Source organism: Eleutherodactylus coqui, chromosome 2, assembly GCF_035609145.1.
Source record: "Eleutherodactylus coqui strain aEleCoq1 chromosome 2, aEleCoq1.hap1, whole genome shotgun sequence".
Lineage (NCBI taxonomy): Eukaryota > Metazoa > Chordata > Amphibia > Anura > Eleutherodactylidae > Eleutherodactylus > Eleutherodactylus coqui.
This window is the reverse complement of record NC_089838.1, coordinates 146,430,942-146,867,301: the sequence shown is the minus strand read 5'-3', so window position 1 is coordinate 146,867,301 and position 436,360 is coordinate 146,430,942. Positions and strand designations below refer to the sequence as shown.

The 436,360-nt window shown below is 42.9% G+C and overlaps 2 protein-coding genes and 1 pseudogene across 3 annotated transcripts; all 3 read right to left on the bottom strand.

Annotated features, from left to right (window-relative positions):
- Window positions 1-24,364: 24,364 nt before the first annotated feature.
- NELL2 (neural EGFL like 2) lies at window positions 24,365-283,137 on the bottom strand. 2 transcript variants are annotated; one of them, XM_066591718.1, is made up of 20 exons: window positions 282,738-283,137; window positions 282,327-282,455; window positions 208,973-209,123; window positions 183,957-184,130; window positions 183,336-183,432; window positions 178,405-178,477; window positions 178,234-178,316; window positions 171,665-171,793; window positions 168,372-168,474; window positions 137,817-137,908; window positions 132,943-133,045; window positions 129,186-129,314; window positions 105,324-105,449; window positions 88,746-88,868; window positions 88,133-88,228; window positions 52,601-52,741; window positions 39,542-39,735; window positions 39,263-39,439; window positions 36,468-36,692; window positions 24,365-25,229 (listed from the first exon to the last, which is right to left on the bottom strand). In XM_066591718.1, the coding sequence occupies exons 1-20, from the start codon at window positions 282,796-282,798 to the stop codon at window positions 25,179-25,181; spliced, it is 2,457 nt and encodes an 818-aa protein (XP_066447815.1). In that variant the 5' UTR covers window positions 282,799-283,137; the 3' UTR covers window positions 24,365-25,178. The 2 variants fall into 2 exon arrangements, with proteins under 2 accessions (XP_066447815.1, XP_066447816.1); XM_066591719.1 differs by lacking the exon at window positions 52,601-52,741.
- On the bottom strand, window positions 207,353-207,487 carry LOC136613687 (U6 spliceosomal RNA; annotated as a pseudogene).
- A 94,331-nt stretch (window positions 283,138-377,468) lies between the features above and the next one.
- DBX2 (developing brain homeobox 2) lies at window positions 377,469-389,361 on the bottom strand. The gene is made up of 4 exons (XM_066589882.1): window positions 389,034-389,361; window positions 383,754-383,849; window positions 380,066-380,253; window positions 377,469-377,901 (listed from the first exon to the last, which is right to left on the bottom strand). Exons 1-4 carry the CDS (start codon window positions 389,359-389,361, stop codon window positions 377,590-377,592), a joined length of 924 nt encoding a protein of 307 aa, XP_066445979.1. The 3' UTR covers window positions 377,469-377,589.
- Window positions 389,362-436,360: the final 46,999 nt, after the last annotated feature.

The window sequence follows — 436,360 nt, the reverse complement described above, 5'->3', positions numbered from 1 at the left end:
AATTCTCAGAGGGTTACTTGCTCTTTTATCATATGTTCGCACTCTAAGGTAACCTGTTTCTATATTTCAGGAGACGTTGTTTACTAATGATTCATTGATTGTCTATATTCAAAATGTCAATAAAAATTGATTTAAAAAAAAAAAAAAAAAAATACCAGAAGAAAAGGCACCACAAGCAGCGCTTTTCTTCCCAAAGCCTGCCAGTTGGGCGGCGGATGAACCCCATCTGGCGCTGTTTGTTTCTGTCCAGAGACAGACCCGTTCGGCCACGGAGATTCCCTTTTCCTGCTCCCTGAATGGAGAACGAAAGCAGAATTTCCGACACAGATGTGAAACCACCCGTAGAATCTTTTTTTTTTTCTTTTAAAAAAAGAAAATTTACGTTTTGTCCCTATATTCTGATACCCATCAGTTTTTGATTTTTCTATCGATAGCACTGTGTTTGCAGGGCAATATGCTGTTCGTATTTGTAGCATTTTTGGGTATATACAAATTTTTGATCACTTATTACATTTCTTTTGGGTAATGGGGTGCTCAATTTGGCATTGAATATTCTTTTCTTACCATGTTCAACATGAGGATAGCTAATGCAATATTTTTAAAGTTTGTACTTTTACAGAGACCGTAATATGAATTATAGTTTCTTTGGAAATTGAGAAAAAGTGTTTTTTCACACTTTGAATTTGTTCCAATCTGTTATATGTCTAGCTAATAGAGGGGAGTCCTGACTGAGTGACCCCCCCACTATGATATCCATATGCTTTATCAGAGCATATGGACAGGAGTTGCTTTCATGGGACAAACCCTTTAGCAAGAAACTTTATTAGGAGTTAACACAAACAAGAATAATATACAGAGATATTTAACACCTAACTTGGTTTGAGAAAATGATTATTGGAAATTATCCTCTGCAAAAATGTATATCTACTCTCATTCGTGGTATGCGCAAATGTTTGTTTGTTGAACAAGTTCAGTACTAATCATAATAATCTTCATTTATATCGCATCAACATATTCCACAATTCTTACAAAACAGGGGGAACAGATACAAAAAACAAAATTACAAAAACCACGGTTACATGTAGCGATCAATTGATGGAAACTATTGAGGGTCCGACTCCAACGAGCTTACATACTACGAATAATGGGGTGATACAGAATGTATGGGAGGTAGAGATGTGCACGGTATGGTGAGGTGGAGAGTGAGGGATGCTGTACACAGACAATGGTCAGAGTTAAGCCGTGTGGTGGCTGAATCTATATGACTGCAGGGGGCACTTGATTACGGCTAGCAGAGAATGCAGTCCATAGGACAGGGAGCATGTTATCAGGGGGTGTACAGAGGGGTTTGGTTTACAAGGATATGGTATGCCTCCCTGAAAAGGTGTGCTTTTAGAGCACACCTGAAATTTTATGTGTCAGTACTGTTAAAGACATGTTACTATGTGCCATCCATAACAGTTAGTGGAACGAGGGTGGTGGTATTACATCAGCCTAGTCCACTTGGCTCTGCTTTTAGTTCTGTTCGCCTCTTACCTGTCCCTGCAAAAGGTCCCTGTGACATTGTCTCTTGGATATACCTCATTGGGTCCTTCAAAACCACTCTGATGTGACTTTTAAAAACGAATAAAAGTAACTCCTGCGCTCAGGGTGACCCGTACAGTACCGACTGTGACTGCCTAAGAGATACACGTGTACGTCTGTGGACCAATATAGTCCGTAGAGCATAAAGGAAAGGCAGAGCTCTCTGTAATAAAATGAACATGTATTTATTTATACATTACTCCAGACATCAATATAGTGCAATGCGTTTCGGAGCTGGAATGCTCCTTTCTCAAGCACAAAATGACGAGGTTCGTGTCGCTCTAGAGTTCTCTTCAATTTTACATTCTTAGTCAGTTACTCAGGGGAGTGCAAAGCTCTCATGGAACCCAAGGCTATGGTTTTACTCTAACTGAAATTTACCATGATAGCTGTTGGATAGACAGGGATTTAAGCTGGCTGTCCACAGGCGAGGTGTCATTGTGAGATCTGCAGCGATAAATCGCACGTGGAGCTCGCATGACACGCTTTCCACAGGATTACTATAGAAAGCATGGTCTACTGAAGACGAGCGGAAAATCATAGCGATTTTCTCCTTGCATGATTAAAATCATGGCATGCCGCGATTTGCCACAATTCTCCGCAGTGAGCCGGTGTATATAGGCTCATTGTAGAGACCCTTTAGTGCTCCCCATTCTCCCTTGTGGCAGAATATCACTAGCGATATTCTGTCGCAGCCGTGGACAGGCGGACTGACTTATTCTTATTTATACAGGGAGACTGTGATTGGCAAAAAAATAAAAGGAAAAATAGATTTTATTTTAATTTATTTTTTTCCCAAAAATTGTACCTCTCTCTTAATTGCATCATATGTGACTATCTGCTCTTACATCCCCCTCAACCCATTCCTACATCTATTTAGAGGTGCTCATTGCTTGAAGGAAATACAAATCTACATTTATCCTTCCATTCACATCCTCTTACATCCCCTGATTGAATTTGTTGGATATGTCTTTTTTAACTGTACTTACCATGTAACTATGCAACTTTGACTTCACCTGATTTAACATATGGGAGTTTAAGTCCTTCAGGTTCTCAGACCTGCAAACAACATTTTTAGTGTCCCAACGCCACACTCAACAAAATGTATTTTTACCACTTATGATAAATTGTTGCGGCGTATAACCACCGCTCGCTCCCCTGCCTCATCTGTCACCATCCTGCATGCCGGGCTCTATCCTCCTTGGGCATCCCTGGTATCTGCCAGCGTACGCTTCCTAATCCTGCCCACCTCCAATCCCATTCCTGCACCTGCTCTATTAGGCATCCACTCTCTATGCCTAAGCAATTGGCCTCCTACCTCCATTTGTGACAGCCTCTGTTAGAAGATCACAGCAAATATGAATGCTATTCTTTTGAATGGAGTCACATACATGGGTGATGTCCTACCTCTTTGCGTTCCTTGGAGCGCATCACCCATTGAAATCAATGGAAAAACACTTCTGATTCTCTATCGCACAAGAGAATTGGAATTTCACAGATGCAGTGTCTGAAAATCGCTTTGCATCCGCGGAAAATCACATGTTCACGAGCGGAATATCTGGACGAGTTTCCTGCCCGATATCTCACTCGCCCTTAGGTAAGTAAGTGTGTAGGTAGCCTTAGTGTATATCCTGATTCTGACCCTCGCTTGATTCTAACTATTCTGACTTCCAGGCTCCCTGAATTTGGCTCTGTATTCTGGACTCTGTTATTGCCTACTGCCTGCCTTGACCTTCAGCCTGAAGCTCATTAATGCACCTATGCTACCAGCCCAGACCATAGCCTGTATTCCCGAAAGGCTCCTGTTCCGACCATCAGGTACCGCTCCTCGGCGCAGTACAGCGTCATTAGCCACACTACCTGGACTATCCCGATGAGTAATGGCTTAGAGCTCCCGCAGCAAAAGCTGTATCCTGCTTGGAGGGGGTCAAGTAAAAACTGGGGTCCTGCCACCCCAGATAGCTCAAGGTCAAAACGGTGTGTGGCAAGGTGGATCTCCATCTGCTTGTCCGACATAAATTCAGCAAATGATCAGTAATTATGCGTTAGTACTTGCAGAGTTACGCCTTCCTTAGGTTCTCCGCATACTGTTTTATCACCATGTTTGGACGGACAATTACGCTTGTTTATCCTTTGTTTAAATGTTTCTATTTGAATTAGTATTAGAAGAATCTTCTCACAAAACTGAAGTTAGATCCTAACAAACCTTGTCAATGATAGATGTACAGAGAAGCGGTAATTATTTTATACTGTCTTATGATCTATATATAGAGCCCAATGTTCTTTACAAACTACAGGTGCTAAGCCGCAGCGACAAACTTAATTATGCAAAATCTGACATTTTAGCACTAGAAAAAAAACAAATGCATTGTATAATTAAGAAGCATCTTGTACTTTATGTAAATTCTATATATACCATATTGCCAGCGTACAACGTCAGTAAATGCACATACAATGCTCTGAGAATACTAACGAGAGCGCAGTATTGCAGATGAAAGAATTAACCTTCATGGATAAAAGGAAATGCCAAGGTATCAGTCATCAGCGGAAAAGATTTGTTACATTATCAACTTCTGCTGATCGCATATTACAAAGCACAATGCAGCTGTTCTTATACAAGATGAGTGGATGTTTGTAAAGAAAGAGAATATGAATAAACATAAACCCACCTGAAACAAGTTCTATAACTACTCTGTAGCCTAAAATGTTCCAGTTGCATCGGTGTGCAGTATATTCTGGTGTGCTCCAGATCAAAGTTAGAGCGGCTTCACATGAGCGTAATTTGCTGTGTGCCGCCCACATGAGAGAAGCGCATGGTGTGCAGCAAGTCCACAATGATATTGCGTATTTGCTGCGCGACGCCAATCGTCCTGCTCTACGTGAAGCAACATGGAAACCTATGGCAGATTAGTACAGAGTATTCCACGCACAACCCCCCCCCCCCCCCCCAAGTGCAATATGCTGTATCATATGTGAAGAAGCCCCTACCCTGCAGATCAAAATGTTATTGCTCATTTTCTTCTACAAGCTAATACAGTTCCATACTTTTGTCTTGTAGCCCATCCAGATACACAGGTAATCAGATCATCTTATTTGGCTTAGGACATGATGAAACAATAGATAATATTTTACCATAAAATTTACCATTCTGTTAAAAAAAAAAAAAACCTAGCCAGGGTATGAAATACATATCAGCTAAAAAAAAATTAATTACGGAATTCACCAATAATGTGTCCATTTGGCGTGCGCTGTACGCACATGGGATACTCGTTACTCACAGGCAATCAATTACATCGCTTACGCAGTTCTGCTCACATTAGCATGTCAAAATTGTGTAATACGCGAGTACAAAAAAAGAATGCAGCATATTCTATTTTTCCGCGTATATACTTGCACCCATACACAATGTAATTGCATATGGGCAACTTGTATATGTGCCATTGCGAATCGATGGCATAGGAAATATAAACAAAAAAACCCCAAACAGGTGGACTGCACTTGACAGCGTCCTTTTATCTACAGTTCACCTGCACTGACCTACCAGCAGTACGCCAGGCCACCGCCGGCTCCACAGCAGTAAAATGCAACATGACCCACACAGTGTTTTGCGCTTATGGCCATGTGAGCCTGACCTTGGCTGTCATTAAAAATAAAAGCGGTTCTTTTGTACACTGTTGTACTAAATGACAGTCAACTACAATTTTAAAGACCATTGGGACTGCAGAATCCCGATGCATACCCACAAATGGATACGAAAAGGACAATCTAAGTCTGACTGTAAAGGTCTAAGGGATGACTGCTTACTTGTTGATATATCATGCAACCTTTGTGTGAATTAGGGCTTCTGCAGATGGGTGTATTTTTGCGCCAAAAAAAATAAACACACATGATATGTGCACAAAAAAATAGATTTTTTTGTCTATTTGTGCACCAAAGGCCCCCATAGAGATCTATGGGAGGTCCGCAAATGCACACACAATATGCAACGGCATGTGCAATATGCTGCAGAAACCTGCCGGGAAAAGCACATACCGAAACCTCATCAGGCTTTATAGCCATTTAAATCAGGACGGAGGGTCGTTCAATATGGTACAATGGGAACTCTGTGCCGCTGGACAGGTTTTGTGCACACAACTTTGCAGTGTGCGTGATTCCTAATTATAAGGGCCCCCCTTCTAAATGTCAACAATATATACTAAAGCTAGCCATACTCTATATATGTGTCACTGGGCTATGACAGCAATACAATGCGTATAGTGGTAACTCAATGTCTGTAATATTAGAGAGCCTAGACGTCAGTGCATCCTTTTATAGAGTTCAGGGCTAGTACCATTCGATTCTTCACTACCCTAGTCTGCCAAAGTTTGCTAAATTTTAAATTAACTCTTTTAACTTAGCCTTTCAAAATTCTGCGTAAACAAACACAAAGCCAGATTTGACCATTTCTTCTGGCGGTAGAGTTATTATACAGCTAGATAACTGATGGCGGCTTCTATGCAGTTCATATAAAGTTCAGTAGAATACCACACTGGTCCTGGTGGTTTATCCACTTACATTGTTTTATGGGTCAGATGCAGTGAGCAGGCTATAAAACTGTGAGCAGCAGTAGCATAAATTAGCCTGGCAGAAAACCACTGGTCAGAGCACAGTTTCAGAGTATATCTTATTTTGTTTGGGTTGGTTTATTCAATTTTAGAACACATATTGTACATCAGAGCAGAGAAATAACTGTTCAGCATGATAGCAATACTGTCAATTTTAGTTGTATATCAAATATGTCTACATGCCAGAGCGGACTATGGGTGAGCAGACTTTGTGCCTCTGCTATTTGCGTAGCCTGACAGTCACTGTAAACCAATGGTTATGCCAGTAGAGTAGCATGCCGAAGAAATGTTTGGTACATTAAACAAACAGATGTGTGCTGAACATTTGTTTGGTGATCGCTGCATCTGTACATTATCATCTTCTGCAGGCATTGAGAGCTTCTTCGGACGAGCGTATTATCACATTTTTGTGCACGGGAAAAAACCTATGCGCAATACAAGCAGAATAGAACCCATTAATTTCAATGAGTTCATTTTCATTTTTTTCCCCACACATGGTTCCCACACTGCGCAAACCCACTCATACAGGCACCTTGTTTGACTTAATAACCATTTAAATCCAAAAAGTTGCGAGCTGCAAGATGCCGCATGAAGCCGCCCTCAAGTGTAGCTTAGTCTCCATTCACACAGCATTTGCAGTGCAATTCCAGCATGTATGCCCGATGTATATAGTATGCACTACATATGGCCAAAATATATGCAATGCTATGTCTGCCATTAATTCCCATTTTAAGGGCTTCTTCACACATCAGTAATTTCCATCAGTATTTTGTGAGCCAAAACCAGAAGTGTAACATATAGAAAGTATAATGGAAGGATTTGCATTCCTTCCATATTTTGGACCCGCTCCTGGTTTTGGCTCACAAAATACTGATGAAAAATACTAAAGTGTGAAGAAGCGCTAAAAAGGATCTATTCAGGGGAATTTATTGAAGCACTTGTCTGGTGTAAAAAGTTGCCTATTTTTCCACACAGTTTTTGTACATAACAATTGTGACTTTTATTTTATGACGTACCCCCCAGAAAATTGGGTGAACGTAAAAGAGTGGGGGGCATTAATCTGGGGTAAATCATGATGCGAAGGTGCAAATCTACACCAACTCATAGCTGTTGGAGATTCGATCTCCTAACATTCAGCCTGCCAAAAGTTGTGCCAAATTTAATTAATAGTTAATTATTGACTATTCTACTAAGATAATAACTGCCAGTCTTAATAAATCAGGCCCTATGTTCGCATGCATTGTCCATAGAAGTCTATAGGTACAGTATAAGATGCAGTCAGTATGTGCAGTATATACAACAGAAGCATCTCCGGGCGTATACCCAAAATGTGCAAACAGTATGCACAACCATATAATATACTTCTTCTTAACGAGACAGCTACTATTCATATGGGTTTGCAGCACTGGCGTAACTTATAGGGGATGCGGTTGCACCCGGGCCCAGAAGCCTTAGGGGGCCCATAAGGCCTCTCTTCTCAATATAGGGAGCCCAGTACTATGAATAAAGCATTATAGTTAGGGGCCCTGTTACAGGTTTTGCATTGGGGCCCAGAAGCTTCAAGTTATGTCTCTGATTTGCAGCATGATCAGCATTTCAGACAAGGGGGGGGGGGGGGGGGGTTGCTGCAGATTTTTTATGCAGATTCCACCCCATAAATTCACAGCAATGTACTGTACAATACAAGTGGATGATGAAGCCAAACGCTGCAGCATGCTTATTCTTATGCAAAAATGCTGCAGATTTTTACCGCGGATTACACCCTCGAAATCCATATTCAATAAGTGGCACAATTGATGTAAGATGTGGATTTTGCGACAGGTTTTGTGATGATTCACAACAAAGTCCACAATGGAAATCCTCCACCGTGTCTGGACTTACCCTTAGGCTAGGTGCACACTGGCATATTTTCCGGGTGATGTGCTGTCCATGTAATTGCAGACAGCACACGGCTCCAATATAGCTTATAAATCTATACACTACGTGTTTTCATAAGACCCATGGTTCACATGAAAAAGTTCATGGCATGTCTGTGTCAATGCAACTGAATATGCTGTGTATATCGGACAGCACATAGTCTGTATCTGCTGTCTAATGTGCATTGCATCAGAGTCTCTCGTGCACTCTTGCAGTTATACACTAGAGTGCCATTAGCCTTGACCTCATACACAAAGTTGAGTGCAGAAGACTTTTTGAAGGCACACAATTTCCTTCTGTATGGCGCCCTGAGGAGTGCTGTGTGTTGAATATGCTTCGAGGAGAATATTTTCAACATCTGGCATTCAGTGGAGCAATGCAGTGGATGAAATCTGTGATCCAAATCCACATTTAACACATTGTGACTCCATTGCAGCTTTTGGTGCACATTTTTAGGCTAAGGCCTCATTCACGTGGGTTAATTGGCACTTTGTATTATGTGAGCAATGCAAACGGCATAAACCCCATTGATTTGCATTAGGGCCTTCAGACCTGTGTTTTCACATGCGTAAAGACAATCACAGCATTTCCTATTGTGGTCCACATTACGGACTGAGGGCGGTTTCAGATGAACGTCGTTTTCTCCCATCATGTGGCTGTGATAATCATGGCCACACAGAGAGGCACAGCGCAACCACAGATTTTAATGGATTTCAGTGGTTTCGTTTTCAATATCGGGATGCTCAGCCGTTAATTCTATGGGCGAGAAAGGATAGGACCTGTCTTCCCGCTATTTTTTGTTCAAACTCTGCGCGATAGCCTCATTAAGGCGCAACCATGCTCTGTACTGGCGAGCTTAGTTGCGCCTACAGACGTCTGAAACTGCACTGAAGTTGCTCATTATGGTCAATGGGATTGTGTACATGCATGATACAAGTATATTCACTGCGTATTTATGCATGAATGCAGGAGAGATCTCAGGGACTTTTCACACAGGATGGAATATTCCGCCCATGTGAATGGTCCGTAAGAACCAAAAGCACGGCAGATGCATGCAGTTTCAGAATGTGAAAGCGCTGCATATGTCAAGGACTGAAGCTGCATGCACTCGTGTGACTGAGCCTGAACTCCACAGTCTGTCTTCATGCTGTGTAAACCAAGGCCTCATTCACACAGGTAGATGCTATTATGGTCCGTGAAAAAGTACCAGAGCTAGTTGCATTTTTGGTGCACATGTGCATTTTTTATATCCACGTTGCACCCACATTCACTGAAAGAAGGCCCAATTATTGTCACTTTTTTCCACTGTTTTTTGGCAAAGTGCTTAAAAACCACCATTAATGTGGCTTCAGCTGACCGTATGCGCAGTTGTACATGCTGCAGTGCAATGTGTTTGCACCCTGAACGAGGTTGATGAGGTAGATTTGAGCGCGTATCAGCGCATAGTAATGTAGTTTATGCACACAGAGGGCCTATTCACAGACGCATGTGAACCCCCACCCACCGTGATTTAAAAGGCTATTTAGCCTAATAAGGTCCAGATGTGTTCTGTTTTTCACAGAATTGCGCAGTGCATTGCGCATTTGCGTACCATCCATAGACCTTTATAGGGTTCCTTATTGTGCAATACATGCAGTTAGGGCTATTTCAGATGAGCATGGTTTTGTAGTTTTCTGCACACAGGAGAATCCCACCCGCAAAACATGGGCAATACACCAATACACTTGGGCACATTCACACTTCTTTTTTTTGTAGGTGCCAAAAAAATAGGACCTGTCTTATTTTGCACGTATTTGCGCACCAAAGAGCCCCATAGAGGTCTATGGCAGGTGCGCAAACACGCACATCTGCCCTTGTGGACATGCACTAAATGTTGCACTTACCTGCAGTCACCGGTACCTTGTTAGCCATTTAAATCAGGGCGGGGTGATACTCCCGCCCATGTGAATGAGCAATGTCTGTGCAAATACGCACAGTACTTGCGCAGGTACGCATGCAAAATACACTCGCAAACAAAATGCGCAGGAGCGAGGTATTGCAAAATATGCTCATCTGAATTTGAATCCCGCCCATATCGCGCTCGCCATCCATGTGAAATCCCAGAGGATGTGAGGCGTTTTCATGTGAAAACAGCCTCGCATCATTACGGGGTTGCAGGGGTCCTCTGGTGCAGCTGTCGCAGCCGTCGCAGAGAATCGCAGAGTTCATCCCATTGCTTTCAATGGGGCCAGCGCTGCTGCCATGCAGGAAAACATTGCTCATGTGTATGATCGCATTAAAAAGAATGGGGTTCATATTTATGCAAGATTTGCAATGCACAAATCTTGCGCAATTTTCTCACCCGTGTAAAACTGGCCTCAGAACTCTTTCCCACGAGCGGATTTACGATGATGGCATTTTTACATTTTCATGCCTGCCCCGTATAAGCATCTGAATGGGCGTTTTTCCACGATCATGCCCAGCGTTTTTTCATCCGTTCACACGACTGCGAGCGTCGTTTTTAACGAAAAAATACGATGCACCCCAAAAAACGCTTGCTCTGCCAAAAATCTCGGGATACCTTCCAATGCCTATATAGAGGCACCTGTAAGCTTTTCAGAGCGTTGGATACTGCAAAAATGCCTCCCCCTTCTTCTTTTTCCATGCTCCCCTAGGAGTCTATAGGACCAGCCAGCGTATATTGGCCAAAACATACTTCCAGAACTATCTTTTGTCTGAGCATATATGTGCCGGTTGTGTATATGTTCTATTTTTCACGCTGCCGGCCTATTTACGTGACGTATATTCGCCCGTGTAAACGACTGCATTGGAAACCAATGCTTCACATGGGCACCATATATGCACCTGGGCGTGAAAACGCGGCGTATATGCACTCGTGGGAATGAAGCCTCAGTCAGTAAAAAATACAGACTGAATCCGGACATAAAATACGCCCGTGCGAATGTGTACTTAGCTGAACAGTTGTGCAGTACATAGTGTTTATCACGATACACATTTTGCCCACATAGTGGGAGCCAAAGGCAGCCTATGAAGTGTAATAATACAAGTGCAGGCTTCTGCAGTCTTATGCCAACGTTGCCCGCCAGCCCCCATGTCCTGGAATGTGACATTCAATGTAATGTTGGGTTCTTCACCAACGCTGTTGTACCAATGCAAATGTCATCAGCTGCTGGTTCAATTAAACATTCTCAGAACAATCTTTGCATATATGTGTGTTTATAGATGAAATATCAGATGAGTGCTTCCATAAAATAACATGATGAATGGTTCAGGTTTCACAATCCTATTAAATGTAATGAAGCCGCAGTCCAATTGCTTATCTGCATTCATGGCTTCTAAATGTAATTTCTAATTCCTTTTCCTCAGATGTCTGTTTTTTATTCCATGAGTTTACTTTGCTCTCTCATACCATCATATTGCAAATGACTGAAATCCAATTGCCAATAAGGCTCAGAATACAGTAAGTAAGCCAATTGCCAATAACGCTATGGATAATTAACTTCTGTAAGTAAGCCAATTGCCAATAGAGCCAGCAATAGATTTTTTGTCAGCTGTACCCTCTCTCTTTATTATCTGTGCTTGTTTTCATTAAGCTGCTCATTTTCTTTCTGCATTTCGTTAGAAATACCAATATATTCTCCCCTGCACGTCAACATGCCCAGCTTAATCCTACCCCACAATATCAAATGTTAAACATGAAGAAGATGAGCGAGACTTTGAATACAACTGCGAAGCTTTAAAGTATTTGGAAAGATTTCTAGGATATAACTCAAGCTGAGTCTAGATATGTTTTATTGGGTTTGATCAGCCGCAAATCAATGATTACTTACTGGCTAGCATGTAAATATAACCCAGATGATACCTACTGCTACCACTAGGGTGGCGATCTGCATACAGCTTATTAGGGCTCCAATTAATGTAAATAGAGCTTACATAGTAATTTCTCAGTGCTAGAGAAAAAGAGCACATTATACTTATCACGTACATTTGGAAAACACTATTAGGGCTCTTTCACATGGCCGCTAGGCGTTTTTACGTGTGCTTGCTGGCGCCGTAAAAAAAATGCATAAATGGGCGGACAAATCTAACGTTTGCGTGCCCGTTCAGATGACCTGTGCCCGGCGCATATACGCCGAGGCCGCAATTCCTTGCCTCCCCCTCACCGGCTCTCTACCTCTCTCCTCCCCTCTGGCTGTTTGCAATGGGAGGGGCGGGATGGGGGTGGGAGCTGGCTTGTCTTGCCAACAATGGGAGGAGCAGGGCAGAGCTTAGCTCCAACTGCCCCCCCCAGTCCCGCCCCCTACCATTGCAAACAGCCGTAGGGGAGAGGAAGGGCCCGGTGCTATATTTGCCGTCCAGACACTTTTATGCTGCGGGAATACGCCTGTGTGATCTGATGCATTGAAATCCAATGCATCAGATGGTAGTGTATATCGGCCGACTGTGAAAACGGCAGCTGATATACGCTCGTGTGAATAAGCCCTTAGGAAAATACCAGTAGACACATTGTAATTCCATGGTATAGAGCCCTTGCACATGACATTTTTGATCAAAGCAAAATTTGGTCTAAATACAAAGGGAAGAGTACAGTTCATGAGGAAATATTAGGCAACTTCACCCTTTTCCCTTCTGCTGATTGCTGATCCTTCTGGCAATAAAAAAATGGGGCAGCAAGCATCCCAAATATAATTTGCACGGGGGCTAATATGTAAATTGTCAACCAATCTATTAACAGTAGAGATGAGCGAGTATACTCGCTAAGGGCAATTGCTCAAGCGAGCATTGCCATTAGCGAGTACCTGCCCACTCGGGACAAAAGGTTCGGCTGCCGCCACGGGGGAGCAGTGAGTAGTGGCAGTCTGCAGGGGGGAGCGGGGAGGAGAGAGGGAGAGAAAGAGATCTCCCCTTCATTCCTCCCCGCAGCTCCCCGCCCGCCGCCGGCACCCAAACCTTTTGTCTCGAGCGGTCAGGTACTCGCTAAGGGCAATGCTCGCTCGAGCAATTGCTCTTAGGGTGCATTCACACGAACGTATATCGGCTCGGTTTTCACGCCGAGCCGATATACGTTGTCCTCATCTGCCGGGGGGGGGGGGGGTGGAAGAGCCAGGAGCAGGAACTGAGCTCCCGCCCCCTCTCTGCCTCCTCTCCGCCCCTCTGCACTATTTGCAATGAAAGGAGGCGGGACTGGGTGGGGTTAAGTTCCGAGAATTAGCCTCATCCCGCCTCTCCCCATTGCAAATAGTGCAGAGGGGTGGAGAGGAGGCAGAGAGGGGGCTGGAGCTCAGTTCCTGCTCCTGGCTCTTCCATCCTCACCCCCTGCAGATAAGGACGACTTATATCGGCTCGGCGTGAAAACCAAGCCGATATACGTTCGTGTGAATGCACCCTTAGTGAGTGTACTCGCTCATCACTAATTAACAGCGATAGTCAAGATGAGTGCGCAACTTACTTTTGCTTCTGGGCCCTAATGCGAAACCAGTAACTGAGCCCCCCAACTATAATGTTTTATACATAGTATTGGGCTCCCTATATGGAAAAGAAAGGCCTTATGGGCCCACTAAGGCTCCTTGGCCCGGGTGCAACCGCATCCTCTGCTTCCCCTATAATTATGCCCCTGGTCATGTCAGCACTTCAGATCATGATGTTTCTGCTTTCATAGAAAAGATTTAACTTTGTGGCCCACCTAGGCACAGGTAAAGTGCATAATTGCTAACATTTTGGAAACATTTCCAGGGATGCTTTTGGAGGAGGGCTGTTCTCAGGTTATGATGATTAGAAATGATCGTTAGTTCGTTACTTTATGATTTACCATAGTAGATTTTCCACAGCTCTAAAATCTGTGTAATGCTGCTATATTGTACCCACATAATAAAGTTATACAGCTTTAAGAAGCAAACTGTAGTACTTATATAATGTATGTTAGATAAGATAGATATTGATAAATTAGATGCACTTACTAGAAACCTTTGTTGCAATATATCTTCCAATTGGTGGAGACAAAGTTGTTTACAGACTATATGTAGTAATATGCACTACATGTACCATTTGGCCTGGTACCTGGTATCTACTCTTCTGTGCAGGGGTTAAGACTGATCAGCCACCCTCCTCAGTATAAGGAGGGCTTGTGAGTGGTTGACTCATCAGTGTCCTCACATGTATAAGCTGCTCCTCCATGTAGCAGTCTGGCTGTCTGCATGTTGGGGGATATGTGGTTTTGTTACCTGCCCACTTGCATCAGTTTATCAGTAAGTATATGGACACTTTCTGTGACTTTTTTGTCTGTTTGAATATTCCTCTTCTGTGATTTTAACTAATGTTAAGGTAAGGGACCCACAAAAAGCGAGGACGCTTGAAGTGTGTTGTGGGCTCACGTATTTTGGCCAAAATGTCAGCTAATGCCTTGTACTTATCAGCATTTATCAATAACATTCAGTGCTGGGAGAGCCCAGGGTGCCGGTGTGGTTCACCTGTGAGGTGCAGGGCAACCCGCTGGATTGAAATATGGCGTCATTAATAGTTGTAAGCCTGCATGGTGCACTACATGTACCTTGTGGCCTGACACCTGATATCTACTCTTCTGTGCAGGAATGAACACTAATTAGTCACCCCCTCAATATAAGGAGGGCTTGTGAGTGGCTGCTCATCTGGGTTCTGCATGTGTGTAAGCTGCTCCTCTACTTAACATTCTGTCTGTCAGCATGTTGGGAGTTATATGGTTTATATGCCTACCCTTTTGCATCAGTATATCAGTAAGTATATGGCCGCTTACTGTGACTTCTGTGATTTTAACTTATATGGGATAATATGCCCTCATAAATGTGGTGCTGCAAGTGCAGTAAATAGGGTGCAGCCTGATGCCCACAAGTATATCATGGGGAGATGGAAGTGAATACAACAGAGGCCTGCTACAGATTAGGGACTAAGAAAGAGGGGTCAGTTGCAGCAATATATAGAAAATACATCCCCATGCTCTATGGAGCATCTTAGCACCCTGCTCGAACATCCCTTTAAGTGCACTACTTACAAAACCTGTGTTGGCAGAATCATGACGGTTGCCAACTATGGGAGTGCCATTAGTGGTGATTATGGTTGAGGGAAGGAGAGCATGCACTGCTGGGAGGCCAAAGGAAGGATAATATTACTGTACTGTGATGTGTTCTTGTATTCAAAATTATTTTTATGCTGGGATGCTATTATGCACTTTACAGTTGCAATCACAATTAATCAATCCTATTTAGACACAACAATTATCGCTCAAAAGATGTTGCTCAAGCGACTTTTGAGTGATAATCATTGTGTCATTTACAGCGCAAGATGATCGCTCAAGATGAGCGATCACCTTGCGCTGCCAGCGGATGATGCAGAAGACAAGCAGGGTGTCCCCGCTTGCCTTCTGCATCCAGCTGTTTTCTGCACGGAGCGCTCGGCTGTATAACAGCCAGGCGCTCCGTGCAGAGGATGCAGAAGACAAGTGAGGTGTCCCCGCTTGTCTTCTGCATCCAGATGTTTTCTGCATGGAGCGCCCGGCTGTTATACAGCCGAGCGCTCTGTGTCAGGTATGGAGAATAGAGCTGGACTGCTCCGTTCTTCATACCCAGCTGTCATCAGGGAGTGGGATACAGCTGAAACAATAGTATCAGCTGTATCCCACTGTGAATCCCTGATAAGGCTCATGGTCGTCTTTGAGCATGCTGAAAGGCAACGATGAGCGACGGCTTAACGAAAACTGCATGATGTCAGTGCAGTTACATACAACGATTATCACTCAAAAGACGGCTTTTGAGCGAATTTTGAGTGATTATCTTTGTCTAAAAGGGCCTTTAGGTTTATTTACCAAATTTACAAACTTTCCGCTGTTTGCAAAAAAATTAAACAAAAACAATTTAAATAGCCCAACATAAGTAAAGGTGAGTTTACAGGGACGAATATTGGGCAAACGATGCCCGACACTTGTCTCTCTGTTTCCTTGCTCCTATGCAAGTATTTTTGGTTCACTCACAGAGTGGCCAGTAGGAGGGCTGGGTGGCTGCAGGAGATTTCTCTCTTCTCGCTCGCCCTCCCCTCTCCATTGACATAACATAGTGAATGGCCGCTGTGTTATGTCAATGGAGAGGGGCGGGGGAGCGAGAGGAGAGAAATCCCCAGCCTCCCTGCTGGGAGCTAATGATACTAGCTCTCATGCAGGTGCACAGGAGCTAGTATGTGACGGGACGAGTGTCGGCCATCCTTTGCCTGACATTCGTCATTTCTAAAAAGGCCTTAATATAACGAGTGGTTTCTCCAAATTCGACACAAAATGACACTTTTAAAGGCTAATACAGTCTCAAAATTATTGAACCCCTTCATGACAAGCGTCTTTAGCACTTAGTACAGCAGCTTTTACTGGTATGACCTGCTGTAAGCGTGATGCATAGGCGGACATCAGCTTCTGACAGCATTCCTAAGGAATCTTAGCACAATCCTCGTGGGCAATGATCTCCAGTTGACTAATATTCTTTTTTGACAACTTGCCTCCTCAAAAATCTTGTGGTAGCCAGTAGTGGCTTCCTCTGTCTGCCACATTCAGGTAGTATAGTCAGTTTTCCTTTAACTCTGAACTTGCAAACTTTGCTTCCATCTCCATCTCTATGAACATTCAGTGCCTTTGCTATCTTTTTGTATCTTTTTCCTGGTTTGTGCAAGGAACTAAACTTTTTAGACTACTCTCTTGATTTAGTCATATTTCTGACATGCAATAAAACATCACAGTTAGGCCTATTTCACACAAATGTTTTATTGTGGCTATTTTACCAAAATAAAATGCCTGCGAAAAATTGCAGCCATCTGAGCATTGGGGTCCAATGCATCTGTTCAGATGGGCGATTTTCCAGCGTGCAAAATCGGCCAGCCAGAAAAGATAGCACTAGAGATGAGCGAGCACGCTCGGATAAGGCAGTTACTCGAGTGAGCATCGCTCTTCTCGAGTAACTGTATTCTCATCCAAGCAGGCTCGGGGGTAGGTGGGGGGCGGGGGGGGGGGGTGGGAGTGAGAGAGATCTCTCCCCCCTTCCCGAGCTTGCTCGGACGAGAATGCAGTTACTTGAGAAGAGCAATGCTCACTTGAATAACTGCCTTATCCAAGCGTGCTCGCTCATCTCTAGATAGCACATTTGGTGTGCATTCCAGCTGACCGCTTTTACAGACCGCCGGAAAAGATAGAACTTGTCCTTTTTTTGTGGGAATACGCTGGATGTTTTCACAGACTCCTATGAGAGCCATCAGAAAAGGGAAGGAGGAGGGAGTTTAGCAGCAGTTCGCGTTGCTAAAGTCCCTCCCCATCCCCCTCCCAGTGGCTCCCATAGGCTGGGGAGGGAATTTAGCAAGGCAAGCACTGCTAAAGTCCCTCCCCCTCTCTTCTGGGCAGCTCCCATAGGCTTCTATGGGAACTTCTATAGCCACTATCAGCCGACAAGGGGAGGAGGAGAGACTTTAGCAGCGCTAAGGTTTCTCCCTCCGGCCCATGGAATTCACCAGGCTGCTGCGTATGTACACCGCAGCCTTGCCATGTGAACTGGTGAGAAATGGAAGATTTAGCTGTGACTTTATCACAGCTTTCTCCCGTTCATGCGATTTTCGGTCGTGATGGTGGTGGTCGAAAATCGCAACACCCATGTGAAAGAGGCCTTAACAAAGACCTAGCGAGTCCAGGTATTTAATGTGTTTTATTTTAAGCACACCTGATGCAACTAATGAAGCTTTTGATTAGTTACATCAGGTGTGCTTGAGATAACACCTGATTTGCAAATGAGTGTTTTTTTTTTATAAGTAATTCTATTCAGGGAGTTAAATAATTCCGAGACTGGAATCGTCATTATTAAAAGTGGCCTTTTTGTAACATTTGGAGAAACCACATGTTACATTGTGTTGAACTATTTAAATTCTTCTAAATTTTTTTTGCATGCAGTTGAAAGTTTCTAAATTTGGCAAATAAACCTGATTTACAATGGGGTTAAATAATTGTGACTGCAACTGCATCACTGTACTAGTACATTCCTATGTGCATTATTCCTGTGCTGTGGTATCATCAAGAATATTATTTCCATATTTCGATTACTCATTATGTGCATTATTCATTAGCACTAGCTCTAATGAGTGTATTAACCCTGTACTATGAGATCACTGCATGTATTATCTGAACATGGTGATATCCCTGTGTGCATTATGCTTGCGCATTAAGAAGTGATGCATGCCGCAGACTAGAGAGCAAGACGATTATGAGCTTTTCATGTTCTGAACCCGCTTGGTGCTGAATGTGGTCATTGAATCAGGCCTCATACCAGGCTTTGCCATGGGGCTCCAGGTTTATCTGTTACTCTCCCGTTGTATTCAAGTTTAATGGGTCCTCCTAGACTTTAACATTGGTAGCCTTTCCTTATGTTGCCTTTACATATTGATTAATCTACTGATAGTCGCTTGATTATTACTGATCAGCTGCTTGTCTTTACTTGTTCTTCAGTTATTTCTTTACATTTTTATGAATCGGTAAATATTTTAAAACCGTAAAGTCCACTATTAGCCCATGCTGTCAGCACAAAGGGTTGAAGAATTCCTTTCTGTAAAATCTCTAAAACTGCTAAAGCAGCTGCGGCAAATGAATTTTTCAATAGAAGCATATTTCATGCATAAGCATCTATTACATGAGCACACAACTGCAAAATCCTATTATGATATATCTGTAGCATTGTAAGAAATATAATTGCAATAATTAGATCTTCCAGGATTACAAGGCCATTGGGGGAAGTCTGGGTGGAGGGGTTAGCTGTCATTTGAGAATCTCATTTCCCCGTCCATAAATCTTTAATTTTCTCAGGCTCAGTTTAAAGATTTCGATTAGGAATTCCCCGGCACACCATGCATAAAACTTTTAAATGAACTTGATACACTGTTACTAGTAGAGAGGCAGAATAATCCGGTGCTATGGCTTTATTACAGCGTCTGTAGGTTACAAGCCTAGTGTACAGCATAACACGCTAGTTTAGCATCAAAGTTTGTCATTTTCAAGTTTAGTTCAAAATCGGCACCACAGGTCTGGGAATATTGGGATTTTTATACTAATAATGTAAAGATTTTTTGCGACTACAAGGTAAGCTATTAAGGCCTACAAAGACTATAGTGCAGCTAATGAAATTGTTTTTGGAGGTCTGTATTCATTATAGAACGTATTTTCCTGTCATCATAATAGAATATGGGCAATAGAGAAGGAAATGAGCCGCGGTATAATGCATATCCAGCAGGGTAATAAGAAGCCTGTTCTATGAAAACCATATGTTTCTTTTTCTTTTCTCATTTGTGTGGACAATTTAAAAATAAAATTACATATTTTAATGTTTTATGGTTTAAATTTACATATTCTATTTTCATCACATGTTGTATCTCTATTCACATCCAACTCCACCCAACTGCTAGTTTTCTAGTGCTGAAGTACAATGGATGGTTAGGACTCAGATGGATGTACTATGGCTTTATTTTGGCACAGGGTTGTCGTTGAAGAATCTCTATACACCTCCAATTAGACATTCTCTGCCATGTATATGAGTCCTTACTCAGATTTAAATGCTAGATTTATGCATCTGACCGCAAAAATTAAATAATCTACAGCATTGATTCAATGGTAACTAGCAGAATTTTAAGTGCAACCATAAAATAGATTATAGAAAAAGACATTGCCTCATGCAATAAAGCTGATAGCTGTGAAATGATGAGTTTCCATAAATATAAAATTAAGGGCGACTTCACACAGATGTATTTGCACTGGGCATTGCATGCACGGAAATGGCGCACAATACGCAGAGAATAGAACCCATTGATGTCATTGGTTTCGTTCTCATTAACAATCCTTTTCGGTTGTGTGCAAAAGAATAGTACTTGCGTATCTTTCTGCATATTTGCGCACCAAAGTTTATGGTAGTGCGCAAATGTGCAATGCATTATGAAATTCTGTGAAGAATAGAACACTTCTGGACATCATTAGGTTAAACAGCCTTTTAAATCAGGGCGGGAGCGTCACGCACATATGAACATGCCCTTTGTGCGATACTGTACCAGTACTTTATTTACAACTTGCTGTTGAGCAAAATGTATATTTATTTTCTGCATATAATTACTATAATGTCATCTTATGGGCTCACACTCACTTCCGTTTTTAACATTAGAAAGTCCCATTGACAATCGTGTTAAAAAAACCGCAGCGATAAAAAAAAAACGCAAATGGGTGTGTTCACCCTAAATCAAACCTAGTTAATACGTCTGTCTACCACGGATCAGCTATTAACTCCTGCTTGCTCCACCATGGTAAGTCTAACGTTCTAGGGCTCTCTTTACTTTTATGCTTTATCACGTACCTGTCATGCAGATTATTGACACTGTTGGCCATAATGCTGTTATACAGAAGTTGAGATGAATCAAGACATTTGTAATACATAACCTAAAATCTGCTCCTCATTTATATCTATCAGTAGATGAAGCAAAGCGACTTTATATCTGTTGTAGTCACGGATGCGGTGAAAAGTAATGGCTGAAGGCATTCTGTAATCCAAAAAGGCGTGAAAAGCTGTTTCATCTTTGGCCAGATCATTTGTCTGAACTAAGAAGTGAAGAATATTTATTTGCCAAAGATAAAGGTGGCTTTATGGAGCCCGGTGTCATGATGAGCCTGAGGATAGTGCCTGTAAATTAGTTACATGATGGGTTGGATACCTAGTAGTATATGAGAAAAACTAGATGAAAGAACTGGACTGAGGTTTTGTAAAACTGATTTTAAAAAGTCTGTATGTTTTTAAGTAGTTGTGGTGCTTTAAAAACATAGAGAGGTGCATTTCACGGTATTCATAAGTAATATGGGTACTTTTTTTGGTATATCTTATTAACAGAGGCGTAACGTGAAGCTTCTTGGTCCCAATGCAAAACCTGGAACGGGGCCCCCAACTATAATGCTTTATTCATAGTACTGGGCTCCCTATATGGAGAAGAGAGGCCTTATGGGCCCCCAAGGCTCCTGGGCCCGGGTGCAACCGCATCCCCTGCATCCTCTATAGTTACACCCCTGCTTATTAATATGTTACACTTTAAGACCAAGTTCAGAATGTGTTTTTAGTGGCAGAGTGAAAAAGTCTTATTGCAGCTTCCAGAAATTTGCAAGCAATGTGCTAAAGAAAAAAAACTATAAAAAACTATTGCTGAATGTACAAAAATACTGGCCAAGCACATGTGCCTCTAGTGATCTGGTTTTCTTCTACTGAAAATTCTTTTTGCCAACAAAATAACCTGTTGCTTAGATATTTGGTCGGTGCAGCTTGAGGCTCATATTCATAGCAAGTAGAGAACGTTACAGCACTCCTCTATATAAGAGACTATTCACACCTGCACTACCTGTTCTGTTTTTTTGTTGTTTGAATATTTTCAGTTTGCTTCTATTCTATTAGAAAAAACTGTTTTTTTGGAAACCCATTACAATTAATGGAGGGGGAGGAGAGGAAAATCTTAATTCTGTTTTTCTGCTTAAGCCCGCTTTCATACAGCCGAGAAAACTGAGCGAGGTTTGTGCATTGTGAATGGGGTTATATACGGCTAAACCCAACAATTTTTCCACTCACAGTGACTCTTCACTCTTCCCAGAATGCACAGGGAATATGTAAATGATCATCCTGGAGTGCCAATCTCTCGTCTGGCGATGTCCTCAAAGCAGCTAGACCTGGCTAAACTTAGTAATTTTCCAGCTCACAGTGACTCTTCACTGATGAAGTTGAGCAATATTATAACATTTTCATCTTCATCAGTCAGTCATAAAACTTAAGAAAACGTATTCAGGTCTTCTTTACAAGGAGAATATGTACCTTTTGAAAACCAGACATCCAATTGGAGCCTTTAAAGGGCCACTCCAGTGAAAACATATTTTTCCATCCCTGCTTCTGTCACCTAATTGGCTGTCGCACTCTAAAAGTCTCCTCTGTGTACTCCAGTCACTTCCATGCAGGGCAGCCACCTGTCTGATGTTTATCAGGCATCATCTTGAGGGTGCGTTCACACGAGCGCATAAACGGCGCGTTTTTGCGACCAAACGTATATACGTGACCATCTGAGGCAATGGTTTCGAATGTATTCGTTCACATGGGCGATTTTACGGCGCGTAAAAACGGCAACTCGAAAAAAACCCGGAACATATGCGACCGAAATACGCGCCAACGCATATTCGATGGCCGAAAAGATAGTTTGCAAAGTAGGAACAAACGAAAATACGCTTTCTAGCTCTGGTCGTGATCGGCGAAAAACGTTCTCTCCGGCGATTATACGTTGCGCTCGTGCGAACGTAAATACGCCTACGCTCGTGCGAACGCACCCTGAGAGTGCGATTTTTTTACTTTCAGTTTCTCATCTGTACCATGATGCATTAACATTAACTGAGGTTATACCATTTTGTCTGATTATCATTACTAGAGATGAGCGAGCACCCAAATGCTCGGATCTGCGTTATTCGAGTCGAGCTTTTCGTAAAATTCAGGAGCTCTTCTCGAGTAACGAACCCCATTGACTACAATGAAGACTTGAGCATTTTTGTATGTGGGACGCCGGGTGCGGAGCTTTTTTTTTTTCTTGGTTCGTCTTTCTCTCTCTCTTTCTCTCTCCCTCTTTCTCTCCCTCTTTCTCCCTCTCTTTGCCTCCCCCTCCCCGTTCCCTCCAGACCAAAAACTTTCAAATGGCCCGCTGCGGCGGGAGGGGCCAAAACAGGGACGTCACAGCGGGGAGGAGCCAAAAGCTGGGGCGGGGTCGAACACGATTTGATGCTTGTTCGAGTAATGAGCACCATCGAGTATGCTAATACTCGAACGAGCATCAAGCTCGGCAGAGTATGTTCACTCAAGTCTAATCATTACCTTTTGTATTCACCTATATATGCTACAGACCATAAGTATGCAGTCAGAAGGATGAGCTGTGATTTCCTCTATTATAACTGTGTAACTGTGAAAGGAATGCCTATAAATTGTCCATAAATTAGACAGCACATGGACAAGTGTCTATGTGCTGTCTTATTTGAGCTACGCCCAAGCCTTTTGGCCGTAATGCACACACGGGAAGTCTACTGGAGAATTAGAAAAAAAGGCTACATTTCTTTTTCAAAAACAGCACCAGTACTGTAGCTAAGCCTGATTTACTTAAATGAGAATGAGCTGTAATACCAAATGCAGCCAATGGACAGGGATGATACTACTAACTGGAAAAACAAACACTTGTGTTTTCTAATCTTGCACAATTCATTTACTTAGCCATTATGTAATATTTGTAAACATAAAGCCCAATTTGTATTCAACGACATTCGTTACGCGTGGAGGAAAGGTGAATTAAACAGGAGGTGGGATCTTTATAAAGTTGTCAAAGAATGGACTGCTCTGGTCCAAGAGAGAAAGCACAATTCCAACATTCACAAAAGGCTAGATGCTCATAGTATTTGAAGATAGATTCATACATGGCAAGATTTTATGTGACTGGTTAATCTGCCTCAAAATTCATGTCTTACATGCTGGATTGCAGAGGTTTTTGAAAGATGGAATCCACAGCAAGTCCTGGCCAAATCCATAAGAAAATCCACATGTAAGACTGCACGTTTTGTGGCAGATATGTCCATGTAATAAAATTACACTATATGTGAATCCATCCTACTAAACATGGGGTTAGAATTAATTTAGCAATTAACGATTAATGGTATAATTGATCTAGGGAGTTCTGTCAAAGTAGCATCATTTGGCCAGAGGATTTGTGTTTTGCCTTTCTCTAGGCGCAACAGCTATGTCTCAGACAGGATGATCTTGATGGATGTGTCTTTATTAAGCCCAAATAACTATGTAACCAGGGCATAGTTGTATGCATAAAGTTCTCTTCTTGATTCTTGAGTAGAGATGAGCGAGCACGCTCGGTTAAGGCAGATACTCAAACAAGCATCGCTCTTCTCGAGTATCTGCATACTCGTCCGAGCAAATGCGGGGGAGAGCGGCGGGGAGAGTGATAGAGATCCCCTGCCGCCCCCCCACTCACCCCCACCGCCGCCGCCCCACATTTGCTCGGACGAGTATGCAGATACTCGATTAGAGCGATGCTCGCTCGAGTATCTGCTTAACCGAGCATGCTCGCTCATCTCTATTCTTCAGTCCTATGTAAGGGTAGTTAAGTGCAGAATAAAAAGTACACATAGAACAATCCTGTTAGGGAATAAAAAAAACAATCTAAAATCGTATGTAAGAGAAACATTTATTTAAATCTTCACAAGAACACGATTATACTAAACCAATCCAATCAAGAAAAAGGAAGTGCAAAAAAAGAAAACATGGATGATACTGTAATTATCCCTTCAAAACACATTTGTTTACCATGCCAGTACATAAATATCTGTTTACCGAGGAATATGAGGTGCCCATAACACGATATATCGTAAATCTTTTTATCATTTGCAAAAACACTTTCTACAATATGTAATAAAATATTTCAGTGAGAAAAATATGTGCAGTTGATGAAGAGTGATGTCATTTTCAAAGATCAATTCAATATGCCATTGAAGTTCATGTTGGAGGACTTGGTGCGCAGAGCGGTGGCACGTTCTATCTTTGATTTCTAAAAACATGAGAATTGGTGTGTGTAATACTATTTTCCGGATAATCCATGGTTTTCAAGCAATAGCTGGCATAAAATCTTATGAAAAGGTGCTTAGATTCAGCTTTATACATGAACAGTTCCATTGGTTTAATACATTTAATGTTTGCTTGATCTTCTCACTTAGAAAAAACGGTTATGTACTAGATTCCAAATAGGCATCCTGTACAAAAAGGTCAGTGGCAACTTTTTAGATTTGGCCTCAAGTTTAACAGAATCAAAAGGTAAAACCTCCCACAAACTGGACGTTATCAGTGGTTATTCTTCTTGAACCAGGATATTTGTCGGCACGCTATAATACATAAGTTCCAATTGTGTCATTTTTATTTGGTGTAAGGTCTTTTAGGAGTAAACATTCTTAATCCATGAACCCTCTGTAGGAGTAGTTGGTTTTCATCACAGCTCTTGAAGGCACTGTGGATCTACAGAGCAACACATGTGGCCATTCTGTGGAAGAGAAGAAAATAAACTTTGTATCATGTAACGTTATATGTGTTGATCATTGATATAACAGCTTGTCACTGCAGATTAAAGGAGATGTCCCGCGCCGAAACGGGTTGTTTTTTTTTTAAACCCCCCCCCCCGTTCGGCGCGAGACAACCCCGATGCAGGGGTTAAAAAACCCACCCGCACAGCGCTTACCTGAATCCCGGCGGTCCGGCGTCTTCATACTCACCTGCTGAAGATGGCCGCCGGGATCCTCTGTCTTCGTGGACCGCAGCTCTTCTGTGCGGTCCACTGCCGATTCCAGCCTCCTGATTGGCTGGAATCGGCACGTGACGGGGCGGAGCTACACGGAGCCGCTCTCTGGCACGAGCGGCTCCATAGAAGACTACAGAAGACCCGGACTGCGCAAGTGCGGCTAATTTGGCCATCGGAGGCCGAAAATTAGTCGGCACCATGGAGACGAGGACGCCAGCAACGGAGCAGGTAAGTATAAAACTTTTTATAACTTCTGTATGGCTCATAATTAATGCACAATGTATATTACAAAGTGCATTATTATGGCCATACAGAAGTGTATAACCCCACTTGCTGCCTCGGGACATCTCCTTTAACAATGCTTCTATTTGTGTCACATAACCCAAGAAGACAAAGGGGATTCCACAACTTTCAATAGAGTTAATATTGGTTCATAGGTATTTGCATCTTTAGTAAAGATGAGCAAGCATACTCGCTAAGGACAATTACTCGAGCGAGCATTGTCCTTAGCGAGTACCTGCCCGCTCGGAAGAAAAGATTCGGGTGCCGGCGCGGGTGAGCGGTGAGTTGCAGGAGTGAGCAGGGTGGAGCAGGGGAGGGATAAAGATCTCCCCTCCATTTTCCCCTGCTCTCCCTCTTCCCCGTCACTCCCTGCCCCCCGCCGTCACCCCAATCTTTTCTTCCGAGTGGGCAGGTACTCGCTAAGGACAATGCTCGCTCGAGTAATTGTCCTTAGCGAGTATGCTCACTCATCTCTAATCTTTACCCCACAATAATAAGCAATTATATTTACAGCACTATCAGAGAGAAGGATGGAGTGGAAAACTGATCAGTGGGACTTCATACAAAAAAAGGTATATTTGCAGAAGTATGTCATAAACCATTAACACCATGTGGTCCAAAATGAGATATAATTTTACTACAACTTTTAATATAACTTTTTTTATCTTGCTACAGGCCAACAGAAGATAAATCCAAGTCGTTAACTTAAATGGGTTGTCCAGGATGAATAACATATGACTGTTTCCTTCCAGAAACCGCGCACACTTCTCTATAGGTTGTATCTAGTAATACAGCTCAGATCCATTGATGCAATACCATACACAACCTGTGGACAGGTGAAGAGGTGTGTATTTCTAAAAGAAAATAGCCATGTTTACCTCATCCTGGAAAACTCCTTTGAAATTAGTTTTCTCATGAACACAATCCCATTTTACACCTCACCGCTAATCCCCAGTGATTACCGGTGAGGAAGCTGTATGGGCTATATATTTTCTTTGTAGCATTACACGGGGGAACAGGTGGGGGTTGAACATTAATTTTAACGTTATGAGTGTGCTGGGTCTACTGGAACGGTTTTCCTAGAAGGCGAGTCGGAAGGAGGCCAACCTTCTTTGACCTCAACATGGGTTGTTTTGGTGAAATAACACCTTTAAGAATGAGTGTCAGCCAATACCAAAAAGTCAATGTGCTTTACAGATACAGCAGGATAAGTGCTGTGCATTGAAGCAAACAGGCGGCTTCATAAAAATGTGTCATGCTCTAAGAGAATAAAGTGAAGACAAAGGATATAATGATATGTCCAAGTAACATTAAAAGTAATCTGCTGAAAATGCTCAGTATGCACATAAGAAAAATAATATAGCAGAAAGTGAGTCATTTATTAGGCGATGCTGATGTTTTAATATCCAGTATGGTGTATTCATTAAAATGCTATCACAGGTAATGTATAAAACATGAAGGAATAAAATGTCATCTCTGCCAATACTTTCACTTGAATCAATTTCTCTAGATGCCTGGCATTGCTTGTGAGTGAATTATTTGTTGCATATTAAAAGGAGGTGATGCTCTGCTCTGTACTATAGAAGAATGCATTAAAAATCGGATTTGACACATGCAATGTTCATTTTTCATTCTGACATTATACTACTTCATGTCACGAGCAGGTGAAAAGCACTACAATGTAGCTGCCAGAGGCGGGATGTGCAGGGCCTACAAGGCTGGTATATATGCAGAACACATTGTAGCTCTTTAAATGCTGTAGTAGCTGACATTGCTACGTACTGTATACACAACTACACCTCTATCTGCTCTACTGGGTTACACTGAACCACAGCAGATTTAATTGTTTGAAAGGAAGACACTTTACTGTCAAAGTGAAAATAAATCACTGCAGAGAGATCGACATTAATTTAAATTGTTAACTAAGTGCTATTCATCCTCTTTAGTGGAGGCACTTTTGGCAACACTTACGGCTGGGAGTCTGCTTCTGTGCAGCTGAACCTTGGAGACGTGTTAAGATAAAGTAAGGCTACCTGCACACAAATGGATTTTTGCTGCAGAATCCGTGGCGGGTGTCCGCACCATGCTATGGAAAAACATTTGTTTCTGCACATTTGCAGAAACCAATTGCGGTGTCCGCAAGTGGAGGAAAAATCACAGCATGCTCCATTTTTGCGGGGATTAACAATGGGAATGGATCTCAGATTCCACATCATCGCCTAGCATCGGCGCAGGAAAAAATGTGGAAAAAAAATCCGTACTGCGAGTGTCTGAAGGCGAACCATCGGGTCCATCCGCAGTATAGACGAAGAAGCGAAAATACAGGTATGCAAGGACGCCACTGCTGTCAGGGTCTTTTTTCCACTGTGGGCTCCTGCATGCAGAATTAGTCACTGCCCTGTGCAGGTGGCCTAAAGGTGAGTGTACAGTACAAAGATACAGTGAAACCTTGGCTGTAAATCTGCTGCAGTCTGCAAGGTAACGGCAAAATAGGCGGAGCTTTATATTACAGCATGATTGTGCTTCACATGAATCCATTTGACAGAATTTGTGGCTCTACTTGAAAATAGATCAAAGTTCCAATCAGAGGCGTAACTTGAAGCTCCTGGGCCCCAATGCAAAACCTGTAACAGGACCCCCAACTATAATGCTTTATTCATACTACTGGGCTCCCTATATGGAGAGGAGAGGCCTGATGGGCCCCCTAAGGCTCCTGGGCCCGGGTGCAACTGCATCCCCTGCATCCTCTATAGTTACGCCCATGGTTCCAATGCAGAATGCTTGAACATGTGACAACAGTTGTACAACTTCCCAAAGTTCAAAGCTGATGGAGATATTCAGCCATAGGGACATATTCTACCAAACCTAAATTAAGACACTTGATTCAATTTCTGTCCATTTCTGGCTGCAGCAGTAATATTATTCTGATACATTGACATGTGCCCGCTGCAGCTATGACCAGCCTGAGGGTGACTACCCACTAGCATTTTTTTTCTGCTGTGAATTTGCTCCTATTTTTTCTTCCAATTGTCAATGGGACTTCCTAATGTTAAAACTGCAACGCGACGCATCGCGATGTAACGCAACTTTGTGTTTTTAACATTAGAAAGTCCCATTGACAATCGGAAGAAAAAATAGGAGCAAATTCGCAGCAGAAAAAAGACGCTAGTGGGTAGTCACCCTTAGGCTGGTCATAGCTGCAGCGGTCACATGTCAATGTATCAGAATAATAGTACTGCTACAGCCAGAAATGGACAGAAATGGAATCAAGTGTCTTAATTTAGGTTTTTACAGCACTCTGACCTGCTTTCCTGGATGGCTGTTTAACCCTTTCCAATCCAATTTGTATCCTGGTTTTCCTAGGGGGCTTACTCTTTTTCTGCTGTTATACAACAGCGCTATATGCTGGCTAAAGCCAGTACTGCATGAAGTGACACGTTGGATAGGCTCAAACAGCAGAGAGGCTGGCAATATACAGTAAGAGAACCCCGACGGGCGTCTTGCAACATCAGAGCTGTACAGCCTTAAATCATAATGTCTTCAGACGTCAGACACTGGATTGGAAAGGGTTAATGTCTTCTATTTGCTTGTAAGTTTTGCCATCCAAAACAGGCATGCTTGTGTGTAATTAAAAGTTGACAACTTATCTCACTCCTGGATCATGGTCTAGTTGCCATTTATAGCAACATAATCAATAACAATGGCCACAAAATGTAGCTAGAACCCTGTATAAATATCCTCGGAAACCACAAAATCCTTATATCTGTTGGTCCTGCTGTTCATGTATTCCTCAGCTGCTCTGTTACTAATTTAGTCAATTCATAGTGGTATAGAATACAATAGATACACTGTAAAGCGTCATTACATCCTGGCAAAATGAATCCATTCTACACAATGCTGTACAGGTGCATATTTCATGTACGCTGCACGTTTGATTGGGCAAGAAACGTAAGGAAGATGATAATTACGGTACTTAAGATTTCTGTTCTTTCTGCAGACTTTTCTGTTTAAACCTGCATGTTCACAATCACAAGTACTATAATGTTCAGCCAAAGACCTGTGCATTGAGATCTCCTAAAGCGATGGTGCGACATAAATAGTTGACATCTCTAAATTCAACCAGTCAGCATGAGACACATCACATAGAAGATGTATTCAAACTGACAATCTGTGAGGTGGCAGCCTGAAGAAACAAGCGCTCTCTCCTGTGCATTGCGTTAGACGCATCCACTATATAAATAACACTTTCCTTACTTTGGATGGAGTTAGTCATCCTATTCTGAAGAGAGTAGTAACTTCCAGAATGTGCGATAAACATATTGCCACAGGGTTTCTACATTATCTAAAATGCTCCAAACACCTCTCCCTTCACAGTACAAAGGTGTACATTGTGTACTAGTGGCAGGGCTTCACGTGTCTCTAAAATGATATATATACAGTATAAAGCAGAGCATGACGCAACTAGCAGGCAAGAGTGCTTTATGGAAGGCCATTATCTCAGCGGATTGCTAAAAAATGATTTTGCAATACCTTTTGTTATTGAGCTGGTTCCTATCATTCAGTCAGTACATAAGACTATATACCTCTCTAGCTTGTGTTTTCCCCATTTCTCTCAATTTGCTACTAGCTTTTCTATTGTTATTGAGTTGATAACAGTAAAAATGCTAATTTAAGGGTGCATTCACAGGGCCGAGAAAATAGTGCGAGTTTGTGCATTGCAAGATACAGAAAATGCACATGAAAATACAACCCATTATTTGCTAGATGGAAAAATCGTAGCATGTTCTATCCTTATGTGAATCTCACACGAGAAGAGAACATGCAGATGTGCGCCCTCCCAGACACCGCATACGTGGTATGTCCGTGTGCTGTGAATCATGCCTGAGAATGGTGTGCATGATTCACTCTCGCTTATATGAATGTACCAGAACTTGATCTCCTCCTGAAGAGTAATATTACCTACAGAAAGAGAAAGAGGTAACAGCTTGAGAAAGACCCATGCATAGGGTCGATACGTAGCTGCTGCTTGCCTCACCTGTGATGTTATGCACTGAATAAAGAAGCAATCTTTTAACGGATGCTGCCTGGATGACTTCTATTTTCTCATCTGAGTAATATTACCTGAGAGACCCATTTAAAAAAATATGACTTGGGTTGCCTACATATGTCCGGATTTGGACTGCAGAGTCCGCGATAGTCACCTGCACAGCATGTTCTTTTTTTTCGCGTGGGCGGCTTCCATTGAGGTCAATGGAAGCTGTCCAACCTGTAGCACTTCCGCAATTGACATTGACATTTCACGTCATTGCCTAATGACGGCGCAGGAAAGGCAGGAAAAAAATCTGTACTGCGCATGTCTGACGGTGAGTCACCAGCTGGGCACATGGTCAGAGTCCGCTGCGGTCTCTCCCATGTGGAATCTGATCTGCTAGTGTGCAGGCGGCCTCAATTGTATTGTTACTTTTACTGCTTCATACAGTATGTTGTATTATAACTGTTTATGTATATAACTAACAAAATTCACATACACAAATGTAATAATAAACAGCCAAAAAGACAGCATTAGGCCGGCTTCACACGGCCGTGACGGGCTCGCGGCGGAGCCCGTCACAACGCCCCCCCCCCCCCAGAGACCCCAATACTTACCTGCGGATCTGGTGTCCTACGTCCCGCATGATGCTTCGGCGTGACGTGCCACAGCGTCCCATGACGCGCCGACCGCGTCATATGACGCGCCGGCCGTAGGCGGGGAAGCGGTTTCACACTATCTTCCGCTGTGCTACAGTGGAAGATAGCGTGACAGACGGCTTTGATTGACTGCAATGGAAGCAGTCCGCGCGTACACCCGCGGCAAATAGAACATGCCACGGGTGAGGTCGGGTGATTTCACGGTGCGGAATTCCGCACCGTGAGCATTGAGCTATTAGGTTCAATAAAACCTAATAGCTGCAGGCAACGCAGCGGATTTCCGGAAATCCGTCCGTGGGAAGGAGCCCTTATATTGTCTATCCTTATCAGCTATCTTGCAACAGCAGGTTTTGGACCAGATTAACTCCTATCCAGAGGCGTAACTTGAAGCTTCTGGGCCCCAATGCAAAATCTGTAACAGGACCCCTTTATTTATACTACTAGGCTTACTATATAGAGAAGATAGGTCTTATGGGCCCCAAAGCAGCCGCATCTCCTATAGTTGCGCCCCTGCTCCTATCCACATACCCCCTTTGTCGGGGTTTGTTTCAGAGAACCCATTTAAAGGGCTTTTACCAGAATATCAAGTTATTACTTATCCACAGGATAAGGAAAAATTTTCTTATTGGTGGGGTTCTCACTGCCTAGACCCCCACCACCACCACCACCACCAATCTCAATCAATGGGACTGCCGAGCACCTGAGCCATGTACCTTTGCAGTATTTTCGTCACCCCCATTGAAATAAATGAAGCACTGCCAGCACACCATGCAGAGTGATGTCATTGTGGGGAAAGAAGCGACCCCTGCACTAACAGGAGTGAATGACACAGGAGTCCTGTTCTTGAGATCAGTGGGGGTCTCAGTGGTGAAACCCCCACTGTTCAAGTAGTCCCCTATCCTGTGAGTAGAGAATATCTTAATATTCTGGTAGAACCCCCTTTAAAGCTACTTTTAGCTATTATCTACAAAGTAATAGATACTTTAAATATGCTGATATGCAAGATCTTATTGCATGCTCTCTATAGCCTACTGGTAAAGATGTAGCAATCATTAGCATGACTGGCACATCGAAATATCAACATTGTACAACATGGCTGTAAATCAAGTTAAATTATAATGTGTTAAATGTCAAAGTAATGTTTTTTTATTAGTACATCTACTACTGATTGTAACCAACACTGTTGAAGCCATGTGTGCATAAGTGATCTCCCATGCATATGTCTTCTTTTATTAGTGCAACCCCAATTCCAAAAAAGTTGTGACAAGGTGTAAAATGTAAAGAAATGTGATATGTAAATCTCATCTAACCACATTTTATTCACAATAGAATATATATCAGAAGTTGAAAGCGAGACATGTTTCATTTCTTTAAAAAAAAATTAACTCATTTAGAAATTGATGGCAGCTACACATCTCAAAAAAGGTTGGGACAGGGTTATCAAAAGGTTGGAAATCTAGGTGTTACTTATGAAAAACAGCTTGATTTTCTACTAAGTAACATGACTGCGTATAAAAAGAGCATGTTAGAGAGGCAGAGTCTCTTAGAAGAAGAGATAGTCAGAGTTTCACTAATCTGTCTAAAAATTGTGGAACAACTTCAGAAAAATATTCCTCAACATATAATTACAAAGACTTTGAATATCCCACCGTCTACAATACATAATATCATCAAAAGATTCAGAGAATCTGGAGAAATTCATGTGCACAAGAGACAAGGCTGACGGTCAGTAATGGATGCTCCAGATCCATGGGCCCTCAAGCATCGCTGCATTAAAAAAGGCATGACTCTGATACAAATCCCTGCATGGGCTCAGGAATATTTCCAGAAGTCATTATCTGTGAACACAGTTCGCTGTGCAATATACAAATGCAAGTTAAAGCTGTAGCATGCAAAGAAAAAGCCATATATCAACACAATCCAGAAATGCCAGCGTCTTCTCAGGGCCAAAGCTCATTTAAAATGAACTAATGGAAAACTGTTCTGTGGTCAGATGAATCAAAATTTTAAATTCTTGTTGGAAACTTACGGAGTCCTGCGGACTCAGGTGGAGGTGGGCCATCGAGCTTACACATCTTGAAAGGGCGTATCAATGCTGAGCAGTCTACAGAGGTTTTAGAACAACATATGCTCCCATTCAGATAACATCTCTTTCAGGAAAGACCTTGCATATTTCTGCAAGACAATGCTAAACCATATACTGCATCCATCACAATAACATGGCTTTTCATAAGAGTCCGGGGGCTGAACCGGCCGCCTGCAGTCCAAACCTTTTACCAATAGAAAACAATTGTGCATTATGATAAGAAAAATCCTGCAAAGACGACCCAGAACTGTGGAGCAGCAGGAATCCGACATCAGATAAGAATGGGTCAACATTACCCTTCTAAAACTCCAGCAATTGGTCTCCTCACTTCAAACACGTTAACAAACTGTTGTACAAAGAAGAGGAGATGCTACACAATGGTAGACATGGCCCTGTCCCAAATTTTTTAAGATGTGTTGCTGCCATCAATTTCTAAAGAGTTCATATTGTGTTAAATGAAATGGAAAAATGTCTTCCCTCCACCTTCAAATGTGTGTTTTCTTGTGACTAAAATATGGATATACAGTAGGAGATTTCAAAATCATTGCATTCTTCTTTTCTTTACATTTTAAACAGTGTCCTAAGTTTTTGGTTTTGGGGTTGTATTTATGTGCTGTATTGTTTAACACCACAGGATATACATACTGGTACATACATCCTGGGTGCATACATCCTGCTCCATCCATGACCTTTGTAAGCTGTCTTTGACAGCTGACACCCAACTACAACAGCCATGACCAACGTTCACCCTTTAAATGCTGCTGTCAATTCTGACAATGGTAGTTGAGTGGCCTGATCGCGAAGTGCTATCCGGTTGTCATGACAGCTGGAGACCTTCTAGGGCCCCAGGGCTGCCATGCAGTTCTACCTATGAAAATGGGGCCTTAGTCTGTTTTAATAGAATGCAGACAAAAATACCACAAACTGCAGTACTGAAGTATTGCAGTATATGGTATAAGCTATTAATTGATTGCAAGTTCACATACCCTGTGGGGACTGCAAAAGAAATCAGTGGCAATAACATTTTTGTTTTATTGTAAAAAAAATAAAGGGTATTGAACGTTAAAAACCCATCTCCCATATTTATAATAATAAAATAAAAACAAAAAAACACCCCAAAACATATTTGGTATCACTGAGTCCATAAAAGCTCAATTTAGCAAAACAATGGATTATTTATCCTACATGGTGAACGTTGTTAGAAAAAAAATACAAAATATCACAAGAAAAAAATGTAAATGGAACATGTCAGCAACTTTTTGTAATTGAATCCAAGTGTAGCGTCGCAATGTATACATTGCTGCATTTAATATAGTGCTTTTGTTTTGTCTCATATTAGCAGTATTACCTGAGTAATGTGTGACCAAACTTCTCCCACACTATTTATAAATGATGCAGACCATGCCTCTTGCAGGCAAAATTCCCATTGAAGAGGAGAACTTTGTGTGTAATACCAAGCCTGGCCACTGCATTGGGAACGGAGCTGTCTGCATCCTGCAGAAATCAGCTCAGTGCACAAGGCACACCAGTCTGGAGAACAGCTGATCACTAGGTATCCTGGGTGGCAGACTTCCACCAATCTACTTACTATTGATAGTTTACAACTGGACAACCACTTTAAGAACAGAGTCATTTTTTTTCAATCGAGTTATGATATTTTGAAAGTGGGGAGGAAAAAACAAAACTAATAGCCATGTCTCCAAGGGGTTAAAGACCAAGTGGAACAGCTGAGACCACCAACCAGGGGCCACAGCAATTCTCTCACTGTAGCTAACCATGCATATGCTCTGTGATATTATAGTGTCAGTTGAAACCTTTTTGTTTGTGTTACTCAATACTACTGAGGATTATAGCCTCGGCTGCTTTTTATGTTTATGTTCACTTCGACCACCTGCGAAGCTAAGTGGGTTTTGCAGTTTCTTGCCATAAAGACGTAATGGCATAACTTTAAAGGGATTTTCCAAATTACTGAGAGATTTGGCAGAGTGACTAAAAACATCAAACTAAATTATATTCACCGGTCTAATTTCCCTTGGTGTAACGCTGCCGCTCCTGCCCTTACTGCTGGGTTCAGTTTACATTAGCTGCAGCCCTTGAGCCATATACGGCTCAGGACAGTAATTGGCCCCTGCACCACAATAATGGCTATCACAACTTCCCTGTGCTCCAGCTCTGGTTCCCGATCTCACATGGAAGTTATTTTAATTTCTACACACACAAGCAAAGGCAGGGACCCAGCGCTTCTCACTGTATGGAGACTGGATGGCAGCCGGGAGGGAGAAGCTGAGCTCTATGTACTGACCAGATGCTGGCCAACTTTTTGCTTCACTGTCTCCTGTGCAGCGCTGGTCTGAGCAGTGGGACAGCGCCAGGAGCGGAGTGAATCTGCTGATGCTGAGGACCTGACCTTCCTCGTATAATGTACTCTGACTCCCTGTGCATCCAATCTTATGAACTATGACCTACTGTGCCCCCCACTACTGTATACTATAATTCATATATAGGAGGGGGCAGATGGGGATCATACTGTAGTATATAGGAGTGAGACATGGAGGCATAGGGTGGAAACAAGTTGAACTAGATAGTATGTTGGGCTGAAAGTAGACAATGTCTATGTTACTATGGGGGGTATATAGAAAAGTGGGTCTATGAGCCATCAGCTACAATCAAAGGTCCATAACTGCCTATATAACAAGAGAAACACAAAGCAAATTCTTGACCATCATTTAGAAAAGCAAAAGATTAGAAATCTGTTGTAAAGTTGGTGTGAATAATAATGAATCTCTTACAAGACATACTCCATATGCTTTTATAGTTAGTGTCAAGCACTTTTGCCTAGAAGAACAATTTTTTGTGATCTTAGGTGATTTTTCTGGAGCTACAGCCTCCAGCATATGTGTGAATACACATAAAATCCATGCACTTACCTTGCACTGACAGAGGGTGCACTCCGTGCCATGCTTAATCCAAGAAGAGCCGGTGAAACGAACTACATTTGTCTCATCAACACATGTCTTTGTGATGTCGTTGCGTATTATGTCAGCTTGGCAGGGATCATTGATGCAACGTGGACAGCACTCACTTTCAGGAACCATGCTAAATTCACAGTCAATTTCTGGGCAAGGCAAAGGCCAGCAGTCTACTTCTCCTTGCTACAAAAAAATAAAAAAAAGTTATTATAGCATTTTATTCTGATTTATTAAACATTTGAAAATCATCTAAAAAATATTTTATTCCAAGATACTATTCAACCCCCAGCAAGTATCATACATGCTGCCTATCGCAGCTAATAGGACCCAAGATACTTCACGAGTTCAAAGTCGCCTCACTGTTTGTATTCTATCTTACCCAGCCTGAGTGCAAGGAACAGCTGCCAGTAATCAGCTTGAGAATAACATGTAACAAGATAGACGAAAGTAGAACACTTCCATAATAGCAGAATCTTCTGTATTATTTCATTACACGTTAAAGTTCATGACGCAGTACAGGCTTACACGTTTCAAACTATACACTAGTTCTTGGTCCCAGCACTCACAATATGAAAAACTGATTGCTGTAATTAGTCCTTATGGTTTTAAATACAATGTAATTAGCATAAGGGTGTAACCTTACACCAGCATAAAATAATTTTAATAGCATACTCAGTGCAGGTGGCTTCTCCTCTTTTCTGTGCTCACTGTACTACTGCTGTGAGAGGGGGGAAGTAGCAGTCTGTGCACTGACTGAGAGAAACATCCACAGCTGCTGAACTGTAAGTTACTTAGACTCTTGTGCTTATGGCCTGACAATCATAGGGAGCGGGTGACACTAGTATGCCCTGTGCCACATAGGAGACACATATATTGCAGCCACCAAGAGGGGACACTATCACTGTGTAGAGCCAGTATCTATTGCATGGTGGCTGCATTATTTACAGTTGGTTGCACAAATAGGACCAATTTTCTACAGTGAAAAATCCAAACCAAAATCTGCTTTAGAAACCGGGTCACAATCTGCAATGTTGGTGAGGAGTTTGACATAGGTTTTGGCATGGATCCGTAGCGGATTTCACCTATTCAATATAAGGGGAAAAGTGTGCTGTGGATTTGCGGCAAAATCCACATCAGAAACCCCACCATTGGTGTGGATTTAGACACAGATTTTGCTGCAGATCCGCAGACTATTTCATCCTTTCAATAGAAGGGGTAAAGTATGCTGTGGATCTGCAGCAATATCCGCATAATTTTCTACTATGTGTGGACATACCTATAGGGAGCATTCAGAGAGCGGTATTGAATATGCTGTGCGATTCCGTTGGGGTTTTTTTTGCGACAGGTACAAAAAACAGCACTGAGACTGAACCCACAATAGGAAACTAACTGAGCCAATCTTTTGTATTACAGAATCAGACACCACTTTGCGGCACATTTTACAATGTTTCCATTTATTTCTATTATATTTGGAGTAAAGAAAAGTGTAGTCAACTATGATGTTCTATACTCCAAAAAAAATTGAAGCAAACAGAAACCTTGTAAAATAAAAACCAAATTTTAATATGGGGCCCTACGACTTTTATGTACACTCCTGCCCAGTCGCATCACTATCTACAATATCTTTTCCTACTATAATGTTATTACCCTTATCCTAATGTTTGGTTAAATCACTCCTCCAACTTTATAATCATCTTCATCCCCCTCACAGAACCGCACCCTCCCCATTGAGGTGAAGCTCATCCCTGCTGTAGAGCCTATAACAAACAGAAAAGGCGAACCAGTTCTTGAAGAACCCAAATCTCTTCTTCCAACACTAGTTCTTCAGCCACTTGTTTGCCCAGCGTTGTGGCACAAGTAACATTTTGAGGCCCTTACCCCGAGATTACTAACGTGTTTACATTGTCTTATATTAATTTTTTCCCCAAAAGAGGCACAGTGTCTTATTTTTGTGAGGTGTCTTAATAATTACCTAGCAGACATCGTCCCATCCCTCTCGCTACTCTCTAGGCGCTGTGGCAATCTTCCGTGTCACCCTCAGTGTTGAATGAGCATTCTCTTCCTGGTAATGTGGGTTGAATACCCTGCCTCCAGCAAGGGAATGCTGTGATTGGTTCAGAACAGCAGCCTGATGTCATTGAATGGTTGTAATTGGTTCACCGAGTGCCGGCTGTGATTGGCTCAGGCTGTGGTCCTGAGCCAATCACAGCATTCTCTTGTTGGAGGCGGGGTATTCAACCCACATAACCAGTAAAAGAATGCTCTTTCAGCGCTGAGAACAACAAGGAAGAATACCGGTGCGCCTGAAGAGCAGTGAGAGGGATGGGGACGGCCCTGCAAGGTGAATTTTTTTCTTTTTTCATGTGGTGTAGCTAGGGCTTATTTTCAGAAGAGGGCTTATATTTAAACCCACCCCTCCGAAAATCAGGGTAGAGCTTACTATTGGGAAAACATGGTACCTGGGTTCCTTGAATCATGTTTAATGACCTCTCTCTATTGTTGTGAGTGGTGGCAATGTGCACCATGGCTGCTGGGTTTTCAGCCCCTCCCAGTTATCTGTAAACTAAATCATCAATACAATACAGCAAACAGAAGACCTGGAGCTAGCGGGGAGCAGCGAGAGGCGAGTATAAGCTCATTATTTTATTGCTATGGGGGACCTGTTTTTACAAATTTCTTTTTAGCTCAGAACCCCCTTTAAAAAGATAGAAAGCTGAAATTGTACAGAATTTTCATTTTTCTCCTGCACTTACCAAGCATCTACACTGCTGACAGTTCTGTACCCAGGTGTCTCCACTTTTGTATGTAATGTCTCCACTTTGATGCAGGCATTGACTGCTGAGTCGTGGATCACATTCAGGACAGCAAAATAAGTCAACTGTTGGATTTTCGCAGTCACAAACCATACGGCGACACATTACCAACCCCACCTGTGGCAATAGAAAAATAGATTAATTTACCTATATATTAGTAGCATCAAAAAGCTAATGAATAGAAAGCATTTAAATGTCAGAGAAATCAGTTTAGCTAACCTGGCATGAACATACTGAGCACCGATCGTTTTCCAACACCCAGATCTGCCCATTATGCTTGATTTTCCCCTCATGTATACAGTCTCCAGAACAGTTTTTTCCATGTGGACAACGGCAATCATATCCACCATCCAAATTGAAGCAAACAGTATCATTACTGCAGCTGTGTCTTCCCGTTGCACATTCATCAATGTCTATAGAAAAAGACAACAGTCACTTCCATTAGCCCGGAGTTCACTGTATATAGTAAGATGCGTCATTTATCTTCTCATATCAAGAACATTTACATTGTAGCATTTTTAGAAGTGGTGTCGGTTGCCCATTTTTTTATTGATTTTTTTTTATATTGACTTATTATCCTAATTATTTAATAGGTCACATTTAATCAGTTTTATTGACTTTTTTTGAAAAATACAACAAATATGAAAACTTATAATAAGGGGGAGGGGAAATAAGGTATCCAAAGATGCATCCGACATACAATATCAGTAACATTAGCAAACCAGAGGATAAAATTATCTAAGAATAAATAAAAAACAATTCAAGCCAAATATGCTGACTCTAGTGTGAGTGAAAGCAAATATGGGAAGGTTAACGGAGGAACAACAGACAGAATATGGCAATAATATTCCCTTATGGAAGTGGCCTCTTCATGCAGGAAAATGTTCCCTGCTACACTGCAAAAGTTGTTCAGGAATGGTTTGAGGAACATGACAAAAAGTTCAAGGGGATGCCTTGGCCTCCAAATTCCCCAGTCTGAATGCAATAGACTAGAGCATCTGCAGTTTACAAAATTTTAAGGCTCTGCTGCTAAAGTCTTGGTGCCAGATACCACCGGACACTTTCAGGGGTCTTGTGGAGTCCATGTCTTGACAAATGCAAGCTTTTTTGGTGGCATGAGGGGAATCTGCACAGTAATAGGCAGGTGGTTTTAGTGGAATGGCTGATTGGTATATGTGCAGACTAGAGATGAGCGAGCATTGTCCTTAGCGAGTACCTGCCCGCTAGGAAGAAAAGGTTCGGCTGCTGGTGCGGGTGACAGGTGAGTTGCGGCAGTGAGCAGGGGGAGCGGGGGGAGAGAGATCTCCCCTCCGTTCCCCCCCGCTATCCCCCGCCGCTCCCTGCCCGCCGCCGGCAGCTGAATATTTTCTTCCGAGCGGGCAGGTACTCGCTAAGGGCAATGCTCGATTGAGTAATTGCCCTTAGCGAGTATGCTCGCTCATCTCTAGTGCAGACACATTATTCTAGATAGTTCAGACTAGTAAATGACTTGTAAATACTTCAGCTCTTTAGATTGCACACATCAGCAAGTGACTGCAGCTCAGGGAGATGGGGTGCTTATCTGTCAGTGTGAGAGCATGGAGAGGGCAGGGAAACCGCCATTTGTGGTGGCAATAGAACTGCATATATTGAGGCAATGTGGATAGCAGTTTTGCATAGAAGATCATAGAATTATCCTGTGCTAAATATTCACAATTGCTTTGAATGGTTTAATTTGGTGATTAATAGAATTATAGGGCAAATATTCCTAAAGCAAGTGCTTTCTATTTGTTTTGTACCTAAATATACAGACCAGGCAGGCTGGTTTAGAACAGAACTATAACGTAAGGGTTCGATCGATACAAATAATTGCAGTAACATTTACATAAAAGAAAGCCAGTACTATTTCATTGAAAGTTTATAGTGCGCAGTAAATATAGCTGCTGCAAGGCACATAAAATGCATCAACGGATTAGAAAAATCAGATTATTAAAGACATACACAGGAGGTAAATAAAAAGAAGTTCACAAGACCGTCATAAAGTAGACCTCTAGACCTATAATAAATGACTGAAGCGTTCAGATATGAAAGACAGGTAGTTTTTATTTGTATTTCAGAATTGGATTTCCTATGGGTTGCTTGAGTAAGCAAAAAGCCCATATGGAGAAAATTAAATTTTCAGTCCAGCTATTAGACCAGAAGATCAATACAGAGTTTTAGTGCATGCAATACGAGCTGACACTTGGCTTATCACATATCATCAACAGTAAAACTCCCTACTGTGGTCATGGCTTTCACTTGATTTAATCATTTTGTCACTTTCTTTTAAAAAAAAGTAAATTCATAGTTCGAAGGGTAAGTACTACAGCCATGCTGTCCTGCAGCTTGTAGTAGAAACTAATGGCATATCACATCATACAGGGATTCATTTGTTAAAATGCGCATTTCGAAAGCTGGTCTTAAAATAATCCCTGCCAGCTCACAATGTGCCTAAAATATGAAGAACCGCATCTCTCTTTATACATATATATCGGATGCATCCAACACCTTCACTAGCACCATAGGGATCTACATCAGCTATGAGCTGGAGTAGATTTTTGGTATAATTTACACCAGTTTCTGACATATATTACAGATAGTCCTCTACTTGCGAACATTCGATTTACTAATTTTGCAAGATACGAACTATCTGTTCTGCACATTAATATGTAATGCTATGGCATTACATCATGCTGTGCAGGGACCGGAGAGGCTTCTATCAAGCCTGATAGAAGCCTGTCCGTTCAGATCGCGAGACACTGTGTGGTTGCTAGGCAGCCGGGGGCCTTCTGAAAGGCCCTAGGGCTGTCTATGCAGAGCGCCTAGCAAGCCGTGCGCTTGATGGGCACTCTGCATAGGCAGCCTTGGAGCCTTTCAGCAGGTCCCCGGCTGCCTAGCAACCGCACAGCGTCCCGGGATCTCATCGTGGGACGCTGTACGGGCCCCCTGAACGTCGGGTGCAGGCTGTTTCTTACAGCGGGCACCCGGCGGCAGCAGTTCGAACGAGCCGCGCCGCTCGTCAGAACTGTTAACACTTTAAATACCGCTGTCAGAGCGGTATTTAAAGTGTTAACAGTTCGGACAAGCAGCGCGGCTCGTCGGAACTGCTGCCACCGGGTGTCCGTTGTAAGAACAGCCGGCACCCGACGTTGTATGGAGCGGGATCCACCTGCTTACGAACAAATCGACTTGCGAACAGGTTTCTGGAACGGAACCTGTTCGCAAGTAGGGGACTATCTGTATACATAAATGTGTTGGCATGCGGTTGCCACACACCTATCCTGACCACCCATGCCATGTAAAATAGTGTAGAGAGCAAAAGGTCACACATTTTTTATGCAAGCAGGCCTTGCTCCAAATTTTGAGACCTGTATGCCCCTTTGAGCTTTATAAATCTCTCCTGAAGTGTACATGCTAGTGAACAACGTTTAAAATCCTTTTCTAGTAGAATCTGAAATTCTTATGTGGGGTAGCTCGGGTAATGAGCCATTCACCTATATAATCACCAACAATGTCTGTTCCCACTCAAGGACTACAAGCAGAGACCTTGAAAACCATCAACAATTGTGTTTATAAAGTATACTATATATCCGATGTATACGAGAATATTAAAGTATACTACAATATTGTTCAGCTTTATTATATGACCAATGGGCCTACCTGAAACCAGAGAACCCTTTACCAGCAGACTACAAACTGTCACTTAGGGCACATGCTGACAGAGTAGCAGCTTGCAGTTTGCTGTTGGCAGTCATTACAATTTGAAAAGCCTATGCACATCTGAGAGAAAGGAACATTTTCTTTTACAATTTTAGACTTCTTCAATAAATATTGTTGATTTTCTTTTTTATATTCACACGAAATGCTTTCATTTTGGATAAGTCTGACATTAAGTGTTCTAGCTATTTAGAAAAAATCATAGATTTGGTGGCTGAGTAAATGTAAAATCAAAAGACAGGAGCTCGGCTGGTCATAATGGCAGTCGCTGTTACCATCGGTAGCCCGCACTTTTCTTTTTAGTATCACTCCCTGTCAGGTGGGAAGCAAATGTAAGTTTCCCCATAGGGCTCTTCTTAGTTTGGGCGTGAATACATTAGGTGGGAGGTTCCCACAGCTCTCTATCAATCAGGCCTGATATCACCCAGTGACCATAAGTAGTGGGGACCACCCACTTGACGCATTCACAGCTCTGGGAACTGAAACAAAGGAGGATCTATACAGGGGAAGAGGAGGGAGTAGAGAGAAAACAGACATTGTTGGAGTAAGCAGGGCCGTACGGGGCTGCAAAGCTATATAGCTGACCCTGCTGACATGAGGACATGATAGGGTCTCTTTAAGACAACTGCAATGAGCTTGCAGCACTGAATTGGTTTATGAGATAAGTAATCAGATAAGGCTAAGCTGCTATGTAAGAAGGGACAGAACACTGTATGTATAGTCACGCTGGTTTGCGAATATTGTCGAATAACACTTCTCAACAGCATTTTTGCATCTGGTGTGCGATATATCAATTCTTATGGATTTTTGTGTATAGAATCCGAATTTACCTTTAGAAATGATGTATTACGTAAGGTTTGTGTGTAATTTAGATTTTTTCAATTTTTAAAAAAAGGTTTTTGCGATCATTTTCTAGTGAATTATTTATATAAAATTAAATCAGTGACTAAGCTAAACTTATTTTATTTAAATATAATACACAGTGGATGAAGTTCTAAAAATGGTCACTAGATGGCAGAACAATGTATTTGAGCAGGAAGGTTACTGACATGAGCCTATCTGTACTGATGTTTAGTGTTTCAGTATATAAGAGAGCAGCACCAGGCGATGTTGTATTGTAAAAATCACATGATAAATCCAGCACAATTCATGTGTCTTCAGTAGAAAGAATCTTTATTCCCAAAACGACCAGATTACAGCTACAGATGTTTAGTGTTTGGTGTAATCTGCATGAATCACTTCTTTTCATTCTTACCTCAACATATCGGTATTTTTTGAGTTTCATTCACAAATACATTACCAGAAAAACATTATTGAGTTCTAAGTGTTTATTTTAGTATTTGAGGCCAGACAATATTTGACAATACTGTATTATTGTCTATGTAATAGTGCTATGTATCTCAGAAATGTGACGTAATAGATAAAATTTGATTCTTTCACTCAATTGAGCACCCCAAAATTAGTTGAATTAACCTGTTTCCAAACCAGATACAGAATTTTTTTTTCATTTGTTGTAGATGGTCAAAACAGATGGTCTTAAAATGTACTAGAATTGTCACAGAGACTCATGCTGGATGATAAATCTGGTGTATCTTTAAATGCATTTGCCTAACTTTATTCCACCTATTAGTTGCCTTACTTTACACTAGTTTTTGTGCCAAAACTTAGCCACAATTTTTGGTGCATGATGTTGTTTTTGGGCTATGCCACCTGTCAAGTGCAGCCCTTCCTTTTCACTGATGCAATGAAAAAAGTGTCTAAAAGTGTCTAACACCTAACCAGTGTGGGTCTGCATTTATTTATACACAGTATATAGTGCACATATCACTAAGGCTATATAGACATAATCTCACGTGAGTCCTGTTTATGTCTGCAATTAAAGGGGTTGTCCCGCGCCGAAACGGGTTTTTTTTTTTTTCAACCCCCCCCCCCGTTCGGCGCGAGACAACCCCGATGCAGGGAGGTAAAGAAAGCTCACCGGAGCGCTTACCTTAATCCCCGCGCTCCGGTGACTTCTCTACTCACCGCTGAAGATGGCCTCTTCCTCCGTGGACCGCAGCTCTTCTGTGCGGTCCACTGCCGATTCCAGCCTCCTGATTGGCTGGAATCGGCACGTGACGGGGCGGAGCTACACGGAGCTACACGGAGCCCCATAGAAGACTGCAGAAGACCCGGACTGCGCAAGCGCGGCTAATTTGGCCATCGGAGGCCAAAAATTAGTCGGCTCCATGGAGACGAGGACGCCAGCAACGGAGCAGGTAAGTAAAAAACTTTTTATAACTTCTGTATGGCTCATAATTAATGCACAATGTACATTACAAAGTGCATTATTATGGCCATACAGAAGTGTATAGACCCACTTGCTGCCTCGGGACATCTCCTTTAAGGAAGAAGGAACAATGCCTCTGCAATGCCACCTATTGGATAGCAGCATTCCTGCAAATGAATGTCCGATCCTTTATACAGGTCTTATGGAACAATAATTGGGAATTGAAAACCAAACCAGAATCCATACACAGACAGATGTTTCGGGATGTTTGCCCCTCATCAGTGTGCAGTAGGATTCTGGCTTGGGTAGTGAGGGGCCTGCGATGTGAGTCAGGAGGGGTATCATCACTCCTTAAGGAGAGCACCTAGAAGGTGAGTGAGGAGACTTATAAGGCCATTCATGTTCCACTGGGAAATATATCCAAACAAGGATGATGGAACAATGCCTCTGCAGTGCCACCTATTGGATGGCAGTATTCGTGCAAATCAATGTCCAACCCTTTCTACAGGTCTTATGGAACAATGATTGAGAATTGAACGCCAAGCCAGAATCCATGCTGAATCATTGTTTGCATATATTTCCCAGAGGAGCCTTATAAATCTCCTCACTTACCTTCTACGTGCTCTCCTTAACCCATTAAGGACCAAACGCTGCAAATTTACGGTGTTTAGTCCTGGGCTTTAATCCCAGCCGATTGTAAAAATACGATGGGGGATTAAAGCCCCTGCTTTTGCAATCAATCAGAAGTAGGTTGGGTTGTCAGCTGTTAGTCACAGTGGAGAACCCAAAGGAGAAGGCAGGAGTGATTTTTAAACTGTTCTGCCTTCTCCTTTCCTGAGTAAACAGCGCTCAATGAGCAGTATGCACTAAAAAGTGAAAGTGGAAGTGTTTCTTCCATTACACAAGACGGCAGTCACGTGACAACCAAGTTCCCTGGCACAGCAGAGCTGCAGGGTCCCAACAGACCCTGATCAGCTCTGCCAGGGACTATTGTCACTACAGGGGATGTTTTCCCTGTAACTGGATGCCCCAGCTACAGTGGGAAAGTGTCAAATAAAAATAAAAACATGTGAATGTCCCCCAGAGGTCTTTTATGACGTAAGTAATATAAATACTAAAAAACATAATTATATAAAGAAGTAAAGCAAAATTACAGAATAAAATAAAAATATATACATAAAAAAAAAACCAAACCGACGCCAACTAAAACAGTCACCGTATGGGCTCTGTAATCCAAAACCATCCATATTACATATCAAAATGTCCGAAACAAAATAAGGAACCTGTTCCCGTACTTTATTTAGCATAAATATACTAATTAAAAAAATATAAATGTTAAAAAATCATTTTTTTTTTAGCTTTTTAACACCCAATAAAGTTAAAAAACTGGATAATAAAGTAAGTGAAAAATATATAAAAAAAATAGGCCTATATGTCATGGGAAAAAAATGCAGTAAAATAATTTTGGGAGCTGAAGGACAAAAAATAGGACAGTTAAATCACCACATGGGTAAAATCCCTAAAAAGTGTCTGGTCTATAGGCGTACGAGGTGACCCAGCCCCTGCGCTTGAGGGGGCCCAGAGGCCGCTCTCTGCCATATACAAGTACACTTTCAGTTCGCACTGTCGGCGGCCGTGTGATTAGTGCAGTCAGGCCGACAGCACAAGCCGGAAACGAGAAGAAAGTAGGAGAAGGGAGGAGGAAGGACTCTGAGAGAGGACAGGGAAGGAAGAGGGGGGATGGGAGAAGAAGAAGAGGGGACGCAGACACAGACTCACGGCAAGGCACGGCACAGCATCGAGTGCAGCAGGGATGATGATGTCATCTCCCTGCTGCTTCCCTCCTGCTAACACTGTATACAGTTGCTCTCCTCACCAGAGAAGTGGTCTGGGCCCCTGGGTATGTATTTATCTACCTGCTTGTCTGTCTGTATGTCTATCTGTGTGTCTGTCTATCTATCATGCCTGTCTGTAGCTATCTATCTATCTATCTATCTATCATGTCTATCTCTCACCTCATATCTATCTCCGAATCTCTCTCATATCTTTCTATCTCTGAATCTCTCTCATAGCTATCCTTCTCATATCTCTCTCTCTCTCTCTCTCTCATATCTATCTATCTATTTATCAATCTCTCTCATATCTATCTATCAATCTTTCTCGTATCTATCTGTCTCATATCAATCTCTCACATCTGTCTCTCTCTCACTCTCCTATCTATCTAGCTATCTCTCACTCTCATATCTATCTATCTAGCTATCTATCTCCGAATCTTTCTCATATCTATCTCTCACTCTCATATCTATCTATGGTCATAAAGTGGCCAAAACACGTTGCATCTGTCGTTTGCCCTCTTGTATGAGGAACTACATTTGTATATTGTGACATTTGGAATACTCCACAATAAAGAGATTTAACCATCTCTGGGTGTGACTGTGAATCCCAACAAGAAGTTATACTTTCAGTGATTGAAAGGCTGTCCTGGGACTCCAAAGGTGGAGGTTTCACCCCACAACTGGACCATAGGGGAACCTCCCCCTTCAGAGTGAGTACCCAAAGTATATTTCTCGTTCTCTTATTTGAGAGCACAAGCACACTTACTAACATTTCTTCACCCCCATTATATTGTATTCTAGGGGGGTATCCATTTTTCTCTGCATGTGCTGCTCTCCAACCTGGGTGGATTATAGGAGGACCAAAGGGTTTTTCCTGTCTATAGAGTTACTATCAAGGCTCTGTCCACACCTACTTGGTATCTATCTCTCTTAGATATGGGTACGGGGGAGGGGGATAAAAGTCCCAGGGGGTGGGTGGGGCCCGAGCTGAACCTTTGCACTTGGGCCCCTGAGCCTTTAGGTACGTCCCTGGTCTAGTCCTTAAAGTACAAAACAGCCTGGTCCTTAAGGAGTTAAGGAGTGATGATACCCCTCCTGACTGTTCTTGTCTGACAAAGACAGAACTTGCAAGGTGCTGTGAGTTGCCCCTGAGTCTTGGGCACAACTCGCTCTCGGCTGTGTGAAAGTGGCCTTAACACCAAGAACATTAGCTTTGGTTTTCTTGATTATATGCTTGCCTTGCTTGTAGGCGTTAAAACACAATGGGGTTTTGTAGTGCGTGTCCCAGTGTATTTAACATAGAGGCCATAGATAATGTTTATAGCTGGAATTAAATTGTCAGGTTTAGAGCATTTAAAGATTATGTAGCCAGAGCCTATTTTTTCTGAATATACATCTGACACATTGATTTTACACCTGTTGCCGTGGATGTGCTACAGATAGATATACTAGAAACTGCAATGGCCTTAGGTTGCTGAGCAACAAAACAAACATTGTAAATTGGTTACTTGTGATTTTGGACACTTTTGGCATTCAAGTCATATTAAATGTACTCAGTCCAAATTATAATTCATGCTGGTCTTTAGTTACCAGTTGCATCTCATTACTGAATATGATTGTGTGGGTTTTTCCACAGCTACTCTACATCAAAATGAAGGAGAGCTGAAGAAAGCTGCACATGATACGACTCATATAGTACATTTGTGTGTATTGTGTTATAGAAGAATCAGTTAGATTCTCTCTCTCCTGGAAACTGGGAGGCGGAAACCACTTCAAAACAAGACTGGAGGCCGTCAGACTCCACAACCTACCTCACCATATTATAAAAAATATTTATGGGTGGAACTCTACATGACAGTTTCCATGTTTTGCATGTCAATTAATAAAACAATGACACACACCCTAAAGTGCTGCTACTTTCATCTTTGCTTGGGTGGGAATCAGGACTTTCATGCAGCACATCCCATAGACCCAATGGAGTAGTGCAACCTGTTGCATCTTCACTCATCACAGTGTTATGGCGTATCCCAACTTTGACCCTCTTACTTCCACAGCACATAAGTTAACATAATAAAAGGACTAGTCCCTGTGACTGCAGTCTGTTAATTTACATGTTTATTTTGATGTCACTGTTCTCTCCTGTAGTGTGGCAAGGAACTGACATTAGCTCTTCTGCATTCAGGTGGTTGATTGGGAACATCAATGATGACGTTATATGGCTTCCTTGTACAGAGGTGGCTTAAAAGCGTGCAGAGAAGATGCAATCTGCTTTTTCTCTGCATGTCTGATATCCCAGGTAACCGTGATCTACAGTAATGCGTTGTTACTATTACAGCACTGCTTATTAGTGATCTGTATATATGGGGACAGGAGGCAACTCATAGAACAGTGGTGCACAACCCGTGGTCTGCTACCTCACATTGCAAGCCCTGTGCAACCAGAGAGATGAGCACTGGAGTCAGGAGAGAGGACTATAGGATCATTTAATATTTTTATTAATGAGGAGCACAAATCTTTTAAAAACTTAACTCGGACAAACCCTTTAAATAAAATAAAAATAAATAAATAAAAGCCGAAAAAGATTAAAAAACACAAACAAGTGAAAAAAATAAAATAAAAAGCCCCTACTCTCCAAAAAGTACATCTCCAAACTCACATATACCAATTTTAGATGTCCTGTGTGACAGGAACACGTTTTGCATGTACATCAGGTCGTGACATGGAACAGTTTTCTACATGCATCAAGTGCTCAGTCATTAACATGTTCCTGTGAGGTTGAATGCATGTTACCCCACACTTATAATAATTATCCCAGGCACTAATATCAGTCTGTTCTACAGTTGCACTATAGATTTTTGCACCTTTAATTAGTAATGCCAGCACTTAGATGATTACATCCATGTACAGAGTCTGAGGCTAAAGGTAAAGGAGGGCAATTAATTTAGTACTATAATAAGGTTTTTGGCGCTATAGCATCATCATACATTACACCATTTAACATCACTATGCAATGGAGAATTAGAGAATGAATTTTGGAGGTAAATGTTATTCATTAAACAAACAACCTCAAAACGTAGTGTGGGTAAACAGGGAAAACTGTATTTTTTACTATTTCTGGCAATTTTTCCCTAAAATATTTCTCCAATAAATCTCCAATTTAAACATGTTTTCACCTTTGGAAAGCTGTATTATAAATGTGAATTTGTTGCTTGATCTACACCAAAATGGGTTTTTTTTCCCCCGACTTTCTTATTATATAAAATTGAGGAGGATAATAATTAAAACTGATAAACATTACTAGTATACCATATGGGAATCACAGAAGGAAAGGCCCCTCCAGCAAAAGGCTGTCACCAGAATTGTGTCGCTTCAGGGGTAGCATCCCAAGCGAAAATCAATTAAGGGGGAAAGGTGGAAGAAAATCTACTATGACTATAGAGATATTAGATATTGTATCTCCCAAAGGCCACTCTACTAGATTTCTCCAGATTCTTGGTCGATATCTACAGTGGGTAATCCAGCTGCTAGTCAGACTGAGTAATGACATAGCATCACCCACCTTACACAGTACCACCATATATCTATGGACCCTCTCTTATCCTCCATGGAGACCCAAATTAAGTGCCAGTCCAATGGATACTAACTAGGCATGATGCTCACAAATGCATTCCAACATTATGTCAAATACTCTACCTGGTGGGTAATCTGATTACCAGACAGATTTAGTACTGACTTAGTATATCCCACCTTTAGTATACCTAGTGTCTATGGATTTATTGTGAATCATAAGTGGAAAACCAAAACTGAGTGCCAGCCAAAGATGGATACTGACTATGCGTAACACTCTCAAATGGGTTCCAACATGTTATAAAAGATTCAGAATACCACTATGTATCCACTGATTTGATCTAAATCCTCAGTGGAAAACCAAAGTGAGTGCCAGCCAATAGATGCAAAGTGCTACACACAGTGTCCACCAGGAATCTAGAGAAATCTAGTATAATGGCCTTTGGAAGATACAATATCTGATATTTCTATGGTCATAGTAGATTTTCTTCTAGCTTTTACCTTAATTGATTTTCACTTGGGAATCAATGAGAGCTGTGCCTGCAGTTACAAGCGCCGGCCACTACACAGAGGTTCGGCACAGAGACTTCCGCTTCGACCTCTGTGTATTTGCGGCACCAACAACATGCCCCCGCTCAGCTGATTGGTCGGGGTCCCGAGCGACGGACCCTAGACGATCAATTATTGATGACCTATCCTAAGGATATGTCATCAGTAGTATTCTCACTAGTAAACCCCTTTAATTGATTTTCACTTGGGATGGTACCCCTGAGACTGTACAAGATATGAAACTGGTTTTCTACAATGTACAGTAACTCTATTCTCTAAGCAAGGCAGGACATACTGACATGAAATACACTTTAGTCAGTACTTTTGTTATGGCGCTGGAACCTGTCACTGCAGTACATTTTTACAGAACCATTTTATTAAATAATGTTACACGTGAACATATAACGGATACATTTTACTGGACTCTACAACAAAAACAGCCCAAAATGATTGTTAAACAAAAACAATTAAAGTGAATTGATGTTTATTTGTCATCACCCTGCAAAGGCTAAATCAAGATAAACCCCAAGAGGGTTCAGTTTATAATTTCCACTTTAAATTGATGCTATGCGCACACATGGCTTTCTGTCTCTCAAAAGCTTAAGAAAGAAATTCATTAAAATGCATCATGTTTAATAGAACAGAGAATCTTCGGTACTAATTAATATTCATCTCCATATTTCCATGATTCCCAAGTTACAATGTATATTGCATGTTATATATATGTATCATTATCAACACTGCAAAGGAGAATACATTTCAAGCAACAACCATGTGGGGGTGCTTTCTATATTCTTTTCCCACATCTAATCCTTGCACAGCACCTGACTTTAAAAGATAGTCCTGCTTTTAGTTGTATGGCCATTGTAATTGATTTTATTTCTCCTAGAGGCCTATTCAGTCACCAGAAAGAATATAATTTGTACTTCAGATGGAAGCACCACATAGTGTTACTTAGCCTTTTATTTATGTGGTTTTACAGAGCAGAGGAGAGATTCGGAGACATGAAATAAATGCAATTCCACTAATCCCCTCTATCTTTCTTCCATGAATAGATAGAGCAGAAACTACAAAGCCTTTCTTCATCATATTTGTGGTGTTATAGAAACAGCCTGATTTGTAAACTGAAATGTTCATCTCTATTTCTAGACCTAACGAAATCATATTGAAAAAGTCTGATTCCGTCTTTCACACGAAACTGAAAATTGTTTAATGTGCATAGAAGATGATTCTTAACATAAAAGTGATATTGTGTTATGATGATTCATGTCTTAAACGTTATCACACAAAGACCTTTGAAGCGTTGGGAATGGGAGTACTGACCTTCACATGACTCTCCCCCCAAAGAGAACATCCCATTGTCATGGTAGCCATCTCTGCATTCACAGTGGTACCAGCCCGGTAGGTTAATACAGTTAGCACGGCTATCACACTGAACAAATCCTTCGGCACATTCATCAATGTCTAATAAGCAGATACAAAAAAGTAAATCAGCTTAGTCCATGAACATGTACACAGTGTTATGTCATCTCTGAATACATCTTATCCCAGGTCACAGGCTACAGGTGCGAACAAATACTTCTGGCACATCTATTGCATCTTTCTACAAGTAAAGTCCTTTCTTTCTGATAGTTTTCTTTGATATAGAAAGTATCAAATACATTTGGAACAGAAAATAAACACCTTTTGTAACATTTTAATAATATAATAAAATACCCATTTAAATAATAAAACAAGAACTTTTCTCTTCAGTGTACTGGCATTATTCCTTAAGGTGACACTCCACATCCCTCCAATCCCATTTTTGACCATCCAAGATAGCTACTCCAATTTTAACCATCTAATGCGAACTGCCCTCTAATTAGCCATGAGATGAGTGCTGGCCAATCAGAGAGCAGGTATAGTGCATTAGTAGTCTAACACTGCCAATGCACTGTGGGGATTAAATAGTCTGAAGATTGCATCACTCATCTTGGAGGGTCTAAAACGGGAGCCAGAACCAGCCGAGCAGAGGGGAACAGTTGCAGACAAAATATCCTCTCCGGTCCCAGGGCAGAATTTTGTCGCGAAAGCAGAGGGTTGCTTTAAGATGTATATATTTCCATGATGTACTTTAGTCACATATTTTCCATTAACCAAACTTACCTTTTATCCATGACCTACATTACTACAACTGTCACTGGTCATCTATTGGTAATACTACTGTAAGTTAAGCTGAATGGTTCAACATGAGATACATTTAGAGATGAGCGAACCTACTCGTTTTGAGTAATTACTCGATCGAGCACCGCGATTTTCGAGTACTTCCGTACTCGGGTGAAAAGATTCGGGGGGCGCCGGGGGGCGGGGGGAGGCGTGGCGGAGTGGGGGGTAGCAGCTCTCTCTCCCTCTCCCCCCCACTCCCCGCTGCAACTCCCCACTCACCCACGGCGCCCCCCGAATCTTTTCGCCCGTGTACGGAAGTACTCAAAAATCGCGGCGCTCGGGCGAAAAAGGGGCGTGGCCGAGTAGGTTCGCTCATCTCTAGATACATTCTATCACAAGGTTTAGCAAACCAATATTGGGCTTAATGGCCTCAACAACTGGAGAAAAAACATTTTTTTCCCCATGAAAGAAGTGTTACCTATGACAGAGACTCATGCTTTTTGCCACTGCTTTGAGAAAAAAGAAATATTACGGAGTGTGGTTCTTTGGGCCCACTGAAAGAAAATTTGCACATCCACTTTCAGTTGCATTGTGACCTTTATTGTTATCATTGCACACACAGGACATATCATCAATAACATTGAATAGATTATTAACCCCAAATACATAGATATACGTAACAAGGGACTGACAATGGGATTGTCTGATGCTGTTTCTTTTGGGGCCTTAATTGTATAAAAGCCTAAGGCTGGTTTTAACACGGGCGACAATATTGTGCGATTTTCTTGCGATGCAACAGTTCTACAAATCACATGTATTTGAAGCCCATGCTTTCCTATGGGTTCCTTCACATTAGTGATGTTTTGTTGCCTGCTACATTACGAGAAAAAAAAAATCACAGGTTGCTAAATATTGGCGCAATTTGCGATGTATTGTAGCCTATGTTTGCCTATGGAGCCTTCCTTTCTGTTGCATCATATCACACGGAAATGCGGTTTTCATGTGGTGCGATGCAGCTTTTACTGTAGGAATTCCTACTGTAAAAGTTTTAAAATAAGCCCTATCTGATTGGTTTTTCAGTGCCATGGCTCAGTCAATCAGAGCCAGTGCTCAATTAACCAATCACAGCCATTCATTGAATAGCTTTGATTGGTTCATCAAGCGCTGGCTCTGATTGGTTCTCGAGCCATTCAGAGGCAGTGATTCCTAGAGGCGGGGATTTTCAAACCACCGACCAGGAAGTGTTGCCTGAAGACTGAAGACAAGTGCCGGGGACCTGAAGAGAAGAAGTGCGGAGGAGCTGACAGCCCCTTTAAGGTATTTTTTTATGCCCCTAGGGCTTATTCCTCCCCCAACAACCTCCCTGAAAACTCTGGAAGAAAACTGTCCAAAAGTCACGTGACTTTGTAGCAACACAAAATCATATCACTGCAAGAAAACGCAGTGATATTGCACAGAACACTGATACGATATCACTGCGATTTTCTCGCAGCAATGATGCTTGTGTTAAAGAAGCCCAAGTCCAAAGTAGAATCCTCTATTATTCCAGATACGCAAGTCCAAACCGGAAAGTGTCCATTAGAAATAATAGCCTGAGCAAGCTAGTGAGCAATATTTCAGTCCTTCTTGATTTCTTTACACACAAGCAGTTTTTTTTTACTATTTTGGGAAAAATACTGTACGAACAATTACATTGTCCTAATATATACTATATTACATACACTGATCAGCAATAACAGTACAATTACTGTCATGAGAGATGAATAACACTGATAAACTTGTGACAATACCACCTGTCAAAGAGTGGAACGTATTAGGAAGCAAGTGAACTGTCAGCTCTTAAAGTTGATGTCTTGTAGGTAGGAAAAATGGGCAAGTGTAAGGATCTGAGCAACTTTGATAAGGGCCAAACTGTGATGACTAGTTGGCTGGATCAGAGCATCTTCAAAACAGCAGCTATTGTGAAGTGTTTCTAGTATACAGTCATTGAGAGGCAGGGTCATGGGCTCCTAAGGTTCATAGATCCATGTGAGTTGTGAAGGCTAGCCCATCTAGCCTGATCCCACAGAAAAACTACTGTCACACAAAGTGAAACATCACAGATTTCTGCATACCTGCAGAAGACTCAAACTGCCCATGTTGACCAATGTCCACCACTGAATTTACCTACAATAGGCATATGAGCAATCAGAACTGGAACATGGACCAATGGAAGAAGGTAGACTGGTCCGATGAATCACATTTTATTTTCCATGCTTTGAATGGCACTTACCTGGGGAGATGGCACTTAAATGCACTACAGAAAGAAGGCAAGCCAACAGAGGCAATGTGATGCTCTGGGCAATGTTCTGCCAGGAACAGGGTGGATTGGCCATATAGTTTACCAGGAAATTTCCCGGTGGACCGAATGTCCCTGTAGTATACCTTGAGCTGGCAGCCAGTGTAATCTCTAAGCTGCAGGCAACGCGGCCACACAGCTTCTGATCTCCCCGCTCAGTATTTTAGAAAGCCCGTGCACTGCAGAGGCACCGCACTTCCTCCTCTCCTCTCTGCATTCACAGAGACTGAGCTGCCATCGGAGCACAGCTACAGAGCAGGTGATTGATTGCTGTGTGCTCCACTGCGACTCTCCATCCTCAGCCTCCTCCATGTGTTTACATAATAGGAGGATGGATGGAGTGGATCACAGCTGCAGCTCCTGCGGCACTCATCACTACTGTCTCTCAGAAGTTAACTGTGCAGCTTCAGAAGGAGGAAAGGCGGCAGGCAGCGGGCACTACTGCCCACCAAAGTTTCACATGTGGTTAAAAATAGGCTATAATTAAATAGAAATGATAAACATTCATGTGTAATATATATTTCTAATATTTATACGCTCACAATGGCTACTCCAGTATCCCTGCCTTGTGTTAGTGAGCTAGGGAGCATTCCCGCAATGGTTTTTACTATGCTGTGGGATTACATCAGGGGGTTCCATCACAGTTGCTGAACAGCACTGTAACGGAACGGCAGAACGGAAAGGAACAAAACCATTCTTTCCCATTAGTTAAATGGACACCAGTTTGATGTCTGTTTTAGAAAGGTTCTGTCCATTTATTCAGGAATAGTTTGAGGAATGTCTGTAAAATAGACTCGGCCCTATATTATATGGTTCAAGACCTAGGTGGTAGAAGGCCACCAGAGACCCAAACGGAAAGATCCAAGGACATATTAAATTGAAGCCATAGGTCCCATGTTGTGTAATATGTGCTAGATCTAGCCTCCTTCAAAGCTTTCATCTCTTCTATGCGCATTGGAGAATTCACAGCCTCAACCCAAGGACTTCAGGACATAAGAAACTATTTCCACAATCTAAGAATGATCTGTCGCATCAACATGACAAAAAAGTGGAACAAAACCTTTTTCATTTTCAAGATTGGTCTGGGGAACATGGACAATAGGACTATTTCTTGTATCATGGAATTAGAATAAAGACTTAATAACCGGTATAACTTGGAAACATTATCCCGAAGGGATGCAATAAGGAGACATTCCCACCAGATATGAAGAAAGGTCCTTAAGCCAGGGTGATACCAACATATATCAGCTACTTGCATGAAAATCCTACAGTTTGGCTGGAGTCTTGTACCAAAGGGACAAAAGCCTATAGTTCATTTCCTGTAACCGACATGAGAAAGTTATTTTATGAAACCAAAGAAATTATCTTTGTCCCTAACCCCCTCCCCCAAGGTTTTACCTAATTCTCTCTCTCAGAACTGAATATAAGTAGAAGTCAAGTCCCCTATATCCTCCCCAATCAACACATTATAAACGTGATAAATTACATGGACTGGGGCCTCATGTGAAATACAAAACCACTCCCAGGGCAGAACAGGGCCCATCAGCCTTGCTGTCTGAGCCAAGGAGGCAACAAAGCTGCAGAGCTAGTGGTACTGAAACCAAAATCCCAGTCGCATACCACAAGCATCTACAATATCTACCAAGAGCTGCAGCTTCTCCGGAGTCATTGTGCCACAGATAGGGAGAACGGGATCACACAAGAGAGAAAGTAATGAAGGTAGAAGACCAGACGTAGACATGCGGAAAAGTATAGTAGTTAAGAAGAATAGTCCGTGAATATTTTTATAGAAGCCTAGAAGCAGCCAAAACAATTCTTGAGCTCGATGTGGCACCATATCTCCACCCAGAGTTTCAAAGACTGATGGTGAAATAAAGCTAAAACACAATTGCTTATACAATCCTAGTTGTGTAAAATGTAAATAAATGTAAAGGAAAAAAAATGCAATGATTTTAAAATCTCATATAACCATATTTTATTCACAATAGAACACATACATTTTTCTATTTCATTAAAAATTACCAGTAACTAATCTAGAAATTGATGGCAGCAACATATCTCAAAAAACGTTGGGCCGGGGCCATCTCTGCCACTGTGTAGCATTCCCTCTTCTTTTTTCAACAGTGAGGGGACCAGTTGCTGAAGTTTTGGGGATCAGCAGGGATCTGGTTTCCCAGGTGTTTGATAGCAGAAAACTGCCATTAAAAAGGGAAAGACCTCTAAAGATGGGCTACTTCCTGACTGGAAAGGGTAACATTAAGGATCCCCAATTTGTAAATTTTAACCTTAAAAATTACTTAATTTGCTAAACCGTCAAATTCTTGCAAGATAACTGAGAGGCCGATGCTGTGTGATGATATGTATAATAATACCCTGTTTCCCTGAAAATAAGACATACTCTGAAAATAAGACATAGCATGATTTTCCAGAATTTTTGAGGATGCAAAATGATTTTTCAGGCTTTTTGAGGATGCTTGAAATATAAGCCCTACTCCAAAATTAATCCCTGCTACCAGTTAATTTAAAAAAGTCAATTTAAATAGTGTCCAGGCAGCTATACATGTAAAAAAGTGAAACCTTTTTTAACAAAAATTAATATAAGACACGGTCTTATTTTCGGGGAAACACGGTAGGAGATCATCGGTAAAAAGCGAGAGCTTTTGCGCTCAGAGGATCTCATTTTTAATCCCTTAATAGAATCATTTTGGTGGAAAGTGTTGGCCAAAGACTCCATCACTAATATGTAGAGGAAGGGGGAAAGGGACACACCTGCTTCATCCCATTCCTGATCTGGAACCATTTGCACGCACTTATGCAGAAGTATAATGATAGTGTCATGATTCACTCCCATATACGAGTACCCAACCCCACCTCCTGAAGGGTAGCCTCCATGAAGCGCCAATGTACCCTGTCAATTGCATTTTTGGCGTACAATGTTAAAAGACATACAGGGCTTCTATGAAGTTGTATTCTAACTATTAAGAATAGGGTCTTGATGGTGTTGTTTTTCGCCTCTCAGCCAGGAAAAAGTCCCACCTGTTTCCAGTGTATGAGGTAAGAAATTTAAGACTGGAGTCTTATAGCCAAAATTTTCAAGTACAACTTGATATCAATATTAATCAAGGAGATAGGATGGAAATTACCAATCCAATAGATGTCTTTACCAGGTTTTTGGATCACAGATATGTGAACTTGAGAGAGGAAGGGCAACCCTGAGAGATAGCATTAAGTGCATTAACCAGGAGGGGAGCTAAATGCTCCTTTAAGACCCCGTAGAATCTGCTGGTGAAGTTATTCTGGCCTGGGCATTTACTCCCTTTAAGATCTTTTATGATGGCTGCCACTTCATCTGCAGTACAATCAGTGTCCAAATTGGAAGCATCTTCTCCAGAGACAGAGCCAAGGGCAAACTGGGCCAAATAACAATCAAATTAACCTCTGAGCGCTTAACAGGCAAGTGAATACTATAAAGCTTTTCATAGTATAACCTGAACTCTTCTAAAACATAAAAGGTAGCATAAACTGGGCCATTTTTAATTACTTTAATGGAGAATAAATGCGATTTTGGCAGTCTGGGACGAATTGCTTTAGCCAACCACTTTGTCTATACTATATGAATTACTATATTCAAAATAACCCTTTCGAGCCTTGTCTCTAAAACAGAAAGACATCTTTTCCAAAATAGATAAAATCTGCTGCCGTATGGTAGAGATCTCAGCTTCCAGTGAATCTGAAGGTGTATTCTTATTAACAGTCCCCTTGGTGGCTAATGTGGACAAAAGATCTATCAATTTCTTAGAGTTCTCCTTCCTCAACCAGCACCATTGAGAAATAAAAACACCCCTGATCCCACATTTGAGTGCCTCCAATTGCACAGGGGTACTGCGACTATTGTATGGATGGGTTGCAACAAATTCTGTAATAGCTGTGCTGACATCTTTTAGATCTAATGGACCTCCCAGTAAATAATCATTGAGGTGCCACGAGTACTGTCTGGTCCTATCGCCTAGACTGGAAAAACGTACTCCAGTGCATGGTACGACCACAACAACACGTCCATGGAGGATCTGGAATTATAGTACAATAAATCATGGGGTACAAATATATGGTCAATTCTATTGTAGCTGTTGCAAGCCAAAGAGTCAAAACTATAATCCTTAATCCCTGGATGAGAAATTTACCATAGATCTACCAGTTTTAAAGTCGCTAAATTCCTCTTAAGCTACCATAATGCTGATGGGGAAATGGAGGACCTATCTGAAGAAGAGTCCAAACCAAGGTCAAAGGAAAGGTTGAAGTCGCGTTCCAAAATTATTTCAGACCCATCAGAGAATTTGGCAAATACGTGCAATACCCGGGAACCAAACAAAATTTGAGTCTGGTTTGGAAAATAGGTGTTCGTTATGTAAGAACAGAGCCACCATAAGCAATATTAAGGAACAAGAATCTACCATTGGTGTCATATGCTAAGTCGATGAGGATATATTGGAAAGATTTGTAAAATGCTATGGAAAGTTCACAGGCCTTCTTTGAAAGATGTGGGCTGTGATACAATTGAGTATAAAATGGTAAAGTGCACTTAGGAATATTAGAGGCATGAAAATGGCTTTCCTGCAACTTGGCTATCATTATTTGTTCTTTGTGAAGGTGGTACAGAATCTAGCTCTGCTTCTTGTGTTTGTGTAGGCTTAATAATAAGGGCATTAAGAGGAAAGAGCCGCAACAAGAAAACCCTAACTGTGGTCAGCAATATCGGGTACCAAGTCAAAAGTATACGGAGGGATTGATTGGGAGTAGGAAAACGTGGGGCAGTAAGCAGCAAAAAAACAAATATTAAAACAAGAGTGCACTGGAAAACCCACCCTGGTACTAACTGTAGACATCTGTCTCAGCAACACACTGTGCTGCAGTTCCTTAATGGAAACAAAGAAGCCAACAGTCAAGATCGCAGCCCTACTAACCCTGAAAAAAACCCCACTGAATGTAACCATCTACATAGAAAACTAGTACTACTTTAAGTGAAGGTGAATAGAAGCCAATGAATTGTTTGTTTTAACATAGCATTTAAAATGACCGTCATATGACTTTAGGACTCTTGTCAGTGCCCTAAAACAAAACAGGGTTATAACTGATAAAGATAAAAAAGAGCGCCCCATAATAGATAATTGGGTACCCCGGGAGTGAGAACCATCAACTTCAGACTTGGCTATATGATCACATAGTCAGATCTCCAGACCTTCTGAGCCCCTTTTGTGATTTCGGATGAGTTTCTTGCCATTGGGCCCTTGGTGGAGTAATGGCAATGGAATATACTGCAGGTCAGCCAGGCAGCGCTAGCATAGGTATCTCAAAAGTTCCCAGCAATTTAGGCAAATCTCCCAATGACTCAAGGCAGCGGATTTCCCATCTTTCTGAGAAATTAACTGGAAAGGGTAGCCCCATCAATATGGAATATCTCTCTGCTTGAGCTCATCAGTAGCATTTTCAGTGCTTTTCTAAGCTGCAGGGTATGATGGGCTAAATCAGATAGGATAAGGGCTTGAGAATTGGGAGAGTTTCTATCAGAACAGGCTCCGGCGTGTTGTAAAATAGCCTTTTTGTCTCTATAGAAATGGATCCTACAGATAACATCGCGAGAACGCTGTGAGTCAGACAATTTTAGGCTCAGTGCTCTATGAATGTGATAGGTTGACCCTCAGGTCATTGGAAGAGAGCACCAAAAAACGTCTGAGCGCAGTTATCCAACTGAGAAAGCAAAATGTCCTTGCTGAGGCCACATATGCAAAGATTATTGCATCTTTAGCAGTTTTCCAACTCATCAAGGTGTGACAGAATATCCAAAATCTGAGCAGCTTGTTCCTTTATAGCATATTTATGTGTCTCTAGGAAGGTGTGTGCTGTACTCCTCAATATCAGCCACCCTGTGGCCTTTTGTAAGGTCTATATATCCCTTTTAAGTGCATAAAAAGACTATTAATATTATCTGTTGTGGGCATAGCCCTCATATAGCTTTTCCAATACCGCTCTCCGTCTGGCACAAGGGAAGCTGTGTATGCTGCCATAGTAGGAGATACAATGTGACCAGGAAAAAGAGGAGACATGGAGCAGAGCTGAGGTGGAGGTAAAGCTGGTGAAGCACTAGAGTTCAAGAATGAAGGAGCAGGTGAACTGCTAAGTGCAGGTGTTTGGGACCCTCACCACTTACCTGGCTGAATCGGATGTCACCTGGAGAGTCTCTAATTGCAGGCGTGGGGCTCCATTATGGTGCAGTGCTTGGCATAGGTAAAGAAGCCGGCGCTACGTTGGAACACAGTGCATGCTCTGCCTGAGCCGGGAACAAGCTAAAGAAGTGCTCAATACACCGCTTGACTTTCTCCTGTGACAGTACTACAGGCATGGCCTGCAGTTTCCAGCATCACATCTTTCCAGATCTGTAGATGGCTTAATTATTCATGGCGTTCAGGAGCTCAGAAGGGATGCTGCTCACTCCGCCATAGGCAAGCCCCATCCTCGGCTGATTGGTTGTACAGGAAATTGTTTTAAAATATTTCATCAAATATTATCACGCACAAATATAGCTGCATCATATATTCCATTCCAGAGGGGTGTTACCCCTTCATTATGACAATATCCTTTCTAAAACCAAAGTTCTACAGGTTAAGATCACAGGCATGAGGGCTCTTGCCTTGTATCATCATAGCAGATGTCATTTTTACACCGCTCAGGTGAAAGATAAAGTCAGATTCACTTTGCAGACCTATCACCCAATCTCTGATCCAAATACCTCAATTTAACAGCAGGAGACATTTCTGTACCAAGTAACCTGCATATTTCTACGAGCACAAATGAAGGGCTGAATCAAAAAAGACAGCAGATATTCAGTTGGTATTTTTGCTATAAAGCATGCAGACTGTGTAATAAATATATTTTCATGTCCTTAATATGCTTGTCAGGGCCACGAAATGCCAGTTTTAAAATCATCATTTCCGTAAAGCCATTTCATAAAATATTCTTACAGTAAGCAGAATTAATCAGCATTAAAAGCATTTTAATTCATCATTCTGAAAATAGCCGAAATGGCTTTCATTTCCAGATTGTAGAATGACTGCTTATAAAACACAGTGGAACTGGCATGAAAATCAATTCAAAATGAAGGCATTAAATACACTACAGTGCAATGATGCTAATATAGCTAAATTGTTATCTGCATACTTAAAAAGAAAATGTATCAGCACTTTCTGGTTTGGCCTATGTGAGCAGCCCTTTTAATTTATTTCCATGCACTTAAAAAGAGGAAGAGTGCAGAATCAATACAAATTAAAACTTTATTTACTCAGCATTCAGAGAGTGTCTAGAGACATAAGAAGTTTCTGGGTTGAAAGTAAAATTTGTCATAGAAGCCACTGCATTGAGTATAAAGATACAGAATAAGAGTATTGTAGTTTCTAAATAGAGCACACTATTCTTGCCAACAGTTTAGGTTAAAGCACCCCTTCAAAAGAAGCAGTATCACTAAAGCCCTAAACCTGCTCAAGGGATTTTGACTCTACTGTAACAACATAAGGTACACTCTCACTGAAAATCAAGACCATTAACATTTTCAAACTTGACTAGGAACTGATGAAGGAACAACATAGACAAATTCAAAGTTCAAACTTCCACTCCCTCGATCATGCATTTGTTGCATGATGGAGCATGTCACACGCCAATACGGTCCTATGCACCCCACAAAATATTTGCTGCCACCACTGACCGTTTTACTGCAAGGCAGGTCAACCACCTAAATTCTGGTCACGTACTGGGTATGGGCACTCATGCCTCTCCAGCAGGCAAAATAACTACACTTATTGGGGTCTATGTTTTTTTTTAATATAGAGCAACAAGGACTGAACTTATGAAATTTTGAAATTTTATTACAGAAATTCGCAAATACTTATAAAAAGAACTAGTAATTAGTAGGAAATTACAGTAATAATAATAATAATAAACTTTATTTGTATAGCGCCAACATATTCCGCAGCGCTTACATAGACGGGGGGATACAGAAAGACAAAAGTACAAACATTACAGAACCACGGTTACATAGAAATCAGTTGATGGAAACAATAGGGGTGAGGGTCCTGCTCCAACGAGCTTACATACTACGAATAGTGGGCTGATACAGAAGTAAAGGGGCTGGAGATGTGCACGGTATGGCGAGGTGGAGAGTGAGCAATGTTATACACATAGACAATGGTCAGACATTTAGCCGTGTGACGGCAGGATCGGTATGACTGCAGGAGCGGTATATGGTGGCTAGCAGGGATTGCAGTCAGTAGGTCAGGGAGCATGTTATCAGGTGGCGTACAGAGGGGTTTGTTTAGGGAATGCGGTATGCCTCCCTGAAGAGGTGCGTTTTTAGAGCGCGCGTGAAGTTCTGTGAGTCCTGGATTGCTTGGGTAGCCTTTGGTAGTGCGTTCCAGAGGACCGGTGCTGCTCTGGAGAAGTCTTGGAGGCGGGAATGAGAAGTTCGAATTAACGGGGTGCTCAGTTTGGTTTCGTTAGCAGAGCGGAGAGCCCGGGCTGGTTGATGGATTGAGATGAGGGAGGCGATATAGGGGGGCGCTGCGCTGTGGAGGGCTTTGTGGATGAAGGTAGCGAGTTTAAATTGAATTCTGTATTTAACGGGCAGCCAGTGCAGTGACTGGCACAGGGCAGAGGCGTCCGAGTAGCGGCTGGACAGGAAGATGAGCCTGGCTGCCGCATTTATGACGGATTGGAGAGGGTAGACTCTGGTGCAGGGGAGGCCGATCAGCAACGAATTGCAATAATCGAGCAGGGAGTGGATGAGGGCAACAGTAAGCGTTTTTAACGTGTCCACGGTGAGAAAAGAGCAGATTCTTGCGATGTTCTTGAGGTGCAGCTGACATGTTCGGGCCAGAGATTGGATGTAGGGGGTAAAGGAGAGATCAGAATCAAATATGACCCCAAGGCAGCGGGCATGTTGTCTAGGAGTTATGGTAGCGCCACACACTGAGATGGAGATGTCAGGATGAGGTCGGTTAGTGGAGGGTGGAAATACCAGTAAGTCAGTTTTAGAGAGGTTTAGTTTTAGGTAGAGAGAGGACATGGTGTTAGAGACAGCAGACAGACAGTTGGTGATGTTTTGGAGGAAAGGTGCAGAGATGTCACTGGAAGAAGTGTATAGCTGGGTGTCGTCGTCAGCATACAGGTGGTATTGGAGGCCAAATCTCCTGATGGTTTGTCCAATAGGGGTTGTGTAGATAGAGAAAAGGAGGGGGCTGAGGACCGAGCCCTGGGGGACCCCAACAGCAAGGGGAAGAGGAGGGGAGATAGAGCCAGCAAAGGAGACACTGAAAGAGCGGTCAGATAGGTAGGAGGAGAACCAGGAGAGGGAATTGTCCTTTAGGCCAATGGAGCGTAGCATACTGAGGAGGAGTTTGTGGTCAAGAGTGTCAAATGCTGCGGAGAGGTCGAGGAGGATCAGTAGGGAGTAATCGCCCCTCGATTCGGCTGTCAGTAGGTCATTGGATACCCTTGTAACGGCAGTTTCTGTCGAGTGTTGAGGTTGAAAGCCAGACTGTAGGGGGTCTAGGAGAGAGTGCTCTGATAGGTAGCTGTACCAGAAACACACAGTACCAGTGTTTCTGATGGCACATCACACACACAGCAGCTTGATTACCATACAAGACAAACACCACTCAGCTCCTCCCACAGAAGTGACATCAACACATGTCCTTCAGCCCACCGGATCTCTGTAGTGGAGGTAGACCCTGTGCTTTATGTATGTTATAGGAATTTCAATGACATCACCAGGGGCGGAGCGATGACATCACCAGGGGTGGAGCACAAGAATCACACACACACATACATACAGACAAACTCACAGACAAGTGGTCATTAGTAGTTTGATTTAAAAAAAATAATATAGAAAAGGATAGGAATATACAACATATATATACAAGACAGTTACAAAAATCAAAGGAATAAAATAGGATACCGGTTCTTACGAATTAGATTGGTTAAGAAATCTGGGTGATAGGAGATGAGCTGGAAGCTGTAGGCAGACATATATTCATTATATTCTAAGGCTGTATAAAGAGAAGCACTACATAGGCAACATTTGTGAGGGAGTACTCTACTGGCAGTATTGGGAGGCTCTCTCCTGGTACTATTTACCATATGGTATCTTGCTGGCCTTATTGCTTTTGGGCACAGTCTGCTGGCATTGTTAATGGGATCAGTGTGATGGCACTGTTAATGAATAGAGATGAGCGAGCGTACTCGTCCGAGATTGATGCTCGTTCGAGTATTCGGGTGTTCGAGATGCTCGTTACTCGAGACGAGCACCACGCGGTGCTCGACTCCATTATATTTCGTTCACTGAGAAATTTGCACGCTTTTATGGCCAATAGAAACACAGGGAAGGCATTACAACTTCCTCCTGTGACATTCCAGCCCTATCCCAACCCCCTGCAGTGAGTGGCTGGGGAGATCAGATGACACCCGAGTATTTAAATCTGCCCCGCCTGCGGCTCGCCACAGATGCACGGAGAGAGATCAGGGAAAGTGCTGTCTTGCTGTAGCTGCTATAGGGAGAGTGTTAGGTGTTATATTCGTCTTCAAGAACCCCAACGGTCCTTCTTAGGGCCACATCTGACTGTGTGCAGTACTGTTGAGGCTGCTTTTAGCAGTGTTGCACAATTTTTTTTTTTTTTTGTATATCGGCCGTGCAGACCATAGCGTCCTCAGTCTGCAGTCATTTTACAGAGTATAGGGGCAGTACTGGTGAGGCAGGGAAAGAGGTATACAGGCTATATAGGCAGTGGGCTTTTTCCCAAAAAGTGGAAAAAAATACTATATTTGGCCTGCCTGTGACTGTCTTCAGTTTACTGCGTCTCTGCTGGGGGTAGTAGTCGGTGATTAATACCCAGCCTTGCACATAATTGTTTCCTGGCTCTGCTGTGCGTTCCGTACGAGAAGTCAGCCTCCAACAGGGAAATCGAAATACAGCGTATATCACAGGCAGTGTGGTTTTTCCTAAAAAGTTTTTAAAAATACTATATTTGGGCTGCCTGTCACTGTCTTCAGTTTACTGAGTCTCTGCTGGGGGGAGTAGTTGGTGATTAATACCCAGCCTTGCGCATAATTCTTTCCTGGCTCTGCTGTGCGTTCCGTACGCGAAGTCAGCCTCCAACAGGGAAATCGAAATACAGTGTATATCAGAGGCAGTGTGGTTTTTCCCAAAATTTTTAAAAAAATACTATATTTGGCCTGCCTGTGACTGTCTTCAGTTTACTGCGTCTCTGCTGGGGGGAGTAGTCGGTGATTAATACCCAGCCTTGCGCATAATTGTTTCCTGGCTCTGCTGTGCGTTCTGTACGCGTAGTCAGCCTCCAACAGGGAAATCAAAATACAGTGTATATCACAGGCAGTGTGGTTTTTCCTAAAAAGTTTAAAAAAATACTATATTTGGGCTGCCTGTCACTGTCTTCAGTTTACTGCATCTCTGCTGGGGGAAGTAGTTGGTGAATAATACCCAGCCTTGCGCATAATTGTTTCCTGGCTCTGCTGTGCGTTCCGTACGCAAAGTCAGCCTCCAACCACAGGCCAATAAGTGGCACATTTAATTACAGCGTTCTGTTTCTGCTCTACTCGTAATACACCATGCTGAGGGGTAGGGGTAGGCCTAGAGGACGTGGACGCGGGCGAGGACGCAGAGGCCCAAGTCAGGGTGTGGGCACTGGCTGAGCTCCTGGTCCAGGTGTATCGCAGCCGACTGCTGCGGGATTAGGAGAGAGGCAAGTTTCTGGGGTCCCCAGATTCATCTCACAATTAATGGGTCCACGCGGTAGACCTTTATTAGAAAATGAGCAGTGTGAGCAGGTCCTGTCGTGGATGGCAGAAAGTGCATCCAGCAATCTATCGACCACACAGTCTTCTATGCCATCCACAGCTGCAACTCTGAATCCTCTGGCTGCTGCTCCTCCTTCCTCCCAGCCTCCTCACTCCATTACAATGACACATTCTGAGGAGCAGGCAGACTCCCAGGAACTGTTCTCGGGCCCCTGCCGAGATTGGGCAGCAATGGTTCCTCTCCCACCAGAGGAGTTTGTTGTGACCGATGCCCAACCTTTGGAAAGTTCCCGGGGTCCGGAAGATGAGGCTGGGGACTTCCGGCAACTGTCTCAAGAGCTTTCAGTGGGTGAGGAGGACGATGACGATGAGACACAGTTGCCTATCAGTGAGGTAGTATTAAGGGCAGTAAGTCCGAGGGAGGAGCACACAGAGGATTCGGAGGAAGAGCAGCTGGACGATGAGGTGACTGACCCCACATGGTTTGCTAAGCCTACTGAGGACAGGTCTTCAGAGGGGGAGGCAAGTGCAGCAGCAGGGCAGGTTGGAAGAGGCAGTGCGGTGGCCAGGGGTAGAGGCAGGGCCAGAGCGAATAATCCACCAACTGTTTCCCAAAGCGCCCCCTCGCGCCATGCCACCCTGCAGAGGCTGAGGTGCTCAAAGGTGTGGCAGTTTTTCACTGAGAGTGCAGACGACCGACGAACTGTGGTGTGCAAGGTTTGTCGCGCCAAGATCAGCCGGGGAGCCATCGCCATCAGCATGCGCAGGCATATGATGGCCAAGCACCCCACACGGTGGGACGAAGGCCGTTCACCACCTCCGGTTTGCACCACTGCCTCTCCCCCTGTGCCCCAACCTGCCACTGAGATCAAACCCCCCTCTCAGGACACAGGCACGACCGTCTCCTGGCCTGCACCCACACGCTCACCTTCGCTGTCCTCGGCCCCATCCAGCAATGTCTCTCAGCGCAGCGTCCAGCCGTCGCTAGCGCAATTGTTTGAGCGCAAGCGCAAGTACGCCGCCACGCACCTGCACGCTCAAGCGATAAACGTGCACATAGCCAAATTGATCAGCCTGGAGATGCTGCCGTATAGGCTTGTGGAAACGGAGGCTTTCAAAAACATGATGGCGGCGGCAGCCCCACGCTACTCGGTTCCCAGTCGCCACTACTTTTCCCGATGTGCCGTCCCAGCCTTGCACGACCACGTCTCCCGCAACATTGTACGCGCCCTCACCAACGCGGTTACTGCCAAGGTCCACTTAACAACGGACACGTGGACAAGCACAGGCGGGCAGGGCCACTTTAGCTCCCTGACGGCACATTGGGTGAATTTAGTGGAGGCTGGGACCGAGTCAGAGCCTGGGACTGCTCACGTCCTACCCACCCCCAGAATTGCGGGCCCCAGCTCGGTGCTGGTATCTGCTGCGGTGTTTGCTTCCTCCACTAAACCACCCTCCTCCTCCTCCTCCTACGCAATCTCTGTCTCGCAATCAAGATGTGTCAGCAGCAGCACGTCGCCAGCAGTCGGTGTCGTGCGGCGTGGCAGCACAGCGGTGGCCAAGCGTCAGCAGGCCGTGCTGAAACTACTCAGCTTAGGAGAGAAGAGGCACACGGCCCACGAACTGCTGCAGGGTCTGACAGAGCAGACCAACTGCTGGCTTTCGCCGCTGAGCCTCCAACCGGGCATGGTCGTGTGTGACAACGGCCGTAACCTGGTGGCGGCTCTGCAGCTCGGCAGCCTCACGCACGTGCCATGCCTGGCCCACGTTTTTAATTTGGTGGTTCAGCGGTTTCTGAAAAGCTACCCACGCTTGTCAGACCTGCTTGGAAAGGTGCACCGGGTCAGCGCACATTTCCGCAAGTCCAACACGGACGCTGCCACCCTGCGGACCCTGCAACATCGGTTTAATCTGCCAGTGCACCGACTGCTATGCGACGTGCCCACACGGTGGAACACTATGCTCCACATGTTGGCCAGGCTCTATGAGCAGCGTAGAGCTATAGTGGAATACCAACTCCAACATGGGTGGTGTAGTGGGAGTCAGCCTCCTCAATTCTTTACAGAAGAGTGGGCCTGGTTGGCAGACATCTGCCAGGTCCTTGGAAACGTTGAGGAGTCTACCCAGATGGTGAGCAGCGATGCTGCAATCATTAACATCACCATTCCTCTGCTATGCCTCTTGAGAAGTTCCCTGCAAAGCATAAAGGCAGACGCTTTGCGCTCGGAAACGGAGGCGGGGAAAGACAGTATGTCACTGGATAGTCAGAGCACCCTCATGTCTATATCTCAGCGCGTGGAGGAGGAGGGGGAGGAGCCTGAGGAGGAAGAGACAGCTGGGCCCACTGCAGAGGGTACCCATGCTGCTTGCCTGTCATCTTTTCAGTGTGTATGGCCTGAGGAGGAGGAGGAGGAGGAGGATCCTGAAAGTGATCTTCCTAGTGAGGACAGCCATGTGTTGCGTACAGGTACCCTGGCACACATGGCTGACTTCATGTTAGGATGCCTTTCTCGTGACCCTCGCGTTACACGCATTCTGGCCACTACGGATTACTGGGTGTACACACTGCTCGACCCACGGTATAAGGAGAACCTTTCCACTCTCATACCCGAAGAGGAAAGGGGTTCAAGAGTGATGCTATACCACAGGACCCTGGCGGACAAACTGACGGTAAAATTCCCATCCGACAGCGCTAGTGGCAGAAGGCGCAGTTCTGAGGGCCAGGTAGCAGGAGAGGCGCGGAGATCAGGCAGCATGTACAGCGCAGGCAGGGGAACACTCTCCAAGGCCTTTGACAGCTTTATGGCTCCCCAGCAAGACTGTGTCACCGCTCCCCAGTCAAGGCTGAGTCGGCGGGAGCACTGTAAAAGGATGGTGAGGAAGTACGTAGCCGATCGCACGACCGTCCACCGTGACGCCTCTGCTCCCTACAACTACTGGGTGTCGAAGCTGGACACGTGGCCTGAACTCGCGCTTGTCCTGTGGCTAGCGTCTTGTCAGAGAGGGTGTTTAGTGCGGCCGGGGGAATCATCACGGATAAGCGTACCCGCCTGCCAACTGACAGTGCCGACAGGTTTACACTCATAAAGATGAACAAAGCCTGGATTTCCCCAGACTTCTCTTCTCCACCAGCGGACAGCAGCGGTACCTAAACAATACGTAGGCTGCACCCGCGGATGGAAGCATCCTTCTCTATCACCATAAAAAACGGGGACCTTTTAGCTTCATCAATCTGTGTATTATATTCATCCTCCTCTTCCTGCTCCTCCTCCTGAAACCTCACGTAATCACGCCGAACGGGCAATTTTTCTTAGGCCCACAAGGCTCAGTCATATTACTTTTGTAAACAATGTTTATACGTTTCAATTCTCATTAAAGTGTTGAAACTTGCACCTGAACCAATTTTTATTTTAACTGGGCTGCCTCCAGGCCTAGTTATAAATTAAGTCACAGTAACCAAAGCGATTAATGGGTTTCACATGCCCTCTTGGTTGGGCATGGGCAATTTTTCTGAGGTACATTTGTACTGTTGGTACACCAATTTTTTTGGGCCCTCGCCTACAGTGTAATCCTTGCAATTTTTATGGGCTTCGCCTGCACTCATGGTACAGCAAGGTGTGTGGGGTTGGCCTACACTTTTGCTACATAAATGTAACTGGGGCCTTGTCTATATTGCAACTACTGAAATGTGAAAAAGACTGTTATCTCCCTAAACTGGTGCAACGGGAATGTTACTGCGGCCTGTCTTGACTGCTACTACTACTACTGAAATGGAACTAATACTGTGCTCCCCCTATACTGCTGCTTCGGAATTGTTACTGGGGCCTGTCTTGAGTGCTACTATTACTGAAATGGAACTAAGACTGTGCTCCCCCTATACTGCTGCTTCGGAATTGTTACTGGGGCCTGTCTGGACTGCTACTACTACTGAAATGGAACTAATACTGTGTTCCCCCTATAATGCTGCTAGTGATATGTTACTGGGGTCAGTCCCTAATGGTACCGCTGAAATGTTACTAATTCTGGGCTCTGCCTATACCGCTGCTAATGCTATGTCACTGGGGTGTGGAAACGGAGGCTTCCCAAAGACATGATGGCGGCGAGGCCATTTCCTACCAACGCGGTTACTGTTAAGGTGCATATAACCAAAGACACACGGAGAGGACACATAATGCCTCAAAAACATCCCCCTCCTCCTCCAACAATGAAAACATTCTCGGCAAATACCTTTGCATTGGTCCGTCTGGTGGCAGTCCAAGATTTTCACCTTTAACGACACAACAAGAGAGCCCCCCCACCATCCCCCCGCCACGGCCCACTTAATCCTGGCCACATTCCTAAAACCAACTAAATAAAACCGCGCTACTAGGTCCGCAGTCGCCACCACATTCCCACCAACGCAGTTACTAGTAAGGTACATATTACCAGTCTGACTGGGGCATGCACTGTGGGTTGAAGCCCACCTGCATTGTATCTGACGTTAGCTCTGCTGAGCAGGGCACTGCAATGGGATACATTTATGTACCGCCGGTGGGTTCCAGGGAGCCACCCATGCTTTGGGTCCACACGGACTTCACATTAGGGATTTGTACCTGCCTGTGTCTATGTATTAAAAACCCTGGTCAGACTGGGGCATGCAGTGTGGGCCGAAGCCCACCTGCATTTAATCTGACGTTACCTCAGCTGTGCTGGGTAATGCAATGGGATTTATTTATGTAACGCCGGTGGCTTCCTTGGACCCACCTATGCTGTCGGTCCACACGGAGTTGTACCTGCCTGTGTCTACTTATAAAGAACCCTGGTCGGACTGGGGCATGCAGTGTGGGCCAAAGCCCAGCTGTATTTAATCTGACATTAGCTCTACTATCCGTGGCACTGCATTGGGACAAACTACAGGATCAATACAGCGCTAATGAGATGTGCACAGCTACGCTAGCATTGGAGTCCGCTGTAGGCCCGCGATTGCTGAGGGTTTGTGCAGAGGCCTATGTCCTGGGTGCAGTGAAAGTCCGCTTCCAGCCTAGGATTGCTGAATCTGTGGGCCGAGGCCTATGCCATGGGCGCGGGGCAAGTCTGCCATGTTTGGCCGCTCAGATCAATTTTTGGTTCATGTCTTGGGTTTCCTAGGACCCACCTATGCTGTTGGTGCAAACTTAGTTCCCATTTCGGTGTTTGACCTGTCTGGCACAAAGGCACTGACTGACTTGGGTAGGGGGCAGAGCGCTGACGCCTTCCCCCTTGCAGTGTGGATTGAGCTATGCGACACTATCACATCACTGTCCTGGGTAGATTGGCGGAAGTGACGTCAGACGCCAGGAGCAGCGGCACGAGACGGAGGCACGAGCGAGCAGGGAGCTGAAGGGGACAGCGGAGCAGCGGAGCAGCTCAGCAGCCGAAGCAGGTGCGGGAGCAGCGGCAGCCGAAGCAGGTGCGGGGGCAGGAGTGACCAGTGTGACCGGAGCGCAGCAGCCGGCGCCAAGAGGCCACCAGGAGTTCAGCTGAGACAGGAGGGCAGAGTGAGCGGCCGCCGGGACAGCGGGTGACGTCACCAGGAGGAGCTGAGTATCTACCTCTGTGTGTGTTTGTGAGCTGTGTGTCTTCTGTGTATCTGGTTAGTTGTGTCTTCTGTGTGTGTGTGTGTCTGGGGGTCTAAGTGTTTGTGAGGGGGGGGTCAGCGGTTGCGGCAGCGGGTCAGCGGTTGCGGCAGTGGGTCAGCGGTTGCGGCAGCGGCACAGCGGTTGCGGCAGCTGGTCAGCGGTTGCGGCAGCGGGTCAGCGGTTGCGGCAGCGGGTCAGCGGTTGCGGCAGCGGCACAGCGGTTGCGGCAGCGGGTCAGCGGTTGCGGCAGCGGCACAGCGGTTGCGACAGCGGCACAGCGGTTGCGACAGCGGCACAGCGGTTGCGGCAGCGGGTCAGCGGTTGCGGCAGAAGGTCAGCGGTTGCGGCAGCGGGTCAGCGGTTGCGGCAGCGGGACAGCGGTTGCGGCAGCGTGTGAGCGGAGTGTGAGCAAGTCTATCTTCACTACTTCCACAAGTAAATTGTAGATCCCCATTAGGATGAGCTCCATGCCTGGCAATGTCATCCAGTGTGCTACTTGTGCAATGTATGCGGTCCTTGATCAGCCGATCGAGGGTGCATACTGTTGCGCAAGATGCGTACACGTTGCAAATTTAGAAGCCCAAATTCTGGATCTAAATGGGCAACTGGCAACACTGAGAGCCATTGACATCATGGAAAGGAGTTTGGTGCTCACTGAGCAGGCACTCGCTGGGGTAGAGGCGGGGGCGGATGGTAGTACGGAAGAGCAGGGGGAGCAGGCAGTCAGCTGGGTGACAGAAAGAAGGAGGGATAGAGGGAAGAGAACCAGGGAGGCTAGTCCTGAACTGGCACAACCCAACAAATTTGCAAGATTGGCAGATGAGGGGGATGCCATTACAGAGCCAGCACCGCTGCAGCACGACACGCACTCTGAACGCTAGGGGGATGACTGCTCCAGTGAGACGGGGACGGGGAGCGCAGGACAGGCTAGACAGGTTCTAGTGGTGGGGGACTCAATTATTAGGGGGACAGAGAGGGCAATCTGCCATAAAGACCGGGATCGTCGAACGGTGTGTTGTCTTCCTGGCGCTCGAGTTCGACACATCGCGGATCGGATTGACAGATTACGGGGAGGGGCTGGTGAGGATCCAGCGGTCATGGTGCACGTTGGCACCAATGAACAAGTTAGAGGTCAATGGAGGGCCCTCAAAAATGATTTCAGGGACTTAGGGTCCAAGCTCAGGGCGCGGACCTCCAGGGTAGTTTTCTCGGAAATACTACCTGTACCTAAAGCCACACTAGAAAGGCAGCAGGACCTTAGGGAGGTAAACAAGTGGCTCCGGAGTTGGTGCAAGAAGGAGGGATTTGGGTTCCTGGAGAACTGGGCTGACTTTGCGGTCGGCTACAGGCTCTACCGTAGGGACGGGCTGCATCTAAATGGGGAGGGTGCAGCTGTGCTGGGGGAAAAGATGGCTAGAAGGCTGGAGGAGTGTTTAAACTAGGGACTGGGGGGGGAGGGTAAAATGAGAAATAGTGGGGTAGCCAGTGTAATTAGCGATCTGGGTCCAAGCAAAGGGAATGGGGGACGAGCAGGGGGTGGGGTTAGTACAGTTAGAACTGATAGATCAGCCATAAGTACGAATAGCAACAAAACAAATTTAAAAAACAAAAAAAATGAAATAAATTGTATGATCACGAATGCACGAAGTCTGATCGGTAAAGTGGGCGAGCTTGAAGCAAGAATGACTGATGAAAGTTATGATATAGTCGGAATTACTGAAACATGGCTTGATGATAAGTGCGATTGGGCAGTGAATTTGCAGGGGTACAATCTCTTCAGAAGAGACCGAAGGAACCAGAAAGGGGGAGGGGTATGTCTGTACGTCAAATCGAACTTGAAGCCGAGGCTACGGGAGGATATAGGGGTAGGAAACGAACAGGTGGAATCTCTGTGGGTAGAAATACAGGGAGGAAAAAATAACAAAATCCTGATAGGGGTCTTCTATCGACCACCAAAAGCAACAGAAGAAACTGAAGACTTACTACTAAGGCAGATAGAAGAGGTGTCAAAACGATACGAAGTAATTATCATGGGGGACTTTAATTACCCAGATATAACATGGGAGAACGAAACCTGCAAATCTCACAGGGGTGATAAGTTCTTGAGAGTAATTAAAGACAATTACCTGAACCAACTTGTGCAGGAACCAACAAGAGGGAGAGCCATTCTGGACCTAGTGCTAACTAACAAACCGGAACGTATAAAGGGGGTGCAGGTTGAGGGGCACTTGGGGAACAGCGACCACAATATAATCAACTTCCAGCTGTCAATCAATAGGAAGCCTTATCAAGGAGCAACAAAGAAACTAAACTTTAGTAAAGCAAAATTTGATGAGCTTAGAACTACTATCGGTAACATTAATTGGGACAACATCCTCAAAAATATCAGTACGGAGGAAAAATGGGAAAAGTTCAAAAGGATCCTAATCGCCTCATGTGAGCAGTTCATTCCCTTTAAAAATAAAAGAAACTCAGCTAAAAGGAAACCAATGTGGCTCGACAAGACGGTACGAGGGGCAATAAACGAAAAGAAGAAAGCGTTCAAACTACTAAAGCAACAAGGCAGCGAAGAAGCGCTAAAATCATACAGGGAAAAAAACAAAATATGCAAAGATACGATTAAAACTGCCAAGGAGGAAGCGGAAAGACGGATCGCAAAAGAGAGCAGAAACAACCCGAAGCTATTTTTCAACTACATAAACAGCAAAAGGATTTGCAGGGAGAGCGCTGGCCCTTTAAAAAACAATGCAGGAGAAATCATTGATGATGACGAAGGGAAAGCAAATCTACTAAACAGTTTCTTCTCAAGTGTGTTCACCAAAGAAAAGGAAATGCCACACGAGATGCAGGGGAATAAAACGAACCCCTCACAAAATATCTCATACCTAACGCAGGAGGAGGTGCGGAAGCATCTAAAGAAAACTAAAATTGATAAATCACCGGGCCCAGATGGATTACACCCAAGGATACTAAAGGAACTAAGTGACGAGATAGCTAGGCCGCTATACCTAATATTTCTAGACACTATCAAGACCGGAGTAGTACCATTGGACTGGCGCATTGCCAACGTGGTTCCAATTTACAAAAAAGGGAGCAAAAGTGAGCCTGGTAACTACAGGCCAGTAAGTCTCACCCCAGTAACGGGAAAAATTTTCGAGGGGATTCTGAGAGACGCCATCGATGAGTACCTCAAGGAGATTAAGGGAATAACTCCTCACCAGCATGGATTCATGAAGGGTCACTCATGTCAGACAAATCTGATCAGTTTCTACGATGAAGTAAGCTCTAAGCTGGACCAGGGAGAATCTATTGATCTTGTATATCTGGACTTCTCTAAAGCCTTTGACACCGTGCCACATAATAGGCTAATATACAAAATGAGGCAGCTCGGACTGGGCGAAAACGTGTGTAAGTGGGTAAAAAATTGGCTCAACGATAGAAAGCAGAGGGTGGTAATAAATGGTTCGTACTCTGATTGGACCACAGTCGCTAGCGGGGTGCCACAGGGTTCAGTATTAGGCCCCACTCTGTTCAACATATTTATTAATGACCTGATAGAGGGGCTGCACAGCAAAATATCAATATTTGCAGATGACACAAAATTATACAATATAATTAATGCAACGGAAGACAATGTGCGGCTACAAACGGACCTGGATAAGCTGGGGGCTTGGGCAGAAAAATGGCAAATGAAGTTCAATGTTGAAAAATGTAAGACTATGCACATGGGCAGGAGGAACGGATGTCACAAATACTCACTTAATGGGGTACCGCTGGGGAAAAGTGATATGGAAAAGGAGCTGGGGGTATTAGTGGATAATAGACTAAACTGGAGTAACCAATGCCAGTCAGCCGCTGCAAAGGCAAATAAAGTCTTGGGGTGCATTAAAAGAGGTATAGGGGCAAAGGACGAGAACATTATCCTTCCATTATATAAGGCACTTGTCAGACCTCACATGGAATACTGCGTACAATTCTGGACACCGGTGCTCAGGAAAGATGTCACAGTGCTTGAGGGGGTTCAAAGAAGAGCGACTAAACTAATACATGGAATGACGGGACTGGAATACCCAGAGAGGCTGTCCAAATTGGGACTATTTACTCTAGAAAAAAGAAGGTTAAGAGGCGACCAAATAACCATGTATAAGTACATGAGGGGACAACACACGGATCTCTCCCGCGATCTGTTTACACCCAGGACCACGACGGTAACAAGAGGACATCCGCTACGATTAGAGGAAAGTAGGTTTCATCACCAACACAGAAAGGGGTTCTTTACTGTAAGAGCAGTTAGACTGTGGAACTCTCTGCCGGAAGAAGTGGTGATGGCAAAATCCATAGAGGAGTTTAAAAGGGGACTTGATGTCTTTCTGGAGAAGGATATTACAGGATATAAATATTAGGTTAAGTGTCAATCCTGGTATATAGGCAGGTAGGAACTATTAGGGGTTGATCCAGGGAACAGTCTGATTGCCATTAGGGAGTCGGGAAGGAATTTTTCCCCCAAAAGGGCTAATTGACTTCTGGCCTTGGTGTTTTTTGCCTTCCTCTGGATCAACACAGTAGGATAGACAGGCTGGACTAGATGGACAATGTCTTCATTCGGCCTTACATACTATGTTACTATGTTACCTTGACAGAATGAATACTGTGTGGCACATGGATTCCCCATTGCTATGCCCACGTTTGCAGCTCCTGACAGAGGTGGCACAGGATTGGAGTTCTCATTGCTTTTGTACAGCATTGTGGGCTATCGCCCCGCCCCTTTTAAAGAGGGTCGCTGCCTGGCCCTGCCAACCCTCTGCAGTGTGTGCCTCCGGTTCCTCCTCATGGCAGACGCACTTATAAATAGACATGAGGGTGGTGTGGCATGAGGGCAGCTGAAGGCTGCGCAGGGACACTTTGGTGTGTGCTGTGGACACTGGGTCGTGCGGGGGGGGGGGGGGGGGAGTTGGGCAGCATGTAACCCAGTAGAAGTGGCAGCGGAGTGTCATGCAGGCAGTGATTGTGCTTTGTTGGAGGTAGTGTGGTGCTTAGCTAAGGTATGCATTGCTAATGAGGGCTTTTCAGAAGTAAAAATTGTTGGGAGGGGGGGGCCCACTCTTGCCGCTATTGTGGCTTAATAGTGGGACCTGGGAACTTGAGATGCAGCCCAACATGTAGCCCCTCGCCTGCCCTATCCGTTTCTGTGTCGTTCCCATCACTTTCTTGAATTTCCCAGATTTTCACCAATGAAAACCTTAGCGAGCATGGGCGATATACAAAAATGCTCGAGTCGCCCATTGACTTCAATGGGGTTCATTACTCGAAACGAACCCTCGAGCATCGCGGAAAGTTCGACTCGAGTAACGAGCACCCGAGCATTTTGGTGCTCGCTCATCTCTATTAATGAACCATAAGGAGGTTATTCCATGTAATGCCTCATGTCTTAAATAGGTTTTAAAATGTGCATATTCTTTTGTAGAATCCTTCTATAAGAAGCATTCTTAGCAGTGCTGTACCTATAACGTTTCTGAAGACATTTTAACAGCTTAGTATAAACCACACATTCCCAGACAATACACATAGCATAGTTAAGCTTCTCACACTGCAGGGATCCTACTAAATTATTAATACATAACTAAATTTAGCTGCATGCATCCTCTCAAGTAACATGGACACGGCAACTAAATAATAGCAGTCATACTGAGAAAGTCTCCCTAATATGCATATATAATCTGTATAAAATAAATGATATTCACACCACATTAAATACTCCCGGTTCCAAATAATCCATTGACAAATATGGTACTGTTACAGCATTAATAATACAATACTAAGTAGAGAAAGCTTTGAATTACATAGTATTGTAACATTTTAGCCAGTGAACATGTCTAAGTAGTCGGGTCAATAGAATTACACACAGTTAAAGGAGATTTTTAGGACTTTAATATTGATACATTATCCTTCAGATAAGCCATCAATATCAGATTGGTGGTAGTCCAAGTTCCAACACCATCACAAATCTGCTGAATGGACTGTAGTGCTCTGACAATTCCTTATCCCCTTCATTGTTTACAAGGCACACCTTTGTACATTTTGTATGTGTCTGGTATTGCAGTATTCTGCAGCTTAGTCACAATCAAGTAAATGGAACTGAACTGCAATACCAGACACAGCCACTAAAAAATTTACAGAGTTGTGCATGCTAACCTATGAAGGGGAAACAGTGCTCACCAGAGCGCTGCAGCCTGTCAGGGAGCTGATTGGTAATGGCACAAGTAGTGTAACTAAGAATGGGCCATCAATATCAAAGTCAAGGAGGGAGAGGGAGAGAGGGGGAGAGAGAGAGAGAGGGGGGGAGAGAGGGGGAGAGAGAGGGAGAGAGAGAGAGAGAGAGAGAATGGGTTTAAACCTAGCCTGTCCAGTCTCTCTTCTCTCCCAATGGCACCTGAGAACAGTAAACTAAAAAAAAAATCTCATGTCTTTGATCAGCTTCATTTTTAATTTAGAGAAAAAATATTTGGATATTTTGCTGATAGTAATCAATAAGATGTAACATTAAATTGGCTAATTATCTTAAAAGTGTAAATAGAGTGGAATGATGTTGTTTTTAACAGTTAACCATGACTGGACTGGCTCTTTTTGTATCTAAAGCAAAGACATTCACTTTGTAATTTGAGTTACATAATATTCCCTTTGTCTATATTCTACAAACAACTTCTATCCCATCAGCTTCTGTAGAATGTTGCAATTACCTAAACTAACACTTGTGATTTGTGTCTGATTTAAGCTGTTCAAGCATAGCTTAAAGGGGTTGTCCCGCGAAAGCAAGTTGGGGTATACACTTCTGTATGGCCATATTAATGCACTTTGTAATGTACATTGTGCATTAATTATGAGCCATACAGAAGTTATTCACTTACCTGTTCCGTTGCTGGCGTCCTCGTCTCCATGGTGCCGTCTAATCTTCAGCGTCTAATCGCCTGATTAGACGCGCTTGCGCAGTCCTGTCTTCTGTCTTCTGAATGGGGCCGCTCGTGCCAGAGAGCGGCTCCTCGTAGCTCCGCCCCGTCACGTGTGCCGATTCCAGCCAATCAGGAGGCTGGAATCGGCAATGGACCGCACAGAAGACCTGCAGTCCATCGAGGGTGAAGATCCCGGCGGCCATCTTCACAAGGTAAGTAAGAAGTCACCGGAGCGCGGGGATTCGGGTAAGTACTACCCGTTTTTTTTTTTTTATCCCTGCATTGGGTTTGTCTCGCGCCGAACGGGGGGGCTATTGAAAAAAAAAAAAACCCGTTTCGGCGCGGGACAACCCCTTTAATGTCTTGGCCTAAAATTATAAAGCGGCACTTGCAACACCATATTCAGCCATATAGTATGCTGTTCAAGGCATATGAACAACCAATATGGGGTAGAGTAATTACAGTGAGGCATTGTAGTGCAAAATTGTGATGGTAAGATTTAGTATAGTAATAAACAATATATTGAATACTGAGGTCTGTGATTAGCTGAATGAAACCTGTAAATACAGACCCGGCAGGGTGTACGGAGTACACATGGGAAGCCAGGAAAGGATGGAATCTTATTATTTTTGGCCATTGGGAGCAGGAATGAAAAAAAATAACTCAGACAACACCTTTAATCAATACGTGCCAGCAGTCCACCATCAGGGCTGCTGGTTATGCTACATTTGTTATTTTCATTCTTTATAGCCTATTAGGCAGGGTTATTGCACTCTCTGTATGCTGGTAGCATAGCCAGCCCATTGGTTACTAGATGCTGGGTTTATAGATTCTAAGATTTTTTTAGTTCTAGTATTGATTTATCTATTATCAGAACTTGAGTCTTTAGGGATTTATCGTTGAGATTTTTGGAACCTAAGAGATCTATGTGGTTCCTGATAAACTGCGCCCTCCAGGTAAATGCGTTGAACGAATGCAATAAGGAATCTCACAGAATCATTGAACCTTTGAACCAACTCACTTATTGGAATTTTTTATCTTCGATATTATTATTTTCTTGGAGATAGTTGGAATATCAAGCAGACTATTATCTTCTTATCTGTTCTCTATAGACTAGACTCCCACCTCATAGACCCTTGTCCCTGGATACTATTTGACTAACAGGGACATCTGGATCGAGGAAAGGTCCTTATTATACCTTATTATAGGGGATAGATCAGGGTTTGCTTTGCTGGGAAACAGATGTTAGGGCTCATTCTCTATCCCTGGTCTAGTCTGTTATCTTTGGTGTGGGTAGATCTATCTACTTGGTCTATTTTTGTTTTATTTGTTTGTCCAGGTGTTCACGCTATCCCCATGAGCCATTTTGCTTTGAGCTCATCATATGAACTCGAGATTAACCATTTTGTCCATTCGAAGCCCTGTTTTAATCGTACTAATATAATGTAGTTTTAAATATTGTCTATACTGTGACAGGCTTATATCAATACTGAACTACCAGTCCTGAGAACCAGTGCCACTACTGCCTAAAAGAAAGATCAATGAAACTGAAATTTACCATGTAAAGTCATTCTTTACTTTCTTTTGCCTTCCTCTGGATCAACATTGTGGGTAATAGGCTGAATTGGTTTACATTTTATTAAAGAATATAAATGTTGTTTCTTTTAGATAGATGCCAGGACCCAACCCGAGCAGGACCCAACCCGAGCGCCTGCAGAGAGCACCACGGACTCACCTGCTACCGCAGCTCCGGCTCTCTCATGTGCCGGCTGCCGGGCAGCCGGCGCATGCGCAGAGTGGAGCCGGCAGCCAGTGAGTGACGTTTCTGTGCGGGGGTCTGCAAGCCCCGCACAGAATAAGAGCGTGCCGCAGTTTGTTTTCTGCGCGTGATTTCGTGCAGACAAAACGCGGCCGTCTGCATAGGATTGCGTGCTGTAATGCAATCCTATGCAGGCGTCCAGGAGCGGAAATTCTGCGGGGAATACCGCCGCAGAATTTCCACCCGTCTGCAGGTGGCCTTACTGTTTGGCTGTTCAATAGCTGGGTGTTTTTACACTGGGCTATCATCAGGAATGGCCTGCGTAAGGAAGCCTTTAGTTACTAGATGATTTATTTTTAAACTCAGACAATGAGTCACATTTTCCAACAAATATTATTATATGTCTGTCACAGGAAATCCAATCATCTGAACTACTAAAGTGGGGCTTTATGATAATGGCAACATAATAAAAGCAATGTTTTGTTACAGAATGTCTTATTGCTTCCGTTTCACATTTCATTCTTGTCACAAATTGATCAATTACTGGCTGGCAACTCTTCACAGTCCAAACTTCCCTGGTTTTGATCACTTCTAACTACTGAAGACTACTGACTACAAAAGTGAGAGCAGAAATTGGAAGATTCTATTCAATATATGATATAATCGTTTCTAATAAAAAAAAAGACAAAACAAAACACAAGTCGGATTTTGTGCCAGAAATACTAATATAGTAGCAGGCAAGTGGTTGTGATTTTACAAATCTCATGTGTTTCAGAAAAATGTTCTCATAGAAATCAGCTGCATGCTTCTCACTATGAATCCTCAGCACAATTTGTATGTAACACATGCAGATTTTACTGCAAAGAAATCCATAGTAAATCCACCGTGTGAGCATCTTTAGCAAAATAAGTGATTTTACTAATAAAAAATGTACTAATTCTATAATAATTATATTCAGATACTCATATATATAATTCATTCTCATATATTGTCTGGAACAAGTGGAGCATCGTTATAAGGGATGCAGAGGTAGCAGTTACACTCAGGTCCTGGGGCCTGTTGGGGTCAAAAGACTTAACAAATGACACATTACAAATCTAGCTTTAGGGCCCAGTTAAACCACTATGTATTATATTATACTGTTTCACCAAGACTTGTTGGGTCATAGTAGATTGGCTAATCATGTCTGGTTCCAAGTTCAGTGGCAATCTTGCTCTTCTTTTGAGGACTGGAGCCTCAAGGCCCCAAAATCTAGCTTATCTGCAAAGGTCTGAACCCCACTAACCATACTTTGATTGCTTATCCTAAGGAAAAGCTACGAACACTGAGGTCTTAATTAGAGATGAGCGAGCGTACTCGGTTTGGGTGTTTTTGCACTCGAGCACCGCTTTTTCTGAGTAACTGACTACTCGGACGAAAAGATTCGGGGGCGCCGGAGGGTGGCGTGGTGGAGTGGGGGGTAGCAGTGGGGAACAGGGGGAAGCTCTCTCTCTCTCTCCCCCCACACTCCCCTCTGCAACCCCCGCTCACCCCCGGCGCCCCCCGAATCTTTTCGTCCGAGTAGTCAGTTACTTGGAAAAAGTGGTGCTCGAGTGCAAAAACACCCGAAAAGAGTACGTTCGCTCATCTCTAGTCTTAATATACCCTCTAATGTGTTAAAGGGATTTTCTGTGAAAATACTATTGATGACCTATCCTTTGTGCAGGAGCAAGCTGCCAGCGCCACAATAAGAGAGATTGGAGTGGAAGTCTCCGTGCCGACCTCCCATGTAGTGGCCGGCACTTGTAAGTGCAGGCAAGTCTCCCATTGATTTCAATGAGAGCTGTGCCTGCACTTACAAGCGACGGCCCTACACGGAGGTCAGTGCGAAAACTTCCAATCTGACCTCTGTTATTGCAGTGCTGACAGCATGCACTCACACAGCTGATCGGTCAGGGTCCCGGTCATCAATAGTATTTCCACTGAAAACCTCTTTAAGGATCAAATGATGTACATGTGACTATGAGAAATATGCAAGACATCTTAAAAATAGCACATAAAAAAGTGTGACATTTTTAACTTTAATTCGTTCTGCCTGTTCAGGTATACCTGGTTCTGGGAAAGCTGAATAACAAACATGTCAACCATTGTAAGTCTCCTAAAAAGAAGGTACATCTGCATTTCTGGGTAAGCAAAACAATAACCCCCTTGAGAATGGTGGCCATATTGCTTCTCATCTCAGCAACAGTTATGAAGACCTAAAGAGGTTGTCTCAGCCCAGACATGGATGAAATATCACTAGGTTATGCCATAAGGGTCTGACTGGTGGTGTTCTGTTCAGTGGGAAACTTTTTGCACATCTACCACAGGAAAGAAAAAAATCCAAGAAAGAAGTTATGTCCAGCATTGCTATAGAAAAGTTAAACTTTTTTCTTTCGTTTTGTGACATTCTTGATAAATCATATTAGTACAGTATCTCCGAATACAGACTGCAAGCTACAGGGACATCAATAACCTTTGGTTCTATAAATATAAGCCGTTTACTCCCCATAGACATTCACATCTTGATCCCGCATCCAAGGTCACATTAGATCACAATGTGTTAGATGAAATGAAATTTAATTACAGTACATTTGTTTTCTGTACTGAAGCTGTCATCCTGTCACCGTGTTCATGACTCAATGTTGACCCGACTCCATCCATACAATTCTCAGGCTGAATTTCATGATTTATTAAGACTTTACCGGACAACATCTGACTGAGCGACTCTAATGTCTATCCCTTCATGAAAAATTAAAAGCTCTTGTCACGTGAACTTTCCTCGTTTATGCCAAGAGAGCACTAAAAAGATCATACTGTAACAGACAACCAAGACCGTGATATATCATGACCTACTTATGATCCAAAGTTGTTCCTGTGAATTATTTACTTATATTGACGTCACTCTTTATCTGCCGGTTTCTAAAACAATCCAAGTAGCTACTTACTTATTGTCTTACTATACAGGGATTTCACTTTTGTTGGCTGTGTATATATTCGTATTCATGCAAGCTACCATAAGTGATCTCCAACCATTGTCGTGCAATGTACAGAACATTTGATTGGCATTTCTATTTATGCGGCGCCGGTGTACAATACAATTACACTTACGGAAAAAGCATTTTCCATTTCACACTAGCGAACTTGTAAGGGCTTCCAAAGGTTTTTATGTACTTTATTTGCATGTTGAAAGAATATAAAATGTCAAGTACACAAGAAAAGAAGGATCACTCTGAAAGCTAAGCTAAAATGGAAGTTAACTTTAGCTAAGCCCCATTGAGCATATTAAGGAGTTTCAGAAACAGCAAACCTCTAAGGCTCTTTTCAGATGGCATTTTCTTCTTTGCTATGTCGTCCCGATCCTGGATTTCCATCTTATGTGCAAAAAAAAATTGCATAAACCTGGATGGAACCATAGGGGTCAATGTGTGAGACCTCCTTGGCCTCCATCCCACATGGTTCATTCCTGTCAGTCTTTTAAACTGGATGGGAAAGTGCTGTCATGTGAGTAATGGATTAGATGTCATTGCTTCCTGTCTTAGCCGGACTGGAGTGGAGGAGACAGGGTCAAAGACGCCAGATGAGGTCAGGTCGGTTTTTACATGGGCGTATTTGCGCGCAAAATGTGCAGAGAATAGAATCCATTGATTTAAATGGGTTCAGTCACATAGTCTCTTTTGTGCGCACAAAACGCACTAAGAGCAGCATGCTCTATTTTAGAGCCATATGCACACTGAAGGCCCCATAGGAGTCTATGGGAGTGCGCAAATGTACACCCAAGGCCCACGTGATTGTGCAATAATTTGTGCAATGTCATAGGGAAAAAAAACACCGGGACTATTTAGGCTAAGTAGCCTTTTAACTTGGGGTAAGACTGTATCCTGAACCCCTGTGAACTATGTCATAGGGGAAAAAAACACCGGGACTATTTAGGCTAAGTAGCCTTTCAACTTGGGGTAAATATCCTGCACCCATGTGAACTGTCCCAGTCAGCGCGAAAACCACAGTAAATTGAGCAGATGCATGCTTCACCATGCAAAAATATTGTGCTATCGCGTGAGTTTTGCGAATGCTCTCAAGTGAAGTTGACCTCACCAGAACATGAGTAACATCTTTATTTTTTCATGCACTTAAATCCGCATCTCTAACATGTGGCTTTTAATGCAGAACAGAAAATGCCTGGCAATTCTGCGTTAATATCCACATTTAGTCCAGCAGATTTTGGTGTAGCTGTTTGTTCTTTTCCATATAAAGTACATAGCATTTTGCTTCACTTCTAGTCTGTCCTTAAATGAAGCAAAGTTTATGAGTGACTATAAGGAAACACATAAAGGAGGTATAAGCCTAACTATTAATGCAGGAATGCATAATTAATTCTTCATCCCTATCTTCAATCACATCACATACGCTATTCGTGCTTATTAACAGCTATAGCCCATTGAAGGGTCTGGGAAATTTAATATATGTTTATTCTGCATGCAGCAATTTTTCCTACATAAATATTTAGATGTTGTTTATAGCATCTGTCACGTCCACTGCAAATTACTCTTTGTGATAAAATTCATAGGCATGCCAGAAGGCATAAATTAACCTTGGCTCATAACAAATGAAAGAAATGGTCTAGAGAAATATTGATTTCCTATCCATACGACAGAAGCACAAATGGCTTGCCGTTCGCTTGGTACATATTCATCCCTTTTTATTTGCATTCTCACAGTAATGTTTATGCAGATTATGTGAAATGTGTGCTGCATGGCCATTGATGTTTAATATTGTATAGTATATGAAATATTTCTAACCTTTAATACATTCTTTCCTGTTAAAGTCAAATTGGATAAACGAAAATTAAATAGCTTGGCCAGTGCTGCTTAGTGGTAGAACAACTACGGACTCCATGAGCTCCCACAGAAGGGGAACTCACACAAAGGACTGGGCACAGAGTTACAAGTATAGCAGAGCTAATTTGGCATGATGGCTGCGTTATCAGTGATTTTCCACACAAATGCAGGTAAACTGAGGGCCCTTTTACACGGGCCGATAAATCGTTCAGATTTTCGCATTCTCCGGGGTTTTAAAACTGTTCGTTCGGTGTAAATGTATGCCCCGACTGGACGACGAACGAGAATTCATTCACTTTTTATTCATTGCTCAGTTTATGCATGCAGAAAACTGACCGTCGGATCGGTCTGTGTAAAAATGCAGTCGTGCATTTATGAACGACTGCCTGTTTACTGTGAATGGAGTTGGGCGGGCAGCATAATGCAGTCCTAAGCTCTCACTCACAACCTGAAGGTTGTGGGTTTAATCCCCGCTTGGTTCAGGTAGCCGGCTCAAGGCTGACTCAGCCTTCCATCCTTCTGAGGTCGGTAAAATAAGTACCTGAAAGCTCTGTGGAATAAGTTGGTGCTATACAAATAACAAGGCCATTCTCTAGTCAAAAGCAAACAAATGGCTGGTGCCAACAAAATAATGTCTGCAGCGTTTGCTGCACACCATATACACATTGAAAAACATTGCATACAATATAGACACTGCTGTAACAAAAATACCTGAACAGAAATATAGTAAAAAACATCTTAGTTATACACCATAGAAACAGTAGTAAAAACACTTCAAAAGCAGTACTGTGCATATCAAACATAAAGGAAGTGCACCATAATGTGCGCAATTTCCTGTATCATTCCCTAACAAACAAGATGCAAACAACGCAAGACATACGTATAAATGCCACCCAAAATCGCAATTTACGAATGCATAGCTATATGCACATGTGTAAGAACTCAATTGCAAAACAATGCATCAAGCAACATCCTAATGCACAGGGAGTAAATTACCACTAATTCATAAGGTTGAAAGCAGGGATGAAGTGAGAGAACCCCAAGTGTATTGCCACATGTTTTGGCTTCCTCAGGGGTAAGCGTTTAGGATGCATAGTAATTAAAAGTAGAAATGTACAGGTTAGATATATTGTAGATTGCCAGTAGGCCCTTCTGGTGGGCTAGGCACATACAAACCTTCTAGAGAAGAATACATTTCTAATATAGCATGCAATGGAGCATTCCATAATTGTCTTTAATAAACTAGATAAAATCAGACGTACACGGAAGTACGTGTCCATAGCATGGCTTGTATTGCTAAATTATTGATGAGGAACACACATGACAATATTGCCTAGCAGCGATCTCTCCAGTTTACCTGTTTCACAGCTTGGTCCAGTAAAACCCTGCGGGCAAACACACGTATTGGGAGCAATGCAGGTGCCTCCGTTCCTACAGCCATCCTTGCAAAAAGCTGAAAAACAAAATAGGAATGTTAGTAGTTCAATTAGTCGTGTCTTATATTAAATGTATATGCAGATGGAGAACTTTGAATCAGTAGATATGTTTGGTGAATCTGGGTAAAAGTTAAGGGACCATCAAACTGGATGACTTTACGCCGTATAATTACTCGGAAGAGCAAATTCAAATGTGTAAACATGGCCAGAAGGGGGTTCTTTACTGTAAGAGCAGTGAGACTATGGAACTCTCTGCCTGAGGACGTGGGGATGGCAAATTCAATTAAAGATTTTCAGAGGGGCCCAGAAGCCTTCCTTGAGCATTACAATATTATACATCATAGTCACTAATTACTTCAGAAGGGTTGTTGATCCAGGGATTATTCCGATTACCAGATTTAAATGAGGAAAATAGGCTTCTGCCTCCTTGGGAGGTAATAGGCTGAACTAGTTGTATATATGTCTTCTTTCGGCCTAATATACTATGTTACTATGTAACACTGGACAGTAATACTGAACACATGACAACTGTACCTTTACACATAGTTCCATTTCCAGTGTACCCTGGCTGGCATACACAGTTGTGTCCACCCACAGTATTAAAACACAATGCATTTTCATCACAGCTGTGCTGGTTTGTTGCGCACTCATTGTGTTCTGAAAGACAGAGAAATATGCCCAATTAATGTCCATAATGATCAATATCTCACATTTCCAACACCATATTCACTACTGATATGATGATCCTGCTGTGGAACGTAGTATATCGCACTGTTATATCACTGCGCAACTAGAAAAAATTGTCATTTGATCTCAGAAAGCTGATGGACATTCTTATAGTAAACATCATTATGGCCGTGTTCTATCTTATTACCCTTTGCTGAACACAGATGTATCTATGAAATGACTGAATAGAATATTAAACACATGAACAAAAAGGCATAAGCAAAAGATTTATATTTAGATGTACATTTTTGGGGTTAGAAGGGCTCTTTAAAGGGGGTTTACCAGGATTACAAGTTATCCCCTATCCACTGATTGTGGGGGTCTCAAACAACGAATCACAAATGCCTTTCAAAATTTTTACATGACCAAGTCTTCATAAAATAGGTATGCAAGAAAACACTGTATAATCTGAAGTATCATACAGTAGGGTGAAGAAGCACATTCAGCCATTACTCATCCTACTGGTATAAATGATATAGACTAGCGTAAAATACTGTGGATAAACAAAAACAAACAATTCCTACATATCCGATCGATGGTACATGTCTAGTAGGCTTAAAGGCCACAGGCAGAGACTATGTATGAGAAGGAAGGAATGTCAGGAGTGGAGATGTGTATAACGTAATAGATCATTGCATAAAGTGATATTACTAAAATAATAGTGCTTCAATGTTAAGGAGTCAAATGACATGCTTTTTGAAGGTCTGATTCAATATTATTTATACAATTATTTATAAAATACATGAATAAAGCAGCAACCAAAATTTGATGAAAAGAGAATCTTCACAGAAATCAAACTAAATAGTCAAAGGGTTTTCAGTTTCATTTATAACGCGTAAAGTGATTGTGCAGGATTACTAAAAAAGTCATTGTTTCCTAAAACAATGGCACTTGGCTAGTATCCAGTAGTTCAGTCTGATCCACATCAATGGGTATTAGATGTAGTACCAGCGACAGCGCATGGACAGACATGGTGCTGTTTCTGGGAAAAAACAACAGATTTTCTCTAATCCTGGATAATCTCTTTAAACCAGTTTCCCGAAGCTTCTGACATGCTGCAGTAACATCAGAATGTGAGAGGGTTGTAGACTATCAGTACGCCCAGCTGCCAACCATATACTTCTGTAAAGATGTGCAACCACTATGCCTGTTCCCTCACTGAGACTGTACCACGGTGCCATCTACTAGGTAGACGCTGTGTCGCTGTCATTATCTGTGTCGTCCTCCAGTGGAGTCCGGGTTATACACTCTGGCCTACAACCTATAAGAACTGATCTGCTTATAAAAATCTGTCATTGATTTGGCTACTTTGTAAAAACAATATATTAGTTTTAGAGATGAGCGAGCATTGCCCTTAGCGAGTACCTGCCCGCTCTGGAGCAAAGATTCGGGTGCCGGCGGCGGGCGGGGAGAGCGGGGAGGAACAGAGGGGAAATCTCTCTCTCTCTCTCCCTCTCCCCCCTGCTGACTGCCACAACTCACCTGTCACGCGCACTGGCAGACGAATCTTTAGAGACGAGCGGGGAGATACTCGCTAAGGACAATGCTCGATCGAGCAATTGTCCTTAGCGAGTATGCTCACTCATCCCTAATTAGTTTTCAAATTCATACTGCAATCCACCGAAAAAGAGCAAATTTAACTATAGAAATCATACAAGAGAATAAATATTCATTAAAGTGACTCTCCGGGCTTGAACAAACAAAGATGGCCACACCAGCTTCTCTGACTGCCTGAAGCACACTGTACATTCCTATACATCATTAGTCTAATTACGTTTATTGACTAGTGCTGCCCATATGAACAGTGCTGGCCAGTCCGATCGGTATGTAGTGTTTTAGATTACCAATGAATACTAATGTACAGAGTGTATCAGGTAGTCAGAGAAGCAGTTCGGCCATCTTTCTTTCCTCAGACCTGGAGGGTTGCATAAAATATTATGCATTGCAGTAACAACATAATAAGCTGGTCATAATAGCCCACTGCTAACAACATAAGCGTCGTTTACTAGATGATGTGTTTTTTAAAAACATGCGGATATACAAATATAATTAAATGCTTCCAATCAATTTCTACAACCGGGATAACTAGAGATGAGCGAGTATACTCGGTAAAGGCAATTGCTCGAGCAAGCATTGCCTTTATCGAGTACCTGCCCGCTCGAGATGAAAGTTTTGGGTGAGCGGTGAGTAGCGGCTGTCAGCAGGAGGGAGCGGGGGGGAGAGAGGGAGAGAGAGATCTCCCCTCCGTTCTGCTCCGCTCTCCCCCGCAGCTCCCTGCCTGCTGCCAGCACCCGAACCTTTCATCGCTTGAGCAATTGCCTCTAGTGAGTATACTCGCTCATCTCTGCGGATAACCCTTCAACAACAGAACCATTCTGCCAGATCTTTCTTGCTTGCATTAACAGCCTTTAAACAGACATCTTGCAGGCCCTACAGATAAGATTCCGGCTCCTAGACTCGAATGAAGCTAAGATCTGGCGCTGCTGATACACAGTTATCTTCATAAGGATAGATACACACTTGGCAAATCTGTAGCAAAATCCAAGTTGTTATGTGAAATGGGTATGGTAAAACCCATGCATTACACTTCTGCAACATAAATCTACAATTCGTCAACAAAAGGCGTCAGAGGAGGGTGTCAAGAATCTTTCTGATGAACAGGCGGTGCACAGTCATGCAAATTATAGTCAAATGCATTGTTGGCCCTCCAACTAACATGTCTGAAAGGAAAACCCATTCCTTAGCATGAGGCACTATAATAGCAGATGGCTACGGTATTTGCTGGCATCTAATGCCATTGCTGTCTAAGAGAAACAAAAAAGGCAAAACTTCAGTGGGCCAAAGAGTGCAATAGCTGGATCACTGAGCAGCGGGAAAACATTGCCTGGTTAGATGAGTCAAGATTTCTATGCGCCATGCTGATAGGGAGGATCCGAATTTGATGCAAGCAGAATTAATCAATGAACCCTTCCTATCATCTCTTAAGAGCACGTCACTACCTTCATCTAATTTGTAGAAACACATATGAATAAACATGCAGACATACTGATCAGATAAAATGAAAACACCTGGCGAATATTGTGTAGGTCCTCGTCATGATGCCAATGCAGCTCTGACCTGTCGATGCATGACTAGAGAAGACCTACGAAGGGATCCTGTGGTATCTGGCACATAGATGTTAACATGTGACCCGTATGTTCTAAGGAGGGTCCTCCATGGATTGGGTACACATCAGTGATTCTTGAACGCACATGACCCTAGTGCTGGTTCAGCAGTTCTCCTTTATTAGATCACCTTTGCTAGGTACTAAATACTGCACAGTGGGAATACCCAGCAACACCTGCCATTTTAGAGAAGCTTCCACCTAGTCAACTGGCCATCACAATTTTGCCCAATTTAAAGTCGCTCAGATACTGGTACTTGCCCATTTTTTCTGTTCCAACACATCAACTTCACAAACTGAGGGCTCTTGCATATTTGGGTTTTTATTTGCACGTTTTTTTAACGCGATATCGCTGCGTTTTATTAATGCAAATGTCAATGGGACTTTTAAATGTTAAAAACACATCGCGCAGAAATCGCAAAGCACAAACTTGTGATTTTTGTGCGATGCCTTTTTAACATTAGAAAGTCCCATTGACATTTGCGTTAACAAAACGCAGCGAGATCGCGTGAAAAAAAACATGCAAGAAAAACACAAGTGTGCAGGAGCCCTTAGACCTCATGTCCATGGGCAAAAGAAGAATTAAAATCCGCAGCGGATTTTAACTCTTCACCCACCCGCGGACCCGCATCCCATAGGGATGCATTGACCACCCGCGGGTAGATAAATACCTGCGGATGGTCAATAAAAGTGAATAAAAGAAAAATGGAGCATGTAAAAAAACGCAACATGCTCCATTTTGGTGCGGGTCTCCCACAGGCTTCTATTGAAGCCTATGGAAGCCGTCCGGATCCGTGGGAGACCTAAAATAAGAATAACTTATCCGCAGCCGGCCGGGCACGTCTTCGCTTCCTCACGGCTGGATCTTTCTTGCTTCAGCTCAGCAGATGTGCCCGGCGCATGCGCGCGGCATGCCGCCAACGTGCCAAGTTCATCCGCCGGCCGAAGAAAGAAGATCCGGCCGTGAGGAAGAGAAGAGGTGCCCGGCCCGCTGCGGGTGAGTTAATTCTTTTAAATTCTTATTTTAATGCCTCATGTCCGCGGGGCAGGAGGGACCCGCTATGGATTCTCCATGTAGAATGCGTAGTGGGCCTGATTTTCCCCGTGGACATGAGGCCTTACTGTTCTTTTGCTGCCTAATATATCCCAGCACTGCCATTTTAATGAGATAATCAATATTTTTACTTTGCCTGCCAGCAGGTTTAAAAAAATTGTTCCACAATGGCCAATTCTCATCTATCCATAGGGTAGGTAATAAATATCTGATGATTGGAGGGCCGCGCCACTACAATGGACATCTCAAGCAACCTTTTTCTCTTCACTGTATGAATGCAGTGAGGAGGACTTTGAATAAAGCAGTGGTCACACATAAGCTATTCAATGTCTATGGGACCAACAGAAACAAATACAACAAAAGTTTCTTTACATTGTCAATTCAGTTATCTGTAGTGTGTAAAGGACTAGTCCATGTTACTATATGCCATGCAACATTTTTTTGAAAGGCCTTATCTCCAAATCATCTTGAAGCTTATCCTCTTTATCGCAGACCTTTGAACTGTAGTATTAGTACCTTGTACTGTACATAAAAACTAATATTTTCTTCAATAATCTGCAGTTTTAAAGCATCTTGATCAGAGTTGGCTATCAGTGGAAGCATTTTATTTCTGTAATGTCTTTTATTATGATTATGTAGGCCTTGTATTCGCTGAGGCTCTTTCAGCGACTACTGTTTAATGAGGAAATTTGCTAAAATGAATAAGATGACAAAAGCCAATAGCTAGAAGGCTCAATGCAATTTCAATACCCTAAACATGGAAATGGGAAAGAAGAGTCTGTACATATGTGCTGTAAATTATCATTGGAGCAGGCGAATAAACAGTAATGTTCTTCCAATCCACTATCTCCGACACGGTTGTTGCTAGAAGTAGCAGGCACCCAGGACATAAGGCCCTGACTGCCAATTCAAAAATCATTTCGATCTACTTCTGCAGGATACAAACACTATTGGATGCTGTCTACAGCTGGAGTGGGCACTCAACTACAGCTCTCTCTAGGAGGAAGGAATGACCTGTAACCTGCTGCTCACCCACCACCTCCTCCTTCATGGTGTGAGAATGAGGAGTTGAGTTTCAGGGGTTCCCTGACTGCTTCTCTAAGCGAGTAAATTGTTCCAGGTAGGGTACATAGAATTACATTCAAATGGGAAGATGGAACAGTACTTCTGCAGCACCACCTATTGGAAGGTAGCATTCCTGCAAGTCAATGTTAGACCTTTTAACCCCTTGAGTGGCACGCCCGGAAAAGTTCCGTGACGAGCTCCACTGCCCATAGTGATATACCCCGGAAGATTTCCGGGCTATGTATCACTATGGGAGCTGCAGAGCACAATGCCACAAGCTGTGACAGTGTGCTCTGCCTGCACAGACCCACAGAGAACAAAGCAAGGGCTTTGAAAAACCAGCAGAAGATATTGCCGACATGTCGGCAATATCCTGCTTTGTTTACAGGTTGCCATAGAGACCATCGGCTTGTCAGAAGCAAGCTGATGGTCTCTGTGGCAGGGAGAGCTTGGTGCTTGGCTGTCAGAAGACAGATAGGTACTAGCTCTTACAGCAGAGATCAGAGAAAACCTCCGATCTCTGCTGTGTTAACCCTTTACATGCTGCAGTCTATGTGACTGCAGCATGTAAAGGGCTGTCACTGCAGCATGTAAAGGGCTGTCACCATCGGACCCCTGGAATGTGATCAGGGGTCCTGATGGGTCCCTGTGGAAGTCCCCTAAAGGGACAAAAAAAAAAAAAATTAAAAAAAAATTAAAAAAAAAAAAGTAAAAAAATTATTAAAAAAATAAAAAAAACACTTGTGTCCCTTTACTTTGTAAAAAAATCAAAAATACAATCACACATGTGGTATCTGTGTGCGTCGTAATGACCCAGAGAAGGACGTTAATACATTATTTAACCCCTTAATGACATGGTCCCTTTTTTTCTTTTTTCCCCATTTCTTTTTTTCCTCCCCCCTGTTTAAAAAATCACAACTTGCCCCGCAAAAAACAAGCCCTTATATGGCCATGTCAATGGAAAAATGAAAAAGTTATGGCTCTTGAGACGCAACTGCAAAACTAGTTGAAATTCAATGATTAGACCATTTTAAAAAACCTGCCCTGGTGGGCACGACAGGGTGGTAGGAAACCTGCCACTCAAGGGGTTAAACAAGCCTTATAATATAACAATGACTGGGAATTGTGAGCCAAAGCCAGAATAACCATACACAGACAGCTGTTTCGAGGTGATTGCTTGAAGACAATTAGGAGTTAGGGTTATGCAGTGTAAACATTCAAAGGCCACTGAGCCCTGTAGCAGGTATAGCACATATAGCAGGACTGTGGGGTGTGCACATTACACACTGAGTCTACTGAGGGATTTTTAACTGAGGACAGCTCAGGGGACTTGTGCAGTGACAGGAAGAAGGCAGCACATTGTCTGTCACTTGTAAATTCATGTTAGTAGTAAGGTGGGGGCCCTTTGGCACTCTTAGCTTATGGGACCTACAGTTGCAACCCCTATTGCTATGCCACTGATTATGGTGGGTGCTGCACCTTGCCTGCATATTTGCACACTGGCAAGTTCAGTCAGAGCCTCAAATTACCTGGGTGCCCTGGGCAATTACCTATTTTGCCCCCCCAAAGCTGGCCCTGCCTATGGCTGTATTCACAAGTCTAGGTCTTAGTTGTTTATTGTCCCCAACTTTATAGTGGCTGGGAACAGAGACAGATCTTGTACTTTTACTATGTTTTGAGATCCCAGCCACAACTCCTGATCCATTAATAACCATTTCACATGCAAAAAATTATATCTTTTTAAACAGAATTTGTGCAACTATGCTGATAAGGAATGATATTGCAGAATGTAGCAGCATTTAATAGGACCTGAAAGGGATGGATGAATGGATGGAGATAGATAGATAGATAGATAGATAGATAGATAGATAGATATCATGTAAATACGACATCTGCCTTCTTCATGTAGAATCAAGGCTCGTAAAGCCTTGATGTCATTGGTGATATTGTTAATTTCTTCATCAACAGCTACCCTGTGCAGTGCTCAAATCCCATATCTTGAAAATTAACAGTGTGTGACAGATGGTTTGTCCCAAGTTCGTCACATCCATTGGTCTATAACAAGGTAAATGACACCAATTACCATCTGTAATTACTGTTGTTGGCAATAAATTTCTCTTGTGATTATGGATAACAAGTCTGCAGAGCCCATCAGCATTTTTAGCAGTCTGAAAAAGTTTATGTCATTCTTGGTACAATAAAAAAGTAGTATACTATACTCTAGAACAGGGGTGTGCACTCTTTTAACCTTTTTTGGTGTGAGGGGCAGGTTTTCATATTGTTTTACCTTTAGGGGTCGCATAAAATGTAACTTGCTTAAAATGTTAATAGTGCAGCCATAGCATTAGATTATTTACTAGCACTACTTTGGGGTAGATTTATCGTGTTTAACTTTTCACAATTTTTTTGAGGACAGAGTCATGCTAAAAAAAAGAAAAGAATGATATGTTAACAGGGTCATATAGAATACAAATACTAGCAAGTACACAGGACAGAACCGTATGGGATGCAAATACCAGAGCCGTAATTATACACATACAGGGAACGGAAAACAAATTCATATAGAGCACACAGCAAGCAAATAAAACAGCCAAACTTAGTATAAAAGACAGCTAACAGATCTTAATAAAAGAACCCAATAAAGCTGCACACGTCATAAATTCATTAATGTAAAATGAAGTAAGAGAAACTGAAAATCAATCAATTGGTTATATTATAATCTAGGTGCCCATTGTGTGATCAACTATCAGCAGGGTGCCCTCACTGCACCAAATGCCATATTCAGCAGTGCTTTCTTAGCATCTTTACTACCCACCCCCCATCCCTTCCTTCCTTCCTCAAAACAATTATCTCCACCCACTTGTGTTTCTCTCTTGTAAGGTAAGGGTTGCAGTTCGCAGCAGTGCAGGCCACATACAGCCCACGAACTGGACACCCTTGCTCTAGAATTTTCTAGGTTTCGAATACAAGAAATGTATAAAGTCTTCCAAGCACTTGGGTTAAGGTATGTAAAGGAGTACCAAAAAGACTCCAGTTCCAGTGATGATTCCATAAAATTCTTCTTTATTGTAACAACTCTTGTAAATGAATAACAAGGTTCACATGTCCACAAAAAGAGACCCAACGCATTCCAATGTGTTTTCAGCCCTTGGGACAACTCAGCGCTGCTACTTTGGAAAGGGATTCCATCGGTACTGGTGTATCTTGTCTCCACCACAAGTATGAGTGGAGAACTAGTGATGGGCTGTATCCGCCCAGTGTACGCCCTGCAGCTATTGATTGGCTACCTGGAGCAAGGTTCTAGCAGCGCGGGGACTGAGGTTTGCCTTGGATGGAGGGTTAGGGTTAGTTTAAATGTTAGGCTTACATTATTAGCTGTTTACACCTAATAATATAAGCCTAACACTTCAACTAACCCTAACCCTGCATACAAGGCGACCCGTCCCCAGCAGCCTACCATCATCTCAGGCGACAGCTCTTGTCCGGACAGCTCTTATCCGGCCTGCTGCAGCAGTGGCAGTGGTAACCACAGCACACATGCCTGTGCGGTGGGGAGAGGAGCATGGAGCATACTGACAGCAGTCCCGGCCACAGGGAGAGCAGTAGTGGAGATGAGAGTCCGGCGGGGAGAGGAGTGAGGACACCAGTGACAGTGCTCCTGGCTGCAGAGGGCGCAGGGGGAATGGGAGGACAGATTGGCAGTGCGGCATGGAGAGGAGCGGGGAGCACATTTACAGCGGGTGACCGGGAATATGGGAGTGGAGGTGTCAGTCCACCAAGGAGAACAGCGGAGAGCTGAGTGATCGGCTTCAGCAGTGGCCACATGCTGCACGGGAGCAGCTGTCAGTGTTCCCTGCTGTTGCCACAACTCCTCGGCTCTCAGTGTCCTCCCTGCCGCAGCACTACCCAATCAGAAGCTAGGGGCCTGACAGGGGCGTTCCCTCCTGCTAAGTGCTGTCACACCCCTAGCTTCTGGTGTCGTTAAGGTACAACAGTCCCGATTCCATCTTCCACCTTTCTGCACCTCTTGCTTTGAGCAGGCATTGTACACATGCTGTTATCAAGATTTAGCCAGCCATGACTAAAAATGCTCAAGCGAGTTTGAAATGCATTTGAACTCTTTTTGTGTCCATGGGAACATGTGAACCTTGTTATGCTTTTACAAGAATTGTTACAATAAAGAAAACTTTTATAAAATTATCACTGGATCTAGAGAGTTTTTGAGAGAATCTGGAGGTCTGGACAAAGATCTTTCTGTGCCTCGTGTTTGTATTCCAGAAAAAGCAGGTGAGCTGGCATTTCCCGTTTTTTGACTATGTAAGTGTGTACCACCTGATCAGATCTGTTTATACTACTTGTAATAGTTAAACCCCTTAAACTGTTTATAGAGTTATCCAACCTTTTAAAATTGAGGACTTATCCGTAGGCTACCGATATTTGATCAGCAAAGGTTCGACATTGGGCACTCCCATTGATCAGCTGTTTGAAGAGGTTGCGGTATTAATGCAAGCTTTGTGGCCTCTTCAACTTTAACACCAGTTTCATCCTGGTTCATACTTGCAAACACCTTATATATTGCCGAGAGTCGCGTGCCCACTGATCTAATATTGATGGCTAATGACTGCGGTCCGGTCCAATGGGCAGGCCTGGACATCTCTTCTGGCTGGAGTTTTTCACGTCATCCACGGAGCAAATGCGCGGGAAGCTTGCAGACTAGCGCATACATAGATCAAGTATCTCTTTTGTGAGCAGATTCTTTGTTCCTATTTGCACATGCACTGGTCTACGAACTTCTGGGGCGTGCATGAAAGTTCAAGGTACTCCATGGATAATGTGGAAAATAGCAGTTTAGCTGGGTGGATTTATATTAAAAACTCTGGCCAGAAGAAACGGTCCGGGCTCACCCACCAAATTGGACTGCAGACATTAGCATGTGGTAAGGGGAATTTAAAAGAAGTTTTCTGAAGGTATGAAATAGAAAAATAAATGTATTTTTGGAAAGTTCTGTAATTTAGTGGTCTGCCCCTGTAGTCAGTTTGGTAGGGTTAAACCCGCTGATCGGTTCCCTTTAAAGCTCTTTTCACATAAGATTTTCCTCTCTGTTTGCACTCTCCAGCTATAGTTTGCAACTCACATGCCAATAACAGCATTGAGATGGAAACCTTTATGGAACCATTGTTACTTTGGTCTCCATTTCACAAGGTTTCTTTGGTCTCTGTTTCACACAATAAAGGCTATGGTTCCGTCTAAGCTTTTGTCTCAAGGCCATTTTTAACATGTAAGATGGAGACTGGAAATGGAAAGTGGAGGCAGAGGGAAAATTGCAATGTGAAAGAAGCCTTAGCTTACACTATTATGTGACTAGTGGCTGTCACTAAGGTTATTATACTGTTATAGAGCATGTGGATGGCATGGCACTGTTATGGGAGATGTATGGAGAGCATTCTTAAGGGACCATGTGGACGGCATTGTCATAGGGAAATTGTTGAAGGTGCAGACATGGAGGCAACGTGGAAAGCACTCAAATGTAGATTGCACTTTTACCGGACAGAGTACTGATTAGCAAGTGCATGCATTTGTGTTTGTGTTCATGTGTATATGAGTATGTGCTCTTGTCCATGATTTCCCACCCCCTTTGATAAATCCTGCATACACACCTGTTTATCATGGCTAGAGTAATTAGCAAGATTTATCAAGGGAAAAGTGAAGCAGAGCAGTTTTCCTTGTCAACTAATTAGGATGTTGCTTTCTTGGTTGCTAGGGTTACCAGTCCACTTTTTCTTTGTATCACTTTTGATAAATGTCCTCAAAATGCATCTGTGTTGTTAGAAAAGGATTATAAGAGCTGAAGGAATCTGGCCTTACACCAAATGCAAGAATCCCTTTACTTGGTATATCATGGAGAGCTGGGTGCTGAGAAGAAATAACCCTTTCCAATCCACTGTCTGATGTCTAAAGACATTCTGATTGAAGGCTGTACAGCTCCGATGTCAGAAGACGTCCAGCAGGGTTTTCTTCCTCTAGATTACTGGCTGCTCTGTTGTCGGGGGAGGGGGCCCTCCAGCATGTCACATACCGCAGTACTAGCCAGCAGATGGCACAATTGTATAATTGCAGAAAGAGAAAGCCCCCTAGGAAACACTGAATCCAAAATTGGATTGCAAAGGGTTAAGAATAGAGATGAGCGAGTATACTCGTTTTGAGTAATTACTCGATCGAGCACCGCGATTTTCGAGTACTTCTGTACTCGGGGGAAAAGATTCGGGGGGCGGGGTGAGGCGTGGCGGAGGGGGGGTAGCAGCGGGGAACAGGTGGGAGCCCTCTCTCTCCCTCTCCCCCCCCCACACTCCTCGCTGCAATCCCCCACTCACCCACGGCGCCCCCCAAATCTTTTCACCCGAGTCTGGAAGTACTCGAAAATCGCGGCGCTCGGGCGAAAAAGGGGCATGGCTGAGTAGGCTCGCTCATCTCTAGTTAAGAAGCATGTCACCCAAGGGACACGCATATGCAATATTATGGAGTAATCCAAAAAATCAGGGCTAGAAATTCAAGCTGCTGGTGTTCTTTTCCTGTTTCCATTGATCTGAACGGAACCTGTATGGACCCCATTATAGTCAATTGGGTTTGTTTGGTGTTTTCGGTTTCATCATAAAATGGATCTGTTCAGATAGGGGATTCCCCTTTCCTGCTCTTATAGCAGAGCTGGAAAATTGACCCTCGACGCAGATGTGAAAGCAGTCTTATTGTGCTGCTACTTTAAAAGAAAAAAAATCAAACATGTGCTTCCTTAACCTCTTGAAGACTTGACATTTTTATATTGATTCTTGCCTTCCAAGAACCATAACTTCTTTATTTTCCATTAACATAGCGATATGAGAACTTGTTTTTTTTGGGACAAGTTGCATTTTTCAATGGTACAAACTTTTAAAAATGTTTAAGTGGACTGAAATAAAAAAAAAAAAGCAACTGCTCCATCGATTTTTGGGTTTTGTTTTTACGGCATGCACAGGGCACTAAAATTGACATGTTCGCTTTATCCTGTGGGTCAGTATAGTTACAGTGATGCCAATTTTATATAGTTTTCTTTTTTTACTATAAAAATTAAAAAAAACTTTTACTTTAAAAAATTGCTTTGTGCCGTCACATTCTGTGATCTATAACTTTTATTTTTTCACAGGCGGGGCTGTTTGGGAGCTCGTTTTTTTTTTACAGAGTTGGGGGAAGTTTTTATTTGTATCATCATGCGCTACATTTTGATCACTTTTTATTCCTATTTCTTTTTGGGGGCAAAGGGGTGCTCAAAAAATGCAATTCTGGAAGTGTGTTTTTTTTTCAACGGCATTTACTGTGCAGTATAGCTAATGGAATATTTTAACAGTTCAATTAATAGTTTATACAATATACTACAATACTTCTGTGCTGCAGTATATTGTACTTTTAGCAGCAGCCTATTGGGCAGGAATACAGGGCAAACCAGGGAGCCTTCAAAAGGCCCCCTGCTGCCATTGCAACCCACATGCTGCACTTGGTACTCTGTAGATGCAGCTCATCCTGGTTTAGGGGTATATTGGAAACCCAAAATTGCCTTGGTAAAAATTTACAAAGTGGACCCATGTTGTTAGTGGACTCAAACTACCGCAGCAGCAAGTGGAGCAAACACAAGTAGACAGGGATCAGCAAGCTGCCAGCTGTAGCCACAAAGGCGGTAGTAGGAGAGGAGCCTATGCAGCATATATAGCTCACCACAAAAACTTTCTATGAAACAAAAGATGTGTTAGGACTGGAGGTATACATTAAAGGGGTTTTCCAGGCAAATACTATTGCTGACCTATACTCAGGATAGGTCATCGATAATTGATTGGCTGGGGTCTGCTACTTCGGACTCCAGCTGATCAGCTTTTTGGGTGCCTGCTGTCTATGCCACAACACAGAGTACAAAGTGAAAGCAGATTGTTCCGACTGCTGTGTAATGTCCAGCACTGGTAATTGCATATAATAATAGAATGGTAGAGTTGGAAGGGACCTCCAGGGTCATCGGGTCCAACCCCCTGCTCAGTGCAGGATTTACTAAATCATCCCAGACAGATGTCTGTCCAGCCTCTGTTGGAACACTTCAATTGTAGGAGAACTCACCACCTCCGGTGGCGACCTGTTCCACTCATTGATTACCCTCACCGTTAGAAAGTTTTTTCTAATATCTAATCTGTGTCTCCTCCCTTTCAGTTTCATCCCATTGCTTCTAGTCTTTCCTTGTGCAAATAAGAATAGGGCTGATCCCTCTGCACTGTGACAGCCCTTCAGATATTTGTAGACAGCTATTAAGTCTCCTCTCAGCCTTCAAGCTAAACATTCCTAGATCCTTTAACCGTTCCTCATAGGACAAGGTTTACTGACCGCTCACCATCTTGGTAACTCTTCTCTGAACTTGCTCCAGTTTGTCTTTGTCTTTTTTTAAATTGGGGTGCCCAGAACTGGGCACTGTATTCCAGATGAGGTCTGACTAAGGAAGAGTAGAGGGGGATAATGGCCTCACATGATCTAAATTCTGTGCTTCTCTTAGAGTTAGAGCTTGCAGGTGCAGCTCTAACTTCCATTAGGCTGAGCCTACAGCACAGCCTAATGGATTGCTTTTAGATACACAGGGAATATTTATTTGCTACACTAAGTATACCAAAGATCACTTTGCGATGTATCTTGTGGGTCTAAGTAAATAATGGAATAAGCATTAATAAAGTTTTGTTTTATATTGCAAAAGTGAAGGAAAAAAAAAGTATCTATCACTGTATTCATCATGACCGGTATAATTACCTCCACTGTCACTAAACAAAACCCACTCTACCAGACCAACATTACCAGTAATAAAACTATAAAAGAGCCAAATACTTCCACTAGATCATGGCCACCTAATACTACCACATTGTGATTAATACCAACATAATGTCCCTGAAGGAAGACCACTACAAAGATCAATCATAACACTATATATAGATCAAATAACACCCCCAGACCATGACCACATAATATCCCCATAGTATTCCCCAAAAAACACTAAACCTAGACCATTACTACTCCCCATGACCATATAGTGGTAGATACCAGCTCTACACAGGCGCTGTGCAGAATGTATAGGCGGTTATGGTACCACTACATCCATTGATCACAGGTGACATAGTCTCTGAATGAAGTCATTGACTTTCCCTTTTTTTTTTCTCTATTAGCTACTAAAGCAAAATACTCTAAATTTGCTTTAACAAATTTTTATAAACTTCTTCTATGGTACATTATAAATTCAGACAAAATGATGCCTGCAGAGAAAATTTGAATGAAGAAAAACTCTACCGCTTTTATTAGAACGACCTAAAATATTTAATATAGTGGATAAGTCATACAAAGGTAAAACTGAATCAGCGCCAAAAACGTCTAAGTAAATTTTCTCTGTAAATGTATTACTCCAACATATAATATGGATGCACAATTTTTACCTCATTTTTACATATATATTGTTATTCAAATTACTATTTGAAAATGTACAATTCAGTTTCTGTACTTCCTGTACACAGATAAAAGCATATATTCCATAAAAGAGAAATAGCTTTTCCATTTGCTTTCAACAGACCCAGCCATGTGTTACAATTTCTGTCAAATCACTACACCACAAAAGCACCAAGGGCCTTTAGTGATCAAAGCATTCGTCTTACTAGTGATCTGTTAGTATTGCCTGCAGATATTTTTAATTGCCTTACAGTAATTAGTTAGCTGTATATTTCATAGCTGCCTAGATCAAATATACAAAGTAACTTCAGATCTTGTCTGCACAGGATGTGAACTTTTTTTTGTTGTACAGATAATAATTATGGAGTAATATAAAAAAAAAGTTCACACTGACCAGGGTAAAAAAAACTCAGGTCCACCAGGCATCAATACCTGTTCCAGAGGGCGTGCTGTAAGGGTATGTTTACATGTGGCATATACGGTGCATATTTCTAGAGTGCATGAAAAGTGCATGAGATTTGAAAAAAATATCATCTACATGCTCTGGAAAAAAATCTGCGGCGTAAATTGACCTACAGTGAGAATGCTAAATCTGCAGTATGTCAAGTAATGCCAAGGTTTTTCCCCTGGATATTGACCCCTTTAAATGAGCAGATACATCTGCGGTAAATTTGCAGCAGAATCAGCTGTAAATCTGCATGGAACAGTGGATTTGTCAGGCTGCAGAAAATACATCCCATGTGGACATACCCTTACAGCAAAAACAAAAATTGGACCAACACCCTCTACATAGGCAAATGGATAGCAATTGTTTATTTTGTGTTTTGCCTTCTGTCTACACCATTGGACCATTAAAGTCTACCTATCATTTTACTTTAAAGGAATACTAAACATATAAAAAACACATAAAAGCTCCCATGAATTCTGCCCTTAAAGGAGTTGTTACAAGAATGATATTGTTTATACTTAAATGCAGGCCAAAAATTCTAAACATTTTTTGCATTTACACCTAGTTAAAAAAAAGTTTCTACTCCCAGATATTCGGGGACTAATGCTAGAATAGAAACAACAAGTGGTGCTATTCTGTGTCCACCTCAGTAAATGTTCCAGGGTGGTCACACATGCTCTGTCTTGCTTCTCTCTCTGCTCCACTGGGTATGTGGAGGGATCCTTGGTGAGGTGAGTGGCTGTTATGGATTTGTGCCTATTAAGCCCTGCTTGCAAAGGTACAACATACTGCAATACTTAAGTATTGCAATAGATAATATAAGTAATAGAGATGAGCAAGCGTACTAGTTAAGGCAAATTACTCAAGCGAGTATTGCCTTTTGTGAATACCTGCCCGCTCGTCTCAAAAGATTTGGGTGCCGGCGGGGGTGAGCCGTGAGTTGCGGGAGTGAGCATTTCAAAATGCAAGAGTGGTCAGAAAATGATACATTTAAACAGCCAGATATGTTTTCTCCAATTTAAATTTACAAGAAATTGGCATATTTGATACATTACATACAAATATTAATATGTAGTCAACCACTCCCTGTGTCAGCTAAAATAAACGTATAACCTCTACATCTCTATAAGATTACAGTACACATAAACCTAATTTTGACCATACCTGTGCAGGAATAGTCATCAATTTTGATGTATCCAGTTTGGCATATGCACATGAATGATCCTGGTGTATTCACACAAACAGTGTTTTCGCGGCAGTAATGGCGACCTTCAGCGCACTCATCAACATCTGATCATTTGGAAAGAAGAAAACAGCGTTACAATATGTTCTATTATTGTCTTTAAAACAATGTGATTACATATTTTGCTCTTAAACATATGATTTGAAGTAAAATGCTGATCTTGATTACAAAGCTTGTATCAATGTATTAAATCATATACTGTAACAATAGCAAGGGAAATATGCAATGGTTTCTAAGGTCTTGCTTCCTAATTCAGATGTCTGTAGGAGGATGTATAATGCTATTAAAAATTAATATGTCTGAGGTAGAGGTTTGAACAAGAGGTTCCTACAAGTCTGCATTTAGACTGCACAATAGCCGATGGCACAGAACAGCTTTCCACATTTACAGTTATAGGTTGGTATGCTGAACTGTGCCAAAGTAGCAATTTATTTTTCAGACTCTGAAAATCTGTAGAAAATTGTTATTTGTACAATATCATCACCTTCCATGGTGTTTCACATACAGTAGTAAGAGTAGCATTAAGTTCATGAGCTTCCAGCAAATAGCCTGTATTAAGGGCCTACCTCACTAACGGTTACAAGCCATTGTGTATGATGCGACTTAACGCTGTGTAGCATGTTTATACTCTCTGTAGTAAAATAGAGGTACTCAGCTGTGCAGTAAGAAAGCCCCATCTACAGTTACTACATTACCACACATTTATGAAATTTCGGCAAACCTGAGCTGCACTTCTAAAATTGATCTTCTCTTATGTGTGTTTGTAAACTGAATGCGATGGCTTGTTGGTTTGGAAAGTAATGAATGGCATGAGGATGGAATTGGAGAGACATGGAGAGACACAAGCAATGAGTAGTCACAAGCATATATTCTCTGCACTGAATTAAACAACAAGAAATATAATAGCAATAAATAGCAACTTTTTATCAAAAAGTTACTGGACAATATTGCTCCGATACTCGCCAACTGTATTAAAATAACAATTAGAGCTGTACTTACCTGTCCTCTGCCACAGGGATGCAGTGCTGTAGCACCACCATCCTCCCGGCATGCAGATGTCATAGGCAGTCACCCGACCACTGCAGACAATCAGAAGCTGCAGCGTCACTGTTCTGAACTCCTGGCATCATGGTGCCTAGGAGGGGAGCGCTGATGTCAGGAAAACGGGGAGTGACACTGCAGCCTCTGATTGGCTGAAGCAGTCAGGTAACTTCCTGTAACATCATCTAAACCAGTGTTTCTCAACTCCAGTCCTCAGGGACCCCCCAACAGGTCATGTTTTCCTCACTATTGCACAGGTGATGTAATTATTATCAGAGCCTCAGACATTGCCACAGGTGTTCTTACTATAGGATATTCTGTAGTAAAGAACACCTGTGGCAATGTCTTACTATAGGACGCACCAATACTGCTTTTTGGTTATTTTAACACAGTTGGTGGTAGAGGGGCAATATTTATTTAAAGGCAACCCCTTTAAATACCAAAAACATTATGTATAAGATTTAATGTTCACAGGAGTTTATATAAGCAATGATGTAATGCACACCATATTTTAAATTATAATGTTCTCCTTCCTGTCATGACTTGCAAATATTTCTGACTTACCGAGGTCTCTCTTGTGGATATATGTTAGCATGCATATTAGCGGAATGTCCTTCCTCATTTTCTTGACAGCTAAACATTAGCTCTTTCTTCCGATTGTATTTGGGTTCACTAATGTATACATAACCGCTACTTATATATGCCATTGTTCTTTTTAATATAGAATTTCTTGATGTTTTAGAGGTATTTTTCTTTCTTAGGCCCTAGTCACACGGGCGTTTTTTCACGCGATTTGCGGATCGCATGACGGATGCGCATCCGCAAATCGCGTGACCAGTGCGCGCAAGTCGCCCGCAAATCGCCCGAAAATCTGCTCCTAGCCGCGTTTCATTAGAAACGGGCCGGAGCTGTCCAGCGCATTGCATTCAATGGAGACGGCAATAGAGCCGGCTCCATTTAAAGCAATGCGCTGCGGGCGAGCCCGGGATGAATTGTCGGGAAGGGCTTAAATATATAAACCCTTCCCTGCAATTCATCCTAAAATGTGTAAAAATAAAAATATATATATACTCACCTTCTCCCGGCAGCCGGAGCTCCGCGCGGCCGTCCTGCAGTGGGTGTGAAGGGGGTGTGAGTCAGACCTGCCCCCTGATTGGCTCAGCGCTGAGCCAATCAGAGGCATGTCTCACTCACACCCATTCATGAATTCATGAATGGATGTGAGTCAGACCTGCCCCTGATTGGCTCAGAGCTGAGAGGGAGCAGTCACTCACCCATTCATGAATTCATGAATGGGTGTGTGAGTGAAACCTGCCTCTTATTGGTCAGGGCTGTGACCAATCAGAGGCAGATCATTCAGCAGGTGGGGATTTTAAAGCCCCGCCGGCTGAATAGTGCCGAGAAGCAGTTCAGGAGAACTGACAGCGGCCGTGGCTGGACTCCGGCTGCAGCGGAAAGGTGAGTATACAATTTTTTTTTATTTTAACACATTTTAGGATGAATTGCAGGGAAGGGCTTATATATTTAAGCCCTTCCCGACAATTCACCCCGCGCACGCCGGCAGCCCATTGCTTTCAATGGAGCGGCTGTATTGCCGGCTCCATTGAATTCAATGGGCAAACATCGTTCTTCTCTGTCACAGCTGTTACAGCTGTGGCAGAGAAGAATGATTTGTCTTCTATATGTTCTCAATGGGATCGGCGCTGCTGCCGCCGGCCCCATTGAGCGCATATAGAGAAGAGAACAGGAATCGCAGATCGCAGATAGGTGCGATCTGCGATTTCTGTTCTATAATTTATCGGACGAGCGCATAAAAAGCGCTCATGTGTCCGATACCATTGCAAAGCAATGGTTTTATAAAATCGCCGGACGCATGCGCATGTGCAAATCGCGGCTTAAAACGCCCATCTGACTAAGGCCTTAAAGTGTAACTGTTGTTTCACAAAACTTTTTCCATGTCATAGTGTCATGTCGTAAGTATTGATCAGTGGGAGTCTGAGTGCTGAGACTTCACAGCTTACTGAAATGAAGGGGCAGAACCCTTCAAGTGAGTACTGTGCCCATTCATCTGTGATTAGTTTTGCTCCGAGTACATTTTAGCATCTATAATAAGGCCAAGAAACGTGGCACAACAGGAGGTCTAATGACCCAAACTAAGGCCTCCCTCACACAGGGCGTTTGCAGAAACGCAGCGTTTTTCAACGCTGCGTTTACTGCAGATTCCGCCCCATTTCAGCAGCCCTGGCATACTTTATGCCAGCCGAGCTGAAAACGCAGCCAAGAATGCTGAAAAGAAAAAAAAAAGCAATACTCACCTAGCCGTTGCAGTCCGGGTTGCGGCCGCTGGTCTCTGCCGCTGATCCGGGCTTCCTCAGCACCCCCAAGTCTGTTGCCGGAGGCCAGGTTTGAGAACCCCGCCTCCGGCAATAGAGTGCTGTGATTGGTTGTCGGTGCTTGCTCGATGCCCAATCACAGCCCTTCATTGACTGTCTCAGCCAATCAGCGCTTGCCGGCACTGATTGGCTGAGACAGTCAATGAAGGGCTGTGATTGGGCATCGAGCGTGCCGACAACCAACACAGCACTCTATTGCCGGAGGCGGGGTTCTCAAACCTGGCCTACGGCAATAGACTTATGAATGCAGGGGAAGCCCGGATGAGCGGCAGAGAGCAGCGGGTGCGACCCGGACTGCAGCGGCTAGGTGAGTATTACTTTCTTTTTTTTCCTATAACTATCTGGGACTGATTTTCAGCATAGGGCTTCTATTGCAAGCCCTCACCCTTAAAATCGGCGAGCGGTTACCGCTGCCAAAAACGCGGCACCAAGTGTTGCTGCGTTTCCAGCAATGCTAAAACCGCTGCCCATTCATTTCAATGGGCGACGCAGGGCTGAAAACGCCCTAAAAGCGACCTTGCATCACTGTCAAAGCGCAGCGTTGGGAGGCGCTGCGTTTTCAGCCCTGTGTGAGCAGCCCCATTGAAATGAATGGGAGTGTTGTACAGCATTTAGCGCTGGGCTGGAAAGGCAGCGCTAAACGCTGTATAAAACGCCCTGTGTGAGGGAGGCCTAACAGTATCATAGGAATCCACGTGGATACATATGTTATAGATGGCGAACATTTAGTAACTGCTATTTAGTTTACACAGCTACACTAATTTAATCATTGGACAAAATTCTATGGAATATTCTATCCTGCAACTGGATCTTATTGTAGAGAACTGGCCACTCTCATCATTCAGGTGATCGCTCTGTTTGTTATCCTAGTAGTGATCGGCCCATTTTGGACCTCATTGAGATAGCAATTTTTCTTTGTTCTTTTTTTATGCAGGACCAGTTGTATTTTTTAAAACACACCAGATTGAGATACATGCAAGATATCATTTAACTTTTACAGATTTTTTTTACAGTCCCCCTCCCCGACAAAAAAAAAAATCCTATTTCCCCACTTATTTTTATATTGTTCACCATACTGTACAATTGACATACCAAATCTATATAGTTTCCAAAATGTTTTACCACTTTTGCAATAAAATAAACAAAAATAGTGTTGTAGCATTTATTTTCTGGATTGATAGAAAAATGGCGATAAAGAATTTCTATTTTTTTTTCTTTTCATTTTACTAGTTTTGCACAGTAAAAACATTTCAAAAACTTTATTTTTGTATTGCTGCATTCAAAGACCCATAACATTTTTATTATTTCATTAAAGGGGGTTTCCAGTGAAATACTATTGGTGACCTACCATCAGGATAGGTCATCAATAGTTGATCGACTGGGGTCCGTTGCTCGGAACCCTGACCGATTAGCTGAGCGGGAGCATGCAGTCAGTGCCACAATAACAGAGAAGTTGGAGCGGAAGATGATTTCAACTATAGCCATGCCTACAGTTACAAGTGTTGGCCACTACATGGGAGGTTGGTGCAGAGACTTCCACCCCAAATATACAGAGGTAGGAGTGGAAGCCTCTGCACTGATCTCTGTATAGTGGTCGCTGCTTGTAACTGCAGGCACGCTCCCATTGATTTCAATGAGAGCCGTGCCTGCAGTTACAAGTGCCAGCCACTACACGGAGGCCGGCATGGAGGCTTCCGCTATGACCTCTGTGTTATTGCCGTGCTGACAGCATGCGCCCGCTTAGCTGATCAGTCAGGGTCCCGAGCGACGGACCACAGCCAATCAACTATTGATGAGCTATCCTGATGATAGGTCATCAATAGTATTTCCCTGGAAAGCCCCTTTTTATCATATTATATGATAGCTTATTTTTTTCAGGAGGAGATGGAGTTTTTATTTGTGTGATTTTGAAGTGCATCCTTTTTGACTGCTTTTTTCCTGTTTTTTGCAGGAAACAGATGAATAAAACAGTAATTTTTAGCTTCATTTTAAAGGTGCATTTACACTGCAAAGATGATCGCTCAAAAGATGGCTTTTGAGCCATCATTTTGCATAAACTACCACCGGTACTTGGTACTAATGCCTATTAGTAACAAGTAGTAGCGAGTGAGCCCCTGGGAGCTGTTCCCTGAATACATTCCATTTGTTCTGCCACGGGGCTGACAAGTGAGAACAGCTGATACAATGTTATCAGCTCTCCCCGGGTAGAACACAATGTGTGGTCCTGTTTATCTGCTGTTCTGCTGAACGATGGTTTTCAAGCAGAACTGAAAACTGTTAGTCAGCAGAAAACTGAAAGATGGGCACGCATTTGCACGCAACGATTATCACTCAAAAGACAGCTTTTGAGTGAATTTTGAGCAATAATCGTTTTGTCTAAATGGGCCTTTACAGTGTTTACTGTGCCAGATAACTAATGTGATCATTTTATACATCGATACAAAGGGAAAAGTATCCAGCAGCACTCAATCCATACCCACTAGGGGTGAGGTTGAAAAATGCAAGCCACTCAACAATGAGTCTGAGCCTCAAGACTCAGTAGTCAATCACAAAAGTAATAGGGAAAAAGTGGCAGCATGCAAAAACTTTATTAAAAAAAATCTAATTTTATTACTCCATAGTCTTAAAAAGGTAGGCTAAGTTTTGGCCTTAGAAGACTTGAAAAAGGCCTTCTAAGGCTGAAACGTAGCCTACTGTTTTATAGTTAGAGTCATTACAAATGCGAGGGAAAATCTAATATTTTTTTACTTGGGGTTTTTGTCTAATAGCTTATTGAACTTTTTTTAAATAAAATTGTTTTAGTCTCCCAAGTTGACTTGAAGATGCGATCATTTGATTGCTTCCATAATATATTATACTATTATATAGTGCATTGTATTATGCCACTACTATACTGACACCTAACCTGTTAGACCCCGCTTCTGATCTTGTCATGGCAACCCAATTGGCACACTGAGAATGCATCGCGTAGTGGGGCAAGGGGTGACAAAGGAAGCCCACACCCTCTAAAATCACTTTCATTCTGTGGTCATTATTGACCATGGCATATGAGGAGTTAGACAGCAGGGCTCAGAAGTTTCTCTGGTTCAAGCCATTAGAGCAAAAGCTCAGCTGTCATTAAACACTGCCAGGCTAAACGTGTCGTGTCACAGAGGCATTTTTGCAGGTTTAAGGCACCCTATTGACCACTGTGACAAAAGCATATTGCTGATCATTAAGGTGTTAACATGGTTTTAATGTTGTCCTGTGGTTACGATTAGAGATGAGCGAACGTACTCAGTAAGGGCGATTTCGCAATCGAGCACCGCGATTTTCGAGTACTTCACTACTCGGGTGAAAAGTACTCGGGTGCGCTGTGGGTGACCGGGGGGTTGCAACGGGGAGTGGGGGGGAGAGGGAGAGAGAGAGAGCTCCCCCTGTTCCCCACTGCTACCCCCCACTCCCCTCTGCAACCCCCTGCCCCACAGCGCACCCGAGTACTTTTCACTCGAGTAGTGAAGTACTCGAAAATCGCGGTGCTCGATTGCGAAATCGCCCTTACCGAGTACGTTCGCTCATCTCTAGTTACGATTATTAGTTGCTATCATAACTGGGGTAAGAGGTTGTGATGAGAGATGACACAATGGACACTACCTGAGCTGAAGTTGACGACTTCTATGTGTTATATTAACTATGACACTGGCTTGAAAAGGGCCCTACAAGGCCAAAATACTGCCTTTTCATACTACGCATAAATAAATATTAAGTTTTATTTTTTGCATCTGATGCCTTGAAAACTCTTTTCTTCTGAATATGCAGTATATCCTATCATAGCTACAATTGAGCCATGGTTGGTTCATAGCCAGTTCAATATGGGTTTTCTCTAACCTTCCATGTAATGAGCATCTAGCTGTGCAAATTCTTGCATCCATTCTGATTTATATCGATTTAACCCTTTCCAATCCACCGTCTGATGTCTTCCTACATTCTGATAGAAGCTTGTACAGCTCCAATGTCAGAAGATGTTCGACAGGGTATTCTTACCGTCTATTGCCAGCCACTGCACTGTCAGAGCCTCTCTGGTGCACACACACTGGCTTTAGCCAGAAGATGGCACCATTGTATAACACCAAAAAGAGAAAGCCTTTTAGGAAACCCTGAATCCAAAATTGGATTGGAAAGGGTTAATAATTGATTAGACCCTGACAAGAAGAATTAATATTTTAAATTGAGAAGCATCTATACACTAAGCCTTTAGACTATTGATATGGTGGTCATTGCACACCATGCACAAAGACAGGAAGATGGCAACAGTAACATATAAAATGTGTTACTCGCAGCACTGGATGTATTTTCATGGAGCTTTCATAATGCTAAATCTTATATTAGCATGCTCTCCTCTGCAATCACTTGCATCACTGTCTAATATTAGAAAACAATGAGGCTCCTATAGCAGTGCATAAAAAATAAGGCTCCAACAAAAGTTAAGTGTTGATTAAAATGTTTAAGTCTGGGACTGGAGCAGCAAAAGTCTGCTTATATTGTGGTGTGGACAGCAGCATTGTGCAATTCAAGTAAAATAATTTCCTTTTTTCCCCAACTTTTCAATAGAAATCATGAGCAACATATATATTTCTCGCCAGTAGCGCTAACTGCATTCTGGCCAGACATGAGATATAAACCGGCCATCAGAAAAATGACCAGTTGTTATCCACCTGGTAGCATTACCAACATAAGGGTTAATTGGTTTTAACTAGTGATGAGCGCGCATACTCGCCAAGGGCAATTGCTAGAGCGAGCATTGCCCTTAGCGAGTACCTGCCCGCTCAAGAGAAAAGGTTCGGCTGCCGGCGGCGGGCAGGGAGCAGCGGGGGAGAGTGGGGAGGAACAGAGGGGAGATCTCTCTCTCCTTCTCTCCCCCCCCCCCACTCCCCCCTGCTCACTGCCGCAACTCACCTGTCACCTGCGCCGGCAGCCGAACCTTTTCTCTCCAGCGGGCAGGTACTCGCTAAGGGCAATGCTCACTCATTGCATATGTCCTTATATGCTATGGTCACTATTAACCACAAGATCAAAGTGATTTTAGAAGGTGCGGGCTTCCTTTGTCACCCATTGCCCCACCTTGCAATGCATTCTAAGCCTGCCAATGGGTTGCCATGACAGATCAGAAGCAGGCTCTAATAGGCTAGTTGTTAGTATAGTGGTGACATAATACACTGCAATACATAATAGTGTAATATGTTATGGAAGATATCATAGAAATCGCATCTTCAAGTTAACTTGTGAGACTAAAAAAAATTTGTAAAAAAATTCAGTAAGCTATTAGTAAAAACAAAAATCCCAGGTAAAATACCCGATTTTCCCTTACGAAATACATGTATTACTTAAAAACAGAAAAGAAACATGCAAATTGCTCTCTGCACATTGAGGATGTTAAGTGTACTGCTGTATTGCTTTTCTTTCATTTGTTGACATATACTTTGTCTTGATAAATTGCTCGTATTTCCAACTTTTTAGCATTTTAAGTAAACTTTATTAATGCTTCGCCTTTGTGTGAACCTATTTATTCCTGTATCCCCAAATCCACTGTAAACTAATCACATGTGTGGTGCACTGTGTGACATGGTAATTAATGGTCTTACAGTAATAGTTAGACTATTACCCTTTTATTTGGACACTGCAGAGATACTTTGGACAAAGAACACCACTGTGGTTTGAAATCCTTAAAGTCAAATTTATTTCTGCATTTTATGGGATATTATTTGCCCTTTCAGAAATATAGTATAACTAAACAATGTGCAAGTAAAAGTTGTTTTTGACTGTTCTTCTGTGGCCATGTGACTTCCCCCGCTCAGGAAATGTGGTTACAAAATGGAGCATCTGTTTAACAGGTCATAGAGTTTGTGTTATAACAGTCTTTAGCACTAAAAGCATTTATCATGAGCTATGTGGTAATTATGAAGACTGAAAAAAAATGGCCAAATTCAAATTAAAATCGGCAATGAGGTCGTAGAATGCGCATGAGACTTCATCTTCATTGGTTCGAAAATTGACCAGGCTGGAGAATCTATGCCAGAGATAAAACGTAGGATAGCATTGGGGCGAAGCACAATGCTAAACATGGACAAAATCTAGAAAAGTAGCGATATCTGCATCACAACTAAACCCATGATAGTGCAAACCACTGTTTTCCCCATAGCCATGTATGGATGAGAAAGCTGGACTGCGAAAAAAGCTCATAGAAGGAGGATTGATGCGTGTGAGCTGTGGTGCTGGTGAAAGCTGCTGCGTATGCCCTGGATGGCGAGAGTATCAGAGAAGTCCTGAATCGTATAAGATATATCACTGGAGGGCAAGCTGGCCAGGCTCACGGAGGCTGAGGTGACCAGGCTCAGGCTCACGGATTTTGGCCGTGTAATGCAAGCAGAATCGCTCGAAAAATCTATAATGCTTGGACAGATCAGTGGCAAAAGAACACCCGTCTACCAAAGAACACGATGGCTGATACTGTCAGGGCGGATACTGGCATGGGTATCACACAACTGAAAGAAGCTGTGCAAAACCAAAAGACATGGAGGGAGCTCGCCTTAGGGTCACTGAGGGTCACAAACGACTAAATGGCTAATAGCAACATGCAGTAATTTACAGAAGGTGTCACAGACATCACTTATACTAATCACAGGTTTTACAAACCCCAGACCCGAACCTAGCTACAGCTTCGATATACTTGGCCCCATATGCTCAGCATGTCTAGCTAATATATGTTTCATTTGGTATAATTGCAACAGTTGGCTGAAATTTCTTCAGTTAGAATTCAGAGTTACAAATTTAGTCAAGGCATTACTTTAGGAATATATTATCCTCAGCATTTCACTAAAAAGCTGCTGAATTGTTTTGTGACTGACAGTTCAGACCTTACAAATGCTATTTTAAGTAAATAATTCCACTAATGTAGTTTGAGGATAAACCTTTCTATTTTTATTTAAAGTATGCATAGTATATGCTAAAAACTCCAGCTGCTGAATGTCCCCGCCCTCTGATAGCATTGTATTAGTTAAACAGTAGTTATGCAATTCCCCAATTAAATCATTAAAGTGGCTTTAACTTAAAATTCTAGAGAAATTTAAAAATGCTTGATAATTCTGAGAACATATAAAAACCAGCTACATAAAAGCCACTTTTCTTTCACCCTTTTTCACACTGTTCATAGTCAGATCTGCTCCCTCTCCTTTTCCAATATGGCATCAATGCTGTTGCTTCTTAGGTTGTGTGTGTGTTGATGCGCTAGGGATGTCCAGGTTCCACTATGGCTTTTTGTGGCCACTTCCTTTTTAGGTTCTATGCATGTGCCACGCCGTGGTGCATGTGCTGATGATCTTCATATTGTGTAGGTTTCCTGTGTAGATCTAACAGTGCTGCTACATATGTGTCAGCCTAATAGATTGCGATTTGAGATTAGCCAAGCAAATTGCCAGGTGCATAGTGTTATTTCATTGGGCTCCTTGCTATACAACCTTTGCAGGCTGGTCTCAGTGTATCCCCTTGAGAAAGCCATTGTGCAAAATGTGCGTTGTGGTTTACCATACGTGAGAGTTTGTATATGCTTTAATGTTTATTTTGTCTATTGGTCTCAATGCATTTATATTGTTTATTGGCTACACCATATCATACCTTTTTCTCTCTGTAATTTTGTACATTTCATTATATGTTGATTATGGTGATAAATGTATTTGCAAATGAGTATAATTTAGTGGGACTTTGGGGGCTTTATGTATATTTATGCATTTTATTTTCCCCATGTATTACCCTCATGTTTTAGTTTTTATCATGACTTGGCCTTTACCATTTTATAGTTTTAGATTAAGTTATGATTAGAGTTGAGCGAACATGCTCGTTTGAGTAGAAGCATACTCGATGGTGCTCGTTACTCGAGTGAGTAGCACACTGAGTTCGACCTCTTCACCCGTTTTTACCCCTCACCGCATTACCACTTCCTGCTGTGACGTGCTAGCGTCCACACGTCCACAGCAGTATGCGGAGGGAGAGAGGGAGAGAGGGAGAGAGGGAGGGAGAGGGAGAGAGGGAGAGAGGGAGGGAGAGGGAGAGAGGGAGGGAGAGGGAGAGGGAGAGGGAGGGAGGGAGAGGGAGAGGGAGAGGGAGGGAGAGAGAGAGAGGGAGGGGGAGAGAGGGAGAGAGGGAGAGAGGGAGAGAGGGAGAGAGGGAGAGAGGGAGGGAGGGAGGGAGAGGGAGAGGGAGAGGGAGAGAGGGAGAGAGGGGGAGAGGGGGAGAGGGAGAGGGGAAAAAAAGCTCAGCACCGGGCAGGTCAAATACCAAAATGCTCGTGTCTCCCATTGACTTCAATGGGGTTCGTTACTCAAATAGAGCTCTCGAATATTACGAAAAGCTTGACTAGAATAACGAGCACCCGAGCATTTTGGTACTCGCTCATCTCTAGTTATGATCAATAATGATGTTACTCATTTTTTACTGTTTTTCACTCTGCTAGTCTGTTTTGTGGATCTCTCTTAGGTATTTACTTGCAATCGGATGCTTGACAAGGAGAAAAGAAAAATTAAATTGTCATGAAGCACTGTACTGGAAAAATATCAGAGAACATTTATGTAGATCCGTGTCATAAACATTTTCATCATAAAAGTATTATGATAATTCTAAACACAAAGGTAACTTGAGCTAGTAAGTTAGGGATTTGCTTTCTGACACACGGTTGCAATTCTTCCTGTCCTGAGGAAATGTTGAGCTGACCAGTGAGCATTTTTATGCCCAGAATATTGAGCTGATCAACCAATAAACAAGCATTTGTTCGACAGCATATACTTTGTACTTTTACATAGTCCGACGATCAGAAAAATGAACTTTTGGTCATTTGCACACCTTCTATAGACTTCTATGGGGACCCTTGCTGCAGAAAGATAGAGCAGGACCTATTTCTCGCGTGCGTACGAAGCGCGAGCAAAAGAATAGATCATGAGAACGAACCCAGTGACATCTGTGTATTGCTAATTCCGCAAATGCGATACATGGCACAAATACGTCCGTCTGAAGCAGCCCTCAGTCACAGATAGACTGGGAGGAGGAAGAAAAACCAGAAATGAATACTTTATGATTTCTGCGATGATATAATCAAGTGAGTCAATCCAGCTTAGGCAAGAAAATTGCATGTCATGCTCTGCAGTTTTGTGGCAGTTTTTATGCACTTTTTGTGCCATACACAGGAGTGGATTCAAAGAGGAGAGAAAGTATCAGTCTCTCCTTTATACTTTTCCTTCTTTTGGATCCACTTCTGGCTTTGCTTCAAAAACCTGCATTAAAAAAAGTCAAAAAACTGCATGTATTCCAGCCTAAAAGATATGTGAATGTCATCTTTAGCAAAGATGACATTCCAATGTAGGATGTTTTCACACATGCAGTTTTTGATTCAGGGGTTGATCCAAATAGGAGAGGAGATGTATAAAAAAAGAATTTAGGATGTATCCACATGTGGCAGATTTGTTGCAGAAGTTTCAGTAGGGCATGTGACCCGGGTTCAGTCAAGACAGAGGGAGGGGGGTGCCAGGTTAGCAATTTAATCCCCTTACAGTTAACCTGGAACAGAGCTGGATCTACAGGAAAATGACATTACAGTTTTCAGCAAACTAAGCTTGTTCTAATTCAAACGGCCGTAGCTCTGGTTTTATCTGGGCTACTGACATGCTTCCGGCATCATTTTAAAGCCAGGATTCTTCAAAAGCATGTATATAGCACTTATAAAATCAGAGTTACTACCAATTGAAATAGACTCGGGATTATTGAATTTACAGCTGTCATATCTGTGTGCAGAGCATAGGGGGGTTGGGAGTGGCATATCTGTCCTATGGAAGGGCTGCCATGGACCTTTCATCTTGTGGGCTAATGTAGGATTTGTTTTAAGGGCAATCATGGTTGTATGGCTTGTTGGATTTTTAAACATCGGAGTCCCTACCTCTCTCTTTAGGGGCTCAGTCACACGGGTGCCAATGCGCCCGTGTTACTGCACGATAACACGGCCGCACCGGGTGCGGACGTCTCTCTGCATGACCGGCTCCATTGCCGGCCATGTGTTCTATCTGCCGGCCGGTGCAGAGAGTCGTCCACACAGGCATTTCTGCGGTCCTATCCTGCAGAAACACGGGCGCATCGGTGCCCATGTGACTGAGCCCTAATAATTACATAAGTTCTCTGCTAACATTGTAAGTACAACCTCCCTTGAAGGGATGCAGCTGAACTCACACCGTGTGTTGGGTTTTGTCAATAGAATTGGGACACTATCACTGCATACGTTTGTCCTTGTTATATGTTATTCTTTAATAAAACAAATTAAAAATAGAAAAATGGCAAACTATCCAATTTCTGTTCATCTTGCTTTCACGGAACAGGAATGTACAGTAATCAAAAACTTGTATATATCTCAAAATGAAAAAAAAGAGGGGGTTAGCGAACATAGCAAAGTGTGATTGTTCTCAGAGAGAGAAACCAAGTAATTTTGGAGATATGATACCTTTTAATGGCTAACAAAAATACATGATGCTACAGCAAGCTTTCGGGTCTTCTATCGATCCTTTATTAGGCTAAAAATGAAACTGGTTTGGATGGGGCATACATAGACATAAATGTACAGACATAAAAACGCACAGGTTTGTACTTAAAACCATACCAAACAAGATGAGCAGAGAGGTATATACTTAATCAGTCAACTGGTAAGGAATGTGACAATTTTATGATCTTTATATTGATACTAGGGTGTGACAGGCCTGTGTGTTAGCTCTCCTTCAGACTGCACATAAGGAAGATGAAACAATACCTCTGCAGCGCTACCGATTGGATGGCAGCATTCCTTCAAATCAATGTATGAATTTTTATGAAGTCTTTAAAACAGTGATTGCGAAAAGCACCTCTCAAGATATACTCATGTTTGTCACTCTTCCTCTGCTGCTGTTTCACTGGCACCTGTTAACATAGTATGTAAGGCAGAAAGAAGACATATGTCTATACAGCCTAATAAACCTGCAATGTTATTCCAGAGGAAAGCAAAAAAAAAAGCAAAAACCAATAAGGTAGAATCCAATTTTCCCCATTTATGGGAAAAAAAATTCTTCCTGACTCCAATGTGGCAATCAGAATATTCCCTGGATCTGAAATAATTGGTGACTATAACATGAAATATTGTATCACTCAAGAAATGTGTCCAGATCCCTCTTGTGTCCTTTTATCAAATTTGTTATCACCACGTCCTCAGGCAGAGAGTTCCACAGTCTCACTGCTCTTACGGTAAAGAACCCCCTTCTGTGTTGGTGTAGAAACCCCCTTTCCTCTAGATGTAAAAGATGCTCCCTTGTTACAGTCACAGTCTTGGGTATAAACAGATCATGGGAGAGATCCCTGTATTGTCCCCTAATACATTTACACATAGTTATCAGGTCATCCCTCAGCTGTCTTTTTTTTAAACTTAATAATCCCAATTTTAATAACCACTTTGGGTATAGTAGTCCATCCATTCCATTTATTACTTCAGTTACCTGCCTTTGTACCCACTGAAGCTCTGATATGTCCTTCTTGAGTACCGGTGCCCAAAATTGTACACAATCGTCCATGTGTGCTCTAACCAGTGACTTTTAAAGAGGAAGAACAATGTTCTCATCATGTACGCCTAGACCTCGTTTGATGCACTCCATGATCCTTTTTGCCTTGATGTTTTTTGGCCTTCACTTCTAGGTGTAGAGCGTTGACATCACTGACATCTGGTCATGTGACCATCAGTGCTAATCACTGGTTGAAGTTAGCCAGTGATTAACTGCAGCTGTCACATGGCCCTGGTGTTGAAGACATCATCGCCAGCTTCCTGCATCTGCAACTGAAGACAGGAGGGAGGAGAGCCCCAAACTGACTTCTTTTTCCTTGGTGATGCAAAGCTTAGTCTAGAATACCTTTTCTGCATTGCATTTACACATGGCAATAACCTTATCCTTCTCTCTTTAGTATCCAGTATGGTTAAAAAAAAACTGCACCGAAAACTGCATGTGTGAATTCAGCCTAAAGTAGTTTTCTGTTATCTCTAATTGTGTACAGTCCAGTACTAAAATAATCCTGGGTGTCACAGCATGTTTCTACTGCTGCAATTCTCATTTTATTTTAGTTTTTTTTTTGAAGATTGTGGAACTGCAAAATAATAACTTGACAGACTATTCAGTCCTCACTTTTATTCTTCCACAGCCAGAAAGAAAATGTGTCACGCTTCATTTTCAATGTTCCCTTTTCCCATCATTATCCAACTTCTAGGCAGTTGCCATGGAGGTCTTTTTCCAGAGCAATTGAAAATATGTGATCAGCCAAAGTCCTTTTTTCACCATAGTCATATAAGGCTGCACACTTCTAATGCTACTGTCCCTGGCTTACTGGGCTCACAGCAATTCAAAGTCAAGACATCTCTAATTAAAACACAAAACCTGACATACAGGAAAGATGAAAGCAGCAGTTACTGTAAGTATCACCTGGGATTTATCCAACCTGGTGAATTTATGTGACAATAACATTCTGCACAAATCCATAACCTAAAGTATTTCCTATTCAGGCTTTTGAACCATAATGCTGTACATGCAAACAGTTCTTCTGTAATTACATTCACAGTCAGGTTTCTGATTAGAATTCTCAGAAGAACTAGGAATTCACAATTCGACTAGAGCAACTCTGATGCTCTTGCAAAACACACAATAGAATTACTACAGAGATATACTGAATTCTAGTCGGTGCTACTTGTACCATGTAAAAAAAATCACATGAGGTGAAGCACAAACCTAAAATGTAAATTGTCGCCATGTTTACAATTCACTATTGCTAAATAATGCGTGACATGGATTCGCTCACTGTATTCTATGTCCTGACGGATGAGGTTCATACACCTGCTTAATTTCCAATTATAATATTATACAAATGTTAATTGTTCAGGACGTTTTATCACATGCAAGATAATCCTGACTCTCGCAAGACCAGAAGGTTGAGCAGAGAAAACTGGCAGAAAATGATAGTAGGATACCTGTATTTTTTGTAAACACTGTATCTGTATCTAACTTTGTAAATTCCTTTTACATACATTTTAACCCTTTGCAATCCAATTTTGGATTCAGGGTTTCCTAGGGGGCTCTCTCTTTCTGCCATTAGATAAGGGTGCCATCTGCTGGCTAGAGGCAGTACTGCGGTATGTGACATGCTGGAGAGGCCCCCAAGAACAGATCGACCAGTAACCTACAGTAAGGATACTCTGCCGGACATCTTTCAACATGGGAGCTGTACAGCCTTCAATCAGAATGTCTTTAGACATCAGACAGTGGATTGGAAAGGGTTAATCACTGTTTAATAGTCACAGGTATTTGATAATCTGGCGCTTTTCAGTTACCATTAAAAGGGGTTGTGTCACTGTTCACTATTTATGACCTATCCTCAGTAGTGGTAATCAATAGCAAATCAGTGGGAATCTGCTGCTCGCCATCTCTGGGGCCAGTCACTGTCAATACAGAGCTGTCTTTTGCCAGAAGCAGATAGCTCTGTACACAGCGCAGCGGCCCTGGCTGGCACTGCATGTTGAGTTCTATTCACTTCAATGGGACTCAGTGTTTAATACCAGCTGGGGCCACTGCACACTGTATGGAGCTGCCTGCTTCCAGCAACAAAGACAGTTTCGTACTGACAGTGACCGATCCTGGGAATCAGATGATCAGTGGGGATCCCTAGTAAACAGCGGGACAACCCCTTTAATGTTGGCTCAATATACCTAAATGACTCACAACACGGTAAAAGTAATGTTTTACAATTTTATTAAACTCATCAAACCTCACTAAAAATGTTTTGGATATACTATCATTAGGTGTCATCAAGTTAAATTTCAATGCCTATTAGCCATATCATAGTTTGGTAGGCCGAAAAAAGACTTATGTCCATCCAGTTCAGCCTGTTACCCCCCCAATGTTGATCCAGAGGAAGACCAAAAAAACCCCAATGAGGTAGAAGCCAATTTTCCCTTTTTTTTCCACTGAAGGGAAAAAAATTCCTTCCTGACGGAATAATCGGAATAATCCCTGTTTACCGACCCTTTTGAAGTTATTAATGATTATAATATATAATATTGTATCACCAAAGAAAGCCGTCCAGGCTCCACTTGAACTCTTATCAAATTTGTCATCACCACGCCCCCAGGCAGAAAGTTTGATAGTCTCACTGCTCTTACAGTAAAGACCCCCCTTCTATGTTGGTGTAGAAACCCCCTTTCCTCTAGATGTAGAACATGCCCTTGTTACAGTCACGGCCACATAAACAGTATTCCTTTATAATAGAGTGTCTACTATTTGGGTCTTTTATCTTGTCCGTGTTAGCAGTGAATGAAGGACTACTGTTAAGTTAGCACCTTAAAGGGCAAGTGTTTATTATTTTCATAGCACTAAGTGTATGTGCCGCCAGTGGTCGCTGTGTTACCACTGGATTTCCTTGCTGCTGCTGAAATGTCAAGAAAGATAAAGCTATTAGGACTTTTATATGGACTGAGCGTGCCGCTGTGTCTTCGCTGCCCCACCCATTGCCACTATATAATATTATATATATATTCCTATTGTTGACTTCCATTCACCTAGGGAAGTGTTTTGTTGTGAAGTCAGCAACACATACATTGCATACACAGAATGTCTATCTGTTATAAAAGCTGTGCTATTAGTACTGAAATACAACACAAATTATAGCCTACGGATTTTAAATAATATTATCCATGAAACCACAGCGAACACAGTGGGATATGCAAACTAAGGCATTTCTTCTACCTGGTGTAATAGCTGTGCAGGTCACCTAATATGCACATTATAATCCAGTATTTTTAGCTTTAATGGTAATTTTCCTTCAGTCACCTCTGTTAAATTGCTTAGCAATTGAATGTGTTGTGAATCATCTTAGAGTGTGGCTGTCAAGTCGTATTTCATTACATTTAATCTCATATACTTGTTTTCAAATATTACTGGGATAGATTTTTGAAGTACAAGCACAGATGATATTATAAATGTCATTTTCAACCTTCAACAGCGAGAGACTTATCAATCAAATAAACCTCAAGCCCTAAAAGTGGTTCCACCCTCGGCCTATAAAAAGGCTCTCAGAGGTTACTTGTGTGTAGTGGACCTCTTTCCGCTTGTGTAGAGCTTATTGACCACTAGACGCCTCTGTGATGCAATCAAATAGATTTCACCCAGTTAACATTATTTGAAAGGGGGCACATTATTGGAATACAAAAAGCTGGATGGTCATACCGATGAAATGCCCGACACCTGGACTATTCTGACCAAACTGTTAGGAGATGTTGGGACTAGTGAAAGCGTGAAGGCAAGTACACAAGGTGACGGGGCTCAGGACACCTTTGACAGACCACCAGTAGAGATGATCGTCTCATTGTCTGACAAGCACTAGCAGATCCAACAGTTTCGCTGTCCGCTAATCAGAGACAGGTAGCAACATTGTTACAGGCCTGTGTCTGTTGGAACCATTTCCAGCCGATTGGCTGAAAAAGATTTGGTCTTATGGTGCCAATTACGTGCACTGCCTTTGATACCCAACGTCGCCTTCTTTTGCATAATATTGTGAATAATATTACGGAGTGGAACCAGGTTGTCTTCAGTGACAAATCCAGGTTTACTTTGGGCACTGACGACGGCCATGTTCGTGTCTGGAGACCTAGAGGTAAGCGCCTCAATCCTGCCTTTGCTGTGGGGCCGTAAACTGCCCCCACTGCTGATGTGACGGTCTGGGGGAAGCCATTGCATATGACAATCAGTCAACCTTAATAGTGGTATGAGGGACAATGACAGCTCAGTGATATATTCAGTACATCCTGAAGCCACGTGTTGCTTCTCAGGGTTTCCAAGAGGCATTTTCTAACAGGATAATGCTTAGCTGCACACAGCAAGAGGGTCACTGGAATGGCTCCAACATTGTCACACTTCCGTGGCCTTGCCAGTCACCAGATTTATCACCAATAGAACATGTATGGGACTATCTGGGATGCCAACTTGAACAGCCTATGAGTTTGCACAATATAGGAGTCTTAGTAACAGGATACTAGAGCCTCCATGCTCATCTGTATCACATCTTGCATCTAAGCTAGAGGCGGTCCAACAGGGTACTAGAGCCTCCATGCTCATCTGTATCACATCTTGCATCTAAGCTAGAGGCGGCCCAACAGGGTACTAGAGCCTCTCTAAGTGTTCCGTTTTCCACAATAAATTATCCTTTTGCTCTGATATTGTAATCACTTACTTACATTAACCTTACAATCACGCATAGAAATTTTTCTTTGATTCAGACAACTCCTAGGGGGATGTATTTTTTTTTACCATGAGTGTATTTTAAAGTGTGCAACATTATAAAACATTAAAAAGTTATTCTACCCTTGTAATGCAAATTTAGTAATTGTGAAGGTGCTAAATCAGAGAGCACACCCCCCACAATCTAAAATAGTTATGCAGTGCTTACCCCAATGGTTGTGAAATATTTGCTCTTTCCATGCTGGTAATGGGGAGGAGTGTATACCACATAGCCCAACTACAAATGATCGGAGTAGCAATAAAGTAAGTTTTTGATCAAAACTTTAACACGCTTTTATTCCATGCTGTTCAAGTGTCGAGGAGTCAACTGCTGATACTGGTAGGTATGAGAGCTACCATCCAAAAGTTAGTTTTTACTTTAACTAATCGGTTCCTGATCAGTTGTTCATTCAACAGAAACGCATTGAACCGAACCATAGCAAATGCGTTCAAATCAAAAGTTGCTCAAACTCATTTTAAGATAGACTATTGCAACTGATGTAGTCTGTGAACTAGGCATTAGACTACATTATAACCTGGCACTACATTATAATGCTTGGTAACTAGATATGCCTGGAGAAAAGCCGCTCACGATATGTAGGCAGCAAATTCAACTAATTTGATAATTGAATGGTCCAGAAAGGGGTTAAGAAGAATAACCCCTCCAGAAACTTCAGCATCAGTCTCCTCGTAGGTCACGTTTCCATTCAGTGTACTAAGGACCTGAGTTCTGAAGTAACCATTTGACAAGTGTTCACGTACTACAGTGAACGCGGAGGAGAGTGAGAGAGATCCCTCTCTCTCTCTCCCCCTCCCGATCCCCTATGCAACCCCCCGCTCACCCTTGTGGCCCCCCCGAATCTTCAGGGACGAGCCAGCAGGTACTCGAAAAAGGCGATGCTCTCTCGAGTATATCACCTTACCGAGTATGTTCGCTCATCTCTACTTTCTATACATGAATAGAAGGACCTTCAGAGACAGAGGTCACATGATTGTGACATCTCTAAGGTATTGAAAGTCACTAGGACTAGCTCTGTGTGCTGGGGATGTGCATGAGAACTAAACCCTACCCCAGGTGATGTCATGGCGGCCAGATTGGATTTATGAAAGGAATTTCAGCTACGCCACAGGGGTGCAGTGGCATCAGCAAAGGAGAGACTGCTTGGCAACACACACAGGGCCTGGACTATAAGAGGGCCATCAGTAAATGTGCAGAGTATATGGAGGCAGCCATGGAAGAGGAGTGACCAGAGTGCTCTCCTCAGGCTGGGGAAGCGGCAACAAAATATGGAGTGCTGTGGCTAAAAATAGCAACAAAGGGGCCCAATGTCCAAGGGTCCAAAAATAAGACTGTGTTGAAGGAGAGGGAGTCCCCCTTTTCCATAGGAGATGTGGTCCTCAAACAAAAGAACTGCACCGTATACCTGTAAACAGTGACAGCTGCAAGAGATGTAAGAGCGGTCCAACACAACAGCATGTGTGCGCACACTATAGGGACACCGACAATGATGGATGTTCATGGACTGGGGGAGCATCTCCCTAAGGGGGTTGTTGTTATGCTGGGATTGTCATTAATTGAGAGGTTTACATAATATTTTTGTTGAGGTTTATAAGATGAGAGTTATATAATGTTCATTAATGGGGGACGGGGCACTTTGGGGATAGCAGTGTTACACACCAGCATGAGATAACATAAGATGTAGAGGAGACAAAGTGTACTTCAGATGTTGATTCACATCTACGGTGCATGTGGCCACACTGACGAGGAACTCTAAAATTTAGTGATGTACTCTGGCACCTACATTGCATTAAGCTGCAAGGGGGACATGCCGCGGACCTACAGTAATACAGACTACAGTTATGGTTATGGAGTAATACAAGTAAGATGGATAGTTATAATGATGGTGTCGAAGTGTATGGTCGCTCCTAGACAGTTGAAGATATGTGCCTCTGTACCTATAGTGCATTTAACCCTCATACCACGGAGTACGGAGATAGTAATGTGGAGATATCTGTTAAAAGTGTGAAAGTTTGGTTAATTATGCAACATTTTAAACAACAGTGCCATCCTATGGAGTGTTACAGTTAACGAACTAGCAAAGAGTTAAGTAAAAAACTGGCAAAGGGTTAATTGTTACTCTCCAGGAGGGATGGTCTTTCAGAGAATGGAGACAGAGTAGCCAGAGATCTCTTCCAGCCACCCACCTCCATTCACTGCAAACAGGCAGTCGGTCATACACGGGCTGATAGTCAATTGGTCAATTAGTTTATATCTCAGCTAAAAATCAAGCAACTCCAACAAGCCAGTGATTTCTCGCTCAATGCCATGTTGGCGGCAACATGTACACGGGACTACTATCACCCAAATTTGCTGTTTCCAGCGATTATTTATGCAATAATTAACCCCATGTAAAGATACCTTTAATCACTACAGCAAGCTAGGTGTAAACATTGAGCAAGTAGCAAGACATGGCTGCTTTCTCTACAAACAGCACCACACTGGTCCACCAGTTGTGGCTTGTATTGCAGCTCAGGTCCATTTAAGAGAATGAAGCCGAACCACAATACCACATAGTTTTGGAAGCTAACAGAAATGTTTTTCTAACCCTGGACAACCCCTATAAGAAACAATCCATCTATCCCACTTTCAATTGAAGAATATTTACTAGTATTTACACAAGTAAATGTAAAGGTTTTTTGACTGTATATTTCCTTTTTACATTGAAAGAGACAGTGACATGTGACCTATTTATAGTGATCACTGCTTGGGGGATTCCACCATGTAGGGACCCCTACCACACTCCTCAGAATGAGTCAGAGCAGGGCTCAACCACTAATCTTTGAAGTTTGGCAACCCATTGTCTGATTCTCTTATCTTGAGCACCATATACCATTGTTATTTAGACAGTGTAAAGTATGTCAATATCAGTAGTGTATTGCATTATTATTTTGACATTGTATAATTTTAGCCTAGTTTTCCTTATCTTATTTCCCTTTTCAAAAAAGAGATCAATGATTTGCCCTAAAGGCCCTTTTACACTCAAAGATAATCTTTCAAATGACTGAAAGATTTAGTGATCTATTTGCATATAAAAGGACCTCCATGGGTTGTTTGCAGAGCCCAGCATGTGTTCTCACAGGTAATGGCAGATTGCATTGTTCTCCTCTCAGCTAGTGTAAACATGCCACGGGGAGAACATCCTGCAGTCTTTTGAAAGATGAGCAAAATACATTCAAATGGAATGTATTTATTCAATCTTTCAGAGGCTGTACAATGGATTTTAAGTTTAGCTAAAATCCATCTTTCCAGCGAAAAATGGCAATGCCAACGTTCACATGTAACGATATTGCTCATTTTCGGACGTTTGGATGAATTTTGAGCGATAATCGGTATGTGTGAAAGGGCGTTTACACCGACATATACTATAATCCAGCCCTGCAGCAATATCTCTATTGTGACAGACTTTATAGTAAGCTAAATAAAGTAACATGGTAAAACTTTAAAGGGGTTGTCCAGTTGTCAATAGTACATCAGCAGGGGTTTGTGGCCCAGGACTCCCACTGATTAGCTGTTCACTGTCCTGGTGCACTTGTGTGCTGAGCAGACAGCTCCTTTACCACTGCTGTGGCCTCCCAGTAAAATGAATGTAAACTTTGCCTGTAATACCAAGCCTGGCCATGGTAGTGAGAATGAAGCTGTCTGCTTCAAGTAGAAATCAGCTCAGTGCAGAAGAGCAGTAGCCCAACAAACAGCTGAACAGTGGGGTTCCCAGGTGGCGAACCCCCACCAAGCTCCTACTGATAGCCTCTCCTAATGATGGGCTATCACTAGTTTACAACTGCACAACCCCTTTAAACATGGGCTTCTATTTAATTATGCAGGATGTCTGATATGCTTCAGCCTTACTGTGAGTGCTTAATTAACTTACAAATCAAGCTTATCTCAGTGTCAACGCTTCTTATATGCAGCAGACATTTTTATATTTACATGAAATATATGTACCTTCGCAGTATGCATTGTCTTCTCTAAGAGCCCGAAATCCATCACGACAGATGCAAACAGCTTTGTCATCTAGATTTTTGCAGTTTGAGTACTCCATGCAATTATGTCCTTCCGAGCAGAAGTCATAACCTGATGATAACATAAGCGCAAGTTATTTTACATCGCATTCACTGGTTGTGCAGATTAACTATCCATAGAAAATAAAGGAAACAAGGCTATAAGATCTTCAAAAACCTCTGCATGTACTATAACTAATAAATATACTGCAGCAGGCAATAAGCACAGGCAATGGACAATTCTGGCTCTTGTAACAAGTGTTGGCTCTTCTGTAGACGAACAGTAGGATGGTATAAGAATACAGGTATTGTGTAAGTACTGTACAAGTATACCTACCCCAAACAATTACTTGCACCCTAAAAATCCATAACACATCCTCAAAAACAGTATATTAAATACAACTTTTTATTTAAAAGATAATTGGGCACGGCTCCCTTTAATCCTCAACCAAGGGCAAACTGAGCTGGCAGAACAGATTGAGATAAAATAACACCCTGATTACAATTAGTCCCTGGGTGTCTACATGACCAGAGAACAATACTGCTAAGCATCATTAGCTTTTATGACTTACTGTTTGCCAGCTTTTTGTTTCAGCTCACCCATGCTAGGCCTACTGGTAGAGTTCTTTACATCTCATTTAGCATAGACATAAAAGATTTCTTGTTAAGCACCTGTACATATATCTGGACACACAGGTAAAAGCTATGTACTACTTTGATGTCTACTGCAACACTCTCGTAAAGGTTGGTTTTACACGTACTTCAACTTTTTTTTTTTTTTTAAAGCCACAGTTCTTTTTGTAATTTATGATGCAGTTTTTTGATCCAAAGCCATAACTGGATTAAAAAGGAATGGGAAACATAATGAAAGGAGGACTTATACTTCTTCCTGCTGGGTCCTATTATGGCTTTAGCTAAATAAACATTAACATATTTGCATTACTCCGCTTATATAGTCCCTGTTTAAATAAGATCTTTTACATATGAAATGCTATCCAGTAAAAAAAATACTGATCTGTAATTAGTGACATTTTCCCAAATTTGCAATTTAGAAAGTTCACATCCCCTTCTCTCCACCAAGGGATATCCTCCTGATTACAGAATTCCCTAGTAGATCAGTATTTTGCTAAATGATGTGACTGCTTCATCCCAATGCTATTTATTATGAAATATAGAAGTGTCCTAATTTAACTTTCCCTTTAGTAAAGGGGAACATTTTCAAGGTTTCATTCTATAGATGTTTCTTCTCTACTGAAATTCTGCACAACAGTGCACATGTTGACAAAGGTACAATGTGCAGTCTTTGTATCTATACCAGAATATCCTAATCAATAATACAAAAACATTACATTTCCACTATGCCACTGCTATTTGCTGTGACCAGTAACCATGGTAATAAATGGATTTTGACAAAGACTCTACTATGCATTGTGAGATAGATTCTACTTATGAGAAGAGTGCTATCAGATTACTATAACTGTATATTATCCTCTTCTCGACAGAAGGAAAGAAAGCATGGGATTACTAATCAATGTACTGCTGTGAGTCCTACATCCATAAAGGATGAGCAGCAAACATGCAGGCAGCTCAGATTAATGCAGTCTACATACAGTATGTAGGAATATTGCAATAGAGAGAGGGTTAGTGGCCTGATTTCACAGTGAAAATGAGATATCCTTGATATATAGTAATAACTGCATTAAACATACAGAATTTGAGGCTGCTATATGACCTTTTTTCATCCAGCAGGTTTGAGTCAGGATGTGCTTTAATGCTATTCACAATTATCTGGGTCATGTATCAATGCAGTTAAGTTACTTATCTAGCCTTGGTGTACTGAAAAAAAGCGATCAGTAGGAAGCCATATATGAAGGTTCCTCAAAACTTTTAACGAAACACAACTTTTTTGATTGTGTTCATAAAACAGGGGCATGCATTCTCCCTGTCTGAGCCAAAAATATTCACTAACACTTTTCCTCTTTCCCAGTTGGTAATTCATATGACCCCTTATGTGTCTAAAGGTCCAAATATATTTGAGAAAAATTGTCCATACCCACCAGTTTTGGTGGGACTGACCACGTATTGCAAATGTTTGGGGACCTCCTACAATCCAAGACAGATAATGTCAGGAAAAAAAATAAGGATCAGGCATGTTGAATTTCAACGCAATGGTGAAAGATGTCTGGCAGCAGCTTACTTCCCTTTCCCTGCAATAGAAATACATGAGCGCTCAACTGAACCAAGTTTTTATGTTATATGGGAGCTGAGAAAAATAGCTGATGGCCAAACAAGCATAACTGAAGGTGTATTGGCACCTTAATCCTTTCCAATCCCGTCTGACATCTGAAGACATTATTATTTAAGGCTGTACAGCTCGGATGTTGGAAGACATCCATCAGGGTTCTCTTACTGTATATTGCCAGCCCTTCTGCTGTTGGAGCCTATCCAACCTGTCACCTCATGCAGTACTGGCTTTAGCCAGCATATAGCGCCGTTGTATAATGTCAGAAAAAGCGTAAGGAAACCAGGATACAAATTGAATTGGAAAGGGTTAAGTCTCTAGAAGTCCCATATGAGCTGCTGCCCTAAAAATTTGCAAAAATTTCAACTATGACTACAAATCCAAAACTTTTTGTTAACTCTTATCATTTTTATGTGACTGGTTTTTAAACCTTTAATTTTCTTTAACAAAGATTTTTATATATTTTAGTTAATGTCTTTTTGTAGGTTTGTGTATTTGTTGGAGCATTCCTGTTATTTACTACGTAGAGATATCTATATCTAGTTAGTAATTGATTTCCCATACGATAATTTAATGCCTGGTGGTATTCTTTTCTGCTAACTAATTTGGTTATCTAAGAATTTTTAGGTATTGAGACAACTGTGCCCATATTAGGATTTAAAGGGGTTGTCTCGCGGCAGCAAGTGGGTCTATACACTTCTGTATGGCCATATTAATGCACTTTGTAATATACATCGTGCATTAAATATGAGCCATACAGAAGTTATTCACTTACCTGCTCCGTTGCTAGCATCCCCATCTCCATGGATCTGTCTAATTTCGCTGTCTTCTGGCGTTTTTAGACGCGCTTGCGCTGTGCGGTCTTCTGCCTGGTGAATGGGGCCGCTCGTGCCGGAGAGCAGGTCACCGCGTCGTCATCGTAGCTCCGCCCCGTCACGTGTGCTGATTCCAGCCAATCAGGAGGCTGGAATCGGCAATGGAACGCGGAAGACAGAAGAAGAAACTCCACGGTGCACCATGGGAAGACCCGCGGTGCACCGTGGGAGAAGACCAGCGGTGCCATCTTTAAAAGAAGAAATGAAGAAGCTGCAGAACGCTGATGCAGGTAAGTGCAATTTTTTAAAAACTAACAAACGCTTTCTTTTTCACAGGGCATAATGCAGGGGTCCATTTAAAAAAAAAATTCGCTTTCGCCGCGAGACAACCCCTTTAATTAAAATGGCTTTGCAACATTTATGATTAACCTACGATATTCTCCCTCAGCTCTTTCCTTATCTCTAATATAAAGTACCTTAATAGAAAGTACCTATGTATATATTGCCACTTTCACACAGGTACTAGGACCAGGCTCAAGTTCTCAGTACTGGTTGGACTCTCATCAATGGCATTTAATTGCATATCCAGAAGATATGCCATAAATATCTTGGGAAGAATATTCTGTTAATGGTGTCTAAGATACCTTTGCAGACTTTGCAGCACCTGTTCTTCAGCAGTATTTGCTGTGATTGCGGACAGTTGCCCGGTATGCATTCTGGAAATTCTGCACGTTGCATTTTGTTGCCCTATAAAACACACAAGACGTCATGTGAGACATTACATTATAAAGTCAGCGTAGCCATCTAAGATCATCACAGTTATGAAAACTGACAAATAGCTTTGGGGGTAGAAATGGAGTTAAACATGTGAAAGAAATGTGCGCTGTATTTATGAAACATCTGGATGCCATTTTAGTCTGGGTTCACACGACCAAAATCCCGTAGAATGTCCGCAGCAGGACAGCACGGAAATTCAGCAAGATTTCCGCAGCTGAAGTCCTGAGATATTTGGCGTGGGTTTTGAAAGTGGCTTATTCCGCTGCAGCCATCTCTCCCCATAGAGAAGAGAGAGTCCACAGTGGAAAAGGTAATACATTTGACATGCCATGGCTTTGAATTCCATGTGGCACATCAGTTTCAGCGTGGCTTACCCGCAGCAGACTGTCCAAAGCGTGTGGATGAGATTTTTGCAAATCTCGTCCACTTTGCTTCTTAGTCTCCGGCTTAGGTTTGCAGACGGAATTTCCGTGCGGAAAGACTGCACGGAAATTCCGCAGCACTTACGTTCCATGTGAACCCAGCCTTAAACGGGTTTCCCTCACAGTTGAAAGTTTTCAGGTTGTGGGTATAGACTAACTTTTCCAAATTGCCAAATAACTTACTCTCGGTCAGACCAGGCATATATATTTCAGTATTAAAAGTTATTTTCCATAAATGTGCCCCATATTAGACGCATTGAAAGTAGTAGTACGCGTTCAAAACGCATTGTCATTTAAAGCTCAGTCGTACTGTACCTTTGGCTTTATCATGTAGTTTTCATGGTCTAGTGTTGTGCCTACATAAGCTGAATAGGATTGTGGTATTTAATAAGGCATAAGCCTTTGGTTGTTATATATAGGCAATTGCATTTGAATGATGGCACATACTGAATAATTACTGTGAACAGATGATCAATTGATGAATCACTAATGATAGCCGAGGTTTAAAGAAAAAACAAACTGTGCAGAGTACCTAGGCAGGTAGGTAGCCATTAAAATAACATATGGCCTCATTATATGGTTCCATTAGGAGTCGTTACAAAATTTCAAATGCAAATTCAGTTTCAGCTGGAGTGTTGGATAATTCGCCCACCACTAAGTCTTGCCACCACTTTTCAGATCTGATTGTCATTGATGAAGCGGTCGGCATGAAGGTAATATGCCAAGTAAACCTGCTCTACAGCAGTGAAGGGATGCGGCAGTCAACATTTCGGCTTCATATTTCAGGCTACATGAATTATAGTGGCTACATGTGTCTATATGTAGATGGGTTATTGCTCTCAACAAACTCCTAATCATGTTTTACCTGTTCTACCAATCAAAATGTTAGCTATGGAAATATATTTCCTCGGCCGCAGATGGCAAAACGAATGTTTCCTAATTTGATTCTAATGCAGCACTGAATTCTCACTAATAAAAAGGTTTTGTAAAGAAATGAAAAACATTGAGACATTATACCCAAATCACTGTTGTTGCACCGCGGTGATTAAGAAACTGAGAAAGTAACTTGCAGTCATATTAAAGTGTTTATCATTTTTGTTAAAGTGTATGCAAATGCATTTGTATGCTGTCATACAAGCATATGGGTCTGCCAACTGGGATTTTCCATTGCCATTAGATAAACTAAATAAAAACACTTCATCTGCTTGTGAAAATGAATGTACTTTCGAATAAATTACTCCTCCATCTGTATTTCCATGCATTAGTGGATTTAAACCCAGAATCGGGGATTGTATTATAATCATTTAGCGCAAGGCTTTCTTGTCTCAACTGTTTAAACATGAGCATTAGATGATGATTGAATGGCTTTGTATTTGGTGTTCACGTGAAAAATCTTTGTTTAAAGAACAGAACTACTCTGCTTGTTCTTGATGTGTGTCACGGTTTTTCTTTTTTTTTTTTAAAGAAGGACTTGCGCATGAAACAAAGGCACAGAATGTATTCACACAAGCATTACAATGACAATTACTTTAGCAGATGCTGTGCGGGGGGAAAAAAGAAACAATGAAATGATACACATCTATAAAAGCATAATAATAAGAGCTCTACGTTTGCAGCATGGCACTAAAAGAAATTCACTTTGCTGCATACATTAAAGGTTGTTTAAGAATCTTTCAGAAGGTCCACAGCAAATCGCTATCATTTCATGGGCTGTTTTTGGGCATATAGGGAATTTTTAATAGACTGGCATAGTTAAAAATGAATCTGTCACCTCTGAAAACACCCTTAAAATCAGTAAAAAAGTCAGTAAATCGTTTTAAGGAAACTGATTGTGAATCTGTAATTGGCATCTGTCTTCTCACTCGCATTCCGGCACTGTAAACGCACAGGCAGGCCAGGCGCTGTATGCTAATGCATACTGAGGACTTCTAAACTCATGCAATCTAATTAAAAGGACCACATCAGCGTATATGACCCGTTTGCTGCTGGGGAATGCAAGAGAGTAGAAATTACAGATTTGCAATCAACATCTTTTCAGCCATTTACTGATTACTGTAGTCGAGGGGATTTTTGAAGGTCTCTTTAGGACATAATAGAGGTTCATGCACATGGCATTATTACAACTCCATACAAGTTCCAATTTGTGGACACCCTACCTTATAGAATCTGTAGGGTAGGGACTGAACAGCTGCTTTGTCAAGTGAATGGAGAGGGGAGAGGGGAGGGGGGAGAGTGAGGAGAGAAATCTCCTCCAGCCGCCCCGCTGCGAGCCAACGATACTCGCTCCTGTGCAATAGCACAGGAGCGAGTACATGCGGGGACAAGTGTCGGGCATCATTTTTCCAACAGTTGTTCCGTGTAAATGGAGCTTTAAGAAGTCTCAGCCTATTATTAGGCTTAGTGGATTGTATGCAAAATACAAGATATTAGTTTTTTAAATACAGTGACATGGAAAATTTAAAAAAAAGACAACAATTAAAAAATGTATTTAACATTAAAATGTGATTTAAACTAGAGATGAGGGGGTATACTCGCTAAGGCTAACTACCCGAGCAAGTAGTGCCTTAGCCAAGTACCCTTCCGCTCGTCTGTAAAGATTCGGGGGCCGGCGGGGTGCTAGGAGCGGCGGGGGAGAGCGGAGAGGAACAGAGGGGAGATCTCTCTCTCCCTCTCTCCCCCCACTCCCCCCGCTCACCGCCGCAACTCACCTGTTACCGGCGTTGGCAGCCGAATGTTTAAAGTCGAGTGGGAGGATACTTGGCTAAGGCACTTCTCGCTCGAGTAGTTAGCCTTAGCGAGTATACTTGCTCATCTCTAATTTAAACAATAGGTCCCTTTCTGATGGCACATCTGAACTGATGTTTGCATTCACGCTTTTGCTTTCATGATTTGACCCTGAAATCTCTGTTGATTGGGAAATTCAAACTTATTATAAACTTTAAAATTTCTCCAGACTGTTAACTTCCTACCTTCTCCTGAGGGTGCTTGACTGCCCCTGACAGAGAGGCACTCAACCTATGGGCGCATATGGCTTCTATTCAGCTGGTCATCTACTGTGCATGTAAAACACTATGCTGTACAATAATGCCCCTTAATGACCTAGTTCATGTAGTTCAGACCTGCTTGACAGATTGCTTTGTGGCATTTTTCTGTTACTTTTCCAAGAAATCTATAAGCTTACATCTAGTTATTACCAGTGGGGAGTGTCCTTAAACAGTTTGATGCTGCCTAATCAGTGATGAAAATGCCAGACTCTATACTGACACCCTGACTAGGGGAATGGCAACATACATTTATACATTTCTATGAGAAATGACAGGAATGGCATAAAGCAGACTTCTGAAAAGAGAAGTTCCATCAAAAATGGAAATATTTACTAAAACAGATGTCAAGAGTGGCGACAGCTTTTCTGTAAGGAGCATCTATGCAGTTTATCTTAAAGCTGTAGGCCTCTTTCACTCGGGCTACAAAATCTCACTACAAAACGCATGTATGTGAAGCTCATGGTTTCCAATGGGTTCTTTCACATGAGAGAGGTTTTGTGGCCTGAAAGAACCCATAGGAAACCATGGGCTTCACATCCATGTGTTTTGTAGCAAGATTTGTAGCCCATGTGAAAGAGGTCTTAAGCACCCCATGTAGATTAAACTTTAGTTGGCCAAACCTGCCAATAACAGTGGGGCCAGCTGACTCTCTAATGTTTATGGGGGTCACTGAACTTTCCCCAACAGATGATGTTGGGACAAAAAAGGATTGAGAACACTAAATTTGAAGGCCTAATTCCTTTGTTTCTCGGGAGATAAACCGATGCCAGGGCTGTCTAGCTTCAGCTTTCCTCCCTAAACACATGAACAATTAGTTGAACCCAAAGATTCATGCTTATGGGGGAATCGGTGGAAACAGCTGTCAAACAGATTGTTCTCCCGACAATTATTGATGTATGGTCAACTTTAGAACATTGAGTACTTGTATTATTTGCATTTGTCCTTTGTACCTCAGATTAGCTTTCCAGATAGTTTTGGTTAGTACAAGTGTTTACCAACATGATATAATTTCTTATTTACTTAAACAATGATATTACTAAGATAAAAGATAGACATTATAGCAGCAGATTTTGTTATTCACCAGCATGATGCTCTTTATTGCTTCATCTCATAAATTGTCCTATTTATCATAGTCACTTTTGTGTTACAATGTAAAATTATGGAAGAAATTAAACATCATAGGAAAAAAAATGGGTAATAGAAATACGCACCTGCCATTCCTTATACAATACAGTCACCTTGTCTATGCAAAACTAAATGAAAAGAACGGTTTACCTTGCATTGGAGCAATGTGCAGGCTCCAGAACTAGAATAGACGGCTTGATTCTCTCCTTCAAAATACAGTTGGCCTTGATATACACATACAGCTATTAAAGGAAACAAAGAGAATGGTCAGAACTTTACTGGTTGTTTGTACACCACAAGTATAAACAGGAAATTCACTGTACAATAGTATCCAAAATCAACAGAACACATTCTGAATTGTTAATACAGTAATCTGTCCATTTCAATGTGCATTGTACAAGTAACACAATGATGGATCACAACACATTAAAATATGCAGGGGAACATTTTTTATATAGAGGGTAGGGCAATTTTTTCACTATGCATCACGAAGCTGATCTTTTTTAAAGCCCCAAATAAATTCCTGTGCTACATCTTTAGAAGAGAACATTCTATTCATCCTCTTTCCAGCTATCTACTCTTTAGATTTCAGCTGAAATGCAATGTATACACCCCTTGTACTTAAGCTATTGATGTCTAATGCAGGCACACGTCTCTTACCCCAAATTAGAGGGAAAGCCATTTAACCAGTGACAATAAAATACATAGAATGGAAAACAAAGACAAGAGATAATGTGTGAAAAGTGTTCTAACATTATACAACTACAACTGAAAAAAGGTTTGAGATACACATATACATATTTCAAGCCCAATTATGGTAGTTTAGTACTTTGCAGGAAGACGTTCAAAATGTCAGAGGAATTGTTTTCATGTAATGCATAAGTGTCATGAGCTCTAACAAGCAGGCTACAATATTAAAGTCAGAATAACAGGCTTGGAAAAGTTGGCAAAAAGTAGTATTTTATCACTATTTTCTCCATTTTGTAAAACCCACACTTTGCATTCAAGAGACATTACTAATTGCTTTACTGCATTATCATGATTCATACATCTCCACAATATCTAGACCTTCTTATTAATTACAATGTTCTATTTCCACTGATGTTCTATAGCAGAATATTCCAGTTGGAATAGATAATATTTTGCACATGTCATTTGAGTTGCTAAAAACATAGAAGTTAGGCCACCAATGCACAAACAATATGTAATACCACCATAATATGCACATCTCTTTCTTGACTTCCATGAAAAATCATTTCTGAATTTATTTAAATTTAGACTTTATAATAGTTTAAAACAAGATTTACAAGACAAAGTATTAATTCCTTTTCACCCAAGGACTCAGATTTTAAGTTTCTTCCCCTTACATGCAGGTCAGAAGGATTTTCTGAATACCATGTGTGGATTCACTGTGCCCCTGGCCCTAGGCTGTTAGCCTTCACGAAGACTATTCCTAGGGTAACATAGTCAGAGAAAGCTGGGAATATACACATGGTTCAAAACCAGGAGCCAAATTGGAAACGGCAACACCTTCACAGTACCAACAGAACGTACTGCTCTGGCACCCAGAGGAAGAGTATGTCTTAAATTGCCCAGAGATCATCAGGACTGGTTGATGATGGGGAAAGCTGGCCCTTTATAAGGTGGAACAGCCGTGCAAACTCTATGGGAGACCTTTAGGGGAGAAAGGACAGTCCAGGCCACACAAAAAAGCCAAATACAGGAGGTAAAATATTAAAAAAGAAACATGACTTTGATTTCATCCAATCACCCACTAATTAACTGATGCAATGGAGAAAATTCTGACATCAAAATTTTGACAGACAGCTGGTTATTGGACATTTAGCTGACTTATTAATGGTTTACATCCCATAAAAAGCATTTAAACTAACTGTTTGGGTTAACATTTGTCTAAATTCTATGGCCAATTTTATAGTTACACATAGTTTATATAATGCTTAAATGGGTTTTCTGAGAGCAAGTCTATTGGTGATAGTTCAGCAATAGCAAAATGGCAGAAGTTCACAGCTTGGAATCCCCACTGATCAGCCAACTACATGCTGCTATGCTTGGCCAGAACTGTGGAAGTGCTGGACTCCTGCCCGTCAGCTATTGGTAACCCATCCGGAGGATAGATCACCAATAATTTTGCTCATGGAAAACCTCTCTAATAAATATAAACTAATATGATTAAAGGGGTTGTCCCGCGGCAGCAAGTGGGTCTATACACTTCTGTATGGCCATATTAATGCACTTTGTAATGTACATTGTGCATTAATTATGAGCCATACAGAAGTTATAAGAAGTTTTTCACTTACCTGCTCCGTTGCTAGCGTCCTCGTTTCCATGGAGCCCGCCTAATTTTCGGCGTCTAATGGCCAAATTAGATGCGCTTGCGCAGTCTTCTTCTTTTCTCAATAGGGCCGCTCGTGCAGGATGCCGGCTCCGTGTAGCTCCGCCCCGTCACGTGCCGATTCCAGCCAATCAGGAGGCTGGAATCGGCAATGGACCGCACAGAAGCCCTGCGGTCCACCGAGGGAGAAGATCCCAGCGGCCATCTTCAGCCGGTAAGTAAGAAGTCACCGGAGCGCGGGGATTCAGGTAAGCGCTGTGCGGATTTTTCTTTAGGTCCCTGCATCGGGGTTGTCTCGCGCCGAACGGGGGAGGGGGTTGAAAAAAAACCAAAAACGTTTCGGCGCGGGACAACCCCTTTAAGGTCACACAGTGCAGATAAGATCTCACACGACTCTAATCAATGTGTCATGTACTGTATGAGGGCATGTATTATTTTACTATTATAGTTGATCATGACCATCTAATAAATAATATAGTGTATGAGCAAAATTGGAAGCTCTCCTTTGCAAATATTGCTTTTCTTCACCATGATTGGACACAGGGGTACTCTTGGGCTTTGCCAGTAAAATGTCTTGAAGACAGTAAAGGATGCACGTGCTCTTACAGATAATTATCTGTTGGACTTTAGACCCCCAAACTCTAATCTGAGGTGCTGCTGCTACAGGGCCTTGGGAATCTATGTGCTGATGCCTGGTCCATGGATATGAAGTATGGGAACAAATTTATAACCAGATGGAAATGTCAACCCCCGAGATCATGGCTTAGTGAGTGAATTGTAGCACATAATTTATTACAAATACTTTATACTGACAGAGAACCCTTTTAAAGTGTCACAGGAGGCCGGCATTATTACTTGAAGATCAGCACTATGCTCTGACAGCCTGCTAATGGTAGCTTTAGTTAGTGAAATATCATTTAACCTTTGCGGAGGCTCTACAAATGGTTTGAACATGCAATCTACAGAGATATTAGTACCTTAAAATATGATCTAAATCAATTTACATCATCATTTTGCAAAGAGAGTGGTTGGTAAAAAGTGGTTATTTATGTTACATGTATCATAAAATACACATGGATTGTATTTTGTAATATAGCAAATCACAAAACATATCTTCTAGAAAAAAAAACAACATTGCTTGGTTAGTATTTGCAATTAGAGGTGACACAGTACTCCCCACAGGTAAACTGGCAAGAAATGTAAGCTTTTTATCGTTAAGGACAGCATTCTAATTATGTCAAGAAAATCCACTTATTTGCTTAATGATTTCCCTGCTCCAAATTCTGCAAGCATCATTGCGCACTGGTTCTCTATTACTCCATAGGAATCAATGATCTCTGGGAAACAATTCATCTTCTCTATATCTTCCATCACCAAAAGGGGAAAGATTACCGGAAACCACTTGTGTACACATGTTCCTTCCATAATCTAATATTATTTCACTATTAGATGTTCTTCATGCAAAAAAAGAAAAGTGTCATACTGTATGTAGTGACTTATTAAAAACTACCGTAGGCCTCATGTAGAACATTTGTTTTAACTCTATTAAACTGATAAGAAACCAAAGCAAAAACATTGGACAGGAAATTGTCAGAACCTGCAACTCTCGGGGCCGCCGTGCCCACACCACCGGTCCTGCCACCCGGGTTACAGGAGTGCGGCATAGGGGAGCCCCGGTTCTTGTGATCTCCCCGGGCTGCTGTAAGACTGGTCGCCGCCGGGTTGCTAGGGAGGCAGCTGGTGCTTCTAGTCACTTGACTACCAGGCTGGCTTCCCTAGTAACTGTCTGTGCAGCAAGACTGGGGGCGTGCCCCCAGCACCTCCCTGATTAGCCCTGCTGCTGTCAGGCTCCCCGCCCCCCACTCAGCTTCTGGGGCGGGAGCGCTGACAGCATTTAAATATGTGTGTTTTCCTTTCAGCCCTTGCCAGTGTTAGTTTGGTTCTCCAGCTGCACCCGCGTTTATCCTGACTACTCTTTGTGACCCCGGCTTTCCTGACACCTGCTTTTGGACTTGACTACGTTTTTGCCTGACCCCTCCGTACTGCGTACCCTCTTGTTGCCAACCCGGATTGTCTGACCATTCTACCGTTGTTTTGTCTCAGTGTCTGTTTGTCTTCCCGTGTCCCGCTTCCCTAGTGAGGGTAGGGACCGCCGCCCAGTTGTCGCCCTGGGGGTTAGCCCAGGGGGGCAAGTAGGCAGGGACAGGGGTTGCGGGATATCTCAGGGACCCCCATATCCCGGACACTGTCCTGACAGTAACACTGGCCGAACGAAGGTCAGACCCTTGCATCCGCCCGGCAACTTTGAGCCCCTCGATGGAGGCCGTGGCGGCTTTAGCGAACCAGGTCCAGGTCCTTACGACCCTTGCCCAGGACCTAACAGCCCGCTTGCAGCTACAGGAACAAGTGGCAGCTGCAGGTCCCATGCAGCCCCCTTCCGCTCAAGGAACAATGTCAGAACCTCGAGCCACGCTTCCGGATTGCTTCTCCGGAGAGAGAGGTCAGTTTTTTGCATTTAGAGAGAGCTGCAAGCTCTACTTTGATCTCCGCCCCACTCCTCTGGTACTGAATACTAGAAAGTGGGAATCGTAATTACCCGCCTGAGGGGAGAGCCCCAAAATTGGGCTTTCTCGTTACCAGCTGGCTCTCCCACCCGACTATCCCTTGACGCCTTTTTTTCCGCCTTGGGTCAAATTTATGACGAACCCGACCGGGCCGGCTACGCAGTCTCCAAGCTTCTGGCCCTGCGCCAGGGTCGCAAGATGGCGGAGGACTACTGCGCTCTATTCCGCCAACATTGTACAGAATCCGGGTGGAATGATGGCGCCCTAAAAGACCTATTTTTGACCGGTCTGTCTGAGGGTCTTAAGGACCTACTCGTGGCCCACCCGGAGCCTAGAACCCTGGAGCAAGCCATGTCGCTGGCTATTCGGGCCGACCGACGTTTGAGGGCCAGACACGCCGCTCGGACCACCCCACTCCCCACGCCCACTTCTTCGACTGACCCGACCTTTTTACCTCCCACCACCGAGGCCATGGAGCTGGGAGCCATGAACCCCAAGCAACGACGGGAATACCGCCTGAAGAAGAACCTCTGCTTCTACTGTGGGGAGCTGGGTCACCGCATTGCAACCTGCGCTAAGAAGCCACGGCAGGAAAAACTTCCGCTCCTAGGCAGTTGTCGGGAGGACTGTCTAGGAGCCAAGGTACTCCCTGTGTTGTCCAAAATGTTATTGCCCTGCACCCTAGAATTTCATGCTTTCCACCGTACTGGGCAAGCCTTCGTTGATTCTGGGGCTGCTGCTAATTTCGTTAACTTTAATTTCGTTGCTCAACTGTCCGGGGTTTTGTTACGTTTAGAGACTCCGATTTTGGTTTCAGGAGTGGACTCCACTCCATTGCAAGCAGGGGTTGTTAATCTGGTTACCCCTGAAGTAAGGTTTACTATAGGAGCCCTACACGTTGAAACCTGCACTTTTCTGGTGATGAGAGATTTGTCTGTGGACGTCGTCCTAGGCCTCCCCTGGCTCCGGGAGCACAACCCGGTAGTAAATTGGGACACGTTGGAACTGGTAGAGTGGGGTCCCCGCTGTGCCAACCACCTTTGTCCAGTGAAGGTGGGAATCTCCACCTGCGAGGGGAGTCCCCTACCAGATTACCTCTCCAAGTTTTCTGACGTGTTCTCCAAGCAATTATCTGAAGCTCTGCCCCCTCATAGGGAATGGGACTGTAAAATCGACTTGATTCCTGGGGCCAAACTTCCTAAGGGCCACATTTATAATGTTACGGTTCCAGAGAGAGAATCCATGAGGGACTATATCCAGGACAGCTTGGCCAAGGGGCACATCCGGCCCTCAGAATCCCCGGTGGGTGCCGGGTTTTTCTTCGTTGAGAAAAAGGATGGGGGTCTCCGGCCCTGTATTGACTATAGAGAGCTAAATAAAATCACAGTCCGAAACCAGTATGCTCTTCCACTCATTCCTGACCTCTTCAACCAGGTCGCTGGTGCCCAATGGTTTTCTAAACTTGATCTCAGGGGAGCATACAACCTCATCCGCATTCGGGAGGGGGATGAGTGGAAAACCGCCTTCAATACGCCCCTCGGTCATTTTGAATACCTAGTTATGCCTTTTGGATTGTGTAACGCCCCCGCCATTTTTCAGGGGTACATGAATTCAGTGTTTCAGGATATCATGGGGGTGTTCGTTGTTGTATATCTAGACGACATTCTGATTTTTTCCTCCGACTTGCCGAGTCACCATACTCATGTTCAGACTGTGCTAGCTCGACTCAGACATAACAAGCTGTTTGCTAAACTCGAGAAATGTGTTTTCGGGGTACAAAAGATATCATTCTTAGGGTATATCATCACGCCATGCGACTTCCAGATGGATCCTGAGAAGGTGAAAGCCATCACGGAGTGGGCCCAGCCAGGTTCATTGAAAGCCCTTCAACGCTTCCTCGGCTTCGCCAACTACTATCGCAAGTTCATTAAAGACTTCTCCGTGGTGGCTAAACCTCTAACGGACCTCACCAGAAAGGGAGCAGATGTGAGTACCTGGTCTTCTGAGGCTCTGAGGGCCTTCGATACCCTAAAGGCGGCGTTCTCTTCTGCGCCCGTCCTAGTACAACCGGATCTGTCCTGCCCTTTTGTGGTGGAGGTAGATGCCTCTGAGTTTGGTGTGGGAGCGGTACTGTCCCAAGGTCCCTCCACACTCACTAACCTTAGACCGTGTGCCTATTTTTCTAGAAAGTTCTCTTCCACTGAACGGAACTACGATATAGGCAACCGGGAATTGCTGGCTATTAAGTGGGCTTTCGAAGAGTGGAGGCATTTTTTGGAAGGAGCCCATCACCAGATCACGGTACTCACAGACCATAAAAACCTCACCTATTTAGATTCCGCTAAGAGGTTAAATGCTCGGCAAGCCCGCTGGGCCTTGTTTTTCTCTCGGTTCAATTTTGTTGTTACCTATAGACCCGGTTCTAAGAATGTCAAGGCTGATGCCCTGTCTAGGAGTTTTGGTTCTCCGGAACCTTCCGAGTCTGAGCCTGAGAGCATTCTCTCCCCTGGGGTGGTCCTCGCTGCTGTCTCCTCCGACCTTTCACCTCTCATACACGCCGCTCAACAATCAGCTCCTGAAGCCCTTCCGGAAGGCAAATTATTTGTCCCGTTGTCACTGAGATTGAAAGTGTTAGAGGAGACACATGCTTCAGTCCTAGCTGGACACCCCGGCATCAGGGGTACTCTGGAGTTAGTAACCAGACTCTATTGGTGGCCGCACATGGCCAAGGATGTACGGTTATTTGTGTCCGCGTGCCCGGTTTGCGCAAGGGGGAAGAATCTCAGGAGACGTCCTGAGGGTCCTCTTCTTCCCTTGCCCATTCCGTCCAGGCCATGGTCCCATTTGTCCATGGATTTTATTACTGATCTGCCATCCTCGCTGGGGAATACGGTCATTTCGGTAATAGTTGACCGTTTCTCTAAAATGTCACATTTTGTTCCGCTTTGCAAGTTGCCTAACGCCAAACTTCTGTCTGAAATGTTCATCAAGGAGATTGTTTGGTTACATGGGATCCCCGAGGATATTGTGTCAGATAGAGGGGTTCAGTTCGTCGCTCGCTTCTGGCGAGCTTTCTGTAAAAATCTAAACGTTAATTTGTCTTTTTCCTCCGCTTTCCATCCCGAGAGTAACGGACAAACGGAACGGATGAATCAAGAACTTATCCAGTACCTGCGACTTTTTGTCTCTGATAACCAGTATCAGTGGGCCAACTACTTACCTCTCGCCGAATTTGCTATTAACAACCATGTTAACTCGTCGACCCAATTGTCACCTTTTTTTTGTAACTATGGGTTCCATCCCCGGTTCTCGCTTTCTACTCCTTTTGTCTCGAACAATCCGGCCGCTGACTTATCCTCTGAGGAACTGTGCACAGTTTGGGCCCAGGTTCGTAAGAACCTTCAGGGTTCCCAAGAGAAACTGCGTAAATACTCAAATAAAAGATGTACTATCTCTGCACCTTTTGTGGTCGGGGAGCAAGTTTTATTGTCATCCAAGAATCTGAGACTTAAGGTTCCCTCCCTGAAACTTGCTCCTCGGTTCATTGGCCCATTTACTGTTTCTCAGGTTATCAACCCGGTGTCATATAAGTTGGCACTTCCTGACTCCTGGAAGGTCCACAAGGTTTTTCACAAAAGCTTGCTTAAGAAGTATGTGACTCCAGTTCTACCCACCCAGAACCCGCCCCCTCCTTCTCTGGTACAGGGGGAACTGGAGTATGAAGTAGAAAGGCTTGTTGATGCCCGACGGGTTAGAGGTGTGCTGCAGTACCTGGTCCACTGGAGAGGATTTGGCCCTGAGGATAGGACGTGGGTCCCTGCCAGGGACGTTCATGCGCCACGCCTAGTCCAGTCATTCCACAGGGCTTTCCCGCTTAAGCCCGCACCTGGCCATGGGGGTCCGGTGTCCCCCCGTAGAAGGGGGGGTACTGTCAGAACCTGCAACTCTCGGGGCCGCCGTGCCCACACCACCGGTCCGGCCACCCGGGTTACAGGAGTGCGGCATAGGGGAGCCCCGGTTCTTGTGATCTCCCCGGGCCGCTGTAAGACTGGTCGCCGCCGGGTTGCTAGGGAGGCAGCTGGTGCTTCTAGTCACTTGACTACCAGGCTGGCTTCCCTAGTAACTGTCTGTGCAGCAAGACTGGGGGCGTGCCCCCAGCACCTCCCTGATTAGCCCTGCTGCTGTCAGGCTCCCCGCCCCAATCAGCTTCTGGGGCGGGAGCGCTGACAGCATTTAAATATGTGTGTTTTCCTTTCAGCCCTTGCCAGTGTTAGTTTGGTTCTCCAGCTGCACCCGCGTTTATCCTGACTACTCTTTGTGACCCCGGCTTTCCTGACACCTGCTTTTGGACTTGACTACGTTTTTGCCTGACCCCTCCGTACTGCGTACCCTCTTGTTGCCAACCCGGATTGTCTGACCATTCTACCGTTGTTTTGTCTCAGTGTCTGTTTGTCTTCCCGTGTCCCGCTTCCCTAGTGAGGGTAGGGACCGCCGCCCAGTTGTCGCCCTGGGGGTTAGCCCAGGGGGGCAAGTAGGCAGGGACAGGGGTTGCGGGATATCTCAGGGACCCCCATATCCCGGACACTGTCCTGACAGAAATTAATCAGAAAAATCATGGTTTCAGGAAAAGATGTAACTAAATAACACACTGAGATACAAGAGTAAGAAAATAAATATTATTATAGTCTCTCATAGCTTCTCCCCTCCAGCAGCTACCAACCAAGGCACTAATATGCTTTGTGTCTTCATTTCACATATCTACTTATCGAATAATCTGTAAACCAACTGTCACACAAGGTCAATTATGGCATGTGCAACTGCTGAGGCACAGTGTGAAGTCTTCTTCAGTGACATTACTCGGTTAACTTTAACTATGGCTTTAAAATTTACAAAGAGGTAAAGCAATATTTCCGAAGGAGAAGAGCATGCGTTGACTTAGGGATATGCGATACACACAGGAGTACAGTAGATTGTGAGCAGCAACACCCTGCTTCCAGTGCCAAAATGATGTGACCAAGGAAATTGGCCAAAGGTTTTCAAAATGTGACAAGACAGCAGTCATGGACAGATATTTCGTGTCAACTGTCCAACCTTACCCACATAGAGAGCTTACAAGGTTCAGTCACAATCTTGGCCATTACATAATTTAGACACAATGATGCAGAATAAATCCAGTCTGTGTAACAACTATGTACAGAAGGTAGTTGTGGTGGTGACGGTGGCTACCTTTGTCTAGAGGTAATATCTGTAGGGACTGCAATGCCTGACACTGCCGCAGCGTATCTGTGGATCGATCTGCTAATAACTCTGCTGTAGACTCCTCTCTCAAACTGTTTCTTTATCAGTCTTCAACTGCAGCCCTTAACTCTCTATACTTGCCATGACCAGGGCTGCCAACTGTCAGTCACAAAAATGGTGTCTTTTGTTCTGCTGACCATAGCATCTGGGTGCAAAAAAAACCCCACAGTCCTTGATTTTGTGTAGCTTTTTTTGCAGTTTGCAATTCTCATGCACAGTGCAAGCAATGCATTTCTTGGTTGGAGAATTAGTGGAAGTATGCCAGAGACAGATAGTGGGCATTTTAAATGGCCAATCCGCACTCTTAATGCAGATGCTGGCAGAGACAAAAGGGCATCTAGGAAGAAGGTACACTGTATGTGCATGTGTGCACTTGGCTGAAGAGTAGATAAATTAGTACCGCTGTGTCAACTCAGTAGTGCACAGGATTTATTGCGTCTTCCCCTCGGGACCCGGAGTCTTTGATGTGCTACAATGTGTCAGGACCTGCCTTCTTCTCTTAGTCTGACACTACCCTCCTTTTTCAGTTAGCAACTTCTCCTTAGTTTCTTCCCAGTGTAATCTATCAGTACAGCCCTTCTCTTGCCCTCCTCCTTTCCTCAATGCGTGTGTCTTCTGAACATAATACTATATTCTCATCAGTGGCGATGGTTCTGTTTGGAGCCTCCATTGCTGATTTCCGTGAAAATTCTGCAGCATACTACGATATTGAATCTGGGAAAATGCCAGACAGCTAGACGGAAACCAAACTTACTCCATTATTCTCAATGGAGTCCATATTAGGCCAGTGGATTCCGTTTTCATGTTCCCATAATGGATGAGGAAAATGGAATTCACAACACAAATGTGAACACTGCCTAACTATGGAAATTTTATGAATGCAAATAATGTCTATAGCACAGACACTTCCCTGCACTCTCTCTACAGAGTCTGAATTAACCCTTTCCATGCCCTTTCTTTCTACGTTAGGCTCTTTTCCCATCTGTGCTCAGCGCAGATCCAGTCCTACATTTTGGACAGTAGCACAGTATGCTGCTCTATTTTCTCCGCTAAAATACAGAGTAGGACAACGAACACCCGACTGACTTCATTATAGTCAATGGTATTTGACTTTTGTGATTTTGTTTTTTTGGCCCAGCATAAGAGTAGAACAACAAAAATCAATAGTGTGAACAAACTCTTACAGGTAGTCCAGCCAGTTTTAGTAGCTGGTTCCTCATGTACGAAGTTTTCCAATCACACAAAAGCTGATTTTTGTAGGACATGTGCATCTTTTTCATATTATGGTGCCAGATTATTTTTTAAGTATTGGACAAGCCCTTTAATTTTAGGCTCTTTGTGATTTAAAGGGGTTGTCCCGCGAAAGCAAGTGGGGTTATACACTTCTGTATGGCCATATTAATGCACTTTGTAATGTACATTGTGCATTAATTATGAGCCATACAGAAGTTATCAGAAGTTATTCACTTACCTGTTCCGTTGCTAGCATCCTCGTCTCAATGGTGCCGTCTAATTTTCAGCGTCTAATCGCCGGATTAGACGCGCTTGCGCAGTCCTGTCTTCTTCTTTTCTGAATGGGGCCGCTCGTGCCGGAGAGCGGCTCCTTGTAGCTCCGCCCCGTCACGTGCCGATTCCAGCCAATCAGGAGGCTGGAATCGGCAATGGACCGCACAGAAGACCTGCGGTCCACCGAGGGAGAAGATCCCGGCGGCCATCTTCACCAGGTAAGTAAGAAGTCACCGGAGCGCGGGGATTCAGGTAAGCACTATCCCGTTTTCTTTTTTAACCCCTGCATCGGGTTTGTCTCGCGCCAAATGGGGGGGGTATTGAAAAAAAAAAAAAAACATTTCGGCGCGGGACAACCCCTTTAACACCATTATATTAAGTCTGTGATGTAGAAGAATGGTCTCTAAAAAAGGGGTGTGGTGTATGGAGGACCTGCACAGATTGGTCGTGTGACCATAAGTCCTGCACACATACAACACAATGCAATAACATAGCCTCACAATTCTGCAATCATTGTCTTTTGCTGAAGCAGAGAGGGTTAAAGCAGATTTAAAAGCAACCCATTAAATTAAGGAACTAAATATCCCAAAAAAGATTCCACCATCTTACACCAGCGAGGCTTAAAGGAATAATCTGGAGCTGCTGGGAGATATTGCCTATGAGCAGAGGCGTAACTTAAAACTTCTGGGCCCCATTGAAAAAACGGGGCCTCCAACTCTAAAACTTTATTAATAGTATCGGGCTCCCTAAGGCTTCTGGGCCCTGGTACAATCACACCCTCTGCATCCCCTATAGTTACACCTCTGCCTGAGAGAGAAACAAGAAGAGGCAATAGAGAGAGCTTTTTGTGGGCAAGAGGGCTGTGGCCAATGAGTGAGAAGTAGGAGCAGGGCAGCTGAAGAGGGAGCGTGTCGACTGCAGCGAGAAGTATATGTGGTATAATAACAAGAGACCTTGGATTGCATGCTGTGGGCCCTGTTGAGGACTCTGGTCAGTTACATGAGGGTGGTGCGAGCAGGAGGGCAGCTGATAGTTAAAATGGCTCCAGTGGCACAATCAAGCACTGGGACATAATGGTAACAGGTGGAAAGTGGAATCTTTCTACATTTCAGATGAGCAGGGGGAGACTGGAGTCTTCTCTCACAACAGTTTAGACATGGAGGTCTATGTTCTTCTTATCCAGACAAAGAAAGACTGATATCTATTGTGGAAGGATGACCCTTCTCCATGCTGCTAAGATAACACGGGGTAAAGGTCTATGAGCATCAGGGAGGAGAATGACCAGCTGCCCCACCGTATCCATTACGGTGTACATAGAGATTGTAAATTATTATAGGAATAATCAGCAAGCATGAGTGCCTCTTTGTGAGTGAAACTGTTATACTTAACAGTAACTGCTAAGCTGTATGCCCTCATCTGAGAGATTGTAACCACCAAGATTTGTACCTCTTTTGAGTATCAGTAAAGTTAAGTTGGACATATTCAAATTACCAAATTTGGAGTTGGGAGGGAATTTTTCCCATAATATGGAGCAATTGGACTACTACTCACAGGGGGTTTTGTCTTTCTCTGGAACAACACAGATATGGTTGGGGCCAAATGAATATTTGGCTTGCTAAATGTGTTTGTTTAATGTGCTGAATGATCGATTGGTGTCTTATGCTATTTGTGTAGCCCACTGCAGTTTATTGCCTACTGCACTACGATAGCAGCATAGTGCGACATAAAATACAGTTTAGAAGTATTGCATTTGTATGTATGTTTAAAGCAGTATTCCAAGACATTTTTAGCTTTTGCCATTGATGACTGAGAGGTCATCAATAGAGGATGGGCAGGCCGTTCAAATCCCTGCCAATTAGCTGATTCCCAGTGCCACTGTTGCTATGGACAGCTGGGAAAGCAGAAAGCAGTCTGGGTTGGTATTGCAGGCACAACTCCAATTGAACTCAATGGAAGCTGCGCTGCAGTACCAAACTAGGCTGCTGCGCTGTGGTCAGCGATTTCTGGTTCTTCTGCTGACTATAGCAAGAGCGGCATCGGGAATCAGCTGATCAGCGAAAACCCAAGGAGTGGTTCCCACTGATCATCTATCGCTAACGCAATAGCAAAAGTGAAAACTGTCCTGATATACAACTTAAACTGCATTTCTGAGTATGCACAGAGTTTTGAATTATCTTCTTATCTAGGTTGGGAACCAACTCCCTGAGCCTAAACTACCAGAGGGCTGTGATTTTATCTGGTTACGTTTCACTATAGAGTAACGTCTGTTCACAGTGTTTTTAAACTATGTAAACAAAAAAAAACTTAAAAATTCTGCAAAACTCTGTGAATCTAGCCTACAGGATTTTTCCCTACTTCAGAGAAACCTTTTTCATATGCGAGACGTTCTGAACTCTGCATTAGAGGGTAACACTGGATATTCTGGACATCCATTAAATTCAGTGGGTTACTTGTCATACTTCATTTTCCATGCAGCAGCATTGCAGGATGAGATTTCATATTTTGCCATTTCCTTGTATATAGGCTGATCCTAGGCGCTTTTAGCAGTAGAACTACTATACTCATCTCCAGGGATGGCGACCTGGAATTCCAAACTTCTCTTTTAATACTCACTACCATTGCACTATAGTCATGTGCAGGAGAGGGGGTGATGCAGTGGAAATCCGTTACCTGAAAATACTCTTAGAAATGCTTAATCTATTCCTTGCCTTATGTCTATCACACATCATAGTGGCACTCATGTCTTCCCTTCTAGATAGCCACAACATGTAGAAAGACTAAGTCAGGGCTTCTTCACAAAGGGGTATGCACAACTATGTTCTCTGCTGTGGAGCGTAGTTGTGCATCAACAAGGGAAATCTTTCTTTTTTTTAACTTTCAAACTTTGCACTACTCTGCGCGAGTTTGAAAAAAAAAAGTGGGTAGATAGGGCAGGGCCTATCTTTCTCGCATATAGTATTAACTACCTGAGAAAAAGATAGGGCAAGTCCTATCTTTTCTTGCCCATACTATTAACAGGCGAGAATACCGCTAGTGAAAACGAAACCACTGAAATCAATGGTTCCATTTCGTCCCGTTATGCGGCCGTCGTAATGGTACAAAATCACGCCCATCTGTTTAAGCCCTAAAGGGCTAAGTCACACGGGCGCATCGGCGTCCGTACACCGGCGCCGATGCGCCCGTGTGACTGACAGTTAGAATTCGTCCGTACCTGAAGACGACAGTCTCTCTCCAGCGCTGCTGAAAGAACACATGACCGGCAATGAAGCCGGTCACATGTTCTTTCCTCTGGCGCTGCAGAGAGACGGCCGTCTTCAGGTACGTCCGTCTCCTTCCTGCAGTTACACGGGCGCCGATGCGCCCGTGTGACTGAGGCCTGAGGCTGCCTTCACATGGGTGAGAAACCTCAGGACATCAAAATGAAGCATAAGCCAAACAATCTTTGATCAATGTCCATATCTAACTAGTATATTTGTATAACCAATGTGCAGAAACGATCTTGGTTCACTGCTCCATAGAACTGCATACCATTATTTTTTATTTGCCAGAATTAATACATTGCTATTCTCAATAAGCAGTGAAGTAATTGCTTTTACTAATAGCTATTAATTCAGTGATAGCTTACATAATGGAACTATTCGATGGAGATTAAGCATGTAATAAATTTAATGTAAGCATTTTAGCGCTGTACAATTAATTTGGTAATTACATTAATAAGTGCATGCTGGTGGTAAACGAATGGCGATTTTCAAGCACAGATAATTCCGACTGATGAGAGTTTGTATTGTATGTGTATAGACTATATCCTTGCTTGATTTGTAACCCCTCAACGACCAGCCTATTTTGGGCCTTCAGGACGGGGTAGTTTTTGTTATTGTTTTATCAACACATTGATTAAGTTAGAACTTCTTCATATTGAGAAAGCTGTATGAGGGTTTGGACTTTGAGGGACAAAATGCAATTTTAATTGCCACCATTTTGCGGTAAATATAATTTAAAGGGATTGTATCAGAATATCAAGTTATTCTGTATCCACAGGATAGGAGATAACCTACTGATCGGTGGTGATCTGAAGAACAGGGTACTGTGTTCCCCTTCCTCCTTATTGCAGACTTACTGCACCCCCTTCAGCGAGGAGGAGACTGAATAGAGAGCTGATTGCACAAGCGCACCAGTGCTCCATTCACTTTCAATGGGACTGTATCTTTCCTGATGATAGGTAGAGATGAGCGAGTATACTCACTAAGGCACATTACTCAAGCGAGTAGTGCCTTAGTCGAGTATCTCCCCGCTCGTCTCTAAAGATTCGGGGGCCGGCGCGGGTGACAGGTGAGTAGCGGCGGGGAGTGGGGGGAGCGGGGGGGAGCGGGCGGGAGAGAGGGAAATCTCACCTCCGTTCCTCCTCGCTCTCCCCCGCCGCTCCCCGCCCCCCCGCCAGCCCCCGAATCTTTAGAGACGAGCAGGGAGATACTCGGCTAAGGCACTACTCGCTCATCTCTAATGATAGGTCATCAATTGTATTTTATGTGGAAAACCCCATTAAGAAAAAAATTTGAAAATGACATATCTTTTTTTAAATCTATATAGTATAAATGTATTCTGCAGATCTGTATGCAGAATCCATCCAGTAAAGCACATAATCTAATTTCTCTATTATACACCAGGAGTAATTTCAAAGGAAATGTATTAATCCACCAGTACATTTCTAGGGTGCAGAAAAAAAACTGAGTAAATGGAGAAAACTGAAGCCAGAGGAGAGAAAATGTAATCCGGTAGAATCTTTAAAGAAGCTTTGTTTTGTCTGAATATAAAATTAGCTCCAACTGACATCACTTTTCAAAGATTGGAGTTAGATGCTGTTCATATTTCCATCCTAGCTTGCCTTCATGGTTTCCATCATAAATCTAAGAAAAAGATAGAACAGCATGCAAACGTGAAGTACTTTCGCTATCTATGTAGGGAAGTTACCCCTGCAGGTCTTACTCACACGACTGTATATATGCAGCTAATTTAGCCATGTTAAAAAAAACCGTGACCATCTGAATAATTGGATTCCAATGTATTCATTCAGATGAGCAATTTTTAGCTGCGTGAAAACATTGGGCTGGGAATAATAGGACATCGGTAAGTGAAAATGGCAACTGATTTTATACGGCATGTGAAAAGATACATCTTGCCCTATCTTTTGCAAAGAAATGCTGGAGGCTCCCATAGACTTCTAGGCACAGCAGATGTAAGTTCCCTGTGCCACACATTGGTTTGGCTTTTGGCCAAATCCAGAGGTCTACACCCTTTACCCTGCCAGTCAGGATCAGGACTTCACTGCAGGTTTCCCAGGCTGTTACTCTGAAAGTGGTCACAATAATGTGGCAGCTGACACCAGTATAGATAAGGGTGCAATACCTGAGGGTGTGAACAAGAGCACAGTTCGGGTCAGAGCAGGCAGCATGACTTGAGAACAAGGAAAAAGCCAGAGATCAGGTCACACAAAACAGGTTCAGCATAATACAACAAGCCAGAGGTTGGGGCAGGCAGCAGACAGAAACATGGTCAGTATAACAAGCCGAAATCAAGAATGGAGAATACAAAGTAGCCAGTGTATAGCCAGAATAAGTAACAAGGAGTTCAGAATAAATGAGTAGCACCTTGGGCTGGACTAGGGGGACCAACAGTTAAGGAACCTTCTTTAGGGGTAAGGTGCTTGATATAACCAGAGGTGTTCAGGGATTTGAGAAGAACAGAATTACAGGATGTGTGCTGGCTCTTTAAGACACTGGGAGTATGCGTACGCACCCATCCGGCAGCAGAGAAGCTAGCAGAAGGCCATAGCATGGCATGTTCCATGGACAGGATGAGAGCATGGGCAGTGGTCAAAAATAGACAGGTGAGCTAAGATAGTACATACAGTGCATTGCTAATTAAATAAAGGCACTCAAAGTCTGGTTACTGACAGGTTTTGTTAAACTTAGCGTGAACCATGTTTCAATGCAAACAACTTTCAGAAGATCTCAGATGACATTATATAGATGCATAAATGCTGGAAAAGTCTGCAAAAGCATTACAAACAGGGTATACATCAATCCAGGGGTGTCTACTATCGATCAAAGCAGCAATATATTTGATCTATTATCAGTCTCACTTTATATTATATGTAGTTGTTCCACTTTTTATTTTAATCATCAGTACTAAAAGTTATCACCCTTTCCTTATCATCATCTACAAAGTTTGTAATGCGGATATCTTTGGCTCCTCACTTTTCCAGGACCCCAAACACTTTTACCAGCCTACACAAGCTCTTCGTCCTGCTGATACACCCAATTCTGTATCTGAGATTGCCCATTCTACCCCTATTACTGTGCATACTGTGTAGCACCGTGCCCCCATATACCGCACTTCAGAAATAATAATGTCCTAACTATACCTATTCCCAAAAAATAGTGCCACACAGTCAGTATCCCTGAAAACAACAGTGCCTGATAAATAGTACCCCATATTGTGCTACAGACATTGTTAGTGCACCACAGAGTATAAGTTCTACCTTTTGTATCGTCACACGGGCGTTAGCACGTATACGCTTGCTATCGAATTGTATATGTGCTATGCATGGCACACGATCGCGGGCTATTGCACCGAGGTCGGTGCATTTTACTATACTATATTAAACTGATAGGACCGCTCACATCAGCTTGGTCCTGGTAGCGCCATGTTTGAGTAGGCAGGCCAGCCTACTTAGTAGGTGAGACAGCCTACTTAGTAGGTGGGGCAGCTGGCTCGGTAAGTGGGTAAGCTTACTTGTTGGCGGGTCAGCTGACTCGGTAGGCTGCATGATTTGGGGTAGGCGGGGGCCTTCCGTGCGCAATTGCGCAGAAAGATAGAGCGTGTCGCGTTCTTTTCCCTATGCTTGAAAAACCACATGTGAGGCAACCCATTGAAGTCAATGGGTTTATTTGCTATGCATTGCAGGCACAGATTTCGTGATTGGAACTGCGCTCGTGTGAGGCCACCCTAAGAGAGAATCACTCCAAGAGCACAATGTGCAATCCTGAAAAAGGTGAAAAAGAACCTAAGAGTACCAGCAGCATTTTAGCATGATTGACACTATTCTTCACTTTTTATGCCAGAATTCATGGTTCTGACATTCAAGCCTTTTTTGTGCCATCTAACAAACTCAGCTCTACTACAACTCCTTTATCCCTCTGTAAAATAGATTAATCTCCTCCTTATGTTATTCATAAGACAGAAATGCCCATTGGTGACTTTGCAGTAACGTCTCAGGTATGTTTCAATCCATGCAATTAAAGGGGTTGTCCCGCGAAAGCAAGTGGGGTTCAGCACTTCTGTATGGCCATATTAATGCACTTTGTAATGTACATCGTGCATTAAATATGAGCCATACAGAAGTTATTCACTTACCTGTTCCGTTGCTAGCGTCCCCGTCGCCATGGTGCCGTCTAATTTCAGCATCTAATCGCCCGATTAGACGCGCTTGCGCAGTCCGGTCTTCTCCCTGGTGAATGGGGCCGCTCGTGTCGGAGAGCTGGTCCTCGAAGCTCCGCCCCGTCACGTGTGCCGATTCTAGCCAATCAGGAGGCTGGAATCGGCAATGGACCGCACAGAGCCCACGGTGCACCATGGGAGAAGACCCGCTGTGCATCGTGGGTGAAGATCCCGGCGGCCATCTTAGTAAGGTAAGGAAAAAGGCGCCGCAGCGCGGGGATTCGGGTAAGTACTAAACGTTTTTTTTTTAACACATGCATTAGGTTTGTCTCGCGCCGAATGGGGGGCCTATTGAAAAAAAAAAAACCCGTTTCGGCGCGGGACAACCCCTTTAAACTCATCTGAGCATGTGCCATTCATACAATGTGGACCATTACCACATCCAGTGTATTACCAAGTTACTGCTGTGATGAATTAGGGCATGCAATAGGCTCAATGCAGCAGCAGTTAGCTTTTGACATTGTTATATCAAGGTTTGCACCATGACTTTCAATGATGTCTCCTTCATCTATCCGAGGAACTAGGTTCAGAGCGCCTTCCTGGGGTTTTCCATGAACCATAACACAGCTATGTATAATCACCTGACATTTACGGACGTCAATGTGTTCATTAGCAGGTAGTCCACTTAATTAAATGCACTTTTGACTGCCATAATTTATTTAACATTTACCTTTGCTACTAGAGTGTGCCTAAATTCCACAAGGTGTACTTGGCTACAACGCTATAAGTGAGCCAGGTCTACACATAATACACAATGCTATACGTCAAGATGAATTTAGCTCTGCTGCTAACTATGTATCTACCAAATGTATTAGACATTAATTAAAATGACAAACTAGTGTAATGAATGCAATTGTTAAAGGAATAGTTTTGTCTACAGCAAGAAGTACTGCATACACAAATTAGAGTATATTACAAATAAATATAATTGTGATAAATGTCTTTACCTTTAAATAAATAACTTTATGTTCAAACAACTTTCTTATATTGCATTTTTCCTAAAAAAAAGTAGTAGAAATATTTTAAAATCCATCTTTGTAAGGCTAACTTCACACTGGCGAGTGAGATATGGGGCAGAGTGTTAAGGCAGCAGTATGCAGTCCTAAGCTCTCACTCACGACCTGAAGGTTGCAGGTTCAATCCCCCGCTTGGTTTAAGTAGCCGGTTCAAGGTTGACTCAGCCTTCCATCCTTCTGAGATCGGTAAAATGAGTACGCAGCCTGCTGGGGGGTAGTAAGCCTGCGCTGCGGATTAAGTTGGTGCTATACAAATAACAAGTCCCTTTCCCGTTCCCCCTGTGAATCACGGGCCGATATCGCACTCCCCACCATCTGAATTCCCCATGGATGCGAGGTGTTTTCATGTATTGATCCTCCCATTGTTGTCAGCATGTGGGATGCTGCCGCTGGCCCTATTGAAAACAATGGGCACTGCGATGCGAGAGCACACAGAAAGACAGAACATGCTATGGTTTGTTTCCTGCATCCCATTGCGGTGCCATGGAAGCATCAGTCATGCGAATGACCCCATTTAAAAAAATGAGGTTCATATTTGGGCGAGATTTGTGCATCTCACAACACACAAATCTCGTACGATTTGCTCGTCTGTGAAAAGGGGCTGGTGGCAGCATCACACCGCGTGCTAAGTGCACGCGAGGGAGGTCTCCAACACCTCGCATTTTCTGAGAATTCACATAGTGGGGAACGCAATATGGGGCTGTGATTCACAACTCCATATCGCGCTCGCCAGTGTGAAGGTAGCCTTGCATCTGTTTCTGGAAAACCTGGCAGATAATTACAATGGCTTGGAGTCTTGAAGGTATGGATGACTACCCCGGTAAGAGCTCTAATGGTGGTCATATTGCCATTAAATCTCTACTGAACTAAATAAGTTGTAGCATAATCTTTAACCCATAGAGGACCAAGCGCAGTAAATATACTGCACCTAGTCCTGGGCTTAAAGCACCGCTGATAGTAAAATTACGGTGGGGATTTAAGCCTCCTGGCTCTGCAATCAATCAGAGGGAGGACAGTTGTCAGCTGTTACTGACAGTTGATAACCTGCAGGAGAAGGCAAGAGGGATTTTTAACCCTTTCTGCCTTTTCCTTCCCTGAGTACACAGAGCTCAATGAGCGCTGTGTACTAGAAAGTGGAAGTGTAGCTTCCCCTACGGGAGCTGGGGGTTCACGTGACCACCAGGATTCCCTGCTATAGCAAAGCTGCAGGGTCGTACTGACCAGCTCTGCCAGTGACTATTGTCACTACAGGGGATGTTTTGCCCTGTAACTGAGGCTCCTATGGATGCTGCTGCAATGGATGCTTCAGCTACAGTGGGAAAGTGTCAAAAAAAACCCTAAAACATATGAATGTGCCCCAGAGGTCTTATTTGATGTCACGGGTGACATAGATAGTAAAAACTATAATTACATAAATAAGTAAAACAAAATTACAGAATAAAACAACAATATATACATAAGAAAGAAAATAAACCAAAACTGATGCCAACCAAAACAGTCACTATAAGCGCCCTGCAAGCCAAAACCATGCATATTATATATCAAAACGTCCAAAACAAATAGAGGAAACCATTCCAATACTTCATTTTAGCATAAATATACTAATTTAAAAAAAATAAATACAAATGTTTTTAAAAAATCATTTTTTTAGCTTTTTACCCCCAATAAAAAATTTTTAAAAATGGAAAGAAAGGCAGTGAAAAAGATATTTTTAAAAAATCACCCTATATGTCAGGGGAAAAAAATGCAGCAAAAATAATTTTGGTAGCTAAATGAAAAAAAATAGGGCAGTTAAACCACCACATGGGTAAAATCTCTAAAAAATGTCTGGTCATTAAGGTACAAAACAGCCCGGTCCTTAAAGGGTTAAGATGTTGTCTTGTTGAGATAACCTTATTTCAACAGACGTCAATCAGGCGATCAGCTGATCGCAGCAGGTCCAGCTATAAAACCCCAGCATTTAGCTGATATTGTTGGTTAAGGCTAGTGCCAGCCATACATTTCTGGAAGTATTACAGGAAGGCCAATAGATTGTTGGACATATTCTGCCATATTCTCATTCTAAAAGTACTAAGAAAAGAGCCACTTTTCTTAGTACTTTTTGTTTTACTGTATGCTTCCAATCTAAGACTAGTTTCGGTATTATACTCATCTATCTATTGTGTTTGGCTCACCCAATTTCTTACAGATGCTACGACACTGTTGAAAGTAATATTGCAAACATTGATATAACATTTTTTCATAGTTTTGTCTACATTGTTCTTCATTTACCACTACAGCTGCATAGACTTATCAAAACCTATCTTTGTAGCATAGCGATGCTGCCACAGCAATTCATTGCTGAGCAGCTGTATTACGTAGCAGAGGGGTGCCAAGTCCTTGGTCAGGACAGCCAGGGAGGGAGTTTCGGCTTGAAAAAGAAGTGGGTGTGTAGAGTTGTTCAAGTCAGTGCACATTTGAGCAAAATGGTTTCTGAAGTAGCTCATATGACAGAAGCAAGGGATGAAGAAGTTAAAGTTATTACAGTTCAAGGCTGTCTACCATATCCTTTAAGTAAAAAAAAGTAAAAAATTAACTGCACAATTTGCCTCGAGTCCTCCTAAACCTTTTACCCTAGGCCCTAGGTAAAAAAAAAACAGCTGTTTGCTGCTGACAGAGGTGGGTATTATTGTATCTTGACACCACTAGGAAGTCCTGGAGGAGACAAGAATGACAGGGAGGTGACACCCCCTATTGCTGATTGGCTGCCAAGATGTATTCCCTGCAGGTTCTGGCAAGCCAGTATGATTCTTCTCTCCTGTTCCTGCGCTCACCCCCCCCCCCCCCCGCCCCCTTGTTCCGCTCCTCAGGTCCCAGCAGCATGCTCATGTTCTGCCCGCTGCGGACACTCTGTCCCCGTTGAGTTGCAGCACTCCTCTGGTCCTAGGAGCCTGCTGATGTTCTACCCGCTGCTGACAGCGGCCACCACAGTGTGCTGGGATCCGGCCACCCTCCTTAGCTATGCTCCTGATTTTTCACATACACTGAATCCTCTACCCCAAATTCTGCATTAACTGATAGACATGTCCTCTGCTCCATGCTGAGCTTCAAGTTATAGGGGCGGGCTGTACCAGCCTTTCCCCACCTGCATCCTGCAGAGTGACACCTCTCTTCCTATACACAAAAGAGGAGAGAGCTGTCAGTCTTCATGCAGCATGCAGGGAGAAGCTGGCGTGGATCTGTCCCCATGACTTGGAGCTCAGCTGAAATTTCAAAGTGTATTTATTCTAAAATGCCACAGCGTTTCATAATAAGACACCCATGGGGCAACAGACATCCCTGTCCCGGGTTCGTGCTACTCATAGCTCAGGCCGCATGAACCTGATGACAGATCGCCTGTAATTTGTAAACATAATTTAAAAGATGCAAACTCTTGCAAAAATACTCCACATAAGCTCGTTCGAATATAATCACCGGGGTTCTTCTGGTCTATTCAGGAATATAAAATTAAATAAACAAGCCGAGTAACTTAGGGATAATTACTTGTTTCAAGAAACCCTTCATTTAATAGTACTTGTAAAAGCATTTCAAAATGATGATGATCAATTATGTGTTAAACACAGTCCAAAGCATCCGTGTATCATTCTACAATAACTGCAGAAGACTATAGCATCTGCACTGTAAAGATCTAGAACATCTATTTCATCTGCAATGATGGATCTGGCAATCATAGTGTTAAGCAGTGAGTTTGTCAAGAAGAATCCTGCAGAAGAGGTATATTTACACAGGGCTGCAGCAGAGAACAGCACCAATACCAACCTGCAAAAAGCAGATACAAGCTATTTTTTTCTGCAGTATTATTTCAGTTGAGGGTTTTAGAAAAAAAAAAACAATTCTCGGTAAATGCTCCACAAACTAACTACAATTACAGTTGCTTTAACTACAATTACAGTCTCTTGGAACCCCCATAGATAAGTTCTGATCTGTGGGGCAACCTGACAGCAAGATTTCAATTTCCCTGCAGTGCCACCACAGGGTAAGGTAAGCTTTACACAGTTACTGTAACACATCATTCACTGAGAGCTTGAGAACCCTTTGTAGCCAGCGTCTGCTCTGGTTAATACTATAGATAAGGGTCATGAATGGGGGACCCCTCTGTATCATCTCAGAATATTCTAATAGTGTATTTGAAAATGGATTTTTAAAGTCAGCCAGCATACTGTATATATGGAACATGTGGATATACTTGAATACATTATGTTGCATAGATATAGCTTTTTCCTAAGGTTACATTGTTTCCTTGCTGAGGTTAACCTGCTTATTTAACCAAGCCACTTGGGACAATGTAGAGCTATGTGGGCTGTAACGCAGCATGCGTCTTGGGGGTTATAGCTGTGTGGAGGTGGTCTCTGCTGTAAACACTTTCCGCACAGCACACAATTCCTGGCATACAGACAACTAATCATTTGCCTTCTGCAAGAACACAGTCCTAGGTTCTCCACTAGTAAAAAATACCCCATACAATTACCTATAACAATCAGCAAAATGACTTTAGATTAGCATTTATTAACACAATTCCCCATCCACATACTTTCACAGTAACTCACAGGGGAGACTGAAGCATTTTCCCCAGAAGCTTTCTCTTAGGCTGTGAGTTCTACGTCATTCATTTTTGAAAAAGGATAAAAATAGAATCTACCAGCGGTGTAAATAATTTATTTCCTTTGCTTCTGAGAGCAGCCTTTTTGTTTCACTGCCAGCATGGCTTAACACTCAAGCTTCTATGATAGATACTGTATCTCAAAAGAACACTTCTAGGTTAATTACAGCACAGCAATGTGACCTGCATTCCACACATATAAGAGCTTTATCAATACTAGGAAAAGAAGCAACAATGCAAAATAGGTTGGTGGGACATATCGCTACATTTTTCAAAGATTTCTAATGTGATTAGATACAATGACAATGCATAGAAAACATCTGGGCTCACTCTACTGTATAAAAGAGTTTAGTAAACGGAACATGTTTATTTGTATATGACATGCTAGTATTGAAACTTCAATAAAAAAGAGATTTAACAAAAAAAAAATATTAGTAGAATATTCAGAAGTATAGACGATAGCTAATCTGTCTATTCCTACAGTTAAAGGAACACTCCAGGGAGGAGTGGCACACTGTGTTCGGCTTAGTGTAATGCATCTTTTACAGGGGCAGAGAATATCATAATTCTCGTTTGCCCGAGCGAACGATGTGGTGACGTCATCACCAGCTTGTTCACACTCGGGAAGCCCATTTAGACTGTATGATTCTTGTTGAGTATCTTACAGTTCTCATGCACTTATCATTCAGTGTTTCACATTCCTATGTGAAACACTGAACAATCAGTGTTTAAACCGCACGAGAAGTGACTGAGCCTATGCTGGTTTTTATGCCGGTTGAGGGCTCAGTCAGACGGGTGTTTTTTCGCGTGATTTGCGCATGCGCATGCGTCCGGCGATTTTATAAAACCATTGCTTCGCAATGGTATCGGACACATGAGCGCTTTTTATGCGCTCGTCCAATAAATTATAGAACCGAAATCGCAGATCGCACCTATCTGCGATCTGCGATTCCTGTTCTCTTCTCTATATGCGCTCAATGGGGCCGGCGGCAGCAGCGCCAACCCCATTGAGAACATATACTAGACAAATCATTCTCCTCTGCTACAGGTGTAACAGCTGTGGCAGAGAAGAATGATGTTTGCCCATTGAATTCAATGGAGCCGGCAATACAGCCGGCTCCATTGAAAGCAATGGGCTGCCGGCGATCGCACAATGAATTTTTGGGAAGGGCTTAAAAATATAAGCCCTTCCCGGAAATTCATCCAGAAATGTGTAAAAAAAAATATGTATATATATACTCACCTTGTCCCGGCAGACAGGGTTCAGCCGCGGCGGCCGGCAGTTCTCCTGAACTGCTCTTAGTAGTATTCAGCAGCTGGGGCTTTAAAATCCCCGCCTGCTGAATGAGCTGCCTCTGATTGGTCACAGCCTCACCAATCAGAGGCAGCTCTCACTCACACCCATTCATGAATTCATGAATGGGTGAGTGAGTGCTGCCTCTGATTGGCTCAGCGCTGGGATTGGAATTGGGATTTTAAAGCCCCGGCTGCTGAATACTACTCAGAGCAGTTCAGGAGAACTGCCGGCCGCCGCAGCTGAACTCCGTCTGCCGGGACCAGGTGAGTATATATATATATATTTTTTTTTTTACACATTTCCGGATGAATTTCCGGGAAGGGCTTATATTTTTAAGCCCTTCCCGAAAATTCATCGTGAGATCGCCCGCAGTCCATTGCTTTCAACGGAGCCGGCTGTATTGCCGGCTTCATTGAATTCAATGCGCTGGACAGCTCCGGCGCGTTTCTAATGAAACGCGGCTAGGAGCAGTTTTTTCGGGCGATTTTTCGGCCCCGGTCACGCGATTTGTGGATGCGCATCCGTCATGCGATCCGCAAATCGCGGGAAAAAACGCCCGTGTGACTAAGGCCTGAAACTGCACAATTCTCATTCATCATTCGGTGGTTGGCTGTATTTAAACTGAATGATTATCCCTCAGTTTTGCTTGTTTGAATGATTTACTAAACGATAATTGTAAGTGTAAATGCACCTTAAGGGCACATTCAGCTGGGCTTTCACGCCGGCCGATATATGGCGTCTCTCTCTGCAGGGGGAGGAGGCTGGAAGAGCCGGGAGCAGTGCTCTGAGCTCCCGCCCCCTCTCTGCCTCCTCTCCACCTCCCTGCACGGGGGTGGAGCTAATTCCCAGAACTTTGCCCCACCCCCGTTCTGCCTCCTCCCATTGCAAATAGTGCAGAGGGGCGGAGAGGGGGTGGAGAAGGGCGGAGAGGGGGCGGGAGCTCAGAGCACTGCTTCTGGCTCTTCCAGCCTCCTCCCCCTGCAGAGAGAGACGCCGTATATCGGCTGGGCGTGAAAACCCAGCCGATATACGGTGGTCTGAATGCACCCTAAGACCCAAGGGGGCAGTGTATGACAAATGTTCACATAGGCGGATTTTGCCATAAATTGTCTGCAGCGGACATTCCGCTGCAGATGTGCACCTTGAATTCTGCATCAAAATCAGCACCATTTGACTTGGGTTTTAATGTGGAATTCACCCAGTTATTAGAAGAGGTCTAATCCACACAAAAATTTGGTGCTAAAATTGACATGCTGCATTTTTAAAAACCACACTGGATAGCAATTTCCACACGGGTTTTGTCCTTATTTTTTCTGCAACACGTGGATGAGATTTTGAAAATCTCATCCACTTAGCTGCTACTGTTAATGCCACAGTTTTTATTTGCGGAGGGTCCGCATGAAAAATCCATGACAAATCCACACCATGTGAGCATTGCTTTAGTGTTCTTTGAATCCCCCATCTTGCATCGCTCTCTCATGCCCACCACTAGGCATAACACAGTGTATAGGTTTACAAAGGCGTAGGATTAGCATAAATTTACACAGTCCTATACTAGATGGACTCCTACATCCAATTCCTCTTCACACTAGATACCTAGATATTTTAGGCAGCAGGTAAATGCATTGGCCAGCACTCAAGTTTAGTCAGCTGCATGTAAAGAACAGTGTTACATTCGTGCTGGACTACTAACAAAACCCTGAGATTACTTGGTACTGCAGCAGTCAGGACTGACATGTTTGCTTGCTAGACAAGTGGCTAGACGCAGGAGCAGATAGATACAAGAGGTAGCGATCAGAGTAAGGCACTTGGAACCCCTCCAACAGAACCCACCTCAAAGCAGAGCATCTGTCCCAAAAGGGACGACCCCATTACTTCCAGGACAGGTCCAAGATCAGAGGGGAACCAGAGTACAGTAAACCAGGGACAAACAGAAACTGACAATAAATAAAAGATGAGAACACAGAACACAAGACAAACAGAAACACATGGGACAAACCAGAACACAGGAAGCAGACAGGAGAACTGAGCAAGCTTACTTGATCAGGAACACTGAAATATAACTGGTACCCCCAACCAGGAAGAGCTGGGTTATATAGGGAGTGGGGAGAAATAGAGCAGCTCGAGAAACAAGCCTTGGAGCAGGGAGTGGGAGGTTTAGACTACAGCAGAACATATTCTAAGGTCATTAGCAGAACAAAGAACACAGGGCGGTAGACAGAAATGAGAGAGGAGATTTAGTTTGGTGCAGCACTGTGGAGAGCTTTATGGTTGAGAAGGAGGAATTCTATAGTGCATGGGCAACCAGTGCAGTGACTGGCACAGAGTGGAGGCATCAGTGAAGTGGTTAGACAAAAAGATGAGACTGCCTGCTGCATTCGGGATTGATTATAGGAGGGGACAGTTTAGTGAGGGGAAACGATTAGTATCAGGATTAAGCAGTTTAGATGGCAAAAACACAAGAAGTTCAGTTTAAGAAAGATTCCATTTCAGGTACGGTACATGATATTGAAAATAATGGAGAGACAATCCCTGCTGTTTTGTAGTTGTACAGGGGTGATGTCTTGGGAAGAGATTATAATTGGGTGTCATCAGCATACAGATGGTACCGAAAGCCAAATCTGATGAAAATTTATCCAATGGGTGCTGATTAGATACAAAAAGAGGGTAACAAAGATAATACTTGCTGGTACTTTAAGTGTTAAATAAGAAAGAAGTGCTTTCGCTATGCAGAGTGTTGCACCTTCACCATCAGTATTTTACCACATTCTCTTTATAAAAAAAAGAGGGGGCCTGGGACCAAGCTCTGTAGATCCCCAACGACAAGAGGAAGAGTAGAAGTGGAGGCGGCAAATGACCCTGCAATCTTCTGATCTTGATTATCAGAATCTGTTGTGCTCTCCTAGGTACCACATAGGGACCATAATTCTATGTTTTTGTTGACTGCAATTATATATTTCAGTTCCTCAGTCTAAAGTATGTAGCTAGTGAATGAGGTATGATATAAATTATGCCATTCATACAACTATGGTATTTATGCTTATGATCATGATCTCTATTAGATTCCTGTGCCCAATAAAAATATGTGCTTATGTAGTTGGATCTTGGTCAACATAAATACAAAAGCAGTTTAATTGTATTCATATAATAGAAGAACAGATTTGTGAAAATCTGGGTAAATCTTAGACTAACTGTAGAATACCTGTGGTAAGTACAACATTATTAAGATATTTGAAACTTCAATTCCTTAATGGCAGCCCATTTTATGTCTTAACGACCAACTAATTTTTCATTATTTTTTCATTGTTGCATTGCTAGAGTGGGAGGATTGGGGGAAAAAATAAATTCTACAATGTTTTTTTGGATTTCCTTTTTTTGGCGTTAAGCACGCAGAATAAATAATGTGAAAACATTATTCACTAGGTCAGTAGGATTCCAATGATATATATAGTTTTTTATTATGTTTTGCTATTTTGTACACTAAAACCTCTTATTTTTTTAAAGATTTGGTCTTGTTATGGTCTTGGAATGTGGAGACACATTTTTAATTTACCTTCAACTGAGCTGGCACCAGCGCTCCATTCTCTATCAATGGGACTGTGAATATAGCCGAGTAGTTGCCGCTCAGCTATTTCGGTCAGCCCCTTTGAAATGAATGGAGTGCTGACCACGCATGCTTGGTTAGCGCTCTTATTCACAGTGATGTCTCTGTGAGGGGAGAAGCGACCCCCACAGTTATAGCAGAGTGGGACATAGGAGTCATATTTTCGAGAATGGCATGGGTCTCAGTGGAGACCCCTATTGATCAGCAAGTAAGATAACTTGTAATTGTGGTACTACCCCTTTTAAAATAGAAAAACACAACAGATTTATCACATGATAGAAACAAATCCCACCCAATAGATCCCATTAACTATGGGGAATAAAACAGAACTGTTTAACTCAGTTTTTATTTCCATTTCTCTACTCCTTAAACAGAACAGAGAAACAAAGATGCATAACTGAGGCCAACGGCAGAGCGGATGAGCCGTAAAAAAAAAGGCAAAAAGTAAGGTGTGACCTTAACAATAAGCAGTATAGGTAAATCATATTTACACAAGAGTTTAGTAACTAAAAATGTTATTACAATGAGATTGCTTTAAATCTGAACTTGTGTAAAATGTAGAATAAAGCAACCTAATTAGGTAAAATAGCAAAAAATAATAATAATAATACTAATTATTTTGAAATTATGTAACTTGAGAAAGCATCTGGGATTACTCTGTGATGGTGTCACTGGTTTATCATCACTCCTGCTATGTGAAGAAGCCCAATATACATATATTTGACAGCAGGCGGTACATTATTCCCTTCAGTGTTTAGTACTTTTATGTGATGCCATTAGCCACCCTCCGTTCTCTAGCTGTAAATGATTTGAAAACAATTTTGGATTTTGAATGGAAATATTAGTGTAATCATCATTATAAGGATGATCACTCTGGAATATGGAAATGAAAACAAAACATTGGTAATATTGTGGTCAGAAATACACTTACGTTGGCATTCTTTGCAACATTTGCCAGGAGCAAATGCAGGTGCAGAATAAGCCGGACATGATGGTTCAGTACAGACTAATGCTTCACACTGAACAGTCCCATTCTGTGAAGAACAAACAAGAAAATTACTATCACATTATTCTAAGTAGCAGTAGAAAATAATAGTATCAACATAAAACCCTGACTCACATATTACATTACCAGCCCCACGCTGCTAATAGAAGCCTCCTACAGAACAATTTCAGTAAGCTGATACTGTACAAAATGTAACATAATAACACAACAGGGAAGGCTTCATCTCTATTGCCGAGAGCATGGAGGAGACATGTTCCTATCACTGAGGATCTGCATTGATTTTGAATCTTGTTCTTTTTGGTGGTTGCAAACTCTACAGTATTTCCAAAGCCTGTACAAATGCATGATATATTAATTAAGGGCGGCTTCAGAGGAGCGTATGCGCAAATTGTAGAGTGAATGAGGTTTGTTTGAGTGCGTTCCTGCATACCTTACTGTACGTATTTGCGCAGGCATGGCATGTTCACATGGGTGGAGAACACCCAGCCCTGCCCTGATTTAAATGGCTGTAAACTCTAATGAGTTCCTGATGTATGCTTTTCCCAGCAGGTTTTCACAATGAATTGCGCATCCCGTTGCCTAGTGCATGTGCATTGCTACACCTCCCATAGACTTCTGTGGGGACTTTTTGTGCAGAAATACGCAGAAAAATAGAGCAGGTCCTATTTTTTTGCATACTTTAAAGATGCGTGTGCAAAAAAGGGAAATGAGAACTAACCCATTGACATCAACGAGTTATATTCACTGTGTACTGTGTGTGTGTATTTTTTTATATCTTTTGTGTTCAAATATGTCCATCTGAAGGAGCTCTAAGTAGTATAATTAGAGTTGAGCGAACGTACTCTGCCAAGCTTGATGCTCGTTCGAGTATTAGCATACTCGATGGTGCTGGTTACTCGAATGAGCATCAAGCCGTGTTCGACCCCGCCCCAGTTTTTGGCTCCTCCCCGTTGTGACTCAGTGCGCGTCATTGGCAAATTTTTTGTCTGGTAGGCAGGAGGAGAGGGGGGGAGAGAGTGAGAGAGAAAGAGAGTGTGAGAGAGGGAGGGAGGGATGGAGGGAGGAAGGTAGAGGGAGGGAGAGGGAAAGAGAGAGAACCTAGGAAAGAAAAAAAAAGCTCGGCACCCGGCATCCCACATACAAAAATGCTCGGGTCTCCCATTGTAGTCAATGGGGTTCGTTACTCGAGTAGAGCTCTAGAATTTTACGAAAAGCTCGACTCGAATCCGCGGACTCGAGCATTTGGGTGCTCGCTCATCGCTCACTATTATGTAGAAAACATGCTGTCTAGAGATGAGCGAACGTACTCGGTAAGGGCGATTTCGCAATCGAGCACCATGATTTTCGAGTACTTCACTACTCGGGTGAAAAGTACTCGGGGGCGCTGTGGGGCGGGGGGTTGCAGAGGGCAGTGGGGGGTAGCAGCACGGAACAGGTGGGAGCTCTCTCTCTCTCCCTCTCCCCCCCACTCCCTTCTGGGACCCCCCACTCACCCACAGCGCCCCTGAGTACTTTTCACCCGAGTAGTGAAGTACTCAAAAATCGCAGTGCTCGATTGCGAAATCGCCCTTACCGAGTACGTTCGCTCATCTCTAATGCTGTCCAAAAGAAAAAAAAATCAAATAGAATTAAATAGCGTGACCCATAAACAGCATTTCACAAAAAGCACACGACAAATACATAAGAAAAAAAGTGGTTGTACATGGTCAAAAATGCTTTGAGAAGTTTTCTTTGTTATAAGAATTATTTTGTAAGGGTTTAAAAGTTTCATAATCCGCACCAGGTGCCTTAGACTACTAAATAAGACTAGGAAATCAAGTCTTATTTAGCCTTTTTACCGCCTGATATGAAGAGAAAAATGGAATTGCCTTCTTCTCCCTGATGCAGAGATGGCAAGATGCAGTAATGGACTAAATACTACTAGAAAGCTTCTTTGCACAGTTAGGAGATGGGTGCCACCCGAATTAAAGCTCTCCAGCCAAACAGATGGTGACTCCCTGGCTTAGACCTTACTACAGGTATCCAGAATGCAGTGACATTTTTAAAGTATTCTTTAAAAATAGGCACTTTCAGATCTCCATATTGATATACTGTAATTGCATTTAAAGGGAACCTGTCATTAGAAAATTGGTATATAAGATGCCTTCCATCTACTGCAAACGTCTAGAATGCTGTTGCTACAATTGTTTGCACTATGATGCCAGCTTATATACCAATTTTCTAGTGACAGGTTCTCTTTAAGTTGACAAGCAATATAGTTCTATTTTTTGTATTTCTTTTTTGAACTGTCATCAGAATAATTATCCAAGTGAACCCCACACATCTAGACCGCATTCTGCCATACCGAGTTTACGTTTATATTAGTTTCACATATCTATTTTCTATAGGAAAAGTAAATTTCATTTAGAAAAAGTAGGAATTTTTTTTTATTCCTTTTTTTTAATGGATAAAAAAATTGATTGTAATTTCCTGGGATTCTTGCAATGGTATCAAGTTTAGACACAAGCCAACACTCTGAATTCCAGACTACAGGGTAATACCTACCACCGTGATATATTGTAGCAACCCCTCAGAGTACGAGTCAGATTGTTCTGCTGCGCTTAGCCAATACTGGTACTTTATAGAAAAGCTCTTAGTCATCAGACGGCATAGGTGTACAGCTTCTCATTGCTATGAATGCTCCGTTCACTGACGACAAGCAAAACCACTGACATTCCATTAGGGTATGTAGTTGCCAGTAGCAGCCAATCAGATTTCATCCCTTTTGGGTAATGAAAACAGCAGTCAATAGCTTTGGAGTTAGCCATCTTCTTTTACGGTAGTTTTTTTTTTTTGCTTAGATTTTAATTCCCTTTTTTTCAATTTCTCACTCTTTTTAAAGGGGGACTTTATAAGAAAAACTAATAGAAAGCAAATGGGGAGTAACTTCCTATAGGCACCAATCAAATAGTTCCTTTCACTTTACAAAGAGCCAATAAAAACTGAAAACCAGAAACTGAGTGAATGCCATCTACAAGTGAAAAAAAATTATCCTTCCCTGGTTTTTATATAGTTAATATCCCTTAAAATATGTTCAAAAGTTGAATAAACTTTCAGACTGGACGGTCCCTTTAATTCTTTGTGTACAAATAAACTTAGAAAAAAAGACTTAAAAATCCTGTACAAATCCTGAGCAAAATGTCAATCTTTTTAAATACATGTTAAATAAATGGTCTTACCATGCATGTACACTTCTTACAGCCGTCTGTCCAGGACTCCAGCTCTCTGTACACATTGCCCTTTACAGTGCAGGATCTTTCACAGTAGCATTGATCTAACCTATTCATCCTCTGCTCAGCTCTTGACAGCTGCAAAGAGATTTCAAGTAAGTAATGAAATGTGTGACACAAACAGTATTTTCCATAATTCCACAATAATACACAAAGGGTGAAAAACAGCTTTGATGTACAAAGCAAATGGCAGGTTTATGTAATGAAAATCAGCAATACAATCTGATGAAAGAACAATGCACGGATATTGGTTACTGAATATATGGGTGCATTCTACACAAATAACAATGTAGAGAATGACAGGCATTAAACATGAAGATGAAGTGTAGGTATTGTTAAAGTCATGGAAAAGAAATCATTTGTGGAGTAGTACTTTTTGTAGAGCAGTACTGTATTACAGCTACTGAGTGCTGATCTGCTGCTGTACCACATTAGGAAAACATGGCTGCTTTCTTCCAGAAACTCTGCCACCAACTGTCTATGGGTCAAGTCTGGTATTGCAGATCAGGTCCTTATAAGTAAATACGCGTGTTGCATACATTTTTGTACCATATGTGCTTTCTTTTTAACATCCATGTGTTATCCGCTTTTCATGTGTGCAAAAAATAAAAAAAGCAAGAAGGTCCAATTTATGTCACTTTTTTTCACCGCCTGCTGCAAACATGCGTAAAAAAACACAGTGCAAAAGTGTGTAAAACCCATATTTGCTGCGTTTTTTTAGGCTCCCTCAGGTCAATTTCACAAGGACGAGTGCAATATCGGGCTGTGAATCACAACGCGATTTCATGCTCACCAACATGTGAGTTTGACATGGATGTGAGACATTTTTGTAACAAAACTGCCTCGCATCATTTCAGGGAAGTAGCGATCACTTCAAGGATCGTGGAGTGTCTTCTATTGTTTTCAGTGGAAGACCTCATATCGAATCGCACTTGTGTGCACCTACTAAGTAGTTCGATGCTGCCACCAGCCCCATTGAAAACAATGGGCAATGCAATTCGAGAACACGCCCAAAGATAGGACGTGCTGCGATCTGTTTCCCCACACTGCAGGGGAAAGAAAAAAAACAACGCTCATATGTATGACCCAATTCAAATGAATGGAGTTCATATTCATGTGAGATTTGTGCGACTCACAATGCACAAATCTCGGGCGATTTTCTTGCTGTTCTACATAGTAATTATGGGAAAAAGTACATGTATACTATGAAGCCCAAAGTTTCATTAAAAATAGAAAATGTTCTTGAGGGGTGGTCCTGTCAAAGGAGATGATCAGTATGCAGGACATATGATAGATGGAGATTTCCTGTAATCAATCACTATCAAGCACTAAAAGTACTAAAACATTTGCAGCAAACTGGAACTTTAAAACATCTGGATCTCAAAGTTAAAGGGGTGGTCTCGCGAAACCAAGTGGGGTTATACACTTCCGTATGGCCATATTAATGCACTTTGTAATGTACATTGTGCATGAAATATGAGCCATACAGAAGTTATTCCACTTACCTGCTCCGTTGCTAGCGTCCTCGTCTCCATGGTTCCGTCTAAATTCGCTGGCAGCTTGCTTTTTTAGACGCGCTTGCGCAGTCCGGTCTTCTCTATTCAGCACGAGCCGCTTCAGTGTGCTCCCCGCTACAGCTCTTCTGCGCATGCGCAGACGAGCTGTCACTGCTCGGGAGCGCGCTGCAGCGGCCATTCTGCACCTTCCTCTGTTAGAGGAAGGTGCAGAAACTGGAGCTGCCCAGCGGAGAAGCCCAGCCCAGCAGCCCCGAGAAGCGTCCCAGGTAAGTGATGGGTCGGGGGGGAACTAGCGCTGCGCCGGGGGAACTAGCGCTGCGCCGGGGGGGGGGGGGCTGCCGCTGTGATGGGGGAACTAGCGCTAGGCCGGGGGGGCTGTCGCTGCGATGGGGGGGCTGCCGCTGCGATGGGGGGGCTGTCGCTAGGCCGGGGGGGGCTGCCGCTGTGATGGGGGAACTAGCGCTAGGCCGGGGGGGCTGTCGCTAGGCCGGGGGGGGCTGCCGCTAGGCCGGGGGGGCTGCCGCTAGGCCGGGGGGGGCTGCCGCTAGGCCGGGGGGGCTGTCGCTAGGCTGGGGGGGGCTGCCGCTGCGATGGGGGGGCTGTCGCTAGGCCGGGGGGGGGCTGCCGCTGTGATGGGGGAACTAGCGCTAGGCCGGGGGGGGGCTGCCGCTAGGCCGGGGGGGGCTGCCGCTAGGCCGGGGGAACTAGCACTGGGCTCCGGAACCTAGCGCTGGGCTCCGGGGCCTTCACCTGGGCTGAGGGTCTAGCGCTGGGGAGCCGGGGGCTAGCGCCTTACCTGCTGCCTGGCGGTGGGCGTCTGGTCGGCGGCTGCGGGGCGTCTGGTCGGCGGCTGCGATGCGTCCGGTTGCCATGGAGACACAGCTGGCGGCGTCTCGGGAGCGCGCACGTCGGGCTGCAGCGAGCGACGGGGAAAGAGCCGGCGGCCATCTTGAGAAAACTTTTATAAGTTGCTGAAACGCTGGAACGGTAAGTACGAACCAGCTAGAAATGTCATTTACAGGGGGGCTTAGTTATGTATGCTTAATGGGGGGGACTGGGCAAAAAAAAAATTTAACTGCTTCCTCGAGACATCTCCTTTAAGCGGTTTCCATTGAGCCAATTGATTTCTATGATGAGTAGCTGAGCAAGCATGGCCAACTTTCTTTTCCAGTAACAGAAGTTTCCAAATGGTCATGTAATCACTGATCACACTTTTATGACTTGTCTAAGTAACAGGTCATATAAGGAAATACTTGTTGCAGATAACTTTTTTATTTTGAATAACAGAGTGATAATGCAACTTTCAAATGATTTCCAATAGTGGGGTAGAAAAGTGACAATACTAGCATACCTGTGACTCAAAAATACTATACAAATGCAGGTAATGGTCACCGATATGTATCTAAACTAGTAGGTAACTTTATATATCTACCGAGATTTATGACCATATTTAACACTGGTCAACAGTGAAAATCTTTCAGACCTAATAATAGGTATTTCTTAATCATTTCACCATGGCAGAAACAAACATGACATTGAAAGCTTTGAGTTAGCTCTTGGCTCTGAGATGTAGCCCATTTAAGTTAAATAGATGTACCTTTATTCAGATCCACAAAATTAGATGAGTGACATCATTAACTAAAAGTATATATAGTAAAATAGCTGTAAGTCAGATACCATAATGCCTAAATCTTAGAATTGATATATATATATTACAATAAAATGCAGCTAAGTGTTCTCCAACTTGTTTTTTTTTCGTAATTTCAGGTTAGAATCCAGGATGCCACGTAATTGTAAAAACTCTTCTGAAAATTTATGTTACAGGTGGGGAGGTGACATTTTCTGGCCAGAAATGTTGAATTACTCCAATCTGCATATCGCCAATATTTCGGTATTCAGTTAGGAGATCAGGACAAGCACTGGGCACCGCATATTGTCTGCAATTCATGTGCTGTGAACCTACATGGATGGTTGAACAAATATGGCCGTCCCAATGATTTGGAGGAGTTTAGTTATTTTGAGAAAAGAAATCACTTCAAAGTGTATTTTTAGGATTTTGATTTGCGATTAGTAGCTCTTAAAAACTAGAGCTAATAGACAAAATCGAATATTCGTGTTTCTCAACCCAAAATTAGGGTAGTTTAACTATTTTGAGAAAGGAAAAAAATTTCAAAATGCATTTTTGTTGTCCAGTGTAATTACAAGAATAACTTTTTATGTATTCTACTAAGATTATTCTCACTAGCTAAAGAGGCTAGATGGTATATAGGTATAATGTATTAACAGGCGGCACCAAAATACATCATGTTCTCCAATTACTGGATGAGGTTTTCAGCCCATTCTCTTCTCTGCCTTAACAGCCAATAATGAATATATGACTGCCTTGTAAGAGTAAATGCATTTTATTTTTGCCCATTCCCGGTCATGATGCATGTAACGCTGGTAACTGCAGGCCTGACTAACAGCCGCTTATTCCTCCAGTTAAGTGAATTCCTCGGTTTTGTCATTTTGAGCTCTTAATATTGTGCATACAACACTATGTATGCTGGGCTCTTGTAGCATACATCTCTGCAGAGTAGTACAGTACATTGGCAAAATAATAACTGTTATGAACATGAATGCTGAAAAAACTTTCAGGCATAATAGCTGTAGTATGTAGTGACTGAGAAGAGTCTATGTAATAACCAGAAAATATCTTTTTTTTACTAAGTGGCCTTTTTCTACTGAGGTCAGCATTACAGATGAAGTTCTACCTTGCTACAGTTTATATAATCATTTGTTATTCCCATCATAACTCCATGAATATTTATGAACAATCTCTTTACTTCGGTACCCAAGACTATTTTATTCTGTGAAAGTTAATATTTAAGAAGAAAAAAACATAATAAACCATATTGTCTTCTGGATTTCTCAGTTCCCATTGGAATGGTATTTATTACTTGTTTCAATGTACTCTAGATTATAGTGACTTTCTACATCGGTACAGCTTTGTTACAAATTCATCAGTATTCATCATTATATGTATTTTTCCTTACAATTAGGACTAATCAGTAAAAGGGGTCACATCTATCAAGGCACAGTGAAAAAACTATTTTTTTTGATAAATGTAAAACTTAACTTGGCCACAGTGACTATATAGTAGCAGGCTGTAAGCTGCCATGGTCATATGATGCATCACCCCCAAGGATGGCACATTATTGGTGTGGCAACTGGCAAGTATACAGGGGAGCAACAGGGAACTCAGACATTGTCAGCAGGGAAAACAAAGCATAATCATAAAGATCAGAATTGATATTACTCATCCAGGTGAATAATGGAATATTTGTATTTTTGCTTCTTACATTTGATTATCTCTCTTTGTTAAAAATGAGTCAGAATACTGCAACTTGTATACTGTGCAATCATGAGAAAAAATAAAGTATACTTTCTTTGGAATCTTTGGTTTTATGTATCAGGACATAATAAGAAACATCCTTAGAAGATCTTAAAATTTGGTAAATACAGTCTCAGAAGAACAACAACACATGAAAAACTACAACGTGTCATTATTTCACAAAACTAGGCCAAAATGCAGAAGCAATGTTTGAAAAATTAAGTACACCCTTACTGCTTCCATAGGAATTAAAAGGGTAAGTAGCAGTCAGGTGCTTCATATCAAATTCCCTTGATTAACTGATCGTCAGCAATGATCAACTCAATGACTGCAAGGTACCCTGGTCCTGTGGGTGCAAAGCAAGCTGAAATTATCACTTCTCTATCATCGTATTCAACAGTTGGTATGATGTGTCTCTGCCGATATGCTATGTTGGGTTTTCACCGAATGTGGCACTGGGCATTATGGCCAAACATTTCTACTTTGGTCTTGTCAGTCCAAAGGACAGAACATTGTTCTCAAAGTTTGGTGGTTTGTTCAGATGCAACTTTACAAACATTAGCTGTGCTACCATGTTCTTTTTAGAAAGGAGAAACTTTTTCCTGGCAACCCTTCCAAACAAGACATACTTGTTCAATTTAATTTTACATGTAATGTCAAGAACTTGAACATTTAGCATGCTAACTGAGGTCTTCAGAGTCTGAGATGTAGCTATTGGGTTTTTCTGCAATTTCTCTGAGCATTGCACAGTGTGACCTTGGGGTGAATTTGCTGGGATGTCCACTCATCTGACTCAAATGTTTTCCACTTGTGAATAATATTTCTCACTGTAGACTGATGGACTCCAAATTGTTTAGAAATGGCCTTCTAACCCTTTGCAGATTGATGGACAGCAACAACTGCTTCTTTAAGATCATTGCTGATACCTTTCCTCCTTGCATTGTGCGAACACATGCCTGAATGCTCCAGACTAGCAAATTGACAAAACTTCTGCTTTTTATGGAGGTGGTCACACTTGCTGATGATCAATTAATCAAAGACTTTTCCACAGCAGCAGCTGGCTGCTACTTACCCTCTTACATCCTACTGAAGCAGTAGGGGTGTACTTAATATTTCTCACATTGCTTTAGCATATTGGCCTAGTTTTTGTTAAATAATGACATGGTATAATTTGTCACTTCTTGTAGTTCGTCTAAGATTGTATTTATTTAATTGTAAGATCTTTGAAGGACCAAATGTTTTATTATGTTCTGATACGTAAAACCATACAATTCAAAGAAGATGTACTCAGTTTTTGTCCTGACTGTATATAGAAAACATTATATGAGTCTTCTACTGTGAAATGACCTAAAACATTTTCTCCTGCACAATTTAATCATTTCAAGTGCATTGCTAGAAATGAAAGTGCAACAGTTTTATTTGATATTTTATCCCTTTTCTGATCTGAAACAGGGATTACCAGCACTTGTAATCTGTACTGTGCTTGCCTTCTGCAAGATGTTTCAGCTCTCTCTGTAAATGTTACAGGAAAATCAGTCTTGAGTTTTCCCCAGTCGGAGAATTATCTAGCAGTTGTTAAAGAACATAAATCCTTTTGTTAAAAAATATTCTATATTAAAAAAATGTACCTTTGCCGATGTTTTTGCCAGGATATCTTGCAGTTCCATGATTTTCTGCACTAGTCCATGGAAGTCATTACATGTCGGACATGCTGAAATAATAAACATTGTAATGTAAGTTTGTTTGGCCATTTCTAGAATTTGATCTTATTCTTTTAAAAAATCATGCTGGATACATACTGCGATTCAGATCAGGACACTGGGAAATAAACCCTTGCGGCATGATAACGATCTGCAGATCTTGCATGATCCCCTGTAGATAAGGACACTGGGTGTAAACATGTTTTCACATAGTATGCTACTTTGCACAAAGGAATCTGTCATGTACAATAATTTTTTTTCCAGAAAATCAATTTTCTACTATGTAACTGAGCCCAATTAAGGTATTTGCAGCACACAATTGAAAGCTGCTAATAAGTTAAATAACATGGTTTGCCTTTCCCTGAAGGATATTGCTATATTGATTTTTGCCTTTATAATGAATTCTAGCCAAGAGCATTGATGGAAATTAAATAGTACCACCATAGTTAATCTACATTACAGAAAATAAAAGTAAACATACAATTAAAGGCGGAAGAATAATAAACTGTATTTGAAGCATACAGTCTTAAGGCTGATTTAGACACAACGAGAATTGCTCAAAATTCGCTCAAAAGAATCTTTTGAGCGATTCTCATTCTGGCTAAATGCAGGGACATCATGCAGTTTTCTTGCACGAGTTGCTGATCGCTAAATTCTAGCTTTCTAGAATTAAGCGATCAGCTGTTATCAGCGGAGCAGGCTGTTATCAGCCGGCTGCACTGATAAGAGTCTCAGTACCTGTGTCCTGCTGTGAATTCACAGCGGGGCACGGGCTGTAAGCACAGAGAACACTACAGTTGTTTATTCATGCAGAACAGCTGTAGTGTTCGGCGAGAGTTAGCGGCGGTGTCCCGATGCGCCTGCATAGCTCTAAAGTAGCTAATTAGCTACTATAAAGTATGCAAAGATGATCGCTCAAAACTGTCACTCAAACAGCAGTCATATTGCTAAACTCCCTCCAACCAACCCTTCTCCGGCAGCTGTCATAGGGTCCATAGGAGTCTATTCAGCGGCCGACGTATTCCAGACAGAAAGATAGTTCCAGGACTATCTTTCCTGCTCAGAATAAAAGCGCCCTTCTGAAATGTGCTATCTTGGCCAGCCGGGCATTTTTATGCGGTGCAAAATCACCCACCTGATCTGATGCATTGGAATCCAATGCATCAGATGGTAGCATATATCGGCCGGCCGTGGAAACAATGGATGATATACGCTCGTGTGAATAAAGCCTTAGTATAACAAACAAAAATCCTATGAGAACAATAGGATACACTGTACTGAAAGGCAAGCTGCTCTTTGGGTCATCCCCATATATTACACCAAGGATGCATAGCCGAAGGCCACATTCACCCTAGGAGGTAGCCATGTCCCATATGAGTATAGTTTATGGAAGTAGTAAAGCAGTTGGCAATTTCAGTGACTCACAAACTACAAACATGAGAGCTGCATACAGGAGCAAAGGGGACTTCCATTTCCAGGACTCCAACCTACTAGGAGAATGGAACTGGCATTTCTCAAACATTTATGGCATGTAACTTTGATATACCATAAATATCTCAGATGGTATTACCCCTTTAAGTTTCATTGTGGCCCTTGGAATTAGTTCAATCTGACAATGTGGCCCTTGGACTAGAAAAGGTTGTGTATCCTTGCATTAGATGCTGGCTGGTCATGCCAAAGTCAGCAGGTTTGGCTAACATTGACGTATGTAGGCACCTTAATGAATCCTACATAGAGCCACATTTGTCAGACAGACAGCCACTAACGGTTAATAAAGAAACAGTTTAAAAAGAACCCCACTCTTTTCTGTTTAAAAAATGGACAGAAATACTCTTATTTTATTTATTTTCTTATCCACTGTATCTCCAAGTGTTCCAAGCTGTCCATACATTTTAGACAGCAGTTAGCCAAACAGCTATTCCAACTCCCCCATACAGATGTACACTGAGCTTGGCCAAGCTTGCATGTGTTCATCAATGGGGAAAGGAAAATGAGCTGCTGTCAAAGTCTTCTGGCAGTGGCTTATCTCCCAGAGGAACAAAAAATTGGATATGCTTAAATCCAACATGCCGGATCTTGCTTTTCCACGACATCTGTCCTCGTGGTAGAGTTTACAGATACCCATGAGCATTAGAGAGTCAGCCAGTTCCACTTAAATCAATGGGATCTGATGACTTTCGTATGAAATGTATGCCTCCAGACATTTTCATTATCACTTGTCCCTTATGTGGCTTGCAATAATGACCCCTACACTGGTGTGTATAGCAGTCTACAACTTCGAAACTCACTATACTAAAGCCATTCAATTTTATTGGGTTTAGTTCAATAAAAATAGTGAAAATGTTGAAAATAAAAAATATTGAAAATAAAAAAACTACTTGGATTTGGATTTAAAATTGAAGTAGAAATTGGCTAAATTTAAAACCTATGGATTGATAGTGATCAGCAATTTTCCCTTACTGTGTTAGGTGCAATCTGAATATTTTTTAAGGGTGACAAATTGAAAAAAATGTGTGCAGTGATATTAGACATATTTCAGATAAAAGAATAATATTCAGTGATATGCCAGCTATGTTTGACGAGCAAAGCAAGGTTGACTTGATAGAGATAGGACTGACATTAATGGATAGTGTGAGAGATCTTATTTTCTTCACACACCAGGTGGATGAATCACTTATGTCTGTTTGCCTTTCCCTGGAGTAATGGAATACGAAACAAAGAGGGCACATGCTGAATAATGGTGTAGGGGATAATGTATTGCAACACTGTCTAGGTTTCCGTTCTCGGAATTACACAAAACATAACGCCAGTGAAGTCTACATTCACCTAAAGTAGTAAATAAGAAGAAAACGTAATCTGATTTTTATGTATACACTAGTAAAGGTCCATTTACATGTGAAAATCGTGCAAGATGCATAAAACTCGCACAAAAATACAACCTATTATTTGTAACGGGTGTATTTACATGAGCGACACTTTGAGACGGAAAAATTGCAGTATGTTCTATTTTCGTGCGAGTCTCACATGAGACCCCAACATGCGGATGCGCGTCTCCCGCACAGAATGTAGAGTGTCCGTGCGGTGTGCGATATGAGTCGCACCCAAGAATGTTGTGCGTGTGAATGCACCCTAACACAGTAACCTAATGTAATTGAAACCATATGCCAAGGGCTTCAATGTGATCTACTGACAATACTATTGGTAGTGCTCTCAGACAATCTTCTCTTCTTTGTTCCTTAGATGTGGGTATCTAGTAGATACACCTTTCCCTCCCTTGCAAGAATGTAAAATTAACATTAAAGCCCATATTATTGGGGTTACGGGATTTTTTTCTCTTATTATTGCGCAGGAACTTGTGTTCACTCTATTAAAAAAAATTATATTGAAACACACCTAGGTGATAACGAGTAACTGGGGAACTTACTACATTCACTAAACTCATCCTTGGCCAAACAACATACTTAAAATCCATTATTTATGTCTATCTGGCAATCCTGGGTGGTTATACGGCGTAAATTACAACCGGCTAATCAAGTGTCACTTTCCCAATCCTCCTGTAATAGTTCTGAGAATGGTAAGAGGTCTGGTAGACATTCGTTCCAGTGCGGTCTTCTCATTTCATCAGGCATGCACCTTGCTTCATTCTGTGCACTCTCAACTGTTGCATTATATGCAAATATAAAACTATGCTACAAATGTAATACACATGCTCACCAAAAACAACTGGGGCAATAAAATAATAAAAGAAATTTCCTCATGGGGAATATTTCAGACCCAACTTGTTCTAGTTTGGTGGGAGTTTTGGCGGATCATTACTATTGTCTATAGGCATGTCCCCGAATTCTGTCATTTTGTAAACTAATACCAATCTTCGTCTGAATGCATACTGGTTATGACACAGAACTAACCCCTGCCTGGGCCCTCTTTACTGATATAACAAACATTGGTGCACCTATTTCACATTTCACGTAAGACTATCTTGCAGAACTCATTTGTACCACGTGTTCCCACATTGATATTTTTGGAAGAACTCTGCTTTTTATTTAGAATGGACTGTTAAGCATCTCTCCAAAAGAAACAAGGTTGCTATTCATTAATATGTGCCTACCCCCTGTGAAGCACAGAGTGAGGGAATGCTTTCAGATGACCACATGGTTTCTTAAACAAGCAATGCATCTCCATAATGTCACTGCAATATCTAATCCGAACATATATTGTTAACTTCTTGGGGATCTTAATCCATGATCTATAATTGCTAGGCTTTGTGGTCTAATTTTTTAGCACCCCCCATCCCACCACCACCATTTTCATTATTCTCGATGCAGTGTAAAAGTACACACAACAAGGTTTTGGTTCTGACAACTTTATTGACAGATAAGTTAACCGAGGATTTTGTGATCTTTAATGAATAAAGACTGTATACCTCAATAGGGAAAAGACTATCTACACGAAAAACTGCCTTAAATCCAATCTTTGAGCCTTGTCACCAGAGTCGGTCCCAGAGTTGGTCACCACAAGAAAACTAAAGGACAGATTCCTGATAAGGCTACCATTTTTACAGAGATTGCACTATATTGTACATGTAGGGATAACCATAGAAGGGTCTTCTAGAGAGATGATACAGCAGAAATAAAAGAGTTGTCTGAACCGCGGTAACACCATAAACGCCTTATGCTGTCCAGGAGCTTTGCAGCTATATTTAAGGCATCAACTGTGATGTAAATGTTTTTAGTACAGTGAAGATAAGATATGAAAAGCTAAGATTCAATCTTCCCAGTCAGTGATAAGATATATTACTTATAGAGGAAGAAATGTATACAGGTGTTACAGCTACTATTTCATCTCTGTATAAGTGACATGATTGATACGAGTGGGATGAAAGTTCAATCCTTAGACACTTTCTTATCTGAATCGTCGCCTACTGTGTCACATCGATTAAAAGATCTTTCAATAATGAAAGGAATATGACATTACATAAACCTATAATAACTCTTCAAATGCCAAGTCAAAACATACAGCAAGCCACATACCTTAAAATAACCATGTGCACTGTTTCTTTGTCCGACCCATAAAGTCGTCCCCGATGGAATATCCATGAATGGCTTTTCCACAATTCTTTCATAAATCCTATTACACAAAATACACATTTTATAAAGTGCAATCAAAAGTGTGAGAAAAACCATTATATGCATGGAACCCGGACCAAAAAGAAAAGTTGGTTGGGGTTAAATAATTGAAGCCACCTGCGTTACTGTACGTCTGGCTACATCAGGTAGTAGCTATGTAAGTAGCTTTATCTTTTACACATGCTAACATTTTGGCAATATAAGTGTGTTTTTCTAACAGTGGAACTGATTTATGAAAAGTGTCTAAAAGAAAAACGGTCTTTGTTGCTCATAGCAACCCGTCATAGAGCAACTATTACTTTTCAAGAGCACTTTGAGGATTAAAGCTGAATTGTGATTGGTTGCTGTGAGCAAAAAAGACAGTTCTTGCTTTAGACCATTTCATAAATCTCCCCCACTAGTGGAGAGACTCAATACATATGAATTTTTTTTAACACATGATAGTTTCAATATCTTCAAAATCTATAAAATGGTTGCCCCTTGGGTGGAGTCATACAGATAAAAAAGTGCTATATAGTTCCTTACTTGTTACAATCCACATGTAAAACCAAGTGAGAAGCGCTGATTGCCAAGGAAAATCTATGCCATTTGTCATCTGCCAAAATATAGGGAAATACTTCTGTCTGCGATCGATGACTCCCTGAGCGGTAATGTAATCTAACTTCATTTCGATGCCCACTACTTTCAAGCTCAAGATACCTGTGTGTCAAAAAATAACATAAAATAAGGAACAGGAAGATAATCAAACCAAAGAAATGAAAAACCATGTGTCATGGTTACTAGATATTCCAAGATACACAGTAAGTACAGTAATAATGAAATTTATTGTACTAATCTAAGCATTGCTCTTGAAATCATGTACAAATATGTCCTAACATTTTGTGTTTGTTAATATTTCCTTCTTAGAAATATTCATTAATTTATAATTTTACTATATATGAATAAAAAACAGTAAAACTGAATCAAGAAATGAAGGAACATAACAATTGGGTGACAATATACACTTTTTGTAAAAAAATAAATAAATCAAGCACCTAGAAGGAGTTGCTGTTTTGCTGCAAAACTCGATATGCAGTTACAGTTCAGACAGAAATGCAAATGATGAGAGTTGTCGTGTGATTAGATGAACGGTCTTACTACCAGAGATCCGAAAAGTGGCTTCACCCATGGCCTATAAAAAGGCTCTCAGAGGCTACTTGTGTGTAGTGACCTCTTTTTCCGCTTGTGTAGAGCTTGTTGACCACTACACATGTCTCTACCATGCAATCAAAGAGATTTTGCCAAATTAATAGAGTTTGAGAAGGGATGCATTATTGGAATGCGAGAAGTTGGATGGCCATATTAACAAATTGCTGGCCACCTGGGCCATTCTGACCAGACTGTTAAAGGGTCTGTCTCGCGCCGAAACGTTTTTTTTTTCCCCCCATAGGCCCCCCCCCCCGTTCGGCACAGGACAACCCCAATGGATGTGTTAAAAAAAACAAAACATATTACTTACCCGAATCCCCGCTCTGCGACGTCTTCCTTCTTCCTACTTCTTCCTTCAGCAAGATGGCCGCCGGGATCTTCACCCACGATGCACCGCGGGTCCTTTCCCATGGTGCACCGTGGGCTCTGTGCGGTCCATTGCCGATTTCAGCCTCCTGATTGGCTGGAATCGGCACACGTGATGGGGTGGAGCTACGATGACCAGCTCTCTGGCACGAGCGGCCCCATTCACCAGGAAGAAGACCGCACAGCGCAAGCGCGTCTAAAAACACCAGAAGACAGTGAAATTAGACGGATCCATGGCAACGGGGACGCTAGCAACGGAGCAGGTAAGTGAATAACTTCTGTATGGCTCATATTTAAGGCACGATGTATATTACAAAGTGCATTAATATGGCCATACAGAAGTGTATAACCCCACTTGCTTTTGTGAGACAACCCCTTTAAGACATGTTGGGACCAGTGGATGTGTAAAGACACACACACACAAAAGACAACTAGGCTCAAGAAGCTCTTGACAGTCCACCAATAGAGAGGATCGTCTCATCATCCAACAAACACCAGCAGCTCCAACTGTTTCATTGTCCACTATCCAGAGACAGGTGGTACCATCATTACAGACCACTGTGTCTGTCAGAACTATTTCCAAGTGCTTGGCTGTAGGACATCTAGTCTCACAGCACCCATTACGTATACTGCCTTTGACACCCACACACCATTGCCTCCATTTGCAGTGGAGTCAAGATCGATGAAATTGGATTGCTACAGAGTAAAACCGAGTTGTCTTCAGTGAGGAATCCAGGTTTAGTTTGGACACTGATGATGGCTGTGTTTGTGTCTGGAGACCTAGGAGTGAGGGCCTCAATCCTGCCTTTACTGTGGAACTGCACACTTTCCCCACTGCTAGTGGGATGGTCTGTGGGGCAATCACATATGACAGTTGGTCAACCCTAGTAGTGGTATGAGGAACAATGACAGCTCAACACTATGTTCAGGGCATCCTGCAGCCACATGTTTTGCCTCTTGTTACAAGGCTTTCAAAAGGCATTTTCTAGCAGGATAATGCTCGGCCACACACACAAGTATGTCACAGGAATGTCTCCACAACATTGTCACACTTCTGTGGCCTGTCTGGTCACCAGATTTATCAACCATATAACATGCATAGAACCATCTGGGATGCCACCTTCGACAGCCTACATGTTTGTATGATCTAGAGGCTCAGTTACAGCAAATATAGAATAGTATGCCGAAGGATGCCATATGGAAACTGTATGCCTCCATGCCCGTTCGTATCACATCTTGTATCCAAGCTAGAGGTGGTACAACAGGGTACTAGAGCCTCCATGCCCACCTGTATCACATCTTGTATCCAAACTAGAGGCGGTACAACAGGGTACTAGAGCCTCTATGCCCACCCGTATCACATCTTGCATCAGTTTTCCATAAAATATTTTTCTTTTACTCTGATATTGTAATGACTCCCTTATATTAACATTACAATCACACATAGTTTAATTAGATTCTGATAACTCCTTCTAGGTGCTTGATATATTTTGACAATGAGTATATTTGAAAACAGTCCTTAGCAACCCACGTGCATACAATATCAACTAACTGATAAATGGCACATACAGATAAAGAAAACCTTAACCTGACATTTAATGTGTAATGTTAACTCAATTTACAGCCTTGTAGTACATTGCAGTTGACTTATCAAGATGTGCCAGTCACATCCGCGTTAAGAGCCTATTTCAGAGGAATGTGAAAACAAAAATCGGGTATCTTAGCGCAACTCTCCAATGATAGTCGTACAACAATAGAATTAAATATCCAACTTCTCCTATTACTTAGTGAATTAAAACCCAGCAAAAATTAAGCATTTCGGGGATCCCAAGTGTTCTGGTTACACCAGTGGTGGACTGGTGCTGTGACACCAGGAGAAGCCCCAAGCTCCACAGCACTTTTGGGTCCATACCTCTGTAGCCCTAAATGTATCTCCCAGCCTGATTGATGAAGGGATTCATCCCGAAACGTGTATCTTTTGCTGGCTTTTAATTCACTAAATAAAATGTGAAATTGTATATTTCATCCTATTGTCTCATGAGAGAGTTGCGCTTAGATACTAGATTTTGGTTTTCGCATATCTAGTCCACCTACCATTGGTGGGTCTACTTGGTTAGTAGCACCTCCACCACCTACTTTTTATAACCCTCCTAAAGGCTGTTTGAGTCCTGGTCATACACATGTGACTCAAGTCTCTGACACTTTGTGTTTGCTCCACCCTCCTCTGCCGCCTGCAGACGGGCGCTTCGGATCTGGCAGCGAGGATTCTCGCCGCGGGACCCGACCCCAGCGCCTGCAGGGAGGAGCGCGTACTCACCCGCGCCCGGTGGCCCCGGCTCCTTCATGTGCCGGCTGCCTGGCAGCTGGTACATGCGCAGGCCAGAGCCGGTGGCCGGGTGAGTGACGTTTCTGTGCGGGGCTCTGCGAGCCCCGCACAGAAATAGGACATGCCGCGGTTTGTTTGCCGCGTGAGATTTCGCGCGGCCAAACCGCGGCCGTCTGCATAGGAGTGCGTATTGTAATGCACTCCTATGCAGGCTTTCAGTGGCGGAAATCCCGCCGCGGGATTTCCGCCCGTGTGCAGGCGGCCTAACACTGTGGTATTTTTGACAACAAGAATACTGAAGTCTATAGTGCTATACTGGATGTGTAATGTAGAAAGGAGGGTTGGGGGCGACTGGTAGCCTGTAAGTCTGTTTTCATTATGACTGAATTTGTGTTATGTTTCAGCAAGAGAAATCAAAGAACATCTTGTCAGAAATAAATCAAGGTTGAACTAACAAAGTAATAAAATGGAACAAAAATGTTAAACTAAAGGCAAATAAGCATTTCATTCCAATACCAATGTTCCTTCAAAGAGAAAATAATCAGCAAGGACACAACATGTTTTGTAATAGTGTGGTGGATGTGGGTGGATTAGTGTCCATATGGTGTTAGCACATTAAAGAATAAAAATGCAACGACAAGTATCCTTGGAAACATCAGAGCTAAGAAGCAGATCATTTTATTGATTATCTTGTACATTCCGCTGTGTTATTCTAAGCAGAACGCACTACTAATTAATTTGTACATTGGTGACTAAAGTATGACTTTTTAACATGATTTTTTTCTGTTACATGTAACAATCTCTACAATTTGTTTTATACAGTGTACATTGCTGTTAAAAATGTTGATGACAGTTATAAGATAATTTACATAACACAAGTAGAAGACTTATTAATACTACCACACATAATGTTACTGGCACATCAACAGAGATGAGCGAGCATACTCGCTAAGGCAAACTACTCGAGCGAGTAGTGCCTTATGCGAGTACCTGCCGCTCGTCTCTAAAGATTCGGGTGCCGGCAGGGGAGAGCGGTGAGTTGCGGGAGTGAGTAGGGGGGAGCGAGGGAAGAGAGTGAGAGAGAGATCTCCCCCCCCCCCTAATTCCTCCCCGCTCTCCCCCGCCGGCACCCGAATCTTTTGAGACGAGTGGGCAGGTACTCGCATAAGGCACTACTCGCTCGAGTAGTTTGCCTTAGTGAGTATGCTCTCATCTCTACACATCTGCATCTCCCTCCCCCTTCTTGTTCAGTCTTCAATAGACTCATTAACAGGTCACACACACCGTATTGATGAATTTTTTTGTAAACAAAAATCAACCGCTAGTTAGAACTGACTTTTTGGACCATGTTCTTAAATAAGTCCACTCGAAACGACATTCATGTGTGTGTGCAACGTGCGACAAGAAGCCTGTACTCTGAGTAGTTTCTAAGAGGTGGCCTAGGAGCCATGTCACGGTGGTGATGAGTGCAACGCTCTCTATATAATTATGCGCACAGATGAAGGTAGACAGCAGGATATGGTTGACTAATTGAATTAACTGAACGTAACACCAATGCCTGTATTAGAAGAGCTAGGTAGAGAAATAAGACTACAACACATATTTAAGCAAACTGCAGGCACAGTTTAAACTTTGATACATGGATAAACAAGCTCTGGGGTGGCAACACCTGAGATAAGGGGAAGCTATAGAGAAACAGACTACGACTGACAAAATAAAACCCCTGTCAATCCCAACTGACAGTTATTTGCTGCCTGAAACAGAAGCTAACATTCTCCAGCACTCACTCAGTGACTGTCTAGATATTCAGTGATCTTTGCAGCTTGTGACGCGGTGCCTGGTCACGCTGTTCAGTGAAGGAGGAATGGAAGGCATGGTTTGGAAGGATTTCAGGTCCAGTGGGGGATTGGTTCACCGCACACAGGGTTTCTTGCAATTGTCTATAAGCGTCTCTACTTACAGGACAAGCAAGGGAAGAGCCAGTGTGATAGCTTCACCTGACTGTGAACATCCTCCCCTCTCCTTCTCCTCTGCGTCTCCCTTTCTGACTGAATTCACTGACTGCTTCTCTCCACTCCTCAACTCTTTTATAATTTTCTTTTACAAATGAGGAGGAACTGGAAATCTTTCCGCCCCCTCCACTCAGGGAATTTGTATCAGCTCAGCCCCCTGCTCTCAGGTATCTTGTTTTTAGCTTGGCTGTGGTCATCTCCACCCCCTGACCAATCAGAGATCTTCTTTCCTCTGCTGGGTCACATGATCTCCTTGTTACTGAAGGTCCTTCCTGGTCCTACCATGATTGTATTGCTGTGACATTAACTATTTAGTTCCCTATCCTGACTCCATCTTCTTATAAAAAAAAATCCAGCATCACTACTTTTTTCTAAATGAGCTGTAATTAGGACAGTTGCTGTTGACTTGCAGTTAAGTACTTTTACTGTAGTATCACACTTCAGGTCACTACATGTGTCCAGATTTAATGTCGCCTAAGGGATTCTTAAATATGGTGAAAATACATTTATAAAATTTGCTCAATGATTTGTAATCTGAAAGATTGTCTGAGTCAAGACTATGTGGCCCAAGTCCACTGCTGATATCTAAGGCCAGTGATTAGCTGCAGTGGTCACATGTATTAATATCAACTCATTGCTGCAGCACTGCAAACAAAGACTGTAAAAAGTACCAGAGTGGTTGGATTTAACAGGTAATAGCCCTTTTACACAGGCTGATTATTATTCAGATTCTCGCATGCATCTTAAACAGTTGTTCACTTTTGAACGACTGTCTGTTAACTATGAATGGAGGTGGTGTGTGTGGGGGGTGGGGGTGTGGGTGGGGGGGGAGACGATCCCTGGTCTGTTTGCCCCATTTCAGCAGTGCTCTTGTGCTCATCTCATGTAAAAGGACCGTAAGTAATGCCTCTAGGCCAAATTTTATCTTGATCCCAGACAACTCATTTAATGATAAATAACCTTTATGTCATATTCACTGGTCTGCCGGTGCACCACTTAGGACCAGAATCACACCGTTTTGCTATGGTGCCATAGTAATTTTTATATCAGGAATATATTGTATTAAAATAATTAATGTGAAGTAGGGGGTGGTATTATGGCGCTGTGGTGACAGATGGGGTAGAGGCAGCACATTTTTCAAAATTAACTTTACTTAACAGAAGCAACTGTTTGAATTCTATCACTTCATAGGAGGGCTCATGATACTTAAAGTTTGCATTAACATCACGCATAACCAATAATTATTCAGGTACATGGCATTCTACATCTAGCAGTAGCAAGTCACCGAATCATCTTGGGCATTCTCTCAATTTGCCCAATATGGATGCAACACGAACCTTACTGCCTGTGGTCTCGACCTTCATTACCCCATTGGAGCCGTGTATCTTCACACAATACACCAAAAGTCATTGACGTCACAATCTACTTCAGGTCTACTCTGCTATACCAACTTCTCTCAAACTCTCTCCACCAGCAGGATTGCTGCGCCATTACATATAGTATAGTACTTTAGGCATAACTGGAAATAACAATATTTGACACTTTGTATGAAATAATTACAACACCAGCAACACACTCTTTTAGAACCATCATCGCAACTTAATATGCACAGTTCATAAGTAACAAAAGCACCATACACAACCTAAGAATTTGAAAACACTCCAACACTAGCGCCCAAGAAGCCCATACTCTCCAACACTAGCATCCAATAATTCCAGGCTTAAAGGGGTTGTCTCGCGGCAGCAAGTGGGGTTATACACTTCTGTATGGCCATATTAATGCACTTTGTAATGTACATCGTGCATTAAATATGAGCCATACAGAAGTTATTCACTTACCTGCTCCGTTGCTAGCGTCTCCGTCTCCATGGCTCCGTCTAATTTCGCTGTCTTCTTGCTTTTTTAGACGCGCTTGCGCTGTGCGGTCTTCTCCCCTTCTGCTCGGTCCGGCACGAGCGGCGTTCTGGCCCCGCCCCCTTCTACGCGTCATCGCGTAGCTCCGCCCCGTCACATGTGCCGATTCCAGCCAATCAGAAGGCTGGAATCGGCAATGGACCGCACAGAGCCCACGGTGCACCATGGGAAAGGACCCGCGGTGCATCGTGGGTGAAGATCCCGGCGGCCATCTTGGTGAAGGAAGAAGAAGGAAGAGGGAAGACGTCGCAGAGCGGGGATTCGGGTAAGTAATATGTTTTTTTTTTTAACACATCCCTTGGGGTTGTCCTGCGCCGAACGGGGGGCCTATGGAAAAAAATAAAAACGTTTCGGCGCGAGACAACCCCTTTAAGGATTCGAGTTGTATCAGCCTTTGTTTTACTATCCTATTAGCAGGCCTGCTGGTTCCTACAAAGCATGCACACAATACAGCTTTTAATGAGACTGAGCTCACTAACTACCCAACGCTGCATAAAGTCTTAATGTCCCTTTGGTGGGGCCTGATCTGTCGCATCAGCAGCACAACTTTGAACTCAACCTCTCCTTTGCAAATTGCTGCACTGGTATCTGCTCTTTGTGCCCTGGTCATCAGGGTCCTTTCAGTCCTGATCATCAGTGCCCTTTGGTAGCATTTCCCTGCGCTGCTCCACAACACTCTTCTTGCAGCAGCTTCTTCTTGCAGCGCGTAATGAGTGGCTGAGCTAATCAACTTGTAAGGGGGAGCATTGGGCATCCTAAGATTGGGCATGCATGCGTAAATGCAGGCTGCTCATTATTGCATAGGTGGTGATTGAATTTTGAAAATACACAGAAAATGTTTGCATTCTATGTGCTGAATGCAATGAGCCTAATTTATTAAGTCTAGAAACAGAGGATTGATAACAGAAGACGTCTACATCGTCCATCTAGTTCATCTCCTTCAATTTTTTTTACGCAGTTGTTATTTTAGCTAATGTTATTTAGAGTGTATTTACACAGGATGGTGATATGCTCTGAGGCCAAAACCAAATGAATATGATTTTGTGATGTAGTTTTAAGTCATGTGGTTTTTACAGGTAAAACATGTTAGAAACATGTTTAATGTGTAAAAGGCACACAGCCAAAAACCCTACTGCAAAGCTGCAACAGTGGGTGCCATGCAGGTTATTACTGCCTTGTGTAAATGCACCCTTATTGTGTATATTATTGCATCAATGTAGCATGATAAGCCATGGAGGGATGCAGAGATACTGTATGTGCACACAGATATCAGAAGATCCCCATTCAAGAACAGTACATGGACCCTGTGTTCTTGAATAGGTATTGTAGCACAGCGGGGGTTAAAGAGCACTCCAAACCGTCACTTTTCTTCTTGCTTGGTTTATTTACACAGTCTTTAACAGAAACATAAATACCAGGGTCTCCAGATAAATGGTAAATGATAGCAACAACAAAAGTCTCTGTTCATGTTTAACCCTCCTCAGTCCGGAGGTGACGCAGGTAAATCCTCAGCTGAGGAGACCATACAAGTCCATAGAGGTGCACAGACCTGTGGATGTCCAGGGCGCAGCTGGTCCTTATGCCTTCAATCTCTCAGGCTCTAGTCCAAGGGTAGGCATATCCCCTCCAGGGGTCCTGCTGCAACCAGGCAGCGCCTCTCTGCTCACACTGGAAGTCACAGAGAAACTGCAGCCTGTATCTCCCAGGCGCACACACCTCCCTCTACCTTCCACCTGTCTCCTTAAATGGCATGCTGGACAGGTGGTAAGATCTGGCCTGGAGTGAAAGAGGACCAGACTACCTCACAGAGGCTAATAATCTCTGTGACACATACCTTCCACTCCAGACCATTTCTCTCACCCTGTTACAGTATGCATACATCCAAGGCTGGCCTCATGGGCATGCGAGCAGTGTGGTCATACAGGGGGGTGCCTCTTACTTTCCTGAACTATAGGGCAGCAGTGAAAATAATCTTCCTCTCTCCTTCCTTCGTGGCATTCTGCACAGCAAGACAACAGGCAGTCAACGACACATGGCTGGATTAAAAGCTTCACCATAAGCACCAACTTTTTACGGAATTCATCTACTGGCTCTAGGCACTTTGCACTAGTGTCCCTTCCCTGAGGCCCTAAAAGTGGTTCTACCTTTGGCCAATAAAAAGGTTCTCGAAGGCTACTTGTGAGTAGTAAACCTCTTGTGAAGAGCTTGTTGACCACTAGATATGCCTCTATAATGCAATCAAAGAGATTTCACCCTGTTAACAGAGTTTGAGAGAGGGTGCACTATTGGAATGCGAGAAGCTGGATGGTCGTATAAATGAATTGCCTGCCACCTGGATTGTTCTGAACAGACAGAAGGTATTAGGACCAGAGGATATCTGAGAGCAGGCACACAAGGTGATCGGGCTCAGGATGCCCTCAACAGACCACCAGTAGAGAAGATCGTTTGTTCATTTGAAAAACAGGAGTAGCAACAAATGTTTTGTTGTATGCCGTCCAGAGACAGATGGTATCATCGTTATAGGCCCCTGCGTCTATCGGAACCATTTCCAGGTACATGGCTGAAGGACATTTAGTCTCACAGCGCCGATTACATGTACAGCCTTTGACACCCACACACTGTTTGCTCCGTTTGCAGTGGTGTCGTGAAAGATAAAACTGGACTGCTACGGAGTGGAACAAAGTTCTCTTCAACAACAAAATCCAGGTTTAGTTTGGGCATTGACGATGGCCGTGTCCGTGTCTGGAGACCTATGGGTGAGCATTTCAACACTACCTTCACTGTGGAGCTGCCCCCCCTGCTGGTTTAATGGTCTGGGGGTGCCATCGCATACAAGAGTTGGTCACCCCTAATAGTGGTACAAGGAACAATTACAGCTCAGTGATACATTCAGGAGATCCTGCAGCCACATAGTATGTTAATCTGAAGGGAGATGTGTTGTCTCTCACGACAAGGCTTCCAAGAGGCATATTCCAACAGGATAATGCTCGGCTGCACACAGCATGGGTGTCACAAGAATGTGTCTACAACATTGCCAAACTCCTATGATCTGCCCAGACGCTAAATTTATCGCTAATAGAACATGTATGGGACCATCTGGGACGCCAACTTTGACAGCCTACAAGTTTGTACAATCTAGAGTTACAGCAAATGTGGACCAATATGCCACAGGATACCATACAGAACCTGTATGCCTTCATGCCTGCCTGTATTATATCTTGCATCAAGCCTCCCTTCAAGTGTTCTTTTTTCCGCAACAAATTATGCTTTTGCTCTTATATTGTAATCACTCGATTATATCAACGTTACAATCACATATATAAAGTTTCATTTGATTCTAATAACTCCTTTTAAATTACATAGACTTCGGTACCCTTAAGACACAATTATTTGAGGCCTTGAGAATGTTGCTATTTTTTAAGTTTTTCCATCACCCCTTTCTTGGAGCCATAACTTTTTAATTTTTCTGTCGACATAGCTGGTTTTGCAGGACCAGTTGGTTTTTTTGGAGTAAGTATTGAAAAAAAAAAAAACATTTTAAGGGGAATGGAAAAATCCCAGCAATTCTGGCTTTTTTTAATACTTCTGTCTAGGATAAAGAACATAATAATACTATTGCTTGTGTTATTATAGCTATAGCATTATTCCTGGACAGCCTTCGCTTTGTTAGGACCAGAATGTCAGGCTTGCTAGAATAAGCGCTGCGGAATAAGTTGGTGCTATACAAATAAAGATTATTATAATAATGTTAAAAGGAGTTACCTTTCACACACAAGGAATATTCCACAAAACGCACATAAAGATGTAGCTTAATAATCATCTGCTGCAGATATTTGTGCTCCATACCCCACATGAATACATGCAGATTTTGGTGCAGAACTTTCTGCAGCTTAAGGGCTCAGTCAGACGGGCGTTTCTTCGTACGATTTGCGCATGCGTCCGGCGATTTTATAAAACCATTGTTTGCAATGGTATCGGACACATGAGCGCTTTTTATGCGCTCGTCCGATAAATTATAGAACAGAAATCGCAGATCGCACCTATCTGCGATTCCTGTTCTCTTCTCTATATGCGCTCAATGGGGCTGGCGGCAGCAGCGCCCACCCCATTGAGAACATATAGTAAACAAATCATTCTCCTCTGCCACAGCTGTAACAGCTGTGGCAGAGAAGAATGATGTTTGCCCAACGAATTCAATGGAGCCGGCAATACAGCCGGCACTATTGAAAGCAATGGGCTGCCGGCGATCGCACGATGAATTTTCGGGAAGGGCTTAAAGATATAAGCCCTTGCCGGAAATTCATCCAGAAATGTGTAAAAACAAAAAATATACTGTATATATACTCACCTGGTCCCGGCAGACGGAGTTCAGCTGCGGCCGGCCGGCAGTTCTCCTGAACTGCTCTGAGTAGTATTCAGCAGCCGGGGATTTAAAATCCCCGCCTGCTGAATGAGCTGCCTCTGATTGGTCACAGCCTCACCAATCAGAGGCAGCTCTCACTCACACCCATTCATGAATGGGTGAGTGAGTGCTGCCTCTGATTGGTCCCTGCACTGAGCCAATCAGAGGCAGCACTCACTCACCCATTCATGAATGGGTGTGAGTGAGAGCTGCCTCTGATTGGTGAGGCTGTGACCAATCAGAGGCAGCTCATTCAGCAGGCGGGGATTTTAAATCCCCGGCTGCTGAATACTACTCAGAGCAGTTCAGGAGAACCGCCGGCCGGCCGCGCTGAACTCCGTCTGCCGGGACCAGGTGAGTATTTTTTTGTTGTTGTTTTTACACATTTCTGGATGAATTTCCGGCAAGGGCTTATATTTTTAAGCCCTTCCCGAAAATTCATCGTGAGATCGCCCGCAGCCCATTGCTTTCAATGGAGCCGGCTGTATTGCCGGCTCCATTGAATTCAATGCGCTGGACAGCTCCGGCCCATTTCTATTGAAACGCGGCTAGGAGCAGATTTTTCGGGCGATTTTTTGGCCCCGGTCACACGATTTGCGGATGCGCATCCATCATGCGATCCGCAAATCGTGGCAAAAAACGCCCGTGTGACTAAGGCCTAAGGCCGGACTCAGACAAATGTATATCGGCTGAGTTTTCACGCCCAGCCGATATACATCGTCTCTCTCTGCAGGGGGGGAGGCTGGAAGAGCCAGGAGCAGTGCCCTGAGCTCCCACCCCCTCTCTGCCTTCTCTCCGCCCCTCTGCACTATTTTCAACGAGAAGAGGCAGGACGGAGCGGGCTAATTCTCAAAACTTAGCCCAGCCCCCGTCCCGCCTCCTTTCATTGCAAATAGCGCAGAGGGGTGGAGAGGGGGTGGAGAGGAGGCAGAGAGGGGGCGGGAGCTCAGTTCCTGCTCCTGGCTCTTTCATCCTCCCCCCCCCCTGCAGATGAGGACACCGTATATCGGCTTGGTGTGAAAACCGAGCCGATATACGGTCATCTGAAACCACTCTTAGGCATGTCTTGCAGAAATATTCCACAAGTGTGAAAGGTCCCTAAGAGTATGTTCACAAGGCATATTAACCACAGAATTTTCCGTGGTGATTTTCGCTATTAAAAGTTGCATTAAAAAACGCAGCAAAACACTTTTATGTGCGACTTTTGCTGTAAGAACCTATCTGTTATAAGACAAATTTATCAAAAAGTCGCACATTGTATGTTAAATGTAAAATGACATGACCAAGTGTAAAAAAGAAAATAGTCTTACAGCTTTTATAAGGATAGCTTCACACAGGCGATCGCAATATCGCTACGAGGAAATCGCAGCAAAATCGTATCTTTGTTCCTTTGATTTTTCAGCATCAGCGCTGCTTTTTCTTGCAAAAATATTGCTGCTGCTTGCGATTTCTGGTGCGAGTTTTCAGCACAAAAGTCAATAGGACTTTCCATTGTTAAAAATGCATCGCACGGAAATCAAAAGTTTGTGCGCTGCGATAAAGGAGGCTCCATAGGGAAACATGGGCGATTTAATAAAAAAAATAGAAAACACAAAACGCAGTAAAATAGGATATGTTGCAATTTTTCCGTGAAAATTGCGCGATTTTATCGCCCGTGTGAAACCACCCTAAATCTGGCACATGTCACTAAGACTAAAAAAAGACACATTACAGACCAAATCAAGGCTCATGAGCTTTCATAAATCTTCCCCGATGTATTTTTTCCTAGTCGAAAACAACAATCTATACTTAACTCATTTCCTGCGTCTGTATCCTTATACTATAAACTGCCTAAGTTTCAATCTTCCGCCTCCTCTCAACATCCTGCATGTAAGCTTGCTATCCTCCCACAGAAACAGAGATGAAAAACATTCAGTAATTGGAAAACATGATGTAAGTTGACGCTGAGGGCTACTGCAATTAAAGACTTCAAGTTTTTCTGAAGATATTTTGAACATGAAAGTCTTTTAAATGGGAAATCTTACTAAGCACCTTCAAGGACATAGCAGAAAACCGTAAAGAATAAGCATTTATTCTAGTTTTTTTTAACAGAGCTATAAAGTTGTATTTCCTATTTAAGCACAGTAGAAATCGCAAAATGTCCTTTAATATGAAACTCCCACTTTGAAAGCACACAAATACCAAGAGTTTCATAACTAGAAATTTCAAATCGCCGTTTTCAGAATAATTCCATTTAAAGTCTATGCTAGTATTCTATAAATGCAGTACAGACTGTCAAAAATGGTACATCTTCCTTGCTAATGGCTTATGAAGACCACTGGTGCGTAATCTGAAATCCATAAATCTTACATAACAATTTGAGTAGCTATAACCTTTATTAGATATGCACTAAAATTCCCTAGAAATACAGTATATAAAACTTATCAGGCTGACTAGACTAAATTGTGTCTTTCATATAAATATAGATCATGCGGTGCAAATCTCTGGTTCTCATCAAAACAATATATAAATAACAAACTGACGTGAGATGTTCAACCCATGGTTTGATGAACCATTCTCCAAGGTTAATGTTTCTGAGGGACCGTCATTTCTTGTAGGGAAAGTGGGGTTTAAAAAAGCAGGAACCAATGGACACTGCCCCTATTGTGCTCCTATTGCTTTCTACCTATAGACAGAGCTACTGCTCTGACAAGAGCGACCCCACTTCTCTATGGCTATCCATCACCTGTCTGCTATTACACCCTTGGCACAAAGTAATAAATTTCTGTCACCAGCTCCGGAAAGAAGGGCACAACGCATTTCCCCACTGGTTCTATGGTTTATCTAAGGGAGACAATGGTCCTGTTTTTGACAGTCACAGTACACAGTCCTGATATCCTTAGGATTTTCTGCTGCGAGGACAGTGTTCCAGTATAGATGGAAAAGAGTAGAAACGCAATACGGATAGTGTAAATTGGTTTCTGTATTTTTGAACCCCACTTTTCCATAAAATAAAAAAGATTTTTAAAAATTCAAATAAAAAAAAAGAACTTTTTGCGCACTTTTTTTCATAAAAAGAGTAAACTGTAGAATACGTCTTTGGTATACCCACATTCATAATGACCCGTACAAGAAATTTAATTTATTTTTTATCACACACAGTGAACACTATGTAAAATAGGCAAAAAAAAAAAAACAAGTACTGTTTAATCCATTTTGCCTCCTAAAAAAATACAATAAAAATTATAAGAAATAGTAAGAAAGTCACATATACCCCAAAATATTACCAATAAAAACTATAAGTCACCAAACAAAGAAACAAGCTCTCACAACTCCACTGATGGAAAAATAAAAAAATAAAAAGTTACGGGTCTCTGTATGTAGTGATGCTAAAAAATAAATAATTTTCCAAAAAATTTTTAAATTGTGCAGAAGTTGAAAAACCTAAAAGAAAATATATCATTTTTGTATCGCCGTACATGTACTGACATGCAGAAAAAAGTGATTTTTTAAATCTCATTTATAACACATAATGAACAGTACAAAAAATAGCAGTTGATGTGTTTTTTTCATCCCGCTCCCCACCAAAACTTATGAAACTTGTACTTTACATTGTATGCACTCCAAAACGGTAACAATAAAAACTACAGCTCCCTGCGCAACAAACAAACCCTCATATGTATGTTGAAAAATCGTTCTTAGGGTTTATTCACACCAGCGTATATTGGCCGTAGCCACGCTCCGCCCACTCCCATTGCTGGCTGCGAACAAGGGGTGGCGAGGGGGCGGAGCTAAGCTAATGGGGAGGAATGAGGGGGACTGCTGAGTCGGGAAGCGTATATTGGCTGGCCGTGAAAACACTGGCCGATATATGCTCATGTAAATAAGCCCTGAAGTAGAAAACTAAGTTGCATCCTTAGGGTTCTTTCACACAGGTAGAATATTTCCACTTCAAAGTCCGCAGGGCTAACTGCAGATTTTGATGTGGAGTTGAAAACAGATTTAAGCCATTTTCTTTCTGCATCAAGATCCACAAGTAGCCCTGCAGATTTTGGTGTGAAATTAACCGCAATTTTGCCATGCGCAATGTTTAAAATTCTGACCATATGAAAGGGGCCTTCGAGGGTTAAAGAAACACATTTTCTATACTGTGGCAATCTGCTTTGCAGAAAAAAATCTGTTTCTAAAATCTATACATTTTAATACATTTGTGTACACATTTACCATAAATTAAGTTTTCCTAACTTAAAAGTTCATATCAGCATATCAGTAATATAAACAGAACTGACAAGTCTACAAGTACCTACTGTTGCTAAAAATTTAATAGTAGCACTGAACATGCAATCTCCTCAAGCAATAGAACATGCAATTATGTTTAGTAGGATAAATATATGTGTAACAACAATAATAGCAACATAGTTCTGACTTCACACACTAATCTATACACCACAATCACAAGACACATGAAGGAGTAATTATTACTCAGAAGCAAAATGATCAACTGCGCTAGAAATACTTCATTGAACTGAATTAAAGAATAATAGACAAATGGGATTTAATTGTTATTCTTCAAAAAAGTACACCATTCCCTTAAAAAAGGAAACGTTTTAAGGAGGAGAAACAAGAGTTATTTAAAGTACACTTCCTGTTGTCATTTTTAGGGAGATTAATGATGATCACTTGGCAACCTAATAAAAGTGAGTTTTCAAGAACTGCAAATCACCTACATGTGACAGCAAAAAAATAAAAATAATGCTTTCAATTTAACTTGTATTACCAATAATCTGCCTTTTATCTGGTGTGGTTGTGCCATGTCCCCTTGTCAGTCCTCTTCAGTCGTTTGTGCATACGTAAGTGTTGCCTGTATTGATGTCACATGACAGCACACAACCATAGCATGAGGCAGGGACCCTGCCTCCATCATGATATGTTGTGATTGTCTACCACATTATAATTAATTCTTTCCTATTTATCACTTCCTGAATGGATAGCCTGGTAGGCTCATGTTTACACACAGTAGTCAATTTTACAAAGCCAGACTTGGATTAAAAAGTAGCCTTGGTATGTAAACCCCACATAAAATATCCCCCTTCATCTCATATTTCAAAAATAGCAACATGCAATGGAAATTTTGCATTAATTGGTCACGCCCCTCTTCACTCCCTTAAACATGTAAACCATACAGTCAACACAAAGAGCAAACTAAGGGCTTATTCACACGAGGAAATTTGCGCAGATAACTTACATGTGAAAAAAACGCGACCAATGGTTTCCTATAAAAATGTTCAGATGAAGGAATTTTAGCCGTGCAAAAAAAATAAATAAAAATCACATCTAAAAAGAAAGGACATCAGCAAAGTAAGCAACTGAAATTCTCTGCTGCACGAAAATATAGGTCTTGACCTATCTTTGGTGTGCAATGTGCAGGAGCCTTCATAGACTCCTATGGGAAACTATGCATGCCGGCCAGGCCAGCAAAGGAAGATGAAGGGATTCCCTCGCAGCAGGGATGGAGGGGTTCCCCTGCAGAGAAGATGGAGGGATTCCCCCTCAGTAGGGATGGAGGGGAACCACTTCCATCCCTGCTGCAGGGGAATCCCTTCTCCCCTGCAGGGAAACCCTCCATCCCTGCTGCAGCAGAATCCCTTCTCCCCTGCAGGGAATCTCTCCATCCCTGCTGCAGCGGAATTCCTTCATCTCTCCTGCAGGGGAACCTCTCCATTCCACTAGGGTGAAGGGGGTCCCTGGCGATGAAGGGAAGCCCTGGTGGAACTCTTTTCATCTCCCCGGGGGGCTTCCCTTCACTAGAAAGAGAGAGAGAAAGAGAGATGAAGGGAGTCCCCAGGGATGATGGGAACCCTCTCCTTCTTCGTGGCGGAGCTTCCCTTCACTGCAAAGAGAAAGAGAGAGGAAGGGACTCCCTGGGAGTTCCCTTCATGTTGGGGATGAGGGGACTTCCTGGGGATTCCCTTCATCTCCCCAAGTGTTTTCTTGATACAGCTCTTGACAGAAGTCCCTCGGATCTTACTCTTCTAAACACCACTAACACACTGATGCTTAGAGAGCAAGATTGCAAGGTAAATCACTCAATCTCGGCTGCTGCACTGTCATCAATCACAAAGATTACTGGGACAGAACTGCTCTGATTGTTTCCCCAGCAGCTAGCAGTGATTAGCTCCCTGGGAAGTCCTCTCATCCCTGTGAGGAAGGGAGCCCCCAGAGAGATGGAGGGGAGACACAGAAGGGTTGAAAGGAGTCCTCAGCAGGGGTTCCCTTTATCACTGACGGGCACTCCCTTCATCCCCGCCGGGGACTAACAGCAGGTTACAACCGGACATTCAGAGGGACTTCGGGACTGCTGCCACGATCTCTCTCTCGTCCCAAAACTCTCAAACAGCAGTACATTTTTTCCATCGCTCATCAGCGTTTTTTCAGTGCTGATACAGCAGCTCAGGACTGCAGTGCGAAAAAGTCGTTCATTCATGATTTTCACGCAATTTTTTTTGCTTGGCTATCTTTTTTGTGCAATTTTGATGCCCATGTGAACGAAACAAACAAAATCACACAGACAGGCTTCCATTTTACAGTTGAGGACATGCATGTTACCACTATAAAAGCACCAATAATACCACCACACATATAGTGATCAGACACTAGATCTACATGCACTCTCTGCAGGTTGCTGTCACACAGCAGACTGTACTAGTGAATGCAAACTGGTGCAACACATTTCCTGCTTCAAGACTTTCAATAATGAACCAAACAAACTACTAATGACAACCTGTCCGACTGTGCGTGAGTGACTTACATTATCTGCCCCTGATCACATGACAGTGACATCATCAAAGGTCCTTTATCTCCAGTGGGGGAGTTACATTTTCCACCCCTGATCACATGACTGTGACATCATCACAGGTCCTATACACACACGGCTGCTGTCCTGCTAGGTGTTCGTTAGTAATTTATAGGTACTGAGGCCGCAGGGGGTTTGTAGACCACCTGTAATCAGCACAAGGATGCAGGACATTTGATGATGGCACAGTCATGTGATAAGGAGCGAAGCATGTAACTCCCTCACTGGCGATGAAGGACCCTTGATGACGTCACCATGATGTGATCAGGGTGGAGCATGTAAGTCATTCACTCTGAATGAGCATCACCGTGATGTGATCAGAGCAGAGCATGATAGTGACATCATCACAGGTCCTTCATCTTCAGTGCTGTGCCGCTTCTGATCCCTGGTGTATGGGATGAACAATGTATTTAGCAGTGCCGTGTGTGATGTGCATGTAGCACAGCTTTGTTGCACACTGTGCCACCAGAAGCACTGGTACTATAATTTCCTAATAACTACTAGTCAAACTACTAACGACCACTTGTTAGTTAGTATGTGAGTGCTCCTGATACTCCACCCCTGGTGACATCATCGCTCCACCCCCTGGTGACGTTATAGAAGGTCCTACAACCTATATAAAACACAAAGCCTGACCAACAGAAGAACAACACAGTTAGACCTCTTGAAAAGAGGAGGACAAAAATAACAAAATGAGAATACAACTAAGCAGTTATTAACTCAGTGATCCTGACAGAAGACACCGACCTATCACCACCACAGAGATCCGGTGGGCTAAAGGACCTGTGGTGACATCACTGCTGTGGGAGGAGCCATTGTGCAGTTTGGTAAAAGAGATCTGGTGGGCTGAAGGACCTACGGTGACATCACTGCTTTGGGAGGAGCCATTGCGCAGTTTTGTAGAAAATACTGTATACTGGGTAAACTGACAGCAGCCACCAGGACCTGTGATGACATCACCATCATGTGATCACCTGTGGGGGTGGAGTCAGGAATCACATGAGCAGGGGTGATCACTGTATCCAGGAGTCTGGTGATGTGTGGAATAGCAGAGCTGTGTGTGTGTGAATCGAGATATAGCAGAGCTGTGTCTATCATGTGCTGTGTGCGTGATGTGTGGGATCAGGATGCATGTAAATGGATGTACAATGTAGCAGAGCTGTGTGTGTAATGTGCTGTGTGCGTGATGTGTTGGATCAGCATGCAAGTAGTAGAGCTGTGTGTGTAATGTGCTGTGTGTGTAATGTGTGGGGGCTACTGAAAACTGAGACCAGACACCTAGGAGTACTGTGATGCTGGTGTCCAGTGTGCAACTTAGTACAGGATATACATATTTCACTCAACTCAGTCACTGAGCCTTACTGACTGACTTCAGTTCTCACAACACTCACCCAGTGAGTGCCATGCCTTCCAGGGATGAAGTGTAAACCTGTTCTCGGGCAAGGTGGGAAGTGGAGTTTGAACACAGTGAGCAGGCAAACACAAAATAGGCATCATAACTTCTGCCTACACAGAACATTGCCAAGACTATCAGGAGGAGCATGGGTGTGCCGCACCCTGTCCCCAGGATAGGAGGACCAGTAAGATCAATCACGCAATTTAAACAAGCTAGCATCAATGGCCAACTGTGTAGTAAGGCAATGTGGCCCTCCGGGAATAAACCTCTTGGGCAGATTGCCAATCTGGACCTGAAAGGACCACCATTAGCTGAAGAATATAACTTGTAGGTAGAAATTAACTACATGTAATAACATAGGTTTTTACTGTCAAAGCTGACAGTGGCATGGATATCAACCAACCGAAAGGAGCAGTGCAAAACCATAAAACATGGAGAAAGCTCGCCTTTAGGGTTGCCGAGGGTCATGAACAACTAAATGGCTAACAACAACAAAGGTTTAATTTTTAAGGCCCAAACATAATTTTAGGGTTTAGAATTTGGGATTGCTCATGTATAAATGAAATAAAACCTGTACTAGAAGACATAGCAATGAAAAAAGATCATCGACCGATGATTAACAAATTTTTGTCATGCCATCAAATGTAGTGATACTGTTAAACCTGACACTGAATAGAGTACCTCCTAAGAAGTGGTTACTTGGCCTGGTAGCTATTGTAACTTGCATAAAATAAGGTACTCAGTGATCCATTCAGAGTGTTAGCAGTCGAGGTGTTTGCACAGATGAATCATGTGGAACAGACAGAATTCCTATGACAGAATAAGCCGGGCTGTAAATCTGAGATGTGTGCATCACATTTAGAATCCACACAGTGGGCTGACTCCCATAATGTTGGAGTACATTCATTTTGTCGCTATAATGTAACCAGATGGATAGACATCAATCTAGAGATTTATGTGCACATTGCAGCATACACACCTCCAGTGTGCTCAAACAGAGCCAATGTCTCAAAGCAGGAGTTTGGAATCAGAACGAAAGAAGGTTCAAATTCAGACTTCAGTATTATACAGACTGAGCTCCTATTATTTTATTCATTGTATGGCAATGTGCGCACAAGTTATGTCTGTTATGTCGGTACCACACCTGACTTTTTAACAGAACATCGTGCTAGAGGCAAAGCCAAAAAAGGGCAACATCTACATGAAGTTTGTATCTTTGTGTGCATTTCCTCCCACACGCCAAAAAACCTACCTATAGGTTAATTTGTATCCCCTGAAGTTAGCCCTAACATAGGTGTCAAGAAATTGTGAGCCCCACTGGATACAGGGACTACTAGGAATGATGGAAATCTCTTTACAGCGCCGTGGAACATTGGAAACATTGTAGAGATTTATGAAATCTGATAAAAAGGAAAAAGTGCTAGTTGTGCTCCCTTACCCCATTAGGGTTTTGTGTGTTTGTGTTTCTCTTTGGCGCTTGCTGATGGGTGTCTGGGAGAGAAAAAACACGACAGTACTTAGACAGGAGCTGTATGCTCCATTTAGTTTTCCTTTAGGTCCATTTACAGTTTATTTAGGAGACCATTAAATTAAAGTTTGTTTTTTTTTCTTTTATTCCTTTCTCTCTTACTGGGTCCGCCCTACTTTCTTCTTCCTTCCTTCCTATTTAACCCCTTATCGGCCAAGCTTTTTTTTTTTTTCGTTTTTTCCTCCCCTCTTTTAAAAAATCGTAACTCCTTTATTTATCTATCGACAAAGCTGTATGAGGGCTTTTTTTTTGCGAAAGAGTTGTATTTTTCAATGGTACTATTTAATGTGCCATATAATGTACTGAAAAACCTTTTAAAAATTCCAAGTGGAAAGAAAGGGAAAAATAATGAAATTCCGCCATCTTTCGGTGTGTCTTGTTTTTACGGCACACAAACTGTAATAAAAATGACATTATTCTATGGGTCCGCAGCATCACCATACATGATTACCAGGAGCATGTATGGTGACGTATGTACAGTTACGTTCAGGTCTCTGATTTGTGGCAGACAATACCTGACTTCCTCTGGGCTGTCTACCTGGATGTCACCGCTGATACCGGTGGCGGCCCTTCAGCTGTGTCCCAGGGCTCCAGGACAAGCAAGCATGCCCTCTTTTTTTATTTTAGGCCGGGCCAAGCAGGTGGACAGGGTTTTGTTGTAATGACAAACCCCTTTAAATAAGAATGTCAAATTTAACTATTGTATCACTCAACACAAGGCTTGAATATACCAGAAAAGGGATCCTCTTTAAGCTTGTTAAAAGTCAACGATCAGCCTTATCAGGGCCGCACACTGAGTTCTCAGCAGGATACAGCTGATACGATTGTTTCAGCTGGCATCCCGCTTGGAGAACAAATCAAAAGTATGCAGAAGACAGCGGTCCAGCTCGGAGTGCTCAGCTGTATACCAGCTGTGCGCTCCGAGGAGAAAACAGTTGTATACAGAAGACAAGTGGCCCCACTTGTCTTCTGTATACCCCCCTCAGAGCGCTCAGCTGTATGACAGCTAATTCTTAGTGCTGTCGGTGCAGCCTTTCTCCCGGTGCCCAGCTTGATTCAAATGTGGCCTTCTTAATAGGTTGTAAGCCTGCATGGTGCACTACACGTACCATGTGGCCCAACACCCTGTATTTACTCTTTTGTGTAAAAATAAGCACTAAGCAGCCGCCCCCCTCAGTATAAGGAGGGGTTGTGTGTGGCTGCTCATCAGTGTCCTCCACATGTGTTATTTGCTCCTGCATTCAGCAGTCTGGCTGTCTGCATGTTTGGGTTGTGGTGCTTCTGCCTGCCCTCTTGTATCAGTATATCACTAAATATTTGGCCAATTTCTGTATTTTTTTTTTCCTATTAGGCATTATCAGACACATTAGATACTGCAGACAAAGAGTATCCTTCCCTGGACCATTACAGTATTCAATATCCTCTTCTAGAACCTTTACCACATCATTAGCTTACATAATAATCTGGCACCGTTTACCATTGTGTGCCCTCTGTGGTTTTGCACTGGGCCTTAGCTACTGCATTATCATAAAGGGATAGTACCAAGAATAATTTTTATCACCTATAATACAATAGGTGATATAAGTATGATGGTTAGGGGTCTCACCATTGAGACCACACTGGTCCCATGTCCCTCCTCCTCCTCACTGCAGGCTCACTGCACCCCCTGCAGTGAGGAGGAGCTTGAATGGAGCGGCAGTCATGCAAACACGGAACTGCTGTATTCATTTTCTTTCAATATTTTTTATTGGATTTTAAAGTAAACAAAGAATAACAAAGTTGACATATTTGTTGCGTTAGAATACAATTTCTTTACCGTGACATAAATATTTTAAACATGCAATGGTTGTTGAATAGTAATGAAACTTATGTTCCTTTTTACAAAAGAAAAGAAAAAAGTTGCCAGATCAATGTATTTTGTCACTGGAGTACTAGATATCAACTTCAAACCAGAGACTAAAAATTTGGAACGCTTCACGAATTTGCGTGTCATCCTTGCGCAGGGGCCATGCTAGTCAAACATGTAACCATCGACAAATGGATTATACAAGTTCTCTGCCTATTTACAAAGACATGTTGCCTATAGATTCAATTTCTTCTGCTCATCGAGGAGCACATAAACATTTTCTTATAGCATTCAGAATCTGCATAATGTCAAATGACTTTCCAAGATCCCCAACCTTACAATCCATCAACACTTTATTATATCAGCAGGGTCTGGGAGCAATGCTGGGAGAAATACCAAAGCATGTAACAACTAAGATCGGGCTCAGATGCCCGTGTTTCTGGCGTGCCACACACATATTTCTTGCGCACGAGCATGCAGCAAGTACGGAATGATAATGCATACTTACTGCATGTTTCCAATCCCCATACACTATCTTGGCGTGTATTTGTACGTAAGATAGAACATGCATGTGTGTGCGGCCCAATGAAAATGTATGCATCGGTAATACGCAAGATGCACACGGACATGTGAACCCGCCCTAAGAAGGGCACAAAAGCCAAAAACATAAAAGATGCATGGATTGGCATTGCGAAGACCAAAAAAGTGTAACATTTATTTCTGATTTGTTTTTTGCCTAGCTATACAGTTCCCACAAATGTAGCAGAATTGAATTTGTCATTAAGCTGTTCCTTTTGTGCCCTGTAAAGGGATTCTATCAACTGTGCAACGCCCTTTCAGAATACAGCCAGCTAGGCGAAAAGCTGATCACCTATTACATCAAGGGGAAGATGTGGGCATCCACACACTCATCCATACATTTCCACATTATATGGTGCCTAGTCAAATGATCTGCAGTCATATGAAAAAAAACCTTAAAACACTCAGAGGAGGTTTATTCATTCTGTTATGCCAATTTTATACTAAACACCTAAGATACTTAAAGGGGTTGTCTCATGAAAGCATGTGGGGTTATATACTTCTGTATGGCCATATTAATGCACTTTGTAATGTACATCGTGCATTAATTATGAGCCATACAGAAGTTATTCACTTACCTGTTCCGTTGCTGGCGTCCTCATCTCCATGGATCCGTCTAAAATCGCCTCTTCTGGCGATTTTAGACGCGCTTGCGCTGTGCGATCTTCTGTCTTCTGAATGGGGCTGCTCGTGCCGGAGAGCGGCTCCTTGTAGCTCCACCCCGTCACGTGTGCCGATTCCAGCCAATCAGGAGGCTGGAATCGGCAATGGACTGCACAGTGAAGATCCCGGCGGCCATCTTACTAAGGTAGGTAAGAAGAAGGAAGAAGTCGCCGCAGCGCGGGGATTCGTGTAAGTACTACCCGTTTTTTTTTTTTTAACACATGCATCGGGTTTGTCTCGCGCCGAACGGGGGGCCTATTGAATAAAGACAACCCCTTTAAGAGGTGACATTGCTTTCCAGTTGCTCATCGTGCTTTTAAAGTATGATTAAGCAAGTCTTTTTGTATAAAAATCACCCGTTCAGTTTCGTAGCCCTGACAAACTCAACTCAAAAATGGCGCATGTCTTCTTCTGACAGATTTGCAGTGTAATGGGAAATTTGAAGATTAACCTTTAAATTTTATAACAGAACTGTAGAGGAGATGATTACCTGTGATCTGACTGATGAATAGAGAGAATAACACCTGAATTTAGAGCAGTCTGCTTCAGCGTCACCAACACAGTGAACTCATGTTTATTCCTCAGTTTCTGAAAAAGTTTTTCTGATGAGACGGAAGAAGCTTTTAAATTTCTTGAAGAATCTGGAGGAGGAGAGGAGAAAAAACATTTTCATTTTGATGTTCATTGCAATCCAACACAATCAATCATTTAGGCTCTTACAGTCCTGTAAATGTATTAATTCTCATTGACCATGGTTGTGTTGATAGAACACATTCACAACGACTGCAGTATAAGCTTAGTAGCCCTCAGTGTTAAACTTGAATGACTGACTTAAAATATTGATGACCTGCTTTTAACCGCCCCACGTAGATTTCATAAATGATTCATAGGTCCAAGCTAGGGCGGCCCTTAAGACTCACATCTTATACATAGAACTGTGTCTACATCTCCAGTTACATTTTCAGTCTCCCAATGTAGAAGAACACTTCTACTTATTTACACAACCAATTAGAATGTTGACATTGCTATTAAGATCACACAAATAGAAAAAAGTATAGCAGCAGTCCTTATAAGCTATGGCACTTAAAGGGGTTGTCCCGCGCCGAAACGTTTTTTTTTTTTTTTTTAACCGCCCCCCCCGTTCGGCGCGAGACAACCCCGATGCAGGGGTTAAAAAAACAACCCGCACAGCGCTTACCTGAATCCCGGCGGTCCGGCGTCTTCATACTTACCTGCTGAAGATGGCCGCCGGGATCCTCTGTCTCCGTGGACCGCAGGGCTTCTGTGCGGTCCATTGCCGATTCCAGCCTCCTGATTGGCTGGAATCGGCATGTGACGGGGCGGAGCTACACGGAGCCGGCATTCTACACGAGCGGCCCCATAGAAGACAGGAGAAGACCCGGACTGCGCAAGCGCGGCTAATTTGGCCATCGGAGGCCGAAAATTAGTCGGCACCATGGAGACGAGGACGCCAGCAACGGAGCAGGTAAGTATAAAACTTTTTATAACTTCTGTATGGCTCATAATTAATGCACAATGTACATTACAAAGTGCATTATTATGGCCATACAGAAGTGTATAGACCCACTTGCTGCCGCGGGACAACCCCTTTAAGATCTTAACATTAACCCTTTCCAATCCACTGTCTGACGTCTGAAGACATTCTGATTGAAGGCTGTACAGCTCCGATGTTGGAAGACATCCAGCAGGGTATTCTTACTCTCAGAGGCGTAACTTGAAGTTTCTGGGGCCTAATGCAAAATCTGTAACAGGGCCCCCAACTATAATGCTTCAGCCATAGTACTGGGCTCCCGATAGGGAGAGGCCTTATGGGCCCCCTAAGGCTCCTGGGCCTGGGTGCAACCACATCCCCTGCATCCCCTATAGTTACATCCCTGCTTACTGTATATTACTGGCCGCTCTGTTGTCGGGAGCCTCTCCAGCATGCCCCATACCGCAGTACTGGCTCTAGCCAGCAGATGGCGCCATTGTATAATGGCAGAAAGAGAAAGCACCCTAGAAAACCCTGAATCCAAAATTGAATTGCAAAGGGTTAAAGGGTGAATGCCCATGGACGTATTTGTAATGCAGTAATCCACATGTGAATTCCAACAGCTTTCTACTTGCCAATACTCACATGCGGAATTCTATTGTGGAAAAAATTGTTGCATGTTCTATTTTCCACGGATTTACGCCGCGGGAGGTCTCCCTTAATATAGCATTAATGGAGACCATGTAAATCCGAGATCACTCGCAGACACTTTTTTGTTTTTAATGGCGGTACTCCCATGGGGCTCATGGGCACGAGCCCTAGGATATTAACTCCCTGTGAGCACCACATCATTTTGCCACAGATTTTGCACCCAAACTTCATGTCATTTTAGCATTCTATTCAATGCCATGGAAATCTGTGAAGATTTTGAAATCCCTGTCAAGCAAAAAAAAGAAACAGAATTCACATGATTCTTCGAAGCTGAAACCGTGTCAGGTGGTTCACTGGGGTTAAACTGGTTTGTGGAACCAGCCTTGGATCTCTGCCGCAGATCAAATGCCAGATCCACATTTTAAAAATCTGCCATGGATCTGACACTCTTAATACCGTGTGACCGAGGCATTACACCGTTCTTGTAGGATAAACATTATTGTGCAGTGGCGATGGCAAACCTTGCCAAAAGACTGCCCTACATGCCATGCACCAGAATTATTATATGTTTTAGATACTTTTCAAACATTGTAGGGAGGTGCAAAAAGTGTCTAAAAAGGGGATGTGATTAAGTAGACTCAGAAAATTATTAAAGGGGTTGTACCAAGATTGCAAGTTATTCCCTATCCATAGGATTGGCAAGTGTTTCCCATTGTTTTTAATGCGAAACTTCACATCACATCACACTCGCATGCACCTTGCATGCTGTGCAATGTTTTTGCTGTCAAATAGGTACGTGCAGGCGCAGACTTTTAATTTAAATATAGCATATATGTTAAACGTACATGGAAAAGAGGTACATTAATGTATGCAGTTTTAAGCTTACAACTGCCTTTTTTAGTATAAAAGTTCAATATATAGCCATAGATTTCCATTTTAACCTGAAAAACGTATGTTTTTTTTTTACTGCAAACAGAGCAAAGACCAATGTAATGGAGGTAAAAAGTAGTTAAAATTGTGTGTTTTTGAACTACACATGACCAATTCTAGTCTATGGGTACATAAAGTGATATGTTTGAATACTTTTTTTGTTTAAACGTATCCACTCGATGAATAGCTAAACATGATGTAAACAGTCCTTTACTGACTACTGAGATCCGTAGAGAAGATATTTGCCCCAGCTGAAACAGTACAAATAATAATGTGCCCAAATGGCTACTAATTCAAATTAGACTGATAAGGGCTCATTAACATTAGCATCTTAGCCTTATACATGGTTTAATTATAAAACATAAAAGAACAGATAAATCAAAGAATTCAATTGATTTTAGTAGAATTTACTATGGCAATTCTGTCATTAGTTTATATCCGTATGGATGCCCTACTCAAAACAAATTGAAGAAATTGATCCGTTCTAGAATAGGAAAACAAAAGACGTGCCACCCCCCATGAGATGCAATCGTTATCCTAGGCTAGGCATTCTAGTAAGTAATCTGGCTTCTTGAACAACATACAATTCACCACTGCTTTTTTATATATATCTAAATATAATGTAAAGCACAGCAAATTAGTACAGAGGCCACATGAAGCGTGTGTAGTGAGGCATTCCAGCTTGTGCCAGGTAAAAGATATCAAGCTGCTGGTTTCCTAACAGAATTAATTATACAATGGATTTTTTTCATAGGTTTATGTTTCTTTTAAAGGGCCTGTTCAGTTGTAAACTATTGATGGCCTTTTCTTAGGATAGGCCACCAGTAGTAGATCAGAGGGAGTCTACCGCTCAGGATCTTTGCTGATCAGCTGCTCTCTAGACAACTGTGCTCATGCACTGAGATGATTTCTGCAGGAAGCAGACAGCTCCTTTTCCACTGCAGTGGCAAGGCCTGATATTATAGGCAAACTTCCCATTCACTTCAGTGGGAACTTTGCCTGTGATACCGACCTGGCCACTATAGTGAGAACGGAGCTGTCTGTTTTCCGCTGAAATCTGCACACTGCACAAATGCACTGGCTGAGCGAACAGCTGATCAACAGTGGTCATGGGTGGCAGACCCCTTCCGATCTACTACTGATGGCCTATCAATAGTGTACAACCCTTTTAAAGTGAGGAATTCTCATTAGATAGGAGACTTAGGTCAATGATCTCACTCCTGCCAAGTCTGGACAGAAAGGATGAACCAAAAAAAGAATTAACATCACATAGGACTAAATTTCAATAAAAGTATGGTGGGCGAAGTGGAATTCTTCTTATAATAGTTTATTGGTAATTATATCCTTTAAATAAATAATGTATTTCAGAGCACCTTGACCCATTCTTTGGATCATTCTCACTGACTTTAAGAAGGGCTCAAGTTGTCAAGAAATATGTTATTTGTTCGGCTCATTGCACATATTGGCCACCTGACTACCTATATGAGTCCCAAGTGATGTCCAGACCTTGGAACATTCATCTGTTTAAGGGTTCCTTCACACGGGCGCTGCGATTTTCGATCAACCACATCTCCTGTTTATGAGCCCACCGGGTGCGGTGAGTATACGCTGCACCTGGAATACTGTCGGGCAGGGGGAGAGAGTTTGTTAAACTCCCACGCCCTCTCCGCCCCTCGCTGGCTGTCAGCAAGGGGAAGGTTCGGGAAGGGGTGGGAGCTAATGTGCTAATCTTCCGCCCCCTCCCCTTGTTGGCAGTCGGCAAGGGATGAAGAGGGGGAGGGAAAGGGAAGGGAGTTTAGCAGAGCCTCAGCTAAACTTCCTTCCACCTCTCTTTTTTGGCAGCTCCCATAGGAGTCTATGGGACCGTCCGCCGTATTCTGGCAGGAAGATAGTTCTGGCTGGCGTAAAAATGGCTGGCCGGAATGCACACTGTATGCGCCGGCCGTTTTTATGTACAGGAAAATCTGTACAATTGTGCACAATTTGTACACTTTAGGGTTTATTCACACAAGCATATATCGGCTGCGATTTCGCGGCCGGCCGATATACGTGACCATCTGATGCATTGGATTCCAGCGCATCAGTTCAGATGGCTGCATACATTGGCCAGCTGTGAAATCACGTCCGATATACGCTTGTGTGAATAAGTCCTAAAGTGTACAAATTGTTGAGCCTACTACACAACAGCTATAGGTGAGCATATCAGCTATTGCCTCACTATTGTTGGCCGTTATACCATTGTTTTCAAACATACTGTCTCAAGGGTTTGTTCACATGTAGCTGCATATTTTTGCACATCTTCAGCAGATTTCACCTTTTTAATTAAATTAAAATTGAATGGGTTAAATCTGCTAGAGATCTGCATAATTATCTCTGACAAAATCCACAAAAATCATGATTCATCATCTATGGGTGAACATACCCATATAAATACTTCAGCTTGTTTCTTTCTTCTAGTAATTGATGTCTGTGATGTTGCCTCCCTGGGGTACAAATACTGTCAGTGAAAAGGTCAAATGGTTCAATGTTGAGCACTGAACTATGTTGATCGATGGCTCCTTTCATATAGTAAATATTGTCTACCTGTCCTTTTTTACAACAGTAGAATTGCTTAATTCCATATGATCAGGCAATGTCAAATGTGTAAAACTGGTACAAACAGCAAAATGATTACCAAAAAGCCTAATACTGAAGGTCATTATAATTCCAGTGTTGGGAAGAATTACAATGTGAAGTGTATCTATGCTAAATATTTCATTGGGATCAGAATAATTGCAGAACATCATGTACAGTACAGTAGGTACTCGGCTCTGGCCATGTAGTTACTGACTATTGTTGCAAAAAAATATATAAATGTAGTGAGATACTTCAAGTTTGAGAGGCACATAGTTAACTCTCTTTAGTTAGCATCATAGTTCCTTTTAATTATGATTCCTTGGCTTTCAAAGTCAACGTGAAGCAAGAACAGCAAATCAGAATTAAACCGGCTTTACTGAAAGTTAATTACAAACATATTATGGATTCTGAAGAGGAAGCACGTTTGGATTATCCTAATGCAAGGTTACACGCAGGTTTAATTAATCTTTGTTTTACAAAACAGCAGCCTCCTTTATTACAAATCTGACTTTATACTTTGTGACCTAAACTTATTGATGTCTCCCTATAACTTGTATTATGCACTCAGTAGCCATTCTGGTAGGTGTGAAGTGCATTTGAATAAACCAAATTATCTGGAATGTTCATGGAACTACTTGAAATTATAAGCTGTTTCATGACATTGAGCGTTATCTTGCCAAAAGTAGCCATTAAAGCATTAATCCCATGTTAGGTATTTATGGCACATCTACAGGATATGCCATAAATCTCTAATAGAAACACGGCTCACCTCTGGGATTTGCACCTGTCTCCAGAATATAGGTCCCCCAAGCCCTTGCCGCGTTTTGGTCAAATCACTGTTCAGTCAAGCTTACTTGGTTGGCTTTTCTCATAACACCCACAGAACTGAATGGAGAGCAATGACGTGAGGTCTCTTCTCCACCTTGATGACAGCGGCCCATTACCATGTGAGATGGGTGTTATGGGATTCCAATTTTGGAGATAGGTGTGTGTTCCATAGGTGAGACCTGAATGTATCAGACATTTATGTTCTATTCTGTGCAAAAGAAGGTGCTAACAACATTGCAGACCCCCAAATAGCCAGAATACTGATGGAGATGTATGCGTTATGGAACTGAAGTGCTGCACCACAATGTTGGTAGGAGGGTGTGGAGAAAAGTCTATTTAAGGGCAGTGTTCAACACTAAAGGACAATGTACAGTGAGAACACATGAAGGGCTGAAGTAACCTGTCTTTGGCCGAAGTGGTGATTATACCTGAGCTTGTCCACTGAGGAGTGGGCCAGTAGAGAAGGTGACTGTGTTCCTAAATGAAAGCTGTGCAATAGGAAAGAGAAGACGAAAACAACATCAACCAGCTAGATGTCACCTCACCAAACAGCACCCATAACTTAATTTATGGTGGCGTTTGGTGGTGGCAGGTTCCCTTTCAAAGTGGTTTGGGTGAAGATATCATTAACCTGTCTGTAGTGAAAGTTAATCCGCGTGGATTGTTTTTACAAGTCTACTGCTGTGTTGCTGTCATTGCATGTTAAAGCTCAGTGGTCCTTTAAGAGGTGGTATTTTTTGCTGAAAAGATCTTGGACTGCAACTGTGTGACCACTCAGTGGTGTAGACCCATGCTCTTGTTGCACAGAAAGCCGGGCAATGTGCACATTTTCACATTTGCAATCGAGGGTGGTTGAGAGTATATTTTATGAAAGGTAGTGTGCTAGCGGTCTTGAGGACACACATAGACAATGGAAAGAACTATACAAAGTAATGTCATGGTCGACCAGGGTGCAATGCACAGCTCGACAGGATAGATGCAAGACTGTGTCAGCACCGGACAAATGGGAAACACAATGCTGTAGTAAAACCCTATTAAACAAAGGAAAATGTAAAATAAGAGGGAAAACCAACCCTCCTTCTAACTGGGAAAGGTCCCAACCTAATAGCAGATTGACTGCTCTGATAAGTGCGACCCTGCAGAAAGCCTTACGGCCTGCTACCTGACCCTAACAGGGGGCAAGGAAGAAGAGCGAACCCCAGTAAAAATAACCAAGAGAGAGGGAAATAAACTGCAACTTAAAGGAGATGTCCCGAGGCAGCAAGTGGGGTTATACACTTCTGTATGGCCATAATAATGCACTTTGTAATATACATTGTGCATTAATTATGAGCCATACAGAAGTTATAAAAAGTTTTTTACTTACCTGCTCCGTTGCTAGCGTCCTGGTCTCCATGGTGCCGACTAATTTTTGGCCTCCGATGGCCAAATTAGCCGCGCTTGCGCAGTCCGGGTCTTCTGCTGTTCTCTATGGGGCTCCGTGTAGCTCCGTGTAGCTCCGCCCCGTCACGTGCCGATTCCAGCCAATCAGGAGGCTGGAATCGGCAGTGGACCGCACAGAAGAGCTGCGGTCCACGAAGATAGAGGATCCCGGCGGCCATCTTCAGCGGTAAGTATTGAAGTCACCGGACCGCCGGGATTCAGGTAAGCGCTGTGCGGGTGGTTTTTTTAACCCCTGCATCGGGGTTGTCTCGCGCCGAACGGGGGGGGGTTTAAAAAAAAAAAAACCCGTTTCGGCGCGGGACATCTCCTTTAACTAAAAGATGCACAGCTAATTCCAGGAGGACTTGGACACAGCTCCAACCACCATGGCTAACTGAGCTGCAATAAACAGCAATGAGCTAAGAGAGGGGTAGGAATATAAAGCCCTCCCTACCTGCTGATAGGTAGACCAGACAAGAAACCACACCGAATAAAACCTCTCTCAGAGGTGGGAGACTAGGAGGGAAAGACCAACATGCAACTATACGGATACAGATAGTAGCAGGCAACCCCCCACACAAAATGTATCAACCAGCAACCTGCAACCCGCATCGTGGTCAATGTACTATGACACCATCGTGATCAGCAAGCCGCTCTTGGGGCTTATAGTGCACGCCTGTGTCTGAACTATGTGTTGCTCCATCCATAGGTGTACAGATGCCTGTGTCTCAAATATATCCTATTTCATCCGTAATTGTCCTATTTGTAGTTTGCTGTGTCTGGAGCTGCTCTGGCTATGTGTGGTGTTTCCTCCCTCTTTCCCTATTTCCACCTAGGGTGGGTCATGTTTATCCTATGTTCCTTGTTGGGAGGATCACTCTGCTTTTAGGCAGGGTTCCAAGACTTCGGAGATGTAGGGTCAGATTTCCCTTTAGCCCTGTATTATGTTCATGTAGGTCTCTGTTCACACGCCCTGCACGGACATAACAGAATGACCAGCCTTACCTTAGCACAGACCTACGCAGTGTATTGATACCGTGATTTTTATACCAGTTTTCATCTCCCTCTGGGTTACCCATAGGCATTTCGTAGATACTTATGGTGTGAACTTTTTGCAACTGAGGCAGCTTTTGTAAAGCGCAACAGTCTTGTTAAAGTGGCACAGCTAGAAATGGTCTCTTCTGGGTATGACATAGTAAGCTTCTGTACTTGGCCCAAATGGATAAGTTCTTTGCAATGTGGTGTTGGAAGGAAGAGCTACAATTTTAATTTGCCCTGTGGGTCTGGAGGCCCAACTTTAAAGGGGGGTACTGTTACGTTATGCTCCTACGGCGTGGGGTGCTAAGCACTTTCAGGAGCACATCTCTGGAGGTGGGGGCTGATTCGGCTGGCTGATAGTGTTGATTAATCCAGCCGGCCAATCAAAAGGGGTCTGTGCACAAAAATACCAGCTCCTCCAGCTAGAGGGTGCTGTTTATTATATACTTTTAAATCTCCTAACTGAACCTGGGTGTTAGGATGCATGCTGTGCAGATCTATGTTTGTTTGTGGCTTGTTCTGTCCACCTGGTTTGTGTTCTGCATGCATGTGTTTCTGTTTGGTAAATGTCTGAATTCACCTTCAACTGTAGGTGTGCAGACCACTGGTCAGTGTCAACTATGTCCTATTTGGTTTATATCTGAATCCCTTCTATCCTTAGGTGTGAAGACGCTTGAATTTCCCTTTGTCCATAGGTGTGCAAACGCCCATTTATGAACTATGCTTTGCTCTGTCGGTAGGTGTGTGGACACCTGTGTCTCAACTATGTCCTTTTCCATGCATAGGTGTGCAGACGTCCATGTCTGACCTATGTCCTGTTCCATCCGTATGTGTGCCAACCTGGAGACCACTACAACTGTCAATCAGAGCTAAGCAGCAGCTTAATGGAAAAAGTGAAGGGTACTTGACCCTTATAGCACTTCCAGCAACAGCAGCGCCAGAGGGATAAAATTTAGTTTTCTTGAAGCTGGTGATCACCACGCCTGCCGATCAACTGTTTGAAGCAGATGTAGTGCTGATGCAAACCCTGCATTCTCTTCAATGTTTACATACTTCCAGCACACTGTTGGTACTCAGAATGCTGTACTTGTCATAGTGGCTGTTCAGAGTATTCTCCCATCCTAAAAATTGTCCATCAATTTTTAAAGTTTAGATAAGTCCTCTAGAATCTCCAAGTACAAACACCTCTTAATCATTTTACGTGAATTTTTAACTGATTTTTTAACAGATTTTTCAGTTTACATTTAATATTCTCATATTTAGTAGAGCTAATATATATATAAAACACATTATGGGGGAGATGTATGAAAGCTCAAGCACCTAGATTTTGGTCTATAATGCAACTTTTTCAGTTAAAGGATACATGCACACGGGCGGTTAAAAAGTAGCACCCGAGGTTCTTGGGTGCAATTCAGATTGGACCGTACTTAGACTTCCCATCCATATGCTGTCCAATGTGCTGAATACAGCACATTGCCATGTACTTTTCTCGTCCAAAAATGGGACAAGAATAGGACTTACTCAATTTTTTTTTTTTGCTCAGATTTTCAGTCAAAGTAAAACAAAAAACCTATGTGCGTACACGCATTCAAATCAGACAGATAGATCATCCGCGTGCTAGATTTCTAAAAGCTGTGAGACTATTTTCTATTATTTACCCCTTGTGATGTAATTTTACTTTTAGTCTAAATTTGTGGACATGATTTAGGTGGTGTAATGGTTTATAACGTGCGAAGTTTAAAAAAACTCACATAAAAAGTTGTACAGCTACTCCAATGCTGAGAAGGTGTATTTCCAACACCAACTTTCACGCCACAAAGAAAGAAGGTATTTGCTCCTAATTTAACATACAGTGTGCGACCTTTTGGTGAATTTGTCGCATAATAGATCAGTACTTAGAAGAAAAGTTGCACATAAAAATAATATATGATAAATCTCCACCATGTTTTTAACTTTAAATATCTTTTATTTTTTTAATAATTGATTAAACTTTTTTCTCATTTTAACATTTTTTAGTTGCCTTGAACTTGTGATCATCTGATTGCTCCTGCATTATAATGCAATATATACCATAGTATTACATTATACCGTGATCTAACAGGCAGTCTATAAAGCCATGCCACAGGCATGGCTTCATAAGCAATCTGCAATGGCAGCCCTAGGGGCCTTCAGAAGTCCCCCGGCTGTCACGGCAACCAAACAGCACCCCACAATCTCATCGTGGAGGAGCTAATTGGGGAATTTAAATATCACTGTCAGAAGGGACAGCGGGATATAAAGGATTAATAGCGCTGATCATGGCTGTGGTTGGTGGGTGTCGGCTGTCTTTGTCAGCTGTCACTTGCATTGTATGAAGTGGGATTGACCCCAGATCCTGCTCCATGCGAACCCCAAACGTCCATGACATAACTGTATGTCATGGTGTGTTGATGGGTTGAAGAGTATGTAGAGAAAAGCATTGAATTTTGATTTCTTCCTGTGAAATTTTACCTTGTGATTCTGCAATCATCATGGTAAACCCGCATTGTACTTTTACATACAGTAAACTTTACTGTAACACAGCATGACCAGCATATGGCTACTTCTTAAGCAGTAAGAATATACTAATGCCTTGTGCACATAGACTATGATGGTAGGACCCAGTAGCAAAATCAAACTAGGATTGGGGAGCCCTTGCAGGTAGGATCCTAATGGGCCGCTCCAGAGCTCATCAATCTCCACCGATCTGTCAATGCCACCCCACTAACTGTTATTGTGTAAATCATCATGATGGCAACTACACAAACGCCTGACAAAACATATTCCCCTGCAAACCGCCTCATCAGGTAGGCGATTCATGAGTATAGAGTTTAATAACAACAGATGTATCAAACATTAAATTAACACATTATGATAGCTTAACTACAATGTGCTACAATGTTGTGAATCGAACCAGTCATGTTAATGATTGGCTGTATCTGGGCACAGTGATATTAAATGTAGGATATTTTCCTGTAGTCCTACTGTATGTACAACCACAGATGACATCACAAATTGTTGCGCCAAGTAAGAATCCCAATACTGCTACATTTGTACAGCGGATTATTAGACTTAGAATAGACTAAATATAGTCCTTTTATCCGCTGTATATGAAAATCTGCTAGAATTAATACACAATTCCATGGCCCCCACATGAAGGATGGTAGCCCTACCCGTGACCAGGGGGCCCGGCCGATCAGGAGAAAAAATAATTTTTCTGATACCAACAGCAAAACACAGAGTATGTTACCCTGTCATGTCCCTACAGCACCCAAACCTAAGATAAGGTGCTGTGGGGACATGACGGTGACCCGAGGATGTGATTTTACTTAATGGGAACACGCTGACAACCAATCTTTTCCCTTGCAGCAGCGGCTTCTCACTTTACTGTACTGAAGTGAAATGGCCCGGATTTGGAGGAGGGCAGGCTGTCAGCGGGGACCCAATAAGTATAACAATCACATCTCCAGGTCCCTGACATGTTTCCACAAAACCCTCGGGTGCTGTGCAGACATGACAGGCTATTTTAACGCTGGTAAACACTGACATTTTTGTGTGTTTGCCAGCGTAATATGCCCAAAAGATAGGGCAGTGCCTATTGTTTTGCGTGTTGAAAATTCCATCAACAAATATGCTATACTAGTGAGAATTAACCCATTAATAACAATAGGTTCTATTCTCTGTGTATTTGATTGCCAGAATTTCCATCAAAAACCGGCCTATAAAATAGTTAATTAATCATATTGTTAAATAAATTGCAAAACCAAATTCCTATTTTTCAGATTTGAAAACAATTCAGCTTTATTTGATACTGAGGCTATTAACACGTCAGGCCATTATATACACAAATCAGGCGCACAAAAGAGAAAAATACAAGTTGAATGACAATCAAAACAGTCAACTGACCGTCAGCTCATAACCAAATATTTCAAGAAAGAAAATGTTGCAGGAATCTACAAGTGATTGCAATGCTACCGTGGATCCATCTACTTCTATCCAAGAATTGACTAATGATGAAGGTGATCAGTCCAAGAAAGTCGAATTTGACTTAAATATAGATGATGTCCCTGAAACAAAAATAACTGAAGATGAAGATGTCAGATCTAGTCATGATGAAGAAAATCGTCATGGTGTTTCGGAGAGGAGCTCATTAAGCTTGATGATCTAATTCAGTGTTTCTCAACTCCAGTCCTCAGAGACCACCAACAGGTCATGTTTTTAGAACATCCTATAGTAAGAACACTGGTGGTAATGTCTGAGGCACCAACAATAATTACATCCCCTGTGCAATACTGAGGAAATCCTGAAAACATGACCTGTTGGGGGTCCCTGAGGACCGGAGTTGGGGAACACTGATCTAATTGACATAGCATCAACTTCTACTGCAATATCTACTACTGTTTCGACTTCCAGTAACATATAATATGATGATCCAGGGACATGGCCAACAGAAATATCTGATGAGGAGACAAAATATTGTTAGCTCATATGTTGGCGTTGAGCTTGACATTATTCAAAAGCTCTCTAATACAATACCAAGTACTCATACTGGGAAAATTTTCAAAAAAAACTTGTTTTAACTGAAAACAAAAACATATAGGAACAAGTAAGACATGTCCTCATTGACATGGCTCAAATGAAAGCTTGCAAATAGCTTTGTAAAGGATTGTACCCCTTTTTGAACACTCATTTTGTAGTTTGTATTCTATGAATACTTATTTAATAAAACAACTTTGTTACCTATCGTTTCATTTTTCTACCTTAACTAAAACGCGCAGCGTACCGTAACAAAAAGGCCGGTTAGAGGGTGGATGGGCTAGGGGGCAGGGTGTGATGGGGAGGGGGGGGGGGAGGGGGTGGCAGTTGGTATTCTGGTAAGGAGGCACCTGAAAAAATGTGGGGGCCTGGCACAATCCACCCATTGTGGTGCATGATTCTTTGTTCAACTAAACCACTTGTCCATTATGTTGAAAATATAATAGTTTGACTCAGATTTCACAGTTCAGTTTGAATTAAACAAACCTACACATATAAAAAACCGTAACTTGATTGGGATAACTTCTTGTGACATTTTTTGATTGAAAACAATTTTTCTCTCGTCTTAACTCAACAAAACCTACTGTAAAGCAGTTAAAAGGGTAAGCAAACTTGTAGCTCAGAAAGTTATCATAACACATTAAGGACGCTTTCACATAGGTAACAAAATCGCGTGATGTTCTTGCGACGCGACAGCGCTACAAATCACATGTATGCGAAGTCCATGCTTTCCAATGGGTTTCCTTACATTAGTGATGTTTTGTAGGCTGCTACATTGGAGAAAAAAAATTGTGATTTGCTATGTTTTGTAGCCCATGTTTCCCTATTTAGCCTTCCTTTGTATTGCAGCGCACAAAAACTTTTATAGTAGGAAATCCTATCGTTTCCCCTGAAATAACCCATAGCTGCATTAAAAAAAAAAATAAAAAAAAATATATATATATATATACCACCTAAGGCCGAATCCACAGGGCCAGAAACCGACCCTGTGCCCAGCCAGGGACCCCTGCATACCTGTCCGGTTCTCTATTGTGGATGTGCCGGTTGGCACATGCGCAATACAGATTAGGCCGCACCGTTGCTAGGTGATGGCATGGATTCCACGGCTCGTCCGCAGTGTCAGCTGCGGATAAGCCTTGGATTGGACGGCTTCCATTGACTTCAATAGAACCCGTCCATGTAGAATCCGCACTGGAAAAGGACATGCTGCGACTTTCCCTCTTCAAGTGGAAAATCGCAATTGATTTCTGCTCCGGATTTTGCAATGAAAATACGCCTGTGTGTATTGGGCCTAACAGCGCTGTACTTCAAAGCTCTGGCACACTTGTGTGCAGTCTTCAGCCAGCATTTCCTGGTCAGAGGGTTCAAAAATCCAAGAAGCGCTGGCTCCGATTGGTTCTCGAGCGCCGCTGCTCAGCCAATCATTGCAGCGCTTGATGAACCAATCACAGCCAATCAATGTGACAAAAAAAATTCCAGCAAAAGAGTGCCACAAAATTGCAATATCGTTGCAAGATAACACAGCAATATCACACAAAACACAGCTACGATGTCACTGCAATTTTCTCATGGCAATATCGCTGTCAACTATGTGAAAGAGGCCTAAATCTCAAGTTAAACTCTACTAAATCTGTATGTAGTAGACACTTTAAATGTAAAAGTGCCCCAAGTCGCTGCCAGTTAGTGCTCACCAATCAGCTGTACGTACCAGTGGCTAACCTCCCCTGCTATGGAGCAGACCTGCAGGCAGCTGTGGGATAAGGAGGTGCTATCCTTACCACACAGCTGCCAACCGGGTCCGAATTTGTGGACTTTCGCTCTAATGTGCCTAGACATTTGCTATTGATTGTCTAACTTATGTTCTCTAACATAAGCTGGGGTGTTCACTTTTGGAAACCCTTATGTTTGTCTACATTAAACAGCTCCAATTGAAATCAATGATCTGCCCATTTAATGCATGGACATACTAGTTCCTTATTATATGAGATCTTCATTCGGCTCTACTACTGAGATCTACTACTGCTCTTTATTCCTCCTGTAATAATACCTCCCTCACTGCCTGCTCTGGGCAAGTTCAAAATATATATTTTTTCCTATTTTCCTCCTCTAAAACTTCAGTGCGTCTTAGGCCTTAGTCAGACGGGCGCTTTTTCACGCGATTTGCGCATTGCATGTCGCATGCGCATGCGCAAATCGCGTGACCGGCGGTGAAAAATCGCGGGAAAAATCTGCACCTAGCCGCGTTAATCGTCGCAGCAAAACGCCTGTCTGACCGGAGAAAAATCGCCGTGCGCATCAAAATGCGCATGAAACTGAGACTGACCGGCGAAAAAAATGATTTTGGTGTGCACATAAAACACAGAACGCAGATAGGCGCGATCTGCGAATCGTCGTGTCCTATAATTTTTCGCATATCCGCATAAAAAGCGGACATATGACCGATACCATAGCGAACCATTGGTTCTATATATGCGCAAATTGCATGCGCATGCGCAAATCGCGCGAGAAAACGCCCGTCTGACTAAGGCCTTATAGAGTGAAAAATACTGTAATTCTTTTAATTTATATTCAGGGATGAGTTATTTTTATTGCATTAATTAATACTATCCTGTGGCCTGTAACAGAAAATACTATTATCATACTGACTGAAAATTTAGTGATAAGATTAAAATTTGCATTTATACCAATTTGAACTGTATACAGAAAACCAGTAGTTGGGTGTTAAAGTGTGATACATCTCTTGACATCTCAGTGTGTAGCAGTGTTAAAACATGTTTATCTTTTTAATTTGGGTAATGGCATTTGTTGGCACTTCTGTTTGTGTTAAACTGCATGAATATTTTTTTCTGGTAGCCTGACCGACATGACTTCTACTGTAGCTCTGCCAAAAGTAGAGTGTAGGGTTGCGGGAGGCTAATTAAAAACAAATACCGCAGAAATTGAAAAGGACTGATATTTTTTTAAGACCTGAACCTATTCTGTTAATTATGGAGGCTGTTCATGGGGCTGCAAATGCATCCAGCCGAGTTCATACATGTACATTGTAAAATGATCACATGGCATCCACATATAATTATGTCAACAGATGAAAATAGCATGATAGGGAATTTAGTTAATGTACGATGTGATCCTACTAAGCTCCAACAATATCCGCTCTTCTAGGAGGGCCTCCCACTGGAGTGTGAAAGGACTGTCATATGATTCATGTGCATTTAATTACACCAACATTAGTGAAGTTGGACACTGAGATTAAGCAAGTCCTGGCTCATAGCTGTAATTCCAAGCCATGTAGAAGGGGTTCAAAAAGATTGGAATTGAGACTTGTCAAACTTTTACATACCATACTTAGCCAACTAAGTGATGCTCTTTAGTACATATAGATTTGGGCGAACTGTAGTACTAAAGCATGGAAGGGCTTTTCTCAAACTGTGGCCACAAAGTTGAAGGCATAAACTTCTTTATTCTATTTCTATTCTTTAATTTTATTTTGCCTTGCTCACACTTCCTGTTTAACCTATACTACTATATTTGAAAAGATACAATTGTGAAACTTTTGTCTTATAACTTTGTTCAGCTAACCGTACATGAAAGACAAAATGCAACAGATTTTGGCCATTTCAGCCAACCATAATTTGAAAACTATTGTTTGCATAGGCCCTTATGTCGGCCAATGATATGATCGGCTAGATCAGAAAACTTAAACTGTGGTTGATTTAAGAATATATGTGTTTGGTATGAATGGCCAACTATAGCCAACCAGTTGTCACTTCCTGCAAGAGCACTGGGATTTCTGTTTTAAAATCAATTCCCTGATTGGTCAGTTTTGGTTGTCATGTTGCTAGTAAGATCATTTGGATCGGCGACTAATCGGCTGCATCTTAGGCATATAGCCATCTTTACTATGTTTTGAAAACTCAGTGAAAGTTATGTTTACAAAGAAAAATTAAATTGATTTTCTTTTATGGCAAGTAAAGAGTCCCACCCAAAACATGAAAATTAGCCCCCAATAGAAATACATTTTTCAACATCACAACTGATAACCCTAGACTGTAAAACAGTGTCAGACGGCTGAACCATTGTTACGTAATCTGTTCAGAGAATGTACAGTATTTGCACTGCTCCAAAATCCAATGGTGGTTTGATATACAGCTCTCTAGTCAACAGCTGTCTTTATGTAAGTGATGTGGCTGCAAAGTCAACCCATGAGCTTCCCAATTAACTCCTTTTTTTAAAACGATCAGCTCAGTAGTAAGTGCTACAACCAAGGATTGACAATCCGTGGCTAAGCAGCGCTGTTGAGAATGTCACATCTACTGGAGCAGCTCTATCTGGACAGAGCTTTGATAAATGTATTAGTTGAGAAATTAGAATTTCTTGACAGTATCATATTGAAAACCACTGAGACAGAATTCTTCAGTAACGGCCTTTCTACTGCTAAGGTTAGACACTAGGCAATAATCAGAATGATTAAATCCACTAATTAGAAATGTGTTAAATACCTGGCCATGTAGCTCAGTTAGGACGAAAAAGACTTTCTTACTAGTTTCATTTTTCCCTTACATATTGTTTCAGTTGCTCTATAGGAAAAATAGTGTATGTACAGACTTATTACAAAGCCAATTTGAAATACTCATAACTCATTACTTGTTTGTTAAAGGTCCCCTGGTGCAAGCACTGAGTTATGGCCGACTCCTAGGGTGACATCTCAACGTGATGTTTTCTTGGCAGACTGTTTTTGCGGGGTGGTTTGCCATTGCCCTTCCCACTCATCTTTACCCCCCATCAAGCTGGGTACTCATTTTACCAACCTTGGAAGGATGGAAGGCTGAGTCAACCTTAAGCCGGCTACCTGACGCACGCGGGGATTGAACCCGCAACCTTCAGTGCATGAGCAAGACTGCTGCCTTAACACTCTGACACTCAGATACATAAATTTGATACCAATGGAAAGAAACTCAAAAATTTTCATTTAGCAAAACTGTCTAAGGGTGCCTACCCACTGGAGTTTTTTTTTCCCCCGCGAAATTCGCTGCATTTTTTTTTCTGCAGGGGTCTATGGGACTTGTAATGTTAAAATCGCGATCGCGCAAAATCGCAATTTACCGCGATTTTGCGCGATCGCGATTTAAACATTACAAGTCCCATAGACCTCTTCAGAAAAACAAATGCTGCGAATTTCGCAGGGGAAAAAAAACTCCAGTGGGTGGGCACCCTAACAGTAAGACTATCCTTGTTGCCCACAGCAACCAATCACAGCTCAGCTTTTATTTCTAAAGCTGTTGAGGTAAAATGAAAGCTGCACTGTGATTGGTTGCTATAGGGAACAAGGACAGTCTTACTGTTAAAAATTTTTGCTGAATAAGGCCCAAACTTTTTATTCTACCATACTCATTGGTAGGGGGATATGAGACAAAATGACTGCCAATAAAGACATTTTGTGTCCTTGATTTTCATGTCTTCCAGTCTGTTATTGATGTGTAACAACATCTTTAAACAAATTTTTGTGAAGAACCACCCAGTGGGCACACAATTCGTAAGTGGTACTCCAATTTTAAGGGAAAACGTTGCATCCGGCCGTCCACCAGTAAGCCTGGCAACAGCTCTATTGGGAACAGATGGTTTCAGGGAATCTTTGGGGTTTACTGATGAAGCCACCTTCCACCTTTTGGGCATAGTTAACAAATGTAATGACAGAATCTGGGGGAGGAAAAACCCACATGTCTACGTGGCGCATATGTACCACTCCCCTAAGGTGAATGCGTTTTGCTTTTAAACCTCTAGTAAAGTGTATGGTCTCTTCTTTATCCATGAGAAAACAATCACAGGCATTTCGTACCTGGGCATATTACGGAGTGACATTTTTTTCACTATAGCTGGGGAATCCACAGCAGCCCCAGTTGGGCCCAATGTCCACGTGCGGATTTTAATTATAAAATCGGCGTGCATCTCCTGTGTGAGAGATCCGCACTTCTTGCTGCCATAGGGATGCATTAGCATCTGCACAGCAAGTAAAAGCATGCGGATGTGGATCGCATGCATGCGAAGAAATCGCAGCATGCTCCATTTTACTGCGGGTCCCGCAGCGACAGCTTCCATTTAAGCCAATGGAAGCCGTCCCGCCGCGACACACCCAGAGCTATCAGTGTGGAGGCTCCGTGGATTCATGGGAAAACAGGAGATCCAAAATAGAAAAAACGGCACTCCGCACGTGCCGGGCGCGTCAGCCGCCACGCCTAGGCACATCCACCGTGCTGCAGAAAGAAGATCCACCCCACACAGAGGGGACACGCGCTGGATCTCTCCTGTCATGTTGCGGGCACACATGGATTCCACTGCAGAATTCAGCAGTGGAATCTGTGTGTGCAAGTGAACATAAGGCCTTATAGGGGAAAACATCCCCCTGTAGTGACAATAGTCACTGTCAGGGCTGATCAGGGTTTTCTAGGACCATGTAGTTCAGCTGTGCCAGGGGATTCTGGTGGTCATGTGACTGCCAGCTCGTGTAGTGGAAGAAAAACTTCAACTTTTACTCTTTAGTACATAGCACTCATTGCAGTGCTGTGTACTAAAGAAAGGAGAAGGCAGAAAGGGTTAAAAAACACTTCACCCATTTCCTCTGGGTTATCAGCTGTGACTAACAGCTGACAACCAGTCCACCTTCTGATTGATTGCAGAAGCAGAGGCTTTAATCCCACGCCCTATTTTTACTGCCGGCTGGGGTTAAAGCCCAGGACCAAGCGCTGTAAATTTACAGTGCTTGGTCCTTGATGGGTTAAAAGGGATTGTTTTATAAAGAAAAACCTTATCTTTTAGCATATAGCTGCCAGAGATGATGGTTCTCCAGTTAGGTCCCCTCTATGAGCCAGATCGGAGAGCTGCTCTGAATGGCAGTTATGTAACGCTACATTTGGCCTCTGCAGGAGAAATATCTGGCTGGCTTTGTCTTGCCAGGATTTGAATCCGCAGTCATCAGCTGATATGCATTGCAGCTTCAATATGAAAGAGGATGCCTCTGATGAGAAATCTCTTTAATGCTTAATATAGCAGCATTACCGGATGTACTGTATCCCAGTTCTCAACAGCCTTGAATTATGCTGTACATAAATTTATGATATTTTTCCACACAGCATAATCATATGCCATATTGTGAAAACCTGCATGATGTATTAGAATATAGCATAGAAATTGTCTTTCATGGTTTTGAATAAATCATAATAAAATTGTGTTCCCTTTTCAGTTTAATGTACTTTTTGCTTTAATTTACATAGGATTAAAGTTTTCTAGAAGCTTCTACAGTACAGCGCTTTGATTGGAAGAGTCTATACAATGTCAACTTAGGTAACAAAACTGACAGCACAGTTCAAAATGTTCATTCATTCTGAGAAAATTTCATAAAAACAGAGAATGCTGCCCTGCATAAAATGTTAATACAACACGTGGTGCAGGTATAGAGTATTTATGGAGGGCTTACTGTCCTATAAGGGGCAGCATTAAATTGATCAATATGTCTGACATACCAAAAATGATGATTAGAGATTAAACGAGATTCAGAGGCTTCACACAGACGTTTTATTTACAGGATATTTACACGCCTTCTATCAGCACCGATTAGTGAATATTCGTGAATCTGTTAGCGCATACTAATATACAGTATTATATTGAATTCATATAATCAGTTTTGGGAAACATTACCCTTCCATCAAAAGAATAATGACAAGGAACATATAGTAATGGAATGTAGAACATCAGTTTATGCAAATTACTTAATCTCCTCGTTTTATTCTGTAATTATACTACTGCAAGGAAAATGCATAGCTGCCGACTCCTTCCTCCAGAAATATCACCTATATTGGGGGGGTTTACATCCAGACCAAGTCACCAGCCATGGCTTACAGAAGTTGTAGTCTTCCTTAGGCCTCCTTCACACGGGTGACACGGCATCACCGCCAAAAAAAAATTGCGATATTGCATCGCTGCTCAGTGCGATCTCTTGCGGCAATACCGTGATTTTGTAGCACTACAAAGTTGCATGACTTTATAGCACCTCATACGAGGATTTTTTTGGGGGGGCTTGAAATATAAGCCCTACCTTGAAAATAAGCCCTAACTGCAGGCTTTTTTTTTTTAAGTATACTTGGCCTAGAAGCGCTGTCTAGGGCTCCGCTGCAGCCTCTTCCTGGTTCCCTGCACTGGTCGTCTTCACTTCTTTGGGCTGGGGATTGAAACCCCCCCCCCCCCTCTTGGAAGCGCTGACTGTGATTGGCTGACGCTTAGCCAATCAGAGCCAGCGCTCAAGGAATGGCTGTGATTGGTTCATCGAGCGCTTGCTGTGATTGGTTAACTATCGGCCAATCAGAGGCAGCGCTTCCAGGAGCGCTTCTAGGCTGATGTATAGTTTTTTAAAAAATTTTTCCTGCAGCTAGGGCTTAGATTAGGGCTTTGACAGTAGGATTTCTTACTGTCAAAGTTGAATCGCACTGCACGAAAATCGTATTTTCGTGCAATGTGATGCAACAAAGAGGAAGGCTCCATAGGGAAACATGGGCTACAAAACCTCACGAGTCGCGTGCGTATTGCTGGACCCGCAAGGTTTTTGTGTCGGGATGTCGCATGTTACAAAACATTGCAGGTGTGAATTAACCTACAGGAAAAGCATGGGCTTCACATACATGCGATTTGTAGCATTGTAGTAAAGCTACAAAATCGCCCGACTTTGTTGCCCGTGTGAAGGAGGCCTTAGACAGCCATTTTCATGCAACAGTTCTAAATGCCATGTTTTCACAGAGCCTCTAAAACGGATTTGGTATCAGAAATATTGCAAGACAATCAGTACTAGGAAGCAACACACACACACAGTAGGGTGGCCCAAAAAAACTTAACTTTCGACTACAAGGCAAGACACCCTCTTATTGTGTTCCTTTTAACAAACCTTTATTTGGGGCAGTTTCAGGTTCTCATGTCTATGACAAGGTTGCGCTCAAAGACCATGAATTTTCAGACTTTTTACTAATAACGAAGAAGAAAAACAACTGTTGTTTCAAGTCATGGAAGCAAATCACAAGGATGTTCCAGCACAGATTACAAAGTAGTCTGCTGTCCAGTCCTTAAAGGGGTTGTCCCGCGGCAGCAAGTGGGTCTATACACTTCTGTATGGCCATATTAATGCACTTTGTAATGTACATTGTGCATTAATTATGAGCCATACAGAAGTTATAAAAAGTTTTTTACTTACCTGCTCCGTTGCTAGCGTCCTCGTTCCCATGGAGCCGACTAATTTTCGCCCTCCGATGGCCAAATTAGCCGCGCTTGCGCAGTCCGGGTCTTCTGCTCTCTTCAATGGAGCCGCTCGTGCAGAATGCCGGCTCCGTGTAGCTCCGCCCCGTCACGTGCCGATTCCAGCCAATCAGGAGGCTGGAATTGGCAATGGACCGCACAGAAGAGCTGCGGTCCACGGAGGGAGCAGACCCCGGCGGCCATCTTCAGCAGGTAAGTATGAAGACGCCGGACCGCCGGGATTCAGGTAAGCGCTGAGCGGTTTGTTTTTTTAACCCCTGCATCGGGGTTGTCTCGCGCCGAACGGGGGGGGGGGGGGTTAAAAAAAAAAAAAACCCGTTTCGGCGCAGGACAACCCCTTTAAGCACTGACTGACAAGGATTTGGGTCATAATTGTGACTATTTTCATATATTTGTAGGTATTTTTGTAGGAGCAGCACAAATGTGTAGATTGTCAGGACAAATGCCATTGTCAATACAAGTATAGTGATTCTCTTACAAAAGCCAATTGTTAATATTAATGCTGTAGCTTGTGGAATTGGAAATCTTAAGCACCATATCTCATAATTTACATCAGTTTTGAGCACCATCTTGCAGTTGGAATTTAAAGCTAAGACCTTACCCTAAAATGCCTATTAGTGGGTGTAACAAATTGGGGAGGTGTCTTGGTGTGTAGGTGCCACTTTATTTTTTGCCATACCTCTATGGGCCACCCTAATACACAGCCATTACAACAATCTTTACTTCACAATTTGCAGTCCATATATTAATGAATGGAATATGATGCAAAGAGAAAATATGAAGACAAAACATGTTTAAATGATCACTAACTTCTCAAGAAACTCAACTGAGATTCATCTGGATTTTCTTTCACATGTTTATCGCTAAAGTTCAGTCTTTGTGAAACATATCTGTTTGAGCATAGGAAGGCAAACATTAAAGCGAAGACACAAAGACTAAACTTGAGTGATAAGCATGTGAAAGAAAATCCAGATGAATTGCAGTTGAGTTTGTTGAGAAGTTAGTGACATTTCAACATGTTTGCCGTATTGCTCATTTGCATCATATTTTCTCTTTGCATCCTGTTCTATGTATTAATATATGTTCTGAAAAATGTGCAGTAATGTCTGCATTAAAAAATAGAATTGCCATGTCAATACTTAATAAGCTGTGACTCCGCCCTTGGATTCCCCATAAAACAACAATTCCAGAGCATCTTCTTCTTAGAACTCTGCATTGTGCCATTCCTCTGTTATTTCCCCCCTAGAAATATATTAATAAACTGATAACTGGGTTTTTTCATTTCTCTTGACAAAGGAGTATTGCCCTATACAGACTGATACTGTTAGACTGGGTAAGAACGCACCTCCAACTGGTAACACTCAGTTTACTATTAATTTCTGGGTGAAATAACAGGGGAATGCCAAATACAAAACTTCTAAGAAAAAGTGCTCCATAATTGTTATATTTTAGGGAATACAACTATTTAGTAAGACAGACTTGTAGATAGTAGGTCCTTTTTAATGAGTTATATAAAGTGACTTTTAATGAGTTTCTTGTACTGTGAAATAATTAGCTGATACTCACCTCTTCTTCGCAATCATCACTGAGCATTCTCATTGGCTTTAGCAGCTAGTTTGTAGATGACTGCAGAGTGTAGACTGTAAAGTGACATTAGCCAGAAGATGAGCGCCACTGGGGGCGGAAAAAATGGGGAGTAGGTAAGAGGTGAGTAAGCGGATTGTTATTTTACACCATGGCGGGACTCATTAAAAGCCACTTTATAGAACTCAAACAACACCTTTAAGCTGCCATCTTATACATCAGGAAAAGAAATTAACTGGTGACTCCATTTTTTTTTTTGTCAACCCTGTCGGCAAAGCTACCATGAATACATTTTCCAATGTTTAAGGTTCTTATATTCAGATAACAGTGTTCTTGGAGGATACTATGGATTCTTGGACCCTGGTAACCAGATGCATCTTTAGTAGAGATGAGCGAACGTACTCGTCCGAGCTTGATGCTCGTTCGAGTATTAGCGTGTTCGAGATGCTCGTTACTAGAGGTGAGCACCACGCGATGTTCGAGTTACTTTCACTTTTATCTTTGAGACGTTAGCGCGCTTTTCTGGCCAATAGAAAGACAGGGAAGGCATTACAACTTCCCCCTGCGACGTTCAAGCCCTATACCACCCCCCTGCAGTGAGTGGCTGGCGAGATCAGGTGTCACCAGAGTATATAAATCGGCCCCTCCCGCGGCTCGCCACAGATGCATTCTGACATAGCTCAGGGAAAGTGCTGCTGCTGCTGGAGCTGCTATAGGGAGAGTGTTAGGAGTGATTTTAGGCTTCAAGAACCCCAACGGTCCATCTTAGGGCCACATCTGACCGTGTGCAGTACTGTTGAGGCTGCTTTTTGCAGTGTTGCACCTTTTTTTTTTTTTTTTTGTATATCGGCCGTGCAGAGCATTGCGTCCTTAGTCTGCAGTAATTTTACATAGTATAGGGCCAGTAGTGCTGAGGCAGGGACAGTGAAAAACGTGAAAGACATATACTGTCTATATAGGCAGTGTGCTTTTCCAAAAAAATTTGGGAAAAAAAATAATATTTGGGCTGCCTGTGACCGTCCTGACTGTACTACGTCTCTGCTGGGGGTAGTAGTCCTAATTAATGCACAGCCAGCTAAGTGTTACAGCAGGCTTGCGCAAAATTCTTTCCTGGCTCTGCGTTGCCCGTTACATCATTGCTGTAATCCTGCCCAGAGGGAAACAGTCTGCACTGCAGTAATTTTACATAGTATAGGGCCAATAGTGCTGAGGCAGGGACAGTAAAAAACGTGAAAGACATATACTGTCTATATAGGCAATGGGCTTTTCCAAAAAAATTTTGGAAAAAAAAAAATATTTGGGCTACCTGTGACCGTCCTGACTGTACTGCGTCTCTGCTGGGGGTAGTAGTCCTAATTAATATGCAGCCAGCTAAGTGTTACAGCGGGCTTGCGCAAAATTCTTTCCTGGCTCTGCGTTGCCCGTTACATCATTGCTGTCATGCTGTCCAGAGGGAAACAGTCTGCACTGCAGTAATTTTACATAGTATAGGGCCAGTAGTGCTGAGGCAGGGACAGTGAAAAACGTGAAAGACATATACTGTCTATATAGGCAGTGGGCTTTTCCAAAAAAATTTGGGGAAAAAAAATATATTTGGGCTGCCTGTGACCGTCCTGACTGTACTGCGTCTCTGCTGGGGGTAGTAGTCCAAATTAATATGCAGCCAGTAAGTTTTACAGCGGGCTTGCGCAAAATTCTTTCCTGGCTCTGCGTTGCCCGTTACATCATTGCTGTCATCCTGTCCAGAGGGAAACAGTCTGCACTGCAGTAATTTTACATAGTATAGGGCCAGTAGTGCTAAGGCAGGGACAGTGAAAAATGTGAAAGACATGTACTGTCTATAAAGGCAGTGGGCTTTTCCAAAAAAATTTGGGAAAAAAAAAAAAATATTTGGGCTGCCTGTGACCGTCCTGACTGTACTGCGTCTCTGCTGGGCGTAGTAGTCCTAATTAATATGCAGCCAGCTAAGTGTTACAGCGGGCTTGCGCAAAATTCTTTCCTGGCTCTGCTGTGCGTTCCGTAAGCGAAGTCAGCCTCCAACCACAGGCCAATAAGCGGCACATTTAATTACAGCATTCTGTTTCTACACTACTGGTAATACACCATGCTGAGGGGTAGGGGTAGGCCTAGAGGACGTGGACGCGGGCGAGGACGCGGAGGCCCAAGTCAGGGTGTGGGCACAGGCCGAGCTCCTGATCCAGGTGTATCGCAGCCGACTGCTGCGGGATTAGGAGAAAGGCACGTTTCTGGCGTCCCCACATTCATCTCACAATTAATGGGTCCACGCGGTAGACCTTTATTAGAAAAGGAGCAGCGTGAGCAGGTCCTGTCGTGGATGGCAGAAAGTGCATCCAGCAATCTATCGACCACCCAGAGTTCTGTGCCGTCCACTGCTGCAACTCTGAATCCTCTGGCTGCTGCTCCTCCTTCCTCCCAGCCTCCTCACTCCATTACAATGACACATTCTGAGGAGCAGGCAGACTCCCAGGAACTGTTCCCGGGCCCCTGCCCAGAATGGGCAGCAATGGTTCCTCTCCCACCAGAGGAGTTTATCGTGACCGATGCCCAACCTTTGGAAAGTTCCCGGGGTCCGGAGGATGAGGCTGGGGACTTCCGGCAACTGTCTCAAGAGTTTTCAGTGGGTGAGGAGGACGATGACGATGAGACACAGTTGTCTATCACTCAGGTATTAGTAATTGGAGTAAGTTCGAGGGAGGAGCGCACAGAGGATTCGGAGGAAGAGCAGCAGGACGATGAGGTGACTGACCCCACCTGGTTTGCTAAGCCTACTGAGGACAGGTCTTCAGAGGGGGAGGCAAGTGCAGCAGCAGGGCAGGTTGGAAGAGCCAGTGCGGTGGCCAGGGGTAGAGGCAGGGCCAGACCGCATAATCCACCAACTGTTTCCCAAAGCGCCCCCTCGCGCCATGCCACCCTGCAGAGGCCGAGGTGCTCAAAGGTCAGGCAGTTTTTCACTGAGAGTGCAGACGACCGACGAACAGTGGTGTGCAACCTTTGTTGTGCCAAGATCAGTCGGGAAGCCACCACCACCAGCCTCACCACCACCAGCATGCGCAGACATATGATGGCCAAGCACCCCACAAGGTGGGACGAAGGCCGTTCACCGCCTCCGGTTTGCACCACTGCCTCTCCCCCTGTGCCCCAACCTGCCACTGAGATCCAACCCCCCTCTCAGGACACAGGCCGTCTCCTGGCCTGCACCCGCATCCTCACCTCCGCTGTCCTCGGCCCCATCCACCAATGTCTCTCAGCGCAGCGTCCAGCCGTCGCTAGCGCAAGTGTTTGAGCGCAAGCGCAAGTACACCGCCATTCACCCGCACGCTCAAGCGTTAAACGTGCACATAGCCAAATTGATCAGCCTGGAGATGCTGCCGTATAGGCTTGTGGAAACGGAGGCTTTCAAAAGCATGATGGCGGCGGCCCCGCGCTACTCGGTTCCCAGTCGCCACTACTTTTCCCGATGTGCCGTCCCAGCCCTGCACGACCACGTCTCCCGCAACATTGTACGCGCCCTCACCAACGCGGTTACTGCCAAGGTCCACTTAACAACGGACACGTGGACAAGCACAGGCGGGCAGGGCCACTATATCTCCCTGACGGCACATTGGGTGAATTTAGTGGAGGCTGGGACAGAGTCAGAGCCTGGGACCGCTCACGTCCTACCCACCCCCAGAATTGCAGGCCCCAGCTCGGTGGTGGTATCTGCGGCGGTGTATGCTTCCTCCACTAAACCACCCTCCTCCTCCTACGCAACCTCTGTCTCGCAATCAAGATGTGTCAGCAGCAGCACGTCGCCAGCAGTCGGTATCGCACGGCACGGCAGCACAGCGGTGGGCAATCGTCAGCAGGCCGCGCTGAAACTACTCAGCTTAGGAGAGAAGAGGCACACGGCCCACGAACTGCTGCACGGTCTGACAGAGCAGACCGACCGCTGGCTTGCGCCGCTGAGCCTCCAACCGGGCATGGTCGTGTGTGACAACGGCCGTAACATGGTGGCGGCTCTGCAGCTCGGCAGCCTCACGCACGTGCCATGCCTGTCCCACATCTTTAATTTGGTGGTTCAGCGCTTTCTGAAAAGCTACCCACGCTTGTCAGACCTGTTCAGAAAGGTGCGACAGCTCTGCGCACATTTCCGCAAGTCCCACACGGGCGCTGCCACCCTGCGCACCCTGCAACATCGGTTTAATCTGCCAGTGCACCGACTGCTGTGCGATGTGCCCACATGGTGGAACTCTACGCTCCACATGTTGGCCAGGCTCTATGAGCAGCGTAGAGCTATAGTGGAATACCAACTCCAACATGGGCGGCGCAGTGGGAGTCAGCCTCCTCAATTCTTTACAGAAGAGTGGGCCTGGTTGGCAGACATCTGCCAGGTCCTTGGAAACTTTGAGGAGTCTACCCAGATGGTGAGCGGCGATGCTGCAATCATTAGCGTCACCATTCCTCTGCTATGCCTCTTGAGAAGTTCCCTGCAAAGCATAAAGGCAGACGCTTTGCGCTCGGAAACGGAGGCGGGGGAAGACAGTATGTCGCTGGATAGTCAGAGCACCCTCCTGTCTATATCTCAGCGCGTTGAGGAGGAGGAGGAGGTGGAGGAGCATGAGGAGGAGGGGGAAGAGACAGCTTGGCCCACTGCTGAGGGTACCCATGCTGCTTGCCTGTCATCCTTTCAGCATGTATGGCCTGAGGAGGAGGAGGAGGAGGATCATGAAAGTGATCTTCCTAGTGAGGACAGCCATGTGTTGCGTACAGGTACCCTGGCACACATGGCTGACTTCATGTTAGGATGCCTTTCTCGTGACCCTCGCGTTACACGCATTCTGGCCACTACGGATTACTGGGTGTACACACTGCTCGACCCACGGTATAAGGAGAATCTTTCCACTCTCATACCTGAAGAGGAAAGGGGTTCGAGAGTGATGCTATACCACAGGACCCTGGCGGACAAGCTGATGGTAAAATTCCCATCCGACAGCTCTAGTGGCAGAAGGCGCAGTTTCGAGGGCCAGGTAGCAGGGGAGATGCGGAGATCAGGCAGCATGTACAGCACAGGCAGGGGAACACTCTCTAAGGTCTTTGACAGCTTTCTGGCTCCCCAGCAAGACTGTGTCACCGCTCCCCAGTCAAGGCTGAGTCGGCGGGAGCACTGTAAAAGGATGGTGAGGGAGTACGTAGCCGATCGCACGACCGTCCTCCGTGACGCCTCTGCCCCCTACAACTACTGGGTGTCGAAGCTGGACACGTGGCCTGAACTCGCGCTCTATGCCCTGGAGGTGCTTGCTTGTCCTGCGGCTAGGGTCTTGTCAGAGAGGGTGTTTAGTGCGGCTGGGGAATCATCATAAGCATACCCGCCTGTCAACCGACAGTGCCGACAGGCTTACACTCATAAAGATGAACAAAGCCTGAATTTCTCCAGACTTTTCTTCTCCACCAGCGGACAGCAGCGATACCTAAACAATACGTAGGCTGCACCCGCGGATGGAAGCATCGTTCTCTATCACCATAAAAAACGTGGACCTTTTAGCTTCATCAATCTGTGTATTATATTCATCCTCCTCCTCCTGCTCCCCCTCCTGAAACCTCACGTAATCACGCCGAACGGGCAATTTTTCTTAGGCCCACAAGGCTCAGTCATATAATTTTTGTAAACAATTTTTATACATTTCAATGCTCATTAAAGCGTTGAAACTTGCACCTGAACCAATTTTTATTTTAACTGGGCTGCCTCCAGGCCTAGTTACAAACTAAGCCACATTAACCAAAGCGATTAAAGGGTTTCACCTGCCCTCTTGGTTGGGCATGGGCAATTTTTCTGAGGTACATTAGTACTGTTGGTACACCAATTTTTGGGGGTCCTCGCCTACAGTGTAATCCAATTAATTTTTTGCCCACCTGCATTAAAGCTGCCGTTACATCAGCTGTGCTGGGCAATGCAATGGGATATATTTATGTACCGCCGGTGGCTTCCTGGCACCTACCCATGCTGTCGGTCCACACGGAGTTGTAACTGCATGTGTCCACTTCTAAAGAACCCCAATCTGACTGGGGCATGCAGTGTGGGCCGAAGCCCACCTGCATTTAACATGACATTACCTCAACTGTGATGGGCAATGCAATAGGATATATTTATGTACCGCCGGTGGGTTCCAGGGAGCCACCCATGCTGTTGGTCCACACGGAGTTGTAACTGCATGTGTCCACTTCTAAAGAACCCCAGTCTGACTGGGGCATGCAGTATGGGCCGAAGCCCACCTGCATTAAACATGACATTACCTCAGCTGTGCTGGGCAATGCAATGGGATATATTTATGTACCGCCGGTGGCTTCCTGGCATCCACTCATGCTGTCGGTCCACACGGAGTTATAACTGCATGTGTCCACTTCTAAAGAACCCCAGTCTGACTGGGGCATGCAGTGTGGGCCGAAGCCCACCTGCATTTAACATGATATTACCTCAGCTGTGATGGGCAATGCAATGGGATATATTTATGTACCGCCGGTGGCTTCCTGGCACCCACCCATGCTGTGGGTCCACAGGGAGTTGTAACTGCATGTGTCCACTTCTAAAGAACCCCAGTCTGACTGGGGCATGCAGTGTGGGCCTAAGCCCACCTGCATTTAACATGACATTACCTCAGCTGTGATGGGCAATGCAATGGGATATATTTATGTACCACCGGTGGCTTCCTGGCACCCACCCATGCTGTGGGTCCACAGGGAGTTGTAACTGCATGTGTCTACTTATAAAGAACCCCAGTCTGACTGGGGCATGCAGTGTGGGCCGAAGCCCACCTGCATTTAATCTGATGTTAGCTCTGCTGTCCAGGGCACTGCAATGGGATATATTTATGTACAGCCGGTGGGTTCCAGGGAGCCACCCATGCTGTGGGTCCACAGGGAGTTGTAACTGCATGTGTCCACTTCTAAAGAACCCCAGTCTGACTGGGGCATGCAGTGTGGGCCGAAGCCCACCTGCATTTAACATGACATTACCTCAGCTGTGATGGGCAATGCAATGGGATATATTTATGTACCACCTGTGGCTTCCTGGCACCCACCCATGCTGTGGGTCCACAGGGAGTTGTAACTGCATGTGTCTACTTATAAAGAACCCCAGTCTGACTGGGGCATGCAGTGTGGGCCGAAGCCCACCTGCATTTAATCTGATGTTAGCTCTGCTGTCCAGGGCACTGCAATGGGATACATTTATGTACAGCCGGTGGGTTCCAGGGAGCCACCCATGCTGTGGGTGCACACGGAATTCCCATTGCGGAGTTGTACCTGCCTGTGACTATTTATAAAAAACCGTGGTCTGACTGGGGCATGCAGACACCTTGACAGAATGAATAGTGTGTGGCACATAGGTTCCCCATTGCTATGCCCACGTGTGCAGCTCCAGATGGAGGTGGCACAGGATTGGATTTCTCATTGCTTCTGTACAGCATTGTGGGCTATCGCCCTGCCCCTTTTAAAGAGGGTCGCTGCCTAGCCGTGCCAACACTCTGCAGTGTGTGCCTGCGGTTCCTCCTCTGGCAGACGCACTTATAAATAGACATGAGGGTGGTGTGGCATGAGGGCAGCTGAATGCTGCGCAGGGACAATTTGGTGTGCGCTGTGGACACTGGGTCGTGCAGGGGGGGGGGGGTTGGGCAGCATGTAACCCAGGAGAAGTGGCAGCGGAGTGTCATGCAGGCAGTGATTGTGCTTTGTTGGAGGTAGTGTGGTGCTTAGCTAAGGTATGCATTGCTAATGAGGGCTTTTCAGGAGTAAAAATTGTTGGGAGGGGGGGGGGCCCACTCTTGCCGCTATTGTGGCTTAATAGTGGGACCTGGGAACTTGAGATGCAGCCCAACATGTAGCCCCTCGCCTGCCCTATCCGTTTCTGTGTCGTTTCCATCACTTTCTTGAATTGCCCAGATTTTCACAAATGGAAACCTTAGCGAGCATCGGCGATATACAAAAATGCTCGGGTCGCCCATTGACTTCAATAGGGTTCGTTACTCGAAACGAACCCTCGAGCATCGCGAAAATTTCGTCCCGAGTAACGAGCACCCGAGCATTTTGGTGTTCGCTCATCTCTAATCTTTAGGGGTGTGTGACCTGAGGAGTCACACAAAATTCATCAACTGTCTCTGCTAAATTGAGCACCACTGATGGTCAGGCTGCATTCCAGTCCTCCAGGCAAATCTAACAGGCCATGTTTTCAGGATATCCTATAGTAAGAACACCTGTGGCAATGTCTGAGGCACTGACCATAATTACATCACCTGTAATCCTGAAAACATGACCTGTTGGGGGTCCCCAATGACTGGAGCTGGAAAACACTGGTTTATAGTAACATAGTAGTGTAGTTTGTAAAAAGACATATGTCCATCCAGTATAGCATATTATTATCCTACAATGTTGATCCTCAGGAAGGCAGTAAACCCCCATGAGGTAAAAAAAAACTATTTTCTTTGTCCTAGGGAAGACATTTCTTCCCAACTCTAAATCTGGCAATCAGAATACATTCCTGGATCAGTGACTCTTCACCAGTAATGTAGAGAAGGTTTTAATTATGTTTGCTCCATTACATATAGCATTAGTGTACCGATCTAAGGGTATGAACAATGATCGATTAAATACTGTAGGTAGAATGGAAAATCATGATGACATATGTAGGTCAGTATTACTACCACTTAGTACCTCTAGAGATATTATTACAATAAGGCTGCTATTACATCTGCTGTAGTGGTTTCGTTTTCCTGCTCCGTTCAGTGAGGAGGAAAGGGGAATCCCCTGGCTAAACAGGTCCGTCTTATGAGGGACCAAACAGTGCAGAATGGACCCCTTTGACTATAATGGGGTCCATTCGGTTTCTGCTCAGCAGCCCGGCATTTTAGCGGAAGAAAAAGCGCTGCCTGCAGCACGATTTCTTCTGGCATTTTGTGCTAGATCTGCTATGGAATCTCCGAATGGTGGTACCAGCATAGATGTGAACCCGGCCTTAGCTATACAGTTAATTTTCCACCATCTACTACATGAATCATAGAGTGAGACAGTTGTTTAACACACAAAGAAATCTATTGTATTCAGTGTTACTGTATTGCTGCCTTCTACAGCAGTGGATTCCAAAATTTTTTCAGCCATGGAGCCCTTTTTGAAGCAAACGTTTCTTGTGGAGCCCCTCAGGGGGTGTGGTCAGGGGAGGGGCGTGGCCTATCACAAAAAATGATTTTTACCTCCGTCATTACAAAAAGGACAGGGCCATTTAAAAAAATTACAGTGAGTTTCGCTGGATCACTGGATGGGCCTTTTCTTCCGCTAAAATGCCGGGCTGCTGAGCAGAAACCGAATGGACCCCATTATAATCAACGGGGTCCATTCTGCACTGTTTGGTCCCTCATAAGATGGATCTGTTTAGCCAGGGGATTCCCCTTTCCTCCTCACTTAAAATTAACATTCTGCGGAATAAAATCTCGCATCACATGTCAATATTCACACGGGTTTTGTGCAGATTTTTTCCACAGTGTGTGGATGAGATTTTCAAAATCTCATCCACTTTGCTGTTACAGCTACTGTAAATTCTGCAGCAAATCCGCCTGTTTACTAATATATCCCTATATTAGTGGCCCCAATAGTAATAGCGTCCCCTATATTGGCCCCAGTAGTAATAGCGTCCCCTATATTGGTCCCAGTAGTAATAGCGTCCCCTATATTGGCCCCAGTAGTAATTGACCCCCACTGCAGCCTCAGTAGTAATAGTGTCCCCTATATTGGTGGCCTCAGTAGTAATAGTGAGAATGTGCAATTCGTATCTGCAAGTTTGAAGGAAAAAGCGAAAGTTCATGCTTTCAATGCCCGCGTTTTGCCACGGATCCTCAGCGTGGATGCCGATCACGAATTTCACAATCTGAGAACCCCTTTACTTGTGACGACATTGCTGCTGAATAGTCAATCACTGCTGGAAAGGTAGGGGATGCAGGATAAAATAAGCAAACATTGGACTTGTCCGGGTCATTGAATCAGCCAATCCTACTATGGGCTTATTCACACACCCATGGCTGTGACCTATTTGCAAAAAGCATTAAACGGCACATGGACATAGTTTGTGTGCTGTCTAGAGATGAGCGAGCGTACCTGGCCACGCCCCTTTTCCGCCCGAACGCCGCGATTTTCAAGTACTTCCGTACTCGGGCGAAAAGATTCGGGGGGCGCCGTGGGTGAGTGGGGGGTTGCAGTGGGGATTGGGGGAGAGGGAGAGAGAGAGGGCTCCCCCCTGTTCCCCGCTGCTACCCCCCGCTCCGCCACTCCTCCCCCGCCCCCCGGCGCCCCCCGAATCTTTTCACCCGAGTACGGAAGTACTCGAAAATCGTGGTGCTCGATCGAGTAATTACTCGAAACGAGTAGGTTCGCTCATCTCTAGTGCTGTCCAATATTCACCGAGATCCAAGTATTGGATATCATAATCTCATCTATAAAAATAAATAGATCATGCTGTGTTTTTTCCTTTCACAAACCATTTGCTCAATGATGAGGCTGCTTAGTTGTAGACTCATGCCAGCACACAGAGCAAATTATGCACTCACCTAAAGTTCCTTTGCAAGTTGTACATGCAAATTTTAAAATCCCCTTTTCCCCAATTTTGTTTTTGTTTTAATTTTGGATTCTGCTTCATGTAGCTTCTAAGTGCAGATCCCTGGCATCAGGGTATGTTAATAATTGCAGTTGATATATATTTATAACTGAAATCCTATTCTGAACACTGCTCAATAAAAAGGGAAAGAAGTGGTTTCAAAGGTAAGAACACTTAGTAACATTAGTGTCAATAAATTCAATGGGAGCTGTGCCTGCAATACCAACCTGGGCCACTGCTCCAGTCAGCGCAATCTGCTTCCTGCAATTTCCATGGCGACAGTGGCACTGGGAATCAGATGATCAGCGGGGATCCTGAGAATCGGACGCCTGTCAATCATCTATTGATCAACTGTCTTGAGGACAGGTCATCAAAATGAAAAATTTGAAAAATCCCGGACTACCCTCCTTAAGACTGAAAACTGAAATGATTTCACAATTCAGCATATGGAGCACAAATATTGGAGCAGGTAAGCAAGTCTTTTGCTCCCGAGATGCAAAAAAAAAAAATGATTGAAGTATTTTGGTTATTTTTGCTTGCAAGAACAGTACAGTTGGGGTGAACATAAATCTTTAGACTATAACACAACGCCTGAAGGTGTTTAGAACTTTTGAATGGCTTTTTGAAATATGGAACTAAAGCAGTAAATGGTGAAGGTAATCAGGATAAAGCTGCCTAACATGCTCCTGAAGAATTGTAGAAATTGTAATGGTTTCAGGCACTGGGCTCGAGCCTCAGGTGTAATAGCCGCAGGTCTGGAGAGTAGTCAGGGATGAGCCTGGAGTCAGCAACAGGAGTTCTCAGTTTGCAGTACAGATGGTTGAGGTGGGTAACATAGTCAGAAGGGAAGCCAGGGGTCAGTAACTGGAGGTCTCCGTTTGCAGTACAGAGGGATGAGGCAGGTAGTTTAGTCAGAAAGGAAGTCAGAAGTCAGTATCAATAGGTCTTGTAGCAATATCAGAGGAGCAGGCAGAAGTGGAACTTTGAACAAGAAACTGTACAAAGGCTAGATGGCTCAGTAGTGAGAGCTACTGACTGGAGTGCAGGAGGTCCCAGGTTGGAACCCTGACAGAAGTCTTAAAGGGGTTTTCTAATTACCTAAAATTACTCCACAACAAATCTGTACTTCCTGGTTGCTGCTGACAAACACATGTCACTGCTGCAGCCAATCACTGGATATAAAATGTCACTCCTGTGCTCAGTGATTGGCTGCTGCAGTCACATGTCCTGGTCAGCAGTGACTAAGAGCAATTTTAGGTAATGAGAAAAGCCCTTTAAATAGAACAGAATTGTAAATTTTTTTCTGATTGCTTCCATTGTCTGCTGACAGGTGTATATAGGGTTAGTGAAGGCTGTGGTTTAACATAGAGCAGTGGAATAGATGTTCTGCTGCAGCCAACTGATGCAAGACACGATTGTGAGAAGGAGGGGGGAAATTGCCAATTTTTAGAAAATTTCTTAGTTTACAATATAATTCAATCTGATTAAGAATGGAATAAAAAGGACTCTGGTACAGGACAATATATTGTTTCCAGAGACATGAGGAGGTAGCTATATTACCTTCCATCTATTCTCTATGCAGTTGTGCCTTGAATCTGCCAGTTCCCGGGCACCATATTTGGTATTACAAATTGGCAACCACAATCTTCTGACTATGTAATATAAACAGTGCATTGGCAAAGTATTAGACTACCATATACTACATCTGCTCTCTAATTGTCCAGCGTTGCTCACACAATCAGCGCTGGCCAATCAGTAAGCAGCATGAAATGTCTAGAACGACCAATACACAGTGTGCATTAAGTAGTTAGAAGATTGCAGGGGCCATGTCGGAAGACCAGAAATGGAGTCAAATGGACAATGGCTTATCGGATGAATATCATCTCTGTGTGAACATGTGATTTCAGAGACCAGCGAGGGGACCAGGTGAGCATTGCTAGGGAGGAGGCACAGTGGTAAGCTAAGTGATGGTTATTTTTTATGTTATTCCCTATCCTGGGGCAAGTTTATTTTTTTGTTAATTCGGAAAACCCGCTTTAAATTACCCAAACAAAATCCATCAGCTATCAGCTATCTTACCCAGCCATAAGCATGCACACATAAACCTGTTCTAAAGCTGACCAGTCACACGTCCTCTTCAGATTCCGCTGATTTCAGAGGGACCCAACAAAAGTCTGATGTGTATAGAAAATCCCTGAATAGATCTCATTAAACAATCGTGTATGTTTAATGCAATAGGGAAATGGGATATGTGACTGCTAGACAACCCTGGTGGCATTTACCTCTCTGGGGAACTAAGAATTAGACAGGTTAAAAACCACACAGTTCAGTCATTCAGTGAAAGGTGTTGTCAGACTGTATCCATACACATCAGATTTTTGATGAATGCCTCTGAATTTAGCAGAATCTTAAGGGAAAATCTAATGTGAACAGTCAAATTTAGTATACAGCTTCTGTGTGAATGACTCGTCTATTTTAGCCATATTTTAATGTCTGACTCTTCTAATGACATTATATTGTCACAGACGTTGTTTGTTACGTTCGTCTTCCGCTTCTGAAATTAATCTGTACAAGCTATTAATAAAGTGTCATTTTATTGCTTTGGAAAACATGTAACACTCTAAAATGGGTAATAGAGAATACATTGCTCAAATCTATTGTTCTCGTGTTATATTTTATACATATATTTTAAAGGACCATTTCTTTTATTCATTCATTATGTACGACCCCCTCCACACCCCCACTCATCACCAGCGTTATATATAAAAGGGAGCTAGTGTTGCCTTAATTAGTTACTTGCTTTTGTCTCAATCTGCTGGCCTCGGTCTCCTCAGATGGTCATGTGATGACTGGCTCAGAACTACTTGGGGTTATGTATTCATTTTCTAGTGCAATTTCTACGTTTTTGTGATGCTGTTACATGGATCTACCACGGATCTTGTGTTGAGGGGCAGACAGGCACTCCTGTGACAGTTACTGATGATGATCACACAGGTTCTGTAACACAGGTATAACAGAGGAGATCACAGCTCATCCTCCTGACTGTACACTTATGGTCTGTAGCTTATTTAGATGAATATAGAAGGTACTGATAATTAAACTGTCCCCCCAGCAGGGAATAATTGTATAGTCTTGACTAATATTGGGCTGATGCCTCATGGGATTTATTGAAAATAAAAAATCTTACCATCAATATAATGCCTGTCAGGGGTCTGCAGTGCAGGGAAGTGACTCGCATACACAAAGGAGATGTCCAGAGTCTAACAGGCAATCAGGTTGGAGAAAATAGGCATGAAAAAAATGTGTTTTCGCCGAAGTGGCCCCTTAATAAGACGGTCACTGACTTGAATTTTCGTTTTAATACATATTTTATACTGGCTCAGTGAGAGCCCTCTGATCTTCCTGAATATTAGCTCTACTGGAAACAAACATGAGATCAGAGATATTTTGAAGAGTAAATAACCTTCTGTCATATAGAGTAAATACAGAATATCAAATACTAGTTTTAGTTTTGATTCAATCAGTTCATAACATCATTGACCAAACTAGCATGTTTTAGTAATTGAAAAAACCATCAAGCCCTCAACGGTTAGAAATTAAATCATAGTAGGCGTTTATAGAGCTGATGCTGTCCAGACCATCAAATGTACTAATCTGGCTTCACTTGTTCCTTTACATACCGGGGATCTAAAAAGTCTACACACCCCTGTTATAATGCCAGTTTTCTGTCATGCTAAAAAATCTGACAAAGATGAATCATTTCACATTGATTTCCACCTTCAAAAAAAACTAAAATAATGTGGTTGCATAAATAGGCACACCCTAAAACTAATACTTTGTTGATGGATCCTTTGACTTTATGACAGCATTTAGTTTTATGCAATTGGTGTCTCAGCATGGCACATCTTGATTTGGCAATCTTTGCCCACTTTATCTTGCAAAAATGTTCCAACTCTGTCAGACCACAAGGGCATCACATGTATAGCGCCCTCTTCAGGTCAGCCCACAGATCTTCAATGGGATTCAGTTCTGGGCTCCGACTTGGCCATCTTCTGGGCCAAAACTTTGATCATCTTCTGGTGAAATAATTCCTCTGGTGATTTGGAGGTATGCTTTGGGTTGTTGTGCTGAAAGGCGAAATTCATTTTTATCTTTTTAGTAGGGGCCTGAAGGTTTGGGGCCAAAAAGGACTGATATTTGGGATGGTTTATAATTCCCTCCACTTTGACTAAAGCCCCAGTTCCAGCAGCAGAAAAACAGTCCCAAAGTTGCCTCCACCATGCTTTATTGTGAGCATGGTGTTCTTGTGGTGATGCGCAGTGTTGGCTTTATGGCAAACATACCTTTTGGAATCAGGCCGGGCTCACACGAGCGTGCAGGCTGCGAGATATACGCATGCGGCACGCAGTCAGTACGCAATGACATTGTGTTCTGGCTACGTGCCGCTCATTGCCATGTACTGTCCTGCATAATACACGCCAAGACAAGACATGATGCAATTTTTCTTGCGTGCATATTTTGAACAAGTGATGTAAAAGGCAACATGACTGCCTATGGCAGACTGCGAACATAATACGCTATACCAATGTACCCATGCATAATACGCGGTGAATGGAGTCAATGAAAGTACATTGATTTCATTGACCTATTCACACTTGCGTACATGCGTTGCATATAATACGCAGCATGTTCTATTTTACCGAGTATTATGCGTGAGAGCCCTATGGTTGCCTATGGGTGCATACAAAAACGATGTTCCTACGCAATTACATTGTATATATAACCGTTTTTTACACAAGTAGGAGAAAATTCTAAGAATATGCAGGCAAAAACTGCTGCAATACGAGCAGATACTCCGCTCCACACTGCAGTGAAGCGCTGTGTTTTATACGCAGTGTTTTACCACACATTCGTGTGAGCCAGGCCTTATGCGGTAGGCCTCTTGGCAGCGCTCTGGACCAATTTTCTTCTGGTCTATTCATCAATTTTAGAGAACATCTAGTTATTTTAGTTTTGTTATTTTTATTTTTCCACCCTAATAGATTTCACTTTGTCTTTCAATGGAATTGTAGAGATAACGGGTCACATTGAAGGAGAAAACCTGGCATCTTAACAAGGGTGTGTAGACTTTTTATATCCATTGTATATACTGCATATTTACAGAAGTGAATTTGCATGAGGAAAACATGCAGCTTACAGTGTAAGCAAAATGGGCGAGGTTGAAAGAAATCTCATTTATGCGCTTTGGAGATATATATGTAGCGGAAATTGACCTGCGGTGGGGATTTTAAATCTGCAGCCTTTTAGTTTATTCTGTGGACTTTCACTGCAGATTGAGCAGATTTCAAATGAGCATTGTGAAATCCACCAGCCAATCCATAGCAAAATCATAAAAAAGTGGCTAAAAAAATAATTAAAAAGTTACTCACCTCTCCTGCTGTCAGCCGCATCCTCCGGCTGGCTTCCCGACACTGCTACTGAGCTCTTTCAGCAGACAGGGATTTAAAAATCCCCGCCTCCTGAAAGGGCTGTGCGGATTGGCTGAGGGCTCAGCCAATAGCAGCTACTGCTTAGCTATTGGCTGAGCGCTCAACCAATGACAGATAGCTCTTAGCTATTCATTCATTGCTTATATTTCAAGCCCTTCTCCGATAATCATTCTGCAGGGCTTGTCAGAAACCACTGCTTTCAATGGGATCGGCAGCAGTGCCGATCCCATTGAAAGCAATGGGATAGCATGCCGCTGACTTCTGCCACAGCTGTGACAGCTGTCACAGCTGTGACAGAGGGTTACTTCATCCCCGCGGTCCCCACGGGGATGAAGGAAACTCCTGCCACAGCTGTGACAGCGGTCACAGCTGTGGCAGAAGTCCACGGCATTCTCCATATCCTTTCAATGGGGCTAGTGCTGCTGCCGCTGGCCCCATTGAAAAGACTGTCACAGCGATATCGCAGCGATTTTCTCGCACTGCTCTGCGAGAGTTTTCACTTACTCTCGCAGCGCAGTGGAGAAAAAAACGCTAGTGGGTGGGAGCCCTTAGCGCAACTTCTTTGCACTATGAACAAGGTGTTTTTGTGCACGTATCGGCGTATTTTACTGTACTTTTTCTGCCCACAGGGCATGTTCATTTGTGTCAATTAAATGGCTAATTAGTTCCAGGTGTGTTTTTTTCCATCGGAATTGCACAGTGCTTCACGCATTTCCTTGCGTACTGCGCACAAATTTGTGCCCACTCCCACCCCCATTGACTTCTACGGGATAGTGCATGTGCTATCTTTTTTTGCACGCCCAAAAATGTGCACCAACAATTGGCGCATGTAAAAGAACCCATTAAAATCATTAGGTTCTGTTCAAGTTCTGCGCACGCAAATACGTCTGTGTAAAGGAGTCCCAAGTATGAGTAAAAGCTTGTAAAATGCTAGTCTGAAACAAATTCCAAGGTTACATAAATGTTATATAGTTAAAGGAAATCTTTTGCTTACTTTTGGCCCTCATTGTGTGTGAGGAGGGCCCAAGTTGAGTGAACAGCCCTGGGCCTCTGGTCCCCATCAAATCAGATGCACTCCAAAACCTCCATACATAATGGCTTTTGCTACCTTTTTCTTTATTGTGATCATTAGCAGCTAAGTTGTTTCTATACCTGTATTCAATTATTCTTCGTTATCTCCTACATTAAACACATTGCAGGCTCATAATTCTGTGTTTAGCTAGGCTTAATTAGTAAATGCCAAATAATTAGATAGGATGTACTTTACGTACACATTAATGGACACTATTCCTATTCTAGCATTTGAAAGTCAAAGGAATTTTAAAGGGAATCAATCACCTTGTTTATATTGCCCAATCTCAGGGCAGCATGAAGTAGTGACACAGACCTCGATTCCATCAATGTATCACTTACTGAATGTCCTTCTGTAGTTTCCATAAAAGCTATTTATTACCCGCAATGGGGGCTGAAGCTATAGTCCTCATAACTGTCATGCGATGGACTCTGCCACCAATTTCAAAAAATTGCACCTAGGGGTCCCCTGGTTTTCACCTTTTCACCTTTTTTTGAAAGAGTTGATCTTTGCTGCAGAGGCCATTGGCCCTTTACCACAAGAGTAGTTCCTGTGCAGTAACAGCTGACACAGACTGGTCAAACGTATCGTAGCAAGGTATCAGAGAGACAGGCAGCGACATAGTTGATATAACTGGCTGAGGTCAGGACAGATGGAGTTCATGGAAGATGGAGAGACAGGAATAGGGTCAAAGCAGATGATAATCAGGCAAATTGTAGTCAGGACTGGCATTAGAGAGTGAGATGAGGCAAAATAGGCAGAATATGGGAAGGATGGGATACAGAAGCACAGGTCAAACTCAGGAATAAAAAAAGAACTAGTAGCACCCATGGAGAACCTGTTGCTCAGGCACCATCCAGTGGAGGAACCACCAGGATTGATTGGGGTCAGGAAAGCTGACTCTTTAAAGAGGCTGGCTGACCACACATATGCCCTAAGTAGATACTGGCTGTAGGAAGAACAGTGCAGCTTGTGCCACACAGAAGGTGCCAAAGACAACATTGGCAGTGATCAGCGGGAGGAAGAGAGAGGCACTGTTGGCGATTATAACAATTATGTAGTTATGCAGTGTAGTCCTCACTATTCGTGAGCCTGCAGCCCCCCCCCCCCCCACCACCACCACCACCACCACCACCACCACCACCCACCTTCCACTGATTGGCAGTTTTCTTCTTATACAGTGTAGAGAGGATGCAGTCAATCAGCTAATGGAAGATAGGGAAGCCATGGCTGATGGCTTTCAAGGACATGGCGTTTAGTTCTGCAGCAACTGATAAATTGTGATTTTATGAAAACTACAACTAGACATCCAAAGATACACTGATGGAATCAAGATCTCTGTCACCTCTTTGTGCTGCCCTCAGTTCGGGCAGCATGAACCTCATGACAGATTCCCTTGAAGGGTTATACATTATAGATTTTATTTTTTTCTAAGTTACAAAAGCAGAAATAAAAGAGAGTGAGATAAAGGAATGTTCTAGGTCATGCGCCACTATGAGCATAAAAGAAAAAAATGACATTTTGTACAAAGTAAAAGATGATAAATAATGACCATGCATTCCAGGGAATAATACAATTCATCCAGTTAAAAGCACTATCTATATGTGTAGCAAAGTTTAATGTGTTAGACTATGGCACAGAACTTTTTCTTGCCTTTTCAATAGCTTTTGTTGTGTGAACATACAACTCATGGCATGGAACTACATTTGTCACTATTGATCACTTTGATAAACATGCCTAATGATCCAATCAATCACCTCCCATTTTTTGAACACTGATAATTGCCACTTTTGATAGAGGTGCTACCAACATTAATCATATGGATTTCCTTAAAGGGACTCTGTCAGGAAACTACTTAGGCATGTGCTCATAATACGACAACTAGACTTTTCATTAGATGTGTGCGCATAAGTAGTCCACGAGATGCATAGAATGGCGCTCCCCCCACACTCATTATTGGAACAATTTCCAGGACTAAATAAAGCACTGGCTGACCAAGGGTTATTGGGGAAATGTGCCACAGAGAAATCACACCCCTGCACTGTTGATTGCTGCAACAGGTCAATCTAAATAGCAAATTGCAGCTTTCCTTGGCAGATCTTCAACCAATAAGAGAGAACAGGTGACATAGTATAATATGATTGATATTGCAAATGACATCACCAATCAGTGGCACTGGCAGTAATGATGAGGGCAGTGGCGCCACCTCTTCCACTGCTCACAGCTAAAGGCAACAGTGGAAACTTCTAGAAGCTTTTCTGGATACCATTCCACTCAAGAGTTGTGTCCAAAGAAGCTATGTGGCAATCTGTGCTGTATATTGTGTTGGGATGTGCATTTCTTCACAGTAATTAATTGTGATCTACAACTGCTGCAGTGTGTGATCATCATCTGGGGTGATTACCTGCAGCATCCCTAATTTCTCTCTACCGACTCAGTTGGACAAGTAAAAGCATATCAAAGTTATTACCACATAAAGTGACACAAGTCAGAATTGAAAAAAAAATGGGCTGTGTCTACAGGGTCAAAACTGACTGTGACTTCAAGGCACTGGCGTAACTTTAGGGAATGCAGAGGACGCGGTTGCACCCGAGCCCAGGAGCCTTAGGGAGCTCATAAGGCCTCTCTTCTCCATATAGGGAGCCTAGTACTACGTTACGCTTGTCAGCTCATAGTTAATTTTGCCAGCACACCTTGTTCTGTCCAGACGAGCCAGGGTTAATAGCTCCTGTGCCTTTCAGTCAGGTTAATTACCCTGCTATGTGTCTGAGAGGTGTGCTGGTGATTGACAGGTCTATCTACCTATCGGCTCCTCCTGCCTTCCTATAATATCCAGCTCTGGCTGCCTGGGAGTGGCCGATTATTGTTCGGTGTCTGCTTAGTGGTCCAGCTACTCTGACCTGCTAGTAATCTGGCCCTGGTACTTGGTGCCATTCCCTTTGTCTGCTAGCTCGTCTGCCTTGTTTGGTATCCTGCTTCTGTTAGCTTGTCTGCTAGAACTCGCTGTTATCAGCCAGGCTTTTCCAGTCTGCTGTTTGTATCCTGCTTCTGTCAGCTTGCCGCTAGACCTCGCTGTTATCAGCCAGGGCTTTACCATCTGCCTTTATCCTGTTTGTACTGTTTGTGTTGGTTTTGTCTTCTGCCTTTCCTGTCGGTGGTAGTGAGTAGTATTCTCTTGCATAGGTACGGTGGTCCCTGCCTGTCCCCCCACTAGGAAGCGTAGGGTCAGAGTTGGCGGCCTGGACGTGTCTACCATCAGGGCTATCTCCAGGAAGGGACAGTGGCGTGGGTGAAGATCAGGGAGCCCCCCGTGCATACCTAGGTACCCTACTAGTACCATAACATGACTAAAGCATTATAGTTGGGGGCCCTATTACAGGTTTTGCATTGGTGCCCAGGAGGTTCAAGTTACGCTTCTGCTTCAAGGGGTTGTCAAGTTGTATTCTATTGGTGGCTTATTCTTAGAAAAGGCCATTAATAGTAGATCGGAAGAGGTCCATCGCCTGGAACCAGCCAGCTGTTCACTGGGTCAGTCTGCTTGTGCAGTGAGATGATTTCTGCAGGAAGCAGACAGATCCATTCTCACTGAAGTGAATAGGAACTTTGTCTGTAATGGCAAACCTGGCCACTGCATTAATAGAGGAACTGTCTGCTTCCTGCAAAAATCAGCTAGACGAGCAGCTGATCGGCAGGGTTCCCGGGCGGCAGACCCCATCCAATCTACTATTGATGATCTATCTTGAGGATATATTCAGTAAATGCAGAAAACCGATCACCAAAACATCGTTATAAGTAATAGTGACAAATACATGCTTATTTATGTTTAGCACATTTTATAAAATGGCCCAAACTGTGGCAGCCACTCATAAATAATATCACAAAGACCAGGTTACACCCTGCAGACGACAGCTGAATGACCAATTTATCCAGGTAATTGAACATCTAAAATTAGAGAGGGACCACAGACCAGCGGATCTCCACCAGCTAAGATGTGCTTGTATTTATTTAATATGATGAGAATATTGCTGGTAAGAATTCTTAGATTGCGGGGGTGCTGCTTAATAACTTTATTTCCCTGCAGGAGACATTATAATGAGGTGGATACAATTTGATCATTTCCCTCCATGTGCTTCCTTCCTGCTGTCTGAAGAAAATCTTTGCTGATATATGTTTGGGTTCGTTACACTAAAAAGGACTCGTGATCCACCTTATTCGTCACAGAGTACCTAGATAAGTATCCAGACATTATATCAGCGCAGGTTTAATTAATCGTTTATATGAATAGAATATGAGTGGAAAGTCACCTGTTCTGCATCCTTCAGACACATCTCTGATGTTTGATTGACACAATTTTTTTTTCCATTAGCTACTTCCCCCAAGCTTTGCGCTGCTGCCTACAGAAAGATCTTCACGTTGCAATCTGTGCTCAAGGGACATATAATCCATCATTTTGCTTTAGTAATTGGTGCACCTGCCACAATTTTGTTTCTGGGATTAGTGACATTTGTGAAGTGCTGTTCTGCCAAGTTTAACTGCTGTACCATAGGCAGTAGTTAGAATACATGTATGAATATTGCATTTAGTTTTAAATTGCTCCTGTGGGTCAGTTGACTCCTGTAAATGCAGCTGGTTTATGACATCCGCCATGTCAATTTGTGCACATCCTATATAGCCTACATGCAAGCGCTCAGCATTCATTACGTTAGGCAGCATGCATGCTTATATGGGTATTAGTGTTTCTTGACGCCACTGGAAGTAGTGATGGAATCAGGATGTGTTTGACAAGTGGTTGATGGCCCCTGTTCCTGATTGGCTGCCTGCCTGTCTCCCTGTGTAGATCCTCACAGGTCCTGTTGGACTTCGCCGGGCTCATTGCAGCAGTAGAACTGATGGCCTGCGCTCCCTCCGGTGACTTTGCGTGGCGGTTGCATGGTGGCCCCTGGTAGCTGGCTGCCGGCCTTTAACTGCACTTCTAGCGCTCCCTCCGGTGAGTGTAGCTGACGGGTGCGTCAAGGCCCCTGATGTCCGCTGGTTGGCATGCATCTGCGCTGCCTGTGCAGGAAGGGCAGATAGCCTTTCGCCAATGGTCAGCGCTGGCCGTTCACCAAGGTGGCATCCGCAGGACTTCAGTGGGGACCCGTGTTCAGCGGGGCCCAGAGCGCAGTGTCAGCATGGAAGCTGCTTGGCCGCAGTAGCGCGGGGGTAAAGGGCAACAGTGGGCACAGGTGGTAAGCGGTGCCGGGAGCGCAATATCAGAAGCGGAGCTTCTTTCCCGCAGTGGCACTGGGGGAAAGGGTAACACTGGGGAGCGGGGCCGGGAGCGCTGTGTCGGCAGCGTAGCTTGTTGCCCGCAGCGACAGGAGGCGAAAGGTGAAGACTGGGGAGCAGTGGTAAGCGGGGCCGGGAGCCCTGTGTCACCATTGGAGCTTGTTGGACACTGCTGCAAGGACCTTCGGGACTTTAACCAATAGGAAGTTAGGGTTGTGACAGGCGCGTTCCCCTGTCAAAACCCTAGCTGGTGGTGGCGTCAAGATACACTAATACCGGGTATATGTATTAGGTTACATTCAGAAGGGCAAGCGCGATATTGGGCCGTCGATATCTCGCTTGTCAACTTCCGTTTTACCTGTGGATGTTAGGCATTTTTCATGCAAAAACGCTCCGCATCACTTCTGGGTAATTGTGATCCTCTGGCGTTTGTTTCACAGACGTCGGAAAATCGTCACGTGTTTCCTATTGATTTCAATGGGAAACAACATATCGCACTTGTGTGCACATCACACGGCATGCAATGTGTTTGACTGTCCCATTGAAAACAATGGGTGATGTGTTCCGAGGAACGTGAAAAAATAGGACATGAGCAATTTTTTTTACCTCGTAGCACTGCTGTGAGGGAAAACACCACACATATATATGACTTCATTCAAAAGTAATGGAGTCATATTCACGCTCGTTTGAATGTAGCCTAATAGGGATACCCAGCCATCTAGAGCCACCCATCTCCATAAGTGCTGCTTATCAGTCAAGGTCGAGGAGTACTACCCTGACAATCATACAAGAAGGAAAGTGGAGGGTGAATGACCACAAGGTCATGCTTCCCCAAGATGGGGCTGGGATGGCTTGAGCCGTCATTTGAAAGAAGTCCCATTTTTGTTTTCGTTATGTCTCCATCTCCTCACCATGTACAACACTAAACTAAATTGCAATGCTGCTGCCCAATGCACTTTCATAAATGTGGGGATAAAATTGAGAACCATTGTGTAATTAGCACAAATATATTAGGATTCATACAACAGATGTTAATATTTATGGAGTCATATTAGAAATAAAACGTTGACACTTGGCTTTTTCGTACTACCGTGTGTAACAGAATGTTGGAAAAAATGTATCCAGAAATGCTTCAAAGAATTGTTTTTCCACCCACCTACTAATTAAGTCCTGTTCCATAATGATAATCAATTCATTATGTAAAATGTAACATTTTCTATGCAAGGCGTCAGTTTCTGGGCTCTTGGTTATCCCACAGTCAATGTGTTTGCTTCCACAGACTGTCATAGTAATAAAAAGGTCTGATGTAGTGCGCCATTACTTCTTCCATCCCAGCTAGAGATTCCATGATATTGTTAAATTGGCATAATCTAAATATTCCACACAGTGAGATATTTTTTTGGGTTCCTTTTAGGCTCCTCCTTCTGTTACCAGCAGATGGTTTATGTTTAATGTGCAAATCCACAAAGGGCTTTCATTTCACACATGGCAGAATATTCCACACCAAAATCAACATGTCAAACATTTTCAGTGACATATTTTTCCAAAACATGTGAAAGCACCCTGAGGGCAAAAATACATGGGCATATGCACAACTACGCTCGCGCATGAAACATTTTTTTCCAGGCCATTCAAACTCCAAGCCATAGTGCAGGAGTTTGAAAAAACAGCAGTGAGATAGGTCCTGCCCTATCTTTTATCACCTGTACTATTAATGGGGGAGAATACCGGTAATGAAAATGAAACTATTGAAATCAATGGTTTTGTTTTATCCCGTTATGTAGCTGTGGTTATTACAGCCGCATAATGGGACTAAAACATGCCCATGTGAAGAAGACCTGAGGGTGCGTTCACACGAGCGTAGGCGTATTTACGTTCGCACGAGCGCAGCGTATAATCGCCGGAAAGAACGTTTTTCGCCGATCACGACCAGAGCTAGAAAGCGTATTTTCGTTTGTTCCTACTTTTCAAACGGTCTTTTCGGCCATCGAATATTCGCTGGCACGTATTTCGGTCGCGTATGTCCGTTTTTCCGTGGGTTGCCGGTTTTACGTGCCGTAAAATCACCCATGTGAATGAATACATTCGAAACCATTGCCTCAGATGGTCACGTATATACGTTTGGTCGCAAAAACGCGCCGTTTATGCGCTCGTGTGAACGCACCCTGAAGCCCCATTTACACACAATGGTCATTTAAACAAGCGAAAGTCTGAACAAATTAATCACTTTTTTGCATTAAAATGTTCAGATAATCATCTGAAATGCTCCCTATTTCCCTCAGTAGCTAAAGTAAACACTGTATATATTGTTTGCACAGGTGGGTGTGTGTTTATGTGAGGAATCTCTGGCCAGCAGGGTTTTAATTAGTTTTAATAAGCCACTGTCTTCTGCAGGCACGAGTAAATAAGTAGTCATTGTGTTTGTCAAGGCAAACAATTACCCCTCCTCTTAAGTCTTCAATCTTTCAAAGACTGAATGAATGCCATTTAAACTAAGCGAAAAGCAAACGAGCTAATGACCATTCATATGCAGGCTGAAACTCAGCGATAAACGACAAATAAATGCTTTCACATTTGGCGTATCTGCTATAGGTATTTCAAAGCCGAAAGCCCTCAGCAAATATGCCACAAAGCCACCAAAATAGTGCTGACTTTGCTACAGTTTTTTTTATCGGATCTGCTATGCATTTTAACCCTTGTATCTCAAGGGTTGAAATCCACAGCATGAGGGTGCGGGCAGACGAGCGCATAAACGGCGCGTTTTTGCGACCAAACGTATATACGTGACCATCTGAGGCAATGGTTTCGAATGTATTTGTTCACATGGGCGATTTTACGGCGCGTAAAAACGGCAATTCGAAAAAAAACGGAACATATGCGACCGAAATACGCGCCAACGCATATTCGATCGCCGAAAAGACCGTTTGCAAAGTAGGAACAAAGAAAAATACGCTTTCTAGCTCTGGTCGTGATCGGTGAAAAACGATCGCTCGGGCGATTATACGTTGCGCTCGTGCGAACGTAAATACGCCTACGCTCGTCTGCCCGCACCCTAAGGCCCAATGTCCACTGGAGGATTTGATTTGTGGAATCCTAGCGGAAGATCCACAAATCAAGTTGCTCATAGGGAAACATGGGCGTCCAAAAATGAAATAAAGCATGCAGATTTGATTTGCAGACATTTTGGTCCAGAAAACAAATCGCAGTATGCTCCATTTCAGTGTGGTTCCTGCACGGACATTTTCCATTGAAGTCAATGGAAGCTGCCCGATCCGCGGATTATGCAAGAAAGCATGAGTTTAAAAAAAAAACAAAACTGCACTGTGCATGTGCGGCGGTACACCAGCCGGCGCTTCCGCACAGATCCGCAGTGAGGAAAATGAAGACCCGAACAGGTAAGCAGAAGACCCACATGGTCCTCAGCCATGGGCAGGGTCGGATTCCACTGCGGGCTCCTGCATGCAGAATCTGATCTGCCCGTAGACCATGAGATAAATTGTGATATTAATCAGAAGATTTTACACCTAAAATACCAAAGTTATAGTACACATGTATAGCTTTTAATTCATTAAAATAAAACATATCACAAAGCCATTTTAAGAATACTATGGTCTCAACATAATGTGACACAGCCCACCAATTGATTACCAACAGTAAGCAGTCATATCTATCTGTGATATACAACAATGCACAACAAATTTTTGCAAGTGCAGTTTTAATTGATTTTATGTTTCCCGATGATAAAGGAACCCTGTTTAGGATGAATGCCTGTGTAATAAGAATTAATAGCTTAGTATTCTCAGACCCATCTTCCTGTACAGAGGTGCTTAAAATTCGTACTTTCTACCATGTTTCTAGTTAAAGCTTTACTTAATAAAAATCAAATTTAAGCCATTAAGAGTGGGCACTATCTGAAATGGCTGAGACGCCAATTAATCAGCCACATACGCAGAGCACATTCTTAATGTTTCACTGACATTATTTGCAATGTTTTAGCTCTGCCTACAATTTGCATTCTTGAGCAGAGTGATGGATGTCAGCTCATCAGTATGTAAACTCAGCACGCTTAGTGTTAGAGGATCAGAATGATTGAATTGCTGCACTAGCATTTGCCCTAGAGTGCCATAGATTGTGGTGATGCTGCAAATCCATTGTGTATCTTATAGTGAAAGTCTCAACATTAAAATTTATACTGTATTGCCATCTATGTATATCATTTGCTAAAATGACAATTCTTTTTAATGTCATATTTTTACATATTTATGTTATTTTTCTTTTCCTTTTGCTTCTTGTGTGACAGCTCCTTTAGTATTGGTTTTGTATAACATCTCCCTTTATGGTGTAGCATGATAACTAAATCACAGCACTCAGACCCCCACCAATCTAACATTTATCACCTACCAAATAATTTAGGTAGGAACACCCCTTTAAGAATTATGAGTAATTTCTAACCAGCATATAAATATCTTAAAGGGTATCTGTTGGCTAAGCTTATGGGGGTACAATAGCTGACCCACAGAGTTACCCCAGTTTCAATGCTGAAAGGACTACTTAGCACTAGAGATGAGTGAGCAGACTCACTAAGGCAAACTACTCGAGCGAGTACGTCTCTAAAGATTTGGGTGCCAGGGGAAGGGGGGGGGGACGGGGAGCGGCGGGGGAAAGCGGGGAGGAATGTGGGGGGAGATCTCTCTCTCACTCTCTCCTCCCCGCTCTCCCCTTCTCATTCCCGCAACTCACCACTCTCCTCTGCCGGCACCCGAATCTTTAGAGATGAGTGGGCAGGTACTCGCATAAGGCACTACTCGCTCGAGTAGTTTGCCTTAGCGAGTACGCTCGCTCATCTCTACTTAGCACCCATTCTAAACTCAGAGCAAGCAGACTACTTAGTGTGCCACTCAATGCACTGCAGAGGCAACTTTCAGCACTGACACTGAGGGAATGATGGGAAAGGTTCTGTACTGTAAGAGCAGTGAGATCATGGAACTCTCTGCCTGAGGACGTGGTGATGGCAAAATTAATTGAGGAGTTTAAAAGGGGACTAGATGCCTTTCTAGAGCGCTATGATATTACAGGATATAGACCATAAATAACTCCTGGTCTAGGAGTCAGGTAGGAACTTTAAAACATTGATCCAGGGATTATTCTGACTTCCATTATGAAGTTGGGAAGGAATTTTTTCCCACATGGTCTAAATTGACTTCTGCCTCATTGGTGGTTTTTTGCCCTCCTCTGGATCAACAAGTGGGGATGGAAACAGGTTGAACTAGATGGACATTGTCTTCCTTCAGCCTAATATACAAGGTTAATATGTTAAGGCACATATAAAACTTACATTCCTGGCCTTGGGGGATCACGTACTTTCACCTCATAAGCTTATGCAGCAAAAAGTAGCTGACAGACCCCTTTTAAAGTGCATGAGCTTCCACAATATGCTGCACTATTTAAGAAGGGTAAGTCGACTCTCTTGGCATGTTTGTTTTAATGAATACCTGCATTCCCCCCAAAATAACAATTCAGGAGCATTTCATCATAGAATTCTGCATTGTGCCATGGCTGTTTATTCCTCCAGAATATTTATGAAGAAACTGACAACTGGGTGTTTCTCTTTCCATTGTCAAAAGGGTGTCCCTGCAAAGTTTCATCAATGAAAAGCAAGGAAAAGGGAGAGCTATTAGTGCTGCCGCCACAAACACATCTATTGGCAACTGAGCTAATACGCCTCCCTTTTCCTTGCTCCTCATTGATGGTTATTGGAGACAGCAGGTACACTTCTCCTGGAGAGGCTACAGCTGTTTCCACGTTAGAAGATGTGTTGTACCGTGAGCGCAGCCCTATTAGGTGAATGTTTCCTATTTACTCATATTACCCTCAGTGTGACAAGACTTCCTGCACTATGGAGCTCTTTTTCCTTCTGTCTTTTTTTCCCTTACTACACAGTTTGACACTGGCAGTACCAACTGGGCAATGCAATGTCATACTGCGCGGGGACCCCCAACTGGTAACACCTAGTTGTCATTTTTTTCCTAAAGCTCTATCCGGAATAACCGAAGAACAGTACAACATCGAGATCTAAGAAATGATGAATTGTTATTTCATTGGGAAAAAAATGTATTTATTAAAACAAACATGGCAGGAGAGATGACAGGTCTTTTAGGGCATCATATTACAGTGACAGCCAATGGGGCGATTAAATCAAATACCATAGCACAAAGAATTGGCACATGCACAGTGGCCTCCAGTCAAATTTTGAGAAGTGGAAGAAGGCAAGTGAAGATGTAGGGGGTGGCATCCTCATGAATAAGGTGCATGAATGAAATTGCATACTATAGGAAAAGGACTATAAGAACAGTATGCAATAAGCTGGCACTCTGTGATTTTAGATGCAATTATTTGATTTTGATTAGACTCACAATGTCAAACAGCAATCAATGTTGTAAAGAAATTGTTTACATCCGGTCAAACACTGCTACATCTAAGAACTATGTATATCATGCAACCTTTTTTAATTATCACAATAAATTGTATTGTACATCAGACCTTCTCAATATTTCAGAATGTCAACCCTGCATTAAACAGTTCTAAATGAATTAAAGTGTACCTCCAACAACAGAAAACAACTGAGATGTTATAGAGCCATGTCAATGTTCAGGGAGTTCACATACTAAGAACCTCAGATAAGCTGGAATAAAGGGGCTCAGGAACTCTTCAGTTCCATGGATGGGCCTATGGCTTCATTGAGGAGAAGTGTAGATAAACCATAGATTGTTATGCCTAATTGCCTTTGCCCTGTCTTTACTTCCCCCACATCATGCCAAGAAAAACCAAAATAGCCTAATAGGGCAAGATGTCTCAATTTTAGCCAGTCTAGGGGTCTCTGTGCTGGACTCTCACTAAGGCTTCATGTCCATGAGCATAATTGAATTGTGGAATCCGCAGTTCAATATGCCCTTAGACATACATTGGGCATTCGCAGGTAATTAAATACCTGCGGATGTCATTTCTCCTCCGCAAGCGACAAATTGCAATTGATTTCCACTCGCATAGAGGAAAAAGCATTTTTCAATAGCATGCAATGCGCGGTATTTGCTGCGGAATCCGGAGGCGGACGCCTGCTCTGGATTCCGCAATGCAAATCCGGCCGTGTGCAGGCGGCCTAACTCTGAGTTAGGTATATATTTCATTATTCTGAATATCTATGAAAGTGAATTTAGAAATAAATTAAACAAAGCACAAAGGTTATGCCCCTGTCACATGACCCATGAATCTTACCATTCTCGTTTACCCAAGCGAATGTGCTGGTGACATCATCACCAGCCAGTTCACGCACGGGCAGCCTATTTAGACTGCACAATTCTCATCGAGAATCACTGAGTTCTCATTCAGGAAGCATTCAGTATTTCACATTCCTATGTGAAACACTGAACAATCAGTGCTTAAAGGGGTTGTCCCGTGGCAGCAAGTGGGTCTATACACTTCTGTATGGCCATATTAATGCACTTTGTAATGTATATTGTGCATTAATTATGAGCCATACAGAAGTTATAAAAAGTTTTTTACTTACCTGCTCCGTTGCTAGCGTCCTCGTTCCCATGGAGCCGACTAATTTTCGCCCTCCGATGGCCAAATTAGCCGCGCTTGCGCAGTCCGGGTCTTCTGCTCTCTTCAATGGAGCCGCTCGTGCAGAATGCCGGCTCCGTGTAGCTCCGCCCCGTCACGTGCCGATTCCAGCCAATCAGGAGGCTGGAATCGGCAATGGACCGCACAGAAGAGCTGCGGTCCACGGAGGAAGAGGATCCCGGCGGCCATCTTCACCGGTAAGTATAGAAGTCACCGGAGCGCGGGGATTAAGGTAAGCGCTGAGCGGGTTTTTTTTTAGGTCCCTGCATCGGGGTTGTCTCGCACCGAACGGGGGGGGGGGTTGAAAAAAAAAAAAAACCGTTTCGGCGCGGGACAACCCCTTTAAACTGCATGAGAAGTGCACGAGCCGGTGCTGGCTGAAACTAAACGACGAACAAGAAGCGCACAATTCTAATTCATCATTCAGTCGTTGGCTCACGTTTAAACTGAATGATTATCGTTCAGTTTTCCTGGTTTAAACAATAATTGTTTAATGTAAACGCAGCTTTAGGCCTCGGTCTGACAATCAATTTTTTATGCACGAATGGGCACGCAAAAAGAACACCCCTAGCAAATGGGGAAAAAAAAATCGCATGACCAGGTGAATTCCAGCTATTTGAAGTAGCCCGCTCACAAGATCGGAGGTTTGTGGTGCGAGTTTTCGAGCTCCCATAGGAGTCTATGGAAAGCACACTCCAAAGATAGGTCAGGTCCTATCGTTGTGCACACCACGGATCTTTAGATGCAATTGCACTCGCATGTCCTATCTTTGGCAGGTGTGAGTATTTTGCACCTTTAAAAAAATGTACACGTGAATACTTTCATAGGAAAGCATTGGTTCTAATAGACACAATCTCTTTGCGCGCCTATTCGTGCGCGAAAAAACTCTTGTCTGACCAAGGCCTCAGGGTAGCTTTACAATAGGGTGATAAGCAAGAATTCATTCATTAGTTGCTAATGACTTTGATTTAGCTTACCTAAAAGTAGATGCTGGTTGATCAATTATCACCTAGTGTAAACAGGAAATAGTTTGTCTTTCAATGATTAGCTAATAACTTTGCAGGTAGGTGTGCACTTTAACAGCTGCCACACTTAGACCTCATGTCCACGGGCGGGTAGGATTCTGCAAGCAGGAGCCCGAACCGGAATCCAATCCTGCCCTGTGGCCGAGGACCCTGCCTACCTGTCTGGGTCTTCTTTTTTTTCTACTGTACATGTGTGCGGAAGCGCCAGCCAGCGGGCTGGCACACATGCGCAGTAGAGGTTTTTTCTTCAAACTCCTGCTTTTCCGTGGAATCCGCGGCCCATCCGCATGTCAATTGTGTATGGGTCGCGGATCAGACGGCTTCCTTTGGCTTCAATGGAAGCCATCCTTGCGGGAACTGCAGCAAAATGCAGCATGCTGCAATTTCTTATCCGTGAGTAGAAATCACAATTTGTTTCCAATTGTGGACATGCAGGATCTTTTTACCATAGCATGCTATGGAGGCTTATTGCTGCGGAATCCGGAGTGGAACGCCCATTTCAGATTCCGCAGCAAAAATCCGCCCATCGACATTTGTCATCTGCCTAATTTTTGGCTGAATAGGTGGAGCATAGACAAGGGGAAGGTCTTAATAATCTTTTTGTCCTACTGCAGACAAGACAGAGGGGGGGTCTTCTTCTGCAGCAGGACAAAAGACAGTGAGGAAGAGGAGGAGGGATATGGTTTTGCTCCTGGCACACAGTGAAAAAGGGTACTGGTATATCTTGTCTCCACCACAAGTATGGGTGGAGACCTAATGCTGGGCTGTACCCACCCACTGTATGCCCAGAAGTTAGTGATTGGCTGCCTGGGATAGAAGTTTGCCTTGTATGGAGGGTAAGGGTTAGGGTAAGTGTTAGGCTTACATTATTAGCTGTTTACACCTATTAATGTAAGGCTAACACTGAAACTAAGGGGTGTAACAGGGGCGTTCCCTCCTGCTAAGTGTTGTCACACTCCTAGCTTCCGGTGTCGACAACGTACAACAGTACTGTGAAAAAAAGTTTCCTTATACATTTCTTTTAACTGTTACATGAGACTAAGTAGGATCAGAGTAAAGGAAAAGATTAAGGGAGCAGGTGCTGGGATATTACTTTTTTTCTACGTTTTTAGTTTTATCTTAACAAAGAGTAATGAGCCCTGCATAATTCTGAAATAAAAAGTCAAGAATAAAAGCCTCTAAATGAAAAAGTCAGGGCAGAGGATGTAATCTCAAGAAAGAAAATCATAATAATCTAGACCATGCAAACAGGGAACGCTGAAGTAGCAATGGAAGTGAAACAAAATAGTAAATAATATTCATAGAGTTTCAAAGTGTCTTTTATAAACATAATGGATTTCATAGCAGGACCTGCTTCTTCCAAATGAAACCCATAGTCTAGTCACTGCAACGATGAATGCCTGAGTTATGGCTTTTATTTCTCTGCTTCTATCACAGACAGCATGTTCAAGGGCAAGCGTGTTTAAACCTTGACAGGTCACTATGAAGTGAGGGGTGAAAGTTGAATAAAACAGTAATAGAAAAATGTATTGCAGAAGTAAGCAAGCAGAAATGACAGGATTTAAAGTAATGTAAAATCTGGAAGACCCACTGGCTATAAAGACCTATGGGCTCCTTTTGTACTGGACTCTCAGTAACAATACTTACCTTCCTGTCTCCTCAAACCACTTGAGTGCAGTGGCCATATGAATATAATATTATCAAAACTGTCATTAGTATCCTTATTTCTGGCTAAACTCTATGAAAACTATCAAATGCTCAACTACATTAGGCCTTTGTAAACTGCACAAATGTAGTGAATTCATTTGATTACCCTAAGGCCCAATGTCCACAGATGGAAATTCTGCAGCGAGATTGTGCGCAGAATTTGAAAGATTATATTTGCGTGTAAATGGGCTTTTAGGCTCAGTGGTCAATGTGAAAAGTGCAGGATTTTAGATTTTTTTTTAATATAGATGATGATTTAAAAAAAAAAAATCCAAACATTAAAAAAAAAAAACATGTTTAACCCAAAAATGTGGTTTATATAATAGGTAATTTTCTGATGACACATTACCTTTAAACTATTGATGCCCTATTGTCAGGATAGACCATCAATAGTAGGTCAGTGAAAATTTCCACCTGGGACCCGGCAATCAGCTTTTTGATGGGTCAGTGTGTTCATTCATTGAGCTAATCTGTGCAGGAAGTGGATAGCTCCATTACAACTGCAGTGGGCAAGCTTGGTATTATAGAGAAAGTTTCCATTGAAATGATGAGGAACTTTGTAATACCAAGCCAGGCCAATGTAGTGGGAACAGAGCTATCTGCTTTCTGTAGAAATTAGCTCTGTACATGAGCATACTGGCTCATGAAGCAGCTGATCCGAGGTAGCCTCAGGTGGTTAACTTCCACCGATGTACTATTGATGACCTGTCCTGAGGATAGGTCATCAGTAGTTAAAAGCTTACTTCCTTTTCATTTAGTCTTGCCATAATATATAGCATTTCTACAATGATATAGTGAATATTAATGGTACATGGCAAAGCACTTACGACATGGCTAGATGTGTATAGCATATGAAGTTCACAAGGACATCAAACTAGCTAGAATTCTGTTCTAAGATAAAACAAATGAATGAGCAAATATACTCGGTGTCTTATCAATCAATAAATACCATACAGCTGCAAACAATATGAGAAAGTGTCTAAATAAGCCAATGGCTCCGTAACATATGGATATAAGGGACGAGAATTGTTTTGTTATTGACATTTTTTATGGATATGTTACGATATAACTGAGGGACGTCTATGTTTATGCACAATGTCATTCCCTATTCACAAGTCTCTCTGAATACTATGGTATTGTAATGTATATTCATGTCTACAAAAAACTTTAATAAAAATCTAATGTGGAAAAAAATAAATAAATACCATAGAGAAGTATTTTATACAACTTTGATGTATGTGACTAATGGATGTTGTACAGTATTTCTGTTACATTACGCTTTACAATAACACCAGGGCACAAAATGAAAGAAATACATCTCCACTTTTAGAAATCAAGCCCTGGCTGCTTCCCAAGCCTTTAATGAACTGAATCAGCACTAGAAGATCCACATCCAATTTCCTTTTAGATTTGTGCTATTGTTAGGACCAAGAGGACTGTACCGGTGACCCCTGAGTACCTGTCCGGCGGCTCTGCACAGCACTGTGGATGTACCGTCCAGCACTCCGTCGCGCATGCGCAGTAGCCGCCAGCGCTCTGGACTGACGTGAATCCTGCGAGTGCCGCAGGATGGCTGTCTTCCATTGACTTCAATGCAAGCCGGTCGTGCGTAACCCGCACAAAATCGCAGCATGCTGCGATTTATTGTCCGTGAGTGGAAAATCGCAATGGATTTCCGCTCATGGAGATGAAATGGCATTTTGCCATTGAATACTATGGGCTGTATTTGCCACAGACGCCGCAATGCTAATACGCCTGCGTGCAGGAGGCCTTAGAGGAGAAAAAAATCAAATTTCATAGTTTTGCAAATATGTCATTTTAAAGACAAACAGGATTTTTTTCTATAGTGCACATGAAAATGAGGATTTGCACCCCAAAATGGATACCTCTGTTTGTCCTGTGTTGAGAAACACTCCTTGTGGCTCTAAACTTATGTCTGGATGCACAACGGGGCCCAAAACGAAAGGAGCAGTGGTGGCTTTCAGAACAGACATTTTGCTTGGAGGTGTTTTAGGCCCCATTGTCCACTTCTAGAGCCCTTGACCTGCCAAAACAATAGAGAACCCCCACAAATGACCCCATTTTGAAATTAAGACCCCTTAACAAATTCATCTAGAGGTGTACTGTGTATTTTGGCCACACCGTTTTTGAATGAATCTAAGCAAAGCAGTAGGAAAAAAATAACAATTTTCTTTTTTTTGGCAAATGTCATTTTAAAAACAGTTTTTTTCTACAGCACATATATGAATGAAGACTGTTTTTTAAATTTTATGTGTTAACTTTTTCACAATTTTTTTCTTCCTTTACATAATCGTCACTGTCCATTGGATAACAGCGATCATGTGACTGGGAACCACATATAGCAGTCCCTGGTGATATCTCTCTGCTCTCAGCTGCACATGTGCCAGAGAGATTTTAAATTTCCTGGGCCGAGAGCCCAACGTATGATGACTGGCGCATATGCGCAGAAGGCGGCGTAAGGTCCTGAATGGACCAGATTGTCGCAGGACATCGCGGAGGAAAGAGTTGAGTACTTTCAGCTCCCCTCATGGATTCAATCTGTGAGGGGAGCTGAATTTTATCTTTTATTTACTTTTTTTACACTTTTATGCGATCTCCAGTATCTGGTAGACACCGGCGATCGTGTGATCGGGAGGGGCTTCCTGTGGCCCCTAATGACGGCTCCAAGTTTCAGGAACCGACAGCATAGAGCTGTCACGTTCACAGCCCACGTGGCTTTAATCCCCAGAGCGAGCGTGTTTTTACCGCCCTGGGATTTAAAGGAGATGTCCCGAGGCAGCAAGTGGGTCTATACACTTCTGTATGGCCATAATAATGCACTTTGTAATGTACATTGTGCATTAATTATGAGCCATACAGAAGTTATAAAAAGTTTTATACTTACCTGCTCCGTTGCTAGCGTCCTCGTCTCCATGGAGCCGACTAATTTTTGGCCTCCGATGGCCAAATTAGCCGCGCTTGCGCAGTCCGGGTCTTCAGCAGTCTTCTATGGAGCCGCTCGTGCCAGAGAGCGGCTCCGTGTAGCTCCGCCCCGTCACGTGCCGATTCCAGCCAATCAGGAGGCTGGAATCGGCAGTGGACCGCACAGAAGAGCTGCGGTCCACGAAGACAGAGGATCCCGGCGGCCATCTTCAGCAGGTGAGTATGAAGACGCCGGACCGCCGGGATTCAGGTAAGCGCTGTGCGGGTGGTTTTTTTAACCCCTGCATCGGGGTTGTCTCGCGCCGAACGGGGGGGGGGGGGGTTTAAAAAAAAAAAAAACCCGTTTCGGCGTGGGACATCTCCTTTAAAGCCTACTAAACCAGGACATAAAAACACTATGGGGTGGTCACTAAAGGGTTAATGCACCGCAGACTTTATTTGCCTTTGCAGCAGCTGACTGGCAATAATTGCTCCAGTAAAGTCTAAAATTAGGTTGTCCAAGATAAAGTTCTTTTTTTTAATTTTACTCCTCCTGTATTAAAGTAATATACAGTCTTGTACTAATCTTTGCAAGCTCCACCAGAACTCCAGCGCCGCATCCTTAGGTCTCCGCTATGACGCTGTGCTGACAACCAGCAACAGCCTCTATACGGAATGTCACGGGCTGCTGCAATGACAGACCGCAGCAATCAAATGCCCATTTATGGTATGTGGCACATTGGGGGACATTTACCAAAAATTCTACGCCAAAATAGTGCCATGCAAAAGTTGCACAATTTTGCGTAAGCACCTCTTGCACAAAAAAATGTTGTGACTTTTCTTCTGTCCCTGCTGGCCCCAATGCTTTTTTGAAAAGTGGGCGAGGATTTCAGGAGGGAGCATGGCTGGCAATGCCTCTAAAAAACTCATGTATAAGTTTAATAAAAAAATATGGTGACTTCTTCATATATAATTTTTAGGGTTAAAATATGCCACATAATAGGTGTGTGTGACGTGTAAGGTGGGAAACGCTGTTCACATGCTCCCCCTTACTCTGCAGCAGCTCTGGCTGTTGGTACTTAGCTCGGCCCCTCTCTTCCTCTGGTCCAAGCTGGGGCCAGGAGGGGAAGAGTTGTCCAAGTCTCTCTTGGTGCCTGGGTTGCCGATTCAAGTCCCATTTGCTCTGCAGGGAGCGAGAGAGAAGTGCTTGGGAGTGCTGAAGAGGCAGCCCTCCTCCTGGTTGACACAGTGGTGATGTGAATACTGCGTCACTGCCCCTAGGACATCTCACAACATAGGGAATGATAGGTACTCAGCCCAGCTTACCCCCCAGAGAATGCCTGAAGGGAATGATTATGCCATATAAAAAGGAAACGAGTATGGCAGCACAGGAACTGCGGAGAGCAGAGACATGTTTAGCCTACAGAAGGGCTGTGGGCCATCAAGTGAAGACGTGTTAGGACTCTGCAATGGATGTCCGCTAGGCTTCCACTGAAAACAATGGGAGCATTATACCGCGATTAGGGCGGCGATTAGAACATCGCGTTAATCGTGGCAAAAAGCGCCTATGTGAAAACGGCCTAACTTTGTTCTCTACATATTTGGAAATCGCATGATCAAAATCAATTTCTTTCACTACTCTGTCTTCAATTGACAAGATGGCTAAGCCAAAGAGCCGAGCCTGACTCATAGGGGACCTAAGAGCTCTTGATTAATTTTAGTTTTGAAAAACTCCTTACACACGATGCTACTGAAACACGTAACGTTAACAGGAACCTTAGCCCCTTAGTGATCAGCCTATAGTGTTTTTACATCCTGCAGCTGCAGTACATGTATGAAGGGAAATCGCACAGCTCCATACATCGCGGCTGCCAGCTGTTTCTTACAGCCGACACCAACAGCTCCGATAAGCCGCGCAGCTCATCGGAGCTGTTAACCCTTTAAATGCCGCTGTGAATTCTGACAGCGGCATTTAAATCCCCCGAACAACCCCCCAACAATGAGATTGCAGGGAGCTGTGCCAGAGCTGTCTTAGCAGATAGCATTATATCATACTGCAGGAGTGATCGAAGCATTGCAAGATGTTCACTCTGGGGACTAAAAAAAAAAAGTAAAGATAAGATCAATAAAGTTTTATTAATTATATAAAAAAGTTATATTTATGATAAAAGAATCTAAATAATAAAACAAAAATATATATTTGATATCGCTGTGTCAGTAAAAGTCCGATATATCAGAGTAAGGCTTTATTTACCCCGCACGGTGAATGTCGTCAGAAAAGAAAATAAATAGAGAACGCCATGTGATATTTTTTGGGGGTCACCCTGCTTCCAAAAAAAAATGCAATAAAAAGAGATCAAAAAGTTGTACGTACTCCAAAACGGACATACTACAGAAAATGAGCCCTCGCACAACTATGTCGATGAAAAAAAAAAAAAGGTATTGCGCGCAGAAGATGGTGGCAGAAGATAATTAAAAAAATAAATATATTTTAAAGAAAATACAAGTAGTACAGCAAAAAGCTTGTCTAACAAGCACTCATGTGAATGATTCTATAGGAACCCATTGGTTCCTATAAAAGCACTCTTTTCATGTGCCTCTCAAGCGTTAAAACAGTGCTCGTCCAAATGAGACCTTACATTGATACAAGAGATGCAAGATTATTGCCTATGGACCCAACTTGTACCCTCAGTGCATGCCAGCCGCAGTGAGTGCCCTGTTACGCGGAGAAGAAAGTTAGTCCTCCCTCCAGGATAGTAGGCAGGCAGCTCATCCCCCCAGGGCCCAGACTACAGCACTGCCCGCAGGAGGGTCCCAGCCGCCCTCAAACAGGGACAAGTGCAGCAACTAGTAGTTGGAAAGTTGTGTCCGCGCGCCCCCCTACCTGCTATCCCCATCACAGGTCTGTAAGAACCTCCTCATCCTCTCCTCCTTGCTGGTGCTGGAGGTGTCGCTGCTCCCGATCAGTTCCACAGCAGCCGCCATAGTTCGGGGCATCCAGAGACTGCCCACTGCTGGATGTGAGGAGCCCGAAGCGAGCACATCTATCGGGTCCCCGCCCAGCACTGCTCTCTCCAGGGGGCTGCTCTCTCCTGTCCCCTCCCACACTCTCCTCAGTCTCTGTGCCTCCAGCTGAGGTGTTTGTGTGGTGGAGGGTACTGGAAAACAGCCTGTAACCCTGTGCACGTCTTTCATAGGACTGGATGGCCGGTAGGATCACAGATGAGCTGACACCCCCCTCAGTGACAGCACCCGGGGCTGCCTGCACCTGCCGCACCCCCCTTCCTACGACACCCCCCCTCCCCCCCCCCCATACCCTTGTTTATCCAGAGGAAGGCAAAAAAGCCCTATTAGGCAGGAGCCAATTTAGCCCATTTTGGGGGAAAAAAAATCCTTCCCGACTCCATATTAGCAGTCAGAATAATCCGTGGATCAAAGTTTGAAAATTCCTACCTGACTCCTAGACCCGGGTCAACAACCCCGCTGGTTATTTAATGTCTATACCCTGTAATATTGTAGTGTTCTAAAAATACGTCTAGTCCCCTTTTAAACTCCTCTATCAGTTTTGCCATCACCACATCCTCAGGCAGAGAGTTCCACAGTCTCACTACTCACAGTCTCTTCTGTGTTGGTTATAAAATGTTCTTTTCTCTAGACGTAGAGGATGCTCTCTTTTTACCGTCGTGAACCTGAGTGTAAACAGATCGTGGGAGAGATCCTTGTATTGACCCCTAATGTATTTATATATAGTTATTTGGTCGCCCGTAACAGTCTTTTTTCCAGGGTGAATAATCCCAATTTTGATAAGGGAGATTATATAGAAGTTTGGAAAGTGAAGCTAGACCCCTGGAAATTTGAGAAGTCTGTGTATAATTCTGCAGAGACAAGTTGTGACTAGAAGTTATGATGACGGTCTGCATTAGATGAAGAAAAAGGGAAAGTGAACAGCTCCAGTCAGAGGATGCATCACCTCTGATCACTGGATATAACTGTTCTGTAATCATTTATACAGCCTGCAAAGTGCCTTTGTAGATCTAGCATATACAGCTATATGGTCACTGTGTGTTTGTTGGTGGGCGGGAGGGGGGGGTCATATTGGTCTTTGTATAGTGTTTTTTACAACATTACTGTGGTAGTAATATGTGATCATAATGTGGCTGTGTTATTTGACCCTCGTATAGTGTTATTAGTAGTGTTTATTAGAGATGAGCGAGTATACTCGCTAAGGCACTACTCACTCGAGTAATGTGCCTTAGCCGAGTATCTCCCCGCTCGTCCCTAAAAAATTTGGGGGCCGGCAGAGGGCGGGGAGCGGCGGGGGAGAGCGGGGAGGAACGGAGGGAAGATCTCTCCCTCTCTCCCCCCTGCTCCCCGCCGCAACTCACCTGTCAGCCACGGCGGCCCCCGAATCTTTAGGGACGAGCGGGGAGATACTCGGCTAAGACACATTACTCGAGCGAGTAGTGCCTTAGCGAGTATACTCGCTCATCTCTAGTGTTGATCTTTGTAGTGATCCTTATTCAGTGACAATATGGTGGTATTATGGACATGGTCTTGAGATATTATTTGGCCCTTATAGTATGGTTTTCCTGATAGTAGTGATATTTCGTAGTGGTCTTTATTCAGTGATAGTATGTTGGTATTAATTACGATGTGGTGGTAATATGTGATCATGGTATGGTGGGATTATTTGGCCTTTATGTAGTGTCTATCATAGGTAATGTTGGTCTTGGTATAGTGGGTTTTGTTCAATGACAGTATGGGGGTAATTATAAGGGCCAATTCTTCAAAAAAAAATGCAGTTTTTGTAAACTGTGTAAAATGTGTTTTTCAATAAACTTTATTAACATGTGCTCCGTTATTTATTTAGACCCACAATGGGATCTTTGGCATACTCAGTGTAGTAAAGAATTATTCCATGTGCGTTCTATAACGTTGTGCTGAAGGATCAGTCTAATAGGCATACAGCTGTGGCATGCCTGGGGGTCTTTCCTAGGCCTCTGGCTGCCATGGTTACTCATTGGATATTGAATATGTGGGGGCCGATGGGGAACAGAGGGAGCTCTCTTTCTTCATCTCATCATTATAGCTAACATGGTCGCTATTAACCGTAGCATCTAAGGAGTTCAATGACAGGGATCAGAGTCCTTCTGATCTTTGCCATTACAGCAAGAACTCAGCTGTCAGTCAGCAACAGGGATCATGCAGGCGCAGGATCAAATCACTTAACGGTCTGTCATAGCAGCTAAAGACAAGCCAATCAATGATGTTCCTTTATGTCGTGGAGGTTTAACGGGTTAGAAATAGGTGGCACCTTAATGTATATTTCCACTTCCGACATGTTCTGTGCTTCATAGTAAATTTGCTGTGGCGAGCTATGCATGCTGCAAAGGCTTCTCCCCTACTACCACCCCCTTGGCTGCGGCAGGCGGCTTGCTGACCCCTGCCTACTTGTATTCAGCCCACTTGCTGTCGGTTTGGGCCCACCTACACCATGGGGCCACTTTGTAATTTTTTTCCAGGGCCACTTTGATTTCCCAATCCGCCCTTGCATGGAACATTTTCGACAATCTTCACATCCCATATGTACTTACCCTTCATGCTACTTTTTTTGTTTGCTTTTAAGTCTGCCAAAGCTAGGAGATCATCCTAAAGGCTGATTGGAATTGAAAAACATTATGTAGGTCTAGCCAAACTAAATGTTTATTTCACCAGAAATCAGATGTTAGGACCCAGTCCTACAGTCCTCATATACATTATTGGGCAGATTTATGAAACCTGTCTAAAAGAAAGACTGTATTTATTGCCCTTAATAACCAGCCATGGAGCAGCTTTCATTTTTCAAATGAAAAATACAAAATGAAAGCTGCACTGCCATTGGTTGTTATAAACAACGAATATAGTTTTTTTTAAGGCAGCTTAACCCCTTCTCTCTCTGTGATGCATATGTACCTTACTGGGGTGCAGGGTATGTTATTAAGCGAGCTCTGCAGCAGAGCTCGCCGCTGACCAGACAGGGGTTGACTGTTTTTCAAACAGCTGGCACCCTCCTCACACAGCGGCTATCTGAGCTAGCTCAAATCACAGTGCAATGACAGCTTACCTGCTGTTGATCATAGCATGTAAGCCATCAGCCCCTCTTGCATCCTATCGGCCCCCTAGATGTGACTACAGGGTGTTGATGGTTGCCATGACAGCCCCGGGGCCTAGTGAATGCTCACAGGTCTGCCATGGATTCAAACCTTAGGGCTTAGTATGCAAATGTCAAAACTACAATATACTGCAATACTGAATTATTGCAGTATACTGTAGAGGTGTAAGTTCAAGTCCACTAAGGGGAATTTTTAAAACCACATGTAAAATGAATTTAAAGAAAAAGTTAAGATTTTCCTATTTTCTCCCACAAAATCTAAACAATAAAAAATTAAACATAGTTGATATAGCTGTATCCATATAAGCTCAAACTATTGGTTACATTATGTATCCCACACAGTGAATACATAGTACATAGTACAGTCTCCAATATTATGGTACCAGAATTTAATTTTTTTGATCAACGCATCTTGAAAAAAAATTAAATGAAAAGTTATCAAGAAAGCTGTATGTCACTACAGCTCTCCCCTTATATAACAAGTCTTCACATAGACCCATTAATGGAAAAATTAAAAAGGTTTTGGGTCTTAGAATATGATGACAAAAAGCATGTTTTTTTTTTTTTTAAAGGGATACTGACTTGTAGGATGACGTTGTTGATGTAAAGTGTAACTTGATGCTGAAAGTTATCATAGTCAAGTTATCTTAAGCCCCATTTAGGCTGACTTCACACAGGTAATAAAATTGCCCAAGATTTGTGCTTTTTGAGATGCACAATGTTTTCCTGCATGGCACCGTGATGCGATACTATGCGGGAAACAAACTGCAATGTGATCTTGTATCTCAGCCCCATTGTTTTCAAAGGGGTGGACGGCAGCAGATTGACTTGAAAAAGGTCGAAACGTTGTCTGTCATCTATGGAGGTAAATAAAGTGTTTATGTTGATTAAAAAGATGTCTCTATGAAGAGGTTTATTCGTCTGTAGCCCACATGCTCCTCCAACTTTAAAGAGAAGTAACCTGGCCCCATTGAAAGCAATGGGAGAAACTCTACTGTGGCTGTGACAGTCTCAGCAGAGGATCCCTTCATCCCAGAAGTGATGCCAGGCTGTTTTCACATAAAAATGCCTCGCATCCCTTGGTAATTCACATGATGGGGAGCGCAATATGGGGGCAGGATTCATGGTCCCCTATCATGCTCGCCTGTGTGAAGTTAGCTTCACACGCAACAATTGTCATTTGAACAAAAAAATGATTCCATGACTTTTTTGCTTTCAAATGCTGAGCGTTTACACGTAAAGATGTGTGTATATGCGAAGAATCTCTAGCAGGAGGTTTTTAATTAGTGAGAAGAAAAGCCATTGTCTACTGTGGAATGAGTCATTATGTTTAGCTGGGCAAACAATCGCCCCTCCCCTCAAGCCATTTATAACACTGAACGACTAATGTTTAAACCTAATGACAAGCGAACGAACTAATGACCACTTTTATGCAGGCTGAAAGTCAGCAATAAATGACAAGTGAAGGAATAGTGCAGAATGGCTTTGTGTTTACATATAACAATTATCACTCACTGTCGCTCCTTTGAACGTACTTGAGCGATAAATAATCGTGTGTAAATGGGCCCTTATTTTAAGCCATTAAAAACCATTGTTCTCTTATCTTATCACAATAAAACCTATTGTCAAACCATTAAAAGGGTAAACAAACTATGGCACAGAAACTATGACAACACAATGACCCTTTTATACAGGCCAACAGTTGTTTAAACAACTGGACGAACACCAACATCACTGCTAGAGATGAGCGAGCACCCAAATGCTCGGGTCCTCGTTATTAGAGTTGAGCTTTTCGTAAAATTTGAGAGCTCTATTCTTCTTTTTATATTTTTGTTTGTTCTCTCTCTCTCTCCTCCCCCCCCTCCCAAGCCAGCCACAAACTACCATTGACGTGCGCAGCGTCGCAGCGGGGAGGGGTCAAAACTGACACGTCACAGCAGGGAGAAGCCAAAACTGGGCGGGGTCGAACATGACGTGATGTTCGCTCGAGTAGCGAGCACCATCGAGTATGCTAATACTCGAACGAGCATCAAGCTCGGCAGGGTACGTTCGCTCAACTCTAATCACCACTAAGGTCGTTAGCGCTCGTGCAGAGTATTTACAGTGAAAGGCGCATTGCTGAATTGCGGGCTTCTCGCTCAGCGCTTCACCTTCTACATGTTTTGTCAGGTTTTCTCAATAGACATTAAGTATTGATGGTTCCCATATACACATACTGTAATAGGTGGTTGCTTAGGTGCTCTGTAGCGACTCCCTGTCGTCAGCGACAGAGCCACAACGGCCTCTTTGTGGAGTTATTGCGATTTGATTTTATTAGTAAATCGTGACGCCAGCGCTATATTAGTGCAAGAATGTTAAATGTGATGCAATTAAGAAATCACAAGAACAAGGGTTTAAAACGTAATAATTTTCTTTTCCATTTCTTTGTTGATGTCAGTAGTGATCCTATATCAGTGGACACATACAAGTATTTCAGTAAAAGTGGTTATTCTCTTTACATGTTAGGAGTATCACTAACAGGAATAATGTACATGGGATTCCTCAGGTTACAGACAGAGATGATGCTCTTGGTAACATATGGCAGTGCTGTTAGTTTTTCTTGGGCCGGTTTAATGGCTCTTCAGTGGCGTGAACTGTGAGCAGTATAAACCTTCATTTTGGCCCAGGTTATGAGGGTATTCCGTGGCTCTGATGTCCACACTTACAACTCTGCTCTGTATTTGGGGCCCTCGCCTCACAGTAACATGAATACTTCTGTGTTTTACTACTCATGCCTCAGCCACCTCGCAGGGACTCTCCTGTGACAGGCCGCAACTCGCCTGTGGATCCAACAACTCTTCCGGTAGCTTCCGGCAGCTCCCTGACTGCAATGCTGACAGGCATCTTTCTTCTCTTTAATCCTAACTCACTCTCTATACACACTAACACTGTCCCTCTTTCTTTCTCTGATGGACGCCTGAAGATTTTCACTATCTAACTCTCTCACTTGTCTGAATAACTCTTTTCAACTACACACATGATCACACCAACTAACTATACGGTTCACTTGTTTAACAGCCGACTTACTGATAAACTCTCTGTGCACTTTACTCTTCTGATCTGACTGAAATCTCACTGACTGACGATCTTTTCACTATTACTACGACATGACTCCTCTCCTACCTCTCGCTCTCTCTTCACTCCCCAGACCTACACGATCAACTGCCTTCCAACTATCACTTCACTGGCTTGCAGCCAATCTGCCGGCAACCAATCAAAATTAACTGTCCACCTGGAAGATTATAAACTCTGTCGTAGGGCAAATTAAGTAGTGATTAACCCCTGCTGGTTATACATGAACTGAGTGCTGCCACGGACCAACAGTCGTTTAAACGACTGCATGTGCACCGACATCACCGCTGAGGTCGTTAGTACTCGTGCAGAGCATTTACACTAAAAGACATATCGCTGGATTGTGGGCTTCTCGCTCAGCGCCTCACCTTCTATATGTTTTGTAGTCAGGTTTTCTCAATAGACATTAAGTATTGATGGTTCCCATATACACATGTGAAGATTGAAGAGTCTATAACCAGCCTCACATTTCAGTTTTGATCATGATACTGCTCTATTGTTCGGTAATACCAGATGTATTAATGTATAGTGCTCGTTTCTAGTAGAAATATATTCCCATTGAATGTCATAGTTATGAGGTCTATGTGCCACTTTTCCTGCCAAATCCAAAGATGCTGTAAAAGGTGGGTGAGGCTTCATCTATCAAGCTTTTCCAACACGTTTCTATTTAGAAAAATGAAGTAAAACAACTCCAAGTCCAACCTAACATGCATTCTGTTAATGAATATGGTGCACTTTTCATATAGTGTGCCAATAAAATTAATCTCTTCTAATACATTTTTTTAGACGAGAACTCTTTTGTAATACAGTATACCCAGGAGCATGCCATCATTTATTTTTCTCACAAACCTTTGCAGAGCCATTCAGAAAATAACCTCTCAATATGCTGTTATATAAAATCAGAAGCAAACAGGAGTACACTATGAACCCATAAACTTCTGTGGGCACTATATTAAGGGTCTGCCTAACACCATTTCTGCATATACCCAAATAAAAATGGTTTCTCCATTTTCAAGATTTTTTTATGTTAATTCAGCACTGAGGTGAGATAAAACACTTACTAGAGACAACAGCAAAGTCCACGTGTCTCTATAACTCACAAGTTATTCACAGCAGCATGTAACCTGATTTCTCAGGCAGCTGAACCAACAGGAGAATGATTTTGCAAGATTAAGGCCACTCTCACACGTGCACTTTGTACCGCACGGTTTGGAACACCATGGTAATTGCAGTATAATGTTCCTATTGATTTCAATGGGACCTTGCAGACATGAGCTCGCTCGCAGCGTTTCCTAATGCTGCAATTTTCAGGTGGTGTCTGCTCTATTTTACTGCACCTCATCACCCATCACAATGATGGGGTGCGCTAAAACCCGCTGTCAGAGGCAGGAACCCGCGCCTGAAAACGAAAGTTAAATTGCAGCGTTTTGCCAACCGTATGTGTGAAAGTGGCCTCAGAGATCAGTGCAGGGGGTGAAGGAGTGGGGAAGAGAAGTCGCTGCCAAGTATGAAAAGAGGCATTTTTCTCTAATAAGACTTATTACAAAGTTTCCTATATTCACTTGTACTAGTGATCAATGCAAAGGTTGGTGAAAAAAACAATAACTAAGTTTCCCAAGATGCTTTACTTTTAAGTGTACTATGCATTAGGTTTCACAATGAAGCCTATACATGCTTTATGTGACACTGTCTGAGAATGTGTCGTTGGAATTTTATACTGAGTAGAGTACAAATATATTCATTCAAGCCCCATTACCTCTCTTATACTTGGAATGGCAAAGGCAAGATTGTAACAGTAAATAAGATGGTTATGGCCAATTGTTTCCTTAAAAATTGCAAAACTATGTATAGTACAATGATAGTGCATGGGGTTTTAACAATCCCCATTCATAAACAGCGAAAAACATCACTGTGGATTTGTGTCATCTTACGGATTTTCAAATCCACAGCATGCCCTATTTGTTGCAAAAATTTCACAACAGATTTCATTCATTCCATGAGTGAAATCTAGAGATGAGCGAGCACACAAATACTCGGGTCCGCGTTATTCGAGTCGAGCTTTTCATAAAATTCGAGAACTCTACTCGAGTAACGAACCCTATTGACTACAATGGGAGACTCAAACATTTTTGTATGTGGGACGCCGGGTCCCGAGCTTTTTTTTTTCTTTTTTTCTTGGTTCGTCTGTGTTCTCGTTCTCTCTCTTTCTCTCTATCTCTCTCAGCAAGCCAGCCAAGAAAATTGCCATTGGCACGCGCACTGCGTCGCGGAGGGGCCAAAACAGGCACGTCACAGCGGGGAGGAGCCAAAACTGGGGCGGGGTCGAACACGGCGTGATGCTCGTTCGAGTAACAAGCACCATCGAGTACGCTAATACTGGAACGAGCATCAAGCTTGGCAGAGTACGTTCGCTCAAGTCTAGTGATATCCCACAACTAAATTTACATCAAAATCAAGTGTGGTTTTCACTGTGGATTTTGGATGTGGAAATACAATGGAAATATTCCACTGTGACATGAATATTTTACAGAAATTGTATCCTAACACAACAAATATGTCAACTTTCTATTATTCTTTATTATAAAAATTATTGAAAACAAGTCTGCAGCATATTATACTTGTTTTAATTTAACATGAAGTCAAACCAATGAATTACATGGGTATTGACTATGGTTATAATGGTGAAATGTGTTTAATTGCTATAACATAGAGATATGTAACATATTCAGCCTTCCGCATGTGGTATAGCTGTCACATGGAAGCCAATATAATATATCGATTTTTCTCTACAGTCTTGGAAAGGAGTTTCAGGTGCAGGCAGGTAAAGATGGGCAAGAGCTGAGAAATAGAAGTGTGCAACAAAAAAAAACAGGACCAATTTTTTGGATGGACCTTCCTTTGCAGAGATCCAGATGAAAATAAAGAATAATATACTGTATTTTGCATCCACAGTACATGCGCATTGCTTCAATTTTATTTTTCCTGTTACATATAAATTCTTTTTATTTTGCAAGATGAGTCTTCAACCAACCCCAGGCTGTAGCTGCAGCGTTCCCTGAGCACCCCATCCCTCATGCACATAAAATAGAGCCATCCAACTTTCACAAACCAATTTTGTTTTTACCATAAGTCACAGGTTCCCAGCAGCATTAATCTCCCTGATCAGGCTAGTGTGCCTTATTATTCATTGCTTCCCTAGACTCAAATCAACCATCTGCCAGCCTCAGTCCTGCTGTACATTAATTAAGGGGCCATCAATCAGTAAAAAAGCGAGCGGTTGCAAAAGAGCACTGACACTTGAGTGGGAAAAGCTTGTAGCTAAGGCAGATGATCTGTACAGCACAGCTCAGCAGAGAATCACGTATCGTCTAATTGGAAAGTTGGTAGAAATCAGTTGTTGGGGGATATAAAGCTGTCATTACTGGACAATTTAATATGTGATGAAATATTACTATGATTTAAGCCGGACATAGAGGTAACGATTTTTGTCAGGCTGCTGTCACATGTGCAGGTTTTGTTTGGGGTTTTTGATGCAGTTCTTAAAGCCATAACCAGGAGTGCATACATAAAAGACAAGCATTATCTGTCCTTTATACTTTTTCTCCTTTTATGATCCACACCTGATTTTAGCTTCAAAAACAGCAAAAAAAACCTAAACAAAACCTGCACACAGGACAGCACCCGTAGTAATTAATTATAAACCATCCAATATATTTTTCATCAGGTTAAGCAAGAAAACCATAAACAAACAAATGTATCCAAATGATGCAAACTGTATACAACCTAAACCAGAACATTCAATGGGAAATCACAGTATATAATTGTTCACGTAACAAGATTGCTAAAAGAATGTGACAATACAATTAAAAACGCATGAAGAATTTTAAATCGGATCCAACATTTTTTAACAGTCAGGAGGATTTTAGTAAAACCATATTTTATTGTTTTCTTCTAACAGAACTGTCAATTATCATTCAATTTCTCATTATTGGTTCCATCACCTACAAAATTAGGACACTTAATATGGCACGGTAGTGTTAAATCTTATTCAAATCTCTACTTTCATGCTTAAGACACGAGAATTTTTTTTATTTTCTAAAGTTACCCAAACTCTGATGACCGAGGTGTAATAAGATTGGGATGGGAAGACATATGTTGCATTTCCAGTCCTTTGCAATAAAGTGTTTCCACCTATGCAAGGCATTGTATATTAAGCACACAAGTTGTATTGCACCAAGCCGAAGGCTCAGATGAAAGGATAACCCTGAGAAAAAGGAGGTCCCTGTCTCCTGCTGCTTAATGATCATTAATAAAGCATCGCATTAGTATGTGCTGGAGGGACAAAGGACAGCTCAAGCAATGAACACATGCAAGGACACGGAGGCCCCAGTTGTGTATCAGGTGAATGTTCAGTTTACACAATACACTAGGAAATACCTTGAAAAAGGAAGGCTTTGCTTCTGTTGTGAAGTCCTTGAACCTGCTGTACTCCAGGAGTGGCCTCCCCCAGCTGGAGCTCCTCTAGGATGTCAATCTGTAGGGAGGGGTCCACACCAAACCCTGCAACTGACCCAAGAAAGCCCAAACCAGTCATTACACAGCAAACTAAGATACATTGTATACTGTACATGAATAATCTCAGGTAATCTCACTGTAGCTGCTAGAAGCAGAGGCTTTCATAGAAAAACACACACCCTATATCAGTGACCTACTTTAAATGGGCTTTAAAACTTGTTTTTCCCTTATTTCCACTGTTCAGTATAATACGCCACTGCTCTATATATAGACATACATTAAACACCTAGCACTTCCCTGTCACACTAGAAGCAGAGAAAATGTTCCTCTTACCTGGCTTGAGGCAGACAATAATGCAGATTATGCCCACTATAAACTCCATGCTGATGGGCATACAATCAGTCCATAGTATCCCTGTCTTCTGTCTGTGATCTCAATGAAGATGCTCCTTCCTAACATAAGACAGGGAGCCAGCAGATGAGCCAGCAACTTGGATTCCCCAAAGCTCGCATCATTCCTGAGCAGGCAGACCCAGCAGAGAGGAGGAACACTGGCTTAACCCAATAAGTGCCCTGCACCCACACAGCCAGACTTTAATCCAGAGCAGGACCAGTATAGAATAGGCAGCAGGCACTTGTGTCAGCCTGAACCTCATACAGACAATGGATCATTCCATATGAAGCAGGGCACTCTAATTGCTACTCCAGGGATTTGGAGGAGGGGAGCAGGGACTGGTATGAACAATTGGTCCTTGCAGCAGCTGATCAGAGCACACTGCATACTGGCAGGGTGCTTACAGGTTGTGTCCTCTAGTGATTGACAGGGGGTGGGCACTTACATGAGTGTATGGGTAGAGCTGGGCATCCCTAAGCTGTGCTGTGTTTGCCTGAGGCAGAGAAACATTGTTTAATACCTGATTTCACACTGCCATTTGCTGTAATATTTAGGGGCACTTCTCACATCTCTCATTCACTAGGTTAGGTATATGGGCAGTGAGTGGAAATTCTGCAACATTTACTATTCACTTTTTGAAATGTTCATTCTGTTTCTAGAAATAAACCTCCCATTGATTTTCCAGGGGATGTACCAGCAGCATTCACATATTGCCTCATCTTTCACATATCCTTCCCTTCACATTCAGTAACCTGGCTCGCTCATTAACCCTTCACAGCCTCAATCATTGTAAGGTGATGCTATGTGACAATTACATTCCAATCTGCATAGTGGTGCTCTGAAATTATGCTTTCAGGAGTAATGCCCTGCAGAAGGCATGTATACCAAATGTTATACGGTACTGTGCAAATGTTGTAGGCAGGTGTGGAAAAATGCTGCAAAGTAAGAATGCTTAAATAGAAGTGTTATAGCGTATTTTTGTCAATTAACAAAATGCAAATGAATGAACAAAAGAGAAATCTAAATCTAACCAATATTTGGTGTGATCACCCTTTACCTTAAATACAGCATTAATTCATCTAAGTACACTTACACAAAGCCAGGGATTATAGTCAGGTGTATGATCAACCAGTTATACAAACAAGTGATAATGATTAGAGATGAGCGAATATACTCGTTTCGAGTAATTACTCCATCGAGCACCGCGATTTTCGAGTACTTCCGTACTCGGGTGAAAAGATTCGGGGGGCGCCGGGGGGCGGGGCGAGGCATGGGGGAGCGGGAGGTAGCAGCGGGGGAACAGGGGGGAGCTCTCTCTCTCTCCCTCTCCCCCCCACTCCCCGCTGCAACCCCCCACTCACCCACGGTGCCCCCCGAATCTTTTCACCCAAGTGCGGAAGTACTCGAAAGTCGTGGCGCTCGGGCGAAAAAGGGTCGTGTCCGAGTAGGTTCGCTCATCTCTAATAATGATCATAATTTTATATGTAAATTGAAGCATTGTCATTACTTGAAAGAGGAATAGCTGTTTAGGAGGTTTAAAACTGGGTGAGGAAAGAGCCAAACTCTGCTACAAAGGTGAGGTTGTGGAATACAGTTTCATGCCACAGGTCATACACTTGGCAAGAGGGAGCACAGCAACAAGACACAAGGTGCTTTTAGATGGATTGATTATCATTCATAAAATCATTCAAACAAGCGTTTTGTGTTATCATGAGCTGACTGAGTGATGAACTAGAATCGTTCGCTTCTTATTCGTCGTTCATTTTATGCAGGCATAAAAATAATCATTGCCTCATTCACTTGTCATTCAGTTTAAACACAAAGTCTCTATAAAAAGTGATTTCATAAAAAAAAAAAACACTGATCACTCATAGCAAATGTGAAACACTGAACAATACTGAATGATTCTCATTGAACGAGTCAACAATGAATCTGCCAGTCTAAACAGACTGCACAAGAGCAAACATGCTAGTGATGACATCACTGGCTCGTTCGCTCGTGAAACCGAGAATCGGCCAGTATAAAAGCACCCTTTACCAGGTAAAGATTTGAAAGCAGACTGGGGTTTTAAAATGTGCTGTTGAAGCTCTTTGAGAAAGCACAAAGAAACAGGCAACAGTGAGGACAATAGACACAGTGGTCAGCGAAGGAGAGTTAGTGCAGCAGATGAAAGACATATCATGCTTGCTTCCCTTCAGATCGGAAGATGTCCAACATCTGAGAGCTCGACGAAACTAGTGGGACCCAGGTACACCATCTACTGTTCAGAGATGTCTGACCAGAAGTGGTCTTCGTGGAAGAATTACAGCCCAAAAGCTATAACTTTAACATAAAAACAAGGCTAAGTGACTCAACTATGCACAAAAACATTGGAACTGGGGTGCAGAAGAATGGCAGCATGAGCTCTGGACTGATGAGTCAAAATTTGAAATATTTGGCTGTAACAGAAGGCAGTTTGTTCGCTTATGACCTGAAGAGCAGTGCAATAATGAGTGTCTGCAGGCAACAGTGAAGCATGCTGGAGGATGCTGGTACGTTTGGGGCTGCATATCAGCAGATGGCATTAAGGATTTGGTCAGGATTAACCCATTTAGTGGCATGCCTGGAAAATCTCCAGGGCTTGCTGCACTTACCATGCACTTAAGCCCCGGAATATTTCTGTGGACAGCTCTAGTGCTAAAATGTGCAAAGCACTGAACTGTCATCTGAAATTTTCTGGGGTTTTTACTGCATACTCAGCCCCGGAGATTTCCCTGCCATAATATGGTAATAATAAACCTGCCACTGAAGGGGTTAATGATGTCCTCAATGCTGAGAAATACAGGCAGATGCTTACCCATCATCCAATACCATCGCATCTAATTGGCTCAAAGTTATTTCTGCAGCAGGACAACAATCTCAAACAAATAGCTAATGTCATTAGGAACTATCCTCAACGTAAAGAACAACGAGGAGTTCTGGAAGTCATGATATGGTCCCTACAGAACCTTGATCTCAACATCATGAAGTCTGTCTGGGTTTACATGAAGAGACAGAAGGATTTGAGCAAGCCGACATCCACAAAATAAAATAGCCACAGAGGAAGGCATGAGAAACACAGAGAGCAGAAAAAATTGATTTCAATGGGTTTAATTGCATGGTCTCTTTATCTCACGAGCACAAAAGAAAACAGAACATGTTCTATTATGTGCATAGTTGTGCGTACCGAAGGACCCTATAGAAGTGCACACAATACGCAAGGGGATGCACAAAATGCAGCACAAAACCGTAGGGTAAAAAACACATCTGGACTTTATTAGGCTAAATAGTCCTTTAAATCAGGTCTGAGGGTGTCCTATATCCATGTGAACATGCCCTGTGTGCAAGAAAGTGCAGTAAAGTGCACCAATACACACGCAAAAATGTGGCTCTTCACAGCACAAAGGCGTTGAGCTGAAGACCACACAAAAACTCGTATAACCATTTGAAGGAGCCCTAGGGGTGATTTTAGATGCAACGATTTATCTTTCATCTGAGTGAAGAATGTCAGAGTTCGCTCCTGCAGCCTGTTTATACAGACAGATAAATCGAGCGCTCACTCAATCATTCAGTCTTTCACACACACCGTATAAATGCATTTAAACCACGTCAACGAGCCAACAATGCTTTTTAAGATTACATGAAAGAACGATGAATGATAAACTAACGAATTACCGTTTACACTGAACAATTATCGTTAAAATTCAAACAATCCAGCTATTATTGGAACAATAATCATTCCATGTAAATGCGCCCTAACATGGTGCAGCGGTTCCAGAAAGTGTCCAACAATTAGAGAAGCCGCAGGCAAGTACCATACAGAGAGTTAACCCGTTTAACAAACTCTCTTGCAGAGCAACAAGTTAATCTGACTCCTTACTGCAACATCCCATGTAAGGGCTCAGTCCCACAAGCGTTTTTTTGCGCGCACCTACGTGCGCAAAAAAAAGCACATCTATTAGAACCATTGGTTTCCTATGGCACCGGTCAGATGTCTGTCTTTTACAGGCGCAAAATATGCACACCTGCAAAAGATAGGACATCTGTGTCTCTCATGCGCAACACTGACCTAACACATAAAGAATCCCTGCGGGAAGTCCCCTCATCACTGAACACTGTGGCAGAGGACCGCAATGCTGCAGCATTGCTTTCAATGGGACCGGCGCTGCAGTTGGCCCCTTGAAAGCAATGAGCTGCAGGGAACCCCCGCAGTGATTTTTGGGGAAGGGCTTGAAATATAAGCCCTTCCCTGAAAATAAGTTCAAGCTGACATAGAAAATTTAAAAATACTAATGTATCACCTAGCACTCCCGCGCAGCTTCTTTCTGCAGCTCCCCGGCAGTTCTTCTTTTGTATTCTGGTAGCCAGGGATTTAAAAATCCCCGCCTCCAGAAACCACTGCCTGTTATTGGCTGAGCACTGTGACCAGTCAGAGGCTGCGCTCAGCCATTGAATGACAAAAAAATGCTTGTCTGACTGAGCCCTAAGGGAGTGAAATCCTTAAGACTGTTTTCCTTTGCTGTTAGCAGTAAAGAGGGTCCATCAGTTACTGAAATTGCTTCAAGGAACCCTCCATTGTATTCCATGCAGCCAGGCTCTCTTTTTCATGCAACCAACAACTGGTCTAGTATGGTTGAAATCACGGCCTGATCTGCACGTCACCCCTATGCCCTTTAAAGAGGAAGGCAAGGCCATGTTTTGTGAAGGTAAAAAGGAGTTGCAGACTGACCACTTGCGGTGACCCTCAGCGCTTGTATCTGTAGTCCCCCTACCATCAGCCCCTCTACACATCAGTATGTAGTGGGTATGGTACAGGAGATCCATCTGCATGCCATTGTTTACTTTCATGTAAAAGAAGAAGCTTGGCAGGAAAACGCTTGTAGGCATCTATCCAGACGACCATATATACGAGGCTAATTTAGCCGTGTTAAAAAATCGCGACCATCTGAAGCATTGGTCTCCAATGTATTCATTTAGATGAGCGATTTTTAGCTGCGTAAAAACATTGCGCCAGGAATAATAGGACATTGGCGACTGAAAACGGCGACTGATTTTATATGGTGCGTGAAAAGATAGGTCTTGCTCTATACTTGGACGAAATACGCTGGAGGCTCCCATAGGCTTCTATGGGAGCTTGAAAACAAAGGCGGGGGAGGGAGTTTAGCTGTGTCCAATGCTGGGAAAAGGAGACAGCTGGCTATATTTAAAGGGGTTGTCCCGCGACAGCAAGTGGGGTTATGCACTTCTGTATGGCCATATTAATGCACTTTGTAATATACATCGTGCATTAAATATTGGCCATACAGAAGTTATACACTTACCCCCTCCGGCGCTAGCGTCCCCGTCTCCATGGCGACGATGAAGCCTCTTCTCTGGTCGCACAAACAGTCGGGCTTGCGCACTGAAGGATTACTCTTCTGTCCCCCTCCTGGCTCCTCCCTCTTCTCAGCGTCATCATAGCTCCGCCTCCATCACGTGGTGCCGATCAGCCAATGAAGTGACTGTAATCGGCAGTGGAACGCAAGACTGGAGAAGAAAATCCACGGTGCACCATGGGAGAAGACCAGCGGCGCCATCTTTGAAAGAAGAAAAGAAGAAGCTGCAGAACGGGGATCCAGGTAAGCGATTTTTTCTTTTTAAATAACAAAGGGATGCTTTTTAACTCTGCACAATGTGGGGGTATGTTTAAAAAAAAAATTTTGATTTCGCCGCGGGACAACCCCTTTAAGCATTAATAGGAATTCAGAGGATTTGTGCCAATCAAGGGATTTTTGCGCAGCCGCGTATTTTTTCGTTGACAGATCAGGACTTGCGGCTATTCTTTATCCACACGAGTTTTGGCCACTATGCGGCAAGCGTAAAAGCTAATACGGTTGTGTTAATAAGGCCTAAGCCAAACGACTGAATTGATGTGTTACTCTATTGTTAACAAGAAATTCTGGTCTTGTTTCATACTGTGGTGTACCGCCACCTCTGTTCTATTTTGTTTAACTGTGTTAATTACCCCGGTTTCAAACTGTTTATTTCATTTCAAAACTAATAAAAAGATTCCTGAAAACAAAAGAAATTGTGGTGATACATCAGTATGGGCCATCAACTCTCCAGCTGAATAGCAAGAGACAACTCAAGTATCAACATGATTTTGGAAATCCAGTCGGGTCACCTACACAATGGCCCTAATTTATCATAGGATGAATAAATGAAGTTATTTTCCTGCCATGCAGTTTTTCCTTACGCCAGCACAAAATGCAATAAATTTATAAAACATTGTCACATTTTCTCCTGGAAAGAAAAAAAAGTGCATGGCAGAAGAAGACTTCAATTAGTTCTGCTATGATAACTCATCTACAATTAATAGCACCAGGTCAGGATTAGAGTGCGGTTCTGCCAAACTTTAACAGCGTTTAAAAAAGTCGCAAATGATAATTTTGTCCCAAAAATGTACTCTGCCTAAACCACTACTCTTTCCCCAACCGAATACAAAGCTTGCAGAAAAGGTGCAAAACACTTTAAAAAAGAGGCAAAATCATGTAATATATACATAGGGCAAAAGTGAAAAAGAATGAAAAACAGCAAATTGCACCAAAAATCAGGTACAAGTGAATGGCAATTTAGCCCTATTGTTTTCTGTCACTAAACATTGTATGTGAGAAAAATAAATGCATTAGGGAGTCAGGAGGACTATTTAACAAGTACCATAAATACTCGAGTATAAGACTAGTTTTTCAGCACATTTTTTAATGCTGAAAAATCCCCCCTCGGCTTATACTCGAGTGAGGTTAAAAAAAAAAAACCCGAATACTCACCTCCCAAGCTGCGTCTGTGTCCTCGGCGCGATGGTCTTCCCGGTAGTCTTTCCTGCTCGGCTTTGAATTACCCCGCTGTCAGCGCTGTGTAGGTAAGCGCTGTGATTGGATCGAGCGCCAGCCAACCACAGCCAGCGCTCGATTATTCACAGCCATTCAGTGGATGACATCACTGAATGGCTGTGATTGGTTTATTGAGTGCTGGCTGTGATTGGCTGACGCTTGATCCAATCACAGTGCTTACTTACACAGCGCTGACAGTGGGGGAAGTCAAAGCCTAGCAGGGAGATGACAGCGAGGAGAATTCTCAAGCAGCTTGTGGCACCCCTGGGGAAACCATTGTGCTGGGGACACTCGGCTTATACTCGAGTCAATAAGTTTTACTAGTTTTTTGTGGCAAACCCTATTGACTCAGCTTATACTCGGGTCGGCTAATACTCGAGTATATACGGTAATTATTCCAATTTTGATGACATTTCACCTGTAAAGAGGAAATCCACCCTAAAGCGGTCTTCTGACCTATCATAAGAAAATGACCAAAACTATTCAGGAGGGGGATATTAGTCACTTAAAAATGGAAAGCTGGAAAACTGCGGAATTACAAAAATAAAAATTAGGATAACTGCTATTTCTCACCATTTGAATAGCTACTTTTGATCAGTATTTTCAGACGCCAGGTATCCGAATGCTAATATGATTGGGCATGGCACTACTTCTGTATGAAAGGGCTGGGATCCTGTGGTTTCGGAAGCTGTAGCTGAAGTTACACGTTTAAAGTTGAACAAGGTGATGAGTCCAGTTGTTATCCTCTCCAGAGATCTTAAAAGAGCTACAATCTGTGATTGCTGCACTTTTAAGTGGTAGTTCATATGACCAATTTTAATTTCTATCAGACCCATTATAATCAATGGGGCTTTTCAGACATGTGACTTTCTTTTTTCACGGACCAATGGTACATATAAAAAATTGTAGCATGTTCTATTCTGGTCTGGTTCATGGATGAGAGTAGGACATGCAATGGTCATTCTCCTGCACATCGGACAGAAAGGATTGTCTGTGTGCTGTCCGATGTGAGTTGCATCAGAGAATCTCGGGCACAACTCACACTCACCCGTCTGTATATGGCATAACTGATTTGCAGTGTTTAACAGATGATGTTCCTGATGACTGGAGAATGGCCAATATTGTACCCATTCACAAGAAGGGTAGTAGAGAGAAAGCCTGGAATTACAGGCCAGTTAGTTTGTAGTATTTTATATAAAGTAAATTGTACTGCATCTTATGTTCTGCACCTCAGAATAGGAGGAACCCGACCACCAGACACAGGGGAGCAAGACTGAAAATGTGCTAAGTGCTGGATCGGTGCCACAATGTATATGGCAGTCCAGGTGATTAAAGGAGAGTTAAAGGGGTTGTCCCGCGCCGAAACGGGTTTTTTTTTTTTCAACCCCCCCCCCGTTCGGCGCGAGACAACCCCGATGCAGGGACCTAAAGAAAGCTTACCAGAGCGCTTACCTTAATCCCCGCGCTCCGGTGACTTCTATACTTGGAATCGGCACGTGATGGGGCGGAGCTACACGGAGTCGGCATCCTGCACTAGAGGCTCCATAGAAGAAAGCAGAAGACCCGGACTGCGCAAGCGCGGCTAATTTGGCCATCGGAGGCCGAAAATTAGTCGGCACCATGGAGACGAGGACGCCAGCAACGGAGCAGGTAAGTATAAAACTTTTGATAACTTCTGTATGGCTCATAATTAATGCACAATGTACATTACAAAGTGCATTAATATGGCCATACAGAAGTGTATAGACCCACTTGCTGCCGCGGGACAACCCCTTTAACAACCAGACTCTCCCGCTTGCCCCCTCCCCTTCTTCCCAGCTGGTCGGCGCCTCAGGCGGTTGCACCACCTAGTGATAGAAACAGGTGTATGCATCAGGGAGCTCTACACACAGGAACATTTAAATATAATATTTGCAAGTGAAAAATTGTTTTATATTCTGTGATCTTACAGAGAAATGCAATATTTAATTTTGAGACAATTTCCTAAATTCATAAAGAATAAAACGAGCCATTTGATCTTCGCATTTTTCGAAATATAACTAATTTGTATGCCAGTCCAATGAAATAAAGATGCATGAAAAGGCTTTGTTAATAAAAATCTGTATCCATAACATGAGACATTTATTAGTTCTTATGGCTTGGTACAGTGGATTTTGAAGATCAAATGTGATATAGCCGGGTTTGAGGAAAATTAATGCATATTATTTATAAATACGGTTCTTTATACATGTAATGTTCCTATGGAAACCAAATGCTTTGGAGACTTTCTATTTTTCAACTGATCTTTTTCATACTACAACACTCAATATTTTAATACTAAGCACATAGTGCATTCACTGCTTTCCTTTAGTACTATAAGCAAAACAAAAAGTATATCAGGACTATCCAATTAAAAAGATGAAATCTGCTGCAGTTCCATGGCAATGTCTGAACCAATGGTACAGATTGGACAGGGAATTTGATGCAGATGTTGGTGCAGATTTTTCTGCAGTGGAGAATCTGTATCAAATCCGCTACAAGTGAAAGCGCCCGAATACAACTTGTGTTGCAAATCACCAGTATTGGGTATCCGGAGCACATGCCCCGAATTTTCGGACGCAGTGCAACAGATTCTTGGGCAATGGCCACATTCAACTTTGTTTACATACTCAGATTGCTAATATAGCTGAAACTAATGTGAGGGCTTAAACAGACGAACATGCTACGCATGGGAAAATCCTGCTCAGATAATGTGGAGAATAGAACCCATTGATTGCAATAGGCTCATTCTCACTTTTTTGCACCCGTTGTTTTCAAAGCTGCATAAAAAGTAGGACCTGCTCTATCTTGTGCGTGTTTGCACACCAAAGATCCTCCAGAGGTCTATAGGAGGTGCAAAAACCTGCAAATCTGCACTAAACTCAGCGCATACCCACAATCACCGACACTGTGTTAGGATAATTAGCATTTTAAATCAGGAAGGGGTGATTCCCTCAGCTGTGTGAACGAGCGTTGCCTGTGCAAATACGCTCAGTATTTGCGAATGTACATCGCAAAATACACTCATTCACTGTGAAAAAAAATATTGTCTAACACGCTTGTCTGCCGAAACCCTGAAGCACAGAATCGTCAGCTCCCTGACGATTCAGTAGGCCACAAAACACTTTAGCCTTGCCTGTTGTCTACGAGATACCGCGGTGCATACAGGTTATTGCAGGCAGCACGATATAGTAGCACAGTAAGCACAAAAGGGCTAATATCACTTTCGGGAGGTACATAAGAGGTATTATTACCTTGAGAGGCATCACAAAAGGGGCATTATTACTTTTTGGGAGTTTCAAAGCTGGATTATTACTTTAGGATACACATAAGGAGATTATTACTATTAAGGGCAAAATCGGGGGTTGAGTATCATTTAGTGAAGGAGCACAAATGAGGAGACTATTACTGTGCAATACAAAGGCACCATTGTAATTTGATGGAAGTACAATGGCAGATATTTGTTGGGTGCACAAAAGGGTTATTACTATGGGGGGACACAAAGCTGGGTACTCTTACTGGGGAGCAAAAAGGAGGATTATTACTGTGTAGGAGCACTATTCATTTTACCCTGGTGTTTGTGAAACTTTGTCCTATTGCTTCACCTGTATAAGGCTGGTTTTGGGTGGGGTTGTTGCTGAATATTGTCTCAGTTTGGGGGAGTGACGTTGTGTTCATTGGAGTTCTGCTGCTAAGCTAAGTAGTGTTCTTGTTGTTTAATTCTGATGTAAAGCCAATTGGTGCTTTTGTTGTTCGTCTGTAGGTGTAGATTTGGCCACTGCGGATTTCCAGCATATTAGCTGCTGGTTTTCCGGTGTTTCTTCTTCCGGTATTTTGTTACTGATCTGTGATGGAACTTCCAACCGGAGGTCCCAACGTAGATGTGAAACCGGCCTTACACAAAATACTACCAACAAGTAAGAATTTTTAAGTGTTCCAAGGTATGTTTGCTTCTGGTTTCCTTACCATGCCAAAAATGAACATGTATAGCACCTGTTTTTCCAAATATCAAATAATCACATAATAATGTTACATAAAAACATTAACATTGCAGCGGCTCACACGGCTGCTGTACTTCCTACAATTATGATCCTACAACATGAGCCACTTCAGTGGTAAGTAGAAAAGACAAACAATCCATTATATGATTAATACTGCAGGCGATTGTCACATTTTGGCCTTGAGCTTATAAAAGGAAGCATTGAAAACATGATAATGTTATTAAGTGTACAGTAAATTAGTAGCATATTTAACATCTACTCCCGCTGCATTACATCCATGCAAAATTACACATTATCAGGCAAAGTTTGTGAACTGTTTCGCTCTGGTATTATAGAAAGTAAATCTTATTAGCCACAGCACCAGAACAATTACTGACCATCAAAAGCATGGAAGCTTTCACTTCTCAAATACTACTGAAAAATATCTGCAAGATGCTTCTCAAAATCTCCAAGATCCTTCCTGCATTCAGCAAACAATATAACACATGGAATTATGGTCCCTGGCGTGCCCAAATCTCAGCTTCTTATTGCTGAGACTTCAAGTACTAGAGCAGTATCTTAGCAAAGTTTTAAATCAGACAGACCAACCTTTGAAGTTCTGGTTTGGGGTGGCACTCTGTTAGGTGCGATTCACTTTGGGTCCATTCACATCTGCATTGGGGCTTTCAATCACAATTCTGTCTCTCTGTCCCATTTTTGGAGCAGAAAAACGTTTTCATTTTTCTCCCCATTGATTTCAATGAGTTTAAAAAGAAAAAAAAACAGAATGCTTTCAGTTTGCCTCCATTCAATTAGGTTTCCCTTTTTAATAGAACAAGTCTACACAAATAGCGCATTTTGTTTCAGTCGGAACAGAAGCTAACTAAAAGCATTCCATATTTTTGAAAACCCATTAAACTCAATAAGGAAAGACTGAAACATTTAATTCAGTTTTTTTGCTCCAAAAACACACCAGAGAAATGGAATTGTGACTGAAAGCCCTAATAAAGTTGTGAATGGGCCCTTAGTTAACTTACTAGCAGGGAAGTCAAATAGCCTTCCACTTTACTTCAGGCCCCATAAACAGAATGAGGGCTTAAACAGATGGGCGCATGCGCTAATACGCTCGCCACTACGGATAGTATTAGCAAATTAACCAGTGTTTTTTAGGGGGGCAGTTTTGTGGCATGCTTTATCTTTTAGCATTCCTCAAAATGCGATGCCCATTGTTTTCAACGGGACCTTGAATGCATTGCATGGCTTTTGCATACTGTGCGATGTGCATGCGAGTGCAATGTAAGGTTTCCTATTGAAATCAATGGGAAACACTTCTGATCCTCTTTCACGCATGAAACTCGTGTGAGAGGTTCGGAATTTCACAATGCGTTTTTGCCTAAAAATCACCTCACATCAGTGGGTGAAACACAGGTTGCCGAGTGCCATATCGGCCTGAGTTTTTCGGCTTGATATTGCACTCGCCGGTGTGTAGGTAGCCTTATTATTAGAAAAATTTCCACTTGAACAAAGAATTTTTCAGATTAGTGAATTGCTAAAATACAGTTCTGTAATGCAGTGTATTGGTGAAAGTAGCTCCGAACAGGAGTTTCCCAATAAATAGGATGTCAGAGCACCTAAACTCAAGTATACAGTGTTGTAGAGCAGTTTTATCACACAGTCACATGATCACACAGGGTGGATTTAACCCTTTCCAATCCACTGTCTGACCTCTGAAGACATTATGATTTAAGGCTGTACAGCTCCGATGTTGGAAGATGTCCATCGGGGTTCTCTTACTGTATACTGCCAGCCTCTCTGCTGTCGGAGTCTATCCAACGTGTCACCTCATGCAGTACTGGCTTTAGCCAGCAGATAGCACCGTTGTATAACGGCTGAAAAAGAGTTAGCCCCCCTGGGAAAACCAGGATACAATTTGGATTGGAAAGGGTTAATACAGAATTATTTCAAAGAGAATCTGCAGCATTTACAGTAGCAGCAAAGTGGATGAGATTTTTAAAATCTTGTCTACACACTGTAGAGAAAATCTGCAGTAAATCAGTGTAAGGCCTTAGTCAGACGGGCGTTTTTTCGCGCGATTTGCGGATCGCATGACGGATGCGCATTCGCAAATCGCGTGACCGGTGCCCGAAAATCGCCCGAAAATCTGCTCCTAGCCGCGTTTCATTAGAAACGGGCCAGAGCTGTCCAGCGCATTGCATTCAATGGAGCCGGCAATACAGCGGCTCCATTGAAAGCAATGCGCTGCGGGCGAGTGTGGGATGAATTGTCGGGAAGGGCTTAAATATATAAGCCCTTCCCTGCAATTCATCCAGAAAAGTGTTAAAATAAAAAATATATACATACTCACCTGCTCCCGGCAGTTGGAGTTCCCCGCGGCTGGCCTGCAGTGGGTGTGAAGGGGGTGTGAGTCAGACCTGCCCCCTGATTGGCTCAGCGCTGAGCCAATCAGGGGGCAGGTCTGACTCACACCCCCTTCACACCCACTGCAGGCCGGCCGCGTGGAACTTCGGCTGCCGGGAGCAGGTGAGTATGTATATTTTTTTTATTTTAACACTTTTCTGGATGAATTGCAGGGAAGGGCTTATATATTTAAGCCCTTCCCGACAATTCATCCCGCGCAAGCCGGCAGCCCATTGCTTTCAATAGAGCCGGCTGTATTGCTGGCTCTATTGAATTCAATGGGCAAACATCGTTCTTCTCTGCCACAGCTGTTACAGCTGTGGCAGAGAAGAATGATTTGTCTTCTATATGTTCTCAATGGGGTCGGCGCTGCTGCCGCTGGCCCCATTGAGCGCATATAGAGAAGAGAACAGGAATCGCAGATCGCAGATAGGTGCGATCTGCGATTTCTGTTCTATAATTTATCGGACGAGCACATAAAAAGCGCTCATGTGTCCGATACCATTGCAAAGCAATGGTTTTAAAAAATCGCCGGACGCATGCGCAAGCATGTCAATTATAGCTATGCATTTGCTGCAGAGATGTTGCAGTTTAATCCATTGACATGAATGGAGAACATACATTTGGCAGTAAAATCCGCTATGCATAATTTATTGGTTTTTTTACTGTGGAAACGCAGCAGATTTGCTAAAAAACTGAGCAGACATGCAACAACAAACAACAACAATATGAAATAGGTAAAGTACATACAAGGTATTGGTTTGTATTTTGACCAAGATACTTAAGCTCACAAGCCCACGACAAGGGTCCTTATTGTTTGATTAGTCCCTACTCTAACAAGACAACTCAAACCCTAGGAGTCCTGCCTACAAGCAGGGTGATCATGGCAATAGGGACGACCCAACACTGGAACCTAGGAGCCTGACTCACTCTAGATGCTATATGGCATACAAGGTGAACAGGACACAGTTCACACCAACAGACAAGCGAATCCCACCCAAAACCTCATGCATGCATCAACACCAAGCAAAACATGTAAGGCTCCAAACACCATGTTTCTGAGAGGAATGAGGAAAAAGATAAATGATTTGCTCCTTCTAGTAAGATGGGCTGGTAAGTATGTGCTGCAGACCTGTGGTGATTGGCTGACTGGAGCGATACACACCAAGCCAGCTCAATCATCCCATCCCTGTGGAAGTGGGCTCCTGGAAACCCATAGAACTACAGGTCACAGGAGCACAACGTCCCCTAAGTCTATTTACATGGGCGATTTTTCTTTTGCAGCAATGCTGCAAGACAGACATATCGCAGCATGTCCTATTTTCGTAAGAGTCTTACACGAGAAAAGTACATGCAAATAGACGGTCTCCCCCGTAAATTACACAGCACATGAACAAGATGTTAATGTGCTGTGTGTTGTGAGTTGCACCCAAGCATATCGGGTGCAACTCTCTATCGGTTATATAAATACAGCCTTATGGAAAGACGCCATTCCTTGGTATAGTTTCAAGGTAAGATGAAGCCAAGCAGTGTTTCCGAAAAAAACATATATCTATTTTGTTGCAAATGTGTTGATGGGATGCCAGAGGTGGCCCCCACCACCAGAGGCGTAACTTGAAGCTCCCGGGCCCCAATGCAAAACTCGTAACAAGGCCCCCAACTGTAATGCTTTACTTATAGTACTGGGTTCACTATATGGAGAAGAGAGGCCTTATGGGCCCCCTAAGGCTCCTGGGCCCGGGTGCAACTGCATCCCCTGCATCCTCTATAGTTACGCCCCTGCCCACCACTTTTCAGGCATCATATGAACACGGTTGAAACCAAATATACATGATTTGGACTTTCTGGTGATAACCTGGCCCTTTGGTGATGGTTGACCCCTGACTCATTCATTAATGAGGTAGCAGGAAATCTTGCCTTAAAGCGGTTTATTTACATTAACCATGTTTATTGTGAAACTCTAGGTATATCGATTTATGATTATTTATGCCTTCAATTCTCTTGATGAATTTATGTTTTTTCTTTGACATTTATATCTGATCCACTATGTAATAACACATTGACCACAAGAATGATTATTTTTGTGGCCAGACATGAACATGCACTTTGTTTTGTTTACATCTAGTTACTTCCAATATAAGGTCACCTTTTTCAGGGTGTCTACATGTAAATGATATTAGGGTTTAGGATGATATTAGGGACTAGGGATGTGAGGACAATTGTCTCAATCAATATTAGTTATTTCATTGCACCTACACTTTATCCATTTGAGCATTATAATCCTGTGATACTTGTATCTGATAAAGCATATATTTTGAGAAGTATATGTGAATTGTATTGCTTTTTATTGCAGCATTAAAAGTTATGTTTTCTGTTTACTTTCTCTGCCTTTATACCTGGCCCAGAACCTGAGCCATATCCTAAACCTGACCTTAAACTTGGCTTCCATAATGGTTTCCTTTTCCTTTTACTTGTCTGGTACTGTTAGTTATAGCAAACAAGTCTGCTGCTCTGTCCTGTCTGTTATCTGAGTTTGCATTTATTTTGCTCCAGAATCGCCGGAGTTAACAGTTCCTGACTCCTGCACCCAGCTGGAGGCTGTTTGCCAATCCCTCCACTGTATAGCTCCCTTAGATCTGGTAGCCAGTGCTTCCGGGTTGTTGTACTCCTATGATGGCTCCTGGCTGCTGCTCCTGCAGTATCTTTATGACAACTGATCTCAAGCCTGCTGTAGCTGTAAGCTACTTGTGCTTTAACCACATCTTCTGTTCCTGCACACTTCCTTGCTTCCTGTTTAAGCTTGATATATGCTGTTCCGGTTAGGGCCTTGACAGGGTTATTTAGCGCTCAGGTACCAGCTTAGGGGCCATCCTTATCGGGACGATTACTCTGCTCTGTTAGGCAGGGGCTTCATTGCCCCACTCCAGCTCAGGGCCAGCTCAGTTCCAGTCTCTGCCTCGTACCAAGTTACGTGCCGAGGGGTGAGCATCGGTCTCTGGGTCATCTGTCAGTCCTTCCAGGTGGGTTCCTCTGCTCGAGGGGATGACACAGTGGTTCCACATCCAAAAACGTAACAGGTACCTGCTTTCAACAATAGTTCATCCTTTAAAATACTTCTTCGTATCATCTTAATCTGTTGCATCTTAAGAGCTTCCCTGGTAATGTCTCCTGGCTCTATTTCTGACTACTCTACAGTTTCCTCAACACACCCAACAAAAAGCTGGCAAAGTATTTACTTCCTCGCAGAGGTTAAAGGTTAAGAGTAGAGAGATTCCTTAAATTCTGCACCTCAGTGTAGCCAATCAATAATTGTACATAATATAGGAAGAAAGATATTCAGAAAGCATATCAAGAAAACAAATAGCCTCACTCCAAAAGTTTGTTTTAAATAGTGGCACTGTTGAAAGGGACAGGACTTTATGTATAATTTCTTATGGGAAAAGAAGATCAGTGTCCTTTAGTACATTTACAATAACTTTCCTCACTGCCTTAAACAAGTTAAAATGATATTCACTTTGTAGAACAGAACCTGTCAGAATATTAGTAAAATATTGTGGCCATAAAAGTAATTAGAACAATTTGGCCTCACTCCCTTACTTGGCACATCTTTCAAACTCTTCTACTTGGCATATACAGCACCTCTGCACTATGCAGTTGCCAGCCTAATTTTAGTTCCTTCTAAATTCATTGCTAGCAGCTACCAATACCAGTGTCATATAAAGGATCTGACTGGATTTAACACCTGTTCAAAGACTAATAGAGGCAACTTATTCCTTGTACATATGTATATTAAAATAGAAATAAAAATGTCTATATTACAAGTGGGATAGAGTCCATGGCATCATGGCTGCAGATCTATGTAGCATGCCACACTGATTTTATACCATGACCAGTTCTCATTAAATATTGCTTTTGGAAGTTTGTGCTCCTAATTCTAGTCTGACGTCGTCTCAAGCCTTGGTCAGATTGGAAGCTCGGACTCTACTGCTGCAAGGCAACACTGCTAACTATTATGCTGTTTCTTCTTTCTTCCTCCTCATTCTTCCTTCTTCCTACTCTGGAGGAGGACAAGAAGAGCAAAAAGAAACACAAACACAGGGAGAACATAGAAACTCCATACAGATGTTGTCCTTGGTCAGATTTGAACCTAGGACCCCAGCACTGCAATGCAACAGTGCTAACTAACCACTGAGCCACATCCATTGAACCACCACAATCATACTACTTTCAGGGGTCTTTTTGAACTTCCATTTCAGCAGAAATTAACAGCATGAGATTTGGGTTCTCTCTGAACTAAATTTTAAGCAATGTTCACCCCGAATTTGGGTGTTGCAGGTTTGGTTTGCTCATCTCTAGTGTTTAAAACTAGTTTTAGGGTTTCTTAAAAACTTCTAGTTTGATTCAAACCAAACTTTTCAACGAAATTTAGCAAACTGGCCAAACTGAACTTTTGAAAAGATCACTCATCTCTAGTCATTTGTGAAGTATGAAGGCAGGTTTTTACAGAAAAGGGGCATCTTAATTCTTTCCTTCCTTCCAAAGTGAATTTCAAGACTTAGACTGGGCTGGAAGCTTGGAAATGCCTATATTAACTAGATTGTTAGTGAGAATGGTGAGTGGTAAGAATATTGAAAAGACCATGACATCTGAAGCTGATCACCTCAAGATGTCACTTGCGGCTTGTGTTACTTTGGAAATACATTGCTACTTAATACCCATCCAAAGACTTACACTGAGGGGTGCCCATCACAATATTCCCAAACCTATGCAGGCACAGCTCTTAAATGCCAACTTTCACAGCTCAATAAGGTATTCACCATAACGCGGGGTTTGCCATTCGCGCTCCTGCCTCACACACCATCTAATCTACAAGAGTTTTACAAAAACCCTAAACTTGTCATTTATAGGAAATAAATAATAAACTATTAAAAAATAAAGTACCGCGCTTTTTTTTCAGATTCTGGCTCATAGTGAATCCTTCTCCCTAATAAATTCTAGAGCAGGTCACTTTTCATTTGACTCCACTTTATCATACTCCTCTATATTTGTCATTGTTTCCATGTTATGCTAATGGTGATAAAGTACATGCTGCACCTTTCAAATTGTAATTTGTGTAATAGATATTTTGGACCAAATTATTGTATAAGTATAATGGAATGCTGGCACCAGCACACACATTTCAGTCTCTAGTTGGTGGAATCCTTAACGTTAATTATCTGTAAAGGAGCCAAGATTTACAAATGTTATTTTATCTTCAAACTGCAACACAGACTAAGGGAGGAACAATATATAGTATCATTTTTTATTTCATCAGCTTCTCCTATGCACAGGGTAATTATGTATCAGACTACCTCTATTCTGTATCTGCCTCAGTGCTCTAATCATGGGATTCATTCTAAGTGCACCCACACGGCTTATTTTACTTTGTGTAAATTAATAATAATGCACCAGATTTTTTAGAACATTTAAGATTGCACCTCTTTATAGTACAGAGTGTTTCTACGTTAAACAGATGTATTCAGTTTTATTCTAAAAGACTGTACAAAAATTGTACCATTACCCAGTATTCAAAAAAAGTCAGATATTGTAAAACAGGAAAAACAGCAGGGAGAAAGAAAATGTGCATTTGCCAAAAGCAGAGGAGGGAGAGAAAAAGATCCAAATAATACCCACTAGGAACATTTCTGAATGCACTGCATCTGTTATATATCTACAGCTGGCTGCGTAGATTATACTTAAATGATAGGTGCTCTTTAAGGGCTTAAACAGATGGGCGGGATTTTGTCCTGCTCGGCAGCCGTGATAATCACGGCTGCATAACGGGACAAAACAAAACCACTGATTTCAATGGTTTCGCTTTCACTAGAAGTATTCTCGACCGTTAATTGTACGGCTGAGAAAAGCTAGGACTTTCCCTATGTTTCCCACATGTAGTTTGAGAAAGATAGGGCAGGATCTATCTTCTTGCTTTTTTTCAAACTCACGCACTATATAGTGAAGCTTGAATAGTCAAAAAAAAAAAACGTTCATGCACAACTACGCTCCGTAGCAGTGAACATAATTGTGCATACGCTCAACTGAAGAAGCCCACATACTGTCGAATTCTTTGGGTTCATATTGTAGCTTCATGTGCCTCAGATTTCATATTGGCATTTTTCTCATACATTCCAATATAGCCTGCAATGAAACTGACTTAATAAAAAAAAACCCTCATAATAAATTCCCCACCACCACCCCCTCAGTGCTATGTTCCTTAAATGTATTTGTTCTGCCAATCAGACGCAGTGTCTAAGCAGGTTATAATGTTGTATTGCAACTATATGTAGTTATATGCAGGGGTGCAATCCGGATGCTTCTCTCCATTTTTGGAAGTGCTGGTGGGCGCAAAAGAGTATTGCACTCCCTGCCCTGCTATTGAGCACTTCTTATCACATGAAGGCAGCGAGATGATGTCATCATGGCATCTGCATGTGAATGGAAATGCTAAATGGTGGGGCAGTCAGCGGAATACTCGCTTGTGGATGAATCCCACTACTGTGTGTGTTCAGTATCAGGGGATTGAAAGAGATGAAATGTGCATGTCTTGGAAGAAACCTGTTTTGAAATGCTTGCCAGGGCTTGTACCATCCCACTAGGAGAAAGGAAATATGGGTATTTCCTTTTGTTTCTCATTCATTTTCTGTGCTGATGCAATGTAGACTTATTAGAGAAGTACATTCAATTATACCAAGTACAGCTGTGCTAACGAAGGCATTTAATTATTGTAGTCTTATATAGTCTTCTATTAACTTTAAAGGGGTTAATAGAAGACTATATAAAAAAATTCTAAAAAAAAATTTAATACTTACCTATTCTTCCGTCGGCAGTCTTCTTACCGCATCTTCTCCTCACTAATCTTCTCCTGCCTCCTCCAGTCCCCTGGGACACCTCACTGCAAGCTGGCCAGATCCTCTTCTTCCTGTAGGCTAGCGTTGATTCCTGGCATTCTGCGTCCTCCAGGGCAGTGTACGCTATGTCACTAGTGGCATCCTTGGCAGACGGTTCTAGCGCGCAGGCCATTGCCATGACTGCGTATGAGCTATGTCTCTCCGTGAGGGTTCGCATGCGCAGTCACAACAATAGCCCGAGCCTGCGCACTAAAACAGTCTGCTGAGGATTCGGCATTTTCTGCTAGGCAGTAAATGCTACATCATTAGTGACATGAAAGATGCAAGGGCAGATATTTTATGACAAAATCACCCTTTTCCTTGTATGAAGATAAGTAATTTGCCAGAAAATCAACTTATCCTGTTTGTATTTATGTATTTAAACTTTCTTTATAAACCAAGAAGTAATTGAACCTAAGAATCTCATAGAAGTTAAAGGGAGTTCAACATGGAGTTCAAAGTTCAGGCATCATGTTATAAAGCTCTATCAGTGATTGACAGCTATATGTGAATGACTGTGTATACAGAAATAGCTGTCAATCACTGATAAGACCGCCTACTGGACCTCTAAGCTCAGAATAAGCAATATAAGTTATGCTAAATCTGTTCCCACAAAATGATGCACTGATCTGCTCAACTCCTCCTGCTCTATAACATGATGCCTGCAGTTTGGACACCAGGTTCAGGCTGACAGGTTGCTTTAATTTACATGAGATGCTTAGGAAACTTAAGAAATGATAGGCTTTCATACTACATTTTTATTTTATTTTTCTGAATATCAACTGCATAGAGTTGCAATTGCCACATGTAAAGAACCTGTAGCAACAGTTTTCAATTGATGATAATCATTGCTTTTCTTTCATAAGTGAATCTAGCATGTTAAAAATGGTGTAATCAGACAAGCCCTATCATTGTAAGTCAACAAAATAGATTTAGGTTATCAGGACAGGAGTGACTTGTCTCCCATTATCAAACTCTAATCAATGTGACAAAGGAATCATTCATATCCCATCAAAAATCACTACATGTAAACACTTTTTGTACAATTATAATCAATTGCTATAATAATTGGGTTTCAAGTAAGCTTTTGGAGTTTAAGTGGACAATTGATTTGTTTGAATTGTGTATCCTCAGTATGAAAGTGTACCAGACCTTCGTAAAAAGATATGCCTAAAAATCATCACCATAGCTTTAACATCTAAATATGAGAGACCACTCAACTACAATGAAGAGGAGTATTTTATAAGATGCTAAACAGCTTTTCCCTGTGTAAACAGTAAGACACCAACCTTATAGATATTGATGTTGGTCTGATTGTACCTAAAATGTATGCTTCTAAAGCTGGCAATATATAAATGTCAGGATAAAAGTGTCATATCTGACCAGGATGTACTGAAACCGGCCCTCCTGGGCTATTTTAACAGAGTGAAAGCAAGAACATAAACCACCACAGGTAACTTGTGGAATAACAGATGGAGAGAAGAACTTTCCCTAAATGACTCAGAAAAAGAGACGGTACCTGCTTATAGCGGATGTCTTGACCTGATAAGAAAGTACCCGACTCCTATTCCTCGGCCACTCACTGTCCCTATCTGGGACAGAAGTAAACAACTAAGTAAGAATAGAAATATCTACCAGTAACCACAATACTTAGCTTAAAATGAGTAGGGAAAAACAGGAGACCAAGATCCAGCTCTGATTCCAACAACCATCAGATGAAGACTGAGAATAATCGGCACCGGTTCACAGCCAAGACAGGAATAAAAGCCCTCCCTAATTGCTAAGCAGATGCAACAGGTAGCAGCACACTCCCATAGACACTTCCACCAGTGCTAGATAAAAGCTGAGAGGAAAATCTAAAACGGCACTAGCATAAACCAGATCTCCGTGAATGAAAACAAAATCCTGCCGCAACGAAACATTGGCTGAACCACAGGTTTTAAGCACTGTGTTCCCCAACTGCTTAGTTTTTCAGCTTCTCAGCTGCAACTTTCACAGATAGTTGATTTGACCCATATTCATGTGTGACCGGCTCCAACTGACATGAAATGGAGCCACATTTGTTTGAATACTGACTGTATTTTCAGTACTGGTAACAGTCATTAAAAAGGAAGCTGTCAGTGAAACAGAACATCTAAGAAAAATATAGAGCAAACTAAGCAGAGCTCAGCTATTTCATTGTATGGAGAAGTCACTTTATATGCATATTTCTGCTGACTAGTAATCTGTGTATAACTGGAGGCACACTCAAGGGTGCAGCAATAGTGGTTGTGGAGGCAGCAGATGCCTCTGGGCCCTGGTGCCTGGGTCGGGCCCTACTGCCACATAAGAAGACACTACTATTATAACTAGCATATGGTCATTGGTACTCTGCTACAATTATTTTTTATTATTGGGATCCGAGAAATTCAAGTTATCCCAATGGATACCTTCTAGCCATAGGTTAACTAGTTTTACATTTAGTTTATTTATACCAACTATCCTTCATTATATCGCATCAACAGACTCTTTCGTTGACATGTTATATTTTAGAAGCAGATAACTTCAGTAAAGGTTACTTACTTTCTATCTCTCTACTGCCTAAATACAGCAAGATAATCTGGGCAACTTTTATGCATCAAGTGCTTTCTGTCATTGTTCTGTTAAATGCCCTTGACTTGTCTTCAATTTGTTTCATGGCTGAAATAAAATTCTACAATACTTCTTCCAAAAGATAGGATAGAGCTGCCCCAGCCAGCTGTTAGTCATCCAGTAAATCTAGCATTGCAGCTATTCTGCTTGCCCTAGAAGCAATATTTCTGAGAGTGTCACATTTCTTTCCCGACTTTAAGATGCTGTCTTGATACTTTTTAATAGTTAAAAAAAAGTTTGTATCTACTTCCTATACACTAATTCAGAGCTGAATCTAACATTTGTGCTGACGGTGGTGCTGGAAACAGTTATTCCCAGATCTGCAGTTGTTAACATACCAAAGCCTGCATATTGAAAAAAATATGTAAGATACTATAGACGTAATTAGGACTTTGCTATTATACTAAAGTATTTGCATGGAAACTAGTGATTGCACTGGCTGTCTGCAAACTTCATAGTACCAAATTTCAGTACCATGAAAAAGGCAATTAGTGCCAGTTGATAAATTTTTGACTAATCCCCTGAAAGCCATAGGTATACATACCATTTCTATGTATAAGCACGTTTAGCAAAGAGGTAGACTTCATGGAGCTGAAGATACATTCACTTTCATTTACTTGGAGCATGGCGATATGATAATAGTCAAATTGCAAATACTTCACTTGCTAAAAAGGAAAAACAAAAAACTGGAACCTAATCAACTAAAGAAGCATAATTTTTTAGAATAATGGACTAAAACCAAAATTAAAGAGAGGATTGGAATTGTTGGAAAATGGCAAAATGTACAGGAAATATGTTTTTTCCTTCTAAAACATTCTGGTCAGAGAATAACTCACACAAGTCTAGAAATAATACAGAGTAATCTCTCAAATCAATGAGGCTGAAATGTTGGTGCAGCTGACATCTGAACTGCATGGCAGATCTGAAATGAGAAATCCCTTTTATGTCTAAAGCGATCTGCTGAATATCTAACCACCTTCCAAGTTCAGAAATGACACTGCAGGTGAGATGGAAACTAATGCGTCAACAGTGGCTAAGTACGCATTTGCAAAATAATGATTAAACTGATGAAGAAAATCATAGTGTTTTCTTCTTTCTAGTAACCTATATATCTGTGGACTGACCAATGTCTAAACTGTGGTATTTACAAGTGTGCACAAATAGGCCTCTTGTGATACATTTATGCACCTACAGTAGTAAGGCTGTATAGATGGCTGGAAACCAAAAATAGCAGAACGTGTGAAGTAAGTGCTACATATTCATCTACTATAAATACGATTTGTATTGTTATAACTCAAACTTACTTGTATGCCATACACATGGGGAAGGGGTGGAATCCGCTGCCAAACAAGGTGTTGTTACGACTGAGAAGTGCCACTTATGGATTAAAACAATGTGTATTTAACAATTGTAACTAATATATATATATATATTGTGGCAAGGGGATTTACTCACCTGCGGATCGCCAACCTTTTGGGCCAGAAATTGGCACCACACATGTAGACAATGGCTCAGGAGACTGGATTTCTTTTAAAACTGGTGCTTGACAGCATTTATTCACAGCAAACTTGTACAGCATACAGTAGCACAAATTCCATAACTTAGGGTTTACAACCCACAAGGTCCCAGTCACCAACCCCGCCCAGGACATCTGGAGAGTGCCGTCCTCTGTCAGACGGGTGACAGGCCTAAACTGTTCTGCACTGAATCTCACTGGTCCAAACTAGACTTCAGGCTAGCAGCCCTTCCAGCTGCACTGAGCTGTAACTTCCCCCTGAGGGTGTCAGGAACAAAGACTTTTATGCCGCCTCCTGACACACCTACAGGCATTAACCCTCTCTATCAGGTCTCAGAATGACTGTCTAGGCCCTCTGCAGGCCACTCTTGCTACTACATGTCTACAATATATACATGTTACAGGTCAAAAGTTTTAGAACACCTGAATGTTCCTAGTTATTTTTGACATTAAGGCTGCCTTTCCATGGGTGTTAAAAAATCCTATGGCGATCCGCCACAGGAGCAGGAGCCGGCAGACAAATCTCTGCGGTGAGCCTATCTGACAGATAGGCTCACCGCGGAGAATCGCGGCAATTCGCAGCATGCTGCGATTTGCCGGCCACGAGCGGAGAATCGCAATGATTCATGGACAGGGGCCTGCGCTTTCCATAGCAAAGCTATGGAGAGCGTTCATTGCGTTCCCCGCGGTCGGATTATCGCCACGGGGAATGCAATGAAAATTCGCCTGTTGACAGGAGGCCTAAAACAGTTTAAGTCCAGGAAATAACATGAAGTGATTCAAAGGTTCAAAAGTTAATTAAAAGCATAGCACAGAAGGCAAATTATGGTTTGAAATTAGATGCAAACTATTCCTACACGTGTCTCAAGTTTTGCAGATTACTTTCAAAGGCTCTACATAAACAGTGTTGGAACAGACTACATTATAACATCCTCTAGGGCAATTTTGCTGTTCAGGACAGAGCACATTACTGTCAAAATGGCAATAATAAGGAAATTACCCAAAAAAGACAAGACAGAGAATTATAACCCTTAAGAGTGTAGGTCTGTCCTACAGAGAAATTTTCAAGAAAGCCAATGTGGCAGCCATCAAAAGGCACTTGGAAACTGGAGGAAACGCTAACAAAAAGAGATCTGACAGACCAAAGACCACTACGAAACTAGATAACAAGTTTTTTGAAAGTCCACACAAAACCTTCAGGCACAGCTTAATGCCGCAAAAATAAACAAGTTTCCATTTCAACTGTGAAGAGAAGACTTCTATCTGCAGGTTTTACAGGTAAAGTATCAGTAGGAAAGACACTGCTAAGACTGCACAATAAAAAAAGATTTGCCTGGGCCAAGTAGCTCCTCCAGTAGACTACTGAAGAGTGGAAGAAGGTTTTATGGACTGATTAATCAAAATTTGATATCTTTGGTATATCATGCAGGATTTTTGTACACCATCGAGCAGGTGAAAGGATGGTTCCTGAATGTGCGTCAAACATGGAGGAGGAAGCATGATATCCTGGAGCTTTTTTGCTGGATTTAGAGTTGGCAACTTGCACAGGGTGATTAACATACTGAATAAAAAGGGCTACCACAGCATTTTGATATTCAAAGCAATACCCTCTGGTGTACGCCTAGTTGGTCAGGGCCTCATATTACTAATAGTTGTTCATAAGACAATGATCCAAAACATGCTTCTAGGTTATGTTAAAACTACTTAAGAAGCCTAGAAGAAGCCAATAGGCTTCAAAGAATGGAATGGCCTGTATAGTCTCCAGACTTAAACCGCATCAAGCTTGTTTGGCATGAACTAAATAGACGTAGAAGGGTGAAAGCAAACCAATGTACAAGTGCAGCATATTTATGGGAACTTCTGCAACAATCTTAGGAAGAAATTTCTAAACACTATCTGAATGCATTGATTGTATAAAGCTGGTATATCAGCTAGAGGTGGCTACTTTGAAAACTGAAAGATCTAGATTTAATTTGGTGAAACAAAGTAAAGCCATTATTTTTATTTATCATAACTTGTTTATTTGTTCTATGCTTTCATTTAAAAGTATATTTGATGTATATATAGTGACAGGATGGTAGGAGTTATAGGGGATGGGAGGTATATTTCTCCTAGAATCCTATCATTTTGTAAGGAAGCAGGGAGTAAGCTCACATGCTAGGTAATTAATGGCCAGCTTCAGTGCTTGTGTGTTAAAAAGGGGAGAGGAATTTTGCAGGTTTTCTGTTTGTTGGTACAGACACCTAGACCTGTGGGGGCTGCTAACCTGCTCTGTGTGAGTAAGGAAACTCATTGCTGGACTTGCTTCTCTGGTGCAGTGGGAGGCTGGCTGTCAGTCATGGCTGACTCGACTCCCACTGCAGATGGCTTCAGAGCCTGTGCCATGCACAGTAAGTAGGTTTTCATGCTGTTGCCTTAAGTACCAGGCAACCAGGACGTAAACTTACATCCTGTGTCGTTAAGGTTTTAGAAAGGACAGTCTCTCTCTCTCCGCTGCAGATATAGACACCTAGACTTGTGGGAGCTGCTAACCTGCTCTGTGTGAGTAAAGGAGCTCATAGCTGAACTTGTTTATGTGGTTAGGCTGGAGGGAGTAGCCCTCCAGTTGCAGGTTATACCTGTTTGTAAAGTTGGGCCACCTGCACACGAATGGGTCAGATTCCGGATGTGGGATTCCGCACCAGAATCGGATCCTGTGCCCGGCTAGCGACTCCGCGAACCTGTCATTTCTTGGACATGCGCAGTACGGATTTTTTTTCTAATGTTTATCTTTCCCGTGCTATCCCTAGGCGATGACACGGGTCCTGTGACCTTTTTGTAATGTCCATTACGGAAGGACCACGGGTCAGATGGTTTCCATTGACTTTAATGGAAGCCGTCTGTACAGAGCCCGCACAAAAATGGAGCATGCTGCGATTTTTCCTCCACGAGTGGAAAATCACAGTTGCTGTCCGGTCGTATGAGCAGACATGTGGATACTTCATTGGTTTGAATTGGTATGGAATGCTGCAGATCATCCCCGCAGGAGGTGATTGCTGATTCCGCAATTCAAACCTGGTCGTGCGCAGGGGCCTTAGAATCACATAGGAAGATGCTTATCTTTGTGCAAACACCTGAAAAGGTTTTTGTCTGCATTGCTTCACTGTAAGTTCAAGAAAATAAATGCCATCTTGAGTTTGGCTACTTGCATTGAAGGTGCGACCTACGGTACGGGCCATCCTGAGTGTTATGGAATTCAATGTTCCGTCAATATGCTGTGAGGCTCCAAATCAGAGGTGGTTATGGCGGCCGCCGTGAGAAAGCAATGAAACACAGAGATCAGGCCTGTGTCTAGAAGCAATCTGTGTTTATTCTGTACATTGTCATTTCTTATACAAAAAATAGAAGGAGTATCAGTAGGCGTATCAGTAGGCGTATCAGTGCAAAGGCTAGTGTTACAAAGTTCAATCTGTTATACTGAGGTCAAAGTACTAAGGTGGTAAATAATTGCGTTTTCTCAATAAACATGGCTTCTTTTGTTGGAATGTAGACTGACTGTCTAGTACCTTGATTCTTTATCACATTCTAACTTTTAATCACATGCCCTAGACAGCAGTTAATGATCGAAGCATTCCATTATCCTTTGATCATTGTAACGAGATTAACAAGATCTTGGAGACATGATGGACATTTAAGATTACACCTCTACTTAATGTAATTAAGTACTAACCTAAATGTACAAGCATTTATCAGAGCTTTTCATAGGACACAGAATAGAGTGTACAATTTAGGCCTAAAGCCTCCGGAAACGTGTATCAAAGATACATACATATATAAATTAATATGTTCATAACCATCACAATCCCCCATTTGAAACAGTCCATCTTGAAAAGAGCCTTTGTTGTGGTACTATCAAGGGTGCTAAGCCACCCCTGCCGGTCTTTCTATCCTCTTCACCGGATCCCCACTGTTGGTGCTCTTTTACTCTTTTGACTGTTTTAACGATATCGTAGAGGGAGCGATTCCAGATAATTTGCTTGTCTCCGTATCCCACAGAATGTCCATAAGTTGCAAACACTCAAAAGAATGAACAAAAGAAACAGTATTAGTAATGGGTGAAACATAAAACCCATCATCTTTCCTGCTGTAGGTGACCATCCAGTAAAAATATCATACCAGTTATATTCGGTGTCTATCTGGATTTTATTACCTATGCTGACCAACTTATCTCCTACCCATATAGTTTGTTTTTCTAATTCCATAAGGGAGAGGTTAGTAACATCCAAATGCTTTTGAAGGTGTTCAGTGTCTTTCATTGCTTTCTGTATTTTTAGTTTTAGGGTACCATTCATCCTTTCTACCTTCCCACTACTTTGTGGATGATAAGGGGTGTGAAATGCTTGGGAAATACCCAGGGCAGACATGATGTGTTGCATTATTTCACCTGTGAAATGTGTACCCCTGTCTGACTCGATTACCTCTGGTACCCCATACCTGCAGACTACCTCATTCATGAGCTTCTTTGCTGTTGCCTGAGCAGTTGCCTTGGTGATGGTGTAGGCCTCAACCCAACCTGAGAAGATATCAACAACAACAAGCACATATTCATATTTCCCCACACGTGGGAGCTGAATATAGTCAATTTGCAATCTCTGAAATGGGTAGAGTGGCCTAGGCAAGTGTTTTTGCGGGACCTTTACTTTCTGTCCTGGGTTGCTCACGGCACAGATCATACAAGATTGGACAAATGATGCAGCAGTTACAGAGAACCCAGGGGCCACCCATTCTCTCTCAAGCGTCAGTAGCATAGCTGCCTTCGATAGGTGAGTCTTTCCATGGATCAGCTGGGCCATCATGGGGTACAGGGATCGTGGTAGGCAAGTTCTACTGACTGTTTGCCATACGCCACCCTGTTCTACTGCTCCCATATTAGTCCATTTATCTTTTTCTTCTTTGCTGGCTTGCGACTGTAATGTCTTTAGTACATCAATGTCCATATTTTTATCAAAGTCCAAATCATAGTCTCTGACTTGTGCGGTCAGTATCTTCTTTTCTTCTTTCTTCCATGGTTTGAGGGCCGCTGCCTTTGCTGTGAAGTCTGCGAGGGCGTTGCCTTTTGCTTCTGCAGTGTCGGCTTTAGTATGAGCTTTCACCTTTAGGATTGCTACTTTATCCGGTAGGAGTAGGGCTTTCATAAGGTTCTGTACTGCTGCACCATTCTTAATGGGTTGTCCTACAGAAGTTAAAAATTGTCTGGCCTTCCATATTGGGCCGTAATCATGAGCTATGCCAAATGCATACCTGGAATCAGTGTAAACGTTTGCTGTTTTACCTTCTGCCACTCTACACGCCTCAGTGAGGGCCTTCAATTCCGCTTCTTGTGCTGAGACATGCGGAGGCAGAGCTTCTGCTTTTAGGACATCATGTTGTGTGACTACTGCATACCCGGTATGGAATCGGCCATCCTCACCTTGGTACCGTGAACCATCTACAAAAAGCTCAAAATGTGCATTGTCAATAGGCGTTTCAGTAACTGATTCAAAACCTGCAGTTTCTTGCTGCATCAATTCTAGACAATCATGCTGGTGTTTTGAATCAAATAAATCAGAATCATGCTGTACAGAATTTAAAAATAACTGATCTGCAGTACCCAAATCCCCCACCCCCCCATTTGAATCGGGATACTCGATTGGAAGAAGAGTAGCCGGGTTCAAGGTAGTGCACCGTTGGAAGGAGATGTTAGGAGGCATGAGCAAGGCACATTGTAACCTTATTTGACGAGCTAGAGACAGGTGTTTAGGTTGTACTTGAGTGAGTATACTCTGGATGTCATGGGGGGTGAGAACCACTAGGGGGTAGTCCAGGACCAACTCAGAAGATTTGTCAACCATTGCTTGTACTGCTGCTACCGCACAGACACAGGAGGGGGCTCCTCGGGCCACCGGATCCGATCTCATGGAGTAATACCCAAGTGGCCGTGGACGTCCTCCATGTTTTTGTGTCAACACTGCCGTCGCATGACCAGAAAGTTCAGTGCAGAAGAGAGTGAAAGGTAGAGTGTAATTAGGAATTCCCAGTGCTGGAGAACTGAGAATAGAGAGTTTTAGTGTATGGAAATTGTCAGTTGCTTCAGGAGTGAGAGAGAAAGGAACACTTGGAAGACAATCATAGAGTGGTTGCATCAGGGATGAGGCAGAACGGATCCAAGGACGGCAGTATGAGACAAGCCCCAAAAAGGTGCGGAGTTTGGCAGCAGAAGAAGGTACAGAAATGGCTTGAACTGCAGCTTTTCGTTCTTCTGTGAGATGTTTGGTTCCTTGAGCTAGGCAATGGCCTAGAAACACAACCTTTTGTTTACAAACCTGTAATTTTTCCTTTGAAGCCTTGCAGCCATTTTCTGCTAAAAATTTTAGAAGAGAAATGGATGCAGATTGACATGTTTTCAGCACAAAGCAGAAGGTCATCAACATATTGCAACAGCACAGTTCCATCAGGCGGAGTCCAGGCCTGCAAAACAGACTGGAGTGCCTGGGTGTACATGTTTGGAGAATTCTGCGCACCTTGTGGCAGGACGGTCCAAGCGTATTGTTTACCCTTGAAGGTAAAAGCAAAAAGGTACTGGCAATCCGGATGGATCGGTACACTGAAAAACGCATTTGCAAGATCTATCACTGTAAAAAATGTCGCAGTGGGCGGGACTTGTGCTAAAAGCGTATGTGGATTTGGCACTACTGGGGTGTCGAGTACAGTTACTTTATTAATTTCCCGAAGATCATGTACCATGCGATAAACATCTGGTTGTCCCTTTTGTGTTTTCTTTTTAACTGGGAAGAGGGGAGTATTGGCTGGTGATGTTATTTCCCGTAGTGCCCCCATTTGAAGTCTGTAATTTGTGGGCCTATAGAATCCTCTTGGGCCCTACCCAATGGATATTGTTTTACTTGGGGGGCTACGCATCCTGGTTTTAGTGTGACTACCATGGGTGTCACATTCATATGACCAATATCTGTTTTGGACTTGGCCCAGAGTTCCTGTGGAACTTCCTGTAATATTATTTCCTCTTCTGTAGTTAAGAGGAAAATTGGCTGTGGATCATCTAGAGAAGCCACCATCTGGCAAAATTGTTCTGCGTTTGTTTTTGCAAAATCAATCTGCACTGTTCCTTCTTCAGTAAACTGAATGGAAGCTGACAGGGCAGAGAGTATGTCTGTGCCCATAACTGACAGCGGAATATCATCACTCACCAATAGTTTTGTTAACACTGTCTGGTCTCTGAATTTTATGGGGAGAGGGTCTGTTTCCTGAAGTTTCTTAGGAACTCCTTCAAGACCTACAACAGTTTGAGCTGTATTTTGCCGGTATGCTGGAGGAATTAGGTGGCTTTGGATGACTGAGGTTGCTGCCCCTGTATCAACAAGGAAAGGAATTTCCTTATTGAGTACTTCCCCTTTAAGAAAAATGGCCACACCCTCTTTTACATTGCTCATGGGGAAGAAGGGCAGAGGGTCGCCGACTATTCAATCTTGGTTTTCTATTTCTCCCTTGGCGACTCGTGCTTTTGTGGGTTGTTCACTACCCCTCTGCTGGAGGAATTTTCTACACTCCCGTTTAAAGTGCCCAGGCTTACCACAGAAATGGCACTTAAGGTTATGTTTGGGATGGGTGCCCCATTTTATTTTGTTCTCTCCTGTGCTGTATTGTGCTATCATAACAGAGCTATGTCCTTTTTTGATTTTTAAATTTAGTTCAATGCCCTTGGCTGCTTGCACCAGGCCTGCTGCTTCATATTGTCTCCACTCAGGCTTGTTATCCATGAGTTTAGACCTCAAGGGTTCTCGCAACCCCTCTACAAAGGCCATGCTAAGTACATGGTCACCCAATTCTTGTATGCCCCTATACCCCAGATCTGACCAACGTTGTTGAAGGCGGGCATAAAATTGCTCTACACTTTCATCCTTCTCTTGTGTGACATTAGAAAGAGACAGGGAGGATTCTTTTAATTTTTCTTTTGCCCAACGTTCTAGACCAATTAAAAATATCTTACCACTTTTTAATTCTCTATGTTTAATTTTATCCCAATCTGTGCCACAATAGTCTTTCACATAATTTAAAATTATAGTTCCCACTGCCTCCCCTGTTTTTAACATAATCAAAGGACCCAGATCAGCTAATGTTGCAGAGTATGTGTCTTGTATTTGTGCTATCTGTCTAAAGAAAGGCATAGGTCTGGTCATGGGGTCTGGTAATTGCTGTATAAGTGACATATGCTCTTGAGGTGTCCATGGTCTATATTTAACTTTTTGTGAGGTCATATCATATTGGCTCCTTCTGCCTTCCCCCTGTGTTACATCAGCTCCTATACCACTCTCCGCTCCCTGCATCTCCTCCTTGTCCTCTTCTCCATGCTTCCACTCACTAGTCTTGGATCTAGTGAGCATAGGCATAACCAGTTTGTGCCGAGGAGCTCCGCAAGCAGGGCAGCTCTCTCTCCAATCCGGGTTTTGTTGTCCACAATGCCAGCAGGTCCATCCCTCCTGTCCAGTGTTTGACCTTGGAGTGGATGGCTTGGCATAGGGTGGGGGAGACTGTTGGAATTGAGATGAAGGAGGGAGTGGAGGTGGAAGAGGGAACTGACCTGGCAATGGGGGAGCATAATATATCTGTCCTTTGAATTCTTTTCTCTGATATCCTGCATCTTCTATATCTCTACTTGCCTTTTTCCAACTATTCAACATTTCCTGTAATCCATTATCTTTTGCCCACCCAGCATGACTGTCTGAAAACCTTTCCCACTGCTGGAGATCTAATACTCCTGTCCCTTTATATCCTATGTGCTTAAACAATTTATCACATCCTCTACCAACTGCAGCTCTGCCTTCTCTTTCTTGTACAATTTCTTTAGCTGTCTTCCATACCTTATCCTCTTTACCAGCAGTATTGCCCATGGCTGGCGGTTTATGTACACCAAGAGGCTTATTATTTTATCCTTTCATACACATAAAACAATCCCCTGACCGTTGAAATATACAAACGGAACTGCAGGGGGCCCTGTCCAGAATCGTGGCCTTGTTAGGGACTCCTTTCAGCGTCACTGATCAGGTTCCTGTTAACACGGGACACAGAGATTTATATTTGCACCCCGGAGGTCAGGTTCCGTCGATCAGGTCAACTCATCAATCACTCACTCGTGCATAAACAGGCACACATAAAGACAAAAACATTTGAATGTCAGTTACTACTTTTTTTTTTAAGTGTCAGTACTTCCTCACTTGTCTGTAAGTGTCGGTACCTCCCAACCCTGCTTATTTTTCCCCCGTCTCAACTACTTTTCTTATACCTATAAGAGGCTCCCATCAGGGATTTTATCCCCTGAAAATTTTAGGCTTCCCTGGTACAATTTATACCATGCCTTCCAGAGATCGGCAAGAGGGTTTCATATTCTGTACACTGACCATGCAAAGTAACAAATAAAGACAATAACAGTTAAAGAACACCTGCACAGCATATTCAGCCCACCATATGAATTCTTAAAAAAAAAAAGCTTGAAGATTTATAAGAGGCATGCATTTCTTACCCCTCGGACAGGAAAGGAGCAGCCAAGAAGCACGGATAGATTGTGGCAAGATAAAGCCTTACCTTACTGCGCAGTTTTTGTAAATCCGTGGTTCCGGGTGGCTCCTTATCCCTACTGGGTCCGGGGGGGGTTTGAGGTGCAGGTGGTCCTCTTGTTCCTTCAAGCCCCACGTTGGGCGCCAATTACTGTTATGGAATTCAATGTTCCGTCAATATGCTGTGAGGCTCCAAATCAGAGGTGGTTATGGCGGCCGCCGTGAGAAAGCAATGAAACACAGAGATCAGGCCTGTGTCTAGAAGCAATCTGTGTTTATTCTGTACATTGTCATTTCTTATACAAAAAATAGAAGGAGTATCAGTAGGCGTATCAGTGCAAAGGCTAGTGTTACAAAGTTCAATCTGTTATACTGAGGTCAAAGTACTAAGGTGGTGAATAATTGCGTTTTCTCAATAAACATGGCTTCTTTTGTTGGAATGTAGACTGACTGTCTAGTACCTTGATTCTTTATCACAATCTAACTTTTAATCACATGCCCTAGACAGCAGTTAATGTTTGAAGCATTCCATTATCCTTTGATCATTGTAACGAGATTAACAAGATCTTGGAGACATGATGAACATTTAAGATTACACCTCTACTTAATGTAATTAAGTACTAACCTAAATGTACAAGCATTTATCAGAGCTTTTCATAGGACACAGAATAGAGTGTACAATTTAGGCCTAAAGCCTCCGGAAACGTGTATCAAAGATACATACATATATAAATTAATATGTTCATAACCCTCACACTGAGCCATCCGCAATACATTCTCTCACAATATGTATGTCCTGCACACAGATCGGACACAACATATACAGATGTTACATGTGTAGACAAAACAAAGCTTTTGTATGCTCCATTATTTATATGGCTACTCTAAAAGCTGTTCATCTGGGACTCCATATCTCAGAAAAACATGGAGACTCTGACTGCTGCTCATGGATTCTACATATCTGAGAAGATGTGGTGAGATCTGCATGTTGCTCTCTGTTTTAAGGTGCGTGGGTCTGCTATCTGCATAGCTTCATTATAGATGATCGCACACATGACATCCCAATATGTAGCTATTATAGGGTATCAGGTAGTGACGGAGAACTTATTAAAAGCTATGGGCATGTTTAGTGCATACGCCTGGTAATATGAACATAGCTTTACTGCAATTTTTTTATTGAATCCATCGCACTGGCAAAATATTGTATTTATGATTCTAAGGGAATGGGGTCACATAAGTCATATTTGCTGAAAATTATCTGTAGTGAATTTGCAGCTAACCCACAGTGGCCAAAGCTGCACCTAATAGTATGGATTTTGTAGAGGACTGCAAAGGGTGAAGTGCACACTCAAGCCCAAAGCAAACAATTGACATGTTGTGGATTTAAAATCCACAGCATATGTCAATTCTGCTAGGGATTTTGCTACAAATTTATACTACAAAGGCTGCAGATTTTCTGTGCAGAAATTCCTTACAGAAAATCAGCAGCACTGACATCTCATGTAGAGATGAGCGAGCACCAAAATGCTCGGGTGCTCGTTACTCGGGACGAAATTTTCGCGATGCTCCAGGGTTCGTTTCGAGTAACGAACCCCATTGAAGTCAATGGGCGACCCGAGCATTTTTGTATATTGCCGATGCTTGCTAAGGTTTCCATTTGTGAAAATCTGGGCAATTCAGGAAAGTGATGGGAACGACACAGAAACGGATAGGGCAGGCGAGGGGCTACATGTTGGGCTGCATCTCAAGTTCCCAGGTCCCACTAGTAAGCCACTAGTAAGCCACAATAGCGGCAAGAGTGGGCCCCCCCCGCCAACAATTTTTACTTCTGAAAAGCCCTCATTAGCAATGCATACCTTAGCTAAGCACCACACTACCTCCAACAAAGCACAATCACTGCCTGCATGACACTCCGCTGCCACTTCTCCTGGGTTACATGCTGCCAACACCCCCTGCACGACCCAGTGTCCACAGCTCACACCAAATTGTCTCTGCGCAGCCTTCAGCTGCCCTCATGCCACACCACCCTCATGTCTATTTTTAAGTGCGTCTGCCATAAGGAGGAACCGCAGGCACACACTGCAGAGGGTTGGCACGGCTAGGCAGCGACCCTCTTTAAAAGGGGCGGGGCGATAGCCCACAATGCTGTACAGAAGCAATGAGAAATCCAATCATGTGCCACCTCCATCTGGAGCTGCACACGTGGGCATAGCAATGGGGAACCTATGTGCCACACACTATTCATTCTGTCAAGGTGATAAATATATCCCATTGCAGTGCCCAGCACAGCTGATGTAATGTCATGTTAAATGCAGGTGGGCTTCGGCCCACACTGCATGCCCCAGTCAGACTGGTGTTCTTTAGAAGTGGACACATGCAGTTACAACTCCCTGTGGACCCACAGCATGGGTGGCTCCCTGGAACCCACCGGCGGTACATAAATATATCCCATTGCAGTGCCCAGCACAGCTGATGTAATGTCATGTTAAATGCAGGTGGGCTTCGGCCCACACTGCATGCCCCAGTCAGACTGGGGTTCTTTAGAAGTGGCCACATGCAGTTACAACTCCGTGTGGACCGACAGCATGGGTGGGTGCCAGGAAGCCACCGGCGGTACATAAATATATCCCATTGCAGTGCCCAGCACAGCTGAGGTAATGTCATGTTTAATGCAGGTGGGCTTCGGCCCACACTGTATGCCCCAGTCAGACTGGGGTTCTTTAGAAGTGGACACATGCAGTTACATCTCCGTGTGAACCGACAGCATGGGTGGGTGCCAGGAAGCCACCGGCGGTACATAAATATATCCTATTGCATTGCCCATCACAGCTGAGGTAATGTCATCTTAAATGCAGGTGGGCTTCGGGCCACACTGCATGCCCCAGTCAGACTGGGGTTCTTTATGGTTCAAAATGTCTTTATTAACTTTTTACATTATATGACAAACTTTCTTATCTTATCGAATTAAATCACATTTGTTACAATAAAATTATTAAATTCTAAACTTTAACTTTCTTCTGGTATTCGTATTCCCTCAACGGGCCCCTTTTTGGCCGCCGGGGTTGCTATTATTACTGTTAATTGCATTATACAATCTTCCAGAACTATCAGCTTATGAAACAAATACTAAACACATACCTGCATAACCTGCAGTTTCAAGAAAAGAAGAGGGGAAGAAAGAAAGAAAGAGAATGAGGGGGAAGGAGGTGATAGTTAGGGAAGATTAAGACATGGGGGGGGGGCTAAGGGGAGACCGACTTATTCCACTTCTATTAGTTTTAGCTGGTTTAGGTGGGAGCTCTCATTCCTGGGGGCCCGCGGCAACCAGTTGTGGGCGTGGTCGAGGAAGTGGAGTGGTTCCGTTTGCCACCCATGTGGCCACCTCCTGTGAATCTCGGGTCTGAATCCAGGTGTACCACACCGCCAAAAATTTGTTGTATTTCATCTCGTCTCTAGCGCATAACTCCTCTAGATGCCTGATGTTATCTAATGCTTCTAGCCACATTGTCCGCGAGGGCGGATCCGTAGATTTCCATTTTCTAGGGATCACCTGTCGTGCTGCTAATATGAAGAATCTCAATAGTGAGCTTTTGGCCTGCGCCAATGACCCGGGAAACATGGATAGTAGAGCTAGTTCTGGGGTTAGGAGTGTTTGGTTGCCACTGACCCACGCGTGGAGGGCCCCCACCTCTCGCCACAACGGGCCTATCAACGTACATGTCCACCATATATGAGTAAAAGTATCTTTCTCGGATAGGCATCTCCAGCAGACATCCGGACATTGGGGGCAGAATCTGGCCAGTCTCTCCGGGGTCCTGTACCATCTCGTAATGACCTTATAATTTAGCTCTTGTAGTCTACTCGAGATGTTTATTTTGAAAGTCAGTATGTAGGCCTTCTTCCATGCCTCCTCTGTGTATGTGACTTCCAACTCTCTCTCCCACGTCCTCTCTAAGTCCTTTCCTTTATCCCGTGTGTCCTCTTCTAATAGGAATTTGTATAGTTCTGAGATTTTTTGGGTTTTTTTCGGATTATGAATAAACTGCTTCTCAAATGGTGTCAAGGGCATATTTAACTCTTCGGGCCTCCCCAGGGATCTTATATAATGGCTGAATTGAAGGTACTGGTACCATGCTCCAGCCGGGGGTCCCCGATCTCCAATTACCTCCCTCAAGGGCTTAAGTCCCCCCGTCCCAGACTGGGGTTCTTTAGAAGTTGACACATGCAGTTACAACTCCGTGTGAACCGACAGCATCGGTGGGTGCCAGGAAGCCACCGGCGGTACATAAATATATCCCATTGCATTGCCCATCACAGCTGAGGTAATGTCACATTAAATGCAGGTGGGCTTCGGCCCACACTGCATGCCCCAGTCAGACTGGTGTTCTTTAGAAGTGGACACATGCAGTTACAACTCCCTGTGGACCCACAGCATAGGTGGCTCCCTGGAACCCACCGGCGGTACATAAATATATCCCATTGCATTGCCCATCACAGCTGAGGTAATGTCACGTTAAATGCAGGTGGGCTTCGGCCCACACTGCATGCCCCAGTCAGACTGGTGTTCTTTAGAAGTGGACACATGCAGTTACAACTCCCTGTGGACCCACAGCATAGGTGGCTCCCTGGAACCCACCGGCGGTACATAAATATATCCCATTGCAGTGCCCAGCACAGCTGAGGTAACGTCAGCTTTAATGCAGGTGGGCTAAAAATTACTAGGATTACAATGTAGGCGAGGGCCCCAAAAAATTGGTGTACCAACAGTACAAATGTACTTCAGAAAAATTGCCCATGCCCAACCACGAGGGCAGGTGAAACCCATTAATCGCTTTGGTTAATGTGGCTTAATTTGTAACTAGGCCTGTAGGCAGCCCAGTTAAAATAAAAATTGGTTCAGGTGCAAGTTTCAATGCTTTATTCAATAGAGAATTGAAACGTATAAACATTGTTTACAAAAGTTATATGACTGAGCCTTGTGGGCCTAAGAAAAATTGCCCGTTCGGCGTGATTACGTGAGGTTTCAGGAGGAGGAGCCGGAAGAGGAGGATAAATATAATACACAGATTGATGAAGCTAAAAGGTCCCCGTTTTTGATGGTGATAGAGAACGATGCTTCCATCTGCGGGTGCAGCCTACGTATTGTTTAGGTATCGCTGCTGTCCACTGATGGAGAAGAGAAGTCTGGGGAAATCCAGGCTTTGTTCATCTTTATGAGTGTAAGCCTGTCGGCACTGTCGGTTGACAGGCAGGTACGCTTATCCGTGATGATTCCCCCAGCCGCACTAAACACCCTCTCTGACAAGACGCTAGCCGCAGGACAAGCAAGCACCTCCAGGGCATACAGCGCGAGTTCAGGCCACGTGTCCAGCTTCGACACCCAGTAGTTATAGGGGGCAGAGGCGTCACGGAGGACGGTCGTGCGATCGGCTACGTACTCCCTCACCATCCTTTTACAGTGCTCCCGCCGACTCAGCCTTGACTGGGGAGCGGTGACACAGTCTTGCTGGGGAGCCAGAAAGCTGTCAAAGGCCTTTGAGAGTGTTCCCCTGCCTGTGCTGTACATGCTGCCTGATCTCTGCGCCTCCCCTGCTACCTGGCCCTCGGAACTGCGCCTTCTGCCACTAGCGCTGTCGGATGGGAATTTTACCATCAGCTTGTCCGCCAGGGTCCTGTGGTATAGCATCACTCTCGAACCCCTTTCCTCTTCGGGTATGAGAGTGGAAAGGTTCTCCTTATACTGTAGGTCGAGCAGTGTGTACACCCAGTAATCCGTAGTGGCCAGAATGCGTGTAACGCGAGGGTCACAAGAAAGGCATCCTAACATGAAGTTAGCCATGTGTGCCAGGGTACCTGTACACAACACATGGCTGTCCTCACTAGGAAGATCACTTTCAGGATCCTCCTCCTCCTCCTCCTCAGGCCATACACGCTGAAAGGATGACAGGCAAGCAGCATGGGTACCCTCAGCAGTGGGCCAAGCTGTCTCTTCCCCCTCCTCCTCATGCTCCTCCACCTCCTCCTCCTCCTGAACGCGCTGAGATATAGACAGGAGGGTACTCTGACTATCCAGCGACATACTGTCTTCCCCCGCCTCCGTTTCCAAGCGCAAAGCGTCTGCCTTTATGCTTTGCAGGGAACTTCTCAAGAGGCATAGCAGAGGAATGGTGACGCTAATGATTGCAGCATCGCCGCTCACCATCTGGGTAGACTCCTCAAAGTTTCCAAGGACCTGGCAGATGTCTGCCAACCAGGCCCACTCTTCTGTAAAGAATTGAGGAGGCTGAAACCCACTGCGCCGCCCATGTTGGAGTTGGTATTCCACTATAGCTCTACGCTGCTCATAGAGCCTGGCCAACATGTGGAGCGTAGAGTTCCACCGTGTGGGCACGTCGCACAGCAGTCGGTGCACTGGCAGATTAAACCGATGTTGCAGGGTGCGCAGGGTGGCAGCGTCCGTGTGGGACTTGCGGAAATGGGCGCAGAGCCGACGCACCTTTCTGAGGAGGTCTGACAAGCGTGGGTAGCTTTTTAGAAAGCGCTGAAACACCAAATTAAAGACATGGGCCAGGCATGGCACGTGCGTGAGGCTGCCGAGCTGCAGAGCCGCCACCAGGTTACGGCCGTTGTCACACACGACCATGCCCGGTTGGAGGCTCAGCGGCGCAAGCCAGCGGTCGGTCTGCTCTGTCAGACCCTGCAGCAGTTCGTGGGCCGTGTGCCTCTTCTCTCCTAAGCTGAGTAGTTTCAGCACGGCCTGCTGACGCTTGCCCATCGCTGTGCTGCTGTGCCGCGCGACACCGACTGCTGGCGACGTGCTGCTGCTGACACATCTTGATTGCGAGACAGAGGTTGCGTAGGAGGAGGAGGGTGGTTTAGTGGAGGAAGCATACACCGCCGCAGATACCATCACCGAGCTGGGGCCCGCAATTCTGGGAGTGGGTAGGACGTGAGCGGTCCCAGGCTCTGACTATGTCCCAGCCTCCACTAAATTCACCCAATGTGCCGTCAGTGAGATATAGTGGCCCTGGCTATTTTGGCTATGTGCACGTTTAACACTTGAGCGTGCGGGTGCGTGGCGGCGTACTTGTGCTTGCGCTCAAACACTTGCGCTAGCGACCGCTGGACGCTGCGCTGAGAGACATTGGTGGATGGTGCCGAGGACAGCGGAGGTGAGGATGTGGGTGCAGGCCAGGAGACTCCCTCGGACTTACTCCAATTACTACTACCTGAGTGATAGACAACTGTGTCTCATCGTCATCGTCCTCCTCACCCACTGAAAGCTCTTGAGACAGTTGCCGGAAGTCCCCAGCCTCATCCCCCGGACCCCGGGAACTTTCCAAAGGTTGGGCATCGGTCACGACAAACTCCTCCGGTGGGAGAGGAGCCATTGCTGCCCATTCTGGGCAGGGGCCCGGGAGCAGTTCCTGGGAGTCTGCCTGCTCCTCAGAATGTGTCATTGTAATGGAGTGAGGAGGCTGGGAGGAAGGAGGAGCAGAAGCCAGAGGATTCAGAGTTGCAGCAGTGGACGGCGCAGAACTCTGGGTGGTCGATAGATTGCTGGATGCACTTTCTGCCATCCACGACAGGACCTGCTTACGCTGCTCATTTTCTAATAAAGGTCTACTGCGTGGACCCATTAATTGTGAGATGAATGTGGGGACGCCAGAAACGTGCCTTTCTCCTAATCCTGCAGCAGTTGGCTGCGATACACCGGGATCAGGAGCTCGGCCTGTGCCCACACCCTGACTTGGGCCTCCGCGTCCTCGCCCGCGTCCACGTCCTGTAGCCCTACCCCTACCCCTTAGCATGGTGTATTACCAGTAGTGCAGAAACAGAACGCTCTAATTAAATGTGCTGATTATTGGCCTGTGGTTGGAGGCTGACTTCGCTTACAGAACGCACAGCAGAGCCAGGAAAGAATTTTGCGCAAGCCCGCTGTAACACTTAGCTGGCTGCGTATTAATTAGGACTACTACTCCCAGCAGAGACGCAGTACAGTCAGGACGGTCACAGGCAGCCCAAATATTTATTTTTTTTTCCAAAATTTTTTTGGGAAAGCCCACTGCCTATATAGACAGTATATGTCTTTCACGTTTTTCACTGTCCCTGCCTCAGCACTACTGGCCCTAAACTATGTAAAATTACTGCAGTGCAGACTGTTTCCCTCTGGACAGGATGACAGCAATGATGTAACGGGGAATGCAGAGCCAGGAAAGAATTTTGCGCAAGCCTGCTGTAACACTTAGCTAGTTGCGTATTAATTAGGACTACTACCCCCAGCAGAGACGCAGTACAGTCAGGACGGTCACAGGCAGCCCAAATATTTTTTTTTTCCCAAATTTTTTTGGAAAAGCCCACTGCCTATATAGACAGCATATGTCTTTCACGTTTTTCACTGTCCCTGCCTCAGCACTACTGGCCCTATACTATGTAAAATTACTGCAGTGCAGACTGTTTCCCTCTGGACAGGATGACAGCAATGATGTAACGGGCAACGCAGAGCCAGGAAAGAATTTTGCGCAAGCCCGCTGTAACACTTAGCTGGCTGCGTATTAATTAGGACTACTACCCCCAGCAGAGACGCAGTACAGCCAGGACGGTCACAGGCAGCCCAAATATTTTTTTTTTCCCAAATTTTTTTGGAAAAGCCCACTGCCTATATAGACAGTATATGTCTTTCACATTTTTCACTGTCCCTGCCTCAGCACTACTGGCCCTATACTATGTAAAATTACTGCAGACTAAGGACGCAATGCTCTGCACGGCCGATATACAAAAAAAAAAAGTGCAACACTGCAAAAAGCAGCCTCAACAGTACTGCACACGGTCAGATGTGGCCCTAAGAAGGACCGTTGGGGTTCTTGAAGCCTAAAATCACTCCTAACACTCTCCCTATAGCAGCTCCAGCATCAGCAGCACTTTCCCTGAGCTATGTCAGAATGCATCTGTGGCGAGCCGCGGGAGGGGCCAATTTATATACTCGGGTGACACCTGATCTCGCCAGCCACTCACTGCAGGGGGGTGGTATAGGGCTTGAACGTCGCAGGGGGAAGTTGTAATGCCTTCCCTGTCTTTCTATTGGCCAGAAAAGCGCGCTAACGTCTCAGAGATGAAAGTGAAAGTAACTCGAACATCGCGTGGTGTTCGCCTCTAGTAACGAGTATCTCGAACACACTAATGCTCGAACGAGCATCAAGCTCGGACGAGTACGTTCGCTCATCTCTAATCTCATGTGAACAAACTCTTACAATTCGGTTTTTGTAGATGCTGAAGTTCACCAAGATCACAAACGTCTATTCAATGCAGTCAAACCTCAAGTTTTGTTGGTAATCCATCCAAAAGCAAACAGCCACACTTTAAACCAATAAAATTAATTTGTTCTAGACATTCCAAAAAAAACTCCAAACCACATTTAATAGAGAATAAATATGGTCTTTATTACCAAAAACAATAACAATAATACATGAATATAAAAGACTACTGTAAAGAATAAAAGAACATTTAGCATGTAATTGAACATGTTACTGTGGTGTTACATAGGACTGCAGGTCACATCTACTACATCATCTGTCCTTAGCATTATCACTGTGTTCTCTGTGCTGTTACATAGGACTGCAGGTGACTTCATTATCTGTCCTCAGCATTATCACTGTGTTATCTGTGGTGTTACATAGGACTGCAAGTGGCATCATTATCTGTCCTCAGCGTAAGGGCCCATTTACACGGGGCGATGATCGCTCAAGAATTGCTCAAAAGCGATCGCTTGAGCTATCATCGTTGCGTCTAAACGCACGGCCATCATGCACTTTTCGTGCACTGCTAGCTGATTGTTAAATTCAAGTCAGACTAAAAATCATTGTGAGGTCTTATCAGGACTGCATGCTGAGTTCTCCGCGGGTAGCGCTGATAGCATTGTTTCAGCTATTTAACCTGTTGGAGAACAAAGGAGCTGAAAGCAGATAAGTGTCCTTAGGCTATTAATTGCATTCAGCTAAAGGCTTCATTTGCACGCTAATAAGCTATTAGGTAGCCGAGTAGCTACTTAATAGTTTATGCAAAATGATCGCTCAAAGCTGTCACTCAAACTGTGATCATCGCTCCGCTTAAATGGGCTGTTTATCACTGTGTGTTATCTGTGGTATTACTTAGGACTGCAGGTGACATCATTATCTGTCCTCAGCATTCTCACTGCGTGTTATCTGTTGTGTTAAATAGGACTGCAGGTGACATCATTATCTGTCCTAAGTTATCACTGTGTAATCTGGGTAAACATGGCCACTTACATTACACTACAGTACTGTTTTACTAGTGCCCACAGCGACGCTGGAGAAGGGGGGGTAGGGTTTCAGCATCAGAAGGAGGAGACGCTGAGCAGGAGATCATGTGGGCCGCGTCAGCAGCGAAACCATGTGGGCCGACAGCCGCCAATGAAACTAGAAGCAAAATTCTGGCTTGAAAAATTAGTGAAACTGAAAACCAGCTAAACTAGAAGGCAATGAAACTAGAGGTTTGACTGTACATCCATTTATTGTGATGCATTAAGCTTCAATTAATTACATTTAATGAAATATTATCATGACTGGTAGTACGTCAATTTATCATACAGATATTCAATGAACATTGTAGACAGAAATTGCAGACCAATAATTGTACGCTGAGGATTCAGCTTCATATTGATCTGCAATATTTAAAAGTCATGAAGAGGTCACCAAAGGTAAATTGTGCTTGCTTCTAAATACTTATAGATCAAGACATGGTGATTATAGGAATAGGATAATAGTATAGTAGTACATGTAGGTAGAAACCAGTGTTCTGTTAAAGTAATGTACTTTTTTGTTCCGGTTTGCATGCTGAATTTTTTTTCCCATTAAACCATTTTCATTAAACCTGTATTACTGATGTTTCAAATTACTTTGGGTACCTAAACCGCCATATAGGGAAGCAGAGATTGTGGATGGAGTCCATAGGTTCCAGAGAAAAATTTATCTTCCAATGTTCTGGAACTTCAAGCAGTTCATATAGCTCTAATTCAGCTTGAGGGGAAATCAGTAAAAATCAGATCGGACAACATGACAGTAGTCCAGTACATTAACAAACAGGGATGAGATCTCAGCCCCTCCTAGATGAGGTGAGCAAGATCTAAATATGGGCAGAGCTGAATCTTTCACATCTGATGTCTGAGGATGATATGGTGGTGGATAAATTGAGCCAATGACTTTCTATCTGAGGAGAATGGACCCTGAATCCCTAGATCTTCCATCAGATCACCCTTAGGTGGGGCATACCAGAGATGGATCTTATGGCAACAAGGATCAAGGCCAAGGTAGAGATATTCTGTTTACTGTATCAGGAAGACAATCCCTTGTCATTTAATGCTCTGTCCATCCCATGGAGGTTTAGGCTGGCTTACATATTCCCTCCAACTTACATGATACCAAGGGTATTAATGAAAATCAGGAAGGAACAAGCCAAGGTGACTGCCATAATACCATTCTGGCCCAAGAGGTCATACTTCTCCCAACTTCTGCTTATGAGTCGTGGGTATTATTGTAGGCTTCTCCCCATACAGAACATGGTGTCTTATAGCACTCTGCTCTGTTTGCACTTGCAGAGGCACAACCTGACAACCTGAAGGTTGATCAGTCCCTATTACGATCTAGAGAAATCTCTCAAGCAGTGTTGAACACACTGCAGAAATCTAGAGCAGACTCTCCGCAGAAAACATATTTCAGGATACAGAAACATTCATAGCCTGGTGTGAAGAAAGAGGCTTGAATTATGCCAACAGTTCTGTCAGCAATATATTGGACTTCTTGCAAGATGGTCTGGATAAAGGCCTAAGTGTAGCTACCATTGAAGATGCAGGTGTCAGGAATGTCAGTCTTCGTGGGAAGGCAAGTCTCTCAGGAGCCATTAATAAAAAGATTCTTGCAAGGTGCAGCCAGAATAAAGCCTGTGATTTTCAAACCCATTCCACAATGGGATTTTTCAGTAGTTCTTAAGCAATTGTGTTTTCCAGCCTTTGAGCCTTTGCAAGAAGTGGATCACACGTATCTTTCTTTGAAAGTGAAATTCCTCTTGGTGATAACATCTGCAGAAAGGATAAGGCAACTTCAAGCTTTCTCAGTCTTATATCACGTTTTTTCCTCAGAAGGTGTTACTTAGGCTGTTACCTACATTCACACCTAAGGTCCCCTCTTTCACTAACAGAAATCAGGTGATTACGATCCCGGTTTTCACTCCTAATGCTGCTTCAGAGAAAGAGATCAGGATACTGTTGTAATAATAATAATCTTAAATCAGCCTATGCAGACATATATATATATATATATATATATATATATATATATATATATATATATATATATATATATATATATTCATATATCCACCTTCATAGAAAATAGCTAGCAGTGAAATGGTTAACTGGTTCAATACTTAACACTGTGTGTCTGTTGCATTCTTGTGTGGTATCTCCAACACACTCCTACACACAGTTCCCAGGACTTAGCACTGTCTCCAGATGTGTTTCTTATGAGTAAGACCTGGGATGCCCACCATTCATAGAGGGGGCTGCTCCTTATCTCCTCCCTTGTATTCCTTGGTCCAGGCAGAAATATTATTATAGTCTATGCTACTTGGGTATATAGGAATTACATGTTCACAAAGCGACATACACCTGGGGCATAAACGTATGTTAATCATTAGCATCATTACATACTAGGCCAATCATGATGTTGAGGGGCATGCATGTAATTGGTGCGTCATATTCAGTATATCTGTATTGTACTTCCTTTGAATAAACCAGAAGAGTATTGGGGGCTGACGAATAGCATCCGTGAGTTCAAATACATATATTCATGCATGAAGCTTCTTATTATAACCAATCTGGAGCAAGCCAGTGAAATCTTCTGGAATATGATTTATTCCCATAACAATACATTCTCTAGATCTTAGTAAAAATTTGAGGACCTACTTAGAGAGATCCCATCAGTTTAGACTGGATGAAAACTTGTTAATCCTGTTTTCTTCTAAGAACAGAGACCGTAAAACTTTAAAACATACATTGTGATCAAAGACCCAATATAGTTAACACATCTGTCACAGGGATTGCAGCCACCAAGTTTTGTCAGAGCTCATTCCATCTAATTTGCTGAAAGAGCCCTATTTCCGTTGGAGCTCATTTGTGCAGCAACTTGGAGTTCCCATGGCACCTTTATTAAGCATTATAGAATAAGGGATCGTTTTTCAAATGGAGTGTCTTTTGGATGCTTGGTGCTAAATGCAGTTATGCAGGAGGACTCTCCCGTGGAGGTTACTACTTGCTATATCCCAATCATTGTGCTGCTGTGGGATATCAGGGAAAAATTAATTATGCTTGTTAGTCTTGTTTTCCCTTAGTCTTAACAGCAACAGAAACTTCCCACCTCTTTTTATTTATTTTTTTTATAATGCTGCCCCTATATGGAAATTGAGGGAGGAGTCAATTAAGTTAATTAATTACTTGATTTCATTAAAAATTCCATCTGTCCTACCAGTCCACAGGGAAAGGATACCCCATCATTGTGCTGCTGTTAGGATGAAGGGAAAACAAGATTAACAAGCATAATCAACACTTTCTGCATGCTATAAAATGTTATGAGTAGAGATGAGCGAGCACCAAAATGCTCAGGTGCTCGTTACTCAAGTCGAACTTTCAGTGATGCTCGAGAGTTCGTTTCGAGTAACGAACCCCATTGAAGTCAATGGGCGACTCGAGCATTTTTGTATATGACTTCTGCTCCGCTAAGGTTTTCATTTGTGAAAATCTTAGCAAATCACCAAAGTCATGTAAAAAACACAGAAATGGATAGGGCAGGCGAGGAGCAACATGCAGGGCTGCATTTCGGGCTCCGAGGTCTCACTATTAAGCTACAATAGTGGCAAGAGTGAGATACCCCCCCCCCCCCGCACTGTCAGCATAAAGATCGTTCTCCTCTGCCACAGCTGTAACAGCTGTGGCAGAGAAGAACGATGTTAGCCCATTGAATTCAATGGAGCCGGCAATACAGCCGGCTCCATTGAAAGCAATGGGCTGCCGGCGAGCGCGGGATGAATTTTCGGGAAGGGCTTAAAAATATAAGCCCTTACCTGAAAATCATCCTAAAATGTGTAAAAAAAAAAAAATGTATACTCACCTTTCCGCTGCAGCCGGAGTTCAGCCGTGTCTGGCCGGCAGTTCTCCTGAACTGCTTTCTGTAGTATTCAGCAGATGGGGATTTAAAATCCCTGCCTGCTGAATGGGCTGCCTCTGATTGGTCACAGCCTCACCAATTAGAGGCAGCTCTCACTCACCCATTCAAGAATTCATGAATGGGTGAGTGAGTGCTGCCTTTGATTGGCTTACCGCAGGGACCAATCAGGGGCAGCTCTCAGCTGAATGATAGCTGGGAGCTGCCCCGGATTGGTCCCTGCGCTGAGCCAATCAGAGACAGCACTCACTCATCCATTTATGAATTCTTGAATGGGTGAGTGAGAGCTGCCTCTGGTTGGTGAGGCTGCTGAATACTACTCACAGCAGTTCAGGAGAACTGCCGGCCAGACGTGGCTGAACTCTGGCTGCAGCGGAAAGGTGAGTATACATTTTTTTTTATTTTTACACATTTTTAGGATGATTTTCAGGTAAGGGCTTATATTTTTAAGCCCTTCCCGAAAATTCATCCCGCGCTCGTCGGCAGCCCATTGCTTTCAATGGAGCCGGCTGTATTGCCGACTCCATTGAATTCAATGGTCAGTGCTCGTTTAATCGAGACGAGTACAGCGTGGTGCTCTTCTCGAGTAACGAGCATCTCGAGCACCCTAATACTCGAACGAGCATCAAGCTCGGACAAGTATGCTCGCTCATCTCTAGTTATGAGTACTATTTTTATTTACCCTGGAGAAAAGATGGTTAGGGGGCAATCAAATAACTATGTATAAATACATGAGGGGACAATACAAGGATCTCTCCCATGATCTGTTTATACCCAGGACTGTGACGGTAACAAGAGGCATCTGCTACATCTAGAAGAAAGCAGGTTTCATCACCAACATAGAAGGGGGTTCCTTACTGTAAGAGCAGTGAGACTGTGGAACTCTCTACCTGAGGATGTGGTGATGGCAAAATCCATAGAGGAGTTTAAGAGGGGACTAGATGTCTTTCTAGAGTGCTGTGATATTATAGAATATAGACATTAGGTGACCAGCGGGTTATTTATCTCAAATGTTGATCCAGGGATTACTCTGGCTGCATTATGGAGTCAGGAAGGATTTTCTTCATCCAAATAAACTAAACTGGACCAAAAAGGAGGGGGGTTGAAACAGGCTGAACTAGATGGACATTGTCTTCATTCAGCCTAACATACTATGTTACTATAGGTCTACACTCGAACTTTTGTGTGCCTCTTGGAAAACTTAAAACTTGCCAATTAAAGAGTAGAATAAAACCAATGTCCTCACTTTGACTTTTACGCAATCTCGTTATTTGCATGAAATTGATCACATGTTAACATGCTGGAAAATATAATTGTTAGCTGACCATTTTTGACTAGGCATAGTCAAAAATATGTGTCCCTGCTCTTATAAGGATCTTAGAATAAGAAGGAGGTCTGTCAGGACAACAGTAGACTATGACAGGTCCACTAGCCTATTCTAACAATTGATGCCAAAAAATATAGTGCCGTTTGGTTAATAATCAATAAAAAAAGAATTCTGTGGATTCCTAGTTCAGAGCCTGCTGCATTCATATGCCCAGAGCACACCTGCCTCTCCCCACTTTTTCCTGTCCCTTTCACTAATGATTAACAGCCATGTAATAAGAGGATGTTTGTTTTAAACATTAATGGCATCTCATCATTTTTGTGACTCTTACAACATGACATATAAAGCTGAATCAAAAAATTATTTTGAGATGACAACATGAAACGCAATAAAACATTAATGTGTGCTTTATATGCTACCATATAAAGCATTGCGAAAGCATTTGTGGCTAGCATTTTAATGGAGACGGTGTATATAAAGAATACTTTGATCCTTCCTAAGAATAATAGAAATCAACTGTGTTCTGTGATGTGCATATTATTAGAATTTCACATAGGGGGTACATTAACCAGATACAGGTAAAAATGGATTGAAAATACTGTTTTTAGATGTTTTTACAAAAGCTGAACTAAAAAAGTTGATAATACCATAATAACTTAATAAGTAATATATTATCCACATAGCAATAACACGATTTTAACAAAGTTCTTACACTCTGATGTTTCTAGGCGACTCAGCATTGTATATATTCTCCCCATGTTGACATTTAGTATTGAAGGTGTCTGGAGAAATAAATGAGAATAGAAAGCAAGGCAGTTGGAAGTAATGGAGATTACAACAATCTCTCAGTAATTTGAAACTTATCCTGAAGCTTCAACTCGCCTAAAAATAGAGTCAAAGGTCAAAACGCATGTTGGTCAGAACGTATCATTACAATTCTATATTCTGCTGTGTCAGATTCTGTTCCCAATTATTCTTTGTCTAATACAGAATACAGGAGAGCAAGGAAGCACAATGTTGTGAAAAGCTGTGTCGTGGTTTCCTACGCTAGGGAATTCTATTCTGCTGGGAGCTGTGTCTCATACTCATCCATCCAGTGCCACATGCATTGTAAAAACTTCCAACTTTTTGTTATTTAGTTAGAAGGAAACTCTCATTTTTAGAAACTTTTTACAGTTACATTTTACATAGAAAGTTGAAAATAAGGGAGATGGAATAAAAAGTTGAGTAATTATTAAACTTTCTTCTGTCTTATAAAGACTTGAAACTATATGTCATTTTCTTTATTCGGCAGGGGTATCGTTTTTCCTTATGCAGAACACCTATTGGGTCTGAGAAGACTTATAAGGCCATGCATTCTCCTCTGGGAAATTTAGTATGCAAATTGGACATGATGCTGTGCCTTTAGGGCACCACCTAATTGAGGGTAGCATTCCTTGAAGTCAATGTCTGACCTTTTAACAGGCCTTGTAACATGACTGGAAATATAAAACAAAGCCAGTCTTTTTTTAGAAGAAGAACTAACCAGGTACAGACAGCTGTTTTGAGCTTTTTTCCTCTTATCAATGTGCAGTAGGTTGCTGACTGATTGGGTGAGAGGCCCATGCATTCAACAGAATTCTGAATTTAGCATTAAATCTGAAGGGGAATAGACAATCACATTAGACGCTGTACAGTAGACAAACCATAGACCCTACATAAATATCCAACATTTCCTTTAAATTTAAAGGTGATGTTCCAGCAATAAACTAAGGATGACCTATCCTCCGCCACTCAGAATACCTGCCAATCAGCTAACTGAAGTAAAGATGGGGACCAGATGAGTCCTGCTATGACTTCAGTCCATACCAGGCACAGCGCTATACATTGTATAGCGGCTGTGTCTGGTATTCCAACTCAGTTCCAATCACTTGAATGGGACTGAGCTACTCTTAGGCCAGGTGACCAATAAACATGGCTTCACACGCCTGATAAGAGTCCAACCTCCGTAGTGGCTTCAATCAGCTGATTGGCGGAGATACTGAGCAACAGATCGCTGCTGATCAACTATTGATCCTTAAGAATAAATTATCAATAGTTTAGTGCTGGAAAACTGCTTTAAATTGCGGGATATTGTTGAAGAGTAAATGTTTTTTATGTTAGTTTTGTCATATGATACATTATTTCTACCTTCCATTTTTTAATACAACTTATCCAGGGCTAAATGTAGTTATATAAGGGACCTGCACACTTGCTAAGGGCTCTTTCACATGAGCATAGCGATTTTTGGTTGGCCATGTAACGCCTGCAGCGCGACTAAAAATCGCGTGAACAATCTGCCGTTTGTGCGCCCGTTCAGATGGCCCAGGTCCGGCGCATATACACCAAGCCCGGATTGCCATTGGGCAGAGGGTGGCAGTTTAGCTCTGTTAAACTGTCTCCCCCTCTCTGCCTCCTCGCCAGCTCTCAGCAAGGGAAAGCGATGGGAAGGGGCTGGAGCTAGTGTGCTAAGCACACTAACAGGTTGGATTCCGCATGCAGGAGCCCACAGCGGAATCCAACCCTGTGCCTGGCCAGTGACTCGATGCAACTGTCATTTATCTTCTTTCCCTTTACTGCTAATGGCCGCAGCAAGCCGCTGTCGGACATATGCAGTACAGAAAATAGAGGACCTGTAGACATTCTGCAGCACCCAAGCAAGACACGCCAAAGTGGAGGAGACCACAGGGATTGCAAGATGGATGTCACGAGTGGCTCTGCAATCTCTCCCGACAATGGCAGCACAGGTGTCCCACTTGGTAACCGCACAGTGGCACAAAATGAACACAATTTAACTGTTAAAATGAACAATGGTTTGTCACATGATGCCAGCACTTCATCCGAGTCTACGGTCGTCAATGGTGGGAAATAATTTGACACAAGTCCTGGTAACTATTTTGTTAGCAAACTGAAAGTGCACAGTTTACTTCAGTATTTTAAAGTAGTTGAAATAGGGTACAGTTCAGAATTTCAGTCTTGCAAAATGATAGCAGATCAAACAGTTATCCAGTACAGTTGATAACTTGTAAGCACAATTTTCCTCTTCAACGCTCTCTCCCTCTTTATTTGGAACTTAAGAAAATTACTCAGTATAACTTCCCACAGGCTTCGTTATCTGTTGGGATACTGGAAGTAGATTATGCAAGTGTTGGAGCTAAGATGGCTGCTTTACTATTCTTGGCTTTGAATTCACTGGGTTTGTGTGACTCACTGTTTAGTGGAACGGCTGCAATCTCACTCCTCCACACTGCTGGTAAGACTAGGGAGCTGCTGAATCCTGGCTTCCCTGAACAAAAACGCTTGATTCAGCTGCTCGCACTGCAGAGCTCCTCCCTTCATGAAGACTGCATCGACTCCTCCTTAACTTCCTGCCTTTCTCCCGCACTTTCTCTCCTCCCCCTCTGCATAGAGACTCACAGTGTTGTTTCCCGCGCTCAGCTCTAACTGCCATTCCACTACCAATCAGTGGGGGCATGACATCCAGCCAATAAGCAACCAGCTGTTGTCAAGCTTTTAGATTAGGAAAGGGAGAAACAGAGTTTCTCTGACATAGGGCACCTCCTATGCCTCTGTGAAGCACATAGGCAGGTGTGACAGGACAAACATTGTGTGACTATTCTGGAGGACCCTCTGGGCCACTACAATTGGGCCTTAGGCAAGGCAGAGAGGCTGGCACTAAGGCAAGTGTCTGTTGCAGCTGCTCTGAGACCATAAAAGGGCCCTTTGTTGGCTGCATTTAATACATATAAGCAGGATGAAATATCGTCAACTGTATTGAAATGCTTGATGTGAACTGACTAATAATCTTAAAAAGTACAATAATTCTTACTATCACTATAATAAAAACAATATATCAATTTTTTGGCTTTTAGATGTAAGGTATACGCATTTTATGTGCAGTTACCTCTAGTTCTGAAAGTCAGCCAACACATCCCAAGGGCTCTTTCACACAGTCTTATGCACATTTTGTTCATGCAAATACGCTGGGTGTTTGCATGACCGAGAGCACTTACTCCTACGTATTTCACCCACTCAGGCTTGCTTTGTGTTTGCAAATGCACTACGTTTGCGCACACAAAAGAATGTGCACAAAATCACATTAAATCTGTGCGTATATATGCAGCAAATATGCTGGCTTTCTGCGTGTGTCATGCACATTTACGCACGCCTATTAATTTTAATGAGCTCTTGTGGTGCATAAATGCATACCAAGATAGGTCATGCCAAACATTTCATCATGTGATCACACATGACATGAAAAAATATGCTCATGTGAACTAACTCATTGAAATCAATGGGCTCTACACACTGCATATTAAATGTGCAAAATTTGCGCACGTAATACGCTGACCAAATACGCTTATGTGAACAAGCCCTAATATTAAAGGCTTTGGTATTTATGTTGCTTAAATTAAATTCCCTGGTATTGATTTATAAAATATAAATATCACATTCAGTGCAGCTTCTAAACTGAGATTTAAATCATATGAATAATCAAGTAAATATAGACTGCGGCACAGCAGAATGATAGATGCTCACACGTAGTGTTGCAGCAAGCAACTAATTAAATGTTTTGGTTCTGAAGATTATTACTGCCGTGGACTGCAAAAAAATTCTTACATAGCTTCTGATCATCTCGAAGGAGCTTATTCCAAAAACTGGAAAAATAAATGTAGAAAGCCTGATTTCAACAATTAGTAATACTCATGATTGTAGCTGTAGACATATTTGTCTGCCACTGACAGGTATTGATTAGAATCTGCATGCAACAATGTAACATATTTGATAGTGGAATAGAAATTAATAGATAAAATGAAGCAGATTTACTAAGGCTATTTGCACGTGGGCGTTTTTTTTTTGTCTGATTTCCTGACCGAGAAATCAATACAAAAATCGGATGAAATGTGATTGTTCTCAGAAAGAGAAACTAAGTAATCTTGTAGATATGATACCTTTTAATGGGTAACAAAAATGCATGATGTTTTTGTCACCTTTCGAACCTTTTAGGATTCTTCCTTAGGCATAATTAAATAGATCCGAAGAGGCATTCATATATACACACAAATTTAGGACAAGGCACAGACATGGATGTGATTAATTTACACTGAAAAGAATACCACATCAGGATGAGTAGAGAAATAAATACGTACTTAAATAGTCCACTGATAAAAATGTAAAGGTTTTATGGTCCCTGAATTCGTGTATAAGTGAACAGGTCTTGGAGCTCCTTACATTGCAGGAATAAGTTCCTTTTTTGTGTCAGAGGGCAATGCACTCCTGATTATAAAGTTTCTCAAAATTGGAGGTTGGAAAATCGGATGGAAATAGAACCCATTCATTTGAATGAGTTTATTTAATGGGCTTTTTTTTAACTCTGACGTAAAAAAAAATAAAATTGCAGCCTGTCCCAGTGTTGTCTAATTTATGAACAAAAATAGCACATGTCAATGTGCTGTGCTTAGCACATGGATGGGATTTGTGAGTTGTGCCTAAGAATCTCGGGCACAACTTTTTAATCGCTAATGTGAAAGTAAGCTCATACTTTCTAATAGAGATGAGCGAACCTACTCGGCCATGCCCCTTTTTCGCCCGAGCACCGCGATTTTCGAGTACTTCCGTACTCGGGCGAAAAGATTCGGGGGGCGCCGTGGGTGAGTGGGGGGTTGCAGCGGGGAGTGGGGGGGAGAGGGCTCCCCCCTGTTCCTCGCTGCTACTCCCCGCTCCGCCACGCCTCCCTCCTCCCCCCCGGCACCCCTCGAATCTTTTCACCCGAGTACGGAAGTACTCGAAAATCGCGGTGCTCGATCGAGTAATTATTCGAAACGAGTATACTCGCTGATCTCTACTTTCTAATAATTAGACAGTGCAAGATTAAACTAGACAGCTTTAAAATGTTCTAGTAAACATATTTCCTTAGACTGGCTAAGTAAATACGTAGGTCTATGTAAACTATGCACCTACGCTCCTACCACATATGTATTAAGTGGCTTGCACCACTTAGTAAATTTGTGGCTGCTGGCAGCACCTCCATGCACCAGACTGAAAATTCTGCAAGGTTTTGGTGTAGATAATAGTAAATGTGACGGGCACACCTGGTCATTCCCCCTAAAGATAGTCCACGTCCACTGTTTAAAAAGTGGTTGCAGCAGGTACAAAAGCCTGAAAGGTGTGTGTGCCAAAATGGTACAAAAGTTAATAGATATGCCATTATATGTCTTGAAGCAGGACATACACAGTGCAATACCTCATATGCTCACCGGGTTGAGAATTGGATGGTGTGAGTGGTGCTATTTAGAGATGAGCGAACGTGTTCTTAACGAGCACTTGCGCACCCGGACACCGGCTTTTCCGAGGACTTCAGTGTCCGCGCGTAAAGATTCGGGGGGCGCCGGCGGGCGGGGAGAGGCGCGGCGGCGCGGGTGGCAGCAGCGGGGAACAGGGGGGAGCCCTCTCTTTCTCCCTCTCCCCCCCACTCCCCGCCGCACCCCCCCCCCCCCCCCCCCGCGCTGCCACGGCGACCCCCGAACTTTTTTCGCCCGAGCACGGAATTCCTCGCAAAGTTCGGTGTTCGGGCGAAAAGGGGCGTGGCCGAACACGTTCGCTCATCTCTAGTGCTATTCAGTGTAACACCTCACTGTGTATTGTCAGTTTTAAAAATGACCAGTACAAGTAATGTATTAGGGCCTGAGCTGAATGAAAGGAACTTTCCCATGAAAAATATTGTTTATAGTTAAATTCAGCATAATTCGAAACATTTTTTTGAATTTACATTTAATAAAAGGTTCTAGCCTGGGATATTCCAGGTATAATGTTAGAATGGCGCCACCTGCTGTTTCTATTGAATAGCCTTTCAGTGTCTGGTCCACCTCAGTAAATGTTTGAGGTGGACACACCTATTTAGCATTGCTTCTCTGCAGTAATGCTGTCTTATTCTCTTATCACTTTCTCAGCATCTCTTCTGACATCAGAGAAGCATCTTCAGAAGCATATTTTGGATATGCTAATCATGATATTGGTAGGTGGTCTAAGAAAGAGTTATTCAAGAGGGATGGTTTGCATCCTTCACATATAGATAGAAAAGTGCTTAGTGAGGAATTCAAAAATTGATTTGAAAGACATCTAAACTAGATGAAGGGGACAGAAATTTAATTTATGAGGATGACTTCTATCCCCTGGCATGTAGAATGAAGCAGTATATGGGTAAAGCCAGCCGCATGGTTGTGTTATAAACTATACACAGCGATAGTAACACAACTATGTGCCTGGAAAAATGGGGAGGAGTGGAGAAAGACATGGTGACCTATTTCACTATATACCAGCAAAATACTTCATGGGTTTGCTTGAAAACACATTTGAAGATAGGGTACTAGGAAGGTGTGCCCCCCAGGTTGGAAAGCACCTACAATGTTAGGGCGAGCACCCACTGGCGTTTTTTTACCTGCGTTTTGCGTTTTGCGTTTTTCCTGCACAGGCATAGAGATAACATGTGTTCCTGTCCACTGGCGTTTTTTTTGCGTTGCGTTTGCGTTTTTAACATAGGAACTGTCAGTTGCATATGTGTCCTTATTTTTCTCCTAATGCACCCATGAAAGTCAATGGAAATTAATGGAAAAGCCGCGAAAACGCCGCGAAAAACGCGCGGAAAAATCGCGGAAAACGCAAACGCCAGTGGGTGGGCGCCCTTACAGGGAAAGAGGGACGGCATGTTTCAAGTAACTCGGAATTTGTGAAAAGAATGAGGGAAACCCATCCAGATGCCAGTCTACAGAGGTTGCCAACAGCGCAAAAGATCACCTGCGCTTTACAAAAATGCATAAAATTGGAACATACATGGAATGAACATTTGCAAATTAGACATTATAAAGAACAGAATGCAATGATAAAACATTGACCTTCTGGGGATTAGTAAACTTTACTGGACATGAAACAAATACTTCACCAGCAACAATTCCACAGTTTACTACTTAGAACATCTGAAGGAATGGTGTCACCTTCATTACAAACGCTGATCCCGGCCAACCCATGTCTCCACCCATAGTTCAGGTGGAGACATATTATGCTAGTACCAATGTGATGCAGCGTCTTTCTCTCCTCCCTGCAATATAACTCCAGTATACATACTTTCACACATGTTTTATAGGCATATCAACGTGATGCAGCTACTCTGTCCTGTGCTGAACTGTAAAATGGCTTCTGCTTACACTATGCCCATGTCTAGGTTATGTGATGCAGGCATCCAATGAAACTGCTGCTCATCTGCAAGATGGAGGATACATTTGGGTACATTAGCAAGGCCCCTGACTGCTGATTGGCTGCACGCTGACCCCTGCAGCGGGCATTATTGGAAATTCAATTTTCCCATAATTTTTGGTAAAATTGTGGCCAATCAAGATGAGCAACAGTAGTAGTCACCTTAAAGATTTAATGCGATTGCACATCGTGTGAAAATATATGCTCGTATAAATGAGCCTATTGAAATCAATGAGTTCTATTCACTGTGTATTACATGTGCAAAAATTACGTGCGTAATATGCTGTGCAAATAGGCTTATGTGAATGAGCCCTTACTATATAATTGCAATAGGCCCTTGAAGGGTGACCAATCTAATGCAGTCTTTCAGAGGTGACAGCGTGGGCATCAGGAGGCAGGTAAGTATAAAAAATACCCTCCTGGGCTCCTAGGAAATATACATGGTTGAGGCCAACCTACTATTTGCTGATAAACAGCTTTCTCAGTGTTTTTAACTTGCCATTATTAGCCCATTATTTTTACATGTTTGTAAAATAAAAGTTATGATTGAAGGGAACTTCCTAGTGAAAACATTTTTCCAGAATAAAGGTTCCTTCTGCTGCTGTGAGATACAAAAAACAGGAGAGGTGCAAATCGTTCCATGTGAGGCTGCCTACACATGGGCAGATTTGCATTGAGAAATCCGGAGCAGGCGTCCTCCTCTGGATTCCGCAGCGAATAACGAACATAGCATGCTATGACAATCTGTGATTTCATGTCCACGAGAGAAAATCAATTGCGAGTTTCCGCAAGCGGAAGAGAAATCGCAGCATGCTCCACACGGACAGCTTTCATTGATGGCATGGCCTTTTCTGTACTGCACTTGTGCGCTGGCATGCCAGCCGGCACATCCTCAGAACAGAATAGAAGATGGCGGACAGGTACGTAGGGGACGCCGGACGGTCAGAGGGTTGGATTGCGTTGCGGGATTCTGCTTCTGGTTTTGGCTTACAAATACAGACCAAAATATTGACCTAAATACTGCAGTGTTTTGCTGTCATTATCCTATTCTGTAAAAGAAAGGATATTGGGTCAGACTGTAGTAATTCGAAGTGCAGAACATTATAGGTATAATTACCAGCATTTCTATGCTTATTCTCTTTCCAGACCTGAACTCCGAGAGGTACCAGAGTTCAATCAGGATACTTACCGCATAAAAGTATCGGACGTTTTGATATATAATATGTATGGCTTTGGATAACAGGGCGCTTATAGCAACGGTTTTGGTTGGCGTCAGTTTTGGGTTATTTTCTTTCTTATGTATATATTGTTGTTTTATTCTGTAATTTTGTCTTACTGATGTATGTAATTATGTTTTTTTTACTATTTATGTCCCCCATAACGCCATATAAGACCTCTGGGGGACATTCACATGATTTCTTGTTTTTTTTATTTGACACTTTCCCACTGTAGCTGGGGCATCCAAAAACAACCCCTGTAGAGACAATAGTCACTGGCAGAGCTGGTCAGCGTCTAGTACGACCGTGCAGCTCTGCTATAGCAGGGAATCCCGGCGGTTACGTGACCCCCGGGCTCCCGTAGTAAAAGTTCCACTTCCACTTTCACTTTTCAGTACACAGCATTAATAGTGCGCTGTGTACTCAGAAAAGGAAAAGGCATTCATCACGGCTGGGCACTGCCTCTGATTAGCCCCAGCGCTCAGCCAATCAGAGGCAGCACTCTCTGAAGACCGAGATTTTTCAAGAAGACTGCGAGGGCTGGAGGGAAGAGCCGGACAGCTCTTCTAGGTGAGTTAATCTTTTTTTTAAACTTTTTTTTACAGCTTGCTATGATTTTTAAGGAAGGGCTTATATTTCAAACCCTTCCCTGAAAATCATCGCTGCAAACACACTGCTTTCATTGAGGTCGCAGAAAGAAATGGGATAGCATCACGGCTTCTGCCACAGCTGTCACAGCTGTGGCAGAGGATTTCTTTATCCCCGAGGGAGTTAAGGAATCCCCTACCATAGCTGTCACAGCTATCACAGCTGTGTCAGGGGAGCACAATGTTCTCCCTATGTTTTCAATGGGGATAGCGCTGTTGTTGCCATTCTTCTTTGCAATGCGAGATTACATTGAAAACATCTCAAATAAGAATGAAACCATTGAAAATCATTGGTTTCATTATCATGCGTTTTCACTCACTCTCGCATCGCAGGAAAGTCAGATGCCAGTGGGTGTGAGCCCTAAAAAATACACTACATTGATGAAGATTTATAACTTGTTCATGTGCAAATACACTCTATTGCACCAAACGTATTTCCACATACGTTCGTCTCTTTAAGGCTCAACTTCCAGGCTGTATTTTGAATTGCACGGAAAGCATGAGTGAAAACTTTAACCTGAGTGAAAATTGCACCAACAGTTCAAGATCTTGTCCAGGATTAGAAAAAAAAGTCTGCTGTGTCTCCAAAAACAGCGCAAAGTCTGTTCATGGGCTGTGTCTGGAATTGTAGTTTGGCTCCAATTGGAATCCAATGCATGAGATGGTTGCGAATTTCGGCCAGCGTTTTATCATGGCAAAATTGTCGCAATAAAAAGCCTGTATGAATAAAGCTGTAGGCTGCTTTCACACGGGCTACAAAATTGCACATATGGGAAGCCCATGCTTTCCAATTGGTTCCTTCGTATTATGTCTCTGTGGAGGTTTTTGCACACGTGAAACCCACGTCCATAAAACAAGATGAAGCAAAGCCATTGATTTCAATGGGTTCGTTCTCACAGATGTGTTTCTTGCGTGCAAATTCTACTTGCAAGAACAGATAGGCCTTGCCCCATCTTTCTGCGGTTCACGCAGAAAGCTGTCATAGAAATCAAGCTGGCATAGAAGTCTATGGCAGCTTAAAAAAAAGGAGGGAATTACTCTGCATGAATTGTAGGGAAAAAAAGACAGCTGGCCCTAATTTGGCATTAAATAGCTATTCTACTCCACAGAAAGGGAGTAACGCGTGCCTGTCAACTGGCATTCAAGCACAAAAATTACATTACTATACGCTGGCATGCACGGATCAGCCTGTTTAAGGCCATCTCCAACTAGTTCATGCACAAATACGCTCCATTGCGGTGAGAGTATTTATGCATACGTTAGTCTGTGGAAGCCCTAAGGGCTTATTCAGACGAACGTATATCGGCCAGGTTTTCACGCCGGCCGATATACGGCGTCCCTCTCTGCTGGGGGAGGAGGCTGGAAGAGCCGGGAGCAGTGCTCTGAGCTCCCACCCCCTCTCCGCCCCTCGGCACTATTGAATACGTGGCCGATATAGGGTCATCTGAATAAGCCCTAAAGCTGAGGTGCAATACCGGACCCAGCCCATGAACAATAGTGGTGCCTCTTCTCAAGAAGAAACCTTTTTTCCCTAATCCTGGGCAGCCCCTTGCAAGAGTAAAACCACACCTTTTGAATTGCTATTCTTTTTCCATCTTGCTGCATTGTTAGTGTTCAACGGGGAAATAAAGGCTTTCCTTCATATGAGGATTTGTTTTCCAACACATTGCATCCACACCGTATAAATACATAAGGAATCATAGGAGTTGTTTCAATAAAATCCGGAGACATCAGTGTCTGGATAAAAGGGCTTATTAAAGCTTTGCTTGGGGAATTCAGGGTCTGTACATTTAGATACTTGAGACCAGTAGGCTCATGAATAAACATGATTGTGCCCCATGTTTTGTTCCAGCCTAATTTTGGAAACTGTAGGTAATAGATACAGCAGAATGCCTCTGTTATCATCATAATTATTCTCTCCTGATGATGCTGCCAGTCAATATATACCTGTGTACAGATATCTGGCATACAATGTATTACACTGGTATACTGTATTCATGCTATGAATGGCTTGTATTTCATTAGTACAATAGAAAACATCAAACACTTTTAGGGCACATTTTCGGAGTTGAACAAAGTAAATACCCAAAACACTGAATCCGACACATGTTGGATCAATCCGATCATTTTGCATAAACTACTACTTGGTACTAACACTTATTAGTAGCGTGTGAGTTGCCGGGAGCTGTATTCAGGGAACAGACCATCCTCTGTTCTCTGAATACATTCCCTTTGTTCTGCCATGGGGCTGACAACTGAGACAATGTAATCAGCGCTTCCTAGGCAGAACACAGCGTGCGGTCATTCTTATTAGCTGTTTTGCTGAACGATAGATTTCATGCTGAACTGAAATTTATCATTTGGCAGAAAAGTGAGAGATGGGCATATTTACACACAACGATTATCGTTCAAAAGATGGCTTTTGAACAAAATTTGAGTGATAATCGTTGTGTCTAAATGGGGCTTTATATGCACACTACCCAACTCTGTAAGGGTAGATTCATAGAAACGTACTTTTGCAGGCATTTTCACACGTCAAAAAGTCGCCAGTATAACACAAGTCTAGAGATGGGAAGTCTTGGAAAAAAACAAAAAAAACTGGGAAAAAACTGTTTATTTCCAGAAATTTTTTTTTTTTAAGTGTGCAGATTATGTTCTTTACCAATGATAAATAATATATCTGTGACATGGTATGTAAACTATATAACATAAAAAATGCCTTTGGAAAAAATAACTCTTTTTCCCAATTTTAATTATTTTTTTTGCTCCCATCTCTAAACACGAATGAGTGATACATTCGGTTTCAATAGATTCGTTCAGACGAACGTGTTTTTTCTGTGCAAAATCTTTATTCATACAGTAACCATATAGCTGTAAATCCTGGTTCTGCACAGGTTCTCTGCAAACCATATAAGCTATCACAGTACCATTATAGTCAGTGATCATAGGTGACATTCATTATGACTGAAATTGTTCATTTTTCTGTTTTCACTATCGAGCGCAGAGCACCATGATGACTTCCTCCAACGACAACTTGTTTCTGCAAAGTCTACAACACAGATATGTCAACCAACACAAAACGCTAATCCTGCTGCTACCCCAATTCTGTGCCTTTTTCTGCCGTTTGCCCTTTTTACTGAATGTGTTATGTGACAGTGTTCCCAAATACTATATTTCAGAAATAAGTGTCCTAACTAGAATTACCCCCAAAATAATGCCACAGAAAATACCCCTGAAAATAATTGTGCCACATAGATAGTGCCCCATATTTTGCCATAGTTGTTATTAGTGCACCACACAAATAATGTCACCTGTTTAACCCTAAACAGTAATAATACTCTTCATCAATACAATGTGATGTTAACTACTGAATACCAGTGCTCGCTATGTACTCCCACATGATAATAATGTCCCTTTTGTGCCTACACATAGTATAAAATAGCCACAATAGAGTTCCCTTGAAAGTAATAATGCCCCCTCGCGTGCCTCCTAGAAATAGTTCCCTCTTTTACACCCTATACATTAATTCCCCCTTAAGTGCCTGCTTTTATAGTGATAATGACCCCATTGAGTGCCTCCTTAAAAAGTAATAATGGCCCTGCTTGAGAGCCACTCTATAATATTGCCCCCATTGAATGCCCTAAAAAAGTAATAATGATCCATTTGAGTCCACCTTATATAGTAATGATGACCTCCTTGAGTCACGCTTTATATAGTAACATATTGTCCCTCTTGAGAGCCCCCTTATATAATAATAATGCTCCCTTATAAAGTAATAATGCCATCCATGCATGCCACCATATATAGTTATAATGTCTCTCTTGAGCTTCCCCCTTTTATAGTAATAATGTCCCTTTATATACAATGCATTCAGAAAGTCCTCAGACCCTTTCATGTTTTCACATTTTGTTATGTTGTGGCTTTGTACAAATTAAATTTAAAAATCCATGTTTTTCCCCATCTGTACTCAATACGCCATAATGACAAAGTAAAAACAGAATGTTAGAAATCTATGGAAATTTTTAAAAAAATTAAAAACTAACATTTTGCATTAACATAAGTATTCAGACCCTTTAGTATGACACTTGAGGCTGTGACTAAAAGTCCATTTAGATGCTACGATCATCACTCAAAATTTCCTCAAATGTGAGTTTGAGTGACAGTTTTGAGCAATCATTTTGCATAGACTCTTAAGTAGCTACTCAGCTACTTAAGAGTTTATTAGCGTGCATTATGAAACCTTATGCTGAATAACAGCTGGAGGTCTGTTATCTGCATTTAGCTGCTTTGTTCTCCAGTGGGTCTGCAGCTGCAAGAATACTATCAGCGCTATCCCGCTGAGAACTCAGCGTGCGGTCCCAATAAGACACATCGCTGACTTCAAGCTGGCTTGAAGTCAGCGATGAACGAATAGTGCACAAAAAGTGCACAATGGGCACACGTTTAGACGCAGCGATTATCGTTCAAAAGATTGCTTTTGAGCAATAATCCTTGTGTCTAAATGGGCCTTTAAGCACCTTCTTTAAGACGATCCGTTGATCAGATATAAACATTTGTAGGAAAGTTTGTTTGCCTGATAGCCAGGCCCTGTGATTATGCCCTAGATTAGCCGACAAACAAAGAAATCAGCTCATATTATGGCTGACTGTCTTTCTTGTGCTGTAGTAAAAATAGCCATTATCGAAAACATATCTCCCGTATCGTATGAACTACCATTGTCCTACTTTCAACATTGGCCTATGTAAAGGCTATTCAAATGATCAACTACCTTGTTAATTGGTGCACCACAAACAGTAGGAATCAGCTGATGTAAAAGGGTCCCTAATGTGACCTCTGCCTCAGTCCCTTATTATATCACTATTTATGTCAGCAAAAGTATTCAAAATATGATATTTATTTCATGGACCTGCCCTATAGTATAAGAAAGGTCGCCCATCTTATAGCCTCTGAAACAGAAAAAAAACTCCAGGTCCACACCCATTTATCTTACTAATAGGCAATAAGCCTACAAATATTTGAAATGTGCCTTTTAAACTGCTACAACCTATCAATGTGACAGCTCACATTTACAGCTCAACAATGGCAAAAACCACAACTACCCTTCAACCCATTTGTTGCCCGCATCAATAAGATACTTCTATATGAGAAACTGATTGCCATAAGCCAGGACACGGTGGTCCAATTCAAAAAAGTCTAGGAACCATGGATCTCTTTTACTAATATTCCGAATTTGCACTATTACCTCCAACTCTAAACCTCAAGATATAACATCTAGTACAAAACCTCTGATAGTTAGAGGACACTTCTGTTTTTTGTATAATTGCCAAGCTAGGCGTATGACCCCTTAATGAAATAGGGTAATATTCCATTTACAAAAATACTATTTAAGAAGCCTGAACTGTTCTGTTCTCCCTTTTTAGTCTTCTCTGTTATTTTTTTAATATATGGATATTATCATCTTTACTATTATAAATATTACCTGCCCTCTACCAATATCTACCTCCCCTGTGTGGGGCACATGCAGCAAGTTTGTTGGCAATAATAAAATACTTTCAATAAATACCTTTTAAACATAAAAAATATGGCATTTGGGTCAAATCAGCTATTAAATCCATACAATAATTTTTCCAACACAGATGAATATGTCTGAAAACATTGGTTGGCTATAAAGTGCACAAATGTTGCTTTGTTCCACTTATCTACTTGGAAATTTGGCAGAAAGCAACTCCAGGTTCATTTTGGTGCTGTTTTCAGTTTGTCCCCCTAGCATATGCTGTATGGGACAGTATTAAAAGCCCATTTAGACACAATGATTATTGCTCAAAATTCGCTGAAAAGCCATCTTTTGAGCGATAATCGCTGCGTTTAAACATGCACCCATTGTGCACAATTCGTTCATCGCTGATTTCAAGCCTGCTTAAAGTCAGCGATGTGTCTTATCAGGACCACACACTGAGTTCTCAGCAGGATAGCACTGACAGTATTCTTTCAGCTGCTATCCCACTCAAAAGCAAAGGAGCTGAATGCAGATAACAGACCTCCAACTGTTATCTGCATTCAGCGAAAGGCTTCATTTGCACGCTAATAAACTCTTAAGCAGCTGAGTAGTTACTTAAGAGTTTATGCAAAATCATCGTTTAAAACTACGATCATGGTTGCGTCTAAATGGGCCTTAGCAAAACCGTCCCATTGTGTACTGTATTTTGACTTTCCCTTGCAAGCCACACAGAACAATTATAGCTATAGAAAGCCTTTAAAGTTTGGCAGGTGTCTCACTATTGCTTCAAGTAACTGAAGAATTTCACAAGAATAATTTTGCTAAATAATTCTGTTTTTGTGAATCTATTTTCAATGGACCCTGGAAGCCTAGTAGTAGTCAATTTTTTATATAATCATCCATGAATTATGTATATATTGTTACAGATTTGGACTTTAAACGCTTTACTGTAACGATTCACTGATGTTCGTAACAGGGGAGACTGACAATCCATTCATCTACCTGAGAGATAGCAAAGGATTAGCTTTCTGCAGAGTACAGGTTGTGCATACTCTATGAGTACCAAACGAAAGCAGCTACATACATAAACCAAAAATATAGCAACACATTGCTAAGAACTTATGCATTTTGTTTAAAGTTCATCTTAAGTATAAAAAAAACAACAAACTGTCTTTGTTGAGTTTATGTAAAATCCTCACGTACAAAATATTTCTATACATTGGCTCTGCAGACACAAAAAAAGAGTGCGTGGTCTTTGGTGAGCAAATGCGCACAAAAATAGTGCACATTGTGTCTTATATTGCGCGCATGGGATAAGTGTGCAAAAACAATTAATGGTGACAAACCCATTCAAATCAAAGTTCTAGTCTCAGCATATTGCACCCTAAGGGCTCCTTTCCATGAGAGCAGGCACAAATACATTCGCGATAGCATGACTTTTTGCGTTGTTGAAATCAATAGGTTCTATTCACTAACTATTGTGCGTGCAAAATTTGCTGCACAAATACGTTCGTGTGACGCAGGTGAGCGTTTTTTTTCCATTCATGGCAACTTACGTGGCTGAGTAACGATCTGTTCACGTCCTCTCCTTCAGATGTATACTCCAATGTATGCCAACTGTATAGGCATGCTCTGGCAAGCATTGCCCACCGACCTCAATATTAAAAGTATACCACATGGCATACATTACTTTTTGCTCACTCACTCTATAGGAAGGCTGGTCTCACACAACTGGATAGGAATTGCGGATTCCGCGGGCGTTTGAGACACAGTCATATGTGTCACAGTCACAATCAAATGCATTGGATTACACAGTTCTGCTCACATTAGCATGTTGGAAAAATACGACAAAGCATATTCTATTTTACCACGGATATCTGCAACATAGAACTCATTGTTCTATATGGTCATGGATATACCCACAGCCCATACACAATGACATTGCATATGGGTTGCGGGTTATCCGCGTCTTCCCTAAGTGGCAGTGTGAGAAATATGAACAAACCACAAATAGGTGTACTGTGCATGACTGCCTGCGTGATTACACAGTCATACGCAGTACATTACGCGGCCATACACAGGGTCACAGCCGGGCTCATAGCTGGAGTCCACTATGGGAGGTCCACAGCAGATTCCCCATACAGCCGTGTGAGCCCAGCCGAATACTGTTTAAACATTGTATGCTCTTTGCCTCCCTCGGTTGTATGGAGGCCTATGGATACATTAAAGATGTACACCAGCAGATGTCCTGAAGCATACTGAATGCCAAACCGAAACATAAGGTGTGAGCATAGCCTAAGCTTGTAATATACTTTAGAAGTCTAATAAATACTCATAGGGCCCAATAGTAAAACTGAAATGGGTTCACACTCCTTTATGACTATAAAGTCAAGAAATAGAAATTAATAATTTTTATAGACATCATTAGAACAAGTCAATTACTTTGCCTTGATTATCCAGTTGACCTAAATCAGTAATTTGCCATTCCACAGACTATAACGTACCTGGTTAAACAGTTTATCCAATGTATGCCAATGGACAGAGAAAGGTAGAACAATTTGCAAACTGGCAAATAATTGTATCTATCCATAGCCAATTCTCTTTTGGACTTTTTTCCCACTTTCCTCCTTCTCCTTCTGTACATTCTATTATCTACTGCCTCTACTTCTGAGGCTGATCCTCTCAACACTGATTGGGTAATGTAAAAGAATGCAGGGTCCCCCCTGCCTTCAACTGGTAACACCCAGCTGCCAAATGAATCATTAATATCTAGGTGGAATAACCGAGGAATGGCACAACATAGAGTTCTGAGGAAAGATGCTCCTTAATTGTTATTTCACGGGGAATTCAAGTATCTACTGTAGCAGACATGACAGGAGAGGTGACAGCTCCTCTGTAAGATCTATGGAACTTTGTCTCCTGGTGTGTCTGCTTTCTCATCACAGCTATCCTTGGAGTATGCAATGCACACCATCCTTATAGACCCTTATTGGCCTCCACACACGAATGCCTAAAGAAGTATATTGCAAATATATTAAGAAGTACATTGTAGCCTTATAATTAGCCATCTCTTGTAAAAATAAGCATTTGCAAAATTAAAAAAAAAAAGAAAACTCTTTCCGAATAAAGACATATGCGTGGAACATTTTTGTTCAAGTGCTAAAATAATCAAAGGGAATCAATTTAAGACAGATTAGTATAACAATGTATTTATTCATTGCTGGCAATTAAAAAGTGCACAAATCAATTAATGCAGTCAATTAAATAAAAAGGAAAGATCTCTTTTGCCACTAGATGGGTATTTTTGTGGACACACACACTGTTCATTGGCCACCACATTCTCCAAACTTGAGCCCTCCGTATTTCTTCCTATGGGGTCACCTTAAGGGGTGGTTCACACGAGCGCTGCGGGTGCGCATTAGAGGTGCACACAGAAAGCACTTCTATAGGATCAATGGTTTCTTATAGAAGCGTTTACATGAAGAATTTTTAGACGCCCCAAATCCTCGCACCTGCCAAAGATAGGACATGCCTAGCTACAATGCCCGCGTCTGAGGTCCGTGCTGCGTGAAAAGATAGGACCTGACCTATGCAGGAGCTGCACAGGAGTTACCATTGACTCCAATCGGAGCAGGAGTCTATAGAAACTCCTGCGCAGGAAAAGAAGATTAGAAGTCATTAGGAGGATTACAGCGGGACATTTAAAACTTGTAGCTCAGAAGCACATTTTAAATGTCCCACTGTAAACTCCTGTCAGTCCCCCAAGAGCGGGAACGGAGCTAGAGGGATCCACCCTCTATCCCTGCCCCTCTCAAGTTACAATAGGGAAAATCCCAGGGAGGAGATATCAAGGCCGGCCCCCTCTCTCTAGCCCAGCTCCCTCTCCTCAATGGGGATATTCCTCGGGGATCCCTTGCAACCCCAGCCTGTTTCCTTCTGCACTATGGGTATATTCCTTGGGGATCCCCATAGCAGGGAGAGAGCGTGGGGCTATGGTGGGTTAATCCATAGCAGGGTAGAGACAGAGCGGGGCTGTGGGTTAATCCTCCATGCCCCGCTCTCTCTCCCTGCTATGGGAAAATCCCAAAGCCCTGTGAGGCTTGTTCTCTCTCTCCTCCAGGAACAGCTGCGCATTTTTAAGCGCAGCTGCTCTAGCGAATGGGAAAGCTCAGGTCTTCTGTGTGTAGAACATTGCCCGTTCACGCTATTTTTAGGACAGTGTAGGCACGCTTTCTTTGCACACTTACACTGTGCTAAAACAGCGCTCGTGTGAACAAGCACTAAGCTAGCTGTCTATGATGGATACCCAGCAGCACCTCGTGATTTTGGCAAACTGGAGAGATCAATTTGAGTGGCATGTGAAGCGGTGACCCCACGAATGCTATGTGCCGTCCATTCCGGCATGCTTAATTGTGACTGCGGTCTATTTTGTACATTTCTGTAAGATAACAAAGCTCCTTTTTAGTTTCAGGTGCATTTGTCTTTATCCTTTACAGTCAGAAATTGTTTATTATGCTAATTCTTCTTGATTCCCTTCAGTTATTTCTGGAACCAGCACGCTGCATACATATCCTCAGCACTGTGTGGGAAGGTGCGTTGTCATGATGGAAGCCACCTGTTTGCTCACACAGAGCTGAGTGTTAAGCAATTTTTAATAAAAAAGGCTTGCTGCACCCTCCGTATTCACCCGATCTCGCTCCGTGCAAACGTTTTAAGCAGCAGTGGAAAAAGAAACAACATTTCAGAGCTGCACGTTGTTTATAAGAATCAACCACAAAACAGGTGAAAAACTAAACAACTAGTTAAAGGAAAAATCAGTGGAGGCGAACGTAACATCAGTGACATTGATTCACTTACTCTAGCCAAAAGGCTAACAGACCCAGCATACAGCAGCAACCTTAGGCCTCATTCGCACAGACTAAATAACACGGCTAAAAAGTGCAATAAAATTGTGACCACCTGAGTTGAAAATTGCATGAATGAAGAATAGCCACAACCAAGTCACTGCTATTATTAGTGATTTTGCCGTCCATTCAAACGGCTGGCAGGGAAATTGATGGCTCTCAAAGACTCCCATCGGAGTCTATAGAGCCTCCAGTGTTATTCAGTCCAAAGGTAGGACAAGGCCTATATTTTTTGGCACCAAGAACTTTCAGTCACTAAAACCACGCGCTTAGGTGCTATATTTCTTGGTCGGACATTTTTGCGCACCAAAAAATCGTTTATCTGAACGAATACATTGGAAACCATTTCTTCAGATGATCATGATTTTATTGCGCAAATAAATGACATCACTAAATGGCTGTGATTGGCTCATCGAGGGCCAGCTGTGATTGGTTGCTGGCGCTCGATTAGCCAATCACAGAGCTCGCTTTGCTGGAGGCAGGGTATTCAAAGACCTGTCACCAGCAGAAGCTCAGCTGTGAGACGAGGAGGATGAAGTTTACCGCAGCGCCGCCGCCGAAGACCATCGGGAGACATCAGGATGCTGCGGACCAAGTGAGTATAAGCCCCCTGTTACCATGCAGGGCGGCGCAGGGTCCCGCGGTCAGTGCGCGCCACCCCGGCGTCGGCTCCAGCATCCTGGAGCCCTGACGTCGGGGCTCTCCCGGCGACGTGGAGCGGCTGGTGTGCGGCGGCGTGGGTGTGTCCGCCCGTAGGGCGCCGCCCGCACTCCTCCACCTCTCTTGTGCAGTAGTGGGGGAGCTGGCTCCTCCCACTCTCCGCCCCGGAGCGGAATCTTTCATTTATAAGGCTGGTAGTGACCTGAGCTCACTGCCAGTTATTGGTTCTGCTTGCATCTAGTCAGCCTGTCTCAGTCAGTGCTAGTTGCTAGTCAGTCTCCTTCTAGTTTGCTTGTCAGCTTCCATCTCCAGCCTTGCTTTGCCTTGTAAGTCCTGTTGGTCTTTTCCATCTGCCTCTCTGTCGGCACTCTGTCCCCCCTTCAGGTAGTTTCTTCTTGTCAGTCGCCAGGTCCCTAGCCAGCGCAGGGACCGCCGTCCAGTAGTCCGCCTGGGGTTAGCCAGGGCGAGGCAAGTAGGCAGGGACAGTGGGGTGCGGGAAGTTCAGGGCACCCCACCTGACGCTCGGGGGGCAGAGTGCCGTAACACCCCCCCTGAAAATAAGACACTGTGGAAAATCTATGGAAATACACCCATTACAAATAATGGGTTGTATTTTTTTCGCAATGCACAAAACTCACATGATTTTCTCGCACGTGTAAATGCACCCTTATGGCCTAATTCACACGATCATATATATGTACTAAGCTAATTTAGCAGCGTCAAAAAATCGCAACCATCTGAAGCATTGGATTCTAATGTATTCATTCAGATGAGCGATTTTTAGGCTAAAAAAAAAGTGCCTGAAAAAACAGGACTTCAGCAACCAAAAACGGTGACCTATTTTATACGGTACATGAAAAGATAGGTCTTGCTCTATGTTTTGCCGAGGTATACTAGGAACTCCCACAGGCTTCTATGGGAGCGTGAAAAAAAGGGAGGGGGAGGAAGTTTAGCTGCATCAAGAAGACAGCTGGCTCTATTTAAGCATAAACAGTCAGTCATTCAAAGGATTGAGAGATTTCCGCACTGCAGCGTATTTTTTCACTGATACGCCATAGGTGCCCATGTGAATGGATGAGAAAACACTAATTACGATTGTTCTGGGCTTTTTTTAAGCTGTGATAGGCCGAACGTAAAAACGCATACGGTCGTGTGAAAGAGGCCTTAGGGTGGTTTCACATGGGTGATAAAAACTCGCAATTTTTGTGCAATGCGAAAGTCAGTAAAAATGTAGAATTATAAAACCAATGATTTTCAATGGTTTCTTTCACATTCGCAATTTTTTCACTCACACGATGTTGAGAGAAAACAAATTGCAGAATGTCCTATCTTTCTGCATTTTGCGTTTTTTTAATTTCCAATGTTTCCCTATGGAGCCTCCTTTAGATCTCATCGCAAAACATAAACTTGCGATTTTCATGCAATGCGATGCATTTTTAACATTAGAAAGCCCTATTGACTTTCACAGTAAAAAATTGCGTCGAAATCACGCAAAAAAACGCGCAAGAAAATTGCAAGTGGCAGTGATGTTTTTGTGAAAAAAAGCAGCACTGACGCTAAAAAATTGCAGTAAAAGGATGCGATTTTGCTGCGATTCTCTGTGTTTTTTTTTGTTTTCTTTTAAATTTTCCAAAATGAATCAAGGCATTGATTTGCAGTCCCATATTGCCATTTTGGGCCCATTTTCAGCATGGCAGCCTCAGCTGTAAACCTGAGCGTCAGCTCTGCATATTCCAATATTTGTCTATATTCTCTTCCTAAATTAGAGTGAACATTGTCAGCTTGAATTTCAATATCTGTAAATAAATTTGTGTATTAATTTCCACTACAATGTGCAATCTATACTCCTGTGTATGTAAGACGTATTCTAATGCTGTTCCCAGCTCCGGTTTATCTCCTTAATTACATTTGTCACTGGATGTACTGTCAAAAATAGAATTTAGAAATGTCAATGTTATTTGTTTCTTCTGCAAACAGATTGCATGCTAGATAGCACTGTAATTATAGTTATTGGATTGTTGGAAGGAATCATATTGCATCAATCTGAAATATTTCTCAAGGTTATGATGCTAAACCTAAGATATACTGTTTTCAGCATATTTTCCTTTTGTTGAGTAAGTATACCTGAAATACTCAGGACAGACATGGTCACTTGATAGGGTATTGCTATGGTATGGCTACCAGGGGTTTCCCTAATAAAGGGAATTATCCGAGGACATTTCTCAGCTTGCAGTACCAGCCTAACAGAATATATACGTGTCTTCCCTGCTCCCCAACCGCTGTTGTTCCTCCAATGCCCAGTTGCCACTGGTATTCAATTCTGAGTGCAGAGTAATGACGTTCCAAAACCAGGTCCCGTGACTACTGTAGGTAATCATTGGTGGAAATGAGTCAGTGATTGGCAGTAGAGGTATTAGTGCCAAGCAAAAAAATCCCCTGCACTCACGACAAATATTTGTGATGAATAATTCAAATTTTATTTATTTATCCAACAAGTGATTCATTTCACATATGAAAAACGCAGATTAGTGCAACAGCCACACAGACGTTTCAGTTTAATTGATCATTATCAACAAGAAAGGCCAATGTTGACTATCCAAGAGCATCACCTGGTATTACTTTTCACATGGGTGATATGACTTTTAGATAAGTAGGTAAAGGTAAAGTCCACCGATGCAAGAACGGAGTCATGGCCAACTTCTAGGGTGACGTCACATTGTGACATTTTCTTGGCAGACTGTTTTTTGCAGGGTAGTTTGCCACTGCCTTCCCCAATCATCTTTTACCCCCTTCCCCAGTGTAGTGACCCAGAGTTAGGGGCCCCTCCAGCACTGAACCTGTTTGTTTTTGTGTTTGTCTCATGTCACTGTTGAGAGTGGTGTATGGTTCAGTGTTATCTGTATCAACACAAAACAGGGCATGAAAGAGTTAGGGCTCATGTCCACGGGCAAAATTAAAATTAAAATCCGCAGCAGATTTTAACTCTTCTTCTGCCCGCGGATCCACACCCCATAGGGATGCATTGACCACCCGCGGGTAGATAAATACCCGCGGATCGTCAATAAAAGGGATTTTTTTAAAAATGGAGCATGGAAAAATCCGGACCATGCTCCATTTTCGTGCGGGTCTCCCGCGGGGCGGCTCCCGCGGGCTTCTATTGAAGCCTATGGAAGCCGTCCGGATCCGCGGGAGACAAAAATCGGATTTTACTCACCCGCTCCGTTTCTTCTCTTCGCCACGGTGCCATCTTCTCTCCGTCGCGGCCGGATCTTTTTTCTTCGGGCCGGCGCATGCGCGGGGCATGTCACCGACGTCATCCTGCGCATCCACCGAGCCGAAGAAAGAAGATCCGGCCGCGACGCAGAGAAGATGACGCCGCGGCGAAGAGAAGAAACGGAGCGGGTGGGAGGTAAGTTTATTTTTATTTATTCTTCTTTTCAGCGCTCCTGTCCGCGGGGCAGGAGGGACCCGCTGCAGATTCTCCATGGAGAATCCGGAGCGGGCCTGATTTTCGCCGTGGACATGAGGCCTTAATGTCTGGAATTGTATCAGTCTAGTTATGTGTATTGTCTGTCCTAACTTCTGTATGTCACTTATCCAGGGGCACTGGCAACACGATGACAAACAAAGACACCATTGGGATAACCAAGTTAGGTCCCCTTATTATCCCGCAGAGCGTGGCTGGGCTAGGTTATCCTTCAGCCATCTTGGAAAGATGGGTACTCATTTTACCAACCTCGGAGGGATGGAAGGCCAAGTCAACCTTGAGCCCGCAACCTTCAGTTCGTGAGCGAAAGTTTAGGAATGCATTTCTGCTGCCTTAACACTCTGTGCTACACGAGGCTCTTAAGTATGTTCCTTCCATAAGTGCTATATTAATTCAAGAAATATGTTTCCTCAGGTCCACTTTGTATAATATTACGTATAAGTAAAATTAGGAGATATGAAGGAAGGAAAATTCTTTATCACTTTAAACATCTTTACTTTGCCCCTTCAATACACCCATGCTGTTACATCTACATCCTATCTACAAGCTAAACCAAGGCACCTTCTACTGACCTGTAATCAGAATAGGAGAGTATTTCTGATATTAGCACTGACAGTGTTACAGATCAATAAAATAGAATGTACAGTTGCTCTAATAGCTGTGCATCAGAAATGGTCCATTCTGCATCTCTAACAGTCAGAAGATAATAGCATATTGATTGTTACTGATTGAATTGCTTCCACAGTGGGGGCTTATGTCAAAATATAAATATAAGGTCGAGATCCCTGTGGATCTCCAACCAGGAAAAAAGACAAATTACAGCAATCACTGAGTTAAGGATGACTTTCTATTCTTTTTCCTAGACATTATTAGTTAAACATTTCCTGCAGTGTGTAGAAAAACTATTTGCAAGTAAGAGTTCCTATAGAAGTTCTTCATATCATAATTTCAGATGTCTTTTTGCACATGTATTTGTCTTATATACAAGCCAAAAAATAGTTTACAGTAATTGGTAGTCTAGTAATTGGTAGTCCTAGTTTATTATGTGCCCAAAAATATTGTTATGGCGGAGCGGCACCACTCACCTGTTCCTAGGCGGACAGTCGCCGCCATTGTCTCATGTTGCAAGGTTCTTCTTAGTCTCTGTTCACTCCAAGGCTTTGGCCCTTAGGGCATGTGGGCGCTCTGCCACCAAGTACCAGCAACTAACTGCTATATCTGGCATCCCCCCTCCCCCTTATGGAGGATGCGTAAAGGGGTTTTGTCATTAAAAAGCAAAAATTCTATACTCACCAATTCCTCCATAGGCAGACTCCTTACAGTATCTTCTCATCGCTGATGTTCTTCAGTCCCCCGGGTCATCTCACCGCAAGACATCTGGCTTGTTATGAAACCAGCATTCCTCGCATTCTTCTTCCTGCAGGTCAGTGAATGCTGATCTATTGCAGAGGCAGTCTCTGCATTAGCTCAGCACTCCCTGCTGGTCTGTGATCTAGTGACATAGCGTATATTGCCGGACAGGAAGGAGACTACCTGTGAATGTCCGTTTCATCACAGCAAGCAGAAGAAGCAACCATTTGGAGGTGATGTGACCTGGGGAACTGCAGGAGACAGGAGAAGATCAGCGAGGAGAAGATGCGGTAAGTAGACTGACGTGGGGAGGAATAGGTAAGTATAGAATTTTTTTTTTTTAAGACAGAACCCCTTTAAGCAAGCTTTTGGGCAGATGGATGTGGATCCACCTTAACACACACCAGTTTGGCTGTGGTCTAACTGAGATGGTAGAACCTGGGATTCGCTAGTTTTCACACTTAGCCCCTCCAAGCAGAATATCCACTTTGCTGCAGGGTCCTCAAGCCATTACACATACGCAGTACCAGTTGTTTTGGTGCGGCCGCTATACTGGGCCAAGGCGCGGTACCTGAAGGTCTGAACAGGTGCATAGTAGAAAGACAGACTTGAGTCAGGACTAGCAGCACAGGTGTGTAAATAAGGCCCCAGTTGTAGGTCAAAGTAGGCAGCAGATAAACCAGAGTCAAAGATACAAAGTTGAGGTCAAGGAGCACAGAAGTTAAGATAGTCAGAACAAGCACGGGTCAAAACTAGGAATACATGAACTTGGGCTTTATCATAGTGGTAAGGAGACCAATTACTTAGGCATCCATAGGGGGAGGATTCCTGATATAACAGATGGTTGCTGCTGATTGGTGGGCCAGTTGCACACATACCTTACTGGCAGAAGTCGGGGAGTGAGCAGAGGCTAAGGAGGACTGTATAAAGTGGACTAGAAGCAGGTGAACGGTAGCGCCATACCGCAACAGATATAAAACAAAGTAAAGGGTCTATGTTTGTTATTTTATAAATTTCTTCAATATAAGAACATTTTTAGGCATAGTCAAAATTGAGTGGCTGAGAGGTATGGCAATGTGCGCCACTTTTCCTTCTATTGCTCTTGGCCAGACAAAACTTCGGCGGACCGATGGTCCTTCTATTTGTCTTATTCAAGGACAAAATGATTTAGTGTTGAATAAATTACCCAGCCAAAACCGTTATTTGGTTCCACATATGTTTATTTGGACTACATAGACTAGAAAAGTCATGCCTAATTCCTAGTTTTTCAATTCTTTTTCAAATTCACAGACGCTGTTTAAACCATTGGTCCCACAGTGCACTATCCTGGCAGCACCTGCTATATCTCATAATCACACTTTTTTGTCCTTTTACCTCTACCCCATTCCAATGCATAAGCCCATTAACTTCCATTGGCCTCTCGTCTAGGCGCTCTGCCAATTTGTTTCTCCACGTTTCCCGAAAATGGAACATGGCTTGTCAGGAGGGGGTGTAGCCACCCCGAACCAACACATTTAGTTATAATTTACAAAAGAAACTGCTTCTAGCACATATATTTCTGTATATGCGCCTCTTCATATATTAGACACATCATGCACTGGCAGGGATAATATTAAGATTGGTATATGACGTGCCTGTCTTAATAAATCTCCCCCACAGTGTTGTGTATTTCGGCTAAAATGTTTCATTTTTGTCTCATCTGTCCGAAAGACATTTTCCTAGAAGCATTGTGGAAACTCCAGATGGTCTAACTTCAGATTGGCCACAGTGAAGTTTTTTTGACAGCAGTTTTCTTTCCTTTCTTCATTGGGTTTTCCATGAGCACCATTCTTCTTCAGCAATTTTTTAAACAGTGGACACATGAACAGATGTTTATGTAGTTTGTAAAGTCCTCTGTAAGTCTTTTGGTGTTACCCTTGGGTTCTTTCCCACCTCTTTCAGGATTTCCTATTGTGCACCTGAAGTGATCTGAACAGGATGCCCTCTCCTCGGAAAGTAGCAACAGTACAGAATTTTCTCTATTTGTAGATAATTTGTCTAACTATGGATTAATGTCTTTCCAGGTTAATGCATCTGTATAACACATCTTTGGAGGTGTTTTGGAAGTTGTTTTCACATTTGCCAGACTTTCTTGAGAAAAACAGGTTTATCAATAACCAGGTTTTGTGAGTCGATATTTTATGATCAAAGACATTTTTAATCTCATCTCCTTAACAACTTCAGGACTTCCCATAGAATATACACATCCAGGTAGTCTTTAACTCTATCTCTCCAAGTATGTTTTAAAATCCCAATAGAGCCACCTGACTTTGCAGGAGTTCCCTGATTTTAGGGTCTCATGACAGCAGACATCAAAGGGCTCTGCCTGCAAAATAAAAAGTTAAAATAATTATGCTGATATAAGGTGGACATATGGTAAGTGTTATTTAATAACTATTTTCTGCGGTATGACTATCTGTATTACATGCAGAAATTGTACAATTTTGGAAAATGCTAATTTTTCAGAATTTTCACTACATTTTGAATTTTTTTTTATTAATAAGCACAAAATATACCAACCAAAACTTACCATGGATATAAAGTAAATGTGTAACAAAAAACAAACATTTTCAGAATCACTTGAATAAGTAATAGCATTACAAAGTTAAAAAGCACATAAAGGGAAATGTGAGGTTTGAAAAATTTGGCTTGGTCCCATAGGCCAAAACTAGCTTGGGTGGCAAGTGGTTAATTTAACTACCTTTTGCCAATTAGCTCTAGGAAAAGTCATTAACACAAAGATTCATTTACTTTTTCTCTCTGCGCTGTGGATGTTTAATCAATGTGCTCAACAGAAGGCATGAACAATACACCTGTGTGTGGGTTGTTAGTTCAGATATGTTTTGCTTGTCTATTATTGTGACCTAGATAACAACAAGACCACATTTTATTAGTATTCACTGCAGAATTCCAAAAGGTTTCCATACTTGCAACTGTAAGCGGGACAGATTAGAAGTGGTTTTGTGGTTTGTAGCATTGCATAACACTTCAGAGCTTAGCAGAGGAAGGAGGAAGATGATACTGAAAAGTCCATTATACAAGCACCAACTTCAGAATATGGATTTAGTAATTGGGAGGATGTACAGTTTGGTGTTGGCCTACTATCTTTGCCAGACTTTAAAGTTGTAGTGTGGCCTGTCTGTTCCATGTTACACAAATAAATATGTATATGCATTTGCAATGAGAAGGGCTAAATCAGTTACATAAAGTGTTATAAAAATATGGGCATGGGGTCAAATTTCACCCGAAAACAAAGTAGAGGCTACTTGGAAAAGATTCTTAAAACCTCCTTTAACCCCTTTAGTGGCACCCCCAGAAAATCTCCAGGGCTTGCTGCACTGACAATGCAGTTAAACCCCAGAAGATTTCCGTGGACAGCTCAAGTGCTGAAATGCTGGCCAGGACATGCAGTTATTGTGTCCCTGTACACATTTGCCACTTCGAATTACCTCAGGAAAATCTCCTGCCACTGAAGGGGTTAAAACACAAAGGTTCAAGACACTTCACTGGTCCTTCCCATACAAATGTTTTAGGACTTAACTGTGTAGGAAAGTTTGTAAATTATAGATACAAATTTAATGCACAGAGTAGACAAACTAGAGCTTTATGGTAATTTTTTAAAGAAATGCACTATAAATGGAAATACACTGTAATACTGCGTATTCTACTCTATTCTGTTCTACTAGCTAAGCACTTTGTGTCACCCTGGACTAATTATATGTATGCTCTAATGTGTATACTGTTCAAACACTGATATAAATTTTATCATGGTAAATTCTAGATCAATACTGTATGTTCCTAACTGAAATACAGACTGAAATCTACATTTAAAGGAATTGATTTGGGAAGAAAACTGGTTCTTGAATGGATGCCTAGCGGCATCAGCTCCTCTGCCTCTACAGTCAGCTGCTACGCCCAGGGGAAGTAAATTCTCACTGGCATTTCAAATATATAAATGGATAGCCTTTCATGCAATACATAGACTTGCTAGATCTGCCAGAGCTCAAAAAGGGGGAACTCTTCCTTACAGGGGCATATTGTGAAATCAAAGTGGCCCTGGAAAAAAATTACAAAGTGGCCCCATGTGCTAAGTGGGCCCAAACCAGCAGCAACTGATGCGAATACAAGAAGGCAGGGGTCAACAAATCACCTGCCGCAGCCTAGGGTCTGGTAGGAACGGAGAAGCCTTTACAGCATGCATAGCTCAACATGAAAGTGTCACCTATTTCGGAACCATTGAGACTCCATGACATAAATGGACATCATTGATTGCCTTGTCTTCAGCTGCTATGACAGACATTTATGTCATGTGTTCCTGTGCCCACATGATTCTGTGCTGACTAACAGGCAAGCTCTTGCTATAATGGCAAAGATCAGAAAGACTATTAACTTCCTAGATGCCACAGCCAATAGCGACCATGTTCATTAGGTAATTAAACAAAGGAAGAGAGCTCCCTCTAACCTCATCGGCTCCCACAAACACAATTCCAGGATTCCAACAGGTAACCATGGCATCCAGAGACCCAGGACTCCACCCCCACCCCCCCCCCCCCCCACCCCCAGACATGAGTATACAAAAGATCACATTGTGGGTCTAAATAAATAATGGAATAAATGTTAATAATACATTTTTATAATAAAAAAAATTAACACAGTTTAAAAAAAAACTTTTTAATTTTGTAGAATTGAAGAAAAATGAATCACACAGTATTGCTATGATGACCAAGACCTGTATAATTACTTCCGTACTGTCACCCTTTAGATATAGTAAAAATTTTAAAAAAACCTATACTCTCCTATACCAGCATGCAGCTCCTTCTGCTCCCAACCTCTTCTGTCCAGGCCTACTCAGCCCTCCCGCTAACGTCTGCATGTCACATGACCACTCACTGGGTGAGCTGGAAAGACACAGACTGCAGAGGCCAGAAGTGTAAGGAGCAGCATGCTGGCACAGGTAAGAATATTTTTTTTCCTCACATTTCACAAAAAAAAAACTCCTCCCCACCACCGGCTTTAGGAGGACCTAACCGGCCCACTGGGAATTTTCCCGGTGGGTTAAATGGCCAGTCTGCCCCTGCTTCCTTATCATGTCCCTGTGCTCCAACAGCAGCTACAGTACAAATGTTTTTAAATAAGTTTTGTTAACCTTACTTTACAAACTATCCATAGAAAAATGTCTAGACTGTACTTCTATCTGTTTTCACTGCCTTACAATACAAAACTGTTGCTACTAACTTTTTGTGACTATAGGTAGAGTTCTAGCACAACACGATGTAGCAGTGTAAAGATTTTCAATTACAGAAATAACTAAAACCTGACAAAGTTATCCCTCAGCATTCGTTAATCTTCTCTTCTCAATGTGAATAATATTGATTGTACATAAAGAATAACCTTATTACGGGCACTGCCACATTAAATTACTGCCCTGCCAACTCACTTACCCTCCAATATGAAAACAAATTAGTAAATTAAGCCTTTAAGTGCTGATTTCTAAGGGCTGTGGATACATGCTCCCATAGCCTGGCAGTCTTTTTTCTGTTCTTCAGTATTTCCATCAGCTTGATGTTTTCTTGCTGAGTCACTCAGCCAGATGAAGAGATTGTAAAAGCTTGTACAGTTCGAAACCCACACAATCCTCTAATACAGCCTGCACATAATCAATGTTATGTGTAATTCCTATCACATCCAAAATGAGAGAGCAACAGAGCTTTAAAGTCAAAACAGTTATAAAGTTATGACATCCTACTCTCAAGATCTGAACTAGTTCTGAGAAATGATGGCACCACAGAGAAGAAAGTTGCATTACTGCACATGAATACAAATGTGATGACTCTATTGCTGTACTGTCTCAGCCCAGGTGAAGGATTGAATTGGCTCATACATAAGCCAGCGAACTTCATTAAAAGAAACCACCTCAGCCGACATCCACTTACCAAAAATGTGAAGATAAGGTAGCAAAACTGTCCCATTCAAAGTTTTCGCATCTCACTGAAAACATCTCAGTGATGAAATCACTGACATGATGTGACATAGCTTGATAATAACATTTTTACCATGCCATGGTTTAAATTGGCAGTTGTACTATGAGGAGAGAAAAATAAGTTATAAAACGCTGTTCATGACTCATCCATAGTCATCTGGGTGGTGCTGGAGTTGTGAATAGACGCAGTGGGGCTTATTTACTATTGAAAATTATTTTACAGCTTTTTGGCCCAAATTGGACCAGAAAAGTTTCAAACATGTTCCTACGCCACGTTTACTATGTGTTTTAGATATGTTCAGACACTTTTCTGCTGGGTTTAACCCTTTGCAATCCAATTTTGGATTCAGAGTTTCCTAGGGGGCTTTCTCTTTCTGCCATTATACAATGGCGCCATCTGCTGGCTAGAGCCAGTACTGCAGTATGTGACATGCCGGAAAGGCCCCCGACAACAGAGCGGCCAGTAATAAACAAGTAAGAATACCCTGCCGGACGTCTTCCAACATCGGAAGCTGTACAGCCTTCAATCAGAATGTCTTTAGACGTCAGACAGTGGATTGGAAAGGGTTAATAATGGGGCATTCTTTTGTCAAAACATAATTTTAAAAAAGCATGGCCTAAAATGCACCAAAATTGTGATAATTGCACAAAATGTTGGCACAATTTTTGTTATAAGCTAACCTAACTAAAAGGTGTTCTAAACTTCGACTAGGCGATCTTAAAGTGTGAAAGATGTATTATTCAGCAGAGCTACTGGGATGAGTCTAAACAATCTCACTACAATCTTTGCCATAAATTGAAACCCACAGTAGGGTCCCCTTAGCAGTGTTAGGTTCCAGCGCAGTACTGCCCCCAACAGGTGGGGGTTGATTGAGCTAGCTGGGTGTAGATTTCTCCAGCCAGCCAACCCCCTGGGTCTCAGACCCATGTGTTGGGTGCCTGTGCCTCCCGAGGCCCCTCTTTAAGGGGGAGGTACTGTTAGGTTCCAGCACAGCGCAGCCGCTCACAGGTGGGGGCTGATTGAGCTAGCTTGGTGTGGATTTCTCCAGCTAGCTAGTCCCCCGGGTCTCAGATCCCAATGTGTTGGATGCCTGTGTCTCCGGAGGCCCCTCTTTAAAAGCAGTGTACTGCTGCACTGTAGCGCTCACCATCTGCAGCAAGTGTTACGGTCGTGGCCCTGATATTTGTGTATAATTAGCAAGCCAGGATATTGTTTCTCTTAGAGCTCTTTCACATGAGCGCATAAACGGCAACGTTTTTTACTCCCAACAGATATATATGACCATCTGAGGCATTGGTTTCCAATGCATCCGTTCACACGGGCGAATATATGGTGCATAAAACGTCAAACCGTAACGCATATACACAACCAAAATACGCGCCGACGCATATATGGTGGGCAAAAAGATAGTCCTAGAACTATCTTTTGCTCTATATATGGCGGCGGCTCCCATAGACTCCTATGGAAGCTGGACAAAGAAAGGGAGGGGGAAACATTTTATCAGCGCCCAACGCTATAAAAAGCTTACAGGTGCCTCTATTGAGGCATTGGAAGGCATCCCAAGGATTTTTGCAGAGCGACGGTTTTCCGGGGCTCAATGTATTTCTTTGTTAAAAACAACGCTCATGGTTATGTGAATGGGCAAGAAAACGCTGGCCGTGATCGTGTAAAAAACGACCATTCATGCCAATATACGGCGTGGACGAGAAAACATAAAAACGCATACTTTCCCGTAAAAGAGCCCTTAGACTGATTTTGTGTAATATATCACACGCATTCACACTATATTAGGACTCTGATCTTTTCAATTCATTGCTACTGCAATATATTTTACCATCAATAAAGGTTAATTTTTAAGGGGACCCAACTGTGGGTTTCCAAGTCTGTGGTGGGTGGGACTGGTTACAATTTAACCCTAGTGGGCTTTTGAGCCTCCCAAATTTTTGTTCGCACTGTAATAAGTCTGGCACATTTTAAGACTGTCTAATCTATGTTTGCACTCTCTAACTGTTAGACAGTATTTGTAAATAAGCCCCAATGTCCTCACTGTTGACATGGCAATTCTGCTGTAGTTGGTATGCCATGGGCTGGGTGAATTCAGCCCCAGTTGTAATAAATGGGACATTGGTGAAGACAGAATGGGCATGCTAGCAGAGAAGACGCCATGGCTAGTTACCACTGCAGCAGAGGACACATGCTGGAGTGCTAAACCCAGTGCATAACCCTGATCACCAGCACCTCGTTAGGCAAATTAGCCTTTTAAATCAGGGTGGGGCGATTCCTCAGTCCTTGTAAACAAGTGGTGCTTGCACAAATACACTCCATATTTGCACAGGCATGAGTGCTAAATACACTCCTTCACTGTGCAAAAATATAGTGCGGGAGCGAGCATTTTACGTTATACGTTAATCTGTTGAAGTTGTTATAGTGGCTAATTACTACTTATAGATCACATATATAGGGCTGGTGCTCGTGTTTAGTGAACAGGAGAAAGACCACATCATGTATACACAGATAGGAAAAAACAGTTTGACCTATACATCACAAAGTCAATCCCAGCACAGGTTCCTACTAATCACTAAACACATGCTTATATCACACCTTATTCTGGCTCAGCTCTCTCATTGTACTATGTGAAACCCTCGGTATTTGCAATGGTTAGTGGTAGGTTTTAAATTTGAGATTCACTTGTTGTACAAATGGATGAAAAATATAATTTCCACTTTTCTGTCATTTTCTAATATTTGGATATACAATGCAGTATACACAACTTGTTTTTGTTTGTCATTCAGTATGTAATATAATGGAAATAAAAAGATAACCATGACTGAGTAGATAACTATTCAGGAGATAACCATGACAGGTATTGTCAGATCTGGTGCTCAATCCCCCATCTGAATTAGTATTTGAATCAGTCCCTGAACCGGCCTTATGCAGGCAAATATTTTGTCAAATCACACTTATGCATAGTGAGCAGTGCGCAATTCACAAACCAATATGTAGAGAAAATTGGTGTATGAAGCGTATAACTAAGGCTGTATTTACTCAGCTGATGTCTATATAGGGAGGTGCTGACAGGATGGGAGCAGCAGTTTCTCTCAAGCACCACAAGTTGTCCTGCCCCCCCTCTTCGTTTTTGGTTGAGGATCTTTTAATGGACTTGTATTCTTGTCGCGGGCATTTTCTTTAAATGAGGGATTGCTGCCCCTGCATACCGCGGGTGGGCATGCAAATTGAGGTAACTTGATGTTATTAGTAGACTAGAGCAAGGGCTAGGGCGAAGTCTAGTGAGTTTATTGATATATTTATGAGATTTATATTTTAATGTTTAGTTTTAAACCCTGTTTAAAGAAATAAATGCCGCGGCCATTAAAATCCAGCCGGTTTCTGTGTCAGTTATTTGTAGGTAAGTTAAGGCTTACCTAAGATTCCATGGCTATTTAAAGCCAAATAAGGGCCAGCTGTCTTCTTTTCCCTGTGTCGTACGCAGAGTCACACCCTCCCCCTGACTATTTTAACCTGACACAGGTTAAAACACAGAAAGATAGGGCAGGCTGGATCTTTTCTCGCACACAAGATTTGCAAGCGAGAAACACGCTCATGAGAACAAACCCATTGAAATCAATGGGATCACTTTGTCACATGTTACAGGCGTGATTTTTCACACATGCAAAAACGTGCGCAAACATGTGTGTTGTTTAAGCCCTTATGCACACTATATATAGGATGACCGCACTTTGGTGTCTGTGTGAACTACAAAAGTGTTCAAACAGCTGAACTACATTTATGCTGGGCAAATACAGATTGTAAGCATACAATATAATTTACATGTCCAGTTTGGAATATTGTGGTTGACAAGTCGTTATCGTATTGCTATTAGCATTTATGCTAACCATTCAATTGCTCATGTAGATAGACCCTGAGCTGCAGGCTTGTACACAAGTACACATGAGCACAAATAAGATGCCATTGATGAATTGCTATTGTTTCCAATAACTGCCTTCAGAAAGGCTTGTAGCTTAGATAAAACACAGCTTGTGGGCAAGTCATACAGAAAGTGAGAACACTGCCAATATAGAGCAGAACACCTAAATTTACTGCTAAATAAACATGAGGGCCAGTGAACCAAAGCATAGCAACCCAATTTTAAGAAGCGAGGGTTCTTAGGTTTAGAATCGAAAAATCCCTGAGGTACAGCCTCAGGCTATCTCTGACTAATAATGAGGCCAAGCTTGGGAAAACTATTGCTAAGGAAATTCTTAACAAACAGAAGATTGTGCTTGAGTTGCAGAAATAGGTGCAGGAATTAAGATTCCCCAGTTCTGGTTTTGTGGCTCGCAGTTAGGTCAGTAAGTTTTGTAAATAATGTAGTAGTCTTATACAATATGCTGCTTTACTGTTCATTTATGCATTGTGCTATCCATTTATTCCTCAGTTGAGTGCCTAGCCCTCCCTTTATGAAAAAACAAATTCTATTTCCCTTTGTCTCTTTCGGGCTGTGTATATAACGGATGTCCTTGCCTACTGAAAGAGTTTATGATAAGGCACCTGACCTTCTTTTTGCCAAGATAGATAGGTTTATGCAAGGGTAGACAGAAGGTAGTCTAAGTCCATGGACAGCCATGATACACATAGTTTCGGGTAATATATTGTATTTGAGGAGCACTTATCATTTGCAGTTTTTTTATTTTTTTTGTTTGCAGGTTCAGCACATAAACATTACGGTGTATGGTAACTAACTAAGGGGCTCAATGAACCCTCAGGGCACCAGGCCTAAGTAGGCAGTCCCACATTAGTTTAACCACTTATAGCTGTTGGGTTGTATGTAAAGACTGTACTATAAAAGATCACTATACTAAAAACTGTGATAATAATTCAGCTATGTCTTAAAGGGAAATTATCACCTATATTTGTTACTGATTAAAACCAGATAGAGGGTGTAGATAAACTGTGACAAACACCTACTGTGAATGGTTCATCCTCTGTTATTTACATATAGCTGTCACCTTTCATTGTAAGCTTGCCTATGATGAGATGACTGCTGAAAGGTTTTCCCTACAGAACAGGAAGAATCAGTCTATTATTAGACTTAGTGGTCAGTGTGAGAACTGCAGGATTTTAGGATCTTTTTATAATATAGGCAGTGCCATTGAAAAATGTTTAAAAATCACGAACAAGTCTTAAAAATATGTTTGACATAAAAACCTAATTTATACGACAGGTCATTTTCTGATTACATATTCCCTTTAAGAAAAGTTCATGAAGTGCTATAAGACACTAAACAGGTCTACTTGCTCAGAATACGATATAAACCTGAGCAATTAAGCAATGCTAACTGATCTTTGCCATGTAGTGAACAAAAAAACAAAACAGACACCACATCACACGCAGACCTTAGATATTGTAAAGCTTCTGTATGTAAGACCAAGGAATAGTTAAAGGAGTTTTCTAGGGAAATACTATTGATGACCCATCATCAGGATAGGTCATCAATAGTTGATCGGCTAGGGTCTGTCATTCGGGACCCTGAATGATCAGCTAAGCGGGGCACGCTGTGAGCCCCACAAATACAGGGGCCGGAGCGAAAGCCTTTGTGGCGACCTCTATGTAGTGGATGTTGCTTGTCTGCAGGCAGGGCTGTCATTGAAATCAAGATGTGCCATGCCTGCAGTCACAGGCACCGGCCACTACATGGGAGGTCGGTGCGGAGACGGCTGCTCCAAATACACAGAGGTTAGAGCGGAAGCCTTTGCGCCGACCTCCGTATAGTGGCCGGCCGGCGCTGGGTCACTACAGGCATTATCCCCATTGATTTCAATGAGAGCCGTGCCTGCAGTTACAAGCACTGGCCACTACACGGAGGTTGGGGCGGAGGCTTCCACTCTAACCTCTGTGTCTTTGTGCTGCTGACAGCTTGCACCCACTCAGCTGATCTGCCGGGGTCGGAGCGATAGACCCAGCTGATCAACCTGATGATAGGTCATCAATAGTATTTCCCTGGAAAACCCCTTTAACTACTTTTAGAATTCAAAAGTCCCAAAAGTTAAAACACTGGCTACCTTATAGAATGCACTTGCTGTACACAGATTCTTAGAACTTCTTGTAAAATTCCAGCCAAAGCTTTAATGGTGAAAATCAGATTCAATGAGGCCCAATTAAATTAAGCTAATCCCTGTGAGGCTACTGCTATAGCTTCCACATGGAATTTGTGTCAATAAGTGGTATGTCCCTTAGGGTATGTTCACATGGTGAAATTCACTTTTGTCAGTCCCAACACTAATATAAATGTATCACAAAAAGGGAAATATAAAAACAAACAAATCACTGAAAACGGCCAGATACTTACTGACACAGGAGGGCAAACATGTGCACCAACCTCAGCTATACTGCCAAATGAGGGAGCCAATTACACCTGTGGAGGACACCAATGAGATAGCCACTCACACAACCTCCTATATAGAGGGGGGTTACTGCTTGTTGTATACTCCTGCATAGAGTAGATACAAAGTGCCAGACCTTCTGATACTTGTAGTGCACCATGCAGACTAGCAACCTAATAATGACACCATAATACCACATTGGTGTGAGTGGCTGTCTCATTGGTGTCCTCCATAGGTGCAACTGGCTCCCTCATTTGGTAGTTTGGCAGCCTGCATTTTGAGGTGGTGCACATGTTTGCCCTCCTGTATCAGTAAGTATATGGCCGTCTTCAGTAAGGGCTAAATAGTGAGAATTGTTGCATCACCTTGGATTCATCACAACTAATGGAAGTGACTGTCAGAATAAAAAACAATAGGGTAGTTGGTGGGTTAAATAGTTGTTTGAAAAAATACATCAGGGTGTTACTGTACCTTTTGTAATGGATCCTATCCTTACACCCTAATGACTCAAGGAATGAAAAAAACTATTTTCAAAGATTTTTTTACATTTCAAGGTGAAATAACACCATTATAGAGAATTCCCAAAAAAAGATTCTGAATCCTTCTACTTTAATAAGGTAAAAAAGTATTAACTAAAATAGACATGTCAGGACCTTTAATAGATCCTCTTTAAAGTGACTGGCTCTTTCAAGTAAAAGCTCTTCTATCATAGAGTGCTGACGCAGTCTCTGTTACATTTACTGGCTGATCATTAGATTCAATATTTTTGGTTTCCTACTGCATCAGATGGCTTGTTTACAAACAACCTTTTGTGCTGTCATGCGAGTAGTGACTTTGTATGATTTGTGTTGAATTCTATGTTGTGGTGTATTTTGGGGTGGCTATATTAATAGGAAGGTCCTAAGATGCTAGGTATTAGCAGTCATGACAGGGGTATTGGTTGCAGAACTATTAGTCACAACCACTGCATAGTGCCTAAAGAGAGCACAAATGTCCATGTGCCACATAAGAAGAATCCAGTATTATAAAGGGCACATGGTTGGTGAAGGCCAGATTTAGCAAAGAAACCCATGGGAGCTTCAAGTTACACCTCTGAGAAATGGTAAAATTCCCCAGAGTTTAACACTAACAAGACACTAGTGCTATAAATCTATATGGTTCCTATTACAGATGAGCGAGCGTACTCGGCCACGCCCCTTTTTTGCCCGAGCGCCGTGATTTTCGAGTACTTCCGTACTTGGGCGAAAAGATTCTGGGGGCGCCGTGGGTGAGTGGGGGGTTGCAGCGGGGAGTGAGGGGGAGAGGGAGAGAGAGAGGGCTCCCCCCTGTTCCCCGCTGCTACCCCCCGCGCCACCACGCCTCCCCCCGCCCCCCGGCACCCCCCGGCACCCCCCGAATCTTTTCACCCGAGTACGGAAGTACTCGAAAATCGCGGTGCTCGATCGAGTAATTACTCGAAACAAGTAGGTTCGCTCATCTCTAGTTCCTATATTATATGATGGTATGAAGACAAGACATATTTTTTTCATATTAGTTGGTAATAACTTTCACTTCAACATAGAAGCAATGATTTAGTAAATTAATTCAATTATTTCTACTTAACAGTTAGCAAATCTACAAGAAACTTGATAAATCAAATGTTAACGATCCTTTATTGCTTGCAGCACTGCCATAAAAATGATCTGGAATATGAATTACGCTAAACACATTGTATGAATGTGGAAGTGTTGTACTGAGCATTGTGAGATTGTGCTGACATCTAGTGGCCAGTAGAGGTTACACAAATATGGAAAGATTTATGTAGGAAGACTGTATTTATTAGCTAAGTATAATTCAAGCAACTAATTAGACGCTTTATTTAATCTTATCACTGCGTCTGCGCTAAAAGTTATTGTGTAAGGTAACTACAATTTATTCTCTTGATTAAAATACTGTGTTGTTCACTGGACACTTTATGACACACGATACATTCAAAATGTGAATCTTTTAGAGTAAATGATTAATTGTGAGCACTACAATAAGTTCAGATACACGGTAGAGAGCTGGTATAATACAAGTCGCATCATTCAGAAACAGGAACCCATAGAAGTTTAAGGGCTCATGCTATACTTTTATACAGTACTGGATTAAGGCTGTCCACAGTATGGAGCAGACAATTATAATGGGGCCCCCCCATGTTAATGTCTGCTGGTAGCGTAATCTGGTGTCGTGTAGCGTGTCACACAACATTTTTAAGTTATGCCCCTATTAAACTAAGCCACACCCTTTGAATCCTCTCACAGTAATAGTGTTCACTAGTGACCAGTTCATAGTAATAGTATATCTCTAAATAATAGTCAGTTACCAGGTCTAGATAGTGATACTGATTACACTGCAGACCTCAATTGATCACAGGTGAAGTCATTTCTCCTTTTTCTTCTCTATCCGTGCTCAGACCATCATAATGACTCCTCCCGGCCACGACTTGACTCTGCAGAAGTTGACTCACAGAAATCTTTGGCTCATTGCTTTTCCATCACCTTCCCTATGTTTTTACACCTCTACACAATCTATAGTACCCCACATACTAATTATGCCCAAAGCAGTCCTGTTTGTGTGCCCTCTACACAGTAAAAATGCCCCCTTTTCTGCCCCCATCAGTATTAATATTAAATCTTCTGCCGCATAATTAAAAATGCCCCATTGCTGCCCCTATAAGTAATGATGCCAACTTTCTACCCCATAATTAATAGTGTCCCTCTTCTGCTCCTGTAATAAATAATGCCATTTTTTCTGACCTCATAATAGATAAGGCTAGCACTTTTGCCCTCGTAAGTAATAATGTTGCCAATTCTGCCTTTGTAATTAATACTGCCCTTATTAATACCTTTTGTGCCCCTGTTATTTATGCTGCCTTTCCTGTTCCCATTATTAATACCGCCTTTTCTGCCCTCATTTTTAATATTGCCACCTTTTTGCCCTTATAGATATTAATACCACATTTTCTGTCCCTATTACTTAGAATGCTGTCTTTCTTGCCCTACAGCTAATAATGCCATCTTTTCTGCTACCTATTTCTGCTGGTTCAAAAAAAAATAAAAAAATGTTATACTCGCCTGTTCCACAGCACCCTCCCAAGTTACCCCTTGACTACACCTGGGGCTAATTGCTTTTCACTAGATCTGCCAAATCGGTGAAAACTAGTGAAGAATAGGCAGCTTGGGGCCCCCTGAACATAGAGGCAATAATAGACCCGGAGCCAATACTTCATTGGCACCATTGTTAATCCGGCCCTACTTTCATATACCTCCAATTTCATACATAATCCAATAAAATACTGTAAATTGGAGCCATGGTGCATCTGATGCCATATAATAGAGTTATTCTCTAGAGGCATTGATTTACATTGCTTCTAGGAGAAAATGTTTCCATAATACACCACATAGGCCTCATAGTCCAGAACCATAGGGTCTATACATGTGGCCATATAGGCTCCAACTACTCTTGTGACTTATGTGTACAGAAAATAGAGTCAATATATTAAGAGACTTGTGAATAGAGGTTGCTGACACAGTTGGACAGTGAAGACAGGGTTCATTATTGAAGGTTGTAAACGTGAATGGTAAGAGAGAGTCTGATGTGTTGGGGAAGTAACTTCCAGAGTATGGGGGGTGCACAGTAAATATACTGGACACAATGATGGGAAGGCCAGGCAAGGGGTTAGCAGAGACAAAAGTACTGAAAGATCCTGATACTGCCCCATATGTCATTTCAGGTATAACAGCATCGGGTTGTGCACAGCCTTTCATGCCATTATGACTATCTAAAGGTGTATTCATTGAGCACTGAGAATGGCAAAGAGGAGGTGATAAAGGAACAAAGATTACCGGATGCATTAGAGAGGCATTAGCTAGTGTGTGCTGCATTGGGCAAAGTATTGTGATGATGCTGCTGTGTAGTGCCTAATTAAGTACATATGATGTTAATCAACCCCTTGATGTAAAACACCACACGTGTACGATCTGCACCAGTTGTCAGCTGATACTCCATTGCAGTGGTTGGGCTTGGAATCATCTAAGCACTTAAAGGGGTTGTCTCGCGCCGAAACGTGTTTTGTTTTTTTTTCCATAGGCCCCCCGTTCGGCGCAGGACAACCCCAAAGGATGTGTTAAAAAAAAAAAAATTTATTACTTACCCGAATCCCCGCTCTGCGACGTCTTCCTTCTTCCTTCTTCTTCCTTCACCAAGATGGCCGCCGGGATCTTCACCCACGATGCACCGCAGGTCTTCTCCCATGGTGCACCGTGGGCTCTGTGCGGTCCATTGCCGATTCCAGCCTCCTGATTGGCTGGAATCGGCACACGTGACAGGGCGGAGCTACGAGGACCAGCTCTCCGGCACGAGCGGCCCCATTCACCAGGGAGAAGACCGGACTGCGCAAGCGCGTCTAAAAAAGCAAGAAGACATCAGAATTAGACGGATCCATGGCGACGGGGACGCCAGCAACGGAGCAGGTAAGTGAATAACTTCTGTATGGCTCATATTTAATGCACGATGTACATTACAAAGTGCATTAATATGGCCATACAGAAGTGTATAACCCCACTTGCTGCCGCGAGACAACCCCTTTAAGCACTCAGATGTCGCAGTCAATAATGACCAAAGCATATAAGTGGTTAGACAGAGAGAGGGTCTCCCTCTGTCACCATACCGTTGTTCCCATGATAAGTTGCCAATGGTTTGGTGAAGCAGTTGGGAGCCTATGCCATGTGTGTATCACTGTTAGGCATTGTCAAAGGCAGGGCCTAATAGGTTTTACACTGAGAAGCATTAGGCATTGCAGTACAAGAGATTGAAGCGTATGATATTAGTGATCAAACAATTGTATGGTCAGGTCCCACTAGGGCAGTTAAGTGCAAAAGTAGTGACACATCAAAAATAAACTTTATACATTTGGTATCACCATAATCATAACAACCTAAAGTAAGCATTTCATTTATACTGCATGATAGACGGTGTAAAAACAAAAGTTAAAAAAAACACTGGTATTGCTGTGGTTTTTTTTTATTTCCTTCCTCTTCCCCCCCAAAAGATGTCAATACATTATATTACCCCAATATGGAGCTATTAAAAAATACAACTTTTCCTGTATAAAACAATCCCACATACAGCTACATTAATAGAAAAATTGAAATGTTATGGGCTCCTGAAATGCAAATACTGAAAAAAAAATTTGCTGTGTCCTTAAAGCCTGAAATAGATCAATCTTTAAGTATTTATCAAAAAAAAATTGCAGTGTAAAGTGACCATGGATTACTGTGTAGCCAGGATTTGTATATATTTATAAAAAGTCACCAAAAAAACCTCTCACAAATTAGAAAGAATAGTAACATCTCTACTATACATACACCATGGTATAGAAAAGGGCCATCATTTTAGCCAGTGTACAAGTGAATAATTTGTATCCTGCAACAAATGTAACAAATAGTGCAGGTACTGCTATAAATTTGTCACAACCCAGGCCAATAAATTGCTCTAGCTTTTACTGATACACTGGCTGAAATTAGTCCAATCTTTGAAACATTCTCACTCCATCCACAAGTTTGTTGTGAAGTGGAAGGCAATCCACTTCTGTCATCCTGAACAGCAAGATCCCAGACAGCGACTGTCATGATCCGGCAACTTGAATAGGAAGTGACTCGCTGCGTGTGCATGAGTAGATGTTACCGTTAGTCAATTCCAATAAAGGGTTCGGGTTGGGTCATGAGAACCACTGGACTGCCAGAAGACACTCATGGATTCCCCAAATGGGTGGGGACCAAGTAACAATGACTCCACTTCACACAATAGCCGTATTTTTAAATTTTGCCTTTCTTATCACTTTGATTCTGGAATACTACAATAATAGTAAAGCAATGTATTATGAGAGTTACTTTTTATGTGGAACATTTGATAATGTACACTGTGAAATATTGCTCTAGACTGACTGGGTGCTTTAAACAAATGCAAATGATCATGTTTAGAGATGAGCGAGCATACTCGCTAAGGACAATTACTCGAGCGAGCATTGTCCTTAGCGAGTACCTGCCCGCTCGGAAGAAAAGATTCGGGTGCCGGTGGGGGGCAGGGAGCGGAGGGGGAGAGCAGGGAGGAACGGAGGAGAGATCTCTCTCTCCCTCTCTCCCCCCCGCTCCCCCCTGCTCACTGCCGCAACTCACCACTCACCCACACTGGCACCCGAACCTTTTCTTCCGAGCGGGCAGGTACTCACTAAGGGCAATGCTCGCTCAAGTAATTGTCCTTAGCGAGTATCCTTGCTCATCTCTAATCATGTTATAATAAAGGGGTAAATTGTCCCAGGGTTAGAATCATCCACCACATAAATTCCAGTTATTTAAAACATATTCTTAATTTTAATATTGCAATAGAAAATCCTGTCATGTCATTTGCTAAAGTAGACTGTATTCTAGAACATTCAGAATTAGAGGTTAATCTAAAATTTGACTATAAAAATATTCACTGAGCTAGCAGTGTTATTCTTCATAAAAATATAAAAATGAGAATCTCTACTTGGATTTCCTTTCCAGTAGTGTCTGTCCTGTTCTTTTATACATTATATACACGGCTCCCATGTGACCCGGTCCTCCTTAGACTGCATTGTATTTTATAATATTTTTAGACAGGAAATATTGCACTAATGTTAATTCTGCATGAATCCATATTATTAATGAACTGTAGTATAGTGCTGTAGCTGGAACATATTGCAGTGCCTTCCTGGACATGTAGAATGTATCTATCCTAGTAAGTAGTGGTGGTAGTCTTTACTTTTTGCTTCAGAGTCAATGGACATACTGAACAATTAAATATCCCTCTCGGTCTGCCATTGCTGTTTGCATCCATGGCAGTGTAAGTCTGTAGTATACTTTTCTGTGATGTCAGAAGGAAGCTGTTCTTTTATTTTAACTCTCTTGCTTGATGTTTTCTCCTTTCTTGTTTCATTGGTGTGTAGTAGATCAGACAGCTCGCTTTTAGTGGAACATGTAGGGGTACTTGGAGCTGTCTGTGAGAAGTTTTCTTCAAAGTGGCCTTCTTTTAAACAGCGATTGGAAAGTACTTCTTTTTCTCTGGAATTTCTCCATTTCATTCTTCTATTCTGGAACCAGATTTTAACCTGCAAACATGGAAAATATGATAAAAGCAATGTTTTAAAGAATGCGTTAATGCTATTGGACTATACAAACCAGCTAAGGGTATGTTCATACGGAGCAAACAATAAGCACCAAAATCTGTGTCAAAAACTGCATTCCATCTGGTATGGATTTTGACGCTGATCTGCAGCAGACTGTACCCCATCAATTGAAAGGGTAAAATCTGCTGCGGATCCTCAACAAAATCCATTCCAAATGAAGCGGATTTTGAAACAGATATTGTTGATCCATACCAAAATCCGCAGCGCAAATTATACATGTGAACATACCCTTATATAGTGTTTGGTATCTAGACTATTCTCAAATCTTGGAGTTTCTTGTGGCCTGGTGGAGGATTCCCCATTAGGTAGAAACAAGAAGAGCTCTCACTTATACAGTAAGTATGACTGATTTGAACCTGCTTGTAGATGTCCTGCTCATGCCATGAGGACAGTCAAAGCAGTAGACATTTTCAGCCAGAAGACAGAACTGAAAAAGCGTGAAACAGGGCAAGTAAAGTACTTTATCAGTTAAAATATGAATTTTGGTTTCCTGTTGAAAAAATATTTGGGGGCTCCTCTGGCTAAAGGTATGCTTTGCCCAAACATTGATTCCCTGTCTCCGAGGACAAAAAATGAAAAAATATTAGCAGGTACTGAGGGTTCTCGGGACTTAAATACTCATAGCCTATCACTAGCAAAAGCAATAATGTGTGATCCAGTAAAGGCCCAAACTCCTAGGACTCCCACTAATTATCATATTGAAGAGGTCACTTTATTTTTACCCAAGTAGCACAGCCCCATTATTTTGCTACTAGACAGTAATGGGGAGTGGAGGGGAGGAGGAGGGGTTGAAACTCAACCAAACACTAGGTCCTTGAGAACCCCTTTAAGAAAATAAAAATCAGTTTGTAAATAATGGCATCTTATAATGCTCACATATAACATACTCGCATTAGTAGATATACAGATGTAGAAGAGACTTAACCTGAGATGAAATGCATTATGATAACCTTCTGTGCTACGGTAGTTTGTTTACCCTTTTAATTGTTACAGGTGTGTTGTGTTACGATAAGATAACAATAGCTTTGTTATCAATGGCTTAAAGAGGTTTTCCAGGGAGAATACTATGGATGACTAGCCTCAGGATAGGCCATCAATAGTTGATCGGCTGGGGTCTGTCGCTCGGGACCCCAACCGATCAGCTGATTGTGCACCCACTGACAAGGTTGCAATTACATAGAGGTCGGAGTGGAAGTAGCAGAAGTCTCTACTCCGACCTCCGTGAAGTGGCTGGCATTTGTAACCGTAGGCACGACTCGCGTTGATTTCAATGAGAGTCACACTTGCAGTTACAAGCGCTGGCCAATTCACGGGAGGTTGGAGCAGAGAGTTCCGCTGCTTCGGCTCCAACCCCTGTGTAATTGTGGCGCTGACAGCAGGCGCACAATCAGCTGATCCTTCAGGGTCCCAAGCACCGGACCCCAGCCGATCAACTATTGATGACCTAGGTCATCAATTGTATTCTCCCTGAAAAACCCATTCTGGTCTCTGTATAAATCGGCTGCAGAGGTGACGTGGGTTGTTTACCCATGTGACTACTATAGCCAATGGGAGGCCAGCAAGAACTTCATCAGTGATATCCCGTAAACCTGCCTTCAGGTTTCTACATTAGAAGGCCTGGCGACGTCACCAGTCGGATGCCACATCACCAGACCGCCGAAGCGGCAGTCCAGTGTTGTAGTGAGTATATTTCTTTTACATAGTTTTGAGTATGGAGAGCCCAAAACTATATAAAAGAAATAACTTGGAAAAGCACTTTAAGGCAACATAACTTGTCACAAAAAGTAATCACACACACTAGTTAAACTTTGCTACATCGGTACTCCGTTTCATTGCAGGAGCTCCAACAACAGATTGTTGTAGAACCATTAGTGTCTGTAGTCAGATTTATAAGGTGGTAAGATGGGATGTACAGTAGCTGTAGAATTTAGATTTCCATCAGTGGCTGTCTCTGTACAGTCAGATGGCTCCATTACAGAAGTCTGCCAATATTAAGGTTTGGGGAAATTGCTTTTATAGCAGTGAAAAGTGCAGCACATTATTAGATCTGGCATGACAAATATGTTTTTGTTGTAATGTACTTTACCTGAGACTCCTTTAGAGAAAGGTTAACGGCAAGTTTCTTCCTGTCAGATTTGCTGATATACTTTTGCTTTTGGAACATTTTCTCAAGTGCCTTTCTCTGATCATCAGAAAACACCGCTCGTCTTAAGATTACTCTTCTTGTTTTGGAGTTGGAATTTTTCGGTAGCAGATGGAGTTCAGGTTCATTTTCTTAATAAAAAAAGTCAAAAATATAGAAATGGACCAAATTAACACATTAACGGTCAGTGAATGCCCTTGCTTGGTTAGCGGCTAGAGATGAGCGAGCATACTCGCTAAGGACAATTACTCGATGGAGCATTGCCCTTAGCGAGTACCTGCCCGCTCGGGAAAAAAGATTCGGCTGCCGGCGCGGGTGAGAGGTGAGTTGCGGCAGTAAGCAGGGGGGAGCGGGGGGGAGAGAGAGATCTCCCCTCCGTTCCTCGCCGCTCTCCCCCACCGCTCCCCGCCCGCTGCCGGCAGCTGAACCTTTTCTTCCGAGCGGCAGGTACTCGCTAAGGGCAATGCTCGATCGAGTTATTGCCCTTAGCGATTATGCTCGCTCATCTCTATTAGCAGCACTTAATTTCTTGAGAATGTAGATTGTGAATTCAGCTGGAACTATAATTATTACTAGTTATTGTGAATTACTTTATTACATTTCCATAAATATTCAGTGAAAGCATTACAAGTCCAGTGACAATGGGAAAGGACCAGAGCTTCTAACACTTTTCAGCTGTTACTTTTACAGGCTACAGGTGGTAGACACTTAGAGATGGTGCACACAACCATACTACGGCCCCAAGTTGTATAGAGCTGTAAAACAGCATTCACGGGCTTTTATGGTGCAATTGTGCCACTCTGCAACTCTGCCATTTTACACAGAGGCATAGAGAGGGGGCTTATATTGCATTCTGTATGCATCCATCAGAACAAAATGGTGGCAGGTTCCATTGGACACTGTATTATGGAGGTATTCCTCCCAAAAAGCATTGCTTGTAAGGAAGAATATCTTCACAATGCAATGTGGTATAGAGGAACCATGTAGAGGCTTTGAGTCTGCTTGTATATTGGGAGTGTCAGTTTTGGGAAGGTTTGGGTTAGATAGCTGGGGTCTAAATGATCATGTGGCTGACAGCTAACTCATGTAAATAGTCATTTCTATCATTTTCCACTCTAGAGCACACACACACATATATAACAAAATGTTTGTGCCACATACAATTACAGTAACAGAAACACATGCTTCAGCACATTTAACATTTGCATAAAATTGCACAACTTTTTACAGTAATTGCATAAATATGCAAGATTCTTAGCAAATATTTTGATCAAAGCATGTGGCCCCATTCGCCATGTCCAGACAAACTTTATTGGATGGGTACCTATCTCTAAAAGACACCTCTTTATATTTGGATACTTATCCAATAAGGTTGACCTGGATATGGCGGATGGGCTCACATGTTTTGATCAAAATATGCACCAAGAACCTTCCTAGTATAGAAAGAATAGTTGTGCGATTCTATTCAGGTATTGAATGTGCATGAGTGCTGATGCTTGTGTTTCTGTTACTGTAATTGTTTGTAACTAGAGTTGAGCGAACATACTCTGCCAAGCTTGATGCTTGTTCAAGTATTAGCGTACTCGATGGTGCTCGTTACTTGAACGAGCATCAAATCATGTTCGACCCCGCCGCAGTTTTTGGCTCCTCCCCGCTGACATGCCTGTTTTGGCCCCTCCCCGCCGCAGCGCGCGTCATCGGCTAATTTTTTGAGAGAGAGAGAGACTCCTATTGTAGTCAATGGGGTTCATTACTCGAGTAGAGCTCTCGAATTTTACGAAAAGCTCGACTCGAATAACGAGGACCCGAGCATTTGGGTGCTCGCTCATCTCTACTTGTAACATATGTCTTCACATAGAATTTTTTTTTATAAAAGTGCTGACTTTTGTTTTTTTGTATAGTGCCGCATACAATATACTAAGAAATATATGGCAAAGAAATAAGTCTATATACAGCAGTGTAAATAAAATTCTATACCATTTATATTGGCTTTGCTGATAGCCACTGTGATACAGTGATACAATCAGAGGTATTTTATACCAATACACTAGTGATAGAGAATACACTATTTAGCTTTTCCTAATGGAGTATGTTTACACTAATGCCAAACACCAAGCAGTGCATGTCCAATAGTTTAGATCTTATCTAATAACATTTCATTCTTCCATTCATGTGATAGCACAGTGTCCTGCTTAATACATCAGAAGATGTTTTTGTCTCAATTGAAACAAATTGATGTGAACAAGCGCTAATAAATTGCTCCCTTCCTTACAGTTGCAGTGAGAAGTGTCTCCCTAATGTGTATAGCCATATTGATTTGACTTTTTGTGCTAGACCACCATGGAGTGAGGAAAAGGTTTAGTCATGGTTTTCATTTTTTTATTGTCATTCATTGCTCCTCGTTAAATGGACAATTAATAGGACACATTGAAAACGGTGCATCAGTCTGGGTTAATAAACAATCCTGGCAGTTGATAATGTGACCTATGTATTCAACCGGTTTCTCTATATACTCATCTCACGCTTTCTAATCCCTTTTCAGGTAGTAGAGGTTACAGGAGAAGATGAGCTTAAAAGAGTCTATAAAAGTCATTTTCATTCACTGCTTTATTTTTCACTCAAGTGTTTAAATGCTGTTCAGAGGTCCCATTGGAATGTGACAGAGGATAAAGGATTGTATATAGTTCTGTGCTTCATGGCTGTACAAAAGGGCAAATGACCCTTGCCAAGGCCTTTTCAGCGTGAAATGGTCCCTAAAGTTCATCTGCACAGTGAAAAATTGTGGTTAAGTCGCGTGTGGATGAGTAAAGAGAAAGTGCCGATTGGTCACGGTACTGTCATCCATTCTAATGCAACCCAGGCACTGTAAGATGCTCTGTGGGAAAGTATCAGCCCCCTTCGGAGCTGCTCATAAGCTTGCAGCTCATTAAACTAGCACCATTTATTGCCTCACTTGTCTCAAACTATTCACTTTAACAACTGTTGAACTTTATTAGCGCTGGCGAAATTACCCTAAAGTGTAGCCAAGTAACAATACGGGAATCTTAATGTTTTTACAACAAACCTTATAACTCTTTCCATGTAGGTCTATTAAGGCTTAGAATAGTTAGGTTAGAATCACCTTTTCTATATCTATTAGTTTTAGATTAGATTTGTAGATATTTCTTATTATTATTTTGGATATCTTTTTACTACTTAACTTGTTTCATAGATTTTTATATACGTAATGATATTTTATATTGTAAACATAATAATGTGTTATATACAGTTGTATCAATGTAATTTATTACATGAAAATTCAATTTAATATTACCCCATTTTAGAATTAGCCTTAGAACTACATTAAACATTGTGTCAACGATGAAGAATGCAAGAGTTCCAGATATTTTGGGAACAAGGAAGCTATTAGCCTCTTGTATGGCTGCTTTGGTTTCCATTGGGGCAGTTTCAATTGTTCAGCTCCTATATGGGATAAATCTTCAGAAGCGACATTGAATAAGGCTGCTGTGATTTTTCTTAGGAATTAGCGTCTCACTATTGCATCACCAATTAGCTTTCTAGGACCCATTAAATCCTGCTGCTCTGGTTTACAAAATAACTGAAGCATTACTGATGAAGCATAAAGACTTACTTGGAAAAGCAGTGGGGGAGGCTGGGTGCTGACAGGACCTACCACAGCAGGCAGCGTAGAATGGCAATGATTGGAGATAGAAGTATTTAGAAGCACCTGCAAAAGTACAAATGCATGCATAAATTTCAATGTAATCCACCAAGAGAATTTAATTTTATCCACAAAGTGAAAAGAATAGTCAGGGCTAATCTTAAGCTAATGCACATTAGTAAAGGAGTAAAGTCTTTTTTAATTTTTTGAAGGCAGTGGTTTTTAATGATTATAAACTAGCCTATGATTGTTACTTCAAGAATTAATGTTTGTTAGTAGGAGATATTACATGCCAAAGTATTTTATTACATTTCCCAAATCATGATGACTATATGTGATCACCATATTTCGTAGGACTGTAGACACTCATATCAGTATGCAGATGCCTCTTTAACTAAAGGGTCTGGCTATGTCAGCCACACTACTTCTAAACTGGTGCAGCAAGTATAAGATCCTGCAGTTTCCAAAGATAGTAGAATGTGCCTTACTAAAGAATTCAGTGGTTCTCAATATGGTACTGTTCCAAAATACTACCTTTCCATCAAGTCAGTTTATCATATACATATGCTATTTATGTGTTCTAGATCTACCCGCTCAACTGTAAGCGCTGTTAATGGGAAGTGGAAATATTAAGGAGCAACTATAGCTAAACCATGAAGTGATAGGGTCAACAGAGCACTAGATGGAAAGTGTATGGCACATAAATGTAAGTCTTTTTTTTATAGTTTCTGTGACATAATCTATGTTTTGAACCGTCTGAATTTGATGCATGTCTTGGTATATGTTCACCATGTGTTTTGAGGTGTTCTTAGTATGCTGTGCTCTTAAATAATGTCTTGAACCCTTATGTTACGAACCGCAGTATTGGTATATTTATATAGACTTTATGATAGATTAGAAAATGTTTTTAATGTAAGTGTTCTTTTTTTGTACCTCCAGGTTGCTCAGTGGAGTGGCACAATGGTACCATCTGTAATGTGACTACCTCTAGTTGATAAAGCTCCACAGGGAAACGGAAGTCAGGATAGTGAAGCAGCCAAACATGCACTTTGTGCCCAGATAGTAATGCTTCAGCCATTAAGAAGAAGTGAGGCCTGTGCAGAAAGCATGCCACAAATAATAGATACTGCTGATGGAGGAGATGCCTCTGTGAGTGCATCCCGTCTCCTAAAACCTGTGCTATTTTCTGAAGCTGCCTACCTGAGGGCTTCTGTAAGTAAGAGTAACCTAGCATTGCTGAACTAATAGAGAATCAGAGAGTAAGTAGATGCTTTTATTGATAAAACCCTGCTTTATCAATCCACAAAACCTAGCACTGGGTGATCATAGTGATGGAAAATTAATGCCGGTGTCTATTCCTGTTGAAGTTCCTATTAATAAAAGTTCAGTTTGAGCAAGAAAGTATGTGGTCTGTCTAAAGTTCTGTGCCAACCTGTTGAAGAGTACTGAAGATGGCCTGTGACCGGGCCTTCTTCAAGCGCTTTTTGATGGAGCACCAAGAGGAGGATTTGGTGAGCCTGCTGTCCACTCCTTCTAGGTAGTTTCCTGCTGGGGAACTCTCCTGCCTGGGGAATCTCTTCAAAAACATCTGGTTTTTTTTTAGTTACATATTCAGCAAGGAGATATTGGGGTTATTCACTTTAGAAAAAAAACACAGCTGAGGGGCGACCTAATAACTATGTGTAAGTATATCAGGGGACAATACACTCAATGACCGTGACTGTAACAATAGGGCATCCTATGTATCTAGAGGAAAGAAGGCTTCTACACCAACATAAAAGAGAATTCTTTACTGTCAGAGCAGTGAGACTATGGAACTCTCTGCCTGAAGTGGCCCCAGTAGTAATAGTGATCCTCACAATGACTCCAGTAGTAATAGTGATCCCCATATTGGTCCCAGTAATAATAGTGAGCCCCACAGTGGTCCCAGTAATAACCGTGACCCCAGTAATAATAGTGTCCCCTCTATTGTACCCAGTAGTAACATGTGACTCCCATAGTGATCCCAGTAATAATAGTGACCTCTGGCTGGGCAGCATCCCTACAAGAATTCCACTCACCCAGCCTGCAGCCTCGGCTGGATGGTTGCGTGCATACAGAATGGTGCACGCAGATGCCAGGGGGGAGAAGTCAGCAGTCACAGACTCTGCATTGCCACAGCTGGACTGGAGCTGAACACTGGGTGAGTGGAATGCCATTAGATTGCTGCACAGATAGTGGGCCACATAAAATGAAGTGGCAGGCAGGATTTGGCCCACGGACCTTAAAGGGGTTGTCCCGCGCCGAAACGGGTTGTTTTTTTTTTCAATAGCCCCCCATTCGGCGCGAGACAAACCCGATGCAGGGATAAAAAAAAAACCCGGGTAGTACTTACCGAATCCCCGCGCTCCGGTGACTTCTTACTTACCTTGCGAAGATGGCCGCCGGGATCTTCACCCACGGTGGACCGAAGGTCTTCTGTGCGTTCCATTGCCGATTCCAGCCTCCTGATTGGCTGGAATCGGCACACGTGACGGGGCGGAGCTACGAGGAGCAGCTCCCCATTCTACACAGAGAAGACCGGACTGTGCAAGCACGTCTAATCGGGAGATTAGACGCTGAAAATTAGACGGCACCATGGAGACAGGGACGCTAGCAACGGAGCAGGTAAGTGAATAACTTCTGTATGGCTCATAATTAATGCACAATGTACATTACAAAGTGCATTAATATGGCCATACAGAAGTGTATACCCCAACTTTGTTTCGCGGGACAACCCCTTTAAGTTTGACATGTGTGCACTAGACAAACAGGACTTCTTGGCAGAAGAAATAGGCTACCATAAACAGTTACTGGGGGAGAATTACTGAGAAAAATACATTAAAATTATTTCCAAGTCGAACCAAGAAATAATAGTATTTGCCAAATTTATTATGTGTTTCAGACACTTTTTATACCTGCCTCAGCAATTTTGGAAAGTATATAGAACAAGAGCATGAAATTAGAAAATGCATTAAGACATTAAACATTCTTGTCACAAAATACTGGTTTATCTGTATGCCAGTGGTGAGGTGGTATAGGGAAGAGAAATTACCTAGTGATTTGTGCCAAATTTATCATGACAAATGTATAATCTTGACACAATTTGAACTATTTCTGCTGAGTCCTAAATTTATGCTTCCTACAACTCTATTGATAAATCTTCCTTAATGTCTATATTCTTGGACCTCTGGAGTTAGAAAGTTCCTGCAGCCTTGCAAGGTATAATGGAAGCCCAGATAAGAACGTCATGTTAGCAAATAATAGTACAAAGAAATGTTCTGGTCAATATTGATGCACCATTAGATCCTAATGATGGTATTCGGATCATAAAAAGACGTAATGTTACATCCATTTGATGGCAGAAGGATTGTGGCTGTGTCATCAGCAGCGGATGACACTTGTAATATACAGCATCCAGCTACAACAGGTAAATCAGAGTTCTCTGCAATTTCAGCCATTTAACCACTTAGAAGCTATAGTCAATAGACCTAAGCACGGGGACCTATGGGTTACCATGGAACATGGGGCCCGTCAAAAGCCCACAGTTCTGCCAGAGAAATCTGCTTATCAGGCCAATATTAATATAAGTAATTCCAAAGCATTATGTAAGAGAAACAATTAAACACCTAAATGGTGCAAATTTGACTTAATTTTCATGCACAAAAAAGGGCGTAACCATGCTCCCATTCATTGAAATGGGTGATTAGTGTAATTCGTTCAATATATGCTCTTCCTCTGCACAAATGCACAGGAAAATAGAGCATGATGGATATTTTTTGCATGAACAACATGTGCGTATGTGAACAAATCCATTGAAATCAACAGGTTCTATTCACTGTGTATTGCGCACGCAAATTTTGCGTGTGCAATATGCTGCCAAAATACTTGTGTGATACCGGCCTAAAGATACACGATGTACTATGCTATACTTATTTATATACATCGACTACTGAACGTATGCCATCAAAGAAAATCTAAATTAACGGGTAATTAAGAAGAAACCAGCAAAAGTAGACTCATAAGAAATATATAGTACAGAATGTTCTAAATCATAGTAAGAAGAATATTAATGGGCCCAAAATGTACAATTTATATTTCTATGCACACTGATTCTGTTGCCTATGTACATGACATGTCGCAATAAATAAATAGGCAATAAAGGCCAATTAGGCAAGTAGCTTTTTGCATTAGCTATGTACACGATCCTTCATCCAATATTGATTTCTAACAAGATATAATATAATGAAATTCATCCTAAAGTCACAACTAACAAGTTTACACATATAAATCGGAATAAACAGACACAACATAACTAATAATGAAGGCATCTATATTAAAACTGAAATGGATTTTATGTAAAGTTGCATCGCTTCGATAATTAAAAGGCTATAGTTATACAGTATGACTAATACGATGTATCAAGTTTTAAGTTTCTATGCACTAAAATGATTGTAATATAAGACTCATGTGCATTACCTATGTATAACATAACAAAATGATACATCTTATTCATTCAGTAGTTATGTAATGGTTAATGAATTACGCTAGAATCATAACCACAATGACAATACTCACAAACATACTAATTAAAGAATTCTATTATAGTATTCCATTATATAGGAAATGATCAGGCAGTCTTATATAGAAATGTACCAGGTGAAATGAAATTCAAGGTCATGGTTCACGCTCAAACCACTGTCAGCAAGCATACAATTATCACATGAGAACAGATGGTACGTGCCAGATGCTGATTTGGCATCTTTCCTGAAAACAGTAAATCATCTTCTAATTAATTAATCATATTATTGTTTAATTAGGTGTGAATTATTTTGCCGCGTTTATTACCTGCATAAACTTTTAAAGGTGTGAATTTCAAACATTAAATTGAACGCACGTTATTAAGAGTAACTGTAGACTAGCATTTAATGGAACGTTAAAGGCCATCTATTAATACTATATTATGCTGAATTGAAATTAATTACTTGTAAATCACAAATATTTTATATCAGTTTGTAACAATTCTGCAAAACAGAAGCCAACATGGTTGTATTTTAATCTTAGCATAACTAGAACCCTGATATATATAGATATACATAGCTATATCTACCTATATATATATATATATATATATATATATATATATATTTAATACTAGAACAAGTGTCCACATGTTCACTGGAATATACACAGAGACTGACCGTACATTACATCATATCAGATAGAACATACCTGTGCTGGGGAGTAGCTCAGCTGTTTGGAAATAAGGAACCTGCAGCCCATCTGATGGATTAATGAAGTTAAAAGCCAATGTTGCAGGATATGTACCTCCCAAGGGGCTAATTTGTTCCACTGCAGGACACAGTGCTCCAGGCAAAGTGCTAGAAGCCATAGGAGCATATTTCATAGCAGGCTGCTCAACATCTCTTAATAGATTTTCTATTAGGAAACTTCTGCCCACACCTCCACAGCCATGAGGTTCCCTGGTGTGGTAGGCTGATGGTGACTGTGCGATCAGGTCCCAGTTCACAGCATGGGGGGACATAACTCCAGGCATCATCCTCTAAACACAATAAAAGTTCTTTGTAGTAGTCTAAATTTGGCAGTGGTCACAGCAGAGTTTATGGTAACCAGCTTTGGTTTGCAAACTAGGAATTGTCACAAAAATAGTTGCAGTTACAGATGAAGCTCTATAAACCCTCCAGTGAGATAAGAAAAGCAGCTCTTCAGGGAGAAGGTGTGTCCAGTTCATTTGTTCATTATACTAAGTGGGTATGGCATGAACAACAATTAGCTGCTGGTGCTCATGAAGTACAAGCCGCCTCTAGCTACGATGCTGACTTCTCTATTATAAGAGTTGCTGTTCTATTAATTGTTTGTTGTAATTATGGGAATTACACACTGTGGTGTTAGCATAACTTTGTATTAAGAATCGTATATATACAAACATGGACATGATGTTGTGGAACACATTTTTTTATACCGATCCATGGTATGTCATCTATATGTATTGCTTATTACAATGAGGAACTACTTGTACAAGCAGCCATCTGCAAAGCGCTGTATTCAACCCTATCGCTTCTAGGGGAAGAATCTTTGCGACACAGCATGTGTTAGAACATGACCTTTCGTGTTTCTTTTTTTACTAGAATTCGTAAGATAAAGCGTTTGTGTAAATTGGTATGGGGCATATCAGTTTATGGTTCCTAAAATAAGGCCTTAAATTGAGTATTCAAGATTTAATGAGTGGCTGCACTTTTTAGAAACTTTTGACTTATCAGAGCAACATGTCAAAAGTTTTAATCAGTGGGGACCGGGTGCTGAGCCCCCTGCTAATCGTTCAAATGAAGGGGTTGCAGCACTCACCTGAGTGCTGTGCCTCTTCGGCTGTCTTTGCTGCCTGTTGGCAGCTCTTGACAGCTGAAGACAAACTTATAGAAGTCTATGCATCCATCTTCAGCTGCTGCGAGGAGCCGACAGGCAGAAAAGACAGCTGAAAAAGGACAGCATTGGAGCCCCTTCATTTGAGTGATTAGAGGGGGTCTAAGCTGATCAAATTTTATGACATTTCCCTTTTTTTTTTAAATGCAGTTACTCTTTACATTTGATAAAAGAGGTGGTCAATGCATTTTCCATATGTTTTTTAATATTTATTTTGATTTATTTTGACAATCTCAGATTGTACACCATGTATACTGCTAATAGATACAATGCAATGCTAATCTAACTTCAACCGCCTTTGGGGTGACTTTAAAAATCCTTTAAAAACCATGTGCATTTGAGCCCCCCACTAGTCTACCAGCTGACAGCAACAGTCAAAGGCTGCAGTTTATATTGGACTTTAAAAACATTCTCTGGCAATGTACAAGTGCACAGGGTTTACTGTGCTTGAGATTTTAGGGTACGTTCACACGTAGCGGAAACACGCAGGGAGCAGCGGTCACTTACCTCACCCGGCAACCGCTAGTAAGTGCCATGGCCAATGGTGTGGATTTTGGCTTGGTTTTTGATGTGTAAATGCTGCAGGTTTTGCTGCTGAATTTACCGCTGCAGAAAATCCACAGCATTTCCACCAAATGTGAACATACCCTTAGGCCTCATGTCCACGGGGAAAATCCGGCCCGCCGCGGATTCTTCATGTAGAATCTGTCGTGGGTCCATCCTGCCCCGCGGACATGAGGCTTAAAAAGAAGAATAAACTCAGCTGCTCCGGACGATGCGGATCTTCCTTCCTTTGCGGCCGGATCCTCTTTCTTCGGCTCGGGCACATCCACCGGGCCGAAGAAAGAAGATCCGGCCGCGAAGAAGGGAAGAACCGCATCGTCCAGAGCAGGTGAGTTTAATACTGGTACGGGTCTCCCGCGGATCTGGACGGCTTCCATAGGCTTCAATAGAAGCCTGCGGGAGACCCGCACTAAAATGGAGCGTGTACATTATTTCCCTAACGCGGATCCGCGCCTGACGGGAAAAATGACATCCACAGGTATTTAATACCTGCGGGTGTCCAATGCATCCCTATGGGGCATGGATCCGCGTGCGGGAGAAACGCTGTGGATTTTAAGCCTGTGGACATGAGGCCTAAGTGTTACACAAACATCAATTCTATTATATAGTGTTGTCTTCGGCTTCATTGATACATGGATCATAAAGGGTGTTCTTAAAGAAATAAGTAGTTCTATAAAGAGCAGTGCTAAGGACAGTCCCTAGATGCACAGATATATATTGCTACACTTAGAAGTTGACACACATATTTATTTCCTTGCAGAAGCCGCAATCGTTAACATAACATTGTAATAACTGAGGTCACAGCATTGCAATTATATTGTAAAGATGGAACAGAAAGTTATCTAATCTTAACTCATTAAAAAGCTATTGTTCTCTTATCCTAAAACAACAAAACCCATTGTAAAGCAATTCAAAGTGTAAATAAACCACCCTGATAGCACAGCACATTGTAATATCACGCCACATTAAGAGCCACACTAAAGAGCAAAGGCCCATTTAGACGCACAGGTGATCGCTCAAAAGATGACTTTTGAGAGATCATTTTGCATAATCTACTAATTAGTACTAATGCCTATTAGTACCAATTAGTAGCCTGTGAGCTGCTGGGAACTAAATTTATTTAGAGGACCGCCTGCTGTTCTCTTAATAAATTCCTTTTGTTCTGCAGGCAGGGCTAACAGCTGAGAACAGCTGCTACAATGTAATCAGCTGTTATCAGCATTCCCCGGGCAGAGCACAGCATGCTGTCCTTATTAGCTGTTCTGCTGAACGATGGATTTCAACCCGAACTGACAACTGTCGTTCGGCAGAAAACTGAAAGATGGGCACATTTACACGCAACAGTCATTGCTCAAAAGATGGCTTTTGAGCGAATTTTGAGCAATAATCATAGTGTCTAAATGGGTCTTAACCCATCTGTAGTTAAGTTATCATAAAGCATTAAATGTCATGTTAACCTTTGTTAAAGCCGAAGTTTCGGGTAGATTTACTAAGACCGGCATTTTGTATGCCAGTCTAGGTAAAGATTACACAGGTATGAACTTGAGAAGTGCAAATCTCTTAATAAATTTGGCACATCCTCAGGCCATCCATAAGCCAATAACACCACTTTCTGTCTTAAATTATAGTTAATATGATATGACATGAGCATCCACGCTCGTTAATGCTACGCCCTAAGCACTTTTTTAAGAAGTGGTGGCTGGCTTAAATTAGCAAAAAGTGACACATTTCGCTATGGATCAAAACATGCTACTTTATGTGTCAGAAACTTAGCGTAAACAGTTTAATAAATGTGCTTCCTTTATATTTTTGTTCCGTTACAGTCAATAAGCAAAAAGGAAATCAAAAAAAATATTTATTGTTTAGCCACAGCTAACATCTGACCATTGGGGGCCTTTTACATGGTATGTAATTATTTGCAGGATGCAGCACTGATACAGATGGTGTCAATCAGTGCGGATTTTGTTGTACTTTTAACTGCAGAATGCATTCTGCGGAACAAGTTTTGGAATTTCTTGTGTTTTTTTACGCAGACTTTAATTGCAGAATTACATCTCCTGTATGTTAGAAATCTGTAACAATCCTGCAAGAAGTCCTTAATTCCACAGCAGAAAGCTTTTCCGCTGCAGAATTTAAACTTGCGGTTTTGAAGTAAAGACGCGCAGATTTTAACAGGTACGGAATTCAAGCCCCATAAGGGACTACAGTGTTAATGCAGAAATATCCGCGATGACTAATTCCGTCTCGTGTGAAAGGTCCCGTTTGCTTTTCTATACAAAAAGTATGAAAATAATGCTTCAAAATGTGTTTTCCAGACAATTCCTGGCATATATATGCTTGGACTTAAAGGATACATCAACACTAAAATTGCTGCCGCTAATTTGAGAACATTGAGCGGTAAGGCTATATTATTTTATATACTCTATTTCACTTTTCTAAAGTAAAAATTAATTATATTGGCATTAGAAAATAGAAATTTGTCCAAGAAATAGGACCAAAATGTCATTTTATTACAGATTATAAATGTATGCATATATTATGTGACATATAGCATGGCAAGAAAGTTTAAAACATCTTTTAAATATATTGCAATGATCAGCTGTCAGTATGTACTTACCAGGACAAAGGGACAATTAAAGTGTAAAGTGAAATCTTAAAACAACATGCTCTATGAATGTTTGCCCTCCACTAGTAGAGAAATCTATTCAAATGCATAAGTGAAATCATGAGCATTACCACGCATCCATTTAAGTGTGATTTATTAAGCGTTTCTCAGCCAGACTGCTTAAAATGCATAAACAGTTGTGAACAGTAAACAACCATGTCTCTGGATGGAAAAACAGGACCCACATGCTGTGCATGGAAATTGCCCTTAACAACACTGCCTATTGTATAACCAATTGGAAGCCAAAGGTTACTTGTAATCAAATTTCTAGTTCTCATCATTTCTAAAAGCTGCAGTTCCACATGTAAATGTTTTGTCAATCGCATTTCTCATTTTGCGTGGGATGAAGGAATTGAATGTTGCTAAACATTTTATGTATTAGATGTAGATTTTAGACTTATATGTTTGATAGATGTGAACATTTATGTTCAATCAGTGTGCTAGATATTTCAACAAATACAACCATAGTAGAAACAAGTACAAGGAACAAATGCAGTAACATAAAAGGGTGAAGTACACAGTAATAAGACGGACAGAGGACTGTCTCGCGTCGAAACTAATAAAACAGAGAACATAAAGATGTCTATATAAACATGACCAGGACTCTGGAAAACCACAACTCCTGTAAAATTGCTTGGTATCAGATAAACAACAGGAGAAAGAAAGGAGAAAGGAATGAGAGAGGGAAAGTTGAAATGGAGGAGGGAAGAAGGGTAAGGGAAGAAAGAAAAAGCAAAAGAGGAGGGTGAGCGCCTCCTAAATCAGGGAGCCTCTTACTCAAGCAGATTCTGAAAAGTGGAGAAATCCTGGAATATGGAACAAGGCGATAAGTGGGTCAAACACTTACTGGGGTCACCTGAATCCTCCGCAATCACTGCCTCCATTCTCATAATGTGGTTAACCTCCTGCACCCATTCCACAACCGCCAATGAGTGAGAACTTCTCCAGTGTTGCATGATTACTACCCTGGCTGCAGTGAGAAATCGATGGAGAACATCCTTCTTAATTCTAGAGAAATCACTTGGGATAATAGAAAGTAAAGCAACCTGTGAAGAAGCCTCAACATCTAGGCCAGTGACCTGTCTGTTGACTTGGAAAACCATATTACAAAAAGATTTAAGTTCGGGATAGTTCCACTCGACATGTAGAATCATACCACGGACAGAGTCGCAATGCCAGACATTTTCAGGAACAGACGGGTAGATCTTATGCAGTACTATGGGACACTATGTGTCCGTGAGTAGATGCTCTGCCACAGGTAATTCTGTCCTTCTTTCTTTAATTGTGTGGGGCGATGAGATCTCATCCTTGCTCTGAGTTTTTGTCCTGTTTCTCCGCATAATTAAAGAAAGAAAGTAAGACAGAATTACCTGTGGCGGAACATTTTTATAGTTACAGACACAACATAGAACATATGAAAGTTACTATACTAAAATTTCAGAATTTGGAAGTACAAGTTTATAACCAGCCTTGATGAACTTCGGAGGGGGCTTTTTGAATCAGTGGAGAATATGAGAAATTTGGAGCAGAGATAGCACGCTGGCCTGGTGACCCCCTAACAACAATTTATAGACCATAAAACTTTTGCATCCCTTATCAGTGGACTAATTAAATATTTACTCCTCTACTCATGCTATTCTGGTATTGTTTTAAGTGCAAATTAGTCAGACCATGTCCGTGCCTTTTCCCATGTATGTGTACATATGATATGCCTCTTCGGATCTATTCCATTAAGCCTGAAGAAGAACCCTAAGTAGGTGAGAAAGCTCCCTTTTTCTGTTTTCTTAATTTTACAGAATAAACCATTTTTTATGAGGAAAATGGATATTTTTGTTTCCTATTTTTTGTTTTTACATTTTTATATATTTTATTAACCTTTTTTACATTTTCAACTTCTAACTAGGATGCATGAGCATACTAGGGGACTTGATTGCATATAAATTGTGTTGTATGCTTGTCAGTGCAACACTGACAGCAATTCTATTAAGCCCTACCTCTGACAAGGACTTATAAGTCTAGTAAAATGGAAGAATTGGGATGCCATAACAATGCTTCTGCACCCTGCGGGGAGACTGATGGAGTCTAACTACTTAGATGCAGCAGTCACCACTGACTGTGGGATCTGAGAGGTTAAATGGCCAGGATCAGAGTTATCTGATCCCGGGCATTGGAGCAGTGTAACAGTTGTATAACACAAATGACACTCAAAAATGATGGAGCAGGAATAACTATTATACCCACGCCATCACCATCATTTACTACACTATCACATCCCTTTGTAGGAGCTGTACAATTGCAGTGACATAATAGTATATTACGGTGCATTAGTGGGTTAAACTGTTAAAGGTTAAAGAAAAAAGAAATACAATGAGCGTCTCCTTGCAGCAGGCTATTTGGTGAATATTCCTTAGAACAAATGTTAGTAATGCAGGGCTATTTATTGTGATTCTATAAAGATCTAATGAGCTCCATGGGAGAGAGTAAAATCTTTTCGTTTTTCACACTGTGTTCAAGACCTCTAGACTTCATTGGGTCAAACCTAAAGAAAGGGTAATGGACCATGAGGTCTTGCTTAATGGACCCGGCATTAACACACTAGCAAGAATGTCACACAAAGCAAAGTATAGGGCAACAATGAATGAATCTTTTGTCATTCTTAAATAGTTTACGAAGACTCTAACAGTCTAGAAGTGCTATATCAATGTCACCATAGCAAAACACAGGAAATGCTATGACAAAGGGAATTAAAATGGAATTAAATATTTCAGATTTTTTTCCCTGTTAATTTCAAAGGCTTTCATAAAAAACAAAAATGTTTCCATTTGCTTCCGTTCTGTTTCAATTTCTTTTTTAAAATGGAACAAATAGCCCAGTCTTCAGTCTCTCTTACAAGGAAAGGGTGGGTGGAGCTCAAAGAGGGGTTTTTTTCTTGTGTTTAAAAGAAAAAATATTTACAAAAATTTCAAACAATAAAAGTTTGAAATGCAAACTTTTTGTGTTCATATCTTTTAGATCCCGAAGTAGCCAAATATTTGAAGGGTTTGGCCACAGTCTACCACCCTAAAATACATTGTATAGTTGAGGTTATGGCACAGTGGCTCAATACAGTCACGCCGTAGACTGGATGCTGTACAATTGATCGCTGAGCTCTGTTGTTGGCTGCAGCCCCTGTGGCATTCTGTAAACCAGTCTAAAGCTAAATCAGAGCTGCAAAACCGCTTAACCAATTTATGATGTTCCTGAAACATTTGGGGAAAAGGCTTATCCCCATTCAAGCTGAAATAAAAGAAAGGAAGCAAGATATATTCTTGGGGGATAAACAGAATTGTGAGACTGGAGAAATCTTTCGGTGGGGGAATAATAAAAATAAAGAAAACTTTCAGGAAGTGGAAAATGAATTGCAAGGAAAGGGATTATTGAGCAACTGATTCGGATTCAAGTTTAACAGATGAAAAATCTGAGCAAAAACAAAGCGAAATTGATAAAGTCCATGATTCTCTGGGAAACACCTCCTTAGACCAGGTATGAGAAGGGGAAGGAAAAAGAAATGTGCAGGCCAGCAGGAGATCCAAAAGGAAGCAGGTACCATGGAGAAGATGTTGTAAGTAGAAATGATTTCTCTATGGACGAAAGTTTAATTTGACAGGAACAGAACTGAGTAAGGACTGTGAGACTGTTATATAAAGGACTGCATTTTTGCTTACCTGAAAAGTTTGACTTATTTGAAAGTATTCACAAGTTAAATTTAGAGAAACATTTTGCCACTGCTGAAAAATCTGAGACTGTAAAAAAAGAGAAAGACATAAGAACCACCTTGGGCCCTTTGGGTTTCTTTCTCAGATTAGTTATTTTCAAACCAGAAAAGGATTTGTTTAGAGATGAGTGAGCATACTCAGTAAGGCGATTTACTCGACAGAGCATCACCTTTTTCGAGTACCTGCTGGCTCGTCCCTGAAGATTTGGGGGGGCCGCGGGTGTGAGCCGGAAGTTGCAGAGGGGATCAGGAGGGAGAGAGAGATCTCTCCACCCTGCTCCCCTCCGCTGCCCCCCGCCTCCACCGAACCTTCAGGGACAAGCCAGCAGGTACTCGAAAAAGGCGATGCTCTCTCGAGTACATCGCCTTAATGAGTATGCTCGCTCCTCTCTAGATTTGTTATTATTATTGAGTAATACACCGAAAGAAACAAATGTACCTGATGCAGTGATTGATGTGAATGATAGTTTTTTTTTCAGGTGGAATAAAATCTTACTTTGTTTCGCCATTACAGCCTGGAGGCTTCAATGATCGGTTCCAACAGCAGGTGCTGGATGATGTCAGAGCGCTGTTATAATCCATATGCTAACTTAACTGATGGTAAGAGGAAAGCTCTTAAATGGTTGATGGAACATGAGGAAACTATTGTGAAGAAAGCGGATGAATGGGGTAATATTGTTTTAAAAAGACCCTATATTTGACATACAGAAAAACTTGCATATGCTATTGAGGAAATTTGTAGAGAAACAAAATATTTCTATAAAAACGGCTGGGACGCGATACCCATTACATCCATATAATCCCTGTTGGTATTTTTTACCTAAAGAGCATAGGAATGTCAGAGGTCCGTCAGGACACCCCATTGTATTCAGTGAAGGTTCTGTTACAGAACCGCTATCTAAGTACTTGGATTGGCTTCTGAGCCCACTCCTACCCTGTTACTACAGTTTTGAGAAAAAACTAGGGATTTGAAGATCTTTAAAAAGGTAGTTGACTGGCATGAAGGTTATAAACTAGCATCAATTGACCTAGAAAGTTTGTATATAAGAATACTTCATGAAGAAGGAGTGTAATATGTCTGTTATTTTTTGAAAAAAACAGAAGTGAGGAATACATACATTTTGTTTCTCATTCTTTTAAATTTTGTTTTCACACATAATTCTTTTAGGTTTGGTGATATCTGGTACAACCAAAAATCTGGTACAGCAATAGGATCGTCAGTCTCCTGCACCTACACTAATTTGGCATTTTGTGAAACAAAATATATATTTTTTCGTTACAAAACAAGTTTGCTGTTTATTTAAAAGTTTTTTTGGAGTTTGTAGATTATATATTTGCTGTTTCTGTGGATCCAGAAGCCGCAGTGTGACAAGGTGTCCCAATCAGGAGTGGGCTATAAACATATTTAAAACATGATTGAACAAAGGATCACCAGAAATGAACAAAAATAACATCGCAAGAGGAGCAAAACAAGTCACTTATGGCTGCTGGCCTACATCCAACCATAGTTCGCAGATAGCAGGTATAAACAGGAAACTGCCCGAGAAGTGCATCATTTATCCTCCTTATGAAGGAAGTGGCAGATATTAGGCTGAGGTACCAGGGTAGGATGAGATGTGGGGGCAAGAATACAAGAGAAGGCAACAGAGGCTGACCTCCTCCTCCCTATCGGAACCAGGTAATCACAAGTTCTCAAAGACACTGGAATTAACTATCAATTTAATCTCTCGTGAGTTATCCCTGAATGAGGTAAGCCCATTGAAAAAGGGTCTATCTTTCTGTCCAGTACATTTCACGATTTAGGTGTGAGCTTGTTGTATAGTGTTATTTTATGCTCTACAAGAATATAAATGTCTACAAATGTACTATAATTATAATATTTCAGATATATTATACCATTATGTCACTTAACTGAGTTGGTAATAAGAACTTTGTCTCTATCATATTATTTTCTTACCACTTTAAAAAGGCTATCTAACCTGAAACACTGCCTTTTCTGGAGTTGTACAATAAAAAATTTAATTTTTTTGCATTACTATTTTTGGGTGCTTGCTTTTTGAGTTTTTTTTAATGCAATGTACAGCCATGGACAGTGTGGTTTTCAGCTGAGCACCACATTCACACTTTATCTGGGGTTGTGCTACCTCACTCTTCTATTACGACAGATATGGATGTCCATAGTATATGCTGTTGTGTAAAGAGGGTTCAGAAGCTGAACCTGCTCCGTATGTGGTGGGGTACCCCCATAGCTTGTACTATATTTAAAGTTGAACTGTGATGATTGGCCTGCAATTGCCATGTGGAGGGGAGGTGCCTGGGGTAGCTATGTGAGCTGGGAGCAGCTCAGAGTTTGCAGAGATGGCAGATAAAAGTGCGGAGCAAGTCTTTGGGGGAGGAGAGATAGTGTATCTGGCTTCCCTCCTTGACCAAATGTTGCACACTAGTGCTTGGTAGTAACGAGGACAGTGGTACCCACTGTGCTGAATAATTTGTGTTTGAGAGAGAGTAGAAAGGCTCTGAAAACATTGGCAAGTCAGAATTACATTCGACAGTAATCTATGTAGCTGCAAATCTGTGACACCTCTCCTCTTCAACCTACCTGTTCTACTTGTTCCTGTTGTTATAGTTTTAAAGCATCAAGCTGCTGTGTGGCAGGAGTACATTAGGTCCAATGGAGTCAGAAAACAGGTAAAATGCAACTCTGTAACACTGTACCCAATACCTGATGCGAACAGGGACGCCCCTGAACTGTGCCACAGAGCTTGTAGGCCTCCTATCAGTATACCTCTTCCTTCACATACACAGCAGGTGTTTGCAGTCTTTGACAGCCGACACCTCTTTGCAACAGCCGCAATCAGAGATAACTCCAATCGCAATTGTCAACCTTATAATTATTTCTGTCAATTCTGATAGCAGCATTTACATGTCCCGTATGGCCCGTCCATGATGAGAACCTGGGTTGTCCAGGTATCATGGTAGCCGGAGCCCTTCTAAAACCCCCTAGGGCTGTCAATACTGTTTGCCTATTAGGACTTGCCTGCAGCACTACTTAATCCCCTATACTCAGTGATAGGGTCATATACGTCTGGGTATGCTGCAAGGAGGCTATAATAGTAGATAGTCAACATTTGGTTAATACACTTAAGAGACCATTCATATGGGTGTATTACTTGTCTGTGTACTTCACAGACAGCACATTGACCCTTTATAGCCAATCAGGCTATTCACACAGGCGTTTTTTCAACAATCCATGTAAAAAAAAATCACAGCTTGCCCTATTCTGGTCCGTATCATGGACTACAATCAGACATACAATTTCCACATTACCCACAGCTGGACATGTGCTGTTTCAAGCGAGTTGTGCCTGAGAATGGGCCCAAACACCAAGCACTATTTTAATTACTTCATGCACTTCCTACACTGGCTATGAAATTATTAGGCTGAATATTTATCTGCTCTGATGAAGTTGATAGCTGAAGCCTCCAAATTTGCAGACTAGATACATTTCTTAATTATCTAATGTTGGGTTGCATATAGGTAATGCAGTTTCTGCTTTTGTTGATTGAATGTTTATGGGCCTGACAAAATCTGGATAAAATGGGGACCAATACATTTCATGGTTCATTAAATGGTACCAATAAGAAATACAACTCATCCTGCAAAAAACAAGCCCTCATATAGCTATGACACAGGAAAAATAAAGAATTTGTGACTTTTTGAAAGTGGGGATACCAGAACTGCAGAATGTGACCCAGACACTGGAGCATCAATAACCTTTGGTCATAAAAAAGGGTTAATAGAATGCCCGTAAAAATATAATGTAGAAGCAATCAAACAATAGTAAGTTGAAGTCCCCAATGAGGACTAAAAAAATTTTTTTTTAAATTAAGATTTGTAAAAAAAAAAAAAATGTAAAAATTGGTATCACCACATTCATAAAAGTCCAGTTTATTAAAATATCCCATTACTAATCCCACATAATGAATGCGATCAGGAAAAAATATGTAGTGCCAGAATTGCGCTTTTTTGGTCACCCCCAACTCCAAAAAGAAAAAGTGATCAAAAAGTCATATGTACCCAAATACAGAGCCAATAAAAACTACAGTTCACCTTGCAAAAAATGAGCCCTCACTCAATTACATAAGGGGAGAAACAAAAAGTTATGGTGGTCAAAATAATGCAACAGAAACCATGGGAAAAATCGCGGCACGTCCGATCTTTCAGGCATACCCTCGCATCGCATTTCCTATTGTTTTCAATTAGGCTGGTTTCAGTGTCGCACCATGTGCTAAGTGCACGCGGTGCGATGTGATGTTTCCCCATTGGAAGCAATGGGAGAAAACTCTGCTGACTGCCACGGCGGAAGATTGCTACTTCCCCGAAGTAATGTGAGGCGGTTTTGTTACAAAACACTTTGCATCCACGGTAAAATCACATGTTGGCAAGCACGTTACTGGGCATCCATTTGTCAGGGAAAATTCTGCGTACAGCACCAATCAGGCCCACCCCAATGCCCCGCTGCCGGCGGTAAAGAAGAGACACCACACATGGAGGTCTGGTATAGTTCCTCACACGGGGACATGGCTGCGCCCTTTATTACAGATTACATGGGATCTTATACCCTTTGGTCTCATCACTAGGAATGGGTGATGGTCTCATTGGCACAAATTCACCGCATAACCATATATGGAAAGTCCGGATTTCCGTCTGAGACAGTGAAAGTTATGTACGTAGTTGAACAGTCGTTATCTAGATATGGCGCTTCTGGGAAAACAGCCAAGTACGCGGCCTTCGTGTTCGGTTCTGTATCATCTCTGAATTTCTGGACACATCTCTCTCGGCCTTGCAAACCTTTGGAATATCTGATGTAAGGCGACATATAAGTTTTTCTCATTTTAACTTTGAATAGAACTTGCATACAGGTATAAAAGCATAAAAAACATTTGGCAATATATACATATACCCTCACACATTCACAGCCCAATATCGCGTTCATCCGTGTGAAGTTATACTTAAACAGATCTATTTCATCCCATTTGTTTCCGTTTTACTTCAGTTTATAATGAATGCATCCATTATTTCTTTTCTTTTTGTCTCACCTATATGGCTCAAAGTATCTTTAAAAAGGCAGAGATTGTGGATATAAACAATTCAGGACTACATCCATTCTGGGAAAGGTTTAGAATTTGTTTTCTGTATCCTTTCTTTTAACCATAATGTTATTTGCGCATATAATTTTTACTTTTGACATCATGATGATGAGGATGCAGAGAAGACGGTTGGCTCCTCAGAGACAAAGACAACGTTATTGGGTATATCCTATCTCTTCAGAGCATATGCCCAAGGCATTTATTCATCGTTATTCCATGGGTAGTATTGCTCATCTTGACTGGCCGGGCAATTAGGTGTGCGATATGATTTTTGGCAAAAAGTGTGGGAAAATTGAATTTCCCATAATGCCTGATAGAGAGGTCAGCATGCAGTCAATCATCAGCCAAGATGCCATGATGATGTCACCAAATGTGTCCTCCATCTTGCATATAGACAGCAGTTTTATTGACCATTATGTGACCTAGCCATATAAAAAACAGGCACAGGGTAACCAGCCCCATTTTACAGCTAAAAAGCTGCATCACGTTTATGTGCTATTTAAGACATGGTCTGTTGTTGGGGACAGATATTCTACAGAGGATATATTGCTGCTAGGTGTGAAAGCTTGTATAACAGCAGTTAAATGTGGTATTAAAAGAATCAGAGAAAGTTGCTGCATCACGTTTATATGCTTATACAAAACATGGCCTGTACATGGGGAGAGGGTGTATTTCTGCTGCTGTCACTATATATAGCAGCAAAGCAGACGGACAAACTACATGTTGGCATGGGTAATATTGAAGTTCTATGTTTGTGGCATCAGACGTTGTTCAAAGTCACCAGTCTGACAGCTACAAATTATTTGCAGGCCTTATACAGCTAGTAGTGGGGTGAGGGAAATTCAGTTTGGGACAGTTGACAAATATACAAGCTGTACTGTGTTGCCTTCTGTTCTCACATATCGCCCCGACGAGGGTTGCAACCTAGTTAGTTGTCACTGATTTTTGGTGAATCCCAAATAGGGAAACGGCAACTACAGAGGATGCATGTCAATGGCCTCAGACACTGTTCAGTCATGAGTCCAGCTACAAATTATTTGCAACCCTAAAGGCTTCTTCACACTGGAGAGGGCAATATAAGCATTGCACAGCTATATGCAATGGAAACGCTGACATTCAGGCTAGTGGATGCAGACACTGTCTGCAATATAATGCTCCATGCTAACACAAAGTACCAGATTCCCAGGCACCAAAAAAGCCGTCCCTGCTCTGTATTGCCATGTAAGTGATACCAAGTCCCTGGCATTGCAAAACACTATCAGTGGCAGGGTACACCTGATCATGGATATGTGGTCCAGCAAGAATGGCCAGGGGTGTTATATATCCTTAATAGAGATGAGCGAGCACCAAAATGCTTGGGTGCTCGTTACTCGAGTCAAACTTCCCGCGATGCTCGAGGGTTCGTTTCGAGTAACGAACCTTGTTGAAGTCAATGGGCGACTCGAGCATTTTTGCATATCGCCGATGCTCGCTAAGGTTTTCATTTGTGAAAATCTGGGAAATTCAAGAAAGTGATGGGAACGACACAGAAACGGATAGGGCAGGCGAGGGGCTACATGTTGGGCTGCATCTCAAGTTCCCAGGTCCCACTATTAAGCCACAATAGCGGCAAGAGTGAGCCCACCCCCCAACAATTTTTACTTCTGAAAAACCCTCATTAGCAAGGCATACCTTAGCTAAGCACCACACTACCTCCAACAAAGCACAATCACTGCCTGCATGACACTCCGCTGCCACTTCTCCTGGGTTACATGCTGCCCAACCCCCTGCAAGACCCAGTGTCCACAGCGCACACCAAAGTGTCCCTGCACAGCCTTCAGCTGCCCTCATGCCACACGCTGGCCTCATAGCCACACCACCCTCATGTCTATTTATAAGTGCGCCTGCCATGAGGAGGAACCGCAGGCACACACTGCAGAGGGTTGGCAGAGCCAGGCAGCGACCCTCTTTAAAAGGGGCGGGGCGATAGCCCACAATGCTGTACAGAAGCAATGAGAACTCCAATCCTGTGCCACCTCCGTCAGGAGCTGCAAACGTGAGCATAGCAATGGGGAATCCATGTGCCACACAGTATTCATTCTGTCAAGGTGTCGCATAGCTCAATCCACACTGCAAGGGGAAAGCCGTCAGCACTCTCCCCTCTACGCAAGTCAGTCAGTGTCTTTGTGCCAGACAGGTCAAACACCGCAATGGGAACTAAGTTTGCACCAACAGCATAGGTGGGTCCTAGGAAACCCAAGACATGAACAAAAAATTAATCTGAGCGGCCAAACATGGCAGACTTGCACTGCGCCCACGGCATAGGCCTCGGCCCACAGCTTCAGCAATCCTAGGCTGGAAGCGGACTTTCACTGCACCCAGGACATAGGCCTCTGCACAAACCCTCAGCAATCTCGTGCCTACAGCAGACTCCAATGCTAGCGTAGCTGTGCACGTCTCATTAGCGCTGTATTGCTCCTGTAGTTTGTCCCAATGCAGTGCCCCGGATAGTAGAGCTAACGTCAGATTAAATACAGGTGGGCTTCAGCCCACACTGCATGCCCCAGTCAGACTGGGGTTCTTTATAAGTAAACACAAGCAGGTACAACTCCGTGTGGACCGACAGCATGGGTGGGTCCCAGGAAGCTGCCGGCGTTACATAAATAAATCCCATTGCATTGCCCAGCACAGCTGAGGTAACGTCAGATTAAATGCAGGTGGCCTTCGGCCCACACTGCATGCCCCAGTCTGACCGGGGTTTTTAATACATAGACACAGGCAGGTACGAATCCCTAATGTGAAGTCCGTGTGGACCAAAAGCATGGGTGGCTCCCTGGAACCCACCGGCGGTACATAAACAAATCCCATTGCAGTGCCCTGGACAGCAGAGCTAACGTCAGATTAAATACAGGTGGGCTTCGGCCCACACTGCATGCCCCAGTCAGTCTGGGGTTCTTTTTAAGTAGACACAGGCAGGTACAACTCCGTGTGGACCGACAGCATGGGTGGGTCCCAGGAAGCCACCGGCGTTACATAAATAAATCCCATTGCATTGCCCAGCATGGCTGAGGTAACTTCAGATTAAACGCAGGTGGGCTTCGGCCCACACTGCATGCCCCAGTCAGACTGGAGTTTTTTTATAAGTAGACACAGACAGGTACAGAATTAGTAACATTTCAGCGGTAGCATTAGGGACAGGCCCCAGTAACATATCACTAGCAGCAGTATAGGGGGAGCACAGTATTAGTTCCATTTCAGTAGTAGTAGCAGTCTGGACAGGCCCCAGTAACATATCACTAGCAGCAGTATAGGGGGAGCACAGTATTAGTTCCATTTCAGTGATAGTAGCAGTCAAGACAGGCCCCAGTAACATATCACTAGCAGCAGTATAGGGGGAGCACAGTATTAGTTCCATTTCAGTAGTAGTAGCAGTCTGGACAGGCCCCAGTAACATATCACTAGCAGTAGTATAGGGGGAGCACAGTATTAGTTCCATTTCAGTAGTAGTTGCAGTCTAGACAGGCCCCAGTAACATATCACTAGCAGCAGTATAGGGGGAGCACGTCCTCTGGGCCTACCCCTACCCCTCAGCATGGTGTATTACGAGTAGAGCAGAAACAGAACGCTGTAATTAAATGTGCTGCTTATTGGCCTGTGGTTGGAGGCTGACTTCACTTACGGAGCGCACAGCAGAGCCAGGAAACAATTATGCAGTGAGACCTAGGTGCGTATGACTGAGCTACTGGAATTCACAGCGAAGAACCAGTCAAGTGGCCAAAGGCCAGTGGTAGGCCTTAAGTATTTAGCTGCAATTGTTTAAAATGGTGAGGTGAAAAACCAGACAGACACCGTATGCAGCGTATATATGTATACTGTTTCCCTCTGGCGGGATGACGGCGATCATGTAACGCACACAGCAGAGCTCCAGGAAACAATTATGCGCAAGCCTGTAGTGAGACCTAGGTGCGTATGACTGAGCTACTGGAATTCACAGCGAAGAACCAGTCAAGTGGCCAAAGGCCAGTGGTAGGCCTTAAGTATTTTGCTTCAATTGTTTAAAATGGTGAGGTGAAAAACCAGACAGACACCATATGCAGCGTATATATGTATACTGTTTCCCTCTGGCGGGATGACGGCGATCATATAACGGACACAGCAGAGCCAGGAAACAATTATGCGCAAGCCTGTAGTGAGACCTAGGTGCGTATGACTGAGCTACTGGAATTCACAGCGAAGAACCAGTCCAGTGGCCAAAGGCCAGTGGTAGGCCTTAAGTATTTTGCTGCAATTGTTTAAAATGGTGAGGTGAAAAACCAGACAGACACCGTATGCAGCGTGTATATGTATACTGTTTCCCTCTGGCGGGATGACGGCGATCATGTAACGCACACAGCAGAGCTCCAGGAAACAATTATGCGCAAGCCTGTAGTGAGACCTAGGTGCGTATGACTGAGCTACTGGAATTCACAGCGAAGAACCAGTCAAGTGGCCAAAGGCCAGTGGTAGGCCTTAAGTATTTTGCTTCAATTTTTTTAAATGGTAAGGTGAAAAACCAAACAGACACCGTATGCAGCGTATATATGTATACTGTTTCCCTCTGGCGGGATGACGGCGATCATGTAACGGACACAGCAGAGCCAGGAAACAATTATGCGCAAGCCTGCTGTAACGCTTAGCTGGGTAATAATGAGCGACTACTAGTACCCCCAGCAGACACGCAGTAAACTGAAGACGGTCACAGGCAGCCCAAAATATTGTATTTTTTCCAATTTTTGGAAAAAAGCACACTGCCTATATAGCCTGTATATGGATTTCCCTGTTGGACGATGACTGTGGTTATTGAAAGCACAGTGCAGCCAGAAAAAATTATGCGCAAGGCTGCAGTAACACCTAGCTGGGTAATAAGTGAGCGACTACTACCCCCAGCAGACACGCAGTAAACTGAAGACGGTCACAGGCAGCCCAAAGATTTTTTTTTTTAATTTATTTGAAAAAGCCCACTGCCTATATAGCCAGTATACCTCTTTCCCTGTACCACTGTCCCTGCCTCACCAGTACTGCCCCTATACTCAGTAAAATGACTGCAGACTGAGGACCCTATGGTCTGCACGCCCCAAAATACAAAAAAAAAAATGTGCAACACTGCTAAAACCAGCCTCAACAGTACTGCACATGGTCAGATGTGGCCCTAAGAAGGACCTTGGGGTTCTTGAAGACAAATATAACAGCCTAACACTCTCCCTATACCAGCTACAGCAAGACGGCACTTTCCCTAATGTCTCTCAGCGTGCATCTGTGGCGAGCCGCGGCCGGCCCCAGTTTAGATACTCGGGTGGCACCTGATCTCCCCAGCCACTCACTGCAGTGGGGTGGGATAGGGCTGGAACTTCACAGGAGGAAGTTGTAATGCCTTCCCTGTGTTACTATTGGCCAGAAAACAGCGCAAAATTTTCTGGCAAGAAAATGAAAGTGACTAGAACACCTCGTGGTGCTCGTCTCGAGTAACGAGCATCTCGAACACCCTAATACTCGAACGAGTATCAAGCTCGGACGAGTACGCTCGCTCATCTCTAATCCTTAACAGTACACTGGGTCAATGTCCTCGAGATGGGGCATGGAGCTAAAAGTGGTGGTCCACGTTTTATGGTACCCCAAGACTTGTGGGATATTCATCTGTTTCTGTCCCTTCCTTACTCTTTTCTTCCTTCTCCTCCTTCTTCTCTTTCTCCACCTCTTTGTACCACCTTTTAACACCCTCCACATCAGCACAGATATTCTAATGTGACAAAACCTGGCCTCCATATAGCGCTGCGCGTGGTAAAAGCCAACATGCTGTCCTAAAACCCATAAGCTTAGAGGAATGTAGACACACAGCTGAAGTGCTGTTGACAGCTCTGCAAGCTCAGGCTGACACTTGACTGGCCCTGCACAATCTGAAGCCAGGTAAGGCTGTGTGTGACAATGGGGCCATCCTACTGGCAGCCATTCGCCTCAGCAATCTCACACATGTACTTTGCCTGACCCATGTGATCAACCTGGTAGTACAGTGCTTCCTAAACAATTATGCAGGTTTACATCCACAGTTGGGAAAGGCAAGGAAACTGTGCTTGCACTTTCGACATTCATACCCAACCACCTCCATAATAGTGTATGCCATTAGCAGGCGGTGTATGGAGGTCGGTCACGATGCCTGTGGAGTGACTGCAGATCAAAGATGCTTGTGTTGTTTTTGGCCTTCTTTGAAGAAGCGACCAAAATGGTTAGTTGTGATGACACAGTGATCAGTAAGACCATCCCTGTTGTCTGCTTGCTGGAATAGATGCTACAGGGCCTCAAGGACAATGATGTGTTGTCACAGGAGTAGGAAGTTATACCAATCTCCCAACTGAATGGCTAGTCCGCCATTACTCAGCACCGCAGGGAGGGCAGCGTTTTAGTCAACAGATTTCTTCACCCATGGGAGACGTATAGAGGAAGGAAGAAAGGAGAAGGAAGGGAGGAGGAAGGGAGGAAAAAGAAGGAGGAAGCTCAGTGGTTAGCAATGTTTCCTTGAACCTTGGTTCAAATCTTCCCAAGGATACCATCTACATGTTACGCCTGTCAGCTCATAGTTAATTTTGCTAGCACACCTTGTTCTGTCCAGACGAGCCAGGGTTAATAGCTCCTGTGCCTTCTAGTCAGGTTAATTACCCTGCTATGTGTCTGAGTAGTGTGCTAGTGATTGACAGGTCTATCTACCTATCGGCTCCTCCCGCCATCCTATGAGATCCAGCTCATGCTGCCTGGGAGGGACGATTATTGTTCTGTGTTCAGTCTGGTCCTGTACTTTGTGTTATTGTTCAGAAAAAAAAGGGAAAAAAAATCACTCCGTTTGCCAGAAAAACGGTCTGGTAGTTCAAGCCTGGGTTCAGATTGTGCAGACAAGTTCAAAGCTGCAGGCACAGACTTAATGGCAGACAGCTGCTGCATGATGTCTGCCATCTGCTGCGCTAACGCTAGCACTTGCTGAACCAGGACTTGCATTGGATCCTGTACAGGCATGATACTAAACTGGCTTAAAAGAGCCTGAACAGGATCCACACTGCATCTAGCGCAGTTTATTTGGGTTTTGGGCCGATTATTATGTTATGGTACTAGTGGGGTGCCTAGGTACGCACAGCGCGGGGGCGGGGCTCCCTGATCTTCACCCACGTCACTGTCCCTTTCTGGAGATAGCCCTGATGGTGGACACGTCTAGGCCGCCAACCCTGACCCTACACTTCCTAGAGGGGACAGGCAGGGACCGCAGTACCTACGCAAGCGGCTACACCCACTAGTACAGACAGGAAAGGCAGATGACAAGAACCAACACAAACAATACAAACAGAACAGAGGCACATAGGAAAGCCTGGCTGATCACAGAAAGTAAAGCAGACAATAGCAAGGTCAAATGGACAAGCTACAAAAAGGGTTAGCGGACAAGCTGACAGAAGCAGGATAAAAACAAAGGCAGACTGGTTAGCACACTGAGGGAAAGGCACAAGGTACCAGGGCCAGATTACCAGCAGGTCAGAGTAGCTGGACTACTCAGCAGACACTGAAGACTGAACAATAATCACAAAGTAGCAGGGCCAGACTACCAGCAGGACAGAGTAGCTGGACTACTCAGCAGACTGGTTAGCAAACTGAAAACATGACGCAAGTACTAGGGCCAGACTACCAGCAGGTCAGAGTAGCTGGGATACTCAGCAAACACTGAATACTGAAGACAGAACAATAATCGGCAACTCCCAGGCAGCATGAGCTGGATCTTATAGGAAGGCGGAAGGAGACGATAGGTAGATAGACCTGTCAATTACCAGTACACTACTCAGACACATAGCAGGGTAATTAACCTGACTAGAATGCACAGGAGCTGTTAACCCTGGCTCATCTAGACAGACCAAGGTGTGCTGGCAAAGTTAACAATGAGCTGCCAGGCGTAACACTACATTGAGTTTGTATGTGCTTCCTGTTTTTGTGGGTTTCTTTAAACTTATACAAACTCTATGCAGATGTTAGCCTTGGTCAGATTTGAACTTAGGATCCCAGTTTTGCAAGGCAAGAGTGCAACATCTATATCGCTGAGCCATATGACAATATCTGTATAGCTGCAAATGGTCAAATCAACTGAAATATCACTGATAGCAGCCATGTTTACCAATATACTAATACAAACATATACTAGGGTAGGTACACACACCACTTCCCAGCAGAATGCAGACAGGCAGGTTGCCACATGTATCGCACAAGTGCAAGACACCGATGAACAACCCACTCACACATCAGGGAAAGTGACTGCCAAGTACTATAGTATGCACAAAAGGCATACAAAGTGCGCTGAGTCCCACGGATGCATCTAATGCACCATGCAGGCTACAACTTATTTAGGATGCCACATATAATACAGGCCGGTGGGTAGCCCTGCACCTCAAAGTCAACCACACTAGACCGACACTCGGGCTACTGCAAAATCTAAAGCCAGATTGCTTACTGCAAAAACAATGATAAATACCAATAAATACAAGTAATTAGTTAATTTTTGGCCAAAATAAATAAGCTAACAACCCACTTTAACCCCTTAGTGACCAGCCCATAGTGTTTTTACATGATAAGTGGGCTTTAATCCTCAGGAACGTAAAAACATGCATCCCCTGAGGATTAAAGCCACATGGGTTATGGATGTGACCGCTACATGCTGTCGGTTACCGAAGGTAGCTGTCAACATGGAGCCGTCATGGGGGGCTGCAGGGAGCAACCCCCGGCAATGCGATCGGCGCTATTCATCGGATAGAAATGAAAAAAGTTAAAGAATCAGCTGCCCTCGTGGATAGAATCCATGCAGGCAGCTGAGTGTACTTACCCCTGTCCTCTATAATGTCCTACGGTGATCTGGTCCTCCGGGGCCCGACGCTGCTCTTCTGCGCATACGCGCCAGATGTCACGTGCTTGCGCAGAAGCCAGAAGACCCGGGAGATTTGAAATCTCCTGGCTCCCAGCTCCTGAAGGTAGTCGGGAGGCAGGAGATATCACCGGGGACTGTGGTGACCGGTCCCCAGGCCCGTGATTGTTGGTATCCAAGTTTAATTTCCCCTTACGGATCGTATCCATAAGGGGAGATAAGTTACATAACTAAGGTCTCCGGATTTACCTGTACAGGATACAGAATTTACAAGAAGCCCCGGGAACGCTTGCCTTCCTGCAGTTCCAGGAGCAGCTCGTTGAGCGCCTTCTGTGTGAGACCAGAGCCTCACAGAGCGCCACTTTATACACCCCATCCCTGATGCTGAGGTCAAGATATACCCACCAAACAAGCATGGGAGGCCACTGTAATTACCCCTGTTTTCAGACATATCACACAGTTTACATTATTACTTTTATCTACGATTTAGGGAACGCCAAAAAGGGCGTAGTGGGGTGGATTATTTTTAGGGAAACAATTTTTTTTCCCTCACAAGTGTGCAATGGGGCCTGGAATTTATTCAATTGTGCCCTGAAATCCAACGGGTGTTCCCTCTATTATAGGCCTAGCCACGTGTCCTGTAAGTAGATTAGGGCCACAATGTGTATGTTTCTGAACACGGAACAAACAGGGGGATCTATTTCATTCCTATGTGTGCTGTAAAAAAAAAATTGTTTTTAAATTGACACAATTGCCAAAAAAATGAAAATCATAATTTTTTTCCATTCATTCAACAACTGTGGGGTCAAAATACGCAGCACACCCCTAGATGAATTCATTAAGGGGTCTAGTTTTTATAATGGGGTCATTTGTGGGGGTTCTCCATTGTTTTGGTGGCTCAAGGGCTCTACAAGTGGGCAATGGGGCCTAAAACACCTTAAAGCAAGATGTCTGTTTTGAAAGCCACCGGCTGCTCCTTTCGGTTTGGGCCCCGTTGTGCATAGAGACATAATATTAGGGCCACAATGAGTATGTTTCTAAACACAGGACAAACAGGGGTATCCGTTTTGGCGTGCAAGTCTTCATTCATTTGTGTGCTGTAAAAAAAGCTGTTTTTAATTTGACACAATTTGCAAAAATGAAAATTGTAATTTTTTCCTTCTGTTTTGCTTAAATTCATTTAAAAACTGTGGTGGTCAAAATACACAGTAGACCCCGACATTAATTTGTTAAGGGTCTAGTTTTCAAAATGGGGTCATTTGTGGGGGTTCTCTTTTGTTTTGGCCACTCAAGGACTCTACAAGTGTGCAAGTGTGCCTTCAAGCCTTTCTATTCTGAAAGCCACTGGCTGCTCCTTTCATTTTGGGCCCCGTTGTGCACACAGACATAATATTAGGGGCCACAATGGGTATATTTCTGAACACAGGACAAACAGGGGGATCCATTTTGGTGTGTAAATCCTCATTTTCATGTGCACTATGGAAGAAAAACTTGGCTTTAAAATGACGCATTTGCAAAAATATTAAATTTTATTTTTTCTCCTCTAAACTGCATTAATTCCTGAAGAAAAACTGCGGGGTAAAAATACTCCTGACACACCTCAGTTAATACATTAGGGGTGTAGTTTTTAAAATGGGGTCATTTATGGGGGTATCTATCATTCTGACACATGTGAGCCTTTACAGGAAAACAAAGTGTTCCTGAAAATGTTGATAATCAATGTTAAATGTGTACGTCTCCTAAATGGTTAAAAAAAAAACTGTGAGTTATTCAAATGCCCGTCCAGAATAAAGTAAACAGATGGAAATATATATCTTATCAAACATTTGTACAGTATGATTGCACATATCTGAGGTATTGCAATTGAAAATGTAAAAAAATTATAGTTTTTTAAAAATATTCCCAATTTTGGCGCTTTTAATAAATATGCATAAATTTTATCAGTCTATTTTTACCACCTAAATGAAGTACAGCATGTCGCGAAAAACAATGTCAGAATCACTTAGATATGCAAAACCTTTACAGAGTTATTCTATGTTAGAGTGACACATGTCAGATTTCCAAAATTTGGCTCTGTCCCAAAGGCACAAATGGGCTTCGTCACTAAGGGGTTAAAGGGGTTTTCTGCCCTTTTTTAACTGATAAGCTATTTCCTGGTTAGGTCATCAGTCCAATAGGCAGTTCACATACCGAGATTCTCCCCCACAGACTACTGATTGATATATCCTGCTGCCTTCAGTTAGAGACACTAACACTTTGTGTTTATGTATTGAGTTGCTGTAACAATGTGTTAAATTAGATAGTTACATTAAAATGCAAGTGTACACGTGCAGCTACCAGTATTAAGGCCCATTTAGACACAATGCTTATCACTCTAAATCCATCTTTTGAGCGATAATTATTGCGTCTAAACACACGGCCATCGTGCATTGTTCGTGCACTATTAGTTCATCAGTGATTTCTAGCAAGCTAGAAATCACTGATGACTCTTATCAGTGCTGCATGCTGATTTTCTCAGCGGGCAGTGCTCATAGCATTTTTTCAGCTGGTATTCTGCTGGCAGTTCTCAGCGAGATACCAGCTGAAAGCTCCGAGAACAATGTAGCTGTTTGCATATACAAAACAGCTGCATTGTTCTCCGAGCTATCGCGGTGATATCCCGTTCCGCCTGCATTAACTATTAATTAGCTACTTGGCTACGATAGACTATGCAAAGATGATCGCTCAAAACTGTCACTCAAACTATCGTTTGATCGAAATTTTGAGCGATCATTGTTCCATATAAATGGGCCTATAGACAAGCAACAGAGAGTAGTTCAGGACAAGTATTCAGATTTTATTCCACATTACAGCTGCAATAAAAAAGCAAAAGAGCACAGATGAAAATAATACGACAAGGAAACTGCCGTTGCTTAAAGCCTTTCATGTTTACATAATATAATTTTTATGCAGAAAAGGAGCTTCTGCAGTAAATTTATAACATTTTTACCAAACAAACTTAGTTCCCTTTATAAAGAATAACCACTACAAATCTTAAAGTGAGGGCTGCATGCAAAATTATTTATGCATCCTGTGTAGACAAAAACTGTAGTAATTTCTAATGTCCACCAGAGGGCAAGATGGCTCAGACTAAAAATAGTTTGTAATTGTGTATTTTCAACACTTTCAAGTTCTCTGTGACTTTGAAACTTGCAGGCAGGTCTGTATATACAGGTTATTGTGCCGTAGACACCGAGACTCTATAAGCCCTTATTTAGCTGTGCTGATATTTTTCTTTACTATAATATTACGTGCAAATAATAGTGCCACAGAATAGACTGGAGAACGCACCCAAACCCCCAGCTGCAGAATCCCACGCCACAATCCACAGGTCTAATTACAGATTTTGATGCAAAACGGCGGACAGGTTTTAAGCCATTTTCAATTTTGCATCAAAATTGATTGCAGCTTGCAGTACATCCTGAATCCTAATTCCAGCCCGGGTCAGTAGAGTGTTCAAATGATACTACAATATGCTGACCAAATAATATAGGATGGGAGAATAATACCATATAATATCCTTATAATATTGTTACCTATTGCCCAACTATATTGTCACTCACTGTTAAGACCCATTTACACGCAACGATTATTGCTCAAAATTTGCTAAAAAGATGGCATATGAGCGATAATCATTGCGTGTAAATGCTACCATCCTGCACTTTTTGTGCAAACAATGATTTTTAGGTGAGTTTAAAAACCATCATTCAGACCACACCCTGTGTTCTCCATGGGGGCTGGAGATAACATTGTATTCTCTCTGCAACCGCTGTGAGAAAGCTGACCTCATGTATTAGGTATTCTGCAGTATTCAGGTTTGTTTGCAAATAGTACATTTTAATGAGGGAATGACTAACCAGTGGTAAGTTACAGTAGTAGTTACACCAGAGATTGGTGGAAATTATAAGGCAGGGCTATGCTTGCTTATAAATGGCATGGATTTGGTTTTGTGGAGCACAAACAGTAAGAAGATGTTTCAAATTATTAACGTGTGAAACTCTCAATCAATTTAGCATATGTTACTCTAGTGCAGAGGTGCACAACTTTTTCTGGTTTGAGGGCCACATTGCAATGCTGTACCACTTCCAAAGGCCACAAGGGTATTCCCATCTGAGACATTTATGGTTTAGCCATAATAAATCAAAGTAAGTTCCATTTCCAGGGCCCCCAACTGTTGGGAGAATGGGAGGCTATAGTACCCTGTTGTACCACCTTCCCCCCCAATCAGCACTCCAGAGAGGAGGAAACAATGCATGTAGATGATGGATGTCGATGTAATGGCCTGGCATTTCATAAGTCCTATAAACTAGAATGGAGAGAGCTGCGTGTAGGTACAATGCCTCTAACTCATATACTCATTTCTGGAGTGCCAAACGGGTAAAGAGACTTTATTCTCCTGATATATAGGGAATAGAAATGAGTGAGTATACTCGCTAAAGGCAATCGCTCGAGCGAGCATTGCCTTTATCGAGTACCTGCCCGCTCGAGGCAAAAGGTTCGGCTGCCGGCGGCGGGCAGGGAGCTGCGGGGGAGAGTGGGGCGAAACGGAGGGGAGATCTCTCTCTCCCCCTCCGCTCCCTCCTGCTGACTGCCGCTACTCACCACTCCCCCACGCCGGCACCCGAACCTTTCGTCTCGAGCGGGCAGGTACTCGATAAAGGCAATGCTCACTCGAGCAATTGCCTTTAGCGAGTATACTCGCTCATCTTTAATAGGGAACCCAGACATGGCTGCACAGTGCAAACTTAGTACTTGTCCCGTCCTGTTGCCCTGCTATGTACCACTCCTCTGCACCCTGACATGGAAACTACATGGATATCTCTGTGTCCAGATAATTTGAGCAGCACAGAATGATATTGTGGGCCGCATGATGTGCACCCCTTTACTTTGGATTAATACATGTGTATGAAATACTAAAGCCGAACGCTCGCGTCAGAATCAGACCCTGTGCCCCGGCAGTGACCCTCGCGTACCTGTATTGTTGTCTTCTCTCTGCACTGCGGATGTGCCGGCTAATGTACCGCCGCACATGCGCAGTACAGAGAATGTTGTGCCGCTGCGCCAGCGATGACGTGGATCCGCAGCAACTCGCTGCAGGATGGACGGCTTCTATTGACTGCAATGGAAGCCGTTTGTGCGAGGCTCGCACTAGAATCACATGCTGTGATTTTCGCCTCTGCAAGTGGAAAAACACAGTTGATTTTCGCTCGTGGGCATAGAAAAGCATGTTACAAAGCATGTCAATGGGCAGTATTTGCTGTGGGATCCGGAGGCGAAGCTCGCTCCAGATACCGCAGTGCAAATACGCCCTTGTGCATTGGGCCTAAGTTTAAGTACAATAACCCCCTATGTGTGACTTCCTGCAGTGCTACTGCAGGACTTCTGATCAATTGTCCAGTGACTGCAATAATTTCCTTGAAAAACAAAAAATAAATGAAAAGGTGAAATTGATATATAATATTAGCGCTGTTCTTTGGCTCCTCCCACCCACGTATGCCTTTTATTACTTTAGATACTGTACTGTTTACAGGCTCATATAAACCCACAACAATTAAACAAGACATGCCTTATAAAGTATTGCTACAGGCACAATATACATTGGAGTTTAGTGCACTTTATTGAAATATTACAAATTAAAGAAAAGTTTTCTTAGGGCTCATGTAAGTTACTAAGCCCTATGCCTTATCTGCTGTGCATGTTCTAATACTTGGCTGTGGTCCACTGAAGAGTGGTAAAGATTTTAGCCAGTTTATTATTAGCCATGTTGTCTGTTCTTAAGTTTCATTTGCAGTGTAGATGAGGGCTCTCTATGTGTCCCGTTAATATACATTTCTGAGCAATAGGAAACTCAAATCAAAGACATTTTCCACTTGGTAGGTTTCCTCAACAAACATTTACTAAACCTTCTCTTGTATATGCTGTTTGTTTATGAGGAATCCAAAGGACTCTTCCCTGTTAGTTTATTAGCAGACACATATTATTATGACAGCAGTCAGACTGGCTGTTGCAGCGGTTCTGGATTTGCTGCCTTGCTGAGAAGTCTGGTGCTGGATTTTGAGAGGGTTCTACATCTTCTAGCTCAGTGGGTGTGGTATTAGGTGTGAGGTGCTTAGTCGCACCTATGGATAATTACTATGGCTATTTAACCTGGGTTGATAGGAAGCTCAACTGCAGTTGATTTTCAGTCTCTGTCTGGTTGAGCTAGCATTTAGAGCGCTGGTCCTGGATTGTTCAGCTGCATCTCAAGCTAAGTTCTGTGCTTGTTTTCATTTCTAGTTTTGTTTTTTCTTGTGTTATTTTCCTTTCACACGTTGGGTCAATTAGGGGCTGAGGCACGAGGTCAGGGCCGTCCTTATCGGGGCGATTGCCCTGCGTTCAGGCAGGGCCCCTTCCCTGTGTTAGGTTATATAGGGATAGTGTTTCCCATATTTTGGTTTTATTCCTGTTTTGTTACTCGTTCATTTGCAGGGAGCTCTGCGGGTGACAGATCCAGCATGTCCTGGTTGGACATAACATAATCGACCACCTCACTTACTCGGTGGGATATTTTCACTTTCCGATATGAACCCCATTGAGGTTTTGACAAACCAGCTGAAGGCGCTGGCAATTGAAGTTGCTGAAGTTATACAGCAGCAGCCGACCCTAGAGGCTTCAGGTAAGCAGCCTAACTTGAGTTGCTCAACAGTTTTTCTGGAGATAGAGATTTGTTTGCTTTAGAGATTCATGCAAGCTGTATTTCAGGTTATACCCTGTGTCTTTTGGTGATGAGTTACAGAGGGTTGGTATTGTCATTTCCAGGCTGCAGGGGGATCCTGTTACCATACAGCGCGGCACGGGGTCCCGCGGTCGGCGCGCGTCGCTCCGGCGTCGGCTCCAGCAGCCTGGAGCCCTGTGTCGAGGTCATCCCAGCAGCTTGGGTTGGCCAGTGGGCGGCGGCGTGGGTGTGCCCGCCCGTAGGGTGCCGCCCGCACTCCTCTGTGCTTCTTATACAGCAGTGGGTGGAGTTGCCTCCTCCCACTCTCCGCCCCTGGGCGGAACCTTGTGGTTAAAAGACTGGCAGTGAACTGAGCTCACTGCCAGTTATTGGTTCTGCATGCACCTAGCCAGTCTGTCTGCGGGTCTCCTCAGCCAGTCCCTAGTTGTCGGTCAGCTCCCTCTGGTCCCCTATTACTCAGTCTGTTTTTGTTGGTTCTGTTTGCCTCTAATCTAGTCTGGCCCAGTCAGCACTAGTTGCTATCCAGCACCCTGCCAGTTTGCCTGTGAGTTCCATCTCCAGCCTTGTAAGTTTTGTTGGTCTGATTCATCTGCCTCCTCTGTCGGCACTCTGTTCCCCCCATTAGGTAGTTTCCTGCTTGTCAGCCGCCAGGTCCCTAGCCAGCGCAGGGACCGCCGCCCAGTTGTCCGCCTGGGGTTAGCCAGGGCCGAGGCAAGTAGGCAGGGACAGTGGGGTGCGGGAAGATCAGGGCACCCCACCTGGCGCTCTGGGGGGCAGAGTGCCGTAACATAATAACTGGCCCTTAAAATATTGTTTTTCTTTTCATGGCGGCGATCAGCGCCCTTGCAAACCAGCTGCAAGACCTGGTGCCGGTGATCCGGGATTTGTCAGCTCGCATGGTGGCCCAGGAGCAGTGGGCGTTGTCGCAGGGGCAGAACGGCTTTACCTGTCCCGAACCCAAGTGCCCTCTTCCTGAGGTGTTCTCTGGGGAGAGGAACAAGTTTTTTGTTTTTCAACAGGCGTGTCGCCTGTTTTTTCGGATGCGTCCCCATTCTTCCGGCTCGGAGGTCCAGAGGGTCGGGCTTATAATGTCCCTGCTGCGGGGCTCTGCCCAGACCTGGGCCTTTTCCATTCCCGAGGGTTCCCCCTCCCTACAGTCGGTGGACTCCTTTTTTCAGGAACTCGGGGGTATCTTCGATGAACCGGACCGAGTGGGGTTGGCGGTTTCGCGGTTGCTGGCGCTGCACCAGGGGTCGCTTTGTGTGGAGGATTATTGCTCCAATTTCAGACGCTATGCGGGCGATACTGCATGGAACGATAGCGCCCTGAAAGACGTTTTTATGCAAGGTCTCTCGGACGCGGTCAAAGAACTGTTGATCTCCCATCCCGTTCCCGGGTCCTTAAAGGAGGCTATGGAGTTAGCAGTGAAGGCAGATAGGAGGCTCAGGGCTGGGAAGCAAGATAGACCGACCCATAGAGTCAGGGAGGTCATTTGTCCTGTTCCCTCCCCGTCCGTACCAGTCTCTGTTCCCGAACCTATGGAACTGGACCCGCTGGACCCCAAGGAGCGACGCCGGATTCGGTTATTACATCATCTCTGTCTCTACTGCGGGAAAGCTGGACATCGGGTGATAACTTGCCCCGGGAGGCCTCAGCGTCCACAGTCTGAATCGGCAGAAAGACTTCCAGTCCTAGGCGATTGCAGGGAGGGTCGCCTAGGACCTCAGGTACGTCCTAGACTTCTGATACCCTGCCAGGTTAGATTCCGGAACTTCTCCCGCCTAGGGCAGGCGTTTATTGATTCCGGAGCAGCTGCTAACCTGATAAGCATGCGTCTCGTTGAGCCCCTGAGGGCTGAATTTGTGGCGCTGAAGACGCCAATTCGTTTTGCTAGCATTGATGCTACTCCTCTTGCTTCGGGCTTGGTACGATGGAGGACCCCAGTGTTACAACTCACGGTGGGGGGTCGCCATTCGGAAGGTCTATCATTCTTGGTGATGGAGAAAATGTCGGTAGACATGGTACTAGGGATGCCGTGGCTGGCGTTGCACAACCCCCAATTCGATTGGGCCACTGGGGAGCTAACCCAGTGGGGGCCGTCCTGCCATAGCCATCGCGCTCCCCTCCTCCCTGCTCAGTCGATACTGCACTCAGTCCCCGAGGTATCACTTACCCTCACACCCCGTCCGCCCGTCCTGCTGCTGATGTCGCCGCCGGTGCGCTGCAGGGGGGACGGAAGAAAGGGGTGGGGTCTCGTATGCAGTTGCATTGTGAGGAGAGTCGGTCGGTATTTGAGCCGTACAGGGTGGGACAGAAGGGGTACCGGTCCTCTGGAAATCGCAAAAGGAGGGGTCGCACGGGGTGCCATAAGTCTTTGTCGAAACCTGTTGTCTCTTCTCTTCGGACCTGAGGATCAGTCCATGGTGTCCGCTCAGGAGGGTCACATTCTCGGGTTGGTACAGCGTTTTCACAGCCGTTGCCTGGATAAGCCTGGTCGAGTTTCCGGGGGCCCGGAGGTCCCCCGTCAGAGGGGGGGTAATGTTACCATACAGCGCGGCACGGGGTCCCGCGGTCGGCGCGCGTCGCTCCGGCGTCGGCTCCAGCAGCCTGGAGCCCTGTGTCGAGGTCATCCCAGCAGCTTGGGTTGGCCAGTGGGCGGCGGCGTGGGCGTGCCCGCCCGTAGGGTGCCGCCCGCACTCCTCTGTGCTTCTTATACAGCAGTGGGTGGAGTTGCCTCCTCCCACTCTCCGCCCCTGGGCGGAACCTTGTGGTTAAAAGACTGGCAGTGAACTGAGCTCACTGCCAGTTATTGGTTCTGCATGCACCTAGCCAGTCTGTCTGCGGGTCTCCTCAGCCAGTCCCTAGTTGTCGGTCAGCTCCCTCTGGTCCCCTATTACTCAGTCTGTTTTTGTTGGTTCTGTTTGCCTCTAATCTAGTCTGGCCCAGTCAGCACTAGTTGCTATCCAGCACCCTGCCAGTTTGCCTGTGAGTTCCATCTCCAGCCTTGTAAGTTTTGTTGGTCTGATTCATCTGCCTCCTCTGTCGGCACTCTGTTCCCCCCATTAGGTAGTTTCCTGCTTGTCAGCCGCCAGGTCCCTAGCCAGCGCAGGGACCGCCGCCCAGTTGTCCGCCTGGGGTTAGCCAGGGCCGAGGCAAGTAGGCAGGGACAGTGGGGTGCGGGAAGATCAGGGCACCCCACCTGGCGCTCTGGGGGGCAGAGTGCCGTAACAGATCCACAGGCATGGGTTTTTTTCTTGCCTCCATCCTCTGAAGTCTTGTCCCCTGTGGATTGTTTCTTCAACACCTGAGGTTTAATCTATCATGACCCCAATAGGGTGTTGCTAGCAGAGGGAAAACTCAGAGGTTTACATCAGAAAGACTCTTCCATTGTGGATTTTTGAGCCAAATTCCACCGCTGGGCAACTGAGACTCAATGGAATGACCCTGCTTTGTGAAGCCAGTACTATTGTGGTCTCACTGATAAAATTAAAGGGGTTGTCCCGTGAAAGCAAATAATGTTAAGCACTTCTGTATGGCCATATTAATGCACTTTGTAATATACATCGTGCATTAAACATTGGCCATACAGAAGTTATACACTTACCCCCTCCGGTGTTGGCGTCCCCGTCTCCATGGCGCTGACCGAAGCCTTCTTCTCCCTCGATTAGATGCGCTTGCAGTCTGCTCTTCTGTTCTGTTGAATGGGGCCGCTCCGGCGTGCTCGCGCCGCACAGGTCTTCTGCGCGTGCGCAGAAGACCTGTGCGGCGCCAGCACATGCGCAGAAGACCTGTACGGCACGAGCACACCGGAGCGGCCCCATTCAACAGAACAGAAGAGCAAACTGCACAAGAGCGTCTAATCGAGGGAGAAGAAGGCTTCAGCCGGCGCCATGGAGACGGGAACGCCAACACCGGAGGGGGTAAGTGTATAACTTCTGTATGGCCAATATTTAATGCACGATGTATATTACAAAGTGCATTAATATGGCCATACAGAGGTGCTTTACCCCACTTTCTTTTGCAGGACAACCCCTTTAAGGACATATTTGTGGTTTATCTAGTTCCCCAAAGTCTTGATGAGGCAAAGTCTTTAGCTATCAGAGTAGGTAGACAGATTTGAGAAAGGCATAATGAGCTTTCCTCTACTTTTGTTTTCTTGCCTTCTGAGGGGGAGGAACCCATGCAACTAGACTAAATAGCTGGCAAGGTCAGTAGAGAGCAGAGGGGTCAGGTCAGAGGACGGTGCTTTCTCTGCTGTCGGATGGGACATTTTTGTGCAGAATTATCCTTGTAGCCGGTCACAGTCAGAAAACTAGGTGGCCTGGAGGCTAGAAGGAAAGTTCTTCTAGGCCCACAGATTGCCTGGATGTCATCCTCTAGGCTGGTTCTTCCCGCTGAGATACTCTTTAGGGGTGATAGTGGTGCGATCAGTCTTTTTGACTGTGGAGCTGGTGTCAATCTTATTCATCAGGACACAGTAAAATGTTTGGCATTACAGGTAAAGCCTCTGGATTCACCCATTCCGGTGTCTGCCATTGATGCCTTTCCACTATCACAGAAGTGTTTAAAGTTCTGTGTACCGGATCTTTGTCTCAAGGTCCGATTATTTCATACAGAGACTATCACCCTTTATATTATGTAATCCCTTCCAATGCAAGTGGTCTTAGGGTCGCCTTGTTTGCGGTTGCATAATCCCGTGGTGGATTGGGAGAGTAGAGACATTTCTAAATGGAACCCTTTCTGTGATGACTGTTGTATATCTGTAAAGGTGACTTCCGTGCAAGTGGATGATATGCCTGATTATTTATCTAACTTCTCTGATGTTTTTGCGCTGAAGGAGTCAGACAAACTACCGCCTCACAGAGGGGGATGGCTCCATTGAACTCACCCCACACTGTAAACTGCCTAAAAGCCACAATTACAACCTAACTGCTCCTGAGAGACAGGCTCTAAAGGTTTATATCCTGGACAGTTTAAGAAAGAAACACATATGCCCCTCAAAGTCTCCTCTGGCTGCCATTTTTTATTTTATTTTTTTTTGAGAAAAAGCATGGGGGTTTGCGGCCCTGTCTTGATTTCAGGGAGCTAAACAAGATCACCAAGCGTAATCCAAACCCACTGCCACCCATTCCAGATCTGTTTGCTCAGTTGAATGGTGCCAACTGTTTTTCAAAATTAGATCTACGAGGGGCATATAGTTTGATTTGGATTAAGGAGGGGGACAAATGGAAAACCGCTTTTAACACCCCTGAAGGGCATTTTGAGAACTTGGTGATGCCATTTGGTTTAACAAACGCTCCTGCAGTTTTCCACTCCTTATTAATAAGGTCCTCTATGAATTTATTGGCCACTCTGTTCTGGTATATCTCAACGATATTCTTATCTTTTCAGCAGATTTCGATTCACACGTTTCTCATGTTTGTCAGGTCTTCCAAGGTTTGCGCAATAATAGTTTGTTTGCGAAAAAGGAAAAGTGTGTTTTTTCGGTTCAAGAGATCTCATTCCTGGAACGCATTATTACTCTGAGAGGTTTCAAGATGGATCCGGAGAAGGCCAGGGCGGTGCGGGACTGGGTGTTACCAGAGAATGTGAAGGCGCTTCAGAGGTTTCTGGGGTTCGCAAATTATTTTGCGAAGTCTATCAGAGGTCGTTATAAAAAGGACAGGGCTGTTAAAAAAACAAAGAAAATAACAGGGAGGAACGCTGGAACATTGGATGGACTATTGATATATATTATATTTAAAATTAACATCCTGTGGAATTAAACCCCGCACCAGATGTCAATATCCACACGGGTCTTATTTGCATAGCGCGAACATATTCAGCAGCGCTTTCAGGTAATTTATTACCCCCCACCAACTCATTTTACCAACCTTGAGCCAGCTACCTGAGCCTTGTGGGGATTGAACTTGCAGCTTTCAGGTCATCAGCGAGAGCTTAGGACTGCATTTCTGCTGCCTTAACACTCTGAGCTAATAAAAGTTACGTTTTACTATTTTCATCTTCCTCCACCCCATATGTGTATTTGATCCTTATAATTTTGGGGAATCTAGTACAGAGATTATAATTATTTTCATTCTAGTTTATTATAAGAACTGTGCATCATGAAATGGGTTTCCATAATCAAGAAACTGCACACATGTGCAATATAAAGTGTCAGCTGGAATGGTGGAAAAGACACTGTAACTGGACTCAAGATAAGTGGAATTGTGTTCTCTGGAGTGATTAACCTCTTAGTGACGAAGCCATATTTTGGAAATCTGACATGTATCAATTTAACATAAAATAACTCCATAAAGATTTTGCATATCCAAGTGATTCTGACATTGTTTTTTTCGCCACATATTGTACTTCATTTAGGTGGTAAAAATAGACCGCTAGAATTTGTGTTTATTTATTAAAAGCACCAAAATTGGGAAAATTTGGGATTTTTTTTTCCACATTTTCAACTGTAATATTTCAAATATGTGCAAACACACTGTACACAGTTTTCATTCATATATATATATATATATATATATATATATATATATATATTTGAATGTATGCCTGTCTGTCTGTCTGTTTGTCCTTTATGCACTACTACACCATTCATCCGATCGCCATGAAACTTTGGTAAGTTGTTGAGTACACTCCTGGAAAGATTATAGGCATAGTACATCTATTGTATGATAAATGGCGTGCGTCGACAGTTACGCTCCCCCCCCCCCCCACGTAGATCGTTTGATTTCCATCATTGCCACCAATTCTCTCACTTCCCAATGTCGTAGAAACTTGAAATTTGGCACGAGCATTGATTATGTCATAAATAGGAAAAGCTAATGGGTCCCAACTCTATTATTCAATTCTAAGCACAAAAAATTAACGTCCAAATTTTGCGTACGGAATCTAATTCTCTCACTTCCTGATGTTATCTATCTATCATATATATATATATATATATATATATATATGACTGTCTGTCCTTTATGCATTACTACACCATTCATCCAATCAACATGAAACTTTGGGAAGTTGTTGAGTAAACTCCTCCGAAGATTACTGGCATAGTACATCTATCCTACGATAGGTGGCACACGTGCGAGCATTATCGACATTTATGCCCCCCAGACAAAGATCGTTTGATTTCCATCTCAAGCACGAAAGCAAAAGGCATTACGAGCAACGGGATGCGTGTTCAACTACAAAATGATGCATCCGCAGAATGTAAGCAAAAGAGAAGAATCTGTGGCAGCAAGCAGCGATGCAGTAAAAACTTCTTCCTTTATTTCTCCATACACAAATCATGCATCCGCAGAATGTTTCGCTTGACAATTGCTGGATATTGATAATGCTGAGGTAAAATGAAAGCTGTGCTGTGATTGGTTGCTATATATTATACTGCTGAGGCAACATGAAAGCTGTGCTGTGATTGGTTGCTACTTCTTATACTACTGAGGTTACATGAAAGCTGCGCTGTGATTGATTGTTATATATTATACCACTGAGGTAACATGAAAGCTGTGCTGTGATTGGTTGTTATATATTATACTGCTGAGGTAACTTGAAAGCTGCGCTGTGATTGGTTATTATCTAGATATATAAAAACGTATGTATGTATGTCTTCGCAGCAACGCGCGACGGGTAAGCTAGTAAGATATATATTTCCATCTGTTTACTTTATTCTGGATGCACATTTGAAAAATGTTAGTGCTTTTTTTTTTAACCATTTAGGAGACGTACAAATTTAACATTATTTATCAGCGTTTTGGGGAACACTTTGTTTTCCTACACCAAGCCAAGATTGCAAAGGCTCATAGGTGTCAGAATTATAGATAACCCCACAAATGACCCCATTTTAAAAACTACACCCCTTAATAGTCACTCAGGGGTGTCAGGAGTATTTTTACCGGATAGTTTTTTTTTTTCTTCAGGAATTAATGCAATTTAGAGGAGAAAAAATAAAATGTGATATTTTTGCAAAATGTGTATTTTTTTTTTGGGTTTTTTTTTAAATTTTTTTTAAAGACATTTTTTTCTATAGTGCACATAAAAATGAGAATTTACACCCCGAAATGGATACCCCTGTTTGTTCTGTGTTCAGAAATATACCCATTGTGGCCTCAATCTTATATCCGTATGCACAACGGGGCCCAAACCGAAAGGATCAGCAGGTGGCTTTAATTACAGAGGGTTTGCTTGAAGTTGTTTCAGGCCCCATTGCCCAATTGTAGAGCCCTTGAGCAGCGAAAACAATGGAGAACCCCCACAAATGACTCCATTTTGAAAACTAGACCCCTTTAACGAATTCATCTATGGGTGTACTGCGTATTTTGACCCCACAGTTTTTGAATGAATCTAGGCAAAGCAGAAGGAAAAAAATTACGATTTTCATTTTTTTGGGCAATTGTGTCATTTTAAAAATGGTTGTTTTTTTTTAAATCACACATATGAATGAAGACTTTCATCCCAAAATGGATACCCCTGTTTGTCCCATGTTCAGAAATATACCCATTGTGGCCCTAATCTTCTGTCTGGCTGCACAACAGGACCCAAACCGAAAGGCGCATTGAAGTTCAACTGTTTAACTTTTACATGATGGCCAATATCCATTGGATAACAGCGATCACATGACCTTAGTCACTGCTCCAAGCTCTCAGCTACCTTTTATAGCCATGAGCAAGGAGATTTAAAATTTTCCAGACCCTCCCCAGCTTCTGCGCTTGCGTCCGCCATTTTGCTAACGTGTGCATGTGCCGAAGTTGGGTGAGAGGTCAATGGATCAAGATCCCATCAGCGGACATCGCCAGAGCCTTAGGCCTCCTGCATGCGGGATTCCCACAGCGGAATTCGCCCCGGTACCCCCAGAGTACCTGTCCGGCAGCTTCTGCACAAGCTGCAGATGTGCTGTCTGGCACTCCATCACACATGCATAGTAGCCGACGGCACTGGGGAAGTGACACGTATCCTGCGATACTTCCGCAGTGCTCACTGCGGAAGTGCCGCAGGACGGATGGCTTCCGTTGACTTCATTGGAAGCCGGCGATACGTAACCCATGCTGTGATTTATTCTCCACGATCGAAAAAAATCACAATTGATTTCCGCTCTTGGAGATGAAATGGCGTTTTGCCATTGAATACTAGGGGCTCATGGATTGGATCTGTGATGAGAGGTGAAATTTTAACTTCTTTTTACTTCTACGTGATCGCCGTTATCCACTTGATAGCGGCGATCACGTGACTGGGGACCGCGTACCATGGCACCCCGTGAAATCTCCAGGAAATTTTAAATTATCCGGGCAATCTACAGATTTGCGCATTCAACCACCACTTTGGCAACGGGGGTGTGCGCAGAAGCTGGGGTAAGATCTGCAGATAAATCCGGGGGCCTTAGGTATGTAATTTCATCCTCTGTCATGGATATGATCCATGAGGAGAGATGAAATGTAAACTTTTTAAACTGTTTTTTTTTTTTCTTTACATGATCACTCTTATACATTGGATAACAGTGATCATGTGACCGGAAACCACATACAGCGGTCCCCAGTGACATTTCTCTGCTCCCGGCTACACATGCTAGCCAGGAGCAGAGGGATTTTAAATTTCCCAAGGCACAAGGCGTTCTGTGCATGCGCCCAACATTTGTGTCAGGCACACATGTGCAGAAGGCGACACGAGGTCCGCGAAGGACCATATGGCCACGGAACATCACGGAGGACGGGGGTGAGTATTTTCACCTATCCTCATGGATCCGATCAATGAGGGGAGGTGAAACTTTAACTTTTTTTAACTTTTCTGTGATCGCCGTTAACCATTGGTTAACGGTGATCACGGGAGCATTCACCGCAGTCCCTGGTGACCTCTTCTTTTGGGAGCCAGGAAACTTTAAATATCCAGGGCGATCTGGGCTTCTGTGCATGCGACGCCAATTTTTCCTTGGCGTGCATCCGCAAAAGACGGCAGTGGGTCAGTTCCGGAGCAGGACAACGCCGGGCATCGTGGAGGACCTGGGTAAGAAGTTTAAGCCCCCCTCATGGATGCGATCTATGAGGGGAGCTGAAACTATCTTTTTTTCACTTTTTATTTACTTTAATGCGATCGCATTGCCAGGGGGAGGCTCCACGCAGCCTGGGATGACAGCTCCAGGTTATCGGCTACCTCTAGTAACCGACTACATGGAGCTGTCACGTCCAGAGCCTACAGGCCTTTAATCCTAAGGGGATGCATGTTCTTGCATCTCTGAGATTTAAAGCCCACTTAAGCGGGACGTAAAAAGGCAATGGGGCTGTCACTAAGGGTCAATCATGTTTTGCAGTCCAATAAATAAATCTGGGTTTAGCAGGTGCCTGGAGAATACTCCCTGTCAGAATGGATAGTACTACAGCATACAAAGACATTTTAGACAATTGAATGCTTCCAACTCAGTGACAACCATTAATGGAAGGCCCTTCCTTGTTCTCGCATAATACCATAGCATGACTGTACCTCGAAGCGCAAAGTGAGGTTCACAAAGACCTGGTTTGGCGAGTGTGATTTGAAGAAGCTCAAGTGGCCCGCACACAACCCTGACTTCAACACTACTGAACATCTTTGGGATGAACAGGACCGCCGATTGTAAATCAGTCCCCCTCAATCATCAGTTGCCAATCTCGCAAATCCTCTTTTGGCTGAATGTGCACAAAATCCCACGGGAAGAGGGGGGCTCGCAAATCCTCTTTTGGCTGAATGTGCACAAAATCCCACGGGAAGAGGGGGGTAAGTGTGGGGTGGGGTGAAGATTCTACCATTATTCCCACTAGGAGCAAGAAAAATACAGTATTTGCAAATGAAAAGGCAGTCCATGTAATACAAGAACAGGTTGAGTCTGCCTAAGCTGCAGTAGATGATGATTAGCTGGTCTGGCTCGTTTGTCTTTTGCCGCCCCAGCTTCTGGTTAGACTTGAACTTTAAAAAAAAACGAATGCCTTGATCACCCCTTTCAAGCTACAGGACATGAGTTTTCGCCCTGGCTGGGGTTACAGAATTGATGCTTTATCTCCCCGCCCTCCAAAAAACATTAATAAAAGTTTTACAATGCATTATATGTACACAAAAATGGTACGAATTAAAAACTAGTTTACCATACAAAAAAACGAGCCCTCATATGGCCATATCGACAGAAGAAAATTAAAGTTATGACTTTTGAAAAGGGGAGATGAAAATCCTGTTAAAAATCGTTTTGACTTTTGTCCCAAAACAGGCTGTCCTTAAGGGGTTAAACTGCCTTTTAACAAAAGTGAGGAAGTAGTACTGATGGTAAAGATAAACTAGCAATAAACAATTTTTGAGGCTGCATTAGAAAAATGAAACTCATAAGCTAAAGAATATACTGTATATTTCAAATCTGTTGAATTTACCATTTTCCCATAAATTAATTAGTTCTTTAAATTGAGTCCTGCAACACTTCTAGATTTTAGCTCTGTGTGAAACCATATATACTGCCTATTTATTGATATGTAAGCTAGAAAAAAACAGCAGACGTAGACTAGGTATAACAATATACCCTTGTATTAACCTCTACTATAGGATCCAGTACATCTAATAGTTGCCCTTTCCTGTAACTCTAAATGACCTGTATTGCTTAGCCAACAACACTGCTGGGGAGTTTCTAGAGAAATTCTGTTTAGCAATGCCGATGACTATGAGCAGAAGTATTTCCTCTAAACTATGAAAAGTGAAAATGGACAATCAGTTTCATAAAAACATGAAAGGAGTATGAATGTGCATTGTAATGTTCTGGAAAAATGGAAAACTTGACTCATTTATTTTTTTCAGTGTATCATTATACTAACATCTCCATATAGGGCTCCTTCCCACAGACGGATTTCCGTCGCGTTGCCCGCAGCTATTAGGTTCTATTGAACCTAATAGATCAATGCTCACGGTGCGGAATTCCGCACCGTGAAATCTCCCGTCCTCACCCGCGGCATGCTCTATTTGCCGCGGGTGTACGCGCGGACGGCTTCCATTGCAGTCAATGGAAGCCCATCCGTCACGCTATCTTCCGCTGTAGCACAGCGGAAGATGGCGTGAAACCGCTTCCCCGCCCACCGCCAGCCACGTCATGCGGGAAGGAAGACGCCGGATCCGCAGGTAAGTATGGGGTCTCTGCGGGGCGCCGTGATGGGCTCTGCCGCGGAATTCCGCAGCGGAGCCCGTCACGCCCGTGTGTAGCCGGCCTAAATATGAAGATAGAAGAATACATAAACAAAAAGCCAATCATACGTACAGCTATAACAAAAACCAAATACACCCGCTTTAAATTCCATGCTTTTACGTATCAGTGCATAATTAAACATTTGATCCTAAGAAGGTCTTCGGCTGCCTGTCCACGGGCATTTTTTGCATTGTGCTCCCCACAACGATAATCTCTAGCGATACTCCGCTCACGGACGGCAAATCGCAGCATGCTGCGAATCTGTCAGATAGGCTCACTGCGGAGATCTGTCTGCTGGCTCCTGCTCCCAGGCGGTGGCTCCCGCGGCGGAGATCCACCACGGAATACTGCAACGCCCGTGGACAGGCAGACTTAAAGTTATGTGAATACAACTTCAGATGAACAACAAGTGACAAATTACACCATGTTATTATTTATGTAACAAAGACTATGCAAAATGCAGAAGCAGTGTGTGAAAAATTAAGTACACCCCATGAATCAATAGCTTGCAGGACCACTTATAGCAGCATTAACTTGAAGAAATTGTTTTTTGTATAACTTTCGAAGTCTTGCAGATCGTTCTGTAGGTATGTGGCCAACTCTTTTATACAATGTTGCTTTAGTTCATTGCGGTCTGTGGGCATCCGTTTATGCAATTCTCTTGATGTTCCACCACAGCATCTCATTTGGGTTGAGGTCTGGACTGAGCCATTGCAGCACCCAGATTCTTTTTCAGCCAGTCTGATGTAGATTTGCTGGTGTACTTGGGGATCATTGTCCTGTTGGATGACCCAGTTTCGGCCAAGTTTAAACTTTTGGATAGATGACATTTGACTCTGGAATACTGTCGATGACTGCAAGGTACCCAGTCCCTTAGGCTGCATAACAAGCCCAAATCATCACCCCTCCATCACCATGCTTGACAGTTTGTATGAAGCATCTCTACTGATGATTGGTTTACACCAAACATGGTGCTGGGCATTATGGTCAAACATCCCAACTTTGGTCAGTCCAAAGGACATTGTTCTAGAAGTCTTGTAGTTTGTTCAGATTCAACATTGCAAACTTTGAGCCTTGCTGTCATGTTCGTTTTAGAAGTAATTCTAATTCTACTGTGAAGAACTTGAATATTTAACATGCTAACTGAGGCCATTAGAGTCTGAAATGTAGCTATTCGTATTTTTGCAATTTCTCTGAGTAATTGCATGTTTTGCCATTTGGGTGAATTGACTGGAACGTCCACTCCTGGAAAGATTGTCGACTGTCTTGTATGTTTTCTAATTGTGAATTTATCTTATCACAGTGTGATAGACATGATGATTAGTCAGTGTAAAATGTCTATTGATTTGTACTAAACTAGATGTATTACGCAGCTGTAGTGACTTTAACTCTTAGAGGCTAATGACTACATAATTTCATTATAGTAATTGCTGGACAATGGCATGGTGAAAAGATGTGTGTTTTGTGACTTCAGCCTAATGTGGAACTCTGCTGCATAAGGAAAGAGTTAAATCACAGTGTTATATGTTATTGCTTGTGTTCATCTTGAGTGTTTTCCCAGTCCTTCCCCATCCCCCACACAGAATCTTCTTCAACAAAGAGATACTTACTTTCAGTTTCAGTTTTGGCCACGTTGTTAAGACAAAGGCTCCTACTTGAGAGAGGTGGGGAGAGGGGGAGGCGGGGGATTCTATATGATCCGACAAATGAGAATCCTATATGTTACTGATGTAATCTGTTGCCCGCCCATTAAAGGGCAGGTGTTATGCTTTACAATAAAAGGGGCTGTCTGGGTGTTTCTGCCCAGAGAGCCATTTTGGATATGAGACTGATAACTTGTGTCTGATCTGGTCGATGATGTGTGCACACTATACAATTTGGAAGCTACAGAATACCCCGAAACCTGCTGGAGAAAACCATATTCCAGCTCAACAGTAGAATCATGGACTCCAAATTGTTTGGAAATTTCCTTATAACCTTGCTCATAGGCAGCAACTGTTGCGTCTATAAGATCATTGCTGATATTTTTTTTTTTCTCCTTGATATTGTATTAATACATGCATGCATGCTACAGACCAGCAAAATAACAAAACGTCTGCACTTATAGAGGCAGGCACACTGGCTGATTAAATAATCAAAACATTTGATTAGTAGCACCTGGCTGCTATTTACCCTCTTAACTGCGATGGAAGCATTATGGGGGAACTTAATTTTTCACACACTGCTTCTACCTTTTGGGCTAGTTTTTGTTAAATAAATTATAACACAGTGCTGTTCATATAAGGTTGTATTTACCTAATTTTAAGACCATCTAAAAGGACCATATATTTTTTTTATATCCTGATACACAGAACCATAGAATTCAAGAAGGGTATAATTAATTTTTTTAATGGCTGTATATATATTTCCTCCTGCTTTCTGTCTTGAGAACCACTCTGCACCACATACCATATACACAGTGTACGTCTTTAGTCACTGCAATACTTCCCGTGTGAAACTAGCCTAAGGGCTCTTTAACACAAGCGTATATCGGCTGCCGTTATCACAGCAAGCCGATATACACTGCAATGTCAGGTGTAAAAACTCGTGAATGTGCACCCATTTAGATGGCATGGGCCCCGGCGCATATACGATGAGGCCACAATGACGGTGCCCCTTCCCTTTTCCTCCCCCTCACCGGCTCACCTCCCCTCTCCTCGCCACCCTGGCTGATTGGAATGGGAGTGGACCCTGTCCCACCCCTTGTCTGCACCCAGCAATGGGAGGAGGCCAGATGGGGAGGCACTTAGCTCAACCCTGTCCCACCCCCTCCCATTGCAATCAGCTGGAGGGGAGGAGAAAAGAGGGAGGAAGTTTAGCAGTCACGCTGCTAAACTCCCTCCCACTTCCCTTCTCCGGCCACTGTCATTGGCTCCCACAGGAGCCCATGCAGCAGCCAACATGTCCTGGAAGCGCTATATTGGCCGGCCAGCCGCTTTTACATCGCGGGAATACGGCCTTGTGATCTGATGCATTGGAATACAATGCATCAGATCACAGCGTATATCGGCCAACCGTGAAAATGGCGGGCCGATATACGCTCATGTGAAAGAGCCCTAAGGGTGAGACCACATGGAGCAATTGTGGGGTTTTTTCCATTTCACTCCGCTAAGAAATTTTAAAAAGTCTTTCAATATATTATATGGTACATTAAATGATGCCATTAAAAAAATACAACTCTGCCTGTAAAAAAACAAGCCTTCAAGCAACCACATTGATGGAAAAAAAAAAAAATTGCCCTTTCCTCAATGAGTTAAAAGTGTGTCTTTCCAAAAGAGAAAGATATCAACTATTAAACTGAACTTTAGGGCCACTCAAGCCAATCACAGGCTTCAGTGGCTATGCAAAAATCACCTGAAGCCTGTGATTGGCTGAGTGGTCACGTGCACAATGAATTTCATGTGACCGTCCACTGCTACTTCTGGATTCCGAGTGGTAGACACCATGGCTCCATCGCTGGACAAGAAGCCGCTGGAGTAGGTGAATAATGAGTTTTCCTTTATTTTACTCCTTTTAAACCTGCAAAAAAAAATTTTCTTAATTTCCGTAAACCCCTTTACACCCCTCCGAAGCAATCCTTGGGAGGGAGACTTCTAACATGTACACATGATATAAAAGAAAATGATTCATCAAACAAGATCACCTTCTCCCACTGCTCCACGGCCCAGATCTTATGCTCATGTGCCCATTGTATCCAGTTCTGGCGGTGGACAAGGGTCAGCATGGGCACTCTGAACAGTCTGTGGCTATACAGAAAGCTGTTATGCGATTTGTGTTCTAACACCTACCAAATGGGCTAATTGGCTTCTGCCACTTGGAGTTTTTGCGCATTTGTGCAGGGAAAGAGCACATATTGGACTAATTACCCTTTCCAATTTATGGGAGCATGGCATGTACGCGCAAATATGCAACGCCCATTGTGCAAATACACAGCGCAAATGCACTTACACCCTTGTGACACCGGCTTGAATTGAAAGGGATTAAATGAGCTGCAGATCTGCAAAGATGATACCAATGGTGTGGATCTTGCCGTAGTATTTGATGTGGATTTTGGTGCAGACTTCCCGCTGTAGAAAAGCCTCCCTCAAATCTATTATGTGTGAACGTACCCAAAATGTTGGAGGAATGCTGTAGAAACATGGCAAGGGCCCCTTCAGATGAGCGTTCCTTGGAATACACTTGCTCCTGCACAATCTTTTTGGGCAGGTGAGTATATTTTGAGCGCGTGCCTGCACAAGTACTGTGTGTAGTTACTGTGTATATGTGCAGGCACCGCTTGTTTACACTGGCAGAGGAATCATCCCGCCCTAATTTAAATGGCTACCGAGGAGCCGTGATCGTGGGTATGTGTAGATTTTAGTGCATACAGATGTGCGTGTCTGTGCACCTCCCATAGACCTCTATTGGGCTCTTTGGTGTTCAAATACGAACAAAATAGAGGAGGCCCTAATTTTTTTGCGCCTGTGAAAACAGCAAGCGCAAAAAAATGAAATGAGAATGAACCCACTGAAATCAATGGGCCCTACTCTCCACAAAAACACGTTCATCTGAATTAGTCCTAAAACGGTGGTGCAACTAATGGCCCCTCTACACGGACCAACAGTCGGGTAAACAACTGCACGAGTGCTGACGTCACTGCTAAGGTCATCAATGCTTTGCAGAGTGTTTACACACAGCGACTTCCTGCCGGATCGTGGGCTTCTGGTCCGCTTCGCCTCCTACGTGGAGCGTTTACACGACAAGCCAGCAAGCCAACAAGGTTTTTTAAGCTCACTGTAAAGTCAGTTTAACAAACCGCAAACAAGTGAGTTTTTGTTTTTGTGCATTTACACTGAATGATTATCGCTCAAATTTATTAGGTTGAATGAAGTTTTAGTGATAATGCTACATGTAAATGGGCCTTAACTGTTACGTGTAAATGGGCCTTAAAGGAGATGTCCCGAGGCAGCAAGTGGGTCTATACACTTCTGCATGGCCATAATAATGCACTTTGTAATGTACATTGTGCATTAATTATGAGCCATACAGAAGTTATAAAAAGTTTTTTACTTACCTGCTCCGTTGCTAGCGTCCTGGTCTCCATGGTGCCGACTTATTTTTGGCCTCCGATGGCCAAATTAGCCGCGCTTGCGCAGTCCGGGTCTTCTGCTGTTCTCTATGGGGCTCCGTGTAGCTCCGTGTAGCTCCGCCCCGTCACGTGCCGATTCCAGCCAATCAGGAGGCTGGAATCGGCAGTGGACCGCACAGAAGAGCTGCGGTCCACGAAGATAGAGGATCCCGGCGGCCATCTTCAGCGGTAAGTATTGAAGTCACCGGACCGCCGGGATTCAGGTAAGCGCTGTGCGGGTGGTTTTTTTAACCCCTGCATCGGGGTTGTCTCGCGCCGAACGGGGGGGGGGTTTAAAAAAAAAAAAACCCGTTTCGGCGCGGGACATCTCCTTTAACTGCCTTGTGGAAATTCAGCCTCCATGTTGTGTCAAAAAATGTTACAGGTGTGATTTTTTTTTTTTGCATGTGATTTATTTTTATTTTATTTTTATTTTTTTTTCACACCTGTTTCTCAGCTCTGCGCTTCCTGGTTCTTTATTTTCATGTGGTCACCATAGTAACCTGCATTAAAAATGTATCACACTCGCATTAAAATTTCATGCAAATCGCAATTGATTTTTTTTTTTTTTTTTTTTTAAATCCTTCCATAGAAAATAATGAGCAATTCTTCACAAAAACAGAATGTGCGTGTTCTCAGTAAGAGAAATTATGTAAAGGCCCATTTACACTGAAAAATGGTTGCTCAACAATCGCTCAAACGACAGTTTGAGTGACCGTTTTAAGTGATCATCTTTGCATAAACTTTTGAGTAGCTAACTAGCTACTTAAGAGTTAAATGCAGGTGGAACGGAACACCGATGACAGCTCCAAGAACAGCAGCTGTTTAGTATATGCAAACAGCTGCTTTGTTCTCTGAGCTGTCAGCTGGTGTCCTGCTGAGCTGATGGCGCTAAGAAAGCAGGAACCTCTTTATTCTCGGAGCTATCACTGACAGCTCCGAGCGGGATACGAGCTGAAAGAATGCCATCAGCTGGTATCACGCTGAGAACTCAGCCCACGGCGCTGATAA

Coding starts and splice junctions, on each gene's coding strand:
- NELL2 (XM_066591718.1), bottom strand. CDS start 282,798: ATGCCCATCAGCATGGAGTTTATAGTGGGCATAATCTGCATTATTGTC. Junction 168,475..171,664: donor GTAAGAAGTGTACATGCATG/GTAAGACCATTT, acceptor TGTTCTTCACAG/AATGGGACTGTTCAGTGTGA. Junction 137,909..168,371: donor ATGTTGCAAAGAATGCCAAC/GTAAGTGTATTT, acceptor TTCCTTTAATAG/CTGTATGTGTATATCAAGGC.
- DBX2 (XM_066589882.1), bottom strand. CDS start 389,361: ATGATGCCTGGAGTTATGTCCCCCCATGCTGTGAACTGGGACCTGATC. Junction 383,850..389,033: donor TGAGCTACTCCCCAGCACAG/GTATGTTCTATC, acceptor GTACTTTTGCAG/GTGCTTCTAAATACTTCTAT. Junction 380,254..383,753: donor CTCCCCCACTGCTTTTCCAA/GTAAGTCTTTAT, acceptor TTTTTTATTAAG/AAAATGAACCTGAACTCCAT.